At 42.5% G+C, this 540,214-nt stretch overlaps 3 protein-coding genes, 1 long non-coding RNA gene and 2 pseudogenes across 5 annotated transcripts; 3 read left to right on the forward strand and 3 right to left on the reverse strand.

The window, feature by feature from the left end:
• Positions 1-22,788: 22,788 nt before the first annotated feature.
• Positions 22,789-41,209, reverse strand: LOC122725344. The gene is made up of 3 exons (XR_006352727.1): positions 40,876-41,209; positions 25,050-25,152; positions 22,789-22,958 (listed from the first exon to the last, which is right to left on the reverse strand). It is a non-coding gene; the product is annotated as an uncharacterized LOC122725344 (long non-coding RNA).
• A 3,674-nt stretch (positions 41,210-44,883) lies between these two features.
• Positions 44,884-50,862, reverse strand: CDKN2C (cyclin dependent kinase inhibitor 2C). The gene is made up of 3 exons (XM_043964542.1): positions 50,573-50,862; positions 49,943-50,082; positions 44,884-45,937 (listed from the first exon to the last, which is right to left on the reverse strand). The coding sequence occupies exons 2-3, from the start codon at positions 50,069-50,071 to the stop codon at positions 45,509-45,511; spliced, it is 558 nt and encodes a 185-aa protein (XP_043820477.1). The 5' UTR covers positions 50,072-50,082; positions 50,573-50,862; the 3' UTR covers positions 44,884-45,508.
• Positions 50,863-59,543: 8,681 nt separating this feature from the next.
• Positions 59,544-487,098, forward strand: FAF1 (Fas associated factor 1). 2 transcript variants are annotated; one of them, XM_044001590.1, is made up of 19 exons: positions 59,544-59,661; positions 130,784-130,852; positions 166,814-166,860; positions 177,445-177,650; positions 202,354-202,445; positions 204,386-204,474; positions 252,688-252,793; positions 302,613-302,699; positions 371,620-371,715; positions 380,193-380,319; positions 381,206-381,269; positions 382,989-383,070; positions 400,034-400,188; positions 416,334-416,470; positions 419,346-419,434; positions 445,982-446,062; positions 448,259-448,336; positions 451,835-452,050; positions 486,891-487,098. In XM_044001590.1, the coding sequence occupies exons 1-19, from the start codon at positions 59,617-59,619 to the stop codon at positions 486,972-486,974; spliced, it is 1,950 nt and encodes a 649-aa protein (XP_043857525.1). In that variant the 5' UTR covers positions 59,544-59,616; the 3' UTR covers positions 486,975-487,098. The 2 variants fall into 2 exon arrangements, with proteins under 2 accessions (XP_043857525.1, XP_043857526.1); XM_044001591.1 differs by having other exon boundaries at positions 380,196-380,319.
• On the forward strand, positions 184,358-184,992 carry LOC122753349 (annotated as a pseudogene).
• Positions 240,346-240,583, reverse strand: LOC122753355 (annotated as a pseudogene).
• A 35,820-nt stretch (positions 487,099-522,918) lies between the features above and the next one.
• Positions 522,919-527,622, forward strand: DMRTA2 (DMRT like family A2). Its single transcript, XM_043963275.1, has 2 exons — positions 522,919-523,480; positions 525,708-527,622. Exons 1-2 carry the CDS (start codon positions 522,919-522,921, stop codon positions 526,745-526,747), a joined length of 1,602 nt encoding a protein of 533 aa, XP_043819210.1. The 3' UTR covers positions 526,748-527,622.
• The last annotated feature ends 12,592 nt before the right edge of the window (positions 527,623-540,214 follow it).

A 540,214-nucleotide genomic window follows, 5' to 3' on the forward strand; every position in this document is an offset into this window, starting at 1 on the left:
TGAGGGCAGCTAGGTGGCACAGTGGACAGAGCACTGGCCCTAGAGTCAGGAGGACCTGAGTTCAAATCCGGCCTCAGACACTTAACACTTACTAGCTGTGTGACCCCAGACAACTCATGTAACCCCAGTTGCCTCACTAAAAAAAAAAAAAAGAATACTTGAAGTCCTCTATTTCATTAAATATCTATTTTTCCCCTTGAAAGATTATACTCAGTTTTACTAGGTAAGTTATTCTTGGCTGTAATAACTCTTTTGCCTTATGGAATATCATATCTTAACATGGAAGCAGCTAAATCTTGTGTGATCCTGACTGTGGCTCCATGATATTTTAATTGTTTCTTTCTTGCTGCTTGAAGCATTAGCTCTTTTATTTCCGAGCCCTGGAATTTGACTATAATTTCTTTTTTGTCAGGGCAATGAGGGTTAAGTGACTTGCCCAGGATCACACAGCTACTAAGTGTCAAATGTCTGAGGTTGGATTTGGGCTCAGGTCCTCCTGAATCCAGGGCCAGTGATTTATCCATTGGCTATAATATTCTAAGGAATTTTCAATTTGGAATTTCTTTCAGGTGTTGATTAGTGAATTCTTTCAATTTCAATTTCCCTCTGGTTCTAGGATATTGAGGGGGGTCTCCTTGTTAATTTCTTGAAGTATGGTATCCAGGCTCTTTTTTTTATTATCACTTTCAGGTAAGCCAATAATTCTTAAATTATCTCTCTTAAATATATTTTCCAGGCCTGTTGTTTTTCCAAAGAGATATTTCTCATTTTCTTCTATTTTCTTCATTCTTTTGACTTTGTTTTCTTATTTCTTCATGTCTCATGAAGTCATTATCTTTTGCTTGTCCAATTCTAATTTTTAAGGAATTATTTTCTTCAGCAAACTTTTGTACCTCCTTTCCCATTTGGCCAATTCTGGTTTTTAAAGAGTTATTTTCAGGGCAGCTAGGTGGCGCAGTGGATAGAGCATTGGCCTTGGATTCAGGAGGACCTGAGTTCAAATTCGGCCTCAGACACTTGACATTTACTAGCTGTGTGACCCTGGGCAAGTCACTTAACCCTTATTGCCCCCCCCCCAAAACAACAACAACAACAACAACAACAAAAGTCATGTAGGGGGCAGCTAGATGGCGCAGTGGATAGAGCACCGGTCCTGGAGTCAGGAGGACCTGAGTTCAAATCCGGCCTCAGACACTTAACACTTACTAGCTGTGTGACCCTGGGCAAGTCACTTAACCCCCATTGCCTTACTAAAAAAAAAAAAAAGTCATGTAACCCCAATTGCCTCACTAAAAAAAAAAAAGAGTTATTTTTATCAGCAAATTTTTGTATAGTGCCTCTTTTTCCAGTTGACCATTTCTGTTTTTTAAGTTGTTATTTTCTTGTGCCTCTTCTACCAAGATGTTATTTGTCTTTTTACAATTTTCTTCCTTTGTTTTCATTTCTTTACCTATTTTTACCTCTAACACTCTTATTTGGTTTTGAAAATTATTTTTTTGCTCTTCCAGGAATTATTGGTGGGCTTGTGTCCAATTCACTTTTTCTTTGACGCTTTGCTTCTAGCTCTTTTTACTTAACGTTTTCTTTTGAGTTTATGAGTTAATGAGAGTCATGGGCGGGGTAGATATATAGACTTGTGAGTCATCTGTATAAAGGTGATAATTGAATGCATGGGAGTTGATAAGGTCAAAAGAAAGCCTGCAGAGAGAATATATGAAGACCTGGACAGAGCCCTGGGAGATACTTATATATAGGGAGTGGGACATAGATGATGATGAGTTAGAATGGCCCTCCATGACCATCTTGTTCAACTCCTATATAAAAAAAAGAATTTCCATTACAACAAACCCAGCAAGTGCTCATTCAGATTCTGCTTGAAAATTTCAAGGGAAGGAGAATTCCCATACCTTCCTTTCCCTCCTTCCCCACACCATGTATATTCTTCTTCTTCTGTCTTTCCATTCTTAAGATCATCAAGGCATAACAGAACCATTTTCAGGCCTTGTCCAGTTGAACTCCCTCTGTGAAACCTTATGATGTTAGGGTCCAGGGGGCACACATATATCATATCCACATATTTGAATGTAAGCAGTTTATTCCCATTTAGTCCTTTATTATTTTTCATTCTTATTTACCTTTTCATGTCTCTCTTCACTCTTATGTTTGTATTTTACAATTTCTCTTCAGCTGTGGGCTTTTTATCAGGGATGCTTGGAATTCTTCTATTTCATTAAAGATCCATTTTTCCCTGTGAAGCATTATACTTAGTTTGGCTGGGTTATTCTTGGCTATAAGCCCATATCCTTTGCCTTCTGGAACATCATCTTGCAAGCTCTCTACTTCTTTATAGTGTGATCCTGACTGTGGCTCCTTGGTACTTGAATTTTTCTTTCTGGCTGTTTTGTAGTATTTTTTCTTTGACCTAGAAACTCTGGATTTTGGCTATGGAATTTCCTGAGAATTTTCATTTGTGGGTACTTTCAGGAAGTTACTGGTGAATTATTTCTATTTCTACTTTGCCCTCAGGTTCTAAAAGATCTAAGCAGTTTTAGGATTCCTTGAAATGGGATGATGTTCAGCTAGCCCAATGATTCTTTTTTTTTCTTTTTTTGTGAGGCAATTGGGGTTAAGTGACTCACCCAGGGTCACACAGCTAGTAAGTGTCAAGTGTCTGAGGTCAGATTTGAACTCAGGTCTTCCTGACTCCAGGGCCGGTGCTCTATCTACTGTGCCACCTACCTGCCCCTAGCCCAATGATTCTTAAATTTTTTTCTCCATGACCTATTTTCTAAGTCAGTAGGTTTTCCTATGAGCTATCTTATGTTTTCTTCTATTTTTAAGCTTTTTTACTTTGTTTTAATATTTCTTGTTGCCTCATGGAGTCATTGGCTTCTGCTTGGTCCATTTTAATTTTTAGGGCATTTATTACTTCGGCAAGGTTTTATTCCTCCTGTGCCAAGCAAATAATCCTCTTTCCAATTCTTTCTTCCATACTTCTTATTTCTTTTCCATTTTTTTCCTTTAAGCATTTTCATTTCTTTTATAAAAATATTTTTGAACTTTTTAATTCTAGTTTAATTTCTTTCAGGAATTCTAGCTGATTTTTGTTCCCAACTGTTTTGGAGTCATTCTCTTCTTTGTTTGCATCTTGAGCATCCCTGTCACCATAATAGCTCATTATGATGGGGGTTTTTTGTTTGTTTGCTCATTCTTCCAGTCTATTTCCTGACTTTGGACTTGATGTTGGATTCTCATAAAACATTCTAGAGGGAAAGTCTGGGTTGATCTTGTTGCTACTTTCTTGGGAAGATTGAAATTTGTGTTACTCCAGGGTATCAGGGACAATCTGAGGACCTGTAAACTTATCTAGAATTAGTCTAATTATTGATTTTTCTAACTCCCCACCTCCACCTCCATCTGAGCTCTACAAATTCCTGGCCTGAGTTTGGGTCTGAGCAAGAGCAGACTGTTGCTGGACTCTGCCCCATCACCCAACTGAAAAGATTTGCTGGCTCACAGCAGCAGAATTGTAGGCTTTCCTTTGGTCTAGAATTCACACCCTGACTATTCCTCTTCAGACTGGGCTAGACATTGGAAATGAGGGCCTGTTTTCTGCCTGAGGTCTGAGCCACACCACTGCTTCTGAGGCTGCTTTCTGAACTTCCTCCTTTCTCTATACACCACCTGGAACCTCCCTACCTGATAACACTATACAGGTTTTCTTTCCACTCCAACTTGGACCTGGGATTGGGTAGTGGGTGACAAAGCGGCCAGTTGGCACCTGTCCTTGTTGCAGTTTCCCACTGTAGGTCTGGGGTACCCTTTCTATGGGTCTGAGATCTATTCTTCCTCTAGTGCACATCCTCTCCCTGGGCTCTTCTCCACACTGAGCATCCCCATTTCTGTCAATCTCATAATGACATAGACTCGAGGCCTTTTACCATTCTACTTGGCCTCCTTTGTACATTCTCTGGTTTATCATCATCAAATGGCAGTGCCCAGAACTGAACAAAATACTCCAGATGTGGTTGGACAGGATCAGGGTCCATTAAGACTATCATCAAAGTCTTGAAGGACAGTCATTTGAGAAGAGGGATTAACAATTTGTAAAGTGACATTTATATGTCACTTTAACATCTTCAAAACACATCATATACATGATTTTGATACAAAAGCTTAATAGTTTCATAAAACTTTAGATACAGTGGTTCCTCAGGATTCATTGTCAATTGTTCCAGAAGGCATGATGAGTGGTGAAAACAATGAGTACTGAAAGAATTTTTCTCATAAGGAGTAATGCAAATTGAAATAATTCATTTCTGAACCCCAGAAATTTCACATTTTACTTGGCAATTTATAAACTGATAGGGTTGTTTTTTGTTACAAAACCTTAAATCTAGACAGACATGAATAAAAAAATAATAATTAGATAAAATAAAATTTAACTTCACTGAGAGGATTTGATGGTCTAATGGGATGGTGACAAAGTAGAGGAGGAGGAGGAGAGAGGTTATTGCTTTGAAGGGGAGTCCCCTTCCAATCAAACAAAAGGCACTTGCATAGTAGTTCTTTCTCCTTTCTTTTCTTAATACCACTGAACCCTGCTGGAGACTCAGATTTAGAGTTTCACTAGAAACGTACCAAGAGAAACTTGCTTCTGCCTGTGTTTCAAAATGTTTCTAAAGTGAGACACTTTGATCATTAAGCAAGTCCACATTTCAGCTTCCTAGAGTTTTGTCGGGGTGATACCTTTCAATGAAATTTTGTGATTCAACACCATTTAGAACACATTTCTTTTAGCAGGGGCCTCCGCCCTTTCCTCCTCCTCACCTGAAGAAAGTTTTTCAGCCACTGTTGCTACTCCCTTTGAAGTTCCTGCACCTTCTCAGTTCTGAGCTCTTCTCTGTGCTCCTCCACTAACTCTTGGATGTCATCATCACTGACCTCCAGGCCTATGGACTTGCTCAGAGACACAATGTCCTCCACTGTTGTGCTGGATTTAGCCTCAAAGCCTTCAAAATCCCTCGGATTTATAGCTTCTGGCCACAATTTCCTCCAGGCAGAGTTCGTGGTCTTGTAAGAGACTGCTTGCCAGGCCTTAGCTATCAGTGGAGGATATTGAAATGGTCACCTCAGTATCTGAGGTCACCTCAAAGCACTTCTGGAAGAGGGCCTTGGTATACAGTTTTTTAAAGTTTGAGATGACCTGCTGGTTCATGGGCCAGAGCAGAGGAGTTGTATTGGGGGCAAGAACTTCACAGTTATAAAATTAAACTCTTCCAGCAAGTCATACTCCAAGGCTGGAGGGTGAGCAAGAACATTGTCCATTATTAACAGAGCCCTCAGAGGCAGTTCTTTTTCATGCAAATATTTTACACTATTTTTTCTTCATCTATTTAATGAAGAACTGCCTGGTTACCCAGGCTTTGCTGTTGGCCCTCCACATTACAATTAACCTGCTTTTTATTGCATTTTTTTCTCTTGAAAATTCTGTTGTTGTTTTTACTGTGATAGACTAGTAGAGGCCTAAGTTTTAAAGCCCCACTAGCATTCCTACACAACAAGAGTTAGCCTGTCCATCAGCTTGTGCCCTGGTAATGCCTTCTCCTCTCAAGTGATGTAGATTCTATTGGACATTTTCTTCCAAAATAAACAAGTCTTGTCACAAATGACGACTTGTTTGGGAATAAAACCCTCGGTCTCTACATAGTCTTCTACATAGTCATGATGACTTGTAAGGACAAAAAAAAAAATAAGCTTGAAATGAAAAAAAAAAAACACATGAAAGTACACGAGATATGTGGGGTTCTGCTCTGAGCTTGAGCTACTGTGAGACTAACACATTGGTTGATCTTTGTTTCATCCAGAGAGACAGGATGTGGGGTGGTGTCTTAACTTATACAAGTTTTTTAATTGTCAAGTGCTGAAGCATTTTTTTCTCATCGAAATATGTGGAATATTGAATTAAATGAGTTTTGAAGCTGAGGTACCACTGTATCTAAATTGGCTCATTGGCCATCTAGCCAAACCCATAATTGAAAATTAATTCCCCCTATAACATATCTACCAAGTGGTCATTTAGCCTTTACTTGATATTCAATTAAAAGAAACCAGCTTCCTCCCAAGTTAGCCATTCTACTTCCAGATAACTTTCTTTGTTAGCGTATGTTTTTTTCATTGCATCTTGATCTACCGGTAAGTCTCATCTTCTTACTCAATTTTAACAATCTGTGTGCAAGATCCAGCAGCCTTCACCTAGAAGAGGAAAATGATGATGACATCAGGCTACTGGACAGCATTTGGTGAAAGGGAAAGGGAGACTACTTTGTGTGGTGGAGTGCTGGAAATTGACCAGCCATGCCTGTTATCTTCAATTGTGATGCCAAAAGTCAGGAGTCAAACCTGGCATTTTTCTCCCCATTCCCACTCAAACTGACAGGTTAGCCTCCCGGAGAAAGGCTGGGTAAGCCCCGAAGGGTTAGGAGATTGTCTTTTCTCATGATATGGTTCACAACCCCCGGCAGTGTGCTTTCCCTTGTTTTTTTGTTTTTGTTTTTTGTCCATCAATTAGTCAGCCAAATTTAGTTAGCTTTTAGAAATGAGTATTACTGTATTTACTACTGTGGTCTATTTAGTACAAAGCATTCCCCTCCAAAAGTCTGTGACACATTTACTTAACAGCACATATTTGTTATGATGGTATAGCCCAGAATCCAGGGTATTTACTACAATGGTAATAATGGACCAAAGTACTAAGTAGGCAGTGCTATGGATAGAAAGCTGGACTTGATGTCAGAAGGAAGGAATTCAAATCTGACCTCAGACACTTACAAGCCTTGTGACCCTGAACAATGTACCTGTTCTTCTCCACAACCTCTAGAATTTATTATTTTCCTTTTTTTGTCAATTTTGCCAATCTGCTTTTTTTGCTTCAGATAAAGAATAGATTTTACTCCCACCTTTTATTTTAATGGTTTTGTTTTCTGTTCAAGCGTTTCTTTACACAGACCATATTGTTGCATTCTGTGTTCTAATATATTTTTATATGCTCTTCTGTTTTGTGGGTGAGTTCATCCCACACCCTTTCACAGTTATTGTTGTTAATTGTGTATTTCTCTCCATCCTGTTTTCTTAGACTTTTCCTTCTCTTTGTTTCATGCCCATTCTTCATATAGAAAAGAGGGCAATGAGAGACAAGGAGTGGGCTCAGCACTAATGTAGATTTGGTGTGATATGCTTCTCTTCCCCTGTCCCTCTTCTATTTCCCTCATTCAGGGGCTATAACAGATTTTTATCATTACTTTCTTTTCTTTTAAGCCCTTCTTTTAATTCTACTCTTTTTACTTAGTTTTGCTTAAGTTTGATTACTCCCTTAATCTACCTTACTTCTAATTCTCCCTTTTTCCTTCTCCTCTTACCTCCTGTTTCCCTGTGTGAAATGTAATTCTGTACTCCACTATGTATGTATATTCTTCCCCTTTTTGACCAGTTCAGATAAAAGTGAGGTTCAGGTGTTGCCCACTCCCCCATACTCCCTCCTGACTTGTATAGACTTTTATTTGTGAATCCGCAATTATGTGATTAAATCTTCCCCATCCTTTCTATCCCTTCCGTCTTTTACCCTAAGTGTATTCCTCTTTCCCTTCCTTTCTATCCTTTTTTTTTCAGATTATCAAAGCATAGTAGAATTACTCCCAGGCCCTCTGTCTAATTAGACACCCTCTATGACCCCTAATGATGATAGACATCTGAAGGGATACATGTATTATCTTCCCATATCAGAATGGAAACAATTTGTCCTTATCTAGTCCCTAGCTGTTGCTTCTTCTTCTTTTGTGTGAGGCAATTGGGGTTAAGTGACTTGCCCAGAGTCACACAGCTAGTAAGTGTCAAGTGTCTGAGACCGGATTTGAACTCAGGTCCTCCTGAATCTAGGGCCAGCGCTTTATCCACTGTGCCACCTAGTTGCCCCTGGCCAATGCTTCTTAAATGATCTCTCTTCAATCTGTTTTCAAGGACACTTGTTTTTGCTCTGAGAGAACTAACATTTTTTTTCTATTTTTTCAGCCTTCATTTTAATGTTTTTTGTTGTCTCATGGAGTCATAGGCTTCTATTTGGTGTATTCTAATATTTAGGGAGGTTTTTTAAATAAGGTTTTATACTTCTTGTTATAAACTGTTAATTATGTTCCTGAATCTTCCATAACACTCTTGTTTGGTTTTCAAAATAATTTTTAATTCTTATAAAACAAAAACAACCTTTACTTCATTTCTTCCAGGAATTCTAGTTGTTCTTCTGTACAAACTGTATTTTTCTTTAAGTCTTTACTTATGGATGCTTTGAAGTCATTCTCTTCTTTTGGGATTGTGTCTTCAGTATTCCTGTCACCTGGATGCATTTTATGAGGGGATATTTTTATTTGTTTGTTTGTTGACTCTTGACTCTTGAATTTATGTTCAAGCCAAGCTCTGCACACTTCTAGGGAAAATTATGAGTTGAAGTTTTGTCCTCTTAAGTCCTTATTTTGCTTTCTTGGAGGTATTCAGGGATAGCTCAGTCTGGTGATCTCCAAGTTTTCAGTACTCCCAAAGTGGTGTGAACCAGGGAAAGGTCTTATCGCTGCTTTCCTGATCTGAGCTCTACAAATTCCTGACCTGTATTTGGATCTGTGCAATATTTCTGTTGGTTTGCTCCTAGTTATAAGTTTCAGTAGACTACTGCTAGATTCAGCTACTACCAGCCAGCCATATAATTTTATAGGTTCAGAATGATAGAACTGCAGCCTCCCATTTGATCTAAGATTCCTGCCTTTGTTATTCTGCTATACGCTTTAGTTTGGGCTGGATAATGGAACTGGGTTCCTTCGTAGCTCCTGGGGTCAGAACAAAACTACTTGTATAAACTTGTTCCCCACTTAGTACACAGTCTACCCTCCCCCCTTCACTGCTTCTGACCCTGGAACACCATCCCTAAATTCGTGTTTTCTCCTCAGTTGGCCCTGGATCTGTGACCCAGACCTGGATGGTAAATAACAGAGCTTCCTGTTGGTACCTACACCTCACTGTGCACGAGGTCAGGGTTCAACTGTGTGGTGTTTTCTTGCTTTGGTTCACAGCCTTGGTCCTCTTTCAGTTCCTATGTGTTGCAGTGCTCTGTGGGTTAGCCCTTGGCAAGACCTTGTACCCAGTGTCCACAGACCTTCTTTCTGTCTCCCTGTCTTGACCAGGGTTGGGAAGATGATTCATTATCATTTTTCCCCTCTTAGATTTCCTGATTATGACATAGTCTGTGTGTTTTCTAGATCTTTGTGGAGAAATTATGTTGAAGGAGCTCTATATTTCCTGCTACCTTACCACCTTGGCTCCACTAGGCATCATATTTGCAATAGCTTTCTACTTGTTTCCCTGTCTTAAGTCTCCCCCACTTCAATTCATCCTCTACTCAGCTGACAGAATGATTTTGCTGAAGCATCATTCTGAGTGCATCACCTCCATATTCAATGAACTCAAGTGGCTATATATGGGGTTGAAATCCTCTGTTTAGCATAAAATGTTTCCTACTTTTCAGTCTTCTTATATTTTACTCACATTTACACACTCTTTGATCTAGCTATGCAGGTCTACTTGCTGTTCCTTATGTAGCACTCGCCATGACTTGGTCCCCATGCCTGGAATGCTCTCCCTCCTCATGTCCATCTCTTAGAATCACTGACTCCCTTCAAGCTTCAACTCAAACCCTACTTTCTCCCAAAGGCCTTCCCTAGTCTCCTTAGATGCCAGTCCCTTTCCCCTTCAGATTACTTTCCATCTACTCTCTCTCTATATATATATCTTGTATGTACCTCGTTATTTACATATTGTCCCCTAATTAGAATGTAAGCTCCTTGAGGACAGGCATTATTTTCTCCTTTATATCCCCAGCTCTTAGCAGGGTGCATGGCATAGAGTGAGTGATTAATACATGTTTGTTGACTAATTGATTTAATGGCTGAACAATAATAGCCTGACTAATAACCTCTATCTTCTCAGTGAAATATTAGGAGACCAGGTCCTCTGCTGAAAAGGAGGGGAAAAGATGGTTTAGGTGGCTTGAAAAGAAACTAGTTTGGGGTTTAATGTGATTGTACATATATAACCTATATTAAATTACTTCCTGTCTTGGGGAGGGGGGAAGGAAGGAAGGGAGGGAGGGAGAAAAATTTGGAACTAGAAATCTTAGAAAAACAAATATTGAAAATTATCTCTACATGTAACTAGAAAATAATAAAATACTTTTATGATAAAAAAAGAAATTAGTTTTGGGACAGCTGCAGGTAGTGTAAGAAACTGTCTCATCCAACCTCCTGATCTTACAAGTAAAGAAACTGGCTGAAAGAGAAGATATTTGCCCAAAGTCACACAGGTAATATCTAGATGAACCAGAACCTAAAGTCATCTCCATTGAATCTACACCTTTCTGTTAAAATACATTGCCATTATGGGGCAGCTAGGTGGTGCAGTGGATAGAGCACTGGCCCTGGAGTCAGGAGGACCTAAGTTCAAATCCAACCTCAGACACTTAACACTTAATAGCTAGGGGCAGCTAGGTGGCACAGTGGATAAAGCACCGGCCCTGGATTCAGGAGTACCTGAGTTCAAATACGGCCTCAGACACTTGACACTAGCTGTGTGACCCCCATTGCCCTGAAAAAAAAACAACAAACACTTAATACCTGTGTGACCCTGAGCAAGTCACTTAACTCCAATTGCCTCACCCCCCAAAAACAATTCTTTGCCATTTAATTGTGCTTGGCTGTCTTCCTAAATGAATCATTAACTCCTTCTCTGAGGTTGATCCGTAATAGCTTAATTTTTAATACTTTTGAATGGTAATTTCCCAGATGTTATTATCACAGAAAAATAATTTATCTTTATCTTATTTGGGCTCCCTGTTTGTATTGGAATAATGAGTCCAGAGTAAGAGGCAACAAAGTGTAATTAGTAGGACTGAAAGTCAGCCTTGCATTCAGAAAAATCTGCACTGAATTCCTGCCTCTGACCTAACCTAACTGGGTGCTTCTGACCAACTTAACTTAAACTCTCCCCTCAGGAACCCCTCTAAGATTTTAAGTTGCAGAATCTGCAGTGATTGGCAGGAGTTCATCATTCTTATGAAATCACGTCTAGGTTAAAAAAAAAAAAGTAGTACAAATGGTTAAGACCCTTTAGGGGAAATAAGGGTGTGGGTCATTAACTTTTGTTGTGCCAATGGCTCCTTTTCTTAATCTGTTTTCTATTTTTGTTATCCTACCCATGAAAAATAATTGCAAAATATGGGGATTCACATTCTTTCCCTGTCACTATTTTTTCCTTGGCCTAAGTCCCATTTATTTTCCCACTTTAAAAATTCTAACCCATGTTTCACAGATCTCTGGAAAAAGTAATGGATTGCATGTTTCCTGACCTTATTTTCATAAGTGAGCTGGTAAATGAATGAATGAACACTGCAAAACATTCTGGCATCCCTGTAATGAAAAGTGGTCTGGTAAATTAATGAACTATGCAAAGACAACTTAGCTGAGCAGAGATCTAAGTCTGGAAGGAAACTGGTGTGCCAAAATTAGACAGGTAGGGTGTGTATGAGAAGTAATGATGTTCTGCCCATATACCCAATTTGATACTCATTATTCATTCATAATAATAAGAGCTGATATTGACATAGTTTTTAAAGTTTGTAAAACACTTTATATACATCATGTTCTCACAGCAATCCTGCAGTGGAGATACTCTCTCTACCTTTAAAGAGGTAGTACTACTGTATAGATGAGAAAAATAGGCTAGAAAGAAATGAAGCGACTTGCCCACAGTAACTTCCAATGAATAGCATCAGTCTTAAAGGTCCTCACAGTCTCAAAGTTGAAAGAGACCTTAAAGATAATCTGATACCTATCTCTTCTACAAAATTCCTATACCATCCTACACCTGAAAACCTTCAGTGATGAGGCACCTGCTGCCTACCTTGGCAGCCCATCTCACTTGGGACAGCTCTCATTCTTAGGAGTTTTTTCCAGGGCAGCTAGGTGGCACAGTGGATAGAGCACCGGCCCTGGATTCAGGAGGACCTGAGTTCAAATCTGGCCTCAGACACTTGACACTTACTAGCTGTGTGACCCTGGGCAAGTCACTTAACCCCAATTGCTTCACACACACACACACACAGAGTTTTTCCTTATTTTTATTGTTGTTCAGTTGTTAACTGTGTCCAACTCTACATGACCCTATCCATGGGGTTTTCTTGGCAAAGATACTGGAGTGGCTTGCCATCTCCTTCTCCAGTGTCTCCACACTTTACAGATGGGAAACTGAGGCAAATAGGGGTTAAGTGATTTGCCCATGGTCACACATCTAGTAAGTATCTATCTGAGGCTGAATTTGAACTCAGATCTTCCTGATTCTAGGCTCAGAGCTTTATCCAATTCCAGCTGCCCCTGTTTTTCCTTATAGCAAACCTAAATTTGTCTCCTTGAAACATCCCCCCATTGCTGCTGGTTGTTGCCTCTAGAACTAAATAGAACAAGACCAATCCTCCTTTAAATGACAGTCCTTCAAATACCAGATAACAGCTATTATAACCCATCTTCCCTTCTCCAAACTAAACATCTGCAGTTCCTTCAACATGACCATTAGTTTCTTCCCCATCCTTGCTCCATTTTGTTCCTATTTGTCCTCATTTAACCCCTTGGTTTATGTGACCAGAAGGGAGACAAGACCCCCTTCACTCAAACTGTCTCTCTCATGTCCTTGATTTTTTTTAATCTCACACTCTCAGACCACACAGTAGGACACAGGGAACCCTAGATGGGATCCCTAACCCATAGATTATACTGAGACCCTCAACTGCTATTCTAGAAATTCAGGATCCAATAGATCTGTGCTCTCTCCCTCTTCAAATTACCTTGTATTTATCTATGATCTGTGGACATGCTGTATCCCTCCATTAGAATGGAAGTTCCTTTGGGATGTTTAGTGTTTTGTCATTGTATCTCCACCGTCTGAGAGAAAACCTAGAGTAGTACATACAAGGCCAACATTGGAGTTAGGAAAGCCTCAGTTCAAGTCCGGCCACTGAAACATCCTAGTTGTGTGGCCCTAGGAAAATCTCTTAGCCTAGAGAAGCCCTGGGTAAATTTTTAAGGTTTTAAGTTACAAAGCAGTTGCCTATCTGCATTGGTCAAAGGAGTTTACATATGGGGAATTCCTTATATGGATGAAATCATCAGTTCAGGCCAATCAGTCCCCAGTGTCTAGTTCAGGACTTCACACACAGATCTTTCAAGTGTTTCTTGAATATAATTGAACTAAATTGAATTGTAGAAGGGTCAGAGGTGGGGCAGTGCTTCACTATTTAGGGTCCCTCTGTGAGGCTGAAGCTTCCCCAGGGAATCTCTTCCCTGTTCCTGCTTCTCTGGGGGACCCAAATGGAGGTCTTATTTGCTAAAAGGAGGAACTGAAGTTTTGAGAAACATCATTACTGCTGTTTCAAGGATTTGGAGGCTTCACTGGGGAGTCTGGTATAAAAGTTATGCTAAAATGTCCCCGCAGCTTTCTCTTTCAAAAATAGGTTCTTGGAGGGGCAGCTAGGTGGCACAGTGTACAGAGCACTGGCCCTGGAGTCAGGAGGACCTGAGTTCAAATCCAGCCTCAGACACTTGACACTTACTAGCTGTGTGACCCTGGGCAAGTCACTTAACCCCAATTGCCTCACCAAAAAAAGGGGTTCTTGGGGGGCAGCTAGGTGGCACAGTGGATAAAGCACTGGTCCTGGATTCAGGAGGACCTAAGTTCAAATCTGACCTCAGACACTTGACACTTACTAGCTGTGTTACCCTGGGCAAGTCACTTAACCCCCATTGCCCCACCAAAAAAAAGAAAAAAGAAAAAAAAGAAAAGAAAAGAAAAAAATGGGTTCTTGGGAGGATGTGACTACTGTCTCTCAACCACCTGTTCGAGGGGAGGATTTAGAGTTTACTAATAACTCTGCTGTAGTTTGGAATAATAGAAAGAGCTCAGAACTTGGCACCAGAAGATGTGTCTGAATCTTAGCTTTACCATGTGGTTGTGTGACCCTGGGTACTCAGTACACCCATTCCCCACACCCCAGACTCAGTCTCCTTATTTACAAAATATGAATAATAATTCCTGCACTGCCTACTTCATGAGCTTTTGTATATTTTATCATATGGTATAAAGAATAGCTAATCCCATATGGCCTAATATTATCTACACATACCATCTCTGCATATTCACATAGGCTATCTCCCATGGAGGATGCTCACTTACTCCTTACCCTTAACCTCTTAGAAACCTTACATTTTTTTCTTTTCTTTTCTATTTTTTACAGGATAATGAGGGTTAAGTGACTTGCCCAGGGTCACACAGCTAGTAAGTGTTTTGTCTGAAGCTGGATTTGAACTCAGGTCTTCCTGAATCCAGGGCTGGTGCTTTATCTACTGCGCCACCTAGCTGCCCCCCGGTTTTTTTCAAAGCTCCACTCAGGACTCACTTCCTATCAGATCCCTGATCCCTGTAGTTATCAGTTAGTCAAAAAGCATTTATTAAGTTTGTACTCTATGCCAGGCCCTCTGCTAGGCTCTTGGGATACAAAGGAAAGGCAACAATACAGTTCTTACCTTCAAGGAACTTTCATTCTAATAAGGATAACAACATGCAAATAACTATGTACATATCAAATATACCCAGAGTGAATGGAAGGTAATCTCAGAGGGGAGGCACTAGCAATTAGGAGCCCAAGAAAAAGGTCCTATAGAAGGTGGGATTTTAGCTGAGTGTTGAAGAAAACCAAGGAAACTAAAAGGTGGAGATGAGGGGGCAGAGTATTCCAGGCATGGAAGACAGCAAATGCAGAGGCTTATATTTCTATTTCCAGTGCTTAATACAGGGCTTGGCACATAGTAGGTGCTTAATAAATGTTTGTGGACTGACTAATAAAGTCAGGAGATAGAATGTCCCATGAGAAAAGCAGCAAATAGGATAGATGATTCATAGAGTAAATGGAAAGGAGTAAAAGATAAAGTATAAAAAGATGGGAAAGGTAGGAAGGGGCCAGGCTGTTGAGGGGATTTAAATGCTAAGTGGAAGAATTTAAATTGGATCCTGGAAATGACAGGGAACCGCTGGAATGTGTCCAGTTAGGAGGTGACATGGTCAAACATAGGAAAATCCTCTTGGGTACTGAAAGATGGATTAGAATGGGGAGAGACTTGATTGGTTAGACAATCAGTTAGGAGAATGAGCAGGGAGATCAATTAGAATAATATTGCACAGACTTCCAGGGCAGAGCCAAGATGGCAGAGGAAAGGCAGTGAGCTCCTGAACTCATGACACAATTGCTCCAAAAAACATCCAAATAATGCCATAGGAAAATGCCTGGAGCAGCAAAACTCACAGAAGAATGTGCTGAAATCATCTTCTAACCAAGAATGGCTTGGAAGGTCAGAAGGAGGGAGCTGCTGTGCTAATACAGGAGTCAAGCCCAACCCCACAAGTCACCCTGACACAGATCCAGTCCCAGGAAGGCCTCACCAGAAAAAGAGACCCCCAGAGCCTCTGAATCAGCTGAAGCACCAATGTCATCTGGAACTAAGCTCACAGTCTGGTGAGTGGGCTGAGCCCTGGGCAGGGGGGGAGACTACAGGGGTCTATGCTGGTGTTAAAGCAGAACTTGGGTTTTTTACCCCTGCTGGGAACCAGGAGGTAGGCTCAAGTAGCAGTGGCCCAGGTGGGGGAGGGGCACAGGCTCATCAGAGCTGACAACCACAACACACAAAGCTGGTTGATTAGCAAGTTGGTCTGGGGTCATCTAAGGACCAGGGAACAGGCCAGGTGAGTGAAGAACCTGATTCTCCTTAAATCATACCACCTGGGACTTCTTAAGCTTGGGATACTACAGCCTGGAAACAGTGCACCACTTTAAGGAACTAAAAGTCTAGTAAAAGAAAGGCAAGATGAGCCAACAGAGAAAGGTGAGGACCATAGAAAGTTTCTTCAGTAACAAGAAAGACCAAGGGGCACCCTCAGAGGAAGATGTCAACATCAGGGCCCCTATATCTAAAGCTTCCAAGAAAAATACAAATTGGTCTCAGGCCATAGAGGTGCTCATAAAGGACTTTGAAGATAAAGTTAGAGAGGTAGAGGAAAAAAATGGAAAGAGAAATGAGGGTGATGCAGGAAAGACATGAGAAAAAAAGTCAACAGCTTGAAAAGTCAAATTGGCCAAATGGAAAGGGAGGTAGAAAAGCTCTCTGATGAAAATAATTGCCTAAGAATTTGAACAAATGGAAGCTAGTGACTTTATGAGAAACCAAGACACAATAAAGCAAATCCAAATGAATAAAAAATAGAGGGTGATGTGAAATATCTTCTGGGAAAAACTGCTGACCTGGAAAATAGGTCCAGGAGAGATAATTTGAAAATCATTGGTCTATCTGAAAACCATGATCAAGGAAAGAGCTTAGACACCATTTTCCAAGATACTCTCAGGGAAAATTGCCCTGATATTCTAGAAGCAAAAGCTAAAATATAAATTGAAAGAATCCACCAATTACCTCCTGCAAGAGATCCCAAAAGGAAAACTCCTAGGAATATTATAGCCAAATTCCAGAGCTCTCAGGTCAAGGAGAAAATATTGACAGCTGCCAAAAAGAAAGAATTCAAGTACTGTGGATCCCCAGTCAGGATAGCACAAGATCTAGCAGCTTCTACATTAAAGGACCAGAGGGAATGGAATATGATATTCCAAAGGGCAAAGGAAATGGAATTATTACCAAGAATCACCTACCCAGCAAAACTCAGCATTATCTTTCAGTGGAAAAAATGGGACTTTAATGAAAAAGAAGACTTTCAAATATTTGTGATGAAAAGACCTGAACTGAATGGCAAATTTGACTTTCAAATACAAGATCCTAGAGAACCATAAAAAATTGGAGCTGGGGGATATACCTGGGGTCGTACAGTGGGTGACTGTCTTGTGTCTGAGGCCGGGTTTTGGCTGGGATCCCCCTGGGTCCAGGGGTGATGCTTTGTCCACTGTTTCACTTAGCTAGGTGATGACATCTTTAGGGTTAAATTGAGGGGTGAAGGGAATTCACTGGGGGAGGGGGAAGGGCAGAAGTGAAATCCTACATGAAAGAAACAGTAAAAGGCTTATGGAGTGGGGGAGGAGATGGGAGAGGAGCAGGGCAGTAAAGGAATTTTACACTCTTCAGAAAAGGCTCAAAGACCTTAAACTCATCAGAGCTGCCTCCAGGATGGATAACAGACACACCCAACTGGGTGTAGTAATCTGTTTAATCTGGGCAATAAATGAGCCTAACACTCATCAGAATTGGCTCAAAGACCTCAATCTCATTAGAATTGGCTCAAGGAGGGAATAATGTACACACTCAATTGGGTGGAGTAATCTGTCTAACCCTGCAGGAAAATAGGAGGGGAAGGGGATAAAGAGAGAGGGGCAAAAGAAGGAAGGGCAGAGTGGGGGAGGGGATAGACAGAAGCAAATCCCTTTTGAAGAGTGATAGGATGAAAGAAAATGGATAATAGAATAAATATCATGGGGAAGGGAATAGGATGGAAGGGAAACAGTTAACAATAGTAATCATGAAAAAGAGAAAAGGGGGGGAAATTGTACAAAAAATATTTTTAGCAACTCTTGGTGGAGGCTAAGAATTGAGAATCAAGGGAATGTCCATCAATTGAGGAATGATGGAAAAAGCTGTGTTATATGATTGTAGTGGAATGGTCTTGTGCTACAGGAAATGACAAACAGGATGATCCCCCCAAAACCTGGAAAGACTAATGAACATCGATGTATAGTGAAGTGAGCAGAGCTGGGAGGACATTGTGCCATAGTGACAGCAGTATTGTTCAATGAGCAATTGTGAATGACTTAACTACTCTCAGCAGTGCAATGATCCCAGACAATCCCAAGGAACTAATGAGGAAGCTTACTATGCACCCCCATAAAAAGAATTGATAAAAAGAACAAATAAAAGATGTAACAACCAACTGGACTCTTGACAATTAGACCTATCTAATCTATAAATAGTTTAAATGATGATGGTGCAGAAGCAGTTACTCCTTCAATGATGTGTAATTTATTGTTCAATTTTATGTAATGTGTTGTACTTTTTGAATGTTGTGCTTTATCAATGCATTTAAAAAATAAACAATTATTGTAGTCATTTTAAAAAAAGAAGAATATTGCAGGGGTGCAGCTAGGTGGCACAGTAGATAAAGCACCAGCCCTGAAATCAGTAGGACCTGAGTTCAAATCTGACCTCAGACACTTGACACTCACTAGCTATGTGACCTTGGGCAAGTCACCTAACCCTCATTGTCCTGCCAAGAAGAAGAAGAAGAAGAATATTGCAATAGTGCAGGCAGTGGATGATGAGAGCCCACACCAGGATCATGGCCACATGAGTGAAGAGAAGGGAATGTGTACAAGTCATGCCATAAAGGTAGAAATGGCAAAGTCTGACAATAGTTTGGATATGAGAAGTGAGTGAAGGTCACCTGCATTGTAAGCCTATGAAGATGGGACAATAATAGGGATGTTTGGAAGAGGGAAGGGTTTGGGGGGAAAGATAATTCAGTCTGTTTTGAACATGTTGAGTTTGAGGTGCTTGAAGGAGATCCAATTCAAGTCAGTCAGTCCACAAGAATTTATTAAGTACCAACTAGGGGGCAGGCATTGTGCTAAGTGCTGGGGATACAGAAAAGGGCAAAAAAACCAGCACCTGGCCTCAAGGAGCTCCCAGTCTCATGTGGAAGGCAACATACAAAACTATGTACAAATAAGATCTCGATGGGATAAAGTAGAGGTAATAACCGGAGGGAAGGAACTAGCAGGAAGGGGAATCAGGAAAAGCTTTCTGTAGAAGATAATATTTTACCTGGCACCTGAAGGAAGCCAAGAGACCAATCTAAGGAGGGAGACTGTGCCAAGGATCAGGGACCACCCCTGAAAATGCCCACAGGAGGGGGTTGAAGTATCTTGTTTGAAGGCCAGTGTCGCTGGATCCAAGAGTATGTGAGGAAAAAAAAAAAAGAGTATGTGAGGGTTCAGAATAAGGTATGAGAAGACTAGAAAAGTGGGAGGGGCCCAGGTTTGCCCAGGGAATGCCATTCAGATGATCGTATGTTCAATCCTGGAGGTGACAGAGAGTCACTGGATGTTTGCTGAATGGCTGGGGGTCAATTCCATGGTCAGACCTGTGCTTTAGGGAGATCACTGTGGCAGCAGGTAAGAATGGACATGATGCAGGGACACCTGTCAGGCCTAGGCATGAGGTGATGAGAGAGACCAGGGCGGGGGGATACATCAACAGGTCTTGGCAACAGATTGGATACTGGGAGTAAGAGAATGAGGAGTTGAGGATGACACACCTGACTGAGAGGATGGTGGTGCTCTCAACAGTAATAGAGAAGTTAGGAAGAGGAAAGGGTTTGGGGTGAAAGATTGTGAATTCAGTTTTGGACATGGTGTGGAAAGGTGTGAAGGAAGATACTATTCACCTTCAGAGAGACAGATAATGAGTGGAAATAAGCATAATATGTTTTACATATCTGTATATGAGTATATATGTGTACATGTATAGATAGCTATGTGTATGTATATATGTCCATGCAGCTGTTTTTAGGGTGAGGGTGGGAAGGGAAGGGGAAAATAATAAAGTAAAAAGTACACAGCAGAGAACAAAAGAAAACCAACAAGGAAGCAAAGAAAAGCTGTGAGATTTGAAAGTAATGTGTAGTATTTATTATATAGATGTTCTTGAAATGGAAATGTATTGTTTTCTATTCTTCTATGTTCTGTTATGTACATGGCAACTGTTTTTCTTTTCTCATTTTGTATTTAAGTAAAAAAAATAAACAAATGAATGAATGAATGAATGAATGAATAAATGAAGGAATAAGACAGATACATAGATACATAGATGATAGATAGATGAATGAATGAATGAATGAATGAAAAGAAAAATATTGGGACATGGTGAGTTTAAAGACATATAGTTTGATATTTCTGAAAGTCAGCTGGAAATGTGCATCTGGAGGTTAGGAGATGCATTAGGACCGAATAGGTAGATCTGAGAATCATGAGCATAGAAATGATCATTTAATCCATGGAAACTGATGAGATAATTGTGTGAAATAGTATAGAGAGAAAAGAGAGGAGGGCCCAGGAAAGAGCCCTGTGGGCTAACTCATGGTTAGCAAGCATGACCTGGATGAAAATCCATCAAAGGAGACTGATAAGGAATGATCTGAGAGATGGGAGGAGAACCAGGGGAGAGGATTGTGCTGAAAACCTAGAGAGAAGAGAATATTAAGGAGAACATGGTGGTTGACGTTGTCAAAAGTTTCTCTTGACAGAGAAGTCAAGAAGAATGAGGGTTGAGAAAACTCCATTACATTTGGCAATTAAGAGATCAGTGATAGCTTTGGAAAGAGTGACCTCTGTTAAATGGTGAGGTCAAAAGCCAGCCTGTTAAGAAGAGAGTGAGAAAAAAACTAAGTAGAGGCACCCGTTATAGATGGTCGTCTCAAGGAGTATATAAGGGAGTAGAGATATGGGATGATAGTGGAGATTGATGGATCAAGTAAGGGGGTGGTGGTAGTGATGGTTGTTGTTGATGTTGTTAAAAATGCAAGAGATATGGAGATGTCCAAAAGGCAAGACTAGAGCTCAGGAGAAAAAAACCCAAAGTTGGATATATAGATATGGAAATCACCTCCAAAGATAATTGAATACATTGGAACTGATGAGAATCACCAAGAAGGATAGGTTAGAGGAAGAGAAGAAGAGGGCCCAGGACAGAGTGCAAAGTTAGTGAGCATAATTTAGATGATGATCCAGCCAACAATACTTATAAGGAGCAGTTTGATAGGGAGGAGAACCAGGAGAGAGTAGTGTTCCAAAAGACTAGAGAGAAGAGAGTGTCTGGGAGAACAGGATGATTTTCAGTGACATATGAAGCAGAGAGCTCAAAAAGGATCAATTAATCAATAAATAAATGTTTATTAAGTGCCTTCTATGTGACAAGCACTGCTAAGCAATGAAGTTTGAGAAAAGCCTATTGGATTTGGCAATCAAGAAATCATTAGTAATTTTAGAAAGGGCAGTTTTGTTTGAATGATGAAGCCCAAAGTCAGGCTGTACAGAATTAAAAATGAGTAAGAGAAAGTGGTGTGTAAAGATTTGAATGACGCCACCTGCTGGAGAGCTACTGTAGGAAAGCTCCGCCATAAGGAGAAAGCATCTGAGGGCAAGCCATGCAGTTTTTCTTGGCGTCAGGAAGTGACGTTTGTTCATGGGTACTGTCTACAAAAGAAGTGCAGCTTGCTCTCTTGGTCTATTTCTGGAGGACCTCAGTGGGGAGAGGAGCTGGAGACATTGACTTCCTGAGATAGACAGCTGAATCTAGGTTTTTCTCTCTCTTCACCAAATTCTTATTCTCCTTAATAAATGCTTGGGGCAGCTAGGTGGTGCAGTGGATAGAGCACCGGCCCTGGAGTCACAAGTACCTGAGTTCAAATCTGGCCTCAGACACTTAACACTTACTAGCTGTGTGACCCTGGGCAAGTCACTTAACCTCAATTGCCTCACTAAAAAAAATAAAAAATAAAAATAAATAAAAAATAAATGCTTAAAAGTCTAAACTCTTGCTAAAGCTTCTAATTTATTGGCAACCACTCATTAGATATTTTAGACAGACTAGCTAGAATTTTAGCCCCTTACAGGTGGTACCTATTGTAGCTGGTCTTCTCAAGTGGCTTGACCAAAAAGGGGAGGACAGAGATGGGATGATCATCAGTGGGGATGATGGGATCAATTGAGGGTATTTTAGGGATGAGGGAGACAAAAACATATTTATAAGCAGGAAAAATGGAGCCATTAGAGCTTGAAGATAAAAAAGAAAATGGGGATGATAGTGGGAGCAAATTCCTGGAGAAGATGGGAGAGGATGAGCAATGTTGAGTTAATGCTCTCTCTTCCCTAAAATGACCCCCTAGTATAACCCCCTAGTATTGTCTTACTTTCCATTTACACTTTATATATCTTGATTGTCCTTATTTTTTTTAACATATCTCCTCCCCCATTGGAATGAATATAAATTCCTTGAGGGCAAGTATTGTTTTTGTCTTTTTTTGTTTGTTTATTTCCTCAGTGTTTATCACAGTGCCTGGCACATGGGAAATACTTATTAACTGTTGACTAACTTCATCTTCCTCCTCTTCCATTCCAGTAAGCTTGTTAAAAGCAGGGACTTTGGGGGCAGCTAGATGGCGCAGTGGATAGAGCACCGGCCCTGGAGTCAGGAGTACCTGAGTTCAAATCCGGCCTCAAACACTTAACACTTACTAGCTGTGTGACCCTGGGCAAGTCACTTAACCCCAATTGCCTCACTAAAAAAAAAAAAAAAAGCAGGGACTTTAAAATTTTTGTCTTTGTATCACCACCCTTTAACATGGTGCCATAAATAAATGAAATGCTTTAAAATGTTTGTGGAATTGAATTGGGTGTTTTAGTAATGGAATACAGTTTATATTTAATTCCAAAAAAAATTGAACTGGAAGATGTAATTACTGAGCCACTGTCTATAATTTTAAATGATCGTGGAAAATAGGAGCTGTTTCATAAATCTAAAGAAGGACAAATGTTATTCCCATTTTAAAAAAAAAGAGAGAAGAGAGTACAATCTGCAAAAAGCAAGGCAATGAGCTGGAGCATGTTTTTATTAAAGGAAACAGTGATCATAAAGAATGAGCATGAGGGGCAGCTAGGTGGTGCTATAGTAGATAGAGCACTAACCCTGGAATCAGGAGGACCTGAGTTCAAATGTGGCCTCAGACACTTACTGTGTGACCCTGGGTAAGTCACTTAGCCCCAACTGCCTCTGAAAAGAAAGAAAGAAAAGAAAAGAAAAGAAATAAAAGAATGAACATGTCATCATCAAGGTTACTGAAGCAATTTACAAAAGAAGGAATGCAAATTATCAACAATCACGAATGAAAAATACTCCAAATTATTACTAATAAGGGAAATGCACCAAGGTTCTACTTCACATCCATCAGATTGACAGAGATGATAAAAACAAAAAATTACCGTTTTGGAGGACTACAGGAGGACAGACTGACTGATGCACTCCTTCCCACCTGGGAACTCTCCTGAATGTCTTCATTCTGTGAGATCAGCAACTCTAAAATTCCTATCTCCTCAGTATTATTTGCCCTCCCTTCCCATGATTGGAGAGGGTAAAAGATGGACATGGGAAAACTCTCAGATCCTTTATTTAAGGAGGGAGCTTAGGGTAGCCATCTCATCATTTCCCATCCAGCTGACCTTCATCATGCTTTCAGACATCGCACATCTGGACTATTGAAATAGCCTTCTGGTGAGTCTGCCTGCCTTGTTTCTCCCCATTCCAATCCCTCCTGCATTCAGCCACTGAAGTGATTTTCCTAAGTTGAAGATCTGACTCTGTTACCTTCCTACTCAATAGATCCCAATGACTCTCTAGTGCCCCTCGAATCAAATACAGAATGCTCTGTTTTGCATTCAAAAGCCCTTCTTAAACTAACCTCCTCTTATCTTTTCAATCATCTTACACCTTATTCCCCACCAAGTTCTCTTTGATCCAGTAACACTGGATTCTTTCTGGTTGTTCCATAAACAAGCCACTTCACTTCTCAGGTCTAGGCATTTTATATGGCTATCCCCCATGGCTGGAATGTTATCCCTCCTCATCTCCCCCCTACTGACTTTCCTGGCTTCCTTCATGTTTCAAGTAATAATCCCATCTTCTACAGAAACCCTCTTAGTTCTAGTACCTTCCTTAATTATTTCCTATTTATTTTAAATTTTTTTTGGTAGGGCGGTGAGGGTTAAGTGACTTGCCCAGGGTCACACAACTAATGTCAAGTGTCTGAGGCTGGATTTGAACTCAGGTGCTCCTGAATCCAAGGCCAGTGCTTTATCCACTGCACCACCTAGCTCCCCCCCCCCCATTTATTTTCTATATAGCTTGTTTGTATATATTTCTTTGTTATCTCCCCCATTAGATTGAGAGCAGAAACTATCTTTTGACTTTTTTTGTATCCCTAGCACTTGGGGCAGCTAGGTGATACAGTGGATAGAGCTCTAGCTCTGGAGTCAGGAAGACCTGCATTGTTAGAAAATAATGGGATATGGCAGATACTCAAAGGCCTACCTGGAGATTAATCTAAACTGATTGAATTAAGTGAAAGTGATTGACTTTGCTGGTTAGTCTACTTCAAGTTAATTAGACTGTAACCACACTTGGCTAGCCCTTAAGTATTGTTCTCTGAGAACTCAACAGGAGACCACCTGAAGGTGAACCAATGGATTTGGGTGATGCTAACCAATCAACTTGAAGCAATATGTAAGGACCGCTCTATAAAAAGCTTCCACACTCAGTTTGAGGGGAGTTCATGGTTGAAGCAGACTTGTGGCGGAGAACTTGAGGAAGAACCCAACCAAGTTGGAACTTTAGGCTAGATAGGCCTTTTCTTAACTTTCTGAACTCCACGTGAATACCTGGTATGCTTTAATAAATGCTTAATGCCCAAAGACTGGTGCTAAAGCATCTAATTTAAGGTGACCACACAATTTAGATTTTAAACGACACAATATCTCACCTCAGACACTTACTAGCTATGTGACCTTGGGCAAGTCACTTAACCCCAACTGCCTTAAACATAAAGGCCATCTCTAGGCATCCTGATGTATATCTTGCCACTGGATCCAGATGGCTCTGGAGGAGAGAGTGAAGTTGGTGACTTTGCACAGCCCTCCCTCATTTAAATCTAATTCACTACAAGCCATGACATCACCCTGATGGTCATGGTCCTCTTTGAGAATGAAGGACAAACGTTTTATCCCTAGCATTTAGCACAATGCCTGGCACACAGCAAGTGATTAATAATTATTTACTAATGGATTATTTTAATACACTTGTATATGTTACCTGGGACACAGTCACCTTGGAGAACTTCTCTCTTTCTCGTCATTCATACAATTAATATACTGTCTCTCTGTCTAGTCTTCTGGTTCATAGGTTTCCAAATTTGCTGTAACAGAACACAAAGTGTCTTTTAATTCCTTCATTTAATTTGTTGCACTATTGGTCTCTTTTGTATTATTTCTTCTGATTTGAATTGCAAAGATCAACATTCCATTTGTAATATATTCTTTATACATTGTGTTTATAACATTTTCTGATAGTGACATGATCTCTCTCATATGACATGCTTTTGATTGGGCTCAAGAAATCAACATGGTAAGTACAGGATTAGCAAGATATGGTAAGAGAGCAATTTTTCTGAAAAAGATCTGAGGATTTTAGTGGACAAGAGTGTGATATGGTATCCCCTAAAGCTAGTGCAATCTTGGGTTGCATGAAGAGAGTGTCCCAAATTAGGGAGGTAATAGTCCCTTTGTACATTGATCTCATGTAAAGTATGGTAATCCTGGGGAACCATAGTTTAAGGTCACTGAAGAGCTAAAGAATAACCAAGGGAGAGCAATCAGGATGGAAAAGGGCCTCAAATCTATGCCCCGTGAAGACTGGTTGAAGGAAGCTTAAAGAAGAAAGAATGCAGTAGGGACATGACAGTTGTCTTTGAATAGTTGAAAGACTGTCATATGCACCTATCAGATTGGCTAAAATGACAAAAAAGGAAGATAATAAATGTTGGAGAGGCTGTGGGAAAATTGGAACACTAATGCATTGTTGGTGGAGCTGTGAGCTGATCCAACCATTCTGGAGAGCAATTTGGAATTATGCCCAAAGGGCGATAAAGCTGTGCATACCCTTTGACCCAGCAATCCCACTTTTAGGTCTTTTGCCCAAAGAAATCATGGAAGGGGGAAAGGGACCCACATGTACAAAAATATTTATAGCTGCTCTTTACGTGGTAGCAAGGAATTGGAAGTTGAGGGGGTGCCCATCAATTGGGGAATGGCTGGACAAGTTGTGGTATATGAATACAATAGAATACTATTGTGCTGTAAGAAATGATGAGCAGGAAGAGTTCAGAGAAACCTGGAGGGTCTTACGTGAGCTGATGATGAGTGAGATGAGCAGAACCAGAAGAACATTGTACACAGTATCATCAACATTGAGTGTTGACCTACTGTGATGGACTATATTCTTCTCACCAATGCAATGGTACAGAAGAGTTCCAGGGAACTCATGATAGAAGAGGATCTCCAAATCCAAGAAAGAAAAAGAAAGAAAGAACTGTGGAGTATAGATGCTGATTGAACCATATTATTTCTTTTGTTTTGGGTGCTGTTGTTTTTTTTTTCTATTTTGAGGTTTTGCATCACTGCTCTGATTCTTTCTCTTGTAACAGGATTAATGCAGAAATAGGATTAATGTTATTATGTGTATATATATGTGTGTGTATATCTATATCTATATCTATATGTATATGTATAGAGATATATAGATATAACCTATATCAGATTACCTGCTGTCTAGGGGAGGGGGGAGGGAGAGGAGGGAGGGAGAAAAATCTGAAATTGTAAAGCATGTATAAACAAAAGTTGAGAACTATCTTTACATGTAACGGAAAAAATAAAATATCTCATAAAAAAAAAGAATAAATTAGGAGGGGGACAGTCACCAAGGTGATCTGTTCCCCATCCATATATATTTTTCTCCTAATAAATTTTTTATTTTAAAAAAGAAAAAAAAAAAAGACTGTCATATGGATGAGGGATCAGATTTGTTCAGCTTGGCCCCAGGGAACAGAACTAGCAACAATGGATGAAAATTGCAGTCAAATGTAAGGTTTATTTAAGGGGAGGAAAAAAGCTTTATAACAACTAGAGTTATCTAAAAGTGGAATGGTTTTCCTTGTGTTTTTTTAAGAGGGGTTTTTTCTTTCCTGGAAGTCTTCAGATCACATGCTGGATGACCAATTTTCAGGTCTGTTCTAATGAGAATTTTTTCCCATAGAGACTGAACTAGTTGGATCTCTGAGGTCCTTTCAGTACCTAAGTTCTATGCTTCTGGTACATACTTGAGAAACAGGGAGACTCTGTGAATCACAAATTGCTACGATTTGGTGCAATGAGGCTGACTCAGGATATTTAGGTTTCAATAGGCATCCTTACAGAAAAGATAGAGATATGGGCAGGGTTAAGTTATAATTAATTCCATGGAGTAGGAACTGGTTGAACAAGTAAACCCAAAAAGTGGATAATTAATGGATTGAGGTTCTCTTGGAGCTAGATCTATAGTAGAGTGGTATAAGAACTTGTCAATGGCCTACTGCTATCCAGTGACTAGAATGAAGACTTGTATGGGCATGATGAATGGTCATCACATTTGTAGGTGACATAAATCTTGGGGGGGAGTCTAGAAAGGAGTGCTGTCATCTGGTTGCTATCAGTGTCCTTGAATTACACCTCTGAAAACAAAATTCTAGATGTGGTCTGACCAGTGCAAATAACAGAACTGTGATCCAAAAAGGCTTCACCAGGTTGGAATGATGAAGCAGAACTGAATACAATGACATTTTATAAGGACACATGTAAAGTCTTACACTTGGGTTCAACAACTTCTAAGTCGTCCAGACAATATTTTGTGTGACATAGACCTGGAGTTTTAATTGCCTGGGCTTCTGACCAAGATAGCTTCTTAGACAAAGATGGGCCTTCCCCACCCCTACTCCAACGAAAATCTGATATTTGTAGAAGGCTCGACAATGATCAAGAAATCCAATGAGAAACTACAGTGACTATCTCTGCTCCATAACCACACCAAGGTCAGACAGAAGTCCACAAGCAATATAACAGACGGCAGCTGGTGCCCATGGAAGAAAACAAACAGGCACCCGGGTGCAGCCTCCCAACAGTCCAGTGGAGACGAGCATAACCTACAAAATTATATGTAGGGGGCAGCTAGGTGGTGTAGTGGATAAAGTACTAGCCCTGGATTCAGGAGGACCTGAGTTCAAATCTGGCTTCAGACAACACTTGACACTTAACTAGCTGTGTGACCCTGGGCAAGTCACTTAACCCTCACTGCCCTGCCCCGCCCCCCCCCAAAGTATATGTAGGCGGGCAAAGAGTAGAGGACTCCCAGGAGAAAGTCCCAGGGTAGAAACTCACGGAGTGGGTTTTGGCAGCAATAGGAAGCAGTGATGACCAGTGAATGAAGCATCACTCAGACCAGGACCACTCAGGGTGGAGAAGGAGCAAGCATTTATTCATTGACTGCTATGTGCCAAGCATTATGCTTAGTGCTCTACAAAGGTCTAATTTGATCCTCACACCCCTGGTAGGTAGGAGCAAATGTCTCCATTTTACAGCTGAGAAAACTGAGTCAGAAGAGGTTAAGTGACTTGCCTAGTGTCACACAGCTTGTGAGTCTCTGAGGCCAGTGCTCAATCCACTAAATCATTATAGGTGGTACTAGGGACCACAGAGTCTCTAGTAGACCCCACTGAGCACCTTGAAAACCCACAACTCTGAACCTCAAAGATTCATAGAGGCCCAACACTGGAAGGTGGAGGTCAGCACAGGAACCCATGTGATGTAGGGCAAGACTAGGCAGAACCAACCAGTGCAGCAGAGGGCAGACCATGGTCCTGGACAAGATCCAATTCATGAACGGAAGCTGGAGAGATGAGTCCACCAAAGAAAAACACAACCTGTGCAAAAAGTTATTCTAGATTTAGAGATCCCCAAAATCTCAACCTGGGAACTAGGATCTCTACTATCTGAGAATTGATTAAAGGAATTGGGAGAGAAAAGGAATAAAAACCAAAGGCAGGGAATCAGAGGAGAGAATGGCATTTTTCATAAGGACTATAAAATGAAGCAAGGAATTGTTTACAATTAAAGAAAAGTACCACAGGAAAGAATTGGAAGGGATGTAAAGTGGTATGCCTTATACATGTAGAGACTCCCTGAAAACTGGTATTGATCAAACAGAAATCAAATCGAATGGCCTTTCCTCACCTGTCAGCCTTCTTGACCTTTCTGCATCAGTTGACAGTGTCAATCACTGTTTACCTGGATATTCTTTTCTCCCTGGGTTTTCAGGACTCTCCTCTCTCTTGGTTCTCCTCCTATCTCTCTAATCACTATCTCCCATCTCCTTTGCTGGATTTTCATTCTGATCATGCTTTCTAAATAACCACAGGGATATTTCTTGGGCCCTTTTCTCTTCTCTCTCTATACTATTTCACACAATTATCTCATCAGCTCCCATGGATTCAATGATCATTTCTATCCTCATGATCCTCAGATCTGCTTATCCAGCTCTAACATCTTTCCTAACTGTCATGTCCACATTTCCAATTGCCGTTTGGACAGCTCAAATGCTCTTAAATGCAATATGTCCAAAATGGAATTCATTATCTTTCCCTTCTTCCTAACTTCCCTGTTAGTGTTTGGAGAAGTATTGGGGGTTAAGTGACTTGCCCAAGGTCACACAGTTAGTATCTGAGGTCAGATTTTATTTCAGGTCCTCCTGATTTCAGGGCCAGTACTCTATCCATTGCAGCACATGACTGCCTCTTCCCTATTACTGTTGAGGGCACCGCCATCCTCTCAGTCAGTGAGGCTTGCAACCTAGATGTCATCTCCCTATTGTCCACTCTCTCTCACCACCATATCCAATCTCTTGCCAAAGCCTGTTGATTTTATCTGTTGAGTATCTCTCATAAGCATTTCCTTCTCATACTTCCATTACCCTCATGTCAAAACTATTGCGATAGCCTGCTGGTTAGTCTCCCTAAGTACCTCTCCACTCCAGTCCATCCTCCACTCAGTTATCAAAAAGATCGTCTTTTAGCATATTTCTGATCATGTTACCTCCCCTTCCCCCATTCAATAAGCTTTAGTGGCTCTCTTGTATATCCAGGATAACTGTAAAATCCTTTGGTGTTCAAAACCCTTCACAACATGACTCCCTCCTCCCTTTCTCTGGGCAGTATCACTAGCTCTTGCCAATTCAGGAATGCTCTCTCCTCCACATCTCTGCCTACTGGCTTTCCTAGTCCTAGCTAAAATCCCACCTTCTATAGAAAGCCTTTCCTTATAACTCTTTTTTTTTTTTTTTGCAGGCAATGGGGGTTAAGTGACTTGCCCAGGGTCACACAGCTAGTAAGTGTCAAGTGTCTGAGGCCGAATTTGAACTCAGGTACTCCTGAATCCAGGGCTGGTGCTTTAACCACTGCGCCATCTAGCTGCCCCCTCCTTATAACTCTTAATTCTATTCCTTTCCTTCTATTGATTATGTCAAAATTATCCTTTATCTATCTTGTTTGTCCAAGTTGTTTTCTCTATTAGCTCCATTAGAGCTTCCTGAAGATAGGAAGTGTCTTTTGCCTTTTTTTTGTAACCCCAATTCTCATCACTATGCTTGACACACAGTAGTAGGCACTTAATCAACATTTATTGACTGACATAAACCAGCAAGAAATAGAACAAAATCAATGAAAAATAGAAGAAAATGTAAGCGAGATGTTGTAAAAATAACAAACCTGGAAAATACATCCAGGGGAGATCATTTAAGAAATATTAAACTCCTGCAAAATCATAATAAAGTTTTTGACATTTTGACTCTATATATCAAGAATTCATAAATGAAACTGGTTTAGAGCTGTTAGAACCAGAGAGCAAAGTGAACAATGGTCACTTCCTGAAAGAAACCCCAAAAGGAAAAGCCCTGGGAATGTAATAGTCAAAATTCAGAGCTTCTGTATCAAAGAAAAAATATTACAAGAATCCAGAAAGAAAGGATCCAAGTACCAAGGAACCATCTTCATAATCACACAAAGCCTGGCAACTTCTCCTGTACATAAGGGAAAGAAAAGTAAATAGGCATTTATATAGTACCTAACATGTGCCAGGCAGTGTACTAAGTACATCTTATGTTAAGTGACTTGCCCAGAGTCACACAGCTAGTAGGTTATCTGAGGCCAGATTTGAATTCAAGTCTTCTTGATTCCAGGCCTAGCAGTCTATCCACTACACCACCTACTTGCTTCTAAGAGAGACAGTTTTTCCTCACTGAGAAGAGAGCTGGGAATGCAATATTCTAAATGGCAAAAGATAGAGGTTTATAACCAACAGTAACATACTATAAAGGTGAATAGAATCCTATGGGGGGAGGGAATGAATCTTTAATAGAATAGAGGACTTTCAGACATTTTTGATGAAAAGATTGGAGCTGATTAGGATCTTAGAAATATAAACAGGGGGCAGCTAGGTGGCTCAGTGGATAAAGCACTGTCCCTGGATTCAGAGGACCTGAGTTCAAATCCAGCCTCAGACACTTGACACTTACTAGCTGTGTGACCCTGGGCAAGTCACTTAACCCTCACTGCCCTGCCCAAAAAAAAAAGAAAGAAAGAAAGAAAAAAAAAATGCAAACACTAGAGACAAAAGAAACCTAGCAAGGCACATGTATTTAAGCAATTGCAAGTATTGCTAGTATTGATGTGGTGCTAACCTTCTAATATGGGGAGAAAAAAAAATAAGTGTTACTTTAGAACCTTAGTGTATTTGAATAGTTTGGAAGGAGTTAAAAACAGGTCTTGGTAGTGGCTTTAAAAGGAGAAAAGAGAAGAAAGCATAAAAGAAATACATTAGAATAGAAACGAGGAAGAAGAAGGTGGAACTTGCTCTTTCTCATCATTAGTGTGTGGAAAGAATATACAAATAATGGAGGAAAGGATGGGAGGAGGATACATCAAATGAATATCACTCATCTGAAATGGGCAAAGGAGGATGGAGCACACATACACACACAACAATTTGGTGTAGACATTTTTCAAACTCATTAGCAGCAACAAGTCAGGACTGGGGGAGCAGGTAAAAGAAGTGAATAGTCCCAAGCAAAATAAAGTTCATGATCCTGAAAAGGAGATAAAAAGAAAAAGAATAAGAACTTAAAGGGGTTCCCGTCAATCAGGGATTGTTGAACAAATTTTGGTACGTGAATGTAATGGAGTGTTATTGTTATTATAGGATGAAAGAAAATTTCAGAGAATTTTGAATAGTATGAAGTGATACAGAGTGAAGTGAACGGAATCCAGAGAACAATTTATACCAGGACAACACTGTAAAGAAAAGCAACTTGGAAAACTTTATGAACTCTGATCAATGCAATGACCAACCACATCTCCAAAGGAACTATGATGAAGCATGTTACCAACCTCCTGACACGGAAGTGATGCTATCGCATGGAATGCTCTGTCCTCCTCATCTCTGCCCATATGGATTCATTTTGCTTAAGTAAGTTTATTTGTAAAATGTACTTTTTCTCTTGATTTTTGTTGTTGTTGTTGTTGTTGTTGTTGTTTTAGGCAATGGGGGTTAATTGACTTGCCCACGGTCACACAGCTAGCAAGTGTCAAGTGTCTGAGGCCAGATTTGAACTCAAGTACTCTTGAATCCAGGGCCGGTGCTTTAACCACTGCGCCATCTAGCTGCCCCTTCTCTTGATTTTTAAATGGGATGTGGGGAATGGAGTTGGGGAGGAGAAGGGAAGTTATCATTAATAGTGAAAAAAAAAAAGTGGCCTATTGAAACAATTTTAAAACATGCCAAAGAGGGGCAACTAGGTGGTGCAGTGGATAGAGCACTGTCCTTGAGGGGAAAAAATAGCACACACCAAAGAGAACAGAAGAAAATTCAGAAGGAAGCACAGACAAGTGGTACAACCTTGAGAATAACATATGGAATTTATTATATACATATATATTTTTTAAAGCAAGAAATATAAACTGGAGAGTTATGGTTTCATATGCAATCTTTTTGTGTTCTACTTTGCATATGGCAATGTTTTGTTTTGGGTTTTTTTGGTGTTTAAATTCAAAAGAACAAAATTTGAGAATTTCAATGACTTGTGAGACTAGTGTGAGATATGATGACCCCAAAAGCTAATGGGCTATGAGGCTCCCGAAATAAGAAATGGAACCCAGAAATAGAGAGATGATAGGCTCGTTGCTTTTTGCCCTCATCAGACCTCATTAGGAGTATTGTGTTCAGTTCTTGATGGACACTGACAATCTGGAGTGCATGTTGAAGAGGGTAACCAAGATTGGAGGAAACTAGAAACCCTGCTATATGGAAATTGATTAAAGGAACTAAGTAAGAGAAGGCTGAGAAAGGAGAGGAGGGGAAGTAGACATGAAAGCTGTCTTTAAGTTTTTGAAAGGCTGTGTTACAGAAGAGGAATCGCCTTGTTCTGCTTAGCCCCAGGGGGAAAGAACTAGAAGCAAAGGGAGGAAGTTGCAAAAAGGCAAATTTTTGGCTCCAAGTAAGGAAAATCTTCTTAGTCATTAGATGAAGCCATCTCAAAGTGAAAAGGACTGCCTCAGGATGGAGGATGGGGATTGTTCCCCATCCCTAAAGTTGAAGCAGGAGCTTTACAGAGATGTTGTAAAGGTGATGTCAAGTTTAATGTCAGGGTTGGAGTAGATGACTGATGAGAACTCTTCCAGATATGAAATTTTATAATGATCTTATTCTTAATGTAAGCAGCTGATTCTTTTGTTTTCTCATAGAATAAAATCTCCCACTGAATATTAATGAAAATGAACAGTGTTGGCATTCTGGTGGCAGTTCATTGGGCAATGAACTCTGCCTTGTGGTCTGGTTCTATGTCATTCCACTATGCATTTGCTTATACCTTGCTTATTCTCTAGTTGTTTTAGGTGTATAGATCTTATCTTCCTGTGTAGGTTGTTGGCTCCTAGTGGGCAAGGATGTTCTACTCCATTTTATTTGTGTTTCCCACAGTGCAATGGGACCTTAATTATCATTGAGTTAAATGCACTTTCTTTTTCTAGTAACAGGTCATCCCTACTTTGTGCTACTTTGATCAATATTCATCCAAGCATACCCTTCATCTATATGGTTTAATAGAATTTTGAATAGCAGGAAAGAACCTTAGAGATAATCTAGTCCAACACCCATTCTATAGATTTGGAAATGAAAGATTTACCCAGTGTTACATAGGTAATAAGTAGCAGAGTTTGAATTTGGACATTGTTGGTTCAGTTTCAGTTCTCTTTTCTGCATTCCAAATTGCTTCTTTGTATAAATTAATATGCCATGGGATAATTCAAAATTCAAACAAATTTAAGTCAACAAATATTTATTTGATGAGCTGCAATCTGCTAGTACCTTACACTCTAGAATGACAAAAAACTTCACTTGCCAAATGTTCATCTTAAAAAAAAAAAGTTAAAGCTATTATATTCATCTTCCCTGACACCTTTCCTGATCCTCTCAGTCATTAACCATCTTTCCCTCCTCAAATCAACCAATAGTGTGTAAGCTCCTTGAAGGACTGTGACTTTTTTTGATGTTTGATTCCCCAGACAGTGTCCAATGATTATTGAATTAAAGTGAAATACACATTAAGAGCCTCTACCATGGGACCACCTTAGAGTTTGGAACTATGAAGTCTCATAACCTCTCCTAGAATCATACTTAGGAATTAGAAGTTTTAATTTTAATGAATACATTTTCTCTACACATGACTCCATCTATTAAGGTCTCTCTATGTCATCTAGAGAATATATGTATTGTAAAAACATATACATACATGTGTAGATATAAATATATGTGTGTATATTTCCCTAAAGAGAAATAGGCAGCCCTATACACTTAGAAAATTCTGTACCTCACTGTTGTGGGGCTGTTTTACTTTGAGTTATGCTGTCATGAAAGATTACTTGCATAAAAAAATATTTCTGCTATTGTTCAATTTTACTTCAATCCTGATTGTAATGCCAATATTAATGAATATTATTACTTCTATCTTATTTTTGAGGTAAAGCCATTCAGTATATAAGATGGATCATTGCTACTTTATCACTCTAATATTCCCCAAGTTCTAGAACTCTTTTTTCCTGAGTTATATTTGCATCTAGTTGATTCACAAAATTGAATTACCTGTAATTGCTGAAATTCCCAAAATAGTAGAGAATGTCTCCCAATAATGAGGGTGATGGGAGAACTGAAACCTCAGCCCCAGAACTTGACTTTATTTACACCAAATGCTAAGCTGTAGCCCATCTTTTGGACATTATCACATTAGAATATTTTCAGACACTCTATAGTATAGATTCTGAACATAGTTAGAGTTCATATTGCTTGGAAGCAAAAAATTATAGGTAATTAAAGCTGGAAGGGATTTAGTCCAATCCCCTCATTTTAAAAGAAGGAATGAGGCCCAAGGGAGTAGTGACCTGCTCAAGGCCACTTTCATGTCCCCAGAGACCAGAGCCTGGCTTGTTAATTTCCCTTTCCTCATCAACATACAAGGTTTTATTTCCCAAAAGTCTAGAGAAGAAGATGGGAATCTTTCAAATTCCTTGTAAATTTCATATACATACATATCCATCTATACATTTGTATAGATGTATTGTATATTATATTTTTCTATCTGATCACTTCCTGTATTTTCAGTTGAATCAAGGAGATTCTCAAGGGAGATGTTTTTTGTCAAATGCTGCAATGTCCTCATTATTCTATGGCATGAGGTAGGGTTTTTAACCTCCTATGTTTTGAGTTTATTTCTCCTGAAATAGTTCATTTTATTACTGGGCAGGAGTGGTTTCATGCTCAACCTTTTGTTTCACTGAAATATATTTAAACTCCAATTTACTTAAAGTAGCTCTTAGAACTCTATCCTTGATAATCATTAAAATTAGCCTTACATTTTTCCTCAATTCATTTCTCTTATTGATAGATGAAAAAGAATACCACTACAAAAAATTGCCAGATTTTCATTTAGTAATTGGAGACAGAATATTTTCCTTAGAAAGCACTCGTGTTTAAAATTATTTTCCCTTGCTGAACAGCCAAAAGCTTCATTTGCTGACTTACCCCGAGGGTATGGTGCAAGATCTTCCAGGAGGGTCTGATGAACCGAAAGTACTTTGGGGGTATTTTTATTGTGAAACAATTATATTTTTTAAAGCTAGTTACTTTTCATGTAAGTATAATTTTTGCATTCTACTTGTGGTAAATGCACCCAGAAGCCTTTTAGAAATAGAGGCAATTTTTAAAACTAAAAAATTAAAAGTTTCATAAATAAGCCAGTGATTAAAAAACACACAACACATTGAGTCATATGGTGATCATTGACCTACAGCCTAACTTGGGTTACTGTTATTGTTCACTATTCTGTTATTGCCACGTTTAGCTTTTGGCTGTAGTTTATCCATAGTCTCCCTCTAGGTATAATGGACAATTTTCTCCTCTTTTGATTGCCTTAGTGCAAGGTCATAATTTTTTCTTTTTTCTTTTTAGTAAGGACAGAAAAGTTTGGACATCCGTTGGCAATTTACAGCTAACACAGTGCTTTGCTGATTGCCCAGAGTGCCCTGGTCAGCCAGCCTATGATCCATTCTGTACTCATTGGCATAATGCCCACCCCAATCCTACATTTTATCAGCCCCAAGGGCTAGTATCCAATGTGGCCACCCATCTCTCTGCCATCTGAAGATGGTTCTGAGTCACTGATATGTTATATGACTGTCTCTTATCTGCATATAAACTGTTTCATAAACACACTTTACCCATGTAACAATAAACAATCACTGGCCTTCATAACTGTCTCTTTAGCTGAAAATTAAAAGTACATGTATATACACATACACACATATATATATATATCAAGATGAAAATGACAGGAAACTTTACTGGAAACTGGAAAATTAAAAATACCTAGAAATTAAATTTAAATTATTATTTCCTATTACAATATGATAAAAATATGTTAATAGAATTTTCCTTTTTTTTAAAGGTTGTTGTGACTTGTTTTGTTTTTGCTTTTGGATTTCAATCACAAAGGCAAATGACCCATCATGATTAATTAATATTAAAGGACCTTTTATATTAATGGTAAACATTCTATGTGAAAAGAGCCATTTTCCTTATTATTCTTATCATTGTCATCAGTGTATTTTAATAGCTAAAATATAACTTCATTAATTGGTCATTGCCTTTTACATGTATTTGTAACAAGGAGGATTTTGGAACAGTAATCAAGCTAGAACTAGAAACACCATCAAGTCAGCTGTGGTCTCTTTGGTTCATACTCTTCAATTCACATGACTTTCATTACCTTCCTCTGGGCTGTTGTGAGGCAAACACTTTGTAAACCTTAAAGTGCTTTAGAAATGGTCATTATTGTTATCTATTATTAATCTTTTTGGGGGGATTAGAAAAAAATGAACTGGTGTTTCTATCAGTGTATCACTATAGCAAAACCCATAATTTGGCAGCTGAAAAGCAATGTTGGATTTAATTGGCAAATTTTAAAAATATAACAAATATATGCATGTTTTGCTCTTTGCTTGCATTTACCAAGGGAGAGTTTTTTTTTTCTAATAACATGAACAAGCACTAAATAATGTTGTTCTGTCCTCTGTTGCACATCAATTGTATGCTTTTAGATTGAAAGGATACATGGAACTTTTGGATCTAACAAGGGGAATTAGCAATACCAAAATCATTACCTGAAATACAATTCCAACAAGGAAGTTATTACAGCAAATGTTTGACTTCAGAGGGGTTGATTTGCTTTAAAAAAAAATAATAATATTGCTTTGGCTTTTATGGCATTTTCTTATCTTCCCATTTCTCTACAGACATTAACAAATTAATTTTCTATTAGTCTTCTAAGGCAAAAAATTACAAAGTCATATCCTAATTTGAGAAGTTAATAAATAGCAAATGACTTTGCCAAAGACCAAGAGATAAACTTTGACAATTCCCTGTTCTTAGTCCTATGTCTAACCTTTTAGCATGTGTTATGTTTTTGAATATTTCAGGAAATTTTTGTATAATTTATATTAAATATCTGTTTGTGAGCTGCTATGCTATGGAGTTCACAGTGATTTTTTTCCATGTAATTTTTATGAAAATAAGACCATGCAGTATATGCTTCCTCAGCAATAGGCCCACTATAGAATTTAAATAAAAGTGATAATAACTACTTTTTTCCATAAATAAATTTGCTTTTAAAATTGGAGTAATGCTTATATATCATGGAGATAGATATTTGTAGGATCAAGAAATTTTTTTTCAAGCTGGGAAACATTTTTAGATATTTTGCTTGTTCATTACTTAAAATGTGGAGACAAGAAAACAGAGGACAATGTTGACATATTAATCCGTGGAGTATTTATGGTTATATAGGGGGAAAGGGGAGCAAAAATAATTGATAGTACAGGAGATAAAATAATGTGCTAGAAAATAATTATGATTTAGTTGAAAATACATTAAACAACTGTACTTGTATTTTAAAAAGGAGATGATATTCTTTGTGCCTTTCCCATATTTTATGCTGTTAGCTACTATCTCTCATTTAAAATTTAGATACCACAATATACTGTATTGTTTACTTGAATATTGATAAGGGGGTTGTGCTATTGTTAATCATTAATAAGTTACAGCTGCTTCATTTAATAATTTGTTCCCATGTGATAATATTTTTGCTACACTTGGGGTGGTTTCATTGCATCTTGAATAAGCAGAAAAACACAATATATTTATTCATTTTTAGGTTATTTCTTCTAGGCATGTCTGAGGCTAAAAAGTTCATTCCAACCTGCTCAATGTTATGACAAAAATAGAAATGCATATTTTCAAAATGCTTCAAATGGCCTTTTTGGATGGTTTGGTTTGAAGTGGCTAAGTGGGCAGTGAAGGCATTCACAATGATGCTGCTCGGGGAGCTGAGGCCCTTTTTTAACAGAAATGCCTGAAGGGAAGGACCACAACCCATGAACTGGGCCTAAGTGGCTCTTCACACAGTTCCAGGCTGTCGCTCAGGAAGATACTATGACAATCTGCACAGAAATTAGCCCAATGATAGCATAATTATTCCTGCACACTCGTGTGAACTCCTCGGGCCGCTCCGAGGCCCCCTCTTCAGAGACTGGCTTTGCTTAGGCTCTGGCCAGTGCCGGTTGTCAGCCTGCTCCTTCGGGGGAGGGGAGGAGGGCGGGTTTTATTGTGGTTTCAGATACTGCAGTAGGTTCAACATCTAAATTAAAATTTAAGTCTCGGAAAAGTTTGGCCTCATCACTAACCTTACACACCCGAAGGCAGATTACTGAAATGGCAGAGAAGTCAGTGCTACGGCTTCGAGGGGGCAAAGGAGACCATCTGTCCCCTAAGGTTTCTTTTCCAAGTCCCTTGGGTGTTGACAGAACACTGAGGAAATAAAGGGCAGACTTTGCTCACCATCTGGGCTCCCCAAATCTATCCAGGAGAGTGGAAGATATTTTTTTCAAACGCCAGTGTGTTAAATGTTATGGGGGTTGGGGGGATTAGCAACATTTTAGTTAACTTCGTCAATGACATGCCTTTCAAATCCAGGCTAATCATTTCTCCTCGGAAGCAATTTGACCAACAGTGCTAACGGAGCAGTGAAATGGAGTTGGAATAAGGATTGGCGGCTTGTTACTTCCTCCCCCAAAGAGCTGATATTTTTGGCTGACAGTGGGTTTTTAGGAGGTGGGGGCGGGTGAGAGGGGGAGCTGTCTATGGAGCTGGTGCCCTGGCCTGTGCTAAAACTCTTGCGCCACCGAGGTGGAGGGGAAAGAGAAGGACCTAAATGGATGTAAAGTACCGGGAGGGCCGAGGTGGCTTTGCTGGCTCTCGTCGTCCCCCTTCCCCCGCCCCCCCCTCCTTGCCCGCAATCTGTCTGTCCCTCCGCACGATCAGAAGCCATTTTACAGACTGCTCATCGGCAGGCTCCGCTAGGGCTTTCGCAGGTGCCGAGCCGGCTGTGGGGTGGAGGGGGCGGCGGCGGCCGACACTGCGGTTCTCTCCTGCCCCAGAGACAGGGACTGCCCTGCTGGCTAGGGGCTGGGAAAGCGAGGGGAGCCCAGAAACCTCCAGAGCAGGCTCCCCGGCACCTGAGGCTCGCAGCCCAGCCTGAGAAGTCTGGCCCATCTGGTGCTCAGCCTAGGGCCAGCTCCCGGGTCAGTGTGCCTGCAGCTGGGGGAGTGTGGAAGACCCACCCTCCATTTTGGGGGTCTTTTAAGATAGAAAGCACCTCTACTAGCACCACCCGAAGCCCTGACAGACACCCCTCCTCCCCTCCACCGTCCCTTTGGCTCTAAGTTCCACGGATGCTCGGGGACGGGCCTCTCTGATTCGATTCGAAAAACATTTATTAAGCGCCTACGGTTTGTCATGCGCGGTTCAAGTGTTTAACCTAGGCGGTAGGGCTGGGGAATGAGTCCCGTAAGCCTGGTCCCCGGCAGCTCTGCCCAGGTGCCTTCTAACAGTTGCCTTCCCTTCGCTCGCTCGCTCGCTCGCTCTCTAGCTCGCTCGCTAGCTCGCTCGGCTGGTGGGTCCCTGGAGCTCTCGGGGACCGAGGGCACCGTGCGGCTCCCTGCGGCTGACCTCCCTCGATCTCCGTCCCCTAGCTGGTGGGCCAGCTCACCTCGATGGGGACCCGAGACAAGCCCGCCCTCCTGCCCCCCACCCCCGCCCCTGTCGTCTCTCCCACGCTGCCTCCAGCCTCCTCCGGCCCCGAGGCCCAAGGTCACAGCCAAGATCCTGCTGGATCGCCGCCGGGCCGAACCCCCTCCTTGTTCTGCCCCCCCCCCCCCATCCCGAGAACGAGAAGCCTGGCCTGGCGGGAGGGAGAGTTCGGGGGGAGGTGGTGAGATGCCGGCCCCTGAAAGCCGGTCCCCGGGCGCCTGGCGGCCGCAGCCAGGAAACGCCTGCCCCGCTCCCGCCGCTCCCCCCCCCTCTCCCCCTGCCCCCCCGCAGGCCCCGCACAGACTCACTGCGAGGGCGCCTCCAAGGTTACCGGGGGGTTGGGGGGAGAGGCTTCGGTCACTCAGTCCCGCCGCCGCTGCCGCTGCTGGTGCTGGGGGATGAGACTGCGGGAGATGGGGGGTCCGAGTCGGGGGGGAGAGAAAAAGCCCCAAGTCCCCACAAAAAGGCAGCTCTCTCCAAAGGGCGGCGGAGCCCCGAGACTGGGAACAGGGGAGGCCAGGCTGGGAGGGAAGGAAGGAGCGAGCGAGCCGGGGGTGGGAGAAAAGGGGAGGAAGCCGCGGTCTCCCCCATCCCTGCCTCCTCCCGCTAGCCCAAGGCGCCCAGAGAGCTGGGGTCAGGCGAGGTCCCTGCAGGGGGGCTGGGGGGGTGGGGGCGGGGGCAGAGGCAGCGCCTGTTGCCCCCCCCCTCCCAGCCCCACGACCCGCGGGAGCCAGGCGCCGGGGATGGGGGGTGGGGGGTGTTAGAGACGAGCCTAGCAGGCAGCCCAGCCTTCGGAGGAAACTGAGTAAATTAAAGGAGCTGTTATTTCAGGCGCGGAAATTTAAAAATATTTGGACAGGAAGAGAAAAGAAAAGAAACCGTAGCAAGGAGGAGGAGGAGGAGGAAAAAAAAACCTACTATAGCTAACGGTTTTGAAAGTCCTCCACACCCCCTCTTCTCCTCCCCCCCCAATTCTCTCTCCCCCCCCGCCCCCCCAGCAACGCAGGCTGCCTCTCCTCACCCGGAGGGAGGGAGGGAGAATTGAAGAGAAGGAGAGAGGCCGAGAGCCTGGGGAGGGAGAAGGAACTCCAGGCTCCCAGGTCGACCCTGCCTAAACCCGGGCCTAGAAACGATCCCCAAGGAGTAAGCTCTGTTGGACCTGGGTTCGAATCCTGACTTTGCCACTTGCTTTGCTATTTACTAGCTGTTTGACCTTAGGGAACTTCCTGCTCTCTTCTGGGCCTCAGTTCTCTCCTCTATAAAGGGAGGAAGGGTTTGGTTATATCATCTCCCAAGTTCCTAACAGCTCCAAGCCTATGATCTTAAACCGTCCGGCTTCCCCGAAAGGGCAAGGGCTGGTCTGGGCTCTGATTTAGGGCGAGAGCTCACCCCTCTGGTTTTTCCTAAGTGAGTGAGTGTGTCTCTTCCCCTGTCTGGCCTGAGAATTCTTGAGATAGAAGCAGGGGTTCCCCTTGCTTCCTGGCCCCAGCTCTCTCCTCGGTCCTAGTCGCCTGCCTTCCATTCCGGGCAGCAATGCAAACTGTGGTTGAGGCTGATTCTCCTCATTCAGCTCGGTGGTCAGTCTTGTGGTGGATAATTTCTACCTGGGCTCAAAGACTAGGAAACCTCTCCGTGTTGGGAGAGGACAGAATCGACCTAGCCCTTTCCTGCTTCTTCCTCCGCAGGTTTATTTCGAACCGCATCGGGGAAATGGATAGACTCCCAAAGCTCATTCCTTCTTTCCCCCAGGACTCATTCCCTGCGGCTTTGCACTGCTCAACCTCCGGCGTCGAATCTTCTTAAGAAACGAGGCGCACAGGAGGTGACATCTGGGAGCTGGAGCGAACCTGTCAATGGGGCTTTGACCCCCTTCCCCAGGTGTCTCCCACCATACAGCGCACGCGCCCTTCGGGCCATTGCGGGAGCTAGAGGGGCTTCTGTGCTTATTCCAGGCATATTCTGGCACTGGGGGGATATCTGAAGCTGAGAAGCCTTGTTCTTGGCTTACTACATAGCTTTTTTTTCCCGGAGCCCTTCATCCATCTCCCCCTCCCCGAGTCCTGGGTTATCACCCTCAGCCCCGGCCTCTGACAGAGATCCAGCCAGCCCTCAGGCGCTGCAGGCTGTCCCCTCCCTTCCAGCTCCATCCTGCAGCTCCGGGCAGTCAGTGGAGAGCAGCTGGATCCCCGCCCACCCTGCTCCCTCGGCACGATGTTCAGGCTTTCATACACGTTGCAGTATTTTCACGGGCCCGAATAATGCATCTTATCGAGTGTTCTGAACGATCGAATCATGGCTTCTCTTACTTCCTAGAGAAGACCACACCAGTCATTTCTAAAATACCGAGATGAGCAAAGTGATTTCCGTACAAAGCAACAGAGTCATGTAGCGATTTCAAATGTCAACTTCAGTCTGTTGAAGAAAAACAGTTCCCTTCATACTCCCCCTACCCTTCCAAACATTGAGTTTCCACCACCTGAATTCAACCCAATGGCATGAGGACTCTTTGCTGGGCCTAGCTGCAGCTTGGAAAATTTGCCTGGGAGTTATATTTTGAATCTTTAAGGGGATAGGAGGAAGAGGCAATTTAGCAGTATGAAAAACCTGACTGTTGGAGGGAAAAAAATTAAGAAAAATCACTCTACTTTAAATTGAGAATAGTCCTTCATTACTAGATGATTACCTACCGTAGGAAGGGCTTAGTTTGAACCCTTAACCATTTTCTTTAGCTTAGAAAATAAGGGGCTTGTTCAAATGCTATCGTTCTGCTCAGATAGAAATAGTTCGAGTGTAATTTGTATTGTGGATAGCTGTTCTTAAGAGCAAAGGCCAATGATGCTTTGGCCCTATAAACTGATGATCCGATTGCAATTCTGTGTTGGTCTTTTTGTTTGAGGTGTGTGTGTGTGTGTGTGTGTGTGTGTGTGTGTGTGTGTAAGGGTGTAAGTCATTATTAGTTTAATTTGGTGGAGTGTTAGAAGTGGCCTGCTTTGACATGGCTGATCATACAAAGAGTCGGATGGAGCTGATTGCTTTGCTTTAAGACAATGCCTTGGGTTGCTAGGTCAGAATGATTAAAAACTTTCTCCTTGTGATTTTTACACTCATGGATAATCAGTGACTCAGACCTATTTGCCTGCTCTCAGCTCCAACTGTATTCAGGAAGCCATCTAGTAGAATGGTGCCTGTGCTTTATTGAAGCTTAACATATTTTTTCCGGGGGAGAGAGAATTCTTTTTTTTCCCCCCCAGAATGGAAGGTGAACTTAATTCCACGGGAGGATGGCGTGGAATTTCCCACAGACCATCCTTCTGCTTAGGTGAATGCTCCTGCTAGAAGGGACACAATTTGTGTCAAATAATGAAGAGCTTCACAGACAGGCCTTCTGAACTGCAGAGACAACAAGAAGAAACCAAACCCAGAGAAACACACACACTCTGACCAATTGCATAGGTTTATTTCCTAAAGAAAACCAGCCCTGGTTATCAGCCACATGCTGATTCTTTAACACATGCGTGGCACACAGTAAGTGCTTAATAAATGCTAGTTGTCTTGCCTTTTTGGAAAACCAAACCAAAGGTATCTGCCAGCCCTTGGAAACTTCAGCAGAAAAAGAGCCCCCTCCATATACGATTCCAATTCAGAGAATATTTCCAGGATGGTTTACAGTGTCACTTGAGGTATAGCTGAACTTACTGCTAGAAGGTAGCTTACCCAACGTTTTGAGGTTTGCTGAACCAGGGGACCAACCAGGGCTGGCTTCTTTCTTAGAGGACATGCAGTGCAGCCTTTGGAAACCAAACTCCTTGAAATTCATTTCATTCTGAGAAGTGATTTTTAAAGTGAAGAATGTCTTAACAGCAGGCCGCCTAAAAAAGACTGCATGGGGTTTTCTACAGCTACAATATATCTTTTTATCGCTTCTTTGTATCAGGGACTCGTCCTTGACCCCATAGCAACTAAGTCTGTCTTGAAGAGAATCCCAGAAAAAATGAGCACAAACTTATGGGAAACAGTTTGGGGGGATTGTCCACTGGGAACAGTGGCCACTCCCCATTCTTTTGGGGAGAAGGAGGAGGTTAGAGAGAAAGGAAGTCCTGAACTGGACATAGAATAGAGAGGTGGAAAGAGGCACAAACGGTGTGAAGCTAGAAGAAGCCTGGGCTCCAGGATTCTGGCTCTGCTGCCACCTGTATCCTGGTCAAATCACTTCCCTTCTTGGGGCTACATTTTCTGCTTCTGTAAAAGAAGAATGAAGGTCTATGTGACCTTCCAACTCAGAAACCTCTTCCACCTCTAAGCCCCATGTATAATAGACCACCGGACTCTTCTCATCTGTAAAATGAGAGGGTTGCACAGAGATGAATTATAAAGTCCTTGCCAGTTCTAGGGCCTGTAATCGAATCAGCCGAACAAATCCACACACTCTGAAAACAGCCTTCCTGGGTACAATCAGCAGAGAGGAGAGAAAAGTGGGAGTGGAGGAAGAAATCACCGAAAACATTTGTCCCGTTTAAAAAGAGTTTTAATTAGGCAAAAGAAGCATCAGGATATAGATAGACTCTGAAAACGAAGTTGCAAAGTAGGGGAACAGGCAAGGGGACTAGAGGGTTAGGGAGGTGAGGGCTGAGGTGGGTTAAGGCTGGAAACTGAGGAAGGAGGAAACTCTACATTCCCAAGAAGACCAAAGCAGTTTTGCAAGCAGATATTAGGTCTCTGAGGGGAGGAGGGAGGTTTTTGCTGGCGGATTGGAAGCCTTTTTAAATATATTCATAAATCTTTCAGAAGAATCCCACCTCCGTAGTTTGAGGCTTTGACTATTTGCTTGGAAGGCAGAGGGAGAGCGCAGTAATCCCCGGCACGCACGCAGTCAGACTGGGCTGCCGAACACGGAGGGATGGTGCGGCCCCGGGACAGCAGCCGGTCTGGCCTTGGGACTCCTTAGGGCGGTTCGGCAGTGGCGGCTGGGGCCGAAGCGGCGGGTGCCGGCTCGCCTGGGACTGGGGCCGCGTCGTCGGGCCGGCCAGCCTCCAGAAGTCGTACCACGGCGTCCCGGCGGTAGAGGCGGGCCACGTCGCAAGCGGTGTCGCCCTGGCGGTTCCGGTGGTCCACTCTGCAGGCGGTGTGTCGGAGCAGGAACTCCACGACGGGCACGTGGCCCTCGCGGGCTGCCAGGTGCAGCGGCAGGTTGCCCTCGCTGTCCTCCACGTTCACGTCGGCCTGGAACTCCAGCAGAGTCTGTAAGGTGTCCAGAAAGCCGGCCCGGGCAGCGTCGTGCAGGACCGCGAACCCCGTGGGGTCCTTCAGGTCTGGATTGGCACCGCACAATAGAAGCCTCCGCGCGATCTCCGGGTTTCCGAGTTTCATCACCTGGGAACAACAGAAAGACAGGCGGTGGGCTCCTTCAAGGTTCTCGCCAAGCCATCAGTCGGGCTGGGCTCTCTTGCTTTACCCAAGGTGGTGGTATTGGGCGATCGGTGATAGGAATTGGTACTGAAAATGCTGCTTAGAACAATAAAGTGGCATTATGATTGCTGGGGCATGAGGGATGGAAAGGTTGGGCAGAGGGGAAACTGAGCATGCAGAAAGTACTGCCAAGGGAAGAGAGAAAAATCGAGGGTGCTGGACTCAGCTAGCACCAAGGATTTTGCACCCCTAAATCCTACCATCCCAACTTTGCCCGTTGACATTTCCTAGCTGGGGGACTTCCCTTTTCTGAGCCTGTTTCCTCATCCGTAAAATGGTCAGAACAATACTCGTATCTCCTCACAGGGCTGTTGTGGGCCAAATGCTTCATAAATCTTCAAATGCCGTAGAAATGGAAGTTATTGTGATTATTATGATTTTGAAAAGTCCTACAATTGAATGACTGATAGGAGATCTTAAACAGACTGCAAATACAATAGCAAATTTATCACAGCTAAAATCTTTGCAGCCTGGGCCAGGGACCAAAAATTAGCTGAATAATTTCAATGAGAAATTATTTTTTGATTTTTTAAAAAAGAGGTGAATAAAAATACACTGATGGAATCTAGTGTTAAAAACAGGATCACTGAGAAATTCTGCACTAAAGGATGGCTAAAGTCCCTTCCAGCTCTTAACCCAGAATACTTAAGAATTGTGTAATTTCCATTTCATTAAGCTTACGAAATGAAAGAGATTGTGGGACTGATTATTGTAAGTAAAGAATGTCAATCTTTATTCTTGTTCAAGCTGAAAAAATTGCATCTGTTGAAACACAAAAGGGGTGACATTTTCTGGGCCCCAAGAGTAAAAACAGCCATTTGGGTGGCTTCCTTAAACAACAAAATAAGTGCACACAGTATTAGGTTTCATTCCATCATACAATATTAGAATATACTGGGTTTGGTTGTTTTTTTTTTTAATCCAGAATGATCTATTTTTCTTAACCTCTAGTTTCCAAAATAAAAGCATAGTCCAGAGAACATGGTCTTGATTTTTTTTCCATTTTATATCAACCAATCACTTTATAGTGAGTAAAAGTTGCATCTTATACTTAAAAACCTCTATTCCCAAAGAAAGTGTAAATGATGGTTGAGACATTCACTAATTTAGGAAGATTCCTCCCTTTCGATTATATATACCAACTAAACTAAACCAAACTAAAACAGAGCCCGTGTGTGTTTGTGTTTGAGAGGAAACTACAGGCTGTCTGACCAATGTTCTTTTAAATAATACAAATACAAACACTCACTACTGGTCATTTTTACAAAGTGCTGCTTGTTTTCCAAAGTTCTAACTGACCACTTGAGTTTCAAATGGGTGATTTGTAAAGAAAAGATGAGATTACTGTCTACTTTGAGTCCCTGTGTGCCTTCAACTATTGTTTTCCCTTCTTATATAATCACTTGGTGGTCCTTCCTTCTGCTTTCCCCTAGTCCTCATAGTCCAGGCAGCTAGGAATAGCCATTGTCAATTATTCCTAATGTTTTACATCCAAAGTTAGGCTTGATTATTAGCATTTGCACACAAACGATTCACTTTGCAAATGTCCACACACATATGCTAGGTATCTATTGTGTATGAATCTCCCTCACTGTGCTCAGAAGGCCTACATCCAGTGGCCCTCATTAGCAGTGCTCTAAAGTCACATCATGTTGGATTGTATATAAAAAAATATATATATATATATATATAATAGATTCTTAGTTCTGAAAAATAGAGTCACTCACTGATAAGCCAGAAAATGTCAATATGTGAAAAATCTTTATTACATTCCGGTAGACAAGTAAGTATTGTATTTTTATCTATAAACTGTTGGAAAACAACCCCAAAATTGATCTCCCTCTGAAAAGGAGCATTGCTTTGATTGGTGATAATCCCTAATTAACTAATGGTGTCAAAATACATTAAAGATGCAAAATGTGAAGTCAGTACTCATTGAACACAGCATGCCATTAACCTTTTCCTTAACCACAATACTGTTGCCTGTTTTAGATTTTCTTCAGGAGTCAAAGATTAAAACCGGGCACAAGGCTATTAAAAAAAAATTATATATATATAAATAAGTTCTCTGAAAGAACATTTTGAGTCATAAAACCAGACCCAACACCTTCTAGTGATCACAAGAGTATCTGAAGCTTGAGTCAGTGTTCAGAAGAGAAGGCATGAGGAGACACAAACACCTTAGAGCTTTGAAGAGTAAATCTGCAACTCAGGCCTTGCCATTAATATCCCAATTTAGAAATCAATATTCAGAATCGGGGAGGGAAGTTACTGCATTTAAATTAAGTTGATATAATTGTGGAAGGAAATTTTCCATATCCCCTCAGCAAATAATAGTAATATTGGAAACTACTGAAAGTTCTCTTAGTTATATATATCACCACTCCCCATTTCAAGATTATACATACTGAAAATCAATCTACATTCTCTTGTCTTTCACGGTTTTTGTTTTATTTTGGGGGAAAGAAGTGTGTGACATTAAATCAGTCAGGATTGAGCTTCAATAAGTGGGTATTAATGTACTGATTAGTATTGTTAATTGTAAACAACATTGTAAACTTATATAAAAACTGACCCCTAAATAGCTCCCTGGCAGACTTAACAGTAAAATTCTCCCTGTATTTCTGTAAAGACCCAGAATTTGGCTAGTTGTTTTTTGAATACAATTCAAGTGCCCCTTTCGCTTCTGGGCTTTCTATAATATTTAGATTTTCAAAAGAAAATCCTGTTAATCTATTCAGCGTGTGGCATTTTGGAGATCCTACCTTTCTGTGGAGCAGAATTAGAAGGAAAAAATCAGGACAATCGTATCTCTTTTCCCTCAATCTCTCTGAAATCACAAACAGGAAAGATTTTTCGTGTCCATGCATAAGCCCAGTAAAAACTAAATATTTTTTGCAAGGTCCTGGATCCCGATTTTCAGCTTAAAAGAGTACATGGACTCCATCTGCCAACAGCTATCTCCTGCCACTTAAATTCCTAATTTCTGTGCCTGAAAGCAAACACTCCAAAACCCAGAAAAGACCAGGGCTCAAGTGTAGCATTTCGTAACAGAGATTGTTAGAACATCAGGAGAAATACAGGGACTATTTTAGAAACCGCTTATGCCTTTTGTCTCGTTTCATCCACATCGTGATATTGTTCAGGGAAGTGGAGGGAAAAAACTCCACAGCACCATTCTATCAGGTACAATAAATAGTTGGCACTTGGGAGCATTTAGGCTGTTGTCTGTAAATTTAAGGAACGGGCGGGCGCTCAGCCTCTGGCCGAGCCGCAAAGTCGCCTTTCCCCCCGGGTTGCCTTGTGAATGGGCGGGTGGCAGGCAGCTCGGCTGCGGCGGCGGCGGCGGCGGCGATTGCAGTCGCGTTAACTGTGAAATGGACATCGTGCCCTAGGGCTGGGAGCTGGGGGCCGGGGGCTGCTGGGCGGCAGACGAAGCCCTCGCGGCTCCCCAAAGGGCAGTCTCCTGGAAGCCAGGAGCCGAGAAAGTGGACCTGAGAGTCAGTTATTGGGGCAAAGCAGACCAAATCACTCAGAGCAGTGTGTTGACTTCAGATAATCATCATTGAGACGTGTTTACAGATCTGCTTCGAGCAACCTCAGCGCTGGAAGGACTCCTGGGGAGCACCCCCCAACCCCAGCCCCCCAAAGCCCCCCGAAAACGAGACGAGACCTGCCACCTCCCTGAGATCGACTAGGTTATTGGCTTTGGCGAGTTTATTCCAAGTACGTCATTGGGGGGAGTTGGATCGACTTAAAGTTGAGATCTAAAATATGGCAACCGGCTCCGTCTCAAAAAAGAGTGGGACTGGGGACCCCGGCCAGCTTCCTGGCTGTCGCTCCCCCAGCCCGGTTCCCGGAGGGACGCAGCCTCGGGGACCTGTTTCCCCCACCTCTCGGGATACCAACCTGCAGCGCCGTCCTTCCAAATCCATTTTCTGCATTGGCGCTCACATTATTTTGCAACAAATGAGTGAGTTGCTCTAGGTCGCCCCTGGCAGCTGCGGACGCCAGCTCGTTCCCCAAAGGCTCGGCCATTCTTTAGGGTCCTGATGATCGGGAAAAGATGCGTTAGTCGGGTCCCCCCCCTGCTCCTAACCAGGCTGCATGATGGCATCGGAGCCTGACAGAAGGGCTGGGATGGTTAATCTTCGGGAGTGAGCTCGGTGTAGTAAATACTAGTAAGATCTGCCTGCCAAGAGCCCGCCCCTCGATTCACACGTGATTATTCAGCAAAACGGAGCTATTGGAGGGGGGCTTTGCTCCTCGCTCTCTCTCTCTTAACCCCTAGGAAGAATTCCGCGGATGGCAACCCAGAGACACCCAGGCACGTCCAGCCTTGTGAGCCGCTGGCAACTGCGTGCCTGGAAGCTAGGCGGGCAGTTGTCATACGTGTTCCGTGGATGCAGAGACATGGCCCATGCCAGCTACGAGTCCGCAGACCCAGGGGGCTAGGGTAGAGCCATGATCACTGGAGGAGAAAGGGAAAAGCAGACCGGGAGAGAGAGAAAGAGAGAAAGAAAAACATCAACAACCCACCCTTGTTCACAGCGACGACTCCAGCCTCGGAAGGGGCTGCGGCGGCTGCTGCGGCGGCCCCGGCTCCAGCTCCAGGGCAAAGCGTCGGGGCTGGCTCTCCATCCATACGGGGCGCCAAGCCCGGGCCGGTGGGAGAGACCAGGCTGATGCCGGAGCGCTCACTCCCAACGGATTAAAGTAAAGCGGGGTTGGAGAGTTCCGCGGCCAAGAGCCCAGTGGCCCCCAAGCTTTCCCTCCGGGGCTCGGTGCGTCCGTCCTTTGGCAGCCCGAGGGGGCTCCCAGGCGCTAGGGGCAGGCTCCGCAGCCCGCCGACAGTGCAGTCACAGCCCAGCCGAGCCTCCCGGGCTGGGGGCGCAGGGCGCCGCGCGGTTCCCGGGGGCGCCCCGGCTGATTTTCGCAGGGTCCCGGCCACCTCATCATGCTGGACTGGGGCGGAGGGCTGCGGGCGAGTCTCGTAGTCTTCGGCGGCTGGACAAGACTGGACAAGACAGGACGGGTCGGGGCGCGGGCACCCGAGCCTCGCAGCCTCCCTCCTCGGGAACCGGGACCGCGGGGCGCCACTTCCCGCCTACGGCCAGGCCGGCTCGCTCCCCGGCCTCCGAATGCTGCGACCCATCGAGGCTTCCTCTGGCCGTCGAGGCGCCGGGGGGACGCTGCCCACGTCTGACTGGCACGTCCAGCTCCGACCCCGGCCCCGGTCCCGGTCCCGGTCCCGGTCCTCTCGCTCTCCCGGGGTCCCGGCTGTCGTGGCTGTCTCGCTCCGGCTCCGCCTCCGGCTCTGGCTCCGGCAGCGGCTCTTGCCCGGCCTGACTTGGCTCGGTTGAGCCCCGGGACTGGCCCGGCCCCAGGTCCGGGTCCCTGATGCTTCCCTGTCCGCTCGCGGTGACAGTTAGCTCGCTTCGGCTCCTCCGGCCCGGACAGTTACTGGCGCTGCCCGGCGGCCGCTGTCCCGGTTCCCCGGCTCCCCGGCTCCCCGGCTCCCTCGGCCCGGCCGGGCAGCTTCGCTCGGCCCCCGGGAGGCAGGAGCCGCGCTCAGGCTGCCCGCCGCCGCCGCCGCCGCTGTCGCTGCTGCCTGCAGAGTCGGGGCCGGTTTCGTCTTTTTTTTTTTTTTTCCGACCTCATCAGCTTTTTTTGAAATGAAAAAAAATTGAGCGCTTTTTGAGTTGAAAAACCCGCCCCCATTTTAACGGCACAGTTTTAAGGAGGCTCGGGCGAGTTCGGGAGCCCGGGAGCGGGAAGGCCGGGCGCCGCCCACGCCCCGCCCCCAGCTCGGCGCTCCCCGCCCCCTCCCTTCCCCCCCTCCTCTGCCTTGGCCAGAAGCAGCCGGGTCGTCCGGCTGCCCCGCCGGCCCGGCGGCCAGGCCCCAGCTGGAAGCTCTGTGAGCCGCGCCGCAGTGCGGGGCTGGGCTGCGCGGGGCAGTGCCGGGCCGAGCCGGGCCGCGCCGGGCAGTGCCGGCATGGGCAGTGGTGGGATGGGCAGCGCTGGACTCTGCTGAGCTGGCCCCAGCAGGGCATGGGCGGCCCCGACCCCCTGCTGCGGGCTCTCCAGTCGAACCCCGGCAGCGCCCGAGCAGCCACTTGGGGGTGGGGGAAGGGGGGCTGACAAAGGGACAGGAAGAGTCCCCGGGGCGCCAGAGGTCTGCGGCTCTACAGCTAGCTGGGGGGGGGGGGCGTTGGGCGGGAGCTGTGGGGCGGCCGGCCCCGGGGCCCCAGCCGTCCTCCTCGGGCCGCTCGAGGCGGCTCGTTTTCCCCGGGGTGGAGAGACCGGCGGCCGAGAGTTCAGCCAAGCCTGCCTCCCTCCTGTTCCCCAGGGGAGCCGGGCAGTGCCAGCCCCGCACCTGCCCGGGCAGCTCTCAGGAGGGGAGCGGGAAAGCAGGGTTGGGTGGGCGAATGGCGCGTGTCCCGAGTGAGACAAGCGCCCCGGGGAAGAGGCAGAGAGAGACCCCCCCCCCCCCACCTTGGCGAAAAGCCAGACCCTGGGACAGGGCCAAAGTTTAAGGGAACTTGATGGATTAGCTCTGAAACCGTCGTTTCTTACTTGTGTCAAGGACCAGAAACCCTGAAAAGGGCTCCGGGGAGGCGGGGGGAAGGGAAAAGGAGTATGGGGGAAGGGCGAGACCTAGTTTGTCTGGAGGCCGCTGATGGAGTTTTCCAGTAAGGCACATTTTGCTGGAGTTGACAATCCTTCCTTTGAGTTTCTGATTCTTTCTTTTTTCCCTTAACTCTTCTCTTCCTTAACTATTTCAGCTATGGCAGATGACAACTCTCTTGGGCCTTGTTTTGAGCATACAATAATACAGAGGTTTTTCTCTTTCAGATGGGTAGTCACTGACCTAGTTACTGCTTTCTATAATTTTGTGGCCTTAAAACACACACACACACACACACACACACACACACACACACACACCTACACCTTTCTGTGAAACAGCCCCCTGGTTACAAGCCTGTTTGGAAAAAAAAAAAAAAGACAAGAGGTCTTGGCCTCCAAGCACCCAAATGATATGTAAGCATAGATAGGCCTCTGCCAACATCCCACCGTAACCCTGAGGTCTACTGTACCAACCAGAACAAAATTCACCAGAAATGTTTGTGTGCTTCCAAAATAGGCAGTTTTACCTAACAACACAAAGACAGACAGGTGGGTCCTCAGGAGAGATTGTGTGAGCGAAGTTTTTTCCCTCCATGAATTATGAAAATAAAATGACCCAAAGCTTTGTTCTTAGATAACAAAACTAAACATGAATTGGGCATCCAGTTGGTAATTTCAGATGTACTGAGATTGTCATTTCTCCATTTACTTGGATTAAAGTACCTAGCTCATGGTTTGTTTGTTTTTTTAGCATTGTATCAGTTAATAAATAGGAGTATATGTGTAACAAGTCATTTAATTATCATGGGAATTTGAGATACAATCATTTACTACAACTGAGGGATGTGAATAATATTCCATTGCTGTTCACTGATAGGTAATTGGCATTAGGCCAATTTCAAGTTGCTTTCTATAACTTAATATGATTTCTTTGCTTAGGACAGGATGTTGTAACTTATCTAATGAGGAGGCATGCTAAATTTTGTATGCTACATATGACCTGCTTACATGCGTGCATCATATTTTCCAGGTTGAATTAATTACTAAGGAAGTTTTATGGTTATTGAATCTACCCATAGAAGCTATTGTATTAACAAACCATATGAGGCTCAGTTAAAGGCCTTGGGAACAGGATCTTCAAGTATCTGTTATTGGGGAAAGGTAGTAGAATGTTTCTATGTGCCCACTGAAGGCAGAATGAGGATGGAAGGCATAGTTGAATAAAATTATCAGTTTGGATCATTCCCCATTTTAGGGATCAGGGACTAGAACTAAGCCACATAAAAGTCAAATGACTTGCCCAAGGACACACAGATACCAAGCAGCAGAGCACAGACTGGACTGAGGTGCTCAAGGTTTAAGTTCAGCACCTTTCACCCCTCTGAGGAAGAGCTTTCTAATCATTAGAGATGTTCACAAACGAAGTGGGCTGTCTTAAAAGGTAGTCCCTGTCACAAGTATTATTCATTTAGAAGCTGGCTGACCACCCATCAGGGAGATTAGAGAATGAACTCCTGCACTGATTTGGTGAGGCCTTATCTAAAGTCAAATGTCATAAACTTACCTCTAATGACAGACAGCTGAAAATCCCAGTCATTATGAGATTGATCACCTTTACTGTTTGGTGGTCTTCCCTTCCCCTTCCCCCTCTCCCCCTTTTTTCAAGTAGCTCCTCTAACACGATGCAACTGGTAGTTTTGGATATGGCCACATAATACACTCTCTCAGTGCTGAAAATTCAGCACAGCCTGTATTTGGGACTAAATACCAACCCAGCTGGGACCCTTTCTGGATTTTCTGAAGATTATAATCATTATATTGTTAGGGGTCTCTAGAAAGCTACAGTCATAATTTCATTTAATGCTTTGTCCTTAAAGACTGAAGCCTGCAAACCCCTTTTGTTCATTTGTTAATGTTTGCATTTCTTCCTCCTGTCCTGAAGGCTTCTTTTGGGATGCCTTTCTAGATCCCCCAGATAGGTGGCAAACGGATGATGTGGCCCCAGCTGGCCTTTTTTGTTTCTTAAGCCCAGGCTTCTGCTAGGTTTCTTAAACCCAAGCAGCTTCTTGTTCTTTGGTAAGAAGACAGTTTTCTTACCAAAATGAAAACAAAAGTGTTCAATAAGCTCTCCAGAGTCTTACAAATAACTATGGCTGGCGAATGTGTGTGTGTGTGTGTGTGTGTGTGTGTTTTTAATAGTTTTCTCAAAACATTTGTACGTGCATGATATCATCTAAGCCTCAGTGGAGATAGAATTATTTCTCTTTTGCAGATAAGGAGACAAGCTTTAAAAAGGTGAAGTGACTTGCCCAAGGCTATAGAGTTGGAAAATGGAAAATCTGCAACTAGAACTCAGGTTTTTCTGACTCAGGCTCATTATTTTCAGAGGTCCTCTTTTTCCCATTCATTCCCTCAGTTGCCTCTTTAAATTCGAGGAATCCAGCAGAACAGCATATGACAAGATGAAGGATATTTTCAATTGGTCCACGTCTCAATCACAAATGACATTGGTGATAATATGTCTTACATTACATTTGTGAAAGGAGGATGAATTAGCTAAAAAGGCAATGGATAGATGTATTTGAAGGAAAGGGAAAGGAAAGGAAGATGCTTTTTAAAGAGTACCAGGAAAAGGTAAAAAATGAGTCACGAGTTTCTTTAAAAAAAATTATGGCTTGATGAAGTCTTGTTCCATAATTTATTTTCATGGGTTAGTGATAAGTGGGGGGTTGTGCAAAATGACTTTTCAGGTATTTATGGTTAGAAAACTGTGAGACAATTTCCTGGGGAAATAGGAAGCCTGTGGTTTCCTTTAAGGAGAAAGTCCTGGGAAAATGGAAACAGCTTATTGCTTCTGATCTGGTGTTTGTGTTCCTTTCATTTTTCCAGAGTATAAAATCACTGTGGATCCTGGGTTCTTAAGCATTGATTATCAGGTCAGATAGAAAGAAGAATTCCACTTCAGAAGCTCAATGAACTTTGCCTTACAGATTCCATTGAACTCAGTAACTACTTCCTGAGTACTTTCTATCTGGTAGCCATGGTTCTAGACACTGGAAGGCTACAACAAAGACATCTAACATGCTACAGAGCACTTCTCATCTTATCCGAGATCAGAAAGGGTAGAGCTCAATGGTCATTCATTTATTCACTTATTCAAAAAGTGTTTATGATGTCCCAAGAATTGTGTTAGGTGTTGTGGCTACAAAGACAAGAACTCAAATTGCCCTAATCCTTAAGAAACTTACATTTTATCCAGCAAATATACATATGTGCATATATATATAAATAATATTATTATATTTATACATGTAGTTTAGCCTGATCAAATATGTTTCAATTCTATATATATTTTATATATATGGAGGGAGAAAGAGAGAGAGAGAGAGAGAGAGAGAGAGAGAGAGAGAGAGAGAGAAAATGCAAAATCTAGATCAATTAATTTCTTGGTGAAGTGGAGGGCACCGGCACTGAAAGGCATCAAGCTAGGCCTCAGGTAGGATGTGGTATTTAAGCTAAGGCTTGGAGAGAGCTCCAGATTCTCAGACTTGGACATGAGGAAGGAGAGACTTCCAGGCTAGCCTGGGTTGTGGTACAGATTCAGGAAAGAGATAGAATGTTGTGGACGAGCAATAGATAGGAAGAAGGCCAGTGCCTAGAATGTAGTATGCACAAAGAGGGGTCACATCTAAGAAAGGTTAGCTGGAGTTAGAGTGTGAAGGGCTTTAAAAGACAAATAGGGGTTTCTGTTTGTTTTATCCCAGGGACCATAGAGAGCCACTAGAGTATATTTGATGAGAGTGACTTTGGTCAGGTCTGTGCTGAAGGAATACAACTTTGTATTTTTCTTTCTTAGAAAATCTTATTTCGTATTGGTATCTTTTGTTTTTATATCATCTCCATTTCTGAATTTAGTTATTCCCCTCCCTTCCTACTTAGCTAGTTTTTATCTTTGTAACCAAAGAGGGAAAGAAAGTGGTTCAATAAAACTAGCATATCTGCCTAGTTTAATAGTATATGTGTCAGTGAGGGATATTACTGGCAGCTATGTGGGAGATGGTTGAGGTTGGGAGTCCAATTGGGAAGCTATTGCTGCCGTGCAGGGGAGAGATAACAATCTTTGTGAGATCTCAACTAGGTTGGTGGCTATGAGTGAAGAAATAGGGCAGAAGGCTAGATAGAGATGCATAGAGAGAAATAAGACTTGGCTCCTGATTGGATAAAGACAGTTTAGGGAAACTCTGGTTTTGCAGACCTGGGGGACTAGAAGGATGTGACAGGAGTGTGTAATGGTTAGAGCACTAGAAGCCTTCATTTTATTCCCAGATCTTCCATTTATAAACATGTGGCTCTGCAAGTCTTGTCACTCCCCTGAGCCTCAGTTTCCTCATGTATAAAGTGGGGTCCCCAACACTCAAAGGGTAGTGGTGAGGAAAAACACTATATACCCCTTAAAACATTATATAAACAAGATATGAATGACATTGTCAGGCGTTAAGTGCATGTGAGCTGTTATAAGCTTTTGGCTGGTTGTGGAGAAGGCTTTATGGAGGAAGTAGGCCTTGAGCTAGGCCTCAAGACAGTGGTAGAGCCCAAAAATGATAACTCAGCTGTTGGGGCTTTCCTGCTTTATAAGACATTTTCACACCTGTTTTCTAATGTGATCTCCACTACACCCTTGTGAGACAGTCAGGGAAAGCCTTTTTTAAAAATCCCCATTTGATTGGTGATAAAATTGTTTCAGAGAGGGAAAGTGATTCATTTGCTCAAAGCCAAACATCCAGTTAGTAGAATTTGATCTGAGCCTCTTAATTCATCCTAACATACTCTCATGAAGGCTCCCACACTGTCTCATCTTAGGTGGCGGAGGGTGTGTGTGTGTGTGTGTGTGTGTGTGTGTGTGTGTGTGTGTGTGTGTGTGTGTGGTGTGGCTGTTAAAGAGCACTGGGGTATGGTGGAGAACAGCTTGAAACCTGGTCACTGAAGCACATCTAGGCTATTATAGAGGGGGGGAAAAAGCTTTGGAGAAGGCATTAATCTTGACTACCTATGGAGGAACATTTTTTTCATCTGTCTTGTTCTGAGTATGACTTAATAGAGAAGGCACTTGATTACACAGTAATAGCACTGTAATTAAAATTTTGGACATTCTTGTCATGCCCAATTTCTCTATTTGCATTCTACTTTTTCTTGGGCACATATTCATCCCAGAGTATAATATGAGCCAATCAATCAAGAATTTTATATTAAACCAACAAGGGATTTCCCATTTCAGGTAAATTAAACATTTCACAGGGAATTTTTTATTATCTTATACCTTGAGAATCTGGTCTAGTAGGATCTGACTGGGATTTCAAACAGTGGCTGTACACTCTCCCCCCAACACTACCCTGCTAAGAAACTCCAAAACTTAATTAGTTTGTAGGAGCTTATAAATTCTCAGTGGAAAGTAAATGTTCTTCCCTGCCAGGAAGCTAGTGGTTTGCAAAGTTAAAGTTAAATCCATTCCCAGGTCATCCTCTCAACAACCCCAGCCACCATCACAAGCCTTCAGGCTTCGTTGCACACGGTCTTTGGCTGTTCTGGCCTCAAAGCTTGTCTTGATCTCTGACCGTTTGCTAAATTCAAGGCGTCGGTCAATGATTTCTTCAGCACCAGGCCTTGGCTCATTCAGGGGAAGCATCAGAGGGAACTTGTCCATCTGCTTGGGCTCAGGTTTTTACTCGTTAAATGGGGAGGTGTCCAGGGCAGCTACAAAGTTGGTGGAAGAAGGGGAGGCTTGGGATGACCTCTCCCGGGCCTCAGTTTCCCCTTTTGTAAAATTATGACTAGATGGCTTCCAAGGTCCCTTCCAGCACTAAAGCCTGGATTCTCTTAGGAAAGGATCTCATTGTCCTCTTACATAGGATCCTAGCTAGATATAGGGCTAGAAGGGACCTCAGAGGTCATCTTTGGTCCAACCTCATGGGGAAACTGAGACACAGGAAGAGGAAGTGACAAGATCATAGCTCTGGAGCTGGGAGGGGCCTCAGAGTGATCGGCTCCAATGCTCTCATTTTACAGATAGGGAAACTGAGGCGAGGTGCTGCAGCCGATGGCGGAGCCTAGGCTCTAGTCCCTTGGGGCCCTCGTCCTGGCTCCGTGCTGGAGCCCTCGGGCCTCAGTTTCCTCATCTGTGAGAGGGAGAGACAACGCCTGTGGGGCTGACACCCTCGTAGTCACGGGGCGAAGCCTCCCGGGCTCCCTCGGAGCAAGGTCCCGGGAATGACTCGAAGGATAAATCCCTTGCCTGCAGGAGCCGGGCAAAGGGACCCGGGGAGACAGGGAGAGCGCGCGCGCCCGTACGTACGTGCCTACGTGCGCGCGACTCCGGCGGCGAGAGCGCCGCGCGCCCCTTCTACCCCCGGATCCCAGAAAGACGTCGCCCCGCCCCTCGCGGCTGATGCTTGACAGGAGGCCGGTCACGTGGCAGCCGCAAAGCGATGCTTTGCGACCCCAATGACAGGCAAAATGTGCGACAGCGGCGGCGCCGGCCAACCAGGGGAGGAGGCGGCGGCGGCGGCGGCCGAGGAGGCTGAGGCAGGAGCAGCGGAGGCAGCGGTGGGGACTGAGCCGGAGCCGGAGCCGGGCAGCGAGCGGAGCCGAGGAAAAGGAGGAGGAAGAAGAGTCAGAGCCAGCGGCGGCGGCCGAGAAGGCGGCGGCAGAGCCAGAGCGGAGGCCGGGGCAGCGCCGGGGCCGCCGGGGAGGGGGCGCGGGCGCGGGGAGGGCCCGGCTTGGCTCGGCTTCGCGGCCCGCAGCGGGCCATGAGCTCCTAGGCCCCGGCCCCCTCCCCGAGACCCCGGCCCGGTCAGGCCCGGCCAGAGCAGCCGCAGCCCGAGAAGCCTCCGCCGCTGCCGCAGCAGCACCCCCAGCAGCAGCCTGAGCCCGGGGCCGAGGGGCCCGAGAAGGCGGCCATGGCGTCCAACATGGACCGGGAGATGATCCTGGCCGACTTTCAGGTGAGAGACCTGGCAATGGGAGGGAGGGCGCTGGACCCTCGCTCCTCTGTCCTGCTAGGAGCCCTCCCTTCATCTCCGCTGACCCCCTTCCTCGCTCCTTCACTCTCCGAGCGCGCCCTCCTCCTTCCTTGGGGTCCTCCCTCCCCTCCACGTCCTGCCTTCTCTCTTCTCCTTGTCCTCCAGCCTCCTCCGGGTCCTCCCTCCTGCTCCTCTGGATCTTTCTTTTCCCCCTCTTCGGGTCCTTCCCCCTCCAGGTTCGCCAGGTCTCTCCGGTTCCTCTTGCTCCCTTCGGTACTCCCGGGGTCCTCCCACCTCTCGGCCCTCCCTGACCCCCTCTCCCGGTCTTGCTTCCTCTCCTCTCCCAGCCCCGTCTTCTCCTGGCCCCTCTCCTGGCCCCCATTCCTCCCGTCTCCTGGTCTCTCTTGCTTCCCTCCTTTTCTAGATTACTTTTTCATGTTCCCTTCCCCTTTTGTCCATCCACCTTTCCCCTCTGCCTATACCAGCTCCACTGCTCTGTCACCTTTCGTTTTCTCTTCTTCTCCCTCTCTTCCTTTGGTGTCTGAAGGAGAATATGCCAGTGTACGTGCTGTCCTCAGGGTAAGGAGGGGAAGAGAGGAAGATCATTGGAGAGGTGAATGAATGAGGAAGAAGAGCTCTCCATGTATGTGCCATTCTCAGGCACAGGCCCCAAAGGGTGGCTTGGGATACAAGAAAGCTGGTTTTCTGTGGATTGAGGTGGCAGTCTTAGAGAAGAGAAACTGACTTTGAATACAAAAGTTTCTGGACAGTGAATTCACAGGCATGGGAAGTGGTATTTTTGTCCTTTGAGCCTTTCCCCAACTTCAATTTTGAATTCTTCCTATTAGGAATTGGTAAATTACATCTAGACAGTTTCTTTGTTGGTATCCTTTTTCTAGGAATGTTACAATTGGGGATACTTCCCTTTTCTTTCCCTTTCTCTGGAAGTACTTTTCCAATCCTAAATGCAGAAAATCAGGATGAACCAACTAGGAGGTCTTTAGTGCCATTGCTATAGCTAATCAAAACCTTTTAAAAACAGAAGCTGGCATCCTTTAACTATTTTTGAAATTGCACAAGGAAGCTCTGTGAACACCACCGTGTTTCTCAAAACTTAGTGACAAAGAGAGTGCTGAGAAACTTTTCTATTTTTCCTCTCTATTATTATATGCACTAGAGTTCCTTCCCTGTCAGAAACTAATGCTTCCTGGTTGTCAATCCCTGCACTTGAACACTGTCTTGTGCTTCATGAGACAGTGTTCTTCCTTGATGAAATTTTAAAGGCATTATATATACAGTGGGTTTTTTTAAAGTTCCTTTATATTTGCAAGCTAGTTGTTCTGATGATATTTTAACCTTTACTTAACATTCTTTACCTAACATTTGATGTTACAACATAAAGATATATTGTTTGTAAACATTTAAAATAAAACATTTTCTTATGGTTTTCATAGTGTGTTTAAAGTCAGCTTAAAAGTGATTTTCCTGGTTTATTCTATCATGTTCTCCCCCCCCCCACTTTTATTCTCTTATTTTTTTTTTTTTGTGGGGCAGTGAGGGTTAAGTGACTTGCCCAGGGTCACACAGCTAGTAAGTGTCAAGTGTCTGAGGTCGGATTTGAACTCAGGTCCTCTTGAATCCAGGGCTGGTGCTTTATCCACCGCGCCATCTAGCTGCCCCCTATTCTCTTATTTAGCTTTTTATTTCTAGGATAGGCAGTAGTGTGAAAATGTACACCTTATATTTCTAGGCTTAACCTTTATACTCTTATGGAATTGTCATAATCTTGGGGGAAACCATTCAGACAAAGAACACTTAGTTTTGTATTTACCGTCTGTCATTAAATTTGATTGATAACTTTTTTTATCTTACTAAACTTCTTTGTAATTATTCATTGTTTGCCTTGTGTTGACTAAGACAGAAAGACAGAAAAGTCATGATACTTGTCTTGAACGAGTTTTCATCCTAAAAATGAAGGTATTATATTTGTAAGTTTTTTCTGATAGCATTTGTCATTTTAGATTGGAAATGAAGCCATGGGATAATGGTACTGGGATATTATAATAACTTTAGCTTTACTTCTTAATAACATTTCACATCCATATGGTACTCATTAGTTTACAGGAGGTCATAAAGTTCTTTATTTACATTGTCTCATTTGATCTTCAAAAGAAGATTGAAAAAGCAGGGTCAAGTATTATTATCCCTACTTTACAGATGAAACTGAGATTTGCTTCCCCAAGGTTACCCCATGAGTGGTGAAGCACAGCCTTGCACTTAGCTCTTCTGACTCTAAATCTGATAATTTTTTTTTTACATACCATAATTAGCATTGGGAATACTGGGAAAAATAGTTGTTTGCTGCTCAGAAAAAGACAAAATACTTCATTGTTCTGAATTGTGGCTATTTTTGTATTGTCAAGAGAATATTATTATTGGAGAAAAGTTATTAAAAACCTCAAAAGTACATTCAACATATAGCCTGCTTTATGTTAGCAACTTTATATTCTTTTTTTGTTTTTTTGTTGTTTGTTTTGGTTTGGTTTTTGCGGGGCAATGGGGGGTTAAGTGACTTGCCCAGGGTCACACAGCTAGTAAGTGTCAAGTGTCTGAGGCTGGATTTGAACTCAGGCACTCCTGAATCCAGGGTGGGTGCTTTATCCACTGCCCCATCTAGCTGCCCCCAACTTTATATTCTTTTAATAAACTATCCATTACCAGAGTTATGGCACTGGTTACTTCAAATCTTGTTTCTTTGTCCTTAGTTTTTTTTTAGTAGTTAAATAGCTTTCCTCTTTTGATATTGTATAAAGCCTTTGATAGAAAACACTGAGATTAGTTAGTCAGTTGCCAGTCCTGTTTTAAGAAACACTCTAGCTTTTTGTATAGTTTATAGACCATGACAGGTCACCTGCTTTGGCTCCTTCTTTGCTGGGCAGCCTTGAGCAGGTGAGCCACCTTCCCATTCCACAGTGATCATAACTGAATTCATTCCACTTGCACTGAAACTAGCAATAGCTTTTAGAGTTGAAGACTTCCTTTTAAGAGAATAGCTTTGAAACGGTTACGAGTGTTTAAATTGAAATAGTGTTTATTATAAACACCACATTTTGGTGGTTGTTACAGGATGGGAATCCAACAAAATGTATTTTCTTTAGGGGGAATCTTGTGATTTAGTTCCAGGTTCATCCACTGTAGGATCGATCCAGAATGAGCTTCTTTTTAAGCTCAGTGCATTGGAGGGAAAATATCCAGCTTGGTATTTACCTGATATAATCAGGACTTTGTCAGGCTGTTTGAGTGAAATCTTTTAAAGTGTCAGGGATCTTTGATTTACTCTGTGTAGGCGCACCCTTCATGGAAGCCAGTCACCATGGAACTGCCATGGCTGAGCAGTTCTTCACCCTGTAGGTAACCAAGTGTGTTCCTCTGCAGATTCAACTGGGCTGGTCTTGTTAGTTTGTGCTTGTGCTCTCTTGGGAGAATCTGAAGAGGAAGAGGAGTAATAGATCCAGTGTCACCAAAGGGAGGCAATGAATGGATGCAGAGCACTTTGCAAACCTTGAGGTGCTACAGAAATGTGACTTGCAGTTTGAAAAGTGCTTTATATCCATTGTCGCATTTTGGATTAACTGTACCTTGAAGTTAAAGCAGAGCTTTAGTGAAATCCTCATGATAAAGGAAAATTATCAAAAATTGTTTTAAGAAGCTGGCAAACTCTTGAATTGCCAACAAGTATTCCCTTTAACTTGTTATTTTAAATTCTACTCTAAGCTGAATGCAGTTTCAGTTTAGCTAGAATTTGAAAAAATATTGCCAGGAATCAACTTGGAGTCAGTGGTGTTAGTATAGTATGTTTCTGGTAAAGAACTAAATAAATACAGTGCTATATTTATAGGTCTGAAAGTCAGTAGCCAGGAGGGGGTAGAAAAGGTATTTCTTAGGTTTAAAAGGCCAGGCAAATACTGATGAGTCATAGGGTTTTCCCCCTAATACTTTTCCCTAACAAAGAGATGGATTCAACTGAAATCTCTGACTCTTGTTTATTTTTCCTTGATTATGTCGAAATATAGAATAAAAATGATCAGCAAACCCAAACATTCAGAGCCAAATATCTCCTCATCAGAGAGGGGGCAGGAGTGAGATTTTATTGGTATAGGGAGCTTCTGGATGAGGAAATTCCCTCTACCATTGCTCGTCAGCACCTTCTCTGAAGCGGTTAATCATAGGGAATTGTCTGTCATGAGAACTTAGATGACTCACCTACCTAAGGCCACACAGCCAGGATAGGTCAGAGGAGGATCCTTCTTATGCTTAGAGACTAGTAGCATAGACAGTTTCACTTGTAAAGTTCTCAATAACTAGTTGCCTCATTTGCTTATTGAAATGAGGATGCTTTTGGATTAGGTGATCTCTAGAACTCTAATTTGGCTCTGGAACAGCTAATCAGTGACCTCCCTGTGCACTCCCTACCCCTGCCCCCCCCCCCCCCAAAAAGACAATGACAGGTGAATTTTCTTATACCATCAATGGAGAGGACCACCCTTCCCCTTCCCAGAGGGGTTTTTAGATGGCCCATCATTGAGAGTGGGTGAGATCTTTCTTTGGGAACATTACAAGTAGTTTTGCTTTTTTAGGTGGAGTCCCCTGCATACATTCTGCCTTTTGGGCATGTTTTTATCTTTCCTACTTTATGCTTCTTAGCTATTGAGAAGGGACAAAAAAATAAGGGTGGTGGTGGTGGTGGTGGTGGTGGTGGTGGAAAGTAAGGGAAGAATTCTCACCAGCAATGACATTTTCTTCCAAACTGTCTCCCTGGAGGGAAGTCTTGAGTACTCCATTGAAAAACTAGCCTTTTTTTGTTTTGTTTTTGTTTTTGCTGGGCAATGAGTGACTTGACCAGGGTCAAGTGTCTGAAGCTGGATTTGAACTCAGGTCCTCCTGAATCTAGGGCTGGTGTTTTATCCACTGTGCCACCTAGCTGCCCCCAAAACTACTAGCCTTTTTTATCTGTAGTTTGTGGTGGCCCCACATCTGAGTTTTCCATGTATGCCCACTGAGGCAGCCTTTTCAACTCCACAAAGGTACAGGTGCCGGTTTGGTTTGCACACTGCAATTGGGACCAAGCCAGGAAGAATTTGATCTGTTAATTTTGCTCGGGATAGCTTCTCTTATTTGAGAATATGATCATGTATCTGTTGAAGTTTCTATCATCAGAGGAGTTCTTTTCTAAAGGGTGACCTGACTTTTCTGTGATGCTGTGAGGCTCATTCCTTACCTTTTCTTAACATTTTATTCTTTCTTGTTAGTTCTCTGAGTCCAGTGTTTTTTTTCCCCTTCAGTTTGACCTAAAGCCAGATTCTTCTATCAGCCAAATGTCCTGCCACCTCTTACCCTGTGCCTTTGCATAGAACTTTCCCCAGCTTGGTCATCTAGTACAATCTTTTCATTTCCTGGATGAAGAAACCGAATTCCAGAGAGGTTAAGCAGCGCGCCCAAAGTCACACAGATAGCAAGTAGCCGACCTTGGATTTAAACTCAAGATTTGCTTATTCCAAATCCAGCATTCTTCCCACTGTTCCTCCTGCTGCTTGTCTTCAAGGCTCATCTTCATGGAACCTTCCCTGATGCCTCCTCCCCCCACCCAAAAGTGTTCTCTCCTTTCCCAATTTGCTAAGAATACTTTGAATCTTCCCCTTTCCCCATCACACGCCTCCTTTTCTATACTTATGGAACATGTAACAGTAACAGATGGACAGCCTGAGGTCTGTGCCAGCACCCGTGACCTGTTGTCACAAGATGTAAAGCAAAGTTTTCAGCATGTCAAGTAGAGGTATGAGTCATTTATGGGCACACCTGGGCAAGAATTGAGTAGGAGGAAGCTTTTGGTCTGATGCGCTAGATCCATGGGATCACAGCCATCTGACCATAGCTGGCATAGGGGGACTACACCCTTCTTTGATTATGCATCCTATTAACAGAAAAAAATTTGGCGCTACTCCTAACACAGCTGTGTGTGCGTGTGCCTTTGATGCTTACTAGCTATAGGATCTTGGGGAAGGAGCTGTGCCTCTCTAAGCCTCACTTTTCCTCCTTTGTAAAATGGGAACAATCATACCACCTGCCTCCAGTGGTTGTTGGGAGGGTTAAAGGCGTTGGTCTTTATAAAGGGCTTTGCAAACCTAAAAGGGCTATTTAAATACTAGTAATATTATTTGGGTAGCTAGGTGGCCCAGTGGATAGAGCACTGGTCTCGAAGTCAGGAGGATCTGAGTTAAAATCTCACCTCAGACACTTAGTAGCTGTGTGACCCTGGGCAAGTCACTTAACTACAATTGTCTTAAACATCTGGGGTCATCTCCAGTTGTCTTGATCTATATCTTGCTATCGGCCTCACATGACTCAGGAGGAGAGAGTGAGGATGGTGATCTTGCATAGCCTTCCCTCACTTAAATCCAATTCACTGCAAGTCATGACATCACCCCGATGTCATGGTCCTCTTGGAGGATGAAGGACAGACAACAACAACAAATGTTATTTATAATTTACATACATTTTACTGATATATCATGCACATTATAAAACAAACAAATTAAAATGAAAAAGATTAGAAATTAAAGGGGATGAAATAAAATGAAAAATGTGAAAAATATATCCTGATTGAGTCCAAAAAATGTTTTTGCTTAGGCCAGGGGGAAGAATTAGGTACTTGCATTGCTATTGATAGGGGTAGCTAGGTGGCACAGTGGATAGAGGGCTGGCCTGGAGTCAGGAAGATTAATCTTTCTGAGTTCAAATCTGACCTCAGACACTTGCTAGCTGGGTGACCCTGGGCAAGTCATTTCACCCTGTTTGCCTCAGTTCCTCTAAATGAGCTGGAGAAGGAAATGGAAAACCGCTCCAGTATCTTTGCCAAGAAAATGCCAAATGGGGCCTGAACAACAATTGATGAATGTGATAGGGTGGGCCAAGTCATGTGGGAAATGACTGCATGCCTCCCTTGTCTAGGGAGGAGCATAAATTGCTGACTGTCCAGTGCAGGTTATGCTGGCTTGAAGAACTGTGGTTGCTTTTCTGGTTCTGATGGTTTTTTTTTCACACATCCAGTTTGCATGACTCTGTAGTAGCCTGTAAGGTCTTCAGAGGAGGTGTTTCGCTAAGATTCATTCATGTGTCCCCAGGGTTCAGTGCAGGGCCTTGTATATAGGCACTTGGTAGATTTTGAGTAGAATTTCCAGAGGAGAGGACATCAGACTTGATGAGCAGGAATGGCCAGTAAACTGATGATACGGGTGTCTCATGATGTTAGACACCAAGGGAGCAGATTTGATGGCTGGCATACAGTATGTGTATTCCATGTGATGTTTCCTAGGGCAACATCCGTAGTTACGGGAACTATAGGCCAAGATACTATCCTTCTGGAGCCATCTTTTTTCTGCTCCCTCTCTGTTTCCCTTTGTGCTTTGCCATCCTAACACTGGTTTCATAGCCCTGGAATACATATTTTTTTTAATCTTAGAGATATATGGTATCAATCATTGAACTCCTCATCCAAGGTCTCCTCATGCTGTTGAAGGGAATCTGTTCACCTGTTCCAGCAAAGTTGGGGTTCTGGCAGTTCCTGCTCTGAAAAGGTAGTGAGCCTACTAGTGAGCTGCATTCTGAGGCTCCCTGGGTACATCATGGAGAGCTTCACAGCCAGAAGTGTAAGTTCTAAAATTCTAGCTGTGATGTCTAAAATCTAATGAGTGGTCGCTTTAAATTAGAAGCTTTAGCAAGAGTTTAGCCTTTTAAGTATTTATTAAAGTGCATTAGAACTTAGTGAAGAGAGTGAGAGAGAGATACACACACACAGACACACGGGTAAAACAGCCTTCATCTAGCTATCTCTAAGAGCCAGCATCCATCCTCCCACCAAGCCCCAAGTCTGGAACTGAAAAGACCTCACTCCTCCACAGCTTCTCCCAGAAGCCTCCTGTGAAACAGGAAACAGGGTTGTCCTCACACACAGCTCCAAGCTAATTGGTTGGTAGTACTGATTGACATGACTAACAGGTGGCAGATTCTACTTCCTGATTCAGATCTGACCTTCAAAACCCCAGAGAGGTCACTTCCGGACGCTAAGTCACATGCATTCTTTTCTTGGCAGAGCTTCCCTGCAGTATCTTTCTCAACAGGTTGGTAGTGCTCTAATTTTCACAGAAGGCTGCCCACCAGGGCATGGATTTTTTTTCACACCTTGTAGCTCATCAAGACCATATACTAAGGCAGGGAAGAGTTCTGTATTGATAGGGCAAGGATTCACCTTGATGAAACAGCTAAATGGTAGGTAGGGTTGAAGGAGCATGAACATCCAATCAGTATAGATTGACTATGTTCTATACGAGGTGCTTGACACATAAAGCTATTAAGAAAAATCCCCATGCTCAAGGAATTTATTTTGTAAGGGAGATAAAACCAAAGATAAAAACAAAATTAGACTGTGCTAAGTGCATAAGAGACTTATGGAGTGTAATGAGGGTGTGAAGGAGGTAGATTAGAAAATGCATGGTGGTGGTGGATGGACTTGCCCGCCCTGTATAGTCAAGGGATACTGCACATCAGAATCATTGAAGTTTAGATCTGAAAGGGCCCTTTGAGGTCATTTGGTTGAACCCTTAGAGGTGTGAAAGCACTTGGCTATAGTCCCTGACAAGCTGAAGACACAAGGTTTTTTCTAGAGTTGTTGTGCCCACAAAAATCCTTAGAGGTTAGTGGTATAGTGAGGTTGTTGGAATCCTGGAAAAGAGTAGCATTTGCATTTTTTCCCTTTTTCTTAAGGACAGCCATATGATTTTGGATGCTAACTCTCATTGACAAAATGACAATTCTTGCAAGACTATCTTCACAGCTTTCTAGACCATTTAATTTTATGTGAGGTTTGTAACTTCAGTCTGAGCAATCTGGAGAAGCCTCATGCCTAGGATGCTCTCCTTCCTCAGCTCTGCCTGTTCTGCTTTCCTTCTTGTATCAGCTAAAATCTCCCTCTTCTACAATGTCTTTTCAAGTCCTCCTAAATTCTAGTGCTTTCTTCCTTTTGATTATTTCAAATTTATCCTGTATATGGCTTGTTTATATATACTTGTTTGTATGTTGTCTGTCCCACTAGACTGTGAGCTCCTTGAACGCAGAGACTGTCTTTTGCTTTTCTTTGTATCTAGTGTTTAGTATAGTGCCTGGCCCATAGGAAGAAAGAAAGAAAAGAATGAAGGAAAACAAGCATTTATTAAGCACCTGCTCTATGCCAGTCACTGCTCTGCATTTTACAAAGATTATCTCATTTGATTCTCACAACAACCCTGGGAGGGAGGTGCTATTATTTATTACATCACACTACATATGAATGACATTATTACATTTTACACCTGAGACAGAGGTTAAGGGAATTGCCCAGGGCCACATAGCTAGTGTTTGAGGCTGTATTTGAACTCAGGTCTTTCTGGCTCTATCCACGGTGCTATAGAAGACACTTAATGAATCTTGTTTTTGCAATGATTCCTTTTAGTCTTAGGCTTGTTGAGAAACGTTTCAGAAGATGATTGAGAGGCAAGGTGAAAGCAGCATAGTCAGTTGAGTTATTGAGGGGGTTTTCAGTTTGCAGAACGGGTCAGGAAAGGTTCTATGAGGGCCAAGCTTACCTCTGGTCCTTTACCTGCTCTTTACTATGGGACCCTCTTTTGGTGAGACAATTTTTGAAGAGTTAGTGAAAGCATGGCACTTTCCCCAGGTTCCCAGTGGAAAAAACACAGAAGCAAGTGAATGATTTTTCATAATTATTCAAGACTGAACTGATTGCATCTGGACGTGGTGAGATGGGAACACAACTGTAGGTTTGACAGTGTGAGGCAGAGGATTCCAGAAGCTTTAAGAGATGACAGGGTTAGGTGAATTCTGGGTCTCTCCTACATCGGCCTCATTGGGGAAGAAAAGGAAGAGGAGAAAAGCCGTCTGGTTTGTCTGGGTGCCCACTGTGATTGTGGCAATGTGGAATAGCCAGGACAAGTACTGGTTTGGAGGCTCCGGATGCCTTCAGTAGAGGCTTGATCTGTCAGTTGTGTTGAGAATCCAAGCTCTTTGAAAATCAGGATTGTTTTGTTCTTTGTGCTTGTATCACTGGCCTAGCATAGCACCAGAGACATGGGAGGTGCTTACATTCACCTTTTGATAGATTGTGTCATTATGTATCTAGTGCCTGGCCCATAGGAAGGAAGGAAGAAAGAAAAGAATGAAGGAAAACAAGCATTTATTAAGCACCTGCTCAATGCCAGTCACTGCTCTGCATTTTACAAAGATTATCTCATTTGATTCTCACAACAACCCTGGCAGGGAGTCTTCTTTTGGACTTTCCAGCTCCAACATTTTGTGATTCTGGTTAATTCAGCCATTTAACACTTCAGCAAAAGGTCTAGGGAGAAAGTGAAATTTGTCCTTGGTGACTACTGCCCTCTTATCCTCACATTCAGTGAAGGTTTGTAAAGCACTTTGCCAATGTAAAATGTTAATCATGGTAAAACATTTTGTTTTTATTCTTTTGGATTGGAGTATTAGTAAGGGCACTGTTTGAGGGCAGCTATGTGGTGCAGTAGATAGAGTGAAGGGCTTGGATCAGGAAGACGCTAACCTCAGACACTTAGTAACCGTGTGACCCTGGACAAGTCACTTAACCCTGTTTGCCTCAGTTTTCTCCATCTGTTAAATGAACTGGAGAAGGAAATGGCAAACCACTCTAGTATCTTTGCTAAGAAAACCCCAAATGGGATCAGGAAGAGTCAGACATGAGTGAACAACAGGGCACTGTCAGTTTTGGGTACATGCCCAAGGTCCTGGTATGGGATTTTAAACTGTCTTTGTGGCAAAAGTAACAGAATTGGCTCTGAGAGAGGGAAACTGGTACCAAGTTGTTACATACTCAATTTTACTTGAAACTACGTTGTATTTTTAGTGAAAGGGGGAAAGAGCTTGCTTAGTGATCAGCTGGAGATGATATTTTTTAAAAAAAGTTCTTCCAAAAGAGTGATTTTTGAGGAGATGAAATGTTTGTTTGAACTCATTTCTTCCTCCCCTTCCCACCCTAATGTCATTGAAAGGGGATTGAGGAAGATGATAGTAGGAACTTAGATTCATAATTGAAAGGGACTGAGAGACCATCTAGGTCAGTCATTTTTTTACGGTTGAGGAAATTAGGGCACAGATTTGGGGAAGTGACTTGTCCAAGGCTACCCAGGTAATACAAGCTAGGTTTTTCCCTTTCTGTCACACTGCTTCCCAGTAATAGGGATATTAAAATGAAGATAAATAATCCCAGGAATTTGTCATGATAATTTACACATTGCCATCTAGAGAGTTGTTTTCATTAAGGGAAAATTTAAAATAGTTTATCAGCTTACTTTAAAAAGTCACTTATGGGGGCAGCAGTGGATAAAGCACCGACCCTTGATTCAGGAGTACCTGAGTTCAAATCCGGCCTCAGATACTTGACACTTACTAGCTGTGTGACCCTGGGCAAGTCACTTAACCCCCATTGCCCTGCAAATAAATGAATGAATAAATAAATAAATAATGAGAGATTTAAAAAAAAGTCACGTATGTTCTTGGAATAAGTATCCTTATAAATCCATCAACTTTTCTCATTTTCAGATAAGGTGAAAATTCTTTCTCCAAGGGGCTTACTTAATGTGCTCAATATGAGTAAGTGAAGATAAATGGTATTTTGGCATAATAGTGCTAACGGCTTTTTTCCTTTACCAATATTTTAACAAAATGGGAGACTGTTTAATACACAAAAGGTGTATTCAGCAAAAAGAACAAGCAAAATAGATGATGTCTCTTTTTATTGTATCTATTGATGCAACATGTTCTCTCAGCCAATTTCTTTTTAAGCTGACTTTGTTTTGCCAATAGAACAGCATGTGCTAATCATCATGTTGAAAAATGTAGGCTGGCTGGCTCATTTTTAAGATTAGAAAGATACTGGGAAGGTTATTCATCTTCCATTTACATATTCATGGTCAATACAGTAACATCAGAGTGTATATTGTACTGATACTGTTGTGTTTTTGGTGTTTTAGTTACATGATTTGGGTAGAAATCTCTGCATCAGTTCTAGGGGTAAATAAATGTGCCAAGATAAGATTATTAATATTCCAAGATACAACCTCATCTTTTCCTGGCAATGCCTACTGGAAGTATTTTGATTTCCTTTTTAATACAGTTACACAGACATCTTGTGTACTGATGACTGTACAATGGAGCCTGGCAGTTGCCCAGGATAGGTTCTAGAAGTCCCTTGGCTCAAATAAAGCTAAAAGTCATCCCTTGGGGTGAGAGAATCATGAATATTTGAAACCTGGAATCCTGTTAGAGAAGGTGATGTCGTGATCTGCTCATAGGCATACTTCAGTCCTAGCCATTTTGTCTTATGTTGAAAATGTCAGTATCTCTGGTGTATATGTGGCTTTAATTCTGGTTTCTCCTCACTCCTTTGTTAGTCATCTGGCTCCAAGCTTCTCTGTCACCAAAATATTTCTATTTTGACCTTGTTGGAGTCATAGTAGGGTTAGGAAAAGTATGAAAAAACATAATCAGTCAGTCAGCAGGCATTTACTAGGTGCTTGATGTGTGCATTGTAGCATTGAGGCTACAAAGTAAGGTTTTTTTTTTCCCTTAAGGAGTTTTTTTTTTTGTTGTTGTTGTTGTTGTTTTTTGTTTGTTTGTTTTTTGTGAGGCAATTGGGGTTAAGTAACTTGCCTAGGGTCACACAGCTAGTAAGTGTTAAGTGTCTGAGGTCGGATTTGAACTCAGGTTCTCCTAAATCCAGGGCTCATGCTTTATCCACTGCGCCACCTAGCTGCCCCAGGAGTTTGGTTTTTAACAGAGGAAACTACATGTGATTAGCTAGGTCCACACAAGCTACATACAGAATCATTGTTGTTAGTCCTTTGTTCCATGACATTGGGAGGTGATGTTGTGACTTGCAGTGAATTGGATTTAAGTGAGGGAGGACTATGCAAGGTCATCAACTTCACCCTTTCCTCCAGAGCCATCTGGGTTCAGTGGCAAGATATAGATCAGGATGACTGGATATGGCCCCTGATGTTTGAGGCAATTGGGGCTAACTGACTTGCCCAGGGTCACACAGCTAGTAAGTGTCTGAGGTGATATTTGAACTCAGGTCCTCTTGACTCCAAGGCCAGTGCTTTATCCACTGCACCACCTAGCTCTAACCCTAGAATTAACAGAATCATTAAGGTTAATCTGAAAGGGGAAGGCATTAGCAGCTGGGAATGGGAGTGAGATTGGTGACTGTGAGGGAGGGCAGGATAGGAAAGAACCAAGAAATTGGAGGGTAGATGTGAGAGGGCAGAGTATTTCAGGGATGGGGGACAGCCAGTGTAGAATCACTGAGATAAGAGATGGAGTGTCTTTCCCTGCTGTGTTTGAGAATCTGCAAGCAAGCCAGTGTAGCTGGATGGTAGAGACTGTGGAGGGAGGAGGGAGGTGCAGGAAAAGGTAGCGTAAGGGCCAACTGGTGAAGGCTGGATGTGAGAAGGAGCCACAGGACGTCATGGAGTAGGGAAGTGATATAAGTGGACCTTGGCTGCCAAGTGCAGCTGAGAGGCAGGGAAACCAGTGGGAAAGCTGCTGCAGTAGTGCTTGTGAGAGGGGACGACTTGAGTGAGGTTTATGACTGTATGTGGCGAGGAGGGAATATGTACAAGAGATGTGAAGGTAGAAACAACAAGGTTTGTCAAAAGATTGGATGTGTGGGGTGAGTCAGAGTGAGAAATTGAGGATGACAACAAGGTTGTGAGTCTGGGTACCTGGAAGGGCTATGGTGCTCTTGAAAGTAATAAGGAAGTTGGGAAGGGGAAAAGGGAAAGTTTGGAAAGATAGTTCTGTTTGGAACAAGTTTAGATTGAAATGCCTAGAGGATGTCTAGTTTGAGGTGTCTAAGAGGTAAGTGATGATAAGTGATTGTAGCTCAGCAGAAAGACCAGAGCTGGAATATATAAATCTACAGAGAAAGGACTGAGGCCATGGGAAGTGTTATCAAACACCTATAGGGCAAAAACAGAAGAAAGGTTCAAGGGAGAGAGCTTTGTAGTTAGTGGGTGTTTACATGGATGAAGAATCACAAAGGAGATTGAGAGGGAGCTAAATGACAGGAAGAAAACCAGAAGAGCACATTATTATGAAAACTTAGAGAAGAGAGAATATCCAGGAGAAGAGTGATCAAGTGTCAAATGCTGCAGAGAGATCCGTGTGGATCAGGACTGAGAAAAGGCCATTGGATTTGGGAATTAAGAAATGATATAGATGTATTAGCTTTGCAAATCTTAAAATGCTATATGAAATCAACTATTATATAGATGGACTTCTTCCCCCTTAACAAATGGCAAAGTGAATGACTGAATGGTTGTGTTTTGATTCAGTATTTAATGAATACCTTCCATCATTCATTCAGCAACTATTTGAGTGCCTTTTCTGCAGAGCATAATCTGGGATACAAGGAAGTATAATTCAATTTTGTGGATATTAAGTTCCTCTTGTGTTCAGAACAACACTATATTGGTTGTTAGAAAACCCCCAAAGATTAGGAAGATATGGTCCTCATTCTCATTAAGCTTGTAAGCAATAGGAGGGTAATATATCAATACCTTTTTTAAAAAATTCAATTTTATTTTCAGTTCCAAATCTTTTCCTTCCCTCTTCCCTTTTAGCTATTGAGAAGGAAGGAAAAATAAACCCATTAAACATATGTATAGACTTGCAAAAAGATATGTATTAGTCATATTTAAAAAACACAAGAAAAATAAGAAAAGAAGCTTCCATCTGTACTCTGAGTTCATCAGTTCTCTTTCTGGAGGTGGATAGCATATTTCATCATGAATTCTTTAGAATTGTGGTTGGTCTTTCATTGTATTGATCGGTTATTAAGTCTCTGAATGTTGATCTTTATGGCATTTCTGCTTTCCATTTCCAGTAGATATTGTTCTCCTGGTTCTGTTCACTTTCCTTTGCATCAGTTCATACAGGTCTTTTCAAGTTTTTCTGAAACCATTCCCTTACATCATTTCTTATGGCACAGTAGTGTTGATTTGTTTGGGGCATGTGCCTAGTAGCAGTTTTACTAGGTCAAGAAGAATGTACAGTTTACTAGCTTTTTCGACATAATTCCAAATTACTTTCTTGAATGCTTGGACAGCAGGACATTAGTGTGCCTGTTTTGCTGTATTTCCTCTACCATTTGTCATTTTCTCTCATGGGTATGAGGTAGTACCTCAGAGTTGTTTTAATTTGTATTTCTCTAATTTCTAGTGATAAAGAGCATTTTTTTTCAAATTACCATTGAGAGCTTTACTTTCTTTCCCTGAAAACTACCTAAAGTGTCTTTAACCACTTATCAATTGGTGAATGGTTCTTATTCTTGTAAATTTGACTCAGTTCCTTATATGTTTTAAAAATGCAACCTTTGTGAGAGAAACTTGCTACAATGATTCCTCCTCTCCCCCCCACTCCCCAGGCCAATAGCTTGTTCTATTTTGTTGTATTGTTACATGCATAGGAAAAGGAAAGAAAAAAATATAACAAAGAGAGGGAGATAAATAACATAAGACATGATCCTTGCCCTTAAGAAACTTGTTATGTGGTTAGGGAGATTAGACAGAGACCCTAGTTTCTCCCCTCATACTAGGAACATCAATATGCATGCTGATGTCATCTCAAGTACTTTAATTTTCCAGTTCCTCCATCTACTCAGAGACCTGACTTACTCCTGTTTTTCCTCAGTTGCACACAAGGGTGGCCACACCCTTGTTCTTGCTGTCACATACAATGTTCTATTTCCCTGTTCAAGAACTCTGAATTTCTTTTATCTGAACATAATCTTCTTCTTCTTCTTCTTTTTTTTGTGGGGCATTGGGGGTTAAGTGACTTGCCCAGGGTCACACAGCTAGTAAGTGGCAAGTGTCTGAGGCTGGATTTGAACTCAGGTCCTCCTGAATCCAGGGCCGGTGCTTTATGCACTGTGCCACCTAGCTGCCCCCTGAGCATAATCTTCTTGCCATTCTATCTCTCCTTTTGCCTTCATCTTAAATCCATTCTTCATCTCCATAATTCATCAGAATATCAGCATTTTCTGAGAGCATCACCACTGCTCTGGCTGTATGCTCTTCTTCCCTCCCTATCTCAACCCCTCAGTGAATCAGTTCAACTGTACAGTCCTCCACCCTCCAGTTCCTTGCTCCCTTGTCCTGTTGCTATTTGTTTTTGTTTGTTTGTTTTTTGGCAGGGCAGTGAGGGTTAAGTGACTTGTCCAGGGTCACACAGTAAGTGTCAAGTGTCTGAGGTCTGATTTGAATTCAGGTCCTCCTGAATCCAGGGCCGGTGCTTTATCCACAGGGCCGGTGCTTTATCCACTGCGCCACCTAGCTGCCCCTATAAATTCCTTTTTTTGGTTATTTAAAGCTCTTTAAACCTGGTCCCTTCTCATCCCTCCATTGTTCTTGCTCCTGTTCAGCAGTATTGGCTTCTTTACTGTTCCTGACAGACAATACCCATCTCTTTGTTCCGTTCCTTTGCCCTGGTTGTTCTTCATGCCTGGTGTGCTCTTTCCTTACCTCCAGCCCTTATAGTCTCTGGCTTCCTTTCAGACTTTGTTGAAGCTTCCCCTTGTACAGGAGGCCTTTCAGGATCCTACAGCTAGTGCCTTACCCTTTATGGCTATCTTTTGTTGATGGTTTTTGTTTTTTATTTGTATCTCCCTTTCTTAGCACAGTGAGTGCCTAGAACATGGCAAATGATTAATAAATGCATTGATTGACATGAAAAATTAAATAACAGTACAAGGTAATAATTCAGTAATACTAATGCTCTTGTCTACAGTGCTTTTAGTTGTACAAAGTGCTTTGTAAGATAGGTGATGTTTGTATTCATGTCATTGTTCCTGTTTTATAAATGAAGTGGCACTGAACTTGGAGTTAAGATCTGAGTTCAAATCAGATTTTTATTAGCTATGTGATTTTGGGCCAATCATTTAACCTCTCAGGCTCAGTTTTCTTATCTGCAAGATGGTGATAACCATCCTTCTGGATGTCATTGTGAACATCAGATGGGATAATACATAAAGCAGTTTGTAAGCATTAAAGCAGTATATAAAGGTTAATAATTGTTATCATTTTAATGTTATTAAGACCCAAAGAATTGGTTCAAGGATTCCTGGTTAGATAGAGAGAGACCAGGTCAGGTACAGGCACAGATGCCTTGTCCCAAGCTCAGTGCTTCTTTCACTCCACAGTGTTGGGATCATGGGGTCTTATCTGATTGAGTGTGAAGCATTTATGCCTTTAATGTTCATTGTTCATATTGAGCCATGAGGTTAGATAGAGGTAGGTTGACTCTATAAAGTGTCCAGGTTGTGACTATTGGCCGTAGAGATCTCCTGCAGACCTCTGAGTGGAGGAAAGACATAGTGAATACCTTTTTGTAAAGAAAGTTATTCTCAACCTGGGGATGTTTATCCTGGAAAAGAGTGGGCAGGCATGAAAGCTGTTATGGATATGAAGGGGTTTTACCTGCTCTGTGGGAAGAGCAGACTCGACTTTATTCTAGAGGTTGGGATGAAGTCGCCTACAGTTCAGTCAACACACCTTGATTAGGCTGCTATTGCTGTGGGCCACACACTGTGCTAAGTGCTGGGAATACAAAGAAAGGCAATGACAGTCCCTTCTCTCAAGAAGCTTCAGTTCTGACGGGGCAGACAACATGGAAACAACTAGGTACAGACAAGAGATATACAGGCGAAGTTGGAGATAATCAATAGAGGAAAAGCACTAGTGGGCTTAGGAGAAGCAAGGAAACCTGGATCCCTGGATCCCAAGGTAGAATTGAGAAGGAAGGCCTAAAGGAGTCTGGAAAGGTAGAAGGACCCAGGTTCTGAAGTGTTACTAATTCTGAATGGAGGACTTGACATTTGATCCTGGAGGCATTAGGAGCTGCTGGCTTTTATTGGAATGGGTGGTGGTGGTGTGACACGGCCAGACCTATCCTGTAAGATTAATTTGATAGCTGAGTGGAGTATGGATTGGAATGGGGAGAGACTCGACTGAATCAGGGAGAGCAGCCAGAAAACTATAATAGTTTAGGTTAGCAGGATTGAGAGCTTGTACCATGTTGTTAGCAATGTCAGAGGAGGGAAGGGGTTGTATGCAAGAGAGGTAGGAAGAATAGAAGTGAAAGGTCTTGGCAATGACTAGAGATGAGGAGTGAAAGGGACAGAGGATCAAGTGGAGTGGACCAGTAGAATTCAACTCTGTATAATGGTGAACTCATTTTAAGACTGCTCACATGCACATTGGGCAGCTAGGTGGCACCACAGTGCATAAAGTGAAGTCAGGAAGATTCATCTCTCTGAGTTCAAATCTGGCCTCAGCCAGTTACTAGGTTTGGGACCCCTGGGCAAGTCACTTCACCCTGTTTGCTTCCATTTCCTCATCTGTAAAATGAGCTGGAGAAGTGTCTGCCAAGAAAACTTCAAATGTGGTCACAGAGAGTCAAACAACTGAAAAAAGACTGCATGTGCACATTCTCCATATAGTTTTCCCTGATCCTGCAGTTCAGTTATCTTTCCCTCTTAGGAGCACTTTGTCTATCTCCATAGCCTCATTACTCCATACCTTGGATTGTATTATATTTGTGCACAGGTCATAATTTGTCCCAGTAGAATATAAACTCCTTGAATGCAGGAAAGGTTTCATTTTTGTTTTTGTGTCTCTAGAACCTTGCACAATGTGGTAGGTACTTAAATGATGGCTGAATTGGAATGAACTTCCTAATACTTAAGAGATTTTAAAAAATGGAATGGGTTGCTCTACAAGTGGAGAGAGCCTGTTACTAGAGGTGTTCAGGCTGAGGCTGTATTTATTGGTTAAGTTGCACAGGCAGTTTGTGCTTGGTTACAGGATTGGACCTCTAAGATACCTTCCAACTCTAAGATTCTGTGGTGGTACTAAAGGTAAAGGGACTTCCCAGAGTCACACAGGTAAAAGGCAGGACTTGGAACCAGATCTTGCTGATTGCTTGAGGATACCTCTTCATTACTCCATCCTGATGTGCCAGTAATGGAAAGGAAAGAGTTGGAGAAATACCAGGCATCCCATTTCTTCTTTCTTCTCTCAGTAGAGGAGGTTATAGGCCAAGGATTAGGTGGGAAGAGGCTGGTCAGTACTCATTTGGATTAATTAGTAAAGGTATTGAATGAATTTGCTGTCCCTTAGTGAGGTTTTTGTAGCCTTTCAAATATATTAACTCAACTTATCCTCAGTTTTACTGCCCTGGAGAAAAGAGGCAGAGGTATGCATGCATGCATGCAAATATGTATATGTATGTATCTGTCTACCTACCTACCTAAACCATTATATTCTTAGGAAATAGGGAGAGTTTTGTTTCCTCTTTGTCTTTATGCCTTTAATTTCTTTCTCTCATCTCACTGTACTTACTAACATTTTTAGAATTTTATATTTCTAGGAATTTATAAAATAATAGGGCATTAAAGGGGCATCCTTGTTTTACTCTTGTATTTTTGGGGAGAGCTTCAAGTGTTTCCTCACTGTATATAATACTTGATTTTGGTTTTAGACAGATGCTTTTTATCATATTACAAAAAGATCCCTCTCTGTTTTTTTTTAAAGCACAGGTGAGTATTGTACTTTATGAAAGTATTTTTCTGCATTTTTTTGAGGTAATTATTTAGTTTTGATATTAAATATGTTGCTTTCCTAATGTTGAACCACACTTGGATCTCTGGTAGTGTAACGATTGGAGTGAGGCCACCTGCTGGAGAGTTAGTGTAGGAAAGCTCCACCATGAGGAGAAGGCAGCTGAGGGCAAGCCATGCAGTTTTCCTTGGTGTCAGGAAGTGACGTTTGCTCGTGGGTACTGTCTATAAAAGAGGCGAAGCTTGCTCTCACTCTCTTTTTTCTGGAGGACTTCAGGGGGGAGAGGAACTGGAGACATTGGCTCCCTGAGATAGGCCTTTCTCTCTCTCTCTCTTCACCAAATTCTTATTCTCCTTAATAAATGCTTAAAAGTCTAACTCTTGCTCAGGCTTATAATTTATTGGCGACCATTCATTAGATTTTAGATAGTGTAGTTAGAATTTTAGCCCCTTACAAAAGCTTCAGAGGAAGGATAGGTAGCATGCCATGCATTAAAAGACTTTAGGGGAAGTCGGCCCAAAAGAGGTTACTATAATGAAATTCTGAAGACACAAAGGGAAACAATTCCTATGGTGTTGTTTTTTTTTTGCTTTGTTTTTGCGGGGCAATGAGGGTTAAATGATTTGCCCAGGGTCACACAATTAGTAAATGTCAAGTGTCTGAAGCCAGATTTGAACTCGGGTCCTCCTGAATCCAGGACCAGTGCTTTATCCACTGTACCACCTAGTTGCCCCCAACAATTCCTATGAATAGAAAAATGAGAACTGTCTGAAGAAATTGAGATAGATGTACAGGGAACTTGCTAACAAACTTAGATTTAAAAAGGAAATACACAGAAGATTGAAACAAGGCTAGTTACTAAGAGGGGTGAATAGGAGTATCTCAGTTTTGTCGAAAGGGTTGAGGAATAATGATAATTACTGGCATTTACATAGAGCTTTCCGGTTAGAGAGCACTTCACACATATCTCTTTTCAACCATACAATAACCAGATGAGGGAAGTGCTATTATTATTGCCATTTTGCAGATTAGGTAACAAGCCGAGAGAGGTTAGGAGATCTGCTTAGGAATCACATAAGGAGTAAGTGTCTTGAGTGAAGCAGGATCCAATTTCAGGTCTTCCTGACTCCAGGTTCAGTGCTCTATCAACATGCCACCTTGCTTTGTACTAAAGTAAGAACTAACTGAAACTGGTGAGGGAAGCTAACAAAAACAGGTGTTTGGGGTTTTTTGGGGGGGAAGGGGAGTAGGTAGAGCAGGGAGAAAAAAGTAGGCTCCTAGAAAGGATACGATTGTTGGTTTAGGGTGCATGAGGGACAACGCCATCACACCAGAGAGAGGCAGAGCTATCCAATTATTTTGTGTTTGTTTTCTCTGCCAAAGGAGAGTAACCTTTGAACTGACACGACAGAGCAGAAATGGCTACAGGGAGCTAATTCCCCAGATGTGTAAAGGAGATAGTAAGAGAGCCTAGAGGCCTTGATGAATTCAAGTTACCTGGCCCAGATGCACTACCTCCTTTGGTAATAATAACTTGCAGACTGAAAGAACAGGCAGATGTGACTGCTAGGCCACTGTCAATAATATTTTGAAGAATATGGAAGACAAGAGAAGTGCCACAAGACTGCAGAAGGGTAATTTTTTCAAAATACATTTTTATTAATATCTTTTGTTTTTACATCACTTTCATTTCCTTAATATATCTCTCCCCTATTCCCTCTAAATTGTAACAAATATTAAAGGAAAAGAAATAGCTTAACAAAACTGCCCAATACATTGGAAAAAAATTGATATCTATAGTGTTCTACACCCATAGTTGTCACTTAAGCAAAGAAAGGTGGGAGGTGTCTTTTCACATCAATTCTTTAGGACATGATACTTTGATAACATTCAATTTTAGTTGTTTTGTTGTTCTTTCCATTTACATAATTTTAGTTGTGTATGTTGTTTTTCTGGTACTACTTGCTTTACTTTGTGTCAGTTTATGCCAATCTTTCCATGCTCCTCTGTATCATATTTATTATTTAAAAGTTTTTTTATAGTACAGTGATGTTCCATTTCATTCATCCATCATTGCTTGGTTAGCCATTTTCCTGTACATAGGCACATACTGTGTATAGATCTTTGCTACTACACAAAGGTTTGCTGCAAAGAGAACCTTTGTTTTTATTATTGACCTCCTGGGGGTATATACCCACCTGTCAGGTATCTGGGTCAAAGGTTTTGGGCATGGGGCAGCTAGGTGGCACAGTGAATAGAGCACCAGCCCTGGAGTCAGGAGTACCTGAGTTCAAATATGGCCTCACACACTTAACACTTACTAGCTGTGTGACCTTGGGCAAGTCACTTAACCCCAATTGCCTCACTTAAAAAAAAAAAGGTTTGGGGCATTTTAATCAACTTGGAGAAAGGCAAATATCCCATTTTCCAAAAATGGGAAGGGAACAATCTACAAATCTTAGATCAGTTGAGCTTGAATTAAATTCTTGTAGTATTCTATAACTAACAATTAAAGAGATGGTTAGTGAACATCTAGAAAAAGAAGTGAGAACCAATCTAGTTTCACTCAGAACAGGCCATGTTAGACTTACCTTATGTCTTTTTTTGATAGGATCATTACACTAGGAGATTAGGGATAGAGTGGATCCTGATTTAGCAAAATGAGTTTTTTATATCATTCCCAAATCCAGCATCCACTGAATCTAAGAGGGGCCAGTGCTTTGGGAAATGTCAGAAGCTTTGGTGAGGTTTATGGACTCTTACTATCCCAATCCTAGATGAAATGGTACAGTTTTATTAGCTCTTCTATAGTCTGGCCATAGATGGATTTATCAGTCTCATGTTTCATGAGGCACACTCACATCTTTCATGGAAGGGAGTGTCATCACTCTCTACCCTCCAAGTGGTGCACAGAACTCCATGTATCATCCTGCCATTTGTGTAGCCAGCTGCTGTTGCTGTCTTGGTCTCCTGCTCAAATTTCAACAGTTGGTCTGTTCATGTTTGTATGGTGGTATGACACGGGAGCCCATTGGTTGAAGCCTCACCCCTATTTGAGTTGTTGTCTTTCCAGAAAGTGGAATCTAATTGTTTGCCAAGGAGGCTGGTCCTAGGGAATGGGGGCAGGAGGGGAGGGTTGGTTGGGTGGCATATAGTCATTCCATCAAATCTGTCTCATATTTTTTATCCCCTTTTTAGGTGAACCGCCCATAAAAGGAACTTATCTTTATTAGACTAGATATAGGCACCTCCCTATCTTAGCCACCTAAAAAGGGCCAAAGGAGAGTGTCTGTCCAGGACCTCCAGCTGATTTACTTAGCTTTGCAAAAGTAATTCTTCTGGTAGACCCCTAAGTCAATGGAACTCTGCTAAGAGGAGTCCCATTGTACCACACCCTACCCAACAATTGAATGAATCTTTCCATGGAAAAACATTTATTAAAGCAATTAATATATGTCAAGTACTATTCTAAGCTTTGGCAGACACAAATAAAAAAACAAAGACAGAACAAACTTCAGGGAACTTTGATTGTGGTAGGAGAAAACAACACATATAGGGGAGTGGTGGTTAGAGAATATTAGAATGATCCAGACAGTTAAAGAAATGGTCAGTAGATCCATAGGCTATAGTAGATTAACCTCTGTGGGCCACGGGGCCGGGATGGAGTTGGAAGACCACTAGAGACAAAGCCTTTTATTCTCAGATATTTTCTAGGTGTGCGACCTGGGGCAAGTCCTTAACCACCTTCTCTTCTCCAGCCATAGCTGTCCCATCATCAGCATCTGTGTTCTCAATCGTCTCTATGTAGATGACTCTCAGATCTACTTGTCCAGCTCAAAACTCTCTGCAGACCTCCATTCTTGGATCTCCAGTTACCTCTTAGACATGTTGAACTGGATGTCCTGTAGACACCTTAAAGTCAACGTGTCCAAAATTGAATTAATGATCCTTTACCCCCAAACCTTCCCTTGTTCCAAGATCCGCCCCCCCATCCAGCCTGTTGCCAAGGGCCTATAATTTCTACTTTTGCTACATCTTTTGTATCCCTTTCTCTCCACTGACACTACCACCATCTGGCTGTAGGACTTCCTCACCTTAGGCCTAAACTATTGCAATAGTTTATTAGTTTTCTCTGCTGCAAATATCCACTTCCATCTGTCAAATTGATCTTCCCGAAGCACAGGTCTGACCATGTCACCTTTGATTCTATCAGTTCCAGTTTCTTTTCATCTCCAGGATTTTACCTTATTCCTGCTTGGCACCTCTGCTCCTCAGGTACTTTGCAATCTAGTGACACTGACCTCTGTGCTGTTCCTGGCATAAGATATTCCATCTCTGGATTTTGAGCATTTTCACTGACCATTTCCTGTGCCCGGAATTCTCTGCTTCCTTTAAATTTCAGCTAAAATCTTGCCTTCTACAAGAAGCTTTTCTGTGTCCTCACATTTTAGCATCTTTCCTCTGAGATTATCTCCAGTTTACTCTGTATCTATCTTGTTTGTTATAATTGTTTGCTTGTTGTCTTTCCCATTAGACTGTGAGCTCATTGAGAACAGATACTGTTTCTTGCCTTTTGTTTGTTTGTTTGTTTTTGTATCCTCAGGGACTTAGCACAGTCCCTGGCACATAATGGTTATTTAATAAATGCTAGATGATTCGCTGACTTAATTTCTGTCTGCCTCAGTTTCCTCATTTGTAAAATTGGAATAATAATAATAGCCTCTGTCTCCCAAGATTGTTGTGAGGATCAAATGAAATAATATTGGTACATAGTAGGTGCTATGTAAGTCCATCCTCCTTCCTTTCCTTCCTTCCTGGCATCCCATGGATTATACCACCTAGTCAATGAGGGCTCTCTTGCTGTCCCATTGAGAAGTAGGGTAGGCCCAGGGGTTCTTTTCCCTCTCACATGATCACCCTGTACTCCTGGTACATCACCCATTCCTCACTTGAGCCATGAGGTCCATGAGGGTGGTCACAAGGTCTTTCTGAAGCAATCCTGCTAGCTACACTGGATGTTCTGTGCTAGCCTTGACTCAGACCAATCCAGTTGTTTTGGCTTGGAATTGGAATGAAAAGAGACACTTCAGAGACCTTATAATATTTGCCTAAATAAATTGCTATTAGAATAATTGCATGGAAGAGGGTATCCGACAAAGGTACATCGCTGCCCTCTTTGTCCTCCATATATGCCGTAGTTTGGCTCTGCTGGTGGGAATGGTTTGTTGGCTCCCCTGGCAGTGGGAAGTCCTTTAAGCTTGAGGAGCCCTAGGCTTTTATGCCTTAAGTGGCTGGAAAGGTATCTCAAAATTTTAAGCCTATGCCTCCAGGACCAATTACATGTTAAAGATGGTTTCATTTTTATTCCTTTTTAGGGGAAAACCCCCAAGCCTGTGTTTTAGTTTTTAGCAGGTAGTGCCCCCACACATGCTAAGGAGGAAAAGCCCTTATTCTGTAACAGGAGGGAAGGAGGAGAGGAGGAGTTGGAAACTGTCTCTTAAGTGTGGTTGACAACAATTGGGGAAAGGAGGTGGTTCTCACCTGTGTGTGAGGGATGCAGTTTGGTTTGAAAGGAGTGGTAAAGGGGCTGGAATAGCTGTTGAATAGAATGTTGTGTGTGTGTGTGTGTGTATGTGTGTGTGTGTGCGTGTATGTGTGTGTGTGTGTGCAGTTTTAGTTTGGATGGCATTGCAGTGGCCTGGATTAGATCCATTAAGTGAAACCTAGTGACCTTTTCTCTTTTCTGAAAGGTACCCCAGGAAGTCCTACTACCACTTGGCTTAGGCCCAGTGTAGATTCATGGGGATTCCATAAGAAAGCAGAGATTCAGAGATTCAGATTCTGCTTGTTTTAAAACTTCGTGGGGCATGGGGGAGGGAACATGTTGTGCATAACCCCTGAATAAATATGAATTTCAAAGCACAATGTGTTAAGTGGTTGTGCCCTCTTGTGGCTATAAATGAGAACAAGGAATTGGTTTTTCTGTTTTTTGAGATGGAAAATATTCACAGCGGCTAATATATCCTTAAGGAAAATGGTTTTGCCTCTGTTTGAATGAACCCATGTAATTTTATTTTTAAAAATTCTAGCTAAACCACTTAGGAGTTGGTTAAAAATCAGTGTAAAAATACCATTTTTTCTGGGGATAGTACAATTTTATATCAGAAACCACTGGCAAGAAATCATGCAGGCTTTAGGATGTTCCTATCAGAGTTTATCTCCTGTGCTCTTTAACTCCCCATTGTGACCCTTTTCCAATGCTACCATTAGACTGGAAGGTCCTTCAGGTAAGGAACTGCCTTCTTTTTTGCTTGTATTGGTATCCCCAGGGCTTAGTACTGTACCTGGCACATAGGAAATGTTTCGCTGCTTATTGACTTTCTCCCAAAGAGAGTATTGAACTCAGTGATTTTGAAGGTCCTTTCGAGTTTGGACAATCTGGTTATGTCTTTGGTCTTACCTAATGGAAGCCTGATACCTCTCCTTCAACCCCTTTTTAAACACACACACACATACCCCCTCCCCCACTTTATTTTGTCAATCAACAAGCCTTCATTAAGCATTTACCATGTGCCAGGTGCACCATCTACCTAATGTCATTAGTGTTGAAACAAAAAGTAAGCTTTAATTCTGAAAGTGTATTCGTTATTTCTGTTTTGTAACTTTGGAGTTGTTGGTTTTAGTAGTAGTAATATTTATATTAAAAAAAAGTTCATAGGGATCAATAGGAAAAGAGATGATATAAAAGAATAAGATTATTCTTATTTTGAACTTAAAAATACTAAATAAAATGAGTGTTTCCATATACATAATAAACAGAACAGAAAAAGGATTGTGCATGAAACTGAATTTCTTACATACAGCTTGTTTTTCTTTGAAAGTATATAAGTGCAACATAGAACTTTCAGAGGTGACCTACTTGTCTGTGCTTTTTTTCTGGATTTCTCTGCTCTTTGCCTTAAAAAAAAGCTGACTTAGTGTCCCTCTTTCTTTATTTCCTTCTGTTCTCCTACCCTATCCCTAACCTCTCTCTTCTGGTCCCCCCCGCCCCCCCCCCCCAAAGACAAAGCTCTTGAAACAAATAGCATTGTTAAGGATGATACATTCCTACATTGACTGTGACTGTGTCTGTGATATTCTTTCTTGTGAGTCTTTTACCTCACTGACAGTGTGGGGTGGGTGGGTAGTGTTCATCAGCATTTGAACTCCGTAATTGTAGCTGATCACTGCATTGATATGAATTCTCAAGTCTTTCAGAGTTGTTTTTCTTTATATTGTTGTTCTATAGTTTCTTCTCCTGGTTCTGCTCCAGCTTATAAGGCCTTTCCAGATTTCTCTGAAATAGTCTATTAAATATATTTTTTTATGGCCCATTACATTCATATGCTATAATTTGTTTAGCCATTCTCTAAGAAGAATATAGGCCTAGACAGCTAGGTTAAAGGGTATATATAGTTTAGTAGTAGCTTTTTGGGCATAGTTACTATTGTCTTCCAGAATGGCTGTGGAAATTCATAGTTCCACCAACAATACATTATTTTACTTGTTTTTCCACAGTCCCAACAATTGTCATTTTCTTTTTATTGTCATCTTTGCCAATATAATGGGTTTGAAGTAGAACTTTATTTACTTCAATTCGTATTTTCCTCATTTTTAGTGATTTGAAGAATTTTTTGTTTGTTTGTTTGTTTTTTTTGCAGGGCAATGGGGGTTAAGTGATTTGCCCAGGGTCACACAGCTAGTAAGTGTCAAGGGTCTTGAAGGGATTTGAACTCAGGTACTCCTGAATCCAGGGCCCGTGCTTTATCCACTGCGCCACCTAGCCGCCCCCAAAGAATTTTTAAAAGAAATACAGTTTTCAATAGCTTGGATTTCTTCCTTTGAAAACTGCTTGTTCGTATCCTTTGACCATTTATCTTTTGGGGAATGGCTCTTGTTCTCATAGCTAAATTTGGATCAATTCCATATGTGTGAGTGTGTGTGTGTGTGTGTGTGTGTGTGTGAGAGAGAGAGAGAGAGAGAGAGAGAGAGAGACTGAGAGAGAGAAGATGTGAGACCTTTTATCACAGAAACTTACTGCTTTGCTCAGATCTTCAAAATGAACATAGTAGAACTGTTTGTGGGTTTTTTTGTTGCTTGCTTGCTTACTTATTTATTTATTTATTTATTTTAGGGAGGCAATTGGGGTTAAGTGACTTACCCAGGGTCACACAGCCAGCAAGTGTTAAGTGTCTGAGGTCAGACCTGAACTCAGGTACTCCTGACTCGAGGGCTGGCGCTCCATCCACTGCGCCACCTAGCTGCCCCTGTTTTGTTTTGTTTTTGAACAGATAAGTATCTTCTTAGTTTAGACCTAAAGACTATGCATGAATCAAGCAGAGTACTAATGTGATATATTGTCCTTTTCTGTACCTTTTAAAAAAAAACTGCCTTTTGTTAAGGATAATACTCGACTCTCTTGGTAATAGAATTAGATTATGGGAGTTATCACATGATGTACCTGGCAGTAGTTTTTTTGCATTACTAGTTGCCAAGGCCTCATCTGGTCTGGAAAACAGGTGATTGATTGATTGATTGATGCCTTTGCTTTCTGGATGTGAGATTTGTATTTGATACCTGTGAGTCTTCATGTGTGTGTCTAGAAGAGTTGTTCAGTCATTTCATGTCTGACTCTCCCGTGACCTCCATTTGGGGTTTTCTTGGCAAAGATACAGAGTGGTTTGCCATTTCCTTCTCCAGTTCATTTTACAGGTGAGGAAACTGAGGTAAACAGGGAGATGTGACTTGCCCAGGGTCCCACAGCTAGTAAGTGTCTGAGGATGGATCTGAACTCATGAAAATGAATCTTCCTGATTCTAAGTTCAGCACTCTTTCTACTGTGCCACTTTGATGCCCCCTTCTAGAAGAGAGAAAAGATAAACCTTTCCCTCTTTATCTTGTCACTTCTTTGCACCATGTGTAGGCCATTATAACCCATCACTGATTTTGAAGTCTGTTAGCTCTGTAGCAAGAGCTAATGCTCTTCTCCATCCCTGAAGTTTTGTAGTCAAAGAATTGTAGATTTTGAGCTAGAAGAGACCTTAGAGAGAAGCCATCTGGCACAACTCTCTTATTTTACACACTGGTAAACTAAGATCTAGACATGAGACATGACTTGCCCAAGTTCACACAGCCAGTAGTAAAATGATCAGTGTAGAATCTGAACCTAGATCTTGTGACTGCAACCTGGTGCCCTTTTTACTATCCCACAACTCTTCTCATGAGAATTCAGCAAGCAAGTGAGCAGAAATCACTTTTGCCTTTAAGCAGAGTCTTCCATATATGCAGAGGAAGAAGGGTTTCCTCTCCATTCTTTACAAATGTATGATATCAGAGGATACCATAGAGAGATCAAGGAAACCCGGCCTGAAGTCTGAGCTCTGTGGCTTCCAAATGGTCTGATCATGGATGTGTGTCAACCTTCTGAGCCTCTGTTTTCTGCTCTATAAAATGAGGTTAAGTATGGTGTCACACTCAAAAAGGTTTGTAAAAATCCAGTGATCATGTATGCAATATGCTTTGTAAGCCTTACATTTATTTAAATATTAGCTTCTATAATTGCTTAAATCCTAATACCGTTGTTCTACTTATGATCAGCTCCAGGCGTATAGATTATATATTGATAGCATATGAATTTTTTTTTTTAAGCTTAAGTTTATTTTTCAATTAAGAAGTATTTATTTTTTCTTCTTTTCCCCACCCAAATTAAAATGTAAGGGCTAAAATTCTAGCTATACTGTCTAAAATATCTAATGAGTGGTCGCCAATAAATTATGAGCTTTAGCAAGAGTTAGACTTTTTTTTTTTTTTTTTTTTGCGGGGCAATGGGGGTTAAGTGACTTGCCCAGGGTCACACAGCTAGTAAGTGTTAAGTGTCTGAGGCTGGATTTGAACTCAGGTCCTCTTGAATCCAGGGCCAGCGCTTTAACCACTGCACCATCTAGCTGCCCCCTAAGAGTTAGACTTTTAAGCATTTATTAAGGAGAATAAGAATTTGGTAAAGAGAGAGAGAAAGGCCTAGATTCATCTATCTATTAAAGGGAGAGCCTATTTCTAGCTCCCTTCTCCAGCCTCCCCCTTCTTCCTCCCACCAGCCAACGTCACTTCCTGATGCCAAAGAAAAACCACATGGTCATGCCCTGAGGCCCTCTCCTCATGTTGGAGCTTTCCTCCAGTAAGTCTCCAGCAGGTGGCATCATTCCAATCGTCACAAAAAGAAAAAAGAAAAACAAAATGCTTCTAACAAGTGTGCATAGTCAAAACAGATTTCCACATTGTCCATTTTCACAAGTACAGAGTCATAGAGGGGCATTATCATGTAGTGGTTGGAAGGCTAGCCTTAGAGTCAGGAAGTCCAAGGCTCAAGACCTGCCCTTGAGGAAACTTCAGAATCGTTTAGGCCTGAGAAAGAGCCATGATGTTTATCCTTGTTGATGTTGTGAAGAAGAGGTCCTGTGTGGTGATAGAGGCAGAAACCAGATCAAGCATAAGGATATGGGGGCAACTGGCAAACTATTATTTGCATAGTTTTGAAGTAAAGGGAAAAAAATAGGATAACGTTGCTATCCTAGGCAGAAGCCAACTGTGGAAGGAAGGATCCCAGAGATTCTCAAGAAGCTTGGGCAAGTCCTACTTTACTATACAAAAAACTAAAGGTAAATTGTAGGTTTTAAGACATGCTGGGGAAACAAGAAAACAGTTTGGTAGAAAATAGGCTTAGATCAAAATCTTAGACCATCTATACTACAGTAAGCTAAAAACAGACTTGACTGGAATATTCAAGATCACAGCATAAAAAATGGCTGAGATCATAAACCTCTCACAGCTATGGGTAGAGGATAAAACATTAATCAAAAAGGCTTTGAGATCACTGCAGAAGATCAAATAAATAATTTTGATTACATGAAATTGAGGTGTTTTTGTGAAACAAAATTGAAGTCAGTCAGCAAGCACATTCATTAAGTGGTTACTCAATGAATACATAGGCACTGTGCTGAGCACTGGAGGTACAGAGAAAGGTAAACACAATCCTTAACCTCAAGAAGCTTACACTCCAGTGGAAGTTACCATGTACATGCAGGACATATATAGTGTGAATGGGAGATAGTATTGGAGGGAAGGCTGTAGCAGTGGGGGCTTGAGGGTAAGGCGGGGGTGTGAAAGACTTTTTGTAGAAGGTGGGATTCGAGCAGAGTATTCAAGGAAACCAGGAGGCAGAGGTGAGTGAGTAGGGAGAGTCAGTAAGAAGACATAGGGTTGGGAGATGTGTAAGTAAGATCGAGAAGTCCAGTGTTGGCTTTCCACTTCACCCTCTGTCCTCTAAGATCAAATCTTGTTCTCTGCCCACTCTGTGTCCTCTGGTCCCTTGATCTCTTAGTTCTCTCCCAAGGTATTACCCCATCACTTGTTCTTTCTTACTTTATCATATTCATATTGCCAATGTGCTCTGCCACACCTCAGGGAGATCCTACTCTCTCTAGCGGCTTTTCCAGATGTTTTCATCCCTCCTCAAACCTTCCATAACTCCCTCTCTCCTCAGCCTCTTAGCTGAGAACCTTGTCTCATGTTTTACTGAAAAATTTGAGGCTACTAATTGAGACCTCTTCCTCATTTCATACCACTCATGCCTTCCTTACAATCTCCTTCATCCTTGTGTCATATGAAGAGGTGGATCTTCTCGTCAACACAAACCCTTCCTATCTGCACAAATAATCCCATTTCATCCTGTTTCCTCTAGGAGATTTTCACCTTTGTCATCCCCACTCTCTCACCTAGCTTCTGTCTTTGCCTTTCTACTGGTTACTTCCCTATTGCCACAAACATGTCCTCATTCTCAAAAGCCCCTCACTCGATCCAGTCATTCCTGCTAACTGTCATCTCATATCTCTCCTTCCTTTTGTGGCTAAACCACTCAAGAAGGCCACCAGTTGTAGATCATGCCTGCACTTTGTCTCCTTTCACTCACTTCTTTTTTTTTTTTTTTTAAGTGAGGCAATTGGGGTTAAGTGACTTGCCCAGGGTCACACAGCTAGTAAGTGTTAAGTGTCTGAGGCCGGATTTGAACTCAGGTACTCCTGAATCCAGGGCCGGTGCTTTATCCACTACGCCACCTAGCCGCCCCATCACTCACTTCTTCTTAACTCTTTTCAGAATGGCTTCTGACCTCATCTTTCCACCAATAGTGGTCCCTCCACAGTTACCAATGATCTCTTAATTGCCAAATCCAACCGCCTTTTCTTAATCCTCATCCTTCTTGATCTCTCTGCAGCCTTTGAATGCCTTTGATCACCTTCTCCTCTTGTATAGTTCCTTCTCTGTAGGCTCTTGGATGCTGCTGTCTCCTGGTTCTCTCTTATTCAACCAGTGTTTAGACTCTCCCTAGATTTTTATTCAGGTCTAGCTTGCTAACCATGAATGTCCCACAGGGTTCTGTCCTGGGCTGTCTTTTCTTCCGACTCTGTACCATTTCACTGTGATCTTACCAGCACACAGTGATTCAACTATCATTTCTCTGCCGATGAGTCTGATTCTCAAATGTACTTATTCAACCTAACCTTTCTGCTGACCTTCAGTCTCCCGTGTCCATTTGTTTTTTTAGGCATCTTGACTTGGATGTCCTATAGACATCTTAAACTCAAAAAGTCCCAAACTGAACATATTAGCTGTCCTCCCCAAACCTCTTCTCTGGAAACATTTCCATTCCATTGCTGTCATGGGCACCATTATCCTTCTAGTCACTCAGGCTTGCCTCCTATGTGTCATCCTTGACTCTTCTTTTTTCTTTTTATTTATTTTTTTATTTTTTGGGGAGGCAGTTAGGGTTAAATGACTTGCCCAGGGTCACACAGCTAGTAAGTGTCAAGTGTCTGAGGCCGGATTCAAACTCAGGTCCTCCTGAATCCAGAGCTGGTGTTTTATCCACTGCGCCACCTAGCTGCCCCTTAATTGACTCTTAAATCTTGACTCATCCCCTATATTCGATCTGTTTCCAACACTTGTCAGTTTTACCTTTGTAACATCTTTCAAAAACACCCCCTTCTCTCCTCTGACACTGCTATCATCCTGTTGCAGGTCATCTTCTCACTCCTGGACAATTGCAATAGTCTTCTATTGCCATAAGTTTTTCCCACTCCAGATCATTCTCCACTCAACTGCCAAATTGATTTTTCTAAAGTACAGGTATGATCATGCCAGCACTCTACTCAAGATGTTTCACTGAGTTACAAAACAAAGGATGTTTAATAGTGCCTCTTAAAACCCAGTGGCATTTTTTCTGCTTTCATCTGCCTTCACTCTTCTGTGGAATTTGACCTTTTTGACCACTCTCTCCTCCTGAGTATTCTATCTTTATCTGGATTTTCATGATATTGGCTAGTTGTCCTCCTGCCCATTAGAGTTATTGGGAAGGTAGAAACAAAAAAATTTGGCAGTGGATTGGATTTGTGGGGTCACTGTGAGTGAGGAGTCAAGGATACACATAAAGAAGCTGACAAAGCCAGAGGTTAAGTGACTTATCCAGGATCACACAGCTAGTGAGTGTCTGAGCCCCGAGTTGAACTTGGCTCTTCCTTACTCCAGACTACTCTGGCCACCCAGCCTGACTCTAAACTTTAAGTAATGAACCATTCCTTCATCCTGTGCAGTTTTCCTCTGATATTATCAAAATGCCATTTGGACTTGAGAAGTAAAATTAATATATGCCAAGGTAAGATAAAAATGAACACTCTGAGCTTGAGTTTGGAGGTCAAATTGAACCAATTGGTCTGAAGGTGAAAATTGCAGATACCTTGGTCTTCTGACGGTGCACATCAGATATCAATTAACAAGGACAAAGCTGGGGGACAAATCCGCTAAGAAACTTTCAGCTCTCTTGAGATCAAAGCTTAGTGGGAAGAAAGCATGCAAAGCAATTAACACCTTTCTAGCACCAGTATTAATGTACATTTTAAAGAACTGTAAAATGGACAATAACAGATTTGGAATATATCCCAACAAAAACATGACCTCAAGGCAGTGATAGGAAGTGAAATACTTCCTTGCCAGAAAGGTGCTCTTTCAGAGTGGAGATGAATTGTGGAATTCACTGATTTCCCAGTCTTCTAAGTCTTCAGATGGAGGGGAGATGACCTCTTATATAGATGTGATATCCCAAAACATTTACAAAGAGAACTTGTGTTATCCACTTGTGAAATACTGAATGTGAAAGAATAACTTGGCCCCAGACCTTTTATATCTGAATTTTATTAAAAAAATGAGATGATAATAAAGGATAGCTCACTTTGAACTGTACAGAGCCCATTGCTCACAGCCCTTAAGAAATATTTTACCATGCTATGTGAGAGCAGGGGTCTCTCATTTTTTAACCTGTGGTCCACTGAGTCTATCTGTGTCCTGCCTAATCCTTCATTCCCCTTGCTTCCTGAATGTTTGCACAACGTCCCTTCTCCTCATTGCTTTTCCCAGTATACCTTCTGCAGATGGCCATGGTGATCTTGTGGTGTCAGTACAACCAATAGCTGTTTGTAACCCCCTCAAAGCTGCAGGAGAGACTTAAGGGACAGGCAGGATCCAGCAAATGAAAAAGGACTACCACTGAGCAGCCTCAAGCAGCCATTTGGAGTACTTTGACCCTCCCACAGTTTTGTCTTTTCCTTCTGGGTCTAGAAAGGAGGGGAGACCAGTAGTATAAAGAATACTGCACTCACAGATCTCAAGTCCATCCTTGGCTCCACCTTTTACCAGTGGCCAAAGTCATTATAGCTCTCTGAGCCTCAGTTTTCTTTTCTGCAAAATAGAAATAATGTTTACAATACCTGATGCAAGTTATTAGGATTTGATAGTATGTGAAGTGTTCAGTGACTATAAATTGCTGAAATAAATGTGAATTTTTATTATGAGAAAGTAATATTAATATAATGCCTTCATAAAAATTAGTTACTCCTCCTCGTCTTAAAATATAACCCCATTATTTCCTGTGGAAGCTCATATTAGAGAATTTTGAAATTTAGCACTAACGAGAAATAATGTACCAAAGGAAATGAAAATCCCTTCTGAGAGCCTGTTTCCTATTACTGTTGCTGCTGTTAACTCAGTGAAATGCTTTTAAGTATGTGACAGGCACTTTTACTGCCACCATCAAGTTATTTTCTATAAACATTATTATTTAATTTAAAAATTATTTTTCTTTCTTTTTTGGGGGCAACATGGCTAATATAGAAATAAATTTTCTTCTTATTTAAAAAAAATATATTTTGTATGACTTCACGTGTATAATGGGTATCATGTTTCTTGCTTTCCCAATGAGTGGGGGAGGAGCCCAAAGGAGGGAGAGAATTAGGAACTCAAAAATTTAAAAAATAAATGTTAAAAATAAAATACTGGGGCAGCTAGGTGGAGCAGTGGATAGAGCACTGGCCCTGGATTCAGGAGTACCTGAGTTCAAATCCGGCCTCAGACACTTAATACTTACTAGCTGTGTGACCCTGGGCAAGTCGCTTAACCCCAATTGCCTCACTTAAAAAAAAAAATACTGTTTGTTATAAGGGATAACTCTGGGAAGAGGAGGGAGAGATACTAGAGGAAATTAGGATGATTTAAAACACAAAAGATAACTAGATACTTATTAAAATAAAAAAAAAAAGTACCAGTAATGAAGTAAAAACTTATAGGTGGTCTAAAAACTTCGATTTACACCCTCTGCCCACTCTTCCAGTACTCTGTCACAACAGAAGTAGCACAGGACTGAGGGCCATTTGGTATTTTTATTTGTTTCATGGATTGCTAAGGATAAAGACTGGAAGTACACAATATATAATAATTACTTCTTTCTTAAATAGAATATTGTTGAATACTCTCCTTTCCCCTCCCCTCCTCACTGTGAGTGAACAGCTCAATTGTGGTGTAGTCATGGAATAAATAGATATTCACAGCTGTCACTTTCTCCCTTCTTCCTCTTTATCCTAGAGATTTGTTTCAGTGTTTGGAATTCAAGACAGGGAGAGGGTTGTATATGTGTCTACACCCAAAGCTTTGCCTCTGAAGCAGAGTTTTGATATGTTGGTTTGAGTTCATGGAATGAAGAAGCTGCCAGTGCACCTGTGGTTGCCAGTGTCTGCCACTCTTCTGATTTTGTTCAGCTGGAATAATCCTTCAAACAGTTCAGGGTACCTTTTTTTTTTTTTTTGCAGGGCAATGGGGGTTAAGTGACTTGCCCAGGGTCACACAGCTAGTAAGTGTCAAGTGTCTGAGGCCAGATTTGAACTCAGGTACTCCTGAATCCAGGGTTGGTGCTTTATCCACTGTGCCACCTAGCTGCCCTCAGGGTACCTTTGAGGGCTTCATTAGAGAGGCCAAGCAAAGAAGGAATCTTGAGGCTTTACAAGAGCCCCTAATTAATGGTTGTGTTTAATCTCTGCAATTTTGAATTGTGTTGCTGCCTAGGGACCTTCAGCTCCTTCATTTAAACATGCTGAGAATTCAGTGGCAGCATCAGCACTTGTATCCTCTTGTGGAAATGACTTAGTCCTTTGCAGTTTTTGGATTCAGTTCTCCTCAAGAGTCTTCATTGTTCCCTAATAATTCCTAGTATGTTGATTGAAATCAAGTGGTCCCTGTGAGGAAGATGATAGTTTCAGCATGCTCTGATGTGATCAAATCACATTTATTGTTTTAGTTACTGCATTTTAGGAAGGAAATGGACAACATGTCTGTAGACTTGTGCCCCACACTGATCGGGGCTTTGAAGCAATTCCTACCACATGAGAATTAGTTGAAGGAGCTGGGGACATGTAGAATGACACAGAAAATTGTTGGAAGGTTGTGGTTGTGGTGGGATGTGATAGATATCTTTGATTACTTAAAGGCATATTTGCTGAGGAGGTATTATATTTATTCTGTTTGGGCCTGGGGGACAAAATTAGAATCACTGTATGGAAGATAAAAGGAAGATGATTTTAGTTTTGTTTAAAGGAACAATGGTGCTAAGTGTTTTTTTTTTTTTTAGTGAGGCAATTGGGGTTAAGTGACTTGCCCAGGGTCACACAGTTAGTAAGTGTTAAGTGTCTGAGGCCGGATTTGAACCCAGGTACTTCTGACTCCAGGGCCGGTGCTCTATCCACTGTGCCACCTAGCTGCCCCCAATGGTGCTAAGTGTTAAACTAGATTTTACTATTACACACATATACCCCATTTCAATGATGACATGGTCTAATCACAGCCACAAGGTTCCTGGTAAATATTTAACAACTGGATCTCTTCCTCCTCCAAAATGTATGCAGAGTATCTTTTAAAATCTGAATAATTAACATTATTCTCTATCATTTTCTAGATTCTAGACAATCTACAAAACAAGCCCTGATTTGTGGCATTTGTTGATGTCTGAGGTGTAAATGCTCACACTGAGGGTGTATGACTTCATTCTATCATGCCCTTGATTAATCAGCTATCATTCAATCTTTCCTTGTTTCTTAACCTCCCCAAAGTCTTCATCTTTCCAATGCTCTTCATCATTTCCAGGCTTTCCTCCTCTTGGTACCTTCTTGGGCCATTGTCCTTGCTCTGATTTGACTTTCTTCGCTTTTTCGTCTTGATCCTTCGGTTGACTAGTTCATTTCCACACTTCTCTTGAATACCCTTCCCTCCCCCAGTTTCTTGCTATCCATCTCTTGCCAATTTGCAACCCTGGATTACTCCCACATCTGTTCCACAGAGCCAGAGGAAATCATTTAAGGGGACTACCATCTTCCCAGTCACCCAGGTCTGTAACCTTGGTGTCATCTTCAGCTCATCAGTCTTATGCACTCCACATGTTTAATTTATCACCAGATCTTGCATGTTCTACCTCCATAACATCTCATATGTTGGTTTTTCACCACTTAGACAAACACCTAATTCAGATCCTCATCACCTCTGACCTGAACTGTTGAAATAATCTCCAGATGTGCCTTTTTTCCTTATGTCTCTCCTCATTTCAATCCATCTTTTAAGATCTAACAGTGACTTTCCTAAAGCTCACATCTGACTGTACTGTTTTCCTTCTCAATAAACTCCATTAAGATCTTCCCCTAGGATCAAATATAAACTCCTCTTTAGAGCCTCTTACAATATGGCTTCAGCCTACCTTTCCAGCTTATTACTCATTATCCCCCTTTTTGTAAACAATAGTCCAGTGAGACCGGCCTTTTTACTGTTCCTCATACATGGCACTCAATTTCTCCTCTCTGTACCTTTGCACAGGTTATTTGCTATATCTGGAATGCACTGTATCATCATGACCCCTTTTAGAATCTCTGGTTCAATCCATGACTCAATTTAAGGGTCACCTTCTACAGGAAGCTTTTCCTGGGCCTTCTCCCCACCTGTTGGGGCTGATTGTCTGTGTTGTACATATTGGCTCCTGTAGTATAATTGAAGCTCCTGAAGATCAGGAGCTCTTTCACTTTTGTCTCTGTATCTCCATTGTCAAGCACAGTGCCTGACACATAGGAGCAAGTTGTAAGTGCTTGACTGAATGATCAACTCAGGCTCCATTTTTCTGTACAGGCTTTTCTTTTTTTTCTTTTTCTTTTTTTTTGTTTTTGCGGGGCAATGGGGGTTAAGTGACTTGCCCAGGGTCACACAGCTAGTAAGTGTCAAGGGTCTGAGGCCGGATTTGAACTCAGGCACTCCTGAATCCAGGGCCGGTGCTTTATCCACTGCACCACCTAGCCGCCCCCTGTACAGGCTTTTCTAATTGACCTCTCTTTCTTCTTGCCAGCTAGTACTCTGTCTTCAGTTGACTAATCTGTTCCCCTTCTTGGGATAATGTTTTTCAATTTGTAAAATAAAATACATAGGATTACAGAGGAAACCAATGATATTGAAAGTTGTAAATTAAAAAAAAAGAAAACAAAAACACATTCATGAAACCCAAGCTAAGAACCTTGGCATTAAGTGAGAACAGTATGTATACCCAGAAAAACCCAACTATGAAATTACCCCTTTGTCCCCAGAAAAAACAAGTTCCTGGTAACAAGTATGGTCAAACAAAACAAATTCCCATACTGGCCATGTCCAAAAATATGTCTAATTTTGTATGTTTGTCCATTACTTCTCTGTCAGAAGGTAGATATCATTCTTTATCAATACACTGGAATTGTGTTTGATAACATGAGTTGATTAGAGCTCTTACATCTTCCAAAATTGGTGGAAAATTGGAAATGACAAATGTTTGAGGGGAGCAAAACCATGAAAAAAATTTATACTGTAACACCAACATTATAAAAACCAGAAGATTTCATATTTGATTCTGGAGGTAATAGAGAGTCCTGGAATTTATTAAGTAGTGTAATGATGTCAGATCTTCCTGCCCTTTAGAAAGTTAAGTGAAGGATGAACTGGAGAGGAGAGAAAATGAGGCAGGGAGACCAAATAGCAAGCTATTTTAGTTGTCTAGGTGTGAGTTAACAAGGGCTTGCTCCAGTGCAGAGGAGAGAAAGGGATATAGATAAGAGTTTGTTTTGGATATAATAACAAATTCAACAGGACTTGGCAACAGATTGGATGTAGGGGGATGGTGAGAGAGTAAGGAGTTAAGGATAAAACCTAGGTTGCAAGCCTAGGAGGATGGTATCCTTGACTATTGAATTTTGGAAGGGGAAGAGAAAGAGGAGGAGGTAATGAGTTCAATTTTGGACATAGAAATTTAATATGTTTTCAAACCATCCATTGTGAGATACGTAATAGGCAGTTGAAGATGTGAGTCTGTAGGTTAGAGCTAAATCTGAGAATCAACAGCATAGAGATGATAGATTATTTCCACAGTTTATCAGAGGTTACTGCTTGCTTAATATTAAAGAAAAGCCTATTTTGGTGCTTTAAATGGCCTTCCCTAACCTAATGGCAATAAAGAAAAGAAAAAGGGAAAGAGAATCAAGCTTTTTATCCCTGGCTTCTACAGTTTCACTCGGGGCTCTTGGAGTTCTCTCTGTGGGGATTTAGGACCTGGGGTTATCTGAAAGTCACCTCCTCACTTTCAGGTGAGAAACCAAACTGGGCAGGAGGAAAACTCTCCCATGATTGCCTGAAAACATAGGACCATCCACTTGGAATTTGGACAGAATCTCTAGATGTCCCTTTTGCATAAGACATACCAGTATTTCTTTAGGTGTCCCTGTATCATAAGTTGCTAATAAGCATTTGGTGAGGAGGTGGGCAGAGAGGAGGGACCCACAGTATTGAACACACTGAGCTGAAGAAGCAAGTATTATAAAACCTGAGGGGCAGTAATAGTGGAGAGACAAGGTCCCCAGTCCTGTTGAGGATGGAAACTAGTTTAGCTGGAAGGAATCAGTAGCACAGAAGCAACAATCAAAAGGAGGAATTAAAAAGAAAAACCAAAAGTAAGGCCAATCTGTAGTAAAGAGGGGAGATGATGGAGGAAAAATGTAGAAACATAACATAGTCCCATAAGAATAATTTCAGAAGCACTAAAACATAAAATGAATTGAGGCTGTTTTGGGAAATTGACAAGATTGAAAAATATATATTGAGAAAATGAGTAGGGTCACAGAAGGGCTAGAACTTCTGGTCAGGGTGAATAGGACAATAGTAAAAGGATGACGGAGAAGGCAGAGCTGTTTGGCACTTATCTTGCTTCTGTTTTCTCTGCCAGCCTTCACAAAGGCCTACTCCAGTGACTCATTGTGGTTTGGAGATGACTCTGAGTTTTCATATTTGGTGAATGGATGCCAAGGTCATGTATGGAGAGACTCATTACTATTAGGCATTTTATGATGAATTCTTTATCCTTAGCAATCTATGAAACAAAAATACCAAGTGGCCCTCAGTTCAGTTTTTAGACCCTTTTAAAATTTGGTTATTGGTACATATATTTTTTAAAAATAAATTTTTATTGATGTCTTTTGTTTTTACATCATCATAATTTCCCCCAGTATTTCCCTTTCCCCTTCCCAGGGCGCTATCTCATGTAACAAATAGTATTTTATTTTTTAATTTGTAACATTTATTTTTTAAAAATTTGAGTTCCCAATTCTCTCCTTCCCTCCTTTTCTTCCCCCACCCCATTGGGAAAGCAAGCAATATGATACCCATTATACATGTGAAGTCATGCAAAATATATTTCCATATTAGCCATGTTGGTTCCCTTCCCTTTCTTTCCTCCTCCCCCAAAATGTAAGAAAAATAAACTGAAAAACAGTATGCTTCAATTTGCATTCAGATTTCATCATTTCTTTATCAGGAGGTGGATAGCATTTTTCATCATGAATCCTTTGGAATTGTCTGGATCAGAATAACTAAATCTTTCACAGTTGATCATCCTTATAATGTTGCTGTTACTGTGTACAATGTTCTCTTGGCTCTGATCACTTCACACTGCATCTTTTCATATAAATCTTCCCAGGTTTTTCTGAAACCACACCACTCATCATTTCTTATAGTAGAATAGTATTCCATCACAATCATATAACACAATTTCTTTTGTTAAGGGGCAGCTAGGTGGCACAGTGGATAGAGCACTGGTCCTGAAGTTGGAAAGACCCGAGTTCAAATTTTAACTTAGATACCTACTAGCTGTGTGACCCTGGGCAAGTCACTCAATCCCAGTTGCCTTAAACAGTTAGGGCCATCTCCAGTCATCCTGATGTATATTTTGCACTTAACCCAGATGGCTCTGGACGAGAGAGTGAGGTTGGTGATTTTGCACAGCTCTCCCTCATTTAAATCCAATTCACTGCAAGTCATGACATCACCTCCCATGGCCAGGGTCTTCTTCAAGAACTAAGGACAAACAATAACATTCCCCACTTGATGGGTATTCCCTTCAACTTCCAGTTCTTTGTCTCCACTAAAAGAACTGCTATAAAGATTTTTGTATATATAAGTCATTTTTTGATCTCTTTCAGATACAGACCTAATAGTGGTATTGCTGAGTCTAAGGCTATACACAGTTTTATAGCCCTTTGGGAATTGTTCCAAATTGTTCTTCAGAATGATTAGACTAGTTCACTACTTCAGCAACAGTGCACCAGTGCCCTTATTTTTCAACATGCATGCTAGCATTTGTCATTTCCCCTTTCTGTCACGTTAGCCAGTCTGATAGATGTGAGATATTTTAATTTGCATTTCTCTAATCAGTGATTTAGAGCATTTTGTTCATATGACTATTGATAACTTTGATTTCTTCTCCTGAAAACTACCTGTTCCATCTCCTTTAACCATTTATCAATTGGGGGAATGGCTCTTGTTTTTATAAATTTGACTCAGTTCTCTATATATTTGAAAAATGAGAAACTTGCTGTAGCATTTCCTTCCCCACTCCCCACCTGTTTCCTGATTTCCTTCTAATTTTGATTGAATCGATTTTGTTTGTGCAAAACTTTAAAATTTAGATACTCAGAATTATCCAATATACTCCTGCAATCCTTTCTTTCTCATTTGGTCATAAACCCTTTCCTTATTCCTAGATCTGACAAGTAAATTATTCCATGCTACCCTAATTTGCATATAATATCACCCTCTATGTTTAAGCTATGTACTCATTTTGCCTGTATCATGGTATATGCTGTGAGATGTTGGTCAATACCTAGTTTTTGTCATACTGCTTTCCAGTTTTGCCAAGACAGTTTTTGTCAGAAACTGAGTTGTGCCCCCAAATCTTGGATTTTGGGGGGTTTGTCAGACACAAGAGTACTGTAATCATTTATTACTGTATATTGTGTACCTAATCTATTCCACTAATCCACCATTCTCTTTCTTAGCTAGTACTAGATTGTTGGGTGATTATTGTTTTGTAATATAGTTTGAAATCTGGTACTGCTAGGCCGCCCTTCTTCACACTCTCCCTCCCCGCCCCCATTCCCTTGTTATTCTTTGCCTTTTGTTCTTCCAGATGAATTTAATTATTATTTTTCCTAGCAGTGTAAAATAATTCTTTGGTAATTTGATTGGTATGGCACTGAATAAGTAAATTAATTTAGGTATAATTTTAATTTTTATTATATTGGCTAGTCCTACTCATGAGCAATTAATATTCTTTTAAGTATTTAGATCTGTCTTTATTTTTGTGAAAAGTATTTTTTGTTCATACAGTTCCTGGATGTGTTTTGACAGGTAGACTACTGAGTATTTTATGCTGTCTGCAGTTATTTTAAATGGAATTTCTCTTTTTATCTCTTGCTGCTGAACTTTGCGGGTAACATACAGAAATGCTGATGATTTATGCGTGTTTATTTTATATCCTGAAACTTTGCTAAAGTTTATTGTTTCAATTAGTTTTTTAGTTGGTCTAGTAGGGTTTTCTTTAAGTATACCATTATATCATCTGCAAAGAGTGTTAATTTTGTTCCTTTGTTGCCTATTCTTATTATTTTAATTTCTTTTTCTGGTCTTACTGCTGTAGCAAGCATTTCTATTACAATATTGAATAGTAATGATAATGGACACCCTTGCTTCATCCCTGATCTTATTGGGGAGGCTTCTGGTTTGTCCCTGTTATAGATATTTGATTTTGGTTTTTGAAAGATAGCTTATAATTTTAAGAAAAGCTCCATTTATTTCTATGCTTTCTGGGGTTTTTGTGCGTGAGAAAAATAGGACTTTTGTGAGAAAAATAGGGTGGTTTTTAAAAAATAATAAGAATGGATGTTGTATTTTGTCAAAAGCATCCTTATTTCTTTTAATTAGGTCTGTTTTTGCTTTTGCTCTGAGGTCATGATTGCTACCCTTGCCTTTTTTACTTCAGCTGAAGCATAATAGATTCTTCTTCAGCTCTTTATTTGAACTCAATTAGCTTATTTTAGCCCCTTCCTCTTCTACTTTCCTATTGGGTAAGGTAGATTTCTATACCCAACTGAGTATGTATATATATTCTTCCCTCTTTGAACCAGTTATCTTCCCATATTAAGTGTTATCTTGCCATATTAAGTCCCATATGATTTCTCTTTGATGTTTACCTATTTGTTTCTTTTGATTGTATGTCAGTTTTTCTGTTCTTTTCATCAAGAATCCTTGAAATTCTACAGATTATTCTTATTTTGCTGCATAAATTATTTTGTACCTTCTGGAATATCATATTCCTATCACTCTGCTCCATTGTTTTAGCTGCTAAATCTTGTATGACCCTGACTATGGCTCCATGGTGTTTGAATTTTTTTTTTTTTCTGGCTGCTTACACTATTTTTTCCCTTGACCTAGGAGCTTTGGAATTTGACTATAATATTCCTGGGAATTTTCATTTTTGCATCTCTTTAAAAGGAGATTATTGGTAGATTATTTCAGTTTCTATTTTGGCCTCTGGTTCTAAGATATCAAGGCAGGTTTCCTTTATAGTTTCTTGAAATGTGGTTTCTAGGGTGGTGCGCTCTCTCTCTCTCTCTCTCTCTCTCTCTCTCTCTCTCTCATATCATAGCTTTCATATGGTCCAATAATTCTTAAATTATCTCTCCTTGATCTGTTTTCCATCTTAGTTTTTTTCCCAATGAGATATAGTTAATTTTTTCTTCTGTTTTTCATTCTTCGACTTTGTTTTATTGTTTCTTGATGTCTTATGGAGTATCTAACTTTCACTTTCCCAGCTCTTAATTTTGAAGGAATTATTTTCTTCAGTGAGTTTTGTATCTCTTACCATTTGGCCAATTTTGTTTTTTAAGGTGTTATTTTCCTCAGTAATTTTCTGTGCCTGTTTTATCAAGCTGTTAATTCTCTTATAATTTTTTTTGCATTACTTTCATTTCTTTCCCCAATTTTTCCTTTACCACTCATTTGATCAAATATATATAGGTCTTCCAGAGATTTTTTTGGGGGGTGGGGTGGGGGGGACTTTTGTCTAAATGGCATTTTTTTTTTTGAGCCTTTGTTTATAGACGTTTTCATATTATCTTCTGAGTTTGTGTGTGTTTGATTTTCCCTGTCACCATAGTAACTTTTTTGGGGTCAGGTTCTTCTTTTTGTTTGCTCATTTTTCCAGCCTGTTTCTTGACTTTTAACTTTGTTAGAGTTGTTCTCTGCTCACCTTGGGGGGAGGGAGGTCACTGTCTCAATCTTCAGGCTTTTTCACCCTGCTCTTTTAACAAGCTAATTCTGTGGTGAGTTTTTGGTACTTCTAAATTGGTGTAATCTCAGGAGAGGTGTATAGTCAGTGTTCTCCTGGTCTGGCTCTGGACCTTCCCCACAAAGGGGCCTTGCTCCTTTGCAACCAGAAGTGCTGGCACTCCTCTCTACCCTGGAACTATCAACAGGACTCCTGCTCCCTTGTGCTCACAAGTGGCTCTTCTCTGCCTGAAACTGGGTAATAGGCAGTAGAATTGCCAAACAGTGCTGTCCTTGTGCACAGTGACAGCACAAGGGTCTCCTGTAATCTCTTTCTGAAGAATTGTCTTCTTACTGTTTCTGGGTGGTAAGAGCTCCTGAAACCAGTTTTTAAAAAATTTTTTAAACTAAAACACAAAATGAGAAAAGAACATTTCCATGTACACAGTAGAACATAAGAGAAGAAACAATATAAAAACAATAAATTTCCATTTCATGAAAATCTATGTAATAAATTGTACACATTGTTTTTAAAGCAACCCAGCTTTTCTGTGCTTCCTTCTAGGTTTTCTTTTGTTCTTTGCTGTGTACCTTTTATTTTATTTTGTTTTTCTTTCCCTGTTCTAGAGAAGGCTACAATTAAATGAAAATGTATATGTATGTACATGTACATGACTATAAACATATACATCATGTAAGATCATACTATGCATATTTCTGTTTGTCAGTTCTTTCTCTGGAATTGAATAGCATCTTCCTTGATAGGTCCAAGTCTTTCTATGTTTTTCTAAATCAACCAGCTCATGATTTCTTAAATCACAGCAGTATTCCATCACAATCATATCCTGTTTCAGAAATTGTCTATGAAAATTTCCCAATTTTCTGCCTTCCTTTTAATCATGGCTCTATTAGTTTTATTTATATAAGAACATTTTAATTTAAAATAATCAAAATTATCCATTTTATACTTAAATAATACTCTCATTGTATAATATAGTTTAAGGTCTGATACTGCTGAACCTCTTTACGTTTTCCCCCTTAGTTTCTTTAAAATTCTTGACCTTTTGTTCTTCCAAATGAATTTTGTTATTGTTTTTTGTAACTCAGCAAAATAATTTTTTTCTTTAGCAGTTTAACTGGGATGGCATTGAATAAATAGGTTCATTAGGTAAAATTGTCATTTTTAAAAGCCCATGCTTTACCTACCCATTTCTTTAATTATTTAAATCTGACTTTATTTGTATAAAGAGTGTTATATGTGGGGGCAGCTAGGTGGCGCAGTGGATAAAGCACCGGCCCTGGATTCAAGAGGACCTGAGTTCAAATCTGACCCGAGACACTTGACACTTAATAGCCATGTGACCTTGGGCAAGTCACTTAACCCCCATTGCCCTGTCCTTCTCCCCCCCCCCCCCCCCAAAAAAAGAAAGTGTTATATGTTCATGTAGTTTCTGTGTCTGTTTTGTCAGGTATACTCTCAGGTATTTTATACTGTCTGGTTCTTTTAAGTTGTCTGAAACAATACTGAGTAATATGGGTGACACATAATATAGTTTCCTTATTTTTCTCCTTTAATTAAATATATTCCAGCTTTAACTTTGGCTGAGGTCATGATTGCAACCCCTGTTTTGTTTTGTTTTTAACATAATACATTCTACTCCTGTCCCTCATTTCATCTCTGTGTGTATCTTATTTTTATTGTTTCCTGAAAAGCAACATATTATTCAATTCAGATTTTTAATCCATTCTTTTTCTTCTTTATTGATAAATTCATCCCATTCACATTCTAAGTTAAAATTACTTGTGTAAAGTTAAAATTACTTGTGTATTTCCCTCCATCCTATTTTTTCTCGCTATTCTTCTTGCCATATTTACCCTATTCCTCCTCACTCACTCTTCTGACCAGAAATTCTGAGGATCTTCCTCTCCCAGATCAACTCTTACCTAGCCTTTAGTTACTGAATGGGCTTTGCCTTAGACAAATTGAGACCTGAGAAAGACCTTAGCTTAAAAAAGGCCAAGATCTCCCACTGCATTTGGGACCATTGTCAGTCATGCTGACCTATGTCTTGCCACTGGACTCAGATGACTCTGGATTAGAGGGTGAGGCTGATGACTTTGCACAGCTCTGCCTCACTCAAGTCCAATTCACTTGTAAATCAAGACATCACCCTCCTGATGTTATTGTTACTCTTTGAGAAGGATGAACAAAAATCACTCTAATTTACTTCTACCTGCTTGTTGTTTGTCCTTCATTCAGTCTTGTCATCTGGGTCCAGTGGCAAGATATATATCATGATATCTGGAGATTGTCCTGGATGTTTAAGAAAATTGGGATTAAGTGGGGTTAAGTGACTCGTAACTTGTAAATAGCAGCTGCCTGAAGTGAGATTTGAACTCAGGTCCTCCCAATTTCAGGGCCAGTGCTCTATCCACTCTGTGGGGGTAGGGGGAGAACCTTAGACTTTCTGGCCAAAATAGAAACAATTGCATTTACACCTTTTCTGAGTCATCAAGAGACCAAAGAGTGGTCAAATGAGGCATGGTCTGGGATCTATTGCTAGGCAATCATTGAGAACCAGAGTTATTTGGTCCTTAGAAGACAGGGCTGTGCAAAGTTACCTGACCCTCCCTTCCTTAATCTACCTGCCATTCTAAGAGTCCCTCCCTTATCTTTCTCCCTACCTTCCATCTTTTTTTTTTTTTTTTTTTTTAGTGAGGCAATTGGGGTTAAGTGACTTGCCCAGAGTCACACAGCTAGTAAGTGTTAAGTGTCTGAGACCGGATTTGAACTCAGGTACTCCTGACTCCAGGGCCGGTGCTCTATCCACTGTGCCACCTAGCTGCCCCTCTACCTTCCATCTTAAACTACCTATCTCCTTTATCCTCCCCTCCTAATTCTTAATGTACACACCCTTCTAAAAGTCCCTCCCTTATTCTATCCCTCTTATTTCTTTCTAAATTTAGAAGACTTTTATATCCTTCTAGTTGTATATATTGTTCCCTCTTTAACCCATTTCCAGTGAGAGGTTCAGCACTATCAGGTGTTCTCCTACCACCCCGCCCCCCCCCATCATTTCTTCTTTCATACCTCATTTTTATGGGATAATCACTCCTTTTTATCTCTATGAAATTTTATTTTTTTTTTAGAATCACCCTATTATACACTGTTAAGTCTAAGCATTTCTTTCAAACTACACAAATAATGATAGTCATAAGAGTACTGATAACATTTTCACATAAAAGAAGTAAACAGTTTGACCCTATTAAGTCTCTTATAATTGGTCTTTAATGTTTTCCCTGTATTTCTCCTGGATCTTATATGTTGAATTTTTTATTAAGTTCTGCTTTTTTTTGTCACAAATACCTGAAAATCTTTCAATTTGTTAAATATTTCTATTTTTTTCCATTCAGGATTATACTTAACTTTGCTGGGTAAGTTACCGTTAGTGCTAACCTCAGCTATTTTGTTCTATGAAATATAGTGTTCCAAGACCTATGGTACGTCATGTACTTGTTGCTAGGCCTTGTCTAATTCTGATTCTAGCTCTGTGATATTTAAATTGTTTATTTCTTGTTGCTTGCAACATTTTCTTCTTGATTCGGTAGCTTTGAAACTTGACTATATCTCTGTAAGTTTTCCTTCTGTTATCTCTTTCAGGTGATGATAGGTGTTTTTTTTTTTTCCCCCTATTTCTGCTTTACCTTCTTTTCTAGAATTTCAGGGTAGTTTTCTTGAATAATTTCTTGTAACGTTATCAAGATTCTTTTTATTTTTTATCATAACTTTCAGGTAGTCTGACTGTTCTTATATTGTCTTTCCTTGGTTTGTTTTCCAGATCAGTTTTTCTGATAAGATGTTTCATATTTTCCTCTATTTTTTCATTCTTTTGATTTATGTTTTATTATTTCTTGATTTCTTAAAAGTCATTATCTTTCCAGTTAGTTGACTGTCCTTTCATAATTTTCTTGGTTTTCTTGGATTGCTCTTATTTTAAATTTTTCCTCAATCTCTCTTATTTGAATTTTATAGTCTTTTGAAAGTTCTTCCAAGAACTCTTTTGGGCATTGGGACCATTTGATGGTTCTTTTTTTTTTTTTTTTTGGTGAGGCAATTGGGGTTAAGTAACTTGCCCAGGGTCACACAACTAGTAAGTGTCAAGTATCTGAGGTCAGATTGGAACTCAGGTCCTCCTGAATCCAGGGCCAGTGCTCTATCCACTGCACCACCTAGCTGCCCCTAGGTCTACTATTTTCCTCTAAAAATTAACCCAGATCTTCTCTATTCCCATAGTAGTTATTTATGGTTGGGTTCTTTCTCCTTTGCTTACTCACTTTTATTTTTATTTTGTTTTATTTTATATTTTAGTAGCTTGTTACTATAATCAAGTTCTAATCCCAAGGTATGGGGAATTATGCCCCAGGCCTCAGGTCATTTTTACTGTTATTCTCTGAGGTCTGTACTAGGGCCCAATCTTGGGCTCTCCTCTCTACCCCTAAGTCATAGCTAGGGCTCCCAGCCACATTCTCTCTCTCAAGCTCTCTTACTTCCTTTGGTGCCGCTGGTGGATGCAAACTTCAACTGTCCTCTTCGCTCTGGAACTGAAACCAGGGACTCTACTCTCTGGCAAATGCCCACAGGCAGCAGGGTCCCCTCCCCTCTGCTAGCACTGGCCAGGTGTGTGCTAGTTCCTTCTCTCTGGCCTGGCGGCCGGGAGCCCCGCCGGGCCTGGCGGCACAGCTGTGCTTGGCGTCCCTCGACAGTCTGCTACTCAGCAGTCTGATCCCCACACTGTGAGTGGAAAGTCCCTAATCGAGGCTGCTCTCCTAGCCAGCTGCCCGTAGGGTTTGTTGTTGCTTTTGCAGGATCTGCCTGGAGGTGTTTGCTCCTCCCTCAGGCCTAACCGGGCTTCCTCGGAGTCTTCTCGAGTTGTCCGAGCACAGCTCCTTTACCCAGACTTCTCTTTGTTTCTGCTGCTTTACATTCACTGTGAGCTGATCTTCTGTCCTTCTTTGTGGAGGACATTTGGAGAGCCTAAAACGTTCTGACCCGTTCTGCGACTTCCCAGAATCCTCCCTCCTGAAGCTCTCGCTGCTGTTGCTGTTTTTGTTGTCCCTGACTCTAAGACCCAGCGCTGGTGCTGCTGCCCCGTGTGCTTCGGGCCGAGCCCATGCCCCTCCTCTTACCTCCTCTTCTGTTATAGACCTCCCCTTCCAACCTCCTAAGTTGCCTTGCACTGGAAAAATGTCTCATTCTGACCTTTTGCTGGCTTTATCACTCCAGAAGTCGATTTGACACACACTTTTTTTTTTCACTTAATAGTGTTTTATTTTTTCCAATTACATATAAAGATAGTTTTCGACATTCATTTTTGTAAGATTTGGAGTTCCACGGTTTTCTCCTTCCCTTCCTCCCCTCTGCCTTCCCCAAGACAGCAAGCAATCTGATATAGGTTATACAGTACAATCATGTTAAACTTATTTTCACATTAGTCATATTGGACACACTCTTTTAAAGTTGTTTGGAAGGGAATGTTGGGAAGGGGTTAGCTTGGATGCTCTCTCTACTCTGCTATCTTGGCCACAAATAGTACTTTTTAGACAAAAATAAAAAGGAAAAAATGAGCGCAATTGATCACTGCAGTATACAATGCCTGTGGACCTCCTACTTCTATGAAGGGGTAGGTTAGGGGTATCTTCTTATCCTTTCATTTGTTTTGTTTTGTTTTTTGCAGGCGATGGGGGTTAAGTGACTTGCCCAGGGTCACACAGCTAGTAAGTGTCAAGTGTCTGAAGCTGGATTTGAACTCAGGTACTCCTGAATCCAGGGCTGGTGCTTTAACCACTGCGCCATCTAGCTGCCCCCTTATCCCTTCATTTGAATCAAAATTTTTTATACATTTGCTTCATTCACTTTTGATTTTTTTGCACCCATGTGTATATTTATTCTTTCCATTTCCATTGTCATAGTAATTTTGTCTGTTTCCTTGGTTCTGCTTACTTCACTCTGTATCAGTTTATGGCTATCTTTCCATACTTCTCTGTATTCATCTCATTCATCATTTCTTACAGCTCAATAATATTCCATAACATTCCCATACCACAATCTGTTTGACTATTCCCCACTTGATGGGCATCCATTTTGTTTCTAATTCTTTGCTATCCCCAAAAGTGCTGCTATAAATATTTTGGTGTATTTAGGGGACTTTATTCTGATCATTAATTTCTTTGGGTTACAAGCCCCATAATGGAGTCTCTGGTTCAGAGGGTATGAGCATTTTAGGGACTTTGTTTGCATAATTCCAAATTGCTTTCCAAAATGATTGTGCCATTTCATAGATCTTCCAGGTTGTTGATACTCTTAATGTGATAATTTTGTCCTGTGAGCAGTGAGTCAACACATTAATGGAATAACTTATATGACTTTTGATATTCTAATGATAAATCACATCAAGTCAATAAGTCTTTAATTAGAGCTTACCACATGGCAGGCACTCTACTAAGTACTAGGCATGTAAATACAAACAAGAAGAAAAGACAATCCTTGCTCTTAAGGAGAATTCATTCTAACTTGGGTAAGACAACACATAAAAGGGAACTGGAAAGTGGCAGGCAGGAAGGCCATGGAAATGAATAAAGAAGAAATAAATGAAGCATGAAGAAAAAGTGAAGGCATAACTGAATGGAAAGATGGCTCACAGGTACTCCTTGGGGAGGTAGATAAAGGAATTCACTGGATTGGTTTTACTGTTCCACTGAACATAACTAGAAATGTCATTTCATGAGTCATTTGGTCATCTTTTATTAAAAAGTTCAAGACAAATATTTGCATTAAAATTATGAAAATAATTTCAATTTCTGTAACAATATCTTTTGCAGAGGATTAGAGAAATTATAATCAATATATTTTAATACTTGTCTTCAGTGAAAAAGTGGGAATGGATGAGGATTATCACAAATATATTAGAAAGGGGCAGCTAGGTGGCACAGTGGATAAAACACTGGCCCTGAATTCAAGAGGGCCTGAATTCAAATTTGGCCTCAGACACTTGACACTTACTAGCTGTGTGACCCTAGGCGAGTCACTTAACTCTCATTGCCTGGCCAAAACACACACAGTGTCTATGTGTGTGTGTGTGTGTGTGTGTGTGTGAGTGTGAGTGCATGCATCTCATATATATATATTAAAAAAACATATACACATATATACACACATATGAAAACATAGGTCAGGAATAAGGAATAAGAGAAGCCAAAGATTTTTAGATATATTCCTAATTCCTTTATGTCATGAGTGCTTAATTGAGAATAGAACTTATGATTTCTAGACCTTGTGAACACCAAATAATATCACAAAAAATGAAATTGATTGTATTTTAACAGGTAGGGAAGGGCATGTTAGTTTGGGAGTCATTACTGAATCAGCTGTCTGGATAGTTAGGCTACCAACTTGACGAAGCAATGATAAAAAAAGTTATTTCATGCAGCTGAAACCATTCCTCTCCTGTTCAAAAAATCTATTGACAATTAAGGATGGGTAGATGAATTGAAAAAATATATAGAAAAAGCTGTTATTTTATATTGAAATTAGTAAATATAAATCAATTATTATTCAAATAATTTGTTGTGAAGCATTTGCTTCAGTAAAGCCATCTCGAAGGCTTCTTTCCCACAAGGTGTTTTCTATCCATAGGTCAAAATGACTCCAGATTCCTTGCGTGATACAATAACAGAATGAAACTTGTTTCACTTGTGTCATAAACACCAGGCCAGGCCCAAAGCAGGGAGAAGTGTGCTCATCCAGTGTACTCGCCACTGTGATGGAGAGTTCAGGTTGAAGAGGCATTGCCTGTGGTTGATGAGATGTTTCAGATACATTTCTTTGCAGATGACATATGCTCTTTCATTATACTCTGGAACGTTGCGGAGCCTCCTGGAAAAGAATCACAGGAAAAGGTCTACCCACACCCTATTAAAAATGCGTGTGAAGGAAGAGTGTCTGTGTCCTGGATTATGACATGGAGCTACATGGGCTGAGTCCCTCAGGCAGAACTTGAAAATGGGCCACCTGCTGGGCAAGTGCTCACGGTCGTTTATCCATGTTGGGCAATAGAGAAGGATGATGAAGGACAGAGAGACAAAAAGAAGCTGGGGGACTTTTCCATATGATTAGGACGTGTCAGACATGCTGGGCTTTGTCACTTAATCAGGCAAAAAGGGTGGAGGTCCTCTGGTTAGCTTCTCGGGGTTAAGACTTTTTTTTTTTGTCCTTTGTCCTCACAGAGGTCCATGATATCAGGAAGCGATGTTATGGCTTGCAGTGAATTGGATTTAAGTGAGGGAAGGCTGTGCAAGGTCACCAACCTCATTCTCCTCCAGAGCCTTCTGGGTCCAGTGGCAAGACGTCCATCAGGACGACTAGAGATGGCCCTGAATGTCTGAGGCAATTGGGGTTAAGAGTGACACAGCTAATAAGTGTCTGAGGAATTCAAGTCCTCTTGAATCCAGGGCCTCTATCCACTCTGCCACCCAACTGCCCCTGTGTTTAAGCAAGTGAATTTATAACCCATAGTTCTGGGGCCTAAAGTAAGAAAGAATTAGTCTAACCATATCTAATTATCCCTAAATATAAGATATGTAAAATATATCCTTATATTAGTTGACTAGACTGACTAATATATATAAATTTTTTTTTTGGTGAGGCAATTGGAGTTAGGTGACTTGCTCAGGGTCACACAGCTAGTAAGTGTCAAGTGTGTGAGGCCAGGTTTGAACTCAGGTCCTCCTGACTCCAAGGCCAGTGCTCTATCCACTGTGCCACCTAGCTGCCCCTAAATATATAATAGACAAGTATAACAGAAGTAAGCATTACCCCTAAACTGAATAATGCTGATTAGAATAAAATGGGAGTTAAGGTAAACATTTGATATATCCCTCAGTTAGGATGCATATAGTTCAGGTTGATAGTTGAGCTCAGCATCTAACAAGAGGAAGAGAGTGGGCAGGATTGGCTTCAGGAAATTGCAGATTTGTGAACTTCTTCCAGAAACAAAGGCCCATGTTTTTACTACCAGTATTCCACCTGTGTGGTTTTTTTTGTTTTGGTTTTTAGTGAGGCAATTGGGGTTAAGTGACTTGCCCAGGGTCACACAACTAGTAAGTGTTAAGTGTCTGAGGCCACATTTGAACTCAGGTATTCCTGACTCCAGGGCCGGTGCTCTATCCACTGCGCCACCTAGCTGCCCCCCACCTGTGTGTTTTGAGGGGCCTGGTGTCTAGGAAGAGGGAAGAAATACATAGTGGTCCTGATGTGTTTTGCCCTTGTGTGATCAGACACACCTTCACCATTATGTTCAACTGTAGGCACAGTCGTTTTAGAATGATACTGACTGAAATATTGCTGAATTGAATATACTTAAAACATCCAGAGGAGGCAACTTAGATTGTGAAAGGCCTCAAATTCATGCCCTAAGAGTCCCATTTGAAGGGTTAGGTGTATTTTGCCTTGTGAAGGGAGAACTGAGCAGATACATGATTACTCTTTTCAAGTATTGGAAGGGCATCATGTGAAAGTGGGATTTTAGACTGTCCCAGAGGACCAAGCTAATTGAAATGCACAGAAATTTCAGGGAAGCAGATTTAGGGTCAGTGGAAGGAAAAGCTTCACAACTCCTATAGCTATTCTAAAGTGGAATGTGCTGTCCTGGCAGGAAATTTTTCCTTCTCATTGGTGGTCTTCCAGTAAAGGCCGAATGATCCCTTGCTGGGGGTTTCCTCAGGGACATTCTTATCCAGGTTTGATTTGTACTGCATAGCTCCTGAGAGAGCTTATGCAGTACTCTGAATCTTGAAGGCAAATTTAAATGGTATTTGGTCAACCTTGCAAGGTTTGTATATAACATATTTTAACTAGGTTTCTGTTAAAAGATTGCAGAGTAATGAAAGGTTTGGCTTTTTTCAGTTATCTGAAAAGTTCTCACTTTATTCCATATTTCTGTAGGTGTAGAGGAATTGCACTATAAGACTTTATTGTGTGAGAAAATGTTTCACTTTTCTCTCTGACTTTGTCTCCTAAGATTTAGCTGCCAATTTTATCTTGCTTTTATTTTATTTTATTTTATTTTTTGAAGAGGAATAAAGGATAAAGGAAGCCTCTTGGTCTTCATCCTTCTTCACTTAGGTACTTTGGGGGGAAGGTGGGCCAAAGTACCAGCCTCACCAGTCATGAAAGGGCATCACTGGGGAGGATTGGGTTGGACCCTGAGTTTCAGTAGTGGTTTAGAAACCCTTTTCCTTTCCATACTTCTCCCTACACTGCTTTCTGTGGTGACTTCAAGAAGAAGTGTGAGTACATGTAGAAGAAGGAATGCACTTTCTGGCTCAGGTGTTTCCTCTGCTAGTAGAGGCTAAAGGGGTAGGGGAATGTAAGGAGTTTTTAGCCTTTTTTCATTCAATTTAGCAAATTATTTCCTAATCTTAATTGTCATCCATGAAAGCTTTCCTGTCTAGTTGTGTTATAAGTGTTGATAGTTTTCCATTATTTGCACATTTGTATGTCATCATAGAAGGGATCTTCTATGGTTTCCTTCTTGACTCAGTTAAGATATCTTCCAGTGCAGGATACACAAGGTCTGTCACAATAAATCCTGCTGAACTGTTGAGGCAGCTGGTGATGCAGTAGGTAGAATTCTGGGCCTGGAAGCGGAGATCAGTTCACAGCTCCACCAGTAGTGCATTAGTGTTCCAATTTTCCCACATCTTCTCCTACATGTCTCTTTTTTGTCATATTAGCCAATTGGATAGGTGGGAGGTGGTCCCTCAGAGTAGTTTTAATTTGCATTTCTCTAATCAGTAGTGATTGAGAGCATTTTTTCATATGGCTGAGATTTCAAGGAAACCAAGGAAGTCAACAGGCAGGGATAAGGAGGAGGGAGAATTCCAGGCTGGGAGATACTCAGTGAAAGTACACAGAGTTGGAAGATAGAATATTTTGTTAGAGGAACAGTGATGAGGCCAATGTCCTTGGATCTCAGAGAATGTTCTAAGGAATAAGTTGTAAGAAGACTAGCCAGGTAGGAGCTAGCCAGATTATGAAGAGCTTTGAATCCCAAATAGAGGATTTTATATTTAATCTTAGAGGTAATGAGGAGCTGGTGAAATTGTTTGAATGTGAGGTAATATGGTCACACCTGTGTTTTGGGACTATTACTTTGACAGCTGAGTGGAGGTGAGTGCTAGGAAACCTGAGCCATGACTATGGCAACCTCTCTGAGTGTTTCTTGTTCTGTAAAATTTGAATTACAACTCTAGTACTTAGAGCAGTCTTGTTGTGAGACACAACTTTATATTATTCTCCCTCCTGCATATCTTTGTTTCAGGAAAACTGGTCTTTTTGTTGTTTCCATATTGGACATTCTTTCTCCCATCTCTGTGCCTTTGAATAGGGCAGCTAGGTGGTGCACTGGCCTGGGAGTCAGGAGGACCAGAGTTCACATCTGGCCTCAGGCACTTGACACTTATTAACTGTGTGACCCTGGGCAAGTCACTTAATCCTGATTGCCTCAACTGATTGCCATCTCCAGTCATCGGGACTATTCAGATGGCTCTGGAGGAAAGTGGGGATGGTGACTTTGCACAGCCCTCCCCCACTTAAATCCAATTCACTGCAAGTCATGACATCATCTGATGTCATGGTCCTCTTCAAGAACGAAGGACAAACAACAAGAACAACTTCTTTTAACAGATTGTCCTCTGTGCTTAAAATGTCTTCTTTCTTCCCCTACAACTCTTAGAATCCCAGATTTCTTCCAGGCTTAGCTCGAGTGACACCTCCTCCAGAATTCATTCTTATTGTGATCTTCTCATTTACCAGTCTGCTTCCTGTGGAAATTACATCAGTATTCCATTGTAGTTGTTTCCTAAATGATTGTAGAATGAATGAATTTAAATAACGTATATACAATAGGGGTGTATGTACATATGTATAATAGGGAAAACTGGCATCTTTGGATTTATACTGATAAGCATTTCTCCCTTAGCTTTGAGGGCCATTTGGGGGACTGGTGATTGTTGAGCCAGAAGGTGGGCTTGAATCAGGCTTAAGAGCCATACATTTCGCAAGAGAAGGAGCCAGGAAGAATAATACAGCTCCCACACTGGGACCATAGGCAAGAAGAAAAGTGAAGCTGAGTTGTGGCAGAGAAAGGAGAGACCAAGGAGGGCCATTGCTCCTATGAGCATCCCAGGAGATTGGTGCTCAAGTTCCTAACTGTGTTCACCTCTTTAAGAACTGAAGACGGTCCAAGGAAAGATTTACTCTTCCCCCAACTTTCCTTGTGCATTAACAGGCATTCCCTAGCCAACATTTTTAGTAACCTAATTTTTTGCCTCAATAATAAAGAAGGTAGGGGTTAACCACAAAGAAACACAAATTCAAATGAGAAGAGACAGACTTCTTGCTAAATTTGTATACAGTAGTGACTTGGCTGGCCAGCAGCAGTAGTAGAAAGAAGGCTGTAGTTGTTATAGATAATATAAAATGTAGAAAATACAGTCATCATTGGTGACTGGCTCACATCTTGGGCCTGTGATCCTTGCCCCCTCCAATGTGTTTCTTTCCCTCTGAAACCAGATGAGATGACATGGACAAACCCTTTTTGAGCTCTAAACCCTATGATTCTATGGTGCCATTGGAGCATTTCTCTTAGATGCTGGCAGAACTCTGTGCCAACAGTGGTGAGGTCAGCAATCTATTCAAAGCAATTAGCTCGTCTCTAAGGGTCAAGACTGAACCTTTTGTTTTTATGCAATCACAGAAGGTCTTGCTCTTAGAAAATTCATTGATAATTGTATTGAAAAGCCTCACTTTCAGTGAAATCTATTATTATCAGTAAATTTATCAAAAACTCAGCCAATGATGCAATCGCAAAAGCTTTTTGGAGTTCCAGTGACTACTTAATGAGTCTCCTGATTGCATCAGCCCCACCCTGGGACTCTTTGGAAGCTGTTGAGCAATTGAAATGATCTTGGAATGCCATGCTATGAAAGGATGCTTATGGGCCTCTTCTCTTACCCAGAATATGAATTTATAAAATTCTGAAATAAAGCCCATGTTGCTGACTGTAGCAGTTGGTTTTAATGAGGTTCAAATGTTTTTGGGAAAGCTGATGTAGTATGTTAAATCAGAAAAAAAAAAGATTTGAATTGAAATAATTTAGCTTTCATGGTCTCTCTACTCCCCATCCCCCTTATTTTTGAGAACAGTGACTTGAGGTCACTTTCCCTTTTGATGGTTTCTGTTGCTTTTTTTCCCCCACTGTGGAAACAGTAAATAGTAGCATTCTAATTATTTCAAACAGGATTGTTATTTCAGGGGGAAGTAAGTAGCAGAATTAGAGGAACAAGATAGAGTTTATTTTCATACATATGTTATTAATAAAAAACAGGGACTGAGAAATGTAATATGCATTCAGAAGGACTTTTTCACATTTTTCCATCCATTGATGTTTCAAGTTTTTAAATAGTTCAATATGATTACACTAAGAGCCAATATTAAAGATCCAGAAGCATAGAGGGAAAGTGATTTCAGCAAGTTATGGGTTTAGAAGCCAAAGAAAGGACTTTATACTTAATGTTGGAGTTGATAGGGAACCACAGGAGTTTACTGAATAAGAGGGTAACACGGTCAGATCTGCAAATATTTTGGCACCTGGGTGGAAGATGGACTGGAGTGGGGAGACATTTAAGTCAGGGAAACCAGCCACCAGGCTATTGTAACAGTTCAGGTATGAAGTAATGGGGGCCTGCACCGGACTGGAGGCAGTGTCAGAGGAGAGAAGGGGATGTCTGTAAGAGTTGTTACCAAGATGTCTATTGATATCCAGCTCAAGATGTCCAATAGGCTGTTGGAGTTGTGAGCATAGGTGCAGAGAGATTAGGGCTAGATAAATTGACTTGAGAATTGTCTGCATAGAGTTAGTCAATAAGTGTTTATTAAGCACCTACTATGTGCCAGGTACTGTGTTAAGCACAGAGGCTACAAAGAAAGGCAAAAGACAACCCCTGCTCTCAAGGAGCTCACATTCTAATGGGGGAGACAATGTATATAAACAACAGTGTACAAACAAGCTACAGACAAGATAAACAAGAGATAATCAATAGAAGGAAGGCACTAAATTAAGAGAGATTGGAAGGGACTTATGTAGAAGATGAAATTTTAGTTGGAAGCAAGCCAGGTAAAGCCAGCAGGCAGAAATAAGGGGGGAGAACATTATAAGCATGGGGGACAGCCAGTGAAAATGCCTGCTGTTTGGAGAAGTGTCTTGTTCAGGGAACAGCAAGGAGGCCATTGTCACTGGTTCCAAGAGTGCATTTAGATGGGGGGGAGGTCTTCAAAGGTAGGGAAGTGGGCTGGATTATAAAGACCTTTGAAAGCCAAAAGGAGGATTTTATATTTGATCCTGGAGGTGATAAGGTTTATTGAGTAGGAGGATGATGTGATCAAACCTGTTCTTAACAGTCACTTTGGCATCTGAGTGAAGGATGGAGTGAATGGAGAAGACTAATGTCAGGCAGACCAACCAGCAGGTTATCGCAACAGTCTAGGCATGAGGACATGAAATATAGTGGTACCAATATCAGAGGAGAGAAAGGAGTGCATTTTAGAGATATTGACAAGTCTTGGCTTGTAGCTAAAGTGGAATGGAAGAGGTGTTATGAGACATGAGGAAATTGAGGAACTGTGAGGTTAGGAGTTTGGAGGGGTATCAATATATTGATGAGTCCCTTACTTTGAGGACAGATGTTGGGAAGAAGAGAAAGACTGTGAGCTAGGCATGTAATTCCTTGAGTAAAGAAGGGGAGTGTCTTGGAGGTCTGTAGAGCACAGCTACTTGATTTTTGTTCTTCATCATTCCTCTGAGGACAGAGGACTACTTCCTCTTCAGAGAATTCAGCTCTCTTCTTTTTCAGCAATAACCTTGGTTTTATTTTTTGACTCCATATATAGTTATCCTTTTCCTTCCCTTCCTTATATCAGTTCAGTAAGCATTTATGTGTCAGTCACTGCTAGTTGCTGGCACCACAAAAACAAAAATGGAACCTAATCTATTCTACTGATCAACTTTTCTATTTTATAACTAGTAACAAATGGTTTTGATGATTACTGCTTTATAATAGAGTTTGAGGTTTGGAAGTGTTGTTCTTCATTCCTGCTTTCATTTTTTAGTTTGATATTCCACATTATTTTTTCCCAAATGAATTTTATTTTGTCTGGCCCTTTAAAGTATGTCCTTGGTAGTTTGATATAGCACCAAATGCATACATTAATTTACATGGTATTATCTTTTGCATTTTTTTTGGTATAACTAGTTTTGATCCCTGAAAATTCTTCTAATTATTTAAATTCTTTATTTCTTTAATGAACGTTTTGTAGTTGTATCTACATATATTGAATATAATTTGGTACATTTTATATTTTCAAATGGAATTTCTATTACTTTCCTTTTTTTCTTTCAGTTTTTGTTATTATATAAAAATGCTATTGATTTTTGTCAATTTATTTTCTAATCTTTACTTAATTGAAGCTATTAATTGTCTCAGTTATTTTCTTTGCTCTTAACCTAGGACTTTTTATGTTACTAGCAAATAGGAATAGTTAAATTTCTTTGTTTATTCTTTATGCCTTTAATTTCTTTTATATTTCCTTACATTATATCCTTAAAAATATAATTAACAGGGCAGCTAGGTGGCGCAGTGGATAAAGCACCAGCCCTGGATTCAGGAAGACCTGAGTCCAAATCTGGCCTCAGACACTTGACACTTACTAGCTGTATGACCATGGGCAAGTCACTTAACCCTCATCCCCCCCCCCCCAAATATATATAAATTAACAAAAATAGAAAAAGACATGGTTAGTGTCTGAGATATAGTACTAAAAGATTAGGAGCTGCACAGAAAAACCCAAATGAGTTCCAAAGAGGAATTATTAAATCAGATGAGACATAAATTAGAAAATAAAAAAGAATAAAATTGGGAAAAAAATGGATAGCTGATTCTTTGGAAAAATTAATAAATCTGATAAACCTTTTGCCAATAACCTTAAAAGGAAGAGGGAGAAATATGAATAACAAGACAAAAAAGAACAAGGTGAAATCACACACACAAAAAGAAATAAAAAGAAACTTCAGAACCTACTTTATGGTTATATGCTAGAAAAACTGAGAATTCAAAAGCAGTAGTAGGGGATTGGTTTAGGGATTACATTGGTAGAGAGAATTCCCAAATGAGTGAACTCTCTTTACCAATGTAGCTGGATGCCTTGTCTGGAACTTATGTCTTTTTACTGAGAGTTCAAGCAGTGTGCTCAAGTTCATTTTGAACTCAGCTCTTCCTAGTTCTGAGTCTGGTTCCTTAGGGGGTCAGTGTGCCTCTATAAAAATGTAGTACATCCAATGAATAGAGTACCAAGTGTGAGACTTTAAATCATTTTCATAAAAGGAAATTGAAATAATTGTAAAGGGACTAATTTTGGGTGGAGGAAAAAACCCCAGTCTGGTCCAGATGGATTTTGACATTTAAAAAATTATGAATGAACAAAAATCTGCTTACTCTTCCTCCCACTTCCCTTTGACTCATTGAAAAACAAAGAAAAAGAAAACCTTTTAAAACAAGTATGTATAGCTAATCAAAACAACTTTCTGTATTCACCATGTCCAAAAATATGTCTCACTCTGATGATGGATCCTGAGTTCCTCACCTCTCTGTCAGGAAGTGGATAGCATGTTTCATCATGATTCTTCTGAAATTGTGGTTTGTCATTGCATTAATCATACTACTTAAATCTTTCAAAGGTGTTTGATTTTATAATGTTGTTATATAATTGTTCTCCTGGGTCTGCATCAGTTCATACAATTCTTCCCAGGTTTTTCTGAAATGGTCTCTTTCATCATTTCTTACAGCACAATAGTATTTCATTAGATTTAGATATAATTAATTCATTTTCTCATTCTCCAAATAAATACCCTTTTTAGTTTGCAGTTCTTTGTTGCTACTTCAAAGAACTATGAACATTTTTATATAAATGGGTCCTTTTACTCTTTGATTTCTTTAGGATATAGACTGAGTAGTGTTATTATTGGGTCAAAGATATGTATGCACAGTTTAGTAACATTTAAAAAATATTTCCAAATTGCTTTCTAGAATGACTGGACCAGTTCACAACCCCATCAACAAGGAATTAATGTATCTGTTTTCTCATAGCCCCTCCAATATTTGCATGTTCCTTTTTTGAAGTCATCTTTGCCAGTCTGATGGGTATAAGGTGGAACCTCAGTTAATTTCTCTACTTATTAGTCATTTGGAACATTTTTATATGACTATAGATTATTTCAGTTTTTTTTCCTGAAAATTGTTTATTTATATCCTTTGACCATTTATTAATTGGGGAATGGCACTTAAAAATTTGAGGCCTTTCCCTATACATACCATAAAGGAGATTTTTGTCAGAGAAGTTTGCTGCGAAGACTTTCCCTCAGTTACTTATTCCCTTGTAATTTTAGCTGCATGGGTTATGCTTATGCCAAAAATTTTAACTTTATATAATAAAACTTTTCCATTTTATTTTCTCTGATTCTGTTTTTTGTTTGGTCATGGATTCTTCCCTTATCTATAGATCTAACATTTTCTTCCCTGCTTCTCTGCTTTGTTTATGATGTTATCCATTTGGAACTTATCTTGGTCTCTGTTGTGAGATGTTGATCTATATGTAATTTTTGCCAAAATGCTTTCCGGGTTGCCCAGCAGTTTTTGTTAACTACTAGTGAGTTTTTACTCCTATCATAACTGGGATATTTGGACTTATTGAACACACCTGTTTGCTTTTGCACATGATATACTTATATTTCTTAACCAGTATCAAAAAATTTTGATCTATTCAAACTCAGGTCTTCCTGACTCCAAACACAATTTGTATCCACTGTGTTACTTAGCATACATGTGTATAAACTATTTGGTTTAACACAAAGAATGTCTGATGTACACTGGAGAAACACCAAAAGCTTTCCCTGTAAATACAGAACTGAAGCAAGGACTGTCCTTGCCTCCTGTTTTCGCTGGTATTTCATATAGTTCTGGAAATGCTAGCAAAGTTGTACATAAAAACCGGAAAGGTAAACAACTGGGAAAACTCATTGCAGCATGTTTCTCTGTTAAAGGTCTAATTTCCAAGAAACCAGGAAATCATTCAGATTTTTAAGAACAGTAGCTATTTCTGGGAATTAATGTGCCCGGGAATTGGCCAAAGGATAAGAATAGACAATTTTGAAAGAAAGAAATCCAAGTTATCAACGGCCGAATGAACCAATGAACCAACGCCCTAAATCACTAATAAGCAGAGAAATGCAAATCAAAGGAACTAGCAAACAAGCAGATTGGCAACAATGACTAAAGAGAAAATGAAAATTCCAGAGGGACTGTGGGATTGTAGGCACATTAATTCCCGATTGGTGGAGCTGTGAATTGGTTTCGTCATTCTGGAAAGTAATTTGGAAGTATAGCACAGAAATCACTCGACTGCATAATCTGACCCACCAGTACCCAGACTAGGCCTATACCCCAGAGATCAAAGGAAGGAGAAAAGGATCATTATACATATAAATAGATTTTATCAGCTCTGCTTGTAGTCATAAAGAACTGGAAATCTTAGTTTCCAATTCTCATCGATTGGGGAATAGCTGAACAATGGCATATGAATGCCATGAATATATCACACCATAAAAAATGATGAACTGGATGCTTTCAGAAAAACCTGTGAAGACTCAAGTGAACAGAAATAGAACAATTTGTATAACAAACAACAACATTGTGAAAAAAAGGTGGGGGGGGGATTTGAAACTTTTGCAAACAAGATCTAAATACACACGGTGTAGCCTTCTTAACTCATTTTGTTTCCCGGTTTCTTCTTTTTTGTTTGTTTTTTTGGGCAGTGCAATGAGGGTTAAGTGACTCGATTAGGGTCACACAGCTAATAAGTGCCTGAGGCCAGATTTAAACTCATGAAAGTGGGTCTTCCAGATTCCAAGACCAGTGCTCTACCTACTATACCACCTAGCTGCCACAAAATAAGCATATGAAGCCTAAAGAAGAAACGGGCTGGGGCCAGGGGTGGGGGGTGGGGGGTGGGGCCGCAGGGGGGGGGGGGCGGGGAGAAGAGGAGAAGCAGATAGAGCACCAGCCCTGGATTCAGGAGGACCTGAGGTCAAATCCGGCCTCAGACACTTGACACTTACTAGCTGTGTTTGCCTCAGTTTCCTCACTTGTGAAAATGAGCTGGAGAAGAAAATGGCAAATTACTCCAGTAGCTCTGCCAGGAAAGCCCCAAATGGGGTCATAAAGAGTAGGACATGACTCGACAACAACAGCAACATTTTTATTTCTTGGAAGAGTGAGGCACGTCATTTCAGCAGTCCTGAAGGTAGGCAGGGAAAAATGGCTTTGGATAAAATCATTCACTATCCTGCAGCTGTGGGGTAATAGAAAGAAGACTGGCTCTTGTTAGGCGACCTCTGTGGCCACAGCTCTTCTGTTCTTAGCTTATTGGGCATTACTTTCTCTCACACACAGTTCAGCCAAACTGACCATCTTGCCCTTCCTTATGACATTGCATTTCTGGTACCATTTCTAGAATGTGCTTCCTTATTGTCTCCATATTTCAGAATGCCTAGTTTCCTTGAAAATGTACTTCATGTGCTGCATGTTTTGTCTTCTCTGTCAGGCCTTTCTATTACCCAATATTTATTATGTGTGTACTTAGGTATACAGCTCTCCCTTGATGTAAGATAAGCTCCTTAAAGTCAGGGACTGTTTTATTTTTTCCCCTCTTATTCCTTGTGTCTAATACTGTACCTGGGTATGTTGTGGGTCTCCCTAATAAATACTTGTTGATTTTTTTGAGAGGCCTATTGTGAGGAAAACATTTTCTATGCCTGAATGTGTTATGTAAATATAAAGTATGCATGTTATAGTATTGGGGTTGTTAGATGGGTGACCCTGGACTAGTTAATTTGTCCTCTCCCCACCTTAACTTTCCCTTCTATAAAATGGAGATAATATTTGTATTACCCTACTTCAAAGGTGGTTATTAGAAGAATGCTTTATAAATTGTAAAGTACTTTATGAATGCTGGTTTTAATTACTCTAATTATCCTGTTCTCTGTTATCATTCATTTGGTAAGCATTTATTAAATACTTACTATATGCCACCCCCTTAGGTGTTAGGATCAAATTACCAGCTGGAAGTAAAGGTTTGACAGATAGATGGAGAGAGAGTAAACTTATTAGCTAAAATAAAGTCTTGGAAATATCTGTAGATCTTAATTATCCGGGCTATCTTGTCTCCTTTGACAACATGGGTTGGAGTTGGCTCAGGTTGCTCAGAAGTTGTGCCAAAATGAAAATTGTTTTCAAGTTGAATAGACTATATTAGTGATTTTCTAAGCCATCATATCTGGGCGGGGAGGGGAGTTGATTTCCTTTGTACTCAATTGGCCTCATTATCCTGAATAAGGAGAAATTTTTGGTTCTCATACTGAGCTGTAGTAGATAATTTCTTTGCTTTATCTCCTGCGCTTGGGATGATAGGGAAAGAAACTGCCTGGGGAGAAGCCCATAAGAGATGCCAGTATATCTGTCTTTCTGAAATGCTTGTGAATTTTCTGACTTTGTACCAGTCTCCCGATGGGCTGCTTGGTGCTTCCCTACTTGCCCTGAAGATGTTTATGCTGCTTCAAATAATTTCAGTTCTATAATTAACTTGGGCTCTTAGTCCTGGTTAATAGATAATGCACAGTCTAGGCATATCGTTCAATAAACTAATTATCTTTGAGTTAACAGTGTACTGTCTTCAAAGTAAGAGTGATATAGGTAGTGTGGGATTGTGTGTTTTAGCATTAACAATGCTTTACATTCCTTTTGCCTCTTTTTTTTTTTTTGGTGGGGGTGGGGTGGGGCAATGAGGGTTAAGTGACTTGCCCAAGGTCACACAGCTAGTAAGTGTCAAGGGTCTGAGGTCAGATTTGAACTCAGGTCCTCCTGAATCCAGGGCTGGTGCTCTATCCACTGTGCCACCTAGCTGCCCCCTTTTTGTCTTAAGAGATTTTTTTTTTGTTTCTTTGTTTTGTTTTTTTGTTTATTTTACCACAGGTGCATCATCTTAGAGCAGCCCTTTAGGGTAGTTGGAGTATCCAACAGTAAGACTTGGGTGGAGGGTAGAGTGGGTGGTGGTAACAGGAAGATATAGGACCTGCAAGGAGGGAGAATTTTGGCTCTAGAAAGTGTGATACCCTGAAAGCATATTGTCACATGTTGATATAAAAAGAGAATATTGGAACTATAAGACATGTGCTTAGCCCCTCACTTTATATAATATGTAACTATAACAGTTCTGTGGTGGGAAAGCCAAGAAAAAAAAATCTTAACGTTTTACTTGTTATATAAATAAATACTTATTTTGGTTATTTGGTAATTTAGCATAAAATGCCCTTTACTTCACAATACTATGAAGGACCTGGGCATGTGAAAAGACAAAATGACATGTCTTGACCTCAGGACACTTACGTTCTGTAGGAGAAGTGGTGGGCCATACTACCGAAATGGCCGAACAACAAGAAGGCAGTATTTAATGGGCATGTTGCATATGTCATGGCACTATGAAAAATTAAATACTATCACCTTAGATAGCAAGAAGTAGGTCAATGAACGTTTTATCACAAAGGGGAAATCTTTTTCTAAATGCTGGACTTGAAAAAAGGCACAGAAATGAGAGGGTGATGCAGAACAGAATCATGGAATAGTCAAGTTTGGAAGACACATTTTATAAAGGAGGAGCCAGTAGTATGAGGTAGTCAAGTAGAATGGAGATGGATCTTGGCAGGGATTGGATACCAGGATCAGGAGATTAAGCTTTATTTGGCATTATAGAACAGCTAAAAATGTTTTTAATGGAGGAATGATATGGTCATGGTGGTATATTAGGAAGATTCCTAAGGCAGCTTGTGTGGAAAGTGGATTGGATAGAAGAGGAACTAATATCATTCATTATATGGCCAGATCAAGTCTATTTCATAATCACAATTTCAAGAGTTAAAAGGTACCTCAGCAGTCATTTAGTGGAACCCATATCTGAAAAAGATTACTGTCCATAAAACACCTGACAAGTTATCATCGGCCTTAGAAGACCTCTGGTAATAGGAAACACACTAAAGTGATAATAGTTGCCATTTATGTGGTAATTTAAGGTCTGAAAACCACTTTACATATATTTTCTCGATTAAAAAACAACAAACAAACCAAACAACCCTGTGAGAAAGTGACTTGCTCAGGGTCACATAGCTAGTAAGTGGCCGAAGCTGGATTTGAACCTGGACTTTCTTGACTTCAAGTCCAGGGCTCTATCCACTGTGCTATGCTATCTTTGATGTTCCTAGGCCAGACATTTCCTAATTAAATGGAGTTTTCTAGTAAAACTGTCATATCTTCAGAAAAAATGGATAGTTTTATATACTTTTTGTTGATGTTTGTGTCTTTGATTTGTTTCTCTTGTCTTATTGTTACCACTAACATTTCTATTTATTTATTTATTTATTCATTCATTCATTCATTCATTCATTCATTCATTCATTCATTCATTCATTTATTTATTTTTAGTGAGGCGATTGGGGTTAAGTGACTTGCCCAGGGTCACACAGCTAGTAAGTGTTAAGTGTCTGAGGCCGGATTTGAATTTAGGTACTCCTGACTCCAGGGTTGGTGCTCTATCCACTGCGCCATCTAGCTGCCCCACCACTAACATTTTTAGAGCTTGTCAAATAATATTGGTAATGGCCTCTTGACAACAGACTGGATCTGTTTTCGAGAACCAACCAAACTGAATTTGGGATTGAGCATTATCAGGGGGCTGCAAACTTGATGCATAATTTTTGACTTTGGCAACCTATGAAACAAAGAGAAATACAAAATGACCATAAGTCCTGTGTGGTCCCTGCTTGTTACTGCAGTGATGGTAGCAAAGTGTTGGGGAAAATGGGTTAGACTATAATAAAAATGGCTTGGTATTTTTTAAACCACGCATACTTTTTTTTTTTGCAGGGCAATGGGGGTTAAGTGAATTGCCCAGGGTCACACAGCTAGTGTTAAGTGTCTGAGGCCAGATTCGAACTCAGGTACTCCTGACTCCAGGGCCGGTGCTCTATCCACTGTGCCACCTAGCTGCCCCCATGCATACATTTTAATTTGACTATTGACATTTTAAATTTGATATCCTTGTTAAATCATCAAATAAACAGTACTGGAGAAGGTGAATTGTGTCATTCTTCATGATTTTTGCTGTAAACAAAACTAGAAGAAAAAAAGAAATTGAAGCTAATGGAAGCATAGATTAGTTCCTCTTGGGAGAGGCAAAGGATTGGTGGATTGGGTTTTATCATATGCCCAAAGGCAACAACAAGAAATATTACTTTCTCCTATATTTGTTTTTGTTTGTTTGTTTGTCTTTGTGGGGCAGTGAGGGGTAAGTGTAAGCCCAGGGTCACACAGCTAGTAAGTGTCATGTGTCTGAGGCTGGACCTGAACTCAGGTCCTCCAGAATCCAGGGCTGGTGCTTTATACATTGCACCACCTAGCTGCCTCACAACTTCCAAGTATTCTTGACAAAAAGACTAGAGTTGTAGAGAAACTTTGCAGTACAAATATAGGCATGAAGAGAAATCCAAAAAGACAAACATGAAGAATAATGATAAAGTTTTAAGTGAGGATAAATGGCTTATATTCAAATATTAGGAGATGATACATATGCCCCCTCTGAATCTCAATATTAGGAGTAATAGAGTCCAACTGGACAAGGTCTGAGAATGGTTCTGTTATGAAGAAAAGAATAGAAAGATAGAGGAAGGAGAAGTTACTAGGGGGTGGGGTAAGGGATAGGAAGGTCAGGAAAACTTACCTCATAATCAAGGTATGATAAGTAGACAAAGAAGAGGGGTTGGGGGTTGCTGCTGACACTTGAACCTCACTCATTTGAGCTGGTCAAAAGAAGGAAAAATATATACATGGGTAGAGAAATATATTACATGTAACAGTGAAATAGGGAAAGAGGATGGGGGATGAGGGAAAATTGGAGGGAGGATAGGTTAAGGGAGAAATTGGTCCTAACCAAAGCAAACTTAAAAAATAAACATTTTTATTTATAGTTTTGAGTTCCAAATTTTATCCCTCCTCCCTTCCCCCCCTCCCTGAGGTGGTAAGCAATCAGATGTAGGTTATGCACATGTAATTATGTAAAACACTACCATATTATTCATTTTGTAGAAGAAAAGTTGAATAAAAGAAAAAATGAAGGAAAGTGAAGAATAGCATGCTTCATTCAGTCTGTGTTCCATCAATATCAGTTCTTTCTTTGGAGGTGGAGAGTATGCTTCATCATTAGTCCTTTGGGATCGTCTTGGATCATTGTATTGCTGAGAATAGTTAAGTCATTCACAATTCTTCATCCAACAGTATTGGTGTCATTATGTACAATGTTCTCCTGGTTCTGCTCACTTTATTATACATGAGTTCATATAAGTCTTTCCAGGTCTTTCTGAAATCATCTTGCTTGTCATTTCTTACAGCACAATAATATTCGATCACCATCATATACCACAGCTTGTTTAACACAAAGCAAACTTTTATGGATGTGCAAAGATATTTATTTATACTCAAAGAATCTGAGCGGTGTCCATAAATTTTGTACTTACAAACAAGTTATTATATATAAATGGGATGGAATGCTATTGTTAATGAAATGAACCACCATGATTCCTGAGGACTAATGATGAAGCAAGGTACCTATTTCCTGACAGTGGTGAAAGGCTCAGAATACAGAATGAGACAAATTTTTTTTGGACATTGCCAATGTGGAAATTTGTTTTGATTGACTATTCCATGTTTGTAGTGTTTCTTGTGTTCTCAGTTGTGGAGTGAGAAGGTAGATTTTGGCTGACTGAAATGAAACATTTAAAATAAATAAGAATGTAATCCTTCCTTCCTTTCTTAGCCCTAAAATGAACTAATATTTCTTAGATTATGTGTAGATTATGTTTTAACAGTGACAGATTAAGGATGAAAAATTCATGAGATTCCATTGTACCCGACATTCGCATAGTAGGCACTTAAAAGATATACAGATGTTTGTCTCTCTAGTAGAGGGGATGGAGTCAGGAACGACTAGTATTGAATCTTGCTTCAGACTTATTATCTGTGTAACCCAGGATAAGTTCTTGTGTCTTGAGCTCAATTTTTTCTTCTATAGATTTTAGGTAATAATCTCTGCCCTCCTCACTGCACAGTGAAACTGAAATCAAGACGCCCTGAACTGAAATCTGGCCTCAGAAAGTTATCAGTTGTGTGACCCTCGACAAGTCACTAACCTCTGCCTCCTTCGTTTTCCTGTACCGTAAAATGGGGATAGTACCGTGATGATAAAATGGGATGTTTGAAAAGTGCTTTGCAAACCTTAGAATGCTTATGTAAATATGGTTACTAAAATGAGATGATACTGAAAAATCATTTTATTCTTTAAATATTCTTTAAATATAAATGTCAGCTATCTGATAAAGTTCACCTTACTGCTACCAGAAGATTAAATATGGTAAAATGAAGCCCAATGAATTTTTACCTCTTTTGTAAATGATATTTTAAAAATCATGTCTTCAGTTATCAAATACTAGATTAACAGTGTATTTTTGTTCATATACTAGAGATGACGTGGTGCAGTGAAAAGAACCCAAGGTACCCCTTCTGTCTTTGGCCCAGTGTGTGACCTGTCACATATAGCTCCTTTATCCTAGGGCTCTCAATTTATCCTTTTCCACAGGGAGGATGATCTTCATCTCAAATTTCAGAACAATAACAACAGTAATAATAGCAGCTAGCATGTATTTTGTATATTATTTTCAAGTGTGCAAAGTCCTTTACATGTCGTTATGCATTTGATCCTCACTACAGCCCTGAGAGATAGATGAGAAAACTGAGTGACTTCTCCAGTCAGTGTCTGAGTCCGGATTTGAACTCATGATTAGAGTCACCTGGCCAGCTCCATTCTGTGCAGATTTTGTTCTTTAAGTGTCTGACAGAGCCGTTCACTTTGATATATTGGACAGTGGTTGGGGTTGGCGATCTCATCGTTATGCTTTAAAAGCTAATTTGTCATCTTGTCCACACCTAAATATTCTTCTTGTTTATTTCATTTTTAGGCATGTACTGGCATTGAAAACATTGACGAGGCCATTACGTTGCTTGAACAGAATAACTGGGATTTAGTGGTAAGTGCTACTAACTGTTTCCAGAATGTCTTGGCAACACTTAGATGTTAGGATCTTCCGAATGCCCTTCATATTTCCATTTCACAAGGGGATATGGGAAGGTTTACTATATTGTAAATTTAAAGAAATAAAAGCCCCTACCACACATTTTAGAGATTTGGTTTCCTATATAGCAATGTAATGCATTTTGGATTTATCCAGAAGCAAATTCATGTGTAGCCAGTGGCTAAGCCAAGTGTGTAGATCACAAATTTTTCTGAGTGTCTGATTGATAGCTTATTGTCCCTCAGATTAAGCACCAGGGAATAGAGGGCTTTCTTCTTGTCAGTTGCATATTTGTTACCGTATTTAATGATGGAATCAACATCCTAATCTAGGTGGCCATACTGTGTTGTTCTTGATACCATAAACAATGAGAGGAGAACATTCATTAGAAGAGAGCGAAGCCTGCACTAGAGATTTAAAAATTCACACAAAGCATAGTCCTTCTTCTCCTGGAAGGCCTCCCTCAAATATAGAATGGAAGTTCTCTACTTTCTTTACACTCCCTTCCATTGTGATCTAAAGCAGACACTGAATCATGTGTCCTCATAGCCATTTTTGTGAGTGAATTTTTGTGAATGAAATATGAGGCTTATGTCTGTTAATTTTGTTGAACATAGCACTGCTCCCTGCAAAGATAGTATAGTCTTCCGGGCTAAACTTTTTGATACATCCATTTTAATTTCTCTGCTCATTCAAGGCTATTTAATTGATACATATTTCTCAAAGCCTGTGTGTGCATGTACGCGCGCGCGTGCGCGCGCACGCACGCACACACACACACACACACACACACACACACACACACACACCCCTGAACAACCCTCCTTGTTAATCCAAGAACATGTGCCTGCCTGGTGTGCTGGGTTGAGCACCAGACCTGGGTTGTAACCCCATCTGTACTCTTTGCTGACTGGTGGCATTGGGAAAGTTCCTTCTTCCTCCATCTAGACAATGTAGGGTAGTTTTATTCTCTTCCCCTGCTAACCTCCTTCTACTCAGACTATTTTGAAATTTGTTCTGTCACTTCTTTTCCTTTGTATTTAGTAGTTTTTTTGGAGAGAATAAGAAGATTCAGGAAAATCCTGCTTAATTGGCCAACTTACTTGCCATAAGAAAACTTGATAGAAAAAGAAACCATCTCAAATTTCCTTATATATCTTTTTGTTTTTTAAAAGAAGCAGGTTATAACAATGGGGATCATAGAACTAGCATTTAGAGCTGGATGAGACCTTAGAAATAAACTAGTCTAGCTACCTCCCTCATTTTAGAGATGAGTAACCTGAGATGTAGAGAGGGGAAGGGACTCTGTCCAAGCTAATAACACCTGTTTTTATGGTACTTGAAAGTTTATAGTGTTCTTCCCTTAGCGCAACCATGTGGATTTGATGGTACAAGTACTGTTATTCCCATTTTGCAGATAAAATAAGTTGAGGTTCAGAGTCACTTGACTTGCCCAAGAACAACCCACAGTTAGCAGGTAAGCGAGCCAGGTCTCAAATCTGAATCCAAAGTAGTCCTCTTTACTCTGGATGTTGCCGCCATACAAAGCATACAAAGGGCTTTGAAATTCTAAGAAAGAAAACAAAATTAATATGAGCTCAATGCAGGTTTTGTCTGGCTTTTTTGTAGCAGCGTGGTATTAGAGAATGAGCCTTGGCCTGGCTGTCTTGCCTCTTCCTCTCAGTAGTTCCTTTAAGGTGGCCCCTATCTTGTCTGTATGGACCTTGTTTATTTACACGTTGCATCCTTCATAGAGTGTAATCTCCTTGGGGACAGGGACTGGTTTGGCTTTTTCTTTGTATCCTCAGGACTGCTCGTAGTCCTGGCAGATAGAAAGCGCTTGCTAAATGCTGGTGGATTCATTGGCCTTTGACAAAGTGCTTCCCTTCACTGTGACTTAGTCCCTTTTCTGTCAAATGAAGGGTTTAGACATGGTTATTTCTAGTTCCCTTCCAGATGTAAAGTTTTATGACTTAGGACACAATTTTTCTATCTTAAATGTGTATGGACATGGTTTGGACTCTTTCTTTTTGGTACATACTGCTAATCATATCTGTGGCTTGTTTGATGCCATGGGCTTGGTGTGGGGCAAACAAACCAATTATAACCATTACAATATTTTTCTTATGAGAAAATGGAATTTTTGTTATCATTATGGACGTAGTTTCCAAGAGCACTTTGTGGCAAAAGCGAGAACTGCTTATATTCATATGATGATGTTGGGGCAAAAACAAAACTTGGAGCCCTTATTTTTTAAAATATTATTTTCAGTTATAAAACATTCATTATTCCCCCCTCCCTTTCACCTCCTTCCACCGAAGGAAAAAGAAAGAAATACATACTTCCTGTATCACATAGGCACACTTGAGCTAAATATATATGCCCTTATTACTCGCGTTTAAAAACACATTTCTTATTCTTCATGTTAGTCTGCATAATTGTTTACAAATGACCACTGCTTATAAAATCCTTGGTTTGTATTCTAAGGGATCTTAGAGGTCATTTACTGCAACTCCCCATGTCCAACAGATGAACAAATAGAAGCCCAGAGATGTGAGATGACTTGCCGAAAACTTCGGTTGTTGCTCAGTCATTTTAGTTCTGTTCAGCTCTTCATGACCCATTTGGGGTTTTCTTGGCAAAGATACTGGAGTGGTTTGCCATTTCCTTCTCCAGCTCATTTTACAGATGAGGAAACTGAGACAAGCAAGGTGAAGTGACTTGCCCAGGGTCACACAGCTAGTAAGTGTTTGGAGCTAGATTTGACCTCAGAAAGAGGAGTTTTCCTGACTCCAGCCCTGGTACTCTATCTGCTGTACCACCTGGCTGCCCCCAAAGTTACCAAAAGTTACCCAAGTGGTAAAAGGTAGATCAGGATTCTAATTCAGCTCCTCTTATTTGAAATCTATTTTGCTTTCCACTACATCCTGCTGCTTCTTTTTCTTTGACCCTTATCATTAGAACGTTTTTACAGACTGAACAATTAGAATCTTTCCTACTTGGAATTCATAGAACACTGGCAGAGACTGTCCAGCCCAGACTGCATGAGGAATCCCTTCTACATGCATTTGACAAAAAGCAAGTCATCCTTCCTTGGTTTGGAAATATCTAATGGAGGGGTGCTCCCCCTTTACTGAGACAGTCCATGCTTCTTTGGGATATCTCTAATTGTTAGGAGGTGGATGCATTGAGTCTTAGAGTTCCTGCATTGTAACATCCATCTATTGTTCCTAGTTCTGCCACTTGGGATCGAAGGCCAACTGTAGTCCCTTTTGCATATGACAAATTTTCAAATTCTTGAGGCTCTGTATATTATTAAAATATAGTCATGTAAGAAAATTCAGGAATTCAGTGGAAGAACCATGGTGTACAACACTTTGAAATGAAATCACTCCTTTTCCTTAGGGCTTACCTCTTGCCAACGCATATCCCTGCCCCTCAGGACTTTCTTAAGCTATTCTCCCTTAAGCTATTCTCACTCCTTTTCCTTAGGGCTTACCTCTTGCAAACACATATCCCTGCCCCTCAGGACTTTCTTAAACTATTCTCCCTGCTTTGCCTTTCCTTCTCTTCACTTCTCTCTTCTCAATTTTGTCCCTATTGTTAAAACAATTAATTTCTATATTGGCTTCTGCCTTAAAATTTGTCACTGAGTTTTTCTGTCACCACTCATCCCTTATGAAATCCCAGCTCTAGATTATTCCCCCCAGTGCATGGCATGAGGTGCTTAATAAATGCTCTTTGATTAATTGAATATAGATCAAAAATGGAACTGAAACTGTCATTAGAATATACCACAGATCATCTGTATAGTTCTGCAGAAAAACCGAGCATATCAAAGAGCTAACTCATGCCTATTTCATACCCCTACCTCCCTAAAGAAGGGGAAGGGATGTGTCTTCTCATACTTTTTTGGGGGGAGATAAGCTTGATCATCATATTTATTCAGTAGTGCTTCAGTTGTTTTGTTGTTCTTTCCATTTACATTTTTGTAATCATTGCATATGTTGTTTTTGCTAGTTCTTATGTCATTTTACATCAGTTCATTTAAGAATTTTCGTGCTTTTCTATTTCATCATATTCATCACTTCTTACAGAACAAGAATATTGTTACATTCATGTATCCTACTTATTTCTAGCCATTTCCCAATCATTGGATAACTTCTTTGTTTATACTTATTTGCTGCCCCAAAAAGTGCTGTTGTGAGTGTGAGTGTGAGTGTGAGTGTGAATGTGAGTGTGTGTGTGTGTGTGTGTGTGTATACATACACATATGGGGCCATTTCTTTTGGGCATTTTCTCTGGTTGTCTCCCATTCATGGAATGCTCTCTTTTCTAACTGGCTTCCTTCAGATTTTAGCTAAAGTCCCATCATGTGTAGAAAGGCTTTCTTGATCCCTCATAATTAGTTAATGGTCTACAATTTATTCTGCGTAATGCTCTCTTGTACATGATTATTTGTATGTTGTCTCCCACATTGAGTATGAGCAAGCAGGAACCATCATTTGCCTTTTTTGTATTCCCAGTACATCTTATAGTGTTTTGAGTATAGTAGGAGGGTTTAGTGTTTATTAACAGAATGATTTATTTTTAAGTTTAAAAAATTTATTTAAATCAGCAAAAATCCACTCTTCCTCTTGAAAAAGAAAAAAAATAAAATGCTTGTTTAAAACACTTATGGTCAAATAAACCAAATTTCTGCATTGGTTATATATTTTTTAAAAAATTATTCTATCCTGAGTCTTTCCTCTGTAACAAAGTGGATTGCAGGTTTCATCACAAGCCCCCTGGAATCATGGTCGGTCATTACACTGATCAGAATTACTAAATCTTTCTAAGTTGTTGTTTACATTGTCATTTTATCCATTGGTTTTCTGGTTCTCATTTTACTCTGCATCAGTACATACAAGTCTTTGTAGTTCAGTAATTTCAGTCATGGCTGACTCTTTGTGATCCTATTTGGGATTTTCTTAGAAAAGAAACTCGAGTAATTTGCTATTTCCTTCTCCAGTTCATTCTACAGATGAGGCAAACAGGGTTAAGCAACTTGCCCAGGGTCATATAGCTATAGTCTGAGTCCAGATTTGAACTCATGAAGATGAGTTTCTTGCCTCCAGGCCACAGGCCACTGTGCCACCTATGTGCCCCATACTAGTTATCAAAACATTGAAAAACCTATCGCTATATTAGAAAAATTCCCCAAACATGTGCAATATGTTGTACATATGTATGTGTATATACATGTACATATACATACATACATACATATATAGATACATACAACATCTGTGGACCTGTCACCGTCAAAAGTTGTAGGTTGGGTTTGTGTCTAATAATCTTTTCATTCAAGACCAATTTGATCTTTTAAATTTTGTTAACATTTATTTTTGATTTTTTGTTATGTAGTTCTTTCTGTTTACATTATTGTACTGTGTATTTTGTTTTCTTGGCTCTGTTTTACGTTAGCTCATATAGATTTTTCAATGTAATTATCATACATCATTTCTTATAGTATAATATCTCATTGTCATGTATCACAATTTGTTTAGCTGTTTCCCCATTGATAGACATCTACTTTGTTTCCAGTTCTTAGCTATCACAAAATATGCTACTATAAATTTTGCCATATTTGAGAACTTTCCTTTTATCTTTGTCTTCCATAGGGCATGAGTTCAGTAATGGAGTCTTTGGTTGTGTATTTTGGGTATGGGCATTTTAGTCACTTAATTTGCACAATTCCAAATTTATTTCTAATATGGTTGTACCATTTCATAATTCCATCAACAATCCATTAGTGTGCCTATCCTTTTACAACCCCTCCAACATTGACTATTGTAATTTATTGTCATTTTTGCCAGTTTTCAGGATGTGAGTTGTTTGAAACTTAAGGGTTTTAATTTGTATTTCTTATTTTTAGTTATTTGGAGCATTTTTTCATGTGGCTGTGAATGTTTTGTAGTTCTTTTGAGAACAGTTTGTTCATATCCTTTAACCATTTATCTGTGGGGAATGGCTATTACATGTTCGTGCATGTGCATGCACACACACATGCACACACACACGGTTCACATATCTTGGATACCAAATGCTTATCAGAGAAATTTGAAATAGATTTTCCCCCCTCATTTGACTACTTTTCTTTTTATCCTAGATGTAGTAATGCTGACTTTGCAGACAGTTTTTGGGTTCAAGTAATCAAAGTTATCAGTTTTATCTTTTGTAATTCCCCCTGTGTCTTGTTTAGTTAAGGCTACAACTCCTACCTGTTTCACGTCTGATTTTTTAATAGTATGATCATGTATCCATTTAGAATGTATTATGAAGTGTGGTGTCAACTATTAGTCCAGTTTTCCCAGAAATTTTTATTACAAAGGGAGTTTTTCCCTAGATAATTTTGTTTTCCACTTTATCAAATACTAAATTACTGAGTTCTATTGTTTCTGAATCTCCCTTATCTAGTCTGTTACATTGATCTATCTGCCCAGTCTTTAACCAGTACTAGGTAGTTTTGATGACTACTGCCTTCTAATTTAGTTAGAGGGCTGCAAGTGCTATTCTATTGTTTTTACATCACATAATTTTTTTCCCTTATCTCCTTACTCTCTCTTTTTAAGGGACATTTTTTTTTAAAGAAAAAGAAGAAAAAGAAAAAAAAACCTAGATCATTACATGAAATAAAAATCTGGTGTTATGTATAATACTCTACACCTGCAAAGGAGCATGGGGAAGTTTCTTTATTTGGGGTCAAACTTATTCTTTATCATTTTGCAGAATCCTTCTTGTCTTGGAGTGTTTGTTCTTCCCATTTACATTGTTGCCGTTATTGTACAACAATGTGTTTTTCTTGTTTTGTTTACATTAGTCTGCATCATTCCATGCAAACCTTTCTGTGATTCTTTGTATTCATTATAGTTATCTCTTATACCAAAGTAATATTCTGGTACTTTAATGTATCACAATTCATTTATCTTTCTTGGGGGATGGGAGGGTGGAAAACCAAACCTGACCCCAACTGTTATTTTAAGAAATGCTAATCTTTTAAAAGTAATCATTTAACTTGGCTGCTCCCAACTTTTCCTATGTGTAAATACTAGTACTTCTTGAAGCCTTTGTTTCTTTCAGTTGAAACTTCATTGGGTCTCATGGAGCCCTAAGTTCATATCACTTTTTCTTTTTTTCTTTTTTTTTGTGGGGCAATGAGGGTTAAGTGACTTGCCCAGGGTCACACAGCTAGTAAGTGTCAAGTGTGTGAGGTCAGATTTGAACTCAGGTCCTCCTGAATCCAGGGCTAGTGCTTTATCCACTCTGCCACCTAGCTGCCTCCTTCACACCACTTTTAATGTTCTATATTAGAGTTACTTTTTCTTGTGTTTCCCAGACTGCTGCCTGTGAGAGCAAGGACAGTGTTTTATTTGTATTTTTTTCTTAACCTGAACAGGCCTCTGTATACAATAGATGGCTAATAAATACTTGTTGAATTTTGTATTAAATGTGGCTTGTAACTTTAGTACTGATTGTCATCTGAAAATAGTTTTTTAAAGTAAAAATCCAAGAGCCAAATATCTTGATGTTTGCAATCAATGTCAGGAGTCAATGTGAATCTTTCATTTATATGCATTGTAAAAAAAAAATTTTCGGTCGCCTTGGTTTCTATACTGGTGTATGGCTTGCTGTTGTGTTTAGCTTTTCCAGGTAGTACTTGAAAGTCAAATTAATGGAGGTTATACATTGGCTTTGCACATCTGTACATATGATGACTGGCAGTTCCTCACAGACATTCTTTCCAAAATGAAGCTGACAAAACATAGATTGTCCTTGGAATAGAGAAAATGTGTGGCTTTTAAGCACCTGTTTTTATACTTCTCCAGTTCCACAGCAGTCATATTTTTAATGGATTGCTTAATCATAATATCATTTTCTTCTGTATTTTTCCTTAAAATTGCACCTTGTTTGTCTAATGAGTAAATTGAGAAATTTAAATTGATTCATTGCTTGTTATAACTAGAAGGGACCTTGGAGATCAAGTCCAACTCCCTTGTTTTAAAGAGGGTAAAATTGACAGTCATAAGGAGGGAGATGTTTTGTGTTTCTCCTCCTACCTTCAAAGCCGACATAATTTGTCACTGTTATATGGCCTGACTCCTAGGCTAGTGCTTTTTCCTCTGCTTCTACTCTTTCTTCTGCTTTCTTCAACTTATACTCTACTTCTAGTCTTTACTCTCCCTACATTCTATTCTTAGCTTCCTCAATTAAGCACTTTACCCTCCTGTTCTTTTTTATATTCTCTTCAAGTTGGCAGAATAATATTGTTAATAATGATAATAGCTGAGATTTATATGATTCTTTAAGTCTTGCAAAATACTTTACAATACACATTGATATCATATGATCTTCACAATTCACTTCAACATGGATTCATAAACAAAGGGATTCTGTGAGGCGGCTACTATAGGTTTTACTAGTCTCATTCTTACAGATGAGGAAGTAGGTTCAGAGACGTTAACTGACTTGACTGGAGTCAAGGTGTCAGGTGTCATATGTGGTATTCAAACATAAAACTTGCCTGACTCCATGTCCCACACTCTGGCCACTATACTTTGCAGTTTCTCTTAAAGCCAAGCTTTAATAATCACTGCTGTGCTTTTTGGTTGCTCTTTTGTGGATTTAAGTTTCACTAGGCTGGGAAATGTGATAAACATGTTTATTGGAAGTCAGCTTCATTTCTAAGAAACTTTCTATCTTGGTATCACTGATTCTTTGGTTTCCTACATTACTATACGTTCATCATAGATCCATTAACACTTTGTCCTACAGTGGTAGGAAGTTAGGGGGTGTCATGGGCTCTAGGGCAGTAAGGGCCTTAGGGGACATCTCGTCTAACCTCATTACAAATGAGTAAACTGAGGCTTAGCAGGAAAATATCTTTTCCAAGATCATACCATGGAATTTATCCCCTCACCTTCTTTTATTTTAACCATATTAATGCAAATCTTTCTATACTACATTATGTACCTACCTCTTTTTCTTTTACTTATTTATCATTTGAGGATTCTTTTCAGGCTGTGAGAGAGGGAGAATGAGAGGGAAAGAAGCAGTGTTGCATGGTAGAGTGGATCATGGCCTTTGAGATAGTGAACTTTGATGTTTATGTCCCAGCTCTATAACTTAACTATTTATGAACTTGGACAAATTCCTTGCCTACTTAGGGCCTGAGTATTTGGTTCTAGATTTCTATAGTCACACTGGTCTCTAAGGACATTTCTAGCTCTGACATTATATGATCTTATGATTCTACCCAATAGTGACTTTGCTTGAATTCCTGTGGGGCGTCTTTCTAGTGGCATTATATTTAGTACTTAACAGCTCCAAAGTGGTTATCTCCTTTGAACCACCTATCTGTCCTGACCGTATTCTTATCCCTGTCTTACAGATGTGTTAAATTGAAACACAGGGAGACTAACTAGAAGCTGGTGTTCCTGTCTTTGATCTCTCTTCCACGGCATCCCTGGGGTTCCAACTGACTCCTTCCCACTCTCAACCTCTCCTGAGCCTGGAGAAGTATCAAGTGAGCAGTGGTGGATGCTTGTACCTACCTGATGATGATATAGGTGTGGGCGCCTCAGGTTAGAATATCATAGTGTTGGATAAAAAGTACCTTACGGTGATTCTAGGATCAGAAATTACAGCTGAAGAGAACTGCTGGCATCATCCACTCTGATTCCCAAAATCTAGTGCAGAAGTAACTTGGCTAAGATTATACAGTGGTGGAGGTAGGACTCAAAGCCAAGCCTCGTGAGCATTCAGTCTAGTGCTCTTTTCACAGAATTCTTGTCTCAGCTTGGTCGTTCTGGCCAGGAAGAGTGGCCTCTTGGTTATTTTTGGGTTTTGATTGTTGTATTGCACAAATACAGCAGCCGCTTTCTTTTCAGAACTTTCCTTTAAAGATGTTTGTGGATACATTGAGCCACCGTTGTTTCCAAATGCCTTCAAAAACTGGTGATTCCCAGCTGTTTGTCTAGTTATTCTGTTCAGGAAAATTGGCATGGGTTATAGCTTTGCTTCCAACCACTGGCGGGATCACTGTGAAGGTCATCTAGACGGTTTTCTTCTTTTAATTTGGCTTAAACCCATCTTTCAGCTCCCACCTTCTTTCTCCAAGGAAGCCAGAATAGGGGAGAAAAGGAATGCTATAGATGAAGTTTACCTAGATCTCTTCTCCCAAAAGATGTCCTACAGAACATTCTGTTCCTGTCCTCCTCCACCTCTCTAAGAAGAAGAGGGAGGTAAATGTGTTCATCTGTTTTCCAAGACTGAGATTGGTCATTCAGATTGATGCGAGTTTGTCTGCCCTTTAGCATTGTTTTTATTTACATTATTGTTAGTCTGGTCTCTTAAGCTCTTAGTGCTGTGGGCTACTCTGTGAAGACTATAGGTTTTAGAGATGGTGCCAACCTGCATTGGTAGAGGGAATTTCCTTACTTAAGAGTCCACTAGGGGGGCAGCTAGATGGCGCAGTGGATAGAGCACCGGCCCTGGATTCAGGAGTACCTGAGTTCAAATCTGGCCTCAGACACTTAACACTTATTAGCTGTGTGACCCTGGGCAAGTCACTTAACCCCAATTGCCCCGCAAAAAAAAAAAAAAAAAAAGAGTCCACTAGGGGCAGCGAGGTGGCGCAGTGGATAGAGCACCAGCCCTGGAGTCAGGACTACCTGAGTTCAAATCCGGCCTCAGACACTTAACACTTACTAGCTGTGTGACCCTGGGCAAGTCACTTAACCCCAATTGCCTCACTAAAAAAAAAAAAACAACCAAAAACAAAGACAAACAAAAAAGAGTCCACTAGACCAATGAAATTCAAGTTCCAGTCACTCCATTTCTTCCTCCCTCTCCCCCTCCCTTTATCTGCCATGGGCATTGTTCTCCTGGAGTCTTAGAGAGTAAAAGGGAACTTTGGAAGAGGAAGGACCTTGACTTCTACTCAGTGTGTTTCTTGCCTCTCCCTTTCTCTCTGTCTCAAGTCACACCCTCTCCAATCCATCCTCTGCCCTGCTGCAAGTGATTTTCAGAAATCCCAGGTGTGTGTCATCTTTCTACTCAAATTCCAATGACATCTTTTCGGTTTGAAGCCCCTCACAAATTGTCGTCTCCCTTTTACACCCCCTGCTTTCTAACCTGAGTTGATGTTCTCATTTCCTGCCTCCATGCAACCTATCCCACTTACTCGGAATTCTCTTCCTCCTTCATTCTACCTCTTAGATTCCCTAGCTTCCTTCAAAATTCAGCTCAAAGACTATATCCTACATGAGGCTTCTCTTGATCTCTCCCTGTCCCCCCACAACCCCACCCCTGCAATCGCCTCTGTCCATATGGGGATTTCTCTCCCCCTGCCGTGTGTGTGTGTGTGTGTGTGTGTGTGTGTGTGTGTGTGTGTGTGTGTGTGAGTGTGAGAGAGACTAGCACTATAATACATAGTGGGCACTTAATACATGTGTATTGATTGATGTGTTAGGATGTCTAAACTTTTTAAACCTATACTTTGTGCATTTTTATGGAAATATACAAGTTGATTTTATTGTTTCCTTTATTGAATTTTGTGTCATTTAAAATTTGATTGTGTCTATTGCTTTGAAAGTCTTCCAAACTCCACTGGGTGCAATAACCAACCATGACTCCAGTGGGTGGATGATTGAGTACGCCACTGACCTTCTTCCAGAGAGGTCGAATGACACTAGAGACAGAAAAAAGACATTGGTTTTATTTGACTTTGTATTGTTTTCACAAGGGTTTTATTGTCCTCTTTCTTTTTCTTTTTCACCTGGAATGGAGGGCTGGCCAGGAGTGGAGGGGGCAAAACAAAAGGAAGGGAAAGGGAGCTATTAATGAATTTTTGAAATGCAGGGAAGGAAAGAACAGAAACACACACACAGGCAGGGCAGTTCTGAGATTTACGTAGGAAAAAGGAAAAGCAAGTCGTACTTGAGTGACTGGAGGGTTCTGGACACTCTTTGGAGACCAAGGGAGATTGAATGAGCTGCCCAAAGCTGGAGGCTGATTGGTCCTGACTCGAGTGCTCTTGCCTTTAGAATGCTTCCTTTTGGTGGTTCTTCCTGAAATCTCACTCATCCTGATGTCTTAATTTTGGACACTCCGCGCTGTTCCAACTCTCTTCTTTGCCTCCTGGAAGACTGGATGATGGAGTACTAAACTCCTCCCAAACCTTTCATTATAGAGGGTTGAGGACTAGTTTTCTCTTTCTCATTGATATTCCCAGCTCTTAGCACTGTGTCTGGCACATAATAGGTGATTAATAAATGTTTACTGACTTGAATTATTTTTCTTTATCTCTGGCCTTACATTCTTCTTGATCCAGGGACTCAGCATAGTTCAGAAAATCTAAAATTTCTGTCATTTATGCAACCGTGGATAGAGTGCTGGGCCTGGAGTCAGGAAGACTGGAGTTCAAATTCATTCTTAAACACTTATTAACTGTGTGATTTGGGCAAGTCATTTAACCCCTGCTTGCCTCAGTTTCCTCATATGTAAAAACATCTGTCTCTTAGCGTTGTTGTGAGGATCAAATAAGATAATATTTTTTAAAAGCTTTTGGTACGACATCTTCATTGGTAGAGGAAGTGTCCTCACCAAGGAACTCCCTTGACCACTGAAGTCCCTGGTTCAGTACCTGTCTCTGTCCCCGGTACTTAGCACAATGCCTGGCATATAGTCAGCACTAAATAAATGCTGGTTGCCTGACTGGTTATCCCTATCTCTAGTCCTTTTTTTTTTTTTAATAGCAGGATTAGTCATGGTTCTCTTACTTTTCTCTTGTCCCTTTCTATCTCTTTCTGTATTAAATTGTTTCATGGACACATAGAAGTATTTGATAGAAGGGCTTGTCAGGTAGTGAACATCACAGTCTACTTCTCCTTTATGTGGGAGTATATGCCAAAGGTCTTACCAGGTAGCAGGTCACTCACTCACTGGTCTGAATTTTGAGCCAAGGTTGTCTCTGACTCCAAGTGTACAATGTTAGCCCTTTTGGATTGTCTTAGATCATTGTATTGCTGAGAATAGTTAAGTTATTCACAGTTCTTCATTCAACAATATTGTTGTTGGGGCAGCTAGCTGGTGCAGTGGATAGAGCACTGGCCCTGGATTCAGGAGGACCTGAGTTCAAATCTGGTCTCAGATACTTGACACTTACTAGCTGTATGACCCTGGGCAAGTCACTTAACCCTCATTGCCCCGCAAAAAAAAAAAAGAAAGAAAGAAAAGAAAAAAAAACTATTGCTGTCACTGTGCACAATGTTCTGGTTCTGCTCACTTCACTATACATTAGTTGATATAAGTCTTTGCAGAACTTTCTGAAATCATCCTGTTTGTCATTTCGTAAAGTACTATAATATTCCATCACCGTCATATACCACAGTTTAATCATCATTCTCCAATTGATGGGCATTCCTTTGATTTCCAATTCTTAACCACCATGAAAAGAGCTTCTATAAATATTTTTGTACAAATAGGTCTTTTTTTCTCTTTTGGGGGATGTCTTTGGTATATAAACCTAGCAGTGGTATTGCTGGAGCAAAGGGTGTGCACAGTTCTATAGCCCTTTGGGCATAATTCCAAATTGCTCTTCAGAATAGTTGGGTCCATTCATAACTCTACCAACAGTGTATTAGTTTCCCAGCTTTCCCACATCCCCTCCAACATCTGACATTTTCCTTTTCTGTTATATTTGTCACTCTGATAGGTATGAGGTGATACCTTAGAGTTGTTTTAATTTCCATTTCTCTGATTAGTAGTGATTTGAATACATTTCTTTTTTTTTTTTTAAGTGAGGCAATTGGGGTTAAGTGACTTGCCCAGGGTCACACAGCTGGTAAGTGTTAAGTGTCTGAGGCCTGATTTGAACTCAGGTTCTCCTGACTCCAGGGCCTGTGCTCTATCCAATGTGCCACCTAGCTGCCCCTTGAATACATTTCTTGATTGTATAAACCTTTGTTGAAGCCTTTAAAAGTACTTCCCACCCAAAGAACTGCTTTAAGAAATAGCTATTTTTGTAAAGATGAACTAACACTGAAGTTTGGACCTGTCAGAGTTTCTTGTATGACAAAGTACTGTATATTTAGACTTTGGGGGAATGTATGAACTTGACTGTGGTCTGCCTGCCTGTCATAGGTGGAATATTTGTTTAGTATAGGTGTCAATATTATAAATTAATGTAAGCAACATCTGTCTCCTACGTACGTAGCAGGATGTTTTTTCTTTCTTACTTGTTTACAAAAATAATAGTAGGAATTTGGTTACTACAGAAATGAACTTATTTCATTCTGTTTTCCTTGTATGGTAGCCAAGAAGAAATGCATAGTCACTCTGCAGCAGGTTAACCAATGCAGATTCCTTTCAATGAAATGCCCCCTCTTTTTTACCACTGAGAAGTCTTTGTGCATTAAATGTACCCCCAGATCAACACTTGTGGTTATTGGATGGTCTAGTAGCCTGGTGGAGGTGTTTTCATCAGGAGCCTTGACCTCTAATAGGGAGAAACCATTAGGCCTTTAACTTCAAGTTTGCAGACAAATGAGTAGGTTTAAGATAGGAATCTAAAAGAAAAGCTTTAAAAATGAAGGAATTAGAAGCTTTAGGGAGAACTGATAAATGGGAACCCACAGCAGTCATGGGGAAGCAGCCTTAGACTTGAAGTCAGAAATAGAACTAACTTATTTATTAATTCTTTGACCTTGATCAAGTTACTTCCCCTCTCTGGACTTTATGAATGAATGGATGAACATTTATTAAGAGTTTACAGTGTATTAAGTACTTAGAGGCTCCAAATACAAATGCTAATATGTGCTTTTCCTATTCAATATATATCTAGCAGAGATCCTTATATGGTTTAGTGGCCTTATTTCTATATGAGTTTGATATCTCTACTCCAATCTACAGTGTTTTATGCTTTTATGTAGTTAGACAGTTATACTTCAGTTTCTGTATTGATATAGATTACAGTCCCTCATGATTCAGTTAGGTGATCTTTAGGAGGTACTATGACTAAGAAATTCATTACCCATTGGTCAAACTTTTTATGATGAGTGGTGCTCAAGAAATATGCCGAGCCCATTTGCTTGGACCTCACAGAGACCCTCAGCTTAGTGGGAATTATCCACTTATACTCTTTTGGCATTGCCTTTGCAAATCCAGGATTACTCTTATCTATTAAGGATTCACAGTAGAATTTTAGGGAAAGAGAGTAACCATACATTTTCATTTAACTTTTTCATGGTTCTGGCAGTTTAGGAGAACTCTTAGTTCCCTTTCTACCAATGCTGATCATAACTTCTTCTGTAAGTTATAGTCTTTAAGTGATATGGAAATACCAGTGGTATGACTTAGGTCTAGATCTTCTTGACTCCCAGTATGACCTTTGAACCAACCTTGCCCCATGCCATTCTCCTTCTCCTATCTCCTTTTTTTTTTCCTCCTTCTCCTTCCTTGCTCTTCTCACCCTTCCCTCCTCCCCCCTCCTCCTGCTCCAGTGCCTCCTCCTCCTTCCCTCTTCAGTCCTATGTAGGTCCTTATTTTTTGAAAATTTATATGCATGTTTTTGGAGATCATTAGTTTTTATCATAGTGACATCTATTAAGATCATACTATTAAATTTTAGGAATATGTATGTGATTGAGAACAACAGTGTTAAGGTAACAGCATGGTTCCCAAGTTCATTTGTTGGAATTCTCAAGGATATTTTTAAAGTGTTTACATTTATAGTATGGAGCCTTGTTTTCTGTTTATGAAGGATAGTGAACTCTTTTGGTTATATAATTCTGAACATTTGATTATAAATTTCTTTTTTTTTTTTTTTTTTGGGGGTGAGGCAATTGGGGTTAAGTGACTTGCCTAGGGTCACACAGCTAGTAATTGTTAAGTGTGTGAGGTCGGATTTGAACTCAGGTCCTCCTGAATCCAGGGCCAGTGCTCTATCCACTGCACCACCTAGCTGCCCCTGATTATAGATTTCTAAGCATTGAGTAGGGGCTAATTTTTTCCAGCCTTCAGTGATGTCTTACAGAGTTCTGTTGCCATTCATTTTGTTAACTTTTTTGTAATTTCTTGTGGCAGTGACCTGATTATGAATTGCTATTATAGACTTCTCTTTTATTTTTCAGTATACAGTATCCACATGCCTAAATCATTTGTTCACTTCTTTGTTAGAATATTGTTGGCTAAGTTTATGTAGATGTTATTTTTATAATTTGTTATGTAAATTATTCTCATCTCCCCCTCCCCCAATAATGTAAGAGATGAGATTTCCCCTTTTTAGTATCTGTAATAGGTGACAATGCCACTTAATCTAGGCAAGTAACTAAGCCTTGGGGTTGTCAGTTTCTTCATCTGGAAAAATCTTTGAGCTAAAAGGGATCGGACTAGAACATCTCTAAATTCCCTTACAGTACTAAAATTTTATCCTTTTCTCCTTGATCTGTGTTAGATTTAAAAATTCTTTTCCTAATGGAGTTCTAGAAGTCAGCAAGGCTTTATTAATTGATTATTATGTGCTGGCCCTGTGCTGGGCATTGAGGAAAGAAAGGAAGAAAAAAGTCCTGCCAAGTGAACTTCACAGTCTTATGGGGAAAATAACATGCAAAAAAATCTGTACAAACAAGACGTATACAGGATGAATTGAAGAGAATATTAGTGGGAAAAAGCCCTAAGATTTAGGACTAGGAAAAGCTTCTTGTAGAAACTGAGACTTGAAGGGATCCAGGGAAGACAGCAGGTGAAGATGACATGGGTGAACCACAGATTTTATTGTTAGCTAAAGGTTAGCACTAGAGTATGTTATTCTCATTTGCTGGTTTTCAAGCCATCCATTTCTGATGCCTCACTTCCTTGTCAAAAGGTCATAGGGCCATAGCCTTCATAGTTAAAGGGGACCTTAGAAGTTTTCCAGTCCAGTGCTCTTACTTTACAAATGAGAGAACTGAGGCCAATAGAGATTAAATGACTTGTCCAGAGGTCATACAGGCTGGTAAGCAGTGGAGCAGGGATTCTAACCAAGAGCTTTTTCACTTTAAACTTAAAAAGGATGGGAAAAGAGAGAAAGATACATAGAGAAGAAAGAGAGGGCAAATTACAGGACAAATATAAAAATGTGTTATGGTCACATGAAAAATACTGTGAGGAGTGCTAAAACTCAGCATGAGCTGGCAAGATATGGTAGGAATAACACTTGTTTTATGTAGATACCTCCTCTCTCCATGATTATTTGATACAGTTCTGGAGATACTAGAAATAGTAGTATGATGGGAGAGAAATCAAAGGCATAAAGATAGTTAAAGTAGAGATAAAACTCACTTTGTTTGCTGATGATATGATGGTTTACTTGGAACATTCTAGAAAATTAGCAGAGACATAATTGGGAAGAATCAATAGCTTCAGCAGTGTTACAAGCCACAAAATAAGCCCTCAACAGTCAACTGCACTAGGAGGCAGAGACACCAGCAGGAAGTAGTAGGGGGGTACAGTGAATTCTCTCTCAACTCCAAAAGGATCTAGAAAACACAGCAGGCAAAGTCCTAATGGGGGAAAATCCCAAAAAGAGTCACAAGGAGTCATTCTTCCAACTCAGATCAGTACAGGGAGGCAGACAGAGAGGCCTTCAAATGATGGGGACTGGGTCTGACTAGGAGCATACCACCCAGAGGACTTGGGCCCAGAGAGAGGCTGCGAAATGTGGTAGCAAGACCCCCGAGCTAGCATAGAAGAACTTAACTTTGTTTCCAGTGCAGCAGGAACAATTGTCAACTGGCAGGGTTCTCACTGCTCAGTTCTGAATCACAGTTCCAGGGCAGAATAGGAAAGACACCTGCCTCTAGGTAGGGATGTCCTGAGGGAGGTGCACGTCCAGAAGCAAGCAGCAGAGCAGGGTTTCAGTTCCAGCCTCCAGACCAAAGGGGAGTCTGCAATTCTGTCCCTTTGAGCCAGCAAAGCTTCCTGGCTGGCTAATAGTGGCTGAGTCCAGCAGCAGCTTAGTGTTGCTTAGACTCAGACCCAAACTCAGGCCAGGAATTTGCAGAGCTCAGACCAGGGGGGCAATGATCAGACTTTGCTTTGGATCAGACCACTTTGGGAACACTGTCCTTTGAGATCCTGGAGTAATACTATACTCAGTACTCCAAAGAAAGCAATGGTGGGACCAGCCCAGACCTTCCCTTCAGAAGTATGTAGAGCTTAGCTCTAACATCAAGTTCAAAGTCAGGAAGTGGGCTGGAAGAATGAGCAAACAAAAAAAGAACCCCACCATAAAAATCTATTATGTTGACAGGGATGCTCAAGAAGGCAACTCCAGAAGAGAATGACTATAGAACACATACAAGCAAACCCTCAAACAAAAGTATAGCTCAGGTATAAAATTCAACTGAAATTTTTGGAAGAGATAAAGCAAGAGGTTTTGGGTTTTTTAAAGAGTTTTAAAATATTTTATCAATGAAACTAGAATGTTAGAGGAGAAAATGGGAAAAGACATCAGAACCATGGAGATAAGAAGTAGAAAGACACTTAACACTTTGGCACAAGAGGTCAGCTAGTAAGTATTGTGTCTGAGGTCGGATTTGAACTCAGGTCCTCCTGACTCCAGGGCCGGTGCTCTATCCACTGCGCCACCTAGCTGCCCCAAACCCCCTTTCTTTTTTTAAATAGTGTTACTAAGCTGTGAGATGAGGAAAATATTGTTAATATAAGTTACCTTTATCTACATCCATTGCCTAGCATAGCATCTGGGATGTAGTAGGTATTTAACAAATGCTTGTTGATTGATGGCTTTAGCAGTTCAGTTGATAAAATGTCTTGTCCTTTTGGAAAATCTGGAGACATTGACTAGATCAAAGCTTCTTAAACTGTGGGGCTCAACCCCATATGGGGTCAAGTAATTGAATGTGGGGGTCACGAAAAATTTGGCAACAGTAAAAGGTTATGTTGACCTATTTTATATACCTGTATATCCAAGATCCAGTAAAAATTTCTTGGGTGAAGAGGGCTCTCTAGTGGGAAAAGTTTGAGAAACCCTGGACTAGATCATAAGGAAGGAGGGGAAACAAACATTCATCAAGTACCTACTATGTGCTGGGCAGTTTGCTTTACAATTATTATCTCATTTGATCCCCACCACATTCTGTGTAGGTAGGCACTATTATTATCCCCATTTTATAGTTGAGGAAACTGAGGCAAGCAGCAGTTAAGTGACTTGTCCAGAGTCACACAGCTAGTAAATGTCCAAGGCTGGATTCGATCTCAGGCCCTCCTAATTTCAGGGCCAACGTTCTATCCACTGTGCTCACTGTGATAATATATATAGGTAGATTTGAAACTTGTTGATTGACAAGAATCAGAATAGTTAGTAGTTCCTTGTTATTCTTGGCAGGTCTCCAGTGAAGTGCCCCATGGATTTTTATTTTGTCTTGGGCAGCTCTAAATTTATATCAGTGATTTGGATAGTGGCATAGATGGCACGCTCATTGAATATGCAGATGTGACACAGCTGGGAGAAGCAGCTAACATGCTAGATGTCTGGATCCAAAAAGATTATGAAAGTCTAAATTCTTGAACATTTGGCTAAATCTAATCAGATGCGATTCCATAACGATAAATGCAAAATCTTACACTTGAGTACAAAAAATTAGTTTCAGAGTTACAAAATGGGGGAGCATGGTTAAGTTGTAGGCGTAGTGAATAAGATCAATCTGTTGGCCCTTACTGTGTGCCAGGCACTGTTTGAGGCACTGCTGCTACAGCAAATGACATAGTAAGTACTTACCGTGTTCTACTCACTGTGTTTCACTTATTGCATTTAAGTTTGCAGAATCTTTCTGGCTCCTCACTTTGTTTCAGATTGAAATTCCTTACCATGAATCTCAGGGCCTTATAAGCAGTTGGCGCTCCTTTACATCACTATTCTCATGTTTCACTGCCACTTTGTTTCCTACCTCTGCTCTCTTTAAAAAATTTTTTTTCAGGGTAGTGAGGGTTAAGTGACTTTCCTAGGGTCACACAGCTAGTAAGTGTCAAGTGTCTGAGGTCAGATTTGAACTCAGATCCTCCTGAATCCAGGGCTGGTGCTTTATCCACTGTGCCACCTTGCTGCCCCCACCTCTGTTCTTTACTTTCCCATTTACTGCCTTTCAAATAAGGCTAGGGATGAGATATTCCATTTTCCAGGTGTTGGAAACCCCGAGAAGATTCCCGTTATCAATGCAGGGCAGTGCCTTCTTTATAACAGACAACCCTAGAGAGTTGCCTAGAGCAGGACTTCTTAAACTTTTTCCACTTGAGATCCCTTTTCACCAGAGAAATTTTCACACAACACACAGGTATATAAAATAGGTATATATAACCTTTTACTATTGCCAAATTTTTTGTGACCCCCCACATTCACTTACTTGACATGATATGGGCTTAAGACCACACCTGAAGAGGCTTTGACCTAGAGCACTATGGCCCAGTGTGACACAGATAATATTTGTCAGAGGTAGGACCTGGGAGAAAAAAAAAGTCATGCTTAATCATGTGGTTTCCAGACTTTTAGGGTTGACTTCCAGCATTTTCCAGATTGATTCTTCCCTTAAGACAAAGACTCTGTCTAACAAGAACCACAGTATTAACTAACTCCTAGCAAGTCTCCTACCTCCCATTGTGGGAGGATAATATTTCAATATCTCTTTTCTTGGCTGTGGATCAGTTTTGACATCACTCAGCGTTTGACGTTCTTTTAATGATACTTTCATTTACATTGCTGTAGTTTATTGTTCTCTTGATTCTGATTGTTTTTCTCTTCCTCAATTCATACAGATCTCAGATTGCTCCAGATTGCTCATATTTGATAATTCTCACCAAACAATAATATTCCATTACAATTATATACTGTAGTTACTGGTTTTTTTTAAAAGCTCTTTTCCAGTTAGTGGAATCCACTGTATTTCTTTATTATTACAGAGTGCTTTTATGAATATTTTGGCATTATGTTGGACTTTTTTTTCCATCTTTGACTTTTTTACAGTTATATGCACAGTATAGAGAACTCCCTAAGGCAGAAAGAAATTAAAATTGGAAGAGAAACTTCAAAAGATTAGATTACAGGCCAAGTGTTCTTAACTTTTTTTTGTCATGGATCCCTTTGGCAATCTGGTGGACACCTTCTGAGAATACAGTTTTTAAATTCATAAAATAAAAAGGATTACAAAGGAAACCAATTTAAGTTTGTGGAACCTTTACTTTAGAGGGGAAAAGGAAGCTTGTTTGAGAACTGTAGAAAGTTAGAGGTAACTCGGACTTTAAAATAATGAAACCATTTCAGAGCTGAAAGAATTTTTAGAACCTTAGGGAACATAGTGTAGTAGAAACCTTAGAATCAAGAGACGTGGGTCAGAATCCCACTTCTGACACTTGCTAGCCGTGTGACCCCTGGCAAGTCTCTCAATGTCTCTGGCTCTGTTTCCTCCAATCAAAAAGGGGATCGTAATGCTTATTAACCATTCACAGGATTGTTGTGGGGAAAGAACACTGTAAACCTCATTTTTGTCTTTTCGGGATTTGTTTTTGTATTTTGGGCTTTATATCCCCAGGACTTTGAACAGTGCAAGAGGACATAGAATGTCCTTAATGAATAGTTGTTATCATAGGATATAGAATGTCAGGGCTGAAGAGGATGTTAGAGCATGCAGCACAATGTTAGAGGTGTCCTAAGGTCCATTCCAGCTCTGACATTGTTTTACATTCAATGCCAGAATTGCAGTGGACCTTAGAACAGTGAATTTCAGGGCTGTGAGGGACCTTAGAACATTGGATGCTGGAGCTAGGATGGAATTTTGTTAGCGTGCAGCCCAAGCCCTCATTTTGCTTAGGAAGTAATTCAAATCTAGAATGAAGAGCCCGAAGTCATACAGGGACATGATGGTGAAGCCAGAGATGGAAATAGGCCAATTTGACTAGAATGTAGAGTGTGAATGAAAAGGAGCTTGGAAAAATGGACTGGTGCCATGGTCATAATGGAGGCCGTTGAGAGCCACTGCACATTATTGATCAGGGGAGTGACATTGTCAAACCTGCACTGGAGAAGTGTTAATTTGGTAGCCACGTAGAGGATGCATGTGGAGAGGCCATTGAGGAAGTTATTGTTGAAGAGAGGATGAGGGCCTGGAGTGTGTGTGTTTAGAGAAAAATATGCATTCTTGTTGATTATCTTTCCTCCCCCATCCATCTCTCTTCTTTTTTTTTTTTCCCCTGGGGCAATGGGGGTTAAGTGACTTGCCCAGGGTCACACAGCTAGTAAGTGTCAAGTGTCTGAGGCCGGATTTGAACTCAGGTACTCCTGAATCCAGGGCCGGTGCTCTATCCACTGCGCCACCTAGCTGCCCCGATCTCAATTCTATTAGCATTGCTTCTACTACCAGCTTTCTAGTCACCTAGATTCACAAACTTGTGAAAGTGAGTCAGAAATGGTACTGACAATGGATAGCCAGTAGATAGCTGGGTAGAAACCGTAGCAATCTGAGCATCCTTATTCCAAGTAGACAGTAGTTCCAAGGGTATTGGATTCCTAGTTTTTGGAGTTTTCTCTGTTGAAATTGCACCATGGGATAGTAACCTGGATTATTATTTTAATAGTTTCCTATTTTGATATTACTTGTGTTAAATTCCTTGCAAAACATTTATATTTTGCTGTGGTTGTCACCTGTCCAGTGCTGCCCTATAGAGGCAAGAAATGACGAGATCCTTGTGGTATCCAAACCAGCATCCTATCTCAGAATGTAATCTTAAGCAGCCGATCTTACCACCATCACTGTTGCCAAGTTTAGGGAGCAATAAATGGGCCAAGTTGGCTTAAACATCAGGGTCACGAAAGGAAATAAAGTCAGATAAGTCTGGAATAGTTTGCTATAATCAGATTAGTAGCAGAGGAGTTGCAAGCTCAGTACAAGTCAGCATTGTGATCTTGGGCTACATGGACTTAGTCCTGCTATCTTCATCTTTGATCAGATCACATCTAGAATGTTTTGTTCAATTCTTTCCACCACATTTTTTGGAAAGGTATAGATAAGATAGAGAACAGTCTTCAATAGTGAAGGGAAATCCATGTTGTCTGAGGATAGGTCAAAGGCATTGTTCGAGTTTAGCTTGCAGGAGAGAGAACTCAGGGAGGCCATGATGGCAGGATTCCACTTGTTCCTTTTGGCACGAAAGGGCAGAATCAGGAGCAGTGAGTGGGTGTACATTGTTGATTTGGTTTGAAGTCAGGAGAAACTTGGCAGTAACTAAAGTTGTTCTAATGTGGCTGCTTCAGTGTACAGGACTCCCCCACACTGGAGGACCCCCTGTTGGGTATGTTGTCTCTAGGATTTCTTTCTAGGTATGTGTTGAACTAGACAGTCACTGAAGTTTGAGTTCTGAAATTCTATGAAATTCTCGTTTCCTCGAGTTTGTTTTTTATGTTAGAGATCTTATGGAATCACCAGCTTGTTGAGCAGAGAAGAATTGTGGTAGGACCTGTATTTGGATACTAGTCTTGTTTTATGTTGTTTATCTCATTTTTCTCATCTTTTCTCATAGAATTCCATGGGAGACTGTCCTGGAGAAAGTTGCTATCCTTCTCTTGTTCTTTTATGTTTATTGTTCAACACACCATTGCTCAAGTGGATAAAGATCTACATTTTGTAACTGAATAAAAAGTAGGAAGATATAGGTTCATTCTATAGGTTTACACACAAGACAACTGCACTAGAAGACAGCACGATGAGGATGATATGTACCTCAACTTGTTCCCACATGATTTTGATTTTTTGCTAGTTCTCTATATTTTGAAATGACATTTCTGAATAACATTGCTTTTAGACTTCTGTGTACCAGTGTTGTGTCCAGGTTATTGTGGGCAACACCTCTGTCTATGATAATGGTCTGTTGGTTTTTTTAATAACTTCTTTTGATCTTTTGTAATTGTTGACATCAGCAAAATATTCTCCAGTATTCCTCCACTTCCATCTCTCCAGGGAACTACCACATATAACAACTAATATTTTTTAAAGAAAGGAGTAGAAAAGAAATTAGAAAAATGAATCAGTACATCAAATAGTCTGAAAGTATGTGCCATGTACCACATCTGTGGGCCTCCAACCTGTACAAAGGGATGGGGTGGGAGGGAATGAAGATATCTTCTCATGTCTTTGGAGCTATTCTTATTCAATGGTTTTGTTTTGTTTTGTTTTGTTGAGGCAATTGGAGTTAAGTGACTTGCCTAGGGTCACACAGCTAGTAAGTGTCAAGTATTTGAGGCTGGATTTGAACTCAGGTCCTCCTGAATCCAAGGCCTGGGCTCTATCTACTGCTTCACCTAGCTGCCCCTATTCTTATTCACTTTAATTTTACAGCATTCACTTTTGGTGGTTTTGTGGTTACTCTTTCCATTTCCATTGTTCTTGTCTTTGTCTATATTGTTTTCTTGACTCTGCTTACTTCATTCTTCATTAGTTCATATGAATCTTTTCCTGTTTCTTTGATTTTGTTTAGCCATTCTTCAATCAAATATTTGTTATCACAGAAAGTATTATTATAAAATACATAAATACACATATATGCATACATATAAATCTATCAATATTAATATCTATCCATTTGTGAAATACTCTGAGGCACAGTGCCTGGCACATAGTAGGCACTTAATAAATAAATAATAAATGTTAATAAATATTTGTTGAATTGAATTATCATAGTCAAATGCCACTTAAATGCCTTATTCAAGGTCACACAGCTAAAATAAGGAGGTGGAACTGGAATTAAATGCCGTATTTTCTGATTATGGTTCTTTTCTTTGGAATCTCACTTCAGGCTACATGCCTGTCTTTCCAAGAAGACTTAGAGGAGTACTCTTATTTTTTCCTTCTCCAGTGAAAGAAAGGTTGGCATTTGTTACAAATAGCACCATTTTCCAATTGTCCTATCCTTGAAGGGTCTACCTCATTCTCATTTATGTATTTCATATTATTGAGGAAGATTCCCCAAGAATCCTGGGAAGTAGATTCCAACATTTCTGTTACTCTTTGTCCAGCAAATATTGTTAGAAGTATACTGGGGGGGCGGAGCCAAGATGGTGGAGAGGAAGCAGCAAGCTGCCTGAGCTCTCCTTCTGTTCCCTCAAAAAGAACATTAAATCAAGTCTCTGGACGGATTCTGAAACTACAGAACCTGCAAAGAGACAGAGAGACACGGTCTTCCAACCAGAGATAATTTAGAAGACTTCAGGAAAAGGTCGGTCTGACTCGGGCAAAAGGGAGGCCCAGCGCAGGGCAGCAACCCAGCGCCGAGGGGGTCAGGGCAAGTCAGCAGGAGCTGCGGGCCACAGCCGAACAACTGAGGCCCCTGGAACCTGGTTCAAAAATCTGGTGGCCAAGAAGGACAGTGGAAAAACCTACCTGCACCAGCCGGGAGGGCCACGAACGGGTCAGGCGGGATCAGACGCCGAGATCGGGCGCCTGGCTGGCCGAGTGCAATCAGACAGGAAGTGCAGGGAGGGGGATCTCCACACACCATAAAGGCCTCAGAGTAAAAAGCTGGTCACACAGCACCTATACCCCTGCACAAGAAGCCCAAAACAGGGACCCTGGTGCCCCCAGAGCAGACCTCAACTTAAAAAATAAATAAATAAGCTGCAATAATGAGTAAGAAGCAAAAAAGAGCCCTCTCCATTGAGAGCTTCTGTATCAATAGGGAAGATGCCAACACAAACTCAGATGAGGACAATAGCCTCAAATTGCCTACATCTGAAGCCTCACGAGGGAAGGTGAATTGGTCTCAAGAACAAAAAGCCTTCCTGGAAGAGCTCAAAAAGGATTTTAAAAATCAATTGAGGGGGCAGCTAGGTGGCGCAGTAGATAGAGCACCGGCCCTGGAGTCAGGAGTACCTGAGTTCAAATCCGACCTCAGACACTTGACACTTACTAGCTGTGTGACCCTGGGCAAGTCACTTAACCCTCATTGCCCAGCCAAAAAAAAAAAATCAATTGAGAGAGGTAGAAGAAAAAATGGGGAGAGAAATGAAAGCAAAACAAGAAGACTATAAAAAAAGAATCAGCAGCTTGGAAAAGGAAGCACATAATTTCACTGAAGAAAACAAAGCCTTAAAAAATTCATTTGGCCAAATGGAAAAAAAGGCGCATAATCTCACTGAAGAAAACAATGCCTTAAAAATTAAAATGGGACAGTTGGAAGATAAGGAATCCATGAGACACCGGGAATCAGTCAAGCAGAATCCAAAAAATGAAAAAATAGAAGAAAATGTGAAATACCTCATTGGAAAGACAACCGATCTGGAAAACAGATCAAGGAGAGACAATTTGAGAATCATTGGACTGCCTGAAAGCCATGACCAGAAAAAGAATCTAGACACCATATTCCAGGAAATTATTAAGGAGAATTGCCTTGATATCATAGAATCAGAGGATAAAATCATCATTAAAAGAATCCACCGATCACCTCCTGAAAGAGACCCCAAAAGGAAACCTCCAAGGAATATTGTAGCCAAATTCCAGAATTATCAGGTGAAGGAGAAAATACTCCAAGCAGCCAGAAAGAAGCAATTTAAATATCATGGAGCCACAGTCAGGATTGCTCAGGACCTGGCAGCTTCAACATTAAAGGACCGCAAGGCTTGGAATATGATATTCCGGAAGGCAAAGGAGCTTGGATTGCAGCCAAGAATCTATTACCCAACAAAAATGTGCATTTTGTTTCAGGGGAAAAGATGGACATTTAATGACATTGGGGACTTTCAATCTTTCCTGGTGAAAAGACCAGAACTGAATAGAAAATTTGATCTCAACATACAAGACTCAAGAGAAGTTTAAAAAGGTAAACAGAAGGGGGGAAAAAAGGTTACCCTATTAGGTTAAACTGTTTATATCCCTATACAGGAAGATAATACTCATAACTCTTTTCTTTTTCTTTTCTTTTTTTTTTAGTGAGGCAGTTGGGGTTAAGTGACTTGCCCAGGGCCACACAGCTAGTAAGTGTTAAGTGTCTGAGGCCAGATTTGAATTCAGGTCCTCCTGAATCCAGGGCTGGTGCTCTATCCACTGCGCCACCTAGCTGTCCCAATACTCATAACTCTTAAGAACTGTAAATATATTTGGGCAGAGAGAAGGACTTTACATAGAGGGTATAAATATAAATTGTCTTTTATGTGATGATACAAAAAAGAATTAAGGGGTTAAAAAGGGAGTCTATGGGGAGGAGAGGAAAGGGTTGGTGGAATGGGATGAATTATATCATATGAAGAGGTGAAAAAAAACCTATTACAATAGAGGGAAAGAAAGGAGGGGGGAACATTGTTTCAACCCTATTCTCATTAGATTTGATTCAAAGAAGGAATAACATATACGTTCATTGGGATAAAGAAACTTAACTCATTCTTTAGGGAAACAAAAGGGGAAGGGAAAGGGGGGGACTGATAGAAGGGAGGACAAAAGCAAGGGAGAAAAGGGTAAAGAAAAGAGAGGGGGGTGATAAAAAGGGAGGGCAGATCGGGGGAGGCAGGGGTAAGAAGTAAAACATCGGTGAGGAGGAATAGGGTGAAAGAAGGGGGGAAAAGTACAAAGGGGGTAAATAGAATGGAGGGGAATAGACAGTCAGTAATAATAACTGTGAATGTGAATGGGATGAACTCTGCTATAAAACGGAAGCGAATTGCAGAGTGGATTAAAAAACAGAATCCTACAATATGCTGTTTACAAGAAACACATCTGAAGCACAGAGATACACACAGTAAAGGTAAAAGGCTGGAGCAGAATATATTATGCCTCAGCTAAAGTAAAAAAAAGCAGGGGTAGCAATCCTTATCTCAGACAAAGTGCAGGCAAAAATAGATCTCGTTAAAAGAGATAAGAAAGGAAATTACATCTTGCTTAAAGGTACTATAGATAATGAAGTAATATCAATATTAAATATGTATGCGCCAAGTGGTATAGCATCCAAATTCTTAGAGGAGAAGTTAAATGAGTTACAAGAGGAATTAGACAGGAATACTATACTACTGGGGGATCTGAATCTCCCCCTGTCAGAATTAGATAAATCTAGCCAAAAAATAAGTAAGAAAGAAGTGAAAGAGGTGAATAGATTACTAGAAAAGTTAGACATGATAGATGTCTGGAGAAAATTGAATGGGGATAGAAAGGAATATACCTTTTTCTCAGCAGTACATGGCACATTTTCAAAAATTGACCATGTATTAGGGCACAAAAACATCATAGTCAAATGTAGAAAGGCAGAAATAGTAAATGCATCCTTCTCAGATCATGATGCAATAAAAATTACATGTAAGAAAGAGCCAGGGAAAAGTAGAATGAAAATCAATTGGAAACTAATTTCATTCTAAAGAATTAATGGGCCAAACAAGAAATCATAGAAACAATCAATAACTATATCCAAGAGAATGACAATAATGAGACAATATCTATGGGATGCAGCCAAAGCAGTGCTTAGGGGAAAATTTCTAGCTCTAAATGCTTACATGAATAAAAAAGAGAAAGAGGAGATTAATGAATTGGGCATGCAACTTAAAAAGCTAGAAAAAGAACAAATTAGAAATCCCCAATTAGACACTAAATTAGAGATCCTGAAAATTAAAGGAGAAATTAATAAGATTGAAAGCAAAAAAACTATAGAATTAAGAGCTGGTTTTATGAAAAAACCAATAAAATAGATAAAATATTGGTTAATTTGATTAAAAAAAAAAGAAAGAAGAAAACCAAATTACCAGTATCAAAAATGAAAAGGGTGGGGCAGCTAGATGGCGCAGTGGATAAAGCACTGGCCCTAGATTCAGGAGTACCTGAGTTCAAATCTGACCTCAGACACTTAACACTTACTAGCTGTGTGACCCTGGGCAAGTCACTTAACCCCAATTGCCTCACCAAAAACATTAAAAAAAAAAAAAAGAAAAATGAAAAGGGTGATGTTACCACCAATGAAGTGGAAATTAAATCAATAATTAGGAATTATTTTGCCCAACTGTATGCCAATAAATTTGACAATCTAAATGAAATGGATGAATATTTACAAAAATACAAACTGCCCAGGTTAACTGAAGAAGAAATAAAATCCTTAAATAAACCCATATTAGAAAAAGAAATTGAACAAGCCATTAATGAACTCCCTAAGAAAAAATCCCCAGGGCCAGATGGGTTTACGGGTGAATTTTGCCAAACATTTAAAGAATAATTAATTCCAATATTATACAAATTATTTGGAAAAATAGGTGAAGGAGTTCTACCAAATTTATTTTATGACACAAATATGGTGGTGATACCCAAACCAGGCAAAGCAAAAACAGAGAAAGAAAATTATAGACCAATTTCCCTAATGAATATTGATGCTAAAATCTTAAATAAGATATTAGCAAGGAGATTACAGCAAGTGATCACCAGGATAATACACTATGACCAGGTGGGATTTATAACAGGAATTCAGGGCTGGTTCAACATTAGGAAAACTATTAACATAATCAACCACATCAATAAGAAAACCAACCAAAATCATATGATTATCTCAATAGATGCAGAGAAAGCTTTTGACAAAGTACAACACCCATTCCTAATAAAAACACTAGAGAGTTTAGGAATAGGGGGAGCTTTCCTTAGAATAATAAACAGTATCTACCTAAAGTCATCAGCAAGTATTATATGCAATGGAGATAAATTAGAGGCCTTCTCAGTAAGTTCAGGGGTGAAACAGGGATGTCCATTATCACCCCTATTATTTAATATTGTCCTAGAAATGTTAGCTTTAGCAATCAGAGAAGAGAAAGGAATTAAAGGAATTAGAATAGGCAAGGAGGAAACAAAACTATCACTCTTTGCAGATGATATGATGGTATACTTAAGGAATCCTACAGAATCAAGTCAAAAATCACTTGAAACAATTAACAACTTTAGCAAAGTAGCAGGATATAAAATAAATCCACATAAATCATCAGCATTTCTATACATGACCAACAAAGTCCAGCAGCAAGAGATAGAAAGAGAAATTCCATTTAAAGTAACGGTAGATAATATAAAATACTTGGGAGTCTACTTGCCAAGACAAACCCAGGAACTCTATGAACACAACTACCAAACACTCTTCACACAAATCAAATCAGATCTAAATAATTGGAAAGATATCAATTGATAGCAATTGATGCTCATGGATAGGCAGAGCTAATATAGTGAAAATGACAATATTGCCTAAATTAATTTACTTATTCAGTGCCATACCAGACTACCTAAAAATTATTTTATAGAACTAGAAAAAAATAATAACAAAATTCATCTGGAAAAACAAAAAAATCAAGAATATCCAGGGAAATAATGAAAAAAATTCACAGGAAGGGTTAGCGGTACCAAACCTGGAGCTTTACTATAAAGCGGCAGTCATCAAAACTATCTGGTACTGGCTAAAAAATAGAGTGGTAGATCAATGGAATAGGCTAGGCTCAGGAAATGCAGTAGTAAATGACACTAGTAATGTAGTGTTTGATAAACCCAAAGACTCCAGCTTCTGGGATAGGAACTCAGTATTTGACAAAAACTGCTGGGAAAACTGGAAGATAGTATGGCAGAAATTAGGCATAGACCAACATCTGACACCTTATATTAAAATAAGGTCAAAATGGATACACGATTTAGACATAAGAGGTGATACCATAGGTAAATTAGGAGAGAAAGGAATAGTCTACCTATCAGATCTTTGGAAAGGAAAACAGTTTATGACCAAACAAGAGATAGAGAATACTATAAAATGTAAAATGGATGATTTGGATTACATTAAATTTAAAAAATTTTGTACAAACAGAAGCAATGCATCCAAAATTAGAAGGGAGGCAGAAAGCTGGGAAACAATTTTTGAGGCCAGTGCTTCTGATAAAGGCCTCACCCCTAAAATATATAGGGAATTAAATCAAATTTATAAGAATCCAAGTCATTCCCCAATTGAGAAATGGTCAAAGGATATGAACAGGCAGTTTTCTGATGAAGAAACCAAAGCTATCTATTCCCATATGAAAAAATGCTCTAAATCTCTAATGATTAGAGAGATGCAAATTAAAACAACTCTGAGGTACCACCTGACACCCATCAGATTGGCTAAAATGACAAAAAAGGAAAATAATAAATGTTGGAGAAGCTGTGGGAAAATTGGAACACTAATTCATTGTTGGTGGAGCTGTGAACTGATCCAACCATTCTGGAGAGCAATTTGGAATTATGCCCAAAGGGCGATAAAGCCATGCATGCCCTTTGACCCAGCAATATCACTTTTAGGTCTTTTTCCCAGAGAAATCATGGAAAGGGGAAAGGGACCCACATGTACAAAAATATTTATAGCTGCTCTTTATGTGGTAGCAAGGAATTGGAAGTTGAGGGGGTGCCCATTAATTGGGGAATGGCTGGACAAGTTGTGGTATATGAATACAATGGAATACTATTGTGCTGTAAGAAATGATGAGCAGGAGGAGTTCAGAGAAACCTGGAGGGTCTTTTGTGAGCTGATGATGAGTGAGATGAGCAGAACCAGAAGAACATTGTACACAGTATCATCAACATTGAGTGTTGATCTACTGTGATGGAATATATTCTTCTCACCAATGCAATGGTACAGAAGAGTTCCAGCGAACTCATGATAGAAGAGGATCTCCAAATCCAAGAAAAAAAAAAGAACTGTGTAGTATAGATGCTGAATGAATCATACTATTTCTTTTGTTTTTGGTGCTGTTGTTTTTTTTTTTCTATTTTGAGGTTTTTCATCATTGCTCTGATTTTTTCTCCTATAACATGACTAATGCAGAAATATGTTTTTATATATAACAGGACTAATGCAGAAATAGGATTAATGTTATTATGTGTATATATGTGTGTGTATAGATATGTATATGTATATAGATATAACCTATATCAGATTACCTGCTGTCTAAGGGAGGGGGGTGGGAGGGGAGGGAGGAAGAAAAATCTGAAATTGTAAAGCTTGTATAAACAAAAGTTGAGAACTATCTTTACATGTAATGGAAAAAATAAAATACCTTATATGTAAAAAAAAATAAATACAGATTTGCTATTTAAAAAAAATAAAGTATATTGGGGAGCAGCTAGGTGGCGCAGTGGATAGTGCATGGGTCCTGAAGTCAGGAGGACCTGAGTTCAAATTTGACCTCAGATACTTGACATTTACTAGCTGTGTGACCCTGGGCAAGTCACTTAACCCCAATTGCCTCACCAAAAAGGGGGGGGGAGGGAGAGGGAGAGGGAGAGGGAGAGGTGGAGAGAAATATATTGGAAGTGAAGTTTTAGTAGTTAGGATCCCAAGGAGATGAGATACATTATAAACTTTATTAGACCCTTCCATGAAGCCTTCTCTGATTGCCCTGATTAGTAACATCTCTCCACTCTGGACCCCTCACAATCCTTGGCATTGCATTGTAGTGTAGTGGACAAAATTCTATGCATGGAGTGAGAAGAGAGCTGAGCTTGTAACCTGCCTTTGACACCTTGACCCTGGGTAGGTTCCTTCACCTCCCTCTGTCTCAGTTTTCTTAACCATAAAGTAATAAAGGGGTTTCCTGTGGAAAAGGGATGAGACAGATGTGCTTGACCTTGACCCCTAGAACCACAACCAGGAGGCTACTCAGAGGCACATTTGGGATTCTTATCAGGAAAAAGAATCCTAACAATTAGATCACTATTAAAATGCATTTGGGCAGCAGATAATGGTTCCCTCTCTTTGGAAGTCTGTGAATGTTGGAAAAATAATGTTCTGTTGATTTCAAAAATATATTTGAAAAGTTTCTAGAATCTGACCCTTTATTTGCAGTTCTATTAATATCTGAGATCAGGCCCTGTTACCTCTCATGCCCGTACCTTGTTCTCCTTATGTTAGAATGATGGCATTTTAGAGCTTTTGAGAAAATAATTATTAATAATGGATTTCTTACAATCTCCCATTTGGAGGGTGAGATTTTCAGTAAGGAATTTCAGATTCCTATTTATAAGACGTACTCCAATACAAAAACAAAATCATATAACCGTTGCCAGATTGACTTCAGTTGTAATAAAAGGTCAGAGCAGTGCGTATCAAGTAAGTTATAGAAACATTTTCAACTTCTAGTCATGTCTAAATGAATAACCCCTAATGAAAGTGGATGTCTTTTTACGGCATTTGCAAAAGAGTCTAAAAGTTATACTGATATGGCCTGAGACAATCGTGATATTAGCTAAGAAACAGATCTCATCTTGACTGACTACCAGTTTCTTTCTCAGTAAATGATAGAGTAGAGGCTGTGGTTTTAGATCCCATCAGTAAAAATCCGAATCTGTTTTCCTCTGGTTCTCAGCGATCCAGCACCTCAGCTGTATGCCAGGTGCTATATTCAGCCCTGGGAGTACAGAGCCAAAGGTAAAACAGCCTTCACTCTCATATTCTAGAATTGATATTCTGGCCTGGGGCAACATATGTATGTATGTCAGTCTACACACAATTGATGAAAGAGGATTTTGCCAGGGGGGGGGGCATAGGCGAAGGGAAGGCCTTAGCCCCTGGTTTGGGAGAAGGGGGTTAGGAAATCAGGATCCAGGATCCTGGATTAGGAAAGGCTTCATGTAGAAGGTGGTACTTGATCTAAGCCTGGAAGGAAACTGGGGACATGTAAGAAGCCAAAGTGCAGGAGGAGTACATTCCTGGCATGTAGTGACAGCCTTCCCAAGCTTCAGAGGTGGGAGATGGGAAATGTGAGGAGCAGTAAGAAATAGAGTATTATGGGGAAATCTGTGGGGGTTTGGAATAGGGGTAGGGGTTCTTAGGAATTCCTCTGTAAAGAATCTCTTGCACACAAATCCAATTAGAATAAAATAATAGTTTATTTAGGGGCTAGGGAAAGGAAACCAAGAGAGAAATCCTTGGACTTCTCATGGAGAGAAGGCATGGCACAGAGACGTGACACTGAGATACCTACCTCCTCAAGCAGAAGACAGGTAGATACTTTTATAGAAGTCCAATGGTGGTCCGATGAAGTGATTGTCTAACTGTGGAAAGTTCCCCTATTGGGGAGGACCATCTTCCTCTGGTGGTGCCTGGGGGAAGTTGGGTGAGGTGTGGCTCTGGATCTCTCAAGCCGCAAAGGCAGCAGCCTTACCCAGTCCCATCTCCCTGAGGGGTAGGGGAGACTGGTTAGGTGTGTCTATTTTTTCGTTTAGTTTCTCAAGGAGAAGGTTTTTTGGATTTACCCCACAAAACTTCTGGCATACCCAGGGCCATTCAAATGAAGTACCCAGTCCCATATCATAGAGTATGGTTTTTTTTTTTGTTCTTTAGGAAAACTGAGGTTTTAGGGGAAGGATTCTACCAGATGGAACTTGCTGACAGCAAAATGGGCACAATTGTCCAGGCCTGGGCTTTGAGGATTCTGTTGGTACAGTGAATATTGGAAAGTAGAAAGGAATCTTACTTAATTCGATTTCTGTCGCAGCTTTCTGGCTTACCAGCATTCCTGTGGTGTGCTCTGCCTGTATGATTTGTATTAAGGCCCCCAACCCCTCCCCCCACTGAAATTGATGGCCATCCCCTTCCCCATTGCCAGCCAGGATTTGTTCTATTTTGGCCCAGTAGTCAGGACAGGGTAGAAGGTTCCCCCTCTGGTAAATATTAAAGTGAACATTTCACAAAGTCCTCCATTTGCCTGAGCAATGGGAGGGAAACATGAGAAGGAAGGAGGAAGAGTTTGGCGGAAGCCATTGGTTTCCAACAAACCTGCAGCCTGGGATGGCCTGCTCATTCTGCGGCAGGGCAGGGCAAGGCCATGCCATGCAATGCAGTGGTAGGAACATTCGACTTAGAGTCAGAAAACTTGGGGTTTGGCTTTGTGGCCATAAACATATTTCTTCCTCTCTCAGGGCCCAATTTTTCTCATCTGTAAAATGGGGGAGTTATTTTAGATGATCTGTCAGTTCCCTCCCAGCTCCAAGTCTTATGATCAGGCAGCCTTCAGGGCCTTGCATCACACCAGTGCCATTCAGCTCCCAGACTAGGCACACTTGTAGCTGTGGCCTCCCTGGGGGACTCTTGTTCCCCATGTCATCTCCTGTCAGCCTTTTGTTTGAACTGCTTTTAGCAAATTTGCATAAATAAATTTAGGATCAGTCAGTCGGAGAGCATTATTAAATGCCTCCTATGTCAGCAGCAGTGCTAGGAGCTGTGTGTTAGAAAGAGCTGGGAGCTTTGAGCTAAGCCTATTTCTTCCTTAGAATATGGACATCATAACTGGGCTACTTCCCACACAGGGTTGTTAAAGGCCTGGTTTCAAGTGCCCCTTCTTCTACTTTGTTCCCATGTGACCTTGGGCAAGTACCTTTCTCTCTGTTGAATCTCAGTTTACTCCTATATAAAATTAGGGGGTTGGACCCCCCTATTGTCTACCTGTATTTGTCTTTTCTTGTGTTTACCAGTGCAACTTGGTCTGTTCCCATTTCTCTTCAGCAGATTTTGAGGAGTGATGTTGGGTTTAAAGAAAACTACTTTTTTTTTTAAACTCTCTAGTTGGACTTGATTCCATAGCCCAACACTTCCTGGTCAGTACAGATTCTGCATAATGGGGACTCTAGAATTGAGCTTTTTTGGCTGGAGGTTCGGAAATATTACATTTTAAGTCCCTGGTTTTTGTCCACTGAGAAGAGGAGTTTGTAGTAGAAAAGTTGGAGAAGCCCGAATATGGTTCACAAGATTAAGGAAACACTTGGTTTCTTGCTTAAATAAGTTCCATCAAAACACGCTGATTTCACTTCATGATATTTTATCCTTAGGGTATTTTGGCTGTTCTTTTCAATGGATGTTTGTGTCTTTTGTTCACAGGCAGCTATCAATGGTGTAATCCCCCAAGAAAATGGCATTCTCCAAAGGTATGTAAGAATGTGACCAATGGCAACAAGGAGTGATTTTCCTTTGGAAAGCTAGAAAAGAGTATTTAATGGGAACAGTTCCTCCATTACCCTCCTTCCCACCACCCCTCCATGCTTCCTTTCTTTAAGGGTTCGCTCACTTTCTCTCTCTCTCTCTCTCTCTCTCTCTCTCTCTCTCTCTCTCTCTCTCTCTCTCTGCCCCCCCCCCCCCCAGCATCCCCCATACCCCAGTCCCTCTGTCCCTTCCTTCTCTCATTTTTATCCTGACATTTTTCCTGCCTCTTCTTGGCCTCTGTCACATAGAATGAGAGAAGTGACACTATATCAAGTCTGACTCCTTCATTTTACACATAGGGAAACAGGTTGGGGCAGTTAGGTGGCACAGTGGATAGAGCGTTGGGTCTAGAGTTTGGAAGACTCATCTTCCTGAGTTCAAGTCTGGCCTCAGATACTTCATAGCTATGTGACCCTGGACAAGTCACTTAATCCTTTTTGCTTGAGTTTCCTCTGTCAAATGAGCTCAGAAGGAAATGGCAAACCACTCCAGTATCTTTGCCAAGAAAACCCCAACTGGGGCCATGAAGAGTCAGACACAACTGAAATGATTGAACAAAAACAAAGCAAGCTTGGCTAATGTTATGGCCACAATTCAAACCTGGACCTTCTGATTGCTCATCTGGTGTTTTACCTACTCTCTCCCAGGCAGCCTCTCATACGCATTCCTATGTGTTGTTATCTTTTTGTTCGTTTTCCCAGTTTGGTAAAAACAAGCCTGTTGAGGGTAGGGACAGTTGCTTATACTTCCTTGTATCTCCCACAGACTCAGCACCCATCTCTTAGGAGACTCAACCTCAATATTGGTTAAAATTCAAAATTAACCAATTATTTTTCCTATGCTACTTAGATCCCCAGAGTTCCCAGTAAGTGATATGCACCTGGTAGGTGATCAGTACATATGAGGAGATGATAGATAGCAGTTTGCTAAGAGAACCTTCACTCTGCTACAGCTTTCCAGCCCCCAACCTGGCATTGGAGCTTACTTTTTTGCATATATGTATCTTTCATCCTTTTAACCCCCAGCATCAATAGAATGCCTTGTATATATTAAGTGCTTAAGGAATGCTTGTTGATTGGGGGAAATTATCATAGATCATTTGTTATTTATCAGAATCTGCTTCTTGGCAGATACTATTGTTCATTGTACCAGGGTCCTTCAGTATGTCTATAGCCAGAATTGACACAACACTTTTTCTCCCTCTTGGAGTAGCATTTTTGGGAAGTTTTTCCCATTCAAGTCAACCAGCATTTATTAAATCCCTTCTCTGTACCAGAAACTGAATAGGCACTAGCAGCAAACACCCCCCCACCCCAAACAAACAAACAAACAAACAAAAATAAAACAAACGTTCTAAAACAGTTCCTGCTCTCACTGAAGTCATAGTCTAATGGGGAAGGCAATATGGAAACAGCTATGAACATACAAACTATATTCAGGATAAATTGGAAATAATCAACAGAGAGAAGGTGCTAGAATTAAGGGGGATTGGTAAAGACTTCCTGTAGAGGGTAGAATTTTAGCTGAGACTTGAAGGAAGTCAGTAGGTATAGACGAATAGGGAGAGAATTTCAGGCTTGGGAGACAGCCAGGGGAAATCCCCAGAGTCAGGAAAGGGAGTGACTTGTGAGTGGATCAGTAAGGAGGATAGTGTTAGCTAAGAGAAAAGGGGAAGGGGGGAGTATGGGAGGTTTGAGAGAGAGACAGACTTAAGCTCTGAGGACACCGGTAGAGTGCCTCTCAGGGGTCAGGTAGCTGGTTGAAGATGGGCCAGACTGGAGAGTGACTTGAGAGGGAAGGGGTTTGAGGAGAGAAGAAGTTTTGAATATCTTCTGTAGGAAAGTGAGGTAGGGGATAACTTAGAGAGGAATAAAAAGATTGCCTTGCTGTAGTGAGGACCCATTTGAGATTAAATAACATAAATTTATAGTGAATTCCTTTTGCATGGTTTTATGATTTACTCTATTTCTTTTTTTAGCAGCTTATGATTAGGCATGGAGGAGAAGATGTGACAAATTCAGAAATAGGATTTGGCAAGGCATGAGCAGCTGAAGGGACTAGGGAGCAGATGATAATGTAGAGTTAAATTGGTTATATAAAGGATTAACATTGAGAAGGGAGGAAAGTAAAGCAAGAGGAGGGGTTGTGATCTGGGAAAGTATTAACAGGTAGAGGGATTGGGAGAGCACAGTAAAGGTGAAGAATAGGTTTAGGGATTATAAAGCATTGAGCAGGATGGAATGGTAGTAGACTATTAGGAAGGGCAAACAGAAGTTGGCTACAGAGGAATACTGTAACCTCGGTACTGAACTCCTTGAGAAAAGAAGGAAAATCATAAGGCTAGTCAGTTACAGCCATCAGTATTTGGATGAGGTGATAAATATGGGTAGAATGAACCCCCAAAGGAGAGGTCATTGCTGAATGATGACAATGGGAAGGTATAGAGAACAAGGAATATCTACCCTCTCTATAGAGGAGGTGTCAGACATGTGGCCTTCTAGTCAAATGTGGACCACAATATTCCCAAATGTGGCCTGAACCAGATTAAAATATAATTGGGAAATATGTAACAAAGTAAATAAACATACAATGAAACATAGATAATGTTAATATTTGGTCTTCTAAGTGAGCAGAAATCCTTATTATGGTTTAGTGACCCCCATTTCTATTTCGTTTTACAGGACTGTTCTATAGGAACAGTGTGTTGGTTGTAGGTATGTGAGAAAGTGCAGTCAGTCATGGGAAGGAGACACCAGTGAGTGTCAGGAGATAAAACATGAATGTGATGAAAAGGTCTAAATTGAAGGAAATTTGCTAATTGACAAATAGGAATTCCAGAGGGCACAGCATATATAAGTATTGGAAGGGCTGTAACATGGGAGAGGGGCTAGAATTGCCCTGCTTTGCCCTGGCAGGCATAACTTGGAGCAGTTGGGGAAAGTTGCTAGACTCAGAGTTTGGCTTGATGAAAATACTTCCTAACAATTAGAAGTAAGTGGAATGGGCAGCGGTGGGTCCCCGTCCCGTGTCCATCTCTTCCTCTCCCCCGCGCGCCCCCCTCCCCCCCCCCCCCCGAGATTTTCAAGCAAAGCCTAGATGCCCATTTTTTTTTTTTTTTTTGGTTTGTCTTTTTTTTTTTTTTTTTTGCAGGGCAATAAGGGTTAAGTGACTTGCCCAGGGTCACACAGCTAGTAAGTATCAAGTGGCTGAAGCCAGATTTGAACTCCGGTCCTCCTGAATTCAGGGCTGGTGCTTTATCCACTGTGCCATCTAGCTGCCCCCTAGATGCCCATTTGATGAATACATTTAATGGAGATTTTTGTTGGGGTTACATGCTTTTGAGGCTGTGACATTGGTGAATTCTGTTCACATTGTTCCCCAAGTTCTTTAGCTTGGCATAGGGTCTTGATAGATGTTGGTTGCATTGTTGGTTAGAACTCTTGCTTTGTTTTGGCCAAAAGAACCCCAATAGCCCCTGTTCTATTTACTTTGTTAGAAGAAATTGAGGCCTGACAAGGACACTGCCTTATCCAAGGTCACACAGCTGGTAAGGAGTGAAGCCAGGCTTACCTCCCAAACTGGGCTCTTTCCAATAGTACCCTGTGCTGTTTATAGAATGTAAATAAAACATTTAGTACTGGGCCAATTTAGACTCCACGTCCTAGGGTGTATTAAGATCTGGAGAGGTCAGAGAAGATGAAGTAACTTCAGTGCCACTGGGAAGAGAAAGCCTCAGGAACTTGAGCTAGCTTAACTGCTGGCCTTAAGCCAGAGAAGACATTCATCCTCTTCTTTCCTCCGAGAGGAGGTGAAACTCCCCCCACTTCCAGGAGCTATTTACTAAGGAGTTCCTCCTTCCCTGACCTCTCCTTTCCACTTTTTCTTGGGTTTGGGGGTTTTAGGATTTCGAAGTCACTGAAGCATGAGCTGGTAAGTGCAGAAGAAGCAAACAGAAACAACCCTTTAAAAATTAGTTTGTTTTGGACAAGCAGGAAAGTGCCAAGATGCAAAACATCCTCAAACTCACCAGGCTTTCAAAAATGTTTGGTACCCTATGGAGATAAAGCTGATTTTTGAGGGGAGCAAAGTGTTATTTTGTGCCTTGCAACCCCCCTCAGCGATATGAATTAAGTGATCCACAGATTCAGGCCCTTCTTGCCTTCCCTTCCCCCAACAGTCAGAAATAGTTTAATCCCAAGAAAGTGGGCAAATTTTCCAGGTTCCACACCAACGTTTTTCTTTGGTTCAAAAAGGATTTAATTCTAATGAAGGCCTTGTTTCAAAAGCAAACCAGATGCTCAAAAGGCACTTGCTTCAGAATTAGCTTTGCCCCCTCCACTTAAAAAGTTAAATTTAAAAAGATTGCTAAATATGGTTGCAGTCTGACAGAGTTCCAGAATAAATGTTATTGGCACTTCCCATGCCAGAATCTGTGCTGCACGAAACCCTTGTGTGTTTGGCTGCTCTCTGCTGAGTCAGTTCTGGAGAGAGATGCCTTATAATCCCCATCCTGTCTTCTGGGTGCTCAGTCTGCAGAGAAAGAAGAGCCATCTTTCCTATTTGAAACACTAATTTTGTTCAATGAATTTCATGACAAAGCCTATTTCCCTTACGAGCCAGACTCTCTCCAAAGTCTTGGGTCAGAAGATGGTATTGCTTTGTTCATGATTATGGTGTGAGCTTATTCTGATAGTCTGGAGTCAACTTTAACCAAACAGTCACTTGTTTCTGTTTTTATTAAATGAACAAGTTACTTGTTCATTCCTACACCAGAAAGTCAGTTGTTTTTCAGGAATGTTGTCCTTCTGGGCTCCCTACCCTCACTCCTAAGCGAAACAGATTCATTCTGTGTTTTTGAGCCCTGAAATCACTGTGGATTTGACATAACTGAAAATTCCTCTCATGAATCTGCTGACTAGAGGCAAGTAAGAGAGGCGCTTTTGTACCTTCAGAAGAGCTTAGCGCTTTAATTTCTTCCCCCAAAGTGGGAGGCAAAATGTAAGGAATGGCATATACAGGCAGGAAGAAGGATGTTTATTTCTGCATTTGATTTTTTAGGGAGATATGTCTCTGTGTATACAATAATAGACTCCGTTAGTCTACCATTGGCATGAAAAGAAACCCAGAATTTTAATAAAGCTGTTAAATTATGCAATCTTACTACCAGGAAAAAAATGTCAGTGGAGAACAAAGGTGTCAGCCTTGTTCATGGTGACAACGGGTGGATAGAGTGAGAAAGAAACTGGTCTTGAGTTTAATTCAGATGTGGGCAAATTCTTTCATATTTTGGGGTCTCAGTTTCCTCATCTGTAAAGTGGGGAAAATAATAGTAATTATTGACAGAACCATGCTAGTTGTTCTCCTAATGTCAAACATTTTTGTATCCCTGGTATAAATTCAGGCTGGTCATTATGTTTAGATACATTGCTATAGTCTGTTGGGAATTTTATTTAAAGCTTTTTATTTACTATTCATTAATGCTATGGGTGTAAAGTTCTCTGCTTTATCTTTTGCAATACTTATTAGGAACATGTTTGTCTTGTAAAAAGTTATAGCATGCCTTCTTCCTCAATTTTGAGAATTCTTTGTGTAGTATTATTAATTTTTTAAAAGGTTTTATGAAATTATCCTACAAATCTATTAAGACCAGGATTTTTCTCCCCCTTGTTAGTTCTCTTATAGCTATTCACATTTCTTTTTCTGAGATTTGATAACTAAGTTCTTTTTTTTGGTATTCTCTTAGTTTGTGTATTTTATATATTTGAAACATTTTTTACCCATGTTATCTCATATGAAGCTTATAATAAAAACCCTTTGAGGCAGGTACTAAAGATGTCTCCACCTGTATTGTCTCCAGTTTACAGACGAAGAAACAAAAGTCTCAAAAAGTTATGGGGGGGCAGCTCCGTGGTGCAGTGGATAGAGCACTGGCCCTGGAGTCAGGAGGACCTGAGTTCAAATCCGGCCTCAGACACTTAACACTTACCAGCTGTGTGACCCTGGGCAAGTCACTTAAGCCCAATTGCCTCACTAAAAAAAAATAAAACAAAAAAACACCCCCAAAACCAAAAAGTTATGGGGAATTGTCCTTGTTTACCTAGGTGGGAATTTTCAGAAGTAGGATTTGAACATAGGTCTCCCTGGATCCATGTGCTGCACTGTTTCTGTTCTGCATTGCTACTTTTACTCCTATAGAGTTATTGGAAAGACTTTTCTGTATTATTAAGTACTGTAAATATGAGGTTTTATTCCTTTGCCTACAGGTTACTACTACTCTAGGGTTCCCCAAAGGTCAGTGGAAGAACCACTCTTGGCACAACAACCATTCCCTTTATTTTGATACAGAAAGACACAAATCTTAACTAAAAGAGACAACTGAAAGATTTTTTGGTTTTGTTATTTTTTAAGATGGAATGAAGAGCCAATTAACCTGAACCTTTATGGTTTCTTTTCTTGTGTGAATTCTGAATATCAGATAAAGGATAGACTTTTAAACCTAACAGGCAGAAATTAGTACTAATTTGAAACTTTTGTATATAAAACCCTAAACATCCCCAGTGTGCTTAATCTTAGCAACTGACTCAGCCTGTGTAGTAGCTTTCCTTTCCCCATCATTTTATCCATCTTGACATTACGAAATCAGGAAGGCCAGAGATTATTCTGCTCATTTTATAAGTGGAGAGCTTGAAGCACAGAGTTACTTATAGGATCAAGGATCAGAATGAATAATTAAGTCCTGCCTCTTCATTTAATAAATGAGACCCAGAGAAGTAGGCAGAAGGATGTAGTTTGATAACGGGAACTAGACTGGTGGGCTGAGGAGCTGAATTCTCACTCGGCCCTCGATTTGATTGTGTGACCATGGACAATATCTCCTCTTGGGCATCTTTTTCTTACCTGTAAAAAGAGAGAATGGAGTAGGTTACTTAGGCAACAAACATTTATTAAGCTCTTCCTGTTTGCTGGGCTTGGCACTAGGAGATGTGGAGATAAAGTCAAAGAAGGAAACTGTTTCTGTCCTGGAGGAGCTTACATTCTGTGAAGGGAAGGAGCAGTATTTGCAAAAGAAACATAAAATAATTTGAGGAGGGCCAACTAGGTGACACCATAGTGCATAGTTCTCCAGGCCTGGAGTTGAGAAGACTCATCTTCCTGAGTTCAAATCTGGCCTCAGATTTGACCCTGTGTGCTGTGTGACCCTGGGCAAGACACTTAATCTTGTTTGCCTCAATTTCCTCAACTGTAAAATGAGCTAGAGAAGGAAATGGCAAACCACTTTAGTATTTTTGTCAAGAAAATCCCAAAAGAGGTCACAGAGTCAGACATGACAGAAAAATGACTGAACAAATAAGTATCTTGGATACTAAACTCATATCATAGAAATTTGATACAAATATTATTTCCATACAAATGCTGCCCTTTTAATCCTAGTTGCATTAATTTCGTTTATTCAGAAGCCAGTCAGTTTTATGTAATTAAAGTTAAATCCTTTTATCTTTTATAATTGCCTTTGCCCCTTCTTTGGTTAAGAATACATCTCCTACCTATAGCTGTGAAGGTATATGATCTACTTCTCCTTTGATTTTTAAAAATAGTATGATCTTTAGTATGAAGATTGATTGTTCATTTAGAATGTATTCTAGAATATGGTGTAAGGTATTCACCTAAGCCTAGTTTTTCATCAGACTGCTTTCCGGCTTTCCCAGAAATTTTTATCAGATGGAGAGTTCTTTCCTAAGTAATTTAGGTAGGGAACTTAAACTCTAATGTGGGAGACAATGACATATAAATATAAACATATAAGCATCATAAATATTAAGTAAATAAGTAGAAATATGTTCAGAGTAGGTAGGGAAGAAGGACTTATTCATTAAATACTAGAGCACTGGGCCTGGAGTCAGAAGACTCATCCTCATGAGTTTGAATCTGGCCTCAGACGTTTGTTAGCTGTGTGACCTTGGGCAAATCACTTAATCCTGTTTGCCTCAGTTTCCTCATCTGTAACTGAAGAAGGAAGTGGCAAACCACTCTAGTATCTCTGCCAAGAAAACCCCACATTGGGTCACAGTCTGGGTAGTTTTGTTCATTTTAGCAATTGTAGGAGAAACTTAGAAGATAAAAATAGGAAGGACAATTCACCACCACCAAATCCTGTGTGCTAGGCTGTGTCCTAAGTGCTGATGATACCATTTAAAGAAAAGAAGAAAAATAGTCCCTGCTCAGAAGGAGCTTACATTCGAATGGCAGAAGACAACCCTTAGAGATAGCAGAAAGTGGGGAGAAGGGGACAGAGGGAGATGGTGTCAGCAGGAGGCCATGGTGGTGATGTATGAAGAGTTAGAAGCAGAGCCAGGGGAGGAAGGATGGGAAGGATGGCTGCTCCTTCTTCATCATGAAGGTTCCAGAAGGAACTCAATGAGGGAAGAGTGGCTCCCCAGTGCATAGTGCATCAGGAGGCTGCTGGGGAGGATGGAGCTTCCAAGGAGAAGGCAGCTGAGCCATGGCAGTGAAGCCTCACAGCCCCAAGCACAAGCCTGGCTTGGTCCCTCCCTCAAAATGGAGGTTTCAGGAAGAAGTCCCCAATGGGAGAAATGGGCAGCACGGACAGAAGCTTGGTACAGGGTGAGATGTCCCTAGGAGTAGGGGAGGACTTAAACCTGGAAGGATCAGGAAAGGATTAATTTAGTAGGTGGTGTTTGAGCTGTGTCTGAAAGGAAGAAAGGGCTTTTATGAGACAGAGCTAATGAGGGCAGCCAATGCATATGGCACAGGGTCAAGAGATGAGTGTCATGTGTGAGGAACAGAGAAAAGGCCCTTTTGGCTAGATGACAGAGTTAGAGAATTGGGAGCAATGTCCACTGAGGCTGGAAAGACACTGGGGCTCGGTGGTACAGGGCTTTAAAAGCCAAAATGAGAAGTTTGTTTTTGATCCCAGAAATGACAGGAGGAACAGGTGTGCAGTTGACCTGTAGGTGACCCTTGCCTTGCCTTGCCCATCCTTTGATCATTGGCACTACCCATTTTTTGGTCTGTGTTGATGCTTTCTATTGGCCTTCCTTGGGGGAGATGTGGTAAAGGTATAGCCAATGAAATCCTATATTTTATATCATCTTGCCAAACACTATAAAACCAAGGCCCTGGAGAGAGGGGGCATCTCAGATCATGAAGATGAGGTCCTATTTATTAAGGGGGCACCACGTCTCTTTAATAAATGGTTATTGGTTTGGAGCTCTGCCTCAGTTTTATTACACATTGGACATTTTTTGGCCCACGGTAGACCTTCATCACTTCTTGCCTGGATTAATTCAATTGCCACTTAGTAGGTCTTCCTGCCTCTAGAATATTACCTTTTCATTTTGCCAAGTCTTCTCTGCTGGCTTATCATGCATATCTTGCACCCAAAATATGAGTGTTCCTCAAGGCTGTATCATGAATTATGTGCTCTCTCTGTACTTTTGCTCTTGGTGCCCTCATTGGTTTAATCATCATTGTTTACCAGCTGATTCCCAAATCTGTGTGTCCTGCCCCAATCTATCCCATGAGTTTCAGTCCCATAACGCCAATTGCCCATTGGACATAGGACTGAGTGTCCTGGAAACATTCCATTTTAAACTCAACATGTCCAAAACAGACTTCACGATCTTCCTTACCACTTCCAGATTTTCACTATTACTATCAAAGGCGCCATCATTCTTCTGGTCTCCCAGGTTCGTAGCCCATGATATTCTTCTCAGCTCCTCACTCTGCCTCACTACACATATAGCCAGTTGCCAGATCTTAACCTTTACTTGCCTCATCTATCACATCTCTTCCTTTTGCACCTTCTCTTACAGCCACCACTGTAGTTCAGGCCTGAGTTATTGTAGTGACCTCTCCCCTGGGCTCCTTGCCTTTAGTCTTTCCTGATCCATTCCATCCTCTGCATTGCTGTCAAAGTAATTCTGTTTAGGTGCAGAGCCAACCCAGTCTACTCCAGTAACTCCTTCCTGCATCTCAAGCACAACCTCCCAGTTGTCATTTAAAAGACAGCACATGAATCCCCTTTGTATGCGTACTTTGTATTCCAAATGCACATGCTTCCTCTTCTCCACATACAACTTGTCATCTTCCCTCCTTGCTTCTGTGTTTTAGAATCCCCAGGTCCCCTCAAAGACTCCTCCTGATCCTACTTTACTTCCCTCTCCTCCAAAATTTATTTAGATACTTTATGTTGATTTCATATTGATTTTTCTGTCTCTTGGTCCTCCCTCCCCCCAAAACCCCCAAGCCCCCCAAACCACAACAACAATACCAAAACTGTCTTGACTTCTTTGAATGCAGGGGCTGTTGTATTGTTGTATCTGTCTCCCTAGTGCCTTGGCGAGAGACTGTCACAGAGATGGTGCTTGATACGTTTATGCTGAATGAATCAGTCTTCAAGAAATTAGAGTATTTATGTAAAGTGCTTTGAGCCAGGAGAGTGCCTGGGACAGTGATGTTATGCTCTATGGAGTGACTGACATTGACCTTTCTTTATATTCTCCTTCCAGTGATTATGGAGGTGAAACTGGACAAGGGCCAGCATATGGACCAGCCAGTCATTCTGCAGCCTCTGCTTCGGCACCTTCTTCTTCAGCATTTCGACCAGTAGTGCCATCCAGACAGATCGTGGAGAGGCAGCCAAGGATGTTGGACTTCAGGGTGGAGTACAGAGACCGCAATGTAGATGTGGTCCTTGAAGACAGCTGCACCGTTGGTAAGGCCTTTTCTACAGTCAGGATTTAATGAGTGGTAGTAAGGGGTGGAGGAGAGCCATTTTGGATGCTCTTTTCCTCAGGGAGTGAGCTGCATTCCACATCATGAGCTAATGCCAGGATTGATACAATGGTGCTGAACAGTTTGTCATGATTTTTTTCCCCCCATTTTCTTTTAAGGGATTTGAAAGTATGTGGCTGGATATTCAGACACTCACTTCAGTCATCCTCTTCATAACTGCAGACTAAAGACTTTTTAAGGGGTCAATGCTGTTCTTAAGAGAACAGTTAGAATAGATGAGATCCCCCCAAGATGCCCCTTGAAGTCTGTGTTCTATTTGTTGGAGTTAGCCTGGGGTTATTTTCTACAGTAGAACTGTCAGACTAATCCTTGCTAACCATTGTCACTTCTAAATTCTCACTTAGCCACAATTCCTCCTTTGGACTTCATGATATCCAAATTTATTACTCATCCTAGAGCCTGGTGGCCATATCTCATTATCCCCAGACTACATTAAGATCTCCCTTTTCTTAATCCTTCTACATGTCACCTTTCTAAGTACTTAATGACAGCCAATTTGATATTGGAAGATGGCAGCATCCTAGTATGAAGAAGACTCCAGATCCCCTGAAAGCATGGCCTCAGGGCTTAGAGGTGTATTCCTATACTAGGTCATAGAGTGAATCATCTCTAGACTTCCTTACAGAACCCAGGAATCTACAGAGTCCTGTAGAGATGCTGGGATATAGAGACCATGGTGGCAAGCAGAGAGCCAAGCACAGAGGTTGGAGCATTGGTCCTGAAGCCTTTGAAGTAGTCTCAGCCCTCCCTGCCTGAGTTTGTGGTACCTAGGCTCAGCTTGTCAGAGCCTTCCCTAACACACATGACTGAAGGAGAGTGACTTGTCTTGTAGGGGCCCAAGCCTTCCCTAAATCCATGGCTGGTTACTAGCATTTCAGGAAACTGAATCAGAGGCTGACCCAAGCCCAAGAGGGCCCCAACTGAGCCCTAGACAATACCAGATTCCCAGACTCTCTGAAAATTATTATGAGCAAAAAGTATGGATATGATATTTTAAGAAATTATAAATTAAAATTTCCCAGAACTCTTAGAATTAGAGGACTAAGTGAAAATAGAAAGAATCCATCCATCGTTTCCAGAAAGAATCCCTAAAATGAAAATTCTCAGGAACACTATAGCCAAAGTCCAGAGCTTGCAAGTAAAAGAAAAAAAAACTTTTAAAGAAGCTAAAAAGAAGAAATTCAAAGGCCAGTGATTTCCAATAAAATTACTCATGACTTAGCAGCTGCCACTATCTAGGAGAGGAAAGCTTGGAAGATGATATTCCTAAAGTTATTAAAACCAAGGAAGACCTAGCCAGAAAAATTAAATATAATCCAGCAGGGGAAAAATTGGAACAAAGGACTTGCAAGTATTTTTAATGAAAAGAGCACAGTTAAGTATACATGTGGAAATAGAAATGCAGGCACCACGTGAAGCATAGAAAAGTAACCATATTTGTATAATTGAAAGGGAATATGTGGATATGAATTGTTTATATGTTGATAGGGGATTAAAAATAGAAATCTTCTCAGAACCCTAGTATCTTTAACAGTACAAGAAAAAGTTAAAATAAAAAGTCTGGGTAGTTTTGTTCTCTTTTAGCAATTATAGGAGAAACTTAGAAGAAGATAAAAATAGGAAGGACAAGGGACTGTAATGAGAAGGAAATGAGGAAGAAAGGGAAGAAAATAACTATTATTTCTATAAGTGCATAACATGAAAAGCAGTATCCATGGAGGAAAGAGTGGGAAGAATGGGGATCCCATGGACCTCTCAATTTCTTTTGAATCAGATAACACACAAAGATATACATAAAAATACATTTGGGTATGAAACACTTTGAATTTAAAGAGGACAGGAACAAAGAAGGGTTAGAGAGGGTCTTAGAGGAAAAAAAGTAAGGAAGAAAATAAGTTTTTATGAAGTAATCATCATGTGCCAGGCTAAGCTTTTTACAAATATTGTTTAATCCTCACAACAATCCTATGAGGTAGGTGCTATTGTTATTTCCATTTTATAGATGAGGATGAAATTGATGCAGCAAGAAGTTAAATTGCCCAGATGTCATAGAGCTAATGTCTGAGGCAAGTCAAATCTTCTTGCCTCCAGACTCAATACTCTATTATTCACTGTGCCATCTAGCTGGAGGGGAGGTTAGGTAAGAGAATAGTCATCAGCAGAATAAACTGGAATGTTGAAGGGAGGAACTGCAATGGAGAGGAAATAGACTGCTTCACTTAGCACAATTATCAGGCAAATTTCCTCTCTTCTACCACAGTCTTCTTATTTATAAAAGGGGAGGTGGGAGTAAAGGAAAAAAAGTACAAGAGGACAAGATTGGGGAAAACACAATGAACAATCATAACTTTGAATGTGAATTAGATGAACTCGCCCATTATACGGAACAGAATAGCAGAATGGAACAGAAAAAGTAATGTTGTTTATAAGAGAACACACTAGAAACACATAGGTTTACATAGATTTCAAATGAGAACCTGGAGCAAAATCTATTCTACTTTAGCTGATCTACAAAAAGGTAGGGTTAGCCATAATGATTTTAGATGAGGTTTCAGAGAAAAATTACATTATGCTTAGAGGAGCCACAGATAATAAAGCAATCTCAATACTTAATATATGCACCTAATAACAGTAATCAAATACCTAAATGAAAAATTGACCAGAGTGCAGGGAGAACTGGATATTGAGAGACTTTAATATACCTGTAGACACATCTAATCAAAACATAAGTAAGGAGTTAAGGGCCTGAATAGAACTTTAGAAAAATGACTACAGATGATAGATCTCTAGTCATTATTAAATAGTAATATGAAGGAATTTACATACCTTTTAGCTATACCTAACACCCTTTAAATATTTTACTATTCATTGAAGTATAATGACATCAGTAAAACAGAAAAGTAGAAATACTAACTGTGAGAAAATGGGTAGTTGTCTCCTCTCAATGAGGATATATCAGTCAATCATACTCCTCCTTACCTCTTTTTAGGACAAAGGTCACAGATCCCCTCCTCCCCCTCTGGCTAACAAAATCACATGGTTCAAGGAGCCCTGGTCTCAATAAGGTCTGCTCTGGAGTTGTGTCCATATAAGGAAGAATAAGGTCCACTCCTGAGTTATGCCCACTTAAGAAAGAACTGATTAGAGTTGGGAATACTGCATTCCAATTAGCTAGTTTTTGCACATAGATTGTAACCCTTGAGTAATCAGACCAATGATAAAAAAAGGGGAGGGTCCATTCGTGTTAGGGACTAGGGTTTAAAACAGGGCCTGTGAACCCCCTTTCTTTGCACCCACTAGCTGCACACTAGGGTGCCTCCTCACAAGAAGGAAATAAAAGAGCTTTTGTCACATTGCTGCTGAATTCCCGAGAATTATTGAGAAGAGGATTGTTTTCCCTCACATTAACTATAGCTTTTACTGATAATTATGCAGTACAAATTATATTCAATAAAAGGCTGTGAAAAAAGAATTTAAAGTAATTGAAGACTAACAATTCTAAAGAACTGGTGGGTCAAAAACCAAATTATAGAAATGACAGAAAATTTCATTGCAGGAAATGACAATAATGAGACAGCATACCCAAATTTAGGAGATAACAGCTAAACCAGTTCTGATGGGAAAATTTATGTCTCTAAATGGTTTCTTCAGTAGGAGAAAGAGCAGTAATTGGGAGAGGCAGAGCCAAGATGGTGGAGAAAGGGCAGGAACTCACCTGAGCTTTCACCCAAACTCCTCCAAATACCTTAAATAATGCCTCAAAACAAATTCTAGAGCAGCAGAACCCACAAGGATAGAGTGAAACAATTTTCTAGCACAAGCCAACTTAGAAGGTTGGTAGGAAAGGTCTCTCACACCAGGGTGAGAGTGGAGGGTAATATAGTGAAGGCCGTGCCAGTGCGCACCAAGCCTTTGCAAACCTGCAGTAGACCTTTGGGGCAACTGAAGCAGTCGTGGCAGTGGCAGTTTTTGGACTTCCCAGCCCTCAGATAATAAGGGAATCAGACAGCTGGTCAGAAGGAGATCACAAGGGTCCCTTTGCTGACACCAGGAGCAAGACTCTATTGCATTGTCTATACTTAGATCTATGTCTCAGTCCCAGGGCAGGGAGGAACACTAGCACACCAGAACTTGTGGCTGCAGGGGAGCAGAGACCCTGATCACTCCAGGATAGAAAAGAGTGCTTGTGGTCATTCACAGTACAGGAGCATAGTAAACACACCTCTCTGTAGGTCATACCACCTTAAAAGAACCAAAAACTTACAGTTGCATAAAAAACCTGAAGCTTCAGATGATGTCCCCTCCATTCTAGAAGCAGAGCCCCTCTTTAGTATAATCAAGAAATAGGCTGGAAAATGAACAGATGGCAGAAAAAGATCCTGACTATAGAAAATTACTATGGTGACAGGGAAGATCAAAACACAAACTGAGAGGAAGGCAACAGAGTAAAAATTCCTACATCCAAAGCCCCAGAGAAAAATATGAATTGGCTTCAGGCCATAACAGAGCTCAAAAAGCATTTTTAAAATCAAGTAAGAGAGGTTGGGGAAAAATTGGGAAGAGAAATGAAACTGCTTCAAGAAAATAATGAAGAGGGGGCAGCTAGGTGGTGCAGTGGATAGAGCACCAGCCCTGGAGTCAGGAGGACCTGAGTTCATATTTGGCCTCAGACACTTGACACTTACTAGCTGTGTGACCTTGGGCAAGTCACTTAACCCTCATTGCCCAACCAAAAAAGAAAATAATGCCAACAGCTTGGTAAAGAAAACATAAAAAAATATTGAAGAAAACACCATCTTAAAAACCAGAATATACCAAATGGAAAAAGAAGCACAGAAATTTGATGACGAGTAGAATGCCTTGAAAAGCAGACTTGCCAAACTGAAAAAGAGGCACAAACATCCATTGATGAAAAAAACTCCTTAAAAAGTAGAGTTGTCCAAATGAAAACGAATGTATAAAAGCTCATTGGAGAAAATAATGACTTTATGAGACATTAAGAAACAAAACGAAATCAAAAGAATGAGGATACAGTTGAGGATATCTGACTTGTTCAAGTTTGGGCATGCAAAAAAACCCCACCAAAAAACCAAACTTGAACAAGTCAGATATCCTCAACTGTATAGCAACATAGACATTTTGAAAGTTAAGGAAACAATCATAGAACTGAAAGCAAAGGAGACCACTGCATCAGTAAAAAGTTGGAGTTGATTTTTTCCTTTTTTTTCTTCATAATATATTTTTTTCCAATTACATGAGTTGATTTTTTAAAAAAACCCAAAAAACCCTAATAAAAAAATTAGATAAATAGCTAACCTGACTGAAAAGGAGGGGAAGACCAAATTGTTGGTATCAAAAAATGAAAAACAACTTATAAAAATTGAGAAAGAAATAAAGGAAAGTATCAGAAATAATTTTGCCCATGTATATGCTAACAGAACTGATAACTTAAAGAAAATAGTTGAAGGCTTGTTCAGTTGTGTTCAACTCTTTATGACCTCATTTGGGGTTTTCTGGGCAGAGATACTAGAGTGGTTTGCTATTTCCTTCTCTATAGATTAGGAAAGCTAGGCAAATAGGGTTAAGTGACTTGCCCAGGGTCCCACAGCTAGTAAGTATCTGAGGCCACATTTGAACTCAGGAATGTGAGTCTTCCTGATTCCAAGCTATTAATTTCAATACTACATAAACTTATTGTAATAACAAGAAAAGAAAGGTACCTTCCACTCTCTTTCTATGATACATACATGGTCTTGATGCCTAAAGCATAGAACAACAAAGCAGAGAGGGAAAAATCTATAGCTCAATATCCCTAATGAATAGTGATCTAAAAAAAACTTAATTAAAATATTACCAGAGAGGTAAAATAGCATATCAGAAAACTATACACTTATGGCCATGTTGGCTTTATAACAAGAATATGGTGTTGGTTCAACATAAGAATGACTATATAGCTAACTATGCAACTAATAAAAATAGGAGTGTAGCAATAGATACTGAAAAGACTTTTGAAAAATTCCAGCACATTTTTATTAAAAACTAGAAATCATGGGAAAAAATAGAAGCCTCCTTGATATGATAAATAGTATTTATCTAAATCAAGAGCAAGTATTAAATTGAATGGAAAAATTTTGTTAGAGGCCTTTATAGTAATATTAGAGAGAAAGCAAGAATGTTCTTATCACCACTACTATTTAAAATAATGTTAGAAGGGCAGCTAGGAGGGGCAGCTAGGTGGCACAGTGGATAGAACACTGGCCCTGGATTCAGGAGAACCTGAGTTTAAATCCAGCCTCAGACACTTAACACTTACTAGCTGTGTGACCCTGGGCAAGTCACTTAACCCCAATTGCCTCCCCCCCCCCCCCCAAAAAAAAAAAAGAAAAGAAAAAAAGAAGGGCAGCTAGGTGGCACAGTGGATAAAGCACCGGCCCTGGTTTGAGGAGGACCTAAATTTAAATCCAACCTCAGACACTTGGCACTTAATAGTCGTATGACCCTGGGCAAGTCACTTAACCCTCATTGCCCTGCAAAAAAATAATAAAAGAAAAAAAAGTAAATTTAGAAATGCTAGATATAGCAATAAGACATGAAAGAAATTGTTGGGGACCCCTTGCGCTGTAGTCTATGGTTGAGCCAGCACGCAGTAGTGGTGGTAATCCGACAGGAGCTGTGCCCCCTGATGCACTCGGAGCCGCACGACCCTCCCTCCTCCTTCCTCCACTTCCTCCTTCCTCTTCTCTTCTTCCTCCTCCGGTGCCCAGAGCACCAGTGCCCCACCACGGCTGACCAGCTGACTGAGGAGCAGATTGCAGAGTTCAAGGAAGCCTTTTCCCTGTTTAATAAGGATTAATAAGGATGGAGATGGGACCATCACCACCAAGGCGTTGAGTACAGTGACTCGGTCCCTGGGTCAGAACCTGACTGAGGCTGAGCTCTAAGATATGATCAATGAGGTGGGTGCAGATGGAAATGGGACCATTGATTTCCCTGAATTCCTGGCCATGATGGCAAGGAAAATGAAGGACACAGACAGCGAGGAAGAGATCCAAGAGGCATTCCATGTCTTTGACAAGGATGGGAATGGCTATATCAGTTCCTTTGGAGCCTCGTCATGTGATGACCAACCTCGGGGAGAAGCTGACTGACGAGGAGGTGGACGAGATGATCCGAGAGGCGACATAGATGGTGATGGCCAAGTTAACTATGAAGAGTTTGTACAGATGATGACCGCAAAAGTGAAGGCCTGGGGCAGCTGGTGATTCCCATTCTCCTTTGATCTCTCTCTCCTCTCTTTGGAGCCTGCTCTTTCTCTGACACTCTTACTTGCATATAACCTGGTTCTAAGCCAACCTGACATAAAGCCACACGAGATTTGTCCCAAGCTGCATGACTGCTCTTTGATCTCCCTCCCTTCTTCCCTCTCCATCCCAGGACCTCTCAGCACCTCCACTGACCCCTCAGATGGCCCCTCCCCAGCCTCCCAACAAATAGGGGATCTGCCTTCATGGCTCTCTGTAGCTTCTCTCCTCTCCCTTGGATTTCTGACCTTGTTTTCAGTGGCCAGTGCTGGCCCCATGCCGGGAGCTACACAGGAGTGGGGAGAGTGTCCCTACCTGGGCCAGGAAAACCAAACCCTTTAGATGTTTGCATGTGTCTGACACTGGTTCTGTGTGCGAAACCTTTGGGGGGCCATGGTGAAAGGTCTTCAGGAGTTCCAACAGGAGGTGTTGGGGTGGGGGTGGGGTGTGCATGAAGACAGTGTGGCACCACCCATTGTGGCCTTGGAAAGTGAGGAGAAGGGAAGTGTAGACGCTGGTTGGGGGTAGGACAGGTGAAGAAAAGGAGGTTGACGTGAACATTACAAACCCATTGGCTTTTATTCCCAGATTATCAGCGATTGGCTCTACCAAGTTCTGGCCTATGGGAGAGGAGGGGAGAGGAGTCCCTGCTCCCTTGGCATCGTGTATAAATTGTAAATGTCTGTACTCTTAAAGCAATCTCTCGAGCTGTTCAGTAAATATCTGGTGCTCATCCCCTCCCCAGGCCCCCAGCCGCCTTCCCCTGCTCCAGCCCTGCTCTCTGAGTGAATGTGTCAGTGGTCACCTGGCAATGTGCTTGATTCTTTCGTTTTGTTTTTCTTTTTCAGGCAGATCCATATATAGCTTTTAGGGGGCGTAGGGTGGGGAGGGGTGACCCAGCTGCCATTATTGATCATAGCTCAAGAAGAGCAATGTAGGAGCCACTGGGTTGTCCAGGCCAGGCCCGTCCTTTCCGGCCTGTCCGTGCTCCCCTCTCTGCCGCTGGAGGTCTGGCCTCTGTCTTTGCTAGTCAGCTCCCTCCGCTTGCCCCCTCCCTCCATCCAATAGCATGATCAGCAAACCCTCTTTTTATCAGCGACTGGTTCTCTCTTAACATTTGGCACAAAGAAGGAGCCATGGGAAGACTGGCCTTTTCCTCCTTAGGTTTTTTCTTTCCCTTTTTCTCCTTCTCACACTCCCCAACACCCAATGCCCAGGTGGATCAAATTGACCTTTCTCCAGTCTGGCAAGGAGGCAGGCCGTCTGACATGAGAGATTTCTCTCCTACCCAGCCTCTGGTGCCTCCCTCCCAGGGGAAAGAGAGGTAGAAACCCAGGCAACGGACATGGTGGGCAGGCAAGGTGGGATGAGGCTGTGGCTATTTGGGGAGTGGTTTGATTTTATTTTGTTCTGTTTTTTAAACCGGGCAATATTGTGTTCAGTTCAGTTTGTGAAGAAAAATATAGACCAGTGTTTTCCAATAAAATACAGTGACTACCAAAAAAAAATTGTGGGAATCAGGATAGGCAAAGAGAACAAAATTATCGCCTTTTGCAGATGATTTTTTTTTTACTTAGCCCTCATGAGAAAATTAAAAATTGAAATGACTTCAGCAAAATTAAAGAGTATATGACAAATCCACACAATCAGAATTCCTATATATAATCAGCAAATCCGAGTAAGAAGAGCTAGAAAGTAAAATTCCATTCAGAATAACTACAGAAGCTACAAAATACTTAGACATAGATCTTGTGAAATTTATTCATAGGCTTTTTGAGTCTAATTATAAAATTCTCTTTGCAAAAGTTGAAAGACCTAATCAGTTAGCAAAATATAAATTGCTCATTTTTGTCGAATCAATATAATAAAAATGACAGTGTTGTTATTGTTCAATTGTTTCAGTCATATCCAATTCTTCCTGACCCCATTTGGAGTTTTGGCAGAGGTACTGGAATGTTTGCAATTTCCTTCTCCAGCTCATTTTGCAGATGAATAAACTGAGGCAAACAGGGTTAAATGACTTACACAGGACCATACAGCTACTAAGGATGGATATAAACTCAGGTCTTTCTGACCCTAGGCCTAGCACTCTATCTACTGCTCCATCTAGCTTTAGATAATTATAATATCATTCAAATTAATTTGGTTATTCAATACTGTACCACATAGACTTCAAAAAGAATATTTTATTTAGCTAGAAAATGATATTTAAAAATAATAAAATAATAAAATTCATATGGAAGGACACAAGATCAGGAACCTCAAGGGTAATAATTAATTGGCAAGGAAGAACAGTGCTGAAAGAGACATACATTTTTCAGGAATATCAGATAGAGGAATTTATTTTGCCAGACTGTGGAAATATGTTTATTGATGGATTTCTTTTTGTTGGTGGGGTTTTTATTGTTTTTAAAAAATTTATTTTTCTAAATGGACATCAGTAGACAGTATTGTGAGGAAAAGATTAATTAAAAAAAATATTATTGGGGGCAGCTAGATGGCGCAGTGGATAAGCACTGGCCCTGGATTCAGGAGTACCTGAGTTCAAATCCGGCCTCAGACACTTACTAGCTGTGTGACCCTGGGCAAGTCACTTAACCCCAATTTCCTCACCAAAAAAAAAAATTATTATCTGATGGGGGCGGAGATATTATAATTGTCCCTGCTTGAATTTACATGTGCATAGAAATCCTGGAGTCATCCTAGGCAGTTTCCGTTCCTTCATCATTCACCAAGTCATTTGCTAAACGTGGTCAATTCTATCTCCACAACATTTCAAATGTTTCTCACCACTCCCCTTCCTCCCTTTAATTTTTTTTGGGGTGGGGGTGGGGGTGAGGCAGTTGGGGTTAAGTGACTTGCCCAGGGTCACACAGCTATTAAGTATTAAGTGTCTGAGGCCAGATTTGAACTCAGGTCCTACTGACTCCAGGGCCGGTGCTCTGTCCACTGTGCCACCTAGCTGCCCCTTCCTTTAAATTAAAAAAAAAATTAGTTTAAATATTTTTTCCAGTTACATTTAAAATTTTTAAATGTTCTTTTAAAAAATTTTTTTTGAGTTCCAAATTTCCTTCTTCCCCTCCCTCCTCAGTGAGAAGGCAAGCAATTTGATATAGGTTATACATGTGCAGGCATGCAAAATGCATTTCCATGTTAGTCATGTGAAAGAAAACATAAACAACAAAAAGAGAAACCCAAGAAAAATTAGGTTAAAAAAATGATTCAATCTGCATTCCGGCTCCATCAGTTCTTTTTCTGGATATAGATAAAATTTTTTATTATTATAAGTCTTTTGGAACTGTCTTGAATCATTGCTTTGCTGAGAATAGATAAGTCATTCGTAGTCGATCATCACACAGTATTGCTGTTCCTGTGCACAGTGTTCTCCAGGTTCTGCTTATTTCACTTTGTATCAGTTTATGTAATTCTTTCCAGGTTTTTTTTTTTTAAGCATCCTGCTTGTCATTTCTCATAGCACAATAGTATTCTATTACAATCATTTACCATGACTTGTTCAGCTATTCCCCAACTGATGGGCATGTCCTCATTTCCCAGTTCTTTGCCTTCACAAAAAGAGCTGCTGGGCAGCTAGGTGGTGCAGTAGATAGAGCACCAGCCCTGGAGTCATGAGGACCTGAGTTCAAATCCAGCCTCAGACACTTAACACTTACTAAATGTGTGACCCTGGGCAAGTGACTTAATCCCAATTGCCTCACTAAAAAACCAAAAACAAAAAGAGCTGCTATAAATATTTTTGTTCATATAGGTCCTTTTCAGTTGTTGTTGTTTTTAATTTGAAATACAAACCTATAGACTTTCTAGTGGTATTGCTGGGTCAAAGGGTATGCACAGTTTTGTAGTTTTTGGAGCATAATTGCAAATTGCTCTCCAGTTGGATCAGCTCACAACTTCACCAGTAGAGTATTAGAGTTCCAATTTTCCTAAATTCCCTCCAGCATTTGTTATTGACCTTTTCTGTCATTAGCCAGTCTGATAGGTGTGAGGTGGTACCTTACAGTTGTTTTAATTTGCATTTCTCTAATCAGTAGTGATTTAGAGCATTTTTTCATATGACTGTAGCTAGCTTTGATTCCTGTTCATATCCTTTGCCATTTATAAATTGGAGATTGACTTGTAGTCTTATAAATTTGACTCAGTTCTTTATATATTTGAGAAATGAGGCCTTTATCAGAGAAACTTGCTGTGAATTTTTTTCAGTTATGATTTACTGTGGATTTCCTTTTCTATTTTTTCCATTTATTCCCTGTCCCCCCCCCCCCCAATCCCTTCTCCCTTGCTCTTCTCAAAATTAATAGAATGCAGTCTTCTTGAGAGCAGGGAATGTTTTGTTTTTGTCTATCTCTTAGTGCCTGGCACCATAGCAAATACTTAATGATTTTACTGAATACAGCCCCTTCACCATTCTTTTTGCTCTCTTCGATCTGTTTTCCAGCTTTTCAGGGTCCTACTTAGACAGATGGGAGATCCTGAGGGGTCTGGGACTGACCATGTGTTTGGACAGTATACTTTAATCTTACTTTGGAAATGTCTATGGACCTGTACTTTAACTTTTATCAGAGACAGCCCAGAAAAGAATTTCACTGGATCTTTGAAAAGGCCATGTAGAGGGCAGCTAGGTGGTACAGTGAATAAAGCACCGGCCCTGGATTTAGGAGTACCTGAGTTCAAATCCGGCCTCAGACACTTGACACTAGCTGTGTGACCCGGGGCAAGTCACTTAACCCCCATTGCCCCGCAAAAAAACCCAAAACACACACACACACACACACACACACACACACACACACACACACACACACACAGGCCACGTACAATAGGTAGCTCCCCACTTCCTCTTCTCTCATTTTCTTAAAATCTGGCTTCTGACCTAATTCCACCAAAACTGCCCTCTCCAAAGTTACCAGTGATTTTTTTAGTTGCCAAATCCAGTGGCCTTTTCTCAATTCACATTCTTCTTGACCTCTCTTGCAGCCTTTGCTGCTATTCATCACTCTCCCCTCCGTGATACTCTCTTCTCTTTAGGTTTTCAAGATACTAGGTCATCCTGGTTCTTCTCCTACCTCTCTGGCTATTCCTTCTCTGTTTCCTTTGCTGGATCCTGCTCCAGATCATGCCATCTCACCAGTGTCCCTCAGGGTTCTGTCCTGAGCCCTTTGTTCTTTTCCCTCTCTACTGCTTCATTTTGGGTGATCTCATCAGCTTTAATGGATTTGATAACCATCCCTCTGCTAATGATTCTCAAATTTATCTATCTTCCCACTGTTTCTCGGTTTACCTTCAAACTTAATATCCAGCTGCCTTTCAGCCTTTCAGACATTTCAAACTAAATGTCTAGTACATATATCTTAAACATGTTTCTGTTCCAAACAGAACTCATCTTTCCTCCTAACCCCTCCTCCCCCATCTTCTTGAGGGCAACACCATCCTCCTAGTCTTCCAGGCTCTCAACCTAGGAGTCATCCTGGACTCCTCACTCTTTCTCCTCCCCGCATCCAAGTTGTTGCCAAGATCTGTCAGTTTTACCTTTGTAGCATCTCTTGAATATGCCCCGTTCTCTCCTTTGATGCTGCCCTGATTCTAGTGTTGGCCCTTATCACCTCACACCTGGATTATTGCAGGGATGGGGATGGGAGTGTCTACGTGCTCCAAGTCTATCCAGCCGCTTAAGTGATTTTCCTAAAATGCAGCTAAGATCATGTCTCCTCTACCCGTGCTTCCTACACACACATTCACTAAACTCCAGTAGCTTCTTATTGTCTCCAGGATCAAATTTTTTAAATGTTCTTTTTGGCATTGAAAGCCTTTTGTAACTTAGCGCTCTCCTATCTTTCCAGTCTTCTTGGCTCAGGTGACACTGACCTCCTGACTCTGCCATGAATAAGACCCTCCATCTCTTAGCTCCAGGCATTTACTTCTGTTGTTTCCCTCCTCTGTTCTCCTAGAGACTTCCTTTAAGTCCCAGCTAAAATTTTATCTTTTACTGGAAACCTTCCCAAGTCCTTAGTTCTAATGCCTTCCCTCTATTAATTATTTCATATTTCTCCCACATATAGCTTGTTTCTACGTATTTGTTTCCATATTATCTCCCCCACTGAAATGTAAGCTCCTTGAGGAGTCTCTCCTACAGACTAGCTTTTATCTTTTCCTCTAGCCCCAGTTCTTAGCACAGGCCCTGGCAGATGGAAAGTACTTAGTAAATGTTTATTGATTGACTGTGTCCCATTTTGTAATCGGTATATTTTATCATCTTCACTTTAAAGTGTTTTGTGCCCAGTTTTTGAGAACAAATACAACACAACCATTAAGAAAGATGTTGCAGCTGACATCTTGTCTCCAGTCAGGCTGTTGGACTTGATCCCCAGCAAGTCAACTAGAATTTATGTAATGGCAGGCACTTTACTAAAGAAAGGGCAAAGTGGTGCCTGTGTGCCTGACTTCATGATACTGATTCTTGGACACATTTTCTCTTCCTTGTGAATCAGACCAGTCAGAGAGCTATGTAAAGTCCCTTTTCTCTTTCCCTGATATCTTGGTAGAATGAGTTGCTTCTGAGAAGTGAGTATAATATTAGGAATTGTTTTGCAGAGTATGAAAGTAGAACCTTCTTAGGCATTTTACCCTCCTTTCTACTCATAAATCATAGCTATTATAACTGGCACCTCTCTGAGATCATCTAGCAAAATATCCTCATTTAACAGAGGAAGAAACAGGGTCCAAAAGAGAATGTAACTTGTCCAGGGTCAGAACAGTAGAGATTTGGGCCGAGTCTTCTAATTACAAACCTTGTTTTTACTATATTATAGTTTAGCTGTTAATTTTCTGTTAAGCATGGTGAGAAGTGGTGAAGTGAGGGAAAAAACAGATATCAGGGTAAGAAGTTCATATTGACAAGTTTTCCGCGTTTCTTTAAATTTACTGCTTCTTAAGTAGTAATTTCTGTACATGGCCAAATTCAAAGAGATGCTGAATAAGGGAAATATATCTGCATAATTCCTTACCATGACAACTTAACTGGGCTCAAATTTTATATAAACTATCAGAGAGTGACACCTAGTGGCCTGTTCTTGTACTAAGTTTTTAGGGTACAGATGATTGATTATTCTATCTTCTTCTTCAAAAGAGACCTTTTAAATGGTCCACTACACACCAGTCTTCACAGTTTGCTCATAATGGTTTCCTATAGATAGGAAGCAGTACCATGCTATACCAAGCTCTTGGAAAGAGTCATGACTTACAGGAAGTGAGTTAGGGACAAGAACTAGAGACTTTGGCTTCTTTATGACTTAATATTTGTGGGTCCCCTAATCAAGCTGGTTTTCCTTTGGAAACTCTCAGTTTCTTCCTCTTTCAGATATGGGAATTGAATTAGATTTTTTCCTATGGTTGCCTTCTAACTGTAAATCCTAGTTTCCTTTTTATTTTCATAGTTGTTAAAAACTAAAAGGCTTGATCAACATACATTTAGTTTCATTCTTGACATTTTGTGGAAAATAGGCGTCTTAGAAGAACCATCCCCTATATTCTCCATTTTTCTAGTTGGCTTCCTGCATAAGACTTCTACCTTCAGGAACCAGAGGTCTCAAGTGGTATCAGGACAAATGCAATTCCCACCACTTAGCCCACTACTTTTTTTCTAATTGGCCTCATGCCCTATGTGAGGAGAAAATCACTCCTCAATAATTTCTGGAACTCAGCGGTGGTGATGTTTCAAAGGCTCATTTATTGTCATTCTTGTGGGAATGGGTAACTCCGTGTCCAGCGTGGGGGGGGGGGTGACAAAAAAAAAATGGAGGCTTGCAGACCTTTTATCTCCTAATCCCCAGTGCAAAATGGCCCCTCCCCTTTTTCATCATTGGTCCAATTACTCAAGGGTTACAATCTACACGCCAAAACAGAATGCAGTATTTCTTAGCCAATGGGGGAGGTGATTCAGGGACAATTCTTCAATTCCTCCCTTATATGGACACAGCTCGGGAGTTGACCGAATCTGTCCAGCTCAGGATTTCCCTGAACTATGTGACCTTTTTCCTCAAATAGGTCTGGAGGAGTGTAATTTGAATGGTGACTATTATATTCTTATTGAGAGGAGACCAATCCCTATTTCCTCATAATCCCTCCTCTTTTATTTTCGACTATTGGGGCTCCTCTCATTTCATTTATTGAATATATCCTCTGCCTCTGAATTAGCCCTGGAAGGAAGGGGATAAACCTTTTTATTTTCCAAATCAGGATTCCACCCATCCCATGCAGGTGGTGTCAACCCCTGAATTTTCTGCTAACATCTTATCAAGGGCCATCCTGTTTTCCCAAGTCATTTTGCTAGTTACATACAGCCAGTTGTTCAGAAATACCCTGTACGGCGTCCCTTTAAGACTGGTTTTATTCCTTGGAAAATTCTGTAACAACCCCCAGGTATAACACAAGGAACAGTTCTCAGTGACTACCAAGACTACAACATCAAGCATGGTTAACAGCATTAGCTAATATCAAGTCTCTTTGTAATTTCAGTAACACACTCCCAGTGTCCATTCAGTTAGCAATTTCATCGTGGATCTCAGATGTTCCATATAACTGTCCGGTCTCTGGAACTACTTTTCTTGGGGCACTTTGGGAGATGTCTTGTCTCCAAGGCACTTCTCCAGTAGATTTACTTCCCAGGTTTGCATGTAGAGACTCCTCAGATATTCCTATTAAAATCTCAATATAATACAGATCTCAATACAAATTGGTACAGTCTCTCAAATTCTATTCCCCCAATAACTTTTCCATTCGGTAAAAACTACCTGAAACCTAATGGTTCTGATCTTGCTAACAATAAGAGGAATATCAAAATCAAGTTCCCATAGTTTACTGAACCTTAAAGAATGTATAACATGAGTGCTGCCGCCCCCCCCCTCCCCCGTTTACAGCTTTATCCAATTCTATGTATTTTTTTCCAACATTTATTTAATTTTTTCCAGTTACATGTAAGGGTAGTTTTCAACATTCATTTTCCTAAGATTTAAAGTTCCAAATTTTCCTCCCTCTCTCTCTTCCCTCCCCCCCTCAACAAGACAGCAACCAATCTGGTATAGGTTATATGTTCAATCCACAAGTGCTCTTTTTATCAGTTCTTTCTATGGGAGTGGATAGTATACTTCATCATTAGTCCCTTGGGATTTTCTTGGATCATTCTATTGCTGAGAGTAGTTAAGTCATTCACAGTTGCTCATCGAACAATACTGCTGTCACTATGCACAATGTCCTCCCAGTTCTGCTCATTTCACTATATCTTAGTTCATATGAATCTTTCCAAGTTTTTCTGGGATCATCCTGTTTATCATTTCCTATAGCACAATACCATTCCACTACAATCATATACTACCACAGCTTCTTCAGTCCTTCCTCAATTGATGGACATTCCCTTGATTCTCAATTCTTAGCCACCACAAAGAGTTGCTATAAATATTTTTGGTACAATCCACCCCCCCCCCTCCCCTCTCTTTTTCATGATTACTATTGTTAACTGTTTCCCTCCATCCTATTCCCTTCCCCATGACATTTACTCTATTATCTATCTTCTTTCACTCTATCCCCCTTCAAAAGGGATTTGCTTCTGTCTCTTCCCTCCCCAAATCTGCTCTCCCTTCTTTTGCCCCTCTCTATCCCCTTCCCTTCCTATTTTCCTGCAGGGTTAGATAGATTACTCCACCCAATTGAGTGTGTATATTATTCCCTCCTTGAGCCAAGCTCTGATGAGATTAAGGTCTTTGAGCCTATTCTGATGAGTGTAAAGTTCATTTACTACCCTGCTCCTCCCCCATCTCTTCCACCACTCCATAAGCCCTTTCCTGTTTCTTTCATTTGGGATTTTACCCCATGCTACATCTGCCCTTCTCCCTCCCCCAGTGCATTTCCCTCACCCCTCAATTTTACCCTAAAGATGTCATCATGGGGCAGCTAGATGACAGAGTGGACAAAGCATCCACCCTGGACCCAGGGGGACCCCAGCCAAAACCCGACCTCAGACACAAGACAGTCTACCCACTGCACAACCCCAGGTATGTCCCCCAACTCCAGTTTTTTATGGTTCTCTAGGGTCTCGTATTTGAAAGTCAAATTTGCCATTCGGTTCAGGTCTTTTCATCACAAATACCTGAAAGTCCTCTTTTTCATTGAAGTCCCACTTTTTCCTCTGAAAGATTATGATCAGTTTTGCTGGGTAGGTGATTCTTGCTTGTAATCCCAATTCCTTTGCCCTATGGAATATCATATTCCATGCCCTCTGGTCCTTTAATGTAGAAGCTGCTGGATCTTGTGCTATTCTGACTGGGGCTCCACAGTACTTGAATTCTTTCTTTTTGGCAGCTGGCAATATTTTCTCCTTGACCTGAGAGCTCTGGAATTTGTCTTTAATATTCCTAGGAGTTTTCCTTTTGGGATCTCTGAACTTAGAGCCCTTGAGAATCCATGTCACTACTCCCTGGGATAGGTGGGAAGGTTGATCCCCTGATAGTTAGAGTTCTTATCCTGGAACATAGTCATCTTACTTGGTTGTTGTTATTGTTGTTGTATGAGGTGTATGGGGTGTTATGGGAGGACTAGCACTTCTGGTTTGAGGGCTTGATGAGCCCTTTTTAGGGCTGCTCATCCACCTTTTGAGTCCAGTGGGTCACCCAACTCTCACCTATAGTTCCAAGAAGCTGTAGCATGCACAGTGGCTCCACCCCAGTAAAATATTTTTAGTAAACTAACTAAGCCAGATTGAGGGTAACTGTCTATCAGTAAGGTAGGGGGATGTCTACACTAAGCATGTGAAGACTTGTTCCCAGACAAAGTGTGCAGAGAACAACTTGTTCCAGTGGTCTTGAAGGTAACTGAAGCAGGCCTGTGGAGCTTTAGAGCTTGGTCAGACATCAAAGACTCCCAGGTCGTCCACTGCATCCCAGGACTTCTCTAGTTGTCTTTATTTTTGTCTTGCCACTGGACTTCAGTGACAAGGGAAGAGAGTGAAGATGATGCCTTTGTGCAACTCTGACTCACTGAAATCCAGTTCACATGCAAGTCCTCTTGGGAGGAGGTGATGAGAAAAGACAACAGCAATAATATGCTTGACTTACCTCATCTTCCTATCTACACATGTACTTTTATTCTCCCTGCCTTTCATTTCTTACTACCAGTGCTTCTGGGTAAAGCATTCCACTCCGTGGTCTCTATAATCAACTAAACTCTCTCTGTGCCTCCCCATCCTCAAAATCCCTTTCTTCCCCATTAGAATACAAACTCTTTGAAGGGTTACTGTCTTTTTGTTTTTGTTTCCCTATCAGTGCTATGCCTAGTGAGTAGCAAGCACTTAAAAAATATTCATTCATTCATTCCTTGAATATTGGCCCAGCTGCATAGAAGAAAGAAAGGTTTGAGAATCAGATTTTAGTTTTGGCTTTCTGGATAACATACTTTGTAAATTTTTCCATTTACCTTCCCTTTTCTGCACTCCATCTTCTTAATCTATGAAGTGATGGAGTTGGAACATATGATCTCTAAGGACCCTTTCAGCTCTAAAATTCTCTACATGTAACTCCTTGGGGGGGGGCAATGAGGCTTAAGTGACTTACCCAGGGTCATACAGCAATAAGTGTCAAGTGTCTGAGGCTGCATTTGAACTCAGGTCCTCCTGAATGCAGGGCCAGTGCTTTATCCAGTGTGCCACCTAGCTGCTCCCCTTCATGTAACTTCTTGACAGGAGACGACTGGTAGTAGAATAGAGAGAGGACTGGGTTCAAAACCTTTGCGAAAGCACTTCCCATTGCTGAGTATTAGCTTCTTCATCTTCAAAACAAGAATCTCACCATCTACCATAACTACCTTGCAGGGTTATTTTAAGGATCAAAGGAAGTGAGGGATCTAAAAGCCCTCTTGCCTCAGCTGCAGAGTCAGAGGTGAATGGGTTTGGGGTTTCATTTGGTCAAGAACTCCCTCCATTGCTGCACATTTGCAACCTTTATACATCTTAATTCTTGGCTATTCTTTTTCATTTTGCATAAATTCTTTGTAAAGGACCTAGCCAATGTGCTAGAAGCCTTTCTTTGGTGGAGATATTTATATTTCCTTCATGGGTCACTGTGACCAAGACATTCATTACTCAGCTGCCAGCCTCATGGTGATGAGTTTCTGAACTGAGGTAAGCAGGCTCCCTGACCCACAGTCTACTACTCGGCTTTATTTGAAGCCTTTCTAACCATGTATCAGAGCTTGGGCTGTGCTGGCCTAGTCTTGGAGAACCCAGCATCATTTCTACACCATAATGAAGCATTAGGAATAAATATTGAGTAGCACTATTAATAATAGCAGGAAAAAAAATCATTCTTTAAGAAGTAGTATAGTACCGAAAACCTGGGTTCAAATCACGTATGTATTATGATCATATATCTAGAGCCTCCAAGAAGAGGCCTCCAAGGCCATCTAATCTAAGCTCACCGTTCTGCGGATAAAAAGGAATGTTCTGGCTCTTTTCTTTATTTGCCTCTGTGACCCTCTCTGAGCCAGTTTCTGCTTCTAAACCCATCATCATAAACTGAGGATTTTGGACTGTGATCTGGCAGTCCAGTTGGCAACATGACTGGAGGGAGAAATCATTTTTAGCTGGGGAAGGGGAAAGTTGGGTCAGGTCTCATGTAAGAGGTGGCATCTGAAGTTTGCTTTGAAGAAAATTAGGGATTCTTAAAAATATGGCAGATGGAGGAGAGAGATTCCAGACATGGGGGATGGCCTATGCAAAGATACAGAGATGGGAAATGGAGCGTCATGTGTGAACAGTAGCAAGAGGATCAGTTTGCCTGGACTTTATTTAGAGTGTTTAGAGGGGAAGAGTGTGTGTGTGTGTGTGTGTGTGTGTGTGTGTGTGTGTGTGTGTGAGAGAGAGAGAGAGAGAGAGAGAGTGAGTGAGTGAGTTAGGGCCAGAGTGTTAGATTGGAACCAGGTTAGGCTTCACTAGGGCATGGAGAGGACAATGAGATCAACAAGACTTGACAGCTGATTTGGTGTGGTCATTGAGGAAGATGACTAAGGTTTTAAACCTGAATGACTGGATGATTTATACCTATGATGCATCTGGTAATACCTGTGAAACAGTGGGTGTGATCCAATTCTATAGATGAAGGAGCTATAGCTGAAGTGCAGTGGCTTGTCCCTTGTCATATGGCTAGTTATTATTAGCCAGAACTTGAACACTGGCTTCTCATGCCTAGACTAGTTTTGTTCCACCTACATACAACAGATGCCTCTTCCTCAAAGTCTCCAAACTCCTTTTCCGAGTAGAGCCCTCAACAATTCATTTTGAAGACTTGCTCTCACTTGAATTGAGACAATTGATCAGTGGCTCCCTCATTTGGCCCAGTTGTTTCCCCCACTGCTTTCATTGCCCAACTCCAAACTTTTTTTTTCTTTTGGAATTGAATGATAGGGAAAGGTGGCCATTAAATTCTCTCCAGACATTTTGGTTAGGCATATTCGCCTTTCTACCAGCAGTTATTCTTGTTTAAAAAATTCAATGGCACCAAATGTTAAGACAGTAATAATGATAATGGCAAAAGAGTTAACAAGCTTCTCATTTACCAAGTATCTATTTATTCAGTGCCTACTCTGTGTCAAGTGCTGTGGTAAGTGCTGTGGATATAAAGAAAGGGGAAAATAGGGTACTTGCTTTCAAGGAGTTCATATTCTAAGGGGATAGACAATGTGTATGTAAAAAATATACACAAAGTAGATGGAAAATTATCTCAGAGGGGAATCATGAGCAGCAGATGGAAGAGGGGGTGGAGGGTGCTGGGAAAGGCCTCCTGCTGAAAGTGAAATTTGAGTTGTCTTAAAGAAGTCAAGGAAACCAGGAGGCAGAACTGAAGATGGAAAGTATGGAGGACAGCCAGTGATAATGTAATTTAGGAAGATGGAACGTCATGCACAGGGAACAATTAGTGGCCAGGCCATCTGGATCATAGAATTTGAGGAGGGAAGTAGAGTGTAAGGAGAATAAAAAGGTTGGAAAAGGCTGTGAAAAGCTTTAAATGCCAAATGGAAGGTTTTGTGTTTGATCTTGGAAATAATATGGAACACTGAAGTTTATTGAGTAGCAGTACAGGGAAGTATGGCATGATCAGATTTGCATCCAGGAAAAGTCACTTTGGCAGGTAAGTGGAGGATAGATGGAAGTGAGAAAAGACTTGTGGAAGGGAGACCAGTTAGGAGGTTATGGCAACAGTTCAGGTGAGAGATGATTGTTACCTGTACCCAGGTAATACTTGTATAAGTGTAGAGAATAGGACTTAAATGAAAGATGTTATGAAGGAAGAATGTACAATATTTGATAATAGATTGAACAGGTGAGGTGAGGAGTTAAAGATGTCACCAGTGTTGTGGATCACAGGAAGGATGGTGGTGCCCTGAAGCAATAAAAGTAAAATTGAAAAATCAGGAAGTATTGGGGGGAAAGGAGTTCAATTTCAGACATGTTGATTTTGAAATACCTATGGGAGATCCAGTTTGAGATACAGTATAGGGCTAGAGTTCAAAGAAGAAAGATTATGGCCTGATAAATAGTTCTGGGAGCCATCTTCATAGAGATCATAATTGAGTCCATTGGAGTTGATGAAGTCAAGCAAAATAGTAGAGAAGAAGAAGAAGGGAAGTGGCCTGAGACAGAGCCTTGGGGGACAGCCAGGGGGCAGTGGGCATAATTTGAATAAAAAGTCAGGGAAAGGAGACTAAGAATAGGAGCAGTCCTCTGATGAAGACCTAGAGAGGAGAGCTTGCTCAGTCCCTAGGAAATGAAATAAATGATAAGGAAGTATACAAACTCATTGGCATTAGCCTGTGTTTGTAAACACAGGGCATGATCTCTGTATTTTTTAAGTGAGTAAACAGAATCTTAGGGAAGTTCATGGTTTTGGAAGGAGATTTGGGGGCCTCCAATTCCATCTGCCTTGGCCCCTACTCTTGGGTTTTATCAAAATCTTTATTAGACCAGGATGGACTGAATGGAACACAATAAAAAAGGTCAGAGTGCCATGGGTCTAATCACCTCTTCATTCCTGGAAGCTGTGCCACTCGTAACCAAGCCCAAGATCCCATTAATTGTTTGGTGGTGGCGCAGTGGGTAGAGCACTGGCCCTGGAGTCAGGAGGACCTGAGTTCAAATCTGGCCTCAGACACTTAACATTTACTAGCTGTGTGACCCTGGGCAAGTAAATCACTTAACCGCAATTGCCTCATCAAAAAAAACCCACAAAAAACAACAGGAAAACCCCTAGAAGTATCCAAACCACGTTATTTTCTCATTAGAAGTAGAAAAAAAAGTCACTGACAAGATACAGCACTCATTTATGATACAAATCCTACAGAGTAAATAGGCAGAGAGGTATCTGCTTTATATATATTACAAATGTTTGTAAAATGAAAAGCAAGCATCATATGCAATGGACACATATTTGAAGCTCTCCCAATAAATACAGGAATAAAGCAAGGGTGGCCTTTTTACCCACCCTTTCTATAAGTGTGAGCAATAGCAATATGGGAAGAAAGCAACTAAAGGTATATATAGGCAAAGAAGAACCATAACTATCACTCTTAAGTAGAGAGTATATTCAATAATATAAGCTTTTTGAAAATAAGGACTCTTTTAAAAAATATATATATCTTCAACCTGGAAGGACCTGCATGAACTGATGATGAGTGAGATGAGCAGAACCAGGAGAACATTGTACACAGTATCAACAACATTATGTGTTGATCAACTGTGATAGACTTGATTCTTCTCAGCAATACAGTGGTCCAAGATAGTTCCAAAGGACTCATGATGGAAAATGCTCTCCAAATCCAGAAAAAAAAAGAACTGTGGAATCTAGATGCAGATGGAACCATACTATTTCTATTGTTTTTGTTATTGTTTTTCTTTTCTGAGGTTTTCCCTTTTTTCTCTGATTCTTCTCTTATAACATGACTAATGCAGAAATATATTTAATGTGATTGTACATATATAAAACCTATATCAGATTACTTGCTGTCTTGGGGAGGGGGGAGGGAGGGAAGGGAGGGAGAAAAATTTGTAACTAGAAATCTAATAAAAACAAATGCTGAAAACTATCTCTAAATGTAACTGGAAAATAATAAAATATTTATATGGAAAAAATTTAAATATCTATCTATCAATCATCTATCATCTATCTATGTATCTATGTATCTATCTAATCTCTACTGCCTACGAAAGTGCCTAACATAGAGTAGGATTTGTAATGACTGTTGAAGTTTGACCTCAAAGAAGAGATATGAGGAAACACCTTCTGCCCTGCCTTTACAGATGTTGAGGTGGTCTGTAGCTGTATTGAATTGCATATAATTTCAGACTTTTTTCAATATTTTGATTTGTTTTCTTGATTTTTTTTTCTTTTAAAAATTTGTAATAAGGGATAACTTGTGATGGGTTGGGTGGGATTGAAGTACAGGAAGAAATCTAGATGTTCAAAAACCAAAAGATATCAATAAACATAAATTAAAAGTAAATCCATGATTAAATCATGGAAGGAGAGGCAGGGGCAACAAGTAAGGATGCAACAGCTTTCGCATCTAAAACAAGAACAGTACTCATCTGAAATCTAGACAGTTGTAAACACCCCCACAGCTGTTTATAGAAGGGCAAAGAGAGGCTACAATTAGGGATGTTGCTGAAGAGCCTTGGGCCTGATGCTCTTCAGACTAGGTTTGAAAGAAGTCTACAATAATCTTGCCAGAAGCTATTCATCCTAGTCTGTTTGAGTTTATTAGGTGGGATCCTGGGGTCTGTCAACGCTCTGTGAATCATGGCAGCTTGGAGAAGCTAAGAGAGCCAGATGTTTGATAGGATGGGGTTAGATTCCCTATCTTTGATCTCATAGACAGAGGCATGTTAATTAGTAGGGAACCTGGAAGTTTTTAGTTTCCAAGGTTCTAGACGATGAAGATTGTAGATATGAGGGCATTCCCAAAAAGGATCTGGGCAGAAAGGAAAGGATACTAGGTAGTTGGAGAGGGCATGGTTAGGGCAGACACAGCCTATCTCAGAAAGATTGATCGAAATAAAGGCTTTTTCCTCTTTAAAACATCACCTAAATGTTTTTCTGAGAGTACATCACCCTCCGGTAAAATCTATTATTCTAAAAGTAGATCAAAGTGGATGTTCTGTAAATGACTTTTTTTCCCCCCATAGTAATGGATTCCTGGAGCCATGATGTTATGGAAAAATGTTGAGTATCATGTTATCTGATTAATATTTGGTTTTTCTTTTCTTGACAGGAGAGATCAAACAGATTCTAGAAAATGAACTCCAGATTCCTGTATCTAAAATGCTATTAAAAGGCTGGAAGACTGGAGATGTAGAAGACAGTGTAAGTTTCCTTACTTTATAGAAATCAAAGAATATTGCCTGTTGATGAAGCAGTAGGCAGTGAGTAGGTTTTTTACAAACATCATGACCAAATTTTACAAGTGTTGAAAGTGTTAAGAAACTGAAGTGTTTTATTCACGAGTATTCAGTAATGAAAGAAATGTTTTTCATATAATTCAAGTTTCTTGGCCACATTCTTTTTCAGTTTCATAAACTCATGGGATATAAGAGTTAGAAGGAACCTTAGCGATCCTCTCCAGTAGTAACCTTTATTTTTACAAATGAGGTGACTGAGACCCCTAGAGGGGAAGGGGCAGCTAGTCAGTGGCAGCAGTGAGAATGGAAGTTATATCTGATTGAATTCATGTCAGCAGACATTTGTTAAACTCTACTATTCCATAGGCTTTGTGCTGGCTGCTGGGGGTATAAAGACAAAAATGAAAAAGACTGTGTGTTATCTAGGAATTTGCATTCCACATCAATTTTTATTTTCTCCCCAATTAATACATTTTCTTTTGTCTTCCAAAGGCAGTTATAAATTCAATTATGTTCCCTCTGCCTCTTCCCTTCCTTTGCCCCCTCACTTCCTCTATGTGTGCAAATATACATAGAAATATAAAATTAAAGCAGAAGATGGCTTGAGTAAAATTAAGTATCTATATAAACATGAAATACAAAGCACACCACCACGTCAAAACCCAATGCTCTTATTTTTTCCTTGAGAAAATTTAGAATGCTGTTTTTAAGTGACTTGGAAGTCATGGTGTCCATACCTCTGATTTCCTAGAGAAAGAAATGGAAGCTTGAGAGTGGAACAATTTTCCATGGGTAACGTAGCTGTTTAGTGAAAGAATGTGGACCCAAACCATTATGCTTTGAGGACCAGACTCAGTCTTTAAAAGTGGTGATCTACCCTGTGGGGCCTTCCTAGCCATGGCTGGTTCTCTGCTTGTGTAGCCCTTGAGCCTTTTGTTGTCTCTATTACATGGCCAAGCATGATAAGAGGGTTGGAATAGAGTTAGTCACACTGTGTCACAGTATCAGCAGACTCTTGGAGCGTCAGTTCAGTTAGAAACATGGCTCCCAAAGGATCATGAATGACATAGAAAAAGGTGGGAATTGTGCGCATGCTTCACTCATACCCTGTGCCTTTTTGGAAACTGTGTCATCCATCAGCCCTATGGAGTTTAGATTCCCCAATTCCCTTATAGCTCAGAGAGACTGATTTTCTGCAATGAGTAGAGAAGTAGGTTTTGGCTTAGAGGCGCCCCCTGTGTACAAAGCTCAGAAAAGGAAGGTGAGATGGGCAAGTCACTTAACCCTCATTGCCCCGCAAAAAAAAAAAAAAGAAAGAAAGAAAGAAATAAAATACCTGGTTTAGGTCCTGCCTCTGCCACTTGCTGGTCATGTGATCCACAGCAAGTCCTTTAACCCCAGGGCCCAGTAACTCGGAGACTAGATCTTTAGTATAAACTAAGCTAAGTTCCCAAGCTTCTCAGTGTTGGCCAAAGTGACCTCAAGGTACCTTCAAGCCGAGTGGGCTTCTTAGGGCTCAACCCCATATTGCTCGAAAGGTCCTGCCATTTTCCTCTTCTGTTAGATTGTGAGCTTTGGGGGGACCAGTGCTGTGATGTCTGTTTCCATGAGTATTTACTTGGTCTCCGTTGGTTCAGAGAATTATGCTTGAACACAACTAATGCCTGCTCCCTGCCTGTTCTTGGGATGCTTCTGTCTAGGAGGAGTCAGGCTATCTGTTTTCCCCACAGCAGGCAGCGCAAGGCCTCTCACTTGGTAGGTGCTGAGTAAATATTTGTTGAATTGAATTAAATGGAAATATATGCCAACTTTATGAAAATAGTACAGTATAGCTACAGCCAAAATGACAGCTTCTAAAATGCTGGCAGTGCCCAGAAACAGTCATGGTTTTTTCTTTTTTTTCAGACGGTCTTAAAAACTCTACACTTGCCAAAAAACAACAGTCTTTATGTGCTCACACCCGACTTGCCACCACCTTCCTCGAGTCATGCTGGGTAAGGTCCTCATTTCCATGGGAGCATGAATTGAAAGGTTTTGCTATCTAATGGGGTGTCTCCATTTCAGAATTCTGGTTTAGTTTATATTGCATTTGAACTTCAGAATGAAAACAGAAATCATCACCAAATCACTCATCGATTAACAGTCCTTAGGGCTAGAATTTTCCTTTTCCTTGAATGTTCTTTTTCCTTAGAATAGAAAGACTCACTTCACAGGTCCTGCTTATGGGATTGTATTTAGTTCAACTAAAGCAAATATATCATTGCTTGACTCCTGACAGCCTGAAATGGCTTGGCTCACAGATCAATGCTTGGGCCTCTGAGATAGCCACAGTACTGTAACCATCCTTTGTGTCAAGAGCACTCTTCCCAGAACAAGGCCCTGGGCAGGACTGTGTGCTGTGATAGTTACCACTGTCAATAATAATAATGCTATCAATATTGTTGTCATCATTATTTTATTCCTGATGTTTTTCTTGGTACGTCTTTTGATTTTGTGCCCATGAAAAACCTTAGTCACTTTGAGAAGGGGCTGGGGGACTGAGACCTGGCTACAATTAGAGGGTGGGGTTCACTAGCTTGTGACCCTAGGCAGGCACTTCTCCCTAGGCCTCAGTTTCTTCAACTGTAGCATGAAGTCCCATGTTTTGAGGACTCTACAATCTGGGCTGTTTCTGTGCCTTTTTGTTGCTGTTTTTTCAGTGTGTTGGGCTCTGGACCCTGTGGCCAGTGTTTGTGCTGTAATAACGTTGAGATAGTAGGACAATTAGCAAAAGAACAATACCTCACATTTATCAATTGTTTTCATGTGTACAAAGTGCTTCCTTATAACAGCTCTGAGGGAGGTAGGGCATTGACTCTGTCTCTCCAGGCTTATTTAAGTGATCTGTCCAGGCTCACACAGCCTCATGAATATCTGAGGCAGGATTCAAACCCAGGCTTCCCAAGTTCAAGGCTGATCCTCTTTCCTCCATGCCAGAAGTATAGAGCTGATGGAGTGTGGCCAGGACCAGATGAAAATATAATTGAGAAATGGTTAATAAAATAAATAATAACACAATCTCGATCATGTGAATTTGTTTTTGTCTAAGTCAGTACGCAGCCTTCAGGAAAGAAAACACTGCTCTGCTCCACGCTGCCTCCTCAATGTGATAGTCAAGTCAACAAACATTGTTTAAGTGCCAGTCTCTGTACTACGGGCTGGAGACATAAAGAAAGGCCCAAAGACCATCCATCCTTTCCTGCAAGAAGCTCACAATCTATGGGGGAGACCACATGCAGACATCCATACACACACCAACTAGAGACAAAGTAATCAACAGTGTGAAGGGCGATTTGGAAAGGCTTTAGTTTCTAGATCCCAACCATGGCTTACCCTCCATTGCTGAGCCAGAGGTGGCATCCTGAGGCTTTCCACTCAGAAGGCTTTGGAGCCTGCTTCGACCCCCATTTCATTTGGTCCAGTAAATCAGACAGCTGCATCCCAGAGTGGTGGGGAAGAGACTGCTTGGTGAAGCTGAAAGTGCTGTGGTAATCTAAGGGCTTGCTATCACCTACTGTTTCCAATCAGTCTTGTGGTGCTATTACTTCTCAGGTGTTTCTGTCAGTATTGATTGAGCCATCAAGCCAGAACGACCTTCCACAAGGAAGGCTATGGCCTGTCAGCTAGAACTTTCATTCCTTGGTGAGTTAGTTAAGGATGGAATCCCTGGCATCCCACATACAGTCCATCTAATTAAAATTAGACAGAGAACACGAAAGAGTATGAACTACTGGGTTCCAGGAGTGAAATTAAAGGGATTCATCCATTTCTACTTAGGCCTAGGAAAGGTTCCTTGCCATCTGATAATGCCCTCAGTCTGAGTGCTCCTCCCTGGGTGCCACAGTGAGCGATCGTGACAAAGCCATGTTCCGCTTCATCTGGAGCAGTTCATAGATTCATTCCCATTTAGTGAACACTTATTAAACACTTACTGTGTACTTGGCCCTGTTCAGCTTGATCCCTGCCTGCATGGAGCTCATAGTAACACATAGTAACATAGCTCCAGAGCCAAGTGAACACCAGACTCAGGTGCCAGGCAAAGGCTAGGAAAGAGAAGACAGAGCAATAGCAACTTCAGGGGGGAGCAGTGGTTTTAGAGAGCCTAGCTTCTTAAACTGGGGGTCACAACCCTATATGGGGTCACCTAACAATGTGGGTGTTGTGAAAAATTTGGTAACGGTAAAAGGTAATGTATGCCTATTTTACATACCTTTATGCCCAGAGTTGCACAAAAATTTCTTTGGTGAAAAGGGGTCCTGAGTGGAAAAAGTTTAAGAAGCTCTGTCCAAGAGGAAATGGCTTTGAGTTGTACCTTAAGAGGATGCAGAGAATTTCAGTAGATAGAGAAGGGTATTAGTGGAATTGATTACAGGCATAGTAAAGTAGGAGGTAAGGAAGGGACCTGGGACAGTGTGAGGAGGTCTGTGGGGGAGGGGTCAGGTGGCTCCATTTGGATGGAACACAGAGTGTCTGATAGGGAAAGGTGGAAGATAAAGCAGGAGGGGAAGGGTAGCACCAGGCCCTGGGGTCTTTGAGTGCCAAGGGAATAGAGACTCACGAGTGGGTCAAGGTCTACCAAACATTCATGATGCTTATTTTTTACGGGTGGAATCACAGAAGGAAAAAAGCAAAACTAGTAATAGTTCCTGGAAGTTTCTTGTCTGATGTGAGAGGCACAAGCAAAAGCACATTTTAAGACAATTTCCTTCTAAACTCAGGAACTGTTCATTGTATTAGAATGGAATAAGCCTTTATTAAATGCACTTTGCTAAGCACTTTACAAACATTATTTAATTGTTCTCTTCAGACACTCTGTCTTCCCATCTTATCTCATAGAATTGCTTTTTGGGTGATGTATGTTATCCATTTTATATTTTCAGTGTGAATTTCATGGAATGGGAGCCATCAAAAATTATTATATTTATACACACATATAAAAATAAATAATATATACATACAAACACAAACATATATGTATGTATGTGTGTATACACACACATACATACTTACTGTTCATTTTTAACTCTTCATTTTGCTTATTTGCACTGCTGCTTGTTGACTTCAACCCTTGTTACCCTCATTTAATGACATAGCTGACATTACTTCTCACCCAGTTCCATTTTTCTTACTCTCTTCTTTCTTGAGGATATAATACGAAGTCACTTATTGAATATTAAATATAATTGAAAAAATATTAATGTTGATTTAACATTTGAAAGCATCTTCAGGGCAATTTTGCTGCCCAGATATATAGTTTACCTGTAACACTTGTGTTAATTATTTTTGTAAAGCATGTATAAGAAGAAATATCCAACCTCTTTTTTTGTATTTTATGGAAGTAGTTTACTCTACTTGTGTATCCATTAATTATTTATCACCAAAAGAGTCTCTATATAAGTTTCCTGTAATAATAAACCTATATACCTAGTTACTGTCCCTGTCCCGTATTCTGTTTATTTCACAAAGAAGAGATTCTTTTTAGGACAAAAGACTGAATAAGCTTAGTACATTCACTTCCTGAGTTTTATAGAAAAAAAAGTATCATATTGTATAGATATAATTATACTATATAATGTCCTGATACTGGTAATGACATTTCATTGTAATGAGCAAGATATAACCAACTTGGGGCTGTCCATGGGCTTAGGATTCCTGAGCCATGACATTTGTATCCCTACTTAAACCTACCATACTGCAGCTCACTCGCCATTCTGTCTTCATACCATACTTAGTCCATTGTTTGCCCATCAATACTGCTATTCCAGGAAAGATTGGTCAAGCTCCTGCTCTCTGACTCCACTCATGCTTCACACCAAAGCACCCTCCCCAGCCTCCATTTCATTATATGAGCTGTCTTCCCCATTAGAATGTGAGCTCCTTAGGGACAAGGTTTGTCTCTCTTCTTTATCTGCATCCCTGGTGGTCAGTCTTATGCGGTCATCATTTTAGTAAATGCTTTTCATGCATTCATTTACCCAAGTTGGAAGGAAAATGTCCTTAATGTAGGAGAGTATAGTACAACAGGTCATATATACCTTTCCTCTTCTCAGCTCTGGATTTTTTTATAAGCTGTGCTTTATTTTGCTGGCTTATCTGAGGTTTAAGAGTGGGCTTTTCTGGAGTGACTGAGGGAGATTTTGGGTTCTTTTCCAAGTTCTGTCCCTAATTCACTGTTTGACCTTTGGGAAAACACTCCCTTTGCCCCTGGACTCAGTTTCTTCATCTGAATGAAATGCTCTCTCAGATGCCGTCCAGCCTTAGAATCCCATCTGCCTGAGAGGGAGATTCATCAGGGTGGGCAAGGCTCTTTCAAATTACCCCCTAGAGTATGAGGACTGGGGCATCTCCTGGAGGTGGTAAGACCGCGTGGGAAGTATCTGGTTTGGCAGTGACTTTCTGCTCAAAATCTCTATGTCCTCTCCATGATTCCATTTGTCCTTAACCATAGCTCTCCTATGCTGTGGATTCCTTGTGGGATTCAACTTTGTGGATCATTAATCTGCTGAAAGAACACATTCTTTTTACAAAGCAGACATTCTTTATGTGCTGTTTGCGAAAAATGTTTTCTGATTGTCATGTAGGTTTCTGATTCAAACAAGGTATGACTATGAGAAGAATTGGCTTTGGGAGATTTCACAGCCACTAGGGGGCCCTTGGGGATTGAGTTCAATAGCTTTATATGAAACTGACCTTATAATTTAAAAAGGCAGAAGGAATGTTGGCTCAGTGTGCAGCCCTTCGTATCAGTGAAGTGCAGGAAATGGAGTCTTAGAGAAGGGAAAGAGCTTCCTCAAGTCCTGAAGCTAATAAGTTTCAGACCTAGAATCCAGTGAGGTGTGTAAGCTTAGAGTGAATGAACAAAGCCCTCTTCACCTTGCACAGAGCTGCTCTTGTTAGGCTGTGAGGGAGCAGACAGTGACCTTGGAGAACTTGTTGGTCTCTTGTTCTTTTCTTGGCCCTCTGCCATCCAGATGTCAGCTTCCTCATTCAGCAGAACCTGTTTTCCCCAAAGTTATCAATAATCTCAATCTCTCTCTCTCTCTCTCTGGGGCAATGAGGGTTAAGTGACTTGCCCAGGGTCACACAGCTAGCAAGTGTCAAGTGTCTGAGGCTCGCTTTGAACTCAGGTCCTCCTCCTGAATCCAGGGCCAGAGCTTTATCCACTGTGCCACCTAGCTGCCCCCTCAATAATCTCTTAATTGCCCAATCTGATTTTTTTCTCTCCAGTCTTCATCCTTCTTAATCTCTCTGCTGCATTTACAACCTCTCCTTTTACATATTTCCTCCTCTCTGGATTTTCTTCCTAACCTGTTTGGTCACTACTTCTCAGTCTCTTTTGCTGACTCATCAACTTAGTAGGCGTCTGCTAAAGCCCCGTCCTGGGCCCTCTTTTCTTCTCTAGTCTCATACTTGGTAACTTCATTAGCTACCATTTTACTTTATCAATATTTTATCCCATGTAGTTATTAATTAACATAGACATAATTGCCAGGAGTATGTGTGTGTGTGTGTGTGTGTGTGTGTGTGTGTGTGTGTGTGTTTTCAGTGTCTCTCCTAAGCTTCAATTTCTGATCATCAGCTACCTGTTGGACATTCTTCCCATCCCACCCCACCCCCAATTTATAATTTTTTTTTTTGCAGGTTTTTCTTTTTAAATTTTGAGTTCCAAATGCTCTCCTTCCCTCCCTTCTAACTCTCCCCCACCCATTGCAAAGGCAAACAAAATGATATACATGTGAAATAATATAAAACTATTTTCATATTAGCCATATCACCAAAAATGCAAGAAAATTATTTATCACTTATATCAAAATTATAATAATCAATTTGCACTCAGTGTTTTCATCAGTAGTTCTCTGGAGGTGGATAGTATTTTTTCAACATGAGTCCTTTGGATCATTGTATTGATGAGAGTAGCTAAGTCTTCTACAATTCACATCATCACAACATTGCTGTTACTGGCCACAATGATCTCCCTGTTCTTCTCATTTCACTTTGCTTCAGTTCATATAAGTCTTGTTCTGTTTGTTTGTTTTTTTTCTGAAACTACCTTTGTCATCATTTTTTATGCCACAATAGTACTCCATCACAATCTTATGCTACAATTTTTTCAGTCATTCCCCCATGGATTCTTTGCCACCACAAAAAGAGCTGCTATAAATATTTTCATATCTATAGGTTGTTTTTCCTTTGATCCTTTAGGGCACAGACCTAGTAGTGATATTGCTGGGTCAAAAGGTACATACAGTTTTTTAGCTTTTTGGGCATAGTTCCAAGTTACTCTCCAGAATGGTTAGACCAGTTCACAACTTCAATGGTTTATTAGTATACTTCTTTTCCCTCATCCCCTCTAGCATTTGGCATTTTTAATAAGTGTGAGGCAGTACCTCAGAATTGTTTTAATTTGCATTTCTCTGATCAGTAATGATTTAGGGTATTTATTCATGTGACTTATAGATAGCTTTGAGTTCTTCTTCTGAAAACTGCCTGCTTACTGTGCACAGTGTCCTCCCAGCTCTGCTCACTTCACTATATTCATTAGTCTTTCCAGGTTTTTCTGGGATCATTCCGTTTGTCATTTCCTATAGCTCAAGACCATTCCACCGCAATCATATAGCACAGCTTCTTCCATCATTCCTCAATTGATGGACATTTCCTTGGTTCTCAATTCTTAGCCACCACAAAGAGTTGCTATAAATATTTTTTGTACAATTCCCCCCCCACCCTTTCTCTTTTTCATGATTACTATTGTTAACTGTTTCCCTTCCATCCTGTTTCCTTCCCCATGATATTCATTCTATTATCCATCTTCTTTCATCCTATCCCTCTTCAAAAGGGATTTGCTTCTGTCTGTCCCCTCCCCCAATCTGCCCTTCCTTCTTTTGCCCCTCTCTATCCCCTTTCCCTCCTATTTTCCTGCAGGGTTAGAGAGATTACTCCACCCAATTGAGTGTGTATGTTATTCCCTTCTTGAGCCAATTCTGATGAGATTGAGGTCTTTGAGCCACTTCTGATGAGTGTTAGGCTCATTCACTCCCCAGATTAGATTACTCCATCCAGTTGGGTATGTGTGTGTTAATCCCTCCTTGAGGCAACTCTGATGAGTTCTTTGAGCCTTTTCTGAAGAGTGTAAAATTCATTTACTGCCCTGCTCCTCTCCCATCTCTTCCACCACTCCATAAGCCTTTTCCTGTTTCTTTCATGTAGGATTTCACCTCTGCCCTTCCCCCTCCCCCAGTACATTCCCCATACCCCTCAATTTAACCCTAAAGATGTTATCATGGGGCAGCTAGGTGACAGAGTGGACAAAGCATCCACCCTGGACCCAGAGGGATCCCAGCCAAAACCCGACCTCAGACACAAGACAGTCACTCACTGCAAAACCCCAAGTATGTCCCCCAACTCCAAATTTTTATGGTTCTCTAGGGTCTTGTATTTGAAAGTCAAATTTGCCATTCAGTTCAGGTCTTTTCATCACAAATACCTGAAAGTCTTCTTTTTTCATTGAAGTCCCACTTTTTCCTCTGAAAGATTATGCTCAGTTTTGCTGGGTAGGTGATTCTTGCTTGTAATCCCAATTCTTTTGCCCTCTGGAATATCATATTCCATGCCCTCTGGTCCTTTAATGTAGAAGCTGCTAGATCTTGTGCTATTCTGACTGGGGCTCCACAGTACTTGAATTCTTTCTTTTTGGCAGCTGGCAATATTTTCTCCTTGACCTGAGAGCTCTGGAATTTGGCTATAATATTCCTAGGAGTTTTCCTTTTGGGATCTCTTGCAAGAGGTGATTGGTGGATTCTTTCAATTTCTATTTTATCTTCTGTTTCTAGAATATCAGGGCAATTTTCCCCGACAATTTCTTGGAAGATAACGTCTAAGCTCTTTCCTTGATCGTGGTTTTCAGGTAGACCAAGAATTTTCAAGTTATTTCTCCTAGACCTATTTTCCAGGTCAGCAATTTTTCCCAGAAGATATTTCACATTGCCCTCTTTTTTTTTTTTTTTTATTAAGTTGGATTTGCTTTATTGTGTCTTGGTTTCTCATAAAGTCACTAGCTTCCATTTGTTCAATCCTAATTCTTAGGCAATTATTTTCATCAGAGAGCTTTTGTAACCTCCTTTTCCATTTGGCCAATTTGACTTTTCAAGCTGTTGACTTTTTTCTCATGTCTTTTCCTGCATCACCCTCATTTCTCTTTCCATTTTTTCCTCTACCTCTCTAACTTTATCTTCAAAGTCCTTTCTGAGCACCTCTATGGCCTGAGACCAATTCATATTTTTCTTGGAAGCTTTAGATATAGGAGCCCTGACATTGACATCTTCCTCTGAGGGTGCCCCTTGGTCTTCCTTGTTACTGAAGAAACTTTCTATGGTCCTCACCTTTCTCTGTTTGCTCATCTTGCCTTTCTTTTACTTGGCTTTTAGCTTCTTAAAGTGGGGCACTGTTTCCAGGCTGCAGTATCCCAAGCTTCAGAAGTCCCAGGTGGTATGATTTAAGGAGAATCAGGTTCTTCACTCACCTGGCCTGTTCCCTGGTTCTAGATGACCCCAGACCAACTTGCTAATCAACTGGCTTTGTGTGTTGTAGTTGTCAGCTCTGATGAGCCTGTGCCCCTCCCCCACCTGGGCCACTGCTACTCAAGCCTACCTCCTGGTTCCCAGCAGGGGTAAAAAACCCAAGTTCTGCCTCAGCACCAGCATAGACCCCTGTAGTCTCCCCCCTGCCCAGGGCTCAGCCCTCTCACCAGACTGTGAGCTTAGTTCCAAATGACACTGGCACTTCAGCTGATTCAGAGGCTCTGGGGGTTTCCTTCTCTGGTGAGGTCTTCCTGGGACTGGATCTGTGTCAGGGTGACTGTGGGGTTGGGCTCCACTCCTGTCTCAGAACAGCAGCTACCTCCTTCTGACCTTCCAAGTCGTTCCTTACAAAGGTCAGGTCTGACCATGTCACTACCCTATTCAAGGAACTACAGTGCTGCTCAGTCACTCCTAGGCTCAGACCTCCTCTATCTTTCAATGCTCTTTACAATTTGGTCTAATTAAATATTACTCCTCATCAGTCACTCTATGGCCTGCAACCAGACTGGAATTCAGGTCTTCCTGACTCCAAGCCTAAGGACCTCTCCATTGAACCCCCTTACCTGTACACGTCATTAAATTCACCTTTTCTCCCCATGTGCTTTCTTTGGATCAGTTGAGAGGGGTTTCCTTGGGTGTGCATGCCTTCCTCTGCTCCATGCCCATCATATCTGTGATCTCACTCTGGGGAGGGTGTGCTTCTGCTTTCAGGACTTTGAGCAGTCTCTGCTTACCCTGGGCTGGAGGCTGGAAGGTTTGCAGAGCTCCCAATGAAACACGTGTGGCCCTCCAGTGATCCTGTGAGGCATTTGCTTGCATTGTCCTCAGATTTGGATCTGGACCTGTGACTTCACTGATGTGAGGAACTCCCGCTGACAGAACCTCTCTTCTACAAGGGACCCAGTGTCCTGTGGTGGTAAAGAGGTTTCAGAAACCCAGTGGTGCCCAGGTCTTCCCGGCTCTCTTTTCCCAGGGAACTGGTGCCTCTTGGGGCGTGACTTGGTACTTGAATGGGGAGGTAAGGCAAAAGGTCAGGCCCAGCCTCAGCTTGGATGTCTGGCGATTGCACTTACAAAAAAGGAGGAGCAGCTTTTGAGGGGGTGCTCAGACGCTCATTTGGGGTAACTTCAGAATCCGTGATCTTAGGGCTGAAGAAAAACCTCTTAGCCCCTTGAGTTCAGCTTGTATCTGAAGAAGAGCATGTCACCAACAGGTTTATATCCCACTGTTGCCCATCTAGCCATATTTATTTACTAAGCTCCATAACAAATATTTACTTAGCTCCAGGCAGCCAGGTGGTGCAATGAATAGCGCCCTGGGCTTCAAATCAAGAAGTCCCTTCACAAGTTCAAATTCAGCCTCAGATGCTTACAAGTTGTATGACCCTGGGCAAGTCATTTAATCCTGTTTGTCTCAGTTTACTCATCTGTAAAAAATGAGCTGGAGGGGCAGCTAGGTGGCGCAGTGGCTAGAGCACCGGCCCTGGAGTCAGGAGTACCTGAGTTCAAATCCGGCCTCAGACAATTAACACTTACTGGCTGTGTGACCCTGGGCAAGTCACTTAACCCCAATTGCCTCACTTAAAAAAAAACAAACAACAACAACAACAAAAAAAAAATGAGCTGGAGAAAGAAATAACAAACCACTACAGTATCTTTGCCAAGAAAACCCCAAATAAGGTCACAAAATGTTGAATGCAACTGAAACAAATGAACTGCTACTGAGCTCCAAGCGTAGTGTAGTGGTCCGAAGGGCAACTAGGGGGTGCCGGAGTGCACAGAATGCTGAGCCTGGATTCAGGAAGACCCAAGTTCAAATCCTATCTCAGACACTTAATTAACTGTGTGACTGTGGGCAAGTCACTTAACTCCATTCTGCCTTAGTTTTCTCATCTTTAAGAGGGGGATAATAACAGTACCTTCCTCACAGGGTTGTTGTGCATTTCAAGTTAGACGTTTGTAGAGACTAGCACAGTGTTGGGCATTTAGTAGGTCCTAACTAAATGCTTATTCCCCTTCCCTCACTTGGATTTCGACATTTATTCATAAGCAGTGGATAACATTGAATCCTGAGCCCTTCCATACCCTTGAAGGCACTTAGGAGCAGTTTCAGCGGGTAAAGCAGTAGGAAATATTTCACAAAAGTCTTGCCATGAGCAGAAAAGAGGAGCTGACACCAAGGAGTCACCACTAGGTTTTCTGGGAATTTTCCTGAAAAGGGGAAAGCTCTCAGGGAGTCACTTGAGGGGGCTCCTGGGGCATGTCTGTATGTGCAGTGGATGGGGAGACATTATCGACTAGAGGGGGTGATGGCTGTGGAGGCGCTCTGCTGGAGGTGAGGGGGGAGGGAGGGGCTGGCTTTGACTGGGGCCACAGCAACCTCAGCTCCGGAGCAGAGAGTGAGGGCACCATCTCTATCTGGGCACAGAGATATGGGTGAGGCTGTGAGGGAGCTGCCAAATAAAGGGGCCTGGCCTCTGGTCTAGAGCCACTATAGGTTCATGAGGAGGAGAGGGTGAGGCCGGCAGCCCTGAGTGTCCCTGAGAGGGATGGGGGCGGGTTGAGAAGACTCCAGGCACAGCAATGGGGACAATCGAGGAGAATGGGAAGGGGTGGCAGAGGTAAAGGAGGGGGACACAGGAGATAGCTCTGCTAGATCCACACTTGGGTTTGTCCAGCTTCTCTCCTTGCCCAAACCCTTTTATTCCTGAGGGTTTTGTTCCTGCTGCCCAGACAACCACAAGAGGGCTCTCCTCCCCTTCTACGATGCAGCTCCACTTCCTCCAAGCCTTTTGTCCCAAACAAAAGAGATCACAGTTAGGTTTGTCCTTCACAGCTTAAAGAGCGCTTTATCATAATCATTTTTGGATTTTATAGAGGAGGAGACCGAGGTTCAGACAGGATAAGAGATTTGCCTTTGATTATACATCTAGAAATGAGTTGGCCAGGTCATTCCAAATTGATTATTGTGTCTGTGCAGTATGAAGGAGAATGTGCTATGTTTGGGGATCAGATCCTGCCAGCTGGGTAGCCCAGAGTGAAGACCTGAGTTCAGATCCAGCTTCAGACACTTACTGTTGGTGTGACTTTGGGAAAGGCCCTTAACCTAACTCGGTCTCTGTTTCCTTGACTGTCAGATGGGGATAACTGGTCAGTTGTCACGAGAATCAAGTGAGAGAATGTTCCTGAAGCGCTCAGATGCCTTCTCTGTTCTCCTTTCCTTTCCTCATTTCTTAGCTGGAGCTTCCCTCATCAAGAACTGAGTGTCAGAGTAAGGGTGATTCCCGGGGGTGTGGGAGCCTGGGGAAGTCACTTATCTCTTATTTGCCTCAGTTTCCTCAGCTATAAGTGGGGTCAATAGCAGCATCTATCTCACAGGATTATTGTGAAGATCGATTGAGGTACTATTTGTAGAGGGCACTCTATACATACTCTTTCCTTTCCCCTACACAAACCTGATGCTTTCCTTAAAACTCTCCTGGGAGATGGATAATACAAATATTTCTGCCTTCATTTTATAGAAAAGGAAACTGAGGCTAAGAGAGGGGAAGACATTTATCTGAGATCAAACAGCCAGTAAGAGCCAGTGTTGGGAATTTTGAAACCAGGTTTCCTGATACCAAGTCTTTCTCTTTCCATAACTCCATGTGCCTTGTATACATCAGGGAAAGTTAAATCTCATTTTCCAGATGAGGAAACTGAGACAGGGAAAGTAAGTGACTTATAGTCACATAGAGAATAAATGGCAGAGATGGATTTGAACCCAGGTCTTTTGGCTCTTAAGTCCTATATTCTTTTCATTAATCCAGATTATCTTCTGTCCCCTTTCCCTACCTTACACCCGTCATTTATTCTTTATCCCAATGATACTGTCTTCCTGGTTGTTCCTTGAATGAAACCATGCCATCTCTAGACTGGGCATTTTCACTGGCATCCCCCATACTTGGAATTCTCTACCTTTTCCATTCCACTGCAGTGCCTGCCCCTCTTCTATTCCTACCACTAGAATTTGTGGCAATCTAAAGCATTTCCACAATACTTTAAAAATATTTTATGTGCTAAAATCAGCAGCCAGGCACCTTACTAATTACCCCCCAAGTGGGTGAGGAAAAGACATATTTTTCTCACAGCAGCCTAGAAACAGGAAGAGCTGCCAGATCCTAGATCTAGAAACAGGATCTGTCAACACACTGGCATGAGAAGCTTTCAGAGCCTGGACGACGACGTTCAGAAAGACGTGGAAAGGACAAGAAAATGCCTCAAAAACTTGATGGTTGAAGACTAGTTTCATTACTTACCTGGAGGAGAGAAGGTTAAGTTCCTGAACATACCATTATTGAATGCCAGCCAGGGGAGACACCAAGTGATGGACTCTGGGGCCTGCAGTCCATCAATAAGCGTCTCTTCATTGCCCCCCCCCCCCCCATTTGCTAAGCCCTATGCTTTGGTATTGGAGACACAAGGGAGGGGGGGCGGAAACCAACCCCAAACCCTGCCTGCAAAGAACTTCTGTTCCCTCAGGAGAGACATTCTTTGAGGTGGAAACTGAGGGGTCCCCCTTCCAGAAAGAGGAGAGAAAGCAGTACAAAGGTATAGAGATGGGAGATGGCAGAACACAGAGCCTTCTAGCTTGGCTGAACTGTAGAGTGGAGGGACCACTTGTTTTTCCCGCAGTTGCCTTCTAGGTGGCGGCACACATTGTGCTGGCGACTGAGAGCCAAAGAATGAAACGGTCGTCTTCTCCAGCAGAGGTAGCAAGTACACGGAGAACTGTAGCCTAGGGAACAGAAGTATTCACTGGCGAGGGGGTGGATCAAGAAGGCCCCTCATGTGGACCTGAAGGAAGACAGCTATTCTTTGGGTTGGGAGGTGGGAGGGAGGGGCAGCCAGGCTTGGGGGTTTGCCAGTTAAAAAATATGGGAACAGGAGGTGGAGTGTCGAGCTAGAACATGGCATACCATGAGGGAAGAGCAGTGAGAATTCAGGTTTTCCTGGATCACAGAGTATGGAGACGAGGCTGCTATGCTGTGAGGCTGGAAAGCTAGGTTGCAGCTGTGTGGTAAAGGTCATTAAAGCCAAACAGAGGGGTTATATTTGATCTTAGAAGAATGTACAGTAAGGAGTGACATGGTCACATCTGCACTTGGGCACCTGTTGGAGAATGGAATAGGAAGGAGAATGAAGGCATATAGGCCAATCAGGAGACTGTTGTTGTGGTCTAGGGAGGAGTAAAGAAGGGCCCGTACCAAGGCAGTGGCTGTGTAAATAGTGAGAAAGGGTTGAATGCTAGAAATGTTGTGAAGGTAGGCAGGAGTTTGCATTTGATAGGATATGCCACAAAAGCAAGAGGGAAGGAGTTGGGGTTGACATCCAGGTTGGGTGACTGCAAGGTCAGTGGTGCCAAGTAAGCAGGAAGTTTGGAAGAGGGATGTATTTTGGGAGAAAGATGCTGTGTTCCCTCCTGGATATGTTGAGTTTCAGATGGCATAAATTTAGAGGTAGCTCAATGAATATTGCTATAGGTATAGGCCTATTTAGATGTATATGCAAATAGAGCTTTTAAAATTAATGTTTAACCATAAAATATGTAAATAATGTGATAGATATATATATCTATATATCTACACACATACACATCTCTATATATCTGAGTAGCACCTTCATTAAGATAAGAATTCAAATTCAAGGGGCAGCTGGATGGCGCAGTGGATGGAGTGCCGGCCCTGGAGTCAGGAGTGCCTCAGTTCAGGTTCGGCCTCAGACACTTAGCACTTGCTGGCTGTGTGGCCCTGGGCAAGTCACTTGGCCCCAACTTCCTCACTAAAAAAAGAAAAAAAAAAGATAAGAATTCAACCCATGGAAAGAGAGGGAGTATAGAGAGATAAGAAAAGAGGGCCTAGGACTGAGTCTTGGGGAACCTGCCCAGGGTAGAGATAGGGGTAAAGATCCAGCAGAGAAGACTGTGGAACAGTCAGACCAGTAGGCCAAAGATGAAGTAGCCTCAGGGAAACGCAGAGAGCAGACTATGTAGGAGGAAGGAATCATCAGGGCAGTTTTAAATTAGTCTGAAACGGTTTACCATGCAGTTCTAAAAAGATCACATTTGCAGGGTTGAGCTCTCTCCACTCTTCCAGGTGACGCGCTGCTATGTTCCCTGAAGACAAGGCCTTTTGAAAGAGAAGCATTGAATCTGTGGCTTTCCTCAGGTATCACTGTTGGTGGGTTTGAGTCTTGCTGACTTTCTGGAGCCATTTCTCAGATTAGCCTTGACCCCAAATCACTGCTTTTCTTTCTTTTTTCTTTTTTTGTTTGTTTGTTTTTGACAAGGAGGCAGTCAGGATTAAGTGACTTGCCCAGAGTCATACAGCTAGTGTCAGAGGCCTGGATTTGAACCCAGGTCCTCCTGATTCCAGGGCTGGTGCTCTGTCCACCGCACCACCTAGCTGCCCCTTGAACTATTTATTTTCGAAAAGAAAAGAAAAGTTTAGTACTCTATATGCTACGAAAACATTTATCCATCAGATGGCTTTCTGAGTATGTATGTAGTAGACCAACTCTGAATAGGCTTTATTTAGCGATTCAGTTTGCTAATTGGTCCAAAGTCTATAATAAAGAATTCCCTTTAACAGGATAGGTCCTGTAAGGGTTTTTTGATGAGATTGGTCACATTATTTTTATAGGTGCCAAATTGTGAGCTGCAGGAGGGCACAGACTGTGTATTCATTATCGTGGTATCTCCCGCAGCCTCTGGCACTGAAGGTTCTGAAGTCACAAGAAATGAGTTTCAGGCCCTGCTCTGACACTTTGCTAGTTATATGACCTGGAGGAAGGTGCTTCATTTATCTCACTGAGCTTACATTTCCTTATCCTTAAAATGGGGAGAACAAGGTAGGATGATATATTTCAGGGCTTTTAAAACTTTTTCCACTCATGACCCCTTCTCTCCTGAGAAAATTTTATGTGACCCCTGGTATATAAGTATGTCAAACAGGTATACGTAACCTTTTACTACTGCCAAATTTTTCGCAAGCCCCACATTCAGTTACCCCACATGGGGTCACGACCCACAGTTTAAAAAGCTTTGAGATATTTCCCAAGGTGGCTATGAGAAAAGCCCTTTTAAAACTTAAAAAGCTCTAGAAACATGGGTGATAGCTAATAATGATGGTGATGATGGATGGATGGATGGATGGGGACCACTTCAGTCATTGTTATTTAACTATCCAAAAAACACAGGCATTTAGGCAGCACAGTGAAGATGCTGGGCCTAGAATCAGAAAGACCTGAGTTCAGATCTAGCCTGAGTTACTCCTAGCTCTGTAACCCTGGGCAAGTTATTTCAGTTTTTTTCTGCCCCCGTTTTCTCAACTGAAAAAAGGGGAAAATAAAAGCCCCTAAATCCCAGGGTCATTGTGAGAATCACATAAGATGATGTTTGTAAAGACCATAGCATGATGCCTGACATAAACAAGGTACTTAATAAATGCTAGCAAGTATTATTAGGATCAAATGATGTAATATTAACAAAAAGCTTATACAGTGCCTGACACACAGTAGTCACTTAGTAAATGTTTTTTCCCTTGCCTCCCCCTCTTCATTTCCCCTTCCCTTCACACTGTGTTTGGTACTTCATAGCTCACAGATGAGGGTGGAGGCAAGAGATATAACTACATTATGTGGTAATAAATAAGTGCAGTAGGGGTATCCAGACAAACGCTGTGGAAGGACATTGTTCAATTCAGATCTGACCTCAGGCACTTATGTGCTGTTTGACCTTGGACAAGTCACTTAACCCCTGTCTGCCTCAGGATCCTCCTCTATATGATGGGGAGTATTATAATACCACCTCCCGTTTTGAGGATAAAATGAGATCATATTTATAAGCACTTTGCAATCTTAAAGCCCTGAAACTCCCTTATCTTCCTCCCTCTTCCTTCTTCAGTGGGAAAGAAGAATCAAGGATAACTCCCTGGTAGAGTCCTATTTTAAGTGGCTTCTAGAGTCAGCCAGGAATCCCAATAGGTATTTATCAAGTGCCTCCTTTGAACCAGGCACCATGCTGAGCCATCTCGTTATAGAGAAAGGCAAAAGAGCCCAGCATCTAAAGAGGGAGAAAACATTCAAACAACTCTACAAATCATTCGTAGGCAGCACCAATGGAAGCAAGTTGACAGAGAGAAGGCCCAGCCGTTGCGTAGCATTAAGAAAGGCTTCCTGGAGAAGGGGGGATTTTTACCTGGGCCGTGAAGGAAGTCAGGAGGCAGGAGGAAGGAGAGCATCCGAGTCTGGGGGGGAGTCAGGGAGAGTGCTCGGGGTCTGGAGATGGATGAGCAGCAGCTGGGGGCCTGGGCCTCTGGGCTGAAAAGGGTGTGGTGGGATGTGAGGGATGAGAAGACTGGAGAGGTAGGAAGTGACCGGGTGGTGAGGGCTTCGGATGCCAAACAAGATCTTGTATTTGATCCTGGGAGAGGAGTTTGTGGTGGGTCACATGGTCAGGTCTGAGATTGAGGAGGATCACTTGGAGACCCACCTGTACTTCCTGCAGTAGTCACCAGGGGTGCGGTGGTAAAGGCCTGCACCAGGGTGGGGGCAGGCAGGGTACTGGGGAAACTGACAAGTCTTCCTACCTGATGAAATATGGGGAGTGAAGGAGAGTGAAGAGTAAAGTGAGTGAGAGGAATGAGTGACAGGGTGGTCAGGAGCAAGTCCAGTCTCCATGACAGCCAGCAGTTGGAAGGAGTGGACAGATTGCTTCATGGGGGCAAGGGGTCAAGGGGTCAAGGGGCTAAGAGGGTGGCTAAAAGGGATGGAGAACAGTAGTGTGGGGTGGGGAGGTTTATATCATGTCTCCCAACCCTCTGGAGCATTTATGTGGAGGGGATCACTGAGTGGGCGTGTGGAAGTCAAGAGGGTAAGTAATAAGCAGCACTAGGGTTTTGTCCTCAGGGTGGTGGGCTTTCCCTGCAGAAAGGGCAGGCCAGAAGTAGATAGAAAGCAGGAGAGCATGGCTTCTCTTTGTCCCCTGCAGGTGAGGAGAGGCCAGCCCCAGCCTGATGAAATGGTGTCTCTCTGTCCCCTGCTGGCAGGAAGATCCCCTGCAAGCAAGCAAGCAAGCAAGCAGAACCCTGCCCAGGGGACCTGCACACAGTGAAATGTTTGAATGCTTAGTGGTTGGTTCATTTCTTCAGCTTATTATATGGAATGAAACATCTCTTTAAAAAATAAAAGGAAGAGGGGCAGCTAGGTGGCACAGTAGATAAAGCACCAGCCCTGGATTCAGGAGGACCTGAGTTCAGATCTGGCCTCAGACACTTGACACTTACTAGCTGTGTGACCCTAGGCAAGTCACTTAACTCCTATTTGCTTCAGTTTCCTCATCATAAAACACTTCTCAGGCCTTAAAGTACTGCATAAATGCTAGCTATTATCACCACCACTACCATCACCATTGTTGTCGTCGCCATCATTAAAACAAACAAGGTGAACCAGAAAACCTAAGCCATGGAGAAAAGGACACCTCAGGAGCCTCATGAAGCCAGTCAACAAGCAGTGATAAGCACCTACTATGTTCCATGCACTGCACCAAGCACTGGGGATACAAAGAAGGCAAAAGATCTGTCCTGTTCTGGAGGAGCTCCCAGTCTAATTGCAGATAAGACCATAAGCAAACAGCTGTGGCCCCACAGAGGGAAGGGAAAGAGAAAGCCAACAAGCAGTGCCAGGCACTGTGCCAAGCACTTTACAGATGCTGTCCCATTGGAGCCTCACAACAGCCCTGGGAGGCAGGTGCTGCTATTTATCCCCATTGTACAGTTGAGGAGGACAGATCGGTGGCACAGTAGGTAGAGCAATGGGCCTGGAGTCAGGAAAACCTGAGTTCAAATCTAGTCTCTGACACCTGACCTTGGGCAAGTCACTTAACCTGTTTCTTGTTTCCTCATCTGGAAAATGAGCTGAAGAAGAAAATGGCAAACCACTCCAGCATCTTTGCCAAGAATACCCATACTGGTATCACAGAGTGTCAGACATGACTGAAACAATGGAAAAACAACATACAGTTGAGGAAACTAAAGCCACCGGGTTAAGGGACTTACCCAGGGTCACAGCTAGTAAATGTCTGACACTGGATTTGAACTCAGGTCTTCCTGTCTCCAGGTCCAGGACTCTAACCATTGAGCCATCTAACTGCCAAATATGTGTGTGTGTGTGTGTGTATGATAAATTGGTAGTAGTGTCAGAGGAAAGGCACTAAGATTGTGTGACTGGGAAAGGCTTCTTGTAGAAAGTAGGACTTCAGCTGAGATTAGTTTTCTTTCTTTTTTTAAATAAATTTTTATTGATATTTTCTGTTTCTTATATTACCATAGTATCTCATGTGTTCCTGTCTTTACCTTTCCCAGAGAGCCATTCAATATGACAAATAGTATTTTTTTGGAGAGGAAAAAGAGGGGGGAAAGTCAAATGGATACATTGAAAAAGTTTGAAAACATGTGCAATGTTTAAAATCCCTTTGTACCTCCCACCTCCAAGAAGGAGTACGTTGGAGGTGTCTTCTCATCTCTTTTCTTTTGAGTCTTGTTTAATCTTTATAATTGTCCTACATTAACTTTTGAAATTTTGGTCATTCTTTTCTTTTATATGGCTGTAGTTACTTTGTATATTGTTTCCTTGACTCTGCTTACCTCTCCATGCTTCTTCATCACAAACATATAATTTCTTAAACCATAGTAATATTCCATTGCATTCACGTACCACAGTTTGTTTAGCTATTCCCTAACTGCTGGGCATCTATTTCCAATTTTTAGCTATCACAAAAAGTGCTGCTAGAAATGTTTAGGAGCATATAGGGAGTTTTCCTTTTCAGTGGCACCCTTGGGGCATAAGCTCTGGTTCAAAGGGTATGGACATTTGAGTCACTATATCTGTATAATTCTAAATCACTTTGCAAATTGGTCAAATCATTCGTAACTCTGCCAGTTAGTGTGTATTTTTGTGCCTTTCATTCTACTGCCCCTCTAGCACTGAGTGTTGCCTTGTTTTGGTCTTCTTTGCCAGTTTTAGGGTGTGAGGTGAAACCTTAGAGTTGTTTTGATTTGCATTTCTCATTATTAGGGTTTGGAGCACTTTTTCATGTGGTGGTGAATACTTTGCAGTTCTGAGAACTGTTTCTTCATAGCCAATGACCATTTATGTGTTGGGAAATGGCTGTTAGTCTTATACATACTTATTAATTATTTATATATCTTGGATACCAAAACCGTATCAGGGAAATTTGATACAAAGATTTTTTTCTGCTTGACCATTTCTCAGCCTAAATAAATTAATTTTGTCTGGACAGACGCCTTTTAGTTTCAAGTTCTCTCTTCTACTATTAACACGGTATTATGTTCCTTCAGTTACTTTACTTTAATCTTTTTTTCTTTTCTTTATGGTGATTCTGTTCTCAATTGCTCTCTTCCCTTTACCTCTGATCTCTCCTTGTTTGATACCCCCCACCCCTTTCCTCCCCTTCCCCTAGTCTTGTTCCTTAAATTTTTTTTTGAGGCAATTGGGGTTAAGTGACTTGACTAGGGTCACACAGCTAGTACGTGTTAAGTGTCTGAGGCTGGATTTGGAACTGAAGTCCTCCTGACTCCAGGGCCAGTACTCTATCTACCGCGCCACCTAGCTGCCCCTTGTTCCTTAATTTTTATATTTTTGCACCCCTTTCCAAAAAGGATTTCCTCTTACTTTCTTCACTATCCATATTCTCTTTCTGTTTACTCTAGACCCTCATTCTCTGATTCATGACTTTTATAATTCTCAGGTTTCTTTCCTTTCTCTATATTCTTCATGCTATCAAAGCTTCCAAGGTATCCATTCTGAGGTCTTCTTTCCAGGAACTTTCTACTACTGCCTTGTAGGACCCACACCATTGATTTCCCTTTTCCATTGTGCTTCATTTCCAGAGCAATACCAGTTATTATTATTATTTTTTTAAAAACCAATAAAAACAATAGTGGCTAACACTTGCGTAGTACTTACTATGTGCCCAGAGGCACTATGATAAGTATTTTACAATTATTACCTCATTTGAGCCTCTTGACAACCCTGTGAAGTAGGTGCTATCATTATATTCATTTTTACATGTGAGGAAACTGAGGCCAATAGAGATTAAATTATTTTCCCAGGGTCACACATCTAGTAAGTATCTGAGGCTAAAATTAAAGCAAAAATATGTCACTCTTCTTTATTATTAAATGTTTAGGGCAGCTAGGTGGCACAGTGGATGAAAGCACTGGCTCTGGATTCAGGAGGACCTGAGTTCAAATGTGGCCTCAGACATTTGACACTTATTTTCTTTTATTGTTAATGGTTTTTGCCTTTCTTCTTCTGGGTTGTCCTTTAGTTCTGTGTATTTGAATTCCCAATCTGTTGTCCTCTTTTGTCTTCTGTAGGTGAGGCTTATCGTTACAGATTCAAGTTTTCCTATTCTGCTTGTTATTTTTGCTATATGGGCCATAAATTCTGCTTTCATAATTCTCATTTCTCTTTTAGATGAGTAAAAAACTGCCTCTTTTGCTTCCATGTTCTCCTTACATTCCACAGGGTCCTCTTTCTCATCAAATGTTGGATCATTATCCTTTGTTTTGCAGTATTTGTTCATAGATGCTTCAACTCAGTTTACTAGATCTGGAGGCCATATTTCCTTCTGTTGTGAGTGTTTTTCTTTACTTTATCCATTTAGGTTCAAGGTCTTTGAGTTTTCTTTTTCCTGAAATCTTTGGTACTTTCTGGCCATCTCTTTGTCGTCGTTCCCCCCCCCCCCCCCCGCCCCCCGGCATTTTCCTTACTAGTCACTTCTGACTCCCTTCACTCTTATGTGGCTTCCTTCTTTGCTAGATCTCAAAGTGTCTCAGCCTCCTCCCACGATGAGCATTTTATGGTTCCCCAACCTAGGTCCCTGCCTTCAATGGCTTCTGGGTGGTCAGAATTGGACCTAGCTTGATGCTGTGCTTTTCCCCTCAGACCGAATGGAGTATTGCACAGCCCCTGCATGTACAGTGTCCCGTTTGTCCTGGTGACCTGTCCCATGTGTTCTGTTCTTTAGCCCACTTTCGTGGCATCAATAGTTCAGAGCTTTCTTTGCCTGGCCCCAGTGCTTGTGGGTGCAGCTCCTGGCAGGCTTTTGCACCTAAAAAACTGTGCATCAAGGCCTAAGTACTGTCCTGCAAGCTGGAGCTGAAGTTGCTAAGGCACTGCAGAGAGGCAGAGGGGAGTGGAGTTCAGGGGTGAATTTTGATGTATGCCTGTGCTGTCTCCTTGGGCCTACTAGTGTAGCCTTTTTGCCATTAGTGTGGGGAGTGAGGGAGGGTTGTTGAGTGAGTTCAGGGTCTATGAATCAGTTCCTGGTTTGGGAGGGATTTTTTTTAGCCTTCTTTTGAATCTTGGGTGTCCTAGACCATGGCGATAGTGGAAGCTGCATAATTTCCGTTTTGGAGAGGTTGTGGGGATGGGAGAAAATATCTTGTCTGCCATCTTGTTGCTCAAATGACCTGGGAATACTCTAGTTTTCAGTTACTTTTCTTTTCTTCTTCTTCTTCTTTGTTTTTTTTTGTTTGTTTGTTTGTTTTTTTGGTGAGGCAATTGGGGTTAAGTGATTTGTCCAGGGTTACACAGCTAATAATTGTTAAGTGTCTGAAGCCGGATTTGAACTCATGGCCTCCTGAATCCAGGGCCGGTGGTGCTCTATCCACTGTACCATCTAGGTGCCCCTTCCAGTTACTTTGTTGTTGTTGTTGTTGTTGTTGTTTTTTGGTAGGGCAATGGGGGTTAAGTGACTTGCCCAGGGTCACACAGCTAGTAAGTATCAAGTGTCTGAGGCCGGATTCGAATTCAGATACTCCTGAATGCAAGGCTGGTGCTTTATCCACTACGCCACCTAGCTGCCCCTCCATTTACTTTTAAATGCTTTTTTAAAAGGTTCCTTTATTGATTATAATTTTTATTGCATCATGATCAGTAAATGACATCAGTCAATTAATAAACATTTATTAAATGCTTGCTTTATGTTCCAGGATCTAAGGAGTTTGAATGTGAATTTGAAAATAGGCAAAAGCCAGTCCCTACCTTCAAGGAGCTTACAGTCTAATGGGGAAGACAGGAAGCAACAAGTTCTATACAGGGAAAATGTGAAATAGTTAAAAAGAGAAGGCACTAAAATTAAAAGGGGTTGGGAAAGGTTTCCTCTGGAAGATGGGATTTTTGTTGGCACTTGAAAGAAGCCAGGAGAGGCAGTAGACAAAAAGAGGTAGAAACCCATTCTGGCCATGGGGGAGAGTTGAGAAATGGAGGGTCTTATTCTAGAAATAGCATCACTGCCTTGAAGATCACAAGGTAAGAAGACCAAAAGGCTGCAGGATGAGATGGTTTATTGTGAACGTTTTGAAGAATAAACGATTTTCTATTTGGCCCTGGAGGCAGTAGGGAACCACTGGCGTTTATCGAGTGGCTTGTGTTCATGTTCTGGTGAGTGCATATGTGTGCGCGAGACTGGCACTTTAGGAAGATCACTTTGATGGCGGAGTTGGAGGATGGATTGGAGAGGGGAGACTAGAGGCAGGCAGACATGACAGGGCTACTGCAGTAGTGTAAATGGGAGGTGCTGTGCCGGAATGGTTGCAGTATCAGAGGAGAGAAGGGGCAATTGGGCAGCCGTAGAGAGGTGAGATATTTTGTCTTAGGTTACAGAGTTATAGTAATAGTGAGCAGCCATCTGCCTGCCTGTCTATCTACATATGGTCTCATTGATCCTCACTACAAACTTGAGAGGTTGGTATGACATTATCATCCCCATTTAACAGCTAAGGAAACAGACTAATAGAGGTTGAGTGACTCAATCAGGATTTCATAGCTAGTAAGTGTCTGTGGCAGGATTTGAACTTATGTCTTCTTCACGCTCGGTCTAACATTATCCGTAGAACCACTTTACTGGTAGAGGGAAGATTTGAACACAAATCCTGAAACTTTAAAATCTAGCATTCTTTCTACTTTCCATATTTCCCAAGTATAAAATGGTCAAGATTCCTTTTCCTGGTATAGGTTCCTTCCATGCCTCAACATCCTGAAAGAATATGAGAGGCTGCTTTATGAGATAGACTGCAGCATATAGAAAGCACACTAGATCAAATTTGTAGACCTTGGCTCAACTCCTGGCTCTTCTGCGGACCATCCTGTGGCCTCGGGCAGGGTACTTCTTTCCTTGGAGTTTCTGTGTATGAAAAATGAGGAGGTGGATCTCTCCTGTGACCCACAGCAGCTCTTTCTTCCCTGGCCTTCAGTTACAGCATCTCAAAATAGGAATAACATTTTGCCCGTCCATAAGTCTCCCGAGGAATGCAAACAGATATTAAAAGGTCTCATGGCTCTGAAGCCCCAGCCAAAGAGAAAACTCTTGTGGTGATGACCTTTTTTAATAATTTTATGTCACTGTGTCTCTCCAAGCAAGCTTTAAGCTCTTTGAGAGAAGAGATTGGGTTCCCTTCTCCTTTTGGGTCTCTCTGAGGGCCCTGTTGTGTATCTCACGGTCTATTATCTACACAGTGAGAACGGGTGGGGGGAAAAGACTGACTCCAAAGACATCTTTGCTCTAGCAATAGAAATGATAGAGCTGACACTGGTCATCTCAGTGGCTGCCTCCCTCCCTTTGGTGCAGCCCAGAGCCCTCCTATTTCATGAGGATTGTTATTGTCCATGTAAAACTTTAGGACGCATGTATTTTTTATAGTGTGAAGAGAAGCGAAAGGGAACAAGCATTTATGAAGTGCCTGCTCCATGACAGCCATTGTACTAAACGCTTTCCAAATTTCATCCCCATTTGATCCTTACAACAAACCTGGGAGGGAGGTGCTGTTATTATCTTTATTTTATAGTTGAGGAAACAGAGGCAGACAGAGGTTAAGTGACCTGTCTAGGGACATACAGCCAGGGTCTGAGGTCAGATTCGAACTCAGGTCTTCTTGCTTCCAGGTCTAGTGCTCTATTGACTGTGTCACCTAGCTGCTTCAGGGCAAACAGAACAGTTTTTCCACCATAGCCCTAAGATTTAACTGGATGTATGTATGCCTGCCTGCCTGCATTCATTCTTTTGTTCATGCCTATGGTATGGAGAACTTATGGTTTGGAAACTTGCTCTGCCTATCCATGTGGGCAGTTCAACTGTCATTTGCAATTTTAGGAAGTTGTTGGGGTATGGTCGTTTGCATTCTTGAAAAGGACCATGCCTTTCACTGAATGGGATTTAAGTGAGGCAGGGCTGTGCAAGGTCACCAGCCTCACTCTCTCCTCCACAGCCATCTGGGTCCAGTGGCAAGATATAGATCAGGACGACTGGGGATGGCTCCGGATGTTTAAGGCAATTGGGGTTAAGTGACTTGCCCAGGGTCACAGAGCTAGTGTGTGAGGTGAGACTGAACTCCAGGTCCTCTTGACTCCAGGGCCTGTGCTCTCTCCACAGTGCCACCTAGCTGCCCCTATTGGGGCATGGAGAGATTAAGTGATTTGACTGCAGTAATAGTACTAGTTTGCAGGACTGGAAGCCACATCTTCATTCAGAGGCCAGCCCTCTAACTACTCTGCCACACTACCTCTCACTCTCAAGGTTCTATATGTGCTCTGAAGGGTTTTAGGTCTGGAAACTAAAACGAAAGTATCAGGCTGCAGAGAAGGCCTGCATGGCAGAACCAGGGGCTGGATCGGGCTCCCCCCGCCAGCCTCTTTTTCTCCCTACTGTACACTCCCTCTCTTTCTCTGTCTCTCATTTTTCTATTTCTGCAAACAAACTGTCTCATTGGATAGATTTTAAGCTCCTTGGGAACAGGCGCTGCTTCCTTTTTATCTCTATGTCTCCAGTGTCTGACATGGAACAGGCACTGTATAAACCGATTGTTTGTTGAAGCCCCCAGAGAGAATTGATTTCTTCCCCTGGGCACTTTGACATGTAGTGGATACTATTGCAATGCTAGGACAGTCCATCTGTCTGCCTCATTCTCACCACTCCATCAGTCAACTTTCATTTCGGATCACACATTTAATGATATTCCTTATAGAATTATTTTGGCCAGAAGTTATTGTTGAAAATGTGCCAGCAGGCAAGCAGTTTGGTGAGTGGGGCAAATGCGGCAGGGGTGGTATTGATTTGAAATTGATTTGGAACTACAAAGGGAGAGGGGAATTGGGTCGAGGGGAGATGGGCTTGGGGAGTCCAGTGAAGCCTCACTGGATCCCTGGTGGAGGCACCCCCCCACTTAGGACGCTGGGCCCCTGGGGCCTGCTGTCACCTAAGAAGTCCTCTGGGAGACATCTCCACTCAAGCGCCATCTCCGATGCCATGCCTTCTAAGCACTCCCTCTGTGCAGTGGCCCTTCTCTCTCCTTGCAACTCTTGTCAGAGAATGAGCATGTCTTGTTCGTTTCTCCCCCACTAAAGAGCTCAGAACCATGCACACAGTAGGCAGATGAATGAAATAAAGAATTCCAGGCCGTGGATTCAGATCCCAGCTTAAGCACCTTCTGACCTTCTGAGCAGACTAGTCACTCCATCTTTCTGAGCCTTAGTTTCTTCTTCTGTAAAATGGAGATAATCGTGCCGAGTCCCAAACTGTTTTCATGAGAAAAGTGCTTGGTAAACTTGAAAGCCTCATAGTAGTGTGAGTTATTATTAATTTAGACAAATGTTTGTTCAGTCCCAAAAGAATGTTGTGAAGCTTGTATGACTGTGCCAGACTCTGCTAGGCATTGGGGATTCAGTGACAAATACCAAAGCCATCTCTGCATTCCATAGGAATTCTGATTGCGGAAATCTGCAGTTATTATGTAAGTATTCTGAATGGACCTGTTATTCCTCTCCATCCTCACCCCCCTCCCCCCCACTCCCCCTTTTGTAAGAGATGTTTTTTTATCTAAAATATTTCAAGTCACTGACAAGGTGATACTAATAGTACTTGGTTTCTTCCTCCTGGAAGACCCCACTGTTCTTGGGGAATGCCTTGATGGATGCTGGTATTTAAATACACAATTGTGACTACTGTACTCTTTACACTTAATCCCTAATGGGAGTTGGTCTTGTATTTTATAAAGATGAAATTTGGCATGTTGGATTGGCAAACGTTGGTTAATTAGGGGCCACTTAAAAGTGGCTAATTTGAAGGAGAGGACATTTCCCTGAAGTCCTACATTCTGGATGAAAGGGGAAACTTGCCTCCAATTAAAGCATCAATGGAGATCAAAACACATCTAATTGATGAGATATAACAAACCCAGTTATACAGTTTACTGCCTACTGATAGGTCAGTGACTATGGAGATTAGCTTGTTAGCATCAGACTTTGAAAAAGACTGCAGGCATTCTCTATTGTTGAGTTAATGGACAATAAGGAATTTGGCCAGTAATGCATAAGACCACATACAATATGGCTGCAGTGCCTTTTCTTTTTGTTAGGGCTTGCAAACCATGGTTTTAGTTCCAACCTTAGGGTGCCTAGGATTGATTGATTGAGGAATCTTCTCTTGCCTTAGGTATGTAGACACCTGTCTCTGCACTCAGCATTGTTAGACTTGTTATAATGGGCTTGCGCTCCTGCTCCATCACTCACTCCCCTCGTGCTTGGGCGCTCTCTCCTCTCCTTTCCTCTCCCCTCCTCTCCTCTCCCCTCCTCGCCTCTCCCCTCCTCTCCTCTCCCCTCCTCTCCTCTCCCCTCCTCTCCTCTCCCTTCCTCTCTCCTCTCCCTCTCCCTCTCCCTCTCCTCTCCCCTCCCCTCCCCTCCCCCCTTCCCCTCTCCTCTCCCATCCCTCTCCCACTCTACCTCCCTCCCTCCTTCCCCTCTCTCCATCTTTCTTCATAATATTGTGCAACCCAGTGTTGTTTTCAGTAACACCATTATTTATATCACCATAATGGCAGAAAACTTCTAAAAGGGTTGTCACTGGTTTAGAAACATTACCCCTGAGATCAGTTGACTTGTCCTTTTACATCCTTCCTTTGAGTCTCAGTGGCCCCCTGTAATCTTGTTGGTTGTTTTTTCCCCATGTGTGAGTGCAGAACCAGTCAGTGCAATCATTAGAAAGTCTATGACAGCAGGTGACCATGAGCTGATTTTGGGATCCTTATGACCTATGAAGACTTGGTGACTCATGCTCGGACCCCTGTCTGTGTTAATTATCCCCGTCTGGGAATTTGTAACTAGCTGATGGGGTGAACTCTTAAGGTGAACTTCAGGGTCTCTTGAACTTCGGAATCTTTATCTCCAAAATTGTCAAGTGCTGATCTAAGCCCAGAGTTTACTTAGCTCAAGGTATCTAATTGCTAGCAGAGAAAGCAATTAAAAGTAACTGCAGAGTAAGAGGCCAACCTTTGTTAAACATGGTTTTAAGATTGTTACAGAGCTTTGGGGGAGGTGGGGGGAGGGGTGGGATGGTGACATGGTGTCTGGGCGGGATGTTACAACTGTAGCAGAGTGTTAATTACAGAATGATGTAATCTGCTGGGCAGAATTGTTAGTATTATGTGTCTGTTTAACTGGACAGGGGCAAATCTCGCCCCAGCTCCATGAAAAGCTCAGTAGAATGACTATTGGAATGATTAATGTTTTATTTTTTTTTGATGTCTGTCATGAGACAATTTAAAAAATCCCAAAGTTTGAATATAGCCCAGTCGTAAACAGTGAGGCTTCATCTCATTTGCATATTTGCCATATTTTTCTCCGGATTGCTGTGTGAACCTAATCTGTCATCGCCTGCTGCATTAGCTACAACAAACATTACATTTACATATCGATTTCTGATTTTGTTTTAATGTAAATAATCTGTAATTATAGTGAATTTGGGTTTCTGTTGATGGCAGTCTCTCTGACCCCATAAGTTCAGAAAGGTGGGTTATGTTATGTATCATAGCATTCTATTTTCAATCTTGAGAAATTGAGGGTGTAATCAAATCATTGGAGATCACAAAGGATTTTCCAGGGGACAAAAGACAGACTGGCATCATCTCGGGTGTTGCCCTCAATAAGAAAGATAGAATTTGTAAAATGAAGATAAAAAACCTGGCTGGGAATTCAATTTTTAATTACCATCTAAATTTTTTCATACAATATTTGAAACGTATGATTTGAAATGAACTCCTATTGTTGCCTAAGTTGCATGTTCATTAAAAAAGCAAACAGGAATGGATGCTTTAAAACCAAAACCTCTCAATTGATAATGGCTTGTTAAAAAATACCTAGGAGCAAGAGAAGAAATAGCACACACAGCAGGTATGAAACAGAAGAGTTAAGATACTGATATTGGTGTTAATACTTTTCCCATCTCCACCACAGACTGGAACCAAGATATAGGATTTCTTGGCAAAAATCCTAAATGTGTCAGTAGATACTCAAGAAAATTAAATAATTTCAAAATTCCACCAGGGTCCATTTGTACTAAGATTTGTTTATATTGTTTTTGCTTTTAAAGCATGTCATCTATCTAGCTACCAAAATAGTACTTGGGAAGGGAAGGATTGGAGGAATAATAGAAGCATTACTTAGGATCAGAGGATTCATTTCAAACTCCCCAGGTTATAAAAGAGGCTACTGAGATCTAAAAGAGTCAAGTGATCTGTCCAAGCTGACACAGGCAGTAAGTAGTAGAATTGGTGCTGGGATCCAGGTCTTCTGGCTCTAAATGCATCCTTCTTTCTGCTGAGCCACATTTTTCTGTGTCCCGTTTTTGAATCCAAGAGACCTCAGCTCCTCATAGCCAGCCAAAGTTGGCAGCACAAGAATTGTGATTCCCTTTTTGCAGATGAAGGAAACGAATCTCAGAGAAAAGAATGAACTGAAGCAAAGCTGAGAGATGAGAAGCAGGCAGGCCAAGGTTTGGGACCGTATCATCTGCCCGCCAGCCATTGTGCTGTACTGTCTCTCACCAAGAGCTCCTATCTCTATAGAGTGGTTTACACTTTTAGTGTTTTACACTTCTCTACAGGTGGTCCAGGGAGCTAAGGGCCACAGGCATCATACCATCAGGCTCCAAGGTGAAAGGGACATTGCCAAGGTTACATAGCTGGGAAGTGTAAGCATGTGTCTGGGGACTGGAGCATGTGTCTTCTGACTGACAAGCCCAGCTTTGCAATAGGAATTTTACCTAAATCAAGTCAAGTCAGTAAGCAGTTTTCTTGCATGGGAGTACAAAGAAGGGCCAAAACCCAAACCCAAACCGGTTTCCCTGCTCTCAAGGAGCTCACAGTCTAATGAGGGGAGACAGCTTGTAACAACTATAAATAAGCAACCTCCATATAGCATAGAGTGGAGTTACTCCACAGAGGGAAGGCAATATAATTAAGGCAGATAGAGAAAGTTTCTTGTAGAAGATAAGATTTTAGTGGGGACTTGAAGGAAGCCAAGAAGCAGAGATGAGGAGGGAGAGAGTTCTAGCCATCGGGGACAGCCAGAGAAAATGCCTGGAGCATCATGTACAAAGAAAAGCAGCAGCCGGCCAGTGTCACTGGATTGAAGAGTATGTGGAGGGAAGTGAGGTATAAGAACTTGAAAGATTATGAAGATAGGCTTTGAATGTCAAGCAGAGAATTTTATATTTGATTTTGGAGGTCATGGAGAGCACTGGAGTTGATTGTATGGTGGGATAAGATGGGCAACCTAAAGTTTTTGGACGATCAGTTTCCCATTCAACCTGTTCTCATGGTTTTCATGTGAGCATATGTAGCCAATGGTGGGAATGATCCAAGGATGAAACTGGGCAGGAAAAGACTAGCAATGAGATAAGGGGACAAAGGTTTATAATAGGAAACTTCTCCAGTCAGTCCATATTCTCCTATGATGTTCGAGGAATTAGAAGCATTACTTATTTTGGCCATGAGTGATCAATCTACAAAGTTTAAGCTTTCCTTAGATAGCAGGTCTTCCAAAGTATCAGAGTTTGTCTGTGTATAATCTATGATGGTGAGTTATTTCTCAGGTTTCTTCGTCAATATTTTCACATGAGAGTCAGGGTCTAAGCTGCTGGGACCTTGCTATCCATGGAAAATACATGCCAAAGTGGAAAGAACACCTGATTTAAAGGAAGGAGAGAAATGGTCTTGAATCCCAATTTTCACACCCACTTTACCTGAGCAATCTTGGGCAACTCATTTCACTTTCCAAGGCTTTTCGTTTTGTTATAGGCCATTCTTGATTGATCTCTAAAAAATTCTTACCCTGTGGCCTTCCTTCTCCTCTGACTCTGTTCTTAAATGGGCCTTCGATTGAAACCTAGCTGTCTTGTGGTTTCATTGAAGTCACTGCTTTGCTTTCCCAATGTCCAACTGTATGGGGTTATTCATGCAGATAACCAGTGGTTATTCATGCAGATAACCAGTTCATTTTGATATCTACCTATAGCTTGTTTTGAGAAATTGCTGGGGTTTCAATGTAACATTAGCTTATGATATACTTAGAAAGCAATGTTCTCCCTAGAGTAAAACAATCTCCCTGGTTATCTTCTTGTCCTCTATTCTGCATATATTAATCATCAAAGCACCCTGCGTATATGTTAAAAAAAACCATGAGCAATAATGGTAAAAATTTGACTTGGTGATGAAAGATGATCAACATCATATCCTCTGGCTTCTTTAGACTATTTATGATTAATGCTTGCCAGAAGGGAGCTAATGAATGTATATATTTGTTTCACTCCTGGTTTCAGCCTGGATTTTTTCTTGAGGCTAATAAAGCCTGCCTTTCTAGGAGCTTATTTTCTTTCCTCCAGACTTTCTTTCTACCCATCCTTATCTTTTTTTCAGCGAATATTTATTGAGTACCTACTGAGTACAAGGCAGAAACCTGAAAGGTAATTTAAAGCAGCTGAAGCTTAAATAGCTAATGAATTGAAATTAATTGATAGTCATTAGAAATTAGATGTTTGCCAATCACCTGCCGTGTTCCTGCTAAAATGTTAAAAATTAATTTGGAACATACCTTCCAACCATGAATCTAATCATCCTCATAGTTAATGATCACAGAGAGAGAATTTTCTGGTCCAAAGTCAGGTAGGAAGGGAGTGGCTAGGCAATCTGCCAGGGATCTCACTCCACCTTTGCTGGTGAGTTCTGGTATCATTTGATTGTTTACAGAGATTGAACTTCTGGAAAATGGGTTCATTTCCCTGTCACTTTAAAGCATTCAAATTGAGATGCATGGGCAGAGAAAATGGAACTAAAGGTGATTTGCCTGAAGTGCCAATAATTTTGTGGCACCCACTATTCTGAAGTGGGGTGGCTCAATTTGAATGGGGAAAATGTTTGACAATAATCCTCGTGACCAGGACTGTGGCTAGAAGAAACTGGACATTGAGTTCAACCCCATTGTTTTTATAAGTGGAAGGAAGGAAAACTAAGGCTTTAGAAGTTACTAGAAGTGAAAATACTTGTCCAAGGTCATATAGGAAGTATGTGCCAAATACAGTTAAGTGAACAAGCATTCAGACCCAAGATTCTTTGCAATGCACCATGTTACCACATTCCTCGGTAATTAATGGATTAACAAGATCCAGTAGTGAGATGTACTTTACCTTGGGGGGAAATGATTTTCATCTATTATTTCCATTAAACCTAACATTTAGTATTTGGTAAATATCTGACATATTTCCTCCATATTCTCTCACTAATTATTATCCTTCTATATGCATTAAGAAGCAGTGTGGTTTCACTTATGGGACTTTATTTCACCTGTTTGATAGAAGATTTTCCATACCATAGTAGGTGGGACTCATGAGTTGCTGAGAAAGACAACTCAGCTTCAGGAAGAGAGCGGGAAGTAACAAAAGTGTTTTTTTCAAATACCCCTATGTTCCAGGCACTTAGCACTTTACCAATATGGTCTCATTTGATCTCACAAAAACCCTAGGAAGGAGGTACTGTTATTTATCTCAGTATTACAATTGAGGAAACTGAGGATGAGTGAGGTTAAATAATTTGCCCAGGTCAAAGAGGTAGGAAGTGTCTGAGGTCAGATTTGAATTCAGGTCTTCCTGAGCAGCTCCAATCCTCTTTCCACTGTTGCAACCTACCTGGCCTTCAGGTGGCCAGTTTGGTGACGAAATGCTCTCTGTTGACCTACACCAGTTCTTGGATTCTGACACTGATATGATCTATCCCCAGACTCTTTCTAGCAACATAGCAACCTCCATGACACAACAAAATATCAGAGCTACATAAATCACCCGGTACCCAGGGCCACTGGCTTTATGCCAAGTGACTTTTTTCCCCCACATTTACTAGGTTAACATACTTTAAAAATATTTTAATTCATTTAAAAGGAAAAAAAATGATCAGAGCCATTAAAGTTTAATAGTGGGGGGCAGCTAGGTGGCGCAGTGGATAAAGCATCGGCCTTGGATTCAGGAGTACCTGAGTTCAAATCCGGCCTCAGACACTTGACACTTACTAACTGTGTGACCCTGGGCAAGTCACTTAACCCCCATTGCCCCGCAAAAAAAAAAAAAAAAAGTTTAATAGTGGACTAGGTCATAAAAAACACATGTGAAGTTTAATCAATTAATACAATTATTTTTCACGAAGGGAAGGAGAGACTTTTATTTTTTGCCTTTTGCTTGAACTTAAAAAAAAAATTAGCCTGTTTTCATTTTAATTTAATTTGTATACCTTACTGTCTTTCCATCCCACCACAGCAAATGAAAATCAGTTTTATTTTGTATCTTTGGGATTTGTTTTTAAGATGTCTCAAGAAATTGATCTTTAACATGAAGTTATCTGACTGCTACCACAGAAATTAAAAATGAAATAATGGATAAAAAAGTATGTATTCACAGAATCATCTGACAAAACTTTTTAACCATTTCACTCTTAAGTACAGTACGAGCATGAATAAGCTGGATCCTAGTAAGTCTGGCATATTTACAGTAATCCTATAATTCTTTTCTGCAGGTGATTCATAAGGATGGATAGCAGTCTTTATAACTGCACATAATTCTTTTTGCCCAATATATAATATGCTATGCAGTCAAAAAAGAAAACAGGGAACAATTCTACAGTGTGTTAAAATTAATCAAATATGAAATGTCTTACAATCACATTGCCAGTATTTTCCAAGTGTATTTGACATTAACAATGCAGAAATCAAAAGTGTTACTTGATCAAGATATGCTTTTGCTCCCAAGAAATGATTCCATATCAAAAAAACAAATGTGAATAAGAGCTGTAGGAAAGCATATAATACCTCATAAGGATATGCATGATCAGAAAAGGAGGTAGGCTAGTTTAACAATGAGAATGAGACAAGACAGACAGCCCAAGTCTACATTGGTTCTTTTTTTTGTTTTTGTTTTTTTGTGGGGTGATGAGGGTTAAGTAACTCACCCAGGGTCACACAGCTAGTAAGTGTCAAGTGTCTGAGACCGGATTTGAACTCAGGTCCTCCTGAATCCAGGGCTGGTGCCTTATCTACTGCGCCACCTAGCTGCTCTCTACATTGGTTCTTCTAAGCACCAACATTAAAAGAACTAGAGGAAGCCAGCTAGCCCATTGAGTGGTTTCTCTGAAAGATTTATGGAATGACATCAACAGCAATTGCAGAGGATGAAGAAAACATGCAAGGGAAGTGATCTGCCTTAGTGGAAGCAAATTATACAAACCCAATGAATCATAAACTGATCCAAGTGTCATGGAAAGTGTTTTTTTTTTTTTTTAAATAACTAAAGAATCTTTTTCCTGTACCCCCAGTGGAGGAAAAAAAATCTTCATTTTCAATATTCCAAATCCCTGTCCATAAATAGGATCCCATACTTAAGCCGTTATTAGACACCAATTCACAATCTTAAGATATTATCTTCCCTAAGATTCACTTTAGTGCGTGGGCTACCAAAAAGCAACAGCAAAATGAGTTATAAGGAATTTGCAGTAGAAATGGCAGTTGAGGGTACTGGGAGTGAGCTCTCGAACTCATGACACGATGGCTCCAAAAAACATTCAAATGATGCCATAGGATAATGCCTGGAGCAGCAAAACCCACAGAAGAATGTGCTGAAATCATCTTCTAACCAAGAATGGCTTGGAAGGTCAGAAGGAGGTAGCTGCTGTTCTGAGACAGGAGTGGAGCCCAAACCCACAGTCACCCTGACACAGATCCAGTCCCAGGAAGACCTCACTAGAGAAGGAGACCCCCAGAGCCTCTGAATCAGCTGAAGTGCCAGTGTCGTCTGGAACTAAGCTCACAGTCTGGTGAGAGAGCTGAGCCCTGGGCAGGGGGGAGACTACAGGGGTCTATGCTGGTGCTGAGGCAGAACTTGGGTTTTTTACCTCTGCTGGGAACCAGGAGGTAGGCTTGAGTAGCAGTGGCCCAGGTGGGGGAGGGGCACAGGCTCATCAGAGCTGACAACTACAACACACAAAGCCAGTTGATTAGCAAGTTGGTCTGGGGTCATCTAGGACCAGGAAACAGGCCGGGTGAGTGAAGAACCTGATTCTCCTTAAATCATACCACCTGGGACTTCTGAAGCTTGGGATAATGCAGCCTGGAAACAGTGCCCCACTTTAAGGAGCTAAAAGTCTAGTAAAAGAAAGGCAAGATGAGCCAACAGAGAAAGGTGAGGACCATAGAAAGTTTCTTCAGTGACAAGGAAGACCAAGGGGGCACCCTCAGAGGAAGATGTCAATGTCAGGGCTCCTATATCTAAAGCTTCCAAGAAAAATATGAATTGGTCTCAGGCCATAGAGGTGCTCAAAAAGGACTTTGAAGATAAAGTTAGAGAGGTAGAGGAAAAAATGGAAAGAGAAATGAGGGTGATGCAGGAAATACATGAGAAAAAAAGTCAACAGCTTGAAAAGTCAAATTGGCCAAATGGAAAAGGAGGTACAAAAGCTCTCTGATGAAAATAATTGCCTAAGAATTAGGATTGAACAAATGGAAGCTAGTGACTTATGAGAAACCAAGACACAATAACGCAAATCCAAATGAATAAAAAAATAGAGGGCAATGTGAAATATCTTCTGGGAAATGTCAGTTGACAGGCACCAAGAAGCTTCTGTACCCAAGCTGAAAAATTACTAGTTATAGTATTGAGGTTAAAGTTTAAATTTTCTCACATGGTCAAACTTAGTTGGAGAAGATAACACCGTTATAAAATACAACAAAAGCACCCTAGTGTTTCTTCAAGAACTGCATAATTTTGAATGAATTTTCTCTAACTGTAGACCCTTTAATCAAGAAGAGGTATCTTCTTAACCTAATTTTTCTTCCAATCCTTCTTTAGCCGTTTGGCTTTTGCAATGTTTTCTTGACATCTCTGTTTCTTCTTCTGCTCCTTTTCCCTGGCCTCAGTCATCTCTGGCAGTTTCCCTGACAGTTAGTGCAGTTGCTAGAAAAAGTGGAGTCGGAGCCCAAATCACTGCAGTGAGGAAGCCATGTGGATCTTTTGCAGCCCACTCCACAACATACTCAGCCCAAGCTCTAACATCAGTCATTTCCGTCGCTGTCCTTTGAAGAATCCTTTCCCAAGATGTTAGCGCAGGAATGTCCGTTCCTGATACTGTTGAGGACCTTAAGGCTTTACATTTCTTTGCGGGACTCCAACTCCTCTAGGCTCCCAAGTGACTCTTGAAGAATGTGGATTCGCAAATTTCTTAGATCCGTCCTTAAATTCTGTGCTTCCCATAGCTCCTTGGTCAGCAATGACATTTTATGGACTGTATCACTCAGCTATTTGGGGTGGAGTTTTATCCCCTTACAAGACAACTCAGTGCCAGAACTAGGTCTTGTCTAAACTCAACCTTTATCTTTAGTACTGCACAGTCATAAAGGTTTCCTTTATTCCTCCTTTGATGGACTTTCTTTACCACTTCTCTTGGCTGCTTAGTGTTCTAAAGCTTCCTGTCTGTCCTCAAGCCAAACCCCTTTTCTCACCAGCAGATATCTTTACCTTCTCCTCTGAGAAAATTGAAGCCCACACACTGTGAGTGCCATCATCTCCACTACTGAACAGCCCAGAACTCCTCCCCATCTTGACCCATCCTCCCCATCTTGACTCTGGTCTCTGAGGAAGAGGTAGCATGGTGTATACAGGGAGAGGGCACCATGGATTTAGGACCAGAGACTCTTGCTTCAAATACTGGCTCTCTCCCTTCCTACCTCTTTAGTCCTCCATTTCCTTAGCTGGCAAATGAGGGGGGGGGACTTTGGAGTCAGGCATGACTAAGGTGATCCTAGGATATTTGGATCTTCCTCCATTGCCCTTCATTTGCTCTTCCAACAAGTATTGATTAAGCACCTTTGGGGGGGTCTGTGCCAGATGCTGGAAATAGAGTAAAAATGAAGTAAAAATGAATAAATGCCTTCAAAGAGCATCTATTCTTCAATGCAGTGCTTGGCACATGGGAGGTGCTTAATGAATGTTTATTGACTGATTGCCTCGGTGGATAGGGAGGGGGGAGGATAGAGTGTATAAAAATCTACAAAATGGAAAGTAATTTGGCTGGAGGGAGCACAAATCATTGAGACTAGCAGGAAAGGCTTCATGTAGAGGTTGGCATTTGGGCTGTTTTTGAAGGAAGGAAGTGATTCTAAGAGGTGGCAAGGGTGGAGACCTTGCCTTTCTAGGCTTCTTGTGTGGGAATGTCCTCACATTCTGGAGTGCTCTTCAACAAGTGACTTGCCTTGCGTCTACTTGCCTCTGCAAGCACCATCCCCTAGGCTTGATCTGCTCTGCCTCAAAGATTCCTAATTTCCTTCAGAGCTCAGCTCGCTTTTCTAGCTCGTTTTACACATGAGGAAACTCAGATCTTCCAGAGAACCTGCCCCGATTGCTCAGTACCGGCATTCTCCCCTGCAAGTTACATTATGTATTTGTTTTTCCATATAATTTTCTAAGTACATATTGGGGCAACTAGTTTGTGTAGTGATTGGAGCATTGGGACTGGAGTCAGGAAGAGCCAAGTTTAAATTCGACATCAGACACTTACTAGCTATGGGATCTTGGGCAAGTCACTTAACCTCTGTGTAAGTTTCCTCATCTGTAAAATGGGGATAATAACAATAGGATCTCCCAGGGTCATTGTGGAAATTAAATGTAAAGGTTGGGTTGGTTTTTTTTTTTACAAACCTTAAAGCACTATGTAAATATTAGTTGTCATTCTTAATTACATTTTCTTCCCAATTAAATGTAAACTGCTACTGATTGAGAATTCTTAGTTTTTTGTCTTTGTATCCCCAGTGCATTGCAGAGTTCCTGATACACAGGAAACATTTAATAAATGTTTACTGAATTAATGAATGAGAACATTCCAGTTGGTAGCTTCTTTTTCACCTCCAAGATCACATCTAAAGTCATCAGTTTGGCTTTTAAAACTTGGCCCCTTTCCAGTCTTATATGCTGGAAGACCCTTCATCCCCTAGCTCTATGTCCTTGCACTGACTGTCCCCTATCCCTCCACATTTCCGGGACTCAGCTCCTCCAATCCTGCCTTCTTTGAGAGACCTTCTCACCTAACACGTGGACTGACTAGGATCCGTAGCTTTGTATTGAGTGCTCTGAATGTGACATCTTTGAGAAATTGGATTGAATCAATCTTGACATTCTCACGGTACATGAAACTAGGAGACAAAAGACATGGCCGCTAAATGAAAACAGGGCTCACTGGTTCTTCTTGGAGAGGTCAAGACAAGAGTGAGTGGAGGTAGTTTTATCCTGGCTCTATCTATTGCAGCGCTATTGGTAAGTATTAATAGTGGACTAAGTTGGGGCAGCTAGATGGCGCAGTGGATAGAGCACCGGTCCTGGAGTCAGGAGTACCTGAGTTCAAATCCGACCTCAGACACTTAACACTCACTAGCTGTGTGACCCTGGGCAAGTCACTTAACCCCAATCGCCTCACTAAAAAAAAAAAATAGTGGACTAAGTTGGCTTCCTATAGAATACACATAGAGATAAACTAGCACGCATTTTTATTGAGCTTTGGTGATTGCAAAGTGCTTTACTTTTGTTTTTGTCTTGGTCTTAGCAACAGCCCTGAGAGGTAGGTGCTATTATTATCACCCCCATTTTATAGATGGGGAAACAAAGGTCAGGAGAAGTGATGTGACTCACCAGGGGTCACAAGGCTCATGAACTTCAGGGGCAGGACTATATCTTCCTGACTCCAAATTCAGTGCTCTGTCCATTAGGGAAGTGGGGAAAGAACAAAGGGAGGTAGGGAGCATGTTGAAAGAGAGGGATGTGAGATTTAAAATTGGATATTAGATCATAAATCTCCCCTACTTAACTTTTCCCTTAATTTATCTCCCAGACTAGTAAGTGGAAGAAGCTTCTGGTTTTCTAGATAGAGCCTTTATTGTATATAGTCACAAGGTGATGTTGATTAGAAGGATAGGAAAATAGAAATACAATACAAATCATCTTAAGTCTAGGCTTAGTCTGTATTCCTTATAAAAACTCACCAAACCGAAAAGGCCACCTTTGGAGAGAGAGAGACCGTCTGTGCTGCGCCGTCAGGAGTCCTGCCAAGCAGGCAAAAGGGCCTACTCCCGTTCTCTCCACCCCGGAAGTCAAGAGCCTGGCAGGCAGTCTGACATGCGCAGCAGGCGGACTGTTCATCTCCCCAAAAGGGTGGTCCTTGAAAAACTGGCGTCTTTCAGTTATCCTAACCGACTGTTAAAAACTTTCATATTTTACCACAGGGAGGAGAGACTAGAGAACACCCTGAGAATACCACGAAAGGGATCTAACCTAAACTGGAGTTATTTTCTAGGGCAGCTAGGTGGAGCTGTGGATAGGGCAATGGAATTGGAATCAGGAAAACTCTTCCTGAGTTCAAAGTGGCCTCAGACACTTACTAGCTATGTAACCCTGAGCAAGTCATTTAACTCTACCTCAGTTCCTCATCTGTAAAATGGGCTAGAAAAGGAAATGGGAAAAAACCACTCCAGTATCTTTGTCAAGAAAACTCCAAATATATTCAAAAATAGTCAGACATGACTAAATAACAACAACAACAACAACAACAAATTATCCAGGATCTCATTGGTATTTTAAATCCTTTCCAATTTGCCCCTCCTACCTTCCAGTCTTCTCCCACCTTTTCCCCTCCACGGATGAAGAAACGGGCTCAATGTCAAGTCCATGAAATGAGTGTATTAGACTAGATGACCTCAAAAACTGCTTGTATTAGGGGGGCAGCTAGGTGGCGCAGTGGATAGAGCAGCGGCCCTGGATTCAGGAGGACCTGAGTTCAAATCTGGCCTCAGACGCTTGACACTTACTAGCTGTGTGACCCTGGGCAAGTCACTTAACCCCAATTGCCTCATCAGAAAAACCAAACAAACAAATAGGTGTGTCCTTCTCCAGTGGAAGGGGAGGAGAGGAGGGGAGGGGAGGGGGAAGAGAGAGCAAAAGGACACATGGGGTACTGTGGTGATGTAAGAAAGAGAAAATACCAATGAAAATTAATGGAAAAAAAAAGGATTGAGTTTGAGTGACACTCTGTAACTATTTGAACGGGACAAGTAAAACCTAGTTAGTGAGATCAGACAGAGAAAGAAAACTATTATGGACATTATCACTGATCAATATGGATGTAAAAATATTGAATAAAATTTTCACAAAATGCTTATTGCACTATATTAAAGAGATCATTCACTGTTGCCAGACTGAATTTATACTAGGAATGCAGGGACATAGTTTATCACTAGAAAACCTTAAATACAATTTATTTTCATTATTATCATTCCCCATATTAGTAATAGGTTTTTTTAAAAAATCACATGATTATATCTATAGATCCAGGAAAAACCAAAGCCTTTGGCAAAATAGAGCATTAATTTATATTGAAAACATTAAAAATATAGGAATAAATGGACCTTTCAGAGAATCATAGTATCATAGATCTATTTTAGATACCATTTAGTCTATGCACACCCCCATGTGCTGGCTCTCTGGCTCTGTTGCCCCACCCCCTCAATGTCTGTCTGTCTGTCTAAGAAAAGTTCACAGGTAGGAAGTGATAGAGGCAGGGTTTTTTTTTTGGGGGGGGGGGACGGGGTAATGAGGGTTAAGTGACTTGCCCAGGGTCACACAGCTAGTAAGTGTCAAGTGTTTGAGGCCAGATTTGAACTCAGGTCTTCCTGAATCCATGGTCAGTGCTTTATCCACTGCACCACCTAGCTGCCCCAGAGGCAGGTTTTGAGCCCAGGACCTCTGACTCTGACTTTCTCTACTATACTGTCCTCCCTTTAATATGAGAAACAAACTATTTAAATATGAGTTAGTGTTATTTGGGACTGAAGAAACACTGAAATACTTTCAAGTTCTGAAGTAAAGAAAAATCTCTGTCGTCCTGCTATTATTTGATACAGTTGTGGAAATGCACGCTGTAGCAGTAAAACAAGAAAAAGAAATTGGGGGAATAAATAAGGCAAATAGGAGGCAAAATTATCTCTGTTTGCAGATGATATGATGGTTTATTTAAATCCTAGCAATTCAACAAAAGAATTAATCAAAATAATTGGCACCTTAAATCAACAAAGATCTGTCAAGAACCTACTCTCCCCCACTCCTGTGCTCAGAGTACTGGGATACAAAAACAGAAAGGAAACAATTCTTGTACACTCAGGAGCTACATTGGGGGAGGGGGAAGGGGGGAGGGGGTGGGAGGAGAAGCCACATGTACATCTAAGTGTCTGATCAAAGTAGTTCCATCATTTCTATCTTTCTTATACAACTATATTCAAAATATATAAAACGTAATTACAAGGTAGTAGAAGAGAGTAATAGTGATTGGGGAGGCAGGGGGAGACGAGAAAAAGATGTTTGAGCAGACCCCTTTGTACGATATGAAGTATTTTAAGAGACACAGAGGAGTGAGTGCATTCCAGGCCTGAGAGGTGGCCACCCAAAGATAGAAAGTGGAGTGGGTTTTGTGAGGAAGAGCAAGAAAGCTAGTTAAATATCAGGAGTAGGAATTAGTTATATGATGTCATTGGCACAGGGAACTTGGGGGCTGAGGAAACTATCCTTCAATGCAGGTTGACACCTCTGAAACTTATCGTCTCAGAAGGTTGCATAGAGAAGTCTTTTATTTCTGTAAAATTTTATATAGTGTGATTCATATAATTCCTGAATATGTCTTGGCAGGCAGATTTCCAGATATTTTATACATTTTGTAGTTAATTTAAATGGAATTTCACCTCCTATCTTCTCTATTTCTTCCTGCTGTGTTTCATTGGTAATATGCAGAAATGGTGATGATTTATGTGAACTTACTTTATGTGCTGCTATTTTTCTGGAACTAATTTTTCAGTTGATTATTTAGGGTTCCCTAATTATACCACCATAGCTACCATTATCAAAACCCAATAGTTTTATTTTCTCTTTGCCTGTACTTATTTCACTACTTAGCATAGGGCCTAGCACCTAGTAGGTACTTAATAAATGTTTATTTTAACTGCTGCATTCATTCTCTCCTTCCTTCCTTCCTTCCTTCCTTCCTTCCTTCCTTCCTTCCTTCCTTCCTTCCTTCCTTCCTTCCTTCCTTCCTTCCTTCCTTCCTTCCTTCCTTCCATCTTTCCTCTTATTTGTAGAATTGATACTTCAAAACCTATATCAAACAGTATTGGGAAAATGGAATTGTTTTTTGAAAGGCAGCTAGTTTATTCCCAGTACGTATAATTATGATTCTTGGTTTTAGAAAAAAATATTATTTAAATTAAGGAAAGGCCTATTTATTTCCTGTGTTTTCTAGGGTGGTTTTTTTTGTTTGTTTGGTTTTTGTTTGTTTTTTTTTGGCAGGACAATGAGGGTTTAGTGATTTGCCCAGGGTCACAGAGCTAGTAAGTGTCAAGTGTCTGAGGTCGGGTTTGAACTCAGGTCCTCCTGAATGCAGGGCCAGTGCTTTATCCACTGCGCCACCTAGCTGCCCCATTTTCTAGTATTTTTAATAGGAATGAGTATAAAAAGGTTTCTGTCCCTATTGATATAATAATGATTTTTCTTGCTCTTGTTGTTAAAATGGTCTATTGTGTTGATAATTTTCCTAATGTTGAACTAATCCTACATTCCTATTATAAATCCAACATAATCAAAATGTATAATATTTGTAATATGTTACTATAGTCTCCCTGCCATATTTAAAATGGTTGCAACAAAGTTCCTTAGGATTGTTGATCTTTACTTTTCTTTCTCTACTTTGATTCTCCCTGGTTTAAGTCTCTATGGGGTAAGTATCAAGATTATTTTTGCATTATTGAAAGAATTTTGTAGGACTCCTTCTGTTCCTATTTATTTGAATAGCTTATATGATATTGGAATTAATTATTCTTTGGATATTCTATACAATATACTTATAAATCCATCTGGCCCTTGAATTTTTTTCCTTTGCAAGCTTATTATTTAGGTTTGTTCAATTTCTAGAATAAGAAATTTCAGAATAGAAATTGGGTTATTTAAATTCTCTATTGTTCCATTAATATGGGCATTTTATATTTTTGTAAATATTTATTCACTTCATTTAAGTTGTTTATTGGCATACAGAAGGGCAAATAATTTGGTTTTCTTCTTTCTTTGTTTGTACCAAATTAGCTAATGCACACGCGTTCTGTCTCTATCTCTTTCTCTCTCTCACAGTAGCTTTTTCTTTAAGTTTTGTCTGCTCCCTTTTCGGTTTGTTAGTGTTATAGGGGATTTTTTTTTGTTCCTTTTTGTCTTTTTAGTTTAATGCCCAATTCATTGATCTATTCTTTCTCTCTTTTGTTGAGGAAAGTGCTTAGCAATATAAATTTTCCACTAAGGACTGTTTTGTCTGAATCTTTTGGTATGTTGTCTTATTGTTGATGAAATTATTGTTTCAGTGATCCACAGTTCTTTATGATTAAGTTATTCTGTCTTTAATTTTAATTCTTTCATCAGAAGCCTTTTAATAAGTATAATTTTCATTGCATTGTAGTCAGTTAAAAATATGTGACATTTTTGTTTTTCTGAATTTGTTAATGAGTTTCTCATGTCTAAATACATGGTCACTTTTTATAAAGGGGCCATGTACTACTGAGTTACATTTATAGTTCTTTTTATTTCCATTCAGCCATCCCCAGAGGTCTTTGATATTTAACTTTCAAAAATCCTATTCAGGTCCTTAACTTCATTATTAGGGGTTTTTTTAGTTTATTTGCCTAGGTCTCAAGGGCATACATTGGGGTATGTCCCCCATTATCATAGTTTTATTGTTTTTCTCACTGTAACTCATTCAACTTGTCATTTACATATTTATGTGCTCTCATTTGTTGTATATATGTTAAATATTGATGATATTGTCTATGATAACTTTCAGCATGTTAGTTTCCCCATTTATCTCTTTTGATCAAGTTTATTTTTTGCTGTTACCATGCCTGAGATCATGGTTGTTATTCCTGCTGTTTATGAGTTTAGCTGTTCTGAGTGACTTTTTGTTTCAGGTGTATTTCTTCTAAACATCATTGTTGGAATATGCTTTCTAATTCATTCTGTTATCTTCTGTTTTATGGATAAGTTCATCATGTTCACAATTATGATAATTAATTGTATATTTCCATCAATCCTGTTTTCTTATATTTGTTCCTCTCATTGCTTTCCACTGCCTCCTCACTAAGAAGAAAAGGGTAATGAATAGGAAGGAGGAATATACTCTGAGTATTATAGGACTTGAAGTTAGGCATGAATTAAAATTCTGCCTCAGTTACTTAACAGCTGTCAGGCTTTGGAAAACTCTCTTAACCTCTTTCAGCCTCACATGTAAAAAGAGGATAATGGTAACATCTAATTTACTGGATTGTTGTGAAAATCAAATGAGATGACATGTAAAGTGCTTTGTAAATAAAATGTTACATAAATTCTGTCTCACTTCTCTCTCCCTCATCCAGGCTCCAGTCACAGGTTCTTACCCTTTCTTAATTTTTAAACCTTCCACTTCTCACAACCCACTGTAACCTCCCTCTTATCCCCTCCTGTTTCCCTGTTAATTTATGTGCGTATTCTTCTATACCCAGCTTTTTGTACATATACTAACCCCCTTATCTTTTGCCTTCTTTATAATCATAGATGCTAAATTTTGTGTGATCCTGGTTGTATGGCTTCTCAGTACTTGAATTCTTTTTTTGCTGGCTGTTGATTTTGTCTGACAGGGAAGCTGTATATTCTATCTATGGCATTACTGGGAGTTTATACTTTGGAATTTCTTTCTGGAGGTGACCAGTGGATTCTTTCTATTTTCACTTCCCTCTATGTCTTAGAGATCTGCATAGTTTTCTTTAATAATTTCTTGCAATATGAGGCTTCCCTTCTTTTTTTGATCATGGCTTTCAGGGAAGTCCACTGATTCTTAAATTATCTGTCCTTGATCTGTTTCTAGGTTAGTTATTTTTGATGCAAGGTACCTTATGTTTTCTTCCATTTTTTCCTCTTCTTTTGAATTTATTTTAATATTTCTTGTTGTCTGAGGAATCATTAACTTCTGTTTCATCCATCCTAATTTTCAAGGAGTTAGGTGAGGTTTTGTAAGCTGTTAAATTTTTTCCCCCCAATTCTTTCCTTTAGCGTACTCATTTAGTTAAGTAATTTTTAAGTCTTTTTTTTTTTTTTTTAAGTTTTTCTTCCTCTTAGCAGTTTCAGTTTTCCTTGTGTTTAAGATGCCTTTTTTTCTGTGGGGCTTTGCTTGTATGTATTTTAGAAGGTTTTTTTTGTGCCTTTTCTGGGTTTGTGTCTTTGGTATCTTGATGTCATCATAATAACATTTCCTAGTGAAAATCTTCTTTTTTTGGTTTACTTATTCTTCCAGCCTTACTTCCTGGGACTTTGTGTTAGGGTTAGGCTTCGGAAACTACTGGACCTTTCTGGAGAATGTCTGGGCCCTTCTTCATCTTGTTTTTTATTCTCTTTGGTCCTGTGGCTGCTGTCTTTGGATACTGAGTATGTTCTTCATGGACCTCAGTTACATCTCATTTTGGGGCCCTGCCCTCGGAGTAGTCTGATTCATTGCATGGTTTTATGATTGCTCTTCTGATCTGAACTTTGCAAGCTATTGACCCATTTGGGTTAGAGTGACAGCACTTTAAATTTGCTGCTGGTTGGAACTCTTGGATTCCTGTTGGCCTCATCCAGTTAGCTAGCTGGAAGATTCTACTAGGTCAGAGTGCACACCTGACAGTCTCTACCTTGGTCGGAGCTCCCTACCCTTTTTACTCAGCCATAGATCTCAGACCTGACTGAATGCTGAATCTGAGACCCAAATGTAGGTTCAAAGCCTCTCAGCCACTGCCCAGTAAGTCCATAGCCTTCAGGCCCTCAGGCCTATCATTGTTTGTAGTAGCTGGACTATAGCTCCTTAAATGCAGATCTCCTGTAGGATATGCTGGCTCTGTGGTCCATATTGTACAGCTGCACTTGGATTCTGCTCCTGCTCCTGGCACTGAGTCAGTCAGCCCTTGTCCTACAGGATCCGCGACCTTTTCTTGTCCCAGAGCCTAACTACAGGTTCTAGATTATTCCCCAGGCTAGAAGCCTCTGTATGATGCTTCTTGGCTTGGGAAGTTCTCTGTGCCCTCAGGCTTTTGTGCATCCATCTTCCTACAGCTGACCAAGGCTGTAAAAATGATTCACTGTATTTTTTCCTCTTGGGTTTCTAGGTCATGACTGTGTAGGGTTCTTTCTGGGTCTTTGTTGGGGTACTTATGGGGCAGAGATGCATTGTACTGCTTCCCTCTACTCTGCCATCTTTGCTGGTCTGGCATTTTATTTTAAAAGCCATCAAACTATGTAGACCCTTTGACCCAGTGATGCTACAACCAGGAATATGTATGAGGAGGTCAGGTCCAGAGTGAAGGGTCTTAAATATTACATAATATTTATAACTATGCAGAAATATTTATAGCAGTACTCTTTTAAATAACTAAAAAAAAAGTGGGTTCCAAACAATTGGAGAATGGCTAAGGAAAACTATCACACATGAATATAATCGAATAATATTGGGGCGTAAGAAATAATAAATATGAAGAATTCAGAGAGACTTGAGAACACTTGAATGAAGTGATGCCAAGTAAAGTAGGCACAATCAGGAGAATAATTTACACCTTGAGCACAATAATAGAAAAGAAAATATGGAAAGTCTTTAGAACTCTGATCAATGCAATGGCTATTTACACCTTCTGGGAATTAATATTGAAGCATAACCTCCTTCCTGCCTCTTGGAAGAGAGGTGGTGGACTATAAGTGCAGAATAAGTCATGCATCGTCAGATACAGCCAATGTGTTGATTTCTTTCATTTGACTTATTTGTTACAAGAGGAAGGTTCTGTTGCTTATGTGAAGGGAGCAGAGGGGAATGATTGAGACGGCACAGTGATAGAAATAAAAGAAACCAGATCAACAAAATATTGTAAACAATGTTATATAGTCTTATATCAAAAAGTAAATGTGACTTATCATCATTTTCTGCTCTTTTCCATCACCAGCCCCAAACATTTTTCATGTAAATACCCCCGTCCCCATACATACAAACATGACAGCTTCTTTTATGTTTCACCCATATTAACCATCATTTCCCAAACACAAAATCCAAATAAAAAATTAGCAAAGAAAGGAAGGATTCCTTAAGTGTGGAACTATCCCCTGGGCATTTTCTCCTACAGCGAAAAAAGTACATCACTGAAAAGTTTGGGTAACGGCACAGTCAATTTCTTTGTATTGGTGAGTCCCGGGTTGAAGAATATTTTTGACAGTGTTTTGACATATGAATTTGAAAAGTTATATAGGTTTCAATATTGAAATATTTCCCTTTCAGACCTATCTCAGTTACCACCTCCTTCATAAAACCATCCTAACATCTTCCACCACCAACTTTCTCTTAGGTGAAAGGGATCTCATTTTCCTTTCATTTTTCATAGTGTTCTCCCTGTACTTCTTTTTTGGATTTTGCTCACTCTTTTAATAGTAATATTCCCTTGGGCAAATATTACAGCCTTTCTGAGCCTTATTTCCTCATCTGTAAAATGGGGCTAATTATATTCCTACCAGCTCCCTCATATGATTGTTGTAAGGGAAGCACTTTGTAACCTTAGGGTGTGATATAAGTTGAAGCAGTCATTATTACTGTAAACTCTATTCTGTGCATTGGTCAGACACAACATTTTATTTCTCTTCTTCCATCTAATTCTTATAAGATTGGTCCAGAGTTGTGCTTTCTGTCGCCTTTGAATTTAAGTTGGACTTGTCATGTCAGGTGCTCTTGCCCATCTGAACCACTGAAAGATAAATGCTGGTGCTAATAAAAATGAAGACAGCATATGGCTCTCTATATTAACATTTTATTTTGTAGGTAAAATATTTCTAGGCAACTGACTCTGCTCACTTTGGTAGAGAAGGAGTTAACAGGTTAGCTCCCCTTGGTCATCCTCAGCATGGCTTCTTGCCTTTCAGAACTGCCAAGATGCTCACATTGTGCCTGGACATGTCGATGTCGAGGTTAGGGTCCTCCTGAGGGTTCTGTAGCTCGCTGCTCAGCAAGCTAGAACACGCTTGTCCCTGATTTCCTTGTTTTTCTTTCAACCCTTTCAGTGCCCTGCAGGAGTCATTAAATCAGAACTTCATGCTGATTGTCACCCATCGAGAAGTCCAGCGGGAGTACAGCTTGAACTTCTCGGGAAGCAGTACCATCCAGGAGGTGAGTTCTGTCTCACAGCTGAGGAAGAGAAGGAGCTCATTAGAGCTCATGTTGACCCTGTTAAAGAGGGCTTCTCTCTTCTGGCTGGAAGCTCTCTTTAGGTTTCATTACTGGGCTCTTAATTTTAATTAACTGGAGCATCAAAGATTACTGTAGATAAACTAAATGACCTGACCTTCAAAAGATAGATGGGAGCTTTTGATAATTCTTAAAATACTCTTATTTAATGTTATCGAAAAGAAAGTCTTTTAAATGTCATATTTTATGATGTAATAGTGAGTAAATAGTAGAAATATTCATTAGAAGAGTTGAGAAAAGTCATTTTGTTAACAGGATATATTTTAGAGAATTGTTTCCTCCTCAAATTTTGGTTACTCACCATGCAACTGAGGGGACAGGGAAAAGAGGTGCTGATATTTTATAAGCATGGCATCATTTCCCACTCCAAAATGGCCAACCAGAGCCACTCTTAGAAATAGAACCCTCCTTTCCTAAAGAGAAGCAGTAACCCTGGGTGTGCCCATGAACCCACCATGCCGAGCACCAGAACCCTGCCACATGGTGTTTTGTCAGTGTGCAACTAACCAACGTGTAGCCTAGGATTCCAGATTGTAAGTGACAGGCTACATTGCTAGGCTTTTTTCGGGATTAAACTTTCTGGACCTAAATCAGGCTTTTAACCTTAGGTATTTCCCAGACCAAATGATGCCCAGGGTGGTGGTTGTGAGGCGTGCCTTATGCCAAGGCTCAGTGAACTGCTGGTGATCTAGCAGATGACAAAAAGTAAGAACAAAGCTATTGCTAAGGATTGCCTGCTCCCCCTGAGATTGGCTATTTTATGCAAGCAACTAAAGTCGGAATGTCATTTGCGTCATTTGGCACTTGTTCCCAGTGACCAGGCTTCATCCTGGGAAATGGGTAGAAGTAGATCAAGCTGCTATGAACTTTACTTGTATAATTTCTTTCTGTATTTTAAACAAATTATATGGGCAAGTAAATTTAAATATTGATAACTTTAATCAATTATTTAACAACACTACAGTCTGGGCTTTTTCACATGTGTGCATTTTTTTTCCATGGGAAGGAGGGCTATAAAAATAAGCAGTGTCACTTCTGACCTGCATCACGGATGTTTTCTATTCTTGACATTTTAGAATATTCTTGTTCAAAGCCCCCATTATATTGCAGCTACCAGAAGAAGTAACTGTACTTAGGTGTTCCTCAAGTGCTGTTTGTGGTCAGAGTAAATTTTTTTTTTTTTAAACAAGGGAAATGTTTCAGTAACAGAAATAGAGAAATACAGTGGCCTTGATTGGCTTTTCTGAAGAGCAGTACATTTAATATGAAAAGGCTTGAGCAGTTCTTGTGAATAGTGGGATCTTTGAAGGATATGGTTATGTTCATTTCTTAGATGCTGTTAACATTTCACATTGCACATGCCCACAAGATGAAAATAAGTTAAGATTTATTTGGTTGAAAAATCCAAATGCCCAAGTGGTGAGCAGTCAACATGATAAAGAATCCAAGAACCCAACAGAGGAGTAAACCAAGGTGTGGACAGAGGAAGGGACTCACTCAAGGAAGAAACATAGGGAGAGAGTAGAGGAGGTTGGCTATGGAATTCAGCCTCATGGCTCAATATCAGAAGCTCTTCCAATTCATTGTACCTTATTTGAGACAGTGTTACTTTTCTCTTGGGGAAAATCATAGAGAATTCCTCCTTTTTCTTATTGAAAGTACCATAGCCATAGGTAGATTTTATGATTCACTTGGTATTTTACCTGTCATTTGTCGGAGATGCAACTTCTTCCCACAAGGGGGCAGAAAGGACTCTCCTTAGATTGTCTACAAATGCCGTTCAGTGCTTTCAAATGAGCTTCTCTCCTATTAACAAAAAGGAGCATAATGGCCAAGTTATTGTTTGATTTACAGATAATTGGCATATTGCAGGAAGGAGACTTAATTTCACCCTTTTAAATTAAACAGGGAGATTTAAAAAGACATAAAATATTCATTAATGTTCGGTGATTATAAAGTAGTGGCATATATTTATTTTTCCTTTATTACTGTTTCGATGGGAAAATACTGCAAATATTTCCGAAATCGAGTTGGCCATACTGACAAGTTGAAATGTTTAAGCAGTGTTAATGCAATCTGCTCACACCTGATATCCTATGCAGAAGGATTCAAAATGACTCCATTAATTATTAAAAGAAATATTTAAAATTCTATAAATGTACCATTGTTCGCCACAGTTGGATGCAACTGTCTCTCCAGGGTTTGGTATTTGGATTGTCACATATATTTTTAGGCTGCAGTGACTTGAAAGTCGTAAATATTTTTTCAGACTGTTTTCTGAGTATAGTTTACCAGTGATTTCTGGAAGAGTTTTGCAGAGAGAGAGAGAGAGAGAGAGAGAGAGAGCGAGAATGAGCGCACCTTCATTATTCCATAGTTTATTCTCTTTACTGGGGCTTCTGTTTTTCCACTGAGTTTTAAAATCTTTTAGATTGTGCTGGCCATAGCTAAGAAATGGAAGAGCCTGTGTTGTTTTCAAGCCGCTCCTTCCTGTCCACCACCATTCTAGTAGTAAACAGGTGCTTTTCTTCCCCTTGTCCCTCTTATACAGTAAAACTTTACAGGCTGTAGCACCCAGTGTTCTTCTGACCTCTTCCAGCAGTTTTGAGGCACCTCTTTGGGGAGTCACTGATGGTTTGCCATGAGCTTCTATTACTCAGAAGCAACAGCCACAGGCTCAGGGGGGTCAGAGCTGAAATGCAGCCATTTCTGCTAGAAGACTGAATCCCTGCTAGATTGGTGTGAAACCAAGAAGAACCTTGGGACTTATCTGCTGCTTTATTGTGTAACTAGCCCATGGGTGTGTTTTATATCATTAACATAGAGACATAATGCTAGATTTCCTAAATCACAATTACGCTGCCTCATGTTACAGAAATCTGCTTTCATTTATCTTAACCTGGTACAAGGGAGTAACTCCTAACCTGTTAATGTATCAAGAAAACCTCATCAGTTTTCATTGCACTGTTTGGGTACCCCATTATGGAAGGTCTTTACGTTACATTGGAAGGCGGGTCTGGTTTTTGAATGGAATTTCTGTTTAGTGAAATATGACTGAGAGATGAAGGCATGTTTGATCACCTGTTTTTATGAGATGTGACAATTGTGGACAAACAGTGAGGGAGAGAAATGGAGGCACCAAAATGGTTTGACTCTGCAGCCATATATGTTCGTGCAAGTAGACCCCAAGCAATGAGAGTTGGTGCTCGGCAGAGCTTTCTGTAAGCTATTGTCTAGGAAATCCCCAAGTGGTTGCAACTCTGCTCTAGGATTCCATTTCAGCCAAGAGATGTTGAAGTGGGCTTCTCTCAATTGAAGCTCTTTAACATATTTTCCTGCTTTAATTTATTTGTTCATTTAAAGTCCTAGGAATGAATCCTTCTCGAGAAGCGAGTAAAATCGAGATGCCAGAGGAGACAGAAGGGAGGGGAAAGAGGGTTCGACTGGCTCTAAGAAAAAATGCTTTTTCCTCCCTATCACTTTGTCAGTAGCATCTGCAACTAAAGTAACTAAATAATGTAAAAAATCACTATGATTCCTTGATTCCTTCAGCACCTTATCTGAAGTTCACTTAAAACTAATTAATTTTATTGGAAAATGAAAATAAGCTCACCCATATTTGAATGAATGTGCTATGGTGAGGATAAATGTCAAAATATATTTTGCATTATTATAGTATTAATAGATTTTACTGGTTGCAATCAAAAGCATTTGAGTTGGGTTAAAAATGTAATTTGCATAATCCTAAACCCCAAACACAGGTGGGGAAGGGAATAATTAGTGTCCCTAAAATCTAGCCAAACTCTTCTTGGAAACTGACCAGTTGTCTGTCTTAGTACTGCAAATGCTGAAATAGCAGGCAAAATTCTGCCCCTATTTCCATCTGCTATTCGCCAACTAGGTGCCCCCAGTGGGGCAAGGATAAGAGACCTTCAGTATCTCTGTTGTAGGTTGGGAAGTATTTTTTTTGTCATCTCTGCTAATAAGGTCTGTAAGTCATTGCTGGAAAGGTCTGAATCCTTGAAAATTTCATTCCCCACAACCCTCAGTAACATCACTATTCATAGTTGATATTTATTTAGCTTATCATAATAAAAATTGACCCATCTAAAGGTATCTCTTATACTCTTCTGGGAGACATTTTCCTTAATGGGAACTTGTCTAACAAACCCACTAGCAAGCCAATAATTGTTCAAGTGAGAATTAAAGGGAGACAGCAAAGGTCAGAAATCTGCAACAAGACATGAACTGTGTACATGAGTCATATTTGTCAGTCATCATCTGTGCTAAAGAATTATGCTGTGATAAATTAGACTAACCCTTAATCTGAAAAGAAAAGCCTCCCATGGTCCAAACTGTGAGAGGGTGTTTTGTTTATGGTGTGTCTCAAACCCACAGACTATTTTAGGCCCCGTTCCACCTCTGTGTGATAATCAAAGCTTTAATATTTAAATCTTGCCCACTAGATTTGTTTAACTTTTTTTTTAAAACCTTCATATTTATCACCAGTCTTTCCAATTATATATGTAAGAGCACATAAACTGTGGTTTCTCATGTATGTAATTGCACATAAACTGTGGAATCTAGTATCGGAAAGTACTTTTCTAAGAGTGGGTTAGAGTTTGAAACAAGGTTTGCAAATGCTTTACAGTAAGACCAAGTAAGGGTGTCGCTTTCTTGTTGGAAAGTTTCAAGGGAGGTGGGAAATGGGCTGCCCCTAAATTCGCGGGGCATTAGATTAGAATTAAATGGTTCTCATGGGTATGTTTCAAGAAGTGGTTTTTAAAAACCATTTGAAATCATGAAGACTGTGTTGGCAAGGAAGCAGGCGTTTCCCCCACTTCAGCTAAGGGTGAGATGGATTCAAAGCTCTCTCAGCTTTTAGCGAAGGAAATTATGAGCTTGCCGTTTCAATCTTCATGTTAACTGTGAGTTTCAAGTTGCTTTTGAAAGTGAGAGCTGGTGAAACCCAGCCAGCCCTCTTAGGCAGCCCAGTGATGGGGTCGCTTCTTTCCCCGGGCAGTTTTTTTTGTAGTGTTTAAATATGGACACCAGCCCCTAGGAAATCCAGCTTTCATCCGATTCCTCCTCGTGGCGGCTGCTGCTGCCAGAAGGGGACTTGCCCATTTTATCGCAAAACTTAATGTTTGCTTTGCTTTAAGATGCCCTTGGTCGGCCCGTTTTGCTCCCTTTCATTTCACCAAAGAGAACGCTCACGATGCCTGTCCAGAGTGCCCCTGACCCACGCGTATCCAGCGGTGGGACCCACTCACTGCACGAGGCCGATGTCGGCAGAGACCGGACTCCTGGGAGGCTCTGATGTGGAGGCCGGGTTCCTGGCCCTTGGTCCCTGGCTGCCTCAGGCTCCAGCTGGCCCCGGAGTTATGGGGAAGTCATCACCAGGGCCATCTTTCCGTGCAAGAAAAGGCAGAGAGGAAATCGTGGCGGCGCCGGGGCCCAAGACTGTAATAATCCTCTGGTACAATACGCCCTTGACAGGTTGTAATCGTGCTAATTGAAGAGCCTAATTCCTCCTCGCTCCGCGTCGCTCAAAGGCGGACCCAGCCGCTTGTTTTCCTTCTGACCAGATGGTCCCGATGAACACCTACTGTGCACTTGAAGGGCTCCCAGGAGCCTGACAAAGGCTGTGCCTGCCTGCAGCCGCTGCTGAAGACGCTGCCTCTGCCTGCAGCCGCTGCCGCTGCCTCTGCCTTTGCCTCTGCTTTTGCCGCTGCCGCTGCCGCTGCTCCGGGGCTGCCTGCCTCCCACCGGGAACACCGGACGCTGGTCGTTGGGAACCAGGCGGGCTGGGCTGGGCCGGCCTGAACCTGAGGGCAGAATCCCGGCACAACCCGTTCTGTCCCATTCTGTCCTGGCCAGTCCAGCCTGCCCCCACCCCCCACCCTCACCCTCCAGCTCTGGTGAAAGGAAGGAAGCCTTGGAGTAGTTCTTGGGGGCATGTTATTGGGGGGTCGCTGCCTTTGAGTGCTAGCAAGAGAAAAGCCGGAGCAACAGTTGACCGAGTTGACTGAGCAGGCGCTTTGTGTCCCGCCAGGAATCCCTGCTTTGGGGCCCTTTTGTGTTGGCCCTGGAATGTGGTCCCCGTTGCCGCCTCCCCGCTCTCCCCCCAGCCCCACCCCCAGCCCAGCTTAGGGCCGGGCTTATGTTCCTGGGCCAGAGCTGTTTATCATCTCTATTTTAATATTTTCTTTCCATCAAGTTAGCAGCAGCAGCAGAATGTGTGCCCAGGAGCTCCTGGTGATTTGGCAAAGTTGGGAGGGAAGGAAAGAAGGTTGAGGTAGGCAGGCTGGCAGCTCCCGGGCCTTACAGCTACAACACTGAGCAGAGGCCCCGAGATGATCGGGCTAATGAGAAGTCACTCGCACATACAGACCCATAGTAGCCCAGTTAGTCTTTCTTTTTCCCTTTTTGCTGAGAAGCGAAATCACTGTTTTCTAATACTTTTCCTTCCCCTCTCCACAGTGGACACTGAGAAGGAAAGAACTTGGAGGGAAGACTGGAGGTGGAACAGGGCAGGAGGAAGGATATGGGCTACATTTGGTCCTCAGAAACCCCATTGGGACCTGGGAATGTGGCCTCTTGTACAAATAGCCAAGGCAGTGTTAAGCTGTTAGAAATGGGACTGGGGTAGGAGCTAGCCTTACAAGCAACAAACTAGTTGGAGAATTTCTCCAAACTTAACAAAATGATCAGTATTAACCAGAAATAACACTGAGTGACCCCCCCCCCCCAACTGTGCTCCCTTAAGCTTGAAGCCAGCCCCCTGCCTAGTTTGCACAATGGGCAGCTCCTGGCCCAGCCCTGTGGCAGTCCCTGCTTTGAGCCCCTGGCCAAAGGCGTCAGAGCTAGCACTGCTTCCCAACGACCTGGCATTTTTGACAATCTTAAGCAAATCGACTTTTTATCCTGTGTTTTTATGGTGAAGCCCAGACCAGTATGAAGGGACAGGCAAAGGGTGATATTAGCAGCCCTTAAAGTCTGTCTTTGATTGTAATAAATAACAAGCAGTAGCAATGCAATCATTCTGATAGCTTATAATTAGTGAAACCGTAATTGTAAACATTCCAGCCCTTTCGTAAAGTTTATCCCAGTCTTCTTAAATAAATACCATGAATAGACTCTTTATGTAAAATTGAAAGATAATGCCCTGTGGTAGTCAGCATGTTTTCATTACAATCTCAATTAAATGTCTTGCAAAAAAAAAATCTTCTGGGATTTCTCAGAAATATAAGTATTTCAAACTGAAGAGGGTGGAAAATCATCACTGGCCATTAAAACAAAATTCATTCTTTTTTATTATTAATTTGGTCATTATTTTAGGGCTTATTCATTGGAATTCAGGGTTCAGGGGGGGAGGGGAGAACTCCAACCTTCAACCAGTCAAATAGGCGGGGATAGCGGTAAGCAGTGAGGTGTTAATGAATTGATATCCTGGATTTAAAAAAAAAAAAGCTTTCAAGAACTTATCTGAATGAGAAAGAAAAACTTATTGAATTTTTACGGCAAGAAACTCTTTAAAATGAAGGTTAAGCTGCTTGGTTCTATTACTTGTAGGCACAATAAAAGCTATCTTCAAAGAGAGAAGCTCAATTAACAGGGAAGGAAGGGAATGGGATTCATGGGGACCGTGCAATGGACACTCCCTTCCCTGAGCCCTGCCGGGGCTGCCTTCCTAATAATGAAGAGTTTGTTGATAGCCTTGTTTCAAATACTAAGTCCCAGATTTCATGGAAACTGGGAGCAGGGGCTAAGAAGGGGCTGTGGCTGCCCTAGGAAAAGGGCTAGGGAGAGGGTAACAGTTACTCCATAAATCTATCTAGGTGCTTCCTACTCACCTCTCCTCTCTCTTGGCAAATACGGGTTAGTAAGATTCTCTCCTTGTTTTGAGACAACCGAGGATAGGCTCAAATGATGTGGGAGCTTCATAAACATCAATTTCACCATAGCTTAGCCTATTCAAGTGATAGGGGTGCCACAAAATTCTGTATCAGTGTAGAACTGAGAACGAGCTTATTTATAAACTGTTTAGGCCACTACCCCATGTTTTACAGTCGAAGAAACTGCAGCCCCGAGAGAGGAAGGATTTTGCCCCAAATTAAAAGGCTAGGATCTGATCTGGGCTTTGAATGCAGGCCCTCCAAACTTTAAATCCAGTGTTCTTTCTATCATACCATATCATATCATATTTATGTTTTTTCTCGTGCCAAATTTAACTTGGTCATATTCTCCTAGACTCTGCACTTTAAATTATTTTCTGGTTTTTTAATGTGTCATATATAGTAGTGTCAAGCCAAGGATTTATTCCTTTGCAAACATATTTAGAATGGTAAGCTTTTTATTTATTCTCTCTCTCTCTCTCTCTCTCTCTCACTCTCATCCTGCTGCTCACTTATTAGGGGAGGAGTAAAATACCCCCTGGTTTCCCTCAATAGATCCCTGTTACTGTGTTGTTTTTTTTTTAAAGGAAAAAAAAAAGATGTTAAAAGCTCATGGCAAACATTTGTAATAAATGGCACAATGTATGCCTTGCTTTGTGGTAGTTGCGTGACCAGACAGTGGAGCCCAGGATTGTTTTAAGGTTTTTACAGCTGCAGGGGAAAAGCATCTGTTCGGAGCAAAGCCGGCATTGTTTAATTTTGACACTCACTTTTCCATGCTTCTTGTACCAGGCTCTGGATTAGATGCCACAAGGATGAAATTTGTTTTAAGTTGCTCCCCAGTGCAGCTGTCCCCATCGATGGCTGCGTCAGCTTAAGCACAGCAGACGTAGCCTAAACAAGCATCTTTGTCCAGGGTCACCTCGCTCGGCCAGGAAAGCTCAGAGGAGGAATGTTAGTAATAATGTTTATCATGAATAATGACAGAATTAATTTGCAGGCTTATTTAGCTCACATAGGATTCCAGTTTCAGTGATTTTTTCCCCCCATGGACAGGAGTAGCATTATTGAACCTCTCTTTTAAATTTCGTTTTTTCAAGAAAATCAAGTATTCTGTTTTCACAGACCTCATTCTTCCAAGGTAAATTGTGTGGCTTGTTGACTGAATTAGCAGGGAACTGAAAACAAAACCTCTCCAAGTCTGAGGGGCTTTGCGGCAATCTTGAAAAATGGACAATTTTATAGAATAATAATTTTTCTTTAATGTTTCAAGTGAATGAAAAATGAAAGAGCACTTCACTTTGCGGGCTTCCTGGAATTGTGTGAATTTCTACCCAGCTGGTCCAAATTGATTGATACAGGGCCAAATATTTGTCTGCCTACATTTCAAAGTCTGTAATTTGCTAATGAATTGTGGTAATAATCTTTCATCATACATGAAAGATTTAGCCAAACAATTTGCTAACTATGTATTTTGATCACAACATTTTTGGACTTAAACCAAGCTTTACATCTGTTTTACAGCTAATATACAGGGACTGGGAAGGGGAGGAAAATACTCTTAAACCTGGTCACTCATGGAGAGGGGATTAAGGGAGGCCTGGGGAAGAAAATCTTTAGGACCAGGGCAGGGTAATACTGAAGGGGATCTGTGGCCAAGAGTGATGTATCAGTACCATTCAGGCTTATAGTGTGGGCCAGCAAGGAAATGTCATCTTGACTTAAGCCTAAAGTGCCCCAAGGAGACCCTGGGCCTGGCAGAGAAAAAAACAATGGATGGCATATTGTATGTGTTTTGCAGCCCTTTGCCAGAAAGTTAAATGTACACAAATTGGAGCTAGTTCAAGGAAAGAGATAAAAGGTCAAGGGGCTGTTGGGTGACAAAAGTCATGGAGAAATAAGTGTAATTTGACCAATTAGTAACTAAGGTGAGAGTTGAAGCTCCCTGCAAATCTTTGAAATAGCCATTGAAGCCAACGAGATTCCGGGAATTCAGAATAGCAATATACAGGAAAATGATGAAGCTATTATTGTGAGGTGGATATTTTAGACAGGAATAGCTTGCCTGTTGGAGAAGCAGAAAAAGCCTTACTCTTGAAGGGTTTTTGTTTGTTTGTTTTTGTTTTGTTTTGTACATTTCAAGTTATACTCTGGAAAGAATTCTCCATTGGCTGGTGCAGAGAGAGAGAGAGGGCCAGGAGATGGTGAGAAATATGACTACCTGCATCACTCTGGCAAGCTCAGGGGGCCATGATTTCTGCTTTGCCTCATGGCGGCTGAATTGTTTCCAAGTTGCTCATTAAGAGGCAATTCACTAATAATATTTGAGTAATTTTTCAAAGCCAACAGTTTAATCTCAGGTTTTTGCATATCCCCTTACTAAATTTTAGCCCACTTCTCTTAAGAGCACCTTGGAAGAGGGCTTGGGTGGGTTTTTTGTTTGTTTGTTTTGGCTTTTTAATAAAGTGCTTGTGAAAGGGACCCTGGTAAAGACTTCTCTCTCAAGACTTCTCTCTCAGTGTCCAGAGAGAATGAGCGCACCCTTTCCAAAGGAACTGGGCCAGATGTCATCCTTGCAGAAGCATTCTGTTCAAATCAGAACCAAAGAAAGGAAATTGGGCCTATCCGTTCTCAACAGAAACCAGGGCATTTAGAAGTCTTCAAACAAGTAACATGTAGTGAAGATAACAAGAAGAACAAAAGAGGTGACCAGAGCAGCGTCTACCCACCCCGGACCACTGGCTGACCTCCCTTGGCAAGGGCTGACATTTGCCATCCTTGCCTGTCTTCAGAAAGATGAAAAGCATCGGTAATGTTTCCAAACACAGCCTGGCCACCTATGCTGCTTCCTCTTCCTCGTGGGACTGTGGCCGAGCTTCTCCTCTGAATTAGAATCTTGTTCCCTCTATCCCTATGTCTCCCTTCCCTTCACAGGACTCCCCAGGAGAGTTTCCCTGATTTTCCCTCAATTCTCCTTGGCCCTGCTCATCACACCCGTATCTCATCTTATTGTTTATTCGGGCATATCTTCATTTTTCAGTTGACTCACAATCTTCATGAGAGCAGAGGCTCTGTCTTTTCTAAGCTTTCTTTTGCACCCTGAGAGTAATATAGTACTCTGTACACAACAGGTATCTGATAAATGATCATGGATCTGAACTTCAAGTTAAAATTTGGTGAAGCTTCTACTGGTGGGGTTTTTTTTCTCAGTTGCTTCTCAATTGTCTGAGTTAATCGGAAAATATACAAAATCAATTTGAGAACAAAATGGTCAATGCATACAGAAATGAAATAACAAAGGATTTGATTTTGCCAATTAGAGAGATTCTTTTTGGTTCAGTTGTTGACTTTTGAGTTTTATGAAAAATTTGTAATTATATTTGATTCATTTTGAAACTCAAAATATAGCACTGGGTTTTTGATAAGTATTTCTGGATCATTGATGTTTTTATCAAGAATTCCTTTGCTACTTTGCCTAAAAAATATGTGAAATGCATATTTCATGAAGACAGTATTTTTGATGCAATCATTTCTCCAATGTTAAAATTTTTTAATGGACATGTAGAGATTAAACTCAAATCATTGTATTGATTAGCAGTCAGCACAGTGCCTAGCACATAGTAGGCATTTAATAAATACTTTTTGATAGACTGATTAGTGTCTGTTGCATTGGGAGAGAACCTTCCACAGGTCCAAGGTCATCAAAATTATACAAAGAGGGGGCAGCTAGGTGGCGCAGTGGATAAAGCACCAGCCTTGGATTCAGGAGGACCTGAGTTCAAATTTGGCCTCAGACACTTGACACTTACTAGCTGTGTGACCCTGGGCAAGTCACTTAACCCTCACTGCCCAGCAAAAACCAAAAACCAAAAACAAACAAAATTATACAAAGAGAACTTAATCTGGTGATATTGAACATCTCTTCCCTCAAACTGGAACTCTCTAGCTAGCCATGTATGTCAATAACTCTGAAGACCCCAGTGGGCTTTAGAGATCGTTCTGCCTTAGAAGGAAACTGAGCACAGAGGCAGGGCTGCTGGTAGGTGTTTAACAGTTGGCTCACAACAAACTTCCACGTTTAAGTTGCAATAGGAACATTTTCTCCATCAGTTTCTTAATTCCAGACAATCAAGAAAACAATGAGTCAAGTGCTGGTTTGTAACATTTGCTGATTTAAATGTGTACTCTGAAAATTTATGGGCTGTCCCAAGCACAAGCTGACCCCAGCACCTTCTGCTTAGAAGGCAGAAAGAGCAGAGCCTGCATGTGAACCAAGCAAGGTCAGGGGCTGCTTAGTTTTGCAAGATGATGCTACAGGAGGGAAAAAGAATATCAGTGGTGGGAGGGATCTGAGAGACTGTGTTCTCTAACCCCATAAAGGTTGTTCCGGGGGCAGCTAGGTGGCGCAGTGGATAAAGCACTAGCCCTGGAGTCAGGAGGACCTGAATTCAAATCCAGCCTTAGATACTTGATACTTACTAGCTGTGTGACTTAACCCTCATTGCCCCACAAAAAAGAAGGAAAAAAAAAGATTGTCCCAAGGTTATACCACGTGGATATGGCAGAGCCGGAGTGTCATTTGTACTGATTCCTCGCCTCATTCTGCACACCATGGAATCAGTCTAGCAGAATTACAATGTAAGAAATTCAGGCGGGTGGTTTTTAAGTTTTTGTCTCCAGGGGTAATTGTCTGAATTTTTTATGATTTGTAGCTAACAAATAAACTCAGAGATTTTGTAGTAATGGGATGTGGAAGAAACAGTAGAACTTAGAATAATAAGTTTAAGCTGTAGAGAAGACATGAGGAATGCACGGAATAGATTGAATAGGTTCCAGATCACAGGCAGGTCACTGTTTGGGCTAGAAGCAGATGACCCCTTTTCAGCTGTGTGGAAGAGAGAATTCTTTCTCTAGTTGTCTCTGAAGTCCCTTTAAACTCCAAAGTTGTGGCTGTCTGTGAGGGTTGAATTTGGAATTAGTAAGACATAGGCTTAAATCCTAGACCTGACATTTACTAATTTAGCATCGATGGGCAAACCACTCTGAAACCACTCTGGGCCTCTGTCTTCCTATCTGTAAAATGGAGATAATCCCTGAAGTACTCTATCTCATGAGGATTCTTTCCCTCTCTCCCTCTCTCCCCTCTCCCCATTCCCCTCTCCTCTCTTCACTCTCCCCTCTTCCCTCTCATTTATAGGTATAGCTCCCATTTCTTTAGCATTTCAAGATTTCCAAAGCTCCTGACCTCCCAAAAGTCTGGGAGGCACATAGTGTGTCATAAAGGTAGCATAGTTGCTATTGTCAAGCATGCATTTTATTTCCTTCTGAATAATAAAGTGATTTAATTTTGTCTCGAAATGAACTTTTGGCTTGAATATTCAGGATTCAGCAAGGCCTATAACCCCAAGTCTGTTTCCCAAGTCAAAGTAAGGTGGAGTTCATTTGATTTCAGTGCCTTTTGTTTCACTCATTTATTAGGGAATTAAATCCACTTGGGAAAATTATTATCTCAATGATATTTCCAGTAAACTCAGATTAAAAGGACCATGTTTTTACTTTACTCTTTCATGAACTCTGCTGTCTTATCAGTGAAGGCCTTGTCCTCTTCTCCCAATGCAAACAATGGCCCTTCCACACGTCAGCTAGCATGGTTCTTGTTCTACACATTTTCCCCTGAAGTTCTCCCCAACATGCTGGTGGTATTGCCCTGGAGTGTGCTGGCATCCCAGCATAACTCTTGGGCCCGTAAGCTGGACCGGGGCTGGGGGGAGCTGGAGGAGGGGCGCATCCTCACTGTGGGGCTGGCCAATCACTTTTCCTACCATATTCCTGCCATAAAGATCCCTCAGCCATATTTTTGGTAGTACTTCTCACATGTGAAGGATCATTGCTGGCGTCCTGTTACCCAGCCATGCCCATCATAGATTTTCCTTCAACTTCAATAGGACTTGATCCCCATAAGCAAGGTGAGGTGACTGGAAAGCAGTTTTGATCATCTTTGCTTTCCATGGAAGGGAAATATGGCTTGCCCCACATCACATGGCTGGTCACTGTTTGGGCTAGAAGTAGAAACCAAGTTAATGACTGCTCAAATCTTGTGTTTCCTCCCTTGTTTTTTCTCTCTATCCCCATACCTTAGATGATTTCAGAAAGAGACATTCTAATTTTGAGATGTCCTTTGGAAAGGGCCAGGTTTCCTGATGTTGTCATCTGAGTTCAGACTTCAATAATTTTTCTTGGAAATGAAGGGTCTTAACTTTTCAATTTGCCAATCTGCTATATTATCTCATTTTATGAGTTCAATGGCTGTTCATTCAACTTATTATCCTTATTGCCATTATTATTCATTTAATTTATTTATCAAGTTCCTCTTCTTTGGCTATGGAGGCTTCCCACTTTCTCACCTGACTTCTTTCCTTAGGTAAGTGACCTTTCACTTACGTTCCAAGTTAGTGTGACCAGTCTTAAATCATTTCACAAATATCAAATTCCATTTTTCTTTAATTTTGTTGTTAAATTAGTTTGGGCCAAACTTTGTATTAGCATTGCTGTCCATTAATTATATTGATACTGATATTTTAGTGAAACAGAACTTTAATTTACTGATGATAGGTATCAGTTGGCTTTCTTGTTTTGATTGAATTTATCATTGACACAAAATTTAAAAAATATTTGCATTATGATCTTCAATTGTTTTATGTCTCTGGTCTCATTGAAGATGCATACAATGAAATTCTGATAAGTGACATTTTCTGCTAGATTCCACAACTGTTAGAGGTAGGAAAGATCACATACAGAATCACAGAAGTAAAATTAGAAATGGTTTTTGCGGTTATCCAGGACAAATTTCCATTTTTGTCAATGGGGAAAGTGAGAACTAGAGAGGTGAACTGATTTTATATACTCAGTGTTTGTTGAAGCAGATGCGTGGTGGCACCATATGCCCAGAGCCGGCTCTTGGGCAGGGCTAGAAGGGTGCTGGCCACATCAGCTGTCACACTTAGAAGTTGGGGGCTTTGGGCAAGTCGTTCAACCTTGTAGACTCTCTTTTGTAAAACTGGGGCAACAGGGCTCACTTCCAGGGTTGTACTTGGAAGAAACTTTATAGATTTTATCATCCTTTAGAAATGTGATGCATGTAGATGGCTATCCAGTATTGGATTGAGCATAGCAAGTACTACTCAAGGCTAGGTGGGTCATTCAGGAATGGGAAAGATGCACATTCTCATTTAGATACGGTCTCCTGTGTGTGAGGAAGACCTCTTGCCAAATTCCAGGAAAATAAGAACATAAAGGTCTTAATAGAGCTTTAAGGGAGAACCAAATAACTATGGCTAGGGTGATACTCTTCCACCATATTTTATTCCCATTATAAAAATACCATTTCAAAGCATAGTTTAAAGAGTAGACATTTGCAGTCAGAAGACCAGGTTGGAATCCTGACTGCTATTTACTACAGCTGTGTCCATGGGCACCTTCTCAGTGCCTCAGCCCCGCTACCTAGCATTTATGTAACCTAGACCAGTAATGTCAAACTCAAATAGAACCTTGGGCTGCATGTTGACTTATAACATTATTTATATTTTATTCTATTTTTGTTTATTTTGTTAAACATTTCCCAATGACATTTTAATCTGGTTTGGGCCACACTTAGGAGTGTTTGGGATGCATGTTCTCCCCAGTTTGATACTTCTTACTTAGGTGACTTCTGCATCCCCTCTGTCTCTACATCTGTGATTCTACGATCATCCCTTGGTCTCAGTTTCTCCATATTTAAAATGGGGTCTCTGAATCCTTAGAGAGAGGCTGTGAGATGGTGGATAGATTACTGGCTCTAGAGCCATGAAGACCTGGGTTCAAGTGATGCCTCTTTTACATCCTGGCCATATGACCCTGGGCAAGTCACTCATCCTCTAAATGCTTTCAACTGCTAATGAATGAGAAAGAATTTATTAAGCAATTATTATGTGCAAAGCACTAGGCTGAGTGCTGGAGTCAGATAGAAAAGCAAAACAGTGGCAGTTTTCCGGGCACTCATATTCAAATAGAAGGAGGCTTCAGCTGGTTTAGTGTCATCTCCAGTTCCTGATGTTGCACTGTGTAATTGTGCATGGGGAGGCTCTGCACCTCTTCAGGAGGAGCACAGTCTGCAGTCAGAGGGACTAGCTTCAGACCGGTCCTTTGATCCTTACTCCCTGTGTAACCTCAGGCATGGCAGTTTGCCTATTAGCTGTAAAGTGAGGTCGGAGGCATTGGCCTCTGAGGTCCCTTCCTGCTCCAAACCCATGACCATGTGAGGCACTTTGGAGACCAGAAGCTCTTGGTTGGGTCTTCTGTCACTGTGGCTTCTGGGAAGGAGGGGGCTGCAGCACCTATGGAGACAGGCAGTTTGCTGGGGGCTGGAAGCAGGACCAGAGGCTTGGGGTTGAGAGACAACTGTTTGTGAGGCTTTGGGGCTTCCCTGACCACTGTTGGCAATTGATGGTGGCAGTAGAGATGATGGGGGCGCTTCTCTGCAGGCCTGACTCCTGGGAACAAGAGCTGTTGTCCTCACTGGGCGGCCAGTACACCTCCATGTCGTACACTTGTGATGTCAGCCTGCATTGCTCAAGAGTTTCTTCATTCAAGAAGAGTTCCATGTGCCAATGAAATAAAAGTGTTAGGTCCCCCTCCCCTAGCACATGACCTTCCTGCTCTTCCTTTGCCTTTGGTATATTTTAAATCCTTACTGTATCCTGCAATAGAATATAAACCCTGTGCAGACAGGTACCATTTCATTTTTGGCTTGGCTTGATTGATTTGGACTGGAGGTTCTCTAAGTCATGAGTAAAAGCAAATGGCCACGACCCTACACCCTGGGAGCTGAGCCCCATCCTACCCCACCCACTGTTCTCTTCCTTATTCCTTTGTTTGTGGGAGGTGGGGGTGATAAAGCCTAACCTCTTTCCAACCTAATTTTGTGTAGTACGAGTATGTCCCCTTGTGAGCCAGGCCTGAAAAGTTTGGTTGGCAAAACTTGGAGTGACAAAAAGTAACATCAGAGACAAGCCACATTTATTTGTTGATTTTATTGTAAGTGCGAAAAATTTCAAACAGGCCTAATTAGGTGCAAATGTGCTCTCCCTCTGGAGGTGCATCCTTTTCTGCCTCTGGTGTTCGGCTACACCAGGCAGTTGGGGGCTGTGTGGAATGGATGCAGTCTAGACAGGCATAGAGAAGGTGTTTGCTTTAAGGATCCTATGGAGGGATGGCATTTGTATAACACTGGCTATTCTGTAGAAAAGTTAAACGATATAAACTATTCAGAAAAATCAGTGAACTCAATTTTATTTCCAGATTTGTCCCTTAGTCTCGTTTGGTTTCAGATGGGTGTATGTGTGAGAATGCTTTTAGGAGCTATGATTTCATCAGTGCAGGTCCTCCCTCCACTAATGCAAATTGAATCACAGCCAAGCCAGCCATAGGGAATGGCTTTGGCTCAAAAATACTACCCTGCTGCAGCCATCCTGGTGGCAGTTAGACCTCTCCAAACTTGGATTGGTTGGGCCTCAAAGAACAGACAAGTCCAGATGAATGACAGATCCAGTGTGACAGCACCTGCTAGAGCTGCTGAGCCCTGGACATCTTCCCACCCAAGAACACCTCATCTCAGGGGAGACACCTGTAAAGACACACAATACTATACTTGTTAAATACTCAGAGGTTCATAATTAGCTGGCCTTTCTAATCAGTCCATAGATGCTCAATAAAAGCAATGTAGAGTGTGCAGTGGTATTGTGAAACCTGGTGTTTATATATGGATGACTTAGAGGCTATGGGGTGGGGTGGAGAGACAGAGTACACGTGAAGTACATATATGTGTGCATGTATGATACATACATACCCACACATCCATACATGCACCACTCACTGCTCAAGCAATATTTGTGAACCACAGTTGTTGTAGTATTCCTCTACTCCTATTAGTCTAAGTGTCTTGCGTGCACACACACACACTCAGGCACACGTGTATACAAATATATAATATAGCATTAAAGGTTTTCAATAATCTGGCTCCAGCCTATTTTTCCATCCTTACCTGATATCATTCCCATTCACATACTCTGTCCTTGGTCCTCACCTCACCTTTAATATCTCTGTGCCTTTACTCACGATGTTCCCCTTACTTGGAATAGAGTTCTTCTTTTCTGATAAGTGCTGCCTCATCCATGAAGCCTTCATGATGTGACCCCGCCTCCAACCCCTGCCAAAAGTTTCCTTCTTAGATTTTCCTCTTTAGATAAATGTTGTTCATGTACATGTATTTTCCTCCCTATTAGATTATATGTGTCTTGAGAGTATCATGTGAGTCCAAGCTAGCTAACTTCATATCTCCATGATCCGGTGTAAGGTCTTGGCTTTAGAGAGTACTTATTGCATGTTTATTGAATTGGTTTTTAAATTTTTATTTTATTTTTATTGGTTTATTGATTCTTTTGTGTGTGTGTGTGTGTGTGTGTGTGTGAGAGAGAGAGAGAGAGAGAGAGAGAGAGAGAGAGAGAGAGAGAGAGAGAGAGAGAGGGGCGCGCATTTGGGGTTAAGTGACTTGCCCAGGGTCACAACGCTACTAAGTGTTAAGTGTCTGAGTCCAGATTTGAACTCAGGTCCTCCTGAATCTAGGGCCGGTTCTCTATCCACTGCGCCACCTAACTGCCCCTTATTGATTCTTTTAAGAATCCAGAAAGCACTTGAGTCCAACACTTGACTTACTTTTTAAATGGAGAGAGATGAAGGTCAAAGTCAGTATGATTTAGAGTACAAATTTGTGTATTAAAATCTTAGGAAGGAGGATAATGAACTTTTGGGAACACTCTTGGCTCACAAAGTAAAGAGAATCATTAGAGGGTAAAATCAGTTTAAAGAAAACTTAGCCAGAGATCCAACAAATGAAAGTCACCCCCACTACATTTAAGGGTAAAAACTGAAAGAAGACTCTAAAGAGAAGACAAATAGAAATGGTCTGCAGGGATGATCATGATTAACTTCTCACCATCTAGGATAATGGAGCTGCTGCCATACTTGTACTCTAACATCACAGTGCTCAACACTCTCATGTGGAAGTGGAAAGGTCACTAACAAGAACAAAGAATATATAGCAGCCAGGTTGGAAAGGAGGCAGGCATCAAAGGTATAGAAAAAAATCTCAGGCTTTGTAAGTACTGAAAAAAGGCGACTGGGGTGGTATCAATAACTGCTGATCTATATGTCTATTTTCCCTGTTGGACAAAATCTTTGCAAATTGTCAATATGTAAATTGGAGGTATCTTTAGGTAGATAAAAACAAGCAGGCAGGGCTTCCATGAGAATATTCAACACTCTACCCCCACTGTTCCCCTCACCTAATTGACTGAAAGCTGTACAGAACATCAGATTATATGCTACTTATTGCGTGTGGTCTATGAAAAAGCACTTGATTTGGTCGATCAAAATGCTATTTTAAAAGCCATTTTCAGGGCAACTAGGTGGTGCAGTGGATAAAGCACTGGCTCTGTATTCAAGAGGACCTGAGTTCAAATCTGGCCTCAGACACTTGACACTTACTTGCTGTGTGACCCTGGACAAGTCACTTAATCCTCATTGCTCCCCCCCCCCCCCAAAAGCTATTTTCCAACATGGTGTCTCCCATTCATACATCAAAATCATTCAGGATTCATTAAAAAATAACAGAAATAACTCTGTTCATTGAACCCTCTTATCCACATCAAGTGAGACATGAAACAGGGAGATGTGTGTTCACCAAATGCATTTTCCCCTGTAATGGAGGAGACCCAGTGCTAAGTTGAAGTTGAAGAGGCATTGCCTATAGATGGTGAAAATCCTCCCTCTGTTCCTGTTCGTGGGTGATGTTGTACTGATTGCATTAAGTTCCAGAACCTACGAGAGCCTCCCAAATGAGATCAGTAACCATTCAGAAAAGTTTGTCCAGGTGGATGAAGAATGTTAATTGCCCACAGCATGGGCATGTATTTGAATGGAAAACCTTTAATGCTCATTCACTAGTAGGTACATTTGAGGCAGACTACAGATGGACAATTGGTCCCAGAATTGAACAGGAAGACAACTGTAGGCTGGATTGCTTTCAGGAAACTGCAAAGATCCTGCAATGATATCATACTTCATGTGGGCCACCAAAATGTCTCGTTACTTATTTCAGTCCATTTTTATGCATTTATTTTTTAATATTTTGAGTTCCAAATCCTCTCCCTCCTCTTTGAGAAGGCAAGCAATTTGCTATCAATCATACATGTGACGTCATGCAAACCTATTTCCATATTAGCCATGTTGCAAAAGAAAACACAAAAGAAAAAAGAGAAAGTTTAAAAAATATGCTTCAATCTGCATTCAGAGTTCATCAGTTCTCCCCTGGAGGTGGATCGCAATTTTCACCTTAGGTCCTTTGGAATTGTCTTGGATCATTGTCTTGATTAGAATAGCTAAGTCTTTCCCAGTTGATCATCTTTACAATACTGTGTACAGTATTCTCCTGGTTCTGCTTATTTCACTTTGCATGAGTTCATATAAGTCTTCCCAGGTTTCTCTGAAACCATCCTGCTCATCATTTCTTATGGCATAATAAATAGCATTCCATCACAGTCATATCACAACATTTTTGCCGCCGCAGAAAGAGCTGCTGCAAATATTTTTGTACAAATAGGTCCCTTTCCCTTTTTTAAATTCATTGGAATGTAGACCTAATAGTGGTATTGCTAGGTCAAAGGGTATGTACAGATTTATAACCATCTTGGCATGGTTCCAAATTGTTTTACAGAATGCTTGGATCAGTTCACAACTCGGCCAACAATACATTAGTGTCCCAGCCTTTCCACATCCCCTCTACCATTTGTCAATGGCCTTTTCCCTCATGTTACCCAATTCAATAAGTGTGAGGTGGTACCTCAGAGCTGTTTTAATTTGCATTTCTCTAATCAATAACTTTTTAGAGGGTTTTTTCATAGGACTATAGATGGCATTGATTTTTTTTTTTATCTGAAAACTGCCAGTTTCTATCCTTTGATCAACTGTGGAATGGCTTTTTAAAAAAAAAAATTGCTCAGTTCCCTACATATTCGAGAAATGAGACATTTTAGAGAAACTTGCTATAAAAAATTTCCCCCCAGTTTCCTGTTCCCTTCTAATTTTGTGTTGGTTTTATTTGTGCAAAACCTTTTAAAATTGTATATTCAAAATTATTCATTTTATCCACATTGAGCCATCTTTTTAATGTCACCATTGCTACTGGTGTTGTTCCCTGGAAGACACTTGGAAAACTATAGTTTCTAAAGAGCTAAATGTGAATATCCTATAGAGGGAAGTGAATGGTGATAGTGGCAGGGAGTCATTGGGGAAATATGTGATGAAAGAGCCTAGGGGCTAGGCTTATGGCCACAGTGAAGGGGCATAGATGGGCAGCCAGGGAAAGTCACCCATCTGGATTTTTGGAGAGGCCTCCCTCATCATTGAGATCTAAAATCCACTGAATTATTTAAATATAGAATTGAATAAAGGTACTTCCTCCAGATCACACAGCTAGAAAGTGGCAGACCTTGAATCTACATCTAATCCCTAAAGTACCCACTCAGGCTAATGCTCAGGCCAGAAAACATCTTCCCTGGGATTCTAGAGAAGGCACTTAATTTCCTGTCCTTCTTTTGGTTTGTTTTTCCTTATTCTTTTGAGCCTCTAAAGAAAGAAAGATATAAAGAATTAGGGTGTGTTTTCTAGGTGTTTCTATTCATCAGTTGATAAAAAAAAAAAAAACTTCTTTGTGAGAGGATCCATTGTATTAAGAGTCCTCGATAGGAAAGAATCCCATTCTTACTACAGATCATGTATATCCTCACTGAGGAGAACTGAATGGGGGGATTTCCGAGGTTCTTTCCAGCTCTAAATGTGATCAGTTCCAGTAGAACAATGATTACAATGAAGAAGCACATAGCTTAGTGCATGGAGGGCCAGCCTTGGAGTCAGAGACCTGGGCTCAAGTCCTGTGTCTGCTGTATATTGTCTCACCAACCTCTTCACGTCTGTTCTTTAAGACTCAGAGTTGAATTGCCAATCTGCATTGGTGGAAGGAGTTCCCATGTTAAAGAGTACGTGTGTGTGTTTAATGGTAATGATTTTAAATTCTTGCCAGTGTTTGGAAATTTGTTTCATAAAACATCAACCATAGGCATGTAATAGTGCAAAAAACTGTGGACATGGAGTTGACACCTGGATTTGAATCCTGACACTGCTAGACAGTCAATAGTATAGGTTCATAGATTTAAAGCTGAAAGGAACCTTAGAGCTTATAGTAATAAGAGCCATCATTTAAGGTTTACAAAGCACTTTATTGTTTTGTTTTTGTTTTTTGTTTTTTTTTGTGGGGCAATGGGGGTTAAGTGACTTGCCCAGGGTCACACAGCTAGTAAGTGTCAAGTGTCTGAGGCCAGATTTGAACTCAGGTACTCCTGAATCCAGGGCCGGTGCTTTATCCACTGTGCCACCTAGCTGCCCCCTACAAAGCACTTTACAAATATTTCATTTGTTTCTCACAACTGTGGGAGGTAGGTGCATTCTATGATTCATCTTTTATAGATGAGGAAACTGTGGTAGATATAGGTCATGAAGGAAGTGTCTGAAGCAGGACTTGAATTCAGGTCTTCCTAACACCAGATCTGGAACTCTATCCACTAAGCCATTTGGTGGCCTCCTTGTATCCTTGTACCTCATCTGTAATATGGTAATGGTAACACAAGGTTAGTGTATGCCATCACCTTAGTTCAGGCTCTTATTACCTCTCTCCTACATAACTGTAACAGTCTCCCTGCCTCATCTCTTCCCTCTTCAGTCCATCTTGCATTCTGCTACCAAAAGAATTTTCTCCGATTACAAATCAGACCCAATACCTCCCCAGTTCAGTCAGCCTCAATGACTTCTTATTGTCTTCAGGGTGAGCGTTCTTATCCTGAGGTCCGGGGGGGGGGGGGGGCTGTGAACTTGGTTGGGGGAAAAATCATGTTTTCCCCCCATTAAGTAACTGACATTTAGGTTGTCCTTCAGGCACTTAAGAGCGTTGTTCTGAGAAGGAATCCAAAAGCTTCACCAGATTGCCAGAGGAGTCTGAGACACAACCAAAGTCTGAGGACCTCTTCTCTAGGGTAAAATAGAAATGGTTCTGTTTTGTTCTTAACTCCCTTCACAACCTGACCTCAAACTGTCTTTCCATCCCCAGCGATCCTTTACTCTGGGATCCAGCCAATCCGGCCTTCTTTTGGCTCCTCAGAACCACAGGTGGCCCTCCCCATCCTGGCTCTGGGGCTTTGCCCTGGAGATCCCTGACCTCTGTGCCTGCTCCAGAGCTCCCTCCCTTTCACAGAGTCCCTTTTGTGTAAGGGGCAGCTCAAACATCATCTCTGTGAAGCCCTTACTGAGTCCCTCAGTTGTCAGGGCTTTGCCTCCCCAAACACCTACATTTAACCACTTTGAGTATATTGGTATTTGCTATCCTGTACAGACTGATAGATGTCCTTGTTGTCTCCTCACTCCATCTGAGCTCCTTGCAAACTGTGATTGTTTCATTCTTTCTTCTTGCCTACCTAGTAGATGCTTAATAAATACTTGCTGATTGGCTGGCAGACTTTAAAGAGGCTCATATAAACAAAAATCTATAAAGAAAATCGTATAGGAATCAGGAAAAAAAGCATTTATTAAGCACTCACTGTATGCCTCACACTGTGCTAGGCTCTGCCACCTGCTGGGCATGTGCTGAGTCCTGGGAATACAAATAAGAACATGCCAAGCTCACCCTTGAGGCACTCATTGTCTAATGTGGGGGGCAACATACAAATGAGTGTATACAAACTGTAAGTATCTGCAAAATGTATGCAGAATCTCTAAAACGCAGTTACAGGACGGCACCAGCAGCTGTGTGGGGCAAAGGAGCAGGGCAGCAGGGAAAGCCTTCTGCAGGAAGGGGTGTTTGAACTGACCGTGAAGGAAGCGAGGGAGGGATGAGAGAAGGCCAGAGTGTTACTGGCAAGTGAGGTGGAGAAGGGTTTTAAATGGAGAGAAGCTAGGGGTGTCATAGTGCACAGAGCTCTGACCTGGAGCCTGGGAAGACCTGAGTTCCAATGTGGCATCATATGCTACCTAGCTGTAGGGCCCTATCTGCCTCAGTGTGCTCATCTGTAAAGTGGGGGGAATAATAACATAGTGAGTAAGTATAAAGCATTTAGCAAAGGGCCTGGCACATTACTAGGTGCTATATACATGTTAGGGACTGCTGCTGCTGCTCCTACATCCTAGCAGCAGTAGGGAGCCCCTGGAGGCTATTGAACCTGGGGGTGATTGGGTAGGGGATTGGAAGCAGGAAGACCAGTGAGTCAGCTGGTACCATACTCCAGGCAAGAGGATTTGAGGGCCTGAACTAGGGTGGTGTCTGTGGGAGTGGGGAGAAGGTGTAGACTAGGAGAGTGGCTGTAGAGGCCCACACAGCTGACCTCAGTATGTATGTGACATCATGTTGGGGGACATCTGTCAAAAATACCAATAAAGTTGGGTATTTTTCCATCCTCTGTAATATATCAATGTTGCTGCTTTCAGCGTTCTGGAATTCTCCGATTGCATCTCGTTTTAATTTTCAGGTTGTCATGGGGCATCCATGGGGCTTTAACTCCCAGTGCCCTTGTTCCTCCTCCTAACAATTGCCAACCTTGGCATTATCTCAGCAGTCTGTTCAGTACTCCAGCCAGAGTTGTGACCCTCCTAGGCTTCAGCAGCAACTGGTCGGACCATTTCAGTGTGTGCAAGAACAGGGGATATTTATCTTTGAATATTTGCATTTGGAATGTGTGTGTAGTGCAAATACAGGCAGAAAGACATAGCAATTAACAATATTTTATTTTATACTCACCGATTCTGTGCTCTACATTTTAAATCATAATGTAATCTTTTACATTTTAGCAGGTATGGATAAAAATGTGCTTGAAATGACACAGAATTGAATTGGGCATTAGGGCTTTTTTGTTTGTTATTTAAATAACTGCTGTGGGGTTGTGGAAATAAAACAATATTGTCTTTCAGGTGAGACAGAGAGCTTCCTTTAGTTAAGGCTTCCCCAGGTATTTGGCTTGAGAGCTGTGATTGTGGGTCCCTGGATCCCTAGGTTGACTTGAAGATTCTGCCAATGCTTGCTAAGTCCCTTCAATACTCTTAGCCTTGTGGAATTGATTTTTACTCACTTCACCCACATGTTCTCCAAAACGAATTAATTACGGCTGACTACTTGGGAACTAGTGTGCATAAGAGACCCAGGTGCCCCTCAGCATGCTGTCACCAGTTGTAGAGAGCACACTGTTAAGATAAGGAGGCAGCTGAAGGGAGTGGGGGGGAAATAGATATCCATACCCAGGGACATAGGCATTAAAAAAAAAATAAACAAAACTGGTCCTGTGATCTTTGGGGGGAACTACTAAGAAGGAAATTCTTTCCATCAAAGCCAGTGGGTGTCTGCTCTGTTGTTCATCCTCTTAGAGAATTGCTTCAGGGGCCAGGAGAGGTAAAGGGACTGGCCTAGGACCATACTGCCTGGATATGTCAGGGATAGAACTTGAACTCAGATCTTCCTGGCTCTGAGGCCTCCACTCAATCTGCTCTGCTTGTGTAGTACTTTACAGATTTGGATGTCACACTAATATGCATTATTTTACCTCATGTATATGTATATTATATATTGTATATGGATATACACATATGAATATACATAACTGGCACCTGGTACTTTATGGTTTAAAACAGATTAGCACAGAAGACAAGTAGTACACGGATTATTATCCTATCTTACAAAACTGAGGACGCTCAAGTGTCTTATGTAGGATGTGATAGCTAGTGAATGGCAGAACCACAATTTGGACTCCCAGTTCCTGCCAGCTCATTTCCATTCTACATGTGAATGAATGAATGAATGAATGAATGAATGAATGAATGAATGAATGAATGAATGAACACTTCTTCTTCTTCCTTTTTTTTTTTTTTTTGGTGAGGCACTTGGGGTTAAGTGACTTGCCCAGGGTCACACAGCTATACATGTCAAGTGTCTGAGGCCAGATTTGAATCCAGGGCTGGTGCTCTATGCACTGCACCACCTAGCTGCACTTACTGTGGTCAGATCCCTCTGCTAAGTTCTGGTGCTCTTAAAGAGCTCTCATTCTCAAATTGGGGAGACAACATGGAAGATTTCATATCATCCCTGCTGATAAAAATCATATTTTTTCTGATGTTGAACCACTTGACAATGCCAAGAACTTTGGTGTAAAAACCCTTATTTTCTGGGTTTTTACTGCCTTTACTCCCATTGCCCCTCCACAGGAACAGTTGCCAGGCTTCTAAGATATTGGCTCAGGGCCCTGGGCTGGAAGAATGGCTGTTCCCCAGGCTCTTGGGTTCAGGGCCCTGGGCTATCTCCACCAAGTCCAAGGGGGGAAGTGGTGGTCAGCATGGTGGTGGGAGTGGTTTGATTTGCCTGGCACATACTACCTTCCGTCTCTCCCCCAGGATGCTCCAATGCTTCCTGATATTTGTTAAGTGCCTATAGTGTACACAATCCTTGCTCTCCTGCTTCTCACAATCTAGCAAGAGATAATATACACGCAACTATAATAAAAATATTATGGGAATAGTGTATACGAAAAGGCTAAGCAAAGTGCCTTTTGAAGTGATTGCTGTGATAGAGCAGGGGAACAGGGTCAGGGAAGACTTTCTGGAGGAGTTGACATTTAAGTTGGGCCTTAATAAGCAGGTAGGAATTCAGCCAATAAAGAGGGAGAGGACATTGTAGGGATCTGATCAGCAAAAGCAAAGGCATGGAGGTGAGAATCACTGAGTCTCAGATTTGTGAAGGATGTCAGTGGTCATCCAGTCAACACCTTCCCTATACAAGAATGGCTTCTCCTAGGGACATAATGGCTCCAATCTAAATTGTACAGAGTATTGGCCTCATAAGTGCCCAAGAGAGGATTTGGACCTGTGGCAAGAGCAGGCCCTGTGTGGTCTGTTGTGTTACTGTCATGATGGATGACTAGGTAAAGTATTGCCATAACCTGTGATACCAAAGACTGGGGGCCTAGGAAAGTTCTTTTCGTCCTCTCTGTGAAGACTACATTACAAATAAAACCAGAAATGTTTTCCCTTCATGGTGCCTATCTTCCTTAAACAACACGGTGTAAGCAATTGTGACGATTAAAAACCCCTCTGATTAGACCCCCAGAATGCACTAGGAACATAACTGTTGTAAGGGACCTCAGGGATGGTGCTGGCTTAAGTGGGAGGGGATGGAATTAGAAGAGCATGTAGGATTCCCCTTGTCCTGCTGGGCTGGGAGACCACGGAGGAGCCTCCTCCCTGAGAATGCCTGAGATGAAGGAGAATGGACAAGTGGTTTGTGGCCTTGGGCAAGACTTTCTATAGCCCTTCTCTGGGCCTCAGTCCCACTCGTCTCTGTCAGTTCTTCTATTCTGTGATTGTGGATTAAAGTTTCAAATTGTTTTTCTCACAATAACCCTGTATAAAGAAGAATCTGTTTCCCAGTTTTCAGAGAAGGAAACAGGCTCAGGTAAGAGAGATGGCCGCACTGCTATTCAGTGTCCCAGCTGGGGTTTGAGCCTGCCCTTCTTGACTCTTGGCCTAACACTCTTCTCTATCGTGATTTTGAATTCCTTTGAGCCCAGCCTTTTGAACCAAGCATCATCTCCCCATCATAATGAGACCTTGAAAGACGCCTTTAATGTAAGATACAGGTAGGTGAATAGAATCCTTTCCAGCACCTAAACGATGCCCAGTTCATGCATAATCATCCATGTGCACACTGGCCTCCCCTCACTCCTGGTGATACGGAGGCAGGCCTGCCTTGCTTTAGTCAAGGCGTGACCAGTGCTTAAACACCTTAGTAAGGGGTAAGGCAAAATAAAGCAAGAGTATCAAGATGCCTAGAATAGTTAAGTTATGGTGCTCAGAAGAGGAACCCGTGACCGTGTGGGGAGCCTGGTGCAAGCACGCTTCTGGCCCCCTTCCTCTTCCTCTCCCCTCTCAATGCCTCCCAGGGGCATCTCTTCACAGTCCATTTTCCTAAATTGACTGGATTCCTGAGCACTTGAAGAGATGAATGGGAGCACAAGTGCCTTGGGAGGAATAGCCCCACCTCAGGAGTGTTGAGCTGTATTATGGGCATTGAAATGCCCGGAGCTGACTGCCGTCCAAGCCAGATACATGTTACGGTAATTATGGCACGTAGTGTGCCCAAGTCCTCACATTGTGTCACGTCAGAAGCAACCAACCAAAACTGAAATGGAATGAATGCTCTGAGCAGCGTGTCTTAGAGGCTGCCAAGCTCTGCTTTTGGCAGCCCCCCAAGGGGAACAAAGCCCAAAGGCCCAGGTTTTCTACAAGAGTGCCCGCCACGGGCCCTAGAAAGTTCAGTTCTAGGAATCGACCGCAAAGAACCTCCCAGCCCCATATGGAGTGTTGGCAAAAGGTCAGTTTCACATCATCGCACTCGGCCAAGCTCGGACTACAGTAGAAAAATCGTGACTTAGGCTCCATGTTGTTCCTTACTCAGCTCTGGAAGCCGAGGCCAGACACAGAATAAAAGGGCCACATGGCCCATTGAGTCCTGCCACACTCAGCAAGGGGCGGCTACGCTTTGTACATGTCAAGGATCACTCGAGTTGTTGGGGGGCGGGGGGCGGGGAGCGAGGAAAAGGGGCGTGGAGGGAAGGTGGGGGTTGTTACTGTAAACTATTCAAGGAACAATGAATGATGGTTTTGTGGAGGCTCCCTTTCAGGCTACTCGAAACCCCATAAAGAAATCGCCTGAGAGCGAAAGGAGGAATGGGGGAGTAAGAAACATTTTGGCTAAAGATGAGCTGGAGACCACCTTCCACCCCAGCTTAAATCCCAGGCGTTTCGATTCATTCCCCTTCCTCCACAACAGTGTGTGACATGGGAGAGTAAGGAGTACAGATGAGAAGGCAGTGCTGAACATACTGATGACGGGGCATCCCAGTCGCATACACTGGGGGCATTCACAGCCACCTCCTGTGGCATCATTATGGCCCAGCCTGTGTAGGCATCTGTCATGGGGAGGCCGGTTCCATCTTGTGTGAGGAGCCACTCGAGGGGAAGTGGTTTGCAAAATGAAACGGTGGAGCAATTGGTACAGTGTAGCCCCTGCCCGATTGAGCACATTGTTTGGGAGTATTATGACACTAAAATGGCTAAACCCATATTTAAATACAAGACCCACTAGAGAGACACATAGGTGCTCTAGGACAGACCCTGAGTGCTCTGACTGGAGGGCAACTACAGGGCCCAGTACCTGAGAGTGGTTGATTTTCTAAACCATTCGACAAACATTTGTTCATCGCCTACTCTATACAGAGCATTATGCCAGGCTCTCGGGACAAGCAAAGTTTAGATAAGACGTCCTCTCTGTCCTCATGGAGTTTGTAGTCTTGGAAGAAGATTTGACATAATACATGGTATTATATGAGGAGTGCATAAGGTGTGCTGGAGAATCTTAGGGTGAGGGTTCAATTCCTATCTCTGACAGATACTAGCCATGGGACTCCCTGAACAAGTCATTTTATTTCTCATTACGCTAAGGAAGTCTCTTATTACTGTAAATTACAGAGGAATTGCATGGGTACAGGGAATTTTTCCACAGTGATACAATTGCAAATATGAACCTTTCCCCCTTCCTCCTCCCCTTTCCTCCCCCTCTTCCTCCTCCTCCTCCTCGGATAAAAAGTGCTTAAGACAGGCCCCAAAGTCAGTGTTCTGTCATATCCCTGGGAAGGAGGACTTTTACCAACCAAAGGTATGAGAAAAGGTTTCCTTTAGGAGTTGCCATTTGAGTGAGGCTTTAAAGCACAGGCCTGAATTCATTGGGCAGAGGAGGGAGGGCACCAAGGTAAACAAAGGCATGTAGAAGAGTTGTGGGGCATAAAGAGGAGGTAGAAGAGCAACATAGTGTGAAAGAAATCTAGAGATGATCTAGGCAGAGACCTTAATTTTTGAGATGGGGACACTTAGGCACAGATTTTTATTTTATTTTATTGTGATTTGGGGGGGGGGGGAGTGAGGGTTAAGTGACTTGCCCAGGGTCACACAGCTAGTAAGTGTCAAGTGTCTGAGGCCGGCTTTGAACTCAAGTCCTCCTGACTCGAGGGCCGGTGCTTTATCCACTGCGCCACCTAGCTGCCCCTGTGGAAAGTGATTTTACCTGAGGACAGCGAGCATTTGTGACTGAAGATGAAAACCCCAATCTCTTGGGTCCCAGGCTTGAGCTCTAACCAGGCTGCCCAAAATGAACGGTTTGAGTTTGGATTTGAGTTTTCTGGAGTGTCATTGGGATCCACATGATTGCAGGACATAGGGTTACCATTTACCATCCCATTTAATGACCCTTTTAGACCTATTTGGGCCTGTAAGCTCAGTCATTCCGGGTCTCTTTCTTTTTATTCCGCTGAACTCTGAGATTCTCCTTTGCCTGTAATACCTTGTCATCTGCCAAAAGGCTAGACATTCATACCTTCCACCTCACAGAGTGGCAGTGAGGAAGGCACTTTGTCGACCTGTACGTGGGATAGAAACATGAGTCACGTTCAGCATAGTCGTGGTCCTTCCCCATTGCCTCCTTGCCCTTCCCAGCCTCCCTTTGGCTCCAGTTTTCCCATCTCCTTGCTTCCCCTCCTACTCATTCTTTACTTCAGCTCACAGTATGTGCGAGGAATATTCTTCAAGGCCCAGATCAAAAGCTGCTTTTCCCCTAGTCTTCTCTTACCCCTGACTAAGATGTGGGCCCTGCCCCACCTCCCAGGAGAGGGGCCAAGCCCTCTGAACTTCTGCTGGTGCATCTCTCTCACTCCCACTCTAAAGAGATGGTAGATTCCTTGAGGACATTGTGCCATATTCTTATTTGACACCTAGCACAGGGCCTTCCATTTGGTTGGTACCCAGGCGTCCTTTACTGAAGTCACGTGGTCTCCTTAGGACTAAAGAACCAAACCAGATTTGGTCATAATTACTGCTCCTGAGCCTTTAATGGTTTGTTTCCCCCGAGAGGGTTGTCGGGGTTGTACAAACAAGCCTATGGACAAACCATTGCAAACCTTAGTAGCAGCTATTATTGAAGCTATCAGTAATATTAAGTTACACATAAGCTTTCCTTAGATCGAGAGTCCTTCAGAAGGGTAAGTATAGAAAATGGAAAGATTCTAGTGGATGGGAATTACATACTCAGGGTGTGGTTAGGTAGTGTGTGCCACTGGCCAGCCGGTGGCTTCCTTCGGAGATGAGCCTTCAGCATTGGATAACTAGCCCTGGGAAAAAAACTGACCCCATTTTTAAAGGTCGCCCTTGGTGGTTACAGGATTGTGCACATCCAAATCTCAACATTCCGTACCACAAGATCAGTATTCAACTGAAAAAGCATTTTAAATACTTGAGTGAAAAATGAATCTGTTGTTTAAAAAAAATTAAATGTGAGCTTTAAAAAAAAAAAGGCAGAGAGTGATGGCACATCCCTACCCTGTTACAGTGGCAGACTTAACTTTTCTTTAAAACATAATAATGAGGGGTAGCTAGGTGGCGCAGTAGATAAAGCACCGGCCCTGGATTCAGGAGGACCTGAGTTCAAATTTGGCCTCAGACACTTGACACTTAACTAACTGTGTGACCTTGGGCAAGTCACTTAACCCCAATTGCCCCACCAAAACAAAAAAAAAACACATAATAATGATGATGTGAGTTGGTAGAGACTTGGGTTCACATCGCAGCTTTTGTTCCTCTGAACCTCAGTTTTCTCCTGTAAGATGAGGGAACTAAAGTCCCTGGGAGTTCACAGTACTGGGCATCCAGCAGGCCATGTCTTACAATGAATTCAGGCGTGGAGGAAGTGGAGGAGCTAGTTCTGTGTATGGTAATAATGCTTCTCAAACACAAATGAAGCAAGCTTCCTTTAGAAGTGAGGAAACCAGATTGGTGGGGAGAAAATAACCCTGGTTCAAGTGCTGCTTCTACAAACACTTCCAAGCCAGGTGACCTGGGATAGATCCTAGAGCTTTAGAACCTTGAAAGACTCTTTGATCTGGTGTGGAAGATGCATACCCAAGTATTTCAGAAAAATAGAGGGGCATGAAGTCAGGGGTGAAGCCAGCCACTGCCCCTTTCTAGGGCTCCACTTGTAAAATGACCAGATGACACCTAGGAGCTCGTGATTAGAGGGTGAGGAAGGATAGTCAGGGTGGAAGGTGGCATTTGAGCCAAGCCTTGAAAGATGAGTTGGATAACAAAAGAAGGGTTGGGAAAAGGGCATTCTATACATCCGAAACAGAAGGAGCAAAGGTGTAGAAAGGGGAGTGTGAATTGTATTGCAGATAGTGTTTTGTCTAAATTCACTGGATATAGTTCACCTGAGGGAGAATAAGGTAATAGATAAGACTGACAGGGAGGTCATGTTAACAATATAACAGCATTTTCGAATATTTTACAGAGGCAATCATTTAACACTCCTTGATTTGTGAAATGTCTGTGATAACTCCTTTGAGGTAGTTAGGAATATTGGCTTCCATATTTAAAAAAAAAAAAAAAAAGGAAAATTGACCTTTGGTCAATTGGTCAGCAGTTTATTTCATAAGTTTGGATTATTTTATCTGTTTAAAGCCACAATCAATAGAGAGGCAGCTTGGCATAGTGGATAGAGTACTGTCCTTGGGAGCAGGACCACCAAGATTCAGGCCCCACCTCTGATACCTTCTGGCTGTGACATCAAGCAAGTTACTTAACTCTTGAATGAGCTAGGCAGGCCTTGTAGACCAGAAGTTGTAGAGGAGGTGCCAGCCATTCATAGAGATGAAGAGGGAAAATTGGGGGATGGTGGCATTTATTAAGCACCTACTATGTACCAGGCACTATGCTTAATGCTTTACAGGTATGATCTCATTAGATCTTCACAACAACCTGGTGAGAAGGTTCCTCCCTGGAAATTCCTTCTATCAGTGAAATCACAGGTTCAGTCCCTATACCAATTTTTCTTTAAAAGCTGCTTTTCTGCAATAAAAATTCTGTAATTCCCTTTTCTTACCAATTCACACTGCCCTGTTGGCCCTGCATCCCTATTTTGAAAAGGGAAAGGTTGAGTGAGAGAAGTAAATCATAAACTCCTGTTGTGAGTAGCCTGAAGCTGATTTCTTTGTGCCTTGCAACCCGATGGGAATGGCAGACACATGCAGGGGCAGAAGGGAGTCATAAGCTTAATTTTTTCCTTCTCTAAACAAGCTCTACATTAGAAGTTTCTCTCTATATCAAGATGGAATCAGGATTTCTCTCCTACATCCCCTTAAGTTGTAATTACATATTCCCTACCCCCAAGGCCAAAATGAATGTTTTACTCTTCTAATTCATTATAGAACTTTAATTTCTCCAACACTCTTATTATTATCTTGCTGGTGTATGTTTATTTGTATGCTTAGCCCAGTCCTTTTAAATTTCTGAATGGAAATGGTTCCCTCCTCTTTCTTTCCTGTCCTCATTCTCCCCATCACCCCCATCTACCCCACACTGCCATTTTGTATTCCCAATGCCAAGGGCAGTGATATATACCTAGTAAGTCTTCAATGCCATCCTGATTAAAAGAGGGCAGAAAAAGCAAATTAATAGGAAAATGGGCAAAGTGAAATCACAATAAAGAACAAAAACCTATTCTGCAAAGTTATAATTAAACAAAACTGAGAACAAAAGAAATATAAAATGCCATTCAAAAATGTAAAATGCCCAAACTAACAGAATATTAGATAGAGAGCCTCAGTAATCGAATTCTAGAATAGGAATTAGATGAACTCTGTAGGAATTACTAAAGGAAAAACACTCCTGTTCCAGACTGGTTTAAAAGGAAAATATATCAAAATTTAAAACAAACAAACAAAAAACCAGGTTTAAGTACCAATATGACATAAATTATTTTCAGAAATGGAGAAAGAAAGGATTCTACCAGATTCCTTTATGAGACAAATGCAGGATGTCCCAGAAGTCTTAGGGGAAGTTTTACATTTTAATAAGCTTATTAGTCTCTAATTTAGAGACAGTGGTACCCTAAGACTTTGGGGACACTCCGTGTAGCCCTGATACTTAACCAGGTAAGGACAAAGCAAAGAAAGAATAACAATTCAAGATGTTAAATAAAATATGTCAAAGAGATTATAGAAATTTATCCCAGAAATCATTCATGATAATTTTTTTTGTACCAAGGATAGAAGATTGGTTCAATAGTAGGAAAAATTAGTGTAATTAATCATATTAAACTCTGATGATTAGCTCAATAGTTAACAAAAAAGGCATTGACAAAGTATGTGTTTTATATTTTATGCTTTAAAAGTTTTTTATGCTTTATGCTTTTAAAAATCAATAAGATATAAAGTATCAACATAGACTAATGATTATTTAATATGATAAAAAGTATCTAAAATCCAAAGCAAGCATTATATGCTTGGGAAAGTACTAGAAGTTTTCCCAATAAATACAGGAGTAAAACAAGGAAAACAATATACTACACAGTAAGTACAATGCTAGAAATGGAAAGAACCACAGCCACAAAACTATCAAAACTGAACGTTGTAAAATTATAATGACTAAGTTTGGCCCCAACAAAAGATATTCAAAGATACTTCCCTTTCCTTCCCCCTCCCCCAACCCCCCCAGCCCTTTGCAGAAGTCAAAGGGTATGCAATGCTGTAAATAATGTCAGAATTTTTTTTGTCTTTTGCTGATTTTTTTTCCTCTTTTAAAAATTCTTTTTATATGGTATGGCTTTCTTAGAGGGAATGAGGAAAGGGACACAGCAGAATTGTCAAGTAAAAACAAAAGATGTCAATAAATGTCTCTGAACACTTTTAGAAATGTTTATTGAGCCCAGATGAGGGAGCTCTATGTAGTTTGGCCACTCAATCCCATGCTACACGGGGATTAATGGAGAGAAATGGGGAAGTTTGGCCTGGAAAAGTACTTGAATGGCTGTTGTCTGGAGAAGCTTTTGCTTGACCCCAGAAGAGGCCAAGAACAATGGGGCAGAGTTGCATAAGAGCAGTATTTGGCGGTGCCCATTAGTCATTGAACATTTATTTAAGCACCCTCTGTGTGACCAGGCATGGTGAAGGCTTGAAATGGACAGACCCTGCTCTCAAGGGACTTATCCTCTACTGCTAGAGCCAATAGGTATATAGAGGAAGCTCTTCAGGCTGTATACAGAGTAAACGCTGGTAGCCTGGATGGAGGCACTGGCAACTGGGAGGAGCAGGAAAGAAGGCACAGGTGGGGAGAAGGCATTCCAGGCATGGGGCACAGTAAGTGCAAAGACAGGGAGGTGGTCACTAGAGTGTCATTAAGACATTAGGAAACTTACATGGTAGGATTCAGAAAGGGGAATATTGTGCACTGAAGCTGGAAAAACAGAGTGATGATGTCAGGGCTTTAAAAACCTAGATCCTAGAAGAGCAGCTTTTTGTTACCTGGGCTCTCTGAACTTTAAGAAGCATAATTCTGTGAAGGGGATCCAGAGGCTTTTCAAAATGCCTATCCAAAGGGTCCATTGCACTACACAAGAGTTTAATGAGTTAGGGATATCATATCGTCAAACCTATATTTTAGGACAATCAAAGCTGGGTAGAGGAGAGATTGAGGTGGAAGGTTTGAAGCTGGAAAACCAATGAGGAAGTCATTCCAATGGTCTGAGAGAGAGGAGATGAAGGCCTGAATTAAGGTGATGGCCACTGGAGAGGAGGGACGGAAAGGGCAACAATGGGATGGGAGATAGTGTGCAGAGATAGAAAAGGTTTGGCAACTGCCTGGCTGTGTGGAATGAGGAAGAATGAGCAATTGAGGATGACACTGGGGTGTTGAACGAGTGCTTTCTCACAAATAGGAAAGTCTGGAAAGGACGTGACTTTGGGTGGTAAGACAATGATAATGACTCACTGGTCTGTATTGGACACACTGAGTGTTCTGAGAAATTTCCTTAAAAGCAGGGCTTTTGCATGATTGAATAAAGGCAGTGCCTTTTTACTGGATGTATTCTGTCTGAAACCAGAGACACCCCTCACCCCCCCTTGTGCAGGTGACAACATCAGAGCAGGGTGCAAGGATTCAGAGGCCCCATCCAGTTCTGTGCTTATGTATTCCATAATGACAGTTTAAAAAATTCAATGTGTAATATTCTAATAAAATATTTTGGTTAATTGAATATTATATTCATCTATTAGAAGGTATGCTATTTTAAAAGCCAAATTATATACAGATTGGTTACTCTTTGTTGAGTTTGCAGTTCAAGTGGATTCAGTTTCCCTTGGGTCCTGCTCTCCAGTTTTCATTATTTACTAAAAACAAGGAGACTTTGCCCAATATAGTGAAGAGTTTCATTACAGAATGTGCAGCAACTACAATGGACTTCCTCCTCTGGGTGAGAATGAATTTTCCCTCCATAGTGTCTGGTTTTCAGGTGGAAAGTGCATGGCCACTTGTTGGGAATGTTGTAGACAGGAGGGATTTTGAGACAGGGTTGGACTAGGTGACTTTATTAATTCCTTTTAATTCTGCTGTTCTGTGACTAAAAAAATTAATTTTCCATTTCAAGTACTTAATAAGTATTTGTCATTTTAAAATGTAATTCTGTCTTGAATATATAAAGAAATGATTGTCAAATGCTTTGTTTAGTTACATAAACAGTATCAGAAATTCACGTTTTCCTTCAGCCCTTTCCTCTCAAATCATTCTTTGTCTATCATCCTTCACCAATTGGAATTTTGTTCACTCCCAAATGGCATGTACTTTGGAAATGAATAATAGTTCATAGAGACACTACTGTGGACAATTTTCCAAATTCACAGATAATTTTTAATAACATTTGTAAGGTAAAAATGTTCCCCTTTCACTGATTAATACCCCTTTGACATTTTTTCCTTAATTAAGATCATCTGACATTTGGCAATAGGATCATGATTTAAAACTCTCTGGGGCCGTGGCCGTTAATGGGGATGAAATAATATAAGAGTGTTAATTTTTTTTTTTTACAACAGTCTACGAATGACAATGTCAACACAGACCATGTTGACTGTACCCAATCAAATACTTGTTAAGTGGAGATTTTGCCCCTTTATCTTATTAAGTAAATTATATGGTTTGGGTTTGTTTTTTTTTTTTTTAATGGAAACCTTTGGTGTGGAGATGTAAAACAGCAATTTCTTGGCTCTCCAGCGTGACATAGTTGAGAGCCGAGATTAGAGAAACCCTGTCGAGTCGCTAATACTCGAGGGCATCCCCAACTAGAGAAGTATGTGAATTTAGGCATGGGAGGAAGGAAGGATCTGTTTTAAATTTAGTGTAGGGTCACTGCATCTTAATGATAGATTAAACAAGGGAGGGGGCAGCATGAATAGGGCTGTGCCTTGCAGAGCACTAATACCACAAGCCTATGGTTTGCACTGGTTATTTCATGTCCTTTCCCATATGTTTTTGAATAGAGCAGGTTATGGCAGGGATGAGCTAAGGAATAGCTTTGTTAGTGAACAAATAGGAGTAATTTTTATAACAGGAGACTTGAGTGTGTCGGTTTTGAAGGCTCCCTCGTTTCCACCAGAATAGAGCCCTTGGTCATTCATAGCCCAGGCTTTGCTCCCTGATTGCTCCCAGAATGTGCCACCACTAGGGCGGAGAGATGGGATTTCTGGTCACGGTCTCTAATTCTTCTCCATAAAGATTTATGGAGTCCCGACTCTTGTGTGAGACTTTGCATTATGGATGCAAAGAGAAATGTGACCGTTCCTATTCTCTGGGCACTTAGAACCAGGAGGGGAACAGAAGGAACTGTGACATAAAAGTAAAGGGGTGGCCAGATCAAAGCCCCTTGGGATGCCTTTGGTTGAATCTTCAATGTCTTTTGGGGGCTGGAAGTAAAAAAAAAAATTACTGCTCATGGTTGCTAGATGCCTTAGGTCAGTTGTTTTACACTGCTCTAGCTTCTCCATGACCCTGGGCAGCATGCAACAGCAGGCAAAATGGCCACTGGGCCTGAAGTCCAGATCTGTTCTAGGCCAGGCCCTGGGAAAGTAATTTCCTTTCTAGCTTAAGATTCCCCATGTGTAAAATGGGCGTGATAATCCCGGTTCTACCTATCTCAGGGGGCATTTTGAAGAAAGCATGTGTAATGAAGTCACCCAATAAAGTAATGGACAAACATTTGTTGCTTACTGTGTGCTAGATGGGCATTGTACCAAGCCCTAAGGCTCCAGACAGAAAGAAGAGGGAGCTGCTCCCTTCCAGGAGCCGAGAGCTATACAAATAGGCCTATACCAGATGTATAGGAATAGCTGGCATTTCTATAGCCATGTGAGGTTTACAAAGTGCTTTTCACACCATCTCCTGAGAAGCTTATTGCTGCTGCTGCTCTCTCTCATGCTTGGCATATAGTAAGTGCTTAATAAATTTTCATTCATTCATTCACATATTTGTGTTCCATCCACTGCTCTTAGTTTTGCCAAATCTTCTCCATCTCCTTGTTCTTTCTCCTCCTCTCTTGCCACCCTTTCCTTACTACCCAAAGCAGAAACCCTACTGTGCGTGGTTTAGCTTTTTCATATGCCCTAACCAGTAGGATGGCCTCTCCTGGCCCACTGCTTCCCAAAGACCTCGGCCCTGCTTCCCTCCATTCACCCTTTGCTCTCCAGCCTAGGCAGCTGCTGTGATGCTGAGCCCTTCTTTTGTGGAGATATTTGTGGATCACAGCCACTCTACTGCTGCTCTGAACCAAGGGCCCTTTCCAGCTTTCTTTCTCTCTTCTATGTAGCTCTTTCCCCTAGAAAATAAAAATTCCTTGAGGTACTTGGGTTTGCCCATAATAATTGCTCAATAAACATTTTTTCATTCATTCTCCTCAATGCAGTAAATATCTATTGTATACGTCTTTGTATAGAAACATGAGATGTGCAAATTTAGAGCCATTTCCACTCCACATGTTCACGTGGACTATTTGTTCTTGACCTGTGGTAGAGCCTTCAGAGCTCATACTGGGCTGATCAACCATAGCGGGACACACTGTACCTTAACTCCAATTTAGTGACATCATTTTGGCCCAACCAACCAACCAGGTCCTGTTTGGATCCAAAAAGGAAAATCGTTCCCATCTTTAAAGAACTTACATTCCAGTGGGGGAGCAAAACGTGCACAGAAAAGTGATTTAAAAAAAAAAAAAAGATGCAGAAGATATATAGAGTCCATCTAAAGTGATTTGGGAAAGATGTGTAGATGAGCTTGCACTACTGAAGGGATCCTTAGGATTCGAGGGGAGAGTATGTTCTCCACTGGGGACGTCTCTAGCCTAGGGCCAGAATCCAGAGAAAGCTTCTTACTGCCTGAAGTGAGGAGGGAGGATGTCTGTGAACTGGAGCATGCCTGGGTATAGAGGGAGCCTGGACTAGAACTAACCCCCCACCCTGACACACACACTCACTCTCTCTCTCTCTCTCTCTCTCTCTCTCCCTGCCCCCCCCATTTCCTCCCTCCCTCCCTCCCTCCAGGTTTTCTGCTCCCTACCCCACATTGTCTTGCCTTGTTCTCTGATCCCAATCACGACTCTTATATCAGTTTCAAAATAAAGATGGGGGTGGTGAGGAGGACAATCAACTGGGAAAAGCTGCTAAGTCTATGGAAAAAAAGCCCCTCCCCCAGGTGCCGTACCACAGAGTGTTTTAATTTGTCCTCTTGCTTTTAGTCGGACTTGTTTTCCTCTGAGCATGTTCATCTCTGGGTACCTCATATGCCAACAGGCATTTGACACTAAGACCTCTCTCTTTTCCTGAGAAGTCAATAGTGCTGGTTGAAAAAATAACAATCACTGTTTGCTCTGGCAAATGGGGCTATTTGACAGCACTTTCAGAAGAGCGTTTTCTTGCTAATTGACAGCTTGGACCAGCCTCTCATCTCCAATGGCAATCGAACTGTTGTGCAGAGGGCCATCTGCTCCCATGGCAAGAGCACAAGCTCTGGACCACTCGGACAGGTCACTCCTTGTACCTTGTTCGGCAGGAGTTACAGTTCAGCATGCCTGCCCAGTGGGTCAAAATGTTCTTGCTGAAAAGGCATCAGAGCAATCATCTGCAGAGCATGGTAGGCTGAGCAGTAGAGGGCAAATGATCCCATGCAACCCTCTGGAGTTGGGAAAACCCGAGGCCCAAGGGAAAGAAGAGACCCATGGGCTAAGTCAAGACAAGCATTTATTTAGCACTTACTATATCTGAAGCCCTGTGCTTGGTGCTGGGGACACCCAGAGAAGGAAAAATAATTCCTGCCCTCAGGGAACTCACTCTCTCTAATAAGGGAGACTAAAAGCAAAGACTAAGTATTTATGAGATACAAGGTAAATTGGAAGTGGGGCAACTAGGTGGTACAGTGGATAGAGTGCTAGGCCCGGAATTGAGGACCTAAGGTCAAATCAGACTTAGCTGCGCGACCCTGGGCAAGTCACTTCACCCTGTTTGCATCAGTTTCCAAATTTGTAAAAATGAGCCGGAGGAGGAAATAACAAACCTTTCCAGTATCTTTGCCAAGAAACCTCAAATGGAGTCATGAAGAGTCAGACACAACTAATTGCCAAAAAACAAATTGGAAGTAATCTCAGAGGAAGAGGCACTATTCAGTCCAGAGAGGGCTGGGATGAATGAAGGAAGCCAGCAGGTACAGGTACAGTGTGCATTCCCTGCAAGGTGGATATTGCTTGTGAAGGTAAGGAAATGGGAGGTCTAGGGTTGTGGGTAAGGAACAGCAGGAAGGCCGGGGTTCTAGATTATAGCGCACATGGAGGGCATTTATGGGGTCAGACGAAATCCAGTGCACTGAGACTTGAACCCAAGTCTCCTGCCTCATGGTCAGGGATTCTTTCACCAACAACCTGCTTGTATTTCAGGCTGTCACAAAATTCTTTTAAACTATTGCCATAAAAGTATTTTAAACATATTTTTTAGACTTTTCTAATTATTCCTTCTGTGACTCTTGGCCTTTGCTTTAGCTAGTCTTATTTCTAGGCAATGTCATGTAGCATACTGGGTGTCAGGAGACCTGGGTTCAAGTTTTGGCTCTGTAGAATCTGAAACAATTCACCTTCCTTCACTTACTGATCCTCAGCTTGTCCCATCTCTAAAGTGGGGAGAATTATGTTTGCTAGCATTTTTTTCTAGCAGGGACATCTTTCTCCCTAGAGGTGATTATAGAGTAATCAATTCCCTTGTTTTACACTGAGTAGGGCAATTGAGAGTCTTTTCTTGGAACCAATAGGATAATAGTTTGCTTCTGTGGTATATCAGTGATGTAGTGGAAAGAAGACTGGTAAGAGCCAGAGTGTAGCCAGAGAGAACCCAAGTCCTGTCCCCAAAGAGCCATAATACGTGTACCAAATAATGAAGCAACACAAATAACATAGAGCATGTGAAGTGACTGAAGAGAAGGACAAACATGTTCTTCAGAGGCCAGGATGGAGGCCATTTTCTGGGGTGAATCATCAGAAGGGCTTTGGAGGAGGGTTTTGCCATTGAGATGCACTTAGAGGGACTGGGAGGGATTCAGCTGTTGCAGGGGGCAGGGCTGAATGTAATTCCAGATCTGAGGCTCAGTCTGTTCTCTTTATGCTTTTAACTTCCAGGAGAATATTAATGCACAAATTCAGGAAGCATATGAAATTTCTTTAGCATAGGGAACTCTTTCCAACTCCCTGAAAACATTGCCAACTTCTTGTTGACAGAGACTTTTTAAAAAATGTTCATCTTTGTCTCCCCAGTGCCTAGCACTGTGCCTGACCCATAAAAGGCTCTTAATAAATGGTTATGAACTGATTTACGTTGGACCAATGTGCTGATTGCTTAGTAGATAAATCCTAGAGGCACCTAGGGGTTAAATGGCTTGTCCAGGGTCACACTGCGTATCACTACTAAGTGTCATGGGACATCTTGAATCCATCCCATGCCCAGTACGTACTGTGCCAGGCTGCCTTTGGTTTCAAGGGATTCTGCTTGTTTTTATCCTCAAAACCTGGGACCATGTTCAACATAGTTTCATGTAGAGTGCCAACAGAATTCAGGGGTTCCTGTGGAAGAACCATTGGCATTCCCATTCAGAATAATCAATTAGAAGTGGGGTGCAGTGCCTGGATTTGGGAATCAAAAGCCCAGATGCCTACTAGTGAGTTGAATGCTTTTTGTTTATCTTTTTTTTTTCCTCTTCCAGTTTTGCCATTTCCAAAATGGAAATAATAATCTTTATGTATCTTTATGTGAGTTAAGACTCACAGGGGGGTTGTGAGGAAAATGCTTTGTAAATATATCACCTTGGGAGAAATGGGTGTTAGTGCTGGTGTTTGAAAATGGGGTTTACACTGGGGTTAATCCCTGGCTCAAGATTAAATGAGATGATTTATTCGTTGGTGCTTCAGTGAATTTCTGTGGTCAGAATATTCATTCACCATGCAGGTGATGAGCCTTCCTGCAGGTAGTCCTGTCTTCAGGTGACACGTTTGCAGTCCATCATTCTGGCTGTCCTCTAAGTCTTCCTGGATGGGTTAGGGCTTGCCAGAGTTTGTGCTTCTATTTGGAGGAAAGAGCCGGGTAGTTTTGCAGTTTCTAGCCATGGGTGACTAGCAGAATGGTGGTGCCAATAACAGATGAGTCTTTCATAAGATCAGTTTAGGTTTGAAAATCCTGGAGATCCAGATGAACATCTAGGTGACAGGTGACCAACATCCTTGGATGGGTGGGACCTCTCTCTAGATCCAAATGACTCCTCCAGTTATTTTGAAGCCAGAAAAATAGATGAACCTCCAAGGCTCAGACCTTAAGAGTTTATAGCATTGAAGGGCCAGTGAAGAAAAGAAGGAAGGGGTTAGGAGAAAACTAGGAGGAGATCCAGTAGAACTAATATCACAGAAGAGCAAGATTTGAGAAGTTAGGGAATGTCTGATGGGATCAGCCATTCTGCCTGCTCAAGGAGGAGAAGGGCTGAAAATGTCATTGGATCGAACTGATAGGAAGCATCTTTGGAGAGGACAATCTCATTGGACTGATGAGAATTAGCTAGATTGTGAGAGATTCAAGACTGATCAGAAAATGAAGAATTGGAGATAGAATTGTACAGACCGCTTTTGAGGAGCTTGGTGGTCAGAGTGAGACCGGAACAGCACAGAACTAAGAGAGTGCATAGCAAAGTTAAGGGAAAAGTGTATTGTTTGGAAGATGGGACTCCATCCATTTAAGTGCCCCCCGCCCCACCCCTGCCTTGGATATTCAAGAGAAAATTATGGCTCCTTCACATTGACCCTAGTCCAGACACTAGTGAATTGTAAGTCCAGTTGCGTTCCCCTATAGTAAAAATAGTTTGAGTCTATGGTTTGTTGAATACCTTTTCTTCTCTCTCTCTCTCTCTCTCTCTCTCTCTCTCTCTCTCTCTCTCTCTCTCTCTCTCTCTCCCTCCCTCCCTCCCTCCCTCCAATTGGGGTTAAGTGACTTGCCTAGGGTCACACAGCAAGTAAGTGTTAAGTGTCTGAGGCTGAATTTGAACTCAGGTCCTTCTGACTCCAGGGCTGGTGCTCCATCCACTGCACCACCCAGCTGCCCCCTGAATACCTTTTCATATTACATTTGCCTTAGCTGCTCTCTGGAGATCTCCACTAGACTCTATTCATGATCGGATCCATGGGAAGTGAAACCCGCTTTGGACATTGGCGCACTAGGGTTCAAAATTGGCTTGGGGAGAGTGACAACACTGTCCTTGGCACTAGCATGGTAATATTCAATTGCATCTCCAAGTTGTTGTCTGCAGGCAAAACACTAGCAATATCAAACTTGTTACCTTGAAATGACATCTTCTTTATTTGCTGGGAAGAGATTGGTTTAGATTTCCCCCCCCCTTCCCTCCCCTCAATTTATCACTGATCGTGTAGGTCCATACATCTATCATGAGTTTGCTAAATAACATTTGATTATAGATGCCACATTCATATTTCTCTTATCCCCAATAGTTACATTTTTTGTTGTTGCAAAGAACTGTTTTAGGAGAGTTTTAACTGGCAGTTTAGGATAGCCAGTGCCATGGGCCACTATGGCTTAGTATGCTCAGGAAAAAGAAGAAACGTTCTCCCAGTCAGGTGAGAAGTGTTTGAGAAGTATCCTGAATCTCAAGTCCTTGGCTTTGTTCTTTCCTCTTAGCCTTTCATGGAGAACTTAGGGAACAGAGGCTAGCTGGAAACCAGGACCTGAACATAATGTGTGCTCTGAAGTTTTGTTTTTTGTTTTTTGTTTTTGTTTTTGTTTTTGTTTTTTTAAGTCTTAGGTGCTGTGCAGCAAGTCTTTTCCTTAGTATCAGCTGGGAGTCTTCCTCCATTCTTTAGCCCTATCAATTAGTCTGCAAATAATTAAACTCCTAGTCTGTGCAGAGCACTGTGCCACTCTAGTCTTCAGGTTTAGGTGTAATTCAATCAGAAAATCAATAATACATTTCCATCGCACTTTTTCTTGTATTTCTTTCACCCTAGTTTCTTTTCAATTTCTCTGGAATCAGGGAATGTCTGCGAGAGCGAAAAATGCTCTGATCAGATAGACTAATTCTCCTCATTTTACAAATGAAGGACACTGAGGCTGAGAGAGAAGAGATGAGCCCAAAGTCACACAGCTATTTAGGGCAAAGCCAGGGGCAGAACTCAAGTCTTCCAACTTTTATTCCAGCCAGTCATCATTCTGTAACGCAGTGCTTCTTTTTTTTGAGACTTTTCTTGCTGTGGTAGAAGGAGCATCAGCCTCTTGAGAAAAGTGCTTTGTAAAGTCTCTCATTTCTATGATCCAATTAAAATGTTATCTTATCTATACAGTTACGCGCTGAGAAATTCTGCTGAAATTTGTAGGAGTTTTCACTAAAGTATATAATGTTTTCTTTATAAAATCACATTTTAAAACTGAGCTATTTGTGGGAAATGAATATTTTTCTTATTGATAATAATAAAATTTATAACTGGTTTATAATGTATAAGTAATTAGGTAACCCATCTTTCCTGCAGTGTTGTTCTTAGTACAGAAAACACCATGAACATGAGGGTAATTTGAAGCTTGGTATCAAGATTAATTTTAATTTTTTTTTATGTTAGATAATTATAAGAACTAAGAAGCAAGTGTTTTTCCACTGAAAAACAATATTGGCACTAGAACAGGTCCAGGTAAATTCCGTTCTAAGTCCTCTAATTATATGTTTTGTTGGTCATGTACAACTATTTTAGCTAAAAGAGTTGGAAAGAAATTAAATTTTACCAGCAAAGCAACCTCTAGAAACCTGTCCTTTCATTTGGCATGTTTGACATGGAATAAATTCTCCAGCAGGACACTAACATTTAAATGAACGTTAATTTTATCCAAGTCATTATTAAACAACATTCAGACCTAATTGAAACATTTGCGGATTCTTGTATCCTGAGACCATGTCGATTTAGAGTTTAATGCAAGAACAGATTTGAAAAGACCACGGAGGGTGAGCATGATCCTAAGCCAGTGCTGATCAAAGAAAGCGTGTAAGACAAAAAGGCCCTTGGGAAACATTGCCCTGGGAAGTGGCACTTGTGCGTACAGAGAATTTTGTGCAAGTCTACAAAGATGAAATCCGTCCAGCAATGGCAGTCAAGCGTGCCAGCAGGCACCACCCCCAGCCTTCTAGGAGAGGCACCAAGTCCTTGATCAATTTCAACGATGACTTGAACATGATCTGCCCGCCCCATCATCTTCACAGCTGGGCTGTGTTCCTGCATTCTCTGTGAATGCTAATTTTTCCTGACCAGAATAATTTTTACCATTGCTTTGTGTGCCTTTTGGATTTTCTCTTCCCTGCAGAATTACAACTTTAAATGTTAATTAAATATAACAGTTAATAAAGATAATGGGGGGAGTTTGTAATGTCTCCATCAGTTCAGTGCTAACTGCATCTATCTTGAGTTTTTGTTATTTTAGCAGTTGAGTCTTTATCAGACTGATAAAAACATCTATATGTGAATACAGTATTGATAAGGGTAGATTTACTTGGAAAAACAAGTACATTTTCCTTAAAATAGTTGATCAAAGTTTGTGGTTAAGCAAAAAGACTCTTCTAGATGCATTTCAAAATACACTTGTAAATAGAACCCTTGTTATGGGTCTAACAAAACTGAGGCTTGATGGGTTTTGCAGGCTTCCCTCCCTGAAGGCCTTTCTGCCTGTGTGGAAGAACTTGCTGATTCTATGGCAGCTCACTTAACCCATGTCCTCCCAGGAAACAAAGCCACCACAATACTTGTGTGTTGGCTAAAATCACTTTAACTTTGATCATTTTGTTCTGCACATCAATTTGGCATTGCACTTTGTCCCAAATGAACACACTTAACGAGGACATACTTGCCTTTAAAAGCCGAGAGCAGCAGAGGAATGTTACTGAGTTGGGAGCGGTTCGAGAGGAGTTACTGTTCATTTCATAATGCCCCATCGTTGTGTTTTGGAATGAAATGGAATGTTAAGAATCCAAGCCCTTGGTGTTGTGTGTGTGTATCCATCCTCAGAGAGCAGCCTTTTCATCTCTATCCTGGTGTATGACCAATGTTTGGAGGAGAGATGCTTCCTGGTGTACATCAGCAACATGGCTGTGCAGTAGCACTCAAGAAGGATACTGCTCAGTGCCTTTAAAGCAAGGCTTCTTCATCCTGTTTGTGTCCCGTACCCCGTGGGAAGTTTGTCTGCTGAAGCCAGTGGGCCCCTTCTAAGAATCATATTTTTAGATATATAAAACAAAAGACACCAGATTACAAGGGAGCGTAATTATATTGACAGTCATCTCAATATAAAAGCAAAAACAAGGCCATGGAGCCCTGATAAGAAATGCTTCGTTAAAGGAAGGTTTTCTCTTGAAGCACGAAGTGACTTTACCTTTGCCATACTTAGCACCCCCTCAGTGTTATAAATGTTGGACCTTGCGTTTCTCTGATAGCTTACTAAGCACTTAGCATGGCAAATAGTGTCAGAGAGTCAACATTCGAAGAGATTAGCCTAGTTACATATGGTTGGGATACTGTAGGGTCAATAGTGACGAATGACAACTCCTAACCTCAGTGTGACTGAACTAAATATTAGCACATGGCAGGCTGGCCCCATGCTATGGAGCTCTGAAGAATAGCTGTTTGTTTGGAATTCAGTGGGGATCAAACCTTGTCCCAAGCTCTCCTGCTTTCCTTTTCCTGTTCTTCTTTCACAGGTGTATGTTGGAGATAAAAAAATAGATTGAGTTCCTTACTTTTTCCCCAGTGAACATATTTCCCTGTTTTGCTGGAAAGGTGACTTAGATGTGTTTACATATAATAAAAAGTAATGTGATACAAAATGCTGTAATTAGACAACATGATACCCAAGGCTTCTGCGTTTTAAAAACACGAATGAATATCCTTTGTTTTCTTCATTGAAATCTCATTGTGTAACACATTCTCTACTGAATTCCAACTCAGAAAGTAGGGAGCCCTCTTTCATTGTTGCCATAGGATAATGTCAGGCTTGTGTTTTTCCATCAGGAGAGTTGGTTGAAATGCTATCTTTGTTATTCTTGTAATTTATTAATTTATATTCACCTATTATCTACAAAGAAGGAAGCAGAAGTGGGATTGATGTGTACTGCTCAGGAAAGGGAAGAGTGTTTTAGATGACTGGATTTCTTGTCTGTTGATAAATCTTTTTCTTGTGCTCCCCCTCCCCTTTTAAAGGTAACAAGAGCAGATGTTTATTAAGCACCCACTGTGTTCCAAAGTACTATACTTATCAGGGGGTGAGAGGAAATGTAAAGTTTAGGTGAGACATGGATGGTTGGTTTTATTTTTTGTTTGTTTTTTGGTGAGGCAATTGAGGTTAAGTGACTTGCCCAGGGTCACACAGCTAGTAGGTGTTAAGTATCTGAGGCCGGATTTGAACTCAGGTCCTCCTGACTCCAGGGCCAGTGCTCTATCCACTGCACCACCTAGCTGCCCCCCAAAATGTTTATTTCATATAAAATGATAATTGCCTTGTATTTTTTAAATACTAGGTCTGAACATTATACTAAGAATAATGGTCAGGAAATGCTAGTGTATACTGTTTTGAAATTTGGGGCATTTTAAATTTGATAATGATCCATATCCTGTCTCTTCTTGTTTTGCTTCTTCTTTTTCTTTTTTTATTAATTTTGCGGGGCAGTGAGGGTTAAGTGACTTGCCCAGGGTCACACAGCTAGTAAGTGTCAAGTGTCTGAGGCCAAATTTGAACTCAGGTCCTCCTGAATCTAGGACTAGTGCTTTATCCACTGTGCCACCTAGCTGCCTGCTTCACTTTTTTGTTTTGTTTTTGGTGAGGCAATTGGGGTTAATTGACTTGCCCAAGGTCACACAGCCAGTAAGTGTTTAATGTCTGAGGATGGATTTGAACTCAGGTACTCCTGACTCCAGGGCCGGTGCTCTATCCACTGCGCCATCTAGCTGCCCCTGCCTGCTTCATTTTTATAGATTTTTTTTTTTCAAAATCTGTCTTAATCATCCAGGCGACTTTACTTCCATGTCACATTCTAAAGGCTAGTTGTATAATCAAAATTATTCCTCCTCAGGCTTTCTCTCCATCTTGACACTTTGAATTAAAATCTGCTTTGTAAAATGGTGGGCGGGGGGGGGGGAGAACCACAACCCTAAATCATTGTAAAAGTACCTCCGGGTGTCTGCCCCCTATTGAGTCTCGATATGCCACGACTGCAAGAGCACTGGGTACTAGATATGCGACCAAATCCTAGGTCTTCAGCTTCACACTCCAGGTGACCTGGGCAAGTTCCTTCCCTTCTCTATGTTTGTAAAGTGAAATGGTTGTTCTGGACACCTTCTTAGGTCCATTCCAGCTCTAGAACCTACAATCCTATTACTTAAACAAAGACCTAGAATTTCTGAAAAGAAAAATAAAACACAAAAAACTTGATGGCATCCATACACAGACGAACAATACTTCTTCCACCTTGGGCCTTCTATACTATTCCCCGGCAAGACCTCCAGGGATGGGAAACCCCACCCCTCTCATGATAACTCTCATTGAATTTGTGGACAGCTCTTATTGTTAGAGCAGCTTTTGACCATGGGACTCTCAGTTCATTTATAACAAGCGTGGACTAGGGGGCAGCTAGGTGGCGCAGTGGATAAAGCACTGGCCCTGGATTCAGGAGGACCTGAGTTCAAATTCAGCATTAGACACTTGACAGTTACTACCTGTGTGACCCTGGGCAAGTCATTTAACCCTCATTGCCCTATTAAAAAAAAAAAAAGAGTGGACTAGGCTTAGTGATCTACAGGAACCCTTTCAGCTCCAGAATGCTGTAAGACCAAAGAGCTACCTTCTCTGGTCTTCTTTCCATGGGGGATTAGAGTCCTGCTTTCTCATTTGTCTTCTTTTTTTTTTCTTTCTAACTTATCTTCCATTTTCTTAACTTGCAGTTTTCATGTAAGTGAAATAGTCGAAAATTCCTATCAAAATCCATCAATTCAGCAAGCATTCATTAAATATGTACTGTGCGTGCTCATGGCCAAGGGAAAGAGACAAAGTAAAACCATGTCCTTAACTTGGTAGTGCCTATTCTCATAGGAGAATGGTGTGAAAATAAAAAGAATGAATAGGAAAATGTTCTTAACCTGTATTGAAAACAGTGGGTTTTTTTTAATTTTTATTTTTTATTTTTTACAGGTTAAAAGGAATGTATATGACCTTACTAGTATCCCTGTTCGCCATCAGTTGTGGGAAGGCTGGCCACCTTCAGCCACAGATGACTCGGTAAGCAATGGCATGATTCAGCATGTGACCTTCTGGTCATTCTTTCTTCTACATGGTGACAGTTTTGTGACAATTGCCTTGAAGAATATGTTCCAGTCAAACTGTAAGAATGAAATGGTACCAGCTCTTTCTCTTATATAAAGCATTCCACACTCATGGGCTTCTCACATCTCTATAAAAGCACTTTTCTCCTAACAGTCCTGGAAGACAGGCAGTGCCTCTTCATTTCACAGAGCACCCTAGGGACTGCCCAAAGGTTATCTTATCCAGATGTATCGAACCTAAGCCAGGGCTTCCTCAACTTTTTCCACTTGCCACCTCTTTTTGCCCGAGAAATTTTATGTGCCCCCGAGTAGAGAGGTATATAAAATAGGTCTGCATAACTTTTTGCCGTTGCCAAATTTTTCACAACCCCCACAATTCGGTTATGTGACCCACAGTTTTGACCAATGAGAATCTGGATCACTAGTTGGCACCATAGTGCATAGAGCACAGGGACTGGAGTCAGGGAGACTCATCTTCCTGAGTTCAAATCTGGCCTCAGACACAGGAGCAGTGTGATCCTGGGCAAGTCCCTGCACCCTGTTTGCCTCAGTTTCCTTATCTGTAAGATGGATTGGAGAAGGAAATGGCAAACCCCTCCAGTATCTCTGCCAAGAAAATCCCAAATGGGGTCCTGAAGAGTCTGACATGGCTGAAACTGACTGAACAAGACAAGAATCCAGAGAGAGGTCAACTGGCAATCTTTCGGTTATGCTACACCACATTCCTGCTGTGGAATGGATCCCTTGAAAATGGGGTTACCACCTGAGCCTTTTCATCATACCTAGAATCTTGTCACATTCTTTAGGAATGAAATGTGTCAGGGAAACAAGAAAAATCAAAGACGGATCCTTCTCCTTGACTCAGCCCTCTTCATATTGTGGTTAGGGCACTGGGGTATGGCAGTAAACATTGTGGATTTTGACTGAGTCTCCACAGCTATACATGCATATACACACACATACACACACACACATACAGGGACTTCTACAGATTAATCATGTGTTTATTTACAAAGCACTTAGTAAAAATTAGAGTGGTCCATCCTACAGCTCACATTCATGAAGTTCTTAAGGGTTTACAAAGCCCTTTACTCAAAATAGCTTTATGATATTGGTAAGTGTGGTTTAAGTCTCTTTATGCCCATTTTACAGATAGAGAGCATGACCTTCAGGGAACTGAAGTCAGTCTCCCAAGTTAATATAATGAGAACATGGCAGAGCTGAGACATAAACTGGGTTTTTTTTTAGTTAAACATTCAGTGCCTTTTCTGTTACGCCAGAGTGCAAACTTCTTGAGGATAGTGACCCTGTACTTAATTTTTTTCTATCTCACCCTGTACTGAGCACAATATGTTTGTACATTGTAGGAACTATATAGATACTTGAATGAATTAAATGAAATTGAAAAAGGAGATTAATTGATGGGAGTAGGTCTCATTTAACCTGAACTTTTTGAGATCTGTGATCCTAAATCAGTGTAATTTTTCTGCCACTTTGATAGTTCTCTAATACATCTCTCTTTAGATATTCTGATAAGTTTGCCATTTCCATTCAATGCTCTGCCAAGGGTTTCCATTCAATGCTCTACCAAGAGACTGCTCATTGCTATATCGATATGCTGGGCTGTTACCCTATCTGTGAGAGTTCACTGGGGATCTGTAAATCCAAAATAAAAATGTTTCAAAAAACTCTAAAATGTAATATAATTTTAAAAGTAAATAAGGGTTTGAAAGTAGACTTCTATAAATATCTTATTTTTTTAAAAAATACCCAAGGAACAATTGTAAATTTGAATCTAGTGTTTCATGACTTAAGTAAAACTAGTATATCTGTTTGATTAATAAACAGTACCTTTAATTTTCTTTTTTTCTTTCTTTCTTTCTTTTTTTTTTTTTTAGTGAGGTAATTGGGGTTAAGTGACTTGCCCAGGGTCACACAGCTAGTAAGTGGTAAGTGTCTGAGGCCAGATTTGAACTCAGGTACTCCTGACTCCAGGGCTGGTGCTCTATCTACTGCAGCACTTAGCTGCCCCTACCTTTAATTTTCTTTCAAAATTTTTCCATCTTTAATATAGTGACATTTTTAACTGTGTTCTTTCTTAGTAACGTTTAGCTGGTCACTTTTTTCTAACAGAATAAAACATGAACACACTTTGAACAATGTTTTGTAGCTATTAAAATCATAGATCTTTGGAGTGATGCACATCAGAAAAAAGGGGCTGGGGGGAGGCGCAGAATGGGTATCTTGGAAGTTTTCATTCCATAAGGAGTGTAGAGTTTAGAGAGGCACTAGGTAAGTAAAGTGGCCATGAGCCTGAAAATGAGTGTCTAGAATAGACAGAAAGGAAGGATGGATAGTGAAGAAAATGAGGGAACGAAATTCTTTCTGGAAGGGAGTACAGGAAATGAAATTTTAAAATAAACAGGACAAGTCAAAGGAGAGGAGAGAAGTTAGATTCTACTTGACTGATGGGGGGAAAAGAGAGAATTAAATAACCAGATAAAAGGAAACTAAATAAGCAAATCTTCAAAGGGAAGAATGTATCAAATGGTAGGAGAGGAACTCAGGAATAAGGGTAAAAGATCCAGTGGAAATAGGACCACCTCTAAAAAAAAAAATTAGACTGACATAACTGAAGAGGCACTGTATTATGTTATTATGTTTATAGTAAAAGAGGAAACAATTTAACTTGGAAAAAAAAAACAATTTTAGAGGCAAAGGAAAGAAAATGTAATAAGCCTAATTTATAATTTTAAATGTGAATGGATTGGGGGCAGCTAGGTGGTGAAGTAGATAAAGCACCAGTCCTAGATTCAGGAGGACCTGAGTTCAAATCCGGTCTCAGACACGTGACATTTAACTAGCTGTGTGACCTTGGGCAAGTCACTTAACCCCAATTGCCTCCCCCCAAAAAACCAAAAACCAAAACAAAAAGAAATGTGAATGGATCAAGCAATCTAATAAAATGAAAAAGAAGGATAGATTGGATAAGAAAACAAAATCCCACAACCTGTTGCTCACAAGAAACTATTTAAAAAACAAAGACATATACAGAATAAAACTAAGGAGCTTGAAAAAAATTACTATGCATCAAATGAATTAAAAAGTAGGAGTTACAATCATAATATAACAAAGGAAAAATAAACATTTTTTTTAAAGGGGGGAAAAAGGAAATACGTTCAAAGGAACCATAGACAACAAAATTGCATCAGTATTAAACTTAAATAGTCCAAATGCCTTAGCATTCAACTTCAAATTCATTCATCAATTGAACTATAAGAATACATAGACAGTAATACAATAGTGAAATACTTCAGCGACCCTTTCTGTTTTGGACATGTGAAACAAAAAGAAAGCAAAAAGGAAAATTTAGAACTGAACAAATTCCTTGAGAAACTAGAGCTAAAAGATGTATAGTGTTTTCTAAATGGAACTACGAAAGAATATACATATTTCTTAGCACAATATGGAACTTATACAAAATTTACCTAATGTACTAGGGTACAGAGATATTGCAAGCAAATGTAAAAAGATAGACTAGTGAATACATCTTTTATAGACCAAAATATAATAAAAATACTCATTTGTCTTGAGACCACAAACAAAAAACAGATCCAAATGGTGACTTGACAATGAAATCCTCAATAATGAATGCTCAAAGAACATATCCTAAAAACAATAGTTATGTGAAACAAAATGATAATGATGAAATAACATACCAAAATTTCTGGGATTCAGCTGAAGTAGTCCTTAGGGGACAACTCTTATCACTACAAACATATTAACAAACTAGAGAAAGAGAGGATTAATGAACTGAATATGCTTTTTAAAAAACACACAGAAACCAACAAATAAATCTAAAATAAGCACAAAAATGGAGATATTAAAAATTAGAGAAATAGATTAATTTGGGAGAAAACCCTATTCAGTAGCTTTTCAGTTGTGTCCAACTCTTTGTGACTCCATTTGGGGTTTTCTTTTTTTAATTTGGTTGGTTGTGTTATTTGTTTGTTTTTTGGTGAGGCAATTGGGGTAAAGTGACTTGCCCAGGGTCACACAGCTAGTAAGTGTCAAGCATCTGAGGGCAGATTTGAACTCAGGTACTCCTGACTCCAGGGCTGGTGCTCTATCCACTGCGCCACCTAGCTGCCCCCATTTGGGGTTCTCTTGACAAAGATAGTGGGAGTGGTGTGCCATTTCCATCTCCAGCTCATTTTACAGATGAAGAAACTGAGGCACCTAGGATTAAGTGACTTGCCCACAGTCACACAGCCACTAAGTGTCAGAAGCTAGATTTGAACTCAGGAAGTTGTGTCTTCCTGACTCCGGACCAGGCACTTTTATCAATTACACCATCTGGTTGCCCCCATCAAAACAAGAAAACAAATTTTAAAATCCTATAAAAATTATAAATAAAGCTAAAAGCTTATTTGAAGACTAATAAAATCAATAAACCTTTAGCTAATGTGATTGAAAAGTAGAAGGCAGAAAATCAAATCAGTAAAATAAGAAAATAGCAAGGTGACATTACAACAAAAACAGAAGAAATTCAAAAAGAGTAATCAGAACCTATTATACACGATTATATGCTAATAAACCTGAGAACACAAAAGAAATAGAATAATGTCTTCATAAACATAAAATAACTAATCTTACCAGAAATTCAAATAGAGATCTTAAATTACCCAATTTTAGAAAAAGAAATAGAATGAATAGTAAAGGAACTATCATAGGGAAAACAAAACAAAACAACTTTTGGTCCTGATGGATTCACAGAATTCTTTTTTTTTTTTTAATGTATAAGGTATTTTATTTTTTCCGTTACATGTAAAGATAGTTCTCAACTTTTGTTTATACAAGCTTTCCAATTTCAGATTTTTCTCCCTCCCTCCCCTCTCTCCTCCCTCCCCTAGACAGCAGGTAATCTGATATAGGTTATATCTATATATCTCTATACATATACATATAGATATAGATATATACACACACACATATATATACACATAATAACATTAATCCTATTTCTGCATTAATCCTGTTACAAGAGAAAAAATCAGAGCAGTGATGCAAAACCTCAAAATAGAAAAAAAAAAACACAACAGCACCCAAAACAAAAGAAATAATATGGTTCAATCAGCATCTATCCTGCACAGTTCTTTCTTTCTTTTTTTTCCTTGGATTTGGAGATCCTCTTCCATCAGGAGTTCCCTGGAACTCTTCTCACAGAATTCTAAAATTGAGATCTTGGCCCTGAAAGATCTCAAGATCATCTGATTCAACTCCCTCTATCTAGGTGGATGGTGCCATCTGCATTTTACAGATGAGACAATGAAATGTTATGTTTCTTCTAATTGAATTTCATCCTATTGAACTTTCTGAAGCTTGCTTTGTGGATCCTTGAACTTTATAACTCAATGAGCAACTAGAAGAATTCTTTCTTTAAAAGGTGAACTATTCATGTGAATGTACTTAGATCACCAGATTGATACCATGATTGACTACTTTTTAATTGATTCCGCTCTGCTATTTGCTGGGGCTATAAATAGGGAGTTCACCTTGGAATGAATGAATGAATGGTGGCCAGTAAGGGGTATGTTGGTTTGCCAAGCCATGGGGCTATTGAGTGAAGCTGTAGGGAAGTAGATTGAAGCTCCCTATCTAGGAGCAGTGGCAGTATTATTTTAGTTCCAGAGCTGGAGGTAGGGGGCAGTGACTAGATAGCTGATGACAAACAAGCTGGTCAGTCAAGCAGGGACATAGCGGACCCCATGAGGAGGCTTGGGAGACCCAGAGCAAAACTAAAACTGAAGAAGTTTTGTCCAGTCCCTGGAGCTCTGAGGGTTAGAAGATGGCCAGGAGAAGCATGGTGGAGCTAGCCTTGTAGCAGATGCAGGAGCTGCCTTGAGAAGGGGTTCATCATGACAGGGCTTGGCTAAAAAGGGGAACAAAGGTCACCTTTTCTGTGTTACTTGGAAGTTATCATTTAGAGAGCAATATTAAAAACATAACCAATATATTTAAGTGATTCTTGTCCAAGAAAGATTGCAAAAAGAAGGAAAACAATTCCCATTTTGGTGCTTCACGTACATCCACAGGTGGACTGTACTCCCTTCCTCTCTAGACAGTCCATAACCCTACCTTCCCCAGTCTTCACTCCACACGTTCTTCTTTTATTGTACCTGAATCTGGCTCTTGGCAATTCCCACCCCTTGGTTGTAGTTCCCCCTTTTTGGAGGCAAATTCAGAGTTGAAAGAGACTGACCTTAGAGGCTTTTGAACCCAGCCCCCTTACTGTACTCAGGAGGAAACTGAGACCTAAACAGGGGAAGCCACTTGCCCAAATTCCTGCATCTCTGCTGTAACTGAGCCTGCATTTGACCCCAGCCTCCACTCCAGCTCTTTGCACTAAGCCAGGCTTCCTCTTCCACATGAAAGCTCTTCAGGTCGTTGAAGGCAGCTTCCACGCTTTTCCTGTGGTGGCTCTTCTCCAAAGCACAGCCTCTGATTGGCTGGCTCCTCCCAGAACCTCCATGTTCAGGAGGAGTCCCAGGCCAACCATGGCTCTGCTCCTCTATGGGCTGCACTGCTGACTCACAGGACTTTCTCAGCCATGCCCTCTTGGCCAGGCACCTTCCCCTCTTCCCCCTGACTCTGGCTTCTGATTTCTCTTTCCCCACTGGAATGGGAGCTCCTGGAAGGGGCAGGACTAGCTTGGAACATAGCACACAATAAATGCTCCCGGACTTGAGCTATACAATTTAGAATCCTAGGATTTGGAACTAGACAAGAGGACAACTCCCTCCCTTTACAGCTGGTACACCTAGGTAGTTAGCAACCCACCCCCTCAGCGTCCAGATCTAGTGTTCTTTCCAGGAGGCCCCCAGTCAGATAGTTCCAAGCTCAGGGCCCTACAGAGATGGCCGATCACACTGCTTGGATTTCAGCCAGAGGGATCCTTTCTAAAGAGCTTCTTGTTGAGGATTCAACCAGATAAATGATGTAGAAACCTTTCTTTGCAGGGTCTAGTCTGCTTGAAGCTCATTATTCTCTTGTTTATGTTTGACATTGTTGCTTGTGTTCCTCTTTGTCCTGTCTGTTGAAATTGCAAAAGTTGAGGCATCTGCTATGAAGCAAAATCATCTTCCCAGCTTGGCTGCTCCCGTAGGGTGCAGCTGGGATGTGTCAGCTGTGTAAACAGTTCTGACTGTGTTACCAGCAAAATATAGAATTAATTTCTCTGCACATTAATGTGCCATAACTTAATACCTAAGATGGTTTAACTTTCTGGGGAACCACCTGAACAATTTCTTCCTTGTGCCAGATAAGGATATTTGTTAATAAGGTTCATTAGCAGTGTCCCTTTCCCCATCAGCTACTGCAGAAACCTTTGTTGGCATCAAGAGGTCAGGGGACAGTGTCACGGTGCATGTATGTGATGGTGGTAGAAGGAGAGGACTGGGAGCCACCTCTAATATTCACTTGGCTGTGTGATCATAGACAAGACACTGCCTTGCTGTGGGCCTGTTTTTTCGTCTAAGCAAAAGCAGGGTATCCTAGGGTCATGTGATTGGAAGGGAACTTAAACCCCTCAAATGGTCAAGAGAAGACCTAGGCAAACTTGAACCCATAGCTTGGAGATCTTTCTCCTACATATCGTCCAGTCCAATCTACCTGGAAGAGGGAGACCCACAATCAAGAAGTGACTTCTCCAAGGTCACAGACTTGGTGAGCAGGGGAGCCACGATTTTAAACCTAGCCCTGTCAATGAGATTGTATTATCTCAGGGGGCTTTTGTTCAGCATCATTCTTGTTAACTTTGACCTCCACAAATAGGGTGATGAAAGACTTCCTGGGTGATCTGGAGTCTCCAGTGAACCTGGTGGACTTAGTCTTCTGGCAGTGCCAGGCAGCTGTCACAGAAACATTACCTCACCCTCCTCCCCTGAGAGGGAACATTCTTGCCCTGCTATTGGGATACTGTCTGTATCCTCACCAAATCCAGTCCCTCCTCAGAGGGTGATGTCCTCAGACTCTCCACTGGGGAGGGCTTGGCCATTGATGCCATTTCAACCAGGAAGAACAAGGCCTGGGCTTGTGGGCAAAACTTTATTCTGGACCTTGACAAGGTCTCCTTGAGTTTGTAACTTGGAATACAGGCCTTATACCTTATTAAAAGGCAGGCACCTTGGGGGCAGCAAGGTGGCGCAGTGGATAAAGCACCGGCACTGGATTCAAGAGGACCTGAGTTCAAATCTAGCCTCAGGTACTTGACACTTACTAGCTTTGTGACCCTGGGCAAGTCACTTAATCCTCATTGCCATGCAAACTGTCCCCCCCAAAAGCCCCCCCCAAACAAACAAAAAAACCCCAACCAACAACAAAAAAAGGCAGCACCTCGAGCATGTAAAATGAAGTCTGGATTTTCAGATTTGGCACGGATAGAAAGGAGAGAGTGCCTTGCTCAGGCTAAAAGATTATGGACCTCAACCAGGAATTACAAATCCCTTTCTTTCCAACAACCTTGTAAGGAAGGGAGAATGAGTAAACTAAGACTGTCCCAAGGCAAGAGGCTGCTCTGTGTTCCAGCTGTGGGGCTCCCTCCATTGCAACACACTGCCTGACATTATGCTCGGGGACCTTGCTAGAGCTGTCTGATTGTCATCACATTGTGACTCTGCTAATGTCCATGAAAACGTGGAATGTGGGTCATAAGCTGTGAACCAGGAAATTCCTTAGAATACACCCAATTTTAAACAGTATATATATATAAACTGTATGTATTTTGAAAGAATTGGGGGTATCAGTCAACATTTATTAAATGCCTATGTGTGTAAGGCACTGTGCTAAGTGCTAGGAAGACAAATAGGCCACCATCCCTGCCATGGAGGAGCTTACAGTGTAATAAGGAAAAAGAGCCCAAAAGAGGAAGCTGAAAAACCGGTAGGCAGGTGGAGTACCTGGAATGAGTGTCATGAAGGGGTATAGCTGGTGGGAAATGACTGTTTAGCCCAGGAAAGATGTAGGGAATGCATGCTGATGAGTGTGACTCACATTTATATTGTGCTTTAAGGTTTCCAGGTGAAACCATCAGAGACCATGCATAGGAGGAGCTAAACCACAGGGCTCTGCTCTCTCTGCGGTCCTCAGCCATGCCCTAGCCATCTCCCATCTTGTCAGCCTCTCCTCCCCGCCACGATTTTCTTCTTTTCAGTTGTAATTCAATGATCTCTTACATTTCCTCTGGAAAAGGCTTGTCAGTTTCCTTTTCTGTGTTTTCCTAGACTAAAACACCCCTCCCTCCTGGCCACTCCCTACCTCTCCACGTCTTGTCTCCTCTGTGAAAGTGTATGCTGCTTGTGGGTGGGGACGTCACTTTTACATTTGTGTTCCTACCTGTTTGGCCACTCTTCTGTTTCTTTTGCTGGATCATCATTCAGGTCAAGACCACTAGCTGTAGGTGACCCACCTGGATGGGAGGGTGATACCTATGTGTCAGCCCCCTTGGCTCTCTGTCCTCGTCTCTTTTCTCCCTCTATACTGTTTCAGTGATGCCAGCGATAATAGCCAGCATTTACAAATCACTTGAAGGTTCCTCACAGCAACTCTGGGAGGCAGGTGCTATTATTGTGCCATTTTACAAATTAGGAAATTGAGGCAAACAGAGGTTAAGTGACTTGCACAAAGTTATACAGCTATTAAATGTCTGAGGCTGGATGTAAACTCAGGTTTTCCTGACTCTAGGTCCTGCACTATCCATAGAGTCACCTAACTGCCTCATTCACTCCTCGAGATTCATTTACCATTGATTGATTGATTAAGATCTGTTTATCTAACCCAAACCTCTGTCCTGACCTCCAGACTTCCATCTCCCATTGCTTGTAAGACAACATAAAATGGATGTTCCACAGACATCTTAAACTCATCCTGTTTACCCTTAACATTCTCATTACCCTTAACTCAAACCCTTCTTTCTTCCAAACTTGTGTTAATTGTCAACAGTACCACTGTCCTTTCAGTCACCTAGGCTCACAACGTCACTCTTTCTCAGTCCCCATACACTAATACTTGCTACGTCCTGTTGGTTCTACTTTTATACATCTCATATGCAGCAGACAACGTGGTTCTCATCTCCTTTGTGCCTGGACCATTGCAGTAGCCTGCTGGTTGCTAGCCTTGCCTTAAGTTTCTCTTCACTCCAGTCTCTCCTCCACTCATCTATAAAGTTGGTCTTCCAGCAGCACAGATCTGACCATGTTGCCCCCTTCCCTATCCTCTAAACTCCTTCCAGGAGGAAATACGAAATTCTTGCTTTGGCCTTTCAAGCTCTCCGTGACTTGGTCTTCTACTTTTCCAGTCTTTTGACACCCTCCTCCCTTTGATGTTCTCTGTGATCCAGTGACTGAGACATTTCATCTCAACTCCATGGAGCGTCAGTGACTGCCATGGCTGGAATTCTCTTCCTGCTCACCTCTCATCTCTGGCTTCTTTGTAGTCTCAGCTAAAACCCCACCTTCTGTAAGAAGCCTCTCCTCATCCTCCTTAATGTTAGTGCCATCCTTCTGAGATCGTCTCAATTCATCATCTATATCATATATACATATGTATCTTTTTATACGTAGTTGTCCACTTGTTGTCTTCCCTCATTAGACTGTGAGCTCCTTGAGGGCAGGGACTGTTTTTCCCTTTCTCTGTATCCTCAGCACTTCGCAAAAAGCCTGGCACATAGTAGAGCTTAATGCATGCTTGTCGACTTCATTAGTTGTATCTCCAGCACTTAATACAGATCTTGACCCACTTAAAAGGTATTCATTCATTCACTTTCCTCAACTCCCTAATGCAGAAAGTGTAAGTATATTTCTCCTCTTTATCAAGGGAGGTAATTGAGACTGAGAAATTAAGTGATTTGCTCATGATCCATACAATTTATTAGTGTGCAAAGAGGGATTTGAACCCAGGGCTTCTGAATCTCAAGTTCCACTCTACCCAACTATGCCATTTTGCCTAGATAATAGCTGTCTTCAACATATAGAGGACTATCATGTGAAAGAGGGATGAGCCTTGTTCTGCTCGGCTTCCAATGCAGAACCAGGAGCCATGGGAAGTAGTTGCAGAGATGCAAATTTCAGCTGGATAGTAGGAGAAACTTCCCCATGATTACAGTTGTTAAAAAGTGGAATTGATTATATAGGTAACACTGGGCTGTCCATCACAGGTGTTTAAACCAATGCTAGATAACCAGCATGTTCTTTAGATTTGGAACAAGAAGGGACTTAAAGGACTTTGGGGGTTATTGAGGATGATATTTCTATACATTTCTATACTGAACTAAATATTTTCTGAGGTCTCTTCCAGATCTGTGATTCTGTGACTCTGGGTGATTAACACCATATTGATGAACTATTTCAGAGTCCTGAGGTTTTCTTTCAAGTAAAAATGAGATTATCACAAACCTGTGAAGTCACACAGAGGGAAAAGTCAGCTCTGAGGAGTGCAGTTTCGCCCCAAAGAGGTCAGCCTCTTCTCTGCTTTAGCCTAGGCTAGCCAATCCCTACGGCCCCAGCATGTGTCTTGTTGTATGTGTCAGGCGTTGGTCTAATAGGGCTGGATAGATGTACACGCAGGGCGGTGCTGGATCTCCCAGGTGAAAGGGAACTCAGGCTATCTGGTTCAACTCCTCCCTGGCTGAGAATCCCCTCCAGAGCATCCCTGATGAGGGTAAACAGTCCTGCTATGACACTTCTGAAGCAGGGCATTGCTCTACCTCCCCCTGGCATGCCCCAGCCCATTTTGGCAGTATTCTACCCTCTCGCCCACAGTAACCGGCCTTTCACAGACAGTGGCCATATATCTATCTCTCAGTCTTCTCCTCCTCCAGGCGCGGTGTGCCTTGTTCTGTCAGCACACTCTCATGTTGTGGTCTCCTGTTCTCTCACTGTCTTGGTCATCCCCAGTATAGTGCATGTGTCATTTCTTGTACTGAGAACATTCAAATATCAATTTTGGAGGGATTATGTTCATAATTGGACAGGCATTTCTAGCCTCATTTGTACTGGGCACTTCATCTCTCAGAGCCTCAGGTTCTTCGTTTGTCAATTAGGGATAATAATCCTCGCCGTGTCTTCCTCACGAGGCTGTTGTGAGGATCCAATGAAATCCTAGACCTGCATGGGCTTAGGAAGACTGTCCAGGACCCGTGAAATGGAAGAAAGGATTTTGGGTGTTAATCTCCACATTAGAACGTACTTTGACTATGGCAGTAAAATCTAACATGCTTGATAGTAAGAGAAGTGATTGGTAGTGTTTTCTGCCTCAGCACCCAGCTGTCTTTTCTCACTTTAGAAATGTCTCTGCCCCTACACTTACCCCTTCTCCCACTGATGAGATCCCACCTGACTCTCCATTTGAGGAAGTGTCCACGCCAGTCTCAGCTTCTCACCTTGCCCTCCAACTCCGGCTTCTCAGCTCCTTTTTATGTATTGCCTTCCCTCTTGAGAATGTAAATTTCTTGAAGGTGGAGATTATCTCTCTTTTTGCTTCTACTTGGATCCCTAGGGCTTAGCACAGTGTCTGGCACCTAATAAGTGCTAAATAAATGTTCTGTCCATCCATTCAACTGTGCATATGTCTGTCTGTCTATCATTCTAAGAGCAAGGGAACTGGAGGTAGGAGAATGGGGTCTAAGATTTGGCTTTTGGCCTTTCCTGTGATTCTCCCCTCCCCTCCCCCACCCCCCATCTCTTATATTCAAAGATTACTAGGAGGGTTAGATCTGGTACCAGCAAATTGGATGAAAATTCTAGCCAATAAATATTTGTTGAGAACCTATTATGGGCACTGTGCTTACCCCTTGGGTTACAATTATGAAAAACATTCAGTCCCTGCCCTCAAGGAGTTTACAGTATATTGAAGAGGTTGAGAAATTCCTGGCTCCATCTTCAGTCCGAGGTACTGATGAGGTGTGAGTTCCATGGCTGATTAGGAATTATAGGATGATGAGATTTTGAAATCAGAGAAGTCCAGAATGAGTGCAGCCAGATGGGAAACGAGGAATATGACCTTAGATAAATCCCTTCCCCTCTCCGTAAGATTATATTAATAGAGCACCACCAACCTTATGGGGTTATTGTGAAGAGGGCTCATAAACCATAAAGGATGACTCCCTCTTGGCTGACCCTCCCATATCGATGGAGATAAGAGGCACAGCAGAAACTGATGCTGGAGAGTCTCCCAGACAAGCCGACTGAGGCCACTACAAGGATGTTCCCTTATCTTGTGTGGGCTCTCCCTGCTGCACACTGTCTTTTCTTCCTTGATCGACTCTCTACAGTTCCTCATGGTGGCCCCTTCTAGTCTCTTTGGCACTTCTCTGTCCACTTAGCACATCCTTCCCCAAATTCAAAATGAACCTGATAGCTTTTCCCCAAATCTCTCTCCTCCTGACTTCCTGATCCCTCTGAGACATAACCTCCTCAAATTAGCAACATCACCATCATTACCATCATCACTAGCATGTATGTAGTACCTGCTGTGTGCCAGATGCTTTGCTTTGCACTTTACAAATACCTCATCTAGTCCTCACAGCAACCTTAGAAGGTAGGTGCTATTATCATCTCCATTTTATAGATGAGAGAATTGAGGCAAAAAGAGGTTAAGTGACTTGCCCAGGCTTATCTAGCTAGTAAACATCTAAGACTGAGCCCAATGCTCTATTTACTATGGCATTACCTAGCTGTAAGAATAGTGAATATGATATAGTGCTATAAGATTGCCTAACGCTTCTTAAGTATAGTCTTAGAGGCAAGCCTCTGAGATATAGGGAAGATGCTTCTTGGAACATTTATGTAAGAACTGAGATAAGAACTTCATTAGAAGAAAAGATGTGGGAAGGGTTGAGATCTGCATCAATGTAATGAGTAACCACACCAGGAAACCACAGATTCCCATGCCATGTGAGGCTGAGTTAAAGGAACTGGAGCTATTTAGCCTGGAGAAAATAAGACTCAGGAGGGACATAAAACTCTCTTCAAGCATTTAAAAGTTTGCCATGTCGGGGGCAGCTAGGTGGCACAGTGGATAAAGCACCAGCCCTGGATTCAGGAGGACCTGAGTTAAAATCTGGCCTCAGACACATGACACTTACTAGCTGTGTGACCCTGAGCAAGTCACCTAACCCTCATTGCCCTGCCCCCGCCCCCCCCCCCAATGGGGAGCAGCTAGATGGCACAGTGGATAAAGCACCGGCCCTGGATTCAGGAGGACCTGAGTTAAAATTTGGCCTCAGATACTTGACATTAGCTGTGTGACCCTGGGCAAGTCACTTAACCCTCATTGCCCCGCAAAAATAATAATAATAATAATAATAATAATAATAATAATAATAATAATAATAAATGTTGCCATGTCACCTAGGCAGGTAGGTGGCACAGTAGAGTGCTGGACCTGTAGTTAGACAGACATGAGTTTAAATCCTTCCTAACTTACTAGCTGTGTGACTCTGGACAAGTCACTTAATCATTGTCTGCCTCAGTTTCCCCATCAGTAAAATGGAGATAACAACTGGGAGGAAAGTGCTGCTATTGTGATGATTAAATAAGTGTTTTACCTTAAAACACTATATAAATGTTAGCTGTGATTATGATTAACTAGGTCCTGATTAATGGGAATAAGCCATCCCCTGAAGTATACACTTTTTTCAGATTTACACTGCACATTTCACTGAGCTGGAATTAATTACCACCTTTTATATCATTATAACTTTGAATAGTAAAAATTTAAATACATGCAACCACTTAAGGGCGATGTATTATTTGCCCTAATTGGAATTTAGCTTACTATCATCTTCATCCTCCTCCTCATCACATGGAAGAGAGATGAAACTTGCCAGAAAACAATAATAGGAGCAATTGAAGGAAGCTGCCAAGAGGCAGATATATATTTGATATAATGATAGTTTTCTTAACAATTAGAACTATCTGAAAGAGAGTGAGAGGATGGGCCCCCTCCCAAGGTCCTTTCTTAAGTTCATCAAGTAAAGGGCATAGGACCATGTGACAGTGCATTTTAAAGAGCATTATTAAACAATAATTTCCAACTTTGAGATATTGTAACTTTATTCCATAAGAATTATTATCCTTTGACTGGTTTCCTACATATGGCCCCATGTCTAAATTACCATCAGAAAAGTTATGACACATTGTTTTAATGTACATGACAGGGAAGCAAAATGACTCAAATTCATATTTGAATATGTTGTCCCTCCTATTAATGTGACCTCAGATCTACAAAACGATAAGATAGACAACCCCATGGTCTCTTTCCATCCTTGTCCAAATTGTTCCTATTTAACATTTTAGGCTCTTAGGTCGGTCATCCTTAATTGTTGATATTCTCATTTTCATCATCCATCACCCCTGAGGCCCAAGGGGACCTAAGTGACTTGCCCAAGATGACATGAGCAGCAAGTTGACGAGCTGGTATTTGAACCCAGGCCTTCTGATGGCAGATGCTAAAAGTAAAAGAGAATGAAAAAGGTTTCAATGGAAGAAGCTACAGGACTCAGAGAGGGACCATCCAAGTGACTTGAAAGGAACAAGAAAGTTAAAATTGACTGAAGTTTTGAGCTCACTTGACCGGTAATATGTCTTGATGTCAATGGGAATTGGAAGCTAGAGAAGCTAAAAGGAGTGTCACTGTTAGTGTCTTTATGCTTAGCTGTCGTAAGAGCGTGCTTTCCTCTTCTGACTCCTGCCACTCTGGCCATCTCAAAGAAGAAACTGAATCCTGTCTCCTGATAATTTGCGATATTCTGGTTTGACAGTCCCATAATAGACCCTCTTGAATGGAATAAACAAATCTCAGCCCAAGAGAAACTATGGTAATTCACACCTGACTGGGACCCTCTGCTGAGAAAACTTAACATTCTGTGGGCATCTGGAAACCTTACTGAAAATATTATTCACAGGACACTGTTCTAAACAATAACAACAACAAAAAAAGACAAACAGGAGAAATACAACTTAATATTTTCAAAATTTCTTGAGAAGCCTTTCAGCCAAAGGGTAGAGATACAGATAAAGAGATGGATATGTGACTGTGTCTTAATTTTGCTAATAGAGGACACTCCAGTGCAGGTCAGCCAACACCCACTCTGCCATTTATAGTCACAGAGCACTGAGCAGTTCAATGCCAGAACATGGCTAAGAGTGGAATTAAACTCAGCTCTTCCTGGCTCCAAGACAAGTTGTCTGTCCCCATACACATGCACATTCATTCTCTCTCTCTCTCTCTCTCTCTCTCTCTCTCTCTCTCTCTCTCTCTCTCTCAGACACACACACACACACACACACACACACACACACACTCTTTTTTAAAATTTTAAATAGATTTTATTTTTAGTTTTATTTTCTTATCCATGAAATAGCAATTCAATTTTTTTTTACATATAAGGTATTTTATTTTTTCCGTTACATGTAAAGATAGTTCTCAACTTTTGTTTATACAAGGTTTACAATTTCAGATTTTTCTCCCTCCCTTCCCTCCCTCCACCCTCCCCTAGACAGCAGGTAATCTGATATAGGTTATATCTATATATCTATATACATATATATACATATATATATATCTATACCACACATAATAACATTAATCCTATTTCTGCATTAGTCCTGTTATAAGAGAAAAAATCAGAGCAATGATGAAAAACCTCAAAATAGAAAAAAAAACAACAGCACCCAAAACAAAAGAAATAGTATGGTTCATTCAGCATCTATACTCCACAGGTTGTTTTTTTCCCCCCGGATTTGGAGATCCTCCTCCATCACGAGTTCCCTGGAACTCTTCTGTACCATTGCATTGGTGAGAAGAATATAGTCCATCACAGTGGGTCAACACTCAATGTTGATGATACTGTGTACAATGTTCTTCTGGTTCTGCTCATCTCACTCATCATCAGCCCACGTAAGACCCTCCAGGTTTCTCTGAACTCCTCCTGCTCATCATTTCTTACAGCACAATAGTATTCCATTGTGTTCATATACCACAACTTGTCCAGCCATTCCCCAATGGATGGGCATCCCCTCAACTTCCAATTCCTTGCTACCACGTAAAGAGCAGCTGTAAATATCTTTGTACACGTGGGTCCCTTTCCCCCTTCCATGATCTCTTTGGGGAAAAGACCCAAAAGCGCACACACACCCTTACCTCCCCCAAGCCACATGCTCCGGATTCAGAAGACAACTGTCTCCAGAGACAGCCATGAAAGTCCTTATAGAATTAGAGTTATTTACTCCCCCATTATCTTTTTTCCATTCTTTAAAGTTAGCCAAAGAGGTTTAACCTGCGAAGTCTCTTAAAATTTTTGAGATTTGTGATTCTTTTTTTTTTCAGACCAAAGCTTTTATTTACTAATTTCTTGCATTTAAAATATTCTTCAGTGACATCTTTGGCCTGAGATTCCTTGTCAAAGTTTTTAACAACAAGGCAACTACAGCCAACTACTTTGTGGGGCTTTCCCTCTCTGTCAATTTTACAGAGGCCTACCCATTCACCCTTGATCAACCTTGATCAAGTTAATTTGGTGCTCAGTACACAGGGCTTCAACAAATTTTACATACATAGGTTCATGTGATTCTCTTAATACTCCATACTTCCTTTGATGGATCTGTTATCTCATTGGAATCCTTGCTCTGTCAGTGCTTTTCCATAAGTCTTCTCTAAAGGATCTCCCTGGCCAAATTAGGATTGGGAAGGGCACCCTTTGGTCCTTTTGGGTATTTGTTTGGCTACCATGGTGATCTTGGGCAGATCACCTACTCTCCCTTGATGCAGCCTTAGCTCCTGTCCTTGGCAGAATGCCAGGGCTCTAGGAACATTCACCAAGGACATTACGATCACTTATTGGGGATTAACCACTCCAGTGATTATTCATTATTGGATCCCTTTTACAAGGGAGATAACTGAACACCCAAGAAGTCAAGTGGCCAGTTTTCATGTTGACTGACAACAAGCACATCTGCTCTGGCCTCTGAACCTCTAACTCTTCCATAGGATCATGGGTCTTAGAAGTAGAAGGGAATTAACTAATTTTGTAATTAAAGAAACCTAATCACAGAGGGGACAGGAGCATCACACGTAACCAGCAGCAGCCACAGTCTCCTTAGAGAGACACTCTGAATCAAGTGTATAAACCCTACGCTCTCTCACTGGCTGGTGAAACCTTTGGTTTGAATGACTACTTTCTGGTATAGAGAGAGTGGTGTCTTAAACTCATCAAGAAACTTCATGTTTGTAAAGTGTTTTTGAAGAATAATATATTTGGTTCTTATATACTGGCCCTTAGTAGGTACTTAATAGACACCTGTTGAATTACTCCAGGTCATAGGGAGCTTGAGGCAGAGCTGGGACTCAAACTCAGGCCTCTGGACTCTGTTGGTGCTTTTTAGACTGCTGTCTGCCAAGGATCCCCCCCTCTTTTTCTCAAAGGGTCAGCACTCCTACAGGAGCAGCAGAGTTTTCTCTTCCTCTCCTTCTTCTCTCTTCTCTTCCTAAGTCCTTGAGCCCCAACTCAGAAATGGATGCTTGTTTGTAAACCACTAGCTTTGGGGTTTGGGGATACAGAGTACACTGCCACTCCTTACATCAGAATAGCCATCTCATGGGGTGGGAAGCAGAATAATGTGTCTTGGAGGAGAGAGTGGTAAATAACTCCTAGAACATCCCAGATTTTCAGAATGCTAAGTGGCCATACCAGAGCAAGAATTCCTTCTTGCTCTATACAATGTAGTACCCCGCCCCCAATCTTCCGCTGGCTTTCAGTATTATATTAACAGCCTATGATATTCTTATTCCTTATACTATTAGTAAAACTGATAATAATCGCTCCTTTCTATAGTACTTTGAAGTTTACAAATGGCTTTCCTCACAGCCATCAAGACAGGATTGGAGACTATATTAAGGCTAGTACGACCCCAATGACACATTTTTGATGAGGAAAGGGATTGTTTGCAATGGTGCTTCAATGACCAGATTCTTTGAATTTTACATTCATTTCCTAACCTTATAAAAGGCCTTGGAATAATCATTCTTAAGTCATAGCCCTCTAAGTCAGTGGCTGCTCTATCAATAATCCAGTCGATTATTGAACCGTATATATCATGCCACTGTTTTAGATCTTTCTGTAGCATTTTTTAATAAATATCCACATAAGATAGTTGGGAGCGATTATTCCCATAACCAGTGAAAGTCTTTCTGTTCTTTTTTTGTACATTTGTTGACAATCGTGCTCATCATTGAATGAACTGCATTTCCAGTTTCCTACTTTCCAAGTACAAATTGGAACACGTAGGATTCAGATGTATAAAAGAGAAAATTACCGACAGCTTTGAGTGGCAGTTACATATCAAACCTCGCGGGGGTTTGACAGGCAACGAATATCGTTATTAGACGCTTTTTCCATAATTGCTGACATTTATCCAGTGTTTCACAGTATTTGCTAATGTATTAATGCAGTCAGTCTTGGGGAGGCTGCACATGCCTTCTTCGCCCTGGCTTTTATGGGATTCTTAAATTCACAGACCTGCGGATACTTATTCCCTGCTGGTTGCCGTAGTGACAGAGCTCAGAGATAAGCCGCGACAGAGCCCTTTTGTGATTGCTTTTCAGGTGACATTCAGAGGCAGCTTGAGCAGAGTGTCCTTTTATAGTTCCTGTAATTCAGAAAATGATAACAGCTTTTTGCTGCTTAGAAGAGAAGGCTGTTGACTGCTCCCCGTGGGATTTCCGTTTGCTGGGCTACTTCAGACCAACACCAGTCTGATAAAGTTCTTATATTATTGGGCAGATTGCAAAGTGCAGGAGATGGAATTAATGATGATGCTTAGAGAATACAGGACTGATACTACAAACCAAACTTTAGGAAGCCAGGACTGATTCCCTGTCCCTTAAGGGATAAAAAATAGAAAAGAAAAATTGGGGCATATTAGAAGCCATTAAAGGCAGCACACTTCGAAGGATGCTAAATTAACCAGCCTGGGTATGGAATTGATTCCCAGAATCACAGTATGTTTTCAGTACTCAGAGAGACCTTAGGACATTGACTATTACAATTGGAATATATAATACTGTATACAGTATATGATTGACAAGTTTGCCAAAACCAACCAAGACAACTGAGAAATCAAGGATTCTCCCATTCTTGGTTCTCCTGAGTCTGGAACTTCTGTGAGAGTTCTGTCATCTTGTAATGTATGCATCTGACAAAAGTCATGGACTGTCAGAACTAGAAGGGGCTGTTTTTCTCATTTTACTGAGAGAGTTAAGATCCTTCATCCCATCCATGGCAGAGACACTGGTGGAACCCAGGCTGTCTGAGTCCAAGTCCGGAGCTCTTTCCATTGTTCCCCTCTGCCATTTGGTCTTGAAGTCCAGAACTATTTCTCCTTCCTCTCTTACTCTAAACTATCATTTCATTCATTAAATTTATTGTTTAAAATGTCCTAATTGCCTATTCTGACGGGTCATTTTCTGATGGCAGTATATTGTGAACACATTTTAAATGCTAATAAGCTTTTCACTGGTCTTATCCCTGTAAAAGTGGCTGGGGAAGAAACTGAGCCCCAGGAAGATTGTACTTACTCAAAGTCCCACAGCCACATAGTTCCAGATGTAGGTCATGGGCCTAGAAATAGGTCCAGAGCCCCCTGCTCTGAAAATTAGAGATTCTGGCTAAGTCCTCCATAACTTTCTTTTGTCTTATTGTTAACTGACTCTCTTGTCAGGAGATGGGGGTCTATAGGTATGCAATATTGTATATACTGTCAGACTTGGTTGAGGTCTTGGCTCCTTTTGTTGAAACTTTTTTCTCTCTTTTTTTATCCTTGATTAAAAGGCGTAACTCCTTGGGTAGGAGAAGATGGCAGGATATATTCAGAAGAAGCTTATAGAAAAACAAAGGGTATCATCAATAGAAAAAATGTTTTTTAGTTGACTGTAAGGTCTTTAGCAATTGCTTTAGCTTTTCTTTTTCCTGAGCCTCTCTGAAATAAGGGACAGGATCTACATTAGGAGTCCTTCCCTTTTGTTGTGCCATGGATTCCATTGGCAATCTGGTGGAGACTAGGGTCCCCTTCTCAGGATAAAGTTTTCTTATTTTGTTTTTTAATTCATAATCAATGAAAGGGGGGCAGCTAGATGGCGCAGCGGATAGAGCACCGGCCCTGGAGTCAGGAGGACCTGAGTTCAAATCCGGCCTCAGACACTTAACACTTACTAGCTGTGTGACCCTGGGCAAGGCACTTAACCCCAATTGCCCCTCAAACAAAACCAAAACCAAAACATAATCAATGAAAGGTTAGAGGTTAGTAAAAATAAGGATGTCATTTTTCCCCATCCAACCTCTAAAATCCATCTACTGATCCCAGATTAAGTGATCTCTGCTCCTATCTCTCCAAAACCCACATTCCTATGAGTTTGTATGAAGTTTAGCAAAACCAAAAATCTTATAATGAGAAAGGCTTTATAAAGGAACATTTCCTAGCGTCTTTCAAGGCTATAAGAATTGCCAGTTCAAAAGCAAATCCAGTATCCAAAAATGTACATTACTGTGGATGATGCTCTCGAAACTGATGCTGAGGAAGAACGCAAAGCCCAGGGCAGGAAGAGAATCCCAAACCAAACGCAGCAGATATTAAAGAAAAAGATCCAAAGCGTTTTAGACACTAACACTTGAATTTTAGATTGAATTTGCAGGTAAATAATGAACCAGGGCCATTGTTTGAATAAATGAAAGTAGCATCAGAATGGAAAGAGAGCCCTGACCAAAGAGCCTGAAGGCATTTGCTCGGTGCTGGGAAAGGCCAAGCAAGACACTCTTCCTTGTCTCTGTCAAGGAGCCCCCAGTCAGGGGTCAGGGTCAGCAACAGCTTTTTCAAAGCAGCAGCAGTTTAGCCCAGCAAGCTTGCCTCCTTGCAGTCTGTTTTTATTGCAGAGCCAATCAAGGAGTTTGATTAGACCTGAAATTGAAAAGCCTTAAGATGCGCTTTAAGATACTTGTTTCTAACCTCTCTGTCCTCTAGGCAGAGCAGATGGAAAGTAAACTTTTATAAAATTCAAATATTTGTAATTCAGACACAAAAGGGTAATCTGGAGGCTCGTGACAAACAAATATGACATTTTCAAAGTGACGTTCAGTAAACCGTTATTATGCTGTTGGTGCCCAGTGGTGTTGCTTGGTTTCCCGCATGTAGACATCCTCACCCTCTGGCTTTGGCACAGAAACACTAGCAGAAAGATGGGAGCAGGAAAGCTATGTGAGTGCATGGTCTGTGTGGGCTTTGGACCCCAGAAAGGCACAAGGAGAAGGTGATTCTTCTGTTTTTGTATGCTGAGAGCTTCCACCTGCTCTGCCTGTCACAGCCTCTGAGACTCCCTCAGGACAGAGATGAACTGAAACCAGTGATTTTGGTCAAGGTTTTGTTGATTTTGCTGCCATCAGCAATTTGCCACCTAAATAAAATACTTATCATCATAACGCTGTGCATTTTGGTGGTGTTCTGGGGTCATAGGCTGCTTTCCTCCCCGACTCGATGAAGCTAGGGATGTGTTCTGCCCTCTTTCACAGATGAGGGGACTAAGGCTCAAGAAGATTAAATAACTTTTTGACAAGGGCTGGACCCCTGTAGGTTCAAGCCTAGGTCTCCTGATTACAACTCCAAGGTTCTTCCTTCCTAGAGTTTCAGAATCACCCTAACTGAAGGCATGGAACCGCTTCAGGGGCTACCTCAGGGCTGCAGGGAGTGTGCAACCTAGTCTACCCTTTTCTTACTGTGATATCTTGGGGAGATTCAATATTCCCCCCCCCTTTCCCCCCTGTGTGCGCGCGTGCGCGCACACACACACAAATGCTTCTGGTTTTTCCTGAAGGACTTTACTGATAAGATTTGGACTAACTTTCTTGCATCAAACCACTCCCAGGTAAAAGCTATTATGCTGCCCTCAGCTTGGGTGGGGGTTTCCATTCTTTGAATTGATGAACTTATATAGATATACTTTCCTCATCCAAGTGACCCTCAGTCCTTCATTTTAATATAGTTCACCTCTAATCACATCAGCCTAATTTGATTTTATTCCTACTTGATGGACCACCTACTGTTTGGAAGAGTATATAAGCTGTGAGTCCACCACCATTTTTGTCTTTGGTCTGAGAGAGACGGCCAATGACCATCCTTTTATTAATAATCTGCTGCTTTATTAATAAAATGATCAAATTACCCAGAAACTATGTCTTTCAAATTTTTAATGGTCACAACTGATAGTAATCACCTGGGGTTACCAATGAAACATTGTAGTAGGGCCTCAGGGTTGGGCTTTCTGCACAACACACACTTAATGTATGTTCAGTTCATGAGTAGATGACCATTCAGTGTGTCAAGTACTCTATTTAGTGCTGAAGATTTAAAGACAAAAGGGAGACTAGGCCTTTACTTCAAGAAGCCTACATTGTAATGGGGTCAAGGATGAATATAAACAAGAATAATCAAATATAAAATAATTGTGATGATAATAGTTGGCATTTATATAGTGCTTTAAGGTTTACAAAGCACTTTACATGTGCTATCTCATTTTATCCTTATGAGAAAATTGGGACTGAGAGAGGTTAAATCACCAAACATTAAGAGTTTACTATGTGCTAGGCATAGGGCTGAGCACTGAAATTACCAGTTCAAGCAGAAGGACACAACCCCTGCTCTCAGAAAGCTTATATTCTAATATGAAGAAGAAGAAAACATATTAAAGGAGACTTAAAAACAGATTTGGGGAGGTAGGGAAGGGGGAAGGGATGATGCACAGAGGGAAGAGTCAAGTGTAGAACCTGGAGAGTAATGAAAATGATGTTGGCCTGGGCTTGCTTCTTAAAATGGAGGTTCTGGAAGGAGTTAGGAGGCCCAGGGGTAGAGAGTACTTCCAGGGTTATAGTGAACTTCCAGGGTGCCTTCTGTGGCATGGTAGCAAAAATCCAAAGAGTCAGGAGAGGAGCCTAGAGAGGAATAAAGGCATGGTTGGCCTGAACATTTTCCTTTGAATGGAGGGCCTGGGAGAAGCTAACAATCAGAAGAGATCTCAGGGACATAGAATAAGTTAAGTGACTTGTTTAGGATTACACAGCTAATAAGTGTCTTAGGCATCATTGGATCTCATTTTCCTGACTTGAAGTCTAACTCCATACACTGCATCACCAAGCAATGTAATTTGGGGGGTTAACTTGGAGTCTTTTCTTTTCTGGAATTACTATTGCTTCAATTGTAATCATAATCCCATTGGCATTTAGTACTAAGGACTTCACAATTTAAAATCATTCTTTGCCTATGAAATTGGAAAGCATGTCCACAGTCCACGCCACCTCTTCTAAGACTTCTTTTTTTTCTCAGTTTCTTAGAGGTGTTTGGCAGGTTTAATTCCTTGCAAGTACCTGTGACCAAATGCTGATTGAGACATGTGATATTTTCAATGAAAGACTTTTAAAAATCCAAGATCACAGTCATCTGACCCTTTTCTTTCCTAAAGCTACAGACAGAGACTTTATTAATTGGCCCATCAACCTCCAGAGGTGTTAAGAACCCTTAAATCCATTTTAAAGATGAGGGAAGCTGTGATCCAGGGCCAAAGAGTTCAGATTAATTGCTGGAAGCCTTTGAGGTTGAGTTTTTTAGAATACCCATTGGACCCTGTGTGGCCAGCCAGCAGGCAGAGCAGCCAGTACCAAACCACGTGCTAACTCAGTGGGTCTCAGAAGTGGGAGACTTTGATAACAACAAGCATGATTTCCATTAATTGAGTCCTTAGCGGACTCCCAAGACATTTTCCTCACAAAAATCCTGTGGGGTAGGACATGGAATGGTCATTGCAAAGTAAGAATCAGGAGTCCGAGACATACAGTGATCTGTCTCCCAACCCAGCACTCTTCCCATTGTTCTACTCTGCTGAATAACTCAATAGGAATAGTCAATAGACATTTATTAAGCAGTTACTATGTGCCAGGCCCTGTGCTAAGTGCTGGGGATGCAAATATTAAAAAAAAAAAGATAATCCCTGCCCTCAAGGAGTAGTATAATGTAGGAAGTTAGTGTGAATAATAGCACACAAAAGTCTTTGAAAGGAGGGTGAGGTAGTAGTCAGTGAAGAAAGTTTTGATGTAATCCTTTATCTCCGTGCCCTATTCAAAAATATTGCCAAATATGCCAGGTATGGAAGATGGTGAGAAAAATGCTTGCCTGAGCTCTCCCAAATTCCTCTGTGATTATCTTTAAATAAACACCTCAAAATGAATTCTAGAGTGGCATAACCCACAAAAGAATGGGGCAAGACAATTTTCCAGGCCAAGACAACTTAGAAATTTGGCAAGAAAATTCTGTTGCATAGGGATGAGAGTGGTACATAGTTCAGCAGTGGATTATATCAACACAGGCCATACCCCCAACAAATCAGCAGTAATCTGGCAGCAGTGGCTTCCAGAGCTCTCAGCCCACAGATAACAAGGGGATTGGACAACTGGTCAGAAGGAGATTACAGGGGTCCTTTTGCTGGCACTGGATGTAGGACTCTCTTGCATTGCCCATACCTGGATCTGGGTCTCAGTTCTGAATCACATTCCCTTGGCAAGGAAGAACACTAGCACACCAGAGCTTGTTACTAAATAGGAACAGGGACTCTGGTCCCAGTTCCAGGGTGGGAAAGAGTGCTTGTGGTCACTCACAGACCAGAGCACAGGCTAGGAGAGTTGTAAACATATCTCTCCTTAGATTATATCATCTTCTGGGAACTGAAAACTTATAGACCCACCCCCTCCGCCACCCCCAGAAATAGCTCTGAAAACAGCAGCACAAAAAACCCTAAAGTTTTGGACAATGGCCCCTTTAGCCAGGTTATGGAGCCTAACTGTAACATAAAATTAAGTCAAAAATTTAAAAAAGTAAAAAAATAGGCTGGAAAAATGAGCAAACAACAACAAAAGAACCTAACCATAGAAAGCTACAGTGGTGATAGGAATGACCTAAAAACCCCACAAACTCAAAAGAAGACAACAATGTCAAAACTGCTACATGCAAAGAAAAATGTGAATTGGTCTGAAGACCCAAAAAGAGTTTCTGAAAGAGCTCTAAAAGGCTACCAAAAAAAAATCAGATAAGAGAGGTGGAGGAAAAAGTAGGAAAAGAAATGAGAATGATACAAGGAAATGATGATAAAAGAGTCAACAATTTAGCAGAGGCACCAAAAAAAAAAAAGCCAAAAAACCCCCAACAACAACAAAAAGCTTAAAAAACAGAATATGCCAAATGGGAAAAGATATACAAAAATTCACTGAGAAAAGCTACTTAAAAAGCAGAATAGGCCACATGGAAAAATATGTACAAAAGTTCACTGAAGAAAAAAACTCCTTAAAAAGTATAATTGGCCAAATGGACAAGGAGGTATAAAAGCTCACTGAAGAAAACAATTAGAATTGGGCAAGTGGAAGCTAATGACTCCATGAGAAATCAAGAAATAATCAAACAATCAGAAGAATGAAAAAATAGAAGAAAATGTGAAAGTCCTCATTTCTCATATATATGGAAGACTAAGTCAAATTTAACATGAGCCATTCCTTAACTGATAAATGGTCAAAGTGTATGAACAGGCAGTTTTCAGACAAAGTAATCAAAGTTATCTATAGTCATGAGGGGAAATGCTTTAAATAAATCACTATTGATTAGAGAAATACAAATTAAAACAACTCTTAGCTACCACCCCACTCATGTCAGATTGGCTAATATGACAGAAATGGAAAACAACAAGTGTTGGAAGGGATGTGAGAAAATCGAGATATTAACACACTGTTCGTGGAGTTAGAACTGATTCAACCATTCTGGAAAGCAGTGTGGAACTATGCCCCAAGGGCTGTAAAACTATGCATACCCTTTGATGCAGCAAATATCAGTGATAGTTCTGTATCCCAAAAGAGACTATAAAAAAAATGAAAAAGACCTAAATATACAAAAAATGTTTATATCAGCTCTTTTAGTTGTGGCAAAGAATTGGAAATTGAGGGGATGCCCATCAGTTGGGGAATGGCTAAACAAGTTGTGGTATATGATTGTGATGGAAGACTAATTTGTACTATAAGAAACAATGGGGGGCAGCTAGGTAGCACAGTGGATAGAGCACCCGCCCTGGATTCAGGAGGACCTGAGTTCAAATCCGGCCTCAGACCCTTAACACTCTTGACACTTACTAGCTGTGTGACCCTGGGCAAGTCACTTAACCCCAAAGTCATAAAAAAAGGGGGGGAGGAAGAAACAATGGGCAGGATACTCTCAGAAAAACCTGGAAAGACTTGTATGAACTAATGCAAAGTGAAATTGGCAGAACCAGGAGAACATTGTACACAGTAACAGCAGTATTGTATGATAATCAACTGTGAATACTTTAGATATTCTCTGTAGTACAGTGATCTAAGATGATTTCAAAAGACATGATGAAAAATGCTGTCTACCTTCTGAGAAAGAACTGATGGTGTATAAATGCAGATCAAAGCATACTTTTTAAAACTTTTTTTTTTTGCGGGGCAATGGGGGTTAAGTGACTTGCCCAGGGTCACACAGCTAGTAAGTGTCAAGTGTCTGAGGCCAGATTTGAACTCAGGTCCTCCTGAATCCAGGGCTGGTGCTTTATCCACTCTGCCACCTAGCTGCCCCCCTTTAAACTTAATTTTTCCTCATGTTTTTTTTTGGGGGGGGGGTTGAGGAGGTCTGCGTTTTCTTTTTCTTTTCTTTTTTTTTTTTTGGTGAAGCAATTGGGGTTAAGTGACTTGCCCAGGGTCACACAGCTAGTAAGTGTTAAGTGTCTGAGGCTGGATTTGAACTCAGGTACTCCTGAATCCAGGACTGGTGCTCTATCCACTGCGCCACCTAGCTGCCCCTCTGTGTTTTCTTATATAGATTGATTAATATGGAAATACATTTTGCATGACTGCACATGTATAACCTATATCAAATTGCTTTCTCAATGAGGTGGGGGGAGGAAGGAACGCAGGAATTTAGAAATCAGAATTTTTTAAAACATGTTAAAATTTCGTTCTATGTAATTGGGGGAAAATAAAATATTAAATATCTTAAAAGCATGCCAGGTATTGACTTTAAAATGTTCCCATGCCACCTGAGGCTCAGCTAGCTAACAAACATTTATTAGACACCTTTTGGTGTCTGTGATAGGCACCAAAGATACAAAGGCAAAAGTGAACAAATCCTTGCTTTCAAAGAGCTCACATTCTAGGTGAGGGAAATAAATGTGTACATAAAAATAGATGTAGGATAAGTGGATCTGTACAGACTTCATGTTAATGGTGATCTGAGCAGGCCCAGAGATCGAGGGTGGCACCTTGGAGCAACCCTTTGTCAGCCCCAATGCTAATATTGATTGGATTATTAGAAAGTAACATGGCTGAGGCAGAGGCAAACTGACAGATGCCCATAACAGCTACGCCCAATAATATGCATCTTTTGGGTCAATATCAACTAAATTTCTGTCAGCAGGAAAATTTTTTTAAATCATAAAAGTATTTTATTATTTTATTATTTCCAGTCACATGTAAAGATAGTTTTCAACATTTGTTTTCATAAGATTTTTAGTTCCAAATTTTTCTCTTTCCCTCCCTTCCCTCTTCCTTCCCCAATCAGAAAGCAATCTGATATAAGTTACACATGTACAATCACATTAAACATATTTCTGCATTAGTCATGTTGTGAAAGAAGACTCAGAACAAAAGAGAAAAACCTCAAAAAACAAAACAAAAGTAGAAACAGTATGGTTCAATCTGCATTCAGAGTACAAAGTTCTTTTTTTTTTCTGGAGAACATTTTCCATCATAATTTTAATGAAGAAGAAAAGGGAGAAGTGTCTAAAGAGACCAGTTTGACTGAGCAAGGAGCTTGTCATCAAACCCAGCTATTAAAAATATTTGTTAGGGGCGGCTAGGTGGCGCAGTGGATAAAGCACCGGCCCTGAATTCAGGAGTACCTGAGTTCAAATCCAGCCTAAGTCACTTAACCCCAATTGCCTCACCAAAAAAAAAGAAAGAAAGAAAGAAAGAAATTTGTTCAAGGGGCAGCTAGGTGGTGCAGTGGATAAAGCACAGGCCCTGGATTCAGGAGTACCTGAGTTCAAATCCGGCCTCAGACACTTGATACTTACTAGCTGTGTGACCCTGGGCAAGTCACTTAACCCCCATTGCCCTGCAAAAAAACAACTAAACAAAACAAAACAAAAAAAAATATTTGTTCGAGTTCCAGAAGCAAGGAACCTGAAGGTCAGGACAGAAGATCCGTGTGGTCCTATAGTGGTATAGGGTCAGGAAGACTGAAGGCTCATAGATGTGAGGAATGATCTACCAACTAATGAAATCTAGAGTTTCAGCACCAGAAGGGACCTCAAAGGTCATCCAGACCCAGCTTTGCCAGGGAAGAATCCACTTTATCACATCCAGTCCTTTCTTGAAGACTTCCCATTGGGGGATCTCCATTACTGCTTAGTGTAGCTCAGTCTACTTTTAGCTGGGTCTAATTGTTATGAAGTTTTCTCTTATACCAAACCTAAGTGTCCCCTTCTGCCGTTCAATTTCTGAGTCAGGTATTAAGTGCCTACTATGTGCCACAGGCATTGGGAATACAAGTACAAAGAATGAAACAATCCTTGCAAGGAATTTACCTCTTAATGGAGGAAACAATAAATAAGTATAAAATATATGTAGTCTAAAAATAAAGTGAGTAAAATCAAATTTATACAATGTAGTTAAGTGCTTCTTGGTTTCAGAGGAAGGAGGGCACAAGCAGTTGGAAGAATTTTAAAAGGTTTCTTAGAATATTGTGCTTGAGTTCCAGTCCCTGTTTATCATTCTTAGCTGCATCCTCTATGACCAAAGAGACACTTCTAATCCCCCTTCCACAGAAACCTGTCTGTTGGAAGACAGCTCTCACATATGGCTGTCTCTGGGTCTCTGTCTTTGTCTCTGTCTCTCTCTGTCTCTTTTACACACACACACACACACACACACACACACACACAGGCATGAACTTAAGGCCCTTCACCATTCCATTTGTCTTTCTGGATACTCTTCCACTTATCAAGATAATAAAAGGACACCCAGCTGTCCTGAGCACATTTAAACCCCAAGATCCAGGTGAGCTACATGGGAAAGAATTTGCAAATGTACTTGCAGTTGCTTGCCTTTGGGAAACTTGGGGCAATCCTAGAAGTTGTGGGGGGTGTTGCAGGCCTGGAAGAGCAATGGTCCTGGTTTTCACAAAGGGAGAGAAAGAGTAGCAATCCCATAACCTTTCTTCAAACTATAGGCTGTTGAACTTGACTTTGATTCCTGGTTAAAATAAACAACTTAGATTCTTATTAAGAGCAAATCCTTTTCTATTAATTCTGTGTTTTACAGGACCCTTTACTCATAACAACACTGAGAGGTAGGAATAGAGATATCTCCATTTCACAGATGGAACAAAATACCAAGAGTAGGGAGAGTTATACAGTGGAGATATGATTTGCACCTCCTTCTTTGCAGAGTTATTATGGAGCCAATGTTTTGTAAATCTTAATGATAGAAATGTGATGTTAGGAGGAGGGGGAGGAGAAGGAGGAATCACCATCATCATTGATCATCATAATCATCATTTTCATCATGGTATTTTCATCCCACTAGGACACTAGGTGACATATGGTTATGATTTCCTACATACACACAAGCTTGAGTCTAGTTGTATTAGTATCCTGTCATTTCCTGTATTTGATCCTTGGAACTTAAAAAAACAAAACAAAACAAAACCAGGAGGGCTTGTACCCTTCTCTTTTTTTCCCAAGCCTTTATGGCTAATTCTACAGTGTACTTGCTTTTCTTTTTTAAATTTTTATTGATATATTTTGGTTTTATATCACCTTTATTTCCAAAGATATCCCTTCCTCGTCCCCTCCCCAGAGAACCATACTTTGTAACAAAGAACAAAACAAAACACAAAAAAAAGGGGGGATGGCAAAGCAGTTCAGAAAAACTAATACATCCCCAGTGTCTAAAACTATATGCAGTGTTCTATATTCATATTCCCCTCCCTTATCAAAGAAGGGAGAAGGGAGAGAGGATACTTTCTTCTCTTCTCCAGGACTAAGTTTGGTCATTATAATGTTTTATCATAGGAGTGGTTTTTTATTTACATTGCTGTCATCATTGTGAATGTTGTTTTCTTAGTTCTACTTCTTTGCCTTAGTTCAGTTAGGTCTTCCAATGGTTCTCTGTATTCTTCATACTCATTATTTCCTATAGTGTAGAAATATTCCACTGTAGTCATGTATCATAACTTGTTCTGTTATTCTCCAGTTGACAGGCATGGTTTTTTTCCTTAGTTCTTTGCTACAGAAAACGCGGTTATGAATTGTCTTGCATGTATGTGTGAAATCTTTTGGTCAAAGGGTATAAACATTTTATTCTATACATAATTGTGAATTGCTTTCCAGAATAGTTGGACCGGTTGATAGCTGTGCCAACAACAATATACTACTATGCCTTTTTTTTTTTTTTTGTGGCCCATTACGCTTTAACTCTTCCATCTTTTGTCATCTTGGCCAATGAGATGTAATCTTGACATTATTTTGATTTTTATTACTCTTATAAGTAACTTGGGATAATCTTTCATATAGTTGCTAATAGTTTGCAGTGCTTTAGAGAACATTTGCTCATCACTTTTGACATGGTTCTTTGTTGTTCATTTTATCTTTATACTATACTTTATAATTTATCTCTCTATTCTACTCATTTCTGGAAGTAGCTCCACATTTTCTTTTGGATTCTTCACTTCACTCTCTGCACCTATTCTGTCGGTCAAAAAGTCTTGTAATTTCTTCCTCCACAATACATTTCACACAAGATTCCATCCTCTTCTTTCACAGAACTAGTAGGCCCTCATTGTCTCTTGCCTTTGTTACTGCAATAGCTTTCTGATTAGACCACCTGCTTCAAACCATGGCCCACTCAAATGCATCCTTTATCCAGCCACCATGGTCATTTCCCTAGATCATCATTCTGACTGTGTCATCTCCTCAGTAAACTCCAAGTAGTTTACTGTTATTTCTAGGATCAAATATAAACTTTCCTGCTTAATGCCTAAAACTTTTCACCTGACATTTAAAGTTCTCATAACAACTTCTTCCTCTCTATCTAATCTTATTACCCATTTCCCCTCTGTATATTTTACTACTGTAAGTTTTCAAAGAGATCGTCCTCTGAGGACTTCATTAGCTATATCTCTTGCCATCAAGCTAAACTGGCCTTCCCCTGTAACTCCCCACTGTCCATCTCCTGTCCCTGAGCCTTTGCCCTAGGTGTTACTCCATGCCTGGAATGCACTCCCTCCTCACCTCAAAGAATACCTTTTTTCCTTCAAGACACAACTCAAGCACCACCTTTTATGTCAACCCTTTCCTGATTGCCCAACTTCTAGTATGCTTCCAAATTGCCTTATGGTTAATTACTTTCTATTATTGGTATTAATTGACTTTATATTTATTCTGCATGAACTTATCTGTGTACTTGTCTTCCCTTTAGAAGATAAGCTACTTCCAAAAGGGGATTGTTTAATCATTCCTGTGCCCAGTGCTTAGCACAGTACTTGGTACGTGATAGCTATTTAACAAATAAATGCTTGTTGATTGATTGCTTTGTGGCATTTTCCAGTGCTTATGTCCCAGGAGAGTTCAATTCTGTGACAGGAAACATGTTCCAAGTTAGTATGTTCCTAATTTCTTAGTGAATTAGGCAGCCAATGATTCTTCTAGGCATTTAAAGGAAAGAGGTGCCACTTGCAACACCAGTGACTGTGACCAGCTTCCTAGGAGAGATGGGATTTGAACAGGGAGGTTATAAATCATCCCGGAAGTTATTCTCATGAGATTGAGAGCTAGAAGAGATCCTGGGGATGGTATAGCCCAATGCCTGTGGTGGGTAAGGAAGCTGAGGCTCAGAAGGGGAAGTATCACAGTGCCTGTGAGCCTCAGTTTCCCTGTCAGTGGCACCCCGTTATCCTGTGGCTCCTAATGCTGACTCAGGAATGCATGCCCACCAGCACCCCAGCTGGGATGGAACCCAAGCCCTTGGTGCAACAGCTTGAGTTTTGCCAAGGATTTAGCTGCTACTGGAGGAATGAGCAAGTGCTCCAGTATCTGCTAGCCAAATAGTTGCGCCATACTTTGAGTAAATGGCATCCCACTATAGACTAGTCATAAGTGGCTGGTTGATACAGTGAAAACAGAGTAGGCCCCAGGATGGCTCCTGGCATATCTGTAGACAGCATCTGCAGTGATCAGTGTTCACGAACACGTGGTGATCTGATCCTCTTCGTCACTGTCTTTTCAGTGCCATGACTGCCTTTTTTTTTTTTTTTTTAGTGAGGCAATTGGGTTTAAGTGACTTGCCCAGGGTCACACAGCTAGTAAGTGTTAAGTGTCTGAGGCCGGATTTGAACTCAGGTCTTCCTGAATCCAGGGCTGGTGCCTTATCTACTTTGCCACCTAGCTGCCCTCATGACTGCTTTCTGATGGCTGCCCAGTCCCCTATATAACTAGCAGGGCCTTTGGTACCCACATGACAGAAGCATGAGGAGGGACATTTTAAGGAGAGCTTCGTGCATGTTTAATTCTCCTGTGAGGAGAAAGGCTAAGAATGCCACAGCTTTCTGCCTCCCCAGAAAAGTGTGATGACCCATCTGGGTTTGCCAGGACTTCTTTGTTGCTTTTTACATCTGCTTGTATGTCAAGCCAAGCTGTCCTCCAGAGGCTCTGACCCTGAGGGGGGACTCTGAGCACTCTAGGGGATCCAGGAGCACCCCAAGGTACAATACATGAGGAGGAGATTCAGCAGGACCATTCTCAACAGGCCTGAAGTCTCTTTAATTTCAGGTCACCCTGCACACACTCACCAGTTTTCTGGTGCTTCATTCACCTGAGTAGATAAATGCCACAGCATCTAAGGTGCGCCAGAGTTTGCAGCCCCTCCCTCCTTCAGGATAGCTTTGAAAGCCAGCTTGGATAGAGGAGAGGAATATACCTTTGAGGGACAGACTTAGTTCTCAAGACAAACATTCATTCTAGGGCTACAATTAGTTAAGTAAAAAATCACATCTGGTGATGATGGCTATGCTCTCAGGTGCAGTCCCCACTATAACTTGGTTTGTACAGGAGACTTGGGGTCCTTAGGCCACTGAGCACATGAGAAATGCTTCTGGGTAGCTTCCAAGGCTCCTTTTATTCTGTATAACTTTTTTTTCTTTTTGGCAGTGCAATGAGTGTTAAATGACTTGCCCAGGATCACACAGCTAGTGTCAAGTGTCTGAGGCCAGATTTGAACTCAGGTCCTCCTGACTCCAGGGCCAGTACTCTATCCACTGTGCCACCTAGCTGCCCCCCAAGGCCCCTTTTATTAATGACAATTTAGTCACTTCCCGAAAAAAAGAGAAAAAGGATCTGTCTCTAGTGCTTGTTGCTCATCTTGGAATCAGTCTCTGGCCTTAGCCTGGCCTTAGTACAGCCAGCACTAGCTTCTTGTAGCCAGAGGCCTTCACACTCTCATATTGTTTTTGCACCAATCCTGCCTCTTACTTCACGGACACAGGATCTCCAGGTGAGAAAATGCCTTCTGTGAACACAGATCTGCAACTGCATCTGAGACTCTTCCAAGGAGACATGGAGAGCTTCAGTGACTTGCCCAGGGACATATAGCTAGCATGTGTCAGACACGGGACTTGAACTCAGATCTTCCTGACTGTGCAGCCAGTGCTCCAGCCACCATGCCAGACTGCCTCTTTAATTAGCCATCATGAAACAACACAGAAAGAACACCAAGCTACCCTGGATCTTCAGGCACCATGGAGGAAACTCCAAGAGCCAAACTCATTTCATGGACTGTCTGTTGGGCAGCCCTTTCTTTTCTTTTTCATTGAAAAGGAAATGGCCAGCCTCTGAGTGGGTGCCTTCAGGGGTTCCTTGTAGCTCCACCTCTACCATGGGAACCTTCTCTGGAGCTCCCAATCTGTTTTTCCAACAACCTGCCGTAACAGGTTTAAATTCCGGACTGTGACACTGTTCTTGTGGTTGAATTAGAAACTTTTTTTTTCCTTCTTCTTTTTAAAAAGTGAAACCTGTGATAAGTAATTGTCACAGTTAGCGCCCTGGCACAATGCTAATTTGAAGTGACATGTCCATACTGGCCCTGGGTAACATGAAGAAACTGAACAGGTGTGAGGGGTGGGGCTTCCCATGGGCCCGGCTGAACTTCTAACCAGAGAAAAAGAGCAGAAAAAGTGAACTGAACCTTGACTAAAGCTGTCAGCAGGAATTATCTCAGCAACACTTGGTGGGGAGCGAGAATCCGCACTGGGGCTTGAGAGCCTGCACACCCTCCACCAGGCAGCTTGTTTTCACCCATTGCACATCAAGTGCTGAATACCTTTCAAGAGAGATTTTTTTTTCTGTGCGGTGCGTGTTTTTTTTTTTTTTTAAAGAACAAAACCCTATTTTTCTAGGATAAAAAATAGTTTCAGACTCTCCCCCCCCCACACACATACCTTTTTTTTGGTTGTTGTCCAGTTTTTAAAGTAATTTATGTAACAGGTTGCAAAATTGTAGATCAGGCCTTACATTTTGATAAAGCTGAATGATGTGAAACCATTAAACAATCCATAGAGAATTCTACTCCCTTCTGGGAGTGGTGTGTCTCCCAAGAAAACACTTTGAAATAGCTCACTAGCCCTTGAAAGTTTGGGTTTCATAGTTCCTCTGAGAGATGGCTAAACCACTGCATCTCCCACAGTGCTGTTCCACTGGTTCTTTCTTGGCTCCAAAATGACGTAAATGTTCTTTCATTTTATCCTTTAAAATAACCATAATAATGTAGTGATTGCTTGTGTCTTCCTAAATACTGAGATGGACCTGGAAGTGAAAGGAAAAACTTCCTTTGGCTGTCTTGAAGCTGCCAGTCTGGAGAAGGAGGAATAAAAACAGGCCTGACTTATGTTTCCATCTTGATTCCTCCCTTGGATATTATGGGCTTTAATTAGAGAATATACTTTCCTAGGCCCGTTTAGGTAATATTTACAATATTAATTTTAACATCAGCATTTTAGGAAATGAAGAAATGAAGGCCAGAAAACCAAAGTCAGTTGCTTTATAATCATTCAGCCAGTAAATGTTAAAACCAGCATTTGAACCCACATCTTGGAATTCTGAGTCTAGTGCTCTTGCCACACTACACCATGCTACTTGTTGACTTTTAAAGGAATTGTATCATTCAGCCTTTGAAAGAAGGATGTTGTGGAAAAGGCTAGGCGAGCTAAGGAGTGTTCAGAGCAGTAAAGTTTAACATAGATCCCTGAGAGACCAGGATGGGTTATCATGATTCTTAGAAGGAAAACCAGGTTCCAGGCCTACTCTTGAGCTCACTAACCATGTGACCTTGGCCCAGTTCCAGAATCTCAGAATCTGGACAAAGTAAATATGCAGTTCTTTGGAAGGGCTTCTTTGTTGCTTTTTGCAACAAAGAGAGATGGTTCTGAAGCTCAAAGCTTGGGGCTCCAAGCAGCTTTGTGGAGAAAGTAGTATTTCCACAAGGCTTTTCTTTTCTTTTTTCTTTTCTTTTTTTTTGGCAAGGCAGCGAGGGTTATGTGACTTGCCCAGAGTAAGTGTTAAGTCTCTAAGGTAGGATTTGAACTCAGGTCCTCCTGAATCCAGGGCCAGTGCTCTATCCACTGTGCCACCTAGCTGCCTTTTCCACAGGGTCTTAAAGGAAGAGAGGTAGGTACTCTTAGAAGTGGCCATCGGAGGGGGAGGCATTCAAGAAGGGGGGGGTGCAGTCAGTACAAAGGCCTGGAGATGGCAGGTGGAGAGTGCTGGGTGAGGATTGTTTGTCTGCGTTGCACAGTAGAGGATGTTGATGAATGGAGAGAGAGAGAGAGAGAGAGAGAGAGAGAGAGAGAGAGAGAGAGAGAGAGAGATTGATTTTATTGTATCCTAGAAGCTCCAGGAAACCCCTGGAGTTGGTGGTTGGGTAAGGAAGTGACATGGTCAGATCTGCACTGAAGGAAAATTACTTTGGCAGCCATGTTTGTAGATTGGACTAGAATGGGAAGTACGCTGAAGCAGGGAGCCCATTGAGGAGGGATTATGTTCATTTAGGCAGTGTTGATGAGGACCTAACCCAAGATGGTGTTGTGTGAGTAGATGTAGAAATGGTCTGCTTTGGCAACGGAAGGGTGTGTGAATTGAAGAAGAGCTAGAGGCTGAGGATCCTAAGGTACTACGGTCAAATGGTACTACTAGTATAGAGGACTGGAAGGAGAGTGAACATGAATATATAATTTTGGAAGATGGGAAGATTTGGAGAGAAAGTTACTAAGTTCTGTTGTGGACATGTTGGGTTTTAGATGTCTCCAGAACATTCAATTTAAATAGTCCAGTAGGCAGTGTTGCAGTATTGAAGCTCAGAGAGAGACTGGGACTGGAGAGACATATGTCCCCATATGAATATACATTGTCCATGCACGTGTTTATATGTAGATGATGTGGGTCATTTACATAGAATGTGTACGTGCATTTATGATGACATAACTGGGCAAGTAGGTGGTAAAGTATGTAGAGCACTGTGCTGGGAATCAGGAAGACTCATATTCCTGAGTGCAAATGGAGACTCAGATACTTACTAGCTGTGTGACCTTGGAAAAGTCACTTAGCACAGTGTGCCTCAGTTTTTCATCTGAACGATGGGCTGGAGAACCACTGGCAAACCATTCTAGTGTCTTTGCCAAGAAGACCCCAGATGGGGTCATGAAGAATCAGGCGTGACTGAAACGACTGAACCCAAGATTGCATGACTGATAATGTGAGTCAGCTGTTTAAAGATGATAATGAAACCCATGAGAGCTGATTAGGTTACCAAGAGAGTGTGGGAGAAGAAAAAAGAGCCTGGGACAGAATCTTGGGGAGCATCCACAGTCAGGAATGTGCTTTGGAAGATGAACCAGCAAAGGAGACTGAGAAATAGCAGTCAAAAAACAGGAGAAGCAAGTGAGTTGGATCAGGAAAACCCAGAATAGAAAGATTATCCAGGAGGAAAGGGTAGTCAGTAATGTCAAGTGTAACAACATAGATTGAGAAGGATGAGGACTGAGAAATGACCATCAGAATTGGAAATTGAGAAATCATTAATGCTGTTATCCACATTTTACAGTTGAGGAAACAGAGGCAGACAGAAGTCAGATGACTTACCCAGGGTCACACAGCTGGTTAGTAGATGCCTGGCTCCAGGCCCCAGCTCTCTATCAACTACCCCATCTAGCCACTTCCGAAAGCAATTTCAGCTGATTGCTGTGGCTAGAAGCCAAATTACAATGGGTTGAGAAGGAAGGGGTGGCAGTGTGTGCTAGTTTGAGGGAATGGAAGGATCTAGGTGAGGTTTGTTTTTTTTTTTTAGGGACAGGAAAGACTTAGGTCCATTAGAAGGGAAGGAATCAGTGGGTAGGAAGAGGTTAAAGATTAGAGAGCAGGGGTGATTTGAAGGCAGCCTCCTGAAGAAGATGGGAGATGAGAGAATTGAGGGTATGTGTAGAATAACAATGATAAGGGCTGTTCATGGTTAGAGACTAGGGGAGAGGAGAGAATAGCAGATGATGTCAAGAGTTTGAGAAGAAGGGCAGGGAAGAATGAAGGAATGAAGCACTGATTCTGCTCTTAGCATCTGCAAAGAGAGTTCATGGCCAATGTAGCTAGCTGTCCCCGTAAGTAAGAATTGAGATCCTAATGTAAGGGGGTAGCGGTAGGACAAGGTGTGGGAGGTTTGAGGATGAAAAAGAACATTTGCAATAGGGAACCTATAAGAGAGCAATAAAAAGGCTGTAGCCTTGTTGCAGGGAAGGTCCAACTGAAGCTTGAGAACTTGAATTTGTAATGCACTTGGTCGCCGGCTGTGAGACTTCCTAAAGAGGCAGATGATGAAAGTAGTCCAAGGCTGAGGTCTGGCAAGAGATACTCAGCAAAAAAAAAAAAAGAGAGAGAGAGATACTCAGCAATAGTAGATGTGGAATTCAAGAATTGAAATGACTGACTATTGGGTTGAGACAGAAGTTAGAAGAAAATTAAGTTGGAGGAAGGGTAGTAGAATGGTCCTAGGAGACAGAGCTGAAGTTCAGAGCCCAAGGGCATTTTCCTATGTCCACTGCCACAGCAGGCGGGTAATAAGAGCATTGGAGAGGCACATAAAACCTCAAGAGGAAAGAAAGGATCTTCTTGGTAGCAATTCCAACTTGTAGTTTTAATTCTATCCCCATGAGATAATGAGAGTAAGAAGAAGAATAGCAGTAAATTATAACATGCTCAAGAAGCACTTTCCTGGTTTGATCATCAGGTAATATTATTCCAGTTTTTCAAATGAGGAAGGTGAGGCTCCAGGAGGCTAAATGATTTCCCATGATTCTACTGTTAGCAAGGGTCAAAGATAGCTCATTGCAGTGGAAAGAGGGATGAATTTGACATTGGAAGGTCTTGGGTTCAAACTCCAGTTGTAGCCACTTATTACTGGCTCGTGCAAGTCACCTTCAGCTCTGGACTTCAGTTTTCTTACTTGTAAAATGAAGGCCCTGGCAGTTCTAAAATTTTAATCTGATGGTCCATGGCCACTCAAAAGAGGTTAACTTAGCCCTTGAATAGAAAAACAAAGTAGATGAAGAATGCATCTGGCCCTGAAGATAGCATGGAGTTGAATGAGCATGGGCCCTCTTTTAATGTTAGACAGCTGCTTCATAGGAGCTGGGGTGCAGGATGGATTGCATTTGGGGAATGTGGGAGATGCTGTCACTGATGCAGAAGCCCATCTTTTTAAGTTAAGCATTCAGCTAGTAGTCGATCTGTAAACGTTTATTAAGCACCCACTTTGTTCCAGGCACTGTGCTAAGCAGTAGGGATACAAAAAGAGACAAAAGACAGTCCCTGCCCTCGAGAAGCTCACAGTCTCATGGGGGAGACAACAACCATGTGTACCCACATGCTCTGTACAGGATAAATAAAAAAATTAAATGTGGGAAAGCACTAGAATTCAGAGGGGCTAGGGAAGGCTTCCTGGAGAAGATGAGCTTTTAGCTGGGACTTGAAGGAAGCCAGGAGTCAGAGATGACGAGGAAGAGGATTTGAGGTGTGGGGGATGGCTGGGAAAAGGCCAGAGCTAGGAGTTAGTCTTATCGAAGGAGCGCCAGGAGGCCAGGGCATATGGAGATCTCAGAAAAATAGAAACGGCAAGTGACCAGAAGTGCCATGGGAAGATGCACAGAGACTGTGCAGGGGAGCACAGCTGGTGACTGGTTTTGACTTGGACAGTAGAAGTGGCCCCAGAACTGTCACTGAGAAGAGAGAGGGCTGTGTAGGCACTGAGCCTCAGTACTGCACGGTATTCCCTCACGCACTGAGGATCTCTGTCGCCACTCTACAGAATGGCCTGGCTCAGAAAGGGTTGGTATCTGTACCTGTGTCGACTGTGTAGTGGGGAAGAATAGGAACAAACCCTCTTCCCAGCCCCCCAATCCCCTCCTCCCCCAAATCACAAAAACTTACCTGAGCCACTTTGCAAAGACAGTCCAACAGGGGTCAGGAGGTCTCGTGCAGAAAATGCATTTGATGTGGGGTCTCACCCCGGGAGACAAATAAGTGCCTATATCACTATATACCAGACAGATGCAAGGTAATATCTGTGGAGGACTGGGGAGTGGAGGAGGAGGAGGCGCTGGCATTTGGGGCAATTAGGAAAGACCTCATGTAGAAGGTGTTATTAGAGCTGCACCTTAAAAGCAAATAGAAATGGGGGGCAGCTAGGTGGCACAGTGGATAAAGCACCGGCCCTGGAGTCAGGAAGACCTGAGTTCAAATCCGGCCTCGGACACTTGACACTTACTAGCTGTGTGACCCTGGGCAAGTCACTTAACCTGCATTGCCCTGCCCTCCCCAAAAAAGGCAAATAGAGATGATGAAAGCTGGAGGTGAGAAAGCAAAGTATGGTAGGCATGAGGACCAGCCGAGGTGAATGCATGGGGATGGGAGAAATGTTGTGTATGAGGAACAGTAAGAAGACTGGGCTGTAGTGCATATGTGTAGTATGACTGCCAAGGGACAGTAGGGTCAGTCCAGGTTGTGAAGGGTTTTAAATGATAAAGAAGTCGAGCCCCAGGATCTTATCTGCCTGCCAAACTATGAACTCGATGAGAGCAGGAACTGTGTCTTAAATAAACTTACTATCTTTGTATACCTCATACAAGGTTCAGCTTCTAGCAGAATGAAAAGAAAACCTTCTTTCACCCAAAGTAGCCCAGCTTCACCTTGGGCATAGCTTTTGTTAGGAAGCTAAATCCTACTTCGCATTTCTATAGTATTTTTTTTTTTTTTTAGGCAATGGGAGTTAAGTGACTTGCCCAGAGTCACACAGCTAGTAAGTGTCAAGTGTCTGAGGCCGGATTTGAACTCAGGTACTCCTGAATCCAGGGCCGGTGCTTTAACCACTGCGCCATCTAGCTGCCCCTTCTATAGTATTTTTAGGCTTGCAGCCCCTTTCCCTTGTGTCCTGGTAAATACTAGGACTTACTTTGACAGACTAAGAAATTGAGGCTTTGAGAGTTTAAGTGGCTTGCCCAGAGTTACCCAGCAAGTAGATTCCAGAGTCTGAATTTGCACCCAGGTCTACAACTTTAGTGACCACATTTTTCTTTTTTTTACTGTAACCATTGGTTATCAGTAAAATTCAAAAATTGCCCACTTCTAGCAAGGCAACTGCTGATGTGGCCAAGTCACTTTCTCAGGAGGGGGATGTGCAGCTCCTGGATAATTGGTCCTGACCCATAGGTCTCTTTTCCTCCACTAGGGCCTCCAGACCATTATTAGACACTTCTTTTTTAACAGTGGGCTTTTTTTTTTTTAATTTGGTGACTAAACTGCTATTTAACCTTGCTACAAGAATGTGGCAGCAGGCTAGTCCAGGCAGGTTACCATGGGCACTTGGTAACTAACATTCTTAATAAGCTTGCTTCAACCTGCAGCAAATTAAAGCTTTGTGACTTTCTAGCACATAAGTGATAAAAAAAAAATGCCCCACTTGAATTATGGAGGAAAAAAATAGAATCTTTCTAATGAAAAGTGAAACTTTAGCCTTGGAATACAGTGCGATTTTAGGCTGTTGCAGTCATTGGGTGTAGTAGGATCCTGGCTCCAGAGCCAGTGGGGATGTACCCTTAGAAGTGTTCAACAGGCTGCCCAGGGAGGCCGGGACTGATGAAAATGTAATTGGGAAAGAATTAACAAGATAAATAAAGCTATGATAGGGCATAGATGGCATCAGCATGTGGTACTGTTCAGCCCCTTTACTCTGAGCTTTCTTTACACCCTTGCCCCGCGCCCTTAACAGACATCGAAACTGAGGCCCGAGAAAGGAAGCGACTTGCTCCAGCCAAGCTTATTAGTTTTTTCATTCATTTACATGACAGCCTTACAGCCACATGTTTGTTGTTTGTTCTTCGTTCTCAAAGAGGACCATGGCATTAGGGTGACGTCATGACTTGCACTGCATTGGATTTAAATGACAGAGGGCTCAACTCCCAACCTCACTCTCTCCTCCAGAGCTATCTGGGTCCAGTGGCAAGATAAAGATCAGGACGACTGGAGATGGCCCTGTATGTTTTTTAAGGCAATGAAGCTAAGGGACTTGCCCAGGGTCACATAGCTAGTAAGCATCTGAGGTGAGATTTGAACTCAGGTCCTCCTGACTCCAGGGCCAGTGCTCTATCCACTGTACCATCTAGCTGCCCAGCCACATGGTTATGGACCTTTAGAATTGGAAAGATCTGTTGAAAATGTGTAGATCCTAGTAGAATGTAAGCTCCTTGAGGGCTTAGACTGGTTTCCCCTTGTGTCTGTATATCTAGTGCCTGGCACATAGTAGATGTTTCATAAACACTTATTAATTGATTGCTCTCGTCCAGTTCCCTCACCTTACAGAAAGAAGAGAACAGACTAAAGCCACACAGCTACCACTTGCCTTGCTGGGACTTGAACACAAGCCTTCACGGCCAGGGCTCTTTCTGCTCCCTCATGCAGAGCTCTGGCTTGGGTGTCTATGGGCTTTGAGGCACCAGGCTTCCTCTTCCTGAAGCTTATTGGAATTGAAAAAAGGCCTCGCAAAACTCCTAGCTGTGCCCAGTAGGGTTTCAAGCTGCCAGAGCCTTTTGTCCAGTCTTCTTTTTTGAGAGATGAGGAAACCAAGGCCCAAAGAAAATCCATGATTTTTCTGAAGTTGCCCAGGAAGAAGGTAAACTAGATGAGTCTACCAGTCTGTTCCACAGATTCTCAGAGGTGACCAAAACTAGCTGTGGTTGGGCCTATTTCAGCTTGACCATCTGCCTCCTGGTTTTGTAGCCCCCCTGCTGATCCCTGGTATTGCTGCATGCTATTCCCAGAGCCGAGTGGGTCACTATTAATAAAACTAGGGCTGAATCAGAGCTGCTTTGTCAGGATGAAGCACTATCAAGGTTAGAGATGTTGTGACACCCACAAGGAGGCAACAGTGTTTTACAACTGGAAAAAGAAACGAAGAGAAGAGTTATATTTCCCAGCTTCTTAGATAATCTGGCCCAACTGCTTTGCAAACCTGAAAACACTCTATGAATGTGAGATTTTGGTAGCAGTAGCATTCTGTGGAGTCTTCCCAGGGAAATGTAGGCACTTCTAGATCTCTCTCCTCTCTCCTTCTCTCTTCCCTCCTCCTTTCCTCTCCCTTCTCCTGTCTTCTCTTCCGTTTTTTTCCTTTCCTCTTCTTTGCTCCTCTTTCCCTCACTTTTTGTCTCCTTGTCCCTTGTGCCACCCCACCAACCCTTTTCGAAGTTCAGAAAGTTAACTTTGAGGACATGTTGGGGACATGTATGAGAATTCTAACATTTTCAGCATTTCTAGCAGCATTTATTAAGCACTTGGTGTGTGTATGCACAGGATCAAGAAAACATTAAAAGCAAATTAAGAAAACATAGAATAGTTTATCTGTCAGATTTATGGACAGGGGAGGAATTTAGAACCAAAGAAGATATGGAAAGCAATACAAAATGTAAAATAGATCATTTTGATTATCTAAAAGTAAAAAGCTTTTGCACAAACAAAACCTATGCAACCAAAATTATAAAAAGCAGAAAACTGGGGGTTTTTGAAATTAGTATCTCTGATAAAGGCCTCATTTCTTGTATATAGGTTACTGAGTCAAATTTATAGAATAGAAGCCATTCTCCAATTGATAAATGGTCAAAGGATATGAACAGAACTGATCCAACCATTCTGGAGAACAATTTGTAACTATGCCCAAAGGGCTATCAAACTGTATATCTTTTGATCCAACAATACCACTGCTAGGTTTATATCCTAAGGACATCCAAAAAAAGAGAAAAAGACCTATTTGTACAAAAATATTTATAGCAGCTCTTTTTGTGGTGGCTAAGAATTGGAAATCAAAGGGATGCCCATCAGCTGGGGAATGGTTAAACAAGCTGTGTTATATGATTGTGATGGAATATTATTGTGCTATACAAAACGATTTCAGAAAGTCCTGCAAAGACTTATATGAATTCATGTATAGTGAAGAGAGCAGAAACATTGTGCACAGTGACAGCAATATTTATTTGATGATGAACTGTGAATGACTTAGATATTCTCAGCAATACAGTGATCCAAGGCAATCCCAAAGAACTAATAATGAAGCATATCCTCTCCAGAAACAAAACTGATATTTATTGAACACAGACTTAAGCATGCTATTTTTTACTTTCATTTTTTCCTTTTATTTGTGTCTTTACATATACAAAATTAGTATTATGGAAATGTTTTCTATAATTGCACATGCATAACCTAAATCTGATTGTTTACCACCTCAGGGATGGGGTTGTCAGGGAAGGCTTCCCAGGAGTAAGGGGCACAGCAATTGGCCCCCACATGTGCCTAGCCATCAAGAACAGCTGGTTGAGAGAGAGGAGGTGGGCAGAATGCCTTGGCTGGAATTTAGGGCACATTGTGAGGATTAGACAAGAAAGATTTTGAAGTTTAGTCTGATAAATCTTGAAACTTGAAAAGATTGTTTGATATTGTTTGAAGAAAGCAACTTTTATAAGCCCCTGGGGAGCCAAGCTTCAGAAATAACATTATGTTTTATTCATGACTATCAGCCATAGACACCCAGCTTGTAGCAGCACAGGATACATGCGTTACCATCTGCACATTGTCCAAATATTATGTTTTGATTTGTTTTTTAAGTAAAGCAAATACTGTATATGCTGTTGTAAATTATGCAAAGAGAAATTCCCAAGGAAAAGGTTTGGAAACCTCAGAATAAAGGGCCTAGGGCCACTGCTGTCCTCCAGTCACTGCAGATCCATGAGTGGGAAACTCACTAAGCAGATGTGGAGCATGGACAGAACATTTGACAACAATCAGACCTGCACTCCAATTCCCTGCCAGGACCTGGAGCTGCAGTCACTTTTCAGTCCTTTTGAACTCATTCCTGGACACCAGCTCCCCTGTGTTTAGTGTCTCTCCACCTCCCACCCTCCCTTAAAATTCTCTTGTAAACTCCTTGAGGGCATAGATTGTCTTATTAGCCTGTATTTGCATCCCCATTTCCTTTGGTGCTGGGCATCTGACTAGCACTTAATGAATGCTTTTTCATTTTTTCTTTATGCCTTCATTTTTTTGTTATTTAGTGCTTGTAGTTTTATGGCCTTCTGATTCTTTTCTCCAAGAAAGTTTTAGGGGCTTGGGGCATCATGGTGGTCTGTAAGTCTTTAACCTTTCTCATTGGGACAGCTAGGTGTCTAGAGCTTCAGCCCTGAAGTTGGGAGGACCTGAGTTCAAATCTCACCTCAGATGCTTACTAGCTATGTGACCCTGGGCAAGTCACTTAACCCCATTGTCTAAAAAACATCCAGGGGCCATCTCCAGTCTTCCTGATCTATATCTTGCCACTGAACCCAGATGGCTATGGAGGAAACCTTGAACAACCCTACCTCACTTAAATCCAGTTCAGTGTAAGTCATGACCACCACTCTGATGCGAGTTTCTTGCCATTTTCATCTGTTTTCACCTTTATTTTGAAGTCCCTAAGTATTTAAGTTAGAGGATCTTAGCAAGATCTTCATAGACTTTCTCCATCTCTAACCAACATTTACTACAGCTAATATTGATGTATTATTAGCGGCAGTTTCATGGTGCTCTTTTTTTTTTTTTTTTTTTGGTGGGGCAATGAGGGTTAAGTGACTTGCCCAGGGTCACACAGCTAGTTAAGTGTCAAGTGTCTGAGGCCGGATTTGAACTCAGGTACTCCTGAATCCAGGGCCGGTGCTTTATCCACTGCGCCACCTAGCCGCCCCGCCATGGTGCTCTTTTTAAAGATGCTTACCATGACCTCATCAATACGAGAAGAAAATATACCCCCATGAAATGATATTTCCTGTTGCTTTTTAAAAAAATAACTTTTTGTTTGTTTGTTTTTTGTTTTGGTTTTTTGTTTTGTTTTGCGGAGCAATGAGGGTTAAGTGACTTGCCCAGGGTCACACAGCTAGTTAAGTGTCAAGTGTCTGAGGCCGGATTTGAACTCAGGTACTCCTGAATCCAGGGCCGGTGCTTTATCCACTGCGCCACCTAGCCGCCCCGCCATGGTGCTCTTTTTAAAGATGCTTACCATGACCTCATCAATACGAGAAGAAAATATACCCCCATGAAATGATATTTCCTGTTGCTTTTTAAAAAAATAACTTTTTGTTTGTTTGTTTTTTGTTTTGTTTTGGTTTTTTGTTTTGTTTTGCGGAGCAATGAGGGTTAAGTGACTTGCCCAGGGTCACGCAGCTAGTAAGTGTCAAGTGTCTGAGGCTGGATTTGAACTCAGATCCTCCTGAATCCAAGGCCAGTGCTTTATCCATTGTGCCACCTAGCTGCCCCATGCCACCTAGCTGCCCCTGTTGCTTTTGAGAATATAAGAAAACTAACTCTCCAAATTTCTTTATTTGCCTTACCATAGACTACCTATGAACCATCCTTTCATTTAATTCCACCTTCCTTCTTTAATTATATCTTAAATCCTGGCAGAGACTCTTACTGATATGAGAATCCTTCCCGCACCAATCATGTATAGTAAGACCATTGACTTGTTAGAGAAAAATCAAAATTAGTATAAAACTAGAAGAATGAAAAAAAGATATGGTCTGGGATTGGAACAAGTCAGTCCTGAGCTATCCAAAAAAATTATTGGGTGATGGATGATAGTAAGTACATGAATACTCAGAATAATGATTTCATGCCAAAGTTTAACTCATGTAAATCATTTGCCATGATAAGAATACCTGAAAGCCTAAAAATGCCTTAGCTGGCAAAGATGGGACTGAATTGCCAAGTGGAGAGTTATAGGGCAGTTGAGCAAAGCCAGCTCTAGTTTAGACAGCCAGTCAGTAATCGATTAAGAAACTACAATGTGGGGCAGCTAGGTGGTACAGTGGATAGAGCACCAGCCCTGGATTCAGTAGGACCTGAGTTCAAATCCAGCCTCAGACACTTGACACTTATTAGCTGTGTGACCCTGGGCAAGTCACAACCCTCATTGTCCCACCCCACCCCCCAAAAAAAAAAGGATTTGAGATTTGGTCTTGTAGTCATAGCAGCCTCTAACCCTGTAGAGCTTATTCAGCTGAGACTGATGATTAGACAGACCTATACTTCAGAAAAATCAACTTGGCATGAAAGTGGAGAATGAATTGGAACTGAAGTGAGGAGAGACTTGAGGCTGGGAGAAGAGTTAAAAGGCTGTTGCAATAGATAGGCAAGAGGTAATAAGGGCCTGAATGAGGTTCTTGGCTGGGTGAGTGGACAGGAGAGCTATGCATGATATGTTAAATGTAAGATGTCCTTGCCTGAAACAGAGTAGATATGCTTGTTTATTATGGATATCACAAGACTTAGTTATGAGGGATGAGTGAGAGAAAGGTGACCAGAAGGATGTTGGTGCCCTCAGTAGTAATAAAGAAGTTCAAAAAGGAGGTAGAATACATAGGGGAGGGGTGAGGAAGAAATAATACATTCTTTTCGAGACCTTGAATTTGAAGTGCCTGTGTGACATCTAATTCAAATGTCCGGCTAGCAGTTGGTTATGTGGGACAATATCAGGAGAGAAACTAGAGCTGGATGAATAGGTCCCAGCATCATCAGCATAGAGTTTGTCACTGAACCCATGGGAAATAATGAGATCACCCAGAGAGAATGTAGAGGGAATAGGAATTGGGCCTTAGAGCCTTGGGGTACAGGGTCAAGTAGTATGCCGGACATCAGTGGTGATCCAGCAGAAGAGACCTAGAGGAACCAGACAGACATGTAGGAGAAGCAAGAGAGCTAAGTTATCAAAACTAAAAAAGAGTATCTAGGAGAGGAAGGGCTGGTCAGTAGAGAAGTCATGAGATGAGGATCAAAAGAAAGGGAAGAGAGTGAAGGAATGAATAAAAATCCTGGTATACTGAAAACTTTCCCATCTATATACAATTCTCATAATTATCATCAGCACACTCCCATGAGGTTATCCTTAAAGAAGGTCTTAATAAGAAATAAAAAAGGCTTTTGTAAGTGATATCCTAAAGTGAACCACACCTTTAACATAACAGTTAATTGAAAAGACAGAGGACATGATACCACTGGGCTTAGTTTTTTATTATTTTGTAAAAAGCATTTGATTTGGTAAAGCCTCTCTTTCAACAACACATCACCTGTCCAAACTTCTAAATCATTTGGGGTTCCTTGAAAGGTGTAACAGAGTGAATGGATGGATGCAGTATTAAGATGCTTACTGTAAGGACAGCACTGTGCTAAGCTCTGGGGGTACAGATAGAGAAACGAGACAGAGAGAACCTTATTTAGTGACTCATCAGATAAGGAAAAAAATAGACTTGTACTAGCCATATTTATTCTCATCAATGTGATGGAAGACATTCAGCACAAAGTCTAAATCAAAGAAGGGTTTCTTAAAGAGGAATTAGTCCTAGAAAGATTGTGGGTCACTAACCCGGGTATGCCCCAAGGCTTTGTCCTGGACCTTCTTTTCTTTTCCCTCCATACCACCTTCACATGGTGATCTCATCAGCTCTCATAGGTTTAATTATAATCCCTATGCAGATGATTTCCAGATCATTCTTTCCAGCCCTAGTCTTTCTCCTGAACTCTACTATTGCATCACCAACTCTCCTTTGGATGTCTTAAAGTAGACATAACAAACTCAGCATGTCCAGACTAGAACTCATTCTCTTTCCCCATAAACTCTTCTGAGCTTCCCTTTGAATGATCACCACCAACTCTCCAGTCAACCATACTTGAAACCTCAATGTTGCTCTCAGTTCTTCACTTGTATTCACCCCACAGATCCAGTCTGTTGCTAAGCCTTGTCATTTCTACCATTATGATGTTTATTATATACATTTGTTTCTCTCCACCTATGTAGCTGCCACCCTAGTCCACACCTCACACCTGGGTTTGTACCAAGAGCCTTCTGATTGGTCTCTGCCTCAAGTCTTCCCCACTCTAATCTTTCCTCTACTATCCTGCCAAAATTATTTTTCTCAAGTGCAGGTTTGACTATGTCATCCCCTCTACTTAATAACTGCCAGTGATATCCAATTGCCTCCAAGATCAAATGTCACATCCTCTTTTTTGGCTCTTAAATCCCTTCACAGCCTTGTCCCTTCTTATCTTTCTAGTCTTCTTTTTTGTTGTTGTTGTTTTAATAAAAGTATTTTATTATTTTCCAGTTACATGTAAAGATAGTTTTCAACATTTGTTTTCATAGGATTTTTAGTTCCCAGTTTTTCTCTCACACTCCCTTCCCTCCCTCCTCCCCTGACGGAAAACAATCTGATATATGTTATATATGTACAATCACATTAAACATATTTCTGCATTAGTCATATTGTGAAAGAAGAATCAGAGCACAAGGGAAAAACCTCAGAAGGGGGAAAAAACAGACCAAAAGTAGAAACAGTATGGTTCAATCTGCATTCATAATCCACAATTCTTTTTTCTGGATGTTGAGAACATTTTCTATCATAACTTCTTTGAAATTGTTTTGGATCATTGCACTGCTGAGAAGAGCCAAGTCTATGACAGTTGTTCATCACACAATGTTGCTGTTACTGTGTACAGTGTTCTCCTGGTTCTGCTCCTCTCAGTCAGTATTAGTTCATGTAAATCCTTACAGGTTTCTCTCCTCCTGCTCATCATTTCTTACAGCACAATAGTATTCCATTACATTCATATACCACAACTTGTTTAGCCATTCCCCAGTTGATGGGCGTTCCTTTGATTTTCAATTCTTTGCTACCACAAAGAGAGATGCTATAAATATTTTTGTATATTTGGGTCCTTTTCCGTCTTCTATGATCTCTTTGGGATACAGACCTAGCAGTGGTACCACTGGGTCAACGGGTATGGACAGTCCCATAGCCCTTTGGGCATAGTTCCAAATTGTTCTTCAGAATGGTTGGATCAGTTCACAGCTCCACCAACAATGCATTAGTGTTCCAATTTTTCCACAACTTCTCCAACATTTATTATTTTCCTTTTTTGCCATATTAGCCAATCTGATAGGTTTGAGGTGGTACCTCAGAGTTGTTTTAATTTGCATTTCTCTAATCAGTAGTGAATTAGAGCATTTTTTATATGGCAATGTATAGCTTTGATTTCTTCATCAGAAAACTGCCTGTTCATATGCTTTGACCATTTCTCAATTGGGAGATGATTTACATTCTTATAAATTTGATTTAGTTCCCTATATATTTTAGAAATGAGGCCTTTACCAGAAATACTGGCTATAAAAATTGTTTCCCAGCTTTCTGCCTCTTTCTAGTCTTCTTACACTTTGTTCCCTTACATGTACTCTACAGTCCCCTGCCAACAGCTACCACGTTGTTGGCCTGAATGTGACTCTCCATTGCCACTCTCTGTGCCTTTTCATTGGCCATATTCCTTATGGCTGAAGTGCTCTCCCCTCTCCCCTCTGGCTTCCTTCAAGATTCAGCTGAAATCCAGCCTTCCACCAGAGGCTTTTCCCAGTCCCCTACCCTATCCTTTCCCTCACTAGTCTCTTCCCTGTGCTAGCAGAGAGTTGGAAACAAAGTGAATTAATCATTCATAAATGGCTAAAATAAATTGTGGAACATGAATGTAATAGAATATCACTGTACCATAAGAAATTATAAACACAGAACTACATGAACTGATACAAAATAAAATAAGCAGAACCAAGAACATGACATACACAACAACAATAGTTTAAATGGAAAAAACATACACACATCAAATGAATGTTGCAAAATTATAAAGTACAATCATGGCTCAAAAGAAGAGATCCCAGGAAAATCTCCCACTCCGCCCCTTTGCAGAGATGGGTAGTCCACAAGTGTTGTATCTTATATATATTTTCAGAAATTTTTTTGGTGCATTGATCAGTGATGCTGGACTTTTTGTCTTTAAAAAGTACTATTTGTTATATTACATAGTTTTTTGGGCAGAGAAAGTAAATGGATCCTGGGGGAAATATAGTTTTGGGTTTTTTTGTTTTTTTTTTTGGCGGGGCAATTGGGGTTAAGTGACTTGCCCAGGGTCACACAGCTAGTAAGTGTTAAGTGTTTGAGGCCAGATTTGAACTCAGGTACTCCTGACTCCAGGGCTGGTGCTCTATCCACTGTGCCACCTAGCTGCCCCTAAAAATTATTTTTTAAAAAAGAAAATACTTTGTGAATTGTAGCACACCACAGAAATCTGAACCATAGTTGCTGTTAAAAAAATAAACCAATGGTTACATGAGCTCAACTGTGTTCCTTGGCTACCACAGATCACAGCCCACCATGCCTTCTCAGGATGATGAATTTTTGTCCATGTCTTTCTATAATCTCAGTAGGAGTCCTAGCCAATGTGCTGCAAGCCTTCCCCTGATTCACCTGCAAAGAATAACAGTAATTATTTCTCTTTCTCTCCCTAAACCCTCCTCAACTAGTGTTCTTCCTCTTACTACCTTATATGTAACTATTTTGTGTATGTCTTTATTATTCTCTTTATATTATGCTGAACATACTTATGTTAAAATGTAAACTCCTTGGAAGCAGGGATTGCTTCATTTATTATATTTCTATCCCTAGCTCCCAGCATAGGACTTAGCACTGTGAGATTTAAAATTGGATATTAGATCATAAATCTCCCCTACTTAACCCTTCCCTTAACTCATCTCCCAGACTAGTAAATGGAAGAAGCTTCTGGTTTTCTAGATAGAGCCTTTATTGTATATAAGGTGTTGTTGATTAGAAGGATAGGAAAACAGAAATACAGTACAAATCGTCTTAAATCTAGGCTTAGTCTATATTCCTTATAAAAACTCACCAAACCGATTTAGGCCACCTTTGGAGTGAGTCAGACCGTCTGTGCCGCGCCGCCCGGAGTCCCGCCAAGCCGGCAAAAAAGGCTACTCCCCTTCTCTCCACCCCGGAAGTCAAAAAACCCGGCAGGCAGTCTGACATGCGCAGCAGGCGGACTGTACCCGGCAGGCAGTCTGACATGCGCAGCAGGCGGACTGTACCCGGCAGGCAGTCTGACATGCGCAGCAGGCGGACTGTTCATCTCCTCCCCAAAAGGGTGGTCCTTGAAAAACTGGCGTCTTTCAGTTATCCTAGCCGACTGTTAAAAACTTTCATATTTTACCACATTTCCCCCCTTTGCTTCCTCAAGAAATGGAATGTTTCCTTGATGGAACAGTAAAAAGAATATAATAACTTCTGCTGACTAATAATATGCGAACAACAATACAGAAAAGGAAGAGAGGAAAGTTTTGTCCAGAGGGACGATTTTTTTTTCTTTCCTCATGAACCGACGCTTTGACATTAGTCTTGCAAAGGGAGAGCCTCTGCAGAGAGTACATGTTACAGATAGTATATAACAGAAAGGAGATAGTAAAAGCTAATAAAGCAAAACAGTTCATATAAAGTCTCTGAGTTCTCTTGTCTTCTTGAAGTGGTAAGATGTCATCAGGAGGAAACTGGATTCTGGTCTGGAAAACTGGATTCTGGACTCTGGTCTGGATTCTGGATTCTGGACTCTGGTCTGGAAAGCTGGATTTCTTCTTTAACTGTTTGAATTGCTGTATTTTTTTTTTTTTTTACTAAACCTTAGCATAGCATTTTGCAATCAGTAACACTTTTTACCACCATGTGTCTGGATCAAAGTCAAATTTAGTATGTGTTCATGACACCTGAAAATGTTATGGAAAGGTTATCATACCATATCTCATGGTTCCGAGACAGCCAGTGATTGTGCTAGGCCACAGGTGAATTCAACTGAGTGAGATAAAAAGATAAGTAAGTTCAGTTAAATTAGGTTAAATTAGGAGGGAGAGAGGATGAATACTGGACTGTGCCTAGTAATTGTGCTCTACATAGTCACCATCATAAGCAAACCATGGACTTATGTATACCTGTCTCTCCTTTTGTTGCACATATATTCTCTCCAGGGCCTGCATCAGAGTTCACAGCAAGTTAGTCTCTGAAATGATAAGTTTCCATATTTCTGAAATCTCATTAATTTCACCAAAGACAATATGATGGTAAAAATGTGTGCTATGCTGCATAACTGAGAATATATTAGTGATATATACAATAATTCCAAACCATACCCAGAGTATAATGACATATAAATAATAAACGAATGTAAATAGCTGATTATATTAGACATTGTTACATAATCTTCTTTTAGACATTATTACATAATCTTCTTTTAGCAATTAGACCACATCATCTTATACATGAATTCTCTAGTATAACAGTAGCAGATACTTAAAGTGGTGATTAATTCATCAAAAAGAAATAAGACTTCAATAAGCAAGATTCAATATTCAATAGCATATACTTAAAATGCCTTTGAAAAGTCACTTAGTTTACAAAATCGGGTTTTTAAAGAAAAGCAAAAGAAACAAAAGTAAAAAAAAAAACAAAGCAAAACCAAAAACCAAAAATAAAAGGCAAAAGATTCGCTAAGCACCCTTTTGTGCTCTTAAAGAATTTAAAGGTGTGGTGAATTCCAGGTCTTTTCAGTGCCTTTCAAAAGTCAAAACAAAACAAAAAGCAAAAAGGATAAAAAAAAAAATAGGTATAGGGTAGGGAAAAGGGTGGGAGAAATTGAGGTGGGCCAGAAAACTAGGCCATGTGCTTCAGTGCTTTTGCCTGTGGAAGGAAATGCTTGTTAAATTTTAAGGTATTTAAGCTGCTAGAGTTTGGGGTATGCCACATTGTTTTAACTGGTTCCCCAATTCTCTGCATGCCAAAGTGGCAGGGGTTTCTGAATTGTCATTGATCTTTCTAATGCTGTCATAATGTTCTTTATGGTAGAAAATGTGGAGTTCTCTAGCATCAGTTTTGTCTGTGCCACTGATTTTCAATAAAGGCTGATTTAATTGATGAACCACAACATTCAGCTGATGCTGCTTAGCAAATGCTACAATTGAATCATTTCCTCCCCACTTTCCAAATTTCTTTAATTCATCAACATATTCTTCAAAAGGGGAGTCATTTACTATAAAAGACTCAAACTCTTGTCTATGGTTAATCATATAAGAAGCAGCTTCTTGTCTGTGTCTGAGATGATTTCTACAGTGACCTTCTAGCTGGTCTGCTAAAGCCCTAAAAAGGCAATTTCCGTCTCCTGATACTTTACGAAGACTGAGTCCCAAAGCATTTAACTGATCAGTGGGATTATTAAATGGGAACTGCCTTTTTCCTCTGAACTCTCTTTGCTCTTTAACAGTTGCTATCTTTAGGGTTTTTACCTCTTTAGCGTCTACCTCAGGTCTATCTGAAATCTCTTCACCTATGAATGGTGCAGGCTTTATATGAGAGCAATGAATCCATGAGTCTTTTTCACCAATTTTAATGGCAGTAGGAGTTGTCAATAATACCTGAAAAGGTCCTTCCCAGGCAGGTTGAGTTCCACTGGTTTTCTGAAAATTCTTTACATATATTTTATCTCCTGGGTTGAAGTTATGCAATGAAAAGTCTAATGGTCCTGCCTGGACCACAGCTCCTGCCTCATGGAGTTCACGTAGCCTGGTCTGTAATTCCTGTATATAGGAAGCAACAGAAGTATCACCTCCCACCAGTGATGTATAAACTGGGGAAAAAGTTTTAGCTTGGATAGGAGGGTGACCAAAAAGCATTTCATAAGGAGATATATGAAGTTCTCCTCTTGGTCTACTTCGTAGATAGAATAATGCCAATGGTAGAACATCAGGCCATTTCAAATGGGTTTCAGTACATAATTTGCCAATCATACTCTTAAGCTCTTTATTCATACGTTCGACTTGGCCGGAACTTTGTGGATGGTAGGGCGTGTGGAATTTTGGAGTCACTCCCAAGAAAGAATAGATTTGGGATAAAATCGAATCAGTGAAATGTGTGCCTTTGTCAGAATCGATGCGGGCTGGTGGGCCAAAACGAGGTACTATCTCTTTAAGAAGAATTTTGGCAACAAAGGCAGCTGTGGCTCGGGGGCTGGGAAAGGCCTCCACCCACCGAGTGAGCTGATCAACTATAACAAGGCAAAATTTATAATGTCCTGCTTTTGGCATAGTAATATAATCAATTTGTAAGTGCTCAAAAGGTGTATATGCTAGAGGACGCCCTCCATAAGCTTTGGCCTTAAAAGCATACTGATTATAAGACTGACATGTGGAGCAGCCCGAGCAGATTCGAGATGCTGTATTAGTCACACCTGGTGCTATCCAGGTTCTCTTAATAGAGTCTACAATGCCTTGTGTACCAAAATGGCCTTTTCTGTGAACAGAGAGGCATACCTGGTGGTAGAATTTCCGGGGAAGAAATGGCTTACCTTCCGGAGACACCCAGATGCCATTGATCTGTTTCGCCTTAAATTTCTTTTTCCACTTTTCTACTTCAGAATCGTCATAGGTTAGGTTGGAAGGAATATCCTCAGAAGGTGAAAGGTTAAATACATGTTCAGGAGCTTCTAATGCAGCTAGCTTGGCTGCAGAATCGGCTCGTGCATTTCCCTTTGAAACAGGATCACTATTCCCTGTGTGGGCAGGGCAATGTACAACGGCTAGGGAAGAAGGCAGTTTTAGGGCATCTAAGAGGTCCTTGATAAGGTCCCCATTGGCAATAGCCTTGCCCGAGGATGTTAGAAAGCCTCGTTGACGCCAAATCATACCAATAAAGTGGCATATGCCAAAGCCATATTTCGAGTCAGTAAAAATGGTGGCACTCTTATCTTTAGCTATATTACAGGCCTGTGTAAGAGCCACAAGTTCAGCAGCCTGTGCACTAAAATGGGAAGGCAGAGAAGCTGCCCAGAGGGTGTCATAATCAGAAACTACAGCAGCTCCAGTAAAACGGGTTCCCTCTCTCATAAATGAGGAACCATCTGTATAGAGGACAAGATCAGGATTTTCTAAAGGTGTATCAAAAAGATTGTCACGGGGTTTTTCAGCCATATCAACTAAAGAAGCACAGTCGTGCAACGGTTCCCCCGAGAATGGTAAGTTAGGGAGTAGTGTTGCTGGATTAAGAACTGTGCAGCGTTTTAAAGTGATATTCTCATTACCTAACAGGGTTATTTCATACTTAGCCAGCCTTTGATCTGAAAAAGCTTGTGTCCTGTGACGTAGTAAGAGAGCCTCCACTTCGTGAGGGCATTGCACAGTTAGAGGGTTACCTAGGACCAAATCAGAGGCTTTTTCTACCAAAAGCGCTGTGGCCGCCACTGCTCTAAGGCAAGGTGGCGCTCCAGCCGCTACAGGGTCCAGCTGAATTGAATAGTAGGCTATAGGACGTTGGTTAGGCCCCAGTGACTGAGTCAGGACTCCAGAAGCCACCCCCCTTTGTTCATGCACAAAGAGAGTGAAAGGCTTACTATAATCTGGCAGTCCTAGGGCAGGTGCTGATAACAAGGCCCGTTTTAATTCTTTTATGGCTGAGAGATGCTGGGGATCCAACTGTAAACTGTCTGGAACAGAACTTTTTGTAAGAGCTATGAGGGGTTTAGTAATTTCACCAAAAGAGGGTATCCATTGTCTACAGTACCCAGCTGCTCCCAGAATGGCTCTCAACTGCCTCTTAGTAGTGGGGGCAGAGAGTTGTTGAATGGCCTGGACTCTCTTAGAAGAGACAGAGCGAGTTCCAGCAGCCAAAATAAATCCTAAATATTCTACCTGGGGCAAACACCATTGTACCTTTGTCTTGGAAACCTTGTGTCCTCTCTTGTGCAGCTCCAGCAGTAAGTGACGGCTATCTTCCTGACAAATTTCAGCATTAGGAGAGGCCAAAAGTAAGTCATCAACATATTGTACTAGTATGGAGCCCTTAAAGGTAATAGAGGCCAGATCCTGCTGTAAAATTTGGGAAAATAATGTGGGACTGTCTACAAATCCCTGTGGGAGTCTAGTCCAGGTCCACTGTCTATTTTTCCAGGTAAAAGCAAATAAATATTGGAAGTCCTCATGTACTGGTATGGAGAAAAAGGCAGAGCAAAGGTCTACCACTGTGAAACATGTAGATTCATAGGGAATCGATGAAATTATCGTAGCCGGGTTTGGAACTATGGAATGTCTAGGAATAACATAATTATTAATCGCTCTAAGATCTTGCACAAAACGATAAACAGGTTTACCATCTGGCCCAGGCTTGGGTTTTTTAACTGGCAAAATGGGAGTATTGCATGGAGAGTGATGACATGGAATAATAATACCCTGGCTTTTCAAAGCCTCAATTATAGGGGTGATCCCTTCTATTGCTTCCCTAGACAATGGATACTGTGGAATGGAGGGGGGTGGTCCCCCCTTAACTTTAAAGGTAACAGGCATGGCAGACTTAAGGAGCCCCACCTCATTAGGGGATGAGGCCCATAAAGACTCAGGAATGTCAGAGGGGATTTTGGATACCTCCCCTGCTGTTCCTTGAGCTTCTGTAAGTAAAATTGGTAATAAATGAACAGTATCCTCTGGCAATTGTAAGGAGACAGCCCCATCTGGAGCACAAGATATGGTTGCTCTAAGCTTGCAAAGGAGATCACGACCTAATAAATTTACAGGGGCATCAGGCATGAGTAAAAATGAATGTTCCACTGTTAAGGGCCCCATAGATACCATGCGAGGATTCAATTTTGCCACTCTCTGGCTCTTTCCTGAGACTCCCACTACATTCAAAAATCCTACAGGTCTACACCCAGCATCTGGTTTGCTTACTAATACTGATTTAGAGGCTCCTGTGTCTAGCAGACAATCATAATAAGTCTCCCCCACTTTTAAGGTGACATGTGGTTCATTACTCTGGGGAAGTGAATGGACTGGCACAAGTGCATTCAAAAAATCTGGATCTGGGAATATATGGCTTTCATTATCTATGTTCCATTCCTCCCCAAGACACCATCATTCCTGTGTCCTCTTCTGAGGGGGGTCTTGGTTACCATTATTCTGGTACTGCCTTTCTGTATTCCTCCAAAAAGATCTATTTCTATTTTGATTTCGCCTGTAATTAGAATTAGAATTTCTTCTCCAAGTCCTACATTCTCTCAATTCATGCCCCTCCTTACGACAGTAACAACACACCTTAGTGTCCTTGTTCCGGTGTCCACATGGCTGACTAGGAATCGCTGGTGCCAGAATGCTCTGTTTAGGGTGATCTGGATCTTCCTCACGTGAGTCAAAGACATAATTTGCAAGTTCCTTAATTCTATCTACTGAGAGATTTCTCCAGTCTGGACATTGTTTCAGAAAGTATCTGCGTATTTCTGGCAGTGAATTATAAACAAATGTGTTGAGAATGATACAGGAATCTCTTAAATCTACTGGATCCAATCTGGTGTACTGTCTAGCGGCCTCACAAAGTCTATCATAAAATCTGTTTGGTCTTTCATTAGCCTCCTGAGGTAGGCTTAAAAATTTCTGCCAGTTTTCCGGTTTTCTAGAGCAAGATTCCATTCCCTTCAGAAGTGTTTCTCTAGCATCTTTTAATCTTTGGAAATCCCTATCATCATTATAATTCCACTCTGGATCCTTTAGAGGCCATTCCACATCGGCCTTACCTTTCGCAACAAGGGCATTTCCTGCTGAGATAATATCTGTAATCTCAGTTGGGGACAGTAAAGTTTCCAAAAGGCAAGTAACATCAGCCCAACTGGGTTGATATGCATTAAATATAGTCCTTAACTGTGAAATTACAGTGTTTGGATTTTTCTCAAAACTAGGGATGATTGATTTCCATGCGCTCAAGTCACTTGGTCTAAAGGGGCTATATTTTCTGACTTGAATTGGCACTCCCTTCTTACTATGTTCTATAGCTTCCTGCAGAGGGAGTAGTTTCTGCTGATCTGATTCTGAACTTGGATCATCTCTAGTAGAAACAGCCATTTTGAGGTCTCTCTCCATATGTGAGAGTTTCCCCCACATCATAACAATGATAATAACAAAAACAATGATAATAACAAAAAAAAAAAAAAAACAACAAAAAAAAATAAAATCCTTAGTCGTATGAACTATGGATGTGGTATTAAAAGGTATTTCAATTGCAGGCATAAAATTTCTACTTATATTAAACGTATTTTCCCAAAGATTCTCACGTATACTATTATACAAAAAACCTTTTGCTGCCTGAATGAGGAAAAAACCAATAATGTTATGAAGGACCATTGAGTAAACTATTCCTCTAAGTCGGGATGTTATGCTGTCCCAATACATTCCGATGAGAAAAATCAAAGGGATGGTAGAATATTCGAGCATCTTGCCCTTTAAACTGGGCTGGCTTTTCTGTTTAAAGCAAGACTTTTAGAGGCTTAAAGTCTTTAAGGGAGATTAGACAAAGGGAAAGTCCGCGGGGGGGGGGGGGTATTTGGAAAATCCACCGAATTAGCCGGCTTATGGCCAAACTAGGGAGGGTGGGAGGGTCCTTAAGGTCCCTTCGGGGTCGCCAAACTGTGAGATTTAAAATTGGATATTAGATCATAAATCTCCCCTACTTAACCCTTCCCTTAACTCATCTCCCAGACTAGTAAATGGAAGAAGCTTCTGGTTTTCTAGATAGAGCCTTTATTGTATATAAGGTGTTGTTGATTAGAAGGATAGGAAAACAGAAATACAGTACAAATCGTCTTAAATCTAGGCTTAGTCTATATTCCTTATAAAAACTCACCAAACCGATTTAGGCCACCTTTGGAGTGAGTCAGACCGTCTGTGCCGCGCCGCCCGGAGTCCCGCCAAGCCGGCAAAAAAGGCTACTCCCCTTCTCTCCACCCCGGAAGTCAAAAAACCCGGCAGGCAGTCTGACATGCGCAGCAGGCGGACTGTACCCGGCAGGCAGTCTGACATGCGCAGCAGGCGGACTGTACCCGGCAGGCAGTCTGACATGCGCAGCAGGCGGACTGTTCATCTCCTCCCCAAAAGGGTGGTCCTTGAAAAACTGGCGTCTTTCAGTTATCCTAGCCGACTGTTAAAAACTTTCATATTTTACCACAGCACATAGTAGGTGCTTAAATGCATTTTGATAGACTAATTGAATAATAAGGATTGTGGGTCAGAAAAAGCAATAAAATCATATGATCATCAGATTTAAATTCCATGTCTAAAGTACCCTCCCTCCCTACTTTACTTAAGAAAACCTCAGTTCTCTAAAGGCCAATTCACATACCACTCATTCAAGGAAGCCTTCCCCAATACCCCTGGGAGTCCACAGTTATTTTTGAATCCTTGAGTCACATAAAGTACCTTCACTTTGTACTTCCGTTACATTTTTTTGTTGGTTTTTTCCCTTTTCCCCCCTTTTCCCCCTTAATTTCATTGGTGTAAGTAGCTTTTTATTTTAATATTTTATTTCTTCTCAATTACATCTAAAAACAATTTTAAAACTTCATTTTTTACAATTTTGAGTTATAAATTCTCTTCCCATCCTCTCTTCCTTACCCTCCATTGAGGAGGCAGGCAATTTGATAAAGGTTATATACATGTGCAGTCATATAAAACATTTCTATATTAGTCGTTGTGAAAGAAAATGAGAAAAATTATTCTTTGATCTTCATTCAGATTCCATTCATTCTCCAGAGGTAGATAGCATTCTCCCTCATAATTTCTGTAGTATTGTCTTGGATCCTTGTATTGCTGAGAATAACTAAGTCATTCAGAATTGATCACTGTACAATATTGCTGTTACTGAACAATGTTCTCCTGGTTCTGCTCATTTCACTTTGTATCAATTCGTGTAAGTCTTTCCAGGGTGTTTATCATTTCTTATAGCACAATAGTATTCTATCACAGTTTTGCATTCCAACTTGTTCAGCCATTCCTCCAATCGATGGTCATCACCTCAATTTCCACTATTTTGCCACCACCAGAAGAGTTACTATAAGTATTTTTGTACATATATATAGGTCCTTTTTTCCCTATCAAAAAAAAAAAAATCTCTTTGGGATACAGACCTAGAGGTGATATTACTAGGTCAGAGGTGATGCATGGCTTTCTAGCCCTTTGGGTGAAGTTCCACATTGCTCTCCAAAATGGGCGGATCGTTTCACAACTCTGTCACCAGTGTAGTTTTCCCACGTTCCCCTCTACCATTCATCATTTTCTTTTTCTGTCATATTAGCTCAATCTGCTAGGTATAAGGTGGTACCTCATAGTTGTTTTAATTTGCTTTTTTCTAATCACTAGTTATGTAGAGCATTTTTTTCATATGACTATAAATAGTTTTGATTTTTTCATCTGAAAACTGTTCATATCCTTTGACCATTTATCAATGTGTAGGTAACTCCTGATGAGGGTATCCTTGCTGGTAGTGTAGGCCAGCATCTTCCTGGCAACTGAGGGTCCTATCGAATTGCCAGGGGGCACTGAGAGGCTATGTGACTTGCCCAGGGTTACATAGCCAACATGTATCAAGGCAGGACTTGAACCCAGATCTTACTGAATCAGCCCTCTACCCACAAAGCTGTGCTGCTTCTAATGCACACACCATGTATTATTTTGAATTATAATGATATGCCATTGTTTCTTATCCCTCAGCATTCCATGAAGGCAGTACCATATCTAACATTAGACATACAATAGGTATCTAACCTACCTGCTATTGTTTAGGAAAGATTTGTTTCAGGTCATATTTTCTAGATTCTTGTTTTCAATTCCTGCATCACCTCTCACCTGGACTGTTGCAGTAATTTCCTAATTGGTTTCCCTCCTCAAATTTCTTTCCTTCCAATCTATCCTCCACACGGCTGCCAAAGTATCAAAGGGATGATCCTGAAAAATAGGTCTATGTTACTTCTCTGTCCAAAAAATCCCAGTGCTTGCTTTCTCTCAACTCTAGGATTTAAAAAAAAAAAACTGCTTTGGAATTTGAACCTTTCATATTCTGGCAACCGCCCAATTTCCTGGCCTTATTGCCTTCCTTCACGTAATCTGTGTTCCAAGCAACGTGGCTTCTTGCTGTTCTTCTCAGAGTCCACTGTGTCCTCCCTCTCAGTGCTTCTGTGCTGCTTGGCTGCCCTGCTTTATATGCCCTCCTCCCTCATCTGTTTCTTTCAAGGCTCTGGCTCAGGGGCCTCCTTCCTTACCTGCCCCTGCCAGTCTCTTTGTCCACTTCCCCTCACATGACTTTGTACATATGCTTTCTCTCTGATAGAATATAAGTTCCTTGCCTAACAAAGTAAAGTACCTGGCACATCGTGGATAGTAAATGTTTTTTTAATGTATTGATCACTATTTAACACGAATCAAGAAGATCTGGTGAGAGGAGCACTAGAAGAATGAGAAAGCCTGGATGTTAGCCAGGCTAAGCCTTTGTTTCCGTATCTCTCAAATGGAAGTAATATGGCCTCCCCAGCCTCCCTCAAGGGAAGCTGCCAGAGCTGACTAGAGCCTGGATGGAGGAGCCTTAATAAGCAGAAAGCATTATTGAAATAGAAAATGATTTCTCTCAACAAACGACAAGTCTTGAACGTCTCCTCATTTCCTCCCTCTTTTAGGCACAATTATTAGCTGTTTTGCTGTTCAGTTTATCGCCAGTACCAGTGTTTGTTTGCCATTTCATTAATTTGGGGTTTAAACTTACCATCACAATGAGATGGTGACGCACCCGGCCTTCCCTTAGGAAGGTGTTAATGGATATTTTTGTTACTACAGACCACAATCACACCGGCTACAGATTGCTAGGCCCCCAGGTGTACAGTTAGACGATTCAGGTGGGCGGTAGCACAACTTCTAAATTACCGTATTAGAAGCCAAATGTAAACAGTCATAGAACAGAGTGTCAGAGATGGAAGGAACCTTGGAAGAGAGCATAGAATGTCAGACCTGGGAGGGACCTGGGAAAACAGAAGCTCATTTTGTTGATGAGAAAACTGAGGTGGCAGCCAGGTGGCACAGTGGATAAATCACTGGCTGTGGATTCAGGAGGAGCTGAGTTCAAATCTGGCCTCAGACACTTGACACTTAACTAGCTGTGTGACCCTGGGCAAGTCACTTAACCCTCATTGCTCCACCACCCCCCCCCCAAAAAAAAAATAGAAAACTGAGGTCCAGGGAGCTAAGTCACTTTGTCCAGGCTTACACCAGAAATGGGGGTGGAGCTGGAACCAAAGTTTTTCCCACCAAGTCCCAGGAACTCTCCCTGAAGCCCTTGGAAAAAGCATGGAAATGTTTTTCTTATTGTTTATAACATTTTACTTCTGAGGGCTTTCAGTTTCTGTATTAAGAGCCATAATCTCTAGGGATAAAGAGGTGTTTGTCCCTCCATACTCTATCCTTGTCAGACGTCATCTGGAATAATGGATTCAGTTCTAGGGACAACATTTTAGGAAGGACATTAATGAACTGTAAAGCATCCAATAAGATACCCCAATTATGAAAGCTTTCAAGTTCATGTCATATGAAAAATCACTTGAAGAAATGGGGAGTATGTAGCTGGGAGAAAAAGACTGGGGGAACCTGAGAGCTGTGTTCAAGTTTAGAAATACTGTTATTTGGTGGAGGGGTTAGTTCTGTTCTGTTTGGCCCCAAAGGGTGGAATCAAGTGTAGGGGGGAAAGTTGTAAAGAGATGAATTTAAACTTGATATCTGGGGAAAATTCCCCAACAATTAATCTGTCCCAAAACGGAATAGACTGCCTTAGGAAATCATGGGTTTCCTCTGGTTTGGGGTCTTCAGGCAAAAGCTGGATAACCACTCAACTATTCAGTTAATAAGCATTTATTAAAAGTTCACTATGTGTTAAGTGTTGTGCTAAGCACTAGAGATACAAAGCAAAAAATTAGTCCCTTCTCTCAAGGAGCTCCCAGTCCAATGCAAGAGACAGTACTGTAAACAGATGTGTATAAATAAGATGTGTATGTACATATACATATCTTATGTACATGTATGTATGTGTACAATAAATTGGAGAGAATCTGCAGTGGGAAAGTTTAAGAATTCAGAGGCGTCAGGAAGGGCTTTCTGTAGAAGATAAGACTAGCTAAGACTTGAAGGAAGCTGTGAGGCAGAGCTGAGGCAAGAGAGTATACTATATATAGGGGAGTCAAGAAATAGTATAAGGATCAGCCAGGAAGCCAGTGTCACTGGGTCACAGAGGCTATGGAGGGGAATATGGTCTTGGAAGACTGGGAGGATAGTAAGAGGCCAGGTTATGAAGGGCTTTAAATGCCCAACAGGATTTTATATTTGATCCTATAGGAACAGATAGATGTACAGTGGATAGAATGCTAGGCTTGGAATCAGGAAGACTTACCTTCATGAGTTCAAATCCAGCCTCAAACACCTAGTAGTTGTGTGACCCTGGACAGGTCACTTCCCCCTGTTTGCCTCAGTTTTGTTATCTGTAAAACAAGCTGGAGAAGGAAATGGCAAACCACTCTTTGCCAAGAAAACCCCAAATGGGGTCATGAAGAGTACATTGGTGCCACCAGCATTTAATAAATAGGGAAGTGATGTGGTCAGATCTATGTTTTAGGAAGATCAATTTGACAGGCAATTCGAGGATAGACTACAAGTGTAGTGTCAGTAGCTGTTAGGATTTTTGTCCTAAGATCTCTTCCAGTTTTAACATTCTTTTTTCCCCCAGCTCTGGGGGGTGGGGGGGGCAGGGAATCACATTATCCCTACATTTTTACAGAGTTTCCAGCTTGATTGAAGAGTGAAGTATGGTATAGTCACAGTTTAGTATAATAGAGGAGGAATGCATTGAGGGCAGAGGATAGGGTCAGACCAAGTGCTGAGAGACATGTGAGGAGACATCACTTTTGTGTAGATTTGTGGGTGGAGAGTGAGAAGAGGTTCCATGAAGCAGATGTCCTGTGAGACAGAGATAGAAATGGAATAAATGAAAGCTCAAGGATGGGAGGTGGTAGGAGCCAGAATCACAGCACGGTGGAAGAATCCTGGATAAGCAGGTTGGAGGCAGATCATAAAGGTACCTGAATTCCTGGGTCAGCAGTTTAAACTCAAATGGAGACGATGAATGAAGGTAGATGTGACCAGGTGCTCCTCAGAGTACTTTTGGGCAGTGTGTGGAATACGTAGTTGGAAATAGGCTCTTAGAGGCAGAAGGGTTATTACAACAGTATGGGGGGAAGAGGCCAGGGCCCAAGTGTGGGCTTGACAGTGAGAATGGAGCAGAGCGTGGACCTGAGAGATAGGTTTACTTTAGTTCGGGTAAACATATTAAAGGACTAATCCATGTCCTGCTTCTAGTGGTTCTGTGAACATGGTCATGGTTCTGCCCCTGACAGTCGCCAATGTGGGATTTGAAATGAGGGCCCGAGTCCAAGCCTAGTGCTATTTTCACTGTATCTTATTGCTGTATGAAACAATGGATGAAAAAATGACTGAAGCATTATGAGAGGTAATGGAGGTGGTGGTGTTATAAGAGAAGCTTCTAGAAGTGGTTTCGAGAGTCTAAGGGCTGGTTCCAATTCTTCCTGGCCATGTAACTGAGCAGGTCGTTTTATCTCTGAGCCTTAATCTCTACATCTTTAAAATGGAGATAATAATCCTTGGACTACTTAGCCACTGTGATTATTACCTGAAAGCTCTTTTTTAAGCCTTAAAGTTCATCATCAGTTATCATTTTTGTAATTATGATATAATCTTATAGAGATACATTCTGGTTTAGCTGTTAGAGAATCAGCCTTTGAATAAGACCCATCTCTGACACACTGGCTAAGTGTCCCAGGCACTGTTTAACTTCATAGTCTCTCAGACTCTACATCCAGTGCCTGACACATAATAGTGCTCAGTAAGTACTGTGGAAATTTATTTGGGGACCCTACCTTTAGGCTGAGGTTAGAAAGCCTTAGGTCCTCAGGGTCTCTTCCCCTCCCCCTCTGCTTCAGCTGAGCCGTAAAGCCCCGTGGGCTGTGCAAGAGCCCCCAGCTCCTTCCAACCTGAGCGGAGGTATCTGAGAGATGCTGGGCTCTGGTGTAGCCTGTGCTGAAGCACGTGAAGCTGGAGCGCAGCCCCCCCCCCCACCAGCCGAAGCCCGGGCTGGAAGATTAGTTTGGTCTGTGGGGGCGCAGGAAGCCCTAAGATTTGAGTGGAGAGAAGAAAAGGTATATATAGACCTGGGAGTTAGACTAGAAGGGGGCTGAGGACATTAGAGAGGTTTGGAGGGATGAGGGCGGATAAGGACGGAGCGGTTCTGTCAGACGGGGGGAGGTGGACGAGAGAGGCTGAGAAGAGGTTCAGACAGATAAGAAGAGGTCAAAAAGCAGCTGAGGAGATGGCAAAGATTGGAGACTAGAGATGGGTCTACGAGGATGCAGGAGAAGACGAGAAGGACTAGGAGCAGAGAAAAGAGAGGCCGAAGGGCAGACTGACGGAGCAGACAGACAGAAGGTCGGTGAGAGAGAAACACAGGGGTTCAGCGGTGGCAGTAAGGAGAGGAAAGTTAGAAGCAGGGGGATTTACAAAGTGAAAGGGGCTCAGAGTTAGAATAAAGGACCCGAATACCCTGAGGCGAGAGGTGGCTAAGACCCTTATTGTAGTCAAAAAGTTTGAAGCACAGCAGGTGGGAAAGAGACACAGTGGAAAGAGAAGCACCGCAACCGCATTCAGGTTGTACTTTATTTCCCTGTATTCTTAATTTTAAATAGTATCTCATAAATAAACTCTGCTTTGATTGTTTAGTTAAGAGGCTTCTTAATATTTTGCTTATCAATTTGGGAGTGGAGCAGTGTGATGGAACTTTATAAATGGCCCATGCTAAGTTAATAGCAGTCAGATAGCCAAATAGTCAACAGTCCCAGATTAAGTACCCCAGTCAGCTTTAGCCCCCAAATTAAACTAGTCATTCAAAATATTTCTACAGTACTTTTAGGAAGGAAGAAAGGAAGAAACACTTATCATGTGCTTACTCTCTGTCAAGCATCTTGCTAAATACTTGCATACAAATAGGGGGAAAAAAAGACAGGTCGTGCCCCCAAGGATTTCATAGTCTAAAAAGGGAAGTTTGGGCCAGGGGAGGTATGATCTGGTCTTGGAGTCATAGGAGTGGTGAGTGGAGCCCTAGGGAAATTCCCTGGCAAGTCCTGTCCAGGTGTGCTAGTGTTCATTTGACTCTTGTGCCAAGCTTTAGAAGTGGAGGAGGGGATTGCACGGGCGTGAAGATGACTAAAGAGTAGCAGACAGTGTTAGGGAATCTTGTTCTGGCTGCTTAGGAGCAACTCTGATCAATGAAGAGTGAGTCTCCCAGGGCAGGAGATAGAAAGGTATGGCATTAAGATGACCAATCGGTTCCTTGGAAAATTACCAAACCCACTCTGGTATCTTCCTCTCCACCCTGCCCTTTCACTTTCCTTTTCTGTGTTGGCATTAGCATTGGAATGTATGCTCCTTAAGGGCAAGGACTGACTTTCATTAGATGGGTTTTTCTTACCCAGAAGTTCCCTATACCATTAAAATCATAGTTCTGGGGCAGCTAGGTGGCGCAGTGGATAAAGAACCGGCCCTGGAGTCAGGAGTACCTGAGTTCAAATCTGGCCTCAGACACTTGACCCTGGGCAAGTCACTTAACCCCAATTGCTTCACTAAAAAAAAAAAAATCATAGTTCTGGACTAAATAAATAAGTGCAGGGAAAATTCAGCAATAAAAGGCCATATATTCCATTTATTTTATTTATTTTACATTTCTTGTAGGCCCAGTCTAATTGGCCTTCATTCTTGGCACACAACTCTTGGCAAACTTTTCATATTAGAATGAAGCCCAAAAACCTAGGTTCAAAACTCAGTTTTGCTACTTGCTACCTTTGTGAGTTGATGCAAGTCCATTCACCTCTCTGAGAATCTTTATCCTCCTCTGGAAAATAGGGATGGCAATCCCTGTCGTCTTTACCTGCAAGGATGCCTATGAGTCAGGGTCTCACTGAGTCTTCCTTGTTCTCAGTGGAGCCATTTCAACATGCCATTTTGTTCTTGGACAGGTAGAACAAGACCCAACAGGATATGCTTGGTCAGAAGACAGGTTCAGAGGTTTACTTAGTCACTCGGTGACCCTCTGCATCTTGGTTTCCTGTCTGGGCCTTAGTTTCTTGACCTGTACTATGACTTCTCAGGTTTCTTCCTGTTAACCAGTCCTTTGATTGTGTGTTCTGCCTAGGTTACCTGGACACATTTCCCAATATAACAGTAGGAACTATTTGAAAGATCCCCACTTTATTGGACCCAACTCACCAGTGGCTGCTTCTCTTTGCAGATGTGTCTCGTGGCAGCGGGGCTTACCTACCCTTGTCACCAGCTCACAGTGGGGAGAAGGTCTTCACCAGCACAAGCCCGGGAAGAGTCAGAAGAGGTAAGGCTGCCCTCTTGGGCACCCCAGAAAGAGGGGTGGGTGCTGCCAAAACACAGCCTCCTAGGGTGTGAGACTTTGGTTCTCCTCCACCTCTGAATATGGTACCAAAAGATTGTTTGCCTTGATTATATTGATTCAAGGGAAGCATTCGGGTGAATTCAGCAATATCACTGTTAATTATTTCTTTGTCATTGAAACAGAAATGATGCTGGTCACATAGTAGGGAGGAGCCGTATGCCAGTTGACCAGCCCAAGGGCCCCCAGCATGTGGCAGACTTACAGGAAGTCAGGGGCATGAGCCATGCAGTGGGTTGAGAGTACAGCTCCATAAGATAGAAATTGTGTGTGGAGGTATAAGTGATTCAATAAAAAAGGTAATGTTTAGAATGCTTAGGAGCAAGAATGCTAGATCTGACTCTCAGAAGACCTGGCTCTAAACCTTGGTTCTGCTGCTTGCTCCCTGTGTCACCTGTGGGACCAGGTCCCTTCTGCTTTCTTGGCCCTGTTTTCTCATCTGCTGCAAAATAGACTAAGGCTTGGCCTCTGAAGTGTCTTCCAGCTCAGAATATTATAAGGAAATTTGAGGGGGGAGGGTCAGGGATTGTGACTGAAGTGGTAAGGCCTAGGAAAGGATTCCCAAAGAGACCCCATTCTCGTTGTTATTTAAAGTTCCTGGTTTGGTCACTAACTCTCTTTGTGTTCTTCATTGTATCTTAAAAGGATCCTGTTCGTTGATGCTAGTTATAGTCATAACAAAAACAAAAAAAAATTCTAAATCCGCAAGAGGTTGCTCTGTAAGGAAATGGTTGGGTTTTTTTTTTTTTCCTCCCACTACCCTTTCACTGTTTTCTTGACCCTTTAAGCACAGTTTTCATGTACATAATGCTTTTGTTCCAAGGAGCCCAAGCATTTCCTGCTGTTTTTCTCTCCTTTGCTGAATACAACCCAAGGAGGTTCAGTGTCTCTTCAGTGCTTGGGCCCACTCATGTTAAAAGATTCAGCTAAAAAAAAAACAAAAAAAAAAACATTGCTTGAAGAGTTGGCTGAAAGTCACAAGAGTCTGGTTTCTCTCCGCAAGCATTCCTTCTCTGACCCTCCCTTTTCAAGGTTTCTTGGACTGAGAGCCTTCACCAGACAGAATTCAGTGATGAACTGCATTAAACATTCATTCATTCTGCAAACATGTTGTATCTACTGTCTGCAGAGCACTGTGCTGAACACTGGGGGAATTTAATAAGGTGTGCTTCCTACCTTTATGGAGCCTCTATTCTAGACAGTCACCAACTAGAGAACTCTGTCCCAAGGGTGCGTGACATTTGTCTAGACATCATGAGCCAGAAGGACACAGTGAGCCCCTCTCTGTGTAACAACTTTTACTGAATGAGTGAAGCTCTATTAGATCATCTTTATTCCATTTAATTTAGCCAACATTTATTAAGCACCGACAGTTACATTTGGAGAAGATTACATGAGTGCATAGCATAAGTATACAACTCAGTTCTTTGGAAGTTTCAGAAGAGAACACTATGTGTTTTATGAGCCTTCTCAGACTATAAGGTCATGGTGGGATAGGAGGGAAGGTTCCAGGGAAAGATAGGGCTGCCATGTAAATACCCAGAATTATCCATCAGTGAATGTTGTTCAGAGTAGCTAGGTAGTACCATGGATAGAGCACCTGGCCTGTAGATAGGAAGATCTGAGTTCAAATCAGACACATAACTGGCTGAGTGATCCTGGGCAAGGCACTTAACCCTGTTTGCCTCAGTTCTTCATCTGTAAAATGTACTGGAGAAGGAAATAGCAAACCACTCTAGTATCTTTGCCAAGAAAACCCCAAATGGGATCACAAAGAGTCAGACATGACTGAAAAGACTGAACAACAACAGCTTGATCCATCAGCAAGCTTTTTTTTTTATGTGTATGATAATCAAATCACTGCCTATCAGAAGGGCTCATAGAGGCAACAGCAAGACAGTGGAGAAAAGGCAGGGACTTGCCTGAGCTCTCCCAAATTCATCTCCAAACAACTTTAAAATAATGTCTCCAAATAAATTCTAAAGTGGCAAAACCAACAAAAGGATGTGGTAAAACTGTTTTCCAGCTTAAGATAACTTAGAAGGTCAGCAGGAAAGGCATGTCTCACTCGAATGAAAGTGGGACGAAGTCTAGCTCAAGCTACACATTGGCAAGCAAGCATTAGGCCTTGGAGGTGACCAAATCAGTGGAGGCTTCCAGAGCTCTCAGCCCACAAATGGTAAGGAGTTCAGACAGCTGGTCAGAAGATTACGGAGGACCCTTTGCTGGTACTGGATGCAGAACTCTGTTACATTGTCCATATGCAGTTCCAGGTCATAGCCCAAGAGCAAGGAGAAGCACTAGTAATAGCAGGGACTTTCTTCACTATACCAGGGTAGAAAAGAGCACTTGTGGTCACTCACACATCAGTACACAAGCCAGGAGACTAGTGACCACACCTCTCTTTAGATCATACCACCTTGGAAGAATTGAACACTTGCAGACCCCCAGAACTAGCTCTGAAAAAATCAGCACACAAAAAAATATCTGAAGCTTGGGACAGTGTCCCCTTCACCCTGGAACAGAGCCCAACTTAAACATAAAATTAAAAGTCAAGAAATAGGCTGCAAAATTGAGCAAACATCAAAAAAATAATAATAATAATTTGACCATAGAAAGGTACTGTGGTAATAGGGAAGATCAAAACACAAACTCAGAAGACACTAATGGCAAAACAGCTACATCCGAAGCCTCAAAGAAAACCATGATTTTGTATCAGGCATAAAAAGAGTACCTGGAAGAGTTCAAAAAGAATTTTTTAAATGAAATAAGAAAAGTAAAGGAAAAATTGGGAGATTGATGCAAGAAAATCATGAAAAAAGAGTCAGAAGCTTGGTAAAGGGAGCACAAAATAATACTGAAGAAAATAACACCTTAAAAAACAAAATAGGCCAAATGGTTAAAGAGGCACAAAAATCCACTGAAGAGAACAACCCCTTAAAAGCATAATTGGCCTAATGGGAAAAAAAATGTGCAAAAATTCACTAAAGATAAGAACTTCTTAAAAACCAGAATTGGCCATATGGAAAGAGATGTATAAAAAATCACTGAAGAAAAGACCTGGGGGCAGCTAGGTGGTACAGTAGATAAAAGCACCAGCCCTGGATTCAGGAGGGCCTGAGTTCAAATCTGGAAAACAAATCATTGGAATTCAATAAAGTTATGAAAGGGATAGATGGATATATGTGAAAGAAATCAGATGGAGAGAAATGCACAACTAGTTATAATGTAAATGGAATGAACTAACCCATAAAGTAGAAGTACATGACAGAATGGATTCAAAATCAGAATTCTACAGTATTTGTTTACAACAAACACATGAAGAGAGACAGAAAGTAAAGGTAAAGGTCTAGAGCAGAATCTATTATGCTTCAGCCGAAGTGAGAAAAAAAGCAGGGGTATCAGTAATGATTTCAGACAAAACAAAAGCAGAAATAGATCTAATTAGAGGTAAGCAAAAAATTATATTTTGCTAAGAGGGGCCATAGATAATGAGGTAATTATCAATACTGAACACATATGTATCCAATATTATAGGATCCAGATTTTTAAAGGAAAAGTTAAATGAGGTACAGGAGGAAATAGACAGTAAAAATAAACTATTGGGGCACCCCAGCTTTCCCCTTTCAGAACTAGATAACTCTAGCCCAAAAAGTTAACAAGAAAGTAGTTAAGGAGATGAATAGAATTTTTCTTTTGGAGGCAATTGGTATATCTTTCTCAGCAGTACATGGCACTTACATTAAAAAGTGAACATGTATTAGAGTTTCAAACCTCATAACCAAATGCAGAAAAACAAATATTAAATGCATCCTTTTCAGATCAAAATGTAATAAAATTACATTTAATAAAGGGCCATGGAAACATAGATTTAAAATTAATTGCAAACTAAATAATCTAATCCTAAAGAATAAATGGGTCACACACGTTCAAAAATATTTCTAGCAGCTCTCTTTGTTGTGGCAAAGAATTGGAAATTGCGGGGATATCCATCAATTGGGAAATGTCTGAACACGTTGTGGTATATGAATGTAGTGGAATACTATTGTGATATAAGAAATGATGAGCAGGCAGATTTCTGACTTAAAGTCTGGAAAGATTTAAATGGACTGATGCTGAGTGAAGTGAGCAGAGCCAGGAGAACACTGTACATAGTAATAGCAACATTGTGTGATGAACAACTGTCATAGACTTAGTGCTTCTCAGCAATACAGAGATCGAAGACAATTCCAAAGCACTCCTGACAGAAAATGCTCTCCATATCCAGAAAAAGATCTATGGAATAGTTTACCTGTCAGATCTATGGATAAAGGAATAATTTATTACCAAGCATGAGATAAAGAGCATTATGGGATGTAAAATGGATAATTGTGATTATATTAAATTAAAAAGATTTTGCACAAACAAAACCAGTGCAGCCAAGATGAAAAGAAAAGCAGAAACTGGAGAAAACCTTTAGAAGTTTCCCTGATAAAGGCCTCTTGTCTCAAATATATAGAGAACTGAATCAAATTTTTAAGTATGAGTCATTCTCCAATTGAAAAATGATCAAAGGATATGAACAGGCAGTTTTCAAATTAAGAAATCAAAGCTATCTATAGTCCTAATGCAGAAATAGGATTAATGTTATTATGTGTGTGTGTGTATATATATGTGTGTGTGTATAGATATATCTATATCTATATATGTATATAGATATATAGATATAACTTATATCAGATTAACTGCTGTCTAGGGGAGTGGGGAGGGAGGGAGAAAAATCTGAAATTGTAAAGCTTGTATAAACAAAAGTTGAGAACTATCTTTACATGTAACGGAAAAAATAAAATACCTTATATGTAAAAGAAAAGAAAAGGAAAGGAAAAAAAAGAAAAATTAAAATAAAATAAAAAAAGCTATCCTATTAAAAAATACTTTAAATCATCGATTAGAGAAATGCAAATTAAAACAACTCTGAGGTACTACCTCATACCTATCAGATTGGCTAATATGACAAAAAAGAAAAATAATAAAAGTTGGTGAGGATGTGGAAAAATTGGGATACTAATACATTATTGGTAGAGTTGTAAACTGATCCACCCATTCTGGAGAGCAATTTGGAACTATACCCAAAGGGCTATATAACTACATACCCTATGACCTAGCAATACCACTACTAGGTCTATATTCCAAAAAGATTATTCTTCCCCCCGCCCCAAAAAAAGGAAAAGGACTTATATGTTTAAAAATATTTATAGCAGCTATTTTTTTTTTGATGGCAAAGAATTGGAAATTGAAGGAATGCCCTTCAGTTGGGGAATGGCTGAATAAGTTGTGGTATGGTTGATTTGTTGTTGCCCTTCATTCTTGAAGAGGACCAAAATGACATCACTATGTTAAAGTCAGGTTACGGTGTGTCCAGCTGAGGCTAATCAGTCCAGTACAAGCTCGGAATGCTTCACTACAGGTCAGGCACAAATAGTGCATGTGGACATTTGTGATGGATTCTCTAAATTTGCACGTCATGTTTCTTTTGCACTACTTCAATTCTGCTTTGCTTTATAGAGCACAGTGCCTTCTTTGATGAGGGCATGCCATGGTGCAAAGTCCTGTGCCAATGTCTCCCATGTCATGCAATCAATTCCAAAGTTCTTCAAAGAGACTTTGAGAGGTATATGACTAATGGAATATTATTGTGTTGTAATAAGTAATGAACAGGATGCTTTCAGAAAAACCTGGAAAGACTTACATGAACTGATGCAAAGTGAAGTGAGCAGAATCAGGAGAATATTTTACACAGTAACAGCAGCATCATATGATGATCAACTGTGAATGACTTAGCTATTCCCAGCAATACAGACCTGGGATATCAGGTTTTCTGAAGGTAAAATGGCAGAACAGCTATGAAGAGAAAGACTATGTGAACACATGATGGAGTGAATTTGGAGTGCTTATTTGTCCAGAGTAGGACTCTGCTTTTCCCAATTTAAAATGGATACTTTGCTGCCCCAGGATCATAGGGTTTAGAGTTAAGCTGACATTTAAACTGTGAGGTTTAAAATCTAAATGTGTGGTCGCCTTAAATTAGAGTCTTTGGGCATTAAGCATTTATTAAAACATACCAGGTATTCACGTGGAGTTCAGAAAGTTAAGAAAAGACCTATCTAGCCTAGCGTTCCATCCTGGTCTGGTTCTTCCTCAAGTCCTCTGCCATGAGCCTGCTTCAACCATGAACTGCTCTCAAACTGAGTGTGGAAGCTTTTTATAGGGCCGGAGCATGGGCGGTCCTTACACACTGCTTGAAGCTGATTGCTCTTTATCTTCTGGAACCTGATCTGATTCATCAGAGAGGAGAACTGAGGTCCAAAGACTGTCAGCAATTTCTCTTGGGAAGCTTCTAAGAATGACAAAGGCAAGCATGAAGAATGAGAAGAATTTCGAAGTGACCTGAGTAGACTAGGCGCTGCTTTGGTTTTTGTTACAGCTGGATGATTTAGTTTCATTCACTCACAGGGAGGCTGGACTCTCTGCTCTGTGATAAAATAATGGGATTTGGCAGACGTCCAGGGTCCTCACCTGAAGATTGATTTGGAATTGATTTGAGTTGAGTGAGACTGAGAAACTGACTGAGAACCTACTTAAGTTTGATAAAATCAAGACCATGCCTGGCCAGCCCTGAGTGGTGTGTTTTCAGAGGCTGTGGACTATGACATCAACAGGAGACCACCCTCAACCAATCAGCTTGAAGGACTTCCCCTTTTGGGGAGGGAGAAAGGAAGTAGGAAGGTGAGGGTGGCTCGCTGAATTGGTCTCTTTTTCATTTGGGACTTCGGCTTGGCGGCAGAGAGAGAGAAAAAGAGAGAGTCTCTCTTTTCGTCCAGGACTTCTGCTTGGCGGCAGAACTTCATGTGGGCTGCTAGGGAAAGACAAGGTTTTCTCTCTGGCTATACCGAATAGATCTAAGCTAGGGTTTTCCATTCTATAAGAGATCTGTTCTCAACCTCTCTCTCTTCACTAACTTCTAATACATTTTAATAAATACTTAAAAGCCTAAACTCTTGCTGAATTTGTCAGTAATTTTAGCCAGTCCCCCCCCCCAAAAAAAAAACTGGGGGGGGGGCAAGTTAGAACCCACATTAGATTTTAAACATCACAGCTCAAAGGGTTATAATGCAGGAAGAGCAACAACACAAGTGCCTACAAGTCACAGGGGACAACCTATAGGATGATCCAGCAGGAAAACACAGAGGTCTCTGTGTGAGGGTTGGGTGAGTTGACGATCCTGAAAGCAGGAGGCATAACTGACTTCTTCGTGGGATGAACCCCATGGCTGGAGCATGACTCTGGGAGGAAAGAGATTGCTAATTCCAAAGAGAGGAAGCTCATAGAGACAGCAGATCACTACTGTAAATCAAGCTGATGCACTCATGTGAGGACATCCAGGCACCAAAGTGGAAGTAGAGATCAACTTTGAGAGACTACCTTGGCCTGGGGAGAGACAACACATCTGCACTACCTTTCTTGGCCTGCTCCCACCCCTCAGTGCTCTCCTTCTGACCTTTGCCTCTGAGAACCTTAGTTTCCTGTGAGGCTTAAGTGTCATGTCCTTTAGGAGGAGATACTTTGTTAGCCTTCTCTGCTCTCCAAGTCATAATTTATTAACTTTGTATATATCCTTATTTACTTAACTGTGACCACGTGTTTCTCTAGTGGCATGTAAGCTCCATAAACAATGTGAGTTTCTCAGTTGTGTGTGTGTGTGCTGTTGTCCCCCCATTAGACTGTGAGCTCCCTGAGAGGAGGGGCAGTTTTTGCCTCTTTTATCTTCATCCCTTACCATATTTAGAGCACGTGAATGCAAACTGATTGATTGACATTCTAGGGTCTAGAAAGAGCTGCCAAAAAGTACAGAAACAGTCTTGCATAAGGTAGGAAGGGGATATGCTCTGGTTTGCTTGAAATATAAAAAGAGTGGAGGGAATGAATATGAAAAGCCTAACCCCAAATTGTGGAGGGCTCTGAAGACCAGACTGAGGATTTTTATTATTACTTGGTGGGCAGGAGGAAGCCACCAAAGACCTTTGCTCCTCAGAAGGCTCAAGATAGCATACATGCCTTCCACACCTTTGTCAGTCCTCCTTACTAGAGCTCACTGGTACCTGGCCTTCTTATTTCTCTCAGGTGAGTTCTCTAAAATCCCATTATTATAGCCTACCTTCTATGGTTACTTCCACGAACATTCACAAAGTACCTTCCCTGGAGTGAAGCACCTGACTTGAGGAGCCCTAAAGTGGCAGGAGAGGAGAAAACTGGCAGCTGATCCACAGGAATGATATTCAGGAAGGCACAGGGCTTCTGGGAGGGAGGCTTTGTCCACGGTTGTATTGCTAAGGGTAATCTTGGCCTCCACTTTCCTTGAATAGCAGTGCACCGATGTTCACATGGTTAGTGACAGTGATGGAGATGACTTTGAAGATGCTCCTGAGTTTGGAGTGGATGATGGAGAGATGTTTGGTATTGCATCCTCTGCTCTGCGAAAATCACCAATGAGTGAGTATTGATACCCCTGGGGCCCAAATTTGGAGCAGTGCACCCTTGGTTCACAGTCCCAAAATAGAAAGCAGATAAGAAAGGTCTCACTGACTTCATGGTCTGTGGTGGTTAAATCTAGAGGGAGTGGTCTCAGCCCACTCCAACAGCTCCTCCAGAACTGGTACCCTCTCTACCTCAGGGTCCTGATGCCTCCAAGAAATTCAGAAGAACCTTGTTCTGGGTGCTATTGCTGATAAACTTGAGTCTCATGCTTAGAGCTCTTGGTTAATGAAAAGCAGCAGTGGGTTCTGGTCAGTTCTCCCTGGACAGTAGGCAGTGTGAAGAGGCAGTAGGCAGTGTGAAGTTGGCCCAAGGCAAGTTAGCTTGTGTTGTCACCTCCTTCTCCACCTCTACCACCTCCTCTACCTCCTCATAATATACACACTCCCCATGGATGGATAGAGGTAAAGTGGAGGGTTCATGAAACTGTAGAACTATGGTGGCCAAGACTAGAGCTACATTCAGGTCATTCTGTTTCTGAATTCCTGCCAAGATTTACAAGCATATATCTACCTGGTGTTTTCAGTAAAATTGGCTTTCTCATCTCCCACCCGTTCTTTTCTTATAAATGTTTCAACCTTTGCAAGAAAAATACCCCAAATCCCAAGTGATAACTGGCACCTATTGTATATATTCCTTAGGACCAACAAAATAGTCATTCTTCTCTAAGGTTCCCATTCATTTTGTTTTGCTGAACTCATATAACATGTCCGTGGCAAGTGAAAGTCTCCCAAAAGCTATGGTGTAGGCAATGATCTTTCATTTCTTCCTTCTTGTTCAGTAATATTTCTTAAATGTGGGGTTAAAGGTTATGTGTGTGTTTTTGTGCTTTTTTTTTAATTAGTGCCAGAAAATGCAGAAAATGAAGGGGATGCCTTATTACAATTTACAGCAGAGTTTTCTTCAAGGTAGGTAAATCATTAATATATAAGCTTGATATACATTTCTGTTACTGTACTATGGTAGTTGGATCTATTTTCATCATAGACAATTGACAATAAAGCATTTAATGGTCCCAAGTTGAGTTTATAGAAGAATTTAATTCATAGATTCTTGGCCCTGAAGCATTCCATAGGACCTTAGTGGCAGACATTTTCTTACTTGGCAAGTTTTGGGATTTTTCTGGCATGGCTATGCTACCTATTACCTCCCACTGCAGTCCGTCCACTCAAAAATAATCCTGGATTTGTTTGTTTGGGTTTTTTCAATATAAGACCAATACAAATAAAACTTAAGAACTGGTCAAGTTGTGAAAATACTTAGCCTTAGAAATTTTTCGGGGCAGCTAGGTGGCGCAGTGGATAGAGCACCGGCCCTGGAGTCAGGAGTACCTGAGTTCAAATCCGGCCTCAGACACTTAACACTTACTAGCTGTGTGACCCTGGGCAAGTCACTTAACCCCAATTGCCTCACTTAAAAAAAAAAAGACAATAAAAAAAAGAAATTTTTCACATAAACTATATTCTTTGTTTAATGTTTGAAAATAGTATATTCCCACAGAAATTCAACCCTCTTGAGCATATAAGAAATGTGGGTTAAGCAGCTAGATTCATTAGAATTGGAAGGAATCTTAGACAGCCTCACCCATCCCTTTCATGTGATGCAGTCAGAAGCTTTCAGCTAGAAAAAAGAACTTTAATGAGGCCTCCCAGGCATCTCCAGCCCAGGCCAGCCAGAGCCATAACTCAGGGCTCTCTACTCCTAGCCCAAGGCTTTGGGAAACCAAATGAGATGGAAAAACAAAGACACTCCCTCTTTTTCCGTTGTGGGCCTTCATTTGACTTTAGGGCTCTAACCACTTTAAGGACTGCATCCAGGGAAGAGCCTATGATTTCACTGGGTAGAGGACTCCTTAACTACTGGTGTAATTCATTTCTTTCTTGGGGATGTACACAGCCTCAGAGAGTTCCCAGAGGCCCTGAGCAGTTATGTGACTCCCAGTGTCACCTGGACAGGATATGTCAGAGCTGACCCTCAAACCCAGATCCTCCTGGCTCTGGGGCCAGCCTTTTCTTTCTATCAAACTAGGCTTCCCCTGCTCTGCATTTTAAAAATGTTAATCTGATCAATGTCACTTTTCTTTGTGTTGGATTATGGACTCCAGAGGACTTTGTTCTCCCTGAAATTGTTGGAATAATGAACACTAATGAAGTTTACTTGAAGGTGTGGGGAGATGTTTAAGAATTGTCTTTTTTTTTTTTTTGAGGCAATTGGGGTTAAGTGACTTGCCCAGGGTCACACAGCTAGTAAGTGTTAAGTGTCTGAGGCCTGATTTGAACTCAGGTACTCCTGACTCCAGGGCCGGTGCTCTATCCACTGCTCCACCTAGCTGCCCCAAGAATTGTCTTTCTAGGACAAGTTTCTACTCAGATGTTTTTGCCTGGCATTTCTTTAAAATTAAAGAAAAATTGGGGGCAGCTAGGTGGCACCGTGGATAAAGTACTGGCCCTGGATTCAGGAGGACCTGAGTTCAAATGCGACCTCAGACACTTGACACCAGCTGTGTGACCCCGGGCAAGTCACTTAACCTTCGTTTCCCTGCAAAAAAAACCAAAACAAAATTAAAGAAAAATTTAGTTACAAATCCATTTTCATTCATTGATTCATTGTCTTAATTTTTCCCCTAGATATGGAGATTGCCACCCTGTTTATTTTATTGGATCGCTAGAAGCTGCTTTCCAAGAAGCCTTCTATGGGAAAGCTCGAGATGTAAGTGAACTTCAAGACACTGTCAGGTCAAAAGTGCCGTCTGTGGCCCAGGGTTACCCCATAAACAGGGAGCTCTGTTCTGAGTTGAGTTGAATCCTCCAGACCCGGGTTTGTAAGCATTCTATCCATTGTTCTCCCTTCTCCCAGTTGTAATTTTGGGGTCGATGGTATGTTTTCAAAGACAGACTCTTTCCATTGACTTTGAGAAGGATGATCCATGGAGAAAAATAGGACTATGGCTGTGTGCAGCCTTACTGAGGAGAGGAGCAACATGGGAATAAACGGAACCACCAGTGTTGTTTACAGATCCTGAAGCCACTGATTTTAATACCTACTACAGTGAATAAGATTTTCTTGTGTCCTGTTTTCTTATTCATTCCTTGGTGAGATATTTTGTGGTTTCTACTTCTAAATAGGAGAAACAGGCTGTTGAAAAAGTCCACTTCTGTTAAGAGATACATTGCATTGGAGATACTAAAAAGAAAGGCATCCCTTAAAAATAATTCTGCAAAAATGAATGTCCTTTAAGGAGATCGTTACAGAAGAGTTGTAGAATCTCAGTGCTGGAAGGGACTTCGTCGAGCATCGAATTTGGTCAAGCCCTTCTATACTTCAATCTTGGGTCAAGGAGAGGGCATAAAAAAGGTGCTGATTCTGGTGCCCTTTGGGCTGCTTTACTGCCTCTATGATCATCCATAAGGCTTTTGCTCTCAGTTTCCTCCCCTTCAAGATAAAGAGTTTGGGTAGATGGTCATGAGGGATGAATGGTCCTGGGGGATGGGTGTGGGGGTTTCCCTTCCAGCTCCATTCCCTCTCATCTTTGAGTCATCCATTCTTCACTTAAGACCTCCATTGGCCTGAAGTTCCCAGTTGGTGTACCAAAGACAGAAGGGACTGAAGGATAGTTAAAGATCTGGCCGGTTTCAGGTTAATCCCTTCCTCCTCTAAGGACACTTAGTGTCCTTCAGTCCCTTCACTCCAGTCAGTTCACCTTGCAATATAAAATCAATTAATTTAGTGATAGGTGAAAATAAAAGTCTGTTCACCAAAAGATATTATTAAAAGTCACTTAAAAGAATAGCAATTGACCCTAAAAGTAAAGTTTATTGCCTGCATTTTCTTTGAGGAATAAGGCATGATGATATTCAGCATACCTTTTGCTGACATATTTTCTGCAGATATTCAGCAAGCATCCATTAAGCACTTAATATGTGCCAGTCACTGAGCTAAGCACTTGGAGATACACAGAAAGGCAAAAAAAGAGCTCATAGTATATTCGGGGACAATATGTAAATGTCAGGAGACATTTCCAAGGCAGAGCTTGAAAGCACCCTTCCTAGAACCAGTCTGTAAAGGAGTGCCCAGTAGTAAATCTTCGTCATTCAGAGTTGTCCTGCGTGCACTTCCAAACTCACTTCTGAAATCACGGCATTAAAAAGCTCCAAGAGATCTAAAAGATGAAGGAACCCATCTCACCCATGTGGTGTATGGGGAGGAAGCTGAGACTCAGGGGTGGGAAGAAGGAGCTTGCTCAGGCTCCAAAGTCATGTCAGAGCTAAGGTTTGAAACTCAGCTCTCCTGATCCCTTGTCCTTTGTCCTGAGCTGACCAGCTAAACCAGACTCAGATATTCCATTTGGGAGGCCTGATATAACTGTTCACAACAGCATGACTTCATGTTTGTTTGCTCCTTTCGAATTGTGCTTATGGATAATCCTTCTCTTCTGATGAGCTTTGGGCTACTTTGACAAATGAAAATCTTAGCCACTTAGCAGCAGAATCACTGAATTTTTGAGCTGGAAGAGACGTCTAAGACTGAGTGAAGGCCACCATTTTATAGATGATAAAATGGTACCTTTACATCACATCTGGAGACTGACCCACCTTCTTAGAAGGTAGGTCAAACATTGCTAAGAAAGCTTTCAGGTGCAGTTAGGTGGTGCAGTGGATAGAGCACCAGCCCTGAAGTCAGGAGAACCTGAGTTCAAATGCGGCCTCAGACACTTGACACTTACTAGCTGTGTGACCCTTGGCAAGTCACTTAACCTCAATTGCCTCACCAAAAAAAAAAAAAGCTTTCCTGTCCAACCCTTAATTGATGTTCTTTTTCCATTCTTCCTTCAGTCTCTCTCTTCAGGGGTAAGGGTTGGCTAGAGACCCATCTCCTTATTCTGCATTTAAGGAAATCGGGTCACAATTTATTCATGTGACAGGCAGATTCTCCAATACAAGACACACTTGCTGGCAGAGTTGTTCCTAGACTCACAGGCATTGGTGCTGGAAGGGATCTGGAAGATCATCTCCAGCCTCTTCGTTTTGAAGAGGGGGAAGCCACGCCCCAAGAAAGCACTCACTTGCTCCTGGTGCTTTTTCTGGGAAACAGGCAGCTTTTGCACCCAGGTCTTTAATCCTCTTAAGCCCAGGGTGGCTTCCTCTACATTAATCAAAATGATCAGCTAGCCTGCAAGCCAGTCACTTCCCAACACTGTGTCTGTGTAATATATACACATGGAGTGTCTCACATGACAGAGTTTTCTTGTGTGGTAAATACTACAAGTATGATTGTTCCCATTTTGCAGATGGAGAAACTGTGCTTCAGAGAAGTCAGGTGACTTGCCTATAGTCTCACTCTAGTACATTGCAGAGCAGGAATTTGAACCCAAGTCTTCTGACCAGACCAGTGCATAGACCAGACTTTAAGAACCCATAATGATGGTGAAGTGTGCTGCTTAGTTTCTTCTGCCCTGTAGTAATTGCTTGACTGGTTTGTAATGACTTAAGTGGCGAGGCTCATTCCTTCATTCAGCAAACATTTATCATATTATTAAGTACCTGTTGTACACTGAGTGCTGGGAGAGGTTAGATGATTCTGCTCCTGATCAAGTAAGGGGATAAGATGCTATCACACCCAACCTGGTCTGCAACCCTGCCCCTGGCCCTGTCATATTGCCCTCCCTCCTCTGCTTCCTTCCCTGCTCCCTTAGCCACCTCCTATATGAAGCCTTGCCTGACACGACCTTGTAGTTTTGTCTGTGCTTTGTACAGATGTATGGGCCAATGTATGTGCCTCAAGGGCAGAGACGTGTCACTTTTGGGCCTAGCCGGTAGTCAGCCCTTAAGAAGAGTGATTGTCTCCTGATAACATGATTATCCCCCTTTCACCTCATTATTGAATGGCATCTTGAATTTCTCCTTTATCATGCTCTGTTTTCTTCTGAAAAGCTCATGAATGAAGCATATTTGGGAAAACTTAATTTCTGCTGCTGATAAGAGTCTTGAGGTGAAAGTGACCGATACAGTGACATTTTGCTGACATGGAAAGTTAAAATTTGTTTTCCATCCCCCTTAATATCCAATGTTTAATTTAAACCGTGGGAGGCGCATGAGTTTTACCAGGGCAACAGATGAGCTTTGAGTACCAGCATTCTTCACTTCAAGTGAGAAATTGAGTTCCAAGAGTAAATAAAAACAAGATTGAAGGTTTAAATCCTCTGCTCGGCTTTTTGAACTTCTATACTCATTAAATGTTTATTGGAGTGGTGGGATTACAAAGGATTTGGGGAGCTTCATCAGCCGGTAGAGAGATAATCACTAAGTAAAACACTACATTTGATAAAGTGTTTCTCACGATGCCACACTCAATCCATCTTAATGAAAACTGCTTCCAGCTGATTGAATTGGAGAGCACTTGGTGGGGAGAGTGCCCGTGCTGCCTGATGCCTTTTCACTGCCTCTCTGTTCTGCCCTTAGCAAAGCAGCTGCTGGAAGCCATTGTGTTTCTGAAGACATTCCTAAAAATGTCCACTTTCTGACTGTTGTCACACTCGTTTTGCAGAATCTTTGAAAGTTGTGGCAGTCATTTAGGGTTCTCTCTGCACACAGAAACCTCCCTTGTCCTCAGTACAGAGATGTGTGAAGAAAGTACAGGCTGGGGTGTAGGGGTTTGAGGGTAACTAAAGACTTACCAAAGTTTTGGACGGCTTCTACTCCATCCATTTCAGCCTGGGAAATTATTTGAAGCCACGTATGCTGCCTAAAGGACTGGGCTTATGTTCAGGGCCATCTCCTGCAAGTTCCTGGAGAAAGAACCACATCCTCAAGGCTGAAGACCCCCCTTCTTGGAGGCTTAAACGCCTCTGACTACCCCACCAGTTCTCCTTTGCTGGGATTCTGGGATTATCCCTGACTCCTCACACACAACACACATAAGCACTCCCAACAGACGCGGGTAGGAAAGGGGAAGTGGAAGGGAAGAAGTATTTATATAGTACCTACTATGTCCCAGGCACCATGCTAAGCACTTTGTAAATGTTGTGCCATTTTATCCTCAGAACAACCTTATGAGGTAGGTGCAGGTTTATCCCCTTTTGAAAGTAGAGGAAAATGAGGCAAAGCAAGATTAAATGACTTGCCCAGGGGCATGCAGAGGTAGTTTCTGAGGTCTGATTTGAACTCAGGCCTTCCTAACTCTAGGCTCTATTCACTCTCCCACCTGGAGGAGGCAGCACTCATTTGAATGGCTGAATTCTGAGCTATTTAGTCACTTTTATTACCTTAGCTCCATGCTGAAAAGATGAACAAAAACCCAACTACCTCCAATTGGAAAGAAAGCCAAATGGACTAATTAGGTAACTTCCTCGGTGCTTCAAGGATCCATTATTTCCTTAGGGTGGTCTCTTCCCTCCACAGCCTCTCTGTTCCTTGGCAGGTATTGGGAGGGTTTTTTGTTTTGTTTGTTTGGTCCCGATAGGTGAAATTTTTTAGGCAACAATCTTGAGGCTGTCTTCCAAATATAGCAGGATAGAGACAGATTTGGGTTTGAGGTGAGGGAACATTTTTAAAAGTTAGAATTATTTCAACATAAAATGGGTCACTTCAAGTAGTAGTGGGCCTCCCTCCTTTTCTGATTTCTGTGAGCATTAGCTGGGACCCCAACTTCTCCCCTTACTAGAGAAGCAGCACAGTATACTGGATAGAGGCAGGAAGACCTGGGTTCAAATCCAGCCTTTCATGTTTAGTAGTATGCAACCCTAAGCAAGTTTCTTAGCTTCTCTGACCTTCAGTTTCCTCCTCTCTAAAAGCTACAGTACCTATCTCACAGCGTTGTCATGAGACTTAAATAAGATGATGTTTTTAAAGTTCTTTACAAACTTGAACAGACTCTGTAAATGTCAGCTGCCATTATTATCACTAGACCATGAAATCCTTGGGAGAAGAGACTAGTGCTGAATCCCCTTTGTGTCTTTCTCACAGACGACCAAGTCCAGGACCTTGCACATGGTAAATGCCTTCTACCTTTGTATCTCCAGGCCTGAGCCTGGACAGTAAGGCTCGGCCCTGACAGTAAGGACTTAATCAGTGCTTTTCAAATGGAATAAATGTTAGTTAAATTGTTGAAAAATTAGAATATTATTTTTAAAGTCATCTGCATAGACATTTCTATTTCCATCTTGCTTTCATCTCCCACTCAATTTAGAGAGATAGATGAACCCACTGTACACATGGGAGAAATACCTCTGTTCTGGTTGTCCCGGTTGCTTTTTCCAGATAATTCCTGAAAGGCAGAACCATCTCTGTTCTTGTAATTGAGACTGACAGGCAGTGCTTTATTTTACACATGTGTGTGCCAGATAAGAAATTCCTAACATATACTGTAATTATTATAGAATCTGAGATTTAGAGCCAGAAGAAATCAAAGAGGAAACTGAGGACCAGAAAGGAGAATTGACTGACCCACACTAGCAGTATGTCACTGAGCCCAGACTTGCACTTACTTCTGTATCTTCAAGGCCAGTGTTCTTTCCACTCTCTGGCTATTTCAGGAGTTATTTGGAACACAGAGGTTAAGTGCCTTCTCACGGCTTAGTTATCATGCTGCTTGCCTTTCCTATGAAATGAGGACCTTGATATTTCTGCTGCAAAATCCAAAAGCCTCTAATGAAGAAGAGCCTGAATTGCCTATTTGGCATCTCCAGCTGACTCTCCTATAGGCTTTTCACACTCAGCATGTCCAAAACCGAGCTTGTTTTCCTACCAAAAAAACAAGTTTCCCTGTTCTGTTGAGGGTCCCACCATTCTCCCAGGTACCCCATTTCTAATCAGTTGCTAATACTTTGTAATTCTACATTTAGAACAGCTCTCCAATCTGTCTGTGGCCACGTATCACCCCATCACTATCTCCTGGGCTACTCTAGTAACTTCATCAATCTCCCAACCTTCATTCTCTCTCATCTCCAAGCCTTCTTTAATACAACTGTCAACATGCAGGTCTGGCTGCCTTTGCACATGCTCCAGGGATTTGTCTCCTGCCTCTAGAATAAAATAAAGATGCCTTTGCTCGGAATTTACATTCTGGCTCCAGTCTACCTCACCAGGCTTGTTGTCAATTATCTTATCTGGCTCTCTAGATTGTAGCCTAGCTGGTCTTCCTGGGATTCCCTGTGTGTGCCACTCTGCCTACTGTCTCTGCACAGGCTACTCCTTCATCTCTCTAGTGCCAGCTCAAGGGTCTGCTGATCCTTCTCAAGGGCTACTATCCAGCACCCTCTCTCAATTTTTTTTTTTGGGGGGGGGGGGCGGAGTAATGAGGGTTAAGTGATTTGCCCAGGGTCACACAGCTAAGTAAATGCCAAATGCTTGAGGCCAGATTTGAACTCTGGTCCTCCTGAATCCAGGACTGGTGCTTTATCCACTGTGCCACCCAGCGGCCCCTCCCCATTTCTTCTATTAGAAGTTGACATATGGGCACACCTATTGTTTGTTCCCCAGAGAATAGAAGCCCATCAGAGGCAGGGATGTTTCACGTTTGTCTTTATATCCCCAGTAGCCTGGCACAGAGCAGATGCCTATTGAATGTTGGTTAAACAGTTGTGTGATTAAAGTACTTCCTCCCTCTTTAAATAGTGAGCTCCTGTCCTACTCATCGCAGTCCTTCTGTGTACAACACACAGTTGTCCCTCTTCTCCCAGAGGTCCCTTCTGTAAGAAATTCTGTAGCCTCTTCTTTATTGCTCCAGCGGGGCAATCAGCTAACCCCAATCCCCAGGGATTTGCATATAAGAATTCAGGAATGTCAATGACTTGCATTCCAGGAGTTGCTTTAAATTGCCTAATTTCCTTCAACTGCAAAGCTGAAAGAATCTCTCTCTGGGCTGCATCCTTTCTTCTCCTCCTCCTCCTTCTTCCTTCTCAGTTGGGATTAAGTGACTTGCCCAGGGTCACACAGCTAGTAAGTGTTAAGTGTCTGAGGCCGAATTTGAACTCAGGTCCTCATGAATCCAGGGCCTGTGCTCTATCCACTGGGCCACCTAGCTACCCTGCATCCTTTCTTCTTGCAGAAAGAGCGGGGAAGTCAGAGGAGCAAAGGTAGAATCCTGGCTGTGTGACTTTGGGCCAGTAACTTCCCCTCTCTGGCCTTCATTTTCCTCTTAATCTCATTAGGGTCCTTTCTAATTTTAAATCCTGTGATCCTGACTTTTGCCTATTACTGTTGTTTTCAGTTTAATCTGGGGTTTGTATTTTAATCTTCTCACCTTTGATTACTCACTTAAGATACCTGAAGGGTTGTCTTGGGCCAAAGGTTCGATCCAATGCCATCACCTCCCTCAAGTCTTCCCTGTTTCTCCCAGTGAGTAATCGCCTCTTCTTCAAGCTCCGCATATGGCTTTTCCCTCTCGCTGTTCATGTAATAATGGTGCAGTGCAGCTCTTCTTGTTGGTATCATGTCTCCCTACAAGATGGTGAGCTCTGTGATCCCTTGGCAGTACCTCAACCTATGTCTCATCACATTCCCCCCAATCTATGTCTATTGAGGGAATGAATGAATGTTCCATGGGACCAGGAATGGCATCCATCCATCCCCATCTCTTGGATGGGCCTCCCTGCCTTTAAGGCCCTCCACACATTTATCAGATCATTTTGCCTAGATGTTTCCTTTGCACTTATCTCATTCTTCATCGTATCCTTGTGGTTGGTTTGTTGTTTATAAGCTTCTTTAGAGCAAGGTCTTATTGTATATACCTTCATATCTATTGGGCTTTTCATGAATGAATGCGAAATCTGTTTTCAATCCCACAAACCTAAATTATGCACCTGCTGTGTGCAGAGTATAGAAATTATCAGTGAGGGAACCACGGAATTTAATCAGCCCCATCTCTGCCTTTGGGCAAATGGAGGCATGGGGAGGCAAGATGACTTCAGCAGACGGGGTATGTTCAGGGAATGGTGAGTGATCCACATAGACTGAAGCTGGGAATTTATCTGGAGGGAAGAGTCTAGAGAGTTTGTGCTGTATCATCATGATCATGATCATTTCTGCTAATCCTAGGACGTAGATTTGGCCGGGACCTCAACAGCCTCTAGTCCAACCCCTAGACCCAAAGAATCCCCGCTACAACACCCTTGGCAGGCGGTCATCCATCCTCTGCTTGAAGGCCTTCACCCTACCCTGGGAGCTTCCTCCACTCTGCTTAGGAAATCTCCCTTGACCTCTAGCCTCATCCTGCTGCTCTCTGCAGCTTCCCCCCATGGGGACAAACCAAAAGAAAGCTAATTCTTCCTCCCCGTTGTAGCCTTTCAAAGACTGAGAAAGTTGCCACATCTCGATGAGTTTTCTCTTCTTCAGACTTATCCTGCCCTGTTCAGAGGAAATGCAGAAGGGATGACTGTAAAGTCTCTCCTGGAGGTTCCACAGATCACCTCACTGGGCACAAGAGAGGGGAGGTGGGTTTCAGCAGCAGTTTACCTAAAATAGGTCTGGAGGTGATAGTGGACGGGAGTCTCAGTTGGAGCCCTTGGTGTGTTTTGGCAGTGCAGACAGTTCACCTTAGCTCTCATCAAACAAGGCAGAATGCCCAGCACCAGGGAGGCCCGTTGTTCTCTCCTTTGCTTAGGCCACAGCTGGGGAACGTTGTGTTCAGGATTGGGCACCAGGTTTTAGGAAGCATTTCGTGAAAATGGAGAGTAACCAGGATGGCAAAGAGTCCCGGACATAGGAGGATCGTTATGGGCCTGTCTGGGGAGGGGTTGATCACAACTGACACCACATGGAAGAGGCCCTGGGTTTAGGAGCACTAGGCAGAAACGACATCATTGCCAGTGTGGACTTCTCCTTGACCAGAGAGTGACTCCCCATGTGGGCCTTGTTGTTGGATGCCAGATGAGCACCCCCAGTGTGGTTCCTTGGGATTGTGGTAGGAAGGTTCAAGTCCCAGAGGAGCTGGGCAGCCTCTACAGTCCCCCCCCCCCCCCAGCCCCCCAGCTGCTGAGCACCTCGAGGCCATCAGCATCCTATGAGCCTTACTTGTCTATATCAGCTGAGCAGTGGGAATACAGCGGAAACTCCCAATCAGAGGATCCCTGTTTGTTGCTTACTGGCCATGTGACCTTGGATAAGTCATTGCCCAGTTCCAAGCCTCCGTTTTCTCTTCTTAAAAATGGAGACGAGTACCCCTGCACTTCTTGCCTCCCTCAGAACAGTTGGTAGTGAGGTTGTACAGATGGGGAGTGTGCAGCTTCAGGCTGGCCCACATGGACATGGACATGGCTTTCATAATCTCTTAGCTTCTGTGTCCATTTTCTAACCACTTCTGCCTTGGATTTTTCTCTTCCTTTTCCTTCTTTGGTGCCAAGCACAACATTCAGACCAAAGTAAGTGGCATTCAGTCTGACAGAAGAGCCTGGAGCCCAGATCCTACCAGTGTTTCCTGGTCTTTGTTGCCATTCTTACCTTTCAGGGGAGCCTGATGAGTTTGGTTTTCCTCACCATCTCAGATCTGCCTATTGGCTTCTTCTGTAAGAAGAGCAAACATTGTGCTTGTAGTCCATTCTGCTTTCTTGTGTACTTGGGCCCTGCCTACAGAGCTGGGGGCTGACTCCAGGAGGCTTCCGTTGAATAGGAAGGGCTTGGGCAGCAGTTCTCCTGCTAGGCTGTCGGCAGGCTTCCCTTGTCCTTCTGCTCCTGTTTATGTTAGCCTCTGTTGTCTGTGCTGGGTTGGGTTGGTTGGGAGACAGCTTGTAGCCACTTGGCTTGTGATTTGGAGGGAAAACGTGGAGAGTTTTCTAATGATTCGATAGGGTTCGGGCTGTATCTGGAATTTCCTTGACATAGACGTCTCTAGATTGAAGCTTCTCCAGTCCAGGTCAGCACTTCTTCTCCTTATAGCCTCAGAGAATTGCAGCTTCACCTGGGTCATAGAGCCCAGGTTGGTCAGAGGCAGGACGAGAGGCCCAAGGCCAGGTCTCCGCCCACTATACCACACTTCCTCTCTGTAACTCGGCTCCTTGGAAATGGAATAGTCTTCTTTATGAGGTATTTGGGCAGAACCTGAGCAAGTGTGGATCATTTTTGCATTGAGTGAAGAAAGGCTGTTTCAAATGGGTTTCTAAAGGTCTTTCAGGCTCTCAGGTTCGAGGACATAGTTACTATGGGGCTTCTTTCTAGTCCAACTTCTCAGCATAGGAATGTCCTCTTGTAGCAGCGCTGTCAGGTAGGGGACCCCTCAGCTCCTTTGACAGCCATGAGTTAGTTTGTCTTAATGTGCCCTGCAGTGTATACCTGAGTGATGTGAGACTAGCTGACCATTTTTCTCCCGTTCCAGGCTCTCACTGGTTGCAATTTGCCTGGACACTGATGAGTATAGAAGTGCCCTTTTCCCTTTGTGGTTTCTTCCCTATGGACGATTCTTGCCATTGTTTTGAAGTTAGCCTTTCACTATGCCTCGTTTTCCTTAGAAAATGGAATGTGCGAGCTAAAAGGGAGTTCCAAGATTCTATCATTCAGTGTTTCATTTTTACAGAGGTTCAGAGATTCCAGAGAGGGGCAAGGACTTCCCACAATGTCACCCAGGAACTGAGCAGCAGAGCCAGGGCCCTGGCCTAGCTCTTTACTTAGCTTCCCCTGGAACTTCCCAAGGGAAGCTGGAAGAGTTTCCTTCAAAATCAAAGCCATATTTAGAGAGACAGAGACAAAGACACAGAGAGACACAGAGACAGACAGAGAGAATGTGCTATTGTTGAAAGATTTCTGCCTTGCCTTAAGAAACTTGATCCACTGACCATATTCAGGTCCTGGGAAGCCATTGACCCCTTACTGGGTCAACAAACTGAATGTAAGGGAATGGTCAGAGGGGCTGTTTTTGCCTTTCCTGAAAGAAAGAACCTGATGCAGGGCCCTGTTGGTTATCAGTCCCTGAGGGGAGACTGCCAAGGCTGATGCTTCACATGGGTCTGCCATCCTCTCATTTCCTACCACAACCACGGGTGTGTGTGCCTGAGCTGGGGGCAGAGCTTGCCAAAGGTGTGTCACATTCTGTGCTTACTCTCAAAAATCTGCTTATACTAACGAAGCTTAATTAAAATGGATGTAAATCATTGAATGACAGGCCTGCGGGGAGCTTAGCACACAGAATGTCAGAGCTGGGGGGCACTTGGAGCAGATGATATCAGATGGAGAAGGAGCCTTAGAATTGAGAATGTCAGAGCTGTGAGGTGCCTTCAAACAGAGCATGTCAAAGCTGGGAGAGAGTCTACAGGTGATTGAGACCAACCTCTTTTTAAAGAGAAAACAGAGTCACAGAGAGGGAAAATTACTCACATCAAATCACTTGTTAAAGATGGAACTAGAACCTAGATCCCCAGTGCTTCTGCATGGTGCCCCACTGCCTCTCACTATGGGCGGCTCTGGTCAGCAGAGCTGAGAGCAGGGCCTGCCCCAGGGGAATTGTTAGAGCCAAGAATAAGTAGTCAAAGGGCTGGTGGGCATCTGCACTGATTGAGGGAGGAGGGAACAGATAAGTGTGAGAACCTCAGGAGCTGCTCATCCAGGCCCCCAGGGCCTGGGAGCCCTGAACCTGCAAAAATCAAGTGATGAACGGGATGCATCTGACAGCTCTGTTGTGGAGGGAGTTTTTGTTGTAGTTTGAGTTAGGCTGTAGACCTTCATCTCAGGCCCTGCAGATTGCGCCCCGCATAGAAAGGTCATTTGTAGGAAGCATAGAGTTGAGGGGCTGGAGAGGTGAGAAAACTGAGGGACAGAGGGGAAGGGACATTCTTAAAGATTCCCAAGTTGAAGGGAGGATTTTAAGCAGAGTCCTTTGTGCCAGATCCCCTGTGTTTCCACTCTCTGCCTTCAGGAGCATCTCTGTGTGTCCTGCTCCCACAAGAAAAGAGGCTCACGTTGCCGAGTCTGTGTCATATTGACAGCCAGCCTTTGTCTGGTAGAGAAACGTCCTTGGAATCAGCAGCATCTGTGCTTGGTGACTGCCGACATAGTGGGAAATTAGCACCCTTGGAAATCATTTGTGCCTTGGACCGTTTGCTTTAAAATAATCTAATACAAGAATCATGGATGACCTCTCACCAAGATTGTAACACCATCCGAAAAGAAGTGAGCAGGCTTGCTTCTTATGCCTTCCACAAGGGTTCATTGAGTGCCCCTTTGGAGCTCAGCGTCTCTCTCTGTTTAACTCGTCTCTTCAGGCCTTTAAGGAGCTCTCGAAGACTTGAAGCCTTGGAAGCTCTGGGCCAAGTCGGGCTGGTGTCTGCTCAGCATTTCTCATCTGCTGAAATATGAATTTTTTTTTCCTGGTGATCTCTAGGGCCCTGGAGAGTTGATATCCAATAAGTACAGAGGTTGTGGGTGCTCTGAGAACCCCCGTGCATTGGCTCTTGTTCACTCACTGTCTCCCCTTCACCTCCATTCAGATCTTCTGACACTGCCCCTAAGTCAGGGAAGAGGACCATTTCAGTGGCCAGGTTGGGCAAGTGTGATGGTCAAGCTCTGAATGGCCTGAGTGCCCAGACTCCACACTAAAAGGTGTGATGGATCGCACCCATAATGGGTCTTTTGGCCATGGCTATTCATCAGTCAGTCAGTACTGATTTATTAATAAAGACTTGTTCCTGACAGTTGGAGAGGCCAGGATCTACACTACTCAAAATAGGAATCCTACCCCCATCCCCCAAGGGCAAGGACCCTGGATGTGTACCGACCTAAGAGTTGACTGAGAAGGCTGAGCACCCCTTCTCTCCCAGCCCCCATTTGCTGACTCAGGACAAGCCATACAGCTAGAAGAGAAGGCCTTTCTCACACCTTTCCTAGGCTGTCCCTGCTCCTTGTCCTGCTCAGGTGTTAGCTGATCACATTACCATTTTTGTTCCCCCTGATTGTGCCATCTGCCCCTGCTATGCCGAATGAGGCGCTTCTGCCTTCCCCAGAATAGGACCAAAGCCTTCCCATGATTGCTTTAAAGCTTTCCCGAGCCTGCGTATGTGTATGCATGGTATAGGAATCAAAGCGAGTTGTCCGTCCCCGCCCCTCCATTCCCCTCCCCACCACCACCACCATTAGGAGATATTTGAACCCAACAGATGTGAGCAAGCAGAGCTCCTCTGACCCTCACTTGTTCCCAGCTCGGTGCTGGCCCAGCATCTTTCCAGGATGCTTTCTTCAGGGCCCACTTTTGTACGTTGAATTTGGAGCTGAAAACGGGCTGCACTGCAGCGTCCTTTGCTGGACTCTTCAGTTCACAGTGTCCTTGGAACTTACACAGTTGCTCCCTAGCCTTTCTCTCCAAGTTCCCAGTGAAAAGGGGGGCGAGTGAGCCGCGCCAGCCGCTTACCACAAAGCAGACCCGCCACAAAGGAAAGATTAAGGGTTTAGAGAGAGGTCAATGTGGGTTTTTTTCTAACTAAACACTTTCCTAAAGTTTCCTTGTGGAAAAATAATGAAGTCATCTCAGAGTTTTTAAAGAATTTTTATTTCTCTTTCACCGTCTGCATTCGCTTGTCTTCTCAGCATGGATGTTTAATCTTTCGGGGCTTTGTGAATTGGCCCAAATGAATAAGTGGGGAGCTGTCTCTCTAGGAGCGAGAGGCTTATTCTAAGGCCTTAATCACTGAGTAAACACATCTTTGCCCTCCCTCTCTTACAAGGGCTGGATAATAGTCGGGATTCTAGCACAGTAACCTGGATATTGCAGGGACCAGCGCTTTGAAATGCAGAGTGGCTGATCCTCGAAAACAGACAGTGCCTGATCTTCGCCTGCCTCTTTCTTCTTTTTAAATTAAATATCACCAAAGAGATGCTGTTTTATTACTCGATATTGTGCATCCGTGGCCTGGATTTTCAAGTTTAGTTTCAGTCAACATTGTTGGCTGCACTTAGGTGGAACTCAGCTTGTTGGGCTTATTAACGGCCTTGCCGGGCACATGTGTGTTTTGTTTTGAAGAGCATTTAAATTAAATCAGCATGATATCAGTGTAAATCACTAATTTCTTTCCCCAAGTCTAATGTTCCTTAGGGGTGTTCTTTGAAGAAGTGGGCATTTTAAAGATTTAACTAACCATGGACCATGTTTGGCCAGAACGATACTGATTTTTCAATGGATAGCTGAGTGTTCCCAGTGATGCATTAGATAGAGTTGCTGAGATGCATTCATGCAGAATCACCAGCCTGGTGGAGTGGAAATACTTTTGGACTGGGCTGGGAATCCAGAGCCTGAGTCCCCATGGCAGCCCCCCTACTTTTTCACTCCTCGACCCTGGCAAATTACCTAGCTCCTCGAAGTCTCAGTTTCCTTATCTGATCACACAAGACAGACCTTTGGCCCTTCCCAGCTCTCACATTCCAGGTTTTACAATTGCATGATGATTTCTTTTCTGTTGCACATCCGTGCATTTGGAGTTATCCTAACCAAAATAGTGACAAATGTTATAAAAAAAAATACCCTGCTAGTTTGCATATTTCTCAGAAGAAGCAATGTTCTAAATGTCTTCTTCAGAAAATAATCTGGGCTTGCATTGCTGCTCACAACCTCTTTAGCCCCTCAGATCGTTAAACTTTAGACCTAAAAGAGACCTTGGAACTGGAAATGTCAGACATGGAAGAAATCGGAAAACCCAGAACATCAGAACTTGAAAATATGGGATGTCAAGACCTGGAAAGAACCTTAGAATGAAGAACAGAGAATGTCAGGAAATCTTAGAACAGAGAACAGAAAATTCCAGTGATAAAGATAACCTTAGGACATAGATGCACAAAATATTCTGGTTTGAAGGGACATTAGAACATTAGAAAATAGAATCCTAGAATGTTAGAGCAGGAATCAATCTTATAGACCAATGCCAGATAGAGACACAGAGACCCCAGGTAAGAGCGGGGAAGTGGTTGGCTTCAGGCTGTAGAGCTTGATCAGAGCTCTTTGCTTCTCAATGGCATCTTGTCTCCGACCTCTCTGCTTATAACATGTCTTTATGAGGACCTCTGCACAGCCAGCTAGCCAACTGGAGCCATAGTGGGGTAAGTCGGACATATCCAGCAGCCTTGTAGACAGTTCTGGGACCTGGTCCACTCAGGGATTCTGGGGAATAGCAACAGCCACAATAGTTAGCTTGCATGTTGTACCTTCTAGGAGACAGGAAGTCAAAACATTATAGGCTTAGAGCTGAAAAGATCTCTTACCCATTAGAGAGAAGAGACACAGAGAAGGGAAGCTCAGAATTTGAACCAAGGGCTCCATCTACCAGACCCTGACACTTTACAGCAGGCGCACAGACAGACAGCCTCTATAGGAGTCACAGCTCTGCACTTTTTCCTTAGGGGACACATGCATTAGAGAGTGCACTGAAGAGGGAATTAGGAGACCAGAGATTCACTGTGTGTGTGACCTTGAGCTCAGTCTCCTTGTTGTCCACATGAGAATGATCATTCCTTCCCTCCCTCCCTCTCTGGCTTTGGTGAAGGGCTCTACCCAGGAGAGCCGCTGCTCATCTTGCCTTTTCCCTCCTACATGGATTTCCTGCCTCCCTTACCATGCTGACTAGGAACGATTTCTTCTACAGAATGCTAAAAGGAAAACCTAGAACTTGCTTGACCCTTTCTTCCTTTGAACTTTAAAGCAGAGAACGTCCCTGCCATCCCCAATCCCAGTTGTTCCTTTTCTAGTGGTGCCAAGGGGGCTGGTTTTTCATCTGAATGCCTGGCTTCCCATCCTGCCTCCAGCACTTCCAGCAGCCTGACCATCCGCAAGTCATTCCCCTTCACTGAGATTTATTTTTCTAGTGTGTAAAATGGGGATAATACTGCTTTGTAAACTGGAGAGACTTGTTGTTTTAACAAGAAATGAGCTGTCGCCAGGTCCCGTCAGGTTTTTTTTAATCTGACCATTTGCAAATGCTTTCATATAGGATCCTCTGTCACATGCATAGAAGCATGTGACAAAAGCCAAGGTTTCTATTTCAGTTCCCCCCCTGAGCTTGTGGGGTTTTGTCATGCCAGTATCCCAGATCTGGGTGATGCTGCAAACAACTAACAGCCCTTCAGACAAGTCCCATCGCTGGCATAAGAGAGAAGTATTTTCCATATGGGAAAACCTATTGGGCATTTTCTTAAATATAATCTATGCAGGAGTCAGTGTCAACTCCATTTTCTTGTCATCTTTTCAGTCGGTACAGTGAATGCATTTAATTGGGGGGGTGGTGCTTTAAAGGATCTCAAATCACCTCTGGAAAGAAAACCAAAAGAAAATGTCATTTCAGAGCCTCTCCTCCGATCTTAGAAAGGGAATGTTGACTATTCAGATTAAAAATATAGAAAAATATTTAAAAGGATTTTTGGTTCTCAGACCTCAGCGAGTTTTTCTTTTCTCTGAATAGCCAAACAATTCAAAATTAATGCGTCTGTACAGATGAAAAATGTGCATTCGATATGAAGACTGGCACATGCCTTTTTTTTCAAGGGAAAGGGAGTGACCCGTTGTAGTTTCCACTTGAGACAGCCTGGCACATATGAGCAGATACCCACAAGGGGGGCATTGTGTAGAGGGGAGGGGCACCTTGGCACCCCAGGCTCTGAAGCCTCAGGGACGGAAGGAGGGTGCCGGGATGATGCCGAGAAGGGTCAGACTTGAGAGGAGACCTGAAGTGGGGGAGGCCTGTGGACTGACCGGCTTTGTCTCTTCTTTGCAGAGAAAGCTTCTGGCTATCTACCTCCACCATGATGAAAGTGTTTTGACCAACGTCTTCTGCTCACAAATGCTCTGCGCTGAATCCATTGTCTCCTACCTGAGTCAGAATTTCATAACCTGGGCATGGGATATGACAAAAGAAGCTAACAGAGCGAGGTAATTGATCCATTTTCCAAGGTAAAAAGCTCCCTCCCTTCACCCACCCACCCCACCCCAGCATACCCCCAAAAGGGCCATCATCTGGCAAGGGGCTTATGGGCTAAGGACCCCCTTCTTTGGGCCTCTGTTAGCCCATTGCTTTAGATGATAGCTAAGAGAACAATGCTTCAGTGTTGGGGGGTATTTGGCCATAGACAAAATTTATTCCTTTAAGTCTAAGAATCCCAAATATGCATGACATACAGATACACACACATGCACATACATGTTCTTTCTCTCTCCATCCCCCCCTTTCTGTCTGTGTGTGTGTCTGTCTCTCTATCTCTGTCTCTATATCTATCTTTCTCTTATCTCTGTCTGTGTCTTTCACACACACACACACACACACACACACACACACACACACGTGCATGCGTGCACACTCCCCAACTTTTCTAGCCTCCCTTAAAAGCAGTAAGAATCATTACCATGAGTTTTCTCGGGCCCTGCAAGTCTGTTTCAGTAATGATTTCAGGTTCAACCAACATTTAAGTGTCACACATAGTGCTAATGATGAGTTTACTTTTAATAACTTCAGTGGAGAAGGAAGAGCGCTCCTGTGGCCCAGCCCAGGAGGGTTGGGAATGGCTTAACTCTACCATACACTAATTGATGTAATCGCCTTATTGCACACATTCTTTTGCACCCAGCCAGCAATGCATCCATATTCTCAATAGGGGGAAAAATCCCCTCCTTCACTGCAGGGAGAAGTTTACTTAGTTTGTTCATCCTAATATCTCTGAGTGAGGAATGATTCTCCGAGTCAAGCCTGTTTGAGTTTCTTAGCAGAGAGAGAGTCCGGAGTGTTTAATTACACATGTGGCTCCAGCACACCTCGGGATGCTACTTTGGGTGTGTTAACACACTCCTAATCACAAGCTGCTGGCCTGTGAACAAGAGAAGAAATGAATTCATTTCAGGGCCCTGCTACTTTGGTCTCCTTGTTTAAGCAACAGGCAGACCAGTTAGAAATCATCAGACTTGTCTTTTGAGCTGGGTCAGACTCGCTGAATTTGTCGGGGGAGCAAATGCACAGACATGATTCTTGCTCTCTGTGCTGCTGGGGTGCAAGAACCATCATCCCTCCTTCCTCGGTACATTCATCCTTTCTCCGGGCAGCCAGGAGCAAGAGCTGGCTCCCTTCACCCTGCTTTGGAAATGCTCCCTGTGCTCCAGAGAGCTGGGCCCTTCAGCACCTGTATTTGTTTAAATGAAATCGGGTGATTATTCACACTCAGTTAAAGGTGATGAAAAGCAGTGCCCAAAACAGATAAAAAAATGCGGCATCAGAGGCTTTTCATGAGGCCAGTCGGAGCCTGGAGCCTGAAGCCTGGGCTAACCCTTTGGGTACCGCCATTCAGTGGCAGCAAGGAAGCTCCTCCTTTCTTGTTATCCCCCAGCTCGATGGAGAAGGAAACACTATTTCTAAACCATCTGTAGTGGCGAAGTTCAGCTGGCTACCTGCTGTTATTTTGTTCCCGTCCCCATTTAATTCCCTCGCCCCTTTTATTTTACAATGACAAAAAATTGCAGTGTCGATTCTTTTGAAAAACAGTGTTGGAGGGTTTTTTTCCTGACTGACAATCAACAGCCATGTAATTGCTTTGTTATGTTTCCCTCAAGAAGTCTGTGAAGTGGCACAACTTTGATACACTAGTAATCGGAGTGTGCAGGTTACAGAGATACCTGCGGTGACCAAAGCTCCAGAAGCTGCTGATTAGACAGAGCCTGTACAGCTGTGTCCTATTAACTCCTTATGACACTTTTTAAAACACCAAATAAAGGCCTGTTTAAGGCTTTATAGCGATTTCTCAATGAGGCCCAGGACTGATTGTGAAGTGCGCTGGGGGTGGGGGATAACGGAACGAGCAAGAGGAAGGACTCTCCAGCGTTTGAAAAGAAAACCCCACTTAGGAATAAAGCGGAATCAGAGGTGGGGGGCGGGGGAGAGCTCCCCCCAGCCCCAGCCCTGCCCTTGGAATTTTGAAAGCCTTGGATTGCCACGTTTGCAATCCATCCTTCTATCTTTGGGTGAGAAGTTCGGACTGCTTTTAGAAAGAGAATGTCCGATTCTCTCAGAAATGATGCATAGCTGTCCTTGCCCTCTTCCCCACTCCCACACCCACTGCTCCATAAAATTCACCATATGCAGCCACAGTCCAACAAGAGGAGGCAGCTTTTTCTGTGCATGAAAAGACAAAGTGATTTGGTGGAAATGCTCCCTCCTGGATGGCAGTCAGCATGGATCTGCCACAGTTGTCTAAGAAGCTAAGAGACCAGTGAATTTAAATAATTTATTGCAAACCGAGGGCTCCACTTCCCTGGAGTTTTCTCACCACCTGGGTCAGAGGTGATTCTCCCAAGTTGAGGTGTCTAATTATGCCTGTCCTGTCTGGGCTTCTGCCTTCATCTTTACACACAAAGCCACCTGAAGCCACTGACAGCCCTAGAAATGGATTACATCAGCCTTCTGCTACTTGTAGCTTTACAGGAATAAATCTTCTGACCCAATGTGGGTCAAGTTGATAGATGGATGAACTCTCTGTACTGGGGTCTGTTGGTTGGCTAAGACCTAAGTTCTTATCTCAGCTCAGCCACAGTCTCTCTCTGTCCTTTGGCAACTCAGGCCTCCGTTAAACCTCCCTTCCCTCATCTCTCAAATGAGGGTTGTAAGAGCTGGCATCATAAGGGATCGTGTGTGTGTGTGTGTGTGTGTGTGTGTGTGTGTGTGTGTGTGTGTGTCCAAATTCATTTGCAGAGGAGGAAACAAGACTGAAGAGGTTAAGTAATTGCCCAAGTCACAAAATGGAAGAGACAATTTGAACCCAGGTCTTGTGGTGCCAAATCTGCTGTTCTTGCCAGTGCATAAGGCTACATACAGTGCCTGCCCTACATCCCTCCCAGGCCTGCTGTGAGATAATGAAGAGGAAATGCTTTGAAAATAATCAATCACCCTCCATTTTAGGGTGAGTTGTTGTTGTTGTTGTTGTTAGCATTTTTGCATCAAATAGTGCCATATCAACAGCCTGAGGTTTAAGGAGAGCTCCAACAAGGCACAGTTGCCTGTCATTGCAAAGATCTTGTTAGAGTTTCCACTGTCAACAGTGCTCTTTTTTAGGGACAATGGGGGGTCATGGGAATAAGTTGTTGGTGAGTGATGTGTATTGTCTGTAAATCACAGGGGACAGAACTCATAGCATGCAGTAGACTAGATTGTCCTACTGGAAAAGAGCTTAGAACCCAGAACATGGAATGTCTGAGCTAGGGGAGAACCTTAGAACAGAGGACAGAGAACTTCAGAGTGAAGCCGGGCTTGGCAACTCCTCCTTCCCCTTCATTTTATAGAAAGAGAAAGAAGCTGAGGCTTGGGCATATGGGGACTCCCAAATTCCAATCACTTACTTTTGCTCAAGGAATACTCTGATTACTCTTCCAACCAGGAACATAGCAAAGAATGCTAGGCTTCCACCTGAAGCAATGGGAAAGCATGTGACTTTGAGAATATTGAATGAAGGGATTCTATTATTAAAGGCCTTGAGTCCAAATCATCAATCTACCATTTTCCTTAAAAAACCCAGTGGCCAAGGCCAGTGATCTCTGTTTGCTGTCACTTGGATGCCCTGCCTTCAGGGTGGATGGAGTGTGTTCTCTCCCTTCTCAGTGTTCTTCTCTGAGAACTCATTGTGCTGAGTTCATGCTGAGGGTATCCTGTTTTCCCATCCCTCCCACTGATCGTTGTTGGTGATCATGTAAAGTAGGAGAGAGATGTGACCCTCGTGGAGCCTGAGTGTCTCAGACACGTGTGGCCTGGAATTTCAGAGCTGGGCCTCCCTCTAAGCATGTGGGACCAACCCTGACTGCACATGGTCCGTTGTGCCAATAGCTACCTGCAGCTCTGGTCATAGCGGGGCCTGGGAGCCTGCCCCAGCCAGGAGTCAGACCCAAGGGAGACGCCACTAGGAGATCTTTGGCCATTCCACTCGTAGAGGCTTGGTTTCCCCCTTTGTAAAACAGAGCTAAGACTATGCTCTTCTCTAATTCCCTGGTTTCCTGTGAGGACAGCATTTTGTCAGATGTAACAGGCTCTTGGGGAAATGGTCACTGCTCAGAGAAAGTCTCATCCCCCTCCTTTTGAAGAGACCCCCCCAGAGAGAGCAGCACATGGAGAACTTGCCAGTGACCCAGGCTAGAGCATTCCCACAGACTAGTGAGTGGGACATGAAGGAGAAATCATCTTAATGCAGAACAAGAAGAACCACAGCTCTTATTCTTTGCTCACAGCTCTGGGAGGTGTGTGACACAAGTATGATTGTGCCAGTTTTACAGAAGAGGAAACTGAGGCCCAGAGGAAGCAATGCCAAGGGTGACACACAGCTAGTGAGAGGTGAACCAAGCTCCAGAGCTAGTGCTCCTTCCCCTTTCTTGGATCCTCCTCCTTAAAGCTGTTGCTTCACTCTAGATATTTTCACGCTCAGGATGTCCCAAATGCGTGAAGTTAAGCGTATGCTGGTTTGCCCCAAATGTGTGCTGTCAGGTCAGTGCTTGGGGTGGCCAACAAAGGCAGAGAATCATAAAGGAGCAGAGTAGTGGCCAGGAGAGCTTGGTGGTACCGTCCCTCCCCCTACCCCGTATCAGACTTCCAAGCCATCGCAATAAGTGAGGACTCGGCAGGTTCCAGGACTGAGACCAGCGAGTCCAGCTCAGGGACAGGAGTGGCCCATTCGGATCCATGCAGTGTAAAAGGGTCTGTAGGCAGGTACTCTGCTCACTGGGGTAGAATCTCCATTACTGGAGGAGATCCTTATCAGCCTGAACTCTCAGGCCCATTGGAATGGTGGAATAACCCCCTTTTCTATGGAAGCAAATCAGTTCACATGTCAGAGCTAGTTGAGAGATAGCAGTGCACATGTTATCCCTGTCAGATGCATTTGCCCTCCCTCTGTGAGCCTCAGTTTTCTCATCTATAAAATGGGGTTAACAATAGAGCCTACCTCAGGAAGTTATTGTGTGGATCAAATGAGATAATATAGGTCAAGTGCTTTGTAAATTTTAAAGCTACCACAAAACCCTAAATCGGAGGGTTTGAGGCAGTAAGGTACAATTGGGAAAGCTCCAGAGGCAAAGCTACACCACTGCCCGTGTGACCCTGAGCAGGCCCTTCCCTTCCCTGATTTTGCTAGTTCCTACCTGTATGTCCCTTGGGGAAATCATTCTTCTTCACTATCAATGTGCTCACACACTTCGAGCTGGAAGTGCCCTCAGAGGATGACCAGCAGAGGAGGAAACTGAGGCCTAGGGAGCAGAAGGGGCGTGCCCAGGGTCAGACAGGTAATAAAATGTCTGAGCACATCCAGGTTTTCAAACCCTGCTGTGTACATCCACAGACTTCTACCCAAGCATTATTACTTCCATTTCACAGTTGGCTTTGCAGTGTCTGAGGTGGGATTGGAACTCGGGTCTCCTGACTCGAAGTCCAGGGGTCTTTCTTCTATGGTTCTCTGCCTGTGTAGCTTTAGCATCCTTTGATCATAATAGCAATGATGATCATGAATCAGAGGATTTGGTTAAAAGATTCCTCGAAGACATCTGCCGTGGCCCAAACATCCAGTCAGTCCCCCCCCTCTCTTAGACCGTCCCACCAGGGGATGGCTCTTGTGGCCAGGATGCTTTTCCTGACACAGATCCTAAATTGGAGTCCCCTCAGTCCTGGTTCTGTCCTCTGTGACCAAACAAAACAAGACCCACTCGTGACAACCTTTCAAAGACGTGAAGAAGGCATCGTGCTCCCCATACCTCTTCTCTGAACGGAAAGCCCCAGTTCTTACAGCTAGTCCTCATGGGCAGCTAGAGACCTGGGCCTGGAGTCAGGAGTCTGGGTTTGCAGCCTCTGCATTGTAACCAGTTGTCAAGGTTTACACTGGGCTTTTCAAACATTCTCTCATCTGAGCTTCACCACAACCCTGCAAGGTAGGCTATTATCTCCATTTTACAGCTGGGGAAACTGAGGCAGGAAACGCTTGCCCAGGGTAACACCACTAGTAGTGTTTGAGGCTGGATTTAAACTCGGGTCTTCTTGTGCTTGGTCACTGTGACACCAGCTAGCTGCCGGCTTAGTGGTGATGTGACTTGGATCGTCATTTAACTTCTCTGGACTTTTGTTTCCCCACCATAAAAAGAAAGGGGGGGACAAAATGGCTGAGGCTAGTCTAGGCTCCATGTATATGATTCTGGGATAGGATTTCCAGGTCCCTCTGGCTCTTGTTGGGTCAAATGATGACAACGATCCCAATAACAACTCTGTGCAGAGCACTGGGCTAAGCTTTGGGAGTACAAATAATAGCAAAAGGAAAGCCCGTCCCTGCCCACGAGCAGTTTACTTTCTAATGGGGAAGCAGAAAGAGGCAGAGCCTGGCACAGACAGATGTTAGCCTGTTCTGTGGATGACAAAGCTCTGCCTTCCTTTGAGGTCGGGAGTGTGTGTATTACCCTTATTCTACAGAAGAGGAAACTGAGGCACACAGAGGCAGTGCATGGAAAGCACTTGAGCGTATTTCATCTTTGATTTCTAGTACTACAGCCTATGACGTAGAGCTAGGGGGACCTAGAGATAATCTAGTCTGTGCCCTCAATGGGAAATTGAGTCCCAGACAGGGAAGTGGGGCAGAGCCAGGATCTGAACCTAGGCCCTCTGATGTCCCATCCCACCACCTCTAGGAGCCCCATCAGTGGGGTGCTTCTCATCGTCCTGCTCATATTATAAATCCCTGCACAATCAGCACACTGAGGGGCTTCTTTCCCAAGCTGCCCATCTACACTAATCTCCTAGCTTTTGAACTTCAAGCCTTGGGTGCAGGATTTCAGGGAAGGGCCAGTTTCCTCTGCTGAGCTGACAGGTGCCTGATCACCGGCACCTCTGAGGGGTCCTTTTCCACATTACTGAATCTTTGGCCAGAGTTAATTGACTTAAGCCCTTATTGTCAGCAGGCTCCCTTCACCTGCATCCTTCCTCTCTGTAATTAGCCATATTCAGAGGGACTGGCCCCTGGACTAACTCCCTCAGTGGTGCTGGCCCTCCCCCGACCCAGCAGATGTACCCCAGGCTTGGGGTCTGTGCTCCATAAGGCTTGGTGAGTATTACTCTGCAGCTGTGAGCCGTCCCTTCCCTCTTCCCCCACCCCCAGCCCCGCTGCTCCAGAGCTCAGGGAATAATCATAGTATTAAAAACTCACATTTCTACACCACTGCAGGATTCACAGAGTATTTCCTCACAACAGCTCCTTAAGTCAAGTAATATGAGCATTGTGGTCCCTATTGCAGAGAAAAACACATGGACCTGACCTCAGAGGACCTGAATTGGAATCCCGTTTCTTCTTACTCCCAGTGAAATCTTGGGTCAGAAATGTGCTCTTTAAGGCTTCTTTTTTTCTTCATCCATAAAATGGGAGCTTTGGACTAGATGAAGTCTGGTGGGCCTCGCACCCCCTTCTCTAACTGGGACAGAGTGGGAAACAGGTTCAGAGAGGGGAGAGATTTGCCCATGATCCCACACTGACGCTAGATCTCTTGGATTGAAAGTCAGTGTTCTTCTAATGCATTACATTGTCTCCTGCTCATCAGCCTATTAGACAGGCTGTCTTTTGCATACATGGAAGTACAAAGCTTTTCTGGGTCCTGCCCACCAATTGTGGAAAGAATTTACCCCTGAAGCTCTCTTCCCTCACCCTTCCTTCCTTCCTTCCTCCCTCTCCCTCCCTCCTTTCCTTCCTTCCTTCCTGCCACATTTTCTTTCCTGTGCTTTTCAAGGAAAAATCTCACCTGGCAGCCTTGCCATCCTGGTCTGAGTCAGATTAATGCTCTGAAAAATCCAAGTTCTAAACCACAGGCGAATTCGTCATTTTCTCTCCGGGTTTGTCTTGTGGAGGAGGAGGAGAGAAGGTGAGGAGGAACCCCTCCTGTTCCATGATTACATCCTACCTACTCATTTTCTCCTGCTCTCCTCCGCTTTTGATTTCAGTGGCGGCCTTAACAGAATGTCAAGATCAATTTGCAGCCCGGTTTAACTCAAGGCTTGTTTCTGCCAGCAGCAATTGTCCCTACAAACAATGCCGGGTGTTCTTGTAACTTCAGAAGCCTTTAGAAGGACCATGGCAAGGGCGGCATCTAATGACTTTATTAGTGTAGGGTTTCCAAATGGGCTCTGTAATTGTTCACAGCTCTTTGTCAGCTCGTCATAATTACTGCACTCCTGAATAGCTTCCTAATAGCCCTGAGAGGAGAAGGGGGCAGAGGAGGAAAGGTGATTGTCTCTTTCGATTTCAAACAAGCATGTCTGTATAGAGATGATGGTTAAACTGTTGACGATACTCCAATCACCTGCTTTAAAATAGAAAATTAACCTTCTAAAAATACCTGCTTGGAGATGATTTCCCATCGGCCATTGAAAGGGGCTTCCCAAAGGGCTACATCGTGTGATTTGGGTTAAAACCATAACTGCTCAGTGGAAAAGGTCACTGTGTTTCAGTGGGAACAGTGGAGCAGAAAGAGTGGTTTTTCCTCTGTTAATCTGATTACTGCTATTCAGGAAGAACACGTTTGAATCAGATACAGTTGTCAAGACTCGCCTTTGATGAGAACAGGGAGAAAACTTAGCATGGTTGCTGACATGTCTCTTAAGGAGCAGCCTTGTCAGCTCCAGACCTGGTCGGTGCCTCCCATCTCTCTGCCAGGCCAGAATTCAAGCCCTTTGGCATTCAGTGTGGCTTGACTCTGCTCCCAATCCTGGAATCACTTGCTCCCTTGCCTTTTCACTGCTCATCCCTTTCCCAAATCCCAGGCCTGAGTTTCCACCATTATCTGCCTTCTCTCGCCTGGTTCACACAACTAGACACTGCTGGAGAAGGTCAGGTTTACCATAGTAGTATGTGTTCCAGCCTTACCTGAGCATTGGCTGCCACATGCCAAGTACATCCCTTGTCCCTGATGGATGTTCTGCTTCAGCTGCTCCAGACCTCTTCTCTCCTTAAGCTACCTTCATTACTACCTCTCCCTTATCCTCATCGAGAACTTGGACTTCACTGAAAACCCCAAGGCCATCAGTTGAAAAGAGGTGCTCCCTACCCAGTCCCATGCTGCAGATCACTTCAGCATGATCTCCCACCCTCCATTTCCTTTGCAACCTCAGAGGATGAGGTGGCACTTCTCCTTTTTGATGCCAGCCAGCCCCTTTGTGCCTGTGATCCTCAAGGAGATAGGCCCTCAGACATCCCCTCCATCTCCTCATCCATTGACTGCTCCTTCTCTGCTGCCTTCAAACGTGCCCAAATCTCCTTCATCCTTCACAAAACCCTCAAACTGTCAGCCTAAATCTCCCTCTCACAGCCAGATTCCTCTGCACTTGTTGCCATCACTTTCTCATTTGCAGTCTGACTTCTGCCCCATCCTCTTCTCTCCATGCTTGCCCATGTTCTTTAATATAGTTGACTACCTTGTCATTCAGCGGATAAGAAAGCTTTTATTAAGCTCTTCCTGTGTCAGTACAAAGATACAGTTTCTACATGCAATGAGCTGATGTTCTAATGGCAGAGACAAGTACATATATAAACATATGCTGCATAAAGATAGAGTGGATAAACCCAAAGGAGCTTGGGAAGGAGGGTATTAGAAGCTGGAGGGGAAGTGGGGAATCAGGAAAAGCTTTATGTGGAACAGAAGCATCAGACACACAGCTTGTGGGCTAGATGTGACCCACAACACTCCCAAGTGTGCCCAAACCATATTAAAATAGAATTGGGGGGAGGCAGCTAGGTGGCACAGTGGATAAAGCACTGGCCTTGGATTCAGGAGGACCTGAATTCAAATCCGGCCTCAGACATTTGATACTTACTAGCTGGGTGACCCTGGGCAAGTCACTTAACCCTCATTACCCCACCAAAAAAAATAAAATAAAATTGGGAACTATTTAATGAAATAAATACAGATCCAATAAAAATATTTTTTAAAGAGACGTTCCATTTTAAAGCTAAGTTAGTATGCGGCCCACAGAGATCCTTCTGTCCAGTTTAGGAGTCTCTGTTTCTCTTTGAGTTTGGCATCACTGCTGTAGAAAATGGTGCCCAAGTTGTATCTTAACAGGTGGGTGGGGTGCTTTTTGAGGTGGAGGCTAAGGAAGGAAGAAGCACATTCAAGGCAGAGAGGGGTGGGGGTATGGGGAGGGATACTGTGGCCGCTGCCTCCTTGGGCTTTTGAGACATAAATCTCTTATGGATTCCTGCCTGTAGGAAGACCTGAAGGATTGCTCCTACTTGGTCAGCTTTTCAAGGGTCACCAATGACTCCTGTGTGGGTGTATCCAAAGGCTTGGTCCTGTTCCCTCTCTATACTCTTCCATGGGGATCTCATCAGCTCCCATGGATTCAACACTAACTATAAAATCTACATATCCTGCTCTGATCTCTCTTGGTACCTGTGAGGCCTCTCTACCAGGATGTCCCATGAGCGTCACAAACTCAACATGTCCTAAACAGAACTCATTCTCTTTCCTGTAAACCACCCTGTCCTCCTAACTTCCCTGGAGAGCACAAGCATCCTCCCCGTCCCCTGGTCTCATTTACCTAGGACTCAGCGACCCTTCTCCTTCTTCCTTCTTCCCCATTTCCAACCAATTGCCAGGCTACAGTCTCCTGCAGAGCTCTGTGTCTCTCCCCATTTTCTGTACTCGCCCCACAACCACCTCCTCAGGTCCTCATAACTTCTAGATTTTTTTTTTTTTTTTGCGGGGCAGTGGGGGTTAAGTGACTTGCCCAGGGTCACACAGCTATTAAGTGTCAAGTGTCTGAGGCCGGATTTGAACTCAGGTACTCCTGAATCCAGGCCCAGTGCTTTATCCATCCTCATAACTTCTAACCTGGGTTATCACGAGGGCCTTCCGGCTGACTTCCCCTTTTCCCATTTCTGCCCTTCTAATACATCCCCCACAAAGCTCCAAGTGAATATCCCTAAAGCACCTATCTGGCCATTACATTTCCTGTTCAAGAAACTACAGGGACCCCAGTTGTCTTTAGAATTAAATACAAACCTCTGTATTTGGCATTTTAGCCTTTACAACTCTTGGCTTCTCAGACCCCTCAGTTTTACAAGGATTGTCCTTCATACCTACCTGCAATGCTTTTCCTCCTGACCACTGCCTCTTAGAACTTTTACCTAGGACCACGTCTTTCAAGAGACCTCATTTGTTACTGTCTACAGCCGTGTACCCCAAAAATCACTGTGTATTTATTTTTCGTATGTCCTGTATCTTACCTGAGAGCATATTTTTCCCTCCAGTAGAATATAAGCTTCTTGAGAGCAGGTGCTTAATGTACTTAATTTTTTTAAAAATGGGGTTTTTTTTGACGCTTTGGGGGTTAAGTGACTTGCCCAGGGTCACACAGCTAAGTGTCTGAGGCTGGATTTGAATTCAGGTCCTCAACTCCAAGACTGGTACTTTATCCTCGGTACCACCTAGCTGCCTGCATGAATGTTTTTTCTTTTCTTTTTCTTTCAGGGTAATGAGGGTTAAGTGACTTGCCCAGGGTCACACAGCTAGTAAGTGTCAAGTGTCTGAGGCCAGATTTTAACTCAGGTCCCCCTGCATCCAGAGTTAGTGCTTTATCCACTCCATGAATTTTTTTGATTGATGGTTTGATTGAGTTCACTGAATCATTCAAAAAACAGAATGAGATTCTCTCGAACTTAGAGCTGGAAAGGACCTTCTAGCCACCTCCTCTCCATTTTCACCTACTGGCCTTTCTGTAGTGGAAAGTGTTGCTGCCTTCTTAGTGCCCTGTCAAGTCCTGCTCCCGAATCTAAGCCCAGAACCCTCACTTCTCCCAGTGGCCTATCCCAGACAGGGCTGCCCTTCTCCCTTTGCCTTGTCCAGGCTGCTTGACCACTCACAGGCCTTGGATGAGATCAGAGTTAGTGTGCCCTGCTTCGATGCCCTCCAGGCCCGTGCCAGGGATGGTGCCACATCCTCTCACTTGCTGATGCAATGGAAGGAGCCTGGAGCCATGCCCTTTGGCGTTCTGAGCCATTCTGCCTTTGAGCTCCTTGAGAGCGAAGACTCTCTTGCTACGAGCACAGTGCTTTAGAAATGTTTCATTCATTCATCTAGGAAGCATGGAGCTTGCACTTCTGCAACTCTTTATGGATCTAAACAAGTATTAATTACGACTCCTATTTTTATGGAGAAGGAAACCGAAACAGAGACTTTAAGTTCTGTGCCCAGGATTAGTGCTCCTGTAAGTGGCAAACACGTGACTGCCCTAGTTAGGAGCTGGAGCTTTGAATGAAGATTTTGACCCCAGGTCACAGATACTGTCCTGCATTATGCTCCCTCTCTTCCTGGAAGGGAAATATATGACCCCAGGCAAGTGACTTAACTCACAGAACCTCTCTTCCCTTATCTGTTCCAGTGGAGATACAACTGCTTACATGGCTTCCCTCCCTCCAGAGTTCTGTGGAAAGTGCTTCCATGACTCCTGTTTCTTTACTTGGAGCCCTCCTTCCACTGGTATAGTCAGCAAGTCCTTGCCCGTCCTCACCCTGTGGGATTTTCATCCATGTCTTTCCTTAAACCCTCCAGAGAGGAGTCACCCATCCCAGCTATCCCATAGTTCCTGGAGTAGCTCATATCTCATACCAGAATAGTAATTAGATGGTCTTATATGTCATATCTTCCCTGTCTTTCCATGCCACACCTGTCTACCTCCTTTTCCAGTTAAATATGCCCTCAATTATGCTGTATACACAAATTAAAATTAGTATAGCTACCATTAAATGGATGGATTGGCTCATCTTATTTACTTATCAATTCTGCCCTTACTCCTCTTTCTGCTCCTTTGTACTTTATTTGTTTTTGTTTTGCAGGGCAATAAGGATTAAGTGACTTGCCCAGGGTCACACAGCTAATAAGTTATGGCAAGTGTCTGAGGCCAGATCTGAACTCAGGTCCTCCTGAATCCAGGGCCAGTGCTTTATCCACTGCACCACCTAGCTGCCCCCTTCTTTGAACTCTAAATTGAAAATAGTACAATGCAATTCAGTTTTCCTTTCCCCTATAATGATGATCACCATTAATAGCATGTCTAGAAATTATGGCTTTCTCCATCACAGCACATTGGAAACTGGATTGGTAGCAAAGAATCATTGTTTTTCCTAGAGGGAAAATAGCCACTCAAAATTTGTGAGAAGGGTGGTAAAGGAAGATTTGCCTAGCCTGTCTTACCTTGAAGTCCCCCTTGTCACCTGTTCTATTCCTGCCCAACCATGAGCTAGATGCCACTTCTACCCAGAAGCCTTCCCCTGTTGATGACTGCTTCCACTTCCCCACCTCCACCCAGGCCCTTAGATGACCACCCCACCTCATGGTTATCTGTTGATCTATATTCCTTCCACAATGGTCAGGCTCAGCACAGCAGGTGCTTCATGTTTGCTGATTGAATGGATGTGTAAAACTAAACTGATTTGGAAAGTTTAACATTTCAAATGGATTTGGAACTGATTTCTGAAAGCACCAAATGAGTCTGACTTTTTGTCATTGCCGTCATCATCATTGGTACCCTGTTTAATCACGATGTCCTGTCCCTTGTGCAGTGGATGCTGGGATGGCCAGAGACTGTGTGAGATATACTCTGTCCATTAGTATGAAAACAGCGTGTTCTCGGTTTCTCCTGGTCCTAGGAAATGGCCTTCCAGCTGTCTGATATTTTTTTATTTCACAATTCACAAAATGTTCAGATCAGAGTCAAGCAAGGCTTCACATATTTTAGTTGGAGAGAGAAAAAGTACTCCACAGTCTTCTAGCCTTCCTAGCTCTTGCTAGCCAGACGTCTCCCCTTGACACCATCAAAGGAAAGTTGATCTAGAAGTTTATACCCCTGGAGCAGAGCTTAGCCCACGATAGCTCTGGTACTTTTCATGGAGCCCCCAAAATGTCTGCATACCAGCAGTGGAATTGTAGGACCTTAAGTTAGAGACTGCTTTGAGGCCTGGCTTTTAGCTGCTTCCCACAGGGCCATTCCACAATCAACAGAACCAGGAACATTTACTTATCCTGGAAAATCAGGAGTGAGGATAGGAGAACTGTCTTCTGGTATCTCGGGGGTCATAACATGGAAGCGGGGTTTGCCTTGTTCTTCTTGGCCGCAGAAGGCACAAGTGGAAAGATTCTGGTGACTTGCTGTAGGAAAAATTACATAATGTGTCAAGTCCCTCCAAAGTAGAATGGACTGGGTGCCCCAGAAGATACTGAGTTCCCCTCACAAGAAGTCTTCTCTCTGAAGCTAGATGAAAACTGGATGGGAAAATCTGGGCTCGATGGTCTCCCCAAACTCTGATTCTGGGAACAGGTCAATTAAATAAGCATTTATTACCTACCTGCTACATGCAGAGCATTGGGGAGCTGCAAAGTCCCTGCCTTCAGAGAGTTCCAAATCTAAATGGGGTTTGGCACATAGACAGATACTACATCCTCAAATGCATAAGAGAGGAGTAAGGGCCTAGAATAAAAGGCCATGCACAAGGCCTTCAATGTCCAGAAAACTTGGGTTCCAGTCCCTGGCACATACTTACTACCTGCATGACCCTGGGAAGATCACCAGCTTTCTGAGCCTCGGTTTCTTCATCTCCTCAAATGGGAATAGTGGTCCTTATACACTCACAAAGTTTTTAATAGAAAAGCACATTATAGGGGGCAGCTAGGTGGTGCAGTGGATAAAGCACTGGTCCTAGATTCAGGAGGACCTGAGTTCAAATTCAGCCTCAGACACTTGACACTTACTAGTTGTGTGACCCTGGGCAAGTCACTTAACCCTCATCGCCCCACCAAAAAAAAAAGATGTGTATTGTAAAACTTCAGTCACTACAAATGAGTAATAATTGTCTTTACTAAATATACCAGATACCATGAAGATGAGCTTCTATTTTGAAAGTTGGCAATGGCAACATCCAATGCTAGAGGCTTTGCTGACAGCCACAGGCCTTAGGAGAAATTCAACCAGAACTTCCAGAATGAGGAACCGATTCCCAGCCAGAAATGTCTTGGCTCTAGGAATGAAAGGGGCCAATTATGTTGTGAATTTGGGTCTCCAATGAATCTGAGCACATGGCATTTTAATGTCGTTTGTCTTTCTCAATAGATTTACCATCTAGCTCATGTGACGACAGGACTTTGCTCATCAGCCAGAACATACATTTCAGAGCAGTTGTTACCTAAAATATTATCATAAGGCATAAGAAAACACACGATTGAAGTTGCCTTTCATGAACATAATTAAGAATTAATAAGCCGGTACCAGTGGCCAGCCCTCAGAATTTCCACTGTTTTGCCTTTTGTGACCCGTGTTATTAAAAGTCCATTATTTTTACAGACTTTATTAAATTGGATCTTATTAAAGCATTCTGTATTTGCATTTGGTCTTTCATAATTCATTATTATTATGACATTTACTTTTTACCATCAGATCTGAAAACATATCATAAGCTACCCTTTTCTCTTGAAAGAAATGCTAATTTCAAACAGTCATCTAATGGAGGAGAGAAGCTTTATCAGTTTTTTCATTTATTCCCGATCGTGGTAAGAATACTAATGCTAGACTTCACTATGCTAATATCTCAGAGCTTTTTTTGGTCAAAAGCTTAGAATTATTGTTTTTATCCTCTCACTAAGTATGAAGTGAGAAGGCCATTGCTTCCAGAGAATGCACCCTCAGACACTGAGCGCTCTATTTTGAAGAAGGGGGACATGTTGGCTTGGGATTTCTGGGCCAAAGCCAGGTGCTCAGAGCAATAATAGACATTTGAACCTGCTTTAGGTTTTTTGCACTAATTACCTCAAAAAGGAAAGGTAAAAATTCTCAGTGTTCTGGGCCAGATACAGAGGCCTATCGGTGTCAGTGTGGGATGGACCCAGGTGATGCCCTGCTCTGCCTTTTTCAGTACAGCCCGGTTTGATCTAGACTCAGGTTCTTAGCAGGCTGTCCACCCCCATGTCTCCCACCGAATGGCACAGACGGCCTCGGTGCTGAGGAAAATCCCGAGTCACCTCCCTGCTTGCTCTCTCGTTAGGTTTCTGACCATGTGCACACGACACTTTGGCAGTGTGGCGGCTCAAACTATTCGGACTCAAAAGACCGATCAGTTTCCACTTTTCCTCGTCGTCATGGGGAAGCGCTCATCGAATGAAGTGCTAAATGTGATACAAGGTAAGACCTTCACGCCGCCCTCCAACGCAGGCCGGTGCTCCCGGGGCGGGCAGCGAGGTGGCGCGGTGGAGTTGGGAGGACCTGAATTCAAATTTGACCTCAGACACTCACTAGCTGTGTGACCCTGGGCAAGTCACTTAATCCCGTTTGCCTTAAACATCAGGGGCCATCACCAGTCATCCTGATACGTATCTTTCCACTGGACCCCAGATAGTTCCGAAGGAGAGAGTGAGGTTGCTGATCTGGCACAGCCCTCCCTGACTTAAATCCAATTCAGTACAAGTCATGGTCCTCTTCAAGAACAAAGGACAAACAACAACAACATTCGCCTTGTGTTTGCCTCGATGCTACATGTTCTTAACATCAAGGTATTCCAACAGAAGGAGGCACCATGGGACGCTGGAGAAAGTTCAGGGTTTAAAATCTGAGCATCTGGCTTTAATTCTCAGGTGGGCTGCTACTTGTGTGTCCCTGGGCAGGTCACTGGGTCTCAGTTTCCTCCTCCATAAAATGAGAGGTTCAAACTAGATGATTAGAAAGGTCCTGTTAGCTCCAAGCCTTAGAGTTTTGTGTAAGGAAAGGCCAGCAACAGTCCCTAATGCAGACATGGCTAGTATAGTTGCTAAATGTCAGGGGTAGGTCGTCTCTATTGTGACTAGTCATGGCCACCAAGGTCTTCCTTCAAGACTCAATTCAAGCACCACTTTCTACCTGAAGTCTTTCTTGGGGCCCTAAGATGCCAGGTCCCTCCTCCCCTAAATTAACTTGTATTACTAGAGAGAAGATAGAACCTTAGGGAGCATAATAGGTATAATGATCCAGCAAAGGAGGCTTGAGCAGAGCGGTCAGAAAGTTAGGACAATGACTCTAGTGGAGGAGAGAGGAGAGGCTGTCCAAGAATGTCACCAGCTACAGAGAGGATCTTGTGACAGGCACTGAGCAGCCCTCAATGAGCTGGCAATCTGGAGAAAAGTATTGGGTTTAAAATCAGAGGATCCAGGTTTAACTCTCGGCTGTGCTACTTCCTGTTCTATAAGCTGTAAGAAGACTTGAAAAGGAGTCAGGCTGTGAAGGGCTTTATGTGAAAAACAGAGGACCTTATGTTTGATCTTGGTGGTAATAGGGAGGCATTGTAGTAGGGGCATGGCATAGTCAGATTGTACTTTAGAAACTCACTTTTGATAGCTGCGCAGAGGATGAATGGAAAGGACTGGGGAAGGATGAACAGGTCCACTCAGGAGGTGATGAGGGCCTGAACTAGATTGGTGGCTCTGTGAGTGGAGAGAAGGGGACATAGCAGAGACTGAAAGGTAGAAAGGACAAGATGTGGCAGCGGATTCGATATGTGGGGTGAGTGAAAATGAGGAGTCCGGGAAGTCAGTGGAGATTGCAGGCTTGGGTGCTGGGAGGATGATGGCATCCTCCACAGTAAGACACACATTTGGAGAAGGGGAGAGGTTGGATAGAACGATAATGACTTCTGTTTTGGACATGTTGATTTTGAAAGCATTTTGCAAACCTAATATAGCTTTGTGATACTATATTCATTTAGCAATTTTTATTATTTTTATTCGTCGGAGGACCCAAATTCCAACTGTCCGATGTATAGCTTTGGGCCAGTGACCAGCCTTCTGTGGGTGGCTTTGATTTCTTGGCTTAGATACTCAGTTCTGAAAGGGTCTCGGGGTTCTCTGAGATGACTGATGTCATTGAAGGAGCTTGAATGATACAGTAGCTAACGAACATCAGTCTTTATCAGAAGGTCTCACCACATTTCTTAGCCATTTATGCAGCCATGCTTCGAGACACTGAATCGTTCCCTTTGCCCGTAATTGAAAGAAGCCACAAAAGTTGTGGGTTTTGTTTTTTCCATCAGCCCTTTGGGGGCCGTTGCTGCTTGAGCAGGGTTTGTGACGTGGAGCTGTCACTGGGATTGGACCCTGGTGAAGTGGGCCCCGTCACTGACTTTGGGAACTGACTTTCCTTCCTCGAGCCCCATTTCTCCTCTGTGAATGAGGTGGTCAGACAGGCTTGCCCCGTCGAGAGAGTGCTGGATTGGGGGTCAGAGCTCACCTTTGACATTCCCTGTGTGATTCATTCACCCTCTTTGGGCAGTGGGAGCCATAGGTCCTCCCTGGAGGCTTCTTAGAGACCCTTGAGCCCAATCCCCTCATTTTATAGAGGAGGAAACTGAGTCTGAGAGAGGGGGAGGGATTTGACCACAGTCATCCAGCAAGTCAGTGTCAGAGTCAAGATCTGAATCTAGATCTTCCTGACTCCAAATACAGCCCTTCATCCATTCCACCAAAAGACTAGATGCTCAGAATAGGCTGAGGGATGCAGCCGTGGACACTTCTCCCACCCACAGAGCTGCAGTGCCAGGTGAGGAGGTCGGACTGACAGGTGCCTAAATAAGATCTCTGCCCACTCTTCCAGGTTCTGAGACCACCCTTAGCCCCAGCCCCAACATGCCCTGGGCCCAAGATGGGCATAGAAACCAAAGCACATCCAGAATAACAGCAGAGTGCTCAGTGGCTTCTTGAAGTCACTAACCACCTTGATGGCCTGGGGAAAGCCAGTTTGGGTCCTCAATTCTCAAACCTCTGTTATGGAACTTGAATGGACAGAATGTCACTGACCATCGCACATAAACTCTTGACTTTCAGCTGCCCGTGTTGTCCATCACCTCTTCCTAGTTGAACATGTCAGACTTCTCAATGAAAAGACAAATTAAAATATTTTAATGAGATATTAAGCATTCTAATCTGTAATTTTTCCCCACACTAGTTATTCCTTCCTGATTAATTCAAGAATTGCTTTCCATTTTTTAATAACTTTAGTAACGTGGAGTTCGGAAATCTTCTTGTGTTGCTAGGTAACACAACAGTGGACGAGCTCATGATGAGGCTGATGGCCGCAGTGGAGATCTTCATGGCCCAACAGCAGGAAGATATCAAGGACGAGGTATGGTCAGAGGTCACTGAAGGCCTCGGCGTGATGGAAAATAGTGACGGTGGGTGCCCAGATCAGCTGGGCTCCCCTCTGTCAGTACTGGCAAAGAGTGGGATTCTTCATGAAGATCCTCTGTTTAACTGATTGTGGGGACAGTGGCCCTGAAAGCTCGCTCAGCAGCTAGACCCTTCTCAGCACCTGTGGATTTTCATGATGCATTTGTTTCCCAGGCCTGCCTTCCTTTCCCTTTGCAGAAATCGGGATGTTGTGATAAGCATGTTTTAGATCTGAAGGCATTTTTGAAACCCTCTAACTTGCCTGGGGATAGGCCCTTGCTAAGTGCTTGTTGACTGAATCAGTAGATCTCCTGAATTCTAAAGCCATCTGTCCCCCAGGAGTATTCAGATGTTCTTCATGACATAATTGAGCTCTCTGGAGCAAAAAGACTGAAAAATTACTCCAATTATAGCATTTTTTGTTATCAGGGTTATTATTTATAATATTAATAACAACTCACATGAATGATTTACAACAAGGAAATTCACATACAGGATCTCATTTTATTGTCACAACTACACTGGGATGCACCAAGAATTTAGGTGGTAGAACTTAACAGTTCACAGATCAAAAACTCAGGCTTAAACCTTTGTAAGTTTTCTTAACCTTAACCATAGTCACACAACATCCTTCCTTAACCATAGTCATACAACAAGTTAATCGTGGAGCTAGGCCTTGAATCAGGTGCTTCCTTGTTAGATTTCATTTTATAGGAAGTCATAAGAAACTGCAACATAACCTTTAAAAATGCCATGGAAATCAGAGAGTTGAATATTTAGTCTGGAGAAGAAAAGACAAAGAGGGTGCATGAACCCTGGTTTCAAATACCTCCAGCCCTGTTGAGGGGAAGAGGAATTTGCTCTGTGCTTCTCGGGTGTAGAAGCAGAAAGTTACAAAGAAGACAGACTCCTGTTGAGTGTAAGGTAGGGCTTCATACCACAGTCAACCCACAGTGGAATGAATTCCCATGGAAGGAGGAGACTTCCCATCATTGGGAATCTGCAAGTAGACACATAATTCCCAGCTCTCGGGGGGCGTCATCAGGGGATTCCTACTACAGGGAAGTGATTCCCTGATGTTTGGTGACTTTATGAAGGACAGATTAGGATACAGTGACCTCTGAGGTCCTTTACAGCTTGGGGTTCTACAAGTCTAACACCAGAGAGCCCTGAAAAATGCCCAGTGGGTGACAGGCCCCATACAGAAAAGGGGCAAGGAGGGTAGTAAGACCCATGGTTTTATTGATGGAGAGAGCCCTCAGGTGAGGAGGCTCTTCTGCCAATGCAGGTCTTCACCTACTTGGCAGTTTACGGTCTTGGTTACCCATACTCACTGATTTGGGCAGGGTCACACAGATAAGACGCAGTGGTGGTCTTCCTGGCTTTGAGGCCAGCTCTGTATTCCCCACACCACACGGCTTCTCAGGATGTAGGAACTGTTTAATAAATGATTTTGTGATTCTGGATGAATCCAGTTGAATGTGGATTCTGGTAGTTTGTGGAGAGAAGGAAGAGAGGGAAAGGAGGGAGGGAGAAAGGAAGGGAACAAGAATTTATTAAGGATCTAATGTGTACTAGGCACTTGTGCTAAGTGCTTTACCAATATAGTCTCATTTGAACCTCACAGCAGGTAAGGTGAGTCATAGGTGGTGCTATTATGATCTTCATTTAACAAATGAAGAAACCAAGGCTGGTTTGCTCATGGTCACACAGCTAAGAGAGTGTGTGAGGCCAAATTTGAACCCAGATCTTCTTAACCCCAAACACAGTGCTCAATCTCATGTGCTACCAGCTGCCTAAGAACGCTGAATGGAAAAATAATACTATCACCACACTTGTGTGGTACTCGTAGCCCTCCTGTGCAAAGTACTTTCCTGCTGGCACCACTGTGCAGTCAGCAGCACCAGCATTGTTATCTTCATCTGGCTGTGGAGGAATGTGTGTCCGGATGACAAGGTCATTCCTGCTTCCTGGCCAGAACTGGGGGCGGGTGCTCCAGACGGACCGCACCAAGAGCTATGGGGAGTTGTGCAGTTACTGGAAAGTTACTTAAGTCCATAATAAACAAGTCAGTGTTTCAATCGTGCAGTGATGGAGCAAGTCAGGCACATAATAGAAAGATGTTTATCTGCTACTCTGTCAACTGACAGTGACATTTTCAAGTAATGAAGCACTGTTCTTAGTTAGGAATTTGTAATAATAGGTGTGTTGCCTCCCCAGATTACCTTTATCCTGGTCTAGAGACATTGATTGACAGTAATGCACAGAGCTCGCTTCTCAGCCACGTCGATTGGGTATCTCGTTAGTGCCAGATTTACTGATTATGTTGTATGAGAATATGAATGCACATTATTTGCATGGGGATTTCCCAGTTCACTCTTTCTTCGTAATTTGTGTTCCCCAGAACTCATCGGTAAAGAAATTGACTCTAATTCCTTTAATGCTTAGCACAAATTTTAATATGAGGGTTATGGGAAAAATCCAAGGCCCAATATAATTGAATTTTTGATTGCATTTTGGCTTCAAGATGTTAGGATTTTCTGTTTGCTTTGAAAGTGTCTTCTGGAAAGTTATCATGCAGGTCACAAGTGAGAGACCTAAAAGCAGCTTTTAAATTTGGAGAATTGTTTTGTGTATCAGTCAGTCAACGTTTATTAAGGACCCACTGTGTGCCAGACAAGAAAGTGTAAGACAAGAAAGAAAGACTCCCATTGGCAAGTGTGAATTTCCCAAGATAATTTTTTAAAAAGACATTATAGTAAGCTTGTGATTCAGTTATGCTCAGGAATGGAGCATGAAAATAAGACTGCTTGGGCCCCATTTTCCCTAAAATGAACTTGAATATTATATCATAACCTTAGTCCAGCCATCCTGTCGAGACCACTGCCCCCTTTACATAGCTGTACAGGTCCTGTTACGTGAGAAGGGTCCACCCAGGGGTCTGACTCCTAGGGCTCCCTGTGTTCTTCCCAATTTACCAGAGCTGCTCCAAGGCTTCTTCAGTGTGGTTGATAGGAGAGTGATGGGACTGAGGAGAAAGATCCCCAAAGGTCACTTTCTGGGGCCACACTGGAGTCTGACATGGGGTGAGTCATTTGCCTACTCTAGACCTTCATCTCCCCCTCTGGGAAGTTCGAGTGCTGTGCTACAGGACATCTGGAATTCCCACCAGCTCTTTGAGGCTATCTTCTCCTCCTCTTCCATTTCAGTAGACTCAGATAGAAGTGGTCCTGGCACAAGTTGCTATCCTTTTATTTTTTTAATTTGAAAATTTAAATTTTACATTTGAATTTATATTTGAATTCTATGGACTATGGTGCTGGTGGATAAAATAATTGCTTTTGATAGTTGAATCAGTGTTCAGATGTAAGCTCAGATCATTAAAATTCTCCTCCATCCCTTACCTCTTCCAAACTTCCCTATTAATGTCCCAGGCACTCCAGGCTGGAAGCCTGGCTGTCATTCTTGCCTCCTCACTCTCATTCACCGCACATTCCACCTTCGCCAAATCTTGGTTTTGCTCTTTTGCAATTGCTCACACATGTCCCTTCGTCTCCACTCATCTCCTCATGCCTTGACTATTTTGGTAATTCCCTAACTGTTATCCTTGCCTCACATCTCTCCCCTCTCCAAGCATCCTCTGCTTAGAGGCCAAAGTGATTTTTCTGAAGCATAGTTGTGACCGTGTAACCCTCCTACTCCAATGGCTCGCCATTACCTCCTTCATCACATAGAAAGTCCGCCATTTAGCATTTAAACTCTCCATGAACTGCCCGCTTCTGACCTTTCCAGGCTTCTTACTCTTCACCCCCTTCATGTACTCTGGGATCCAGTGGCACAGGCCTCCACGCGGTTATACAGCACTCCATCCCTTGCCTAGCTCTGCTCCCGAGTTTCCAGACTTGGACCCTGTCTGTATATCCCCACTTCACTCTCCCCACTAAAAGCACTCGTTTGTGTGCTGTTTTCCCCCATTAGAATATGAGCTATCTTCTTGCTTATATCTGTGTCCTCAGTAAATAAGTCCTTAATAAGTGCAGTGTCGTGCCTTGGACCTTCCTTTTGTACCGGCTATCCCCCATGCCTATAATGTGAGCTCCCTGAAGACAGGAACAATTGAGTTTGGTCTTTCCTTCCCTCCTCACAGCCTTTAGTACTGTGGCTGGCATACAGTTTGCTGACTGTAGGCTCCATGAATGCATCCTTGGCATAATTCAGTAACAGGCAACAACAGTGATATTCACCTTATCCTGCTCTCCCATGACTTCGATCTCTTCTCTTAGATTTATTGTTGTTATTATTGTTAGGATCATGATTCACAAGTATCTCTGCTAAAAGCCTCATTTTTCAAATATATAGAGAACTGAGTCAAATTTATAAAACAAGAGTCATTCCCCAATTGAATAATGGTCAAAGGATAAAATAAATCAAAGCTACCTATAGTCATTACTCTTGATCAGAGAAATGCAAAGTAAAACAACTCAGGTACCATCTCACACCCATCAGAGTGGCAACTGTAACAAAAAAGGAAAATGTTGGATGTTGGATGTTGGAGTGTATGTGGGAAAAATGGAACCCTAATCCGCTGTTGGTGGAATTGTGAAATGATTCAACACTGTGAGGTACTCTGAAGGACAGAAATAAAAGCTGTCATTGGGAAATCGTAGGACAAAGATGATGGTGTGGTTATGTGGCAAAATCAAGAGATAACTGGTACCCTCATGATGTTGGAAACAAGCAAGAAAGGCCTTCAGCATGTTGGTGGACCCCATGTATTAATAAGCTTTTGGGGGAGGATAGGGATGAGAGTCCCACTGGATGGACAGGCTTTCATAGATTGTGATCAGCATTGTTGGAAGAAGCTCCCAAATCACTGATATCATAAATCCCTTTGAATATTTGATTATCCTATCATACAAAACATTTTCTATCTAATGGCTTTTTGAGGTAAAAGAACAAGTATTATCATCTCTGTTTACAAACAGGGCAACTGGGGCTGAGAGATCAAGTAATTTCTCTATGGTCAAACAACTATGTCACTGCCAGAGACAATATTCAAACCCAAGTCCCCTGACTTCAAGCCACTACAGTATATTACCATTCATTCATTCAGCAGATGTCTGCAGTGTTTGCTATATGGGAGGACCCTGTGCTTGGCACTGTGAAAGATAGCAGTGTGAAGAATATATATATGGTCCCTGCCCTCACAGAGTTTGTAGTCCAGCAGGGGAGTTAAGAAATGCGCACAAAGAACTGTTATGCAAGGCAGGATGTCACAAGTGCGGAGGAGCAGTGCAGACAGAATTTTTCAACCTAGCTGCTCCTGATCAATCCAAGTTCCTTGGTCCAGATGAACTAAATCCTCTCATCTTGAAAGAACTGACCAATGTGTTTGCTGAGCCACCATAAGCAATATTTGAAAGGTCGTCAGAAACAGGAAAGTAGTACTTCAGCATTGGAGAAGGACATAGACCCAATTTTCACAAAAGAGAAGAGAACAGACTCCTCAATCCAGAGGTCGGTGATGTTGACTTCAGTTCTTAGTAAAATTCTAGAATGGATCATTAGAGACACATTTACTAAACATCCAGAAAGGAAAAAGATCATTACCAAGAACTGACATGGTGTCCTCAAGAATCCTCAGATGAGACTCATCTGATTTCCTTTGGTAATAAGGTGACTGCTAAACTAGTGGATAAGGGGAATCTGGGAGAGGCAGTTTGCTAGATTAAAGAACCTCATGGAGTTCTTATCGAGAAGAATGGATCAATAGTATGACACTCATGGGGACTCAGAACATATTGGATCCCTAGACTCTTCAACAGAATATTTGCTCAAGGTTCAGTATCTCCACAGGGCCTATGATGGGCCCTGTTGGACACTTTATGTCAGTGCTTTGAACAAAGTCCCAGGTGGTGTGCTCATCCCATTTGCCAGTAACACAGAGCAAACCTGGCTCCTTCCCTGCTGCTGTCTTTCCTATTCCTAGGGGGTGCAACTAAGAGCAAAGGACAGAAGTCGTAGGGACGCAGATCCAGGTGATGCCAAAGTTGAATGGGTTGGCACCAGTGCACCTTGTGCCCCTCACCCACCACCACAACCGCTCCCATTTATGTTGTTCTTTCAGTACATCCCAAGTGCTTGCCACAGGACCTGGCACACAATAGGAGTTTAATCAGTGCTGGCTGACTGACTGATTTGGGGGATATAAAGACACAGATATGATGGGAGGCATAGAGGAAGGTATTATTCCCATCTTATAGGTGAGGAAGCCTAAATGTGGAGAACTTAATGGACTTGCCCCGGTTTGCACAGCTAATAAGTGTCAGAACTGGGAATCAAACCCATATTTCCTGACTAGAGGTCTAATGAAGCTCAGGAACCATTTGCTGGGGATGGTTGTAGAGGAAATTCAAAGAAAAAGTTAGTGGAACAGCATAATGGAGGCAAAAGGAAGACAGAATAGATCCATTCCTATTTTGTTTCTCTATTCTTTGCCAAGGAGAAAGAATAACCTTTAGATCAAATAGAGCAAAAGGGGCACCCCACCCCCATAGGTAAGGCAATATTAGAGTGGCCTTAGCTGCCTTTGATGAGTCAGTGTTGTGGCCTGAATTGCATTCTAGGATACTGAGACAACTGGTGGATGTAATTCCTGGAGCCCTTGTCAATGATCTTTAAGAGACCATGGAGAACACAAAAGAAATATAAAATATTCAAGCTATCCGAAAGACCTATGCATCAGATAAAGATCTTAACCCAGTCTCAGAAAAGAAAATAGATCTAGCCACAAAGGAACTAATGGGGGTAGGAGGGGGTGGGGGAGATCAGGGGGGTGACAACTCCTGGTCCTGGTGAATTCACCAGAGAATTCTATCATACTTTTTAAGAATAGTTAATACCTGTACTTCACAAATTATTCTTAAAAATTGAAAAAGTAAACACCCAGAATCCTAGACAAATCTATTCCTAATGCCTAAACCAGATCAAGTTAAAACACAGAAAGAAAACTATAAGCCAGTAAGTATCATTCATAAACGGCTAATGAACATCGCAACTCAAAAATTTTCAATAAAATCCTATCAAACAAATTGCAACAATTTATTCAAGAAATCATTCTTTATGAACCAGTGGGATTTATACCAGGGATGCAAGGAATATTCAACATTAGGAAAATAACCAGCATAATCATTGAAAACGAGAACATCTGAAACCTTATTATCATAAAAGACCATGGAGAAAAGGAAAGGACATATCCCTACTTTTGAAAAGGCAAGAACTTGGAGTCTGTAAACTCTTGGCTAGTGAGCTTGATTCTGACCCTTGAAAATTTCTTTTTTTTAAAGTATTTTTTTTTTTACATATAAGGTATTTTATTTTTTCCGTTACATGTAAAGATAGTTCTCAACTTTTGTTTATACAAGCTTTACAATTTCAGATTTTTCTCCCTCCCTCCACCCTCCCCTAGACAGCAGGTAATCTGATATAGGTTATATCTATATATCTATATCTATAGATATAGATATAGATATAGATATAGATATAGATATAGATATACACACACATATATATCCATAATAACATTAATCCTATTTCTGCATTAATCCTGTTATAAGAGAAAAAATCAGGGCAGTAATGCAAAACCTCAAAATAGGGAAAAAAAAAAAAACAACAGCACCCAAAACAAAAGAAATAGTATGGTTCAATCAACTTCTATACTCCACAGTTCTTTTTTTTTTTTCCCTTGGATTTGGAGATCCTCTTCTATCACGAGTTCCCTGGAACTCTTCTGTACCATTGCATTGGTGAGAAGAATATAGTCCATCACAGTAGGTCAACACTCAGTGTTGATGATACTGTGTACAATGTTCTTCTGGTTCTGCTCAGCTCACTCATCATCAGCTCACAAAAGACCCTCCAGGTTTCTCTGAACTCCTCCTGCTCATCATTTCTTACAGCACAATAGTATTCCATTGTATTCATATACCACAACTTGTCCAGCCATTCCCCAATTGATGGGCACCCCCTCAACTTCCAATTCCTTGCTACCACGTAAAGAGCAGCTATAAATATTTTTGTACATGTGGGTCCCTTTCCCCTTTCCATGATTTCTTTGGGAAAAAGACCTAAAAGTGGAATTGCTAGGTCAAAGGGTATGCACAGCTTTATCGCCCTTTGGGCATAATTCCAAATTGCTCTCCAGAATGGTTGGATCAGTTCACAGCTCCACCAACAATGAATTAGTGTTCCAATTTTCCCACAGCTTCTCCAACATTTATTATCTTCTTTTTTTGTCATTTTAGCCAATCTGATAGGTGTCAGGTGGTACCTCAGAGCTGTTTAAATTTGCATCTCTCTAATCATTAGAGATTTAGAGCATTTTTTCATATGGGAATAGATAGCTTTGGTTTCTTCATCAGAAAACTGCCTGTTCATATCCTTTGACCATTTCTCAATTGGGGAATGACTTGGATTCTTATAAATTTGATTTAGTTCCCTATATATTTTAGAGATGAGGCCTTTATCAGAAGCACTGGCCTCAAAAATTGTTTCCCAGCTTTCTGCCTCCCTTCTAATTTTGGATGCATTGCTTCTGTTTGTACAGAAATTTTTTAATTTAATATAATCAAAATCATCCATTTTGCATTTTATAATATACTCTATCTCTTGTTTGGTCAAAAACTGTTTTCCTTTCCAAACATCTGATAGGTAGACTATTCCTTTCTCTCCTAATTTACCTATGGTATCACCTCTTATGTCTAAATCGTGTATCCATTTTGACCTTATTTTAGTATAAGGTGTAAGATGTTGGTCTATGCCTAATTTCTGCCATACTATCTTCCAGTTTTCCCAGCAGTTTTTGTCAAATACTGAGTTCCTATCCCAGAAGCTGGAGTCTTTGGGTTGATCAAACACTACATTACTAGTGTCCTTTACTACTGCATTTCCTGAGCCTAGCCTATGCCATTGATCTACCACTCTAATTTTTAGCCAGTACCAGATAGTTTTGATGACTGCCGCTTTATAGTAAAGCTCCAGGTTTGGTACCACTAACCCACCTTCCTGTGAGTTTTTTTTCATTATTTCCCTGGATATTCTTGATTTTTTGTTTTTCCAGATGAATAAAAGTATTTTTTAATGTTCAGAAAGAAATCCCAAAGGAGACTCAGACAAGCAGGACATCTTTGAAACTAAAGTGTTGAGCCAGTATGTCCTGACCACAGGTTCCAAATTGTTATCAAAGAACATCATTTTATGTGGACATGTTATCCATGTCAGATAAACTTAATACAGACACATTTAATGAATTAAAAAGGGAAATGTATGTAAAGGTAAAATAAACAGTTATCATTATAGAATACATCATCGTAGAACTCACAGGCATTTGCGGACCTCATTTATGTTTAATAAAGAATAAAATAACATTTAAAGAATAAAATTGTATAAGTACTTGTATATTTCTTTTAAAAATATTTGAATGTTAACTACAACATATTTCACAATTTGAGAACTACTGCGGGGGGGAAACCAAACCAGATTTGACCTTAAACAGCATTACTGTTTAATCATCAAGGCTGAGGACAAGCTTAATAATACAAAGAACAGTCCATGAAACATTGACTGGCACTATTACTCCACTTCTGTGAATATAGGGCCTTTGTGCCCATTTGATCACCTTTCATCCATTCCAGCTAAAAGATGCATTCAATTGTGGTAGCTCATGTCCATGGTAAAGTATTGAGTGTCCCTGAAATGGGTTCCTTCTTACCCAGCACCCTCAACAAAACGCTAATATTGCAGCACAGTGGACATTCAGAAGAACAAGGGTGATCTGTGCTTGCTTTTGGTTTAAATTTTTGTGGGAATAGAGAAATGGTAACACCTGACAGGCATTTTTCCCCCTTTTTAATAATTTGGTCATTTGGGGAGTCAAGAAGACTAGGTTCACATCCTGCCTCTTGTATTTCCTAGCTGTGTGACTATGGGCAAGAAGCTCTACTTCTCTGGGCTTCAGTCTCAGGCTCAAACCTCTCCTAAGTAACAAGTGGCTTGCAGTCTGCTCGGGGCAGGGAGTCTTCTTGACACACTGACATAAGAAACTTGTCAGATAGCTAATATTAATCCAAGTTATGGCACGCTGTAGATTTTGCAGAAGGAAATAGACAAAGGTACCTAAAAGGCAAACTGGCAGGGAGATGGTGATTCTTCATTACTGAGTTCTAGTTTCTTAAGCTTGGGAGGTTGCTACTACCCATGTTTCATCAGTACAAACTTGCTATTTCTGAAGATACAATTTTTAAAAAGCAGCAAACCATAAATGGCTCTTAAATCCTAAGAAGTTCTCTATATATGCTTATATTTTTGCTGAATAGTCACATAAAGATAACAACTGTGTAACACTATTCTGTGAAATGTTCTGCCTTTTCCTGTAATTTCTTCAGTCTTTTTGTTGATTGATAAATTCTTTTCTAAAAATTCTTTATCTTCTTGGTATTGTTCATCTCCAGGTATTGGCGGCCATCTTTTATAGCCTTCAGAAATCCCATCTAGACAAAATTTTGTGCAGGTCCAATAAAGAAGCAAAATTTGGAAGTCTTCTTATCTCATAGAACTGAGGAGGTGCATATTTTTTTATGTGCATTTTTTTTTTTTTATGTGTGGTTGGTTTTTTGGTTTTGCTTTGGTTTGACTTGGTTTTTGGGTTGTTTTTTTTCGATTTTGCTGGAGTTATCCCCTCTCAATTAATTGCTTCTTGCACGTCCAGGGTCTGGCATTTGCTCTACAGGAAGCAGACATAGAACCTCTTGTCAAAGCGCCTCCTTCCTTTCCTCACAAATGGTGTGAGCCAGTTATTACGCTCTTGCAGGGCCCATATGTTGGATGCACACTTGAAGCACTGGCACAGCTGGTGGAACTGGCCAGGGTCTTCCTGGGCCCTGTCCCTCTAGGCGGCCAGGTCAGCAGGCACTGCTGAAAAATTCTTAAATATGTTATTAAAAAGAATAATGTCAAAAGTAATTATGATCCCAAGAACAGGTCATGCCAGGTCAACCTTTTTTTTCTTCCTTTCTTTTTTTGACAAATTAACTAATCTGGTCGAGCAGTTTACCTAGATTTTAGTGAATTCATCTGTACTGCTGTTTTCTAGTACAGCTAAGAAGGTTCCTAATTGATTGAATGGTCACAGCCAAAGTATTCAGATGAGAAATGCTTCTATGCCACCTTAAAAGGAAGTCTCAGGTAGCGTGCCTCCCCCATCTTATCTGTGTATACTTTCATTTAGTTTAAATTGACATTGTTATCAGTGATGGGTGTAGACTTAGGATTTGCATGAGTGATTGAGAGTTGCATAATAGTTAGAGCAAGCCCAGGAGCCATGAAGACCTGGGCTTGAGATCACCCTCTGGCCAGTCACCTCACCCCCATCAAGGCTCCAGGTCACTAAGACTCCGCAGAGCTGGGGCCAGTCTGCCTTGGAAAAGGGAGTTTCCTCATCTGGAATTCCCTGTGGCAGTGAAATCACAGGTCCTGATCCTCTCCCTACACCTCAGATAGATGGTGAGATAGCATTATCCAGATCTGCAAATGGCATAAAACTGGGATAGAGAACCATCACAATGAACACATTGGCTGTAAAAGTATTTAAGAAGTGCTGGCTGTGTACAAGGCACTCTGCTCAACTCTGAGGATTCAGGTAGGAAGGCAAGACAGTTCTACTCTCAAGTAGCTGAAAGCTCCTATCATTATTATCTCCTATTAAGAAGAAAACAGGGGCAGCTAGATGGCGCAGTGGATAAAGCACTGGCCCTGGATTCAGGAGTACCGGAGTTCAAATCCAGCCTCAGACACTTGACACTTAACTAGCTGTGTGACCCTGGGCAAGTCACTTAACCCTCATTGCCCTGCAAAAATTTAAAAAGAAGAAGAAGAAGAAGAAGAAGAAGAAAACACATCCAGCTTTCAGCTGCTTGTCAGAAGGGAAGTCTCAGTGGTCCTTAGAGTAGAGTAGCAAAGCAACTGGTAATGCTTCTTACCCTGTCTAATATCACTGCCATTGCTCAAACTATATCCATTTCTGACATCAAACCATTTGGCAGCACCAAGGACTTCGGCAGAGACGGCTTTCCTCTGAAGATGATGGACGACAAAGGCTTCTTCCAGACTTATTTTGAAAGGCCAGGATGTTGGGTCAAATCTAAGATGAGATTTGAAAGGGCAAATGTACAGTCTCCTACTTGGGTGCTAAAGATCCATTTCTCAGGTATAAGATTGGGCAGGAGGATGGCTGCAGAACAACTCCTCCAAAAGATCAAGAGCTTGTGCTGAACCGTATGAACCAATGCTGGGATTGAACAACTAAACCAAGCGAATTTCATCTCAGGCTGCAAGAAGGAATGCATGATGTCGAGGACTTGGAGAGGAGGGCAGCGATAGCATCTTCTGACTGTTGGGGGAGACAGCACGTACACGTCTAAGGATATACAGAGCCTCGCTGAACTCTCCCTAGTTCAGCCACCCTGAGTGTACTGTGCAGTCCTGCATTTTATGAAGAACATTGATTAATTGGAGACTACCAGAGGAGGCTGACCAGGATAAAGAAGGACCTCAAAAGGATGGGTTGAAGTAACTGGGGATAGTTAGCCTGGAGAAGGGAAAGCTCAAGGGAGACATGAGCACCCTTGAAGTACGTGAATACAGCAAGCAAGGGAATCAGGGATTGTTCTTTACCCAAGAGGGAAGGACTTGGAACAGTGGGGGAGAGCTACAGAAATTCAGACTGATGCTCAATGCAGTGGGCAGTGGGCAGCCTCCTAGTGCCTCAAGCTGTCCCAAAGGGGCATGGCTGACCTGGGAAGCAGCACGCTCTGCCGCACTGGCGGCCTTCCAGGAGATTCGTATTCAGCCATAGCAAGCACCGAGTGGTCTCTTGGGCCCCCTCCGAGATTGGGAAGGTCGTTACATCTTTCTCTGAGTTATGGTCAGGTTTAATCATCTCAGAAACATGGTCTCCACTCACTTGCCTCTGTTCACTTTGCTCTTGCTGTGCCTTATGACTAAAGCATCCTGCCCTACCTTGTCACCTAGTGAAATCAGACCAATAAATGTTACAAACTCAAAAGCTCCTTGCTCCTTGAAGCCTTCCCTGATTCTCCACCATCACTAATAGCTTTCCTTTCTGGAACCCTACCCAAATCCCTTATTTGCACTTCTCTAGGGACCTCTCAGAACATGCTGTCTGTAGTTGTTGGTAGTTATTTCTTGTCTTCCTATTGAACCTTCATGAGCTTGGATGGCTTATCTGAGTTTTGTGGCCTCCCTGAACACAGACAGAATGGAATTACACCCATCAAACTCACCAGGTCTCTCCTCTAAGCCCAGTTAGAGAGGCTGGCAGCAAGGAAAGGGCCCGCTCCTGAAATGCTACATCAAGAAACTCTCATCTTTGTAGTCTCCTCCTTAGTCTGTGTATCTTTGTTTCAAACCCTTCTTTGTTGTCTCCTTTTCAGATCTCTCATCTTTTTTTCCCCTTGTTTCCATTGGGTTTTGTATCCATATAGCCATAGGCAGGTTCTTGTGGTCTCTTACAATGGCAGACAGGACTTAGAGCCTGGGTTCTGTTACTGTTTTCTTAATAACAAGAATAAGTCATCCCAGACCACACAAAGAGAAGCTGAAAGGACCTTTCTTCTCCCAAATCCAGCCATACGTCTTTGTTTAAAAAGGTCAACATTTCAAAGGAATCTTCTTTTTTGTCCTTTCTCTTTCTCTTCTTAAATATACATGGCATACTTCCTGCAAATAACAAAAAAGAAAGAAGGGCTTCCCTCTTTGGGTAGATGGAGAACTTGGATGAATGTGGCAGAAACAAAGGGGCATTTTTCACAATTGAAATCCTGCTGAAGATATAAAAGACATTGAAGCAAAGAGATAGTATTGGCTGGGGTAACTGTCCATGGTTGAGCTGCTGGATAGTTCCTTATTCTCTGGAGACCTTCGAGCACAGGCAGCCATTCTCAGAGAATGGAATTATTCTCTTACAAATTCAGCTTTCTCTTTCCTCAGTGCCCAGAACCTACAAGGTCATAATGTCATAGAATTTAGAGCTGGAAGGAACCATAGAGATCTAGAGCTTAGCAGAGTGCCCAGTACATTGGCTGAGTGATCTTCCCCAACCTCTTCATTAGCAGATGGAATAACTGAGGCCCAGGGAAGTTAAAGATGTGCCCAAGACCGCACAGAAGAGGCCAGATATGAACCCAGGCCCTCTGACCCCAATATAATATGCTTTATATCACGTCTGACTTCCTGTCCCCCAGTTATATATGTATGTATATCTACCCAGTGCCCAGACCTCTTCTGCAGCATCCCAAGCTAACTGATTACTTCTGTGATGGGGCAGTGACTGCCCACAGTACGGCAGCCCCTTCAGCTTAGAAGCTGGCAAGAACCTCAGAGGCCTGCTAGTCCAACCCAAGTAGATCTAATCCTACCTGGAATAATTTTGTTCTGCAACATTCCTGACAAGTGGTAATGAGGCCTTCTTTTGGATGCCCGCAGCATCACCATGGCCATCACACCCCCAGTGACTCCAGAAACAGCCTTTTATTAAATGCCTACAATGTGACAGGCACTGTAGTAGGCTCCTAATTCAGTGCCACATGACCTCTGCCCTTCCAAAGACTTCCCTACTTATTTGGAGAGAGAATAAATATGCATGTGTGCAAATAGGATAAGCTCCTCTACTTTTTTTTTGGTGAGGCAATTGGGGCTAAGTGACTTGCCCAGGGTCATACAGCTAAGTAAGTGTCAAATGTCTGAGGCCGGATTTGAACTCAGGTCCTCCTGACTCCAGGGCTGGTGCTCTATCCACTGGGCCACCTAGCTGCCTCTAGCTCCTCTACTTTTAAGTCCTCTCCAGTTGCCTCCTCTTGGCACAGAGATGGCCCTGGGACCTGAAGCCTTTGCCAACAGACTTGACATTCTGTCTAGTCCCATTGTTCTAAGGAGGTTTTGAGGAGGGAGGTGTGGCTGTCCCTGTCCCCTAAAGACTAGCCCAGCTGTGTTTGGCAAAGGTCACTCACTTTCAGAGCCAAGGCCACAGCAGCTATTGAAAACCATCTCCTAAAATGTGGTGGTGCTGAGATCTGTATAACAGAGGGTAGATGGCCACAGACCGAAGGATAAGACCTAGACCAAGAACACCATGGGGCATGTTGTGGCTAAGGCCCAGATAAATGGAGTGGGCGTGACATAGGAAGCTTGGGAGCAGAGCAGGCTCCCATGGGCTAGCCCAGGCACAGGCTCCCAACCTCCCGGAAAGGTGGGCCATCATTTTCAATTCTTCAGCTTGTTGTGGAAATAAAGCTGGGAATATAGGTGCAAGAACAACCTTAAATCACCTAACTGGGATCCAGTGTACTTTGGTTCCCACCTCGCTGCCTGTGCCCAGGTCATGTAGCCTTCCCTACCCAATGCACAGACCTCTTCTTGCAGTATGGTCTTCCAAGCCAGGGTGCCCTCAAGAAGGAATTAGCTTCCTCCCACCTTCTTCTTTTAACAGTTGAGTTAAGGGGGCAGCTAGGTGGCACAATGGAAAAAGCACTGGCCCGGGATTCAGGAGGACCTGAGTTCAAATCCAGCCTCAGACACTTGACACTTACTAGCTGTGTGACCCTGGGCAAGTCACTTAACCCCAATTGCCTCACCCAAAAAACAGTTGAGTTAACTGGAACCTGGAGAAGTGACTAGAACTAGGTCACCCAGAGAGGTGACAAAAGAGCCAGGATGGAGATGCCTGCTCCCGCCTCCATGACTTTTTCTGCCACATCATGCTAGCTCACTTGAAAGAGTCATTCATTCAGCCAATATTCAGTTAGTGTTTGTTGTGTGCTAGAGAAGGGGGTAGCAATATTAGATTTGCTGTGAGCTCTGTTCTCACAGAGTTCCCTGGTGGAGGTGTTAGAAAAGGTCATGAGCACATGAGAAGTGTCCCAAACTGCTTTGTACAGTGTAAGGAGGAACTTTGTTACTGACTGGACTAATCAAGGAAGACTTCCTGCAGGAGGGGTGATTTGAATAGGACTTTTTTTTAATTCATAAAAGTATTTTATTATTTTCCAGTTACATGTAAAGATAGTTTTCAACATTTGTTTTCATAGGATTTTTAGTTTCAAATTTTTCTTCCACCCTCCCTTCCCTTCCTTCTCCCCCAAGATGGAAAGCAATCTTATATAGCTTGTATATGTACAATCACATTAAACATATTTCTGCATTAGTCACATTGTGAAAGAAAAAGCAGAACACAAGGGGAAAACCTGAAAAAAGAAAAAGAAAAACAGCCAAAAAGTAGAAACAGTATGGTTCAATCTGCATTCAGGATGTGGAGAACATTCTATCATGAGTTCTTTGAAATTGTTTTGGATCATTTCACTGCTGAGAAGAGCCAAGTCTATCACAGCTGATCATCACACAAAGTTGCTGTTACTGTGTACAAAGTTCTCCTGGTTCTGCTCTTCTCACTCAACATCAGTTCATGTAAGTCCTTCCAGGTTTTTGTGAAATCCTCCTGCTCATTGTTTCTTATAGCACAGTAGTATTCCATTACATTCATATACCACAACTTGTTTAGCCATTCCCCAATTGATGGGCATTTCCTCAATTTCCAATCCTTTGCCACCACAAAGAGAGCTGCTATAAATATTTTTGTACATGTGGGTCCTTTTCCTGCTTCTGTGATCTCTTTGGGATACAGACCTAGTAGTGGCACTACTGGGTCAATTGAATAGGACTTTTAATGGTAAGGAGTGATATTTGCCTTCTTGAGAATTACAGCCTCACAGAAAGATCATTTGTTATTTAAGAAGCCTTTAGTGCTTCCTCTGTCCAGAGATCTGTGCTGCCTTCTTGGAGTTTACCTTCTAGGAGGGAGATAAGATAAACCAATAACACTAACACAACATTAGTTAACATCAGACTGAAAAGACCATGGTTATATATGTGGATGTCCCATTTGAGTGGGATTTTCCTCAGTGGGGGCATGTGTCAGGAGGAGTCATGGCCACAGCGTGCTGACTGACCCTTTCATCCATGTCTGACACCTCAGAATAGAGGCTGAATTTGACACAAATGATGCTCCTGAGAGAAGATGCCTGATTACCCATTGGCAGGAGGCTGGGCCCACCTGTTTCAGCCCAGCAGAGCCTTCTCCTCTCTTGCCTGAGGTGGGGCCTTCTCCATGGATTACAGTAACACTTACTGACAAGCTTCAGCTGGGTGGGGCACAGAGAGCCGTCACAGCCTTGCATTCTTCTTCAACTTTGTCTGTCATATTTTATTACTGTAAACTTATTTGCTGTGTCCCAGCTGGGCCAACTTGTCCAGGCCTTGTTTTCACTAACAGGAGAGCCTAACAAAAGCTGTTTATTTTTCTCGTTATGCAATATCAGCCGGCTGGCTTTGGGGCTAATGCAGCTTGCCATTGTATTTTCTTCCTGAGCGGTGGCTCTGAAAGTAGCAGCCTGAATGTTTTTCATATACAAATTAAAACCTTCCACTTGCTCTAAATTCCCCTCAAGTGGTTCCTGAGTTGTTCTGAGTGGCAGAAACATGACAGGCCCCTAAAGAATGTTGGAAAGGAAGAGTCGTTTAAGCAAATCCTTTACACCTCAAAGCAGGAAACGTACATGCCTGAAATGTTACATTAAGCCTTCTGATGCAGGTGTTTCCCCAGAGAAAACACCCCCTTTGGGAAAAGCTCTTCTGCCCTCCAGAAATCATTTTTCACCCATTAGACTTTAGATTTTCATGTTTCATAGAAGCAACTTGGAGGCTAAGAACTAATTTTCCATTTGTACTAATTCCATGGTGGCCAGGGCCCATAGTGTTGGCAACATCAGCAATGGAAGGTGGTCGAGCAGTTGGTCCAGGAAGGCAGCAGCTGCTGCCAATAACTTGAAAGTGGGAGTCCCAGCTTCTCCCTTTCCCTCGGCTCCTGGGGCTGCAGGTAAAAGGAGAGGGCCAGCACCTTTAGGCTGGTTTTTGTACAAGCTGACCTACCCCATTGCTAAAGCTGAGGATTTGGGAAGGAGGTCTGCAGTACAGGCAGTGGTCTGTTTACTTGGCCAGCTTTTCCTGTGTGTGTAGGTTTTGTTACCCTATGTCAGTCTGTGCTTGCCCGAGGTTAGCGGTAGAGACAAGGAAAAATTTGGGTGATGGCCGCTCTGTGTCACCAAGTCAGTGATAGCTGCATGTTTGACCACACATGCTGACCTCTTCACGTACCTGAAACTGCTCCCTCCAAAGTTATTAGGGAACTCTTAATGGCCAGATCATCCTAGATATCTCTGTAGCCTTTGGTCCTGGTGATCACTATCTCCTGAGTGCTCTCTCCTCCCAGAATTTTCACATTGCTCTCTCTCGGTTCTCCTGTTTCTCAGTCTCTTGCTCAGCTATTATCTATGCGCTGCCTTCTAACAAGAGGTCGTCTCAGGGCTACATTCTGGGCCCTCTTTTCTAACTATACTTTCTCTTTCAACAAAATCATCAACTTTATTCAGTCCCATTTATATTCTCTATGCAGATGACCCTCAAATCTACATATCCAGCCCTGTCCCTCTCCTCAGCGCCTGCTGATCCCATGTCTCCAACTGCTGAATTGGACATTTCCAAATGAATGTTCCATAGGCACCTCATCTTCAAATGACCTTTCCCCCCCAAACCACTTCTCCATAAATTCCCTATTTCTGTGTAGGATACCCACCCCCCTTTCAGTCACCCCAGTTTGCTACCTTGGAGTTATCCTTTCACCTTCATTCACCTTCACATATTCAGCTGCCAGGTCTGTTCTTTCTTAGCATCTCTCCCATCAATCCCCAGTCTACACTTTAGCAGAAGCCCCTGAGGCCTCTTTCCTGTAGTACCCTACTTAGTCTCCTCAGTCTTGCCTCTCCCTCTTCAGTCCACCCTGCACATATACAGCTGTCAAAGGGATTCTCCTAACTTAGGGATCTGAGCAGATCAATCTCCTCCTCAGTGAGCTTCAGTGCCTGTTCACTGCCTTTAGGATAAAATGTAAACTCCTCCATTTGACATAAATGTCAAAAATGACATCAAAGCCCTTCCCAGTCTGGCTCCAGCTTGTCTTTCCAGGCCGATCATGCATTAGTCCTCTCCGCATACTCTGCGCTCCACCACCTGGTCAGCTTCCTTCCCTTACATGTGATGTTTTGTCTCTTTTCCATGTGCCTGGTTGCACAAATTGACCCTCTGCCTGTAATTCATTCCATCTTCTCCTTCCTAGAAAGCTCACCTCAAGTATCATCTCCTAAACAAGGCCTTTCCTGATCCCCATTTACTAGTATCTCCTTCTGGTTGCTTTGTATCTATCTCTTTGTATAAATCGTTTCCTCCAATACGATAGAAGTTTCTTGAAAGAAGAAGCTGTTTTATTCTTACTTTACCACCCCCACCCCCCACCGCCGCTGCCCCAGTGCCTGGCACACATGACTTAATCAACACTTCTGTATTCTCATGAGTATACCTGGATCAGCTCCACGATCTTAAAGGAGAGATGGGAAGCCATAGGTGCAAGATGAGATGAATGATTTCAGAAGTAGCCAGTGTTTCAGTTTGTTTTGCTTCACTTATTACTTCGTTGTTACAAAGCAGGTGCTGGTAGGAGGGGGAATAGAACCCTTGAGAAGCAAAGTCTTTAGTGGAGGAATGCAAGTTCCTATAGCCCTCTGCCCTTTAGGCTTGAATTAAGGCCTGATTGGCTGCTTATCTCATTTACATGTGGTACAAAAGTGAGAGGGATCCCAAGAGACGTTCACTTACTCTAATGTTAAGATGAATCTAAGGAGATGAAGTTTAATAAGGACAAATGGAAAGTCTTTGGTGGACTCCCAGTTGTACATATCTAGGCCCAGACTCCTGAGCCCCACGTGTACATTCCTGACTGCTGCCTAGTGGTCCTTTTCAACTGATGCTCTATAGGCATATCTCAGTCTCAACAAGCCAAAACAGAACCCATTTCCCTTTCTAAATTCTCTATTTCTATCAATAGCACCAACATATTTCCATATCATAGATTTAATCACATTAGTAGATAATGTACAATTCAGTCAACTCATCTCTTGTAGGAAGATTTAGCAGAATAATGTATGCAGAAAAAAGTTTGCCTTTTCTGGAAGTTAGAACAATTTGCTGCAGCAGTTCTTCAGGGTGTAACTCCCAGAAGACAAAGATTAGAATCTCATGTCCAGGTAGCAGGGAGAGCAGGGCAGATTTTGTGGTGACCTGAGAAGAATAGACAGTTTGTGTCTTCATCATGGCCAAACTGTTCTCCCTTGTAGAAGAGATGATACAGGGCTTTGAGGAGGACTGACTCTCCATTCTCTAGCTTATTTGGAAGGATAAAGGATTAATTGTGCTTTAATTTTAAAAAATTAGAAGGGCTTTAATATAAAAACAAAGAAGAGACAAAAGGGATGTCTTGGCCTGCCTGGAGGTCAGATGGTTGGAGAAAGAAGAGAAGGAATGCTGACCACTTAGAACCAAGTAAAGTGGAGGAAGAAAGATGAACTCTCTGTGTCAGGAGCTCTGTGCATTTAATGTCTTTCCTCCACCATCTTGGCTCCGCCCCCAAGACAGACATTCTGAAGTGGAAGCAACTCTCTTGTCTTCCGGGGACAGAGCTGTCCAAGAATGGAATGGGCAACCCTCACTGGAGATAGTCATGTGGACACTGGATGGCCCCAGGTCAGGCATATTGTAGAGAAGGCACAGCTCGTGTACATACTTCTCTGGTTCTGTGAGTGCTGATGGGGAATCCACAGGGGCTGTCAAGTAAAGAAGAGACCAGTATCAAACAATCACCAAAAGTAAAGAACAACATTTTTTCAAAACACAAAAGCTTTCCCATTGCTACTGTCAGCCAGCGAGGTAAAGTAGCTTCTCCATCACCAAGACTCAAGGGAATCCTCCCCTTGAGAACACCACATGCAAGCAGTGTCACCAGACCCTGAGATTTGACAATCCCCCACATCCCAGTCATTTCCCTCCTTTATCTGATTGCCATTTTTTTGGCCTAGGGAATGTTGGCCCTGTTGGTAAATTGCATTGAAATGATTCCAGTGCTTTTAGTCTCTTCCTCCATGGAAGGAAAGATGGGCCAGTGGGACTGTATAAAGCACAAAGAATACAAGCTAAGGAAGATGCAAGGAGGATATCCTGAGGATGTGGCTGACACTGCACACTGAAAAGGCTTGCCAACATGCCTGAAAACTAGTTTCTTTTCAAGCAGAGTAAGAAAAGAAAGACTGGGCCCAGCAGTCTTGAATAAACTTGGGCTACTAACATCCCTTTACAGAAATACAGGGCGAGTGTGCCTGTGTCTAAAGAGGGGAGAAACCTCAGTCTATGATTGTAGTTAGCGTAGTTAGAATTAAAAGTCACAACTCCACATCTCAGCTCTACCATTTACTCCCTGTGTGACCTCGTTTCTCTTCCCTAGATCTTAGTTTCTTCATCTTTTAAATTAAGGCATAAGAATGGATGTCCCTTCTCATTTCATCTCCCACAGTAGGACTGTCACTTCCCTTACTTAGTACACTACAGGTCTGTAAGGAAGTCCAAGATTACCTTAGCTTTTCCTCCCCAGCAACAAATTCAGCTGTTGACTCATGTTTAGCTCAGTACATTAAAGACCCCCATAAAATTCTTTTCTATACAAACCCTTATCTGCTGGTGCCTCTGCCTTCTGTGCCGGGGCAATTGATTTTTTTTTTCAGCTTTAAATAATATTTTATTTTCTCCCCAATTACATGTAGAAACCATTTTTAACATTTTTTTTAAAGTTTTGAGTTCCAAACTCTATCCCTCTTTCCCTCCCCTCCCTGCCCCAGACAATAAATAATCTCATATAGGTTATATATGTTCAGTCGTGTAAAATATTTCCATATTAGTCATTTTGTGCAAGAAAACTCAACAACAACAAAAAGAAAGTGAAACGTAGTATGATTTGGTCTGTATTCAGAAGGTGTCAGTTCTTTCTCTGGAGGTGGATAGCATTTTTCAGCATGGGTCCTTTGAGATTGTCTTAAATCCTTGTATTGCTGAGAATATCTAAGTCATTCACAGTTCTTCATTGAACAATATTACTGTCACTGTGCACAACATTCTCCTGGTTCTGTTCACTTCACTATACATCAGTTCATGTAAATCTTTCCAGTTTGGGGGTTTTGTTTTGTTTTGTTTTTGGAAATCATCCTGCTTGCTATTTATTATAGCACAATAATATTCCATTAAAATTATATGCCCCAGTTGAAGGGCATCTGTCAATTTCCAATTCTTAGCTGGACAATTGTTTTAAATACCTATTTAGGACTTTGCTTCTGCTCCTAATCAGTTGTGACCTATTAAATTTATTTCATTCTTCTTGTTTTGGAGCATATTGCTTTATCTTAGCTCTATATCATCTGTCAACAATAATCATGCCAGCTCTTCCTTCACCCTTTGATAACATAAACTTGTATATATATGCCTTTAAGGTTTTAAAACCACTCTCCTCACAGCCCTATGAGATGGGTAGCACACACCTATTTTATAGATTGGTTAAATGAAGAGCAGACTTGCCTAAGCTCATTAGGTTACAAATGGTAAAGCCAAGATTTGAAGTTAGTTCTTCTGACTCCAAATGTATTGTTTTCTACTTAACGATAGCTGTTTCTCAAGTCAGTGGTAAACATTTAACACAAATGTTGAACAGAACAGAGCCAAAGACAGAGCACATACTATTGGAGACTCTTTGTTGACATATATCCACTTATTAGGCAGCTAGGTGATGCGGTGGATAGAGTCGTGGGCCTGGAATCAGGGCCTAGATTCATCTTCCTGAGTTCAAATCTGGCCTCAGACACTAACTGTGTGATCTTGGGCGAGTCAGTTAACCCTGCTGAAGGAAATGGCAAACCACTCCAGTATCTTTGCCAAGAAAACCCTAAATGGGTCACAAAGAGTGGGACACAACTGAAACAACTAAACGACAACAATCCATTTATGAGTTCTCTTCAAACTCAGACATTTGACCAGTTCTGAATCCTCCTAACTTTACTGTCATCTAGCATAACTCTCTTTATCTTGCCAGGGCAGCTAGGTGGTACAGTGAATAGAGCACTGGCCCTGTAGTCAAGAGGACCCGAGTTCAAATCTCAACTCAGACACTTACTAGAAAAAAGTGTAACTCTGTGTGACTGTGGGCAAGTCACTTAACCCCAGTTGCCTTAAGACATCCAGGGCCATCTCTGGTCATCCTGATGTATATCTTGCCATTGGACCCAAGTGCCTCCAAAGGACAAACAACAACTTTATCTTGCCTGTAAAACTGTGACCTACTGTGTCTATGGTATTCTTCTATTCTACCTGTTTAATATCCTGGTCAAAAATTAAGGCCAGCCTTGGTTTTGTGAAGTCATGCTGACTTTTGGTGATCAGTTGCTTCCCTTTCCAAAGTCTCATAAGCCTTTCCTTTATATATCCTAGAAGTTTGCTGAGAATCAAATTCAAGTTCGTTGACCTATAGTTTGAAGAATCTACCTTGTTCCTTTTTTGAAATTGGGATGTATTTGATCCTCTTTAGTCCTGAATCCCCACTTCCATTCTCTATCATTTTTTGAGGATGACTGGCAGTGGCTCTCCAATGCCATTAGCCAGGCCTTGATTAGTATTCTAGTATGTAGTTCTTCCAAGGCTGGTAGCATGAACTTGCCACGGTCATCTAGAAGTTCTTTGGGCATCTCCTAGTTTATCTTGAATAAGAAAGTAGTTCTGCCTTCCCTCCATCATCTTTTATTATTGTTTCCTCTATGCCCAAGCAGTGGCCCTTCCTTCATCTTCCCTCTTTCTCTCAGCATAGATTTAAGTGGCCAAAAAGTTGGTTCCATTTACTCAGCATTCCTCACTACCCTCAACTCATTGTGTACTTGTGTTAAGTGTCTGAGGCTGGATTTGAACTCAGGTACTCCTGACTCCAGGGCCAGTGCTCTATCCACTGCGCCACCTAGCTGCCCCTTGTCTTTTTTTTTTAATATGTTTAAATTTTTGAAGGAGTTCCCTATATGAGCACATCTTCTCTTTAGAGAACTCCCTCTTTTCTTCCTCATTGCAGCCATTTCCTTTGGCAGTCAATCAGTGAGTCAACTAATTTACTAAGTGCCTACTATGTGCCATTAACTGTGCTGAGCACTGGTTATAAAAAAAAACAAAAACCCAAAAGACAGTCTGCTCTCCATTTAAACAGGGGGAACAACCTGCAAGCAACTCTGTACAAACAACGTATAAATAGGGTAAAGTGGAAGTAATGAGTCATAGGAAGGCTCAGGTCTTAAAAGGAATTGGAAAAGATCCTTGCAGAAGATGGACTTTAGCTGAGACTTGACAGAAGCCAGGACACAGAAGAGAGAAGGGAGAGACTCCTACTGAGTAGTCTCATTAACAGCGTACTTTCAGTTTAAAGGAACACAAGGCTAGGAGAACTAGCTAGCACAGTGGATACCAGTACCCAGATCCAAAAAGAGGATGAGGCTGAATCTAATGCAATGAAATTTAATAGCATTTAGGGTAAAGTCTTCAGTAAGCCAGCTTCTTAGATTTAAGATGGCTAGATGGCTAGATGGCTAGATGGAAGCGTGTCGGGCTCTGGAGGGACTTAATTCCAATGCAAGGCCTCAGCGTGCTATAGAAGCCAAGCAGACTAAGGGATTCAGAGTTGTCTGTTAGTGTCTCTTACACAAGGTGACGTTGATGCTTCTGTCCTCTCTGCCTCTGGTCAGAACTTTCCCAACAGGATACTGTTCATTTCTGGTTGACACATTTTAGGAAGCAAGTATCTGAGGGGCTTTCATTGCTTTGCCCCCAAGGGAAGAACTAAGTAAGAGAAGAAGGTCCAAAAAGTTATATTTATCTGTATTTTTTAAAAACTTCTTAATAACTAGAGAGAATAGATTTTTTCTTCTTCCCCCCTCCCATTAGAGACCACCTGTCAAAGGCTGTATCTCACTTGTTGAGCATCCTGTAGAGAGAATTCTTGGTTGGGAGGCAGATTGAGGGAGAAAGTCTCAAAAGATTCTTTCCTTCCAGCTCTGAAAGTCTGTCATTCTCTGGAGTATGATTAACTACTCCTATGTTCCAGGGGCGTGCCCAATGCCCAGGACATAAAGATGAGGATGACCTCAGATAGGAGGGCAGGGTGTGGTCACCATGATAGGTCAGGTGTGGACAGAGGCTAGCTCTAGCAGTGTACTCTGTGAAGCATGGGGAGAGTGTTGATAAGTGGAGAGAGGTGGAGGAAAAGGCATCCCTGGGAGAAGGAATTTGCAGAACAAGTTGGATGATGCACATCCTGAATGAACACTTCTTTCATTTTATTCCTGGGAAGTAGGATGAAAATGATAAAAGCATCCCTCCTGGCCAAGTTCAGGGGGCACTTCTTTGTCTGAGCGGCAGGTGACAGATGCTCTGCCCATTCAGTGGCAGAGCCAACCCCATAGCCACTCATCTCAATGCCTACAATAGTCTATTTTAAACTCAAGTTGTTTATTTATAATACTTTTGTTAACTCATGGGGATTGGTTACATGGCCATACAATTGTAACATCAATAGAACATGTTCTGAATGAAAGGACTTCAGCTGTATAGACTAAAAGGAACCTCATTTGGGCATATGGGCATAACAGCATAATAACAGGCCATTCATACTTACCTGCAAACAGAGTTGACCTAAACGAAAACACTTCCGGAACGGTCCATTTCTCCCTTAATTTTTGCTACGTAAGGGATTGTCATCTTGAAAGTGCCCCTTTCTGTGTCAAGACTTACATAGGAGGGCTCTAAAGTCATGGTGTTGGCATTTTCTTCTAATTATGGAGAGGGATTAGACCTATGGTTTCACTGATTCAGGGAACTCTCCCATAAGGAACTCCGCCCTTTCCCTAGTTATCTGTACTTTCTCAGAACAGCATCCTGAGAGAATCATTTGCCTAGGGTGCAGTCAGTATGTGTCTGAAGTGGGCTTGAGCTGAGGGTCTCAAGCCTTCCTTTGCTCTGTGTGTGAGCTTGGGAAGACATTTAACTTCTCTGGGCCTCGATTGCTGAGATTCCTCCCAGCCCTGGAGCTCTGATGCTAGTCCAGCTCCACATCCCCTAAGCCAGTCATTGATCAACAGTCACCAAGTTTTTATTACGGCTTTACGGTTTATTATGGAAACTTTTTTTTTGCTTGATTATAATATATTTTTTTACTTTTTTCTTTGTTTTTGTCTTTTGGGGTTTTTAGACGGGGAGAAAGACGGGAGGGAAAGAAAATAAATCTTTGCTAGTTAAAAAGATTTTACTTAAAAAACTAAAACAAAGTTATCGTTATTCATTGAACTCTTTCAGATTCCCCTAAAGCAACAACATGGTGGGGGACCCTTTGTCTCTTATTTTTTTATGCTTTCTCTTCCAGGATGAGCGTGAAGCCCGGGAGAACATGAAGAGAGAGCAAGATGAGGCTTATCGTCTTTCTCTTGAAGCTGACAGAGCTAAGGTGTGTGTGTACTAAAGGGTGGGGTATGTGGAAGGAAAAGCTTATTGATTTTTAAGGGATCTTTCATTATTTAAATATAATTGCTATCTAAATAGCTTTAAATCCTTCTGTTTTGACCTCTTTGTTTTATAGATATATGAAGTGACTAGAGAAGGCAAATGACTTACCCAAGGTCATATTGTAGTTAGTAGCAAAGCAGGGATTGAAGTCCAGGTGCTTGGAATCTAAGTCCTGTTTTGCTAGATTCAACATCCTCCATTAAAAATTGCTTTGTATATATTTTGCATTTAACTTTCTGTGTACCTCTTTTGTTCCCCCAATTGAATATGAGCTCCTTGAGGGCAGTGCCTTTTTTTCCTATTTGTCTTTTTATCCTGGAATGTACCAGGCACATGGTAAATGCTGACTGACTTGAACTGAATTCCTGCCAGCCCATTACATTCCCCATATGCAACACTTTTCCAGGGTATGCACACTAATGGATTAAAGCAGTGGGCTATATGTCATCCTCTGAGGAATGTGTGTTTTTCATCCACTTTGTCTTTAGGATATAGATCAGTCCAGTTTTGCCAAGGAAGCTTTGTAGTTTTCTGGGGCTCCGTACAATTCGTATATGTATATATTCTCGCTCGCGCTCTCTCTCTCTCTCTTGCTCTCTCTCGCTCTCGCTCTCGCTCTCTCTCTCTCTCGCTCTCTCTCTCTCTCTCTCGCTCTCTCTTGCTCTCTCGCTCTCTCGTTCTCTCTGTCTCTCTCTCTCTCTCTCGCTCGCTCTCTCTCTCTCGCTCGCTCGCTCTCTCGCTCTCTCTGTCTCTCTCGCTCTCTCTCTCTCGCTCTCGCTCTCTCTCTCTCTCGCTCTCTCTCGCTCTCTCTCTCGTTCTCTCTCTCTCTCTCGCTCTCTCTCTCTCTCTCTCGCTCTCTCTCTCTCTCGCTGTCTCTCTCTCTCGCTGTCTCTCTCTCGCTCTCTCTCTCTCTCTCTCTCGCTCTTGCTCTCGCTCTCTCTCTCTCTCTCGCTCTCTCTCTCGCTCTCTCGCTCCCTCTCTCTCTCTCTCACTCTCTCTCTCTTGCTCTCTCTTATCTTTACAGAAGTAATACCTAAGAGGTACCAGACTTTTTGTAGCGAACCAGTCTGAGGTTTACTTATTATTTGGCACCAGACTCTAAGTCCATTGTGTAGAACTCAATTCCCAAGCCTTCAGCCTGGCTTCCACACTGGCACTCATCAGGGAGGAAGATGGGGATAGAAAGCTTCATCTTCAGAAAACATTGATACCTCCTCCCCTCCCCAGAGCTGCTGTCCTCATCCTCACAGACATTGGCCAAGTACTTTGAAGGTTGAGGTGCATCCATTCTCTCATTTAAGTCTCATGACACCCGGTGCCAGAAGGCAGGTGCTACAAGTGTCAAGGACAATGGAAAAAAAAGGCTTAGTGGTTATGCCATAGTGTGGCAAAGGAAAAACTCAGCAGAACTGTGAGAATCTTCAGTACTTAGCTAAATGTATAGGTAGTGCTGTGCATAGGCCCCAGCCTTGAGAACCTCACTGTTCAGTCATTAATACTGGGGATAGATGTAGCATGTTATGATCTCCTTTGACCTGTACCATAATCCTCAGAGTTCATTCTCCCCATTGAACAGACAAGAATGTTGGGGCATAGAAAGGGTAAGGTCCTCTTGGCGTTCTCCTGTGAGATGGTGGAGACCCTAGGCACTGGGAACAGGTCAAGTCGTCTAGATAAGAAGATGAGGTGAAGAAGTCATGAGAAGCTTTGTAGCTGGGACACAGAGACCATGTGGGGCTGCTGCCAGGTGCTAGCTCAGCTCTGGAGAGTTCATGACTTTGGGCAAGCCCTTCCCCATCTGGGCCTCTGTCAAGTGAGGGATTGTGTTAGATGACCCCTAGGGCCCCTTCTGACACTAGCTCCACAATCCCTAATTATTACAAGGCAAGCAAGACAAAGGGAACCAACTAAGAGGTACAGGTAGAGAGACAGGAAGTTGCAGGTGTATCCCTCCCACAGTGACTAACCCTTGGCTGGCGGCCAGAATACACGGAGTAGGGGGGTGTGAGGATCCTGGGCTAGTGGGGGCCCCAGGGAGGCACTGAAGCCCTTTCAGCTCCATTTCACCCCAGGACCAGTGTTCCTGCTGCTGGGTCCACCACAGAGCTCTGTGATACCATGTCTCTTTTCCTAACAGAGGGAAGCCCACGAGAGAGAAGTAGCGGAACAGTCCCGTTTGGAGCAGATGCGGAAAGAACAGGAAGAGGAGCGGGAGGTAGGTGTCTTAGTGTCTCTCACCTTCAAAAACATGTTTTCTTCTTTCTGGCTGTGTGTCTCGGGGAACTTGGGGGGTCTAAGCCGAGGAAGGGGCCTCCCCCTCATTCTTGGAGCAGCCGGAAAACCAGGCACAATTTTCAGTTCAAGCTTTCCTTTTCTGATTTCGCTTCACTTTATTCCTGGCACGCTGTCTTTTTCTCAGACAAACCCAAATGGAGTTATTTTGGGCACCCCCAAATCAGGCTGAAAAGAATTCTTTGTTGAAGGGGAGTTGGTGTTTATGTCTTTAAAAAAAAAAGATGTTTATGTCTAGTGAGATCACTTATTAGCCAATTAGTCGACAAGCATATATTTAGCTCTATTGTATGCAAGCACTGGGGTTATAAGAAGGGTAGGCCTTTTACTACAGGAATTCAACCTCTCCCACAAGAAAATGTCGATTATATACAAAATGATTCTTTGGATCTTCTGGGAATCTTAACAAGTGAGAAAGTCAGGAGGGGGACCTTGAAGCACCTGAACTCAGCCTGGAAAAGAGCCAAGGGTTCCAGGAAAGAAAGCATACCAAGCCTGGGGGACAGCGAAGGCAGAAAGGCACAGGGGTCCAGGAAACACAAGGTGGGTGATTTGGGTGGATCCAAGGTGGCCTGAGGTGGAGAATCTGGAGCCAGGCTGGGAGGGACCTTAAATGTCAACATGAGGAATGTACATTTATCAGAGGGGCAGCAGGGAGCCCCTTGAGTTTCATCAGCAGGGAAGTGATATGGTCACATTTTGGAATATCAGTTTGACAGCTGGGTAGGGTATGGCCTGTAGAGGGAATAACTGAGGTTGGGAAGACCATTTAAGAGCCTGGTGCCAAAATCCAGGCAAGAGCTGGTGAAGACTTCTCCCTGCTCTTACTGTTGCCATACTAGTCCAGGTCCTCACCAGCTCTAGAAGCTTAAGTGGCTCCCACTGCCTTCAAACAGTCTGACTTGGTCCCAACATAGATGTATTGTTGGTTAAAGAAGCCCATACTATTTCCCACGGCTGCCTACAGATAACCAAGGCCTAAGGGCTAAGACCACAAACAAGGGTGCCACTGTCCACACTGCCTCCTGAAAGCAGGTTAGGAGCATTTCTTAAGTACTTTCTCTTTTTTTTTTTTTAACTTTTTTTTTTTCTTTTTAGGGCAATGAGGGTTAAGTGACTCGCCCAGGGTCACACAGCTAGTAAGTGTTAAGTGTCTGAGGTCGGATTTGAACTCAGGTACTCCTGACTCCAGGGCCGGTGCTTTATCCACTGCGCCACCTAGCTGCCCCTTAAGTACTTTCTCAATGCCAGACACTGTGGTAAATGGTTGTTGAATTGAATGTGTTGATCTTCACCCAAACACTCTTAACCATTTCTCTTCCCCTCCTGGTTCCTGGATTTCCTCACATTAGCATACCCTTTTTTGTTTTGGTTTGGTTTTGGTGAGGCAATTTGGGTTAAGTGACTTGCCCATGGTCACACAGCTAGTAAGTGTTAAGTGTCTGAGGCCAGATTTGAACTCAGGTCCTCCTGACTCCAGGGCTGGTGCTCTATCCACTATGCCACTTAGCTACCCCTATATCCTTTTTTTTTTTTTTTTTTTAGTGAGGCAATTGGGGTTAAGTGACTTGCCCAGGGTCACACAGCTAGTAAGTGTTAAGTGTCTGAGGCCAGATTTGAACTCAGGTACTCCTGACTCCAGGGCCGGTGCTCTATCCACTGCGCCATCTAGCTGCCCCCCATATCTTTTTAATATACAGGGTTAGGGGCAGTTAGGTGGCACAAAAGGTTTCCCAAAAAAGGGAAACTTAATATGATGTAACTCTGATTCCTAAGAATCTTGGCCCTAGAAAAAAGTTGAAAAAATGTCCCTCCACTCTTTGCAGAAGTGGTGAGCTGTGAGCTTGGACTACTGAGTATCTTTGCCAGGTGTGGTTGCTATATTAGCTGGTTTTGCTGAACTTCATTTTTATCTTTTTAAAAATTCTCCATTTCAAAGGATGACTGTGTAGGGGAAGGAAGAGAGATATATTTGGAAATGGAAAGATTATATTAATAACTTAATAAAATAATATTGTAAATGAAAATAACAGAAGTTGTATGTCCCTGTGTCCTGTTACCTTTGAATGATGTTTGCCCTTCCAGCTTTGTGTCAGTTATGGGTCTGAGCCCGAGTCTTCAAGGTCTCCAGAAGGTCTAATGTGCCTCCTTGGTTTAGCAGCTTTTGTTTTGCCTTCCTGGTTTCCAGATATGGGGCATTTAAGTATAGACACAGGAGTTTTATTGCCAGCTCCTTTTTCACATTTTGTCTTTTTTATCAACCTTCTACGCTCTCTAGTTGGTGATCATAGGTAGGCTTTATTACTCTTCAACTTAAAGCAATTTACATTGGACATGCAAGTCTCTACCCAGTTACATTCTTACCAGCCCCCACCTTTGTTGCATGTATGCATCCCTAGGCAGGAGTCTTTCATTCTTACATTTTTAGCTTTAGGTTCAGAAATCCATATCCTTTTTTCACTCAGCACCTTTCTGACCAGCTGTTTACTTTTCCAAATCCACCCTTTTCTCCTGTTGGCTTTGCTTTCATTTTTCAGTAGTGATGAAAACATCAACCTGAAATATACAGTTTCCTTCCAAAGTTTTTCCCAGCTTTAATCCTATATGTTGAGATCCCTTCTAGCTCCCACACTCTACAATGTGAGATCTTTTCAGACATTATTAAAAATTCCGTGTTTCCTGACTCCTGGTCCGATACAGCACCATGCCTTCCTAAGTATTTCTCTGGGCACACACCTGCGATTTGTTTGGTTTATTTTGATTCTACTTTGCTCTATGATTATTGGGGGGCATTTTTAAACAATTTGGGTTTTTCTACCTGTAGAAAGTGGAGTTTCCAACCATACATATTTTTTGTAAATGTTCCGAACAACTTAAATGCTGGCTGGGAAAGGGAAGGGTCTGAGTATTTGATGACTATCCCCTCAATCAAAAATATCTAAGCCCTTCAAACAATTAAGTTACCTATCCCCTCCATGCAGTTAACAACCGCTTTAATAATATGTGTCATAAAGGTGGGATTTATTTTAATTAGTTGTCTTGTAGGCTAATATTAAGAAATGAAAAATACATGGTTCCACAGGCCAGCCACAAGGCCTAGCTCATGATCAGGATTGTTGACATTCTAGAAAGAAGAATGGAAATAAGCTGCTTCCATTTTAACCCTCATCATTGATGTGGTAGAGAATGCCCTCAATTCCAAGGGAGAAGACCTGGGTTCAGATCATGATTCTATTATTTCCTAACTGTGTGACCATGGCCAAGCCACACCAACTCTGAGTCATAGGGATAATCATCCTGTTTTCACTGACCTTCCAGACTATTGTGGGGCACAAGTGTTTTGTAGCCTCGAATGGGAACTGCTGCTGCTGGGATTTCCTGTGAATGCCGAACTCACATCCCTCCCTTTTGCTTCTCTCAGGCCATCCGGCTATCCTTGGAGCAATCTCTGCCTCCAGAACCCAAAGAAGAGAGCACGGAGCCCGTGAGCAAGCTCCGGATCCGAACGCCCAGTGGGGAGTTTCTGGAGCGGCGCTTCCTAGCGAGCAGCCAGCTGCGCGTTGTTTTCGACTTCGTGGCCTCCAAAGGCTTTCCCTGGGATGAGTTCAAGTTGCTGAGCACATTTCCCCGGAGAGACGTAAGTCAAAAGAAATCGCAAGTCAGTTTGTGAAGTCCAGTGGGCTAGAGGGAAGGTGGGAAAGGCAAGAAAGAAAGGACCTGTGGTGCAGTCTTGTGCTTGAGAGAAAAAGAAAAGATATCTTCGGTCCAGCCGTTGTGTATCACAGGGAAACTGGGAACTGTGTTGGTTGGTCTGTTCCTGGGGGTCCGAGGAAATATGGGACCCAGCTTTGGCCCCCAAAGTCCCTTTCTCTTTGTATTCTTCCATTCCAATGTAATCTCCTTGAGGGCAGTGCCTGCCTCACTTGTCTCCCCAGTGTTCAGCACAGGGCTTGGCACATAGTAACCACTTTAAAATATTTTTCCTCACTTGGGCCATATGAATGGGTCAGAAGGACAGAGTTAAGCTGTGTAAGTCATGGTGATTGCTGGCCCCATCGTACAAGCTGGACAACCCACATGAAGTAAACCAGGAAAATCCCCAGGTTTCTGGAATTCTGTAGGTGAAAGGTACCTCCAACATCATCAGGCCCAGACACTGCTAGAAGCAGGAATCATGTCTACAATGTCCTTAACAAGCTGTTACCCACCTCCACTGATGGAGGCTGGGCTGGAGGGATGGTGGGGAGAGAACACCTCCTGAGACAGCTCCTCTCTCCCCCTTGCTCCTAGTTCTGTTCTCTAGCACTAAGCAGGGTAAGTCTTACCTTTCCATCTCAGAATGAGAAGAGGGTAGAGAGAAGTTGAGTTCCAGGAGATGACTTCAGAGATTCTGTGACCTGTTTCAAGGTCATGTCATTGCAAAGTCTTGTCCAAACCCCATGAAGGTGGTTGAAGCAGACACTTTGGAGCACTTAGAGCTTGGTCAAATGGGCAAGATGCCACGGTCATCTACCACATCCTGTACCACTGCCATTCCTCATATGACATGGTTTCTGGCCCTCCTGCCCCGCCTACTGTCCCCCTAGACTCTTCACATGCTCCACCTTGGGGACAGTTGTGCCAATTAGGAAGTGCCTTATACCCCATTGATATCTCTTTCCTTGTAAATTCTTGAGCAAGAGTCCTTGCAGACCCCTACGGAGGTCTTTGAGCAAAGGCTGCATGACCACTTCTTGGGGCCCTTACAGCTCTTGAGGTATTGTGAATTCCCATGATGCAAGACTAACTGAGAGAGTTTTGTGTTTGTTCAGTGGAGGTATATGTCCTTTTCTTGCTTCTTCTTCCTCTCTGATCTCCCCTGTGCCTTGCAAAGGCAGCCAAACTTGCTTAACTTGGCAGGGCTCCAAAGGAATGCCTGCTTGCTCTCTGCACTGGGCCCGCTGTCCAGTGGAGCAGAAAAACTCACGGGTATGGTGTTGAAGCTTTTCCCGGGGGCCCATGCGCCTGACAAAAGCAGCCATTCTTAAAATCCTGTGATTATGAGCAGGAAAGAAACCTCAAAAAATCATCTTGTCAAACACACTTAATGTGGGCATGATCAGGGGAGTCTAGCTGTGATAGCATTGTGCCCAGACATTTTTCAAATTGACTCTCAGTGTTAGTTTCAACAGACAGACCTAGGGAAGGTAGAGTGTTGCAGGCCAGACCTAGAGGATATTGTCCAGATTTGGGAGGTGGTGTGGAATGGAGAGAGTGTTACATTTTGGGTTTGGATCAGAGCTCTGTTCTGCACTATCTGTGTGGCATCAAAAGGGCACCTCACCTCCCTGGCCCTCAGGTGCCACCTCTGTAAAATGAAGCAATTAGACTAGATCCCAAGATCACTTCTTGTGCAGAAGCCCGTGAACAAGGAAGTGATCACCTTTTCCTTCAGTGCACACCTGCAGACTCAGACTCAGATGTGCACATTTTCTAGGGCATTCGTGGCTTAACTCATCTTCCCTTGAGTAACATCTAATCATTTGTTTTGTAAAGCTATCAAGTATTTTTGTCTCTTATGCAGGGCTTCTATGCAATTTCCCTAGGACCATTCATTGGTGGGGAAGACATATTCCCTACCCTCAGGAGTTCATAGAATAGAAAGAGAATAAGACACCTACCTGCCATGGAAAAGGCACTTTGTCTCAAGTTCTTTAGACATGGGAACTGGCACACCCATTAAGTGAGTACTATGCTGCCTAGACAGAGCATTGGAGCTAGGAAGCACTCTGTAAACAGGAGGAATTTTCTAGGAAAAGCTAATGACCCACACACTAACCACCTTGCCTGTTAAACCAGCTGAATGTAAAACAGCCTGTGCTTGATGCCCAGTGCCCAGAAAGAAGGTGCCGGGGGACTCAGAGTGAGGTTGCTGTGGTCCAGCCTTTGTGGATCACTTTCCCATTTTTTCCTTTTTCATTCTAACTTATCACTTTAGATCTGTTAAGTTACAGTAGAAAGCATAAAAAGCAACCCACCTTTTTGCCATCACATACCCCTAACAAAGAACATAGCTGCCTGTTGGTAGCTTGGCCTTGCTCGTGGACTGATGAAGAAGAGCTTGTTATCCTAGTGGCCCACAGCAAACCTGAAGCCCCTCCTAGCCTCTGGCTACTTTTCTTCTGGCCTGGTCCCAGGATTCAAGGTCTGGACCAAAAGGACTTACTCTACCCTAGGGTTTCTTCACCATTTTTGTGTCCTAGACTCCTAGGCAATGTGGTAAAGCCTGGAGGACCCTTCTCAGAATCATGTTTTCAAATGCATAAAATAAAATTCATAGAATTATAAAGGGAACCAATTATATCAACATTGTTATAACACAGACCCCAAGTTAAGAACCCTGTTGTTGTTGTTGTTCAGTCACAACTGACTCTTTGTGGTTTCATTTGGGGTTTTCTTGGCAGATACTGGAGTGGTTTGCTAGTCCCTTATCCACCTCATTTTATAGGTGAGGAAACTGAGGCAAACCGAGTTAAGTTTAAAACTGACTGACCTAAGGTCATATTTGAACTCACATCTTCCTGACTCCTGGCCCCGTACTCTATGAATTGTGCCACCTAGCTGCCCAACCCTGTTCTAGTCCTAACCTTTCTGAGTTTGATGTCTCTTTTGTAAAGCCAAAAAATTACTGGAGCCCCACATAATAACAATATGTCTTGATTAAGGAAACAATAATGGCACATTTCTAGTGCTCTAAAAATAGCAGAATGCTTTAGGTAGTCCCATTTTACAGAAAAGGAAACTGAAAAGGTGGTGTGACTTGTCCTCGGTCTTGTGGCTAATGAGTTTCTAAAGGCAGATTCAAACCCCAGGTCTCCAGACTCTATAACCAGCTTTCTTTCCACTTTTCATGTTATGATAGATAATGAATCCTCTTTCTAGTTTACAAAACTACTACGAATTCAGCAAAACTTTTAAAATTAGGTGGCTTTTTTAATAACAGCATCTATCTACATATATTTGAAAATAATAGTAGGGGTGTGTGTGTGTGTGAGAGAGAGAGAGAGAGAGAGAGAGCGAAACATTCAGTCTATAGATGGTATATGTGATAATTTATTATATAGTCATTTGATGAGAGCGTTGGTGCTTTTTGAAGCTTTTAGAGATTGGAAGTCTAGCATAGCCCTTGCAGTGACTGAGGTCCCTGGGGTGAGAACTCCTGCTGTGGTCACTAACATGACATTGTTTCCAGCCACTCAGCAACCTTGGCTTTGAGGAGACCAGATGCCGTCCAGGACTGGTCTTCCATGGCAGATGTGGATAAATATGAAGATCTTACATTCACAAAAACTTCTGCCTAAGTACAAGATGGGGAGGACATGACTAGAAAAGAGTTGGTGTGAAAAGGATCTAGGAGTCTGAATGGACCTTTAAGCCAGCGTTCATCATGTGACTTGTCTCTCCCCCCATAAAACCTAGGTGAATTTGGGTTGTATTGAGAGGCCTAGTGTGAGGACAAGGGTGATGATAACCCCATTGTCAGACTATACCTGGATTATCCAGTTTGGACTGCTGCATTTTAGGAAGTCCATTGACAGGGGTCAACTAGGATGGGGAAGAGATTTGAAACCATTTCAAAGAAGGATCAGTTGAAGAAGCAAGACATGTTTATCTTGGAGGACAGAAGGCTTAGGGAAACATGAATTATAGCTGTCTTCAGGTATTTGAAAGAGTATTACACAGAAAGAGTGATTTGGTTTATTGTCTTTGACCCAAAGGACAGAGCTAGGAATAATGAGAAGTTGCATAGAGGCATATTTAAATGTGACCTAAGGAAAAACTTCTTAAAAATCCACACTGTCCAAAGGGAGATGGGCAGCTTTCACAGATAGTGAGCCCCCCACCACTGCAGATCTTCAAGGAGAAGCTGGATGGCTACTTATTTGGAGTATTTTTTAAAGGTTCCTTTTTCAGGTAATGGTTGGCCTAGATGACCTAAATATCCCTTTCAACCCCAAGATGCTGTATGGTTAAGGGTGCTCTCCAGCGGAGATATCAAATACAGAGCCTGTGAGCCAGTGCAGAGTGCAGCCAAACCAGATTTAAATGATTAAATGAAATAACAATACAATAGAACATAGATAATGTTCATTTGTGATTTTCTAACTCGGTATGCAGCCAGGAAAGGTCTTTATGCATGATTTAATAGGCCCTTTTCTATTGGAGTGTGACACCACTGCTCTAGGACCTACCCAGATTTGCTGGGTCCACCCTGACAGAGACTTGGATCCATGGGGCAATACTGGATGCAATCGCATTTCAGAGAACAAAGGGAGATGCCAGGTAAATGGTGGTCCATCCCCTCCCTACAGTGCTGCTAGAATTTCCATGGTGCTGTTTTGTAATCACCATCTGTAGCTGCAGGATTAGTATCTAATTTGGAAAAGTCATCTTAAGTTACAGCTAGACCAGCAGGCCATTCAAAAGCACAGCTGAAAATACTGTCTCCTCAGTTAGGACTGTGACAGTACCTCTGGGAGCAGCAGCTCATCATCTGCCTTTTCTCCAAAGATTAGAGGCTCTTTCTCACGCAGGCTCTGTCCTGGGGGGCAGTGTGCAGGAGTCAGCAGAACAAGGGGACATTATCCTTGCTTCTAAGATGCTTATTGTAGTTGTTTGTCTTCTTGAGGAAAGGAAGGATCTCTCTCCTAAGGCTTCTTCTCTAAACCAAAAGCTTCAGCTTATCTTAGCCAGTGTGCAATGTTGGTGTTGGCCTTCCTTCCATGAACATCACCCCAGCCACCACCCCCATGCCTGTGCTGGATGGGAAAGCACTCATCCTGCCCCTCCCCTCAGATCTAGGAGCTATTTCTAGAGGACATGCACCTGTTCCCACTGCTGCAGACCCCTCCCTCTTCAGTCATCACTCAGCCCAGGTCTATTTTGACATTAATGAGCTAGTGTTCACTTGCCTCTTTTCCTCATCAGCCCCAAGGCCAGACCACCAAGAGGTGAACAGAAAGACCAACTTCTCCAGCCCATGTGCTTCATCTCCCCTGGCCCTGGTCTCTCCTTCTTACTTTTCTTCTCCCTTCCCTCTCTTATTTTCTTACATTCTCTCTTCCCTTTTTTCTTGCTTTCCCTTCCTTGTCCCTTCTCCACATTTTCCTCTTCTTCTTTTCCTTACTTTCTCTCCTTTCCTCCTTCATTTTCTTCCATTTCCTCCTCCTTTTCCTTGCTTAAAGGTTTACAAAGCCCTTTTACATACATCATCTCATTTGATCCTCACAAAAACCTTGTAAGGTGGTTGCTATTATCCCCATTGAATAGATGAGAAAATGGGCTGTGAGAGGTTAATGATTTGCCTAGTGTCGCAAAGCTAGTTCTTGTCTAAGGCAGGATTTTCATTTAGGTCTTCCTGACTCCCAAGTCTGGTCAACTAGCTACCCACTTAGTATGCTCAAGCAGTGGGTGACCCTCCCACTCTGACATACTTTAATCTGTTCTTTATCTCCTGCCAATCTTAATTCTGGCTTTTGATTCAGCCAGCCTGGCATTTCACATGATACTCTGAATGTAAGTTAAATAAATAAGGTGACACTTTTGAGCCTTGTCCTTCTCGCTTTTCTATCTTAAACCAATCAGTTGTTCCATGTTTGGTTCTAACTGTTGCTTCTTAACCCGCACACAGGTTCCTCAGGTGATAAGTAAGATGATCTGATACTGCCATCCCTTTGAGGACTTCCGTTTTTTTGTCATGATCCTCATAGTCAAAGGCTTTAGTGTAACCAATGAAGCAGAAGCAGATTTTTTTTTTTTTTGGAACTGCCTTGCTTTCTCTATAATCCAGCAAATGTCGGCAGTTTGGTTCCTCTGCCTCTTCAAAAACCAGCCTACTCTTCTGGTATTTCTTGTTTCACATACTGCTGGAGCCTAGTTTGCAGAATCTTAAGCATAACCCTCTTGGCATATGAAATGAGTACAATTGTTTGGTAATTTGAATATTCTTTGACATTGTCCTTCTTTAGGATTGAGGTATAAGCTGTGATGTTTAAAATCTAAATGTGATGTCTAAAAAATCTAATGTGTGGAATAGATGGGGGTGGTCCCCCTTTAACTTTAAAGGTAGCAGGCATAGCAGATTTAAAGAAGCCCACTTCAGTAGAGGATGAGGCCCATAAGGACTCAGGAATGTCAGAGGGGATTTTGGATATATCCCCTACTGTTCCTTGAGCATCTGTAATCAAAATTGGTAATAAATGAACAGTATCCTAAATATGTCCCTGTCTATGGCAGTAGAAGCAGATTCTTGAAATACAATGATGATAAAGTTTCTCTTGTTTTTCTTCAACCCCTTTATTTTCTCTGTTGGTCCTTTCATAATAATGCTTTATAAAGTTATTAGTTAAAGGTGAAAGTAAGTAAAGATAAATCAAAATAGAAAATCCACAAAAATGAAGTGTTAACATGATTTTATCCCCCTTTGATTAACCAGACTAAAGTTAGAGAAAAGCAGGTACTTAGGAGGTACTTAGTAGATCCTTAGGTACTTAGCAAGTAGAAGAAACCCAATTGAAAATTTAAAGGGACAGGCACATAAAATCAATGAAAATAGGAGAAACATACAAACATAAAATTTCTTACCCAACGTGAAGATCAGAAGATTGAGGGGTTTAGTATCCCTTCGTGGTTGCCAAACTGTGTCTCGGAAGCATGAGACACAAAGCTAATCTTTTATAATCCAGTGGCCGCTGTTGAGTTTTCCAAAATTTCTGGCATATTGAGTGCACCACTTGAATAGCATCATTTTTTAGAGTTTTAAATAGCTCAGCTAGAATTCCATCACCTCCACTAGCCTTATTGTTAGCAATGCTTCCTAAGGCCCACTTGACTTCGTACTCCAGGATGGGTGGCTCTAGATAAGTAACCACATCATCACGCTTATCTGTGATGTTAAGATCTTTCTTGTCTAGTTCTTCAGTATATTCTTGCCACCTCTTCTTACTCTTTTCTACTTCTGTTAGTTCCCTGCCATTTTTGTCTTTTATCATGCCCATTTTTGCATGAAAGTTTCCCTTGATTATCTCTAATTTTCTTGAAGAGATCTCTTGTCTTTCCCATCCTATTGTTTTCTATTTCTTGGCATTACTCATTTAAGTCTATAATCAATCTGATTTCCATATTGACTATCTGGTAATGACTGTGTAGAGTCACCTTTTGGGATGTTGAAAAAAGTGCTATGACCAAAAAGTTATCTCGATAAAACTCTCTCGGTCTCTGCCCTGCTTCATTTTGTACTCCAAGGCCAAACTTGCCCATTGTTCCAATTATCATTTGATTTTCTACTTTGGCATTCCAATTCCCTATGGTGAACATGACATTTTTTTTGGTGTTATTTCTAGAAGATGTTGTAGGTCTTCATAGAACTGATCAACATCAGTGGTTGGAGCATAGGCATGTATTACTTGGTGTCGAACAGTTTGCCCTGGATTCCAACAGAGATAATTCTGTCATTTTTGAGATGATAACCCAGTACTGCTTTTCTTATCTTTTATTTACTGTGAGGGCTACTCCCTTTTTTCTAAGGGATTCTTGCTCACAATAGTATATGTAGTGATCATCTGAATTAAATTCATGTGTTCCCATCCATTTAAGTTCACTGACACCCAAGATGTCAACATTTACTCTTTCCATCTTCTGTTTGACCATATCCCCGCTTACTTTGGATCATAGATCTGATATTCCAGGTTCCTGTGCAATGTTGGACTTTCCTTTCATTGCCAGACACATCCTCAGCTCAGCTTCCTTTTGGCTTTGGCCCAGCTGCTTCATTAGGTCTGGAGCTCCTTGTAGCTGTCCTGACTCCTTCCCAGCAGCGTACTAGACACCTTCCTACCTGAGAAACTCATCTTGGGATATCATATCTTTATGGCAAAGATACTGGAGTGGTTTGCTCTTTCCTTCTTCGATGAATCACCTTTTGTCAGAACTCCCCACCATGATCTGTCCATCCCGGGTAGCCCTACACCATGGCTCATGAGTTCATTAAACTGCTATGAAAAGGCTGTCATCTAAGAGGGGTCTTTGCCTATGTATCTCACTTAATCCTTGCTACTACACCAAGAGGTCAGTCCCTTATTATCCCCATTTTACTGACAAAGAAACTGAAGCCCAGAGAGTGACTTGCCCAGGGTCACACAGGAATAGGGAAGCCACAATTTAAACACAATTTAAATTTATTTTAACTGAATCAAAATCTCCTTTTTGGAGAATTAAATTTATTGTTAAGGAGACCTTTATCTGCTTGTCTGGGCCTGGTATGTTCATTGCCTTTTGTAGATGCTCCAAAGTATATTTAATATTTGTTTTATATTCATGTTACTCTGAGTAAGGAAGATAGGAATTCAAATCCCACCTCTGACTAGCTGTGTGACCCTGGACAAGTCCTTCATCTGCCCGAGGAAGTTTCCTAATCTCTACTACAGGGAAAGGAATGCCTGTGGTACCTGCCTCATAGGATTGCTGTAAGGTTCAAACTGTCACATGCTACAGGCAAGTGTTAGCTGCATCTGTGAGAATAAGCCTCTACAGCTCTTCTGGGAAAATGAATGCTAGGACATCACTCAATAAAGAGTATGTCTACCTACTATGTGCAGAGGAAGCCTTGGGTGACAATTAGATGGTATGCCAGACATGAAGGGTGTCAGGACAGACTTTTCCTAGGAGCTGGTGCCTGAGGCAGAGGAGAAGCCTGGAAGAAAGCCTTGGCAAAGACTCAGAGGTGGGAGATGGGACACAGGAAATCAGTCAATTTGGTTGGAATGTAAAACACATAAAGGAGATTGAAATGAAATCAGTGTGGAACCAGATAGTGAAGGACTTGAAGAGTCAAACTAAGGATTCAAGGAAACAGACACTTCCGTTTTGTACTAGAGACTAGAAATCATCATGGTGAAAAATTATATAGTCTCCTTAATATGGGAGAATGACAGATTCAGAAGTCATTGTAACCTAGGTAGCATGGTGTCACATTCTGGGGAGGGTTAGGGAAGACAGTGTCACCAAGAAAAACAACGACTAAGGATATCACTCCCTACAAATGTGAAACCATGAAGAAATTGACAGTAACTTTCACAAAGCACACAAGATTTGTATTCCTGGCAAGGCCAGATAAGTGTTTTCTTTTGGCAGCTAAGTGACACTGGATAGAGCACTAGACCTTGAGTCAAGAAGACCTGAGTTTAAATGTGGCCCCAGGCACTTGCTAGCTGTGTGATCCTGGGAAAATCACTTAACCTCAGTTTCTTTATCTGTAAAACAGAGATAGCAATAATAACATCTGTATCCCAGTGTATTGTAAGGATCAAATGAGATAATACTTGTGAGATGCTTCGCACAGTGCCAAGCACACAGTAGGCACTCTATAAATTCTTATTCCTTTCCCTTCTCCTCTTTACTCCAAGTAGTCTGTCCTGTGTCCTAGAAAAGAAAGTCATGGGATTGGAACAATTCCCCTCTATTCTCCAGTTATCAGGGAGAATGATGTGGGCCTTTACAAAGGGAAAGAAAGGTGGCTTTAAAAACAAAGAAGCAAAGGTATTCAGAGAAACCTCACCTGTGCGATAGAATGTGACCCAGGTAATAAATGGGAAGACTACTGAGCCCCTGGAACCGATGACCACGAAGCTGTTCTGCAGAAGGGAGAACTAGATCTTGGAGCTGCTTCTTGTCCTTTGCACATCTGAGTGATGACGTGGATCCTCGCAGGGCAGCAAGAGAAAGCACAAAGTCACGGTCTTACTGTGGAATGGGCCTCAGAAGGCCCAGAAAAGCTAAGTAATTGTTCCAGGGTCACACAGGTAGTAAGGAGGATCTAACAAGCATCAGAAGAGTAGACACGGGGAGCCGTCATTGTTTCCTTCCTGTCAAGGTTATTCTGCCAATTTGGCATTTACAGTGGAGAGGTCTGTTGTGCTGTGGCATGGAACCAAGACGTGAAGGCCCAATTGATGATACTAGGTGAATGAATCTAGAGAGCATTGCAAGGGTTATGAATTCTTGTCAAGAAACTTGAAGAGCAAAGGTGGTATTTTCATCCCTCCTAACCTATTGAAGCAAGAGATACACAAGAGAAGGACAGATGGAACAACTTATTGAGAAAATGGCATCCGGAGATTCAGATTTCTGTATTATCACCTCATATGTAGGAATAATGAATATTGGGGCAAGCACAACTCAAAAAGACTGGGAAGAATGAATTTGTCTGCAGTGCGTGCCATCCCATGGACTAAAGACTCCTGATGATCCTTGAAATTATGGCAAGAAGTATGCCAATCCATATGTACACCAATGCATAGCATCTTGCTTTTTATTTAGTTCTAACAGTATATATAATGTGATCCAGGGTAACAAATGAGTAATGCGGCATAGATTTTTTTAACACACTTATAATTAAAACTATACAAGCTTATTTTAATGAAGTAAAAAATAATGCATTTACCTTGAATCTTGCAGATCTGGTTTAAAAGACCTTCAGCTGAAAAAGCAGAAAGAAAATTAGCTTAAGCATGTCCCCCATGATAGACACCATGGAGAATAGCTACAAAGCAAAATCCAAAATAAGATCTCATAATGACATTCATTGCCTCACATGTCTGTACACTAATGATGACAAACAAGTAAGATGAGTTGCAACCGAAAACCTAATCTAAGGAAAGACATTCAGCCTCGGGCTTCTCACCAAGATTCATGGCTGCAGTGTGGTTCTTCTGGTGTGGTAGCATTGTTTATTAAGAGAGAAAACAAACCTGGAGACAGAGTCTACGACAGACCACCTGGACAGAAAAAGAAAGTGGGTGAGAGTAGTTCAGGGGGGAGAAATCAAGCCTGGTCCAGAATCACTGATGAGGGATCCAATTATCCAGGCACGTGGGGCAACTCTTTCTGCCAAAAGCAGAGCAAGTCATCGTTTCTTGACTTGATGTTAAGATAATTTCATACTTTAAAAAGTAGAAGGATCAATATGGGTAAATTCTCTTCTGGATCTGTTTTGGAAGGAAACAGCTGTTCTACCTTGTCCTTTTCGGTAGAAAATCAAAGAAAAGCTGAGGGCAGTGTGATGTGCACTCTGGACTTGGAAGAGCAGCTTTCCAAGAGTTCAGGAAAAGATAAGCAAGATCTACTGGATGGACAGAGCAGTTGAGCCAAGGAAGGATGGGATGTGCTTAATAAAATTCTGAAGACATAAAAAGCAACAATTCCAGGAAAGCAAAAAAAGTGGAAATTGTTTACAAAGAATGCTGTGGGTGCACAGTCCAACGAAGTACATGTACAGAAGATGGAAGCAAGAGCAGGTGACAGGGTGGAAGAGAGCTGTCTGGTCCTCCTTGAGTCTTCTCCAAGCAAATTATTCCCAGTTGTTTTACCCTTGTCTCAACACTGCCCAGCTTATCTGTGTGTTTCTTACATGGTGGTACCACGAGTGGAAACAGTATTTCAGATGTATTCTGAGCCAGATAGAGGACTGTGGGACTGCCTGGGCCATAACTCTGAGCACTGTGCTTCTCTTAATGCCATGCTGCCTGAGACCTTTTTTGCCTCCTTGTCACATTGCTGACTTACTTTGAACTTAAATAAAATGATCTTTTTTAAACAAACCACTGTCCATGCCTCCCCTGCCCCATCCTTTTGGAGTTGATTTTTTTTAACCCAAGTGTAAGATTTTTGGATTTCATCTTATATTTGGTCCAGTACTATAAATTCTCAAGATATTTTTAGATCCCGTTTGTGTTATCCATTGGATGATCTATCCCTCCCAGCTTTGTGATCTGAAAAGTTGATGAACATGACATTATTCCTTTGTCCAAGTCACTTATAAAAATGTTAAACAGCTCAAGGTCAAGCACAGATCTCTAAATTAATCCTCTGGAAATCTTCCAAGTTGACATCGAACCATTAATGATTAATCGTTGAGTCCTGCCATTCAATCCATTAAGAATTATGGAGGTAGCTAAAAGCCAAGTGGATAGAGCACTAGACCTGAGAAAGATTTGAGTTTGAATCCAGACTCAGTCACTTACTAGCTGTGTGGCCCTGGGCAAGTCACTGAACCTCCTATAAATGTTCATTTGGTGTGTGTTTATAATGGATTGGATTGCTCAGAATACATGGATAGGACCTGTCTGTGATCCAGGACATTTGCCACCTGCTACCAACTCAGAATCACTGGCAAATTACTTAGCATTCACAGTGCTTCTTGTTGAAAGACATGCTTTGCTCACTTAAAATCTAAATGATAGTTAATTCCCTTGTAAGCAGAAACAACCACACATATAATTGCACAGATTACTCTCTTCCAGATACTACTTGTACTTCCCAAAGCCAGGGGTGGCACTCCCCAGCCCATGCACACATGCATTGGCATGCCATGGCCCATAGCCAGGGCCCCAATTTGGGTGTCAACAGCCCAGAGAAAGAATATTTGAGCCCCATCTGCTCTGCATACAACCAGTCCCAGTGTAGAATCTTTGTGATTCCCATAGCCACCTTTGATCTAAGGTTGTCCTCTTCAATCTTCAGGCAGAGACAGAGTGACCACAAGCTGCTTCCTGCTCTGTTCCAGACTGGACCAGCTGCTCTCTGAGAAGCTCCTGAGAAGGACAGGCAGAGTTTCTGATGCCCAGAGTGACTTCTCTGTGATCACATTGTTACTAATTATGAGACAGCATGGTTTGGAGGAACCCTGACTTTAAACCCCCTTGTTAACTTACTGGCTAGGGAAACAGGAAGCCATCACTTGGCTTCTCTCATCCTTTTTTTTTTTTTAATTTCTTTAAGGTTTATTATTAATTTAGCATTCTTTTCTTTTTAAATTTGAAATTCCAGTTTCTCTCCCTCCCCTTACCTCTCCCCCACATACTTAGAAAACAAGCAATATATCAATCGTATATGTGAAATCTTGGAAAACATATTAGCCACATTTTTTAAGACAGAAAAATAAGGAAAGTGAGAAAATTATACTTCAGTTTATACTCAGAGTTCGTCAGTTTTCTCTCTGGAGGTGTATAGCATTTTTTCATCATGAGTCATTTGGAATTGTCTTGGATCATTGTATTGATCAGAGTAACAAAGTCTTTTATAGCTGATCAACATTAAAACATTGCTGTTACTATGCCCAGTGATGTCCCCATTCTTATTTCACTTTGTATTCATTCATTTAAGACTTCTCAAGTCTAAGGCTCTTTCTTTGATTATGGCTTTCAGATTGTCTAATTCTTTTTTCTCCCCACAAAAGTGAAAACATTTTATTACTGAAAAATTAATTGGCACAACAATATTCTCCTTACCCATCTTCCCATCCTCTATGCCATCTCATCTTGTATCTTTTATAATTGCATTGTAGAATCATCCAATTTTTTTTTTTTTTTTTGGTGAGGCAATTGGGGTTAAGTAACTTGCCCAGGGTCACACAGCTAGTAAGTGTTAAGTGTCTGAGGCTGGATTTGAACTCAGGTCCTCCTGACTTCAGTGCTCTATCCACTGCACCACCTAGCTACCCCACCAATAATTTTTAAATTATCTCACCTTAAAATATTTTCCAGGTCAGTTTTTCCAGTGAGGTATTTCACATTTTCTTTTTTTTCTCATTCTTTTGACTTTGTTTTATTGTTTCTTGATGCCTCATGGAGTCATAAGTTTCCACTTGCCCAATTCTAATTTTTAATGAATTATTTTATTCACATTGATTTTGTACCTCTTACACACGTGTGTGCACACACACAGCCTAAATAATAAATGAAAACAAAGTAGCAAATGGATCAGGGAGGAGAAAACAAAGTGGTAGGTTTGGTCTAAGGGGAGATGGGCCAACTACAGACAAGGTTGGGGAGGATCAGTGAACCCGTTTCCCCCACCACCCATTCCCCCGTCATCCAGGTGGTGCGTGAGTTAAGTTTCAAAGGATGGGTAGAAATTCAAATGGTGGGGAGGGGTGGAGAGGGCAGTTTAGGCACAGGAAATCACCTGGACAAATGACAAAGAAGTGGGAAAGCATGGGGGTATGTATAGGAAACAGTGAGTAACTCAATTCAATATGAAAAGCTAGGAATGGTAAGAGGCTTTAGACAAGGGAGGCCTTAGCTTCATCCTTTGAAATAAGAAGACCCTATGGGATCTTCAAGGCCCTTCCAGCTGGGACAGTGCATCTTCCAAGGGCCCTGTGATGAAGCAGCCTGGATGTACTTGAGGACCCTCTGAGCCTTGGAGCTCAAAGCCTTGCACTTGCTGGTCCCACAGGCTTTATTTGTGAGCCCCTGGCCTGAGACCGCGAATCACAGGCACTTTATCTAGAGCCTGAAGCTCTTTATTTACTGTCGCTGGAGGCCTCGGTGAGCTGAGGCTTTGACAGGATTTCACATTGATTCATCAGAGCCCTGGCTCAGGATCAGGTGGCAGCTAAGTCACATAAGGTTATTCAGAACGCATCCACAATGTTGCTTAATAATTCAGAACCAGTTTGTTCTGTTTAGAGTATTAAGAATTGTTAAATCCTTTTAATTAGCCAATTCTAAGAGCAATTTAAATGAACAGGGAAAAATCTGTTCCTTCCTGAAAGGGCGACTGTTGTAGCTCCATGTAATCTGGGCTGCAAATGTAGCCAGGCCCAGGTAGTGTGTACTGGTGGGGCCACTGGCCCTTTCAGAGCCCGGAGGAGGTTGAGTCAACACAGGGCGATTCTAGTCTGTAGGTGCCTGAGGCTATACTGGGACCCCTGCAAAGAACTGGGGAGATCAAGATGGATAATCCCCCAGTCCTGCCTAGTACAGGGACAAAAGGTGGGCACTTAGAGTACTTCAGGACTTTGAGGGCCTGGGGTTTCTCTGATCATAGTCTCCTGTGCAGAGAAAGTAATCTTTTTATAATACTGTAGGACCTCAGAGTTGGAAGGAACCCATCCCTTCCACCCTGTCCCAAAGTGTAAATCCCTTCCTTCTAAAACCTTCCCTCTCCTTGAAGACCTCGAGTGATGGTGGACTCACTACCTTGAGTCACTTTGCACCTTTCCCCACTTGCTCCTGGTTCTAGATTTGGGGGCCAACTAGAACAAAGCACTTGACCCTAGAGCCCTTGAGTCTTGGCCTGTCCCCAGTTCCTTCAGCACTTGCTCATATGGCATGAATTGGAGGCCCTCTTCCACCCTGGCTGGCCACTGGATGTTGTGCGGTCTATTCAGGCCCTTCCTAAACTGTGCCTTGTCCCACCTATGTTCTTACCACAAGACTACAGGCTGCTCTTTTCTGGACATTATGTTTTTATTTATCCAGTGATGGGGAGCTCACTATTTCACCAGGCAAGTTCTAATAATTAGGAAGTTCTTCCTGATGTTGAGCCTAGATTTGCTTTTCCCTCTCCATTGCTGCCACCACTACTCTTCCATTGCTGCTAGTTCTGCCCTCTAGGGCCCAGCAGAATACGCCCAATGCCTCTTTCATATCATGATCCTTCAGACCTTTGAACTTTTGAAAAGAGCTCTCACAGTGACATGTCCCAGGTTCCTGGAAGGGCCTTTAAGATGCCTTGTTTCCATGCTTGCGAGCTCTTCTCATACACAGAATCAGCGGCCCTCACAAGAAACCTCTCCCCCCATTCCTCGGTTTCCATCACTGGCCTCACATCCAATTCCCATCCCTTCACCAGGCGTCTCTTAAGTCTCTCCACACCCTTCCATGTATTCTCATGGCTCCAGCCTACATCTCTCCTGGGAAGCTTCAGACCCTCAGGTTCAGCTTGTCCCAGATTAAACTTTTTGTCTTCCCTGCTCCTCCTCCTGACTTCACTCCTGTGTGCCCTGGGTGCTCACACTTGTAACTGTAGGACTGTCTCTGACCTTTCTTCTTCCTCACCTTTCAGATTCTGTCAGTTGCCAAGACTCGTGGATCTCCCTGCAAAATCCTCTCTCTATTGTCATGGCCACCATTCCAGTACAAACTGTTCTGAGACCCTTTTTCCAGGTCTTCCCACTTCCAGACTATCCTTCATGCCTTTGTCCGACTGGCCTTCCTCATATAGAGTTCTGGATATAAGGCCTCACCTCAGAACTCTTCAGGAGGGCCTCATCACATACAAATCCAAGTTAGAATTCCTTTGCCTGGCATACAAAGGCCTTCCCTGTCTAAAGCCTCCTACCACTCCTAGCTTTTCACATTGAATTGAGTTACTCACTGTTTCCTGTACATACCCCCATGCTTTCCCACTTCTTTGTCCTTTGTCCAGGTGATTTCCTGGGCCTAAACTGCCCTCTCCACCCCTCTCCACCATTTAAATTTCTGCCTACCCTTTGAAACGTAACTCACGTGCCACCTGGATGACTGGGGGGATGGGTGGTGGGGGAAACGGGCTCACTGATCCTCCCCAACCCTGTCTGTAGTTGGCTCTTCTCCCCTCAGACCAAACCTACCACTTTGTTTTCTCCTCCCTGACCCATTTGCTACTTTGCTTTCATTTATTCATTCATTTATTTTTTTTTTTAGTGAGGCAATTGGGGTTAAGTGACTTGCCCAGGGTCACACAGCTAGTAAGTGTTAAGTGTCTGAGGCCGGATTTGAACTCAGGTACTCCTGACTCCAGGGCTGGTGCTCTATCCACTGCGCCACCTAGCTGCCCTATTCATTTATTTTTTATTTAGGGTGTGTGTGTGTGTGCGTGCACTAACACACATGTGCACCTGTGCATACCCACTGCTCTAGTATCCCCTGTTAGATAGTCAGCTCCATGAGGACAAAGATTGCTGTATTTAAACTGAATCTCCCTTAATCCCGAGCACTAGATCTCTGTACAGATTCGGCACATGCTGTGGACTGAACTGCGTAGAACTGAGAGGCTAATAATATCTCAGTACTGTAGACAGGGACTTCTCTAAGGTCACCCATCAAGTCAGTGATGAAGGAAGGACTAAAAGCCTGGCACACCTGCCACTTGGGGCTTGGGAAGTGTTGGTTAGCTGATGATGTCAATGATAAGAGCCAGGAGGGGATTTACTGCACCCCATAATTCAGGTTGTCTTTCTAACCTACTTTCCATTCTGCTCATAAAATCATGGAATGTCAGAGTTGGAAGGGCATGTGTGTCAGCATCATTCTACATACTGAGAGATATGGGGCCTTGTACAGACTCACCTCCCGAACTGGTGGCAGACCTGACCCTTGAGCTTGCCTTCCACTCCAGTGATTTCCCCAATGTGCCAGCCTGTCTTCGTGGATTCACTTCTTTCTAATAGCTTCCATTTGAGTGGAAGCCAGGTTTTCTCCTCTCAACACGCCTCCTGCAAGTCCCCCAAAAGTTGGGGAAACCCTGGTCTCTGCTTGGGCCTCATCCAGGCTCCTACTGGCCCAGCCTTCAAAGCAAACACCTGCTCCATTCACAGTTCTTGCCTTCCAGTTTCATAAGCTTTTGCAGAGATAAAATGTAATATCAACATAGCTCTGAGAGAGCCTTGGTAACATTCAAGATATTCAAAGTGCTGCATCTGGTAACTGGAAGATTTAATGATCTCCTGCTGTTGGGGTAATTGGATAAGTAAATACATCAGAATAAATCATGATGGCGGCAAGCCTTTTGTGGACGCTGAGGACTCAACTCTTTTAACTCACGTTCAAAGCCAAAGCTCTGGGATGCTGTCTCTGTGGAGAGAGGGGGATGTGTGTGTGTGTGCACATGCGCGCATGTGCGTGTACATGTGTGCACACACACTTGGGCATGCTCATGTGTGAGAGAGTACTCACTCTACCTTTCATAGCCTGGATGTACATCAAAATGTGTTAGAAATTCTCCCCGCCCAAGCCCAGCCAACATGTACGGCACCATGAGAGACTGTGGGAGAAATGCCATTGGATTTGGACTCAAGGGAGGTGGCTTCAGGGTCTCTGGCTCTGCCATTTGCTGTATGTGACCATGGTCAGGTCACAGCCATGGGACTGGCACATGGTCCAAACCTCTCTCTACAAGGATCCTCCGTGACTTCCCCAACAAAGTGTCCTCCAGCCTCTGCTTAAAGGCCTCCATGAAGAGGACCCTCCACCTCCCAGACCCCTCAGCGCTGATCAATAATGACAGCAGTCAGCACCTGTCTGACACTGAATGGGAAAGCAAGGCAGAACTTGTTATTTACACCGGATGCTTGGAATGGGGCAGCGGCATACCCAGGGTCATAGTGTGTGAGTAGCAAAGCTGAAACCTGGACCCAGAAGAAAATCCAGATGGACTTAAATCATCACCATTCAATATCATGCTCATTTGGGCACAAATTTAGCTTTTCCCATCTCTCTGGCTTGTACAAAAGCTAAGTCAACCCATACCTGAATGGTTGGCCAGAGAAGTCAAGAAATGATGGGAATAAGTAAAACCTCTTCCTCTGAATGTCCTTTTACAGTAAATGCTCTGCATGCGTGTCTTTCTCTTTCCAGAAACCTTTGTGGATCCCTGGGGCCACGTGGTAACTGCCCCTTTCAGCAGCCACATTCCCCTCCCCCACAGGCCATGCCCACTTAAAGGTTCAGTGGAAAAGGCACCAGCTTTGGGATGATGCCCCAGTCCGAGTTACCTTCCAGGGGTATTCTTCTTTTGTAAAATGAAAGGGTTGAACCAGATGATAGCTAAGGACCCTTCCTTCTCCAGGTCTTATGATCCAGCTTTAAGGCCTCGGTCTCCTTTGAAAACAGTAGGTGCTTCACACACGTTTGTGGAATCATCTCAAATGAATCTTAGCCTCCTGCTGGTAGGCAGTTGATAGTTGTTTGGTGGACACAGTATGCCCTATAAAAGATGGGGTGCCCCTCCTGCCCTCAGGCTCTAATGCCCAGGGGCCTGTCCCAACCTTACTTGGAATGAGAATTTCTCTCAGGGGATCTCTGACGTGATGAGGGTCATTGATGACAAGTTTGTGCTTGCCCAGCTTCACCTGTGAGCAACTCAAGTAAATGGGGAAAATGCTCCTGGCTGGAGATTGGAGGGAGAACATACTGTGGGCAGCCAGTAAAGCAAAATCAAGTTCGTTTTGTCTGCATTTCTCTGTCTTGCTCCTGACAGTTCATATTGCAGCGCCCGCTCCATCTTCAACCTTTCTCACTGCTGAAACAGCAAGAACATCCTATCTATCATGGGGGGGTTACAAGAGAACTAGCCTGAAGAAGTGCCTTTCCTGTTCCTCGCCCCTAGCAACAGGCCTTGTCCAAACCTAAAGTGCCCCATACCTGTCACCAAGCTTTGTCCTTTGTTCCTTTGGAGTCTCTGTCCTTGCTGGTGAACTCAACCCTTTTTGCTCCCTAAATTTGTGGTATTGGGTTTGGGTTATAGTTTTGGTGTATTGGTTCTAGCTCTGGTTCTAGTTGGTGGCAGCACTGACAATTTTAGCCACAGTAAATGGAATCTCTGGGTCAAAGTATATAGGCATTTGGGGGCGGCTAGGTGGCGCAGTGGATAAAGCACTGGCCCTGGATTCAGGAGTACCTGAGTTCAAATCCAGCCTCAGACACTTACTAGCTGTGTGACCCTGGGCAAGTCACTTAACCCCCATTGCCCCGCAAAACCAACCAAACAAAAAAAAACAAAGTATATAGGCATTTGAGTTACTTTCTTTTCATAATTCCAAATCTCTTTACAAAATGGTTGTGCAGTGTCATTCACAGCTCCACCAACAGTGCACTAGTCTTTGTCTTTCCACATCTAACACAATCATGAATATCTCTATCTTTTGTCCTCGTTGCTGTTTTTCTGGGTGTGAGGTGAAACCTTAAGGATGTTTTGAAGTGATCTGAATCATTCTTTTATATAATCTGAACTTCTCTTGAAAACTGTTTATATCTTTTGACCACTTATCTACTGGAAAAAAGCATTAGGTCATATATTTGTTAGTCTCATATATTTTGAATAGCAGACTAGGAAATCTGATGTAAATATTTTTTCTCAGTCAGCTCCTTATCCTAAATCCTAATTTTGCTCAAAATCAAAATTGTCTGTTTTGTCTTTTGTATTTGTCTCTGCCCTTTCTTTGGTTAAGAATTCATTCCCTATCCATAGCTGCAAAGGGCATGTGATATACTTCTCTTCTAGTTGTTTATGGTATGATCTTTAGTATTCAAATCCATTTTGAATTGTGGAATATGGTATAAGATGTCAGTCTAAACCTAATTTCTTCCAGGCTTTCAGTTTTCTGCCACTTCCTAGCAAATATTGAGTTTGTTCATAGGTAGTTTTCAGATGTTGTCAGGTATTGAACACTGAGGTATTGAATTCAGGTATTTTTTATTCTTCCTTATTTAGTCCGTTTCATTGCTCTCCTTATTTATTTTTTTTAATTTTTTAAATTTTTTTGTGGGGCAATGAAGGTTAAGTAACTTGCCCAGAGTCACACAGCTAGTAAGTATTAAGTGTCTGAGGTCAGATTTGAACTCAGGTCCTCCTGAATTCAGGGCTGGTGCTTTATCCACTGCACCACCTAGCTGCACCCGATCTCCTTTTTCAGAAAATTAACCAATACCAAATCATTTTGATGATTCCTGCCTTCTAATATAGTTTGCAGTATGGAAATGCTATTTCCATTTTAGTCAAGTCAACAAGCATTCATGAAGTGCTTACTGTGTGTCAGGTGCCTTGCTGGTGATGCAGAGAAAGGCAAAAGCAGAGTAAATGGAAGGGAATCTCAGAAGAAAGGAACTATCATCAAGGGGGAACAGGAAAGACCTCTTGCTGAAAATGAGATTTGAGTTGAAGGAAACGAGAAATCCAGAATGTGGCAACAAGGAGGGAGACCATGGCTGGGATGAGAGACACCCAGGGAAAAGGTAGGGAGTCTGGAGACAAGTGTCTTGGACAGGGAACAATATGAAGCCCAATGTCACTGTATCATCAAGGAAGTGGAGGGGAATAAAATGCACACAGCCTTGAAAGTTAGGAAATGGCCACATTATTTTTTTTTTTAAGTGAGGCAATTGGGGTTAAGCGACTTGCCCAGGGTCACACAGCTAGTAAGTATTAAGTGTCTGAGGCCAAATTTGAACTCGGGTACTCCTGAATCCAGGGTCGGTGCTCTATCCACTGCGCCATCTAGCTGCCCCGAAATGGCCACATTATAAAAGGCTTTAATAATAGCCAATTGAATCTTATACCAGGTTTGGGAGGTTATGTTTTCCCTTGAGATTCTAGTTCTTTTCCCCAAAATGAATTTTATTTTGTCTAACTCTGACAAGTATCCCTTTGGTAGTTTGACTGGTATAGCACTAGATCTGTACAAGAATTTTGGTGGTATCGTCATCTTTGTTCCATAAGCATGGGTCCAGTCATGAGTGCTAAATATCTTAGGCATTTTTTATTTCTTTAAGGAATAGTTTGAAATCATACCTTTGCAGATATTGAATGAGCTCTGGTAGAATGATTTTTGTGTACTTTGTAATGGTTTTAAATGGGACTTCTCTCTTTATTATTTCCTAATTGATTTTGTTATTATTATATAGAAATTCTGGTGATTTGGAAGGAAGGGGAAAGGGGTAGTTGTAACCCGATACTTTGCTGAAGTTATTGTCTCATTGTCTTTATTGGTTCCCTATGGTCTTCTAAGTAAACCATCATGAAGATAAGGATAGCTTTGATCTTCTTTGCCTATCTTCAGGCCTTTGTTTTCTTTTGTGCTTTTATTACTGCTGTTATCAAGGGACAGCTAGGTGGTGCAGTGGATAGAGCACTGGCCCTGGAGTCAAGAGGGCCTGAGTTAAAATCTCACCTCAGACATGTACTAGCTGTATGACCCTGGTCAAGTCACTTAACCTGAATTGCTTTAAACATCGGGGCCATCTCCAGCTGTCCTGCTCTATATCTTGCCACTGGACCCAGATGGCTCTGGAGAAAGAGTGAGGTTGGTGACCTTGTACAGCCCTACCTCGCTTAAATCCAATTCACTGTAAGTCATGACACCACCTCCTGATGTCATGGCCCTCTTTGAGAATGAAGGACAAACAACAACAACTGCTGCTGTTGTCAGCTTGAAAAATAAATTACCAAAGAGCCCACAGAGGTTATAGGAAAAAGTTTTATTCCACAAGAGGATGGAAAACTAGACATGCCTGCCAGCATCAGGGACCCAAGGCAGCAAGGATAAGCCGTGATTCGTATAGTTGTGACAAGACAAAGAATCCATAATGGCAACAAGGTGGCAAGTTTGCCTAGTGACAAAAAGTCTATTGATAGCAGGGCTTCATGACTGGAATATGGTTCCTACAGGTGCATGTCTTAGCTCAAGGACCACCTGGAACTGATTTGAGCTAATTCTATGAGTTAGCTGCAGCAGAGTTTATCCAGAGAGTCAGTACAAAGGACTGATTTTATGCCAAGCTCAGGGCACAGCTTGCTTGCTGTACCTTAGCTCTGGAAGACAAGGTTTCTCCTAATTTAGGGGTGGGGGTGGGGAGAAAAGAAGAGGCATGGGCTTGGCATGGGGGTCCCCTAACACTATCATTTTCAAACTATATCAAATAATATAAAAGAAAAGGAACATCCTTGCTTTACTTCTGTATTTGTTGAGAAAGCTTCTCATTTCCCCTCTTGCATTAAAATACTGAACTTTTGCTTTTCTTAAAGATGATGGTAGACTGTCAAAGAATCAAACTCATAGAGCCCTAGAATCATCTGATCTTGAAATCTTAGTTAGAAGGGACCTTAGTGGACATCTAACCCAAATTTTCTCCTTCTACCCCTCCTAATGTACCCCTCCCCATAAAATCCTGCTTTGGTTTGAATACTTGGAGAAGTGGGAAACCCACCTGTTTCATTGTCAAATAGCCATGATATCTTATATCAAGCTGAAATCTGCCTCTTGTAATTTTTCCCCATTTGTTCTTGTTCTTCCTTCTGGGGCCAAGCAGAACAACTTGAATTCCTTTTTCCTGTTTCAGCCCTTCAGGTTCTTGAATACAGCAATCATGTCTACCTCCCCCGCCCCCCACCCTCCCAGTGTTTTCTCACTTCTGACTAGTATGGTTAGTTTCTGATCCCCTACTAGGCTACAGATTCTATGAAAGCAAGAATTGGGTCTAGTTGTGTCTTTGTATCACCCCCTTCTATAATATCTAGCATAGCCCTCTGTGGCACAGTATGTGGGTAAAGGGTTTTCAGATGGCTCACTTTCTTTGAAAGCATTCCACTTTTTCCATTCTTTTTGGGAGGGAAGGAGGGAAGCAGTGTGGTGAGTTCTGTTATGTAGAGTTACTGGTATTATAGAATTAGCTCTGCCACCAGTCTGTAACTTTAGAAAGTATCCTGGGGCATGGAAAGTGTAAGTGACTTACCCAGGTCATCCACCAGCTAGGGGTCAGTGGCAGGTCTTACAGTCTCTCTGATATTTATCAAGTTCCTGCCATTGAGCCAAATATTCGGTATTTGGTCAACAGATAACATGTTCTTAGTATGTGGAAGGTCTTGGGAATACAAAATGAAAAGAATAACAAGGACAACAATAATAGCAATAGCTACCATTTGTATTACATTATCTCATCTGATTCTCAGAGCATCCCTGTGAAGTAAGTGCCATTATGGCCAAGGAGGACCCTGAGGCCTAGGAATAATTCAGTGACTTTCCCAGGATCATCCCACCAGATCCAAACTTGGGTCTTCTTGACTCCAGGTTCCCTGGTAGTGATACTGCCGGGCCACCAGGAAAAGACCCAAGGTTCAGATTCTGCACCTGAACTTACTGGCTGGGTGGCTTGAAAAGATTGTTTCCTTCCTGAGCCTAAGTATCTTCCTGTGGGAAAGGAGGACTTTCCTCTCAGGGCTGTTGTGAGCAGCCTGCTTCATACACCTGCAGGTACTCTGCATTCTCTTTGTAAAGGGGAAAGTGATACAGGGTAATACTGGATAAGTGAATTAAAGTCAGGTACTCAAAAGACTCTGGGAGCAACGTCTTGGAAGGAGGTTGTTACCAAGCAGAAGAACCTGTCGGGTGTCCTGGCTTTCAAAAAGCGTTACTTAAACTCTTGGTAATGGAAAAACCAGGGAAAATTCTGGAGAAGAGATGCTGAGACACCCCTGCTTCCTCAGGGTAGAGATATGGGGGACTCCTTGGACAGGATACATTGCATTGTCAGGCTCCTGTCATGTCTTTGCCTTGTTGTTTTTCTCTGCTGTTAGGCAGGAGGAGTATCTGGCAGATGAGGGTTTCACTCCGCCTGATCCCCCAAAGCTTCATCCGTTTATTCCTCTTCCTCCCTCTGCCATACGCCAGTGTGGTCAGTGGGATTGTTTGTCATGCCCATTCCTGAGTCACCTGAGCCTATCTGATCATTTGCTTGTACAAAAGTGAGGAGGTTGGGGAGGACTGTGAATGCTGGGCTGAAGAGCATTAAGATAGAGGATGCAGGGCTCACCTGAGGGAGGTTGGATTAAAGTTCTCCTGCTTCTCTTAACCCTCTAAAAGCCATGAGATAAGAGAAGAGGCTCAAGAAGACTTCCTGCGGGAGATGGCATTTGCCATGGACCTGGAGAGACTGAGGTTGGGGTCCATTTCTCATCCAGTGAATGAACAGACAGTCTGAGCAGAGGAACAGAGACAGAAGAACACAGGAGTGGTGAGGATGCAGTCCCCCCCAGGTGTGGCCTGAGAGCAGCAAGATTGACAAACATCTCATCTGACATGTCTACCCCGTTTTATTGATAAGGAAACTGAAATCCAGAGAAAACAACTTGCCCCAGGATCACACAGGCAGTCAGGGTAGAGATGGGATTGAAGTCCTGCCAAGATGTACACCACTAGGGGACAGACCCTGGGCCTCATTCATCTCTGTTTACCTGGGGCCTAGCTTAGTACAGAACCCTGAACATCATGGAAGGAGGAATGGATGCACCTGGCTTCCAAAAGATCCTGGTTCACATCCCAACTCACCTCTGCCACTGACTTGCAGGTAGCCTTGGGTAAGTCTTAGCCTCAGTTTTCTCCACTGTAAAGTGGGCCTACAGATAGCTGCAGAACCTGCCTCAGAGTGGCTGTGAATATCACATTAAATTATGTCTAAGAAACCTTAAGAATGCCAATTCATTCATATTTGGTGGTCAAGAAGTATTTTCCAGAGCAGCCAACGTCAGGCTGGCTGGGCTGGCCTCATCCAGCAGAGCGAAGATGGAACTGGTAACAGTTCACTTGCAGATTCATGTCTCAAATAACCTTCAGTGAAAACTCAAGTGCTTATCACTTTATGAAAAGCCCCTGCCAGCCAGGCCTCTAGGGAAGGAGCCGTGTTTGCAGTGAATCAACACCAAAGCAGAGGCGTCAGTGACAGTGCAGAGGAGGCTTTTCAGAGACCAATTCACCAGCTCTCATAGCCAAAAGGGACCTCTCTCCAAAGGCCTCTGGAGGAAACTGAGGCCCAGAGAAAAGAAAGGACTTGTCAGAGATCGTACAGCAAGTCAGAGGGTTCTGGAGTTTGTATCCAGGTCTCCTGACTCTAAGCCCCTGCTCCCTCAACTACCTCCTGCTGCATCCAAGATGCAATGAGTGGATACTGACCTTACAGAATGTCTAGCCTGCCTCGGCTCTCACCTCTGACCCTGTAACCTTGCTGAGCCCCTGCATCCTCATCTTTAAAATGGGAGACTGATCCTGATAATTCTGGCTCACACGGTTGTGATCGGCCTCAAACAGGTCCTCCTCTACAAAGTGCTCTCTGTGATTCCAGCCTTGCTATTGTCACTCAGTGCAGTGTGGGGGCTGCAGGGGGGTAGGAATAGCTCCATGATAGGAGTTGGGACCCTGAGACTTGGCTTTGCCATGAACTCACCTTGGACAAGTCATTTCCCTTCTCTTGATGTTCTTCCCTTCGAGCAGGTTTAACCACTCACTGGTCAAAACAGATTTCTGCCCTGTGCCCAGTAGCCTTCTGTTGACAGACCACAAATAACCAAGTTGGTGATGCTGGAGTTCTGGCATGTTAATTAGGAACAATGGTGAAAGCAGATGAGCAGAAAATGCCAAGGAGCTAAAACAAAACAGCAACAGCTTTGTTTGTTGACAGAAGCAGGAGCCATATTGTCGGGTAATTGGCGAAGGGTGTAAACATTTGCAGAGGGGGCTGCCCCCCGTGAATTAGAAAGCAGAAGGTGGGGGGGGGGGCTGGCAGAGAGGGTGAAAACAGATACCCCGTTCAGCTGCAGGGCCTGCTGCTGACTTCTACCTCCCAAGAAGAAGGAATTGTTGGTTGGGACATCCTTCTGGGCTCACAATCACCAGCCAGCCAGGGAGTTTGAAAAAGGATGTGTCTCCTCTGTGGACACCCCTATTCCCATCCCCCCACTTTGGGCTCAGCCAGTTTCCATCTGGATACAGTGTGGAGGATAGTGTGCATTAACCCAGGCCCTCCCTAACAAAGACAGTGGTGCCAACACACTTCTGCTGTGCCATGCCCAGGTTGGCCCATGGGGAGTAGGGTGTGGATTTGAGAAGCAAGCTTATCTAATTAGTTGCAGGCTTGAGCAGATTCAAGAGTAGCTTTCCTAGGGGGCAGTCTCCCTTTCTACCCAAGAGCCATGGTGATCCCAGGGTACCTTCCAGTGGGGCAGGAGGGAGAGAAAGCAATGAGGTGCTTTCTCAGCAAGGCCTCCCATCCGCCCGCCCATTGGAGCTGACTTCCTGTTCCTATAGCAGGTTTTTTTTCTCTGATACTTTCATGGGGCCATAAGTCCTTCTTTGCCTTCCCTCTGCCACTGCAAATAAAAGAATCCCAGCAAGTTAGGAGAGACTCCAGTGGCAGCCAGTCAAACCTGTGCCTGTACCTAGACAGGAACTATCTCAAACAACTGGGCTCCATGTATCCTATGCTTGACACCGAGGAGCTTGTACCATAATGAGACATTTCTAATCATTAGAAGCTCTTCCCTGTATTCAACCCAAATTTGCTGCTATAATTTCCATCTGTTGGATCTAGTTTTATTTCTGGGGCCAAGGAGAACAAGTCCAATCTTACTTCCTGCAAATCCTGCACATGCTTGAATGTGCTTGTTCTGTTCTCCTTACGTCTTCTCCAGGCTAAACATCCCCATTGCTGCAGCTGATCTGTTTATACCATGGTTTCTATTCTTCTCTGGGCATGCTCCAAGTTTGTCAATGTCTTTTTTAAAATATGGCACACAGGGGCAGCTAGGTGGCGCAGTGGATAGAGCACTGGCCCTGGAGTCAGGAGGACCTGAGTTCAAATCTGGCCTCAGACACTTGACATTTACTAGCTATGTGACCCTGGGCAAGTCACTTAACCCTAATTGCCTCACCAAAAATAAATAAATTAAAATAAAATAAAATGTGGCACACAGAACTAAATAGAATACTCCAGATGTGGCCAAAATGATCAAATGAATGAAAAAGCATTTATTAAGCACCTATGATGGGTCAGGCACTGTTCCAAACGCAGAGTATGTACGTACCAAAGTAAGATGGTCCCTGCCTTCAAAGAACTTGAGTTCTAATTCATATACCTGGAGTGGGGGCCAAAGAAAGGGGTATCTGGAGAATCACAAGGTTAGTGGGTTGATCCATGGAACAGTTCATTGACACACCTGATCCAAGAACAAAGGGGCTTTCATAGTATTGATTTGATGACTAAGCTGAGGGAGAGGGGGCAGGTAGAAATCTGCCAGTGAGGGGAAGGCGTGGCTCAGGAATATGGTACAATATGAAGCGTGGTCTGGTCTGGTACTCTGGAATTGGCTAGATATCATAGTCTGATTGTTCTCATGCTTGCTTTCTCAAAAAATCAAGGCAGTGTGGTCCAGTACAGGAGTGCCAGGACTAACTGGACTAAGGCCCCCAAGAAATTACAGCATTTTTTTCAGGTGGTCCAGTTAGAAGGTGTTCTTCCAGTTGGGGAGAAGGGATGTACCAGCAAGACAGATGGCTAGTATGGATGGCTGGATGGGCTATCAGGACTGTCACCTCCCTTATTCTGGAAAATAATAAATTGTGGTCTAAATTACACAACACAGTGAGTTCTCTAAAAGTCCCAGCTCTTTTTTATATCTGCTATTGTCTAGCTACAGCTTCATCATCCTGTATGCATGCAGCTGGTTTTTAAAAATTCAACTACATGAAATTTATTTTTATCCCTATTAAATTACATCTTTCAGAGGACTTCTGTTTAAGAGAGCAGCATGAAAAGTTAAAGAGGGAATCTCTCCCACATATACTCCAGCAAAGATAAAAAATTAGTACCAGACCAAATAATGATGAAGAAATCCAAAGAGAAACTGTAATAAGCACCTTCAACCAGTCTAGAACTCCTAGAAACTCACAACATTCTGACCATACCACCCCAGAAGTGAATAGACTTGAAAGCCCAATTTAAGTGGTCAGGGAACCTTCTTATGGTTGGAAAAGTCTCGGTGTTCTGAATAGTCTTTTTTTTTTTTTTTTTTTAGTGAGGCAATTGGGGTTAAGTGACTTGCCCAGGGTCACACAGCTAGTAAGTGTTAAGTGTCTGAGGCCGGATTTGAACTCAGGTACTCCTGACTCCAGGGCCGGTGCTCTATCCACTGCGCCATCTAGCTGCCCTGTTCTGAATAGTCTTAATGAAGAGATGAGGACAAGTGGGGACCAAAGCAGGCAACACCCTGACCATAAAAAAGGCCATAGCAAACCAACCTGAGTTGTTCCAGGGGGTCTTGATGACATTAGTACTCTAACCCAAATCATGGGAGCCTATAACCTGCCAGCATTCTGAAGTCAGGCACACCAGGAAAGATGGAAGTCAGTAATAAGAGCCCAGATAAAAGAAGACACAATCAAACAGGGTCTGATCATCCACGAAAGAGTATGAGAGGGGCAGAGCCTGAAGCTGGCACAAAGTAGCAAATAAGAAACTGAAACTGGAGATATAAGTAGAAAACACCAAACTCTGAAGAAATATTATGGGTCAAGAGATGCTTAAGAGGTACACCCAGAAGAAAAGAGTAACTCCACAACAACTACAAGTAGAACCTTAGGGGGGAAATTACTTGGCTGGCCCCAAGGATTACAAGAGTACCTAGAAGAAATGAAGCAAGAGATTTTAAAAAGTTTTTTTTAATGAAATTATATGTAAAATAAGAGATCTGAAGGAAAGAATTGAAAGGAGAATAGTTTATGACAGAAAGTAGAAAACCTTACCCAGACAGATTCCTTGAAAATTAGAATAGAGCAAATAGAATTCAATGACTCAATGAAACAGCAAGAAATGGTATAATAAAATTGAAGATTATATAAGGTACTATCTACTATAAAAACAACAGACCTGGGGGTGGGGGAGGGGGGGCGGCTGGGACAGATCATTTGAGAACCTTTAAATGTCATAGAAACCATGACCAATCTCACCCCATCCTCCCCAGAAAAAAAATCAGTTGTAGATACCATATTTTGAGATAGCATAAGTGAAAACCACCCAGATCCATTAGAAATGGCGGGGGGGGGGGGGGGGAGTGAAAGTAGAAATAATCTATTAATCACTTCCTGAAAGAAACTGGAAAAATAATCTTGAATGTAATCACCAACATCCAGAGATTTCAGGTCAAAGAAAACACTGCAAGCATCCAAGAAACCACAGGCAAGGATTACAAGACTTAGCAGCTAGAGTCATGAAAGCCAGGAAATCTTGGAATACAGTATTCCACAAGGCAAGAGATGAAGTCTTACCACGAAGAATAACTTAATCCTTAAAGACTATGAGACACTGAGTGGAACAGAAAACTTTCAGGCATTCTTTTTTTTTTTTTTTTTTTTAGTGAGGCAATTGGGGTTAAGTGACTTGCCCAGGGTCACACAGCTAGTAAGTGTTAAGTGTTTGAGGCTGGATTTGAACTCAGGTACTCCTGACTCCAGGGCCGGTGCTCCATCCACTGCGCCACCTAGCTGCCCCTCAGGCATTCTTGATGAAAAGTCCATAGCTCAGTAGATACTTTAAAATGAAAGTGCAAGAGCCAAAAGAAATCTTAAAATGTAAATAGATTCCCTCACCTATCTGGTCAGTTGCTAAATCTTGTCATTTCTACCTCTGCACATCTTTCACATCCAGCCCTTCTTTGTGTTCACACCGATGATCTTATTTAAAGGTGGCAACTAACCTCATCACTTCTCAGCTAGATTATTATAATGGCCCTTTAATTGATCTCCAACCTTAATTTTTCTCCTCCAGTACACACAGTGTTGACAAAATGAAAGGTCTTTAAGCACAGATCTGACCGTGTTATTACTCTACTCAATAAACTGCTTCCTGTTAACTCTAGAATCATGTTTAACCTCCTCTGTTTAACGTTTAAAGATCATCAGATCCTGTTGGTCTAGCCTCACTGTACTAGTACCAGAAAGCAAGGTTTTGTGGGGTTAGCAGAGGTTTTTTAAAAGCTGTGTTGGAAGAAAAAGGAGTAACAAATTGCTTAGAATGGATGGAATGATGATAACAGACAACAGGAGAAAAGGCAGAACTGCTTTCTTGCTCTTGTGTTTGTTTTCTCTGCAAAAGAGAATAACTTTATACTGAAAATAATGTAACAAAAGTGACTGACAAAAAATTGATACCCAAGATAAGTAAGGAGTAAGAGAGCACATAGCTGTCCCCCAGTTCAAATGGACAATATGCTTAGGTCATAAAACAGCCAGGATTGTTTAGCCATTCTTAGTGATATTTGAAAGATCAGGCTTTCAGAGGGGGCCTAGTTTCCAGGAAGAGGATAGTGATTTTTCCCACTATTCTCTGCCCACATCTGGCCTCAATTCAATGGGCAAACAGGACAGCTTTGAAAGTAACAAGTTGATTTTATTATATACCATTTTCAAAAATACAAACTAAGGCAGCTAGGTGGCACAGTGCATAGAGCACTGGCCCTGGATTCAGGAGGACCTGAGTTCAAATCTGTCCTCAGACACTTGACACTAGCTGTGTGACCAGAGGCAAGTCACTTAATCCTCACTGCCCTGAAAAAAAGAGAACAAAAAGAAATAGTTTGGGGCAGCTAGGTGGCACAGTGGATAAAGCACCGGTCCTGGAGTCAGGAGTACCTGAGTTCAAATCCGGCCTCGGACACTTAACACTTGACCCTGGGCAAGTCACTTAACCCCAATTGCCTCACTAAAAAAAAAACTATATGCGACAGAGATTTATGGTTTTATATACAACCCTTTTTATATCCTTAGTCTATGGAAATGTTCATATTTGTTGGTGTCTGTTAACTTCAGAAAAAGAAACTTAATCTTTGTTACATGGTTTGGGGGGGCTGACAGTTTTCTGAAGGAAAGATCTTTCTCCAGTTATAAGAATTTTGGCATAATATTGGAATACCTGAATCATATCAATACTGAGTCTCATAATCAATAAAATAAGAGATGACAAGAGCTTGCAGCCAAAGGGAAGGATAGTTTATAAATTTTCCTTGTAGAAGTAGAGGATCTAGCCAAGTTGGTTTCATCATGTACCCAAAGTCACCAAGAAACAACATTTTTTTTATCATTTCTTCTTGCAGACTCATAATGAATGTACTTGTGGTTTGTCAGTTACAAAAAATAAAAAAGAGATTTGACTCAGTAGACCAAAATGCAGCCTTAAAGTCTCTTCTCCAACAGGGACTCTCTCATGGATATATTAAGATGATGCAAAATTACTTAACAAATCAATCTACAAAGGTATTTTTGTTCCATAACCTTCTGATTACTAAAATTAATGATACAGAAATCGGGGGGCTCACTCACCAAAAATGTTCACTTCTGTCATGGAGTGTGCCCTTTACAAGTTCTAAAAGAGAGAGGAATTTCCTCCCCATGGTACGATTCCCATGAGTTCTTGTTTGCAAGGAAATGGATACTTGTGCTGATTGAATTCAGCCTTTTCAATTAGATCCATTGTATCAAAAGGGTCCATTTTCCAAACTATGACCTTGAGTTGAGTTCATCCATATCAGTATGTATGTGTATCAGACAAACACTGCAAATGGAGCATTGTTTGGGCCCATAATTTAATAGGATTCAAAAACTCATCTTTTTTAAAAAAACAACAACAGTGTTCTTCCAGTGATGTTCTGTGGATCTCAGAACACCACACTCTAAAGACTCCAAGTTGCAGATGATCCAGTAGACAGTGGAGAGATGAGTGATGGCCACAGCATGATGCTAATGATGACTTGTGTGCAAGAAATCATGTCAGGGACATCAGTGAGGAAGTATGCCCCTGGAGAAGGAGGCAGGCCTAGCCCATCACCCTAGAACTCAAGGTGGCCCCATGAGGACCTAGGCTACCACATGTTAGAAGGAAGCCCTTAAAGCACCGACTGTGTGTCAGGCACTGTGCTAAACTTGGGAGCACAAATACAAGCAGAAGACTTTAACACACAAAGTGGAGCTGAAAAGCAGGAACAAGGTGTGGATGTGCAGAGAATCAGAACCTGAGCCTGGAGGGAAATGAAGCTTACCTGGCTCAAAAGAGCTCACGAAAGGAGCTCACCAATGGAAGGAAAGATGAGAATCCCACGGGATAAGAAGCCCCCGATAGAGGATGTACCCAGAAAAATGAGATGTAGTCTTCAGGACATCAATGAGTGTATGGAAGAAATGTCATCTCATTCAATTTGAGCCTTCATTGTAACAGAGCTACGTCTGTTTGCATCCTGACCCTAACATCTGGCATGTTAGCTGTTCTTCCAAGCTTCCTTTCATCTGCAGATTTGATGAGTAAGCTGTTTATACTTGCTACCAAATCACTGATAAAAGCATTGACCAAATCACACCCCCTCCCTATTTTATCAGCCTGTGAAAGATGGTCCATGTCTTTGTATTAATCCCTCAGCTATGGGTCACCCAGCAGCCAAAAGCTTTCCTCTGGTTTCTTTGGGGTCTCATGGCTATACATGATTAGGATCTTCTCTTCCATTTTAGTGTATGACCAACCTAACAGCACTTGAATTCTACAGCCCTTTCAAAAGTTATACAGATGAGAACTCTGAAGTCATGGGGTCACTAAGAGCAAGTGTTGACACGAACCTTTATGTTACCTCTTGGTTTTCTCTTAAACAGCCTCCTCACCTCAGTCTCTTTCCTATAGCCAGTACTTGCTTTTCCTGCCAGTAGAGGCAGCATGGTACAGTCAATAAAAAGATACATGCCTGGGCAACCCTGGGCCAACCATTTCATCTCTCAGTGTTCTAGACAACTGTCTGGCTAGGAGCTGCAGAGAAGGGGTCAGCCTGCCCTGGGAGAAAGGGTGTTCCTCTAGACCAATGAGATCACAGGTCCTGTGCTTATCCCTAATATGCCAAGACCATCATGCCAGGCCTCTGCTCCTCTGTGACTGGGCCACTAACTATTATTAGCAGACTTATTAGCAGCAACTCTTCCCCATATTCTTTATGCCAAATTTCTTTGTCCTCTTGGCGCTCATATAGTCTAGTAGGTGAAGACAACACAGACACAGTTAACTTTAATACACAAAAAAACACTTTACAAATCCATTAGAAAGGTTCAAAGTGTTCTGTGAGCTCTAAGGGAAGAGATAACATTTGAGATGGGGCATAAAGCAGTGGGTGAAAATTCAGTGGAGAGAGGGCATGAAGGGCATGGCTTCCCAAGGAGAGGTGCTCAGAGAGGACTACGCAAGGGAGGTCCAGAGGCTGGCATAAGCATAGAGCACATAGAGGGGGCAACATGAGGCAAGGCTGCAGAGGTCTGGTGGCTCCAGACAGAGAAGGTCCCTGAACACCAAACTATGTATCTTCGACAGGATGTTATCCAACAACCGGAAGAGCTAAGGCAGCCTTGTGCGACTGTTATAGAAATGGAGATGCCATGATAGAGATGGGTTCAGCAATACAGAGCAGTGAATCCAGGAGAGGGGAATGGGTGGCACAGGGAATGTGAACACTGGAGCACCTGTTGGGGATCTATACTCCAGAGTACAGAGTGATCACACCCAGTGTAAAATGTGAGCATTGGTGGCAGACCAAAACCAAGACTGAGCGCAGCACTTAGCAGGTGACCTGGGCTGGGCCTGGGGCATGGGGAAGGCCTTGGTCCTCACTCTGACTTCCTGTATATCCCCGGGAGGGGAGGGGGGTGGGATGTGTCAGCTCCTTCAGACAGAGTGGGGTGAGGGTGGGGGCGGGGGTCTAGGTTCTGGTGGCAAGAGCTGAGCCAGCCAGCACCAGAACATGGGATGTACTGTCTTGAGGAGGTTTTCCCTCCAGACCCAGCTGTTACACATGGCCATGCCCATGAGCATCTTGCTGCACGTGCAATCATGTAAAAGGGCCAGGAGAGGCTCCTTTGCTACTCCGGCTTGGTCCCCTGTGCCCTGGCCCAGCAACCACTCTCCCTCTCTGAGCCTCAGTTTCCTCATCTGTAAAATAGAGGTGTCAACTTTCACCTCCCAGGAGGTGAGGGTGAAGCAGAGCGTACACGCACCATAGAAATGTCAGCTGATACTCTGCCGCCTCCTGACGTGTGTGTTCTCTCATTTCAGGTCACCCAGCTGGATCCCAACAAGTCATTACTGGAGGTCAAGCTCTTTCCGCAAGAAACTCTTTTCCTGGAAGCAAAAGAGTAACGGGGAAGCTGCCCATCAGCCTCTTCTCCAACCTGCCCTACCCTTTCACCCAACTCCACTCAGTGTCACATCTCTCTGCCTCTTGCAAGAATCTTGGAAAGAATAATAAATGTAGCTACATAAAGTTTCCCATCCATGAGTATATGTTTTCAGCCCTTGCTGCACAAGCAGAGGAGAATGTTCTACCATGAACGCGGCCCCAGCCCAGCCCCTGCAGCATTGGTCCTAGAATTAATGCACCGTTCATATGTGAGCAATTGTTAGTAGAATTCTGATGCTTCTGACCCTAACCTCCCCCACCCCCCAGCCCTACCCCGTGAAGTCTCGGACGAGGCCATCTTCCCTCTTGCCACTTAGGATGCTTTGACACGTCTCATCGATCCAGGCCTCTAACCGAACCCTAATCCGTGCATCTGACTTCATCTCCAGGTCTGAATTCTGACTTTCATCACTTAAGTGGAGGCAAGAGAACAATCCCCAGCCACCTCCACCGGAGATCTCCATGGGATGTTCTGTTCTCAGCCTCAGAGATGAAACAGTGTTGTAGATGAAGGCACTGGACTTCCCTCAGGCCTTTCTCTGACTTCTTTGATGAGGTGTAAGGTTTTGTTTGAAGAATAGAGTTTGAGATATATGCAAGATATTTATTTTCTGGCTCTGCTTTGGACCCTACTCCTGATTCAGTGTAGAAAGTTATTTTCCATTATGTTGCAGTGTGTGAACCTGCCACAATTGTGCATGATGTGAATATTTAAATACTCTGAGAAGGCAGCCTGTCCCCACCCCCACCCCCACCCGGCACCTACCCATCCAGGAGGCGCCTGGGGGTCAGACCTCCTGAACATGAGACACGGGCCTCCAGTGTGCTCACCATGGATGGAAGTGGTCATCCCAGCCTCCCTCCCCCCTCATTTTTCTTTTCTTCCTTCCCTTTGCCACCCATCTGAACCTCATTGCTCCTGGGTTCAGAAGTACTTTGTTTGTGTCACCAGCAAACAGCGTGCACACACAGCCTTAGTGTACACACAGTGTGACAAGGAAGTCTTGGCTTCATTCCGCTCGACCTTTGAGTATCAGTTGAACAGTGGATTCTCACTCCCAAGTCAAAGAAGTCGGTCTGGCGTCTAGAATGCATTGCCTCTGATACCTGACATAAGCGAAGCATCTCTTCTTCTTTACCTGAATCAGCTCAGCTCAGCAGACACTCGTTGTTTGAACCTGCAGATAAACCGTTTTGATGTATCTTATTTAATCAGCAGGCTTAAGGGTTTAGTGAATTGAATGCGCTATCCAAGCATCTACTGTGACTCAAACTTTTTTTTAATCCTGGAATACTTTTCCACGTCTGTTTTTATGTAACTCATGATAGCCAAGGTCCTGATTTGAATATTCTCGACTCCAAAGAAAACTGTCCACCTTCAGGCTCTCCCGCTTGCCTCACCCGGGTCTTCACTTGTAACCCCAGACACAAGTGGTCACGAAGCCTGGGTCCTTGCCCTCGGCCACCAAGGCAGATGTCAGCAGAGCCCGGATGCGAGTCCTTCTTCCACGCCCCCAAAAGAGGTTTCTCACCTGGGACCCCTGATGTGGCCACATAGATAGAGAAGCTACTACATTCCCCTCCCAGCCTCAGACCTGGCCAGAAGAAGGGCAGTTGCTGTACAAACAGGGAGTTGAAGCGTTTCGCCGACCCTTTCCCTGCCTTCCCACACCAAGGGTTTTCCACTTCCAAAAGACAATGTGACATGCTTACAACGTAGAAATATGAGCACCATTGTCTTCTGCCCTTCAGCTCAAGAGGTCTAGACATCATCACCCGGCTCCTGGGGCCAGTCTGCCCTTCTCATTTGGACTGACACCTCGGGTTCTCCTCTCCCTCTATCTGTTGCGGTGTGGCTCCCGTGTGGACCTCAGCTTCCCTGGTTCTGTCCGTTCCCTTGTGTTCACAGAATATCCTTAATGCGATCACTGCTTTTGTATTAGCGTGTCCAAAGTCGTCGTCCATGCTTGGGCCCTCCTAGCAGAGTTTTTGTTGTCGGCCGACCCTTGGAAGGGGGAATGTTTCTGGGAGCTTCTAGTTTGCAGCGTTGCTGTATTGAGTCACCATTAGATGTGATGTAAAACCCCAGCATTTCATCCTCCGTATTGTATTTATCCCAATTTGGAGTTGAATGAGGGCGTTTTTTTTAATGGAACTCTGTTTTTTAATGTAGCAGAATGGGACTTTGGCGTTCCTAAATTGTACCTTTTCGGTGACATTAGAAACATAAAATAAATTTGCAGTTACACTAAAGTCACTACTAAAATGTACTTTACCTTTACGCCTAAACCACGGCACGAGTCCTTCCATCCTAGTGGGGCACCAGACAAGTAACTTCTGCAAGAGTGCAGCAGTAAGACAGGAGTTATCCCCAAAGCAAAGTTCTTGATCACCCAGATTCCTTCATTCTTTGAGCAAGCATATTGATCATGCACACAATACTAAGCATAGGGATATAGAGACAAAAATGACTGTCCCTGCCCCTGAGGATCTTACACTCTTTTGAGGGAAACTGACAGGTGCACAGAAAAGTAAATGCAGAATATAGGTAAAGTGGTTTGGTGGGGAGAGATCAGGATCTGGAGGGATGAGAAAGGCCCATGTAAGCCAGACCTCAGAGAAAGCCAGGGGTTGGCTGGGTGGTGCAGATCCAGCCTTAGCTACTTTGTGCCTCTGGGCAAGTCACTTAACTCATTTACCTCAATTTCTCCATATGTAAAATGGGAGTCCTACTGGCACCTACCTCCCAGGATTATAGTGAGGATCAAAAGAGAATAATTGTAAAGCACTTAGCCCAGTCCCTGGCATATAGGGAGCACTGTCTAAATCTTATCATCACCATTAAGGCAGAAGATGGGAAGAGACTTGCTCCTTCTATCAACTGAGTATCCCCAGGTTCACCATACACCTACCCCACTGACCAAAGAGGGGCTCTCCCAGGGAGGCTGGGGGCACATTCCTGAATCCTACATCCAACGTTGCCTTCATTGTGAGTAAGACTGAGCTGGGGCCTAGGGAGCAGGGCCATGAAGGCTTTCTCCCAACATTTGAATGCTTGCCATCCAAAGGGAACTTTTTCAGCTTGTGCCTGCAGGACAGAACTAGGGGCAAAGTGGGAAGAAAAGGCAGATTTAGGTTTGATTTCAGGACAAACATCTCAACAAGGAGAACTTCAGAAACTAGTGAGCCCTCTTCTCATGGAGATGGGTGGTGGCCGTTTATCTCCACTATGTCTTGTTCAGGTACAGGCTGAATGAGAGGATCTCTGAGAACCCTCCCATCTCTGCCAGTGTGCAATCTCACATTTTTTCAAGAGATTCACCTGGTTACACATACATATAATGACAGTTGACCTGGGAGAGCCTTCAGTGCTTTCCACATTACTCCAGGAGGCACCTCAGAAGCTCACCTAGGGGTGGGTCAGTCCTGGGAGCATGCCAAGGCCTAGCACCACTATGTAGTGAGCTTGAGAGAGCTGCCGTCCATCCACCCAAAAGGCATTCATTTCCTCTCAAGTCTCCACTCATCTGCCAGATTTGTTAAAACTACTATAGCCCCTACAGAACAGACAGATTTGGGAATGCAGCAGGCCTCCACCCTCCCCAACCAGCAACTTGGAATCTTCTGTTGTTGGTGGTCCTTCGTTTCTGAAAGAGGACCATGACATCAGGGTGATGTCATTGCTTGCAATGAATTGGATTTGAGTGAGGGAGGGCTGTGCAAAGTCACCAACCTCACCTCCATAGCCATCTGAGTCCAATGGCAAGATATATCATCAGGATGACTGGAGATGGCAGTTGGGGTTAAGTAACTTGCTCATGGTCACACAGGGAGGTGACATTTGAACTCAGGTCCTCTTAACTTTGGGGCCGGTGCTCTCTCCACTGTGCCACCTTAGCTGCCCCATTAGGATTTTCTGGGAATTAGGCAATAGAGAGATCAGTTGGCTGACCTTAAGTACCACACTTTTGTTTCATAAAGAGGGATTTTTGTTTGTTTTGTTTTGTTTTGCAGGGCAATGAGGGTGAAGTGACTTGCTCAGGGTCACACAGCTAGTGTCAAGTGTCTGAGGCCTGTTTTGAACTCAGGTCCTCCTGAATTCAGGGTCAGTGCTTTATTCACTGCTCCATCTAGCTGCCCCCAAGAGGGAGAGATTTAGCGAAAAAGAGCAAGCTTGCTGGCCTTAGGGTGGGAACAGGTTAATCCCATGACAAATATACAAATCCATAACAATTTATATAGAAGTATAATTATTAACAATAACCCTAAAGATCCAAGACCTACAAACATTCCTATAATAGGACGGAAATTAATTACTTCTCCTGTTGGCACTATCTTGATACTAAGCTGAACAGGCCCTTCAGCTCCAAGCAGAGAAAGGGATTGGGCCACTTGTTCTTTCAAAACAAAACAAGAGAAAAAACATGCTTTATTGATTTCAGTCAAGAAACATTTATTAAGCATCTATTATATGCCAGGCATTGTACTAAGATCCAGGGTACAAAAAAGACAAAAGACGTTCCCTGTAATGGAGGGGGCAGTCAAACAACTTTGTACAAATTATATACGGGATAAATTGGAAATATCAACAGACAGAAGGAGAGAGAATTTAGGGGGATTGAGAGAGGCTTCCTGTAGAAGGTGGAATTTTAGCTGGTTCTTCACAAAACCTGGAGGTGGAGAAAGAGCATTCCGGACACTGGAGGAAGCCAGTGAGAATGGCTCAAGTCAGGAGATGCAGTATCTTGTTCAGAAAACATCAAAAAGGACATTTCTAGGTGGCAGGGAATAAGGTGTAAGAAGACTAGAAGGGGGGGGGGCAGCGGTATGAAGGATTTTGAATGCCAATCAGTGGATTTTACATTTGATCTTGAAAGTGATAGGCAGTCACTGGCATTTACATTACAAACATTTACAGATTACTCTCACTCCTTAAGAGGGTGTCTTGTAACTAAACAGTGAAGTCAAGCCAATAATACAGTGACTTCATCTGAAAGTGCATACGACATTCAGCACCCCCCCACACATACTTCTCTGTTTTTAAAAATTTAAGAAATCTTTTCTTTCCCACTCCCCCTCCCCACTGGAAAAAGAAAAACAATTTCTTTGTAATAAATATGAAGTCAAGCAAAACAAACTCCCTCAATGGCTGAATACAAAAGCACACATACGTCTCATTCTACAGCCTGTCTGTCGCATCTCTGTAATGGATAGTATGTTTCATCCTTGGTCCTCTGGAATCACTGAACGGTCATTGTATTGATCATAGTTCTTATAGCTTTCAAAGTTGTTTGTTTTTACAGTGATGTTGTTATATAAATGGTTCTCTTGGTTCTGCTCATTTCATTCTTCATCTGTTTTTAAAAGTCCTCAGAAGTGTTCACTTTTAGAATATTGATACGATAGTATAAATCGTTCTTGCTACTCCTCAGCCCACTAATGAGACCCACAGAGATTTTTACAATGAGCATTATTGCTCTGCCCACATAGGAAGGACCAGAAACAGCCCCTCAAGAAGGTTAGTGGCTCTTTAAAAGACCTTCCCTTAATTCCAGTCAAGTCATATAACTAACTTCCTCTGAGCTGTTCTCCAAACATGTACCTCTGAGGGCTAGAGACAACACCACACTTTCTACATTCTAAGTTTGACCATTCCTGAAGGCCAGTGCAGCAGCCCCCCTCCCCCTTTGCAAAGAACATCAATTTGAAATTGAGGTCCAAGCCGAAAGCCACCTCCCCAGTCCAGTGGCCTGATGTGTCACTACACAATTTTCCCAGGAGCTATTATTCTGGCTGAAGCTGAGTGAGGAAAGGATGTCTTATGACAAGACCACAGAGGGAAGGTAGAGGTTATGCCATGTGAGGACTAAAGGAATGAATGAGGGCTGTCGAGGAAGAGCAATTAAACTTGCTCAATTTGGCCCCAGAGGACAGAACCAGGACCAATTGAGGCAAATGGCAGATTTCTGGTTGTTGTCAGGGAAACTTCCTAAGAAAGAATTTTCCAATCATGGAACAGGTGACTTTGGAAGGTAGGAAATTTCCTCCCTTCCCTGCCTCCCAACCCCACCCCACTGAGCTCTTCAGGTAAAGGCTGGCTAGCCACATAATGGGGATGTTATAATGGGAATCTTATTCAGGGATGATTTGGACAGAAAAATGGTTCTTGCTCCTCCCAAGAGCTAAGTCTGGGATTCTGTGTTCCTTGATAATTGTCATGTCATGGATGGTTCAGCAGACAGGGTTCTGACTGACCATGAGGCTACCATTGAGCATATCATTTGTCCTAACCATCCCCAATTTTGGCTGGCTAGCCTGGGTTGAGAGGGAGCCATTAAACAGATGCAGAGCAGATGGACGCTCTGCCCACAAAAATGCTTGTTTTCAACTTTGTCCATCAACTCTTCAGGGACCGGATGGGTTTTTCATCCCAGGATCCCAGAAGCTCGGAGCCAGCAGGTACCTCAGTGGCATCCAGCCCAACCCAGACCTGAACAAGAACCTGCTCTACACCAGGACTTCCTAAATTGTTTCTACTCATGACCCTTTTTCACCCAAGAAATTTTGATGTCACCCTGGGTATAAAGATAGGTATACATAACCTTTTACTGATGCCAAATTTTTCAAGACCCCCACATTCAGTTGCACAACCCCATGCGGGGTCTCCACCCACAATTTAAGAAACTTTGTTCTACAAAGCTTGACAAGTGGTCAACCAGCCTTGGCTCAGAGAAAGATCGCCAACAATGGGGGCCTCACTCCCCTCTGAGGCAGCCTATTCCATCCTGGGACAGCCCTCATGGTTAGTATGTTTGTGAAACCCAAATCACTCGCTCTATATCTTCCTCCCAGGCCCACCTTCAACAAGTTCCAGTTCCTCCAACTGCTATCAACCCATCCCAGGCTGGCAGGTGGAAAGGGAAAGGAATAAAGTCTCAGTCTCCCAGCTGCATCCACTGCTTAGGGCACTGTCCTTGCCTTTGTGCAAGGCCCCTTGGGATGCTGAAGACATTCTAAGATCATAGACCAAGAGCTGAGGAGGACTTCATTTTAATAACAATTTACTTCTTCACGGCTTTAATGTTTACAAAGTACTTTCTTCACAACAACCCTGTGTAAGTATTTCTATACCTATTTTAGAGATAAGGACACTGAGGCTCAGGAAAGAAGTTTGGCATACCTGGCATCACGTAGGAAAAGAAACCTGGGAGAGACCTTAGAGACGGAACTCTTTATCACCCTTATTATTATACATTAATAACATAGAACCTCAACATCATTAGTGATGGCTATAGCTGGTAGGAAGCTTAGGTTCCAAATCCCTCATTTTTTCAGACTCCAGCTCAGTTCATCTATTAAGCACCAGACACTGCTGAGTTCTGGACATACAAGAGACAAGAAAAAAAATAGTCCCTGCCCAAGTAGTTCACAATCTAACAGGGGAGACAACACATACAAATGAGCTATATACAGAATAAATAGGAAATAATTTTTAAAAGTGAAAGCACTAGAATTAACAGGGGTTGGCAAAGGCTTCCTATAAAAGATGGGATTTTAGCCAGGACCCAAGGGAAACTAGGAGTCAGAGATGAGGAAGAAGAGAATTCCCAGGCATGGGGGACAGCCAGAGAAAACGTCCTGCACCCAGAGATGGACAGTCTTGTTTGTGGAACACTAAGGGGACCAGTGTTGCTAGATCGAAGGGTAAATGGTGGGTAGTAAGACTGGAAAGCTGGGGGTGGGAGTTGGGAGGAGGACAGGGATAGGTTATGGAGGGCTCTGAACACCAAAGGATTTTGTGTTCAAGGCAAGACAGAGCCACATGGTCAGACCTTTAGGTCCTTTAGGAAGATCACTTTGACAGCTGTGGGAAGATCAGACTGGACTGAGGAAGGACTCAGGCAGCCAGATCCACCATCAGCCTAGTCCAGGTGGGAGATGATGAGGGTCTGCACTAGAGTTGGATCCGTGTCAGAGGAGAGATGCTGCAAAGGTGAAATCAACAGGCCTTGGCAACCGTTTGGACATGGAGCAGGGAGAGATAGTGAGGAATCCAGGATGACTCCTCGATTGTGAGCCTGACGATGGTATCCTCAAGTGGAATAGGGAAATCTGAAGGGGAGGAGAGAGAACTTAGGGGGCAAAGGAATGGAGGTAGGGGGAGAATCAAGAAGTGGCGATCAGAAGCAAGGAGTATTCCAACTCCCCCCACCTCCACCAGTGAGCAGGGGGGAATGAGTGAAGGTACGGCCAGTATCGGAAAGGGTGACCAGGGAGTCTGTCATCAGGGAGAAGTCAGGCTTCACTAATAGCTAGAAGATGGAAGGCGTGCAAGAGGAAAAGACTTAAGATGAAGGGAAGTTTGTTGCCTATGGAATAGGCATTCCAGCGGGCACAATGGAAGGGATGGGTGGCATTTGGTTAGACCTCTGGGATGGGAAAGGGGCATTGGATTGGGAGGAATGGTGACTAGAATGTTCATTGTTGAGTAGAAGATGCCACTCCAAAGAGGCTGGAGAATGGGCTGGAGACAATTGCCGTGCGAGTCCAAATTTGACTGCGCCTCTTCCCTCCATAGGCTGGAGATTAAGCAGGAAATGACACAGGAGGAAATGGAAGGGAAGGGGCCTGGAAAAAGCTGTCCGTTAAGAAAATGCACTTTCGAAAGATGGACTGGAGCAAGAAGAGCCCAGAGCTGGGATGGGACAGATCAGGGATGGTCAGTCCTGGACTGCACAGACGGTCTTGGGAGGTCCTGGCCATGAGGCAGAAGAAGATGCTAGAGCAGGTGCTTGAGAATGTAGAACTAAGTAGTCCCTGCAGGCCCTCCCTGCACCCAGTCCCCCGATCCGAAGTTCATTGGTGGGGTTCATAGCAGTTTAAAAGTGGAGACGTGCTGTGTGACCCTGGGCAAGTCACTTAACCCCAATTGCCTCACACACAAAAAAAAGTGGAGATGTGGCCTTGGGAGCATCTGCCTCCACAAAGCAGGTGCAGAGCCTGTGGCCACAAAGGATAGCGACTGGGGAGTCCCGGTACAAGACGATTGCAGTCGTCCTGGGGTACAGAAAACAATAAACTTGGAATTAGAGGTTCCTCTGCTAACCAAAGGACCTCAGGAGACTCATTTAAATATAAAATATAAATGAGAGACTGGGACTATGACAATACTTTTGTTCCTCCTCTGGTTCAGGCAGATAATGTCCAGAGTGTGGAACAGTGATTGGAACTAGAAGGGATCTCAGTACCCAACCCGAGGTCCCACCCAGTGTTGGGAGTCTCCTCCATAGAACCCCCATGAGGGGATCATAATGGGATGAGAAACTCTAAGGATGGGAAACTCACAACCTACCTTCTGAGCCAGCAGTATCAAACACCAGACCTGTGGGGTCGCACACGGCCTATAACGCTTCTGAGGTTGACCCAAGCCAGATTCAAATGGAATAGTAAAATTTCTTACAAAATCAATAAAAACGTAATAAAATGTAGTTAATAGTACATTTTAAAATGAACTCCATATGTGGCCCACAGGGATTCTTAGTTCTTACTTGAGTTGGACACTAGTGTTCTAAGTAAGTTTATTATTCCATTATTTGACAGTTTTGACTATAAAAAACAAATTAGAAATCCATAAAATCTAGCTAAGAAGTGTGGTCTGCCTGACCCTTTTCTATGTTATCTTCCCATCAGGATCTAAGTTCCTTCAGGGCAGGGATTGTCTTTTCACTAATACTTGTATCCTAGCTTATAGTGTAGTGTCTGCTATGTATTAATCACTTAATAAATGCTTATTGCCTGCTTGCCTGACTACCCAAACCACCCCAACCAAAGGAAGAATTCTTCCTGAATAATTTTTGTTGTTGTTTAATTGTGTCTGACGCGTCATCAGCCCATGTGGGGTTTTCTTGGCAAAGAGACTGGAGTGGTTTGCCATTTCCTTCTCCAGTTCATTTTACAGATGAGGAAACTGAGGCAAAGAGGGTTAAGTGACTTACCCAGAGTCACACAGCTAGTAAATGTCTGAGACCAGATTTGAACTCACAAAGATGAGTCTTCTCACTCCAGGCCTGGCTCTCTGTGCACTACGGCACCTCCTGACCACCCTTCCTTAGTAATTAAAGATTCCCAAAAGAGAAATGGACTCTTGAGAAATAGTGAACTCCCCATCTCTAGAAGTCCTTGATAAGAGGTTGGACATTCCTGACTTTACTTGTCTGGAATGTCGTAAAGGAGATTCTTGTGCCATTGTGGGTTAGGATGGATGACATCTGAGGTTCTTTTCAACTCAAAGCTTCTTTGGTCCTGTGAACTCAACGAAACCCAAGCCAGGTATCTTTCTGAGCTCTCCATGAAGGCCAGGTGTCATCTATAATCTGGTCTTTGTCCTGCTTACTGGGAAGATGGGAACACTGAGTCCAGCCACAGGATAACCTGCCTGGCTTTGAGCTCTGAACCATGATCAGAGATGGGGATGTACAAAATGACTAATATGGTAATAATGTTTTACATAATCACACATATATAACCCATATCTGATTGTTTACCACCTCAGGGAGGCAGGAGGGGAGGGAGGGAAAGAGGGATAAAAATTGGAACTCAAAACTATAAATAAAATGTTTATCACTTAAATAAACAAATAAATGAATTGGAAAAAAAGAGAGCGCTGGGGATAGGAAGGCAGAGCTCAGCAAGGGACCCCACCCCAGCCCTTTGGATTTGACCTGGTACCTAGCCAGTTAGTGAGCTAAGCCTGTTCTCTACTTCCCAAATCTGCCGTCCCACTTCTGCTATAGATGATCACTGATCCATGATTGCATCCCTCCACTGGTTCAGATCCCAACCCCCTCCACACCTTGAGTATCCCTAGTTATGGGCAACTCATTACCTTCTAAGGAAGCCCATTCAGAAATGTTCTCATGAGCTGGTTGGAACCTAGCTACTCTGTGCTTGGCCAGCCTCTAACCCAACTAACAGACCCCTACCCATCCTTAGAGCTAGTCTCAAAGCCAGAGCTGGGACTCACTCTATGGGAAGCACCTGTTGGAGCCCAGAGTCATTTTCAGGACATGAGGCATCAGAGAGCCCTAGTGGATCCTTGAATGCATTTTATCACATTTAATTTTGATTATCTTGTGGTGGTGGTTGTTTATATTTATGTTGTTGTAGTCATTGTGTTTAACTTTTTTTTACTTGTTTGCTGAGCTCTCTTGTGGATACTGGACATTCTGATATATGTATAGGCTTTGTGTAACTTGTTCATAAGTAAAGAAATTCTCCAACAGTTAACCCATTTTCCTCTAGGAGCAGGCAATTAGTTCTCCTCATAAAGTAACCATCTTGACCTTCCCAAACTTTCTTAAAAGCAGCTATAAATAGTACAAGTTGTGTACTTTATCTCTCTCATGTTAAATTTTAAAATTATTTCCTTGTAGCATTTCCTCTAGGCTACTCCCCAAATTTTCACTCATCCTTCTTGGATCCCAAGAAAGGGCTTAATATTCCTAAGCTCTAGGGGGTGATTCTGTGGGGTTGTACTTCAAAAACCATAGCCCCTATCAGTGTGCTTCCCATCAACCTAGACAAAACCAAGCAACAACATTTAATAAAATGGCATAGTAAAAATGGTAGCTGAAAAAAGTTTCCTTTAAGCCTAGTCTGTACTTTCCCACAAATACACACAGAATCCAAAGTGCAATGGTAGTGATAGAAAACAGATGTAGCCAAGGCCACTCATGCCATTGGCTCAGTAAAACCTTGATGTCATTTCTATCCTCATGGAGTCCTCTTTGTAGCTTGCTTCTCAATGGCTTGTTCAAGTATGCCCTTCAATGCAAGATCAGCTTTCTTCTCTTCTATCAAGGGTCATGCTCAGTAATAGCCAGTCAGCAATCCTTTATTACTTGTTTGCTATGTGCCAAACACAGTTCTAAGCACAAAAGATATAAAGAAAGGCAAAAAACAGTCCTTGCCCTCAAGGATCATGCTTCCTAATTCTTGGTACAAACAAGAAACATACAGATTAGATGGAAGATAATCCAAATGATGAGGCATTAGTAGCTGGGAAGATGAAGAAAGGTCTCCTAGGGAAGGAGAGTCTTTCCTCCACCATCTTGGCTCTGCCCCTGCCCCTTTTTTTTGAGGAGAGTCTTAAAGGAATTCAGGGAAGCCAGCAGACAGAGGTAAGAAGGCATCACTTCCAGGTACAGAGGACAGCCATCACAAAGACATCAAACCAAAAAAACCCCCAAAAACCCAAAGATATCGAGATAGGAGATGGAGGGTCCTGTCTGATGGTCTGTATGTTGGTCAATGTTTCTAGATTATAGCATGTATCAAAAAGAGTAAAGTAGAGAAAACTGGAAATGTAGAAAGGTTATAAAAAATGCCAAATGCCAAGCCCAAGACTTTATATTTGATTCTGTAGGTGACAGGAAGATGCTAGAGTTTATTGAGCAGAGGGTAAAGTGGTCAACTCTATTCTTTAGGAAAGTTACTTTGGCATGGATCAGAGTGGAAAGGACACTCAGAACACTGTTACTGTTCCTATAATACAGAAGGGAAACTGAGACAATACCTTACAGCTGAAAAGGCACTTAGAGGCTACCTTGTCATATAGTTATCATCCTTTTCAAGTAAGAGGACACCCACATTGTACCATCAAGAGTTAATCAAGTTCAAGTCAACAAAAATCTATCAAGTACCTAAAATGTGCAATAAGATGTTCTCCTTCGATGTCCCATTATGGCATAGAGATTATCTTTGGTTATTAAAGACTGAACTGGCCTGTCTCTAATAGGTTTTGCCAAGCTATAAATACTTGTACACTCCCTATAACAACCTCATCTGCTTCCCAAGGACCAGCCTAGTGAAGAACAGAGATGCTTGTCATCACTAGGCTGACCATTTGGTCATAGATTCTTTTTTGAATGTAATAAATATTTTTATTTATAGTTTTGGGTTCCAATTTTTATTCCTCCTTCCATTATTCCCCTTTCCCCTCCCTGAGTGATGATAGATTCTTTACTCATGGCAACCCATTAAACCACAAAAAATGCAAAATACCATTAGGAGTCCTGAGTAGTTCTTTCTGCTAATACTGTGATGTGGTCAGTGTAGTGGGAAAGGGGCAATAAGGTCCTAAGAATCACTGTTTGAGGGGCAGCTAGGTGGCGCAGTGGATAGAGCACCAGCCCTGGATTCAGGAGGACCTGAGTTCAAATCTGGCCTCAGACACTTAACAATTACTAGCTGTGTGACCCTAGGCAAGTCACTTAACCCCAATTGCCTCACCAAAAAAATAAAAAATAAATAAATTAAAAATAAATAGGTGGCACAGTGGATAGAGCACCAGCCCTGGATTCAGGAGGACCTGAGTTCAAATCTGGCCTCAGACACTTAACAATTACTAGTTGTGTGACCCTAGGCAAGTCACTGAACCCCAATTGCCTCACCAAAAAAATAAAAATAAATAAATTTAAAATAAATTTTAAAAAAAGAATCACTGTTTGAGATGGTCCATAAATGTTAATTCACCTGTTAATACTCTAAATGCAAGACTCTTGTCAATGACAAGATAGACTACCAGAAGAACTTAATTGTACCCATCTTACCATTCTCATTATAAATGAAATCAGAAGGAAGTTGCAGCTAAATCATAGCTCATAGCTTCTCCTTGAAGAGAAAAGATGGAACACAGACTGAAGCATGCTATGTTTTCACTTTATTTCATTTTTCTTTTATTTGAGTTTTTTGTACAAAATGACTAATATGGTAATTTTTTACATAATCGCACATGTATAACCCATATCTGATTGCTCACTACCTCAGGGAGGGGGCATGGGAGGGAGGGAAGGAGGGATAAAAGTTGGAACTCAAAACTATAAATAAAAATGTTTATTTTTTTGAAAGAAAAGAAAAAGCCAAGGAACTGACAGTGTTGGTTTTTTCATGCACCCAGGGCAAAAGAAAATGTCAATTTATGGGATATTTTGTCATCTTTTAATGTGTATAAGTATTTGAAGAAAGATTGAGGATAAAAATAATCACAACTTATGTATCATCATCCATTACAGAGGGGCAAGAAAGTGAAGAAATTCCATAAAAAAATCAATGTGCACATAGGGAAGGATTGAGAAAAATATAGTGGCAAATATGACTCAGAATAAGAAACTAAAAAAACCCACCATCATGCAGATCATCACACAGAAGCCTTGTGCCAATACATAGAATCTGAGGATCCTAGATTTAGAGTGGGAGGAAATGTGAAAGGTCTTCTAGTCCAACTTCCTCGTATTTTTTCTTTTTTTTTACAAATGTGGAAACATGAATACTTTCTTCAAGAAATGGTCCAGGAAGCACTGGATGCAGCAAACACCAAACAACATCATCTCAAAACATGAAGCTGTTTACGTTTTAATAGACAGTAAATGACTGACTGCTAACGTGGAGTTGTATCCAAATCAACTGTATGTCTACAATTAGGCTGCCAATTCGTTAAATCAATGGTCAAAATGAATACAGAGCTAGTAGAAAGAAGCAAAATGAAAATATATAAGGAATTGAGGCAACCGAATGGTAAGAAGCCATTGAAGATGAAAAATGTAAACTGGATAAAAGAAGAGATATTGACGTCAGCTATCACCATTTCCTAAGGAAGTTAAATTACTCAGTCATTCACCATTCTGGAACCAAAAGAACCTAAAACTCAACTTGATCAACAAATACCTGTTCTCCTTTTCAAGTGGAAAGATCCAACAGCTAAGAACACCACCAATTTAGGACATGGGCTCATTTGCAATCCCAATGGCATTTCAGGATGAGCCAATAGATGAAAAAATGGAAAAGATCTATACAGACTTGTGTAACAAACTCTCGTTACCACAAATAGGAATCTATTCTACTCATTCTGTATGTACTGAATGAGGAAGCAACAATTACACAAAAGACTGCTAGGTAGAGCAGCTGTATTGGATCAATGGGGAGGTGGGGAAGGGAACAAACATTAACATAGTGCCTACTCTGTGCCAGTCACTGTGCTAAGCACTTTACAAATGGTATCTCATTGGATCCTCACAAAAAACCTCTAGGGGCTGTTATTTTCTCCATTTTACCAATGAGAAAATTGAGGCCCAGAGAGATTAGGTGACTTGCCCAAGGTCATACAGCTGGTAAGTATCTGAAGCCTGATTTGAAGTTGGATCTTTCTGACTCTAGACCCAGTGTGCTATTCACTGTGTCACCACCTGCTTCTCATGGCTACGTACATGTTTGTATATATGGATATTGTGTGTTTATATAATTATAGATTCCTCTTATATACTCATGTATATATACACATACATACATGAATGTGTATACACACATACATGTATACACACATACATATGGTGTATGAGTGTTTGAGGAGGACTGGCATCTCCAGTGTGAGGGCTACCAAGCCCTTTTCAAGGATGCTCTTCCACTTTTAGTGTCCACCTGGCACTTCTCACCTGTGGCTCCAAGAATCTGTAGCATGCACATTGGCCACATCTCAGTAAAATCGTCTAAACCAGGTTAAGGATAACCAATGGGCCACAAACCCATTGGTGAGTTAGGGGGTGTCTTCCCTGAGCATGTGAAAATTTCCCCTAGAAGAATGAATGGATGAGAACAATTTATTCCAACATCCATGAAGGTGGTTGAAACAGGTGCTTGGTCAGACACTGCAGATGCCAAGTGAGGCTGGTGATCTTGTGCAACTCTGCCTCACTTATATCCAATTCGCACTCAATCACCCTATGGTATCATTGGTCCTCTTTGAAAATGAAGGACAGGGGGCAGCTAGGTAGCACAGTGGATAGAGCACTGGCCCTGGATTCAGGAGGACCTGAGTTCAAATCCAGCCTTAGACACTTAACATTTACTAGCTGTGTGACCGTGGGCAAGTCACTTAACCCCAATTGCCCCACACAAAACAAACAAACAAACAAAAAAACGAAAATAAAGGACAGGGGCAGCTAGATGGCGCAGTAGATAAAGCACCCACCCTGGATTCAGGAGGAACTGAGTTTAAATCTGGCCTCAGACACTTGACACTTACTAGCTGTGTGACCCTGGGCAAGTCACTTAACCCTCATTGCCCCCCCTCAAAGAAGGACAAACAATATGCATGTATATATACATATATTATGTGAGTATATACATATGTGGTTATGTTATGTTATATGAATATGTGTTTGTATGTGGATATATAAATATGTGTGTACACATATATACCAAGTATACAAGAAAAAGGTGGTCCATTATGAGTGACACAATTTTGAGAGCACTGAGCAATCATTCTCAAAATATCTGCCAGAATGGAGAATGCAAAAGTTTTGGAGAAATATCTGACCTTATCACTACCCTAAAAAGATCAAGAGAATATCAATAACTACCAACTTTTTATTTTTATAAAAAAATTATGTAAGGCATATTTGATGGAAGTATTAGAAGGGAACAGACAAACACATCTTTATAGTCTCACAACTGATTTAAAGTTATTACAGTATTCCACTGTCTTTGTTGACAAAAAAAGCATTTGATTTTGTAGAGCAAAATTCTACCTTTAAAAGCTGTTCTCCAATAAGTTATCTCCCATGCATATTTTAAAATCATACAATATTCCTTGAAAGACATAAGAAAACTTCACCAACCTTCTGATTAATCATATCAAGTGGGGCATAAGACAGGAGGGTATTTGCCATAAGAATCAAGGATGTCCAATGAAATCTAATTGAAAGAGATTTCCTATATAAAGATGAGATCCTCCAGATGCTCTTGTTTGCAGAATATATCAAACCCTAGAATATTGCAGAACTTCTTAAATGAGATCTCTAATAATTCAGAGGATTTTAATCTAACTATCTACACAGGAAGGACCAAGTGGATGAAAACACTTTTGTCTGGACTATGATGTGCAGTTGGATGGAAAGTCCATAGAGCTGGTTTCTCTGTGTGTGTGTGTGTGTGTGTGTGTGTGTGTGTATGTATGTTTTAGACAAACATTGCCAGTATACAATTAGTTGGAACCAGAGTTAAATAGATGAGCAGGTTCAATTGCCTTTGAGAATTTTCATGGAGCTTTTAAGACCTTTTTGGCATCAGTGTTTTCCCAGACCTGTTGTATGGTTTTGAGTCTTGAATTACCACAGTCTCTGAACCAATGGAGCTCACTCAGAGAGCTCAGGTGGGTCAGTCCAAAGGTCTCCTCAGATTTCTTCAGAAGCAAGGTCATTACAGCCAGATAACCTTGGCAAAGTTGAAGTGACCTTAGAAATTATCTGGTCTAATCCCCTCATGTTATAGATAAGGAAACTGAGGCAGAAAGGGGAAGTCACCTGCTAGAGTTAACACAGATAAGAAGAAGCAGAACTGTATTCAAGATGTGTCCTATTCCCACCACACTATTCTCAGCCCACGTAAAAAGGGTTCTGTGGGCAGGGGTGGGCCTGGTGAGCTACCTGGCTTATTGCAGAGGATGGAAAGATAACCAGTCACTCCTGCTTGGTCACCAACATTTAGGAACAAGTACTTTCTAAATGGATAGTTGTATGACTACCATACTATTTTAAAAAAACAAAGCAGAGGCCAGGCTACAATATGTATCCTAGTGGGCTTTATTGATTATGCAGCACAGAATGTGATGGAGTAGTACTTCACCATAAGAAACAATTAATTTGGGGATTCCTGAGAGGCCAGAAGACTTGCAAGAGCTGATGCAAAGTGGAAGAAGCAGAAGCAGAAAAAAAGTTATCCATAATGTAGCCCTTGACTCAGAGGCTTAGAGGCATGGGACTCTTTCCTCATTAATGGAGATTGATTACTCGATGCCCCACACCTGCGTGGCAGGCTGGGTTGGTGAGAACAAGACAAAAGAGAGATCCTGGCTCTTTGGGCTCGCCTGACTTCCAGTGTCACACAGGGAGAGAAGATGCCTAACTCCAACCTCTCTTCAGGTCAATGAAGGGAGAAAGACTCCAGGAAGAAGTAACAAGTAGAGAGAAGCTGGAAACCTCCATCATGTCCCTATCCTTAGCTTGCCATACAAGAGGCTTTGGGGAGTTTTCCCCTTGCCCGGGTTCTGGGACTCTCTTGATTGAGCTGAATTATCTTACTTCCAAATAGAGAGCTCATGCAATCTGTATTGTCTCATACATATTCTCCTATGTATGCTTGTTCTGATTTCTATTTTGCTGTCAATTTGGATAAAAGGGTTTATTTGCTATTTGCTATGTTTATTTATTGCATGACTGTCATTTGGTGGGAAGGGAGTGCAGCCTTGGATATAACAGCTTGGGGCCCTCCTTTTCCTATTAAAGAACTGTGATCAAGAAAAGTACTTCCCCTAGACTAATAATATTTAAGGAAGCAGATAGATATAATCATAGCCCCAGCCCTTCCCTGAAGGTCCCCACCTCCATCCCTTGGAAAGCACTGTGGCTGGCCTCTGGCCCCAACAATGGATAAAGCACTGGCCCTGGTCAAGAGGACCTGAGTTCAAATCTAACCTCAGATACTAACTAGCTGTATGACCTTGGGCAAGTCACTTAACCCCAATTGCCTTAAAAACATCTGGGGCCATCTCCAGTTGTCCTGATGTATATCTTGCCACTGGACCCCAGATGGTTCTGGAGGAAAGAATGAGGCTGTTGACCTTGCACAGCCCTCCCTCACTTAAATCCAATTCAGTGCAAATTATGACATCAGTTTCCAACTTCATGGTCCTCTTGGAGAACGAAGTACAAATAACAACAACCTTGCCTCCAATCTTTGGGGAAGGGTAGAGTGGGAGGAAACACTAGAGATGTCTGTTCTTGACTCCCTTTGAGCCACCTCTAGACAGACCTATGTGGACATACATAGCCTACATGAGAAAAACTTCAGTAACCCCACACCTCCCTCCTTTGCAAAAATAACAGCAGATGGATGCTATGCAATTATAATAAACAAACTTGGTCCTGAATGAGAACTGTGAGGCTACACAGCCTTCTCTTCTCTTCAGACATGGCCAACTATGGATGTGGAAGACTGGCAGAATTGATAATGTGGTGGTGAATTCTGCTGAACAGCTGTTTTTCTATCTTTGGTATAAGGAATAGCTTTCTGGGTGAGGGAAGGGGGGAATATGTTGGAAAATGAAGGCAATGTAAAAACAGAAGCTATTAGCTACAATATTTTTTCAAAAACAAAAATTTAATTTAAAAATATTTGTGTGTAAATATGTTTGTATATATACATATGGATATACATATATATGTGTATGTGTGTGTGTATCCCAGTTGTCCAGATGTTAAGCTGATGGAATACAGATTCTTCACGTGTTCTTCCTAGACCTGTGTGGAGTCTTTACATATAATCAGCTTTTACACTTCTGGAGGGAAGGCAACTGGGAATCCTGGGTGATATTTGGTATCAATGTATCTTTGGAAGAGTGAAATTCGAGGCTTCATCGTACACACATACATATAATATATATATATATACTATATATGTGCATATATAGGTATGTTATATATGTGTACATATGTGTATGTATCTCTATATATCTCAGTCTAGAGACATAAGTAGATAGATATATCCACCCATAGAAGTATATATATCTATCTCTATATATCTACAGATATAGTTAGATAGTATATCCATATATTCCATGTAGATAAATACACATACTATACATCTCTATCTCTAGATATACATAGATGTATACACATATAGCTATGAGTATGTATATCTATGTGTAGATATATAGCTATACACATACTCAGAAATGTGGCTTAAATCTATATCCATAGATCTATCTATGTTCATATGTATATCTATGTATGTATGTATATATATACACATACACGCATATATTCCTAACTCATAAATGCAGCATATTGATCTCTAACATAGATAAGCCACATTTCTGGGTTCACATTCTAGTGAGCACTGATTGGCCAGCCTTTGACATATTGAGGTATCTTGGATTGGCTCTGAAGGTAGAGAGGGTCTGGGTCCTTATCTTGTATCTAACATTGACTTCCTGTGGAGCCTTGGGCAATCATGTAACTTCCCTGGGCCTCAGTTTCCTCATCAGCAAAATGGGGAAAAGGGGGATTTGAACTCGATGAGCTGTGAGGTCATTCCACTCCATGATCCTGTCATGTATAATATGACTCTATCATTGGTCTTCTGGAGAGCTGGGCCTTGGAATACATATGAATGCATGCATGCATTCAGCGTCCAGGTAGCTCACCAGGCCCACCCCTGCCCATAGACCTCTCTTTACATGGGCTGAGAACAGTGTGGTAGGAATAGGACACAGCTGGAATATAGTTCTGCTTCTTCTTATCTGTGTGGCCTCTAGCAAGTGACTTCCCCTCTCTGCCTCAGTTTCCTTATCTATAACTTGAGGGGATTAGACCAGATAATTTCTTTTTTTCTTTTTCTTTTTTTTTTTGTGAGGAAATTGGGGTTAAGTGACTTGCCCAGGGTCACATAGCTAGTAAGTGTCAAGTGTCTGAGGCCAGATTTGAACTCAGGTCCTCCTGAATCCAGGGCCGGTGCTCTATCCACTGCGCCACCTAGCTGCCCCCAGATAATTTCTAAGGTCACTTCAACCTCTGAATTTGTGAAGCCAGGGGCCCCTTGCTAAATATATATATATATACATATATATATATATATATATATATATGTATGTATCTGTGTATACATACATGCACGTTCATATGCACACATGCACACATGCACACATACACATACATATTCAACCCTCTGAGCAGCCTTAGACATAGGTGGCTATTTTCTGAAGAAAATACCTGTACTGGGAAGCTAAGGACAGCATTCACTTGTTAACCTAAGGAAGCAATTGTTATCTCAACACGGGCCTCGGTAAAAGCTGCTGTTATATTAACATAGGAAATAAAGCTTGCACACAGTAAGGCTTCTTCAAATATACTTCAAAGAAAAGTATTAAATACTTCATCTGTGGGGCAGCCAGATGGTGCAGTGGATTCAAGAGGACCTGAGTTCAAATCTGGCCTCAGACACTTGACACATACTAGCTGTGTGACCCTGGGCAAGTCACTTAACCCCTATTGCTCTGTAAAATAAATAAATAAATAAATAAAAACCATAATATGCAAACAGAAAGGGTTACCGTGCACTACACTTAATTCAAGTGTGTCTTCCCTTCAGGAAGGGAATCTTCAAACATTGGGGATTTCAGGATACAATAAGAGATAATGAGTGGATTTCTAAACAAGAAATAAATGCCTTGAGACACAGCTTGGTGCAGTAGATAGTGCTGGACTTGAAGTCAGGAAGACCTGAGGTCAAATTCTACCTCAAACACTAATTAGCTGTGTGACCCTAGGAAAGTCACTTAACCTTTCTCAGCCTCAGTTTCCTCATTTGTAGAATAGGGATAAAAATAGTACCTACCTCACAGGGTTGTTGTGAAGCTCTAATGAGAGATAATATTTGCAAAAAGCCTTTGCAGACTTTGACACATAGTAGGTAAACAAATATTAATATTTATTTACTAAGTGCTATATGAATATTAGCAGTTATTATTGTTGTTATACTGCTGCAGCTGGCACACAGGGCATTGATCAAGAGAAGGGACACCAAAATAGAAACTTAATTAATTAACCAATTAATTCAGTCTAAGGTTGGGATGGTTTTCTTTTTAATACCTTTCTACTGACCATATCCGGCAGTCTATTATTTATAGCTTCATACACTGCTTTATACCTTTTAAATAACCCTTGGGGTGTGTGCAGCCTGGCAAAGAAGGGAGTAGGTACCAAGGGCAGTACACTAAGAGATGGGACATTGGCAGAAGGAGGGTGGAGGTGATTCGGATCTCTGACAAAGGGACAAAATTCAGGAAATCTAGGTCAGAGGCTTGGGGCTTTAAGCACGTTGGTTCACTGGTCAGTGAGTCCCAGAATCCCACTGGGACCATCTAGCCCAACACGCACTGAAACATGTAGAAGCCCCTCTATGTCATGCCTGGCACTTGGTCACCCAGCCCTTTGAAGATGTCCAGTGGTTTGTAAACGAGGTAATATATAGACAGCTCTCTACAAATGTTAAAGCCTTATATGCAAGCATCTACTATTAGTGTTCCTCTTTGAGACAGATCTAATTGTCAGAAAACTTTTCTTTATATAGAAATCCATCTCCCTCATTGCTGTTGAGGTCCAATAGAACCTATATAATGCCCCATTCAACAGGACAACCCTTTATATATCTGAAGACAACTAGGCTAGACATCCTTAGTTCCTTCAATGGATCCTTCTCTGTCATGGTCTCTGATTACTCCTCTAATTGCTCTACACCTTGTCCATATTCTTTCTAAAATGTGGGGCCAGATGTAGTCTGACCAGGGCAGAAGACTGTCCTCTACAAGCCAGACCACTATGTTTTCGTGAAATGGAAGTTTCTATTAACTTTTGTCAGCCAAGTTATACTGTGGACTCATGTACAGCTTGTTGTCCAACCAGGCTCCCAAATATTTTTCATATGCACAAGGGTCTAACATGCCCCCCCTTTTCTGGATTTGTGCAGTTGATTCTAGTATCCAAAATACAGGACTTTACATTTTCCCTATTGAATTTCACCCTTGGTCCAATATTCTAGCCAGTGAATTTGATTTCCATTGCTAGGACAATTCCAAAACATCAAACTGAAGAAATAGTTAGAGAAACATCTCAAAATAGAAATGTGTTTGACAAAGAACTCCATCAAGAACATTTCAATGCTAGGTTTACCTTATTTTATTCCTTGATAAGGTTATGATATGATGATGGTTATTCTACGATTCACTGACCAATGAATAACTCACCAATGACCAATGGGCTCAAAGCCTCAAACCTCTGACCTTCCTAATTTCCTATACTTTGTTCTCTTGGGTCAGAGATCTGAATAATATGTTAAGTGAATGTTGTAGGCAGAGTTTACCAAAATATTGGCAAGACTTTTTAAAGTATATGATGCTTTTCCTTTGCAAAAGGTAGAGGTGTGGACTAGACAAATGGCCAGACAAGACTTAATGTCAACTTGGCAGGTCTCCAGTGGATTTCCTTGGGGATCTCTGCTTGGCCTTCTTGTGTGTGTTTACATTTTACAATAACCCCTCTGGGGTCACTTTCCCAAATGGAATTAGAGTAGTAAGTTAGGTTCCCCAGAGGACAATGACTACCGTCCCTCTCAAGGTTATAGTGGAAATGCTAAGGGACTGAGGTTTCTATTACTGTAATTCATGAGCCCCCATCTGGGGTCCTTAGCCAGTTGATATCAATTAGCTTTTAGAGAATGTTATATTTACAGAGAACAGCAGTTACAACACAATACCACCCCCCAAACGGGGAGTATTCTCACCTTACACACAGAAGGTCCCTGGGGATAAGTGGGCACAAATTTAAGGTACAAAAATAGAAAGATTCAAGTGTAGGGAACATGTGGAACCTCAGATATCTTTGATAGATTTCCTGGCTTCATGGGTCACTCCAACTTCAGGATACCCACTCACTTAAGATCCACAAAGAAGAAACACAAAAGAAAGAAGTTCCATGAACTAATGGATATATGGCAGGGTCAGGTAGAAGGTAACAACTGCTTTTCCCCCATCTCATGGCTCAGGGATCCTGGTCTTCATCAAAAGAATAACTTCCAGGAGCAGCTAGGTGGTGCAGTATATAGAGCATCAGCCCTGGATTGAGGAGGACCTGAGTTCAAATCTGGCCTCAGACACTTGAAATTTACTAGCTGTGTGACCCTGGGAAAGTCACTTAACCCCAGTTTCCTCACCAAAAATGTGTGTGTGTGTGTGTGTGTGTGTGTGTGTGTGTGAATAGCTTCCAGAAATAAAATGGAACTAGTCCTCTATCTTCTGCCCTTGTCACATCTCATGTAGAGCATCCTGGTCAGTTCTAGACAGCACAATTTAGAAAGGACTCTAAGCTCCAGAGTGTCCAGAAGAGGGAAACAGAGCATTGAGCCTGAATCATATGAGAATCAGTAGAAAGACCTAGGGATATCAAAGTGGCAAATATAACAAAAAGGGAAAATATTGGATATTGGAGGGGATATGGTGGAGTTGTGAAAAGACCCAACCATTCTGGAGAGCAAGAACAATTTGGAACCATGCCCAAAGGGCTATAAAACTATGCATACCCTTTGATCCAGCAATACCACTGCTGGGCTTATATCCCAAAGACATCCCCCAAAAGAGAAAAAGACCTATTTGTGCAAAAATATTTCTAGCAGCAGTTTTTGTGGTGGCTAAGAATTGGAAATCAAAGGAATGTCCATCAACTGGGGAATGGCTAAACAAGCTGTGGTATATGATGGTGATGGAATATTACTGTGCTATAAGAAAGGACAAGCAGGAGAATTTCAGAAAGGCCTGGAAAGACTTGTAGGAACTGATACATAGTGAAGTGAGAAGAACCAGGAGAATGTGGTGCACAGTGACAGCAATATTGTTGGATGAAGAACTGTGAATGACTTAACTATTCTCAGCAATACAATGATCCAAGACAATCCCAAAGGACTAATGATGTAGCAGACTATCCACCTCCAAAGAAAGAACTGATATTGATGGAACACTGAAGCAAGCTATTTTTCGCTTTCTTTCATTTTTTCTTTTATTCAAGTTTTCTTATACAAAATGACTAATATGGTAATAATGTTTCACATAATTGCACATATATAACCCATATCTGATTGCTTAATGCCTCAGGGAGGGGGAGGGGAGGGGAGGGAGGGAGGGAAGGAGGGATAAAATCTGGAACTCAAAACTATAAATAAAAATGCTTATTATTTAAAATATTTTTTAAAAAGAAAGAAAAGATTCAAGTATCTAAAGCACTGTCATGGGGAAGAGGGATTAGACTTTTTCTGCTTGACCCCATAAGGGAGAACTAGGAACCTTGGGAGGAAGTTGCAAAGAGGCTGACTTGGGCTCCATGTCACAAAAAAACTTCCTAAGACTAAGAGCTGCCTCTAAGATGAAGTAGGAGCAATGAGTGGAAGTTATAGGAATATGCTATTAAGTTAGTTCATTTGGAATGTAGTTAAACCCAACAAGCATTTATTGAATCACTCCCATATGCCAGATGCTAGGTTCTGGGTGCTGGGACTAAGAAAGGAAGAGTTTCTGGCCTCAGACACTAGCTGTATGACCCTGGGTAAATCACTTAACCTCTTTCTGCCTCAGTTTCCTCAATTGTAAAATGGGGACAATAATAGTACCTACCTCCTAGGGTTATTGTTGTTTGTTTGGTTTTTGTTTTTTACTAAAACAATTGAGGCAATTGGGGTTAAGTGACTTGCCCAGGGTCACTCAGCTAGTAAGTGTTAAGTGTCTGAGGCCGGATTTGAACCCAGGTACTCCTGACTCCAGGGCCAGTGCTCTATCTACTGCGCCACCTAGCTGCCCCAATTTTTTTTTTTTTTTTTTTTTTTTGCGTAGCAATGGGGGTTAAGTGACTTTCCCAGGGTCACACAACCAGTATGTGTCAAGTGTCTGAGTCGGATTTGAACTCAGGTCCTTCTGAATCCAGGGCCAGTGCTCTATCCACTGCGCCACCTAGCTGCCCTTCTAGGGTTATTGAAAAGACAAATGAGATTTTTTTTTTTGTAAAGCATTTAGCACAATACCTGGCACATACTAGGTGCTTAATAAATGTTTATCTTCCTTCCCTCCTTTCTTCCTTTTCTTCCTTTCCTTCCCTCTTCTTTTTCCCTTTTTCTTCCTTCCCTTTTGTCCTTTCCCTCTCTCCCTCCCTCCCTCTCTCCCTCCCTCTCTCCCTTCCTTCCTTCCTTCCTTCCTTCCTTCCTTCCTTCCTTCCTTCCTTCCTTCCTTCCTTCCTTCCTTCCTTCCTTCCTTCCTTCCTTCCTTCCTTCCTTCCTTCCTTCCTTCCTTCCTTCTCCCCACGCCCACCCCCAACGTTCAAACTGAGGCTGGACGATACCTTAGGATCATAGATTTAGAGCTGGATAGGATATTTCTTTTATTGTACAAGATGGTAAGGGGTCTTGCCCAAAGTGACACAGGTGGTGGAGGGAGGAAATTTGAACTCCAGTCCTCCAACTCCAGCTGCAGCCCACCGTACCTGTACCTCTGTATAAAGAGTGTTAGAGACAGGGTGCGGAGCAGGGATACTGGCTTGGGTCCCCTTTGGACTAGATGCTGCTGAGGTCCTTTCAATTTTCTGGGTTCTGTGGACCTGCTGTGGAAGCAGCTAAATAGCATAATGGGCAGAGTCAAGAAGACCTGAATTCAAATCAACCACTTGCTAGCTGTGTGATCCTGGGCAAGTCACTTGATCTGGTTGTTTCCTCATCTACGAAATGGGGATAATATAAGAGCATCAGCCTCACAAGATTCTTTTGTGAGGATCAGATGAGATAATAGTACAGTGCCTGCTTATTGCTTTCTTTCCCGGGCCGCCTCCGGAGGTAATGAAATTCCCGGTCCCTGGAGGTCTTCAGGTAGAGGATGGCCTGTTGTTGGTTCTGTTATAGCGGGGGCCCCTTTTAGAATTCAGGTTGAGCCAGACGCCGCTGTATGTATGAACAGTTGGGTTGGGGCTCACGGGGTGTCCTGTTGTGTTAGGGGGGTGCAAGCGAACCCCGCATGTGTGTGAAAGGGAAGGCGGTTAAAGCCACAAGGGGAAGGGGCGTTGAGGGGCGGATGGGCCGCAGGCTTCCGAGGGTAGCAGGTTGTATCGCACAGTGTGCGGGGCTGTGGGGCGCATCAGAGGGTGCTGAAAGTGGGTGCTACAGGCGGGGCTGGGGGGGCGGAGTGGGAGGAGCTTGGGTGGGTGGGGCGGGAGAGGTGAAGAAGGGGTGTGGATGGAGGGGTTGAAGGGGTACGGGCCTGGGGGGGTGGTGAGGAGGGACTGAGGGTAATTTCTATCCCAGTTATATTGGTTTGGGGATAATTACTTTTAATGTCAGAAAGATTTAGTTTAATATCATCTCTATTAGGGCCGCTGAGCGGGTAATTAAAAGCCGCGGCGCCGCAGCAGGGAAACAGATGGCGTTTGCTTACTTTGATTCCGTGAGTAAACACTGGGAAAAGTCAGCGCCCCCCCCCCACCTTCTCCCTCCCGCCCCCCTTCTACACCCCCCCTCCCACCCCCAGCTCAGGGCAAGGAGCGGGAGGCCAGGCATAGGCTAGGCTGGGGGGGGGGGTGGGCAGAGGGAGGGAGAGAGGGACACACAGCCGGGGAGGGGGGAGCAGAGGGAGGGGCAGGGCTGGGGGAGGGGGAGGATCCAGAAACCTGACCTGGATGGGTGTAGGACCAGGGGCGGGGCCAAGGTTTGAGGTCGGGAGGGCCAGGAGACTGGGCCAGAATCCGGGCAGAGGGTGGAGCAGGGGCAGGGAAGGCCCGGGACTGGGCCCGAGAGGGGGCAGAACCAGGGCGGGGCAAAGGGGAGGGAGGTGGCAGGAGGAGGGGAAGAGACTGAGTGATGAAGGTGGGAAGCAGAGCCACGGGCAGGGCCAGGAGGACTGGGGAGGGGGCGGGGGAGGGACGGAGGGTGTAGGGGGCGGGAGAGAGACAGAGGGTAAGGGGAGGGACGGAGGCTGAGACCGAAGTGGGGCGGTGTGGTCGGACAAACTGCTCCGCTGCCGGCCTCTGGGCCTCAGTTTTCGTCCCTACCTGCCGCCGTGCATTCCGAGCTTGGGCCCGAACCCGGGAACAACGAAGGCACCTCAGGGCTAACTGCCCAAGGGGGTCAGGAAATTGGGAAAAAGAGGCCCGTGAGCAGAGACCTCCTCTACACATAAACACACAGAGAGATCCAAGCGCGCCGTCCCTCAGCCCTGGAGCCCCTTCCCGGCTCTCCAATTCTTCCTTCTTGTACTGTGAGGGTCTAAGAGGACCTACGCCAGACGCGCGAGAGACATACACGTACAGTCAAACACTAACACTAGCCTGGCACCTTCACCTGAACACACACACACACACACACACACACACACACACACACAGAGGCCTACTCAAACTTGTTTGGAGGGGAAGAGATGGAAAAGATCCCGGGGGGCCTCAATGTTCGCAGGAAGGGGAAGAGCATCAGAATGGCCTTTGGGGCCCTCCCGGATGGTGTGTGCGCCTCGGATTCTATATTGAGGAGGTTGGGATAAAAAAAGCACTGGGGCCTCCCGAGGGACCCAGGTCCCGCCAGGTCGAGTGAGGGCCCTGGGCCCCTGATGGAATAAGGGCGGAGTCCCCTGTTGGCCTCCGAGGCGCTGTGAGGCCCCTCATGGCCTGGTCTGAGTCCTGGGCTAGGGGTGGGGGTGGGGGTAATGTCTAGAACACACTAAAGAAGTTGGAAAATGGGTACATAAGTGATCAGAGCTTGCGTATATGTACCTGGGTAAGTATGGGGTGTGGGGTGTGCGTGTTCTGTTCCTCTATGTGTGTACGTACTTTTGTGGGTCTGTCTGTGTATATGTTTTCATCTGTGTGTGGGTCTCCGCTGCCGCCCTGGATTGCGGGTCAGGACAAGATGGAATCAGTGGAACAGGGTCCTTCCCTTTCAATCCGACGCTAATTATTTCCTTTTAATAGAGAGAGGGCCCTAAGGGATCCTGGGCTTCCCCCTCCTGGGCTTGGAGCGGGCCTCCCTCTCTGACCTGTGTAGAGATTGGCCTAGCAGAGATCGGGGTTCTACTGGGGGAAGACGACCCGGCACAGCTGCTAAGGGTTGGGAAAAGAGAGAATGGAGGTAGATTCCGTCCCGCACCACTTCCCCAGCCTCCCTCAACAACTCTCCTCGGGTGCTTTCCGTAGTTTCTGTTTTTAATTTAATTACATGTTCTCCCTTAGTTAGAAAGCAGGTACCATGCCCTTCGAACCTCAGGGGCCGCGGATCTCGCTCAGGGGACTGCGCAGAACTGCTTCTGATTCTGAGGAGGCTGCGTTAGACTCGGGTTTCCGATCTTTCCCGGGAGGGGCGAAGGGGAGAAAGAGGAAGGAGCCGAGGAGATTGGGCTGGAGAGAAAAGGAGAGGTGGACAGGGAAAGACACAGGGAAACAGGGGAAGGAAGAGTAGGAACTGGAGGCAGACAGACGGAGACAGAAAAGAAAGGAAAGGAGGGAGGGAGGGAGGAAGGAAGGAAGGAAGGAAGGAAGGAAGGAAGGAAGGAAGGAAGGAAGGAAGGAAGGAAGGAAGGAAGGAAGGAAGGAAGGAAGGAAGGAAGGAAGGAGAGGGAGAGAGACAGATAAACAGAGATAGAGAGACAGAGACAGAGAGAGATGGCAAGAAGACGGGCAAACAGATTCAGAGAGGAAGGGGGCTTCCCCCGGGGCAAAAAGAACCAACGAAAAACTATCAAAGACTTGGGGTTGAGTGAATCGATCTCCTTCATCCTACAACACGCAGGTCCTCCTTCAAACGCACACGTATTCTCTCTCTCTCTCTCTCTCTCTCTCTCTCTCTCTCTCTCTCTCTCTCTCTCTCTCTCTCTCTCTCACACACACACACACACACACACACACGGTTGGGCTCATACTCACCATCCTCCGTTTGTGGGGGGGAGGTGTCTCTGGGCCTCGGGGCTGTTGAGCTTTCTCTGGCCTTCTGAGCGCCCCAGGATCCAATGATATATTTGTAATGCGCTTTACGCAGCGCTTGGCACATAGTAGGCGCTTAATAAATACTCCCCCCTCCCCATTACCGAGTCCCTACCACACAAGAGATAACCTCGCTAAGGCACCTTCCCGCGCGCTCTCAATGCCAATCTCGATCTTCTTGTGACCCTTCTCTCTACTCTGGTCCCCTCCCTTTCCTGGCCCCCAAATGATAACAATAATAATGCGGGGGAGGGGTAGCGTGGGAGTAGTGGAAAGGGGGTTGGTTTCGGAGTCAAGAAGGGCAGAATGTCGTTCCTAGTCCTGTCACTCGCAGGCATTTACTGGGTTGTGACCTTGAACAAGTCCCTTCCCTGGGCATAAGAAAGCTGGCCCAGAGGACCCCTGAGGTCCAATCTCAGCTTGAGAACTCTGACCCGAGGACGTCTAACGTCTCGCGTTGCAACTGGGTAAGGTGGGGAGGAGGGGCGCTTTCTGCAAGTTGGTGAAGAGTGATGGGGGGTCGTGAATAGGCTCTTAGAGCGGCAAGGGTTCCTCTAGTTCAGCCCCGTGTTTTCCAGGGGAAGACACTGAGGCCCAGCGAGGTGAAGTGACTTGGCTCAGGAGCAAGAGCTGAGACTAAATTTGAACCCAGGTACTCTAACTCCAAAAAGAGTTCCATTTCTATCGAATCAAACTGTCTCTCTGAACTTAGAAGAGGGAGAGGGAGAGGAGCCTCGCCCGAAAATTGCCCATACACGTACTTAAACATCCCCTGTTTTCCTTCAAGTCCCTTCTAAAATCTCATCATCTCCAGGAAGCCTTTAGCGATCTCTCTTGGTTCTAGGGCCTTCTCTCCATTCATTCTCTCCAGTTCATCCCGACTATAGCCTCTCTCCCCCTTTAGACGACAGTGAGTCGCTGGAGGGCAGGGATAAATGATCTTTTGCTTTCTTGAGATCCCCAGCACTTAGCCCACAATCCCCCGCCGCGGGCCGCAAGCCCTGACTATTGAGGGTCCTGCAGGAACTTTTGTGTTTATGTGGGGCCGATCTACCGATATTTACCACATTAGAAATTACATTTGTTTGACCTCGCAGGATTCCCAGAAAGGGTCTGGAGGGCTCCTCGAACCACACTTGGAGAAGCACTGCCCTACACCAATTGAATCAGGGCTTCAGATTCCAAATTCATTCTGTTTTCCTCTACCTCCAAACAGTGCTTACTCACAGACTTGTGTATAGCCCTAGCTACATGCATGAAGAGATTGAGTGTATCATGTACCACACCAGTAAGTACCCAAGCTAGATAACACCACCAGCTGACAACTCCCTGGTGCTCTAAGATTTGCAAAGGGCCGTTTTTGGTTTTGTTTTGTTTTGTTTTGTTTTTAAACCTCCCTTAGTTCTCGTGAGCTTCGGGACCTCTGAGAAACAAGTCTCATCTCCTTGGTATCTCCTTTGGCAGGAGGGGTGGGCAGGAGTCAGGAATCTTACCTCTGATGCTTCCTACTTGGATGACCCCAGTGGCAAGGCCCTCAGTGACCGCCTCATCCTTGGCCTATTCAACTGTAAAATGGAGACACCATTACCAAGCATACCTGTGACACTCACCTCGGCACCTTCCCTGAAGCCTAAAGTGAGGTGGCGTACGTCGTTTTGCTTTAAACCCTACAAAGCACAACAGAAATGTCAATGCCCGGTGCTATCTCAACAGTGACCTAATAGTATGTCTTGGAGACGTATGAGAGCTGAACCCCATCAAGGCGTGGACCAGAAATCACAGCCTTCGATCTCGGTCCTCTTGCAGCTCTGGAGACCGATCTGTTGTTTGGGATCGGTTTGGCTTGGGTGTTTTGCTCTGTTCCTCGTGGTCAGTGAAGGTCCCGGTGGTTGGGTTGATTCAAGCCGAAGCCGGGCCTGGGGGCGAGGCCCGGGCCAGTACAAACCGTCGGGCCTCAGAGGGAAGGGGACGAGGCCCATTCTCCCCCTCCTTGTAAACTCCTCCCGGGACACGCCTCTTGAGAGCCAGCGGGAGGCCGGGGGTGGGGAGCCGGCATGGGCCAGGCTAGGAGGTGAGGAATCAGCTCTGCTACAGCGTGTCTCCCCGCCGCGCCCCAGCCCCCGACCACTCCTCCTCCAGTCGCCTCGGCCTGCTTATGACCAGCCAGGTTTCCTGGCTCCCACCTCTCCGTCCCGGCACATTTATAACGAAAGGGTCAGAACTCCAGAGGCTGTGAACCCGTCCTCATCGCGGCTGAGCGCCACTTGCCCAGATACCCAACTACCCCCTCCTCCAACACACAACACACAGTCGTACACGCAACACACACATACACACAAACGCAACACACGCCCAGGAGGAAGGGAAGGGAGGTTGCTGCTTCGTTAGAGAAACCATTAGGCTCCGTGCGATCCGCTTGGGAGGTTTTATTTTATTTCTCTTCTGAATTAAACAACAAAAACAACCTGTGTCGGAAGAAGGGCGCTAGGAGATAAGCAGGGAAAGAGAGGAGGAGAAAAGGAGAGAAGGATAACGGAAGAAAGGAGAGAGTAAAAACTCAAAGTGACAAAGGAAAGAAAAAAACGAAAAAGAAAGAGGAGAAAAAGTTAGAGAAAAGAGAGGGAAAAGGAGAAGGAAGAGAAACGGGGGTGGGAAGAGGAAGAGAGGGAACTGGGTGTCTCCAGATGTGCGCCTCACTCACTCCAGCTTCAGGCTCCCCGAAAGGAGACCGAGCCCGCAGTCAGGCAGAACACTTACTTCGCTAGCCTTCCCTGGCGAGATAGTGCTCGGGCGGTGACGTCAGGCTAAGGGGTTAAAGGAGAGATGGAAGGGGGGTCGAGGGGCCGGGCTCTATACTCAGACTGACAGATGGGCCGCGACCCCCGCCTCCAGCTGCCCCCTTCGAAGGGGGAGACTTCTAGGAAAGGTGGTTTCGGGGTTGGTTTTTGTGTAGTTGTTGGTGTTGTTTAAACCAAAAGCAACAACAATTACCCCGGAGCCAAAATAAAAAACCGAAAGGCGAATGCCAACAGGGCACCAGCCCTGCCCCTATCGCCCTCGCTCCGCCTCTCCCCACTCAAGGACCTGAGGAAGCTTGGAGCTCTGGGTTTAGTTAGGGAGCCAGGGCAGAATGGGCCAGGGGGAAGACCGAGACTGGTTTCAGACCCTGGTTTCAGCTTACTTCTCCCTTCTTCCTCCACCCCAGGAAACGCCCCCAGACAAAAACAAAACAAAACAAAACAAAAAACAGAACAAATGAAAAAAACAAACGAACAAACAAACAAAAAAACCCAAGCAAAAACCCAAACAAACCAAAATACTCACCCCCCAGTAATGACTCCCTCCCCTGGCCTGCGCTCTCAGGTCTTGAGAAACTCAGGGATCGAACTCCCCACGGACAGGATTCACGGCTTCGCGGTGGGGGGACGCCAAGGCAGGGCTGGACTGGAGAACAAGAAAGGGCCCCAGGGCCCCCACCCAGAGGGAGGGAGGGGGGAAAGGAGAGGGAAGGAAGGAAGAAGAGGAAAGAGGAAGGAAGAAATGAATGTTGAAAGGGAGAAAGGGGAGAAAAGAGGAAGAAATGTTTGTTGATTTTTTTAAAGGAAGGAAAGAAAAAAAGGAAAAGACAGGAGAGGAAGAGATGTTTGTTGAACTGAAGAAAAAGAAAGAAAAGAAAAGACAGGAGAGAAAGAAATTGTTGAAGGAAGGAAAAAATAAAAGGAAAGAAGTAAGGAATGAATGGAGGAAGGAAGGAGGGAAAAGAGGAAAAGAAGAGTTGTGGGAAGGAAAGGACCAAGTTGGCCACCTGCTCTAGGCTGCGCTCCGAGGCCCGCCTGCATTTCCCCCACCCCCACCCCCACCCCATGACCCCCGCCGCCGTGCCCTGGGCAGGCCGCCTCGGAGCTCAGCTCTCAGCAATTTCAGGCCCCCTAGATACCCACGGGTTATTAACTAAAGTACAGACTTGGAGCCGAGGAGATAGAGACGGGCCGCGGCAATTAGGCGCAATTCACACGCTCTCTCACACACGGAAACTACTTGTCATGATATTTTAAACACTCCTCCTGCTCTCACTTTTTCTTTTTTTACCCCTTCGTCTTCGCGTCCCCTTCCCGGGTCTTCGGTCTCCCTCTCCCCATTCCACCCCCCCCCCCTTCTCTTTCCCTCTCCCTCCCTCCCACTCCTCCCCTTCCCCCGCCCCGACTCTTAAGAACACAGGGAAGCTTTTAGAGTTTAGAGTCCTTCGGCCAGACCCAGGCGAACGCGAGCCTCCCCGGGCGCTTATTCGGGGGCGGACGGGGGGGGGGAACTAGGGGGGGGCGGCCAATCAGAGGCCCGCCTGCCTCCCCTGGCCAATAGCAAGCACCACATTGTTGTCAAATTCTGTCTAATGGAAACGTAACGAGCAACAATAGAGCGGGCCAGCGACTCATTGAGACTCCGTCCGGCAGCGCCTGGCAACTCGGCCCAGGGCCGGCTGCTGCTGCTGCTTCTACTGCTGCTGCTGCGGCAACCCCTGGCTCCGGCTCCAGCTTCGGCTCCGGCTCCAGCTCCGGCTCCCGGCTCGGACTCCAGAGGGAGCCTCCGACCCGGTCTCGGCGTTCCCAGGCTCCAGGCGGCCGCTGGCAGGCACTCCTGCCCTCCCCCGGTCCCCGAGGACGGTCTGGGACCCCTGAACCAGACCCCACCCCCCAGTCCAGGCCCTCTGTCCCCCCTCCCAGTGGGGAGGGGTTTCTTTATTTCTGTTCTGGAGGGGGAAGGGTCAGGCGAGAGAAGTCGGGAGCCGGCTGGGGTGGCCGGGGGCTTCAAGTTGGCGCTAGTGGCCCCAGGGAGCGGAGATGGGCAGATAAGGGAGTTGTCTACGTTAAGTGCCTCCTCCCAGGCCCGGGCTCGAGCCTAGAGAGCCCACCAAGCCAAGAAAGAAGTCTTGCTCCTCCGCCCGGTGTGCGGCGGCCGACGGAGAAGGAGGAGGAGTCGCGGGGTCCGGGCCAGGTGGGTGCGCGCGGCGGCTCGGGACGGGGTGGGGGTGGGGGACGCGGAGGAGCCAGGCCAGAAGAGTCAGCGAGGGGCGGGTTAGCCAGTCACCCCCCCCGCCAATTACCCCCCCCCCCAGCCTTATGTGGTGGGACTGGGCCGCTGAAAGAAGGGGCGCGAGTGGATACGAATGGGTCTTGGCTTTGTGGCTTGCGGAGGTGGGGGGGGGGTAGGAAGGAAGCAGAGACCCCCAAGGTGCTGGAGGAGGGGGCGGAAGGCTGCTTGTTGGTCGCAGGTTCGTCTAGAGATAAAAGGGCGGGGAGCCCTTTTTTTCTCCCAGAAGTGACTGGGAACCAAACCCGGTACTTCCTCCCCCACCAGCCCCAGCTGCCCTTTAAGGAGCGAGGGGGAGGGGGGATAAGAGGAAGAAAGCCCTAATGGAAAGGGTTCCTTTCCAACCTTTCCTCTTCCCCTAAGGCTCATAGAATTAGGGGAAAGGAAGTATTTAGGCTCCTGGGGCATGAAGAGAGTCTCCGGGAGGCTTCTAGGCTAGGGATGATGTGCAAAAAAATATCAAAGCTGGCAAGGGCTTTAGAGTCTTGTAGCCCCCCCCCCCTCCACTGTACAGATAGGGAAACTGAGGCTTAGAGAGACCCCGCCCCCCCCCAGAGTAATTTGTTTCATAAGCAGGCCACACACCTCATTCCCTTAAAGGCCTGGGAGGGGAGTGCCATCCATGGGCGGCGGGGGTGGGTGGGAGAAGGGTTGCGTTAGATGGGCAGGGAAATCAAGAAAGAACATAACGAAAATATAAACTCAGGATGTCGGAGCTCAGGGGTCTGTGGCTCATAGAAGTCATAATGTAAAAGCTGGCAGAGATCTTAAAGGACCTCAAAGCTGGAAAACTCGGGCTGGAAAGGCCCTAGGAACTTGCAGGGTTCGAGTTAGGAAGGCCTCTAGAACTTGGAATGTCTGGGCCAGAAAGGTCCTTAGAACGTCAAATGTTCGGGCAGAGGACATTCGAATCTGGGACTTGGAACGTTCGAGCTAGGGGTGGAGGGCTTAATTTAGCAGAGCTCCGACTGCCCGCGGCGGAAAGCGCTCGGGTCTCCTGATCCAACCTCCTTATCTTACAGTCGAGCAAGCAGGCCCAACGAGGCGAAAGGCCTTGCGCATGGTCACCCTATGCCTATCCAGCCCGGTCTCCTGCCCCTCCGCTCCAGGGTCCTTCTCCACCTCCCCCCGCCCTCTAGGCCTCCGAGCCAAGTCAACTGGGCGAGGGTTGGTTTTCTGTCGTCCCATTGCAGATAGGCGTGGAAGGCTGGCCTCGATGGAGCTGCGCTCGGAGCTACCCAGCGTGCCCTCGGCGGCCGGGCCCCCAGTGGCGCCGGGCTCCGTGGCGTCCGTGGCGTCCGTGGCTGCGGCAGCTGCAGCGGCTGCGTCGCTGCCGGTGAGCGTGGCGGGCGGCCTGCTCCGGGCGCCTCCCCTGCTGCTGCGGGCGGCCGAGAAGTACCCGCGCACGCCCAAGTGCGCGCGGTGCCGCAACCACGGGGTGGTGTCGGCGCTCAAGGGCCACAAGCGCTACTGCCGCTGGAAGGACTGCCTGTGCGCCAAGTGCACCCTCATCGCCGAGCGCCAGCGGGTCATGGCCGCGCAGGTGGCTCTGCGTCGGCAGCAGGCGCAGGAGGAGAACGAGGCCCGGGAGCTGCAGCTGCTCTACGGCACGGCAGAGGGGCTCGCTTTGGCCGCAGCCAACGGCATCATCCCGCCGCGGCCCGCCTATGAGGTCTTCGGCACCGTGTGCCCCGACGGCGCGAGCGGGGCCGGCCCGGGGCCCGGGCCCGGCTCGGGCGCGGGGGGCACTGGAGCCGGAGCCGGAGCCGGAGGCACAGGTGAAGGGAACGGCAGTGGCGGGGGGATGCTGGGGACCCCGGGCTTGGTCGGGGAGGGAGGGTTGCTCTCTGCACCCGAGCCGCCCTTGCCTCTGCCCTTCTGTAGAAAAACGTCTCTTTCCCGGCTGCCTCTTCCTTCTGTTCGCTGGTTCGTTCTCCCTTAACTCTCAGTTTGGACGCCCCTTTTCTCGGATCTCTCTCCCTCTCCCTACCCCCTCTCTTCTTCCTTTCTCTCTCCCTTCTATCTTTTCTCTTTCCCCTCTTTCCTGCCTCTCACTCCTTCTCATTTACTTACCCCCCCCCTTTTCTCTTTTGGCATTTTCCCGTCCCTTCTTACGCTCCTCTCTCCGGGTCCCCTTTCCTAATTCTCCCAGTTCCCACAGTCCCACTGGGCCACTTTTCCCGTTTCTCCTTTCCTTCTCTATTCTATTTTCTTCTTCTCTTGCCCCCACCCCAATCTAGTTCAGCTTTCCCTTCCTCTCTGTCTCTCTGTCTCTGTCTCTGTGTCTCTCTAAGTCTCTCTCCTCTCTCCTTTATCCCCTCGCCTGTCGTCCCCAACATTATTGATTTCTTCTCCTCGCTTTCCTCGTCCTCGCTTTCCTCTTTTTTATATTCTCTCTGCTTTGCCTCCCTTTCAGATTCTCTTCCCTCTCTTCTAGTTCTCACCGCTTTGCTTTTATTTCATTTATAGCTGGTCTCTTGTGGAGAATTTCCACTTTCTCTTCACTCTCCGGCTCTCTGTTTTACCCAGTTTCTTCTTCTTTTACTCCGTGCTCCTCCTTTCCTTTTCCTCTCCCTCTTTCTCCCCATTGCTTTTTTCTAGTTCTACTTATTTCTCACTTCCTCAGCGATGTCGTTTCTTTCCCTTCTTCATTCCCTCCCCTGCTCTTCTTTTTACTTTCTCCTCTTTACGCCCTTGCTTCTTCTCTTTCCCTCCTTTCCCTCTCACGGGTCCCTCCTCTTCACTCCTTTTTCTCCCCATCTCCCTCTCTCCCGGGATTCTTCCTTTCCTTTCTTCCTTTTAAAATCTCTACTCTTATGTTTTCTTCACTCTGGTTTCCTTTTCTTGCTCCTTTTAAATGCTCTGCCTCTTCTTTTGTTTTTTCAGCGTTTCCTCTTTCCTTCTATTTTATTCGTTTTCCTCCTTTTCCTCTTAGTTTTCTTCTCTTTCTACTTTCTTCTGTTTTTACTTTATATTTCCCCTTTTACGTCTTCTTTCCTTTTCATGCTCCCCTTTCATCCTGCCTTCTCACCCCTTCCTAGGAACAGTGAACTGAGTTTGGGGCAATGAATTCTAGCCCGGACCTGGCCATTTAACTGGCTCTGCGATGTTGGGATTGTCACTTTGAGGGAGTACTACTTTGTTAAAATTAGATATTTGAACTAGATTTTTAAAAAGTTTTCTAAAATGGTGCACTTTACAGAAACATTCATTTTGTTCTCTCTTTTCTCACTTTCTTCTCTCTTCCTTTCTGAACTTTCACATTTTTCTGTCTCTTTCCCAGAATTCGGGTCATCTCTCACCTCCACTGAGCCCTCCCACCTTTGCTCTCTTCTAGCTCAGAAAAAGAGAAAACCCAGTAACTCAAATAGAGATCTGACTTGGGGGAAAGAGGGCCCGAAAAGGGGGAGGGGTGTTTCATTCATCCCAGGGTCAAGAGTCGCTCAGGTTGTCCTGTGGGCCCCTGGACCAGATCTGGGAGGTTTTATTTATTTTTTCCTTTTGACATTGGTTTGGGGGTGGGGGTGAGAAAGAAGCTTTTCAAAATTCTCGACCTCCCCGGCTGCCTAGCCGAACCCCTTGGCACAGAGTGGAACTGAAGAAGCCAAGGTCCTGGGGGTGGGCCATGGGAGAGTGCAGGTCAAAGGTTTAGAATATCCTAGGATTTCATGTTGGAGGGAACAATTTGGGAGAGATTTAATTCCCCTTCCTAGTTTCTCCGATGGAAAATTCCTGAGCTCCCAGAAAGGAAGTTACTTGTCCAAGGTCATACGTAGGTATAGTACGAAAACACTAGAAGCTGGAGTAGGGCAGAGACTTGTCAGGGCCCGCAGATCCTAGGGGGCAGGCAGGAAAGGGAAGGGATCTCGCGAGGGCCGGGGGGGAGTAGCGGTGAACCAGGTTGGCCACTCGATGGTGCATACACCTGCTTTGTCTACGCAACCATGGCCTCAGTCTGTGTCCTGACCCTCCCTCCCCGTCCCCACTTTTCTCTTCCCTCCCCAGAGGCCAAGCTACAGAAGTTTGACCTGTTTCCCAAAGGTCTGCTGCAGCCTGGAGGGGCGGGTTCCCCTCAGCCGCCCGGGGGAAAGCCAGTGTCCCCGGACGGGGCAGACTCGGCGCCCGGCACTTCATCTCCGGAGGCCCGGCCCGGCTCAGGTTCGGAGAACGGCGACGGGGACTCGTTCCTGGGCTCGCCCCTGTCCAAGACGCTGAAGGAAGGCGGCGGCGGCGGCGGCGGCAGCGGCAGCGGCAGCGGCGGCGGCGGCCCCGGCGAGGACGACAGCCCCGGCTCCATCAGCCCTCTGGGTTCCGACTCGGGCTCCGAGGCGGACAAGGACGAGGCCGCGGCGTCGCCGCCGCCGTCGGGTTCGGGCCCCGGGCCCCGGCAGAGAACGCCGTTGGACATCCTGACCCGGGTCTTTCCCAGCCACAAGCGCAGCGTGCTGGAGCTGGTGCTGCAGGGCTGCGGCGGGGACGTGGTGCAGGCCATCGAGCAGATCCTGAACCACCACCGCGGCGCGGCCGTGGCCGGGGGCGCGGCCGTGGCGGCCGTGGCGGCAGGCGGCCCGGACAAGGGCCCGGACGAGGGCTGGACGGGGCGCGCCGACGGCGGCGGGGGCGCCCTGGGCGCCGCGCTGCAGCCGGGCCCGGCCGCCGCCCACCACCCCCACCACAGACCCTTGCTGGCCGGGGCCATGACCCCGGCCATCGGGACTCTGGGCAGCCGGTCGGCCTTCTCGCCGCTGCAGCCCAACGCCAGCCACTTCGGCGCGGAGGCGGGCGCCTATCCGCTGGGCACGCCCCTGGGCCTGAGCCCGCTGCGCCTGGCCTACTCGGCGGCCGCGCACAGCCGCGGGCTGGCCTTCATGGCGCCCTACTCCACAGCCGGTCTCATGCCCACGCTGGGCTTCCGGCCACCCATGGACTACGCCTTCAGCGACCTCATGCGGGACCGCTCGGCCTCCGTGCACAAGGAACCCGTCTACAGCAACGGGGGCGGCCTCTACGGGCCCCTGGTCAACAACACCCCGGACAAGCAATAGGGAGGGGCATGGACCGAGGGGAAGTGCCTGGGGGCACGGAGTGGGAGAGGAAGCGACGGCCTCCCCTCCCCTCCCGGCTTCGTGGCCCATTTCGGGCGGTGACCCAGTCCCTGCGCCCTCGCAGCTGGTCCACCTTGGCTGGGAGGGAGGGAAGCCGGCTCTGCTCTGGAGGCGGGCTGGGAGGGGGGAGAATAAGGCGTTCCGGGGTCGTTCCGGGGAACGCAGCCGCCCTTCCTTGCCCGGACCCATTCCCGAGGCAACCGACCCCCGAGGGTCAGCCAAAGCTCTGGGGGTGGGGTGAGGGGCATGGGTATGGGACATAGCCCTTCTATCAGGGCCGGAGGCAGCAGGTTCCGGAGCCCTATCCCGGGCCGGATTAGTTGGCACTCTGGCTTCAGGAATGCTGGGCGCCCCGTGCTCTAGCTCTGAATGCCTGCGCCCCCTCCCCAGACGGATCGTAGGTTGTCAGTTGGTCTCTCCCCATCCCTTCTCTCTCTTTTCGTTTTTCGTTCGCTCTAACAAATATAAATCTAGGCTGAACAAACCTACTCCTAGCGCTGGGTCTAGTACTTGGGAGAGGAGGTGCCAGGGCAGGCCTCGCTCCGTCTGGGTGTCTGCCTCTGGCTCTGGCTCGGGACTCTGTCTCTCCGGATAGATGGGAGGACCACAGAACACCCGGCAGTGGGCTCCGAGCGGGCGCTTTCGTTGTTTCGGTTTTTGTCCCGACCCTCCCTTGTCGCTTACGGTCCCGAGCATGGCTATTTCATCTCTGGTGCATTGTGAGGTTTTCCACGTGTATAAATATATCGGTACCTGATCTATACATATTCATATACATATATATACGAGCGAGTGTACGATGTTATAAATGGATTCTAAGTTATTAATTGTAATCTGTAGGTGAACTTGGTATTAACGTTTAAGAAAAAAATAATTCCAGAAAGGAAAACAACCAAGACGATAAAATACAAACCAACGACAACCAAAGTTAGACAGGTCTCCTTGTACTTCTAAGGGCTAGAGATGCAGCCACTCCTCCCTTACCCCCTTCCTCTCTCCCCTCCCGGATGGCCGGGAGCCACTTGGACCCTCAGCTTTCCTGCTGGGAGACAGACCGATTCGGTTTGGTTGCAGCCCTAAGCCTCCCTCCCTCCCCGGGCCAGGGTGGGAGAAGGGGCCGGCTTCCCTGTCTAGTCGCCACATCCTACTGCCCAGAGCTATGAGCGTTGTGTCTTCTACGCAGACATGTTAGAAATGTTATTTTCCTCTTAAGCCCTCCAAGGTCTGTCCTCCCCAGATCAAGATATTAAAGTGATTCCTCCAATCTACCTCTAAACCCCTGTCCCCTCTCGCCCCTTCTGGATAAGGAGGATTTTAATTTAATTTTTTTATAGACTGTTAAGGTCTTGACTGGGTCCTCCGAAGCCCATTCTCTCTGCCCCCGCCCCGTGTCATTTAAAAAAAAATAGAAGGCGGAGACACCCCACTCCGGGGCGGCATTGCCCCCCCCCCCAGCCTGGGCTGAGCGTCCTCTTCCTCCCAGGCCCCTGTCTCCATGCTCACCCCCAATGAGGAATCAAGGAGCCCAAAAGGGTGGTTCTCCTTTCCCTGATGGCTTTCTCCTCTAATTCTCTCTAGGTCCCACCGTGGGGTTGGGGGAGGGGCGTGTCCAAACGTCCTCACAGCAAAGGGGGCTGTAAGATGTCGGTCTCTTACACGTTAAATCTCAGACCCAGTCTGTGCCGGAGGGAACATGGTGGGAAAACCCAGGTGACATCCTCCCTTGTCCCCTAAGAATTCTTACCAAAGGGAAGGTCAGCCCGGAGAAGGGCTGGGCAAGAATGGGCAGAAAGCTATAGCAGCTTGGACACCGAGGGTCCTCTGCGTCCCAACTCTCACGGAAACCTAAGTCATATTCTCTTCTGCCACCCAAACCCTCATCACAATAAAAGGGAAAGCGCTAGCGGCCTTGGAAAGTTAACTCCGGGAAAAGCGGCATCGAACCCGCTTTAACCCCACCAGGTTCACTTGGGGATCAAGCCCGAGGTTGGTGGGTTTGAGCGCTCCCTGCACAATCTGGGGGTGGCGTGGGGGCTGGGGCGGAACACCCGAGGTCGTGGGTGAGGGTCAGGACTCGCGCCCTCCCTACCATCTCTCCACTAAACATACTAACTAGCTCTCTCTGTTTTTGTCAAAATCTTATTTCTTTATGTCTGTCTCTTCGTGTCTTTTCCACTGTCTCTGTCTTGTTTACAGCTGTCCCTGTTTTTATCTCTATCTCTCTGTGTCTGTCTCTGCCTCTCTCTTTTTCTGTGTCTCTGTGTCTCTGTCTCTCTCTGTCTCTCTGTCTCTGTCTCTTATTGAACAAGTCCCGACAGGAAGGCGGTGAAGAAGCACTCAGACCCTGCTTTGCCTACCCACCCTGAGGAGAGCAAGATCCTTTCTCTAACACAGGGAAGGGGCTCAGGGATGAAACTCTCTGGCAGGGCCCAGGCTGTTGGGCTCAGGGAAAGGGGGACCTGAAGGGCCTAGAACGTTGGGCCCAGGAAGCGGGCGTGGCGGGGGGGGGGCGGGAAGGGGAGGCTGTGTCGGCAGCTTCCAGCCGAGAGCATGGGAGCAGGCTGCAAACTCGGAAGGCAGCAGAGGGGGCTCGAACTCTAGGCCCTGGACCCAGGAGGGAATGGGGCGTCTCTTGTGACCCCACTTGACTACTCAGGTGAAAAGAACGAAGACGATCGAAGAGCCAACGCAGCAGCAAGGAACCCGGCACTGCTCCCAGCCAAACTCGGTTGTCATGGAAACCCAATTCCTTCTCCTCCCTCCCCCCCCCCCCCGCACACCCCTTCCTAGGGCCCTCCCCGTCCGGGCCCCAGCCAGGTTCCCTGAGCTTGGCAAAAAGGGCCCTGTTTACCTTCTCACCACATTGAGCCCTGGCTAAACACTTGCTCCCCAGACTCTGCGCCCAGGAACCGGCCCGGATCGGGAGAGGGGAGGCCACGCTGCCTCCTTGGGTCTCTGCGTGGGCCCCGCTCGGCAGAAGACAGATCCCCTTCCACTTCCCCCAAACAAACAAAAACGCCGCCGCAAACGGAGGGCACCTTTCCCTTCCCCTGCACTTTCTGCCCGTGCCACAGAACCCAAGCAAAGAGCTGTCTGTGAAAAGACTTGAGAGATCATCGGATCCAAAGCCCGCGCTTTGCGAAGGAGAGCGTGGAGGTGGAGAGAGAAAGGGCATAGTTAAGTTCCCACAGTCGATTAAGGGCAGGACTAGAACCCCTGGGTTCCTGACTCCCAGGCTTATGCTCTTAGAACTGGCTCAACCCTCATCATCCTTCCCTCCTCCCTCCCCCCCTCCCAAAATAGAACCGCCTCCCCCATGCAAACCCTCCAAAGGTCGCCACAGACCAAGTCAACAGGCTAAGGTAAACTTTTTGGGACGGCTCAGGTTCCAGGGCGGAGGGTGAAACTTAATAGCACTACAGTAAAACGGTTTAATAAAGGAGGGCTTTAATGGGGAGCTAATTTGATTGAGCTGCCTAATTCCACTTTAATTGGAAAGGGGGTTTGTCTGTTTGGTTATAAAGTGCCAGGGTGACGGCAGAATGGAGAGGAGAGGAGAGGGAAAGGGGAGAGAGGGAGGGAGGGAAGCCCAGAGACAGATACTGGGAGGAAGCTGAGGAGGGAGACAGAAAGGCTTGGGGCCTGGCAGAGGGAGAAAGCGGAAGGAGAGAGGGAGTCGGAGGGAGGGAGAGAAAGGCAAGAGGGAGGGAGGACAGAGAGGGAGAGAGGGCAGTGAATCAGGGAGACGGGTGGAAAGAGAAGAGAAAACCGGAGAAAGAGGAAGGCCCGGCAGAAAAGAAGAGAGAAGAAACAGACCCAGATCTCAGAGCCGGGCAGGGAGGAAGGAGAGGGAGGCAGAGAGAAGAGACTGAAGGAAGGGACTTGAGGGGGACAAATTTCCCTTCCCTTCTCCCCCTGCTCTCCAGCCTGGCTCCTGGAGGCCTCAGCACCTGAGGAGTTTCCTGACTGAGCCTGGTTTCCCAACCTGGAAGCGAGGCCAAGAAAACAGTGACCTTCCTTCTAAGCCTTTCTGCCCACGGGATGGAGGAAGCTTCTGGCCCAGGGGCCCAGCTGGGGCTGCTGGAGCCAGCGAAGGCTTGTGCTCCCTCAGCTGTGTGTATAGGCCTGAGCCCAGCCCTGGTCTGCATTCCCTGGAGCCCCAGGTCTTGCCTCAGTTCAGCAGCTGCTGCTTCCTTTAAGCTTCACAGGCTCTGAAAGGCCCAAGGAGAAAGTAGCTCACTCCTTGGGCAGTGTAGGGAGAACAGAGGGTTTGGCCGAGGAAGGTTTGAGTTCAAATGCCTACTGACTCAGTGTAACTTTGGGTGAAAAAATCACAACTTCCCTGGGCCTCAGTTTTCTCTTCCCCAAAATAAGGAAATTAACAAAACTACCTGGCAACAAAGAGATATACTCAGCACACTTTAAAGCTACCTTGGGGGCAGCTAGGTGGCACAGTGGATAGAGCACAGGTCCTGGATTCAGGAGGACCTGAGTTCAAATTCAGCCTCAGACACTTGACTCTTACTAGCTGTGTGACCCTGGGCAAGTCACTTAACCCTCATTGCCCTGTTCCCCCCCCCCAAAAAAAAAAGAATTGCAGGCACCATCAAAAAATAGCATATCTTTTGACTGAATTAGAATATAACAAGCCCAATATTTTGGAAAGCTCTGAGATAAGGTAAAACCTTGGTTTTGTGGTAATAGCCTTTTAAAGACCTCCACATTCTTAGGTATTACATTTGTTAGCCCATAAAGAAAAAGGAGAAAAAGAAGAAGAGAAAGAAGGGGAGGTGTCAGGGAGCAGAAAGAGAAAGAGCAGAAAGAAAGGGGAAGAGAAAGAGGGAGGGTGCAGGAGGAGTGGGAATCAAGGAAGAAAAAGGAGAGAGGGAAGAGAACAGAGAAAAAAAAAGCAGGAGAAGAAAAGCCCTAGAAATCCATTTAGGGATCTGGAATGTGGAAGAGGAGGAGGAGAGGAAGGGGAGGGGGCAGTTACAGGGCTAGGTCAAAGCACAGAGCGGCTCTGGATGCAGAGATCCAAGCTTGTTCATGGAATAGGAAGGGGTGGGCTGCTGAATCCCTCCTATGGGAAAATTGAGAAACTAGTGAAAGCTGTAAACCCTGGAGGGTCTGCCCCCCTCATAGCCCCAGGCCCATGACTGGAAAGCCTAGTGGTACCAAGTCTCCCAAGCATGGCTTGATCACAAAGGCACAGACTGGTCTGGGTTTTGTTCCCCAGGCTTCCTTTCTGCCAAATAGGGAGCTCCTAATGGTTAGATGTTTGGGAACTTTTCCCACATTCCCATGGGAGCCCTGATTTTACTCCCAATGCCCAAAGGAGAAGGGTAGTATTTTTTGTTTTGTTTTGTTTTTCAGGGCAATGAGGATTAAATGACTTGCCCAGGGTCACACAGCTAGTGTCAAGTGTCTGAGGCTGGATTTGAATTCAGGTCCTCCCGAATCCAGGGCCAGTTCTTTATCCACTGCACCACCTAGCTGCCCAGGGGCAGTGTTTTTTAAAAACATCAATAAAAACCTCTATGACCTACATTGTATTTCCCCCCAGCACCTCAAAAAACAAAAATTCAAATATGGAGCAGAGACTGCAGAAGTTCATGAAGACTAGCTGAAGACACAGCCCTTAGATGTGAGAGGAGGTCCTGTTTCCAGCTTTCGGTTTCCTAGTCTTAGTCTAGGTTGGGAGGTATTTCTCTGGCTCCTTGGGCATTTGCACAGATGCCAGAAACGGTGCTTCTTACACCTCATTTTTGAAATCCCAGCTCAGGTGTTACTTCCTCCCAGAAGCCTTCCATGATTTTTTCTCCCTGCCCTGTTCCCTCTCCCTGCAACCTGGAAGTGATTTTTTCCTCTGCTTTTCTTTTTCCCTCCCTGGAAGGAGGAACAGAATGGTATAGTGGATTTGGTTCAAATCCAGTCCCTGTCAATACCTATTTACTTTTAGGTAAAGCACTTAACCTCCCTGGGCCTCAGTTTCCCCATGTACTGAATGAAGGGTGGTTTGCTGAGATGACCTCTGAGTAACTTTCTGAGCTCTAAACCTATGCTCCAGGGACCCATTTTTATCATCCTGTCTTATAATAATTGGTGAGGTAACCTGTGACCTCATTTCCTTTCTAGACTGTGAGTTCCTTGAGGTCAGAGGTCACATCTTAATCATCTTTTTATAATCCTTAGCTCATAAGGACCCTGAATATAGGAAATGCTTAATTTACATACAAGTTTGTCAAATTGAATTGAGTTGGTTTTTTAATCATGACAGCATGAGGGGAAAGAGCCTAGTGCTTTGGTTTTTACTCAGCAGGCAGGTTCACTGGGATGACCCTGGGATACTGTAGACCAGAGCAGAAGAAACCAGCATTCTCCAGACTCAACTACTAGAGGGACCTTACCCACATAGTTTTGTACAGGAAGGGTCTGGTAGGATGGTGTTCATAACGAGAGTGCTCACGGAAGTTCAGAGCGGGAAGGCACCTGAGAAGCATCTAATGCAACTGTACATTAATTGGAATCCCCCTGCAACACCCCTGCAGGAAACCTTCCACTTCAGGGGAGCCTGAGGGCTCTCTGGGCAGCACCTCCAGTTCTTGGACAGCTCTCATGATTAGGTGTTGGTTTTTTCTGACATCAAACTTAAAATCGCTTCTTTGAAACTGTCCCCTTTTCCACCTGATCCTTTCCTTTGGGGCCAAACAGAACAAGTGTGATCCTACTTCTCTAAGGCAATATTCCAGATACTTGGAGACAGCTCTCAAGTCATCCCCTTTGTGGTACAGCCTTGAGGTTTTCCACACTTCTTCGCATCTTTCTCTGAACTGGTTCCAGCTTACCATTCTCCTTTCTAAACTGAAGTGTCCAGAACTGAATATAACACTGCAGATGTGGTCTGACCATGGCAGAGTACTGTCACCTCCCTTATTACATCCTTTTTCTTTTATCAAATTTTATTTGTTGAAATTAACAAGTATTTCTTTTCTCTCCCCTCCCTCTTGCTGAAAAGAAAAAAAGAAAAACCATATGCACACATATGGGGTAGAGAAAGGAAATCAGCATTGTTCATCCATCATCCGCTGTGAGTCAGGCACTGTACTAAGGACTTTTAGAATATTAGCTCATTTAATCCTTACAAAAGCTCTGGGAAATACATGCCCAGGGTCATATAGATAGTAAGTCTCTGAGGTAGGAAATGAAATAAGTATTTTTCCTTACTCTAGAACCGGAGATTTTGACTCTATGTGTATACACACACATACATACATGTATGCATCTGTGAATGCATGCATAATTCATATGTATGCTTACATAGTCAAGCAAAACAAATTCCTACATTGTCCAAGTCCAAAAATGTGTCCCATTCTGCATCTTGAGCCCATCAGCTCTGTCTGAGGATGGGTAGCTTGCTTTATCATTAATCCTTTGGACTTTGAGATGGCCTCTTCCAGGAGTCTGGGATTTCACAACCTTTTGCAGCTGCTGATCATACTGTTGACTCATATGGAGCCTACAGTTTACAAACCCCATGGATTCTTTTGGCTCAACTGTTATCTAGACATATCCTTCTTCCCCATCCCCAACCATATGCACTTGAACAATTGACTTTTTGACCCACCATAGAACTTTACATTTTATCTTTATTAAATTTCCTTTTAATAGACTCAGCTCCCAAGGTAATTGTTATAACACCTATAAATAAACTGTTTAGCACAGTGGTTACCACACTGTTACCAGCCCAGGATTCAGAAGGACCTGAGTTCAAATTTGGCCCCAAACACTTGGCACTTACTATCTGTGTGACCCTGGGCAAGTCACTTAACCCCAATTGCCTCACAAAAATAAAAAAGAAAAAAAAAGAACTTGAACTCCAGGCCCTAGTAGTAGCCTAGTAGGGCTGTATATAAATGCTAGCTATTCCTTATGATTAACATCATCATCTCAACAACAACTCTGTGGGATAGGTAATACAGATATTATTTCTGTTTTGTAGATGGATAAAATGAGTCTCAGAGATGTTAAACCACTTATGCATTATCACATAGTTGGTAAGTTGGGTGTGGAGTTAGGAAGATGTGGGGATGAACAGAGAGATAGAGAGACAGAGACAGAAAGAAAGACAGAGACAGAGAGAAGGGGGCTGGATAGATAAGGTCTGGGAATCAACTACATAAAGATGACAGGAGCTGCTGAGGTCACTAAGAGAGAGAGAGTAAAGAGTGGGGAAAGGGTCCAGGGTAAAGCCTTGGGGAAATGATGAGCCAGCAGAAGAGACTGAGAAAGATCAGTCAGATGGTGAGGAGGCAGGCTAGGAGAAAGATACAGAGAGAGGGTCAACAGCTGTCAAAAGTGGCAGAGACCTTAGACACTTGACACTTACTAGCTGTGTGACCCTGGGCAAGTCACTTAACCCTCATTGCCCAGAAAACAAACAAACAAACAAAAAGCAGAGAGACTGAGAAGGATGAGAATCAAACAAAGACCAATAAATCAGGAAACTCAGAGAGCAGATGTAACCTCAGGGTGGTGTCAGAGACATGGAGGTGGCGGTCCTGCTGCTCACTGCCCAGCTCAGACCACATCTGGGATGCCCGGTGCTCATCTCTGGAGGATGCTACAGTTTGGGAAGGAAATAGACAAGCTGGAGGGTGTTCAGATGGGGCAAACAGGCTGGAGAAGGGCCTGGAGTTCAAGTTCTTTTTTTTATTTTTTATTTTTGTGAGGCAATTGGGGTTAAGTGACTTGCCCAGGGTCACACAGATAGTAAGTGTCAAGTGTCTGGGGCCAAATTTGAACTCAGGTCCTTCTGAATCCTGGGCTGGTGCTCTATCCACTGCACCACCTAGCCATCCCTGGAATTCATGTTCTCAAAGGAACTAAGGACTTTTAGTGAAGAGAAGAGGCTCCTTGGGGCCAGCGGGTGGGGGTGGGGAGATGTGCTAATTCTTTTCATGGCACATACCGGGTCTTCTTGACATAAACAAACTAGTCACTGGATTCAGGCAATTCCTGGCTTCCTCTTCCCAATGAAAGAAAAATCCGATCTCTGTGCAAAGCTCTTGGCTGGAAAGGGGCATCGCTGCTCTCAACTCCACTCTCCGGATGTGACTAGGAACGTTCTAATCCACTTTCCCCTAGTGCACTTACACTAACACTGGGGGCCGAGAGAATCAAATTGCTTTCATATGGAAGGTGGATTCGATTTGCTCTCCTTGGCCAAGGGAGGACCAACAGTGGGGATTTCTGTTCTTGGCAAGAGGAAGCGTCCTAGTAACTGGAGCTGGGGGAAGTGGCCTGGGCTGCTTGCCTGGGGAGGTGGTGAGTTCCCTCTTACCGGAAAGGGTGATGGCTTGTTGGGGACATTTTAAAGGAGATTCTTTGGGAGGACTGGGGGTTGGAACACTTGGTCTCTGAGTTTCTGTGATTCTAATTTGTGAGCCCTCTCATGAACTTTGGGATAGAGGCTTGCCTCATGGACAAGGAAGGCATTACTGAGCATATAGCCATCATGAAGGTGCAGCAAGATTGTAGGAAGGTCCCACTTCCTCCATGAAGGCTCCCCAGATTACTCCAGGCCCCATTATCCTTCCCTGTCTCAGAACTCCAATGGCATCCCTTGTCTGTCCCACCGTCTTCATTGCTACTTACCTGTTTGTTGTAGGGTTTTTTGTTTGTTTTTGTTTTTGTTTTTTATGCAGATGTGCCTCACCTGGGGGCAGTGGGGAGGAAGGCAAGAAGATTGCTATAAATCCACCCATGTGGCCCAGATGGAGCACTGTATGGGAGATGATCACAAGAGCTACCAACCAGAAAAGAGAAGCAGATTCCAGAAGGAATAGAGAGCAAGAACTCTTTGGCTGTCTGTTGAGATACCAAGATGTGTTGGTATGTTTCATCTCCCCAACTGCAGTTCTGTCTTTTGGAGGCTAGCAACTGGATCACAGAATCATAGAATTTCTGAGTTAGAAGGGACTCCAATGGCCTTGTAGACCAACAGACAACCCATGTACTCTACAACACACCTGATAAGCCTTTGCTTAACTGTATCATCATTCTTTGTCTGCCTCCCCAAACCCTGATACTAGGCTCTGAACTGAGTACATAGCAGGTGTCTTTTAAAGATATGTTGAACTGAATTGAAACTACTTAAAGGAGTTCTATACTAATACTTGTTATGTTAGTTACATTATATCTTCCCTATTCCCAGGGGCAGCTAGGGTGGACCTGGAGTCAGGAAGATCTGAGTTCAAAGTCAGCCTTACATACTTTTTTTTTTTGCGGGGCCATGGGGGTTAAGTGACTTGCCCAGGGTCACACAGCTAGTAAGTGTAAAGTGTCTAAGGCTGGATTTGAACTCAGGTACTCCTGAATCCAGGGCTGGTGCTTTATCTACTGTGCTCCCTAGCTGCCCCAAGCCTTACATACTTGCTAGCTGTGTGACCCTGGGCAAGTCACTTAAGATCTCTTTGCCTCAGTTTCCTCATCTGTGAAATGGGGATAATGATAGCCCCTACCTCCAGAGGTTGTTGTGAGGATCAAATGAGATAATCATTGTAAAGCCCTTAACACAGTGTCTGGCGCTATATTAATTTAGCTCTTTATTCTGATCAATACAATGACCCAAGATAATTTCAAAGGACCCATGATGAAAAATGCTATCCACCTCCAGACAGAGAACTGATGAATTTTGAGTGCAGATGGAAACAGACGCCTTTCACTTTATGTTTCTTGCTTTTTATTTACTTTTTAAAAATACAGCTAACAGGAAGATATGTTTTCATGACTTTACATGTAAAATAGATATCATATTGCTTGCCTTCTCAATGGATGGGGGAAGGGCGGGAGGGAGGAAGAGAATTGGGAACTCAAAATTTTTAAAAATGTCAAAAGCAAACAAATGAATAAGAGGGAAAAATAAATATTAGTTATTATTCCTTAAGGCAGATCTTCTAAGCTACCACTCCCTTAGGGGAACCTCATCTGAATTTTATTTGCCTCAAGAAATGAGGCAGGACTCCCTCCCAACAGGTCTACTTCAGGGAGGCATCTTAGGCTATAAAACATCATAATAGTTCACATATCTTTAGCTCTGTAATGTTTATAAAATGTTTCCTGCAAGTTCTTATTGTTCCCTTTTATAAAGAAACTGAGGTTCAGAAATGGGAATGTGACTTGCCTAAATTTCCAGCAGTAGTTTCAGAGTCAAGATTTGAACCAAAGTCTCTCCCAACCCCAAGTCAAGTGTTCTGTCCACCGTACCACTGTACCACCCTGCCATAATATAGAGCTACATAACAACCCCCTCTGAGCTCCTCCCCCAACTTGTACTCAGAGTCAAAATTTGGCTCCCTAATCATAGGGATTGCTACTACTCTCAGGATTCTAGAGGTAAACCTGAAGAGTTGGGTTCCTAGTACTGTGACTCACAAGCCCCTACGGTTGTGTTTCCCATAAACATTCAGACAGTAGACTTCATTAGCTTTTAGCAAAAGTATTTACTAAGATGCTGGAGTAAGAATATTTGGTACAAAACATTTTCCCCAAAAGTGTGAGGGTGCACTCTCCCATAAATACACCATGGGAAGAGTGAGCTTTAACTTAAAGTATAATGATTGTAAGGCACAAATGTAGGATCCATGTGTGGCAGAGGGATAACTCACAACTCCTGGCAATTTATGACCCAGAAGTCCTTTGTTGAGTTCATAGCCAGCATCCTTCTTTAGTGCAGAGGTTCATGCTCAGATAAAGCAATGGCCCTGGATTCAGGAGGACCTGAGTTCAGATCCAGCCTCAGACACTTGACACTTACTAGTCGTGTGACCCTGGGCAAGTCACTTAACCCTCATTGACCTTCAAAAAAAAGTTCATGCTCCTTGAAGTTGCTTCCAGACTATCTGCATCCTTTTGTTCTTTGGCTATTTCTCTGATTGTGGCTGAATGTGTTTTGTCCTACTGGTCCAGTGTCTTAGGTCTAATGACATAGTAATAAGGGGAGAGGAGAGAGAGAGAGAGAGAGAGAGAGAGAGAGAGAGAGAGAGAGAGAGAGAGAGAGAGAGAGAAACAGACAGACAGACAGACACAGACAGACACAGAGAGAGAGAGACAGAGACAGAGAGTCTCTTCTTAGCCAAAGAGTAATTTCCTGCCTGGGTCCTGACTCCAACTCTCAAACTTGTATTTTCAGCTGCTGAACTTAGAGACCCACTTGTATACCAAGAGGTGGGTCTAAATCTCTTATCCAGTCACAAGATGTTTCTGGTGTGATGAAGACATTTAATCTTTTCCAATTGATTGATGCTTATTCATATCTCCCCAAGAAAATTCCCTGACACCTAATAATCTGTTGATGGATCAGTTGAGGTTTCTGGATCACATGTGAGCACATTAATAAGGACGGGCTTGGAAGCCCCATCCTTATATCTGGAAGAGAAGTTCACGGCTTTTTACTCCAACCTCCTTATTTTGCCGATGAAGAAATTGAAGCCCAGAGAAGGGAAGAAACTAGCCCAGGCTCACACAGAAGGTTGGTGATGAAGGTGTGCAGATAGGTGTTTGAAAGCATCAGTGGATTTCTGATCTACTTGCATAGTGAGGCTGCATAGACCAGCTGTTCCCAGCCAACATGTTGTTCATTGGGAGGACCAACAGTCCCATATTCTGTCTCCTGCCTCCCCTCCCTCTTCAACCCCACAATGACCCCTATACACAGATTATTAGGTTGTTTAAAGTCATTCACAGGGACAGGTTAAAGCCCCAGCAATTACAGAGGTGTAAATAGGACTATTTATTAGCCTCTATGAGAGACTAAATGCCCCTTTTATTCCATCAACAAGAGGTTAAATTGCCCTTACTTCAGCAGAGCCAGAATTTTGGAAACATCAGGATCGGTAAGAGACTGACCATAGAACAGAGACTGGTTTTTTTACACAGCTGTTGGATGCCTTCCTGCCTGCTTTCTTGCCTCTGTCTGTCTGTCTGTCTGCCTCCCTCTCTGTGGTTATGCCTGCTGATCTAGCTTTGCCAACAGTGCCCTGTTGAGGCAGACCTCCCAGAGTCCACTGTGTTTGTCCCTTTCTAATGCTCTTGCCATGTTGCATTGTGTCTGAGTCCTCCGTGTCTCGGTTATATTGTCAGATCCTGAGGGCTGACACTGAACCCTGGGCTCTGTCCTTAGTAAGCACTGCAGAAATGTTTCTTGGATCAATGAATGCGGTTCATAGGTCAGTTCTCCAAGTCATCTCATTCTTGTTTCTGCTCTCCTTCCTTCATCCACCTCTGCCTGGCTGTCTCTGCCTCTGCCTCTGTCCCTCTTTCTATTTCAGTCTGCCTTGCTCCTTTTTTCCTTCATTCTCTCATTTTCCCATCCTCTTCTGGATCTTCCTTGGCCAGTCTCCTCTTCCT

This window comes from Dromiciops gliroides, chromosome 4 (assembly GCF_019393635.1).
Source record: "Dromiciops gliroides isolate mDroGli1 chromosome 4, mDroGli1.pri, whole genome shotgun sequence".
Taxonomy (NCBI): domain Eukaryota; kingdom Metazoa; phylum Chordata; class Mammalia; order Microbiotheria; family Microbiotheriidae; genus Dromiciops; species Dromiciops gliroides.

Bases quoted from the DNA above. Each gene is read 5' to 3' on its own strand.
- DMRTA2 (XM_043963275.1), top strand. From the start codon at position 522,919: ATGGAGCTGCGCTCGGAGCTACCCAGCGTGCCCTCGGCGGCCGGGCCC. The intron at 523,481-525,707 runs GTGAAGGGAACG...TTCCCTCCCCAG, and splicing joins AGCCGGAGCCGGAGGCACAG to AGGCCAAGCTACAGAAGTTT.
- CDKN2C (XM_043964542.1), bottom strand. From the start codon at position 50,071: ATGGCCGAGCCTTTGGGGAACGAGCTGGCGTCCGCAGCTGCCAGGGGC. The intron at 45,938-49,942 runs GTTGGTATCCCG...TGTTGTTCCCAG, and splicing joins TTGGAAGGACGGCGCTGCAG to GTGATGAAACTCGGAAACCC.
- FAF1 (XM_044001590.1), top strand. From the start codon at position 59,617: ATGGCGTCCAACATGGACCGGGAGATGATCCTGGCCGACTTTCAG. The intron at 177,651-202,353 runs GTAAGGCCTTTT...TTTTCTTGACAG, and splicing joins TGAAGACAGCTGCACCGTTG to GAGAGATCAAACAGATTCTA. The intron at 252,794-302,612 runs GTGAGTTCTGTC...TATTTTTTACAG, and splicing joins GAAGCAGTACCATCCAGGAG to GTTAAAAGGAATGTATATGA.